The sequence below is a fragment of the Podarcis raffonei genome, chromosome 9 (assembly GCF_027172205.1).
Source record: "Podarcis raffonei isolate rPodRaf1 chromosome 9, rPodRaf1.pri, whole genome shotgun sequence".
Lineage (NCBI taxonomy): Eukaryota > Metazoa > Chordata > Lepidosauria > Squamata > Lacertidae > Podarcis > Podarcis raffonei.
Genome location: NC_070610.1, coordinates 67,803,152 through 68,248,602, shown reverse-complemented (window position 1 = coordinate 68,248,602; position 445,451 = coordinate 67,803,152). Strand labels below are relative to the sequence as shown.

General features: G+C 45.7%; 3 protein-coding genes and 1 non-coding gene across 5 annotated transcripts; 1 reads left to right on the top strand and 3 right to left on the bottom strand.

The window, feature by feature from the left end:
• The first annotated feature begins 5,567 nt into the window (after positions 1-5,567).
• BMP3 (bone morphogenetic protein 3) lies at positions 5,568-41,344 on the top strand. The gene is made up of 3 exons (XM_053404313.1): positions 5,568-5,883; positions 26,227-27,137; positions 38,389-41,344. Exons 1-3 carry the CDS (start codon positions 5,568-5,570, stop codon positions 38,578-38,580), a joined length of 1,419 nt encoding a protein of 472 aa, XP_053260288.1. The 3' UTR covers positions 38,581-41,344.
• Positions 41,345-52,764: 11,420 nt separating this feature from the next.
• Positions 52,765-123,755, bottom strand: PRKG2 (protein kinase cGMP-dependent 2). Its single transcript, XM_053404311.1, has 19 exons — positions 123,392-123,755; positions 116,506-117,039; positions 100,900-101,066; positions 96,571-96,684; positions 92,247-92,352; positions 88,708-88,771; positions 82,517-82,594; positions 79,112-79,206; positions 73,789-73,857; positions 70,499-70,597; positions 67,764-67,914; positions 66,061-66,197; positions 65,699-65,788; positions 61,999-62,140; positions 59,761-59,924; positions 58,528-58,650; positions 54,937-54,999; positions 54,652-54,718; positions 52,765-53,975 (listed from the first exon to the last, which is right to left on the bottom strand). The coding sequence occupies exons 2-19, from the start codon at positions 117,024-117,026 to the stop codon at positions 53,880-53,882; spliced, it is 2,346 nt and encodes a 781-aa protein (XP_053260286.1). The 5' UTR covers positions 117,027-117,039; positions 123,392-123,755; the 3' UTR covers positions 52,765-53,879.
• A 52,301-nt stretch (positions 123,756-176,056) lies between these two features.
• RASGEF1B (RasGEF domain family member 1B) lies at positions 176,057-423,731 on the bottom strand. Of its 2 annotated transcripts, XM_053404309.1 has the most exons (16): positions 423,324-423,731; positions 389,748-389,795; positions 377,263-377,316; positions 203,089-203,271; positions 199,496-199,618; positions 197,606-197,743; positions 190,569-190,781; positions 190,367-190,441; positions 188,806-188,901; positions 187,682-187,784; positions 186,056-186,135; positions 184,893-184,988; positions 181,881-181,976; positions 180,455-180,578; positions 179,361-179,433; positions 176,057-177,762 (listed from the first exon to the last, which is right to left on the bottom strand). In XM_053404309.1, exons 1-16 carry the CDS (start codon positions 423,390-423,392, stop codon positions 177,738-177,740), a joined length of 1,596 nt encoding a protein of 531 aa, XP_053260284.1. In that variant the 5' UTR covers positions 423,393-423,731; the 3' UTR covers positions 176,057-177,737. The 2 variants fall into 2 exon arrangements, with proteins under 2 accessions (XP_053260284.1, XP_053260285.1); XM_053404310.1 differs by lacking the exons at positions 377,263-377,316; positions 389,748-389,795; positions 423,324-423,731 and adding an exon at positions 220,666-220,981.
• Positions 362,416-362,489, bottom strand: TRNAL-GAG (transfer RNA leucine (anticodon GAG)). Its single transcript has one exon. It is a non-coding gene; the product is annotated as a tRNA-Leu (tRNA).
• Positions 423,732-445,451: the final 21,720 nt, after the last annotated feature.

Here is a 445,451-nt window from a genome sequence, read left to right as displayed (position 1 = left end):
GGTGCTAGAGGCATCTACTTGCGCACCTAAGACTGTGGAACAAAGAAGCAATGGTGTCTCCCCGTATTTTAAAACACAAAAGGCCAGCTGTTACCAAAACCTTTCCCACAATGTAAAGAAAACACAAGCAGAGAGCCGAAATAAAGAGACACTTGGCAGTTTTGGAGTTAATTTTTCAAGAATGCAAATGGCTGAACTCCTGTAATTTCAACACCTCCTAGAGCCAAGGCTCTGTTCCCTTCACCAATGCTCATGCAAAGTGCCTACAAACAAAAACACCTCAGTCTAGCGAAAATGTAGCAGTTGAGCAAAGCTTTGCTTTCCTCGCAAGAGCTGACACCTAAAGGATCCACTGAAAGTGTAATGCTGGCATTACTAAACTTATTCCGTGGCGCAATGAAGCGGCTTTCTTCATTAGACAGTAAATGCATAGGCGGTTTAAATCATTAGCTGATGATAATTACTGATTAGGAAACATCTTGCGTACAGAGAAACGATCTGCGCTGAAGTTGTATTTGGACCTCATGTTGAAATTCTTAAAAATGCTTCAGTTCTGCAGACACAGTGAAAGACCAGCAGCTTATTAGTGGCATTGTTATTGCAATCAAACCACGAGATGGTAAATCAGAGATGGCTGCAGATAGGCTATGAGGATACTAAGGAAGTCTCGCTCCTGTCATAAGCCACATCAGCATTTTAAAAGGCAAATCAATTTCAAGTTGGTAGATATGCGCCTGTTTCGTACAAGACACCTGTAGAAGTGTTTTCTAAAGGGGCTCATAACTCAGAGAATTCAGCTGCTTCACAGAACTACAATGCAGCTAAATTACCATCCCAGCTTCCCAGAAGGACCCATGGAAGCAAATAAAAGTATGTACGGCAGGTCCTCCTTGTGCTATGGAGAATCAAGTATTTGCTGCTCCAGTGCTCCCTTCCTGTGGAAAGCTAGCATCTGAGGGATAAGAGTTCTTCTTCTTCTTCTTCAGCAATCACTCGTAGCCAAGTAAGATTGTCTTCCATAAACACAGTTTTAACAGTGAGTCCGTGAGTGACTACAGAGGCCAATTCTGGATCCACACGTTCTTCCACAGTGGGGATATTGGTTTCCAGGCGGGAGTTGATCACGGTGTGGATTTGCCAAGCGTGCCTTCCTCTTGGCACATTTCTCCCTTTCGTCCTGAGTTTGAGTGTCTTCAAAGCCTGTGACACCTTTGGTAAAGGCTCTTCTCCAACTGGAGCGTTCGCAGGCCAGTGTTTCCCAGTTGTCAGTGTTTATACTACATTTTTTTAGATTTGCCTTGAGACAGTCTTTAAACCTCTTTTGTTGACCACCAGCATTACGCTTTCCATTCTTAAGTTTGGAATAGAGTAGTCGCTTTGGAAGATGATGATCAGGCACAACATGACCAGTCCAACGAAGTTGATGTTGAAGAACCATTGCTTCAACACTGGTGATCTTTGCTTCTTCCAGTACACTGATAAGAGTTCTAGCCTAGCCTTCTCTCTGACACACTAGCTTTTTACAGGCAGTGAACTCTTCATGGGGAGAAGTTCAGCCAAGTGGTCCTTCATTCTCCCTTGCTCTCAGGGTGTTTTCCCCTGAACGTTCTATTTGCTTATTCCTTCCACGAAGAACTATCAGAGCAGTTCACATCATGAAAGGCACAATACCCCATAAAATAAAATATAATCAAAAACAGAAAACAATGACGTACGTGTGGATTGTTCCCAAGAGCCAGATATTATAAGAAGAGCAAAAGAGGAGAGAAATTGAGAGGCACCTTTTAAAGAGTTTTGAATGTGGTTTTGAATGGGAGATGGGAGATGAAATATCTCAAATATCAAACCAGAAAGGAGATGGAGCGTTCCTCCGCTCTCACCTGCTTGTCTGCTGGTCTTCATGAGTGGCAGAAATGGAAAGCTACTCCTCAGCCGCCACACTCGCATGCTAAGAGCCAGAGACCAAGAATCCTTTGAAGCTTAATGGATCAATGCATTTATTAATAAACAATGCTTTATCGATACATGTAATATGTTTAAGGCGCCCACTTAATACAATGGTACCTCGGGTTACATATGCTTCAGGTTACAGACTCTGCTAACCCAGAAATAGTGCTTCAGGTTAAGAACTTTGCTTCAGGATGAGAACAGAAATCGGGCTCCGGCAGCATGGCGGCAGCAGGAGGCCCCATTAGCTAAAGTGGTACTTCAGGTTAAGAACAGTTTCAGGTTACAAACCTCCGGAACGAATTAAATACTTAACCCGAGGTACCACTGTATATAAAATCGCCCACAGATAATAATCAAACAAGACTCTAAACACTGAAGCAAATAGCATTTGGGGGAAGAAAGTTGCAATGTAGCTTTTTCACATTTCTTTCCCTTGCTTAGTCATTCGGGGTCAAACAGGCACTTCAATAAAATCTAGGGAAAGTTTGCTCTCTCCCCTCCCCTCCCCCCCCCCCCACTCTCCGTTTAATCTCTGGTTTCATTAATTGATTGTGTTTTGTTCACTTCCAGATGTGTGAATTAAGAGTTCCAGCTGACTGGGACTCCTTTTCTATTGAGGAATGCTAGGTGGAGCATTAGCCGAAAGAGGACATTTCTGCATGTTCAATGAGTTGATTCCAGTGGTCTGTTATGGGGGCGGTGAGAGTGGGACGTGTTTTTCTTCTGGCTGGCTGTGGAAGGGAACTGGCAAAGCGGGGGGGGGGGTAAATGAGGCCTGTGAGTGATCCTGTTTCAGGGAGACCCAGAACCAGACTGTGATAATGCAAACTGGGTTTAAACATAATTGCATTCAAAAAAATAGAAAGGGGGCGATGGGGGGGGGAGGAAAGTTTGCATCCCTAAATGCGTGTCACTCCATTCTTACAACCCTGAAGTTAAGACACTCCGGCTGCAACACTCCCATCAGTTAAAAGCACAGTAAATCCCTCTGATTCCATTAATTTGTGTTCGTAGGATTTAAGTATTAGTTCCATTTATTTCAAAGGAAATTAATTGCCCTCACCTTCAAAAGCCCATCAAAACCAGCTGAAATATAGGCTGCTTTATAAGCCTGAAACCATAATCCACAAACCACAATCTCCATTGTAATCACGCTAAATTCCAGAGGCGAGCTGAAATTTCTCAGAAGGCATTTTTCTTGGAACATTTATGATACATATTTTTTCCGTTTTACTCCTCTGGGAAAAAGTAGGCTACAGTGGTACCTCGGGTTACAGACGCTTCAGGTTACAGACTCCACTAACCCAGAAATAGTACCTCAGGTTAAGAACTTTGCTTCAGGATGAGAACAGAAATCGTGCGGCGGCAGTAGGAGGCCCCTTAGCTAAAGTGGTACTTTGGGTTAAGAACAGTTTAAGGTTAAGAACGGACTTCCAGAACGAATTAAGTTCTTAACCCGAGGTACCACTGGACTTTGAAGTATTTTCTCAGACTATTCTTCAGTATCTTTATTTCTGTTTCATGATCAGAGGTGATTTCTAGCCAAGGTGTTCTGTAATCAAGCTAGGGTGAAGTTAGGCTACCAGTGATCATTGCTTCTGCTACCATTTGCAGCAGCAGAAATCCAGCAAAATTAAAACCTCGGGGGTTGGGAGAGAAAGAAGCTGTGCTACTGTCATTGCTAAGCCTCATCCCCAAGACTACTGGAGAATTTCTCCTTCCCTTGGAGAAATCTTGCAAAACACTCTCCCCAGTTCTTTTATCTGCAAATAGGCTAGAGGATTTCCAGAAATCATTTGCACACAGCTGTTGCCAAATTATTTATTTCAGCGCCATTCTTGAGAAAGTGGTTCGTGGATTGCAGTCTTGAGTGAATCATATACACCTTTTCTAGCTTCTCCTGCTGGTGCAGAGGAAATTAAAGCATGACTGAGCAAGGGGAGTGACACAGGTTATGTTTGTTTTCAAAAGTCACCTGATGGAGTGCCCGTGTAGACATGCTCTGAAACAGCAGCCATCCACGAGGTTACAAAGAGCAGTGGGATGAGACACAGCACTTTGTAAGGGGTTCTGCTTAGCAACTCCAGTTTTCTTTATTTTAAACTTGAAGTGCTGGTTTTGGAATAGCACAGCGGCCGAGAGAGCATGATCCCAGGCAACCCTCAATTAAAAAAATAAAAATCGCTATATGTTCACAATATGTCATCAAAGCAAACCATTCCATTCGTCCTAGTTTCCTGTCCCACCTGCAAAATTGCACATTCCCTTAGACATGCATGGTTCTAGTGTTCAAAATTTGTACTGTTGTGCTTTTCACAACAGTCCTGCGAAGTAGACTGCGACAAATCCTAACCACCTTCGCAGAACTGTTGCGAAGAGTACTCTTGATCATTTTGGAACACTCGACCCATGGACGCCTAAGGGAATATGCAATTTGTGCTGATGGCAGCAATCATTCCAGGGGATTATTCTCAACTGCCCAATTTCTAACGAACCCTGCAAGTCAAATGAAAGCACCGTGCTGATTAAAAAAACCAAAAAAACCCCTTCTATTGATTCTAAAGTTGTTCTCATGCAATTCCTCTCTACTTCACCAGCGATCCAAAAATCGATACACCCCAACTCAAAGGCGTGTCTCGGGGTCCTTTCTTGTGTAAATGTGCCTGCAGGGCGAAAATCTGTGCAGAAGACGGAACAATCCCCACCCGCTTCGAACGGGGAGGCATCTTCACTTTCACAAACCTGAGCTGGGGGCGGTGGCGGGTGTGTGCTAAGCGTTCAGGTTCTCCTTCATCTCTGCGCGGGTGATCCTAAGGATCGCTGGCGAAAGTGGCCGCGCAAGCGGAATACTCTGCAGGCGTGCCATTATAAAGACGATCCCGCTTCACGTTCCCAGCCTTCTTTTCTCGGGGGTTCTTCCCCCGCCCCTCCCTGTAAGGAAGGAGCCAGGTGGGTCGAGAAAAGAGAAGCCGCCCCTTCCCCCGCTCCTCCTCCTCCTCCTCTTCCTCCCCACCCCTCCGATTCTTGTCTCCTGCTGCTGCTGCCGCCTACGGCAAGGGACACCATCCAGGGGAGCGCTCGACTTGGCAGCCACAGGCGTGTGTGCGTGTGTGTGTTTCTTTTGGGTGGTGTAATTCCTCCTCCGCCACCCCTCGACTTTCTCGCGCGCAGCCGGCTTGGCTCAAAGGAGAGAAAGGCGGCGCGATTGGCTGCTGATTACCCAGCGCTGGGACTTCTGCACACACGCCGGAGACAAAACTCAGCCCAGGGCTTCGCCTGCCCCACTCGAGGCAGCGGGGAAGGAACCTGCGGGAGCTGCGGAGGCGCGCGCAACGGACGGACAGACTTGCCTACTTGCCTGCCTGCTTGACTCCCCTCGCGCCACAAGCACCTCAGGCAGCGCGCGCGCGCAAAGCGAGAGAAGCCTCGCCACCTAAGCCCACCCGTCCCCCTTCTCCTCCTCCTCCTTTTCCGCCTAGTGTTTTGCAAGCACCCACCTGCTGCCCCGCTTCTCCCTTCACCCGCTTGGACGAAGCGCGACTCCCTTCGCGCGCCGCCGCCGCCTTCCCCCTCAGTCTTGTGGAAAAGAGTCCCTTCGGCTCGGGAAGGCGAGCGCAATGGCGGGCGCTCCCCGCGCGCTGCTGCTGCTTTGCCTTTGCCTCAGCTGGAGCCTGCTGGTGGCCCCCGGGGAGCCGGCGCTGGAGCGCACGGGCGGGCTGCGGAAGAGAAGCCGGGCGGCGGCGTTGGCGTTGGCTGCAGGTGACCAGCCCGCCCCGCTCGTCGTCTCCCCAGAGGACAAGGTCTCGGAACACATGCTCCGGCTCTACGACCGGTACAGCGGCGGTCGGCCCGAGGAGTCGGCGCCCGGCGCGCCGCAGCTGCTCCACCTCCGCGAGGGCAACACGGTGCGCAGCTTCCGAGCGCTGCCAGCAGGTGAGCCGAGGCGCCCGCGCGCGCGCCAGCAGGCAGCCCGCAGCCGAACCCGCCCCGGGTTGCTCGGGTGGGGAATGTGCGCGGTGTGTGCCGCGAGGTGTTTGGTTGGATGTTTGCGCGCCAGGGAGATTGGGCACGCCGGGCAGCGCCGTGCCATGCGCTCGCGCGCGCCCGCAGAGAATGACAGGTCCCCGCGCCAATCCCTTCGCCCGGGGCGTCGCGCGCAAAGCCCCTTTGGGTGGGCGTAGCGCGCTCCGGGTCGTCGCGGGCACGCGGTGCCCCCCGAGCGGGCGGCTTGGCGGACGCCAGGTGAGGAAAGAGAACTTACCTGGGCAGCTTTGCCCGTCGCCGGCTAGCGCGCCACAGGCGCCCTCGGCACAGGCGTCGTCGTGGCGCCCTGACGGGACGCGCGTCGAGCTTGGCTTACGCGGGGGAGTTCTTACCTAGCGTTACCCAGCGCCGGGTTCAAATCAGGCGTGTGGGTTCTGGGACACATGTATACAGCGCGCTAAGGGCGCTTCCCTCCTCTTTAAGGGCCGTTTTATGGGAAAAACAACATTCCCATGGAGTGGGAAAATTTACCATCTCTCTTCTCTGTGTGGTTGCGGTGAGCTGGTGCTCTTTCAGCTAGGTGGGTGTCCTGCGCCTGTTGCCCGAGAAATCGGATATATTAAAAGCAGGAATCTGCAATAAGCCGCCCCTGTGTGGGCTCCGGAGATTCAAAACTGCGCTCCTGCCGAGAAAATGACCAAGAGCGAAAGGTGGAGGAGTTCCGTGTCAAAACAGTTTTTGTTTACACAGATCGCTTGAGGTTTCCTTTCTCTCTCCCTCCCGCTTTTGAGATTTAACCAGGGCTGTCTACCCTGCGTCTTCTTGGAGACCTCCTGGGTGACATTAAAAACAACAAGTAAACAACTCCTCCGAGTTGCTTTCGACATATTTTCCTTACCAAAAGCAAATGATGGCCATGGGCTTTAATTTTAAAAGGTGCATCTTCCCCCGCTAGTGAATGCTTTATTCAACCTATTTCTCCGTGTAAATTCGGTTTGGGAGAAATGATTACTCACCAGAAGGTCCTCCGCTGCTCACAGAGCTCCCTTTTCCTAAAAAAGCTCTTTTGTAGGTTAAAGCCAAATCATACATGATAACGTCCAATGAAGGATAAAAGTTCATTGAGAGATCAGGAAGTGGGGCTCTGTCTTGCTTCTGCTCCAGTGAACTCTGTAGGGATTTGGTGAATGATTTGACAGCTGGACCGAGACCACAGACTGCACTTGTCTCAAACCACTGCAAAGAGATTTTCCAAAAGTTGCTACATGCTCAGACCTCAGAAAGTCTATTCCTGGGCACATACCTGAAATCCACAATATAAATATACCCTGAGCACCACTGACAAAATGGCATGGGTGGGTGATGGCTAAAATGACACCCCAATCCTAAACCCAATGGACACAAGCCAGGGAAAATCAGCTACGCTTAAGACGCACTGAAATCTATCTTTGACCCGAGTGTTTACCTGTACGGTTTGCAGTCTGACCGTGCACTTGTTTACTTGGAAGCAAGTTCCATGGAGTTCAATGGGGCTTACTCCTTGGAAAAGATGCTTAGGATTGACAGCCTAAATCACATTGATTTAAGTGGGGATTTGGTGGCCCTTCTACCTTTCTGTGCGTGGCATCCGATTATTGGGATTGACTTTAAGTGGTTTCAGAGAAATATATTTCCAGGTAAAGATGTGCAAGACTGTGGTGTCAGGTTGCAATAGATGAAATGGTTAGTCCACAATTAAGGTGGTGGTGGGGTATTTGAGATAATATATGCGCCTTGGTGGGGTGGACAGATGACCTAATGACTTCATAATGTGGAAGCAAGTGCTGTTTATTTCAGTAGGTTGTGCCCCTAATCTGTTTACGATCAGAGTGCAAGTCCAAGTAGATAAGCAGCGTGCAGCCCCAGTCAGGTGCTTAGCAGAAATGTCACAAGCAGAATAATGATGAAGATGGCTGTATCTTACAGTTCGGCTCTAGTGTCTGGTAGCCAGGGGTATATACGGCTTCTGAACATGGATGCTGCACTCTGACTAATCACCTAGCACCCCACCATTTGTCTATACTTTTTAAAACTCTTGACCCACATCTTGCAGCAAGCTAATGAAATGCTATCATACACGTTGCATGATGAGATACTTCCTTACATTTCTCCTGAGCCTCTTGTTAGTCCGTTTTAACGCACTCTGCTTTTTTGAGCATGAAAACCATTTATTTCCATTTTCTTTTTTCATATGGCTCAGAATTTTATAATGTATGGTGCCTAATCTTTGGTGTGTGTTTTTCCTAAAATTGTAAGCCTTTTTTTGAAGATTAGGGCACTCAATGTGAGTGTGAGAGACATGGCGTCAGTGGTTATTGCAATCTAATTACAGTGTCACCAAAAGGAAAAGGACCCAGAATCCTCCCTACTCTTATACCAGTATATTTTCTAACTGTTGTGCCTTCCTCTTAGCTATGCATGCATTTGCTGCATGCTTAGCTGAAGAAACAGATGCAGTGTATTATAGAATATGTCAGTTAATAAGTTGTTTGCGGCACACCGTTAGTAAGTCAGTAAAACATATAGCCCTGTTTGAAATAACCATGTGCTTGATATACTTGAAGCTTGGGCAGTTTCTACTGTACTGCATATATCTTGCAGGCAAGCTACTGGGAGTTCCCTTCTTCTTCTGTATTTCAGGACTGGGATAAATTTTACACAGAGAAACAATTTCTTAGTCATTGTTTCTGCAAAGTAGGATGGCTTGATTCTAAGAACCTATCAGGATTCCCAAGGGTCTGTTTAGCATAGAGGTTTTAGCCTGCTGTTACATAGTAATTAGTGATCTTCTAGTTCTGGTGTGTTTTCACATCCACAGTTAGAAATTAATGCTAAAAGCAAACCACTTAATTTCAGGGAGATCCAGTATTGAGTGGAGTGCTTCAGCCCTGGAAAGCTGCAGCAGAGAATAAGACTCATCCTGAAAAGACATTCAAGAACAGGTTGAATCCCTCTAAATTTACCCAGGCTTTCCTAGGAATGTAGGATATCTATCAGTCTCGTTAGGAGAAGCAGTGCTGAATTTGGTGCTGTGTTACATGAAACCCATCCTATGCATGTTTAATCCCTAGTAAGTGTGTTTAGGGGGACGCTGTGGTCTAAACCACAGAGCCTAGGACTTGCCGATCAGAAGATCGGTGGTTCGAATCTCCGTGACGGGGTGAGCTCCCACTGTTCGGTCCCAGCTCCTGCCAACCTAGCAGTTCGAAAGCACATCAAAGTACAAGTAAATAAATAGATAATGCTTCTGCGGGAAGGTAAATTGCATTTCTGTGCGCTGCTCTGGTTCGCCAGAAGCGGCTTAGTCATGCTGGCCACATGACCCGGAAGCTGTACGCCGGCTCCCTCAGCCAATAAAGCGAGATGAGCGCCGCAACCCCAGAGTCATCTATGACTGGACCTAACGGTCAGGGGTCCCTTTACCTTTACCTTTTAAGTGTGTTTAGGACTGCAGCCTTAGAGTAATTCCCATAACCATTTCAATCAATAGGAGTTTTGTCATATCATTCAGTGGACTGTGGACCCATGTCCATGACCCAAGCTTGAAAAACCTGTAGATGTCTCATCGGTCAACATGAGTTTTGTTTTGTTATCTTTACATTGGCTTTATGTTGTTCCAGTCAAAGTCACCACTTAGCTTTCACCAGTTTAGTCACTGCTGGAGAACCTCACCACTGCCATTGGAACAGCATATACTTACTTTCTGAATAGCAATATTTACATGCGTGCGCATGTGTGTATTTACCACTTTCCACAACAAAGAAAGTTTTTTTGTGCTCTTATACCCTTACACCCTCCAAATGCTGCCTGTTCCCAACATTTTAGCTTTCTCATTGCTTTGTATGAATTTCCAATACAGAGGTGTCAAATATACTCCCAGGAATTTTCTGCTTGCTTTCTTGAGCCATCTGGGTTTCTTCTACTAAATCTTAGTTCCACTTAGTTCTATTTAGCTTAATACCCACTCCTGGCCTCTAGCATGATGGCTGAAACTCACAAAACAAAGCACTGAAGAGTACTTGAGTGCCGGGGTGGGGAGCCTGTGTGACTCTCCAGATGTTGGAACTCTCCAGATGTAGGAGCTGCCCATCATGCACAGCTCCTAGCATGTTAAATGGTCTGGATAGTGGGGAGTTGTAGCCCAGCAACATCCAGGGGGCTATGAGCTTTGAAGCCCTGTTTTAGCAATACCACAACTACTTAACTTCCCTGTTAGTGGGACGCTCCTGTTCCCACTTTTTCAATCCAGCAAACTCCCCTTGGACCTGACTGCAGGTTTATGTTAGTCACAACTAATGCCTATCCCATTGCTTTCAAAGTGGTGGTGCTGGTCATAGGCATGAGTAACTTTTGCTGGACTAGTTACAGATAGGTAGCCGTGTTGGTCTGCCATAGTCAAAACAAAAAATTTTTTTTCCTTCCAGTAGCACCTTAAAGACCAACTAAGTTAGTTCTTGGTATGAGCTTTCGTGTGCACGCACACTTGCTCGACTGTGTCTGTTGTCGTCACATTCATAGACTGGCACCGCATCTCAATCCCAGATGCAATGTGTGGATGCATGAGCCATTGGTTCCAAAGCAATATTCCATGTAAGTATACATTATGATTGCAGCCTAAATCCACAATCCATCACCCCTTTGTTCCAGAGTTACTTTAATGGAACTACTATGCTCTCGTTCACGCTCTCTCTCACTCTGTGTGTGTGTATGAGTGAAAATTGCAGCCAAGGGCACTTACTTCAGTTGGTTTATATAGCAAGTTTGGAAGTAGTGACCTGGCCATTTACCACTGGCAAGTCAGAACTGCCTCCAGACAACCAGGCAGGAGCATTTTTATAAGGTGGGAGAGAGATGGTGCTGCTTGATATGCCACAAATAACTAACCTGGGCATAGGTGAGCAGGATTTCTTTTTTATTATTATTAAAGATTTTATTGGTTTACAAAAGTATGAGCAATCTCTCTCTCTCTCTCTCTCTCTTTCCATGTAACATTTTTACAGATCAGTTTCATTTGTTGAGACATTAGTGTTATATTAGGAAGAAAAGGGGGAAAGAGGTGGAGGGGGGAAAGGTGAGTGGGGGTGGGGTCAGGTGGCGATGTTTCTGTTTTACTTAATATATGTGTGGGGTTTTGTGTCAGCATCGCCCTCCAGTGTTATTGCCAGTCACCAAATTCTACTTGCCATCTCTGCAACGTATTGTTAAAATGGGTCTATTTATCATCCAAACTAGAGATGTCACTAACTTTGTGAATGCAATTAACATGTATTTTTTGGGTTATGCAAGCAGAAGAAGCTTTGAAACTGGGAGGGGGCGGAATAAGTAGGGGAAGGGGAAGTTTAGGGAGGAGAAGCTTGATTTTCTCTTTCTCTTCCTGCCATGCTCCCAATAAAATAAGACCTCTCTCAAGCAGCTATTTGCATTTCAAGGGAAACCTTCGTTGGCACCAGAGTTGTTTATTTTGCCCTTATTCATATGATATAAGCAGTTCAGCACTTTTTCCTCCGTGATCGGAGGCAGCAATTCTTCTGAACGCCCTTTGCTGAAACCGCAGGAGGGGAGACTGGCTCTTGTGCTCAGGTCTTGCTTTCAGCTTTCCTTACAGGCAACTGGTTGGCCGCTGTGAGAATAAGATGCTGGGCTTGATCCAGCAGGGCTGTTCTTATGTTCTTATGATCAGTGTGTGATTAAATGTGATGTTGCAAGGAATAATAATTTATTATTTATACCCCGCCCATCTGGCTGGGTTTCCCCAGCCACTCTGGGCGGCTTCCAACAAAACACTAAAATACAATAACCTATTAAACATTAAAATTTTTTCCTTCCAGTAGCACCTTAAAGACCAACTAAGTTAGTTCTTGGTATGAGCTTTCGTGTGCATGCACACTTCTTCAGATACACTACAGTAGTGTATCTGAAGAAGTGTGCATGCACACGAAAGCTCATACCAAGAACTAACTTAGTTGGTCTTTAAGGTGCTACTGGAAGGAAAAAAAAATTTTGTTTTGACTATGGCAGACCAACACGGCTACCTTTCTGTAACTATTAAACATTAACAGCTTCCCTAAACAGGGCTGCCTTCAGATGTCTTCTAAAAGTTTAGTAGTTATTTTTCTCTTTGTCATCTGATGGGAGGGTGTTCTACAGGGCGGGTGCCACTACCGAGAATGTCCTCTGCCTGGTTCCCTGTAACTTGGCTTCGCGCAGCGAGGGAACTGCCAGAAGGCCCTCAGCACTGGACCTCAGTGTCCGGGCAGAACGATGGAGGTGGAGACGCTCCTTCAGGTATACTGGACCGAGGCCGTTTAGGGCTTTAAAGGTCAGCACCAACACTTTGAAGGAAGGAAGACATAAGCGGCCTGAATGTAACCTAACAACTCTTAACAGTCTTTGCATTTCACCTGCATATGGGCACCTAGCAATCTTACCTTGAGCTGAGTTCCGCATATCACTTAACGTGTGCATGGTACCTGCAGCCCAATCCTATGCATGTCCATTCAGAAGCAAGTCCTGCAAAGCTCAGCGAGACTTTCTCATAGCATTGCACCCCTGATGTAGCCTCTTTGTGCCAATGAAGCTCTTGTATACAAATCAAAGAAAGCTGGTCACATTTGAGTAAGTCCCATTGAAGTGAATGGGATTTTGGCACGTACTCAAAAACTTAAGCCCCATTAATTTCATTGGAATCTAAGTGCACTTTCCCTGGAGAATTCCTGATGGGTTTAAGCCGCGTTAAGCATCTGTACTCAGCTGTCATTATGAGAGCCTAAATTGGGTGAGATAATTAAATATATACTTTGAAGTGTTTGGTGCATCACATAGACATGGCCTGATCCTAAAGGTTGTTGTATTGGCAAACAAATGCTTAGGACTATGGTGCAGCAAAGTCTGTGCAATGCCATCCAATTGTGGCATTACAGTGTTGTTGCAGAGATTTTGTGCAGACATTTAGGATTAACGTGTAACGCATGTTTGAAAACATCATGGCTGCAGTCTTATTAGTATCTGAGAACTCCAAAAGAACACTGTGCGTGTTTTACAGTACTTGTAAAATGCTTGTTAAAATGGTGCGTGGGTGTGAAAGAGAGACTCCTGGATTTACATACAGTACAATCCTGAACGGAATCCAGGTCAGCCAGTATCAAGGTGAAGGTCATCATTGTGCAGAAGATTTCCCCACAGAAGTGAATGGCAGCTATTTTCTTGTATGCAGGAAGGGGAAGCCTTGCAGGTGCCACCAGAGGAAAGGCTAAACCTGCTTCCTTCTCCTGGTGGCCTCATGGACTCTTCATAGTACCTTGTCTTCACCTGCATAGCTTCATCCTGGTTCTCGGTCACAGCACAGTGTGACAGCATTAGGAACCGGCTCTTATATATTTGGATGGTACCATTAATATTGAGATAGTACAGTCATACCTCGGGTTACAGCCACTTCAGGTTGCGTTTTTCCGGGTTGCGGACTGCCGAAACCTGGAAGTACAGGAACGGGTTACTTCCGGGTTACGGCGGTCGCGCATGCGCAGAAGCACCGAATCACAACCCGCGCATGCGCAGACGCGTAGACGTGGGTTGCGAACGCTGCGGGTTGCGAATGTGCATCCTGCACGGATCACATTCGCAACCCGAGCATCCACTGTACTTTCACATCACAAGCTCCCATCGCCATAGGCAGGCCGTGTTCAAATGATCATCCATGGGCAATTGTTTTGTGAGACTGTGGATAATTGCCCCTCCCTTGCTTCTACACCCTTCCCATCCCATTCTGGCTTCAGCACAAAGATCATGGCTTGCATTGATTTAGAATTCCTCTTTGCACCCAACCTGGGAAACTCCGCATTAATGCCAGTTAACAAACCAAGGCTCTGAAGAGAATTCCATATTTTAAAAAAGTCCTCTTGGAACAAAATGGTCCAGAGCTCTTGTCTTCTCGTTTGCAGTGCCACCCATCAAAAAGGGCACAGGTACAACTCGGGGGAAGTTATCTTGGCTCCTTTCAGGATACCTGATTAAAAGGTATTTATTGTTCTAAACCTAAAATGTCTTTGGAAAGGAGCCCATCTTTGCGGTCTTTTAGCTTGTATTTACTCTGTTTCTTGACTGTGGGTGGCAAAAGTCCTATAAATACACAGTTCGCTCACCCTTTTCCTCCTCCCCCCTGATCCTTTTGCAGTTCAAGTGCCAAAGAAATAAATTTGAAGTGGCTATAAGTTTTTTTTGACACTTTTATAAGTATTTATGCAAAATATTTAACCAGTTAGGTGTTATCTTTCCTGTCCCTTAGGATGTGACAGCTCATTTGTACAGTTATTAATGGCAGAGAACTACATTTTCTGTGAAACCTTAGATCGTATAAAGGTGGGGAGTGCTTCTCATTTCCCCCACTAGGTTCCATACTTGGCTGAAAATGGAGTGGAAATTGGATATTTTGTTTCCATTTGTAGGTATTTCATATTGAAATTTATCCGCAACACACACTGGATGCTAGCTGGAATTTGCACAGAAAAAAATCGTGCCTGTCTCCATCTTCACCTTTCGGTTTGTAAGCAAAAATTCACTCAAATTATTTGGTCACGCTGAGCCCTCAAAGCTAATCGAGGATTTTGGCATTGCCTTCCACGGCGTGTAGGTGGCCCCCATTTCCACTGGTCTTTGGTGGCAAGGTTGACTCATCAGTGAATTAATTTCTCAGGGAATTAATGGGTTTTTGTTCACCTCCTCCACTAAAAGGTTTGATGAGAATCCATTCTTACCAGTTTTAACAGCTGGTTTATCCATTCTGAGGAATAAGAAGAGTATTTGCTGAATCAGGCCGAAGATGCCTCTAGTCCAGCATCCTGTTCTCACAGTGGCCAACCAGATGCCTCTATGACCAGCCATCTTAGTACAACAGCACTTTCTCCATGTGAGTCCCAGGAACTGCCATTCAGATGCACACTGCTTCTGATGCTGGAACTATTATAGAGCCGTCCTAGCCAGTAGCTGCTGGTAGCTGAGCCCTAAAAAAAAAATTAGTCCAATCCCCTTTTAACACTGCTCAAGTCGGCGGCCACCCCCACATCTTCTGGCAAAGAATTAGTTTAATTCTTCACTGCCTCAAGCCGTAATTCCTTTTGTTCTGTCTTGGATTTTCCAACATTCAGGTTCAGTCCTAGTATTATGGCAGAGGGATAAAAACTTCTGTCTCCACACCGTGGGTAGTTTTATGGAGTGGTAAACTGATGTAGCAGAATTCTGGACTGTCCCATATCAGACTGCAAGTGTGTGTGCGTGTGCGTGTGTGTGTACGCACGCACGCACCCACCATGTTTTTCCTATACTTCAGAGTGAGTTCTCTGAATGCCCTTAATTAGTAGTGCATTTGAAGAAGGTTGCTCTGAGCCATGGGTAGGCAAACTAAGGCCCAGGGACTGGATGCGGCCCAATCACCTTCTCAATCCGACCCATGGACAGTCCGGGAATCAGCGTGTTTTTACATGAGTAGAATGTGTCCTTTTATTTAAAATGCACCTCTGGGTTATTTGTGGGGCCTGCCTGGTGTTTTTACATGAGTAGAATGTGTGCTTTTATTTAAAATGCATCTCTCGGTTATTTGTGGGGCATAGGAATTCGTTTTTATTTATTTTTTCCAAAATATAGTCCGGCCCCCCACAGGGTCTGAGGGACAGTGGACCGGCCCCCTGCTGAAAAAGTTTGTTGACCCCTGATGAGCCATGTCGTGCTGATGGGAGTTGTAGTCCAAAAATGTCCGGAGGGCACTAGGTTGGTGAAGGCTGATGTAGGAAGACTTTTGTTTATAAACTCTACTTTTTATTTTTTCCACGTGATGATTTGTTCCTCACCCTCCTCGAAACCCGCAATTCTTGTGATTCTATAGGGCAAATGCAATGTGGATACTTTTCTATGTTAGGTTCATCCTCATTAAAGATTTTGGGCCAGCTGTAGAATATGGGTTTCTCATAAGGGGAAAAGCATCTCTTTGCTGGACAGCTTATCTCACAATTAAAACAAATCAAAAATTCATCTGGTAGGAATCTTTGCATGCCTCCCCCCCGATTAGTCCCTTAGACTTCAGTATTGCGAGAATGTCTGAATAAGCGATTTGGAGATCACAGCCTCTAGGTGATGAATTGAGTGTCCGCCTGAATATCAGCAAAAGTCAGTCATGGTGGGGCTTGAAGGCATACCATCTTGAAAGAACTTTGGGAAGATCCCATCATAAATGAAAATATACATTGTATTAATTACGTTGTTTCGATACAATGTTCAGAAACAGCCAAGAAGGGAACTACAGTGGTACCTCAGGTTACATACACTTCAGGTTACATACGCTTCAGGTTACAGACTCCGCTAACCCAGAAATAGTACCTCGGGTTAAGAACTTTTCTTCAGGTTGAGAACAGAAATCGTGCAGCGGCGGTGCAGCAGCAGCAGGAGGCCCCATTAGCTAAAGTGGTGCTTCAGGTTAAGAACAGTTTCAGGTTAAGAACGGACCTCCAGAACAAATTAAGTACTTAACCTGAGGTACCACTGTATTATTTATAGTTGTCTTTGGCACTGAACAACACCTCATCCCCACCCCGCTTGAACTGACACTGGGCATAAATTCTCCACTGAGAAAGCACAGCTAAAAGGACCTCCTCACATATTCCGTGTACAACTAAAAATGCAAAGTGTGTGAATGCTGCAAGCAGGTGTGTGGCAACAGACTCATCACACAGGTGTTATCAAAGAGCCAGGATTAGTTGCATATCCCTGCCGGGTGTGCAGGTGAAAGCTGTTTTCTCCAAGGCTCCTGGTGGAATATAATTACTGCACTTTAAAAACCTGTTGCTGAGGATATTTCACACTGGTTTCAGCCTTTGTCTTAGCCATGTGTATGTAGATATATAATCTTTGTATGCGAACTGGCTTGGAGAAGCTGGGTTATATCCAACTAAATTCTGCTCAGACTTGACCCACTGACATAAGTAAGCAGGGCCAGATTTAGGGTGGTGCAGGCGGTTCTGCCCTGCATGGGGCACCGGGCCAATGGGGAGCAAAAGCGAGATGATCCATGATTGAGAAGAGCCATTTGGTGGCACCAAGTTTCGGCCTTGCTCAGGGCGCCATATTACCAAAGATTACCAAAGCCTGCCTCTGAAGAAAGCCATGTCCTCTAATTTCTGTGGGTCTTTTCTGTGCATGACTCAGTAATTGAATATAGACCTAAACAAAAAGAGTGGCATGGGAGGAAGGTGGACTCTGGTAAACAAAAAGAAAAGAGGTTGTCCCACGTTGCAGTTTTATCTTAATGGTGGATCTCAGGTCTAAAAATGTTGAAGGCAACTCAGGTTTAGAATGTCCTTTGTCAGTTTTGATCAGTCCAACATCACAATCTGCTTTAAATTCTTGAGAAACCATCGTCCTTACTAGCTGGCCGTCCTTAAATGTGCAGTGATCTAAGACTTCCCCACCAAAACCAATTTATTTCAAATTGAATTTTGCAGTGTGGGTAAAAATAGAAGTTTTAGCTCAAATTCCTCTCCCACCTTCTCACTGCCTGAACTTTCTACACTTGAGATTCTTCAGCGGAGTGAAAAAATGAAATAAGCTACCAACCCAAACTGTTCCCGGTGTGCTATCTTTCTCTCCCCAACTGAATCCCACAAGCGAATATCTGCATCAGTGGTAGGACCTTTCCTGGAATATGTGAATTCATTGGAAATAGCACATTTCTGCCCCCCCTTCACTTCTTCTATGGTTATTTTTTTATATATAAAAACTTTAAACTAGACTTGCAAAATGCCAGTCCTTCAAATGGAGGACTGTCCCTTGTAAAATAGGACACAGGGCCACCTTAGAGGAAGCTACCTCATGAAAGGGCAGTAAATTGCTAGTTATTTAATTGAATTATGCAGCAAATATCATTGTTTTGTTTTATTTTACTGCTAGGAACAGGTGTTTGTGTGGGTTTCAACCTCAAGTGCAAAAATAACTTGACCCAGCCCTAGGTACTATGTATCCTGACTCTGTGGTGGGGATGTTAGTCACCAGGCAGCAAAATGTCTTGGGGTTGCCTTGGCCAGAGTGGGGCAAGCAAGAGGAAGAGACAATTTTTTAGGAGGAGCAAAGTTCTCAGCAAAGTGTAAAGGTCCACCCTTTTTATATGAAATAGCACATTTTGAGATTGTTTGCTGTGGTTACATTAATTACATGTCTTATAATTACTGACTTATCCAAATGATAAGTCAGTAATTATAAGCTGAGACCCTACCTACCCGCAGACTGTCTTGCCAGAGTGGTGCATGCTCTAGTTATCTCCTGCTTGGACTACTGCAATGCGCTCTATTTGGGGCTACCTTTGAAGGTGACCTGGAAACTACAACTAATCCAGAATGCGGCAGCTAGACTGGTGACTGGGAGTGGCCGCCGAGACCACATAACACCGGTCTTGAAAGACCTACACTGGCTCCCAGTATGTTTCCAAGCACAATTCAAAGTGTTGGCGCTGACTTTTAAAGCCCTGAACGGCCTCGGTCCAGTATTCCTGAAGGAGCATCTCCACCCCCATCATTCTGCCCGGACACTGAAGTCCAGCGCTGAGGGCCTTCTGGCAGTTTCCTCACTGTGAAAAGCCAAGTTACAGGGAACCGGGCAGAGGGCCTTCTCAGTAGTGGCACCTGCCCTGTGGAACGCTCTCCCATCAGATGTCAAGGAAATAAACAAGACATCTGAAGTCACCCCTCTTTAGGGAAGCTTTTAGTGTTTAATACATTATTGTATTTTAATATTCTGTTGGAAGTCGCCCAGAGTGGCTGGGGAAACCCAGCCAGATGGGCGGGGTATAAATAATACATTATTGTTATTATTATTGTTGTTGTTGTATATTCGCTAAGTAAATTTATGTCGCACCTTTCCTCCAAAGAAGCCCAAGGTGAAATATATAGTTCTCCCCCCTCCGTTTTATCCTCCCAGCAACCCTGTGAGGTAGGCTACCCTGAGAGATAGTGACTGGCCCAATGCTGACTTGATCCATGCTGACTTTATTTCTCCTTTGGGAGCAACGGCCAAATACACAGTGAATACACAAACAAGGGACGCGGGTAGCGCTGTGGGTTAAACCACAGAGCCTAGGACTTGCCGATCAGAAGGTTGGCGGTTTGAATCCCCGCGATGGGGTGAGCTCCCGTTCCTCAGTCCCTGCTCCTGCCAACCTAGCAGTTTGAAAGCACGTCAAAGTGCAAGTAGATAAATAGGCACCGCTCCGGTGGGAAGGTAAATGGCGTTTCTGTGTGCTGCTCTGGTTCGCCAGAAGTGGCTTAGTCATGCTGGCCACATGACCTGGAAGCTGTACGCCGGCTCCCTCCGCCAATAAAGCGAGATGAGCGCTGCAACCCCAGAGTCGGCCACGACTGGACCTAATGGTCAGGGGTCCCTTTACCTTTACCTTTTACACAAACAAATGTACGAATCTGAATATGATCAATATGTCACTTTACATCAAAAACACACCTGTTTAACTGTGTTCCATTGAAATCAATGTGGATTAAAAGTGTTTCACTTTGGCTAAGATTGCACCTTATGGGTCGGATTCTGCTAATGAGTCCCATTGGCAGAAACCTGCACAAGGATTTTCCCTTAGCACAGTGGGGCTTTCCCTCTCTCTCTCCTCATCTGTCTAATGACCCCTCCCAAATTGGCTTTTTTTGTGGGGGGGGGCAGGCAAGAGAACTCCTAAAATAGCACATGGAGGAATGGAGGGGGACTGTTCCCAATGTATGGACCTATTCCCAAATGGGTGTGTTTAGGACTACAGACTTAAAGAAGGCAGAACAGAGACCAAACAGTTCTATTTAATGAACACAGTTAATTTGACTTCATCAACACTCTAAAAAACCCCCCAAAAAACCCAAACCCTAGATCTCTGAAAAGTCAGTTCAGGTAATACACCTGTCCTTGAGCCAATTACAACCATACGGTTTCCTACTTCTTTTTTCAAGCTGTCCTTTTTCTTAGTTCAGTTTGAAACACCAGTCAAAAATAACACAGGAAATGAAGCATAGTGAACCTTACTAAGAAGCACAAAACACTATTGGGTTGGGAAGAGAAAAAGGAGGATTCCTTTCTTTCTTTCTTTCTTTCTTTCTTTCTTTCTTTCTTTCTTTCTTTCTTTCTTTCTTTCTTTCTTTCTTTCTTTCGCAGGGGGAAGAGGGCAATGAAAACAGAATTTCCTTCGCCATTCTTTCAGCTGCGCTTGCCTCAACGAAGTTTGGGCACCCTGTAAATGCATAAATAAAAATTGTGTCACCCCATTTCATAAACAAATTTACTGAATATACATAAGGTACTTTTGTTATTTTTATAAAGGAGGTTTACCGGGGAAGTGAAAACAAAGCAAACGTAGAGCAGAATTGGAAGGAGTTACTAAGCAAGGCTTGAAAGGGGGGAAAAGGGGGGACCATTTGCAGACTTGCGCTTTCTACTTCTCAGTTCCAACTCAGAGCGCATTACTGGTGACCGAGTTATAAAGCCACAAAAAGAGGGTTTAATAATGGAAGTGCTGGTGCATTCTTAAGTATATGGGGCCAGCATGCTGCTTTAATATCTAATTTAAAGTAGGGCTAATGATGACTATATAACTAAGCAGCCCTCATTATTGCATCCCTTTTCACCCATGGGATAGATTTGGCAATCCATAAAAATGTCAGTATATCCTCTGTAAAGGTAAACATGCCACATGCTAGTGGACTTGTTCTAGCCCCCAAAAACATGTGGTAGTGATAGCAGCAGAACCTGAACACAAGAGCCCTCTCCCCTGCTAAAGTTTCCAGCAATTGGTATTCAGAAGCATTACTTGCCTCCAACAGTCACGGGGCAGAGTGTGGCCATCATAGACTGTGGCCATTGATAGCCTTATTCCTGCATGAATTTGTCTAATCCTCTTTTAAAGGCCAAGTTGATGGCCATCTCCGCTTCCTTTTGGGGGGGGGGTCAATTCACTGGTGTAGCTTGGGAGGGTGCCAGGGGGCATTGCCCCAAACCCACAATGGGGAGGGGCATGCGAACCAGGTATATTCCCCCCCCCAAGTTGGATGAGTGACGCCTTGCAAGGGTGCTGCCAAGGCAACATTCTTGCACCCAGTGGGGTCCCTTCGCACGCCACCCCTGGGCTGCTGGAGCATTTCCTGGGTGAATTCAATACTTTTAAACTATGCACGGTGTGGATAAGTACTTTCTTTTGTCTGCCCTGAGACTTCCCACATCCATAAGTTCTGGTTTTATGGCAGAGGGTGAGAGACATTTCTCAACCCATTTTCACCGTGACCTTTTTTTAGGTGAGGTGACCAGAACGGCACACACTATTCCAAAGGCAGTTGCACCATAGAGGTGTGTAACAGCCCTGTTGTAATGTACCATAATCACATTACTTGAAGCACATTCTTTCCCTGTATGTCTCACCCTCAGTTTTCCTCACCTTCCTCTGTTTCCCTTGTGTTGTCAGGTCCTCAGACACATTGTGTCTTCTGCAGAACACTAAGTGCAAACAGATGGCACTAAGTAAATCAGCTTAATTTATTGTGGCAACTAGGTGGAGATATACCATGATAGCATCTGTACTGGGCTTCTTCCCTTGGTTTCCTCCCTCCCTCCCTCCCTCTCTCTCTCTCTCTCTCTCTCTCTCTCTCTCTCTCTCTCTCATTTAAGCAGCAAATAAGCTGTGATGCACATTTTAAAACAGCACAGACATTTGTAACTTTTGCATCGGTCAACCCCCTTTGCAAACTACATTTTCTCTGAGCCCATGACAGCTTCTGCAAACAGTAGTGGCTGGCAACTGACACAGCTGTCTTAGGGGAAGGCAGGGTCGGCCTAAGACATTTTGCTGCCCGAGGCAAAGGACAGTGCACATAGAAACAAAATGGATGAGAAGTCTCCCTGAATCTCACTTTGACACTGGGGATAGGTGGGGCCCTTCATCACTCCTGAGGGCAGCAGGAGAGTTTAGGAGGCCCAAGACAAGGCTGTGTGGCAACAGAGAGGTGTGGTTTGAACCCTCAGAGATCAGCCCTGAGACCTACAGGCATAGCACAGTACACAAACTGAATAAAGAATAATAGTCACTTCTAGGGTCTACAGCTGCTACTACCCCCTTCAGTATCTGCAACTGAGGCAGTTGTCTTGCTTTGCCTCATGGTAGGGCCAGATCTAGGGGACGCGGGTGGCGCTGTGGGTTAAACCACAGAGCCTAGGACTTGCCGATCAGAAGGTCGGCGGTTCGAATCCCTGCCATGGGGTGAGCTCCCGTTGTTTGGTCCCTGCTCCTGCCAACCCAGCAGTTCAAAAGCACATCAAAGTGCAAGTAGATAAATAGCTACCACTCCAGAGGGAAGGTAAACGGCGTTTCTGTGTGCTGCTCTGGTTCGCCAGAAGCGGCTTAGTCATGCTGGCCACATGACCCGGAAGCTATACGCCGGCTCCCTCGGCGTATAGAGCGAGATGAGCGCCGCAACCCCAGAGTCAGTCACAACTGGACCTAATGGTCAGGGGTCCCTTTACCATTAGGGCCAGACCTCAGAGAAAAAAGGAAGGGGAACAGGCTCCTGGTCTGAACTTGGAAGTTTCTTCATCGGAGTGGCATGTCCTGTTTCTCTGCTTGAGGTGAAGTGACACCAGAATTGGTGCTGGTTTGAGATGAGATTTTGCCAATTTCCAGGGCAAGATCTAATGTGATTTCTGCAAGATCTTGCTGGGAATCAGTGCAATCTCATCTCATATCAGCACCACTTCTCTGCCAGTGGCGGAGGCAGCAGGGCAGGCAAGGTTGCCCATGCAGTCACCATCTCAGGGGCTTCTGCCATGTGAGGCAACAGCCTCACACTGCCTAATGGCTCTGTGCTTCATTGCAGTCTCAATATTAATTAAAAAGCAAAAGCAATCATATTGAAGTGCATTTATATTATGCCTTTGTTGGGAAGCCTTACCTTGCAAAATAATATCCAGCAGAATATTAATTAACCTCCCTTCTTAGTGCCTTGGCAAAAAGGAATCGGGTTTATGCAAACATCTTCAGCTAGATGCACACTTTGGGGCATTTTTGCTTGCTCCAGACGCTGCCCAGATAGCAGGTTTGCAGAACACAAATGACAAATGTTATTTGCAAGGGAAAACAGATATTGGCCCAGTTTTCATGAAGCACTAAGCCAAACCATGGCTTACCGCAGATGAGCAAAACCATGCAGGCAAGGAGATTCCATCAGCTTTGGTCATTTCGCTGCTGTGCTAAGTAAGCCATGGTTTGGCTCAGTGTGTCGTCCAAACCCAGACTCAGGTTTTGTGGGCCGCAGGTTCCCTACCCACCACAATGCACCACATAAAGAACTCTCCAGTGATCTTAACTATGCAGGTGTAAGTTCTTGACACAGGTTATTCAGTGCCTGGGACAATAGCTCAGTCTATACATGACGATCTGCAGAATTTGGTGGCAAAGGTTTCTTTGGACAGCACCATGTAGCAAGCAACTAAGCCCCTTCCCTACATGCAGAAAACTAATGTATCAGGGTGAAGGCTTCAGCTCTATTGCTCTTTTTATGTGTGCATAGAACTTCTTATTTTTTTTTAGCGGGGCATCATTGCATCATGCACATCATACATAAGGACGTACATGGTTCAGGAGAAGCCCTGCTGCCTGCCTAAATGGAGGCAAAGTGTGAGGGTGTTTCTGCTTCCCTACAGAAGTGCAAGGAACTTTTAGGGAAGGCTTGTGCTCTCTACAGTGTCGCTAGTGAATGGACAGGGAACCAATCCATCAATTCCCTGTCCGCTCCTCTTCCTGCACGCGTCCTGTTCCTCCTCCCTCTCTTAATTAATACGAGCTGCTTTGGGAGACAATAATGGTCTGGGAAGCAGAATAGAGTAATAGGTAATGAACCTGTTGAATGTACCTGTTACAGTGTTTCCTAATGCTTCCTGATCACACACTCTTTCATTGCAACTGCAACTCCAGTGTCATGCATCAATAATGTTTATCTATTGTGGTTTGGAAACAATTGCACTGCCTCAGCCTGCCCCATCCTGAAGTGTTACTTTCTCAGTGCAAAGTTGAGCCAGCAGAATCTTCCCCCTCCACTAGCAGAAGCAGATCCATTACTGCCTGTTATGGGGCTGGATATATATTCTGTGTGTATTCCCACAAACCATATGTGAAGCACATGTGAAATTGGCAATCAGGCGTGTGGGGGTGGGGGAAGGGTACAAAGCAGCCCTTCTGCAAAAATCTGTCCGCATCCATCCATCACTCCATCATCACCTTGACACGTTTGACTCATAGTTAAGCAAAATCAGCCCTGTGCCAACACGGAGACTGATTCAGCCATGTGAAAGTGCCCAAAATGGCAGGAGGAGGAAATGGCAGCGATGGAGTAAGGAACATGCTTGCGATAAGTTATTTGCTTTTAGCTTACTGCTGCAAATAAAAATCTAAAGAAATCCGATATCCAGGATCATCCTACAGCCGTGTTGATTCTTCCAATATGGTTCTGGCCGCTAAATGTACTTAGAAGTTTTGTTGCAATCCAGCAGCATAAATTTTGTTAATTAAAACAAAAAAAATTATGTGCTTGATTTATATCTACTGCATCTGAAGACCCAAGGCAGGCATGTGTGTGTGTGTGTGTCTGTGCTTGCACAAAATTTCCAGTTAAAAAGAGTCAAGATCCAGTAAAGCAAAAAACATTAGTTTCCTGGCTTTAAAATCATCCCGAAACAATACCTTCCCCCCAGGAACCTGTGGCCCTCCAGATGTTGCTGGACTACAACTCCCATCATTCCTCATCATTGGCCATGTTGGCTGAAGCTGATGGGAGCTGTAGTCCAACAACAGATGGGGCAGTATCACTTTGGCTACCTTTGTCACTGCTGCTGCAACGTAGCACCTCCATCTTTTTCTATTTTTACCAGGGCCATGCTAACCAATCAAAGAGGTTGTAACTGAATGAAAAATGCAGCTCTGGGCCCTGTTTTTGAAATCAAGGGATGCTTTGAAAAGAAGAAGCAATCCCACCCCATGCCCCAGTCTTAAATGGTAACTTGGGATGTTAAATCCCATTAGATGAGACTGACAAGCAAGTGTACCTGGGTTTGCTGCTTTGGCCTGGAACTTGCCAGTTGTGTGATCGCTGCTAATGCGGGGCTGAAAGCAGAAGAGAGTTATTTTTAATCCAGTTTGCTTTCCAGTCTGTGCAGGCATTACATTAGAGCTACAAATATGGGAAATGTAAAAAAAAAGCAATTTGAGCATCGCTTGTGAGAGCAGCCTTCGTCTTGTGGTTTGGCTTCTGGATCATGCTTTCTACTTGGGCCGCTGTCCATGACTTAAAAGATGATGATTAGCAAACTGCGTATCTGCTGCATGAAAAAATTATTTCCCCCACTTCTCTTCCAGAGTTATAGGCATGTGTTCCTTTCTGCCTTTTCTAAATCAAAGCTAATGTAACATCACAGCATCTGTGGTGACAGCATCCGAGAACCAGTTTGCAGGAGTTTCCCTAACAGTTGCTAGCTGAAAATGCAGGAAAACAGTGACATCTATTGATGAAGAGCAGTAAGTTTTTTAAACATCGAGAAACCTGCTTTGGGTATCTTCAGTGGAATGGCTTTAAAACTAGAATGTGACCCTCTTGTTTGAGTTTCACTTCATCATTTTCCCACAACGTGCTCTGAACAGAACTGGAGAAAACAATTCCGTCTTCTTGCCTTTTCCATCTGGTTTAAATTCTACATGGAGTTGAACAATTGCCACGGCACCAGTGATGCAAATGGCTCTTAGGTAGAGAGGACCATTTTGCTACTAATCTACACCTGAAGTATGCTAAAATCCTAAAAGGGTGAGATCACTGACCAAACTTTCTAGGGACAAGAGTCTTCACTCTGTACTATTTTGATTGTCTGTATGGGAGGAGGGTTGGGGAGGAAGGAGGAAAAGGCAAGCTCAGGCTTGTTAGTTATTAAATTCCCACCTCTATATTTAACATTTTCCTTTCCGTTCCAAGAAAGTAGCAAAGCAAAATCTGGTGTGTCCTTCCCATCTCATCCCCATCTTATCTTATCAGCTATCTTATCTTTAAAAGACACCTCAAGGCAGCCCTGTTGAAGGAAATGAATGAATATCTGTTGCAATTAAAAATGAAATTTTGTGTTAAACTGACTTGTATGATAGTCACAGGCAGATTACCTGACCCTTTCTATCCTCACACAAATGTTTTTTTCTTCTCCTAGGGATCCCTGGCAACAAAGAAGTTCGGGTTTTTAACCTAACCTCCCTCACCAAGTCTGAAAACATCTTGTCTGCTCTGTTGCATTACTATGTTGGGGATCTCCAGAACAGTAGCAATAACTGCCCTCATATCAAGGGCTGCTCTCGCCATGGCCACAGGAAGCCTGACATGCAGATCAGCCTCTCGCTGTTGAGTTTTCCTCCATCGGGAAACCAAACCCGGACCCTGGGGCATTACTCCATCAACGTCTCCACTGCTTTCCGGGACGTCCTTTCTTGGCAATGGAAGAACATAACTCAAGTCTTGAGCAAGGCAAAGCAAAACAATGACCTGCTCATTGGAGTCAAAATGGCCGCCGTCGGCTGGCACACCTGGAAGAACATGCATCCCAGCTACGAGCCGTACATTCTCGTTTACGCGAATGACTCTGCGATTTCGGAGCCCGAGAGTGTCGTCTCCAGCTTGCAAGGGCACTGGAGCCCGCTTCCAGCCAGCTTCCCCAAATTAGACAGCCATTTGAAACGCGGGCTGGGAGAACGGCGGCAAAAGCGCTCCGCCAGTGTCTTGCTGCCTTTGCAGAACAACGAGCTCCCGGGCGCCGAGTACCAGTACAGCGAAGACGAAGGTTGGGAGGAGAGGAAGCACTACAAAACGCTGCAGCCCCGGCTGGCGGAGAGGGCAAAGAACAAGAAGAAGCAGAGAAAGAACAACCACCAGAAAAGCCAGACGCTGCAGTTTGATGAGCAGACCCTGAAAAAGGCAAGGAGGAAGCAGTGGAATGAGCCAAGATACTGCACACGGCGCTACCTCAAAGTGGATTTTGCAGATATTGGCTGGAGCGAATGGATTATTTCCCCTAAATCTTTTGATGCTTATTATTGCTCAGGTGAATGCCAGTTCCCGATTCCAAAGGTACAGTATTTCTCTCTCTCTATATATATATATATTTGTTTAGTCGTTTAGTCGTGTCCGACTCTTCATGACCCCATGGACCAGAGCATGCCAGGCACTCCTGTCTTCCACTGCCTCCCACAGTTTGGTCAAACTCATGCTGGTAGCTTTGAGAACACTGTCCAACCATCTCGTCCTATGTTATCCCCTTCTCCTTGTGCCCTCCATCTTTCCCAACATCAGGGTCTTTTCCAGGGAGTCTTCTCTTCTCATGAGGTGGCCAAAGTATTGGAGCTTCAGCTTCAGGATCTGTCCTTCCAGTGAGCACTCAGAGCTGACTCTCTCTCTCTCTATATATATATGTATATTTTAAATCTTGCTTTATCTCTACACAGTGCGGAAAAATGCAGCCCCATCCTTTTAACAAACTGCACGTGGCTTTCTTAAAAGTGTCAATAAAATCCAGCTTGATTGTTATTAAACCATAGTATGCAGTAAGTGGGCTTTCTCTCTCTCTCTCTCTCTCTTCCTAATGGCTAAGTAAGAATCCAGAACTGATTTACACAAAGATATAAAAATAAAGTTACAGGGGAGAATTACAGCAGGCTTTTTTTTACAGAATTCAAATATGCTATAAATTGCTTATTGGGTAATAATAATGTGCGAACTCGTGACCGCCTGGTTAATCATCCCTAATATCCCCTGCATGCCCATTTCTAAAAAAATAATAAAATACAACCGTGTTTAGTGCTTTATAAAAGTTGCAGCCCATTTCTAAAAATCGGTGTGCTGGAAAATAAGTGCTTTGGTTGGGGAGAATGATGCCCTAAGCCACAAGGTTCCACTAGGATGGGGAGAAAAATCACGCCATTGGCATGGGGTGTTTCAGCTACCATCTGGATTCCATGGGTGGCTGCCATGGTGCAGGTGCCTGTGAGAAACCCACACCGAGGACCTGAGCACAGATACACGCTTCCCTCCTGTGGTTTCCAGGAACTGGTATTCAGAACCATTACAGTCTCGGACTGTAACTAGTAGCTATTGATAGCCGCCTCCTCCTCCATGAATTTTTCTGTTCATCTTTTAAAGCCACCCAAGTTGTTGGCCATCACTGCTCCTGTGGAACAGAGTCCCATAGTTTAACTATTGTTGTTGTTGCTGTTAACATTTATATACTGCCCTTCATCAAAAGATCTCAGTGTGGTTCACAAGATAAAAGCACAAATAAATTATTATTGTTAATTAGATTTATATACTATGCATAATTTTAGGGATGCGGGTGGCACTGTGGGTTAAACCACAGAGCCTTGGGCTGGCCGATCAGAAGGTCGGCGGTTCGAGTCCCCGCCATGGGGTGAGCTCCCGTTGCTCAGTCCCTGCTCCTGCCCACCTAGCAGTTCGAAAGCACGTCAAAGTGTAAGTAGATATATAGATATCGCTCTGGCGGGAAGGTAAACAGTGTTTCCGTGCGCTGCTCTGGTTCGCCAGAAGCGGCTTAGTCATGCTGGCCACATGACCCAGAAGCTGTACGCTGGCTCCCTCGGCCAATAAAGCGAGATGAGCGCCGCAACCCCAGAGTCGTCCGTGACTGGGCCTAATGGTCAGGGATCCCTTTACCTTTTTTACTATGCATAATATAAAGAAATACTTACTTTCGCCTGTCCTGAATCTTTCAACATTCTGTTTCAGTTTTGTTGGGTGTCCACAAGTTCTAGTGCCAAGAGAGAGGGAGAAAAATCTTTCCTCTATCCTCTTTTTCCATGTCATTGTTATTACTGGTACTCTCCTGAAGTTCAGACCTATCTTGTAGTGGCTCATCCTGGCATCCTAACCCCCTCTTGCTGTGTGCCTCCTTCCACAAACCTACGCTAAGAGAATGGCAGCCAGGCAGGCCAGTGTGGAGAGCTTCGTAAGCAGCAACCTAATCTTTTAACTGATGGGGCGTCTTCACCCCCATCGCTCAGCCCAGACACTGAGGTCCCCCTCTGAGGGTCTTCTGCTGGTTTCAGGGAAGTTACAGGGAACCAGGCAGAGGGCCTTCTCGGTAGTGGCACGCTCCCTGTGGAACGCCCTCCCTTCAGATGTCAAAGGAGATAAAGAACCACAGTGGTACCTCCGTTACGAATGGGATCTGTTCCGGAGGCCTGGCTGTATCCCGGAAATTCCGTAACCGGAGGACCGCTTCTGCGCACACACGCGGCACCGCAGAGCGCTTCTGCGCACATGCAAGTGGCAAACCCACTTCCGGGTTTGCCGCATTCACAACCTGAAAGTTACGTTACTCGAAGGTAACGTAACCCGAGGGTCCACTGTACATAACTTTTGGAAGACATCTGAAGGCAGCTCTGTATTGGGGAGTTTTTAACGTTTGGTGCTTTATTATGTTTTACATGTTCGGTGAGCCACCCAGAGGGGCTGCGGAAACCCAGCCAGATGTGCGGGATATAAATATTATTATTATTATTATTATTATTATTATTATTATTATTATCAACAACTCTTGGGTGCCCCTGGCCATGTCGGCCCTATCATTAGGCAGAGTGAGGTGACCGACTCAGGCAGCTGATGTTGGGTAGCAGCAACGAGGTTCTGGAAGGCAAAGTGCTTGACCCTGTGGCCCTCAAGTGCAGTGAATGTTGAAGTTGCCAGTGTTGAAGTAAGATTCAGTTGCCCATTTCATCAGTTCCTGTGCCTGGAACGGTGTGTGCAGATGGCTGCCTTTGGTTTGAAAAGGAATTCTCCTCTGCTGATGATGCCGTATGACAATGGTGTGTTTTTATTTTAAATTTTTGGGTTTCTGACTATTAATAGGCCTTTTTTTTGCTATTCTGCCAACATTTGACCTTTCACAAAGCCCTTGAGGCTGCTTACAATTTGAAACAACACCCCAAGAATACTGCGTATAAAGCCACAAAAAATTGCAAAAAAGAATTAAGCATCAGTAACAACTACATTTAAGCAGAAGAACAGCAAACAAAAGTCATGTTAGAGTCCCCTAAAGACTCGTGAAACAAAAGATTTTGTCATTTCCCCATATAATGTTTCAAAGGATTGCTTCTGGTAGACCTCTTCCTTTCAAGGGAACTAGGGGAAAGGTACGTGGTGCATCCACTGGGCAGAAAATAAGTAGGGCTGATTCTGTTCAGTGCCTGGATGGGGCCCAGAGATGTGCAGCAGGGGCAAGGGCATTTAGAGACATTAAATGCAGTTTGCATTTGGTTTGCTCTCCAAAGTGCAACCATCCTGTGAAATTTTCACTTCTCTGAATTTTGCAATGCAATGCCAGTCTTCTCATAGAACTGTACAGTTGGAGGGGACCCTGAGGATCATCTAATCCAACCCTCTGCAATGCAAGAATACGCAGCTCTCCCATACAGGGATCGAACCTGCAACCTTGGCATTGTCAGCGCCATGCTCTAACCAACTGAGCTACTTGGGCAATGAGGACTTTTCTTTCACATTTTTGCAAAGTGATTATCCCTTATCTAATGCACCTTTGTGCGATATTCTCTGTGACGTAATGCACTTGTATATGTCATTTTCACTAATATATGCATTTACATCCACCTTAATATGCGCTTTTTAATGCACATTACTTGGCTGGAGAGCTGCATTGCAAAACTCAGAGAAGCGCAAACTGGGGAAGGATTGTTGAGTTTTGGTTTGCTCACCGTATTTTTCGCTCTATAAGACGCACCTAGTTTTTAGAGGAGGAAAACAAGGAAAAAAAATATTCTGAATCAAATGTTGTTGAAGAGGCTTGCGCAGCTATCCCTGAAGCCAGAACAGCAAGAGGGGTTGCTGCGCAGCAATCCCTCTTGCTGTTCTGGCTTCAGGGATAGCTGTGCAGCCTGCACTCGCTCCATAAGATGCACACACATTTCCCCTTACTTTTTAGGAGGAGAAATGTGCGTCTTATAGAGCGAAAAATACGGTATTTTTTTCACAAGACAGCTCACCATCTGAAGTGCAAGTTCAGCCGGGTTGCCTTTAAATGTGAACTGAACCAAATTCTTCCTCCCTTCCTATGGACTAATGGTGTGACTTGATACAGGGCAGCTTCCTCTGCTCCTTTGTAACTACTCACACTTCTTCCTTTTCCCCTTCCTTGCCGTGTTTCCATTAACCCCCTCTTGCTCGGGTAGGCATCCTGGATATCCAGATGCAGACCAGCTGGGAGCTGGGGGAGATAATAAAACCGGAGAGGTGGAGAGGGGAAATCCATGTGGATTTGAATCATTACCACTCTGTCTGTCTTAACAGCCCTACTTTCATCTAGCTTCCCAAAAACATGTCCGTAGGTGTCTGAGGACACTCATCATTTTATTTTATTTTACACTTCATGTGTTTTCTACAGGAAACACCTGCGCAACACAAAAGGTGGCTGTTGTGCAAAGTCTTGAGCTGCTCTAATGCAGAGACAAATATATGCGCCAAAAAGTACTGCAGGCAGAGGACTGGGCATTCCAACAGTCCCACACATAAAGAATTGCTACTCAGAGGGAAAGCTAGGACGAAAAATTGCTTCTGGAAAGGAATTCCTCTTTCTTATCTTCTCTGTAGCTCAGGGGTGATGGAGAACCTCAAGCCCAGGAGGCAAATGTGGGGGGGGGGGGGCAGGCCTCTCTAGATGGCTCTTGGGAATCCCTACAGGTCACACCCTCCTGGAGTGCTTTTGCCTGCATGGAATGTGTCATTGACCTGTGACAATGCTTCTTGTTTGCATGGATGGAAGGTTTGGGGGTGCGCAGCAACCCTCTGGTTTTGTGTGTGGCTGAAATGCAACCTATGGTGCAATGGTAAGCGCCACATCCACTTTTGTTTCTGGCCTTCAGGCATTGTTGTTGTTGTTGTTTAGTCGTGTCCAACTCTTTGTGACTCCATGGACCAGAGCACGCCAGGCACTTGTCTTCCACTGCCTCCCGCAGTTTGGTCAAACTCATGTTAGTAGCTTCGAGAACACTGTCCAACCATCTCGTCCTCTGTTGTCCCCTTCTCCTTGTGCCCTCCATCTTTCCCAACATCAGGGTCTTTTCCAGGGAGTCTTCTCTTCTCATGAGGTGGCCAAAGTCTTGGAGCCTCAGCTTCAGGATCTGTCCTTCCAATGAGCACTCAGGGCTGATTTCCTTAAGAATAGATAGGTTACCCTCCAACATTTCTCCAATGAAAACAGAGACATCCTATTTTGACAACAACAACAATTTTACTATATATTCTCCCAGCCTATCTGACTGGGTCACCCCAGCCAGTCTGGGCGGCTTCCAACGTATATAAAAACATAATAAAACACTTAGAAACTTCCCCATACAGGGCTGCCTCCAGTTGTCTTCTAAAGGTTGCATTGTTACTTATCTCCTTGACTCAGAGGGTCACATAATTCCATACCCTCCCAACATTACTCCAATGAAAATAGGGGTGTCCTAAGGAAAAGCAGAACATTCTTAGATCAAATCAGAAACTGGGGAAGCTTCTGTAAATCTGTGGCTGTCCCTGGAGAATTTGCTGATCACCAATTTGGGGAGCAGAGGCTGCTGTTGTAGCTGCTCTGACTCTGGGGTCTGCATGAGGTTTAGATACCAAGAGCCTTCAGAATAGACCTATGCCTATTTATTTAATTATTTTACTAGTTGCAGCTATTTATTCAAAATATTTTTGTCCTACCTTTCCCTTTCAAGGTGGCGAACAGGCTTGTTTCTTTAGCTAATAAACATATTAGTCCTGTCTTGCAAAAAAAAAATTGTCAGATGTTACCAGTCCACAAGTGTTTTCACCAGCCCATCTGTCTGAGCTCATGGCATTAGTCACCTGTATTGACAGTAATAAAAAGGTGGCGGGTGGAAGTCTTACTATTTATTTACAAAATGTTCCCTAACTGCTCACTGACAATCATGCAAGCCACTATTTACAAGCCTGCATTGGTCAGTTTTGTTGCCGCCGCCGCTGTTGCTGCTGTTTTTGCTTCGTGGGCCAACGTACACATAACATTATTAACACTTTTCGAACAGAATGCTTAAATTGCCCACTTTTGTTTTGAAGAGAAAGCAGCAGTGCCCCCAATACAGATGGGAGCCCCCACATCATTTTTTTTTTTTTGTAAATCACACACACACACACATGCCACAGAGATAGATGCTATTATTTCCCCCTGACTATGGCCAGCCACCTCAGTCTTATCTGCCTCGCAGAATAAAATGATGGGGAAGAATATATGTTGTGTGCTTTTAGTGCTGTAAACTGCAATTTTTTTATTATACAGTAGAACCTCGGGTTATGTACCGTCCTCCTTACGAACGCTTCGGGTAACGAGTTCCACTAACCTGGAAGTAGATGCTACTGGATGCAAACTTTGCCCCGGGATGCGAGCAGAAGTCATGCGGCGGCAGTGGGAGGCCCCATTAGCGAAAGCATGCCTCATGTTAAGAACAGTTTCAGGTTAAGAACGGATCTCCAGAACGAATTAAGTTCGTAACCAGGGGTCCCACTGTATAGCAATATAGGCAATCCTTGTTTTGTGCAGGGGGTTACGTTCCGGGTCCCCATGTGTCAGTTCTGGCGGCGCCTGTGTAAAATGTTCTGTCCCACCCAGTTCCACCCTTTTAGTGACTTTTAATGACGTTTAGTGATTTTTAATGACGTTTTAGTACTTTTAGTGACGTTTTAATGACGGGTGGCGCTGTGGGTTAAACCACAGAGCCTAGGGCTTGCCGATCAGAAGGTTGGCGGTTCAAATCCCCGCGATGGGGTGAGCTCCCGTTGCTCAGTCCCTGCTCCTGCCAACCTAGCAGTTTGAAAGCACGTCAAAGTGCAAGTAGATAAATAGGTGGGAAAGTAAACGGTGTTTCCGTGTGCTGCTCTGGTTCACCAGAAGCGGCTTAGTCATGCTGGCCACATGACCCGGAAGCTGTACGTCGGCTCCCTCGGCCAATAAAGTGAGATGAGCGCCGCAACCCCAGAGTCGGGCACGATTGGACCTAATAGTCAGGGGTCCCTTTACCTTTAATGACATTTTCAGGTCACTTCTGGGTTTGGCGCCATGTGATCAAGCGTCAATTGGATGCATGTAAATTGGCCATCGCCTGTGCACAAATATTTTTGCAATTAATAATGTAATGCCATCTTGAACACTTTGAAGGAAATATATGCTACAAATGTGCCAAATGGATGAATAAGCAATCTGATTCTAACAGCAAGAAGGAGGCACGAAACTCAACTCTCTCTGGGCCGGCTGATGCTTATAGCTCCCAAAGAACTTTTTGGATAGCTGAGCCCACTTCCAGGGTCAGAGTTCAGCTGAGGAGAACAGCAGCTCAGGAGAGAAGCTTCAGGCAGGCAGAAGGATTCCCTTCTCCTCGCTCAGACACTTGATCAGAGCAGTTTTGTGTCTAAACACATAGAACTGCAGCCCTCACATCTAGTATGACCCTGTGGGTCAGTTTACACGATGGGTAGCCCATGTGATGCTTTGGACAACAACTCTCATTGGTCCCAGGCAGCAACACAAATTGCTAGGGATGATGGGAATTGTAGTTCAGCAAACTCTGGGGCGGTGGGACACCATATTGGCAGGCTCTGTTTCCTAGTTCTGGAGAACCAAATGGCGTCACTTATACTGCACTGTATTGCTTCAAGTGCCGCACTGTACGTTCATATCAAAACTGCACATAGGAAATGAACAGCGGGGGCAGGGGGAATCCTCCTTGACATGCTCTTTTACTATAGCCTGAAGACCAGGAAAAACTTTACAGCTTGATTCTGTTGAATGTCTAGGCTGGCTCTGAGTAACAAGAGGTTCATTCATATTTCTTAGTGCAGTGCCTGGAAGGGAAAACCAAGAGTTTTAAATTTAAACTGAAAACCGCATCCAAGCAAGGCTCTGCGTCAACCGGAGAGTAGTTGCTCTCATACCACAACCGTGCAGGAAGGGTACCGCAGGCCAGCAAACATCTTTATTGCTATTTTGTGCATAAAACCACAAAAGCAGAACAATAAACTCACAACCCCTTTCAGAAACTGTAATTGACTTTGGAGAAGCATAACCTCCCAGCGTTCCTAATAAAATAGACTTGACATAAGCAGAGCACCTGTTTCCAATTCCTTTTAGCTCATAAGACACAATGGATATTTCATGGATCCCTAATGCAACCTTTTGTTCCTGGCATTCGGTGAGAGCAAAAGGACCTTAGAAAATTCCTGCGCACGCCTAGGGATAGCATAAGAGCCTTCATTTCTCTGTCCTAATTCGTATGCCTGCAGTGAAATAGTCTTCTCCTGTTTTCTGACTTCATTTTGTACATACTCTAAAGACGTGGGACCTCTAGAAATGTTTCTGGAAAAGAAATCCAGACAATGGGCTCGAAGGTCTCCTCCTCTTCCCTGCCCCACTCCACCCCACATTTTATGGATTACATCCTTTAACAGGAACACTGGGGGCTGGGGGAGGAACAAAAGACAGAGAACCATATATTGCAAATTATTTTTGCATAAGATATTGACTGGCTCAAACAGCAGCGCATTGAAGAACCCCCTTTTCCCATTTTGGGGTGTTAATAGATGCAACAGAGATCTCTTTATAAACTGCTACACCTTCCATTTCAGCAAATCATCCATGGAAAGGGAGAGAGGTCTGCTGGCATTATGTTCCATTTTGGAGAGGAATTTAAAGATTACCGGGAGGGAAATTGCATCTTGCACTGAAATTAAAAACACATCTTACCCGCCTGCTCTTGAATGGAGTGAGAGGCCAAATTCAATGAAGTGCATGTGCAGCAGCCAGAGATAGCTGTACATAGCATGATAAGGGGAGCTGGAATCTGCCTGGATTAGCTGTTTGATGGGGAAGGGGCAGAGAGGGGACAGAATACAGTCCCCACTTTCCTCCCGAAGAGCTGGCTCATATTCTAGCTAAGCTGCTTTCTGGGCTACAAACATGCAGTCCTGGTAACTGGAGTCAGCTGGGGGAACATATTGTTGTTGTTTAGTCGTATCTGACTCTTCATGACCCCATGGACCAGAGCACGCCAGGCACTCCTGTCTTCCACTGCCTCCTGCAGTTTGGTCAAACTCATGCTAGTAGCTTCGAGAACACTGTCCAACCATCTCGTCCTCTGTTGTCCCCCTCTCCTTGTGCCCTCCATCTTTCCCAACATCAGGGTCTTTTCCAGGGAGTCTTCTCTTCTCATGAGGTGGCCAAAGCATTGGAGACTCAGCTTCAGGATCTGTCCTTCCAGTGAGCACTCAGGGCGGATTTCCTTCAGAATGGATAGGTGTGATCTTCTTGCAGTCCATGGGACTCTCAAGAGTCTCCTCCAGCACCATAACTCAAAAGCAATAATTCTTTGGCGACCAGTCTTAATTGTGGTCCAGCTCTCACTTCCGTACATCACTTCCGGGAAAACCATATGGGCACCATCAATTTGTACGCATGTTCCCACATCCAGTTAGGAAACCTGATTTTGCATAGGCATGGCCGCTAATGTGCATGTTCGGCAAGATGCGCTTTGTTGCTACTAATAATTGCAGGAAACTATCTTAACAGATCAAGGGACGCGGGTGGCGCTGTGGGTAAAATGTCAGCGCCTAGGACTTGCCGATCGCATGGTCGGCGGTTCGAATCCCCACGGCGGGGTGCGCTCCCGTCGTTCGGTCCCAGCGCCTGCCAACCTAGCAGTTCGAAAGCACCTCCGGGTGCAAGTAGATAAATAGGGACCGCTTACCAGCGGGAAGGTAAATGGCGTTCCATGTGCTGCGCTGGCTCGCCAGATGCAGCTTGTCACGCTGGCCACGTGACCCGGAAGTGTCTGCGGACAGCGCTGGCTCCCGGCCTATAGAGTGAGATGAGCGCACAACCTAGAGTCTGGCAAGACTGGCCCGTACGGGCAGGGGTACCTTTACCTTTACTTATCTTAACAGATCAAGGCGGAAACATTTTTCTGCCCAAAGGGTGCATTTCCTTCTAGGCAGCCTTCACAGGAGGGGTGGTTGGCACATGCCAGCAGTGGGTGAGGCCAATGGCGCAGAATGGGGGGGCACAGAGACAGTTGCCCTGAGCACAAAATTCCTAGGGGTGCAAAATTTCAACACCCAGCGCTGCCTCAATATAGCTCTGCACTTCTGTCGCTGGGCTCCATTGAAAATGGCTTCTCTGTGTGGAACCAGGAAGTGATCTCTCCAAACAATGGAACGGCTTCTCTTTTCTTATCTCTGCAGCTACGATCTTCTGGGTGACGCAGACGCTGTTAGGCAGTTGAGTGCGCATGCGTATTCCGTCCATTTCCCTCCCTCTGCATGGCCCCGGGTGCTGGCAGCTCACACTAGGCCACTGGTGGGGTCAGAGGCAAAAGAGGGCAGAGAATTACATGTGAATTTTACCTTTTTGCAGTAGGCTAGTATCTACCCAGAACTCACACACCTCTCTCCATCCCCCAGGAAACCAAAAAGTTTTATCAGAGCTGGAGGACACATTCCAACCAGACAAAAACATTGGGCGGGCGCAATGTTGGGCTGGTGAGAGGTGTGACCTGGTGAAAGAGGGTTTGTTACCTACCTAAGGAGAGTCCAACGGGACAAACAGAGAGAGCCACATTCAGCCCCTGTCCTTTTATAGACAATACAGAGCAAGTCAAGTATAAACTGGGCAGCCTCTGTTTATTACATCATGAGCTCTTAAGAGGAAGGATGGCATGCAGTGGTTTGTGAATTTTATTTGATAAGTGATATCCTACATACAAAAGGTGGCATTTTGACATGCAAACGGTTTGTAAATTGCATTTGATAAGCAATATCCAACATGGCAGCTATTTCAAGCCCTGGGTCACCAACCAGTTGTTCTATCAGAGCTGGTTTTCAGATCAGTTAAGGAAGGTGTACAGTGTCCAATAAGATGGCTTGATTGAGGATTTATTTCACTTATATAAACTGTAATGTGCAGAATTAATTAGTAATGCTAACTTATGTGCAGGGGGCGTATAGTAGCTGGAGGAACTCATTGAACTCCGTAAACATGTAGGACTGGGAGCTGCAAGCCTTCCAAGTTACTTTATCTCTAATCAACCTGAAATAATGCCAAACCAAACTGAGATATTAGAACATACAGTGAATTTTATTATATGTTCAAACCGTAAGGGCAAATAAACCATCGTTCTTTCAGTGAAGCCTTGGCGATTAAACCTGGCATAAAAGCACTGCAGATCTGTTCATGGTGGTGCTGTTGTAAAGGATCAGTTAAACATTGTGTGTTCCCAGCCCAGTTAACCGCTGTTCTTCTCTTCTGCAGGCCTTGAAGCCCTCCAACCATGCAACTATCCAAAGCATTGTGAGAGCTGTGGGTGTGGTCTCTGGGATTCCAGAGCCTTGCTGCGTCCCAGACAAGATGTCGTCTCTCAGCATCTTATTCTTTGATGAAAACAAGAACGTGGTACTCAAAGTCTACCCAAACATGACAGTGGAATCCTGCGCCTGCAGATAACACCCTCCCCTGCAACCCAAGAAGCCTTATCTTAAAAAACACCTCCTGCGTTGACTTTGTTGCTTAACAGTTCTCCCCACCTGACCCCATTTTGCACTGCCAATGCATTTCATTCTCCAAAGAGTTTTAAACAAGTATGAATGAAAAGATGTGCAGGAGCCAAGAAGGAACACACCATAGGTTGCCACAATGTGGAAGGACTAGACTGTAACTTTCTTACTGTGAGAATATGGTGGTGGGGGAATGGAAAGCTCAGCACCAGTAAAGTAAGCAACAAACCTTGTTGTTGCAAGCTATGCATGGGGGGGGGGAATGAAATCTGCAAAGAACTTGTCAAGATGATATGAAGATTGGCAGGAAGACCATTTCGTATATTTCTGTACAAAGCTTTGTAAATGGTTCATCAAAACTGCTGGTTTTTTCAATCCACTCTTTTAGAATCTAGTGGTGAAGGAGATTTAAGATATATGTTATGCGTCTGAAGCAAAGCTTTCTGCCTTAGGTTACAGGAGAACTTCCCAAAGTGCTGAACAACACAATCGGTTCTGACATACGCAAAGAACCTAAGAAAATCCAGTGTAAGGTGTTTATTTCCCTGTTGTGGCATGTCAGAAGGGCTCTGTGTTTGTGCGTGCCTCTACACAGACAAGGGCTTCCTTTCGCAGAGTAATGGAAACCTTTATGTTGCAATCAAAAAATATTCTTCTCTTTGCATATCTACTAAAGATCAATATGCACGGGCAGTCAATCCAACAAAATCCTACTCGTTGACCTAGTGCTGGTCTTTGCAGGAATGTGGAAGAGAAAAGTAGGGGACTCCCAGGAGGTTGCTATGGCCCTCCAGATGTTGCTGTACAACCCCCACCACCCCTGGCCATTGGCCATGCTTGCTGGGGCTGATGGGAGTTGGAGGTCAGCAACATTTGGAGGGCCAAAGGTTACCTACAACTTCTTTGTGCAATGGACAGCTCCTAGCGCTGGTAGTTAAGCCCTGTCAGGTGTGATTTAAACATGATCATGTGTGTATGCATTTTTCAGCTTCCTGGTGCGAGGTTCCACGTGCTCAGTGACATGTATGAACCTGATCACTAGCACTCATGTATGCAGTTTCAGCCTGCTAGAATCGTGTGTTTGTAAGGAATGGCTACTTGGCATGCTAATGTCATGTGCACAGGTGCCTGCAAGCCGGTTGAAATAAGAATGGAAGGAGAACCGTGCTGGATCAGGCCAAGGGGTCAGGGAGAGGCTGATGGGAAAATCTCAAGCAGGATCTGTTCTGGCCACCTGCAATTCCCAAGCAGGCAGCATACAAAATCCTTAATGCCCAGAGCCCTGCCTGGGTCATCCTCCCCACCCCCCAAAATGTGTTGCAGCACATTTAGAGCAGCCCCCACTGTTGAGGAACGGAGTGCAGTTCCTCCCCAAAACAGCACTGGCGCAAGGAGAGCTTGAGTTCACCAAAGCCAATGAGCAAACTGATACAAAATCACCTGCCAGGTTCCAATTACAGCAAAACCACATTTCCTGATGTGGACCACGAAAAGCTGCAAACATTTGGACAAAAAAAAGGTTGCATCCCATAACAGAAGATTTACTCATGGCTGCAACGAATTCCTGGATCTTGCACTTTTGAATTTTCTGCCCTGTCTACTCCCTCCCTGCTAGCAATGGCTTTCTCACGTAATTCTTGATCAAGCTGTCCCTGCGCTGGTGCTACGTATGAAATCATGAAAGCTGAGCGACGTCCACTTTCATAGCTTTAGAGCAATACTGCGCAGACGTATCGAGTGTAGCACAAGGCCGCTAAACTGCATATCCATGAGCTCAGCTTTATTCAGTGGAACCAAAGACTAAGCAGAGGTTGAGTCATTAGCACATGACCTTCTGGAATTATAAACTATCCAGCCTGCAATCATGTATCATGGCTAGGCAATTGGATTAGCAGGCAAATAGGTTGAGAGTTATTTGGTCTCATGCTTGCAGATGAAAATTGGGGAGTAGCATCTCCTTTCCTCAGAGGAAGTCGGTGCTGAATGCAATGCGTGCAGATGTGTGCGCTTTGACCACACTACCTGGAAAGGCCAGCGCTTGGGATGGACTTTGACATATGATTGCTATGCATCTCACAGAAGATACGAAGTGCCTTCCAGTCTCTGCCAATAAAACACTGTGCATCTTTCTTGTATTCAAGCAAAGCTCTAGAGCTTGGAATGGAGCGGAAAGCTTTCATTTCCAACTCACTAGAGTTATCTTGCAGCTCCAAAGGGTTGGTTCCTCTTGCTGGGGAGCTGACAATATTAAGCTATCTCCTTTCCCATTTTTATTTTAAATTAAAATAAGACTTTGTACATTTTTATTTTTATTTTGCTTAGGAATTGTAATGCTTGTACAGTTGGCGTCAGTAAAGTTAAAAGGAAAAAAAAACAACTCCAGAGGATATTTGTATATAGAAAGAAGCTTCTATTCATGCCTTTAATTTATTTTATGTTTGTTGCCTTCCTGTGTGTTAATTAATTTCCACTTTTTAGTATTCTCAAAAACATTGGTTTTTGCATTAATTTTACAAAATTATGTATCTATGATTAGTGGAGCTGCATGCCATCGAAACCAAATTTACGGGATGGAGGCACACTGAGAAGGGACACTTTTCACTACTGATGTATAAGCTTGCCTGACTTGTATTTGATTATCTCCTTCAGTAATAGGAATTTTTCACTGCAAACTACTATGTACAAGTAAAAAAAAAATTTTTTTTTAATGTGAATCTTCATTCTCTCTCTTGATTTTTAATATCACTTTGCACAGAATAGTTTAAAACAGGATACACGCTCCCTCCTTGTTTTGTAAAGGATGACAAACAGGTTTTAAATAAATAAATAGGCTTTCAGTTTGGAAGAAGTTCCTTTTAAACAAACAAACAAACCCAAATTGTCACTCTCTGTACTTAAGGTAAAGGTACCCCTGCCTGTACGGGCCAGTCGTGTCCGACTCTAGGGTTGTGCGCCCATCTCCCTGCTCCTGCCAACCTAGCAGTTTGAAAGCACGTCAAAGTGCAAGTAGATAAATAGGTACCGCTCTGGTGGGAAGGTAAATGGCATTTCCGTGTGCTGCTCTGGTTTGCCAGAAGCGGCTTAGTCATGCTGGCCACATGACCCGGAAGCTGTACACCGGCTCCCTCAGCCAATAAAGCGAGATGAGCGCTGCAACCCCAGAGTCGGCCACGACTGGACCTAATGGTCAGGGGTCCCTTTACCTTTACCTTTACCACTCTCCACACAGACTTCCTGCAGTTCCAAGCAACAAAAGTCCCTAGAAGATTGGGCATGTATCATAGTAAGTCAAAGGCTAGCCAGGACTGCAATAGGTAGAGACTTGGGTTGATGGTAGTGAATTGCAGAAATAACCTATACTTAGAAGAAGTTTCCCCCAATGTGGCCAGCGCTAGCGACTCATTGTTGACAGCCATAAGGTGCTAAATTGCCGGTTGTGTTGAATGCAATGGGTGTTGCTCTGTTGATGGAAGGCATCTGTTAACAGAATGCAGCGGGAGGGAATTATAAGTAAATTTCCCACCCCCTATTGCCTGCAAATCCAAAATCTGAACTGAATAAAAATGAGAAAGAGAGAAGACCCAATTGCGATAGATTCGCCCACCCCCATTGTAGCTGAAGTTAAGAAATATTTCATTTTGGTGTGTTAGGAATGTAGGGGGCCTGTAATAGTAAAGTTCCTCTGTGTGGATGGGATGGGAACAAAAGGACTGAGAGATGAGCTAAAAAATGTTAGGGTTTTAAACTGGATACAGTGACACCTGGCTTGAGAGCACTACATGTGAAAAGGATCTAGGAGTCTTGGTTGACCACAAACTTGACATGAGCCAACAGTGTGACGCGGCAGCTAAAAAAGCCAATGCAATTCTGGGCTGCATCAATAGGAGTATAGCATCTAGATCAAGGGAAGTAATAGTGCCACTGTATTCTGCTCTGGTCAGACCTCACCTGGAGTACTGTGTCCAGTTCTGGGCACCACAGTTCAAGAAGGACATTGACAAACTGGAACGTGTCCAGAGGAGGGCAACCAAAATGGTCAAAGGCCTGGAAACGATGCCTTATGAGGAACGGCTAAGGGAGCTGGGCATGTTTAGCCTGGAGAAGAGGAGGTTAAGGGGTGATATGATAGCCATGTTCAAATATATAAAAGGATGTCACATAGAGGAGGGAGAAAGGTTGTTTTCTGCTGCTCCAGAGAAGCGGACACGGAGCAATGGATCCAAACTACAAGAAAGAAGATTCCACCTAAACATTAGGAAGAACTTCCTGACAGTAAGAGCTGTTCGACAGTGGAATTTGCTGCCAAGGAGTGTGGTGGAGTCTCCTTCTTTGGAGGTCTTTAAGCAGAGGCTTGACAACCATATGTCAGGAGTGCTCTGATGGTGTTTCCTGCTTGGCAGGGGGTTGGACTCGATGGCCCTTGTGGTCTCTTCCAACTCTATGATTCTATGATTCTATGATTCTATGATTCTATGATTTTCTGGGTTGGTTGAGCAACTAACCAGATTTTAACGGGAATGGGAATTAGTTTGTGGCCCACCAGAAAGAATTGGTTTATGAGAAGTGGATTCTTTGCACGCCGTATCACCATAAAAGAGAATGATAAGATGGCAAAGAAAAGCGCAACTTCTTCATAAAACAGCTTTTGAAAAATCCCCATGTGGTGAAGGAAGGGGCAAGAGAAGTCTTTTATCTAAACTTTCCAGAGATCAAAGTTCTCTTTTCTTTTCCATTCTTCAATGCACATTGCAGGTTTCCGCCCCCGAAAAAGATGTTAGGTAAGACCTGGGTAAAACTTCAAAGCCAAATTAAAAAAAAAGGTGGCATGTTGAAAAGAGGCAATTCAGGTGGGGAAAGGTTGGTGATATTTATGTGCATGCATTCATTTATACAGAAGTAAAATAAATGTTGTTTGTTCTCTGAGCTGTTGCAAGGAGAGCATTAAAGCACTTGGAAGATTTTTTAAAAAAGCTTTTAATGCAAAGTTCTGTAGGAATACTACACCTGGATCAGACTGAAAGCCCATCAAGTCAATTGTTCTGTGGCCAGCCAGATGTTCAGATGTTCAGTGCCAGATTATCAAATAAGAAGAGCAGGTCTATAGGCCTTCTAGGGGCTCCGCAACAATGGATCAAAATACTATTGACTTGATCTTGAAAGACAATTACAAAAGCGTATTAGGAGATAATTTGCAAGCCTCCCCCCAGGTTTCGACTGCCTAGAGGACTCTGCGGGTTTAATGTGACACTACAAACCTGGCCAGATCCAGGTGGGAGGCAGCTGACTGCAAAGACCAGCCTGGCAACACAATGGCAGGCGGTAATAGCCATAATCAAATCCAAGTTAGGAGCATAGGAGCCAACTCCTAGGGGCCAAGGTCCCTTTGGCACCCCCCAAAAAAAATTTGAGGGGGGCCACCAAAGTAAATGAGGGATGCAGGTGATGCTGTGGGTTAAACCACAGAGCCTAGGACTTGCCGATCAGAAGGTCGGCGGATCAAATCCCCACGACGGGGTGAGCTCCCATTGCTCGGTCCCTGCTCCTGCCAACCTTTGAAAGGTACCGCTCCCAGTTTGAAAGCCCATCAAAATGCAAGTAGATAAATAGGTACCGCTCAAGTGGGAAGGTAAACGGCGTTTCCGTGTGCTGCTCTGGTTCGCCAGAAGCGGCTTAGTCATGCTGGCCACATGACCCGGAAGCTGTACGCTGGCTCCCTCGGCCAGTAAAGCGAGATGAGCACTGCAACCCCAGAGTTGTCCACGACTGGACCTAATGTTCAGGGGTCCCTTTATCTTTATGTAGTGTATAAACGGTGAACCGACATACTTCACTTCCCTATCTCCCACAATTCCTCTTCATTTGCCCAGATTTCAACTCCCACCTGTCCTTCAGTAGGTAAACAACCCCCAAGTCAAAGACATCATTTCCTCCTCCTCCTCCTTGGAGAAGAAGAGAAGAAGAGTTTGGATTTGATATCCCGCTTTATCACCTAAGGAGTCTTAGAATCATAGAATCATAGAGTTGGAAGAGACCACAAGGGCCATCGAGTCCAACCCCCTGCCAAGCAGGAAACACCATCAGAGCACTCCTGACATATGGTTGTCAAGCCTCTGCTTAAAGACCTCCAAAGAAGGAGACTCCACCACACTCCTTGGCAGCAAATTCCACTGTCGAACAGCTCTTACTGTCAGGAAGTTCTTCCTAATGTTTAGGTGGAATCTTCTTTCTTGTAGTTTGGATCCATTGCTCCGTGTCCGCTTCTCTGGAGCAGCAGAAAACAACCTTTCTCCCTCCTCTATGTGACATCCTTTTATATATTTGAACATGGCTATCATATCACCCCTTAACCTCCTCTTCTCCAGGCTAAACATGCCCAGCTCCCTTAGCCGTTCCTCATAAGGCATCGTTTCCAGGCCTTTGACCATTTTGGTTGCCCTCCTCTGGACACGTTCCAGTTTGTCAATGTCCTTCTTGAACTGTGGTGCCCAGAACTGGACACAGTACTCCAGGTGAGGTCTGACCAGAGCAGAATACAGTGGCACTATTACTTCCCTTGATCTAGATGCTATACTCCTATTGATGCAGCCCAGAATTGCATTGGCTTTTTTAGCTGCCGCGTCACACTGTTGGCTCATGTCAAGTTTGTGGTCAACCAAGACTCCTAGATCCTTTTCACATGTAGTGCTCTCAAGCCAGGTGTCACCCATCTTGTATTTGTGCCTCTCATTTTTTTTGCCCAAGTGCAATACTTTACATTTCTCCCTGTTAAAATTCATCTTGTTTGTTTTGGCCCAGTTCTCTAATCTGTCAAGGTCTTAAAGCGGCTAACATTCTCCTTTCCCTTCCTCTCCCACAACAAACACTCTGTGAGGTGAGTGGGGCTGAGAGACTTCAGAGAAGTGTGACTGGCCCAAGGTCACCCAGCAGCTGCATGTGGAGGAGCGAGGAAGCGAACCCGGTTCCACAGATTACGAGACTACCGCTCTTAACCACTACACCACACTGGCTCTCCAGCAGGAGGAGGCTTAGCAACACCTCCTGGAAGTGTGTCTTTGTGCCGACTCGCTGCCAGGATGGGCTGGAAGGTAAACGGCGTTTCCATGCGCTGCTCTGGTTTGCCAGAAGCGGCTTAGTCATGCTGGCCACATGACCCAGAAGCTGTTTGCCGGCTCCCTTGGCCAATAAAGCAAGATGAGTGCCACAACCCCAGAGTTGGCCACGACTGGACCTAATGGTCAGGGGTCCCTTTACTTAAACCTTTTTACCAAAGTAAATGGGCAATGCCCAAATATTTTATTCAAGTTGGCACCCCTGGTTAGAAGCGAGTTCCATAGTTTAATTGTGCCCTATGTGGAAAAGTACTGCTTTATATCTGTCCTGTATTTTCCAACACTCAGGCATTATGAGGGAGGGAGGAAAACTTTATCCACTTGGTGCATGAATAATTCTATGCCCTTCTATCACGTTGCCTCTTCCTCACCTTTTCTCTGAACTAAGATGTCCCAAATGCTGCAACCTTTCTTCGTAGTTGTTCCACCCCGTGATGAATTTGGTTGCCCTTTCCTTAACCTCTCCCAATATCCTTTTTGAGGTGGCGTGCTGGGGAAAAAATTGCTTAAAACTAGTGGGCATGGCAAACCTTGCCAGGTTGCCTGGGTCCTGGCAGCTGCCCAAGGGTGCCATGGGCCTTGGGGATATAATTAGTGAAGTGATGAGTGATTAAGTGGCACAGCTTCCCACACTCACATTTTCAACCCATGCCGGCACCTTTTTTGTAAAAGCAGCAGCAAAAAGGCCCTTACTCTGGAAGCTGTGTGCTCCCCGCCGCGGCTTTTGCCTGGAGTTGGAGGCAATAACACGACCAAGAAAATGTCACTTGACTTTAGAGGAACATGGAGCAGATGTCTGGCCTTTAAAGAGCAGGATTGCATTTTGTCACCTTATAAAAGAATATAGGCTAGTAAATGGGCTTTGGGACTTCTCCATGGGTTTTCTAGATGCTTTGGTCTCTGCATCTGGCAATTGAAGATGGGACCACGGCTACACCAGTGGGTTTTGCTTTTACTGCCTGCATTCAGTTGGCAAAGCAATTAGCCCTTTTGCTGCAAAGCCAGCATCTGAATTACCCTCAAAATTTCCTGCGCAAAACTACTTTCCATCTGCCTGGTGTTTTCACCACCGGGAACAAGTTACACCTGCGCTCCATACAGAGTTCGTATTGGCTTTCAACCCACTTCCAAATGCAATACTAGGTGTTACTTTTGGACCGTAAAGAGCACTGTTATAGAACCCAACCGATCATCTCCTTTGTTCTCCTTAACCAAGAGGAAAACCCTTGTGGATAAGCTATTTTCAGTTAAAAATCTGGCTTATTGTAAAGGAAGAAGAAGAAGAAGAAGAAGAAGAAGAAGAAGAAGAAGAAGAAGAAGAAGAAGAAGAAGTAGAAGAAGAAGAAGAAGAAGAAGAAATTTTATTTATATCCCGCCCTCCCCAGCCGAAGCCGGGCTCAGGGCGGCTAACAACAATAAAACAATACAAAAATACAACACAAACAACACTCTAAAATCATTCATTATAAAATTAATTAAATTCAAGCCACTGGCCACCACTGGGCCAGAGCTCCGCGAAGATTGCCGAGGGAGGGGGTCAGGCTGTGCCCTGGCTAAACAGCTCTGTCTGGCGGAACAGCTCTGTCTTGCAGGCCCTGCGGAAAGATGTCAAGTCCTGCAGGGCCCTAGTCTCTTGTGACAGAGTGTTCCACCAGGTCGGAGCCACAGCCGAAAAAGCCCTGGCTCTAGTTGAGGCCAGCCTAACTTCTCTGTGGCCTGGGACCTTCAAGATGTTTTTATTTGAAGACCGTAAGTTTCTCTGTGGGGCATACCAGGAGAGGCGGTCCCGTAGGTACGAGGGTCCTAGGCCGTATAGGGCTTTAAAGGTTAAAACCAGCACCTTAAACCTGATCCTGTACTCCACCGGGAGCCAGTGCAGTTGATATAGCACCGGATGAATGTGATCTTGCAGCGAAGACCCCGTAAGGAGTCTCGCTGCAGCATTCTGCACCCACTGGAGTTTCTGGGTCAGTCTTAAGGGCAGCCCCACGTAGAACGAGTTACAATAATCCAGTCTGGAGGTGACTGTCGCGTGGATCACGACGGTCCCCAAATAATCCCCAAATAATTGTTTCTCAAAATAAATGTCTTCCAGCCACAGTCCTAAACAGATTGCATTTGTTGTTGTTGTTGTTTAGTCATTTAGTCGTATCTGACTCTTTGTGACCCCATGGACCAGAGCACGCCAGGCACTCCTGTCTTCCACTGCCTCCCGCAGTTTGGTCAAACTCATGCTGGTAGCTTCAAGAACACTATCCAACCATCTAGTCCTCTGTCGTCCCCTTCTCCTTGTGCCCTCCATCTTTCCCAACATCAGGGTCTTTCCCAGGGAGTCTTCTCTTCTCATGAGGTGGCCAAAGTATTGGAGTCTCAGCTTCAGGACCTGTCCTTCCAGTGAGCACTCAGGGCTGATTTCCTTCAGAATGGATAGGTTTGATCTTCTTGCAGTCCATGGGACTCTCAAGAGTCTCCTCCAGCACCATAATTCAAAAGCATCAATTCTTTGGTGATCAGCCTTCTTTATGGTCCAGCTCTCACTCCCATACATCACTACTGGGAAATCCATAGCTTTAACTCTATTAACTTTGTTGGCAAGGTGATGTCTCTGCTTTTTAAGATGCTGTCTAGGTTTGTCATTGCTTTTCTCCCAAGAAGCAGGCGTCTTTTAATTTTGTGGCTGCTGTCACCATCTGCAGCCACAAAATTAATCTGCAGCCAGATTGCAGCCAAATCAATCTGCAGCCAGATTGCATTTACTCCCAAGTAAAACCCCACTGATGTCACTACATCTTCATTGCAATACCAATGCAATGAAGCCCGCATTCTGGCCAGCCATGAAGGAGGGTGTTGGAAAACACAAACAGAGCATGTTGAAGGTGCCGTGTAATAGATTTATTTGTGCACACAATGCATTTTACAGCCGTTTTAAAAAGGACGAAGGCATTTCTCTCCCTGTGTGTACATACCAGCAGCACTCTTGTGTAATAAAACCAACATATACTTTCTCGTTTAAAAAATAGGCATATATGAAAACTGGGCATATATACAAATAAACAGGAAAAAAACAACCCATCTATTTTCTCTTTTTTAAAAAAAGTTTTACAGCCTTTACATATTTGATACCTTCTAGAAACGGGGCACAAAAATATAGATGATGTGCACTAAAGAAGATACAGATCTTGGAGACACCGCACAGTCTTTGGTATTACTAACTGGTACCTGCAAGCACTTGAGTGTTTTCTATAGGATCAGGGATGAGTCACCAGGTGATCCCCCGACACTACAAGGACTACAACTCCCATTACCCTTGCGCATTGGCTGTGCTAACTAGGGCTGATGGGAGTTGTGGTTCAATAACAGCCAAAGGCCCAATACATTTCCCACCTCTGCCTTGAATCCTGACAAGACAGAAGTACTGTTTCTGAGGGACAGGAGGCGGGCAGGTGTGGAGGATTCCCTGGTCCTGAATGGGGTAACTGTGCCCCTGAAAGGACCAGGTGCGCAGCCTGAGAGTCATTCTGGATTCACAGCTGTCCATGGAGGCACAAGTCAATTCTGTGTCCAGGGCAGCTGTTTACCAGCTCCATCTGGTATGCAGGCTGAGACCCTACCTGCCCGCAGACTGTCTCGCCAGAGTGGTGCATGCTCTAGTTATCTCTTGCTTGTACTACTGCAATGCGCTCTACATGGGACTACCTTTGAAGCTGACCCGGAAACTACAACTAATCCAGAATGTGGCAGCCAGACTGGTGATTGGGAACGGCCACCGAGACCACACAACCCCAGTCTTGAAAGATCTACATTGGCTCCCAGTATGTTTCCGAGCACAATTCAAAGTGTTGGTGCTGACCTTTAAAGCCCTAAACGGCCTCAGTCCAGTATACCTGAAGGAGCGTCTCCACCTCCATCATTCTGCCCAGACACTGAGGTCCAGCGCCGAGGGCCTTCTGGCGGTTCCCTCACTGTGAGAAGCCAAGTTACAGGGAACCAGGCAGAGGGCCTTCTCGGTAGTGGCACCCACCCTGTGGAACACCCTCCCACCAGATGTCAAAGGAAAAAACAACTACCAGACTTTTAGGAGACATCTGAAGGCAGCCCTGTTTAGGGAAGCTTTTAATATCTGAAAGAGTATTGTATTTTAATATTTTGTTGCAAGCCGCCTGGAGTGGCTGGGGAAACCCAGCCAGATGGGTATAAATAAATAAATTATTATTATTATTATTATTATTATTATTATTATTTCTGCAGCTGCCTTATGCGGAGATGGACCACCTCGCCCAGGAAAGTCTCCTTTGCCTGGCAGCAGCTCCCCCAAATCCCAGGCACAAATCTTCCCCAGCCTTGACAGGAGCCCTCTTTTAACTGGTGGTACTGGGCTTTGAGTGTGTGAATTATATTATCTGACAACGATCCCAGCGGCACCTTTTCTGCTGCTCATGGTCCTGTTGTGTTGCACCAATTTTTCCCAACAAATAATGTTATTGACAGCTGCTGCTCCTAAGGTTCAAAAGCAAGTGGGAACTTTGATTTGTGCCGACTTCCCCCAAGTTCATTATCACACCAGGTGGTCAAGTGCTATGGTGCCATCTCCCTGAGGTGGGTTTAGAAAGCAGGCCACTGCCTTCCTACGCAGCCATTGTCACAAGGTGGCAGTAGCGAATCCTCAAGCTGGCTGTGTCCTCCAACAAGACTTCATCATGCCACCCTTGTAGGATCCCTGGTTATCACCCCTTCCAGAGATAAAGGGTCACAGGAAAAAACACACAACCCCTTTGCTGTTCTGCTGTCAGCCTGCGGGGTTGAACTTCAGAAGTCCCTGCAGTCCCTAAACTGGGTCATGTAAGTACCGTATTTTTCGCTCTATAGGATGCACCGGACCACAGGATGCACCGGACCATAGGAGGGGGATAACAGGGGAAAAAAATTCTCCCCCTCTCTGCTCAGCGACCCTTCAGCGAAGCAGCAGGAGAAACGGAGCCCCTTCCATTTCTCCTCCCGCTTAGCTGAAGGGGCGCTGCGCAGAGAGGGAAAACTGTGCAGCGCCTCTCCAGCGAAGCGAAGCCTGGAGAACAAGAGGGATCAGTGTGCACCGACCCCTCTCGCTCTCCAGGCTTCAGGAGGCTATCCACAAGCCTTCGGAGCGCAGCGGGAACTCCTGCTGCGCTCTGAAGACTTGCAGATAGCTGCCTGAAGCCTGGAGAGCACAGCGGGAGTTCGCGCTGCACTCCGGGGGCTTCAGGCAGCTTCAGCGAAAGCAACGCGAAGCCTCCGGAGTGTGGAGGGAGCTGTCCCTCTGCGCTTCGGAGGCTTTGTGTTGCTATCGCTGAAGCCAAGGAGCCTGCATTCTCTCCATAGGATGCACACACATTTCCCCTTAATTTTTGGAGGGGGGAAATGTGTCCTATAGAGCGAAAAATACGGTATCTCATTCATGAACCTCTGGCCTTAGATCTTGGAAAGGGCAGAGCACATGCTTTATCTGCCTAAGTTCATTTTCTGGCATCTGCTGATAGGACTGGGAAAGACCACACTGGAGAGCTGCTGCCAGCCAGTGTTGACCACACTGAGCTAGATGGCCTGATTTGAAATATGACATCCTCCATTGTCGCTCTCTACATTTTTGCCATTGAGCCACTGCTCCACAATGGAAGAAAGAAAAAGGTCTTTGATTTCCATTTCTAATTCAACTTGTTTTTTCAATTAGACTGGAAGACTAAACATTTTCTACAAAATAGAAACAGGACCTATGCTTTTAAAAATCTCTCTCTGTTAAAACATGGCCAGTCAAGAAAGAAATAACGCTTTTTGTCCAAGTGGGTAAAATTGGCTTCCAGTAAAATTGGCTTCCAGGTGGAAAAATCAAAATTAGAGACTGAATTGTTAGAATCCAGTACTAAGAATTTGTCAAAAATGTACAATTTGCTGCTGAAATGGAATACACAAGATGAAACGGTTAAATCAACTATGATTAAATGGGCTCAGGACATTGGTCATAATATTTTGTTTGCTGACTGGGAAAAGTTGTGGACCACCGGGATGAAATTCACGGCATGTAATGCCTTAAGAGAAAATATTATGAAAATGATTTATAGGTGGTACATAACCCCAGTCAAGCTTGCAAGGATTTACCATTTGCCTGATAATAAATGTTGGAAATGTAAAGAAAAGGAAGGTACATTTTTTCACCTTTGGTGGACGTGCCCGAAGATTAAGGCATTCTGGGAAATGATCTATAATGAACTTAAAAAGGTATTTAAATATACCTTTAATAAGAAACCAGAGGCCTTTCTCTTGGGCATTGTCGGCCAAGGGGTGTTAAAGACGGATATAACTTTCTTTATGTATGCTACAACAGCAGCTAGAATACTCATTGCAAAGTACTGGAAGACACAGGATCTACCCACACTGGAAGAATGGCAGATGAAGGTGATGGACTACATGGGCTTGGCAGAAATGACGAGCAGAATCCGAAACCAGGGAAGAGAAGCAGCGGAAGAAGAATGGAAAAAGTTCAAGGACTATCTAAAGAAATACTATAAAATTAATGACAGTTAGAATGATGTTGGACTGGAAAGTAAATGGTTACTATTAGTAATGGTTAAGACAAGGAGAATAAGGAAGATTAGCTTAAATTTAAAGTAAAATAAGGGAAGATTTGCTGAATAATTGATTAGAATTTGGAATACAGAAAAGGGAGGCATGAGGAAGTCGAGGAAGAAAGGTTTAAGAAATTAGGATATGAAATGGTACTTGTTTTTTGTTTTGTTTCTGTTATTGTTTGTTTATGTATTTGTCGTTGTTATGTTTTGTTTGTGTGGCTATAAAAACTGTTTAATAAAAATATTTAAAAAAAAAAAAAAGATGTGATCCTCTAGGGGCCTGTTGGTTTCCAGTTACCACCTGCCCCAGGCAGACCGACAAAAATATTAGGAAAGATCAAAACCTAAGGGCAGTGAAAACAAGTTTCTGCACTAGGCATATACTAACCGAGGAACTGCAGCCAATTCCAGCTCTTTGACTCTGCACTTCATGGTTTTTCAATATGTTGTGAGGCACCAATAATGCACAGGAATTGACTTCAGAAATATATGCTGAAATCTCTGCTAAATCAAGCTTTTTATATATATAAAAAAACCCCACACAGAGAGAACAGTTATTTTGGGGGGAAGTCTACCATACTGAACGTAATTGTTCTGCAATAATTGCCTTTCTTGTTGAAAGTGTAAGTTGGCCATCTTGTAACAATATGGCACAATCCTTTTAGCTCCTGTCTGCACTGATATTAATAGCATTTTTCTGTAGCAATGCATATGTATGGTGCATATGCGTATGCAGTAATCCCACCTGTGTATGCCAATTCCTGGATGTTAAGAAGACTGCTTTATCCTGATGCAAGTCTGCAACTGGAATAAAGCGCTACTTAAAATACAGCCTGGCTCCTGAGTGCTTCACGTGGGGCTTCTGTACATCACAACATGAGCGGGATATTTAAAAAGCTACTTTTAAGTGTGGATTTTGTTTACCCTGGAAGATGACCAGAATAGGCCACCTTCACGAAGTCATTCAGAATGCTGCTCTGCTCTCCTGCATCTTTCCATTCCTCATCCTGAGGGCTCAGGGTTGCCAATACAGTCATATCTTGGATCCCAAACACCTTGCAAGTCGAACGTTTTTACTCCCGAACGCCGCAAACCCAGAAGTGACTGTTCTGGTTTGAGAACGTTCTTTGGAACCCGAACGTCCGACACGGCTTCTGATTGGCTGCAGGAGCTTTGGAAGTCGAACGGACTTCCGGAACGGATTCCATTGGACTTCCAAGGTACCACTGTGTCACACATCTCTACGAGAGATGAAGAACTTCTGTTTGCAATTAAACAAGGGGTGATGCTTCTTGCCACTGGGCCACTGCCCCATCCTTCAAAGGACAAGGCAAAACCTGTCATGCTGTGAAGTTGCAAAGCAAGATAAAAGGGGGGGGAGGCGCGTCGGCGTCTGTGTCCAGCTCACTCTAAATGCAGAAGTCTCCTTGATCTGAATGCAGCTGGGTTGGGCTCCTAAGAATTATGTTACATGACTAGTACAAACAATCTGTGGATGCTCATATTTGTTGATCTATAAGCCTGCCTCTTCTCTTCTCCTCTTAGAAGTCTTTATCCCAGCCTGAAAGCTCATCTGGTGGGGTTCCCTGTTCAGGAGGGTATCGGTCGAAGTAGCTGTAATCCATTGGACCAGAAAGCTGCGAAAGAAACATGTGTAAAGAAAATCTTAGGGGACACACCAGGCAAAAAGCAGTTACAGAATCATAATTATCAGCTGAGATCCAGCTCCGAGGGCCTTCTGGCAGTTCTCCCATTGCGAGAAGTGAGGTTACAGGGAACTAGGCAGAGGGCCTTCTTGGTAGTGGCACCCGCCCTGTGGAACGCCCTCCCACCAGATGTCAAGGAAATAAGGAGCTATGCAATCTTTAGAAGGCATCTGAAGGCAGCCCTGCATAGGGAAGTTTTTAATGTTTGATTATGTTTCTTTATATGCTAGGAGCTGCCCAGAGTGGCTGGGGCAACCCTGTCAGATGTGTGGGGTACAAATAATAAAATTATTACTATCATCATCATCATCATCATCATCATCACCTAGTCCAACCCCAATGGCATTTAAGGCACATAGGCTTTGAATAACTTCCTAGCCACATTCCCAAAGCATGCTGGGAGAACATCATGTCAGGCAATGGCACTCATTGCAACTATCCACTGATCCTGCCTAAATGAAATCAAACACCATTGACGCAGAAAGAGGTTGTGTGAGACCAGAGTTTGAATCCCTGCTTGGCCCTTCTGATGCAAACGAGACTTCACCCTTGTGCAAATGATGAAATGACAAGCGTTTAATGCCACATAGTATGACGTTCTCAGTACCTCTCTTTTTAAAGGAGACGTTAACTTCCTTGCCTTGAGTCCTTCCCAGTTAAAACCGTTCAGCCACCTGGGAAGGAAGGTTCAGAACAAGAAGATCAGTGAAACAGTGGTTATAAGACAAGAGGCGCATCTGTCTTGGAAGGAAACAACATCACACCTTCATCCTGCCTTTGTGGCCACAAAAAGACTTCCATGTTTCTCCTCTGCTCTACAGAATCAGAGACAAAAGCAGGAGAAAAAGAAGTGACCCCGGTTTGCAAGGAACCCCGCCGTTCCTTTCCTTACCTATGCCTCTTAATATCATGGATACCATTCTTCAGATTTCCTAACCTCTCGGTAGGATTTTGCCTATAAACAAAACAAAACAAAAGCAAAGTCAACGCTCCATAATTCGGAAGCTTCGTAATTTAATAATACTATCACCTTCCGTGTTCTAATGCAATTCAACAGGTTGGATCCTACACACACACACACACACACACACACACACACACACACATATATATATATATATATATATATAAAATATATCCTAAATCAGCCTTCCCCAACCTAGTACCCTTCAGTTGCCTGCTAGCAAACAGATCTGAAACTTCCAAGGGCTTTTCCCAGAAAACCTTCATTTGCACCAGCTGTATATTTAAAATCAAGACAGAGAAACTTTCAGCATGGCCTTATAAATAATATGCTCTTGGTCCGCAGGAAGTAGGGCTGATTTCTAGTAATGTTCATTTTGTTGGGCTCCCTATATTTGCAATTGGGGGCGTGGGGGGAGTGTGTGTTTTCCGCAGCTCCAGCAGCCAGAATCCATGGCTTGAAACACCCTCGGCAACTTCTCTCTCAAGTGAGAGATAGAGAAGTGTTATAAAAAATCAATGGCGTGTCATCATAAATGTATGGGAATAAGTGCATTTACACGTACCGCATGTCCACAAAATGTCAAACCCTACAGGTGGTGCAAAATGGCCTTTGCAGCATGGCTCAGTTAAATAGTGGCAAAGTTTCCAGGTGCGCCTATTTGGTCCCGTGTTCTCAACGAACCTGCCAATTCCTTGATGAAAGATCACTTTTACCAGTAAAACCTGAGCTGAAAGGGTACAGAGAGCAACAAAGCGGCCATGTTTATCCCTAGCCAGCCTTGAGACCCCTAATCCCATATCAGGAAATTCTTCCCGAACTTCCCCTCAGTGAAACAGGTTTAGCAAATGTTGATAACTATCCAATCAGACTTGTCAAACGAGCAGATTCCTACGCATGAACAAAACAGGTCTGAGACAATGGATTATGGAGTCATGGCATTCACAGTATCAAAAGAATGGCCCAGACTGGCCAGGAAAAGGCAATCAGCAAACATTAGCAGGGATCTTGACAGACAGAGGACAAGTCATACTCTCACAATTTCTAGTTACAGGCAGGTACCCGTGTTGGTCTGCTGTAGTAGAAGCAAAATAAAAAAAATTCCTTCCAGTAGCCCCTTAGAAACCAACTAAGTTTGTTATTGGTATGAGCTTCCGTGCGCATGCACACTTCTTCAGTTGGTGTCTAAGGTGCTACTGTTACGAAAAAGGAGCAATGCAGCAGCGAGCTCCAGGTGGCTGGAAAGCCAAACAGGATGTTGATGTTTGGGACTGTTCCGTGGGAACAAAGGAACAGTCTATTCATTGTACTGAGCACAGGATGTTAGCTCAGAGTGTCACATGACCTGTACTGGAAGTACAGGGGAGGAGTTTTCTCTCTCTGCTGTTGGTGTTAAGAGAGAGCAGACACGTTTCTCTGTACTGCTGGAAGGACAGAAATAAAGGCATGTAAATACATTTCTGTCTGTCTCTCTCCCCTCCATGGGGATGGCAGGGGAGGAGTGGTGTGTTCTTCTCACGTTAGAGGAGGATCGCCGATTGAGATCTCACCTGATCTTGCCGGGAGTCGCAGACGGGGAGGTCAACAAGGAACTCAAGCCGGGTGCCTGGAGAGTGGCCAGATTCCTCTGACTAAGGCTTGATTCCGACAGCTACTGGAAGGATTTTTTTTATTTTGTTCTCAAATTTCTGTTGTAGACCGCCTCTTTCTGTGATGCTTGTATGATGCTTGTGGGTGGTCTTTGGCTAAGGCAGCCTTTCTCAACCTGTGGGTCCCCAGATGTTGGGGACCCACAGGTTGAGAACCACTGGGCTAAGGGGTTGTCACACACGCTCCCTCGCCTCCTTGCATGGAGAGACTCTACTTGCAAACAGATCAATAGAGATCAGCAGCTTGCCTTGTTTTCTTTGTTGCCTCTGAAATATACTCAGAGTCGAGAGTGGATTTCACGCTCTTTATTCAGCTCATAGTGGTGAGGAGGAATGGAAGTTCCCCCAGAATGTCTGCTTTATATACATTATTTACACAATGGGCCCCACATGATTGGCTAATTCCAGGATTCTCCTGTAGGCCAATCAGGTTGCAGATTCACTTCCACCTGGAGCTGGATTGGGTCGCTCCTGTGGACCAATCAGACTGCTGCATTCTGGATCCTATTGCTCTAGGACCAATCAGGCTGCTGCATTCTGAATCCTATTGTTCTAGGACCAATCAGACTGCTGCATTCTGACTCTTATTGTTCTAGGACCAATCAGACTACTGTATTTTGGATCCTATTAAACTCAGTACATAACAGCATCACTGTTTCATCTCTGACCAAGATGAAAGGGATATCTTTTCTCTTGATAGGGGAGGGGCTGTAAAAACCAAACCCCATTTTCCCCCCCACAACAGAATAAATGATAAAAGCCAAAGGCGACGACTCATCCTTACTGCAAAGGATGCAGCACCAATGCTCTGATCATTGCTACTTTGCACACTCAAGGTATAGCAGAGTAGAAGCTTCTTGTACGCCGTGTGCCATATTAAAACCGCTGCAGGCTTGTAGTTAATTATAAGACAGGAGGCTAAGAGCATGAACAGATTGGAGGTTCATTCAGGACACTGAGGTGCTGAGTCAATGAATCCAGTCTGCTTGAAGTGGGGCAAACAGAAGACCTGGAAGAGAGGTCCTGGATCAGGGTCCATGTGCCCTTCTGCAGCAACCTTGATCTTCCCGTTTGCCTGGTCTGTCTCTTTCTCTGGTGACAGATGTCTGTCTCCAGGTGGTCTCCCATCGAGGCACAGCCAAGATCTGGGCTGGCTCAGCTTCAGCAAGGCCGTTGAATCACCTGCCTTTTTTTTTTTACTTCCATGTGCAATGGACTTGCAAGAATGGGATGTGTCCATCCCAAAGTCCCAAGAAGCAGGCCTCTGAAAACAAGGTAAAGGCCTCAGAACCTCAGCCTTCAAGGGGCGAATTGGCAGCAACTTCCAGTTCACGTCTTCGGTTTTATGTTGGTTGCCTAGCAACTTGCGAGGAAGGTTTTAATGTGAGCAGGGAAGCCAAAATGCAGCTGATTAACACAGAAACAAGTGCAGCCTAATCTGAAGAGAAGAGTTGGGGAGACAGCAGGCCCCAGTGAGGCTTTGGGTCTGGGCAAAAGTTGCTTGAGCATAAATAGGCAGCCTGGCTATAGACTTTGATTGTACGTATCTACCTTCACTCAGAATGCCCAAAGTGGACAGAGCAATCAAGTAGCAATACTTGCACGGAATTGCACTGTAAAATAAATAATAAAGTATCTCACACCCGGTAAACATTACGCAAACAATGCATTTTTAACAAAACAAAAACCAAACACCCTCAGTTTAATAGTTAACACCCAAACATCTCAGCAGGATCTTTTTTTTGCTTCAAAAGAGAGAAAAGATAGTTTTTGACTTAAGTTTAACGAGCTTTGATTTTGGGCGCCTAGCAGAATGTAACACGGCTAAAGTATTCTTTTCACACCTTCGCGACCAAATTGCCCTCCTCACCTGCAGAGCCGCCGAATCAAGTCTTCAGGCCGCTTTGTTATTATCCTGGGAAAATCCAGCCTTTCGACGCCTTTCAGAATCAAATTGTAGGTCATCATTTGATCGACCCCAGAAAATGGAGGACTAGAGTAAATGTCACGATTTATAGAAATGGATTGGGTGGGGGGGGGGGAGAGAAGGAAAAGAAAAAAAGAGAAAAATGCTCAAGTAAAAAGGAGTTTGTAATGACAAAAGAGAAATTCTATTTTAGATACAGGTAAAATTTGCAGAAAGCTGTTTTATAGGAAGTCTCACTAATTGTCCTAGCGGTCCAGTATTGTCTATTCTGAGGGTAGCAGCAATCCAGGGTCACTTCCACCGGGTTGATGACCCTTGTGGTCCCTTCCAACTCTCTATGAATCTATGACCTGCTACCTGGTGCTTTTAAATGAAGATACTGGGGATTGAACCTGGTGACTCTTGTTTGCAAAGCAGATGCTCTACCACTGAGCTGTATTATTTCCTGTTTAATGCCCATGCAAATATGAATGAAGAAAGAAAGAAAGGAAGGAAGGAAGGAAGGAAGGAAGGAAGGAAGGAAGGAAGGAGAAGGGAGAAAGCTAGACCCCTTAACAGTTTGGCTACACTGAACCTTAAACAGAGATCATTCTGAAATATGAATGTATTATTACGGATTTGTGGGGGCCCTGCCTTCCCCTAGGTTCCTGGGTGCTGAGAATCAAGATGAGCAGATAGGTGTTGGATTTAGAAGTGTAAAAATTCAGGCTAAGCTTCTGTTCCAGACCGGGGCATTGCCTGAGGGGGGAAGTTATTAAGAAGTGCAAAGAGAGATCCTTGAGTCTGGGCAAACAGGGGTTGCCAGGGTTACGGTGGGCGATGACTGAGACAGAAGGGGTTGGGCAAGGGGGGTTGTTGGAAGAAGATGGAGGAAGGAGGAGAGCACCACGTGGAGATGAAGGAGAAGAAGCCATCAACGCGAGGCAGAGGCTGATTCAGCTGCTTGTGGATCTGAGCTTGCTGCTCTTCAGAGCAGTGGCGGAGCTAGCGGATTTGGCACCTGGAGCGGGGGCGTGGCGTGGCGTGGCACGTCCTCGAACCCAGCTATAAAGTGTGGGCTCTACAATATGGACTCTCCTCATAATATAATAACCAAGCAAAACAACAGCAAATAACCTATTTGTGTAAAGAGTTCATAGAAGCAGTGATTCCTGAGGTAACTGACTTGGCACTTACTTTCCTGTCAGCAGCTCATACACTAGGATACCAAGAGACCAGAAGTCCACGCTGAAATCGTGTCCTTTATTCAGGATGACTTCAGGGGCAACGTACTCGGGAGTCCCGCAGAACGTCCAGGTCTTTTGCCCAGCTCCAATCTTCTTAGCGAACCCAAAATCAACCTCATGGGGGGAAGAGCAAATACTATCATCAGACAGTGAGGCATTTAGCTTTGGCTGTTCTCATTTACAGCGTCTAGCCCTTGCTGGCTTTGCACAAACCAGGGCATTTACAAGTGGGCTTTGGAAGGCCAAGGGAAATGGGCTGCCATTTACAGTGGTAACTTGGTTCTCAAAATTAATCCGTTCCGGAAGTCCGTTCCAAAACCAAAGCGTTCCAAAACCAAGGCGCGCTTTCCCACAGAAAGTAATGCAAAATGGATTAATCCATTCCAGACTTTTAAAAGCAACCCCTAAAACAGCAATTGAACATGGATTTTACTATCTAACGAGACCACTGATCCATAAAATGAAAGCAATAAACAATGTACTGCGGTCACACAATCAATCAATCAGTAGCTGAACTGGGTTCCACACAGTCACAAAAACAAAACAAAAAGTGCCGCAAAAGCAAAAATGCAAAATAAATAGCAAAAACAGACAGACCTCAGCGTAACACTCAAAATGGAAGTGTGGCACTCAAAAATGGAAGCATAACACGCAAAAAGGAGCACGTTCGGCTTCTGAAAAATGTTCACAAACTGGAACACTTATTTCCGGGTTGCAGTGTTTGGGTTCCAAGTTGTTTGAGTAGCAAGGTGTTTGAGAACCAAGGTACCACTGTACTTAAAATATACAGGATGGCGAAAGGTTGCTTTTCTCTTCCATCTGTTCTGCTCCCTCTGCCAGCTTGGTGCCAACACTGACTTCCAGAAAAGTCCTTTACTTCCCCAGCGCATAGTTAAATTATGGAACTCGCTGTGACGTTAACATATGAGAGTGCTGGAGGTGAAATAGTTAAACAGGTTGCCCAGTCAGGGTGGAGTCAGAGGGACTATAAAACCAGCTCTGGGAGGGGCGAAGGGCAGAGTTCGTTGGGAGTTGGGTGGTTGGTTGGAGTGGGAGTGAATTGGGATAGAGTCTGTGGGTAGGTTGAGTTAGTGTAGCAAAATAGGCTGAGTCAGAAACAGTTAGGGGCTAGGAAGACAAGTCAATATCTGAGAGGTGGTTTAGTGAGTGAGAGCAGGTAGCGGAAGTTATAGGTCTGGATAGGCACCCCATGAATGTAATTGACCGATACCGTTTATGAAACCACACACTTGTTAAACAGCAATAAATAAACAGAAATTTATGTTCTAATTTAACCCTGACTGGACTCAGTATTGTACCAGGTAGGGCCTGGGTGGTGGCAGCGAGAAATAAAGTGGTGGCACAGGGATCAATAGACAGTGAAACGTCTGGGGACCCTGTGTGATCGCCACACATGTTCCCACAGGAGGCAGTGACACTGGTCCTGCTAGCTAGGGATGATGGGAGTTGTAGTCCAGACTGGAGACCCCAGTTTGGGAAACCCTGGTCTACCCAAACCAGTAGCAGCTCTCCATGGTTTCGGACAAAAGTCTTTCCCAGCCCACCTTGTAGACACCAGGGGTTGAATCTTGACCTTGGCATGTATACTGAGCTATGGGCCTTCCATTATCCTATTTTCACCTTAGCATTTTGAGGGGGTACTTTGGTTCTGCTGCACACAGGTATGTCAAGAACCTATGAAGAGTGAAAATATGGATGCAATTCATCAGTCGGAAACTGGGTGGTTCATGGAAGGAGGAGATTACAGGTGGTTTGCTGGTTTCCATCCTCACTGTACCTGAGTGGAATGCAAAGAAGTTTCCTTTCTTTGTGAATGTTCCCTTTGACATTGGGCTGGCAAACTATGTTCCTCAGAGGCCCAGATCTGACCCAGGAGGACTCCCACATTTGCTGACCTCGGGGATCATTCCTTCCACTTAGACCAAGCACACAATTTACAGGAAGATTCTTGTGAATTAAAATTGTAACCTGGGAGGAAAGGGGTGGAATCAACACACCCAGGGGAATAATATTCCTTCCTAACCCTCAGGTTGAGTGCGACAGAGGCTTCAAGGATTAAGTGCTCTTAAAATTTCCCTTTAACGGGCATGGCATTGGATGAAAAGCAAGCTTCTCTCTGCAGGACAATTATGGGCATTAAAGAAAAACAAACCAACCACAACCTCACCAGCTTTATATATCCTTGAGCGTCCAAAATTAAATTTTCGGGCTTCAAGTCCCTGTAGATCACACTGATGTAATGCAAATATTCGACAGCTTCCGTCACACATCCAACACAGAACTTTGTAGTGGTTTCATCAAAGCTCCCTCTGAAATAAAGCAAACATTACACATCTTTTTCACACTGGCTGTACTTCTGTAGTTCCTCCATATCCCATGCAATCCTTGAGCTCCAGAAATCAAGATCCTCTATCTCTCTCACATTTTATTTGATACAAGGAGAGTTGGGTCTAAATAAGCAGGTCTGTTCTGTAGTATATAGCTTGAGAATCATAGAATCATAGAATCATAGAGTTGGAAGAGACCACAAGGGCCATCGAGTCCAACCCCCTGCCAAGCAGGAAACACCATCAGAGCACTCCTGACATATGGTTATCAAGCCTCTGCTTAAAGACCTCCAAAGAAGGAGACTCCACCACACTCCTTGGCAGCAAATTCCACTGTCGAACAGCTCTTACTGAGGGCTCCTACAGATTTCATTTTCATTGCACATTCATGACCATTTGGATCCCTTCCAGTCGGGATTCAGGCCTCATCATGGGACTGAAACTGCCTTGGTCGCACTGGTTGATGATCTCCGGCGGGCTAGAGACAAAGGTGAGAGCTGTTTCCTAGTTCTGCTGGATCTCTCAGCGGCGTTTGATACCATCGACCATAACATCCTTCTGGACCGTCTTGAGGGGCTGGGAGCTGGGGGCACTGTCATACAGTGGTTCCGCTCCTTCCTCCTGGGCCGTGTTCAGAAAGTGGTGGTGGGGGATGAGTGTTCAGACCCCTGGGCTCTCACTTGTGGGGTGCCTCAGGGTTCTGTCCTCTCCCCCATGCTTTTCAACATTTACATGCAGCCGCTGGGAGAGATCATCAGGAGGTTTGGGCTGGGTGTTCATCAGTATGCGGATGATACCCAGCTCTACCTCTCTTTTAAATCAGAACCAGTGAGGGCGGTGAAGGTCCTGTGTGAGTGTCTGGAGGCGGTTGGAGGATGGATGGCGGCTAACAGATTGAGGTTGAATCCTGACAAGACAGAAGTACTGTTTTTGGGGGACAGGAGGCGGGCAGGTGTGGAGGATTCCCTGGTCCTGAATGGGGTAACTGTGCCCCTGAAGGACCAGGTGCGCAGCCTGGGAGTCATTTTGGACTCACAGCTGTCCATGGAGGCACAGGTCAAATCTGTGTCCAGGGCAGCTGTTTACCAGCTCCATCTGGTACGTAGGCTGAGACCCTATCTGCCTGCGGACTGTCTCGCCAGAGTGGTGCATGCTCTGGTTATCTCCCGCTTGGATTACTGCAATGCGCTCTACGTGGGGCTACCTTTGAAGGTGACTCGGAAACTACAATTAATCCAGAATGCAGCAGCTAGACTGGTGACTGGGGGCGGCCGCCGAGACCATATAACACCGGTCTTGAAAGACCTACATTGGCTCCCAGTTCGTTTCCGAGCACAATTCAAAGTGTTGGTGCTGACCTTTAAAGCCCTAAACGGCCTCGGTCCAGTATACCTGAAGGAGCGTCTCCACCCCCATCATTCTGCCCGGACGTTGAGGTCCAGCGCCGAGGGCCTTCTGGCGGTTCCCTCATTGCGAGAAGCAAAGCTACAGGGAACCAGGCAGAGGGCCTTCTCGGTAGTGGCGCCCGCCCTGTGGAATGCCCTTCCAGCAGATGTCAAAGAGATAAACAACTACCTGACATTCAGAAGACATCTTAAGGCAGCCCTGTTCAGGGAAGTTTTTAACGTGTGATATTTTACTGTATTTTTGGTTTTTATGGAAGCCGCCCAGAGTGGCTGGGGAGGCCCAGCCAGATGGGCGGGGTATAAATAATAAATTATTATTATTATTATTATTATTATTATTATTATTATTATTATTATTATTTGTGCTCATGATGCTATTTAGGGGTGGTCATACCCAAAACCACTTCCAATACTATTTGTGTGTGCAAAAGTTTGGGGGCAGTCACACTGCTTCATTACCAGTCAAGTTTGTATCGAAGAACTTCCTGCTGAAATCATTCAACTTCTTAATACAGTGGTACCACTTAATTCGTTCTGGAGGTCCGTTCTTAACCTGAAACTGTTCTTAACCTGAGGTACCACTTTGGCTAATGGGGCCTCCCACTGTCGCTGCATGATTTCTGTTCTCATCCTGAAGCAAAGTTCTTAACCCGAGGTACTATTTCTGGGTTAGCGGAGTCTGCAACCTGAAGCGTCTGTAACCTGAAGCGTCTGTAACCCGAGGTACCACTGTGCCAGAAATGTTCTGGTTTGTATTTTCTCCTGCTCTGGAGGGTAGGATTCGAACCAATGGCTTCAAGTTGCAAGAAAGGAGATTCTGACTAAGCATCTGGAAGACGTTCCCAACAGCAAGAGCTGTTCGACAGGGGAATGGACTCCTTCCGGAGGCTATTATTATTATTATTATTATTAATTTATACCCCAACCATCTGGCTGGACTTCCCCAGCCACTCTGGGCAGCTTCCAACAAAATACGGTGGTACCTTGGGTTAAGTACTTAATTTGTTCCAGAGGTCCGTTCTTAACCTGAAACTGTTCTTAACCTGAAGCACCACTTTAGCTAATGGGGCCTCCCGCTGCCGCTGCGCCGCCGGAGCACAATTTCTGTTCTCATCCTGAAGCAAAGTTCTTAACCTGAACCAATATTTCTGGGTTAACGGAGTCTGTAACCTGAAGCGTATGTAACCCAAGGTACCACTGTATTAATCTCCTTCATTGGAGATTTTTAAGCCGAGGTTGAACGGCCATCTGTCAAGGATTCTTTAGTTGAGATTCCTGCATTAGACTAAATGATCCTGGAAGTCCCTTCAAACTCTGATTTTATGATTCTCCTACTTTGGTTACCCTTTAGCCCCTCTGGACAGCAATAATGTGCTAGCACTGGGGAAGCACTGCAGAGCAAACTAAAGCAGCACAAATTCAACACTAACACATTAATATTGTGTCAAGAACTTGTAAAATGCACCTGCAACAAAACACAGGTCTGAAGGGGCCCTTCTTGCAGGTTTATGAAACATTTTAGTAATTGCAAAACCCCTTGTCTGGAGACCACAGGAGAAACTTCCCCATGGGCTGTGTGGTGTAGCGGTTAGAGTGTTGGACTAGGACCTGGAGGACCAGGGTTCAAATGGCCATGAAGCTCACTGGGTGACGTTGGGCCAGTCACTCACTCTCAGCCTAACCTACTTCGTAGGGTTGATGTGAGGACAAAATGGGGAGGACGGAAACTATGTTCGCCAGCTCCTTGGAGGAAAGGTTAATAATAATAATAATAATAATAATAATAATAATAATAATAATATGCCACCCATCTGTCTGGGTGCTCCCAACAAAATACAATAAAATTCCAACCATCAAAAACTTCCCTTGAGATGTCTTCTAAAAGTCAAATAGTTGTCAATCTGTTTGACATCTGATGGGAGGGCATTCCACAGGGTGGGATACAAATGTAATAATAATAAAATTAAAATAAAATAATAATAATAAAGATAACTCACATTGCCCTGTTAAGTTTCTAAAAACCTGTAGTCTGTACACAGCCCCACTGAGCATGGATCTTAAGGCATGCTTCTTTCTTTCTAACTCATTTTTTTAAAAAAGTTATTCTTCAGGTAGAAAACAAAAAAATTATTACCTGTCTCTCAGGATACTCCACAGCTCACCACCAAGACAGGCTTCCAAGAGCATGTAAACGTATTTGTTGTCTTTGAAAGTGCGGTACATTCTGAAGGGAATTGGAGGGAAATCAGTCAGTCAATTAAAATTATTTGTAGGCTATCCTTTATGAGCAAAACTCACACAGGACGTTTTACACAATAACAAATTTGTTTATTAAAAATACAATTTCCAGGGAAAAATAATAACACAATGCAAAACCTCCCATAAAATGCAAGCATCTGAGCAAGCTGGAAAATTATTAAGCTAAAGCATACGTGGGCTGTGTCATTTTCTATAACAGTGGTTAAAGCTAAATAGAAAACAGAGAAAGCAATTTACTTCACAATGAAGGGAGAGCAGGCTTCTTCTAGAATTTTCTTTTCAGAGTGAATGTGCTCCTGCTGTTTGGTATCCACTATGTGTTTCTTCTTGATACATTTCATGGCAAATGCTATGTTCTCGTTCTTCACTTTCACCTGAGTTCACATTAGGGGGGGAAAAAACAGTTTAAAAGGGCTACACGATCATAAGCTCCCACCCTCCCCTGGTCCCTCAATTTTTTTGCAGAGTACACAGAACAGAATGATAAGTGCTGACCATAATGGAAATTATGTTGATAGGAAAGGGGATCTCGTCCATATATGCTATAACCCTACAATTAACAAAATTTTGGAGGAAAATGCCCTTCAATATGATCGGTTTTGTCTAAGACAGTGGTGTCCAAACTTTTTTCAAAGAGGGCCAGATCTGTTGAAGTGAAGGGCCATGGGGACCAGCCAAAGGGCCAACCAAAGTTCTTGAGCTTCTTTTAGGATTGAAGGTGTTGAGGTTTTTTTGGGATTTTACCCCAGGAAATAAACTGCCACAGGGGCTGGATTAAACCAACCGGCGCGCCGGATTAAGCCCCCAAAACAGACTTTGGACATGCCTGCTCTAAAATATTCGGGGGGAGGGGGCTATAGGATCAAGCATCCACAGAATATGAAGCTATGGAAAACCACTAGACCTGAGGATTTAACACGTGAGAACTGCAACAAAGTGTGGCAGTATGACACGCTGCCATTCAAGATTCCAGCCAGTCAATTCCACTCCCTACTTTTCTTTTCTTTTCAGCATTCTATTGGCCATTGAGCACGCTCAGTCCTCATTGGGTAGTTTGCTCTCTTCCCTCCCTCCCCAATTACTTAGGATTTTATTCATAAAGGTTTTTATCATTCTGGAAACCCTATTCCCACACTGCTGGTATCTCCCTCTTGTGCAATGGCAATCACAACCTGAACATTAGAAATGGGTGGCGGGGGATATGATTGATTGGTTTGACCCAATTAACTGCAATGAGTCTTAGCCTGTTTATATATTTGGAGGAATCCGCCAGCCAGCCAACTGCTGCCCCTTCCCCAGCATTGGCAGCTTGCAAGATGTGCTGATCACTAGTGTAATGGAAGGTAGCTCTTAGGGAGAATGGGAGAGGAGCTACCGTTTCTCGCAAGTGCTCAATGACACGCCAAGCTCCAGCCAAAGCCCTGCGACGCTGCCATCACGACGCACCCGCCACAATGCCTGCAGCGCAGCCATGGGTGAAGAGGCTGGAGGGCAGGTGGTGAGTCAGCACGCGGGCAGCAAGGCTTCGGATTGGCTGGCTGCTGGCACCAATCAAAGCCCAGCTCCCTTCCTCTGTGGGGCGGGGAGAAGCCAGGAGGGAGGGAGGGAGGGAGGGAGGGAGGGAGGGAGGGAGGGAGGGAGGAGGCGCCGCTGCGGTGTGTGTGTGTGTGTGGAAAATGGCGCCCAAAAAAATTGCAAAAAAAATGGCACAGCCCGAACGATCACGCCGATCCAAGCGGCGATTCCAGGACCGTCCGAGGGCCAGATCCAGAGGGCAATTGGGCCTGATCCGGCCCGCGGTCCTTAGGTTGCCAACCCCTGCGTTAGAGAATGCACTTGAAAATATGGGAATCCTGAGGCCCTAGGAAGTACAAGATCATCCACAGCAAAACATTCAGATCAGAAGCGGCAGTCAAAACATTTAAAAGGCAAATTCTTACAAGTTCCACTCTTCCGAATCCACCAACACCCAGGGTGGCAACAATTTCCAGGTTCTGAAATGGGCAGGAGGAAGGAAACTGGGTTACTTTTTCTTTCAGCTGTATCATCTCCAAAGAGACGTCGCTGGGTAGCTGCTCCAAGGAAGAAACTCTGCATTAAAAAGAAATAAAACACCCCCTTCAGTTCAATCTCGCTGAGCGCGCAACTGAGAATTGCTGCGGTGGTCTGATAATGTTTTTTGTAAAATGTTTTCGACGTTCCCCCACGTCTTTCAAAGGTATCTTTCCTCAAGCACCTGGAGCAATGAGCTCACAGATGGCCCTTTTCTGACTGAGCTGGCAGAGGAAAAGAACCCCCAAATTCATTTAAATTATGTTGTTTTTGCAAGCTCAGTTTCAAGACCTTTTCGTAGCTCACTGAAGTTTTAAGAAGAAACCACCAGCGTGGATAGGAAGGATGGCTGCTTCCTGGCTCAGAGGAAAGGCGTTGTGTGTTATTTGTCCTGGATAAGTCATCAAAGTAACGATGGCAGGTGTGTCTCAAGAGGAGAAGACTTCCTAAGAACATCTTGCAGCATTTTTGGTGTCCTTGAATTAGAATGTCTTCAGCATGTAAAAGGAGAAAAGAATTCCATGTCTTCTTACAGGAGAAAAGTTAGCATAAATAATAGGAAAATAGTGTTGTTGTTTTTTAAAGGAAGATTTGATCAGGAACAGAATGCGATCTTTTTCTAATGAAGTTTTGAGAGTTCCCCTCCACATGTCAAAAATACATGCAGATGAATTCCAGCTGTCACCTGCTGTTCTGCTGAAAGTCTCTTTTTAGTGGCAGAATTTCATGAGGCATTAAATATTGATTGCAATCTCTCTGTTTGGGTACCTCGGGTCTGAAATGGCAATTTGTTTGATGAACAGCCATCTGCTTTTATTGCCTCTCTCAGTGGCCTTTTGTAGGTTTATTGTAATGAAGTGAGGGCCAAATAATTTCTCGTCAGAATGCCAATGGTAATTTCTCCAACTTGACCACTAATTCCTGTTCTGCATTAACGGTCTTTCGGATAATCCATTAAAACTGATCAAAATGAAAATGATACTGAGACTGCTTAATATTGCTGTGACTGGAGCTTGTGTTTCCAAGGATCTGATTGGCACTAAAAGGAAAAATACAGTGCTAGTAGCATATAGAGTCCATTTGAAGCCACCATCCTTGACAATTAATGCACCCCACTTCAGATTTTACTTAAAGTGACATTATGTCTGCAGTGAGGGTGCACATATAGTGATGCTATAAAGCAAACTGTTGTTCCCAGGCTGAGCCAGGCTAAGTCAGTTTGGACCAGGGCTGGAATGGCTAAAATTGCATGCAGCCCGGGTTAAGACTCCATGCAGCTAGGAATTTCTGGGGGGAAAATTAAACAGCTGTGCTTAAGAGCTTCCTATTATCGTTTATGAGAAAGGCAAAGTGGAAAGCATGCATGCAAAAGAACTGAATAGAACACTAAAAAAATAATTAGGGGAAGGTTCTGGATTGTGGCCAAAGCATTGGAATCCCCCTGCCCAGTGACACTCACAGTGGTACCATATGTTATGGCAACACAGCTGAAATACTAAAAAACCCCCACAAAAAACAAAAAGCATAGATGGACTGGAAGATGTAATCGCTGAGCAGCTTTGCTGGAAAACAACAAAATGCTTCTATGCTATGATCTTATTGTTGCTATGCTCTTATTGTATGCTATGCTCTTGTTGTTGTTTAGTCGTGTCCGACTCTTCGTGACCCCATGGACCAGAGCACGCCAGGCACTCCTGTCTTCCACTGCCTCCCACAGTTTGGTCAAACTCATGCTGGTAGCTTTGAGAACACTGTCCAACCATCTCATCCTCTGTCGTCCCCTTCTCCTTGTGCCCTCCATCTTTCCCAACATCAGGGTCTTTTCCAGGGAGTCTTCTCTTCTCATGAGGTGGCCAAAGTATTGGAGCCTCAACTTCAGGATCTGTCCTTCCAGTGAGCACTCAGGGCTGATTTCCTTAAGAATGGAGAGGTTTGATCTTCTTTCAGTCCATGGGACTCTCAAGAGTCTCCTCCAGCACCATAATTCAAAAGCATCAATTCTTTGGCGATCAGCCTTCTTTATGGTCCAGCTCTCACTTCCATACATCACTACTGGGAAAACCATAGCTTTAACTACACGGACCTTTGTTGGCAAGGTGATGTCTCTGCTTTTTAAGATGCTGTCTAGGTTTGTCACTGCTTTTCTCCCAAGAGGCAGGCATCTTTTAATTTCGTGACTGCTGTCACCATCTGCAGTGATCATGGAGCCCAAGAAAGTAAAATCTCTCACTGCCTCCATTTCTTCCCCTTCTATTTGCCATGAGGTGAGGGGACCAGTGGCCATGATCTTCGTTTGTTTGTTTTTATGTTGAACTTTAGACCATATTTTGCGCTCTCCTCTTTCACCCTAAATCTGAGATGCCGCAAGAATTTTCAAGGTCTCAGTTAGCTTGTGGATTTGTTTGACTTGAAAGTGGCTGGAAAACGCTGAACGAAAGTAAATAAATAAACAGACAAAAAACACAGCAACTTGGGTCACCCATGAGTCCAAAATCGGAGGCGCTGCAGTCTGTATGCCCTTTTAGCAGGTCTGCTGTCGTAATGTAGATATGTGCCACCAACCCTACAGAGTGTTGAAGAGGTTACTTTCCATGCAGTTTCAAGGATCAGCTGCGAGACTTACTGAGCTTGTCTTTTTTCATCGTCCCGAGCCAGGGTAGCCACATAACCCGCAAGGTATGCCTGGAGTTCTTCAAAAGTCCCAACTGTTTGATTGAAGGTTCTGCAGAACAAAAAGAATGAACCAACATGGAAGATCATTGCTAGGAGCGACGAGAACACATTTTCGTCTGTTTGTCCCCCCCCCCCCCAAAATTAAATATACCACAGAAGTATCTTTGATTTCTACTTAGATCTCATTAGCCAGACATATGGTAATGAATAAAAACACCCAGAGATAATTGCTGTGTTTGAACGGAACAGCTTCAATGGGCAAACACTGCATGAGGCCGCAATACACACAGGCACTGAAAAACCTGGTTGTCATATTGATGCATGTGCTGTTATGGGGGATGACATTGTCTTGTTGTGCTGTATATGTTATAAAGGGGAGCCACATCGGGGTCAAGGCATCCTCCTTTGCTTGCTAGTTTAAGTTTGTTGGTTAAATGTTCTAGTAAGGGAGTTTCCCATACATTTTGGTACCAGCAGTCTATGTTCACTCCTGATAGGACCTTCCAGAGTCTAGTTGTAATGTGTTAGGAACTGGGCAGAGGAGAAATGGTGGAGACCGCCTCCCCATCCGGACCCTTCTAGGGAGGAGGAGGAGGAGGAGGAAGGCAGTATAGATTTACAACAGGGGTTTGAGCGAGGTCACAGCTCAGAGGCAGATGAGGGGGAAAGTTGGGAAATTGTGGGCGAGCCAGAACAGCTGGCTGACATGTTGTCACTAGAAAGCATTCCAGACCCACCATCTCCCAGAACCTGGCGGGCCTTAAAAGTAGGAGAGCGAAGAGCTCGAAGACAGAGGCCACTTAGCGGCACCCATAGAGGAGGTGGTGAAGATGACAAATGAGGAAGCGGGAGAGACGGGGGTGGGGTGGAGATTCACTTGGGACAACGCCATTATCCAAGAGGCTTGGTTCTAGAGCCTCTCTCTGTAAAGTTTGAAATAAGAAAGGACCGTAAGAAACTTTTCCTTGTCTTTATGCTTTCCCGGGCAACCAGCTCACAGTATCCTGACATAATGTTTCTAGCTGCTGAGAGTAAGTGACCTATGAGCTCCTTGTCATGTGTATGTGTGTTGTTGTCCTGGGAGATATTTAATGGGGCTAGTTCTGGAGTTACATCTATTACAAAACCCTACACAAACACTATGTGATAGAATGAAATAACATTAGCCCTCCACACCTCTCTCTCTCCACTTTCTTTCCCCCACAGCCGCATGGTGTCTATGACAATAGTGTCTCGTACCAAATGTAATCAAACTGTGAAAAAGACTCCATTAATTGAAAATGGAGACGTCGTTTTCCTTGTTTATTTGTTCGCTTTTGTAACACAAGAAAATATTTAATAAAAACCAATTAAAACAAAACAAAAAACCTGATTGCACCTGCCTGAGCACAATTATAGGAAATTAACACTCTATGACAGGCCTTCACAACTTCTGACCCACCAAGCTGAACTCACATCACCACACTATGTAGCGTGGCCCGCAGGGAACTTCATTAACCTATATTTGCTGACTGCGAAAACAAGAGCGGTTTGACAAGAAACAGGCAGAGAAGGGTGTGTCAGAAAGAGAGAGAAAGAAAAAGGATGGTACAGAGAGAGAGAGAGACAGACAGACAGACAGATAGACAGACAGACAGACAGACAGACAGACAGACAGACAGACAGACAGACACGGAGAGGTACGAGGATGGAATGGGGATGTTTCCAAACTGTTGCTATTTTCAGATGGAACTGGCAAACTCAGGGTGTGCGATTAAAGTTGATTTGAAGAAATGAGCAGTTTGTGGATAAGCAGTCTTTTAGGAAACCTCATCTCCCATGAATGATTTAGCACACTGGCAAACTCAGGTTGTGGAATTAAAGTCTATTTTGTGCTCTTGTGCAACAAACCTGAACATTTTGTGATAAGGACAGGGGTGGGAAAATGCATTGGAAAAAGTGAGATAACATTTGGTTGAGTCAACATCATATAACTCATCCCGCAAACGAATGAGAATGAATGTTCAGTAAATAGCTGACATCCTCAAATGTGCCCACACTTTGTGCAAACAAACCAGGATGGATGTTTGGTAAACAGGGCGTCTGGGACAGGCAGGAGAGAGAAGGAGGTGGCAGAGAGAGAAAAGGGACTTAGTGGAAGTTACTTATTTCGGATATGATCTAGGAATCAACTTTTGTTGGACTCTTAATTTTCACTGATTTTGAAAGGTATGAAGTATGTGTTTAAATCTCTCCTACAAAGAACAACAGGACTTTCTGCGCCTTTAGTAGGGATGTCGTGGAATTGCAAGAAAACCAGAAACGGAAGTGAAAATTCTTGCAGTCTGTGTGTTCACCTGTGCTCAGGAATGGAAATCAGTCGAGTCTGTGCAGTTTGTAATTGTTTGCATCGTTGTTGCTGTTTTCTCAAACAATAAGTAGTTACTTACTTTTTTTAAAAAAATTGTTTTCCTGTTTCATTTGCGTTGAAGTAAAAAGATACCTAAGCTACATCACTTTACATCAAATATCAGACAAATAACAAAATATTTAGCGGAAACCAAACTGCAGTGGAATGGAAGCAGCGCTAATTGTGCCCCGAGAAGAGAAGACTGAGAGGTGACATGATAGCCATCTTCAAGATGGAGAGAGCTTGTTTTCTGTTGCTCCAGAGCAGGGGTCAGTAACTTTTCCAGCAGGGGGCCGGTCCACTGTCCCTCAGACCTTGTGGGGGGCCGGACTATATTTTGGAAAGAAAAAAAATTGATGCAAGAGCACCAGGAGTCCCGGTGGCTGCGTACCTGTGTCTTGTGAGTGGCAGGGGCTGGCGGCGGGATGATGAGCGATGCGCAAAAGGGCTCCGGAGAGGGGCTGCTTAAAATGGTGGCCACTTGGGTGCTGCTGCTGCTGGCACTAACAAAGCCCAGTCCCCTTCCTCCTCTAGGCAGGGCAGGGAGAAGCCAGGAGGAGGGAGGGAGGAGGAGGCTGTGGCGGCAGCGCCGTGAGAGGGAGAGGGAGGGAAAGAACGCGCACGTGCTGGCGATCCACGTGGCGATTCCCAGACCGTCCATGGGTCGGATCCAGAAGGCAATTGGGCCTGATCCGGCCCGCGGGCCTTAGTTTGCCTCCCCATGCTCCAGAGGGTAGGACATGAAGCTATAGATTCATATGACAAGAAAGGAAGATTCTGACTAAACATTAGGAAGAATGCTAAGAGCTGTTTGACCGTGGGGAGCACAAAGTCACAAAGATGCCACTTACTCTCTGTCTATGACAAGACACTCCACGTCGTTTTCGTCGGCAATTATATTAGCAGACCTGACGTCGTCACTGCAAACAGAAATAAATCAAGGCATCACACTGACTAAATTGTTCTGTCCAATACAGAGATATTAAAAAGTGGCGTATTAGATGTCAGCGTGCGTACAACTGGCAGAAGTGGTGCATGAGGAGGATGGAACAACAGGACAGATCTCCCAGAGGTGCTGAGCTCGCTAGGAAAGGCTTGAGGTGCAGTGGTGGCAAGGTTACGGGAACCCTGGGCTGGCTGTGGCAGCCTGAAGGAGACCAACGGCGCCAACCCAAGCTTCTGCAACCTCACAGATGCCTTGCTCCACCCCTGTCAGGGCCGCCTTACCCATAGGTGCTAGGGGTGCGGGGCACCTGGGCGCCGGGCTCTCAGAGGCACTAGGCCAAGAGTCCGGGGCCCGAGAGTTGAGTCCAGGGAAGAACCCGCCCGCCGGTCGGTGGGCTCTTCTGCTGTGGGCGGCTCTGCACTGCAAGTTTGGGGGCAACTGAGCCAGTGAGACGCTGTGGTGGCCAGCCGACTCCGCCCTCCTGTGCACCTGGGACTGGGCAACCTGGGTGGCCTGGATCTTTGCACCCCAGCGCTGCATATGCTTAAGAAGAAGAAGAGTTTGGATTTGATATCACGCCTTTCACTCCTCTTCAGGAGTCTCAAAGCGGCTAACATTCTCCTTTCCCTTCCTCCCCCACAACAAACACTCTGTGAGGTGAGTGGGGCTGAGAGACTTCATAGAAGTGTGACTAGCCCAAGGTCACCCAGCAGCTGCATGTGGAGGAGCGGAGATGCGAACCCGGTTCCCCAGATTACGAGACTACCGCTCTTAACCACTACACCACACTGACCCCTGTCCCATTGAACACAGCACCAGTGGGGGGGATGCCACTGCTCATCTGCCCCCCACCCTCCCGTCATGGATCATAGTGGAAGCTAAAACATCATTTATTTGATAACAGTTTATATCCCGCTTCATTGTAGAAAAAAGACCCTCAAATCACAGCAGAACACTTAAATACAACTGAAACTGAAGAGACTCAGGCTGTAAGTTGTGGGAGGATAAATCAGTGGGGGAAATGGGCAGCACAAATGTTCATTATTTTTATTTTTATTTTTTAAATTTTTTTTCATTAATTTTCCATTTAAACATACATAATCACATCATTATTATCCACTTTACATGTTTGGCTCTTTAGAGCCTGCCAACTTCGTTCCCTCCCGCCTCATGGCTTTCAAAAATAATCTTTATATCAGAGCATTTTATATATTTTCCAGTTCTAATATAACTCATTACAAAATACCTCACAGTTTAAATAAATATAGAAAGGTAAAAAGTTTCTCATTACAAGTCTTCAGATATCTCTACTAGTGTTGTCAATTGCTTACAATGATCTTTCAAATATTGTATAAATTTACTCCAATGTTTTCCATTTTTTAAGGGAAATTCCCTTATTCCAAATAGGATTCCTCACAAGAAAAGGGAAAAGTTGACAGCTATGTTTTGGAATACTTGATCATGCTGGTTTCAGATTTTTCCCGTCAGCTTCGCCAGTTCTGCAAATTCCATCATTTTCATCTGCCACTCTTCTTTCGTTGGCACTTCTTGTTAAATATTCATTATTTTTAGGGCAAAATGGTTAGTCAATTTCCCCCTTAGGATTGTGCCTGACTCATATTCCCAAGTCCTGCTCCTGAACTCCTCAGCCATCCCGCATAATAAACACTTTTAGAAGCAAATGTGAATGCTGTTACGAAAAAGGAGCAATGCAGAAGCAAGCACCAGGTGGCTGGAATGGTAAACAGGAAACTGATGTTATTGGATTGTCCCGTGGGAAACTGGGACTGTCTGTAAAGTGCTCTGAGAGCCGGATGTTACCTCAGAGCAGCACATGACCCTGTACTGGAAGTACATGGGAGGAGTTTATTCTCTCTCTGCAGTGGGGAAGCAGAGTGTGCAGACATGTTTTCTCTGTACTGCTGAAAGACAGAAATAAAGACATGTAGATATATTTCTGTCTGTCTCATTCCCCCTCCCTGGGGGAGGAGTGGTGGTGTGTTCTCCTTCACGTTGAGGAGAATCGCCGAAGAGACCTCCCTTGATCTTGCCGGCAGGCGCTGGCAGGGGAGGTAAACAAGGATTCAAGCCGGGCACCTGGAGGGTGGCCAAATTCCTCTGGACTAAGAGAAGAGCTGGAGGCTCTGGCTTTTGGCTTGAAATCCCGACAACTGGTAGCAGAGGATGGTTTCGATCTATGAGAATCTGCATGAGAGGTGAGAGGTCGATGAATCGTTGCCATCCTCTGCACCTAAGGAGATAAAGAAAAGCGTCTGCCTGCAGCCAGAAGCTGAAACAGACAGCTGGACACCGAGAGGAGTGTATGCTCACAAGGTATGCTGCATTTCGGGCTAGAAAAAATGAACGCAGAAAGGCTTATTTTCTGGTTCACAAGGAAGAGCTGCGTTTGAGAAAAACAAGCTCTGAGGGCAAGCTTGCATACCAGAAATTCCTGTGGTTTAGATAAGGAATTCCGTCCTGAGCAGGTTGCTAGGCAACGTCTGCCAGTTACTGAGTGGCCTAAAAAAGAGCCTGGGAAATCGAAAGTGTTTCGGCGCAGCTGTGCAAGGGTTTTGAAAAAACAGCCCAAAGGCAAGCCTGCCAGTGAAGCAGTAAACAAAGACTTTTGGAGGTTTACTGGCTTGGAAAGTGAAAGCTGGCTTGAGATTGAGCGTAAAGCTGACCCTTGGATTCAGCATGGATGCCAAGAAGGGGGGAGTGCCCCTGAGTGCCGTGGTTCTAGATGAACACAGCCGGCATGCTGCACTGGAAGAAAAGGACAGGGGGAGGGAGGAACGGAGTTCTAATTCCCCCACCGATGAGGCTACTGGAAAGGATGCTGTAGCTTTGAATGTTGTCCAGTGTTACAGTTGTGGACAGGCTGGGCATCTTCAGCGGAACTGTAAGAAGCCACGTCAGCCAAAAGGAGCGAAGGGCCGCTCAGCAAAGCCTGAGGCGTCAGGCAAAGGTCGTACCAAGCCTATGGTGGAACCTGCAAAGGCTTTGATGGCGAAAGGAACCACGCCAGATGTTGGGAACGCGTTTATTATCGACACTGCAGCGACAGTTCATATGTCTCCACACAAAGGACTCTTTTCAACGTTTAAGAAGCAAAGCTTCACTGTGACACAGGCCAATGGTCAGGAGCTAGAAGCGGCCGGCGTGGGGACTGTCTATCTTAAGAGTCTGGACTTGACAATAAACAATGTTTACTTGGTTCCTGAATTAAAGTTCAATCTGCTGAGTGTTTCGCAGATTGCAAAGAGAGGACTGAAACTGTCCTACGATGCTGAGAGCTGCGAGATCTACAAAGATGGAGAGTTATATCTTTCTGCCAAACAGAAGGATGGACTATATTTGTTGACTTTTGCACAAAGTGATTACATGGAATGTAATTCATCAGTGCCTAACCTAGTTTCTCTTGCAGGTGTGAGCAAGAAGAAGACCGGAGTCAACAGAGCATTTCAGCGGGTGTATGCTGATGTGATTGGTCCTCTAGAACCATCTAGAGGCAATGCAAGATATTATCTTGTGTGTGTGGATCATTTCTCTAACTATGTCTGGGTTTATGTGCTGAGAAAGCCAAATGAAGCCTTAGAGAGGTTTCAGGAGTTTTGTGACAAAGTTAAGAGTATGCATGATGCTAACATTGATTGTCTATTCACAGATGAGAAGCAGATTTTTCTTTTACAGGATTTCCAGAGGTTCCTGCAGAAGAAGGGAATAAGACACAAGGTTTCTGTTTCAGCGGAAGCGTGGAACAGGGGTGTCTGTGTACGGGTGAACAGAGAATTGCAAAAGGGGATGGAAGCGCAATTGCTTAGTTCACATCTGCCACATGAGTACTGGGCCGAGTCTCTGATGTCGTACTGTTATACGAAAGTGAGAAAGGTTTCGAGAGAGTTGGGAAGTTCTCCTTTTGAGAAACTGTTCCACAGAAAACCTTCTGTTGCCCATTTCAAGGTGTTTGGGTCTCATGTGAGAACAGAAGCTCCAGGTGGAGTAAAGAATGCCAGAGGCATTTTTGTGGGGTATGAAAAGGGTCTCTACAGAGTAATTTTGTCTGAATCTGGTCAGGTGATTCTCACAAAATTTCTAGAGAGTGCTCCTGAACAGGAGAGAGTGATAGTACACACATTTCCCACTGAGGACGATTCAGATGATGATGATTTCACTGATTTCAGCTGTACAGAAAGTGATGACACTGATAGCTCGGAGAGCTCAGTTGTCACAGTCATTGAGAGGAAGTCTCACACAATAGATAGGCCTTCACAACTGAAGGATGAACCACTGTTTACCATTGGAACTAGTTCTCCAAAGAGTCCTGAGACTGGACCAGTGAGCAGAGAGGATCAGCACCTCATACGTAGGTCTGAGAGAGTTACAAAGGGTCAACCACCCAAGAGGTACTCAAAAGAGTTTGCTAACTTAGCTGTTGCATGTGTTGCTGTTGTAAACAACCAAGGACAGGTTGGAGCCGTGTCTAAGTCAGAGACAAAGACACAACAGAGAGTTGCTAGCCAAGGTAGTGCAGATGCGCTCATTCCTTGGAAACCAGACAACCAGAGAGGTACACTGGGGAAACCAGTGGCGGGGAGTTCCAAGGGTGGAACTGAAACAACAGGGGAGTGTTATGTGTATAACAACTGTTTGTTTTCTTCTCTGGATAATGCTTTGCTTGCTGCAACACGCATTGATTCTTTTGGGGGAGGATGTTACGAAAAAGGAGCAATGCAGAAGCAAGCACCAGGTGGCTGGAATGGTAAACAGGAAACTGATGTTATTGGATTGTCCCGTGGGAAACTGGGACTGTCTGTAAAGTGCTCTGAGAGCCGGATGTTACCTCAGAGCAGCACATGACCCTGTACTGGAAGTACATGGGAGGAGTTTATTCTCTCTCTGCAGTGGGGAAGCAGAGTGTGCAGACATGTTTTCTCTGTACTGCTGAAAGACAGAAATAAAGACATGTAGATATATTTCTGTCTGTCTCATTCCCCCTCCCTGGGGGAGGAGTGGTGGTGTGTTCTCCTTCACGTTGAGGAGAATCGCCGAAGAGACCTCCCTTGATCTTGCCGGCAGGCGCTGGCAGGGGAGGTAAACAAGGATTCAAGCCGGGCACCTGGAGGGTGGCCAAATTCCTCTGGACTAAGAGAAGAGCTGGAGGCTCTGGCTTTTGGCTTGAAATCCCGACAAATGCTAGCGCTTTTAAAATGTAATTTTCAACTCACCTGATGAGGGCCTTTTCCCCAAAGTAATCTCCTTTCTGCAGCGTTTTAATGAGCTGAGACTGTGTCTGACCTTCTGCAGTTTGGGTCACCTTAACCTAGGATTTGGAGGGCTACATGTTACACAATCACTTGTCAAACGCAAATACAATGATACCAAGGCCACGTTCACACCATACATTTAAAGCACCACGGTAGCACTTTAAACAGTCGTGGCTTCCCCCAAAGAATCCTGGGAGTTGTAGTTTGTTCAGGATGCAGAGAGTTGTTAGGAGACCTCTATTCTCCTCACAGAGCTACAATTCCCAGAACTCCTTGTGAAGCAGGGTTGAGAGTTAAACCACTTTGGGAATTGAAGTTCTGTGAGGGAAACAACGCTCTCTTCACAACTCACAGCACCCTTAACAAACTAAAGCTCCCAGATTTTGGGAGGGAAGCGAAGTGCTGCTATTGTGCTTTAAATATGTGGCATGAATGTGGCCACAGTTGTTTCATCACCCATACAATTTATCATCCTAGTTTATCAACAAGAACCACCATTCTTGAACTGAGCTATTGTTTAGAGTTCTTTGTCGGGCTGGGGTTGTTGCTGTTATTGCGATTAATTTTTGGTATCTGTAATTTAGATCTTATTATGATTTATGTGGAAACTGTGGTTGTGCATTTCCTGATGTTTTATTTATTGTTTATGACTACTGTTGTTACGTCGTAATTATGTATTGCAACTATATATTGCAAAACATCTAATAATTAGACTGCTGCATTCTGAATCCTATTGTTCTAGGACCAATCAGACTGCTGCATTCTGAATCCTATTGTTCTAGGACCAATCGGACTGCTGCCTTTAGGGTCCTATTCGCCATCCGTCTGCTATCACCCATGCTGACTGAGGCTGATAAGAGTTCATCAGCACCTGAAACGACACAGGTTCCCTAGTCCCCCCTTTTAAAAAAACAACAGCATTTGATTGTAGATTGGAACCCACTGAACACAACACGATGAAATATCTTGCAGGAAGCCCAATCCATTCCCAGATTTGCCAGCTCCCAGATTCAATAAGCAAATTGCCTGAGATGTGCCCAACACAGACTGATTCCTGCCAGCACATATTTGCTTGCTTTCTCTGAGCGAACTGCAGACGTGTTTATCCCTGGCGCTTGCCAACTGGTAATGCGCCATCTGTGTCTATTCCGGCATGTCGGCAGAGCTGCTCGTTCCCCAATAGTTAACACATAAATGTTTTTTGATTAAGTCCCTTCGCCCTCTGCATAAAAAAAGGAAATATTTTGTTCTGTTTTTCAAATGAAGCTTTTGAAGGCTTTGGCTGGACTCCACAGTTATCTTAAAAGGTAAAGGAACCCCTGACCATTAGGTCCAGTCACAGATGACTCTGGGGTTGCGGCGCTCATCTCGCTTTATTGGCCGAGGGAGCCGGCGTACAGCTTCCGGGTCATGTGGCCAGCATGACTAAGCCGCTTCTGGCGAACCAGAGCAGTGCACAGAAATGCCGTTTACCTTCCCGCTGGAGTGGTACCTATTTATCTACTTGCACTTTGACATGCTTTCAAACTGCTAGGTTGGCAGGAGCAGGGACCGAACAACAGGAGCTCACCCTGTCACGGGGATTCAAACCGCAGACCTTCTGATCAGCAAGCCCTAGGCTCTGTGGTTTAACCCACAGTTATCTTGGGCATACCTAAAACCTTGGGCACATACAGCTGTATTTTCACTTTGCCATCCAGCACTTGTTGTTATTATTGATTACCGACCCTACACCCCAAGGTCCCAGGGTGGGTTACAACATTAAAACATAATATTAAAAACAGTTTAAAATAACTTGCAACTCCCCAAATAAAGTGGGTCCTAAAATATACTCCTCAAGTGTCAAAAAACAAGGTAAAGAGGTGCATCTTCATCATTAGCTGGAAGCTGTACAGTGAAGGTGCCAGACACACCTCTGTGAGGAAGGAACTCCACAGCTTAGGGGCCACCACCAGGAAGACCCTTTCCTGGGCAACCTCCCAAGTCTCTGGGGGTGGAGCAACTTCCAAGAGGGCCCCCTCTGCTGATCTCAGCACCCAATAAGGTCTAAGGAGCAGAGGAGGGGATCTTTCTGGCCTTAAATCAGGTCAGAAACGAACTGGCAACAATGGAGCTGTTTTAAAAATGGGGTTATGTGATATCTAAATGGAACCCCAGCTGATATTCTGGCTGCTGCATTTTGGACTAATTGAAGTTTCTGATTCACATTCAAGGGCAGCTCCATACACAGCCCTTAAAAAAAGCAATACAGAACAACGAACCCCTGTGTTGCAAACTTAACACAACAAACAATACAAGCAACACGGAGACCAGTATACTAGAAAGCACTGCAATTCTTATTGCATAATATACATGATTTAGTACAACAAAAACAAAATGTGTACACTTGTAAATTCTCTAATATATTTGAAATCAAATGAACACACGTCTGTCAATCTTTGAAAGTCCGTAGAAGTATAATAAGTCTATGGTTGAAACAAAGTAATAGATGCTATCCTGTGGGCTAAGTGGTAAAACTTTTTTTAGGTGTTCATGGTGCCGAAGTAGTAAGTGAATAACAATGTAGGACAGTGATCCTGTGATCCTGGATAATCTGATTGTTTCGCTGGAATCTTCTTCAGCACAACCCATAGATTAGAAAAATGCACAAGGAACAGTGGTCATGAGAATATGTTGCTTGTATTGTTTGTTGTCTTAAAAAAAAGCATGCAAATGTATATTTTACCACAACATACATATTTGAATACATATTTTATACATGTGTATTTAATATATGTATTTCAAATACAGCCAACTACTAATTTGTGTGGGGGTTATGTTCCAAGGCACTGCCCCTAGGTGAAATCGCGTATCTTTGAAACACCATGGGGAAAAGCTTTAAAATGCTCTGCTCCTGTGTCGTCCCACCCCACCGCATTCTGCCCTGTTCCACCCCTTTTTGTGATGTTTGTGTGACTTTTGGGGTCATTTCCAGGTTTGGCCTGATGTGCATGTGCCTAAAATCGTCACTTCCTGAGCATATTTTAAGTATTCATTTCTACAACTATTTCATCCTAAAACACACATTTTTATGTTCTTTGGTAGACTCTTCGAGCAGAAAAGTGTGTCGCAGAATTCACAGAAATCCAAAGGATAATTATGTTTAAAATCTGTGTATTATTGGTGCACAAGCTGCAAATTTGATTGGTTGGCTTAAAAAGGAAGAATAAACCAAATTCTCTTCTTCCCCTAACTGTGACCTTCATTTCAGTATCACTCACGTCCTTGGAAGGGGCAGAATAGTCATCTGTTGTGATTGCAACCAAACAAACCTTCATGCTCCTACCCTTTGGCAAATATACCTGTGCATTTTCAGTGGCAACTTACCTTCCCTTTGGATATAACAAAGAAGGTGCTTCCTTCCTCTCCCTCCCGAATAACATAATCACCTTTGTCATAGTATTCCTAGGGGACAGAAATAATGCAGATTATAAGAGGATGTAGCAACCCATTCAGAGCCTTCCAGGGGCCGAAAGGGGGGGGGGACACACCAGCATTTTACAGAACATTGTCAAGCGTGTAGGTTTTAATATAGACAATTATTTAAATTCGTACCGATCCCTACAGTTCAGAGTCAGATAAAAAGGTTGAATTATTCAGTCTGTTTAAGGCACAGGTGGATTGGGGTATACACCTTTCAAGCAAGGATAATCCCAGTGTTACATAACTGCAAACTTCCTTGCAGACTTCCTGCAACTGGGCAAGAGAATGCTTCTGAGGAGGTAAGATCATGCAAATTCGGAAGAGGCTACAGCTGCTGATAGTGGCGGCTGGACAAGGATCAAGCATCCAGCCCAACAGCCTGCATTTTCTTTGCAGCAAGATGCTATTCTTCTGCATTGTAGCCATACCACTGAGACTTAAAGGTTAGGGAGGTGTAGCTGGGCAGGGTGTGACCTGGGGCAAATCACTGTATTTTTCGCTCCATAAGATGCACTTTTTTCCTCCTAAAAAGTAAGGGGAAATGTCTGTGCGTCTTATGGAGCGAATGTGTGGTCCCTGGAGCTGAATTGCCCAGGGGCGAAAAGCAGATTGTGCTTTTTATTTTTTAGAAAGAGGGAAGGGGGTGTTGAAACGAAACCGCTGATTGGCAAGCGATCAGGAGGGAGATAAGGGACGCTAGTGATAAAGGAGGCTGCCTGGGAGAGGGGAGGTAAAAGCACATGGAACCTCAGGATTTTTGCATTGGGTCACCCCAAATTCACCATCAGATCACATAGCATGTCCATGGCTACAGCCTGCACCAAAAAAATCACACATCCACTGTTTTGTGGGGCCACAATGGCACAAAAAATGTGGTTACAAAGCACGGATCCACATGGATCCTCAGGATTTTTGCACTGGGCTACCCCAAACTCACCGTCAAATCACATATCATGTCTGTGGCCACAGCATGAACCACAAAAATCATACATCCACTGTTCCTTTCAGAATATTTTTTTTCTTGTTTTCCTCCTCTAAAAACTAGGTGAGTCTTATGGTCAGGTGTGTCTTATGGAGTGAAAAATACAGTATGCAGGGCAGCCTATTATGTAGGGGAATTGCATACGAAGGGCACTGCTGGCTCAACATCCTGTTCTCACTGTGGCTTGACCAGATACTCATAGGAAGCCAGAGTGCACCAGTTTTCTAAATGCAGTGTGATGGCAGTGGGGATAAGAGCTTTCCTTTCTTCCCCCAGACTCCAAATGCTATTATGTAGCACCCCACAAAGATTCATCCAGACTACTTCCTCCTTCCTGGCAGACGCTTCTCTCCTCTCTGAAAAATCTCACCCTTCATTAGCATTATCCCCTCCTGCCTTGTTACCTTTAAAAGTCAACCTTTAAATAAGAACCTGAGTCATCGTTGGCTGCCATCCCTGGAAACCTTCAAAGTGGAGGTGTAAGAGAAATACAGTGGCAAAAATGTGTGTCTAGGCAAACAGACAGTATGAGCTTGTTTTGGCCTCAGCTCAAATGCAGCCGCATTGAGAAAAATGGCACATGAAGTTGACAGAAGCAGTAAATGGGATATTTATTCTGCATCCAAACAGCTCAGTAGCTCACTAATACGAATAGGTAGCATCTCAGATTATTTCTTTGGGGCTATAACTACCACCAGCCCTGGCCAACATGGCTGCTCTGGCAGTGGCTAATGGGAATTGTAGTTCTGAACATCTGGAGGGCACCCGATTGGTGAAGGCTGCCTTACAGCTGCTTTGCACTGATTCAAACCTCTGGTCCATCTAGCTCAGTACTGTCAACACAGACTGGCAGCAACTGCCTAGGGTTTCAGGCAGGGTTATCTCCTGACTATATCTGGGGATGCCAGGGATTGAACTTTCTGTATGCAGTGCAGAAGGGGTGGGTGATATATCGTCCAAAACTGGTTTGAAGCCCATATTGTGATATTGGTTTCATAATTTTTGACCTGGCAATATATTGCGAATCATGGTGTGTGTATGTGCGCTATGCAAAAAATCACAATGTGGGGGAAAATGTGAAGCCAATCAATGCTCCTTTTGATTCCTGCAGCCCCTGTTAACTCTGCCAGCACAGCTCTCCCCTGCTTCTTGCAGGGGGCAGTGAATCACAAGAGCAGGTAAAGGTAAAGGTACCCCTGCCCATACGGGCCAGTCTTGACAGACTCTAGGGTTGTGTGCTCATCTCACTCTAGAGGCCGGGAGCCAGCGCTGTCTGCAGACACTTCCGGGTCATGTGGCCAGTGTGACGAAGCTACTCTGGCGAGCCAGAGCCGCACATGGAAACGCCGTTTACCTTCCCGCTAGTAAGCGGTCCCTATTTATCTATTTGCACCCGGGGGTGCTTTCGAACTGCTAGGTTGGCAGGCGCTGGGACCGAGCAACGGGAGCGCACCCCGCCGCTGGGATTCGAACCGCCGACCATGCGATCAGCAAGTCCTAGGCGCTGAGGTTTAACCCACAGCGCCACCCGCGTCCCATTCAATCACAAGAGCAGGCGCCGGCAAATATCACAATGTAGGAGCAACCGTGAAGCCAGCCAATGCCTCCACATAGCTCCATCCTTATTTCAGACATTGCGATATATCAGTATATCACAATGCTCAGCTGGTGATATAGCATGATGTTGAGGACCAGATATCACCCAGCCCTAGAGTGCAGATGCTCTACCACCCAGCCACAACCCTTCCACCAATACAAAGCAGCTACAGAAAGGTGAGGTGACTACTGTTATCATTATTATACACCCATGTTTTGCTCCTCTTTCAAAAATCTCAGGCCACAAGAACTGCCATGACTTCTGCTATGTATTTAGTGGTCTGTGTTTGCCTGAGCTTGAGTCCGCACTAAGGATTCTGAGCCCCTGTGTTCTGATTGGATACATGATATCCAATCACATAACATTTTAGGATTTGGGCCTCTGCCATTGGCCCTTAAACTCTGAGTTATGATTTGCAGCTTGGCAGTCTAGACAGCCAATCACGTTGGGAGTGGGAGTGGCCCAGGCCTTCAGAAATGTATATAACCAGTTGATTTGCCCCTGTTGTCCAGTTCTGTTGGTTCCATAAAAGTTCTTGCTGTTATCACTGTGTCTTGCCTGGTGGGAGCCCACCCACACTTCAACTTCCCTAAAAAGTATTCAGAACCGCCAATATTGTTAGGGCTGTTTGTGTGATCTGGCCAGCCCTACAAACAGTCTGTGCCAGACTATTGTTCCGATGGAGGTGTTGTCAAATGGAAGGAGTGCGTTGTGAACTTTGGAAGAAATTCAGATCGCTCATGCTTAGGCATTAGCAAAAAAAGGGAAAGAAAGGAAAGAGGGGGAGGCAGGTATCGATGATCAGACAAAGGCTGAGCACGGATCCTGCTCAAAATATTTTAAATGTCTCTCAAATTACATTTCCTAATCCTCGCCAAATCACTCTGCAACACTCTTCTGCAGAAATAAGTTCCACTGAAATTAAACGGCACATTTACTTCCAAGTAAATGGGATTCAGGATTGGAGATATAAAGCGCTAAATGAGATCCATTTCCTGCTCATTTGTTCTACCGGAGAATAAAGCCATATACTTGCAATGCCATAAAGTGTGCATTAAACCAATATGCCCAGAGCTGTTCACACATAAAACTGCCTGCTCATTTACAATGACAAATACATAAGCAAGAGCAAAGAAATAAAAACCCTACTAATAATTTTAGGTTTCAAATAATTATTCCAGTTGCAAGATCATCGTTATATTTTTATAACCAAAGAAGGAAAACTGAGCAGTGTAGAGAAAAATCTAGCATTTGTTCTAGACAGCTCTGTACAGTTTTTATCAGTCACTATCGCTACTCCATTAATTCTGGTTACTTGATAGACAGAGGAGGAAAGGCTGACTTCCATAAGTTTCATCACAGCAAGTATTTCGTTACAGATAATTGCCATAATGTCAAGAGCTATTTTAAGCGCTCCTTGGGGCTCGCACGCACAAAGTCTTCTTGGAACAGCAAAATCCACATGCTTCTCGCGGCAAGCGATGTGATTTGCGGGTGTTACTGACCGCATCCTTGCGATACATTTAAAACAGCAGAATTCCACTTTAGCTTTGTGGAATCCTGGGAACTGTAGCTTGTTAACGGTGCTCAGAGTGGTTAGGAAACCCCTATTCCCCACACAAAGCTATGGTTCCCAGAATTCCCTGGGAAGAAGGATTGATTGCTAAACCATTCTGGGAACTGAAGCATTTTGAGGGGAACAACTCTTAACAAACTGCGGTTCCCATGATTCTTTGGGATGATAGTTTAAAACCAGGAACCATAGCCATGATAGTTTAAAACCAGGAACCGGAAATGACTGGCAGAATCCGAGACCTGGGAGAAGAGTTGGTGGAAGAAGACTGGAAGAAATTTAAAGACTATCTCCAGAAACACTGTAAAATTAATGAATGTTAAAATGATGTTGGATTGAAAATAAGTGGCATTAGCAACAAAGTTAATAAGAATATGCAAAAATGAATTGATAATGGATGAAAATATAGAGTTATAATATGTTAAGATATAGAGTTAAGATAAACAAAAGAGGGTAAGGATTTGCTGATTTGATTATTTAAATGGGAATACAAAAAGGGGAGGTGTGAGGAGGCCAAGGAAACAAGCTAATGAGTTTAAAGTTACAAAAAACGGATTTGTTTTTAATTCTTTTTTATCTATTTGTTTTTTGTATTTTGTATTTTTATTCTTCTTTTTTCTTTTTTATGTATTTTTGTATGTTCTCTTTTTTTATCTTTTTCTTTCTATATGACTTTTTTCTATTTTGTAAACTTATGTTTTTGTAAAATCTCAATAAATATCTTATATATATAAAAAATAAAACCAGGAACCTGGCAGAGGGCCTTCTCGGTGGTGGCGCCTGCCCGCTCTGTGGAGTGGGAGTGGCCCAGGCCTTCAGAAATGTATATAAGCAGTTGCTTTGCCCCTGTTGTACAGTTCTGTTAGTTCAGATGTCAAAGAAATAAACTACTATCTGACTTTTAGAAGACGTCTGAAGGCAGCCCTGTTTAGGGAAGCTTTTAATATTTGATGAATTATTATATTTTAATATTTTGTTGGAAGCCACCCAGAATGGCTGGGGAAACCTAGCCAGATGGGTGGGGTATGTATGTATGTATGTATGTATGTATGTATGTATGAATAAATAAATAAATAAATAAATATTATTATTATTATTATTATTTAAATTGTGCTGCACTGCTCTTGATATATGATGTGGATGTGGTCACTGTCTGAGAAACAGAAGCCCATTAATATGGTCATTTTTGTGACCACACTACAGTCAGCTAAAAACAGATTTCCCACACCGTCAATCATCACTTCTTTGTGCAACTGCAATTTTTGAAATATTCCCCAACATAAAAACAACAGCTCTGCGAATAGAAAATTATCATAACTAACTAGGCTTAGCTGTCCTACTAACATGCTGACTTTCCAGTGCCACAAGTAGGACATAGTCTTGCTCTTCTGGAATATTTGGTGATTTTAGTTAAAGTTCAGCCACTTGGCCTACTGTTCTATACCTGCTTATTAGGGAGTGTGTCCCCAACCCCTGAGTAAATATATATAGGAACAGACAGCAAAATCTGCCCATTTCCCATGCGGCAATGAGAGCACAACCAGTTAGTGCCCTTGAACTCTTGATCAAAAGGTTTTTGATCCAATGGAAGCATCCACTAACAGAAGAGGAGTATTTTTCCAATCTTCCCTTCCCCTGACCCCCCATGCCACCTTCTACTGAAAGTGTGGCCCACTTTCTATCCTCTTCCTGAGGGTCCCCTCAACTCTCTGGAGCTGATTTTCCAGAGGCACTGCAGGATCAAATGCCCTTTGGTAGAGCACAAGGGCACCAGCTGGATTCTGCCAGTTACTTAAAGTGGATGTGAATCTACAACACATTATTTTATACCACGTAATCCCAGGTTAACTGCTGTCTGTCATATAGGATTTTTCCTGAAGCTTTAAAACAGAATATAAGAGATCTCATTGGAAGCCCGGGCCACTGGGTATAAAACTACTTACCACTTCCAAGCAGTCTATAATCTTTGTCAGTTTATCTTCAGGTAGATTCTTCAGCAGAGAAACACTTTGAAAGATAAATATCAAAGGATTGCATTTAATTCAACTTGTATGTAGAGTTTCAACTCCTATACACAGTTTCAGCTTTCCTGTTGTAGACATTTATTGTCGGGGTAGCCGGGTTCTTTTTAGTTATTGTTAAGGTTTAGGGTTCTTACAATCGAGTGGTGTATAAATTTTATCACCTCAATAAAATGAATACTTCTCCCAATCCAAAAGGATATTATGCATGATAACTCTCAAAACAGAAACTATCCAAGCAACTAAAAGAGCAAGTGAATGATGCTCAGGTAGGGGGTACTGATATAAGGCTTAGAAGTAGCACAGGAGAACCAACATGAGCTAAATAATTAAAAATATACCCCTGAAAAAAATGTGTTCTTCAGTGCTTTCAACACCATGTAGTTATAATGGAATATTTTGTTATTATTTAAGTTACCTGTTTACTTAAAGAGATATGCTGCTTAATGGTTGTGACAGAAATAAGAGCTCTACTGAGGTTAAAGGTAAAGGGACCCCTAACAGTTAGGTCCAGTCGTGGCTGACTCTGGGGTTGTGGCATCCATCTCGCTTTATTGGCAGTGGGAGCCGGCGTACAGCTTCCAGGTCATGTGGCCAGCATGACTAAGCCGCTTCTGGCGAACCAGAGCAGTGCACGGAAACGCCGTTTACCTTCCCGCCAGAGCGGTACCTATTTATCTACTTGCACTTTGACGTGCTTTCGAACTGCTAGGTTGGCAGGAGCAGGGACCGAGCATTGGGAGCTCACCACTGAGGTTAGTCGCATGTTAAAAACAAGTGTGCTTAATCTTGCCCTCTTATTTTGGAGGGACAAGCTAACATCACATGTAATTTGGCCCTGAAATGCTCTTCCCTACACAAGCCCATACACACTTGAGATGCAGCCCTTCAGCGTTGAACTATACATACAAGGAGCATCACGTAAGAACATCTGACTTGACCCAAAGCTGAGACTGTCCCAGAAGGCCAGCAGACTCCATCTTGGTAGTCAAGACAATCCTAAAACTATTTGGTAGTTATAAGAATGAGCTAATATATAAGTTTATATTCACTTGTGTGGATATATGCTAATTGACTTGCTTTGGTGCTATGCTTATCTGGGGGTCTTGGAATGCTGGGCTCTTGGCCCAGAGAATGTAGCTTTTCGTACGCCTTGGATAGTTGCCACATGCCCTCTGATGGTAAGTTCTGGCCAAGCTGACGTATGTTGATCTTTGTATAAGTAATGTGCAGTGGTACCTTGGTGAACAAATTGGCTCCTAAATGCCACAAACCCAGAAGTAAGTGTTCTGGTTTGCAAACACTTTTTTGGAAGCCAAACGTCCGACATGCAGCTCCTGCAGCCAATCGGAAGCTGCGCCTTGGTTTTCAAACGGTTTCAGGAGTCAAATGGACTTCTGGAATGGACTAAGTTTGAGAACCAAGGTACCACTGTATACACATTTGCCTGGGTGAGGGCAAGTCGCGACAACCTCTCCCTGTTGTGGTGTCTGTGCCATGTCTGTAAAGACGGTGAGGCTCTGCAGGCTGTGTTGTAAGTTTACACCTTTCTTTAATAAAGCACTAGAGCTGGTCATTCTGGCATTTATGACATCCTTCTTTAGTATCGCTGCATCAAACCACTCGCTTAGGTTCTCCTTTGGGCCTATGGTTCAAAACACCAGCCCATCTGAATCAGATCTGATCATATCTGGATCAGATATGGTAGAGGATAGCTCAGTTAGCAGAGCATTAGATTCTTGATCTCAGCACCGTGGATTCGAAGCCCAGATGCCTACAGGAAGCCCCTGAGCAAAACCTGAGGGCAACAGCACTCTCCTCAACTGGTATTCTGAAGCATACAATGGAAGGAGAACATTGTCACTGCAAATAGCCACTGATAGCCTTTCTATCTCTGAATCTATATTCAAGTTGTGGGCTACAAGAGAAAATCAAAATACCTGCAAGAAATCTGGCCTTCTAATACAATTTTTAAGCTGATTTTAATACTGTACCATTGTGTTATAGTAACCTGCCCTAAGGCCAGCAAGAAATTCTGTAAATAAAATTTTCTCAGTCAGCAAGGCTGCTCTCAAGACATATTGCTGTGTCTGCCTCATTGACTTTATTTACTAAATATAGATGTAATTGAAATCAGTAAATGTCCATGGCAGACTTGCAGATACTTCACACGCAATCAGTGAGGCATTAAGTGGGTACTTGATGTCAAAGCAGCTTGCAGTAAGGAATTAAATAAAAACTTTCAAATCTGAATTGCTAGAGAAGTTTTACTTGGCAATCTGTTCCAAGGCTCTGCCATCTAAAAACAAAAGGATTGAATGACTGACTGATAATCTTGGATCTCTGCTTATTTTCAATAATATACAGTTAGGCTTTTTCCAGATGACCTGTTTATTGAACATTCATCCAGTTTCGTATGCAGGGAGACAATGTTGACTATTTAATGTAGGGCTGCCGTATTTTGAAGAGCAAAAAAGAGGACACATTTGCCAACTTCTGCTTTTAACTATGGATCGCTGTAACGACTCTCATTTTACATGCGCATGAAAAAGAGGATCTGTCCTGGGAAAAGAGGACATGTGGCAACCCTAATTTAATGAGCATTCATTCTGATTTGTTTGCAGACAATGTGTCAAAGCAAGCATTGATGCACTATCCAGTAAATTTTCCCATCATTTTCATTTTCACAAAAAGTCCAATATTTGTGGGGAGAAGGATTTTTGTGCAAGACGTCCCAATAAACAGTAATTGTGCATTATGTGTCTGAATCCCACCCCAAAACAGCAGCAATCTGGAAGTGCTGCCAAGCTAGTTTAATGTTATGAGCATAATCTTCCCCCTGAGTTCCACCCTTTTCTGCCATTGCCCCGAGGATGAATTCAGAAGCAATCACTTCTGTTTTTCATTAACCATAGCTTGCCATATCATCTGAGTACAGTGGTACCTCGGGTTACATATGCTTCAGGTTACAGACTCCGCTAACCCAGAAATAGTACCTCGGGTTAAGAACTTTGCTTCAGGATGAGAACAGAAATCGTGTTCCAGAGGTGCGGCGACAGCAGGAGGCCCCATTAGCTAAAGTAGTGCTTCAGGTTAAGAACAGTTTCAGGTTAAGAACGGACCTCCGGAACAAATTAAGTACTTAACCCAAGGTACCACTGTAGTTTAGGAAGCTGGCATTTTTTCATTGACCACAGTTAAATTTAACCACAGTTTAGGGTTCAGGTGACACGCTAAACAGTGGTTAATATAAAACAGAATTGGTAGCTTCTGACTTCCTCCTCGCAGCCATGGGAAGGCTGCAAGCTCAGGTCAAGCTAGGGAGATTCTCCTAATGCTAAACCACAGTGTAGCATTATGCCTAAATGAAGTCAATGTATCTAAATGCACCAGACCCTCCCCACTAAATGCAGCAATAATTGTTTGTCTATCCTGAGAAAACAAGTGTATGCTTTGTTTACCTTCTGAGGAAGTTTCTGTATTGCTCATGCCTTGCTTGTGCTGTCCTCCTCATTATATTCTGGAAAACCTCTCTGTCTAATGCCCATGTTTTCACGCTGGTGACAGCTTTAGGAACAAGCGGGGAAGAAAAGCAAAATTAAGAAGCTAAACAATTCCACAGCATACAAAAAGTCACCCAGGTACACCCAGTGCAAATCCACCAAAGTGAGCACATTGACGGAGGTTCTTTGTGAAACTGAGAAATGCATTCACACTCACAGTGGGATTTTTGTATCACCTTCTTGTAGCCGAAATTGTCAGCGAGGGAAGCTGCAACTGGCGGCTTCACATCTCGCGGGTGTGATGATATGATTTTACACAGCAACTGCTCATGTTTTACCCTGGACGATTTCTATTCCAGGACAGCTTATAAATGCTGCAAATGAATAATTGGCATTCTCAGCAGGATTTCATAGTAAAGAACTAACAATAGCTCAGAGTCTTCCAAGGGGACAGATCCAAGGTCATGCATCCCAGATTTTGTGGGACTACTAGTCCCATCACCCTTGATTGCTGAGTGAGGTTTATGGGAACTGGAGTCCAACAAAATCTGGGAGGCACCACAATAGCTACCGCTGAGTTAAAGTGCCAGGATAAGGAAAATAGTGTTCAAGTGGGTGTCAGGCGTCAGAGGATCCAATCCCCACAGCAGGTTGCCAGGAACGGAAGACAAGGAAAGTTCTTACCAACTGCTTTTTATTCAATATTTAAAGAGAGAGGCTTAGAAATGCAGCCTCTTAGAATAATGGCATTGCTCCGAGTAAAGCTCCAACCCCCTTCTCTCCTAACTTCCTCAATGCAGAGAGATCTGCATTGGCTCCCAGTACGTTTCCGAGCACAATTCAAAGTGTTGGTGCTGACCTTTAAAGCCCTAAACGGCCTCGGCCCAGTATACCTGAAGGAGCGTCTCCACCCCCGTCGTTCAGCCCGGACACTGAGATCCAGCGCTGAGGGCCTTCTGGCGGTTCCCTCATTGCAAGAAGTGAGGTTACAGGGAACCAGGCAGAGGGCCTTCTCGGTAGTGGCACCCGCCCTGTGGAACGCCCTCCCACCAGATGTGAAGCAAATAAGCCGCTATCCTATCTTTAAAAGACATCTGGAGGCAGCCCTGTTTAGGACAGTTTTTAATATTTAGTGCTGTATTGTTTTAAACACTCGATTGGGAGCCGCCCAGAGTGGCTGGGGAAACTCAGCCAGATGGGCGGGGTATAAATAAATTATTATTATTAATTATTATTATATTCGTGAACAGCACCACCCCCTCTATGGTTGCCGCTTAGGGCCATCTGTCTCCAAGCCCTTTGCTCTCCTACTTTTAAGGCTCACCAGGTTCTGTGAGATGGTGGGTCTGGAATGCTTTCTAGTGATAACATGTCAGCTAGCTGCTCCGCCTTTGCCTCCTCCTCCTCTCCCATTATTTCCCAACTTCCCCCCTCATCTTCCTCTGAGCTGTGACTTCCCTCAAACTCCTGTTGTAATTCAGAACTGTCTTCTTCTTCTCTGGAAGGATCAGGCTGGGGAGGTGGTCTCCACCATTCCTCCTATGCCCAGTGGCCTTTGCCCATTCCCTGACCCCCAGTCTAAGTTGCCACATAGGATTGCTGTGGGGCAGAGATGGATTTAGAGCAGTATGAGCCCTGCAGCCACACCGGGTGTGCAACCAAGATGGGCGCATTCTCAAAGCCTGGTAAGTGGGTAAGAGCTTGCCCAGCTTCGGGAAGGAGGCATTAAGGCTCCGGCAGGGTCCTAGAGTCCTCCTTCCTCCTTCCCAAAGCCAGGCAAGTTCTTACCAAGCTTTAGGAAGGAGGTGGGAGGGCTCTAGGATCCTGCCAGAGCCTCAAGCCTCCTTCCCAAAGCCCAGCTTAAGCTGGTGCCACAAGGGCTGGGGGTAGGGTGTCAAATGCACAGGGTGGCATACTACCATAGCTGTCAATGTTTCCCTTTTTTAAAGGGAAACTCCCTTATTTTGAATAGGATTCCTCACAAGAAAAGGGAAAAGTTGACAGCTATGTATATTACCACGGTCCACCCCTACATGGGGAAGGATGAAATAGCCCCTTGGTATTCTGCTCTGAGCTTTTCAGAGAAAGAATAAAATATAAACAAACTGACAGTCCTTCTTATTAATACTGTGGAGAATATTCCTTTCTTATATGATAATGACTCCTGCTTGCCTGGATGAAGGATAGAGAGGTGTGTGTAGAAAGTGGCCCATTGTACAAAAGCAAAATTGACACCTATTGCTCAACCCATTTTTGCCTCTGGCATTGGTCGCCATTGGAGTGTGGCGCTTGGAACATTGCCCAGAAGGCAAGCTGCCCCCGAATCTCAAAAGGGCTTCTCATTCCCACTGCAATATGTATGCATGCTACTAAATACAAATAACTCCCACCCTCTGAAATCTTCAGACTTCCCAGAAGTTAATAACATCCGAATTGTGCTTAGGATGCTAAGGAGAAACGTTGACAAAGGCTCCTAATTAACATGCACTAAAAACTGCTCAAAACCTGACCTGGGGCTGTAACGAGCTGACATCTCAGGAGCACTTCGTAAAAAGCAAACGAGAATCAAAATAGAAAGTGGTCATGGCAGATAAACTAATCTGCATGGTGCTGCCTCTTGTATGAGATTAGCAGAAATTGTTCCGTGCTGCTTTTCTGAATATGAATTGCGTCTGCTCAACATGCAAAAAGATCCTCAGGGCCTGCTTTTTCCCTTCAAGAATCTAACTAGGCTTCTGGAGCTAGGAGTTCTGGGCCAATGCATTGACCAACAGGCCAGAGAAGGGAACTGTTGCTACTTCAGAGCAGACAGTAGGAACCTCTTTATTGGAATTCACATATCCAAGAGTGAAAATGATGCATCAATCAGATCCCTCTGTATGTAACATTCCCAGGTCTTGTTTGGGAACATGTCATGGGAAACTACTGGGATGTTTTTCCACACCTATTAGATTAGCCTCTGCCTGCCTGACACATATATTTGTCCGTCTGCCTTCCCTGATTAGGGGAGCCAAAATTTGATTCAGTTTGATTCATTTCTCATTTAAAGGTAAAGGTAAAGGGACCCCTGACCCTTAGGTCCAGTCGTGACCGACTCTGGGGTTGTGGCGCTCATCTCGCTTTATCGGCCGAGGGAGCCAGCGCACAGCTTCCGGGTCATGTGGCCAGCATGACTAAGCCGCTTCTGGTGAACCAGAGCAGCGCACAGAAATGCCATTTACCTTCCCACCGGAGTGGTACCTGTTTATCTACTTGCACTTTGATGTGCTTTCGAACTGCTAGGTTGGCAGGAGCAGGGACCAAGCAACGGGAGCTCACCCCGTCGCGGGGATTCGAACCACCAACCTTCTGATCAGCAAGTCCTTGGCTCTGTGGTTTAACCCACAGCACCACCTGCATCATTTAAAGGTGAACCCACCTAAATCACACTTCCCAAAACAATGTGCGAACTGAAACGCAGCCGGCTTTCAAAATTTGCACTCATCTGAATTTTGCAGAGCGGTTCTCCAGTCATATAATGCATACTAAAATGCATATGTTAATTGCATATAAATGCATATATTACTGAAAATGACATGGAAACGTGCATTATATTAGAGAAAATATTAACCTAATATTTATTAGGGAAAATACGCTTTTAACAAATTTGCATATTAGACAAAACTGCATCAAAAAAGAGGTACGCTGGGAGAAATTTGCACTAGAATGCTGATGAATTTTCAGGGGAACTTTTTAAAAAGAAAATAAATAAATTTGCAAACTGAGGTGGAAATGTGGAGGGCTGAAAAACTGAGAAACTGAAACTGACAGATTTGCCCATCTCTCGCCCTGATCTACCTTGTTTTGCCCTTTCACTCACAAACTGCTGCTCCAGTTTTGGAATTCCATTTGCTAAATCCCCTCACAACTGCATGTTCCACCAGCCTCAGCTGCCCAAGGCCTCGCAGCCATCGCTAGAGACGACCAGATGGTGTGCTTCAGAATCTCTGCAGCAGGGATGGGGAACCTGGGGTCCTTCAGCTGTTGTTGGACAACAGCTAGCTGACTATTGGTCATGCTCACTGGTGCTGATGAGAGCTCAACAACATCTGGCTCCTCATCCTTGCTGTGCAGCATCAAACCCAAAGCTGCAGGTTTTGTCTCACAAGACCCCCACATGGCCACTGTACGGCTCTTCTCTGTTTGTCTCATCATCACCACAATCTCTTCTATCAGGAAAGAGCAGACTGGAGAGGGTTGCTTTTCTGCTTTTGCAAAATTTCGAGGGATTAAGTGCACACACCTTTCACCGAGGCCGTCCTTGTGCAGTTGTACAAAATGGCCAGCTCCCCAAACGCTGTCCACACAGGAATCGAAGAGAGAAGTTTGTTCTGCTGAAAGACTTCCAACCTGCCTTCTGCGGGGAGAAAAAGACAGCATCAAAAATGGTCTGCAATTTTGCTGACTAGCTACGAGGCAGGTTCCTACAATCACTTTTATATAAAACTTAACCCCCCCAAAAAAACACCAGACAGCCAGGTAATCTAATATATTAGCTAGTACTTCAGTGTTAGTGTGAACTATCCCTAGCAGTTTAGAACTGGGAACTTAGAATAAATCTCAGCAGATTTTAAAGCCTACAGTTTAAAAGCCCTACATGAGCTCTACACCCAATTTTCAATATATACAGCAAGATAAATTACAATCTCTCCATGAAGATTCTGCTCCGGGCAATTTCTTTTACACCTTTTTTTATATATTCGTTGAAAAATGGATTTTATTAGAGTTAACAATATTTTACCGCCTTCTGCATCCAAAACTTTATTCCTCGTTTCAGCTAACGGCAAGTTTTCATGTGCAGGTGATCTCTGAACATGGCTGTACGTTTCTTTGCTGCAATTGTTTCCTTCGAGGCTAAAAAGTCAAATATATCACAAGCACACTGTCCACAAAGTAGCTATTTTGCTAAACATTAAACGATGGTTCTAATATTGGAGGAGCCGGTGGAAATTAGAGGCGAACCTTTTTTTTAGGAGGAAAGGACAGCTTTGCTCTTCACGCCATGTTCAGGAGAGCTATTTCCTCCCTAGTATTGATTTCACTGGTTTAATTAGGAGTAACTTGATTCAGCTATCGACTCAGCTAGAACTATGGCAGTGTTAATTGCACCAAAGGTCAAACAAAATGTGACGGCAGCAACCATGTTTATTTAAGCACACATCTTGGCAAAGTGTGCCTGCCTGCCTCATTGTGAATGTCAAAGTGGGGTATAGGGGTGAAGGAGTTGAATCTGCCCACAGTCTCACCCCAGACATTTGCCTTGCAGTGCAGCTTAGTTCCCATATTGTAAAAAGAGGAGCCCTGCAGAATTAGCCGTTGATATGCTCCAATGGCAGAGTGGTGCGTGCTCTAGTTATCTCTTGCTTGGACTACTGCAATGTGCTCTATGTGGGGCTACCTTTGAAGGTGACCCGGAAACTACAACTAATCCAGAATGCAGCAGCAAGACTGGTGACTGGGAGTGGCCGCCGAGACCACATAACACCGGTCTTGAAAGACCTACATTGACTCCCAGTATGTTTCCGAGCACAATTCAAAGTGTTGGTGCTGACCTTTAAAGCCCTAAACGGCCTCAGCTCAGTATACCTGAAGGAGCATCTCCACCCCCATCATTCTGCCCAGACACTGATGTCCAGCTCCGAGGGCGTTCTGGCGGTTCCCTCACTGCGAGAAGCCAAGTTACAGGGAACCAGGCAGAGGGCCTTCTCGGTAGTGGCGCCTGCCCTGTGGAACGCCCTCTCATCAGAGGTCAAGGAAATAAACAACTATCTGACTTTTAGGAGACATCTGAAGGCAGCCCTGTTTAGGGAAGTTTTTAATGTTTGAGGTTTTATTGCTTTATTATTATTCTTATTAATAAAATAATAATAATAATCAGTTGGGAGGCACCCAGAATGGCTGGGGAAACTTAGCCAGATGGGCAGGGTATAAACAATGAAGAAGAAGAAGAAGAAGAAGAAGAAGAAGAAGAAGAAGAAGAAGAAGGAGGAGGAGGAGGAGGAGGAGGAGGAGGAGGAGGAGGAGAAGGAGAAGAAGAAGCTCACAAGCAGGCTATGAGCACAACAATGAATCGGGGTGTTGGGAAAATCTGAGCTATGCCTTCTCAGAAGTAAGTGCCACTGAATTCAATGGGGCATACAGTGGTACCTCGGGTTAAGAACTTAATTTGTTCTGGAGGTCCGTTCTTAACCTGAAACTGTTCTTAACCTGAAGCACCACTTTAGCTAATGGGGCCTCCTGCTGCTGCCACACAATTTCTGTTCTCATCCTGAAGCAAAGTTCTTAATCCGAGGTACTATTTCTGGATTAGCAGAGTCTCTAACCTGAAGCGTCTGTAACCTGAAGCGTATGTAACCCGAGGTACCACTGTAATATTTTGGCTGCCTGAGGCATTGGAACCATCATCATTGGCGAGGTCAGAGTATCCGGTGTAGCCTTGCAAAGAGTGGCTAAACCAGACGATGAGACAAAGGGGCGGCAAGCAGCTCGTGGAAAAGGCTAGATGGATTTAGCGGTCAGGTAGTGGGAGAAATAAAAAGGGAAAGCTGTATCCATAATTCTTGTGAGCATTTCTGGGATGGGGAAAGGTGGGATATCCAGCTGGCCATTTATAAACAGATAATAATAATGACTCATCTCGTAGGGCTACTGTGATGGATGGATGAGGTAGGACGGCACTTAAAGCACAACACACATTATTACAAGCATCACATTGCTCCTCTTGCAGTCATAAATAATAGCTGATGTGCCTAGAAACATCGCTGGCCACAGTAGCTAATGGAACTTCTGGGTTCAGACACAGTGTGCAGTTTGCATGGACAAAAGGATTACCCTGTTGTAAACTATCAAGGAGATGGATGCTGGAAGCCCTATATTCCATCTGGGCTGCCATCTTAGAATCATAGAATTGTAGAGTAATGCAAGATAAATAAACACCCAGCAATAAAAGATAATGGGAGAGGGTTTACCCCAGAAAATTATTTGTAAAAATTACAAATACCCAAATACAGACGGTCATTTACCCTCGCTAGATTCAACGTGCTGCCTTATTGCAGGGCAGATTCGAGGGTAAACCATACGTGGACTGAGTCTACTCCTGCGGCTTGATGGAGGTAGAAACTGTCTCTCATGTCTTGTTACGGTGCCGTTTCTATGGGGATATACGCTCGGTATTTATCACTCCTGTTATTCAAAAATCTCCAAACGGGTCCGAACTTCAATGTCTAAAACTCCTGGTAGAGGACAAGGATCTAGAGATCACGCTTGTTGTTGTTTAGTCCTTTAGTCGTGTCCGACTCTTCGTGACCCCATGGACCAGACCACGCCAGGCACTCCTGTCTTCCACTGCCTCCCGCAGTTTGGTCAGACTCATGTTTGTAGCTTAGAGAACACCATCCAACCATCTCGTCCTCTGTTGTCCCCTTCTCCTTGTGCCCTCCATCTTTCCCAACATCAGGGTCTTTTCCAGGGAGTCTTCTCTTCTCACGAGGTGGCCAAAGTCTTGGAGCCTCAGCTTCAGGATCTGTCCTTCCCGTGAGCACTCAGGCCTGACTTCCTTAAGGATGGATACGTTTCATCTTCTTGCAGTCCATGGGACTCTCAAGAGTCTCCTTCAGCACCATAATTCAAAAGATCACACTAAGGGTGGCCAAATTCTGTGCGACTGCCAAAAAACCTAGGGAACAAGCTGTACTACCAAAATGATTAAGGTTTTAAATGACAATTTTAGGTTATATTTTAGTGATCAAGATTTAATATATATTTTTAACTGCTGCTATATCTGAATTGTCTCTGTAATACCCAATTGCGACTCAATGTATTCCTGTTGTGTTTTATGATATTGTAAGTGAGCTGGAACTGGTCTGTGACCGTAATAATAAAATTCAGAATTGTAGAATTGGAGGGGGCCACAAGGATCATCTAGTCCAGGGGTGTCAAACTCAAATTCATCGGGGGGCCGCATCAGCAGTTTGGTCACCCTCAAAGGGCCAGTTGTATCTGTAGGACTATACATCATATGTACCTACAGTACAGGAGAGAAGGGTGTTCAGGCAGCCGTTGGATCTGTCACATCACAGGATGGCATGCGCTCAATATAAAAACAAGTGAATGAATGTAAAGTGGAGGTTTCCTGTGTAGAATGGCCGGCGCCGCTAGAGGGCAGACGTCCTCTGGCTTGTAGGCTGTCGCGCATGCGCTGAAGAGGCGGCTTTCTTGTGTCAAAAAAAAAGCGAGAATAAAAGGTGAAGGCTGGCAGCCGCCGGCGGCTACACGGGCCACATGACGAGGTCTGGCGGGCCGGATTCAGCCCGCGGGCCTTGTGTTTGACACCCGTGATCTAGTCCAACCCCTGAAATGCAGGAATCTTCTGCCCCACGTGGGGCTTGGACCCACAACCTTGAGGTTAAGAGTTTAACCATATCTACTCAGAAGCAAGTCCTCCTTAATACAACAGGACTCACTCCCAGGTAAGCGGGGCTAGGATTGCAGCATGGCAAGTTCATTCCAGGTCTAAGCAGCAAAATTCCCAGGGCTAGCCATTTAAATGTACAACTTAATGTGGTTTACTAACCTGCCAGTACAAATATATGGTTGCCAGGCTCTCCTTGTTTAATTATGTAGCTCCCTTGCTGGTATGTTCTCCCATACATACATTCCACCATATCTCTGATCTGCTGCGGGTCCAGCCTCTTCAGAAATTGGTTTCTACTCAGGGCATCTGTGATGAGCTTTTTCTCACTTATATTCAGTAAACCAGAGAGAGGAGAGAAAGAAAAAAAGAAAGAAAGGCAAAAGTCACGTTCATTTGCAGCATATAAATGGATTACATTATGCACAACTTATTCCTCCCATCGTGGTATTCACAGTCCAGTGCCCATGAAAGTAGTTTACATTTTTTCTCTGCAGCCTAAAACATTCAGCACATAGGAAGTTGTTGCTTTAAGTATTTGTCCATCTAGCCTAGCACTGCCTGAGGATCTGTAGATTTCGCTTCTCTTAAGTTTCTCGATTTCCCCATTTTAAATTCAGCCCTCCACATTTCTGCAGCGGTTTGCAGGGTGCTGTTGTTGTTTACCAATCATCAGGAAGATTCTTCAGTATTTTAGTGTGATTTTCTCCAGCTAAACACAATTCTGCCCATAGTTTTGACTAGCGTGCATGTTTTCCGCAAGCAGCTTCTCCTAATATAATGAAGAAGAAGAAGAAGAGGAGGAGGAGGAGGAGGAGGAAGAGGAGGAGTTTGGATTTGATATCCCACTTTATCACTACCCGAAGGAGTCTCAAAGCGGTTGACATTCTCCTTTCCCTTCCTCCCCCACAACAAACACTCTGTGAGGTGAGTGGGGCTGAGAGACTTCAATGTGTGACTAGCCCAAGGTCACCCAGCAGCTGCATGTGGAGGAGTGGAGACGCGAACCCGGTTCACCAGATTACGAGTCTACCGCTCTTAACCACTACACCACACTGGCTCTCAATAATGCATTTTTTGTTTGTCGTTTCACAGTCATGTGCATTTTGACACACACATTCCTCTAACATATGCATTTCTGTAAACACTGATCAGTTGGAGAACTTCATCACAGCATTTGGAAAAGTGTGAGTTTTGGAGGATGGCTATGTTTTGGTTCTCATGCTGTTTCAGGAAGTGCAGCTCTGATACATTCTGGTTTAAATGAGACCTGAATTGAATTCTGTCCCCTCTGCCCTGCCCTGCATCTCGACTGGCAGCAGATCTCTAAGGTCTCAGGCTGAAGCTTGTCACATCACTTGCTGCCAGATCCTTCAAACAGGGTATGCCAGGGACTCAGCTCGGCAATGTGGGCTGGAAAATTTGCTGTGCCATTTGTTGCAGCCGAATCCTTTCCCAAAAATACTTACAGCATGGAAGCATACACAAACAAACACAAACAAACAAACAAACAAACAAACACAAAAAAACAATCACACACATACACACACAGAGAGAGATTACATTTTTGTTGGCTCCATGATGAGATTCAGAAGATAGAACCATATGATTAATAAGTAAGAACAGGACTGTTGTTGTAATTTATCAAATGTGAAATCTGGCTGAAGTTGCATGCAATGGAACTCAATGTAGCGCTAAGAAGATTGTTCCATCAGTGCTGTTGGTGTAATGTGAACAATGGGTTGATGTACACAGTGCTTGGTCTCATGTCTTAAGGAGCACATCCCCCCCCCCATGCTTGGATGTTCTGCGATAAGGGTACCAGGTGCACTGGGTTACCATAGCAACACCAGCAAGGTCATGCTGAGTTTTTTCATTGGTTCAGGAAATATGCCTACAATTAGAAATAGGTATAATAGTCTCTAGGGACACAGGTGGCGCTGTGGGTTAAACCACAGAGCCTAGGGCTTGCCGATCGGAAGCTCGGCGGTTCGAATCCCTGCGACGGGATGAGCTCCCGTTGCTCAGTCCCTGCTCCTGCCAACCTAGCAGTTCGAAAGCACATCAAAGTGCAAGTAGATAAATAGGTACCACTCCAGTGGGAAGGTAAATAGCATTTCCGTGCGCTGCTCTGGTTCTCCAGAAGCAGCTTAGTCATGCTGGCCACATGACCCGGAAGCTGTCTGCGGACAAATGCCGGCTCCCTCGGCCTATAGAGCGAGATGAGCACACAACCCCAGAGTCGTCCCCGACTGGACCTAACGGTCAGGGGTACCTTCACCTTTTTATAATAGTCTCTAGGGCACTGTTTTCATTATGTCCTGGTGCATGTCTTGCCCATGCCCTGTCCTGTTCGCTGTCGACATTTGACTCTGAATCTGTGAGAGTCCGGGAAAGAGTCTGTGGGTTTTACACAGCAACGTAAGCTAGCATGGTGACTGTGTTAGCGAATCTCTCTGTACATGTGTATTTTTCCTTCAAAGACCAGAAGAAATGCATATAGTAGACAGTAGTGTTTAGCTTTGACTTGCACCTGGAGACAATAACCACTTTGTGGGAAAGGAGTTTTCCCCTTAACGGGGGGACTCTGGAAGAAGCTATTCTGCTGGGAGCTAGAAATCTCTGAAGACTCTGCTGGACAGTGGCGAAGGAAGCCTCTTCGGCACCGGTGCAGGGCACCAAACGGTGGGTGAACTGCCCAGTGGCACACGCGTGGTGCCCATACGGATGCATGTGTGGCAGCCCATACAGACTGCGCATGCGCAGTGCCCATACGGATGGAGCTGGAGCGGCAGCCCATACAGACGGTGCTTGAGCGGCGCCCATACTGACAGCATGGGCGCCCTTGGCCGCTCTACAGCTGGGAGGAGGCAGTGGGTCATCTTGCCAACAAACCCCCAGGTGGCACCCGGGGTGAACCACCCCCTGCCCCCCTTCCGTACGCCCTTGCTGCTGGGACTCTGAATCCTCTGCTGATACATGCCACGAGTTGAGGTATGGTGAAGTGACTTTCACAAATCTCCAACAAGTGCAATCATTTCCGCCTGCAAGATGGAATGATCTTTGCTCTCAGTGCCCTATGCCAGGAGTGGCCAACTTCCAAGAGACTGCAGTCTACTCACAGAGTTAAAAACTGGCAGTGATCTACCCCTGTTTTTTGGGGGTTCAGCTGTTGTTGAGTTTTTTTAGGGAGGGGAAAGGCTCTGTCTTATTCGGGGTTCAGGAGGCATAAGTTGCTTAGCTTTGGGGGGGTAACGTTTTTACATTCTTTTGGGGTCAGAGATAGCAACTCACCAAATGAGTTTTCATCACTGAATGATCACTGGTGGAAAAACAGCCTCGGTTTGTAAACTCCGTCTTCCGTTCTCCAACAATGGAGGGCGGGGTGGTGAGAGGGGGCGGGGCCGGAAGGGGGCCAGCGATCGACCAAAACCTCACAGGGATTAGATCGCTGTTGGACATCCCTGCCCTATTCAATGCTCTGGGAGTTCTCCTGAACTTCCCAACAGATTTGGGAAGGGTGTGGCAAGAGGAGAAGATGGGGAAGTCCTATTGTGCTAGCATTACTTGTGGAATTGAATCCAGCCCATGGTTTCATCAGAATAGTACACTGCTCTGAAACGGCAGACTGACTTACAGATATTAGGCAATGCTTTCATCAAATTACCTGTGCATTGCTTTTGGCAATTTTTAGAATTTGCAATGCCGAAGCAACGTGGATTCTGCATTTTTGCAATCTTTTCACCTTACAGCAGACACTTTCCTGTGCTCTCCTAAGAAGAAGCCCTCTTGGGTCAGACCAAAAATCCATCTTCAGCATCCTGTTTTGCCTCTGAGAAGCTTGAAAGCAACTCATGAAGGCAACAACCCTCTCTTGTTGTTTTCCCCAGCAGCCGGTGCTCCCTGGCCTTTGAACATAGAGCTTGCACACAGTCATAATATGACAAGCTGCCATTGATGTATCTATCCTCCATTCGTCTCTATGGGGGCTTCAAGGCTGTTGCTATTTAGGGGTGGAATTCAAACACATGCTGGGAAATTCGGGTTGTGCCAACTGATTTGGAGCATTTTTGGAGAAAATGCATTTCACTGCTCCCCCTTTTTTGAAAGGGACAAGGGGATAGGAAAATGCACTGGGGAGTGTAGGACTTCCTTGACACAATGTCAACAACCCCCTGTGAAAACAAACCAGAATGAATAATGAAAAATATAAAGGCAATGTCAAGTCTCACCACAACCTTCTGCTAACTAGTCAGGATAAACGCTCAATAATCAAGTTGTCTGGAAGTAACCTCTAGTGCCTTTTTCAAGTACAGTAATACCTTGGTGTACGAACTTAATCCGTTCCAGAAGTCTGTTCTTAAACCAAAACCGTTCTTGAACAGAGGCCCGCTTTCCCTAACGAGGCCTCCCGCCACCGGTGCCCTTCCACCATTCAGCTTCCATTCTTAGACCGAGGTAAAGTTCACAAACCGGGGCACTACTTCTGGTTTTGCAGAGTTTGTAAACCGAATCATTCATAAACAGGGCTGTTCTTAAACTGAGGTACCCACTGTAATCAAAACTGGTGGTCATCACGAAATCCTGGGTCAGCAAGTTCTATCACACCCATAGCTATGTGAACAAGCATTTCCTCTAGCCTGTACTGAATCAGAAGCAATGGCTGACTATTCTGGTATTATGAGAAAGGTGGGAAAACTTCTCTGTTTTTTTCCACACCACACACCATTTCATTTACCTTTACCACATCCCTCTTTGGTCCTATCCTACCCCCCCCCCCGAAACTAAGATGACTCAAGCTATGTAGACTTCTTGCAAAAGCCAGGAGGGGGGAAGCTGTGACCCTCCAGATGTTGCAGACTTGAAATCCCACCAGCTTCAGCCAGCATGGTCAATTTTATACATTTATTATTTCATAATATTGTTTGTTTGTAAGGATGTGGAGAGCTGGAGTCCAACGAAACCTAGAGAGCCGAAGGTTAGTCGCTCAACCTTACCGCGTTGTTGGCATCCATCTGTCTCAAGAGACAATGGGTGTCAAACCACGGCATTAGCAGCACCCAAGTACCCTCCTCGGGGTGCAAGCCTGTGTGTGGAGGTCCTGGGCTGCCCAGACGACTGTTGGGATGCTGCTGGGAGACGGGGGCAACTGGCAGGCCCCCAGCTGGCTCCAGCCACTGGCCGGCAGCCGGGCGAAACTCCAGTTCTTGGAACAGCATCAAAAACTGCGACTCAACCCTCAGAAGACCTCAGAAGCTTAAGCACGCAAGCCAACAGATATAAGAACTCTTTGCAATGGAAGTGGCAGACAGAGACATGTGTAAGCATATTTACAGCATTTATTCAACAGCAGGACAAAGGAAAAACATGTCTGCTTCCCTTCGTGTTCAAGCACAACAGCGGCATAGCAAAAGCAATATACAACGGAAGTTCCCAGCAGACTGTGCTGGAAGTAAACAGACATGCGACATACAACAACTCCACATATCTGTTCCTCTTAAGGCAGAACGGAACATCAATATCCTAACATGGCCTTCCTGATGTGGTCCAAAGGAAAGCAGAGCAATACGTTTGGTACCAGCTTGGCTGCAGGAGTTGCTGGAAGGAGGCATACAAGATGCCATCCAACCATCTTAGGGACTCAAGTCTGGGTTTATGTAGGGTTTGCTCTTTAGCATTTCTTCTCCCAAAGATGTCCCACAAGGCAGCAGAAGCTTAGGATAAGAGTTTTCCTTCTCCTACATGGGCTACCTTCCCAGGTTGATGAGCCCCAACTGCCCCTCGTTTCCCTCTACAGCATGTGCAGAAACCGCCTTCTTGACCATTGGACCCACCATTGGTCTTGTCCACAAAATCGGCGAGAGCCTGTCTTTGCACACAGGGCAAGTCCTTAACTCACCAAGGGTTTGAGACCCATCGGCTACCTTACAGTAACTGTGCGAAACACTCTTTAGGGCGTGCAGCTTTGGAAAGCTGCAGCTTTCCAAATGTTATTGGAACAACAACATCAAAAGGGTCGTGTTAAGTTGTGGGTGAACATATCAGACGACACAGCGATTCTTCCAAAGCAGCTCTTTATTTGTAAGCTGGAACAGAACTGAACTGAAGGCCTCAGTCAGCCTGCTTATATAGAGCTCCAGTACCTTGTTACTGTAACTACTTTCTAAAACTATCCAATCACTGAACGTCACTTTCGATCCTTCATTTGCATACAAACTATCCAATCACTGAACGTCACTTTCGATCCTTCATTTGCATAACTATCTACAGTATCCCCCTGCTGGCCCAGGGTGAGAACCTCAGTACATAACAGGTCACAGGTTCTTCGTACCAGCACTGCATGAAACACACACTGCATGAGCCCAAGAAACTGAGAAACTGAAATATATTTATTCATTTGCAAATGAAGGGATCTGAATCCGCATCTAGCTAACTTGAAGGGCAACCTTTGCCCCAGAACGCCGTGCTTTTGTTATTGCCTGTGTGAGGCTCATCCATCTAATGAAGCGAATCTCAACACAGCACTTTGGAAACCCTCCAGGGTCTCTTCCGACTTGGATTCATAAAACAAAGTAAAACTGTCCCAGGGAACGAGGCTTTGCTGCAAAATCTCCAGAGGGCACCTTAAGAGTGAGTGATCACTTCCCGTTTTGCAGCTTGATTCATTTCCTTTATTACCTGTGCAGCAAGCTTGAAAACGAAGAACGGCAATGATAAAAGCCTAGAAAAATAAAATCAGAGGCACAGAAGTCGTCGCGTTTCCTGGCCGAAATAGAAACTTTGGGTATTTAGGAAACTTTAGGCCTAGCAAATCACATTGTATATAGGTCACAATGTTCAGCTGAAAACAAATTTTCTAAGTATAGGCTAACCCCCACTGCCATCTTGCATAAGTGGGTTTTTTTCTTCTTTACATCAGGAATTCCTAATTAGACCCAAATATTAAACATTTCCACAGAGCTGGCCAATGCATTAGATATGGTCCCTAAGGGACCAATTCAGGCTACCTTAACATTTCACTCTCGTGACGATGGTCCCTCATGAAAGCTGAATTTTGGTTTTCCCCATTTACGGGGTTTCTATGGCTTAATTGTCTTGGTTTTCCATCTTTACTTCCCCCACCCCATCTGATCCTGTTATATCTTAAAAGCACTATAGGAAAAAATCAAAATACGAGAGAGAGAGAGAGAGAGAGAGAGAGAGAGAGAGAGAGAGAGGGAGGAGACTAGTTTCTGAACAGTATACTGAGTTCTCAATGATGGTTGCATGGCTACCTTCAGGAAATAGCCTCCTCACATGAAACTGTGATGTGCTGCAATGTGTCTCCTCCCTAGGCACCAAAGGTAATAGCTGGAGTGCCAAACCAGCATTGGCCCAGTTTCTATGAGGGATGCTGCTGCCAAGGGGAAAAGAGGTCAATACTTGGCCACCTTCCATCTGGTCCTGGCCGTCTGATGTTACCACTAGGGCAGACATGGCCAAACTTGGCCCTCCAGCTGTTTTGGGACTACAATGCCCATCATCCCTGACCACTGGTCCTGTTAGCTAGGGATGATGGGAGTTGTAGTCCCAAAACAGCTGGAGGGCCAAGTTTGGCCATGCCTGCACTAGGGGGGCCCACACTGCAGCTGCTCTCACATGGCAGAAGGTGATGGCAGAAGGGCCTTGAACATAGCTGTCAACTTTTCCCTTTTCTTGCGAGAAATCCTATTCGGAATAAGGGAATTTCCCTTAACAAAAGGGAAAAGTTGACAGCTATGGCCTTGAAGGATCTATACAGAATCGCTCTTTGTTCCAACCCACTGTTACACGCAGCCTATATACTAATGAACCAAATGGATAGTCTATTCTTTTCATAATTATTACTTTCCTATCAACTTACTCTACACTCCCATTGCCAACAATTCAATTTGTAATTTTTATTTGCACGGGTGTGCTTATTTATTGCTGGGAACATAAAGAAACATTAACTCCATTAAAGGCCCGTCTGGCGCAGTTACTTTCTCCCTATAAACGTTGATTGATGAAACAAAAATTACAAACTTCGCCCTGCTTCCCCATTAAATTTTCTCAGGGTAGTAATTAGTGGGTGCATAATCGTAGACAATCACCTGCATTATATGATATTGAAGTGGGGGGGGGGACACAAATTACAAGGTTCAAGCATTAAGAGCTGAAGGAAAAATGGAAAACAAAATTGCAATGACGAACAAAGAGAAACCAAGGCAAAAACTAAAGGAATTAAAGGGACAATCCACTGGGAATCTCTCCTGCATAATCCCATGGACATTAACGGAAGCTGAGTTGTGCATTATGCTGCTCTTATACAACTCCCATTCACTTCAATGGGGTGCATGTAGAATCTCACAGCAGACGAGATAATAATAATGATGATGATGATGATGATGATGATGATGATAATAATAATAATAATAATAATAATAATAATAATAATAATAATAATTTATTTATACCCCACCCATCTGGCTGGGTTTCCCCAGCCACTCTGGGCGGCTCCCAACAGAATATTGGAAACACAATAAAACATCAAACATTAAAAACTTCCCTAAACAGGGCTGCCTTCAGATGTCTTCTAAAAGTCAGATAGTTGTTTATTTCTTTGAGGGCGTTCCACAGGCCGGGTGCCACTACAGGGAAGGCCCTCTGCCTGGTTGAGTGGCAGAAGAGACAACCTGCTTCCATTTGATTTAGCCTCACACTTCCTAAGGCAGCTTCCCCAACCTGGTGTCCTCCAGATGTTCTGGGCTACAAAAAGTAGATGTTGTGAGAACTTATTATTGCTTAGACCAGGCTTCCTCAACCTCGGCCCTCCAGATGTTTTTGGCCTACAACTCCCAAGATCCCTAGCTAGCAGGACCAGGGGTGAGAAAATGTGGGATGAGAATAGAGCAACCCTTCCTTTATTTATTCCCTTCCTGATCTTTATTGTAATTATTATCATGTTCTCTAACACTTTTGCTATCCTTCTTCAGCAATCTACGAGTGGAGAAATATCCCCATTCATACACTGGACGAGGCCATACCGTTCGTGACAGCTATGTATAGTTCGAGGTTCAAACAGGGCTGCTGCAAACTGTACATTTCATTTATTAGTACAGTGGTACCTCGGGTTACATACACTTCAGGTTACATACGCTTTAGGTTACAGACTCCGCTAACTCAGAATTAGTACCTCGGGTTAAAAACTTTGCTTCAGGATGAGAACAGAAATTGTGCTCCGGCGGCGCAGCGGCAGCAGGAGGCCCCATTAGCTAAAGTGGTGCTTCAAGTTAAGAACAGTTTCAGGTTAAGAACAGACCTCCAGAACGAATTAAGTACTTAACCCGAGGTACCACTGTACTTCTATTTCATAGGCTATGTTTTCAAACACACCAGGAATGTGCTTCAAAAGCCAGATCTGTTTTACGACGGGCTGCGTCGCTCTGGCACTCATCTCAGTGATAATGACATGTTTTGGAAGGGGATCTGTTGTTTGGAAGACATTTCGAGCTCAGTCACTGTTGCTTGGGGAGTTGGGGCGGGAGGGAAGCTGCTAAATCCAACCTAATAACTGTAACTTGAGATAAAAAGCAACTTCAATTTTTTCATAACATATCTTGGTTTTTCTCTTGATGTCCTACAGGCACTCTTCCTTAGGCTCCAAAAAATATTATTATCATTTAGATTTCTTACTCGCTCTTCCCCACAAGTACGAAAATCAGAATTTGGCACCTGCCCTGGCAGTAGACAACCTGCTGGTTGCATTTTGTGCTTTGCTGTTCAGTTGTGTAGACTGCACTACACTGCACTGCCTTCTTCCAGGGGGAGGAAGATGAGGAGAAAAATGGGGCTGTTGGGCCATTGCTCTACCTAGTTTAATATCATCTGCTCTGACCAGCAGGGGTGCCCCAAAGTTTATGGGATTTCCTAGTGCTAATATCCAAATTCCTTTATGACTGGAGATGACAGGGGTTGCCTGGGGTCTTCTGCATGAAGGACAGTATTTTAAAAAAATGCCTATAATAGCTATATTTGAAAGACGGACTTAGCAAACATCCAGTGACAACAGCTTTCCTTGAAAAAGGGAAACAGATCCCTTTGTAGCTCTTTGAGGATGGAATCATGCACCAACTTGAGTAGGATCCTGATAGAGACACGTGCCTGCCTAGCATGTTCTCTCCCTCCTGGTCGATCGTTTGGGAGCTTCAAAAGCTTTCTTCAGCCTGAACATCACAGCGACTGAGGCCAACAGACATCGGCACACTTAGGGATCCGCAGAGTCTTAGTGACTTGTGTGACAGACCTCAGCAACTCAGCATTTTGGCTAATCTACTTTATTTACATATAAACACACATGGAGCACTGCAACATGGCTCCCTCTCTCTCTAGCATCAGACAGCAAAGAGAAAGAACAAAGGACAATACTCCATGGAACACAGTAACACAAACATCCTGTCTCTGTCACCTCCCACTTTGTGGAATCAAAACATACACCATCATGTGATAGGCAAAAATCCAATGACTGCAATCATTCACTTTTCACAAGAGTGAATGGTGGAGAGAGCTTATTATGCAAGACTAGACTGGACTGTGTGGAGGAGGAGGATGCGAGTGAGCATCTCGGAGAGGTCGCAGCTTGCTGTGCTTTCAGGTCAATCAATACCAAAGCGAGTGGAAAAAGTCGGAATGGCCTGGGGAATTTTGCAGGCTTGTAGCAATAGCCGAAAGATCATCTGACTAGATTGCAAGGTTCTCTGCATGCCTTCTCTTCACCCTTCGTATTTACAAGGAATGAAATGGACATGCCACTTTGAAACATGGGGTACATAGGAAGCTGCCTTATACAAATTGAGGATATCGGTCCTTCGAACCCAGTGTTTTCTACACTGGTTGGCAATAGCTCTCCAGAGTTTCAGACAGGGGGTATTTTCAGCCGACACACAATTGAACTTGTGCCTATCTGCATGCAACGGCACTTCCAGCATTAAACTGTTGAATTTATTAACCACATGAATTTATTGGCACTTCTGTCACTATAAGCCATGTCCCTTAGAGATGATGGGACAGAATGACCTTTTATTGGCATCTACAGAGCAAAACACCAAGTGATGGACCAGATTACTGTTGGCTCTAATGACTAGTCTGGGAAGCTTGACATTTTGGCTTCTTTTTAAAAATAGTCTCCAGCTCAACACTGGCGAGTCCGCAAGCCAATGCCAGAGCAAGAGGTCTGCTGCACCTTGTCATCTGAACAAGCATGCTGTCCCTTGGCCAACCCCCATATTTTCTCCATGCAAATGTTAGCCATTTCAACAGGAAGAATGCAACTGGCCAGCTCAGGAGCATAATATCACTCACACCTTACTAGCTATCGCTGGCTATTCACACATCCTATCCCTTGAAGTCTTGTATGCTATTGACTGAATTGCACCCCCAGTTTGGTGTGTTGCCTTTTGTCCGGGGGGGGGGGTAATAAATAGTATGTTGTCTAATGGCAGCATCTTAAAAAGCAGAGACATCACCTTGCCAACAAAGGTCTGTATAGTTAAAGCTATGATTTTCCCAGTAGTGATGTATGGAAGGGAGAGCTGGTCCATAAAGAAGGCTGATCGCTGAAGAATTGATGCTTTTGAATTATGGTGCTGAAGGAGACTCTTAAGAGTCCCATGGACTGCAAGAAGATCAAACCTATCCATTCTTAAGGAAATCAGCCCTGAGTGCTCACTGGAAGGACAGATCCTGAAGCTGAGGCTCCAATACTTTGGCCACCTCATGAGAAGAGAAGACTCCCTGGGAAAGACCCTGATGTTGGGAAAGATGGAGGGCACAAGGAGAAGGGGACTACAGAGGATGAGATGGTTGGACAGTGTTCTCGAAGCTACCAGCTTGAGTTTGACCAAACTGCGGGAGGCAGTGGAAGACAGGAGTGCCTGGTGTGCTCTGGTCCATGGGGTCACAAAGAGTCGGACACGACTAAATGACTAAACAACAACAACAATGGCAGGGGGACTGAGATGTTCTGAGATTTCTTCATAGGGTGAAGTAAACATACACTTCCTGCTTGTTTGCTGTCTGAAATAGGAGTGTTCAAGTCTCAAGGAAGTTGCTTACCTCCCTTTAGTCTCAGAATCTGGCTTTGGGACACAGAACTCTTAGAATTATGTCGCTGTGAAACCATAATGTCCTAAAATCCAGGGCAAAGAAACTTGTTTCCTTTTATATTTTGGGTTCCAAATAAAAGCACAAGAGCCTAATAATCCATATAATTATTATTTACCACATTAACAGCCCTATCGCTTAGGCTTTTGTTATACATTTAGGCCATGCATTTAAACTCTCTGACTTGCTACACACACTAGAGGTATACAACTGTTTTGGTTTGATATGAGAAGCAAGATTTCTCAAATGTCTGAAAGGTGGCTTCCTGGCACCTATAACGCCCCTTTTAATCTTAATTCAAAGGAAACGGCAGAGGGTGCAAGGTTAGGAAACTGGGAAAAAATACCTGCTTGTCTATGGCTCTCTCATGTGGCCAGTGGCAATTTAATGCTGTTAACTTCAGGTGGTGAGCAGCTATCCACCTTATTGCTCTATCTGCAGCTCCTGGGGAAAGGCCCCAAAGGGGAAAACAAAAACCTGCTATTGTAGAATCTTCCTTGCTTCACCATGCAGATTTGAGTTTCTTTCCAGTGGAATCCAAACTGCAGCAGAATTTCATTATGTAGTCTCCAGAGCTAATTGCACTGCAAATTCAGTTATAACCCACAGGAGTCATAGCCTCTTTCCATAACTAGTGGACAAAGGATATGTTTGCGACCCAGAGGACCAATGGTGCTCCAGTTTCCCTACAACGGTGCTGAATACTTGTGGCCAAAGAACTGGGACTGAGACTCTGAAAATCCCAATGCCCTAAATGGAGGCAAAGGTAGAGAACTAAAAATGCAACTGTTAGTTCCTAGTTCCTAATTCTTGTAGTGCATAGCCTGTTTTAAGCTGAAACTGCTTTTGTCTTACCAAAAATATATATCTAACAAGCGTGCCACCAGCTTCCCTCTTCAAAAAAGTGATTATATTATATTATTATTATTTAGTCACTGAGTACAATGAACCAACCAATAAAAACCTAAAAAACCCACATCCCCTATACCCACCATTCCCCTTCACCCGTGTGAACTTGGGAATTTGAAATATTATTTATAATATAAAAGCTTTTAAATAAAATTTCTAACTGTGTTATATTTGTATACAGCAAAGAGAAGCAAAGAGAAGTTTAGAGTAATTAGGTAATTTTAATTTAGTTAATTATGTAATAAGTTTATGTTAGAAAATGAATATGGATGTTGAATTTGATGTTTGTAATTTTTCTTTTTTTGGTTTTGGAAATAAAAAATTAAAAACAAAACAAACCCACATCCATACAAATAAATGACAGGGCTTAGGAAACCTACCCCACTAAAAAGAGGGGACAGGTACTTGAAACTGCTCAAATTAAAGGCACAAAGCCCAGGTAAAAAGGAAAACAATTTTCTTGTTCCTAAAAATAGATAAAGATGCTGCCATGGGAGTCTCCCCGGGGAGAGCATTCCACAACCAGGGAGCCACCACTAAAAAGGCCCGTTCAATGCTCTGTCTAAAATAGGCTCTTAAAATACAGTCACCATTTTATTTAAAGTCAACATACAGTCATACCTCATGTTACGTTTGCTTTGTGTTGCGTTTTTTTCAGGTTGCATCCCGCGGCGACCCGGAAGTACCGGACAGGGTTACTTCCAGGTTTCACCGTTCGTACATGTGCAGGCATGCAAAATGACGTAATGCACATGTGCAGAAGCGGCGAATCGCAACTTGCACGTGCACACTCACCGCTGCGGGTTGCATTCCTTCCATGTTGCAAATGGGCCTCTGGAACGGATCCCATTTGCAACCAGAGGTACCACTGTATAGGGAAGAAGTTCTGGACACTGCCTTATTTGGCTGAGACATAGTATCACAAAGTCTGTGAGTGCTGTCATTATGCTGAGACGTAGGAACTGCTTCTGGAGTGAATGAGGCAGCCTTAAAAAACAGTTCCAGAACAGCATAGTGAGTGGGGAAGAAGACAAAGAAGAAAATGAGTATGCCCTGGAACAGAATGATACAACATCAAAAGTCTTTAGTGCACATGAATTCTTACTAGCCTATCTGCTCAAACAGACCTATGCCAGCCATCTGTGGTGTACCGAGGACCTGAGAAGAAAAGAATAAACTCTCCCAGTTTACAAACGCTTCTCTGCTTCAGGGTCTGAAAGCAGTTCTTACAAGGGCAACAGATGAATGGGTATTTGAAAGCCTGGGTTAATATTTAGTTTTTTTCTGCGCAGTAACAGGCACCATCCAGAAAAACCTGTCTATTGTGCCCAGCCAGCACTATTATTCCAGAAATAAATCCAGAAATAAATTTGATGGGCAATAAACAAACACACAGTTTAAGACACACATTTAAGCGTCATCTACCACACCCATTTGCAAACACCAAATGGGCATTATTGAGGGGAGCACCAACCACCATCTCCCCATTTTGGACTCCTGTTTATGAGTACTGAAGTCTCACATGCACTGGTTCACAAGCCTTGCACACAAGCTCTTTCTCACCCAAGCCCAGCCCAGCCTTTCCCTCTTGTCCAACTATAGGCAAGTTCCTCAGAGACAGACGCTCCTTTTCGCTCGGCATCTGTGCTCCGAAGAATTATAGCTTTGCTGTGGCAGCATGAACAAAAAAGGCATTCTCTTAGGCTCAAGGTATACCTCTTAACTAAACAACAAAGTACAGCGAGGCAGTGTGATCCCAAGGCTGCCCTGAAAGCCCGTGCCAGCTATGAAAGCCCAGGGCACATTGTGGTGCAATCTTTTCCTGCCCCAGATCCATTGCTCTTCTTGCAGCAAATGTTCTTAGAGAGGAGGCGGCTGCAAATGCATTCCTCTGCACAACCTCAGAGCCTTCGCCCCTTTCAGCTGCTCAACGGCAGATAGGGAGGGGAATCAGAGGGATAGGGGCAAATCTGTCTGTATGAGGCATTCAAACTTCCACACACATTTGTGGTAGTCTACCGGCTCCTTGCCCAAATTATATAAACAACCACAAGCGTGCATCTAAAACCACAGCATTAGAGCTGTCTCACACACTTACAGCTATCACGGCAGTAGACAACTATCCATTGAAGGATCAATAAATAAATAAACCAGATTTTTCAATTGAAATAGGATTTTTAAAAAATTTAAATCAGATTTTTAAAAATTTAAATCAGATTTTAAAAATAAAATGCTTTTGGAGGAAAAAATCTTTCTAAAGATAGTTTTCTATTTAAGTTACATTATAGTCCAAAGGCTATTCATCAGGAAATAAGGATTTGTTTTAAGTTTTTCATGTTTGCTAAAACTCAGTCTGAGGGATTTGTTGTTGTTTTTTTTAAAAAAAAAATCGTTTAACCACATCAGTTAACAAACATGGATACATATGCTAAAATGTTATTGTTTGAGTGAAATAAATAAAAGAAACCTTCACCTGGTTGTGAATATTAAGATTATACCAGTAAGAATGAGTCTTTCTGTAAAAGAAAAAAGATTAAAATCAAGTCTTACTGACTAGTGATTTAAATCATGATTTAAATCGATTTGACTTAAATCACGATTTAAATCGGTTTGATTTAAATCAAACCCTGTGAAGGATGCACCTAGCTACGCATACTTTGGTGTGCGCACCGATCGCCCCAGCGCAGCGTGCCCTCTCACCTGGAGGCCTTTCTGACTCTCGCCTTTTCGAAGGAGAAGCGAGGCTGCTCGCTCAAGTCGTACGTCCGGCTCGTGGGCTCTGCAGACACGCCTTCCTTCGCGCCTCTCCTCCTGTTGCTGCAGGGGGCTGCATGGTTGGCCCTGGGCGCTTCTTTAAGAGGGGAGAACAGGAAGGGGTTTGCCCCCTGGGTGTCCACAACATCCTGCAGCTTGTTGAGCTGGATGCATTTGCACTTAAGCTCTTCGGTGAGGTCGGCAATGGTCCGGGTTTGCTTCGCCAGCTGCTCCTGCAGCTCGATGATGTGGTAGTTCCTCTCATGGAGTTCTTCCTCCTGCCTCTTCAGCTCCCTCTCGAGCTCCCAGATCTTGCTTCTCAGAATATCCGCCGCACCTGTGATGGTACTGATGTTCAGTCCCGGGTCTTTCAGGAACTTGCTGCTCCCTGAGCAGCCCAGAGGGCAGTTTCCCACATGACTGTCTGGCCTCTTCAGGTACTTGTGTTTCACTGACCCATTTCCCATTTGGGCAGGTGACCTGGACAAAGGGAAAAGAAATAAACCCAGTTCAAAACCCTCGCTGTGATAATGGGATCAAACAACCGGAGCATTGTTTACCTGAAAGGCGAATGCTAAGACTGGCAGGTTTTCTCACTGCACAGAAAGAAAACTTCAATCCTTTTTTTTCCCCTTTAAAAAAAATAATCCATCTAGCTGGAAGTCAGCTTATGTGCCACTGTGCATTTCAAACCAACGTCTCATGCAACCTGCTGCTCTTGTTGAGCGTTCCAAAGAATTTCACACATTGAAACTGAAATTCTGGTGTCAGGCTGCTAGAAGGAAATAAAACCAAATAGCAACATTGGAAATGTGGGAGGTGGGAAAAAATAGAAAAGAAAAGTCAACTTTCTGCTGCAAGAAAGCTACTGGTGTGGTTTTGAAAAAGTAGCAGTTATGTTTTGATGTTTAAGTCCAAATCTCTCCCCCCCCTCTCTCTCTCTCTCTCACACACACACACGTGTCAATGACAGAACTGGAACATCATTTCAGCTTGCAAACATGAAATGTTGAGCTACCAAACCTACACATGGCTGAAAAATAGATGAGAGAAGAAGAGGAGGAGGAGTTTGGATTTGATATCCCGCTTTATCACTACCCTAAGGAGTCTCAAAGCGGCTAACATTCTCCTTTCCCTTCCTCCCCCACAACAAACACTCTGTGAGGTGAGTGGGGCTGAGAGACTTCAGAGAAGTATGACTGGCCCAAGGTCACTCAGCAGCTGCATGTGGAGGAGCGGAGACGTGAACCCGGTTCACCAGATTACGAGTCTACCGGTCTTAACCACTACACCACACTGGGTCTACTGGCTGTACTATCCACACTCTGACCTTCTTTAAAGAGTCCTAGGGAACTGTAGGTCCCCCACCATAACTTAGACAGTTGTTGCATGAGGCTCTGGGTCTCAGATAGTGATCCCCATCCCCTTTTCATGGACATCTGTAGTCAAGGATCAGACTTGGGAGCTTCTTACATGATAAGCTTGAGCTGTTTCGCTGTTCTCACATAGGGCAGCTTCAGTACTGGGCTATATAGCACAGCGAGTCCTTGATTTCATGGAAGGCAGGCAGGTAGTCAGAGGCTGCGTCAGACTCTTGGTGTCTGCAAAGTTTCCTATCACAGAAACTCAGGAAGATGCCTTACACAGAGCCAGACCACTGGCCCATCTAGCTCAGTATTGCTGACACTGGTTGGCAGAGGCCTGATCGCCAGGGTTTCAGGCAGCAGTCTCTCCCATCAGGGATTGAACCTGGGACCTTGTGCATACAGGGCAGATGTTCCACCACAGAGCTAGTGACCCTTTCCCTAATCCTTCCTTGCCTCTCGCTTTTTCACTCTCCTGTCTGCTCAAGCATGGGGAGGTTGTGACACAGGAGACTCCCAATCTCACTGCTTCTCCAGCTCCCCTCTGAAATTATGGTGGCCCTTTGGACACCCAAAATGAAGACCCTGTGTGGTTTCTCCCAACATCTCCCAGGAAGACTGAAGCCTACTCTTCCACAGAACTGCCAGCCAGGTGCTGACGTTGCCTCCTGGGCCATTATTACTGAATGGGGTAACTGCCCCTGAAGGACCAGGTGCGCAGCCTGGGAGTCATTTTGGACTCACAGCTGTCCATGGAGGCGCAGGTTAACTCTGTGTCCAGGGCAGCTGTCTACCAGCTCCACCTGGTACACAGGCTGAGACCCTACCTTCCCGCAGACTGTCTTGCCAGAGTGGTGCATGCTCTAGTTATCTCCCGCTTGGACTACTGCAATGCGCTCTACGTGGGGCTACCTTTGAAGGTGACCCGGAAACTACTACTAAACCAGAATGCGGCAGCTAGACTGGTGACTGGGAGTGGCCGCCGAGACCATATAACACTGGTCTTGAAAGACCTACACTGGCTCCCAGTACGTTTCTGAGCACAATTCAAAGTGTTGGTGCTGACCTTTAAAGCCCTAAACGGCCTCGGTCCTGTATACCTGAAGGAGCGTCTCCACCCCCATCGTTCAGCCCGGACACTGAGATCCAGCACCGAGGGCCTTCTGGCAGTTCCCTCATTACGAGAAGTGAGGCTACAGGGAACCAGACAGAGGGCCTTCTCGGTAGTGGCGCCCGCTCTGTGGAACGCCCTAACATCAGATGTCAAAGAGATAAACAACTACCTGACATTCAGAAGACATCTTAAGGCAGCCCTGTTCAGGGAAGTTTTTAATATGTAACACTGTACTGTTTTTAACACTTGATTGGAAGCCGCCCAGAGTGGCTGGGGAAACTCAGCCAGATGGGCGGGGTATAAATAATATATTATTATTATTATTATTATTATTATTATTATTATTATTATTACTGTGACATCAGCCCTTCCTTATCTCTCTCCATTCAAAAGGACTTGTTCCCACACACACACACAAGGGATGCAAATGTATGTTGTGTGCAGTTTGGTGAATGTTCAGGGGGGAGCCTGTAGCTTATGCTTGCAACTTGCCTGAGCTATGGAGGCCTGGAAGAGAGAGCAGTGCAATAGGTTCTTCTTCCTTACAAACACTCTCTCTTTGTGTGTGTACATGAGAAAGAGAGAGCTCTGTAACATTATCTCAGTGCCATCAACGCACGTTGATTTGTGACTTCCGTGAATGGCTAGCAGGGATGTCACTGTGATTGATGGGTGGCAATGAAGTTGCAAAGGACTCTGTGGGCTGTTGTTGTTGTTCTGCAGATTCTCATGCTGTTTTGCTGCTGGAGGAGCATAGCTCGCTTTTTCCAGTGCACCACCAAAAGCCTTGGCAAAGCACCGCCACAAGCCCAGCTGCAGAATTAGCCTGCTCATTCTGCTCTCTGTATTACTGCACAAGTTACCCAGGTTCTAAAATATGCATGTCATTATTTATAGATTTGCATCTATTCCGGGCTGTACGTCTGGGCTAGAGGAAGAAACAGTGGGAATTAGCATTGTTTGGGGTAGTTTGGACCACATGGCTTTCAGCCAATTGGTCCTGTGTCTCAATGATTGGGGGGGTTGCTTAAGAGCAGGTCACACACACACACACACATCGCTTACGGTGGGGGGGGGGAGCCATGTCAGTGAGACAATATCAGGCGCCTTTGTGGCACCTGAATTGTGATGTTCCGGTAGCAGGATTTTAACCAATGTTGTCAGCAGTAATGGGAACACTGTGTGTGTTTATGACAAAAGTGTCTCTCACTAAATGTAAATGAACTGTGAAAAAGACTGTGGATTGAAAGCGGAGGCGATAGGTGTAGCTTTCCCTGCTTTGTAACACAAAAAATCCTTAATAAAATGTAATTAAAAAAAGAGAGAGAGAAACACAGTTGTGCAAAAATTCAGGTGCCCAGAAGCCATTTGGAACTTAAAAGATGAACTTGGCAACTGGCTCCATGCATAGCTGTAAACGTTTCCCTTTTTTTAAGGAAAATTCCCTCATTCCGAATAGGATTCCTTGCAAGAAAAGGGAAAAGTTGACAGCTATGGCTCCATGTGTAGCTGTGAACCATAGGAGCGAAGGAAGATTATGTCAAGTCTGACCACAGACCCCCCAAAAGGTGATGACTCTATACCAGCAAAATATGGCTGGCTTCCTACCTCTTGCAACAAGTTTTGCACTATTCTTGCAAAATGCCCAATGTGAGCCAAGTTGAAACGTACACTTATCCGGAATTGCCCAGTCTCTTCCCAAAAGGTTCAAGCTGACAGACACAAGACTTCTCATTTCATCCTCAACAGGGTCCTGTGAGGAGGTTAGGTTGACTGGTCCAAAACAGACCAGAAAAATTTGTGGTTTTCACTGGGGCCAACTAGATGCCTGTGGGAAGCCCACAAGCAGAAACCAAGCACAACAGCACCCTCCCCAGTTGTGATTCCCAGCAGCTGGTATTGTGAGACATAACCCCTCTGACAGTGGAGGTAGACCTTAGCTATCACGGGAAGAGCCTGCATAGCTCAGTTAGAGTGTGGTGCTGATGAAGCCAAGGTTGCAGGTTCAATCCCCATATGGGACAGTTGCATATTCCTGCATTAAAGGGGGTTGGTCTAGAAGATCTTCAAGGTCCCTCTCAACTCTATGCCTAGGAATCTTTCATAGTCCAATCCTCCATGAATTTCTCTCATTATTTTTAACAGCCAACTGAGCTGGTGGTCGTCACAACCTCTTGTGGGAGCAAATTCCTTTGTTTTGCACTGTCCTTCACTGTGCAAAGAACTACTGCAGAATCATAGAATCATAATAGTAATAATAATAATTACTATTTATTATTTGTACCCCGCCCATCTGGCTGCGTCTCCCCAGCCACTCTGGGCGGCTTCCAACAAAGTTTAAAAATACATTAAAATGTCACACATTAAAAACTTCCCTGAACAGGGCTGCCTTCAGATGTCTTCTAAATGTCAGGTAGTTGTTTATCTCTTTGACATCTGGTGGGAGGGCATTCCACAGGGCGGGCGCCACTACCGAGAAGGCCCTCTGCCTGGTTCCCTGTAGCTTTGCTTCTCGTAGTGAGGGAACCGCCAGAAGGCCCTCGGCGCTGGACCTCAGCGTCCGGGCAGAACGATGGGGGTGGAGACGCTCCTTCAGGTATACTGGCCTGATTATGCAGAGGAACTGCAAGGGTCATCTAGTCCAACCCTCTGCAGCAATGCAGGAATCTTTCACCCAACATGGGGCTCGAACCCACAACCTTGGGATTAAGAGTCTCATGCTCTATCGACTGAGCTATTTGCACTGCCATTCCTGAACCTTCCACATGGCCAATTTGGGTGGGTTCGAGTGGTTGAATGGGGATTCGAACCTGTGCCTCCCTAGTCCAAGTGTGACACTCTAGAACACATGGACTTGCGTAACTAAAGAACTCCGAAAAAGCAGAGCCACTTCAGCTTTTCCAGAAGGGTCGATTTGCCCCCTCCCCTTCACCTCTAACAGTGACACTAAATAGCTAATAAACCATTGATAATGACCAGGAGCTTGCTGGTCTGAAAACTCTTCCATCTCTCTTCTTTGCTGCTATGCTATTTAATTAACCAACACAGGGACCAGTGTGTGATCAAGTCACATCAGATCTTCATCTCCTCCTCTCCCCTATCCTGCAGAAGGAACAAGGATACATGTGCTTTTAGCTCCAAGCAAACAGCTCCACACTACTGCCCTTCCTGGAGGTGATACAATTACTATAATCTCTCCCATCAGTGGTTATTTAATCTATGCATATAGGCATGTTATATAAACTTGATTTCCCCCATTATATACCAACAGAAAAGGAGAAAGCCACCGGCATACAAACATACATACATTTTCAGCACTGACACTTGGGTGAAGCCCCCCCTCCGTTCTCTCCCCCACTCCCCCCCATAGAAAAAGAAACACGAAATAACATCCCACTTTTTACATGAAACCCTAACACACAATAAACTTAGAAGTGTTTTTTTCATTATCACCTTGAGATGGCGGTTCAGAAGGCAATTAATAAATCAATGGTAATAACAGGAGCAATAAATAGCAGGATGAGATAAAGCTGGAATGAAGTCCCTCAGACATGTGACATGGTACTCAATGTCTTCTGCATTAGCAAAATCCTAGCTCCAGCAATGAACACGGGTGGAATGCCAGGACGCTGGACTCCTCAGAAAAATCTGTATGCATTTTGAGCTTTAATCATGTCGCACTCCAGAGAAGCCCGCTATTCCTAGCTTCCAGCACCAATCTCTCCCCCAGCAGACAACTGCATGCCCAACATCACATAGTTGTGAAGTTCCCCCTCCCTCTCTTATTGCACATAGATGGAGAGCAACCTCGCATCTTTCCCCCACCCTTTCTGCTGGAGCCATACGATGTAGGTGCAAATAAAGTAAATAATAATTGTGGTATTGCTCTCAGCTAGGTCAATTAATAAATTGTCAAGAGCTGGGTCCCCAACACACACACACACACACACACCAGATTCAATCAATGCACGCTTCAGGTAGCGCAGAATTGCTGTTTTAAAAATGCACATTTGCAGTACTAGTTATCCTGGGTTAATTAATGCAATCACCTGCTTTGCAAACAGAAGGTCCCAGATTCAACACACACACACACACACACACCCCGCATCTCCAGGTAGTGCTGCGAATATTCCCAGCCTGAAATTCTGGAGAGCCCCTGCCGGCCAGTGTAGACAACACTGACTCGAGTGAAGGCAGCTTTCTCCGGGATGCGTATGCACACGCAACCAGCGGGTGCACACGTGAAGCGTCAACGCGCGTCTGGACCCCGAGCTCCCCCCCCCCGAGCCTCCATCCCCTCGTCTCCAAGAGCCAGGCTCGCCCGGCAACCTTCGCCCGCTTCGGCGGCACTCACCTGCCCGGTCAGCCCTGGCTCCGGGCACTGGGTTTCCAGGGACGCAGCCGGCCTCTTGCCCGGAGCCGCGGGGCCCAGAGAGACAGAGGCAGGCGGGCGCGGAGGCTGCGAGGGACGGGCAGCGCGTTCTGCGGGCACCGCCGCCGCCTCCTAGCTCCAGCCGCGGCTGCTTGCAAGAGGCGGAGGTGGCAAGGGTTGCTGCCTGCCTGCCTCTCTCTCCGGCGCGCAGGGGAGGGAAGGGGAGGAGAGCGCAGGCAGGAGCCGCCTCCTCGTGCCAGCCCCGCCGCTTGCCCTTCGCTCGAGGCCGGGAAGGAGGGAGGGAGGAAGGGGAGCCGGCTTGCTTGGGGCTCGGCGGGGATAGGAGCCCCGCCACCGCGGCCGCGCATCCCCCGGGCCCGCGCGCCAGGCTGCTTGAATCCCCGGAGAGCGCGCAGCGGCGCATAGCTAGAGAGGAGGAGAAGAGGAAAGGAGCTGTCCAGCAGGGTTCACACGTGCAGAAGGTCAGCCTCTCCCTGCAACCCGCCACTCAGCTAGCGGGGACTTGAACGTGTGAACGCGCCACCAGCGCAGAGAAACAGGGCGAGCAGCCACCCGGAAAGGGCTGGGCTTTTCGATCAGCTGGCCCCCAAGTGCTTTTCTCTGGGGGAGGGGTAGACCGTTCACACGTTCGGTTGCTGCCAGGGTTTAAAAAGGAAGCCACCTAGTGCTGAGAAAGCAAGCGGTGAGTGTGACTGAGAATGTGTGAATGGGTGGGTTAAACCCACCCCCCAGGAAGCCTTGTGTTTGAACCCATATGGAACTGATGTTGACTTGAGTTGTGTGGGTGGCGGCCCATTTCACACATGCAGCTTGGTGCTCGAGGGTGACAGGCTGAGCACTGTGCAAGCGTCTGTGTCCCAGCTTCGAATGCCCTTACTAGAAATGGGGTTGCCACTTCTGCCTGGGACTTTTAAGGTTTCTTTCACATGTTATAGAACTGTAAACCCCTCTGTGGGGTTTGGATGGAGGTTTGTATATAAATGTAATAAATAATAACAATAGTAATTTATATACTGGGAAGTAACATTTCAAGCACTACAGTTCCCAGAGTTTATGGGGTGGGGGTGGGGCTTTAAATGTGCTTTAAATATATGGTATGCATGTAGCCTCTGCGTTCACTTTAATGTAGGAGTCCTCAAATTGTTCCGCAAAATTCTTCTAATTGCTGTCTCTAATCAAAACAGAGTGCTGTCCAAGCAAACTAACTGTAATAGGAGCATTCCTCAGAGGCCTGCCCTACCTTCCCCCCTCTCTCTCATTATATTTTGTTCTAATTAAAAATGACAAAGTTATTACATAAAATGCACTAATTGTGCCTTTTGCTGCTTTTTTGGTACTTGGGAATGCAAATCCTGTGGATGATACAGTGAAAATTATGCAAAGGAGGGCGGGGAGGAAATGGGTCATATAAAAACTTTGTATAATTAAACTACTTTGTGCAGAAGGATATTGACAAGGAAACAAATGGCAGTAGGCCTCCCTTCTTAGGTCCGAACTACATGTGAGGTTAATGGACATGGGTGGCGCTGTGGGTTAAACCACAGAGCCTCGGACTTGTCGATCAGAAGGTTGGCGGTTCGAATCCCCGCGATGGGGTGAGCTCCTGTTGCTTGGTCCCTGCTCCTGCCAACCTAGCAGTTCGAAAGCACGTCAAAGTGCAAGTAGATAAATAGGTACCGCTTCGACGGGAAGGTAAATGGTGTTTCAGTGCGCTGCTCTGGCTTGCCAGAAGCGGCTTAGTCATGCTGGCCACATGACCCAGAAGCTGTACGCCGGCTCCCTTGGCCAATAAAGCGAGATGAGCGCCACAACCCCAGAGTCGGCCATGACTGGACCTTATGGTCAGGGGTCCCTTTACCTTTACATGTGAGGTTAATCACATGGTTAAAACAAGTGCTCCTAATTTGGCCCTCTTATCTTGGAGGGAAAGCTGGTATAACATGTAGTTCGGCTCTTAAATGCTCTTCCCTATGCAGGACAAGGCAGACTCAATACAGATCCCTTTAGCTTGGTGCAATATATACAAGGAGCTTCACATATTGTCTTGGACTTGTTGGAGGAGTCCAAGGAGTGGTGGGAGGAACCAGCTGGGGAACCACCAAGGGAAGAAGTCTCAGGGTTGGTGGTGGGGCAACAATGAGTGGTCAGAGGGAGAAGACTGAGAGCAGGTGGTGTTGGAAGCTGAAGAGGTCATAGGGCTTAGTCAGCTGGGAGAGTCTGCAGAAAAGAGAAGTCCAGAATCAGAGGTAGAAGCTGAAGCAGGAAAGGAGGGAGGCCAAGAGGCAGAGATGCATCATGCTGTTGAAGAGGCTTGTGTGTCTCCTCCTCCTGAAGCGAGAAGCTCCCCTCCACCCTGGTCTCCCAGAAGAGTCATGAAATGGGCAGAGAAGAGGTTGTCTACATGCAGGCACAGTCTCTGATTGCTTGGGGAAAAGCTCTGGAGAGGAGAGGACTGTGAGGAGGCAGGGACTTTCAGTCTCGGCAACAGCTAAGTAGGCTGAAGCCTAGGGCCTCTAAATCTAGGGGGCCTCCCCAGTCCACCCCACCCCCCCAGCGGGCAGTCTCCCCTCTCCCAAAACTGCAAACCCAAGACTTCATGCGAGGGCAGGGCAACTCAGGCCCAGCAACTATGAGACTCGGGGCCAGCCAATGGGTTCCAATTTGAAACTCTAGGGCCCCACTTGAATTTTTTTGTGGGGCCCTAGTTCACAGCAAAAATCTGCAGAATCTTAGAGAGATCCTTTAGAGGAGAAATTGTGAATTACAGAATTTTAAATACCGTATTTTTCGCTCTATAACACGCACCCGACCATAACACACACGTAGTTTTTAGAGGAGGAAAATCCGTCAGCATGCCACCCGTAGGCATTCCCACCATAACACGCACAGACATTTCCCCTTACTTTCTAGGAGGAAAAAAGTGAGTGTTATGGAGCAAAAAATACGGTACCCGTCATCATCCTTGGCTTCATTCAGTTTTGTTTATAACACGCTTCCATTTTATTCTAGTTGTGAGGGTGGGGGGTTGGGAGGGTCCTCACAAGTGGAGTAGCCTAGGGCCTCTCTTCATCTAAATCCAGCCCTGGGTCTGACATTCAGTCGAGTCTGTGGAGATGGTGTTTTTGCTAATAAAGAGCTAACTCCATCTTTGAACTTAATGGCATGCTCCTGTGACATGTACATAAGGAGAGTCCATCTGGATCAGGCCAAAGGTCTATCTCAGGGGTCAGCAAACTTTTTCAGGAGGGGACCGGTCCACTGTCCCTCAGACCTTGTGGAGAGCCGGGCTATATTTTTTGGGGGGGAAGTATGAACAAATTCCTATGCCCCACAAATAACCCAGAGATGCATTTTAAATAAATGGACACATTCTACTCATGTAAAAACACACTGAGTCCTGGACCATCCGCGGGCCGGATTGAGAAAGCGATTGGGCAGGATCCAGCCCCCAAGCCTTAGTTTGCCTAAAAGGTAAAGGTACCGCTGACCATTAGGTGCAGTCGCAGACGACTCTGGGGTTGCAGCGCTTATCTCGCTTTATTGGCCGAGGTCATGTGGCCAGCATGACTAAGCTGCTTCTGGTGAACCAGAGCAGTGCACAGAAATGCCGTTTACCTTCCTGCTAGAGCGGTACCTATTTATCTACTTGCACTTTGACATGCTTTCGAACTGTTATGTTGGCAGGAGCTGGGACCGAGCAATGGGAGCTCACCCCGTGGCGGGGATTTGAACTGCCGACCTTCTGATCGGCAAGCCCAAGGCTCTGTGGTTTAGACCACAGCACCACCCACGTCCCCAGTGCCACCCATGGTCTATCTGCTCCAGCAGGAGCACACTCTCCTCTTGTGCTCCCACGCAATTGGTATTCAGAGGCTTACAACCTCCGATAACACACGTTATAATGGACATTTGTCATGGAAAGCCATTTCTGCCAAGACTTTGTCCAAACTGCTTTTAAAGCAATCCAAGTTGTTGGCCATTTCAATATCTTGTGGCAGTGAGTTCCACAGCTGTGCAAAGAATACTTCCATTTGTCTGTCCTAAATAACCCACTGTATTTGCAGTTATGAGAAAGGGAGGAAAACTTCTGTCTAGCCACTTTCCCCCCACTACGCGTAATTTTAGACACCTCTCCTTCCACCATGACCTTCTACCTAAAAGAAAAAGCCATACATGCTGTTAGGTGCAGTGACCAGAATTAACACAATATTCCAAGTGTAGTTGCGTCATAGATTTATATAAAAGCATTACGATACTGGCAGTTTTATTTTCAATTCCTTTCCTAATGTTCCCAAGCGTGGAATTTACCCTTTCCATAGCCACCACAAACTGGTCAACATTTTCATTTAGCCAGACCTCTGAAGTCATTCCTGGTCATTTAAGACCAGTTCACACCCCATTAGCAAATAGGTGAAGCTAGAAAATTTTTGTGTGTGCCTTGCTTCACACTGCTCACATAGAATTATATTTTAATGCCCCAAATCCCTTTTTAAAATGCTGCATCACAGTGAACGCTTTTCAGCCCTCCGATCTTAGGGGAAAGTTACCTATTTTTGCTAAAGACCAGCAATTTCACTTTCAAGTTCTTTAAGACTGCCACGTGGACATGATTATTTGTTCGTTTTGAATTTGTCAATAAGGCCTGTTACATGCAATGGTTCTGTGGAGGAGTCTCCTTGTTGCCCTATCATACCACTTTAAATAGTCATGCCTCCCCCCCAAAGAATCATGGGAACTGTAGTTTGTTAAGGGTGCTGATCGTTGCTAGGAGAACCCCTAATTCCCCTCACAGTGTTACAATTCTCAGACTTCCCTGGAAAGAAGGATTGATTTTCAAATCACTCTGGGAATTGTAGCTCTGTAAGGAAAACAGGGGTATCCTAACATTTTGCATTTCAGTATTTAGGTTTCCGAGTGATGAAAAATCCTGTTGTGGTTGAATAGGATGCCCCTATTTTCATTGGAGAAATGTTGAAGGGTATGTTATTGGCATTTTGGTATATATATATATATATATATATATATATATATATATATATATATGGTAAAGGACTCCTGGACGATGAAGTCCAGTCCAGTTATCATACCCATCTGACTGCGTTGCCTCAGCCATTCTGTGCAGCTTTCAGGATATCTAAAAACACAATATAACATTAAACATTAAAAAAACACCTTTCCTACACTTGATCTTAGCCAAAAGGCCAAGAAACCTTTCCTATACAGGGCTGCCTTCAGATGTCTTCTAAAGTTACTTATCCCCTTGTATTGGGGATCTCATACATGAGCTGCCATCATTTTTCTGATGAAGACATTCTATTCAACAACAACAATTTTACTATTTATACCCCATCCATCTGACTGGGTTGCCCCAGCCATTCTGGCCAGCTGCCAACATAATAGAATATTTAACATTTTAAAACTTCCCTATACAGGAGTACCTTCAGATTGGATAACTCCATACCCTCCAATAGTTCTCTGTTGAAAATAGGGACGTCCTAAGGAAAAGTGGGACATTCCGGGATCAAATCAGAAACTGGGACGACTTCTCTAAATCAGGCATGTCCCTGGAAAATAGGGACACTTGGAGGATCTGGGAATGGAGGATAAATCTGATTCAGTTCATCTTTAAAGGTGAACCTACCTAATCTGCACTTTCCAAAACAATACAAGAAGCAAAATGCAACCATCTTTTGAAATCTGCACATCTCCGAATTTTGCAACATTGTTCTTACACCAAGTAATGTGTTCAAAGATGCATATACTAGGATAGAGTGTGCATATAAATGCATGTATCTGTGAAAATGTAGCAAAATTGCATACAAAAATGTGTTTATTGGGAGGAATATGCAGGAAAATGCTGGTGAATTTTCACGAGGGTTTAAACAACCACCACCACCCGCAAATTCATAGAATCGTAGAATTGTAGAGTTGAGAGGGACCGCTAGGATCATCTAGTCCAACCCCCTGCTGCAGAAATGGGGAAAACTGGAATTAAAATGGGAAAAATAAGAAAGAGAGGAAACTGAAACGGACAGATCCATCCATCCTTAGTGGTAACAAGAGGAAATTGAAATATACAGACCAAATGACATATGTTCACATGTCAAAATAGCTAAGAAATATATCAAGCATTTTCTTATACAAATAATATGCATTAAAATTATTTAAACGATTACAATGATTATTATTTAATTATCTCCCTATCCATAGGACTTATGACCAGACTGCACAAAATAAAGTCAGCCACAGATTGCCTTTGCCCTGGAAACAGGTGTGGTGGGTTGAACGCCTTCTGATCCACCACAGAACATTAGCACAAAATGCTGCAGAATTGTACTTTCATTATCTACTGGGTATCATGATTAGTTATTAGCAACCACTGGCAAAAAATAATAATCCAGAAATGTCCCAGTGTTTACAATGACATTACAAACCAACAGCCTTTCGTAACAGCAACAGAAGGCACATAGCACTAAAAGATTATTTACAAAATGAGCTCCCTTCCTGAATTTGTCACAGGGCCTCTCCAACCTAATAATAGCATTTAGAAACAAATGACCCAGATTAATTTCTGAGATCTGCTGCTGGGAAAATTATTCCTTTTGGATCCTTCGAGGAGGAGCAATCTGATACTTGGGAACTCAGCAGCATCAAGGACAGGGAAGAAATTAACTAATTAACCAGTGCCAGAAACAAGACAAAGGCTACTACTGGATTAATCTACATCACTATTCAGCGAGGTTACTTCCAAGTTCCATAAATAATCTGAGATCTGACAATGTCTGATTTCATTTGCAGTTGGACTGTCTCAAACCCAGGGCTGGATTTAGGTTTGATGAGGCCCTAAGCTACTGAAGGTAATGGGGCCCTTTATACGTCCAGCTGTCCTTTGTCAACAACAAATTGTTGCTGTCTTTTCTGTTGAATACATGCTATATGGTAATTTATGGACCTAATAAGTATCTAAAGCCATTTGCGCATAACAAAATGTGTATTTTATCAAAGTAATTGTTGAACTGGAATACAATTAAGAAATATATTATAGTGAAATATATAGTGAAATGATAGAAATGAGCAAACCAGTGATCTTTTAGGGAGCAGGCTAGCAGGCGGGGCCCATTACTTATATCATAGTAGCCTACACAACCCAAAACACTGTTGCTGTATGTAGGTTTTATTTTATTTGTTATTTTATCTTATATTTTGGAAATGTACATCCAGTTTTTTTTTGGGGGGGGAGCCAAGAGAGTGGGGCCCTAAGCTATAGCTTGTTTAGTACGTTTCCCAGTACGCTTCTGAACACAATTCAAAGTGTTGGTGTTGACCTTTAAAGCCCTAAGCGGCCTTGGTCCAGTATACCTGAAGGAGCGTCTCCACCCCCATCGTTCAGCCTGGACACTGAGATCCAGCGCCAAGGGCCTTCTGGCGGTTCCCTCACTGCGAAAAGTGAGCTTACAGGGAACCAGGCAGAGGGCCTTCTCGGTAGTGGCGCCCGCCCTGTGGAACGCCTCCCATCAGATGTCAAAGAGATAAACAACTACTTGACATTTAGAAGACATCTGAAGGCAGCCCTGTTCAGGGAAGTTTTTAATGTGTGACATTTTAATGTATTTTTAATCTTTGTTGGAAGCCGCCCAGAGTGGCTGGGGAAACCCAGCCAGATGGGCGGAGTACAAATAAAAAATTATTATTATTATTATTATTATTATTATTATTATTATTATTATTATTATTTAGCTTATACGTAAATCCGGCACTGCTCAAACCAGAACAAGGGCTTAAGGAGATAAGGAGAGCCTGCTGGACCAGTGTCCCAACTAGTCCAGCATCCTAATCTCACAGTGGCCAACCAGATGCTTGTGAAAAGCCCACAATCAGGGCCTGAGCACAAGAACATATACCTCAACTTAAAGTAGGACATCCTGGAATTACAGAAGCCATTGCAGCTTCTGAATGGATCCTGGGATGTCCCATTTCCCCCCTTCAGTCCTGTCACCACCTGCTTGCAGAGGTGCCACTTGAGTCATCCACCTCACAGGTTTTTTGGTGCTGCGCTCCTCCTCCCCACCTCACAAGTTGCCCCTCCGTCCTGTCACCTACCGGAAGCAACACCAGACCTAGCAGGAAGAGGAAGGTGGCTGGACAGACTAGCCACCTGTGAAGGAAGAGGACTGCGAGGAAGTGAATTCCAGACTGAATTTCCGGTTTGCATTTCAGAGGTTTGGCATAATATAAAGTGAGAAGCCCAAGCAGGTTGAACCATTTCTGGAGGTAAACTCTGTAGTTCTGCCCTTCTCTACTACTGCAAGGAGACTGAGTCACACCTTCCCCTGAAGGAGGAGACCATCAAAGAAGATGACGATGAAGAAGAGGAGGAGGAGGAGGAGGAGTTTGGACTTGATATCCCACCTTTCACTCCCCTTAAGGAGTCTCAAAGCGGCTAACAATCTCCTTTCCCTTCCTCCCTCACAGCAAACACTCTCTGAGGTGAGTGAGGCTGAGAGACTGTGTGACTAGCCCAAGGTCACGCAGCAGCTGCATGTGGAGGAAGTGAACCCGGTTCACTAGATTACGAGTCCACCACTCTTAACCGCTACACCATGCTGGCTCTCCATACCATACCTGTACTGTGGTGAATATAAATGCATGTTGCCTCTGTCAGTTTGCATTTCTTAGTACAGAAAGTATTGATCTGATGTGCAGAGATCTAATTAATTCAAGAGGGTTCTGGAAGCTTCTCTGTGTGAAAGAAACAAGCAGAAGGTTCGTGATGTTTGGGTTATTCCTTCAGAGAAGCTGTGTACAGCTGCCTTAAACTGGTTCTTCTATCTCTTCTTCAAGGTCATGCTGACTATAATAAGAGGCCAGAAGGAGCCTGGGTTTCACTTTCTCTTTCTATCTTTCTTCCTTCTGATGTGGTGTTCTGTATATAGTGTTTACTCTTATTGTAAGTTTAAGTTAAGTCTGCTGCAGCTGGATTTCTTATGGACAGTGCCAATCCTGAATGTATTGGATTTGTGACCATGATGTTCATTTGCGTTCAGTAGTAGTAAAGCTCTACTGGATAAAATATAATTGCCTCTGGTCTATTTTGGGGGGAACCCTGCAACGTATTTAAGTTTTTACTCTGCTAACTACACGTTGGAATCTGCTCTGGATCAATATTGAGTAGAATTCCAAAGACAGCCTTTTCCCCACAATCGAGAGTAGATTGCCATAAGAATAACTTTGCTCTAACTAGGACAACAGGGATGCGGGTGGCGCTGTGGGTTAAACCACAGAGTGTAGGACTTGCCGATCAGAAGGTCAGCGGTTCGAATCCCCGCAATGGGGTGAGCTCCCATTGCTTGGTCCCTGCTCCTGCCCACCTAGCAGTTCGAAAGCACATCAAAGTGCAAGTAGATAAATAGATACCTCTCCAGCGGGAAGGTAAACGGTGTTTCCGTGCGCTGCTCTGGTTCACCAGAAGCGGCTTAGTCATGCTGGCCACATGACCCAGAAGCTGTATGCCGGCTCCCTCAGCCAATAAAGCGAGATGAGCGCCGCAACCCCAGAGTTGGCCACGACTGGACCTAATGGTCAGGGGTCCCTTTACCCTTTTTAACTAGGACAATATCCCAGCATTTTCATAGAAGGATTCCGTATGTGTGTGCGATTTGCAGGGTTGCAGCCTACAAATTCCCCAACATTAACTAGAATAAACATGCCTGCTTTTATATCCGTAAGGGGAGAAATTATTCATGATGTGACCTGACTTTCACTTCTGTATTATACATTCGCAGTAAGCACAGCTTCTGTAATCTTTGGCAACTGAGAGACTGTTTCATCATTAAAAAGGTAAAGGTACCCCTGCCCGTACGGGCCAGTCGTGTCCGACTCTAGGGTTGCGCGCTCATCTGACTTAAGAGGCCGGGGGCCAGCGCTGTCCGGAGACACTTCCGGGTCACGTGGCCAGCGTGACTAAGCGGCATCTGGCGAGCCAGCACCAGCGCCGCACACGGAAACGCCGTTTACCTTCCCACTATTAAGCGGTACCTATTTATCTACTTGCACTTAGGGGTGCTTTCCAACTGCTAGGTGGGCAGGAGCTGGGACCGAACGACGGGAGCTCACCCCGCCGGGGGGAATCGAACCACCGACCTTGCGATCGGCAAGCCCTAGGCACTGAGTTTTTACCCACAGCGCCACCCGCGTCCCTACGGTTTCATCATTAGTTCAATTACATGCTGAATTAACTATCGTCTTGGGTTGCTGTTGTGGTTTTGTCCTTTTTAAGCATTTCACTGTGCATTAGGTTTCGACAGACAAATTGAAGTTACTCCGTTATGTGCTTGGTTGGAAACAAAAATGCAATTTCTTAAAAGTTAGGCCAGGTCTCTGAACGAGGTGACGGGCTTTAATAAATAATAATAATAATAATAATAATAATAATAATAATAATAATAATAATAATTTTATTTATACCCCACCCTCCCCAGCTAAGACCAGGCTCAGGGCAGCTAACACCAGGTATAGAAACAATTGATTGAAATACAACTTAAAAAAACAAGATTAAAATGCAACATTAAAATGCAGCCTCATTTCAGTAGAAACTCAATTCAAAAACTTTTTTTGGGATGAAAACGTCAAGTCTTCACCAAGGCTAACTATCCAGACTGGTCCTACGTGGGCCAGAAAAAAGCCAGGGAAGTCCCCAAATAGGAGTTCCATCACAGAAGGAGAAAGGGGGGGGGAAGAAAGAGGGGGAGGGGATCAAGTTGATTCCAAGCCAAAGGCCAGGCGGAACAACTCTGTCTTACAGATGTAAGAAATCAGATCCTGCAGGGCCCTGGTCTCATGAGATAGAGCGTTCCACCAGGCCGGAGCCAGTGTTGAAAAGGCCCTGGTCCTGGTTGAGGGTAATCTGACTTCCTTAGGGCCCGGGACATCTAGGGTGTTGCTGTTTATGGACCTTAAGGTCCCCCACGGGGCGTGCTGAGACCAGGGGAGGCTTGTCTTGCTTTGCTGCTTGAGGTGAAATGGGGGGGGGGTGCTGCCCAAGGCTTAAACTACACATGTCCCCTTATCACCCCCACCAAAGTCTTGCTTACTGGGCTCATGCAGCCACGGTTTCCAGGTTCCAGCAAGATTGCATGAGGCCGTCACACAATTTTGTTTGGCTCTCGCAAAATCTCACAGAAACCTGGAGGCCGCCACAGCTGCTTTTCCTCACATCTCCAGGGTCAGGGAAGGAGTGTGTGCGCCTGTGGAGGAACCCCTTGAATTTCACAACCCACGGCAACTTTCCTCAGGGTCTTGTGAAAGAACAATCTGAAACAACAATTGATGACCTCCTTCTACCGATCCACAATAGAAAGTGTCCTCTCATACTGTATCACGGTGCGGTACATTGGCTTGACAGCCATGGACAGAAAGTCTTTACAGAGGGTGGTGAACACAGCACATGATATCATGAGCTGTCCCCTGAGCCCATTAGATGACATCGCAAGGGATCAATGCCTTAGGAGAGCAAAAATAATTCTCAAGGGCGATTCACACCCTGGCCAGCACCTCTTTAATCTTCTACCCTCAGGCAGGAGATATAGAAGTATAACCAGTCATATCAACAGGCTAAAAAACAGTTTCTATCCATGGGCTGTTAGGCTGTTGAACGGAAAATAATATAGTGCAACTGACTTTCGGGGTTGGGTGTGTTGTGCAACAAGCACACAGAGTGCAATGAGACTGAGTGTTTGTGAGGGGGGAGGGAGGCTTGGTTAATTTCATTGTACATTGACAATAAAGGTATTGCAAAAAATTGGAAATCAGAAGAAATAACAACATTGAAGACGGGCAAAATAATTTTTTTAAAAAATGATTGAATTAGCAAAAATGACGGCAACAATTAAAATGCACTCTAATCAAACTCCCAAACAGGAATGGAAATGTGTAGAAGAATACATGGCTAAAAGATGCTCCAACAAGAACTTATTGATACGTATAGACTGATTTCACAAAGTTAAGTCAAGTTAAGCTAAGCAGATATATAAGATTGAATGTTTAATTATTAAGATACAAAATTACAATCTCGATAATAAAGTTACAAAATAATAACAAGGAAGTCACACACGGGTGGAGGGAAAACACAGGGCAAGAAATAAGAACTGGATAAATGTTGGTACATAATGAAATGTGAAATTGTGAATTTACGAATATACAGTGGTACCTCTGGTTACGTACTTAATTTGTTCTGGAGGTCTGTTCTTAACCTGAAACTGTTCTTAACCTGAAGCACCACGTTAGCTAATGGGGCCTCCTGCTGCTGCCGCGCCGCCAGAGCACAATTTCTGTTCTCATCCTGAAGCAAAGTTCTTAACCTAAGGTACTATTTCTGGGTTAGCGGAGTCTGTAACCTGAAGCGTATGTAACCCGAGGTACCACTGTAATGTATATGTATCAATATGTAAAGGTTTCATATATGTATTGCAACATTTATTTATTTAATAAATAAATTAAGTGCAAAAAATAAAAAGGTTTATTATTATTATTATTATTATTATTATTATTATTATTATTAACTGCCTCAATCTGCCCTTTGGCCAAGGTACGCCATAATGTTTTGAAAAACCAGTGATAACAACAACAACAACAACAACAACAATAATAATAATAATTTATTATTTATACCCCGCCCATCTGGCTGAGTTTCCCCAGCCACTCTGGGCAGCTTCCAATCAAGTGTTAAAAACAATACAGCATTAAATATTGAAAACTTCCCTAAATAGGGCTGCTTTCAGATGTCTTTGAAAAAGAAGATAGCTGCTTATTTCCTTCACATCTGGTGGGAGGTTGTTCCACAGGGCGGGCGCCACTACTGAGAAGGCCCTCTGTCTGGTTTCCTGTAACCTCACTTCTCGCAATGAGGGAACCGCCAGAAGGTCCTTGGAGCTGGACCTCAGTGTCCGGGCAGAACGATGGGGGTGGAGATGCTCCTTCAGGTATAATGGAGAGAGTACAACGTTCCCTCAGCTGTCAGGACCTGTGGGGAAAGTATCAGTGGGCAGAAGGCAGAGAGAGAGGGATGCAGGCGAAATAAACAGGCTGCAGTGGATCTCGAGTGTTTATGCTACATCTTTCTCTGGAAAGTGGTGGGGTATTTGGCTCCAGCAGCAGCAGTACAGGAGGAAGAGTCATCTCACCCTCTGCCTTCCAGATCTGCCAAGCCTCTGGTGAGCTTGCCATGGGTCTTTTTCTCTGCGGGAAAAACGCTCCTGTTTAGGTGGCTCGATCACTCTTGGTCCTGTATACCTGAAGGAGCGTCTCCACCCCCATCGTTCAGCCCGGACACTGAGATCCAGCGCCGAGGGCCTTCTGGCGGTTCCCTCATTGCGAGAAGTGAGGCTACAGGGAACCAGACAGAGGGCCTTCTCGGTAGTGGCGCCCGCCCTGTGGAACGCCCTCCCATCAGATGTCAAAGAGATAAATAATTACCTGTCATTCAGAAGACATCTTAAGGCAGCCCTGTTCAGGGAAGTTTTTAATATGTAACGCTGTACTGTTTTTAACACTGATTGGGAGCCGCCCAGAGTGGCTGGGGAAACTCAGCCAGATGGGCGGGGTATAAATAATAAATTATTATTATTATTATTATTGTTTTGGTTGTTTGGTTAGCTTTTTGTGACTTATGCATTGGGGATTTTTGAGGGCATATTCACCGAGACCACTTGTCTGTGTAGTGAGCCCAGTTTAACCAGGATTTCATGGAAAGTCGATATTTAGATGAGTGTGTAATGGCACATGCCAAACCCTTTGGAAAGGCAGGACTTCACCAGAGAAAAGCATTCAGTCACGAAATTAAAAGACGCCTGCTCCTTGGGAGAAAGGCGATGGCAAACCTAGACAGCATCTTAAAAAGCAGAGACATAGAATCATAGAATCATAGAGTTGGAAGAGACCACAAGGGCCATCGAGTCCAACCCCCTGCCAAGCAGGAAACACCATCAGAGCACTCCTGACATATGGTTGTCAAGCCTCAGCTTAAAGACCTCCAAAGAAGGAGACTCCACCACACTCCTTGGCAACAAATTCCACTGTCGAACAGCTCTTACTGTCAGGAAGTTCTTCCTAATGTTTAGGTGGAATCTTCTTTCTTGTAGTTTGGATCCATTGCTCCGTGTCCGCTTCTCTGGAGCAGCAGACCTTACCAACAAAGGTCCATATAGTTAAAGCCATGGTTTTCCCACTAGTGATGTATGGAAGTGAGAGCTGGACCATAAAGAAGGCTGATCGCCGAAGAATTGATGCTTTTGAATTATGGTGCTGGAGGAGACTCTTGAGAGTCCCATGGACTGAAAGAAGATCAAACCTCTCCATTCTTAAGGAAATCAGCCCTGAGTGCTCACTGGAAGGACAGATCCTGAAGTTGAGGCTCCAAGACTTTGGCCACCTCATGAGAAGAGAAGAGTCCCTGGAAAAGACCCTGATGTTGGGAAAGATTGAGGGCACAAGGAGAAGGGAACAACAGAGGACGAGATGGTTGGACAGTGTTCTCAAAGCTACTAGCATGAGTTTGACCAAACTGCGGGAGGCAGTGGAAGACAGGAGTGCATGGCGTGCTCTGGTCCATGGGGTCACGAAGAGTCGGACATGACTAAACGACTAAACATCAACAAATTGTACACATTCCCCCACTTTCATTTCATAATGCTGAGTGCTTCTGTTGGGAGCACAACGGTCAAATGGAATGCAAACCAGGTTAAAAAAAATTAAAATGCTGCATTTCCATTTGCTTTTGCATTCTGACCTTTTGCAAAGGAAGCATGAGGAATAGGAAATGCAACCTCTTACGCATTTCTAGAGGAATATCCAATTAAAGACAATCAGTCATTTAAATAATGCTCTCCTTTTTCGAGTAGCTTAAAATGTTCAAGAAAAAGTGCAGTTCTCTTGGTTTATTTCTCTTTAGAAGGCTGGTGAAAGATACCCAGAGAATGCTTGTGTGTCAGGGGGAAGGGCAGAGCCCTTCTCTCTGATGTGCTAAATTTTAACAGGCAGGGAACTTTTGATAAAGGGAAAGGAATCAAACATGTGATCATCCACCTAGCGGTGTACCTGAAGGAGCAACTCCACCCCCATTGTTCTGCCCGGACACTGAGGTCCAGCGCCAAGGGCCTTCTGGTGGTTCCCTCACTGCGAGAAGTGAGGTTACAGGGAACCAGGCAGAGGGCCTTCTCGGTGGTGGCACCCACCCTGTGGAACGCTCTCCCACCAGATGTCAAAGAGAACAACAACTACCAGACTTTTAGATGACATTTGAAGGCGGCCCTGTTTAGGGAATCTTTTAATGTTTAATAGATTATTGTATTTTAATATTCTGTTGGAAGCTGCCCAGAGTGGCTGGGGAAACCCAGCCAGATGGGTGGGGTATAAATAATAATAATAATAATAATAATAATAATAATAATAATTGTCATCATCATTATCATCATCATTATATCGGGCATGGCTGATGCCTGGGGTGGGCATGCAGAAGTTGGATGGCTGTCTGTCATGGATGCTTTAGTTAAGATTCCGGCAATGCAGGGGGTTGGACTAGATGACCCTCGGGTCCCTTCCAGTTCTATGAAATTCTTTTTGTAGTGTTTGTTTGAAATGTATACCTGCTTCTTATAATAATAATAATAATTTATTATTTATACCCCGCCCATCTGGCTGGGCCTCCCCAGCCACTCTGGGCGGCTTCCATAGAAACCAAAAATACAGTAAAATCACACTTTAAAAACTTCCCTGATGTCTTTTGAATGTCAGGTAATTGTTTATCGCTTTGACATCTGCTGGAAGGGCGTTCCACAGGGCGGGCGCCACTACCGAGAAGGCCCTCTGCCTGGTTCCCTGTAGCTTTGCTTCTCGCAATGAGGGAACCGCCAGAAGGCCCTCGGCGCTGGACCTCAGCATCCGGGCAGAATGATGGGGGTGGAGACGCTCCTTCAGGTATTCTGAACCGAGGCTGTTTAGGGCTTTAAAGGTCAGCACCAACACTTTGAATTGTGCACGGAAACGTACTGGGAGCCAGTGTAGGTCTTTCAAGACCGGTGTTATATGGTCTCGGCGGCCGCCCCCAGTCAGCAGTCTAGCTGCCGCATTCTGGATTAGTTGTAGTTTCCGAGTCACCTTCAAAGGTAGCCCCACGTAGAGTGCATTGCAGTAGTCCAAGCAGGAGATAACCAGAGCATGCACCACTCTGGCGAGACCATCCGCAGGCAGATAGGGTCTCAGCCTACGTACGAGATGGAGCTGGTAAACAGCTGCCCTGGATACAGATTTGACCTGTGCCTCCATGGACAGCTGTGAGTCCAAAATGACTCCCAGGCTGCACACCTGGTCCTTCAGGGGCACAGTTACCCCATTCAGGACCAGGGAATCCTCCACACCTGCCTCCTGTCCCCCAAAAACAGTACTTCTGTCTTGTCAGGATTCAACCTCAATCTTTTAGCTGCCATCCATCCTCCAACCGCCTCCAGACACTCACACAAGCTGTTTTGAATATGATTTTATTTTTTGTGGGAAAGCAGCATACAAATGAAATGAACAACTGGTTGATTGATTGATTGATTGATTGAACTGGTCTCTTCAGTTCTGACCTGCATCTCAAGCTTTGCCTGTTCCTAGTGGCTATCTTGGAGTTGTCTGTAAGCACACAGTATTGATTTCTGCCCCTTAATAGACTGATATATTGCTTGCATAGCAAGTCATGCACCTGAGGCCTTGCAGGCTGTGGTTCTCCAGAAGGTTCTCCAATAAAAATAGCGACGTCCTTGTTAGAATTCCTGCTCCATGATTGCAGTCATGGGATTGTTGTCTTTCACATGACGTGATGTGTTTTGACTCCACAGTGTGGGAAGTGACGGAGACAGGATGTTTGTGTTACTGTGTTCCGTGAAGTGGGACTCTTGTCCTTTGTTCTTTCTCTCTTTGCTGTCTGATGCTAGAGAGAGAGGGAGCCATGTTGCAGTGCTCCGTGTGTGTTTATATGCAAATAAAGTAGATTAGCCAACATGCTGAGTTGCTGAGGTCTGTCACGCGCATGATGCACAAACTCTGAAGATCCCTAAGTGTGCCGGTGTCGGTTGGCATCGGTCGCTGTGATGTTTGGGCTGAAGAAAGCTTTTGAAGCTCCCGAATGATCGACCAGGAGGAAGAGAACATGCCAGTCGGGCATGTGTCTCTGCCAGGGTCCTACTCGAGTGTAGGCTGAACTCCTGACAGTCCTAAGGAAAAGCAGGACATTCTGGGTTCAAATCAGAAACCGGGACAGCTTCTGTAAATCCAGGACTGTCCCTAGAGCAAACTTGCTTTCTGCTGTTCCAGAGGTCCTGAACCGATGGATTTAAATTGCAAGAAAGGAGATTCCAGCTAAACATTAGGAATAACTTTCTGACAGACAGTAAGAGCTGCTGGGCAGTGGAACAGACTCCCTTGGAAGGTAATGGACTCTCCAGTGTGTGGTGTAGTGGTTAAGAGCGATAGACTCGTAATCTGGTGAACTGGGTTCGCGTCTCCGCTCCTCCACATGCAGCTGCTGGGTGACCTTGGGCTAGTCACACTTCTCTGAAGTCTCTCAGCCCCACTCACCTCACAGAGTGTTTGTTGTGGGGGAGGAAGGGAAAGGAGAATGTTAGCCGCTTTGAGACTCCTTCGGGTAGAGATAAAGTGGGATATCAAAACCAAACTCCTCCTCTTCTTTTTCTTCTTCTTCTTCTTCCTCTTCTCCTTCCTTCCTTCCTTCCTTCCTTCCTTCCTTCCTTCCTTCCTTCCTTCCTTGGAGGTTTTTAAGCAGTGTTTGGATGGCCATCTCTCAGCGATTCTTTAGATGAGATTCCTGCATCGCAGGGGGTTGGACTTGATGACCGTTGGGGTTCCTTCCAACACTACAATTCCATGATTATATGATTCAATAAATTGTGGAACATTTGTGGACTGCAGTATTAAGTTTAGCCCCCTCCCTTCAAAACACTAATTCTTCTGCACGTCTGCTATAAGCCTTTACTGCAGTTAAGTGCTTCAAAATCTCATTCACACAGAGCTAAATAAGATTATGTGATGATATGAGGAGTGTTATCTTGGCCTAAAGGGTTGAGAATTGATAGGAAATGCAAGCTTTACAGATACAGAGAGAGGCAGTGGGGTGAGGGAAGGAGAGAGAGACATCAAGGAGAAAAGTTATAACCAAATTGCAGCTTGTTTTGAAAAACAACATGAAATTAGGTTACCTTCATTCTGTCCAGAGGCATTAGAAGTGATTGCTATTTATTTATTATTTTTTTACCTAACAGGGAGCTTCGGTTGTACCTACCTTTATTTTATTTATGCGACCACTCAGAGAACGACATCATTTTTCCAGCAGAAGGAAGGCCTTTTTAAATAGGCATTCATCTCCCCGTTCTGAAGTGTTTACTCAAAGGAAAGTGTCTCTGCTTTTATGTTTATAATTGAGGTGCACAATTATTCCCCTGCCGCCACGCCTCTCGTCATTTCCGTGAAATCCTTTTAATGCACAATGAAAGGAAGGTCAGTTTTAAATTGGGGTTTGTTGCTTTGGTACTGCTGCTTGCTGCAGACAGCGTCGAAGGGCTGTGCGTTGCAACCTGGCGCTATAGAGTCAAGTCTCTGCAGAGGGTTTACACAGCCACCACAACATGAGTAGGGCGAAGGAAACACTCTCCCATCAAATCCATATTCAGGTAAATGTGTGATCAGCTTACCATTTATTACCATGTAGCCTTAAAGGTATTACAGATCTGCCAGAGCTGATGTCATCTAATTCCCCAACACTGACAACTGTGATTCATACTCATGCATTCTACTCCAACAGTGGTCTAGTTTGCTTGTATCTGATGACCCATTTTTGCATATTCTGCTTGATTTTGTATGTTACATTTCTTTTGATTTTAACTGAGATTCGGTACACTGCAGAGATGCTGTTTCATATGAGTTTGCAGTACTGCAAATTGAATTATTATTATCATCATCATTATCATCTTTTTTTATTAAGTTTTACATTGCAAATTTAAATTCAAACATAAACATCAACATCAGACTTTTAGAAGACATCTGAAGGCAGCCCTGTTTAGGGAAGCTTTTAATGTCTGATGGATTACTGTATTTTAATATTTTGTTGGAAGCTGCCCAGAGTGGCTGGGAAGGCCCGGCCAGATTTGCAGGGTATAAATAATAAATTATCATCATCATCATCATTTAGGATTCCCTGAATCCTTTGATTCCCCTCTGCCTTTCCATAATTTCCATTCTCAATTTTTCTTCAACTGCTTCACTTATTTTCTCTATTTTTCTTAATTAATCATTTTTACCTTAATTTTTAGTACTTTACAAGCGTTACTCAAATCCTGACAAAGTTTTTAGTTGTTTAGAGTGTTCTCTTAAATACATTGCAATTTTTCCCCATTCCTTCTTAAAGTTCTTCTCTTCCTGCTTTCTGATCTTCCTGGTTATTCTCGCCATTTTGTCATAGTCCATCATCTTCATCAACCATTTGTCTCTAGTTGGGACTTCATCGTCTTTCCATCTCTGGGCCAGTAGCATCCGCGCTGCTGCTGTTGCATACATAAACAATCATTTCTGCTCCTTTGGAATCTCTGCACCTAAAAGTCCTAATAAAAAAGCCTCTGGTTTTTTTCACAAACACTATTTTAAACATTCCCCCCCCCAACTCATTACCGGTATATATCATTTCCCAGAATGCTTTTGTTATCTTGCACATCCACCAGCAAATTGAATTATTATTATCATTAAAGGTAAAGGTACCCCTGCCCATACGGGCCAGTCTTGACAGACTCTAGGGTTGTGCACCCATCTCACTCAAGAGGCCGGGGGCCAGCGCTGTCCGGAGACACTTCCGGGTCACGTGGCCAGCGTGACAAAGCTGCTCTGGCAAGCCAGAGCCGCACACGGAAACGCCGTTTACCTTCCCGCTAGTAAGCGGTCCCTATTTATCTACTTGCACCCGGGGGTGCTTTCGAACTGCTAGGTTGGCAGGCGCTGGGACCGAACAACGGGAGCGCACCCCGCCGCGGGGATTCGAACCGCCAACCTTTCGATCGGCAAGCCCTAGGCGCTGAGGCTTTTACCCACAGCGCCACCCGCGTCCCTCATTATTATCATTATTACACCGTAAATGTAGTCAATCTGTTCCTGGACTTTACCAGTTCAGACCATAGCAAAACAAAATCTCCTTGCACATAGAAAAATAGCCTGTGAGGGAGAAGCCAAGGCTAGACTTAGTCTGCTTGATATGCTAATTGTCTAAATGCAGATAGAGGCATTCAGTCATGCAATTCTGTATTTTCAGCCTGCAAGTCCAACTTCCTCATGGGAACATAGGAAGCTGGTAAGTTTCATAGCAAGCCAACTCCAAACCATGGATTCCCACAGCAGTATCTTATTCATAATCCACATGGCTTAAATCACAGCACCAGATTTCTGTGCAATACTTGTCTTGCTTCATATAATCCATGGTTGGGTCTGGGGTGGATTTGATTCAGTTCACATTTAAAGGGAAACCAGCCTAATTCCATTCTGCGACATCCACACTTCTCCAGATTTTGCTATGCAGTCCTCCGGCCATGAAATGCGTGCCAAAAGGCATGTACTGTAATAAAACATACATAAAAATTACACGTATTCATGGAAAACAAATACAAAAATGCATTATTTTAAGAGATATTGCTCTGCCAAAAAAAAGAAAGTTATATTATGCAAAGTTGCACACAAACATTTGTGTGGTGCAAAGTGTGTTCTCCCTCATGGAGAGCACGGGTTGCGGGCCGGGCTGACGAGACACCTCACTGTTGCTAGGCAAATGGTTTGGCCATCCTTTAAGCAGGAGAACTAAGAACCCCCTGGGGAGAGAGGGAACTTTCTTCTCTGAAGCCAAGATGACATGGACTAGAATTGACCAAATTTGGATTACTAGAGGAATGGCACCAAAGATAAAAAAAGTGGAAATCTGCCCTAAAACTTGCTCAGACCATAATGCAGTAAAGATGGAGATGAAGCAAACAACACCCGGCTCCTTTAGATGGAGGATGAATGACACCCTACTCAGAGATGAAGAAGTATACAAAAAGGCCCAAAAAACTTTGAGAGACTATTTTGAAATAAATTTGACTACTAATGTCGAAAAAAGAGTAATTTGGGATGCCAGTAAAGCCGTGATGAGAGGGTTTCTGATTCAACAGAATGCAATAAAGAAGAGAAGTCGAAATGAGAAAAAGGATAAAATTCTGGAGAAAATAAAAGAAGGAGAGAAAAAACTGAGAGTAAAGCCAAAGTCACAGGAGATCCTGAAAGAAATAAAGTTACTTCAGGTACAATACATGGAATTGATGAACCAGGAAATAGAATGGAAAATTAAACAAATGAGACAGAAGACATTTGAATCAGCAAACAAATGTGGGAAATTACTAGCATGGCAGCTGAAAAAAAGACAAAAATTAAATACAATTACAAATCTGGAAGTGGAAGGAAAAGATATATATAACCCAATTGAGATTAGAAACTGCTTCCAGAAGTATTTTAAACAACTATATGCACAAGGGCCACAGAACAAAATGGACATAGATCGATTCTTGAAGATAAATAGATTACAAAAAATCTCACAAGAAAGTAAACTTATGTTGAACTGTAAAATATCTGACCAGGAGATAGAAGGTGCCATTCAGAATATGCAAGTAGGCAAGTCTCCAGGACCGGATGGGTTGTCTTCCTGCTACTATAGACTTTTGAAAGAGTGGCTATTGCAACCATTGAAGGAAGTTTGTAATGAAATTCTGGAGGGGAAAAGGGCACCAGAATCGTGGAAAGAGGCCTACATTACACTAATACCAAAAACAGAGACTGAAAAGACTCAACTTAGGAACTACCGTCCCATATCCCTATTAAATGTGGATTACAAAATCTTTGCTGACATTTTAGCTAAGAGACTGAAAAAAGTACTGATTGAGGAGATTCATAAGGACCAAGTGGGCTTTCTTCCGGGTAGACATCTTTCTGATACCCTAAGGAACATAATTGACATTTTGGAAAAGCTAGAAGTGAACATAAATACTAAGGCAGTTTTGATATTTGTGGACGCGGAGAAAGCCTTTGACAACATTTCTTGGAGCTTTATGAAAAAGAACCTACAGGGTATGGGGGTAGGCCATGGTTTTGAGAATGGTATTGGTGCAATATATTCAGAACAAACGGCCAAACTAATTGTAAATAATGTGGTTACAGAACAGTTCAAGATAGAAAAAGGGACACGACAGGGATGCCCAATTTTCCCTCTGCTCTTTATATCGGTCCTGGAGGTTTTGCTGAATATGATTAGAAGGGACCGGATGGTTAAAGGGATACAGGTTGGAGCCAAACAGTTCAAATTAGAGCATTTGCAGATGATCTAGTTTTGACACTACAGGAGCCAGAATCTAGTACTAAAAGAGTTTTAGAATTAATTCAAGAATTTGGTCAGGTTGCAGGATTTAAATTGAATAAGTTAAAAACCAAGGTTCTTGAGAAAAACTTAACACTGATTGAGAGAGAAAAGTTTCAGAATGAAACAGGTCTGACTGTGGTTAAGAAAGTGAAATATTTGGGGATTAATATGACAGCTAAAAATGGGAATTTGTTTAAAGATAATTATGAAAAATGTTGGGCTGAAGTGAAAAAAGATTTAGAGATTTGGTCAAATTTGAGCTTTCCTTGTTGGGTCGAATTGCAGCTATAAAGATGAATGCATTGCCTAGGATGTTGTTTTTGTTTCAAACTCTGCAAATTTTGGGCAAAATGGACTGTTTCAAGAAGTGGCAAAGAGACATTTCTAAATTTGTCTGGCAGGGCAAGAAGCCTAGAATAAAATTTAAGATATTAACTGATGTAAAGGAAAGAGGTGGATTTGCCCTGCCAGACTTCAAACTTTATTATGAATCAGCAGCATTCTGCTGGTTGAAAGACTGGCTGCTTCTTGAGAATACAGACATTCTGGATCTTGAAGGTTTTAACAATGTATTTGGGTGGCATGCATATTTGTGGTACGACAAGGTTAAAGCACACAAAGCTTTCAAAAACCATATTGTTAGGAGAGCAGTGTTTAATGTTTGGATTAGATATAAGGATTTATTGGAAAATAAAACTCCAAGGTGGTTGTCACCAATGGAGGCTAAGGCTCAGAGAAAACTTAACATGGAGGCCAAATGGCCAAAATACTGGGAAATTTTGGAACAAGAACGGGACAGACTGAGATTGCAGAGTTTTGAGAAATTGAAAGATAAAGTACGAGATTGGCTTCATTATTATCAGATAATGGAGGTTTACAATATAGACAAGAAAGTTGGTTTCCAGGTGGAAAAATCTAAATTGGAAACCGAATTGTTAGAATCCAAAACTAAGACTTTGTCAAAAATGTATAACTTGCTGTTGAAATGGAATACTCAGGATGAAACGGTTAAATCTGTAATGATTAAATGGGCACAAGACGTTGGACACAATATTATGTTTGCTGACTGGGAACAGTTGTGGACCACCGGGATTAAATTTACGGCATGTAATGCCTTAAGAGAGAATATTATGAAAATGATATACAGGTGGTACATGACCCCAGTCAAGCTTGCAAAAATCTATCATTTGCCCGATAATAAGTGTTGGAAATGTAAGGAAAATGAAGGTACATTCTTTCACCTTTGGTGGACGTGCCCCAGGATTAAGGCTTTCTGGGAAATGATATATAATGAATTGAAAAAGGTATTTAAATATACCTTCTTGAAGAAACCAGAGGCCTTTCTCTTGGGTATGGCCGGCCAAGTGGTGCCAAAGAAGGACAGAACTTTTTTCATGTATGCTACAACAGCAGCAAGAATACTCATCGCAAAGTATTGGAAGACGCAAGATCTACCCACTCTGGAAGAATGGCAGATGAAACTGATTGACTGTATGGGATTGGCAGAAATGACGAGCAGAATCCGTGACCAGGGAGAAGAGTCGGCAGAAGAAGATTGGAAAAAATTTAAGGACTATTTACAGAAATATTGCAAAATTAAGGAAAGTTAAATGGTGTTGGATTGAAATTGAGTGGTTTCTAGCTGTAATGATATAAAGGAACATAGATGGGAAAAAAGGGTCTGGAAAATAAGGTAATATTATAAGCTGTAATGCTTTAAGTGAAGGATTTGCTGAACAAATAATTTTAATTGGAATACAAGGAGGAGAAGTATGAGGAGGTCTGAGAAATTTGTTATTGAAAAGTATGTTTTATGAACTATATGTCTTTTTTAATCTTTTTGTTTGTTTGTTTGTTTAAAAAATTTGGAAAATTTAATAAATATCTTAAAAAAATAAATAAGCAGGGGCGGGCTGTTACTGGGGAAATCTAGATGTTGCCATTTGTTGATTCACAGCCCTATTTGTTAAATACAATTCACGCAGTGACAAACTTCCTCTTTTCCCTGCGTGCTTCGGATCACCCGCCCTCCCTTCCCTTATTTTAGGCTGTTTGCTTGACCTTGCTATGCCTGTCATGGGGTCGTCTGCTTTGGGGCAGGAGCCCGGTAGGAATTTTGGCTGATTAGTGTGTGCCACTTGGTTTTTTGCCTACTGCGTAGCAAATCATCACAACTTGTAAGGTTTGCAGTTAGGCATTGGTCTTGGAATTGGTTGGTGGAGGGGTATGGATTCGGCTGTGCCTGCCCCTCCAAAATGCTGCTGCTTCAAGGGTTTTCCGTTAAAGGAACCCAGGGGCTCCCCATGCTTTTGTCCAAAACCCCCTGGCAAGGGGCTAGGGCCACGCAAGCCCCGGGAGCATTCTGGGGAGAGGTGAGGCATGGTTCCCAGTCCCGTCTCTCTCCCCAGGTGACTTACCCTTGCTGACTTCGCAGGGGGTGCGAATGTCAGAGCTGTCTCCGTGCGGGGTCAGTTAGTGCTACCAATGCCTAAGCAACCACTCACATTGCTGTAATTTGAATAAAGTTGTGGCCAAAATTATGCCAAAAACCTTAAACAAAAATTAAATGTCAATTGTGTTTTTCTTTGGGGGGTGTCTTGGGGACCTCAACGCGCAATCAATTTGTACAATTTTCATATGCACTCCCCGCCCCCCCCAAAAGCAAACTGAAGTGGAAAAAACGTAAAATGTGGAGAACCTGAAGCCGACAGATATTTCCATCCCTGACAATGACAATTCCATGCTGCTGTGGATTTAAAAAATCAGCCAATGAACCACAGCAGCTCACAGTGTGTTAGCTGATGCTATTTTGCTCTTGTCTTGATGCAAGGAACTATTGATCAATGCACTGGCCTCTCACGTTAAAAAAAGCTTTCTTTTCTTCTGTTGCACTGCAGACTACTGTTGATCCTCCCTAAAATGAGCTTTTCTTTGTATTCGCTTGCTAATGTTTGTTGCTAAACAGACCAAAAGGAAATGGAACTGCCACCTGTCTCTGCCAAGACAGTTTCGCAACACCTTCTTTATATCACATTTAATATTTTACTTGCAATTCCGTGGACCAAAGTTCCTCGCTGCTTTATTACAGTAACATTTCATCCGTGAATGGCTATGTGCAATTTGTTCTTCTTTATAATGATAATAAAAGTTTATTAGGGGAGGGGGGTGGATATCTGTATATGCATGCGTGTGTGTGTGTGTGTGTGCATATGTCCAAGAGGAGACTGAATTGCAGCTTTATTTTCAGGAAACATAATTATGAGAGGTAGTTAATGTTTACTTGCTACCCCCTTTTCCCTGGAATGAACTGACCTTCCTGTGTGAGCTCATTGGCCACAATAGATAACAAGAAAACTTCAGTAGCTGACAGTTTCATCTTCTGAAAGCCATCTTGATGGCGTAAGGTGTGTTTGTATGTTGCATCAAAATCCCAACCATTTCCCTTCTTCATATCCAAGCGTTTTTCTGCAAGATGTACATGCATATCCATGCAAAATGTGGAAGGTCCTGTTAAGATTGTTAAGGTCATAACTCCAAACTTTACAACACAATCCTGAGCATGTTTGTTCAAAAGTTTTGCTGTGGTCACACCCCAAAGGTAAAGCTAAAGGGACCCCTGACCATTAGGTCCAGTCGTGACCAACTCTGGGGTTGCGGCGCTCATCTCGCTTTACTGACCGAGGGAGCCGGCGTACAGCTTCCGGGTCATGTGGCCAGCATGACTAAGCTGCTTCTGACAAACCAAAGCAGTGCACGGAAACGCCGTTTACTTTCCCGCTGGAGTGGTACCTATTTATCTACTTGCACTTTGACATGCTTTTGAACTGCTAGGTTGGCAGGAGCTGGGACCAAGCAACGGGAGCTCACCCCATCGTGGGGATTCGAACCGCTGACCTTCTGATCGGCAAGTCCTAGACTCCGTGGTTTAACCCACAGCGCCACCCACGTCCCGGTCACACCCCAAACCTACATGTAAATAACTCTTATACTACTTTAACCAGGGCTGTCTTTACCCAGGGGTGCAAGGGGTGCGGGGCACCCGGGCGCCAAATTCTGGGGGGCGCCAAATGTATACCTACTGTATACCGGTCCCTCTCGATCGGCAGCAATGAAAAGCAGTGGAGCGAAAGTCTCTGCCCCTCCTCCGTCGCTCTGTTACTCCGTAGCATCGAATATCCCTGCTGCGTCAACTTTGCAACAACTTTGGCTTCCCCCTTCCTAAAGACAGCTCAATAAAAGTTAATTTGGGGGCGTTGGGTGGATCTTTGCACCTTGGCGGCGCATGTGCTATAGATGGCCCTGACTTTAACTGTTATGGCTTGCCCCAAAGAATCACGGGAACCATAGATGTTTCAGGGTGCTAGGAATTGTAGCTCTGCCATGGAGGAAACTACAGCTCCCAGGAATCTTTGGGGGAGTAGAAATGCATTTTAAATGCATGGTGGGTATGTGCGTAAGATTACGCCCTTAAACAAATGTGATATTCTGTCATGGGGGGAAACCCCTACATCACGTTTCTGCTGGTCTCTCCCCCACCCCCAAGTATTTCCTGCCTGAGGCAGATGCCTCACATTGCCTAGTGGCAGGGCTGGTTCTGAGTCCCACTAGTAAAGTACAAATTCATGTTTTTATACTGTATTTTATGCTGTTTTTACAATTAAGTGTTTTAAATTTGTTGTTAGCCACCCTGAGCCTGGTTTTTGAACTGGGAAGTGCGGGGTATAAATAAAAATTTATTTATTTGTTTGTTTGTTTGTTTGTTTGTTTGTTTTTATTATTATTGTTGTTGTTGTTGTTTTGTTGTTGTTGTTGTTGTTGTTGTTGTTGTTGTTGTTGTTGTTGTTGTTGTTATACCTCGTGGTTCTTTCAGAGAAGGGAGCCCCAACCAATAAGCGGCTGTGAAACAGATGTAAATGACAGGCTCATTGTGTGGCTGTACCAAACTCTAACCTGGGAAGGTGTCCAGGGATCTCCAGTCCAGGATCCCTGAAGGTAGTGGCAGTTATGTCCCAAAGGATCCATTGATCAGGCACAGGAAGACAGCCAAGCTCTGTCTCAGTGGCTGCCACTCTTTTGGGGCCTCTAAGCACACTGGAATACCGTGCAACTGGGACATAACTGCTGGGAAATCCCGGAATTACAGAAGCCTGATGTCTTGGGATTTCTGATAGAAGGCTACAGGGTTTTTTTGGTGGGAATGTAAAAAAGTAAAGAACTTCTGGGAAATGATATATAATGAGATGAAAAAGATGTTGAAATATACATTTTTTTAAAAACCAGAAGCATTTTTACTTGGTATTATAGGTCAGGACATTAATAGGCAAGATATGAAATTGTTTTTATATGCAACAACTGCAGCAAGAGTATTGTTAGCCCAGAAATGGAAGCAAGAAGAAATTCTGACAAAAGAAGATTGGCAGACAAAAATAATGGACTATGCAGAATTGGACAAAATGACAGGAAGGATTCGAAACCTGCGGGACCAGAGATTTGCAGAAGATTGGAAGAAGCATATGAACTATTTGAAAAGCAATTGTAAACAACAAATTACGCTACAAGAAATTTTGTAAGGAGGAATATATGAAGTGCTACAAAGTAGATAAAGAATAGAGATATTGTTATGAGTTTTAAATGTAACAGGGAAAATAAGAAATGTATACTAAGAGATTAGATTGGAAAATTTTCAGACAGGACTGATGGAAGTCAAAAAAATTGAATAAGATGTAAAAATATGATTAATTACTGTTGGAAATGGTATGTTAAAAAAACCTAATAAAAATTCATATATACAGTGGTACCTCGGGTTACATACGCTTCAGGTTACAGACACTTCAGGTTACAGACTCCGCTAACCCAGAAATAGTACCTCGGGTTAAGAACTTTGCTTCAGGATGAGAACAGAAATTGTGCTCCGGCGTCGCGGCAGCAGTGGGAGGTCCCATTACCTAAAGTGGTGCTTCAGGTTAAGAACAGTTTCAGGTTAAGAACGGACCTCCGGAACGAATTAAGTACTTAATCCGAGGTATCACTGTATATAAAAAAAGACGACTACTGGTTGTTTTCTTAAATGATTACCAGTTCTGCAGCTACTTACTGTGCATACTCTGCAGCTACTTACTAGCGCAATGGGGTGTCTGCCCCCCCCCATGTGGCACCATCGTTTGCTGCTTGAGGTGCTAGTGGCACCTGAGACATAGAACCCCATGTCCTTTTGCCTCTGAGGATGCCGAGTTGTCACCTAAAATGAAAATAAACTATACAACATGTTAACTTTTTTCACAGGAAAAGCTGGATGACTGAAGGTATCAGCACAGCACATGAGGATGTGAGAGAACCTGTGGCATTTTCCTGTGAGGTTTAATTCCCTCACACACACACACTTTACCGCTCCAAAAGATTCAACTACCCTCCCCTGTCCTAACCACAGCATTCCCTAGACCACCGAGCACGTAATTTTTAACGAAGACGAAGAGCCCTTTATATGAATTATAGAACAGCTTCTGCAGTTAGGCTGGCAGAAATAATCATTACAAGGGCTTCAGATTCTCCTTCTTCAGTACAGATATGCTGAGCTCCCAGCTGAGGGGAGAATGAAATTTCCCCATTGCGGTATGGTATCGCATATTTAGGCACATTATGTGGGCTTTATGACTTCCTGTGAATCATCTGGCTCTTAAGTACTTTTGGAGACAGGATACTAAACGGAAGAGGCCTGTGCTTATGCAGTCCTTTTTCTGTATTCCCATTGCTTTTTTCCCTTTTTCCTTTCAGTCTTCATGAAAGGCAACTGAAGAATAGCAGTGTTTTTAAAGTGGTCAAATTCACAAGGTTTGGGGGGCACCATTTCCATATGTTTCACCTGCTCCTGTTTACTAGGGGCATGTCAGGGACTTTTGAGCAAGACTCCGAGGTGGTCTCTCTTTCCCCCTCTCTCTCTCACACACATGCTGTATACCTGAAGGAGCGTCTCCACCCCCATCGTTCTGCCAGGACACTGAGGTCCAGCTCCAAGGGCCTTCTGGCGGTTCCCTCGCTGCAAGAAGCCAAGTTACAGGGAACCAGGCAGAGGGCCTTCTCGGTAGTGGCACCCGCCCTGTGGAACACCCTCCCACCAGATGTCAAAGAGAACAACAACTACCAGACTTTTAGAAGACATCTGAGGGCAGCCCTGTTTAGGGAAGCTTTTAATGTTTGATGCATTACTGTATTTTAATATTTTGTTGGAAGCCGCCCAGAGTGGTTGGGGAAGCCCAGCCAGATGGGCGGGGTATTTTTTACTATTACTATTATTATTATTACAAAAAAAATTTTTTTTCTTTCCAGTAGCACCTTAAAGACCAACTAAGTTAAGTCTTTAAGGTGCTACTGGAAGGAAAAAAAATTTTTTTGTTTTGACTATGGCAGACCAACACGGCTACCTTTCTGTAACTATTATTATTATTATTATTATTATTATTATTATTATTATTATTAACTTTTAAACCACTCTGGGGACTTCAGGGGAAGAGGGGACTCCAAAGAACTCACAGCACCCATAACAAAGAGTGGTTTAGCACAGCCGGGCGCACCTGAGACATTTCATTTCCAGGAACAACCATGTACAGCACAGTGGGAAGGGGAGGAATTTTTTTGCTAGGCTTTTTGTCGGTGTGCAGATCCCAGGGCTATTAGGAAACAGAAATAATAAATCCTGACAGTTTCATACTCTCAGAGAGTCGTTTAGGAAGCTCTTGTTAAAACAGGTAAAGCATGAAAGGCCCGTGGAGTGAAATGCAACTCTTCCCCCTTACCTCCGCTCCCAGGAACCTCGTAGAAGCAACAGTTGTCCTGTGTGTCTCTTCTGCAACTGGCAAGATGGCACCGTCTGCAGGTGTGTGTTATGTTTGTGGTGGGAAGAAGGGAGGAAGTGTGTTAAACCCCGAGTTGATGGGCTTGTTTGTTGTTGTCCAGAAGAAGGGTTCCTTTTCCTTTCTCATCCAGTGCTGCTCAAGATCTTGTGATGCTGTTGGCCAAGCCAGTTCTTCATCCTCAGATGTTGTTGTTGTTGTTTAGTCGTTTAGTCGTGTCCGACTCTTCGTGACCCCATGGACCAGAGCACGCCAGGCACTCCTGTCTTCCACTGCCTCCCGCAGTTTGGTCAAACTCATGCTGGTAGTTTCACGAACACTGTCCAACCATCTCGTCCTCTGTCGTCCCCTTCTCCTTGTGCCCTCCATCTTTCCCAGCATCAGGGTCTTTTCCAGGGAGTCTTCTCATGAGGTGGCCAAAGTCTTGGAGCCTCATCTTCAGGATCTGTCCTTCCAGTGAGCACTCAGGGCTGATTTCCTTAAGAATGGAGAGGTTTGATCTTCTTGCAGTCCATGGGACTCTCAAGAGTCTCCTCCAGCACCATAATTCAAAAGCATCAATTCTTCGGCAATCAGCCTTCTTTATGGTCCAGCTTTCACTTCCATACATCACTATCATCCTCAGACACACGGCCCCAAACTCTCTGCTGGGTTGGCGATGGTGGCAGAGTATGGCAAAAACATTCCAAACTGGGGTTTTTTAAGTCCCACATAGCTATTAAGGAATAATAATTACTTAATGCAGCCCAAAGCCTGATGTTGCTGCATTGGAAAAATAAATTCATAGTTCCGTTTATTCAATGGATTGAAGATCCGACCACACTTGCCACGAACAAGTGGAATGCTTGTAGAAACAGACTCTGCATGGACAAGTGAAATAAAATTTGGAACTCATACAGTAGATTAAAAATTGTAATTGTTAACAAATGTTAGAGTGATAGACTATATCCTGGGCTTTTTTAAAGGCGGAACTCAGTTCTGGCACCTCTCAGGTGGGCGCCATTGCCATTGTAAGAGATCGAGGGAGGTGTTCTCTTTTTTCTTTTATAGAGGAAAAAAATCTTTATTGAAATTCATTAATGTCTTTTTTTTTTAAGAATATTTATTAAATTTTCCAATTTTTTAAACAAACAAACAAACAAACAAAACAAACAGAAACATTAAACACAGACATAAAATTCATAAACCATACTTTTAAATAACAAATTTCTCAGACCTCCTCATACTTCTCCTTCTTGTATCCCAATTAAGATTATTTGTTCAGCAAATCCTTCATTTAAAGCATTACAGCTTATAACATTACCTTATTTTTCAAACCCTTTCTTTTCCCCATCTATGTTCTTATATATTATTGCAGCTAGAAACCTCTCAGTTTCAATCCAACACCATCTAACTTTCTTAAATTTTACAATGTTTCTGTAAATAGTCCTTAAATTTTTTCCAATCTTCTTCAGCCGACTCTTCTCCCTGGTCACGGATTCTGCTCGTCAATTCTGCCAGTCCCATACAGTCAATCATTTTCATCTGCCATTCTTCCAGAGTGGGTAGATCTTGCGTCTTCCAATACTTTGCGATGAGTATCCTTGCTGCTGTTGTAGCATACATAAAAAAAGTTCTGTCCTTCTTTGGCACCACTTGGCCGACCATGCCCAAGAGAAAGGCCTCTGGTTTCTTCAAGAAGGTATATTTAAATACCTTTTTCATTAATGTCATTACAGATTTAACGTCTCTCTCTCTCTCTCTCTCTCTCTCTCTCTCTCTCTCTCACACACACACACACACACACACACACACACATATATATATACACCACTTAGATATCAGCTTAGCTAAAATCATATAATGGTACATAATGGTACATAAAATAAAGTAAAACAACAACAAACTAAAGTAAAATAAATATAGACTTCCCATCATTTCCCAATATAGTTGACATTTGTGATTTTGAATGTACTTATTACCTTACATTTAATATACTTTCTAATATTTTCTTACAACCTAGCGTGCCGATTTCCCTTTATTTCTTAATATTTTATGTACACAAGGGTCATTCAAACACTACCATAGATAATATGTCACTGTTATTTTTTTGTAAGTATCTCTTAAACATTTCCCATTTTTGAGAAAATAACTGTTCGGTGTTACCTCTTAACCTATTTGTTAATTGAGCCATTTCCACGTAGTCTAATAATTTATTTTGCCATTCTGTTAGCGTTGGTATCTTTCTCCCTTCCTCATTAGATGCTATCAACAGGCAGGCAGCCTCTGTTGCATATAAAAAATATTTCTCTTCTATTTTTCGGAATGTCTCTACCTGAGATTCCTAACAGAAAGGCTTCTGGTTTCTTTAAAAATGTGTTCATGGTGAGTTCCCTCACCTCTTTTTCTAGAAAAATAGCATGGACTATATCCTTTGTTGTTGATAATAATAACAACATCCAATGAAGGTGCACCAAGAGCAATGTATGGCAAATGCAAGAGCAACTATACATCAACTGGTCCTTGAGGCTGGACAATTACAAAAATTGGCAGGGATGTGGAAAGGGAACCACAGGTGGAGGAGGCCACAGGTGGGGGGCTGAGGAAGAAACCAGGGTACCAAGACCCCTTTTCCATCCCTGTGCAATTCCTCTCTCTTCCAAATCCCTCAGTGTGGCTGATGTGGGCAGCCTGAAACAAGGATAGCCAATGTGGCACCTTCCGATGCCGCTGAACTACAATTCCCATCAGCCCTTGCATGCACGACCAACAGTCAAGGATGATGGGTGTTGTAATCCAACAACATCTGGAAGCCGCCACATTGGTTGTCCGTGGCTGTCAACTAAATAAAGAAATAGAGAATTTTCCAAATGGCTTTTAACCTCATACTCTTTTCCACCTGCGCTTTAAAAAAAACCCAAAACTTATAAAAGCATATAAAAATGCAGTCTGGCTTCAGAGTAGTGAAAGATTTAACACTCCCCTTTCCTATATACTTATTCACCAACCTGCCTTTCCCTTGTAGTAATGTTTCCTTCCAGCTGTGTTCACGGGCCATATTAACATCTATTCCCACCCGGCCTCCACTCATCTTTAAAAGGGAGTCAGTAGACTTCACCTTTCTGTTGGGAAACCCTGCATGCTTTTCTGGCACCCTTAACAAGCGTGCTGCTTCTAGCACAAAACAGATGTGCACCCCGAGAGCAGGTGAAAGGAAATTCAACTGAGAAGCAGGGACGGGGAGGGAGGGAGGGAGGTCTTCTTATGCCGCAATTTAGGCACTTAGCTCTGCACCAGCACAGCACATCTGCCACGGCTGTACATTTTCAAAGCGTTCTGGCAGGTGCAGTTCATGTCCATCGGGGAGAAGGCAAGTTATATAGAGGTGGGAGATGATGGGGTGGAAGAGAAGAGCAGAAGCAGGGCCTGGTATGGGCGACAATGGTCTGGATCATGGCCATTGGGTGGAAGGCAGGGAGGAAAACACTAGGTGGCGCCAGAGCCAATAGCAGGCAGTGCCAACTCCTTCTAGTTTTGTCCCTGTCCTCCTTCCTGCTCAGTTCTACAAGGGCAACACTGAGGGCTCATCCAGACTTCCTTTCGTCCCACCGCTTTCCCCTGGGCTGGATCTACACTGAGCTGTTTAACGTTATTAGAACGATATTGGATATATCGTTCTAAAACGTCACAAGGCACAGTTGTAAAATAAAGCATTTCAAAACACGGACTCCCTACTGCTGGTCACTCTGCAGTGCCCTCTGGTGTCACATGCTGATAACGCATTAAAGGTAAAGGGACTCCTGACCGTTAAGTCCAGTCGCGGACGACTCTGGGGTTGCGCAGCTCATCTTGCTTTACTGGCCGAGGGAGCCGGTATGACTAAGCCACTTCTGGCAAACCAGAGCAGGTCATGGAAACACAGTTTACCTTCCCGCCGGAGAAGTACCTATTTATCTACTTGCATTGACATGCTTTGCACTTGACGTTAGGTTGGCAGGAGCAGGGACCGATGAACGTTCAAAGTAGAACGTCATGTGTCCATACAGTTATCAAAACCCTGAGTGTAGATCTGGTAAAACCCCAATCTTTACCGCTGAATTACAGCAAACATAAATTGGGGTTTTTGCAGGTTAATGTTTGCTCCCCTTCAGCACTAAGGAGTGGGTTTTCCTGGGGAAAGTGGCGGGGCAAACAGAAAACTGCTATAGCTTAAGGCCCCACTCTCCTGGGGGATCCCAAAAAAATTAAAGGAAAAAGAAACTGGATGTACATTTCCAAAATATAAGATAAAAATAAAATAAAATAAAATAAAACCTACATACAGCAGCAGTGTTTTATGTTGTGTAGGCTCCTATGATATAAGTAATGGCCCCCGCTTGCTGGCCTGCTCCCTAAAATATCACTGGTTTGCTCATATCTGTATATAAGGTGCCTACATTCTGCATGGACCGGTTGCATGGCAACATGTGCAAATGGCTTTAGATACCTATAAGGTCCATAAATTACCATATAGCATATATTCAACACAAAAATTGTTGACAAAGGACAGCTGGACATATAAAGGACTCCGTTACCTTCAGTTGCTGAGGACCTCATCAAACCTAAATCTGGCCCTGCACAGACCACTCAGTTAAGTCTCTTTAATTCTGTTAATAAGCGTGGTTTGGAACTTGTAACAGCTCTGAAGCTAGGCTAGTAATAAGCAAGTGGACACATTACAATGATACACAAGAAGGTTTGGGGCATAGCATTGTTAAGGAAACTTCTGTACTCCAAAAGGGACGTTGGCAGAATCACACACCCTTATCAATTACATCACAAGCCAATTCTCCAAAGCAAGTGAGGCAATAGTGTTAGTTCAGGCTTCAATCGATCGTGCCACAGTAGTGATGGGGAGTCAAAAAAGTTCACTGTAACTCTGCAGTTTGAAAGAAAGAAAGCAGAGGAGAAAGTGACAGAGGAAGAAAAGGAGAGACGTGCTATGTTTATGCAACAGTTCTGGGAAAACATCAAGTGGGAGTTTTCAGGAATATATGAGGAAGGTAAAGGTCTGGAAACATACCCAAAAAATGCTCTGGAGCCTGAAACTCAGGACTAGTTGGAGGGTAACTCCTGACAAAGAAGAGCCTTACTTTATGCACACATTTGAAAGCTCTGATTCCACATGAGAGCGGTTTTCATCTTCGAGGATTTGCCATTCCTGCTATTTGCTTGAAATATAAAAGCGAAGTTGCATCTGAGCTAGGCACTAGGATTTGGGGCTGCAGCACAATAGGTCCTTCCCCCATGCCCACTGAGTCTTTAAACATATACAGTGGAACCTCAGTGTCAAACGCTTCGGAAGTCAGACATTTCGGCTTTCGAATGCCGACAACCCGGAAGTGAACGGTTCCCGTTTTCGAACTCGCTTCAGAAGTCGAAACGGCGCGTTTCTCCATTTTTTCAATGGATTTTGCCAACCGGCAATTGCGCCTCGGTTGTTGAGCATTTCGGAAGTGGAGCAGTCTTCCGGTAGGGATTATGTTCAGGGCCGGATTTAGGTTTGATGAGGCCCTAAACTACTCAAGGTAATGGGGCCCTTTATATGTCCAGCTGTCCTTTATCAACAACAAATTGTCACTGTTTTTTGTGTTGAATATGCTATATGGTAATTTATGGACCTAATAGGTATCTAAAGCCATTTGCACATGTTGTCATGCAACCATACACTGTTGCTGTATGTAGGTTTTATTTTATTTGTTTTTTATCTTATATTTTGGAAATGTACATCCAAGTTTTTTCCCCTTTAATTTTTTGGGGTTCCCCAAGAGAGTGGGGCCCTAAGCTATAGCTTGTTTAGCTTATATGTAAATCCAGCACTGATTCCGTTCTACAAGCGAGGTTCCACTGTACCGTAGTACCTCGGGTTAAGAACTTAATTCGTTCCGGAGGTCTGTTCTTAACCTGAAACTGTTCTTAACCTGAGGTACCACTTTAGCTAATGGGGCCTCCCGCTGCCGCCGCGCGATTTCTGTTCTCATCCTGAAGCAAAGTTCTTAACCTGAGGTACTATTTCTGGGTTAACGGAGTCTAACCTGAAGCGTCTGTAACATGAAGCATCTGTAACCCACTATATCATGATTCCCATTTCACCTCAAGGACAAAACTGATCATTATAGTTAACAACAGACTTTTTTCCCTACCCAGTGCTGACATCTGGTGGTTGAGTTACAGATAGGTAGCCGTGTTGGTCTGCCATAGTCAAAACAAAAATTTTTTTTCCTTCCAGTAGCACCTTAAAGACCAACTAAGTTAGTTCTTGGTATGAGCTTTCGTGTGCATGCACACTTCTTCAGATACACTGAAACAGAAGTTGCCAGATCCTTCTATATAGTGAGAAGGTGGGGAGGGGTATTACTCAGAAGGGTGGTGGGAATGGGTGATTGGCAGATAGCTGTGATGAGCCTGTTGACGACTCTTAACGACTGCAATAGGTCTTACAGGAAAAAGCAAGGGGCGAGAAGGTGAAAAATGGCTTTGTCATGTATAATGAGATAAGAATCCAATGTCTTTGTTCAGACCAGGTCTCTCCATGGTTTTAAGTTTGGTAATGAGTTGCAATTCAGCAGCTTCTCTTTCCAGTCTATTTCTGAAATTCCTTTGTAGTAAAACAGCTACTTTGAGATCTTGTATAGAATGTCCTGGGAGATTGAAGTGTTCTCCTACTGGTTTCTCTGTCTTGTGATTCTTGATGTCCGATTTATGTCCGTTTATTCTTTGGCGTAAGGTTTGGCCTGTTTGTCCAATATAGAGAGCTGAAGGACACTGTTGGCATTCTGGTGGTTGAGACACTCACAGCAATAGTCCCTGCTAGGTTCCTATTCGGGGGGGGGGGGAGAGAGAAAAGTGAGGCATTTTGAAGGAATGTTTTGATAAGACACAATTACCTGGTGGAGGGGGTTGCACGTTCTAAGGCTGCCAAGGTTACATTTAGTGTCACTGGCCCCATGCTGTGGAACACTCTTCCAGCAGAGATGCAACAGGCACCCTCACTTTGGACTCCTCCATACTTCCGCTTGGTCTGAGAGGTTTTTCGTTCATCCCATCTCTTTCCCTTGGGAAACCGACGGTTTCCTGCTGAATCGGAACAAATGTCAATTTGCAGATTTCACTGCAGAAAGTGCTGGGACAAAAGAAAAACCTGTTAAATCCTTGCCTAAAAATCACAGGACAAGCGGAAGCATGGATGAGCTCTTTGACTTTCAGGCATCTCTTTTCTTCTTCTTGGAAATTTATCTATCGATACTTATTCAGAGATATACAAACTCAACTCTTGCAACCTTGGCAGTTCAGAGCCCTCTGAAGTTGCCCAAGAAACAATCACCTCTTGCATACCTTCCAATATTTCTCTGATGAGAATAGGGCCGTCCTATTCAACAACAACAACAACAACAATTTTATTCTTTATACCCTGCACATCTGACTGGGTTGCCCCACTCTGGGCAGCTTCAAACATATCTATAAACATAAGAAAACATTAAACATTTAAAAAACAAAAAACCTTCCCTGTACAGGATTGTCTTCAGATGTCTTCAAAAGGTTGTATCTTCTTGGCTCGGGGGTCACAAAACTCCATACCCTCCAATATTTATCCATTGAAAATAGGGATGTCCTATGGAAAAGTGGGACATTCCAGGATCAAATCAGAAACTGAGATGGCTTCTGTAAATCCAGGACTGTCCCTGGAAAATATGGACACTTGGAGGTTCTGCTGCTGTGTTTCACTAGGCCCAAACTCACTCACCAACCACCTGCCTCCATGACTTTGTCCCACTTATAATATATCTGAGCACAGACTATAGGAAATGCGAAAAATAAATAAATAAAACCAACAATTCCATTTTGTGCCTCGTTGCTTTTTTATTCTTATTTTATTCATGATTTTCAATTTTATAATCATTTTAACATTTCCAAAATTGACTTCCTTCCCCCTCTTTCTGCAGTTCCTAAAATTTATTTTTCATATTTTCTGCATATCCAAATTAACTTAATTTATTCATTTCTTCATCTACTTTAAATATATACTCTTATTACAATAATCCTGCCAGTGTTCTTATCTGTTTACAATTTATTTGTAAATATTCAATAAACCATTTCCACTCTTTTATTTAAAAAAGTTTATCTTGATTTCTTATTTTTCCGGTAAGTTTCACTATTTACGTATATTCTGTAAGTTTTTGCATGCATTCTTCTTTTGCTGGGAAACATTCTTGCCGCTGTAGTCGCATACATGAATTAATTTCTATACAGTTTGGTAGTTCTGTCCCTATAATTGCCTCATTGCAAGACTTTGGGACACTACGTCCAGATGTTCCTATTTCAACTTGTCAAAAGTAAAATGTTTCTTTTTAAGGGACCTGAGAGGCAGAAGGAGGTGTACTGGATGGATCATGTTTTCAAAAGTGGGGGATGAAACCCTGGAAGATTTACGAGTCTTTTGAGCGTTGCTTGAGAAGATACTGAAAGCTCTGACATCTTTATCACTCCCCCCGCAATTATTCTGATAGCCTTGTGTTGAGAGGGAGTGAAATTTGCTTTCCATACTGGGTTATCCATGAAATGCAAAAGTAACAGGAGAAATTAAGTACGAGGGACCTCGCCTGCTTCAAATGTCGCAAGTTTTGGGTGCTGCGAGTACAGTGGTACCTTGGGTTAAGAACTTAATTCGTTCCGGAGGTCCGTTCTTAACCTGAAACTGTTCTTAACCTGAAGCACCACTTTAGCTAATGGGGCCTCCTGCTGCTGCCACGCCACCGGAGCACAATTTCTGTTCTCATCCTGAAGCAAAGTTCTTAACCTGAAGCAGTATTTCTGGGTTAGCGGAGTCTGTAACCTGAAGCGTATGTAACCTGAAGCGTATGTAACCTGAGGTACCACTTTAGCTAATGGGGCCTCCCGCTGATGATGATGTGCTGCCGCTGCGCGATTACTGTTCTCATTCTGAAGCAAAGTTCTTAACCTGAGGTACTATTTCTGGGTTAGCGGAGTCCGTAACCTGAATCGTCTGTAACCTGAAGTGTTTGTCACCCGAGGTATCACTGTACTTAACTAGAGTTTAGAAGGATATTGACAAACTGGAACAGCGGACTGTATCCAGAGGAGGCCCGTGAAGATGCCTGGAGATCAAACCCTGAAGAGAAAAGGCTCAGCCTCTCTGAGCGGCTTTCAACATATATAAAAATATAATAAAGCATTAAACATTAAAAAAAATATATACAGCACTGCCTTCAGATGGCCCGGGGGTTGGATAACTCCATACCCTCCAACATTTCTCTGTTGAATATAGGGACATTCCTAAGGAAAACTAGAACTTTCTAAGATCAAATCAGAAACCAGAACAGCCTCTGTAAATCGGGAACTATCCCTAGAAAATTGTGGCCATTGGAGGGTTTGAGACCCCCTGTTTTGCCAATTAACACTGCAGAAAGATATTTTTATTTGAACAGAATAGGAAAACCTCCTCAAACAGCAACAACAAAACCCCTCAAACAGTAAACCTTCTTAAATAGCAATAAAAACCTTCTTACACCAAGAAATAACCAATTTCCCCTCAAGATCTTCACCCACATACAGCAATAGATCCATCCATAGGGGGCCCCAGCAGTGTTTGGTCCATTCTTCTCTGAGACATTTAAGTGGGTAATGTCAGGCCCAATTTCTCTCTCCGTTATGATGGGCTGGGAAGGGTGAAGAACACAGATAATATTTATCTTGCATATATGCTGGTTAAGGGGAAATTGGTTACAGATATCTCACAGCTGTACAGGATACCTCTGTTTCATTTGAAGCTTGTCATAAATCTGGTTGCTTAATGTAGCTGCTCCAGTGATTTTAATTTAGGGGACATTGGGAACGTCCCTGCACATGACCCTCATATATTAAGATAGAAAGAGGGGGCTCATCTTGGGTTTGAGGCATCTCAAGGGAGGTGCTTTAGATTTATGAAAAGGCTGTGTTACAATGAAGAGTTCAGGGAATACGAGGGAAATCTTTCATTGATTAGCAAAGCCGTAAAGAAGAAATTGGTGAAAATGATTTTTTTCCACACACAAAAATTGGAGCCATAATAAAAATGCTCTATTTGATGTATTCTCCTCTTTTTTCCAATAAGCACACACACATACACAAACAATGCATGTCTAGGATTGATTTGCAAACTTTCCCCCTTTTAAGAGCACTTTCAGATCAGCTTGTCTGCTCAGCAGCATTGCAAAGAATTCTGGGACACCTTCAGGAATATGTGGGGCGTCCACACGACTTCGCTTTAGTATTTCTTTCGTCCCAGACTATTTAAAGCACTATCCAAACTGCAGAAATACTGTTGTTTTAAAGTGGATTTTTCGGGCTACGGCGTCAGAACCATTGAATCGACTGCAAATGCACCAATCTAAAGTTCTGGCGTTGCCAACAGTCTGGAGCAGGCATAGGCAAACTCCAGCCCTCCAGATGTTTGGGACTACAATTCCAATCATCCCTCACTAACAGGACCAGTGGTCAAGGATGATGGGAATTGTAGTCCCAAACATCTGGAGGGCCAGAGTTTGCCTATAAATGGTCTGGAGGCACTTGAGCCTCAGACTCGCCATGTAGAATGAAAGGGCACACTCAGGACCAAACTCATACAACGCTCACCTGTGGCTTTACATTAGAGAGACAGGTTGGCCATGGTGAGAAATCTATATCCCTCCAGGCATGTCTCTGTGTTGTTACTGATCTTGTCATTGAAGTACCCCTGATAAGCTTTCAGGACCTTCCACAGGTCTCTGAAACAGTTTTTCAAGCCAAAGCCAAACTTTTGAGACAGGTCACAGTCAGGGGTTCAGTTATAGCTCAGGCAGACTTAAGTTCCAAAGACCTAGAGGCTGGTGGTCAGGTTCCTGATCAAGGAGGTTAAGAAAAGGCAAAGAACCAGGGGCACCAAGTTTTTCAGGCCTATAGGCACATTTAGATTTTTGAATGGGTGCTGTGGGTTCCACTCAGTTTGGTCACCCCTGTCTCGCACATCCTCCTCCGCCAAGAAATAGGAAGACAGAGGGAGAGAGCGCACACATGACTTTTCAAGGGATCTGGCTAAAAGTTGGATGTAGTAGAATTAATGTAAAGTACATAGAGGGATGCGGGTGGCACTGTGGGTTAAACCACAGAGCCTAGGACTTGCCGATCAGAAGGTCGGCGGTTTGAATCCCCACAATGGGGTGAGCTCTGGGGTGAGCCTGTTTCTCAGTCCCTGCTCCTGCCAACCTAGCAGTTCAAAAGCACGTCAAAGTGCAAGTAGATAAATAGGTACTGCTCCAGCGGGAAGGTAAACCGCATTTCCGTGCACTGCTCTGGTTCGCCAGAAGTGGCTTAGTCATGCTGGCCACATGACCTGGAAGCTGTATGCCGGCTCCCTTGGCCAATAAAGCAAGATGAGTGCTGCAACCCCAGAGTTGGCCACGACTGGACCTAATGGTCAGGGGTCCCTTTACCTTTACCTTACATAGAGTTGAAGGAGAAAGTGGGAAAGAGGATCACACTTGCAACTTCCTCCTTCACATCTATGTCCTTTTCAAAGGAGACGAAGGCCACCACCTCAATGACCAATGGGGTAGGCATCTCAGAGGCTTTGTGGGTGCCTAAGAAAAACTTCGAGGGAGCTATTGCATACCCCTCAACTGCCCTGAATAAATCGGAATATCCTCTCGTTGCATCTGTGCTCTCATTGCATCCATACAAGAGTGGAATGAAATGGCATTTGAGTTGACTTGGTGTAGAATCTTTGCTTGAAGTTTGCCACCTGTTCTGGATACTGGGCTGAAATGGGACAAAACAAACCCATTGAAAATAAATTGGGGTTCAGTTAATGGGTGGTAAGGGAGGAGGAAAGATGCTTACATGCCTCAGCTCTACTATTTGCATCCCTAAACAGTGGTACCTCAGTTTTCGAACGTAATCTGTTCTGGAAGACCGTTCGAATTCCGAAACATTCAAAAACCAAGGTGCAAAGAGTGGTCTGCAAATTAAATTAAGAAATACTCAGCAGAAACCATTCGACTTCCGAGGCACATTTGAAAACGGAAGCATTTACTTCTGGGTTTCGGTGTTCGGAAATGGAAACGTTCAACTTCCAAGATGTTCGAAAACCAAGGTACCACTGTACTTCGGGGGTGGGGTGGAAAGTTACACATCCGCACAAGAAGATGGCTTGCTGGAACAAGCCACCTCCATTTCTCCTCGTCTCATAAAAATCATTTTAGGAACTGGAGACCCAACAACAAGTCTTTGGATCTGCCTCAAGAAGCTGTCAGCCTGGGGATCCCGCTGTTTGCTACTATTTTCATGCGATAAGCAGAGCCTCATTATATATATATCCCATCCTAACTGTGGGATGGGCTTCTCACTGTCAGTGATTCATTTGTCGGAGTCGAGGGGCCCCTCTTGGCCAGGCTGGCTCATGCACGCAGCGCTTTGGCAGAAGAACTGTAGATGTTTCCAATTAGGTGAAAAACAAAACCTCCAAAGAGCGTGGCTTTAACCCAAACGAAACCTCTCCTGAATATCACATTTTCTGCATCAGGAAAGTGGTTGAGACAGCTGCGCCACACAGGTGGTATCGCAGGCCGTAAATTACGCCGCATTTATAGACGGCTTGGGAGATGCGGTCTCGGAACAATTAATTTTACCACTGGAACTTTGACCCCAGAGCACTTTTTACCGCCGCAGGAATTTCTTATCGAGTTCTTGGCACGCAGGTGCAACGTGGCTGCTCTAGGGAGAGGCGCAGCGTTTAAGACAGGTAGGGCCATGAAGGGGGTGTGTGGGACGGCTATTCAAAGTGCAGCCTGGGGAGGGAGAAAGGAAAAGCTGGCCCGAGTGTAAAAGGAGGGGGGCGGGGAGGAGAACAACCTCAAGTAAAACCATCCCCTGCTAATGAGTTTATTGCCTACCCTCTCACCCAGAATGTGTGCGAGGGAATCTCCAGGGCACACCTAAGGGCTGGTCGAAATGCCACTGAGAGAGAATTACAAGCGCAGCTGTAAGCTGTCTGCAACAACAGGCTTATCGCAGGGAGGCAACCTGGGCCTTGTTCCAGCAGAAAGCAAGCCACACGTGTGATGTTAATCTTTCTTCCCGTGGACGTTTGCTGCACTTTCAAATGCATAGCCCAGGGAACTTTGCAAGTGATAAGATACCACCCCGTCTAATGAAAGAAGACTTCGCTGAAAGTACCAGATGCTTCAAAGATCCCTCTAGACCAAGAACGGTTTTGATTTGGAGTACCTGTCCCCAGTAAATCTCTGCCCTGATTTTGTCTTTGGGGGAATATCTCCACTGTTTTCTTTCGTTTTTTAGTATGAAGTGCATGAGTCACAGAGTCTCTACTGGATGCAACCTCTCTTGGGGCAGTAGAGCACCTGCTTTGCATGGAGAAGGTCCCAGGTTCTGTAGGATAACCAGCCTCATAAAACCAACATGCTTAAATCTAATTAATGCATGAAAGGGTTAATACCATAGAGTAAACTGTCCTGCCAGGCTTAGCTAGGTCACTCTGCCTCACCTTGGGAAGAAGGTAATCAGGCCTTTTGTTCTCTCAGTCTACCAGAATAGCTCAGCATGCGAAGAGGCTAAGCTGGTTGCTGCAACTTAGCAGCATGGTTCTAACAAGCCTTTCTTAAGTTCCCATACCAATAATTTAGGAACTTACACCACTGAAACTAAGTCAAGTTTTACTGGCTAGTGTTGTTGTTGTTTGTTTGTTTGTTTGTTTGTTTGTTTGAAAAGGCTCAGTTTCAAGTCACTGCCAAGCAGGCAGCACCACCAAGAGGGCCTCAGTTGCTGTTCATAGGCTCTGATATGGCTGATTCTGGAGAGGTGCTGTTTTGGATATTTGGGTCCCAAGCCATTTAGGGCAGAATATACAGAATAAAAGGGACGCGGGTAGCACTGTGGGTTAAACCACAGAGCCTAGGACTTGCCGATCAGAAGGTCGGCAGTTCGAATCCCCGCGATGGGGCGAGGTCCTGTTGCTCAGTCCCTGCTCCTGCCAACCTAGCAGTTCGAAAGCACGTCAAAGTGCAAGTAGATAAATAGGTACCGCTCTGGCGGGAAGGTAAATGGCGTTTCCGTGCGCTGCTCTGGTTTTCCAGAAGCGGCTTAGCCATGCTGGCCACATGACCCGGAAGCTGTACGCCGGCTCCCTCGGCCAATAAAGTGAGATGAGCGCCGCAACCCCAGAGTCGGTCACTACTGGACCTAATGGTCAGGGGCCCCTTTACCTTTATACTAGAACTAACATCTTGAACTTGTCCCAGTAGCTCGCTGGCAGCCTGTGCTGTGCTTTCAGGACTGGTGACATAGGGTCACATTGGGCTGCCCTATGTACCAGCCTAGAAGCCACATTCTACACTAGCTGCAGTTTCTGGACCATCTTCAAGGGCAGCCCCACTTACAGCTCATTACAGTAGTCTGCATTCAAGGCCACCAGAAAAACTTAACCAAAGGAACAAAAACACCCACTTTTCTCCTGTGTCCGACTCTTCGTGACCCCATGGACCAGAGCACGCCAGGCACTTCTGTCTTCCACTGCTTCCCGCAGTTTGGTCAAACTCATGCTGGTAGCTTCGAGAACACGATCCAGCCATCTTGCCCTCTGTCGTCCCCTTCTCCTTGTGCCCTCCATCTTTCCCAACATCAGGGTCTTTTCCAGGGAGTCTTCTCTTCTCATGAGGTGGCCAAAGTCTTGGAGCCTCAGCTTCAGGATCTGTCCTTCTAGTGAGCACTCAGGGCTGATTTCCTTCAGAATGGATAGGTTTGATCTTCTTGCAGTCCTCACCTTAAAATTCAATTCTCATTTTCAGTTAGATTTCTGACTTCTTCATTCATATACCATTTTTACCACAAGATGGTGCCATCTACCAATCTGCCCTGAAACTGACTACATTCTTCTTTTATGCCTAGATTGTTGAAGATGGCAGAAGGGGAGGGCAAAAGACATGTTTGCCTGCTGCTGCTGTGTCTTGTTGACACTGCCCGTCTGTCATTTGTTATTATACAATTTAGACCCCAAAGTAGACTGAACCCTTTGCTGCATGCATTTCCTCACAATACAGTGGTAACTCGGGTTAAGAACTTAATTCGTTCCGGAGGTCAGTTTTTAACCTGAAACTGTTCTTAACCTGAAGCACCACTTTAGCTAATGGGGCCTCCTGTTGCTGCTGCGCCGCTGCTGCACGATTTCTGTTTTTATCCTGAAGCAAAGTTCTTAACCCAAGGTACTATTTCTGGGTTAGCGGAGTCTGTAACCTGAAGCGTCTGTAACCTGAAGCGTATGTAACCTGAGGTACCACTATATGGTTAAAAATAAATAAATCAGTGGAATGGTGGGAGAATGGGCTGGTTCACTCTTTCCTTCCATCCATTTCCCCACAGAAAATCTCACTTCCTAAACTGCTGTTCTCCCCAGCTAGAGCTGGATGGGGTGATGTTTAAGAGTTCCACTTTAGCCACTGCAACACATTACTGTATCCTGCTTTTGTCGGGACCATAGCTTTGTGGCATTCAAGGGTTCCCAGGTTTGGTCCCAGGCAATCTCCATCTTAGGAATGGGGGAGAACATCACTTTTCTTTGCAGTGTGAGTTGGAAGCTACTGAAATCATGCTTTTCAAAGCATCATGTGAATGGAAGCATAGCTAACCTTTGAAAATTGCACTTCCCCAAATTTTGCAATGCAGTTTTTCAACCAAACCACTTGTACACAAATGCACCTCTTAGGGGGGAGAGTGTTCAAAAAAATCCACGCAACCTACATAAATGCATTATATCCACAAAATTTCTTGCAGAAATGTGTGGATTTCTCATAACTATATATGTAAACGTGTCTATTGGGAGAAATCCGCGCTAAAATGCTGGTGAACATTCGTGGAGGTTTCTTTAATTCACAAATTGCAGGGGAATTTGTGAATTAGTTGGATTTAAGAATGGAAGAATAAGAAACCAGGAGGAACTGAAACTGACAGATTCATCTAACTCCACACATAGTAGATGATCTGCGAGAGCCTCTGTTTTAAGTGCTGATAATATTGAGCATGATATATGAACAGCTTGTCCTTGTGTACGGCAGTTTTCTGTGTTCCTAACATGTTTTGCCTCTTTTCCCTTAAAAGTAGGGATTGGAATTGAGCTGGTGGATGAATTTAAACCAGAGAGTAAGTCATAACTTTCCTGTCAAAATGCATACCCCATCCACAGAAAACCTGCATTCGGGAATAATGCAGATAAGAAATATATACTCTAACAGGGGATTCTCCACAGCATTTCAAAACTGCAATTGCCAGAATTCTTTGGTGGGAACCATGGCAGGCGTACTTGAACATAAAACCAATCTAGTCTACTGTTTCCATGCCTTTCAATCCTTGTTGTTGCTGTTTAGTCGTTTAGTCATGTCCGACTCTTCGTGACCGCCTGGACCAGAGCACGCCAGGCACTTCTGTCTTCCACTGCCTTCCGCAGTTTGGTCAAACTCATGCTGGTAGCTTCAAGAACACTGTCCAACCATCTCATCCTTTGTCGTCCCCTTCTCCTTGTGCCCTCAATCTTTCCCAACATCAGGGTCTTTTCCAGGGAGTCTTCTCTTCTCATGAGGTGGCCAAAGTATTGGAGCCTCAGCTTCAGGATCTGTCCTTCCAGTGAGCACTCAGGGCTGATTTCCTTCAGAATGGATACGTTTGATCTTCTTGCAGTCCATGGGACTCTCAAGAGTCTCCTCCAACACCATAATTCAAAAGCATCAATTCTTTGGCGATCAGCCTTCTTTATGGTCCAGCTCTCACTTCCATACATCACTACTGGGGAAACCATAGCTTTAACTATACAGACCTTTATCGGCAAGGGGGTGTCTCTGCTTTTTAAGATGCTGTCTAGGTTTGTCATTCCTTTTCTCCCACGAACCAGGCGTCTTTTAATTTCGTGACTGCTGTCACCATCTGCAGTGATCATGGAACCCAAGAAAGTAAAATCTCTCACTGGCTCCATTTCTTCCCTTTCTATTTGCCAGGAGGTGATGGGCCCAGTGGCCATGATCTTAGTTTTTTTGATGTTGAGCTTCAGACCATATTTTGCGCTCTCCTCTTTCACCTTCATTAAAAGGTTTAAGTAGCAATTCAAATATTTCTCTCTCTCCCAAAAGCACTAGGTGGTGCTAGCATCCCAGTGAAGTCCCAGTTTCCTCCTGGGATTTCTGCAGACCAGAGCAGACCAAATATGAGCGGCAGGGCCTGGAGAAGTCTCGTAAATTGTGTCGCTTCTCTTGTGACATTTGCTGAATCAGCCAAAGAAAGGCAGAGCAATAAAACTGGAGAATGAAACAGCTCAACAATTAATAGAGCCATAACAAAGCTTCTCCCTTCATCTCCCCTAATGCCAGTGTCTGGGGCAATGATCAACTTTTCCTTGCTTGCTTGCTGTGATTTGATTTGCATATCAACCAGACAGGTGTGTGTGTGCGCAGCTTCAAGGTACAAATGGAAAACACCGGGGAAGAATTATCAGCAGAAAGGGCCTGGAAATTAAAAAGTTTGGGTTTGGAGAGGCAAATGCGGTTGGAAAAAGTTATGGAAAACAGATTTGAAATTTACGGCATGTAGTACGCTGAAAGAAAATTATATGAAAATAATGTACCGGTGGTATTTGACTCCTAGTAAGCTAGCAAAAATGTATAGAACAAGTGACGAGAACCATTTCCCTACAAACAAGTACAAATATCTGCTGGAAATGTAAAGGGAAAGAAGGTACCTTTTATCATATGTGGTGGTCGTGTGAGGTAATAAAAGCTTTCTCGGAGATGATATATAATGAAATGAAAAAAATGTTTAAAATAACTTTTGTTAAAAAAAACCCAGAAGCCTTTTTATTAGGAATTGTAGGTACCAACATCCCAAAGGAGCAGAGAAGGCTTTTTATGCATGTGACAACAGCCACACAGATGCTACTAGCCCAGACATGGAAAGAAGAAAGATTCCCTACCAGAGAGGAATGGCAAACTAAGATGTTGGACTACACTGAAATAGCAAAATTGACCAGAAAGCTCAGGAACCAAGAGGACAAAAACTTCAAGAAAGAATGGGAAAAAATTACAATTTATTTAGGAGACCACTGTAAGCAGATGGAAACAGTAGCATGATTTTCAACTCACTTGTGGTGTAACAAATACTATGGATAATATGGATAGATATGAAATATAGATTATGATATAATTTGTAGTTGAAAATGCTGACATTAGGACCCACAGAGGGGATGGGGGAGATCTCGAGATTCAGAGAAATCTCTGTACATGGAAATGTATTTAGTTTTGTTATAAATCTATATTTGAAAAATCAAATTAAAATGATTTATTTTTATTTATTTTTAAATGTGGTTGTCCAAAAGGAGGGATAGCTAGCTTGTTACCCCCAAATGTTGCTAGACTCCAACTCCTGTCAGCCTCAGAAAACATGGCTACCACTAGGGTACGACCTAGTTTATGTAAATCCCTTTGTCATGGACTGGTTGGACTCAGAGGAATGGTGGGAGGCGCCAGCTGGGGAACCCCCAAGAGAAGAAGGCTCAGAGCCTGGGGATTGGTGGTGGGGCAACAATGAGTGGTCAGAGGGAGAAGACTGAGAGGAGGTAGTGTCAGAAGCTGAAGAGGTAACAGGGCTTAGTGAGCAGGGAGAGTCTGTGGCAGAGAGAAGTCCAGAAGCTGAAGCTGAAGCAAGGGAGATGAGTCAGGCTGGAGAAGAAGCACAGGAATCTCCCGCTCCTGCTGTGACAAGCTCCCCTCCTGCCTGGTCTGCCAGGACCAGGAGAGGCATGAAGAGGGAGAAGGTAAGGCAGGCAACTCCAGCATAGTCTCAGATTGCTTGGGGAAAACCCAGGAGAGGAGTCGTCTTAGGCAGCTGTGGGAAGGCGGGGATCTTCAGACTCTGCAACTGCCTCATAGGGGCAGATCTATTGAAGAGGAGTTGCTGTGCACTTTAGACCTGGCAGACCTGAGCACATCCTGTTTCTTCTAATAATGAAGTGGTGGTTTAGTGGTGGCTTGCTTCTGACACCCTGTTCATTTCAACGGAGCTTGCACAGGAGAAATCCCTGCTGGACCTTGCCCTAAGAGTTTGACTCTGCACATCCCACGAGCTGCACTGACGCCGTGTCCCTTCCAAGGACACAGTTCTGGATTTTAACCTTTGAAGTCCTAAACAGCTTGAGATCCACCCTGGTACCTTCAGGATTGCTTTCTCCCCTGTGAGCCTTCCGAGATCATTCTTAGAAGCCCTTCCCTAGGTTCTCCAGCTGTGGGAGGGGGCTGTGAGTGGGGACCAAAACTGTGCACAGTATTATAAAAATCTATGGTGTGACCACACTTGGAATTTTTGACTTGTCTTATCACTTCCTTTTCCCAACACAGGCTCCCACCTCGCTGGTCTGCCCTCCTTTCAATCTTGCATCATCACATCTGCCCAGTAGAATGATAAATGGAGAGAAGGGACAGTACTGGGGGTGGGAGGGTGGGTTGAGGCGTCCATTGTTGCACACAGAAGCCAAGCTCATTTGCATCCAAAGTGAAGGGCCTCTGGCTTGCCTAAGGCCATCATATTTGCATCTCTTTTCAAAAGGGGGAGTCCCACGGCTGGCCCCATCTCGCAGCACCTGCTGCCACTGCTGTGAAGGTGGAGAGGCTTGTGTCATTCAAGGCTCCCACTGCCTGCTTTGGTATGCACAGCCTCTTTGCAAGCCAGATCAACACTCTCCATCCCAAAGCACACAACAGCGGCTGCTTTCGACTGTCAACACTCATCTCTGTTGCCTTTTTATATTCTCCCCACTTCTCCGGAAGCACCATAAATGAAACATGTTTGCCCCAGACACCTGGAGAGTCAAAACAACGGAGGAAATGTAAATTATTTCCACAGATAAGCAAACGATTGCATTGGAAGAGGCAGAAGCAATCCTAAAGTAATTATATTTTATTATTTTATATCAAGCCACCTCGGAGATCTTTCTGGGATAAAAGGCGGAATAGAAACCAAACTAAGAAAGAAACAACAAAGAAAAATAACCACAGACTCCATCATCTATGCAGTCCACACTTATTTTGTATTTAAAATGTTTTCTGAGGATGATTCAGGATATTCCTTTGAAATGTATTTATATTGGTTTGGTTGCATCGCAAATTGTTTGTTTCAAGAACCGAGCTGAAAATACTGAAATAAATCGAGGGGTGATGAAGTCTCAAGGTTCAAGACACACTGTGGGATAATGGTTTGAGGCCAGGCTCAAATCTCCACTCAGTCCTGAAACTCACTGGGTAACCTTGGGCTAGTTACTGTCTCTGGGTTGAACCCACCACAAAAGGTTGTTGTGGGCGAGAAGAAAAACATAAGTGTCAAGAACTACCATGAGGAAATGAGGGATATAAACATTCATCTGCTTCCATCTATATTTGATAGGTGTCTCTGTTGCCATACTTCTCCACCTGCTGTTTTATTCCTGGAAGACCCAGCCAAAATGGTCAAAGGTCAGAGATTTGGGGAATTTTAATCCAGCAACTTCTAGAGGTCACTAGGTTCTACCATTTATGGTGACCAGGCCTAACAGCCGTAGCCTGGAGTACGAACAGGGCTAGCCTGAGTGCATAGAAATGTAGAGCTGAATGAAGTATTTCACACACAAAGGAAGAGGTGGCCATATTGGTGAAAATCTGTGACGTGGTTGAATTATGAATTATCCAGTTTCTACAGAGGGCCATTACACCATGTGAGGTGGCTGCTATTATCATGGGGAACCTCTTTTCCATGGGCATGATTAGGCCTGACAGGCCTCTGGGTTTGGCCTACGAGGCCATTTTAAGCAAAACATGCCCACTCATCGATCACCTGATGTTGCAAGATGTCAGGTGCAGAGATCTGCTATCTCCAACGTAAGCATGAAGTGCTAAGATCGGAGAGAAGTCTTATCTCCTGTATTAGTGCTGAGCACCACAGTGCTACGATCAGAGATAAATTAATGGGGCCACAGTACTAAGACTGGAGATAAGCTTCAGCCTGCTGCTTTTAAAATTTCCATTGAACTTTAAAAGCTGCAGTCCTTAAAACAACTCATTTTTACTTCCTTTTGTGTGTGCTAGAGAGCCACACCCTTCAGTTTATAGAGTGGGGAATGGTGACTAGTCAGAAGTGTTCATCTCTTCAGATGTTATTCTCCCCTCATGATTCCACCTGCAAGAGGGTTGAATCCAATACTATTTATACTTAGAGTAGACCTACTGAAATCAATAGACATGGATAACTTAGATCCCTTGATTTCAGGGAGTAGGAATGAGCTGAGTATTGCAGAACTGGCGAAACTGATGGGAAGAACCCAGAACCAGTGAGACCAAGCATTCCAGAAGGACTGGAACAAATTTATATTGTATTTATATTATGTTATAGCTGAAAGACAAGTGTAAGCAATTAACACCATTAGCAGGGTTATTTGAAGATTTGCGCTGTGGGTTAAACCACAGAGCCTGGGACTTGCTGATCAGAAGGTCAGCGGTTCAAATCCCCGTGACGGGGTGAGCTCCCGTTGCTCGGTCTCAGCTCCTGCCAACCTAGCAGTTCGAAAGCACGGCAGTGCAAGTAGATAAATAGGTACCGCTCCGGTGGGAAGGTAAATGGCATTTCCGTGTGCTGCTCTGGTTCACCGGAAGTAGCTTAGTCATGCTGACCACATGACCCAGAAGCTGTCTGCGGACAAACGCCGGCTCCCTCGGCCCATAGAGCGAGATGAGCGCCGCAACCCCAGAGTCCGTCACGACTGGACCTAATGGTCAGGGGTACCTTTACCTTTACGATGAAATTGCTACCTATTCAGGTTGAGTAATGTAATGTAATGTAAACCATGAGATGGGAGGGATGGAAGTCGTTAGGCTCAGCTGAGCCAAAGAGATAAAATAAGAGGTTATTTTATGATGTTACGTAATGTGATTATATGTAAATAAATATCATTTATATAAATGAGTTGAGTATGGCTCAGAGAAACTAGGAACACCCCATGGGAGTCTACACCCTTTCGTCAACCAAGACACGCATACAAACTCTGCCAATACAAGTTGTGATCACAGGGTGGTAGTAGTGTAAATTCTTAACAGTGGGATGCTGCACATCTCTCAAGGAGCGGAAGCCACCATTCTTTTTCAATAGGGTGTCTCTTTTCTTGCAGAAGTAATTAAAGAAGAAGAAGAGTCGAGCCTTGAATTCCTTTTCCAAATCTACAAGTATGCAGGGCAATGCAAGTGTAGATATAGATATATTTATTTTCAATTTTGAACGGCGGCATTGATTACATACAAATCCCTGTGCTTAGAAGACGATTCTGGCAAATGAAGGACCCCCACCTTGAACATTAGGCTGCCTAATAATGGAGGGTTATGCTTCATTTGACAGAATTTCCTAGAGGGCAAAATACAGTGGCTAAGCATTCCGGTTACTACAGAATGTATAACAAGAGGCCCTCTTTCACAGTCAAAACATTGCTCATAAACTCATGAAGCAAAAGACAGTCGGTTGTTTTCAACCCACACTTTAGCAGAAGATCATCCTTCCCTTGTCTTTAAGACATCACACAATTCCAGTTAGCTTTACTGGGTCACACATTACTTCAACCATTACTTCCGTTTTTCTCAAAAACCCTCAATAAAGGCATTGATCTACCCACGGTCTGAGCTGCAATTTTTGAAGAGGAAATAATAAGTCAAATTGTTCAACCAATAACCTGGGGTGGGAAGGAGATGCAGACCATTTGGTGATGTCTACATTAGAAATTTAAGACCGTTTCAAATTGGTTTAAATGTTTTGGCTCCCCAAGAAACTATGGGAGGAAATAGTTTTATGAACAAGGTAGAGAAGGAGTTGTAGTCCAATTACATCTAGAGTCATTCCTCCAATCCTGAGCTAGAGGTCTCTACCCTGACTACTTTCAGATAGCTACAGTTCCCGAGGTTTTCTGGATAAAGCCAGGAAGTTAAATCAGATTCATACCAGATTATGTTTACTGTGTAAACGTGCCCTTCAGAAACAAATAAAAAGACAGTGTAAGTATAAATTGGGGAGAGGGTTTCTTCTCTACAGAGTCTAGCTACATTTGCTACGTTTCCTTCTAGTGTCGCTGCTTTTCCTATCACAGCACTGAGTTTAATCACTTCTTGTTTTTAAATAATACCACAACAATAGTTTGCCAGCCAGCAGCAAACTCAAGAAAGAAACAAAACAAACGAAAAACCCAACGACCCCAAAGGAATAATCATTAATCCCTTTCCCACGATAAATAAACGCAAATCTTAAGCAGCCCATGTCACTTTGCCGTGAATGTTTCTTCTTCTCCCCAAGGAGGAAACCAAAGTTCTTAGATTCGCTGAGCAAAATATCAGCCCAAGACAGTTTTCCTTTCCATTCACCGCTCAAAACATGACGCAGTCGAAAAACGAGATGCCAGCAGTTGCAATGAAAGTTTGTTCGCGACTCCAGCCCACAAGTAGCAGCAAGTTGTTAATACAAAGGAGCAGCGATGTGAAAGTTTTTTTTTAAAGGTGGTGATGGAATCCCATCCAGGTGTTTTGAAATGATTCAAAGAAGAGTCAGATCTTCAAACGGTTTTTTCCTCATCGCTGTCTTTTGATCAATCACCCAAAACAAACCAGTCACTTAATCTGATGATCCATCAGGTTTGAGAAGCCGGTCTGCTTGTTCTCGAGTTAACTTGCGGTTGTTCCTTAAGTTTAATAAAGTCCTGACATGTCTTAACTAGCTGCACAGCTCTTATAACTTAAAATGTCACTTGATTTAAAGAGGGAGGGAGGGGGAGGAGGGGGAAAATAAATAAATAAGTGACATCAATAATGGCCTTCAATTAAAAAAATAATCCACGTCAGCACAGCAACAGCAGCAGCAGCAGCAGCAGCAGGAAGCCAGTCATGGATTAAACCCTTCCAAGAAGCGTTGACCTAAAAGACAGAGGAGTAGAGAGGACACACATTAGGAATAGAGGCAGCTGGTAGGACAGGTGGGAGCCCAACAGCAGGTGGCGCCAAAACCAATGACAAATGAAGCCCAAACCAATGGCAGACACAGCCAATTAATTCAAGTTTTGCTCCGGTTCTCCTCCTTTCTACAAGGGGCAATATGGCATCTGAGGAGCTGACAGCGAAGACCACCCCATGGGCAGGAAGGACAACAAACTGAGGATATTAAGGGGGCTCCCCATTGATTAGGACACTGGGAAACTGCTCCACACTCAGACGTTGCATTTGTTGGTCTCTCTCTGAACTGTCCACCAAATGGGTCTGGGTCTATTTTAGGGCTTGTGGCTCTCAGGAGCACAGTAGATTGGCAGCAACCTCAAAGGAGCTAAACGTCATCTTTCAAAAGTGCAGCGCAGACAGTGGGGAACCTCAGTCTGGGTTAGGGCAGAAGTGGCCCTCCAAATCTCTGTTTGGCCCTTGGGAGTTTCCTATAGCCACCCCCTCTCTTCCCAGGCTACGCCTGTCAATGGCCCCACCCTAAGGTCGCACCAAAACGTTGTGCAACTTTCTCAGGCAAAAAGGTATTGCGCTAGCAGGTTTCATTCCACAACTGCCATCGGCATATGATTTCATCTTTGCATGCCACAGTTCCTTAGCTAGCAAAGGAGGGACATTATGGGACTTTAACCAATGCAGCCTTCCCTAACCTGGTAGGTAAAGTAAAGGTAAAGGGACCCCTGACCATTAGGTCTAGTCGTGACCGACTCTGGGGTTGGAATGCTCATCTCGCTTTATTGGCCGAGGGAGCCGGCGTACAGCTTCCGGGTCATGTGGCCGGCATGACTAAGCTGCTTCTGGCGAACCAGAGCAGCGCACGGAAACGCCGTTTACCTTCCCGCTGGAGCGGTACCTATTTATCTACTTGCACTTTGACGTGCTTTCGAACTGCTAGGTTGACAGGAGCTGGAACCGAGCAACGGGAGCTCACCCCATCGTGGGGATTCGAACCGCCGACCTTCTGATCGGCAAGTCCTAGGCTCTGTGGTTTAACCCACAGTGCCACCCGCATCCCTTCCCTAACCTGGTGCGCTCTAGCTATTGTTAGACTCCAGCTCCCATCATGTTCAATTGTTAAGGAATGATGGGAGCTGCAGTCTAGCAGAATACAAAAGGGCACCAGGCCTGAATCACCACAACAAGTTAACTTTAGGAGAATTTAGAAACATGCATGACTGACTGGACAAAAGCCTTCAAACAAGAAAGGGAAGGAAAATGGAAATCTGTCTGGGCAAAAAAAAAAAAAATGCATTTATTCAATTTTTAAAGATGAAAAAGGAGGTTCCTAATACATTGGGGAAGGAAGGGTGGAAAGACCAAAAAAAACAGGAAGATTATTAGCTTGTGTGCTAATACTTTGGGAAAGCCCAGAAATTAAATATGACCTTTTTTTGGAAGTGACTTCACACCGTGTCCATCTGCTGAGGCATGCAGCAGTGGAACACTTGGTATCGAAGGTGTCTTAGCGCTCAAGCAACTTTGCAGTCTGCTGACATCTGACGGCAATCCCCTTTGACACTGACCTGAGAGTCTTCCATCTGTCTTTTTCAATGTGGTTCTCGGGGCCTTCGCTCTCGTAGGAAGCCAAGTAAAGTGCTGCAGTCAGAAGAAACAGAACGTCGTCATTACAGGCATGCGAGCCAGTGTAGTGTAACGGGTAGAGTGTCGGACTGGGACCCGGGAGACCAGGGTTCGAAACCCCACTCAGCTCACTGGAAGACCCCCGGGGCAAGTCACTCACTCTCAGCCTAACCTACCTCACAAGGTCATTGTGGAGATTAAAATGAGGAGGGGGAGAATTGTGTTGAGCTCCCTGGCAAAGAAGTCGGACGCAAATGCAACAAATAAAATAGCTATCTTTCAGTCCTTGCCTCAGAGGATTTCATCAGCATCTCAACGCTTGGGGTAGGGGCCATGTCACTTCCAAATGTACAGTAACAAGGTCTGGATGGTAAAGAACCCTCTTATAATTTGTTTTTATTTAAAAAAACTGCTTGCAGAATACTTTATCCATCCTGATCTTCTGTAATGACTGTCCTCCTCCTGCTATTTGTTGTTAGAATATTTGGCTATGGATTTTTGAATTATTGCAATTAATTACATGCCACCTTTCTATCTCAGTTGGGAAATTCATGGCAGGCGACAACCATTATTTGAAGCACAGTCGCCAGATTTAAACAACCATTATTTCTAGACTTGCATTGTTTTAATTGTGAATCAAATGTTTTTCTGTTGCAGGGACTGTCTTGCTTCTCCATCCTGTGATTCAGGTGGACTTCCTTCCTTCCTTCCTAGAGCTATTATGTACCTTTATTCATTGATAAGAGCAAACCACTCCCCTTTGTGATTGGAAGCGGGGGTTGTCTTGATGATGCTATGGATGCTAGCCAATCAGCACTGTATAAAGCTGGCCTTTCATCACTAACTTGTAGTACTGTGGGTTTTTTGTACTCCTCTTTCCCAGAGACTCACAGGTGTATCAAATGCTAACTCTGCCCTTCTTCTCCCAAGGGGCTACTTCCAACAAAGCTAGGGTGGTCTTCTGTATTTCCCAAAAATAAAGTGATAGATGACAGCAGGCGCACTGCTCAATGACTAGTGTTTGCACATCTCTTACCATCCTCGCTGAAGACTGGGACGGTGAGCAGGTATGGAAGGATTTTCCGGTCTCTTTCAAAAGGGCACTCAACTTGTTTCCACGTCATAAACTCACTCACTTGTTTAGCCAGTTCCCAAAATTTCTGGAATTTAATAGAGGGCAGAGAAAGTCAGTAGAAACATGTTCACAAAAAGAAAACAAACCCAACAACTAATCAAAGTCTGAGTCAAGAAAAGAGAGGAATGCGTGGTGTAAAATTCCAAATTAGTATTTCCAACAGCTGCGACAGAGGTAAAAAGGTAAAGGGACCCCTGATCATTAGGTCCAGTCATGGCTGACTCTGGGGTTGCGGTGTGCATCTCACTTTATTGGCCGAGGGAGCCGGCGTACAGCTTCCAGGTCATGTGGCCAGCATGACTAAGCCGCTTCTGGCGCACCAGAGCAGCGCACTGAAACTCCGTTTGCCTTTCCGCTGGTACCTAATTATCTACTTGCACTTTGACGTGCTTTCGAACTGCTAGGTTGGCAGGAACAGGAACCAAGTAATGGGAGCTCACCCCATCGTGGGGATTCGAACCACCGACCTTCTGATCGGCAAGTCCTAGGCTCTGTGGTTTAACCCACAGCGCCACCTGTGTCCCTTACGATAGAGGTACACTCGCTCTTTTCTTGAAGTAAGAACTGACAACGTCACATCACCCTTATATGATGGTGATGCTTCACCCTTAAGAGAGCCACAACTCCCAGGAAGTGGGCTTCATAATCTGTGAAAGGAATAGGGGTCTCCTAACAATTCTCAGCACCCTTAACAAACTTCAGTACCCAGGATTCTTTGGTGGAAGCCATGACAGTTTAAAATGGGACAGCTCAGTCGGTAGAGCATGAGACCTCTAATCTCAGGGTCATGGGTTTGAACCCCACGTTGGGCAAAAGATTCCTACATTGCAGGGGATTGAACAAGATGACCATAGCTGTCAACATTTCCCTTTTTTAAAGGGAAATTCCCTTATTCTGAATAGGATTCCTCGCAAGAAAAGGGAAACGTTGACAGCTATGCTTCCAAACTCTACAATTCTATGATTCTGCTTAAAATGTATAGTGCAGATGTGGCCCTAAAACAGATGTAAAAAGAGAGAGGGGGAAACCTGAATGCTTGTCTGTTTTTAGCGGAAGGGCATAGCCAACCACGAGCAGTAAAAGAGACAAAGTCAGAGCAGACATTCTCTCCCAAAGGGTGGGGTCTTTGCCAACAGGACCCGGCAGCAGACACCAAATGATTAAGTCTATACCTCCAGGACTAGTCATGCTCACAATTAGCATCAAGAGACGGGCAGCCAACCCTCCGGCAAGGCTTTCTGCTCACAGTTTAATTAGCAAAGCTTGTCGGTTAAAAAAACAAACCACACACAGACACATCGAGAAATTCCGAGCATGCTCTACTTACTTCGAAATTGACGTGACCGTTGGGCAGGCGGTTGGCGCAGCCCTCGTTGAGGAAGTAAATGTCCTTGATAAGCAGGCTGAAGAAAGGGATGACGATCTAAGGAAGAAGGGGAACAACAGGCTTAGTTAGCATCCAGTTCCAGAAGGGAGGAAGCCCAACAATGGGCGAAGTCAAGGTGTTCCAGTAAAAACTTGAAAACAGCTAATGCACGTAGCCTAGAGGCAAAGGAGCATTTCTAAGGTGCTTTATACAAAGTCTGACCTTTTTATTCATCTAGTTCAGCACCGTTGACACTGTCTAGTAGCCTTCCCCTCCCTTTCAGCAGTGCTGAAGCTAGCATAATAGTGACACTGTTTGTCTAAGGCACACATTCTTTTTCTACCAAAGGCCAGGGATCAGGGGCTGAACACAAGTATTAATGAACTTATGAGTTCAAGGATCTTTCTTTACACTCCCCGCAAATTCCTAAGGCCCAGCTGAAATTAAGCAGGACTGTGGCCAACCTTGAGCTGGAGGTTCTCCACTCTGGATGTATTTGCTCACTTATTTATTAAATTTATACCCTGGCCCTTCTTCCCAAAGGACCCCAGGACAGCAAGCTACAAGTGAGCAAACATCTTAAAAAACCATCCCAATACAGCCGCACACTGGGAAACCTCAATTTATTTATTTTTTTAAAATAACTTTTATTAGTATTTTCCAAACAACAACAACAACACGAAAGATATCAAAAAATAACAATACACAACACACAAAAATCAACATTCGAAAACTAAAGAAAGCAACAACAAGAACAACAAACAAATCCATATCTTACAAGTTAATATTATAAACACTAAAACAACAACAAGACATTGACTTCCACCAATCCCACAGCACCTCCTTTATCTCTCATTGTGTCTTCCTGTTTTCCTGTTTTCTTTATCATCTCTATCCTAACATCTAGATATATATCCTTCTTTCATATCCTTTCACTTCACAAGGTTACTCCAGACTCAGCCAGATTTCTGCCCTCGAACCTTGACTTTTGAGGTGTTCATTTAGGCACTCCCATTCTTTTTTTACTTCACTTTTTGGTTTTTGTCTTATTATGTCTGTCAGCCTCAATTTAAAAGGCCTGTTGAAGGAGAAAAGTCTTTGCTTGGCACCGAAAAGACAGCAGAGATGAGGCCTAGTTGATATTCAAGCGGGGAGTGATTCCAAAGGGCTGGTGCTGTGACAATATAAAGACCCGATTCCTATAATGTGCGGAATGGACCTCCTAATAAGATGGTATGTGCGGGGGGGGGGGCCCATCTCCAGTGCACAGAGACTAGGGCTGGGTGATATCTGGCTTTCAACACCGTGGTATATCACCAGCTAAACATAGCGATATACAAATATATCACAATGTCTGAAATAAAGGTGGATCTACGTTAAGGCATGGGCTGGCTGCACGGTTTTTCTCACATTGTGATTTTTGCATAACACACATCATGATTCACGATATGTCGGCAGATCAAAAATAATGAAACCGATATAATGATATAGCCTTCAGACCAGTTTTGGATGATATATCTCCCAACCCTAGCAGTGACTGATTTGATATATAAGGGGTGACCTTCAGGTATCCTGGTCCCAATGTTACTGGATTTTGCACACCAGAACCAAATTCTTGAACTTAGCTTGGGAGCTAAATGGGAGCCAGTTTCCCTTTGGGTTTCCCATTGCATCTGGCACGCAAACACACGGACACATACGCACAATAGCAGTATATTTCCAAACTTACAAGCTTATCATAAGAGTCTCAATACCTGATATATGGAACCTTCCTCTTTCCCCACTTCACAACCTCAATTTCATGGGGTGTTGGACCATAATAATCTTTCCAACCCCCTCCTGCAGTTTCTACTTCTAGAATTCCCTTCCCACCAAAACAAACAACCCAACCCACAATTGATCATGCAGGTAAAGGCTGGCTTTTTTTAAAGGTTCAGCTGAACTCCAGGATGTACTGCTTTCCTCAAACGTACAGAGATTTCAGAGAATATCTTTTAGCCGAGGAGCAGCCTGCAAAGCTTTCATCTTTCTGCCTTTCATCCGGAAAGAGCAAGGTGTTTGCTTCTCACTCTTTTCTACCTTGGCTCTATTTCTGGGGCAATGGGAATGAGAGAGAAAACCCACTAAGAAACTGATTCTCTGCAAAGGCAGCCATGGACAGGAATAACATCGCATTTCCCCATCAGGAAAGGCTTGCCCAAATAATTAGTGTTCCAGCTTGATTCATTTGCATTATTAAAACACATGCCTGGAGAACGCGTGGCCTTCAAGAAGTTGCTGGACTACAACTCCCATCATTCAAGACCACCAACCACATGGACTGGGGATGATGGAAGTTGGAGCCCAATGAAATTCTGCAAGGTTCCCATTATAAAGCCTTCCTTTCTGCTAGCTTAAAAAACAATAGAGCCTCTGACATCACCACTAGCTCTCACCTTTCATTTTTTAAAGCAACAACAACAAATTCCTAGGCCTTAAGAGTCACATGTATATGTTTGAAAGCGTGTGGGCAACATTTGGCAAAATATGAGGAGCCCAAGGGATGGATAAAATAGATCCCTAATGGAGAGGGACAGCATTTAGTATGCTGCATAGCTCCTTGCTTCTCCTCATGACTAGCCAAACCGGAATAAATTATCCAAAGTAAGAGAACTATACAAATGGGCCTAGCTTGCATCATTTATACAAGTTGCAGAAGGGAGATTTCCTTGGCATGAAACTGTGATTACCTTGGCACAGTGTTCAAGAGTATTTTTTTTAAGTGCAAAGCACACAGAACCCTTTAGGACAGGCCAGATGTGACATTTCTTTATGAAAAAAGGGACAATCAGTGACCAAAAATGCACATTTTCCCCCCAAGACGGTTCCCAGTTAGCAGGAAGCTGTGCTCCAGGCAGATGGCTTACCTGGTGCACACCTCCTAATAAGTAAATTTGATCCCTGGCCAACCACGAATATATTTGCAAATCATACCTTCTCTCTGTTGCTGTGTGCTGTCAAAGACCTCTGAGCTGCTCCACGCAGAGCTGTGCGGTAATTGTAAAAATTGCTGGAAGGGTCCATTTGATGCTAGATTTAAAAAAAGAGTGGAAATGTTCACAACATTTCCATGCCATAGCAGACACCACAAAATTATTTAGAAGTCCAGGATTTAATTCAGTGGAAGAGCACTGGATACAAAGCAGCAATCGGCCTGCTTTTAGATAGTTTTTAGTTTGCTGCTAGTGTTACCAATACAGTGGTACCTCGGGTTACAGACGCTTCAGGTTACATACACTTCAGGTTACAAACTCCGCTAACCCAGAAATATTACCTCGGGTTAAGAACTTTGCTTCGGGATGAGAACAGAAATCGTGCTCCGGCGGCACGGCGGCAGCAGGAGGCCCCATTAGCTAAAGTGGTGCTTCAGGTTAAGAACAGTTTCAGGTTAAGAATGGACCTCCGGAACGTATTAAGTACTTAACCCAAGGTACCACTGTAATTTCATTGTTTTCTTCATCTGTAAACTGCTCTGAGGTTTGTTTACTTTTTACAATCAAGCGATATGTAGATTTTATGAAATAAACAAATAAAGCAGACAACCAGCAAAGGCTCATCCAAAATTCGAAAGAGAGACAGAGATGGATGGAGATAAGCCACTGTATAGCTCTATATTTAGATAATCAGATATTTGAGTCAGATAAGCTATTTGGAAGTAATAGGAAATTTAATAAATTGGGACTCATGTTCTGCATATTCGCCCACGGAATAGATTTTCAGTGTAATGTTCCTTTTAGTATATTATTTTGTTTTATTATGTTTGTGTCCTCTGCCCTGGGACCTTCAGGTGAAGGAGAGATTACAAACGTTCAAAATAAATAAATAAAGCATTGCCCATTAAATGGCATATGGAAAGCATAGACTACTATAGATTTTTCTAATGGGCTAGGAGCTTCTCTTGTTGCTACACTGTAAGCAGCAGTGTGTAGTCAGAACATTTTATGATATTACCCACCCTCTCCAATCTTTAACGGAACTAGCATTAAGGATAGAAAAAATGCACAGAATAGGTAGATATCTTTGCATAGATGATGAGAACCACTTGTCCTGATAAACAAATGGATAAACAAGATTTCAGGTGACCAAACCACATTTACCTCAAGAATGTCGAATTTGGCCGTCTTGACTTTTGACCAGGTTTTCTTTAGCCTGGAGACAGGGCTCATATTCATTCCAGCTTTTAGTTCAAAAGGCCACAAGGAAGATGCAGAAACAAGAGCGAAAGAGCACATCATTATTCTGGACTAGATATATTTAAAAAGCAGGGGACAGGGAATTGAATATTTGCAAAGATAGCCATTCTGGCCTCCTTGCAGCATTGTGAAGATGTGACTAGAAAGTACTGGAGCTGCAGGTCTGGTAGCAAAAGCAGCCTCACATCCTCCTGTCCTCTGTCCTGAGAGTTGGGACTAAGGCTATGTGCACGCCAAACATTTAAAAGCACATTACTTCCCCCCAAAGAATCCTGGAAACTGTAGTTTGCAATTTCCAGCTCCTGTAACAAACTACAGCTCCCCAGATTCGTTTTTGGGAGAAGTCAGATACTTTAAATGCAGGGTTTGTACACAGCGTAAAAGACAAAACTAAGCATCAGGAAGTGTTTGTTCCCAATCTTGCCTCTGCCATGGTGACCTTTGGCACCCCATTCTCTCTCGGCCTCAGTCCTTCCCTCCTCAAATTGGGGATAATACCAATGACTACAGAGTTGTTGTAAGAATTACAGCTAGATAATAGATGTGAAGCAATCTGAATTATCATCATATTTCTTAATTAGCTGAACGTCCTAGTGTGGATTGTGACAATATAGAAACACAATACTAAAATCAGTTAAAACAATTTGCAATCAAAAGAATTGCTTGGGTCCTGACTGGAGATACTGTGCAATATAACAGGTAAGTATCATTATTATTATTATTCACTCTGCAAAGCAACAAGACAGTTCTATCTGGTTAGTGATACTACATTACAGAGCAGTTGTGCGGCAGGAGTGGGGAGACACAGGGTTCAGCTATTGGCAGCAACAATATAAATTTTCCCTGACCTGCTGTCTCCCAGATGTTGCTGGCTAAGCTACAACTAGAGATTGGGAAGAAAGCCAGTTTAGTTTGACCATGCTCACTGGGGCTGATGGGAGATGGAGTCTAACCACATCTGCAGTGTCACAAGTTGGACAAGGCTCCAGTATACCTGAAGAAGCGTCTCCACCCCCATCGTTCTACCCAGACACTGAGGTCCAGTGCCGAGGGCCTTCTGGCGATTCCCTCATTGCGAGAAGTGAGGTTACAGGGAACCAGGCAGAGGGCCTTCTCGGTAGTGGCGCCCACCCTGTGGAACGCCCTCCCACCAGATGTCAAAGAGAAAAACAACTACCAGACTTTTAGAAGACATCTGAAGGCAGCCCTGTTTAGGGAAGCTTTTAATGTTTAATAGGTTATTGTATTTTAATATTCTGTTGGAAGCTGCCCAGAGTGGCTGGGGAAACCCAGCCAGATGGGCGGGGTATAAATAATAATAATTTTTTTTATTATTATTAATTATTATTATTATTATTATTATTATTATTATTATTATCATTATTATTAGCAGTAGCAGCAGCAGCAGCAGCCCAGATCTGGCCTGAGTCAGACTGAGGTGAGCCAACTCATTCTCCAAACCAAGCACCCTTTAACAAGCAACAATTTAAAAATACCATGCAACTACGAAGGATTCCCGTCTATACTTACAAATAATGGCCATTAATGAGTTGAAGTTGCCAATGTTAAAGCACTCCCGGGCCACGTCGATGAAGTACTCTATCATCCTCGCTCGATGCTTTTTCTTCACAGGCTGAAGGAAAACAAACCCAAAAGAGAATATATTTAATTTCATTTAATTTATTTCTTGCAGAGGAAGGGACAAATGAAGGGGGAAAGCGCAGGCACATATGTCTATATCCAGAGGGTTCTTTTGTAACAGTACTCACTGCTAGAGCATACCAGGACCTCTTTTTTTCTACGCATGGAGGCCATTTTGTGCTGGCACCCATGGCACTTTCATGAGTGCCAACGCCTCATCTTTTTGCCCCCAAAAAGGACTGTCCCTACCATCTATGGCACTGTAATTTAACATTATTCTAAAGATACAGTACAAGAACTTGCAACACAAGGAGGACTTTAGGTTGTTCCATCCGCTCCACGCTTGGTATATTTGATCTATGCACTAGTGGCTGTTTCAGAACTGACAGAAAATCACAATGGGACTCGCATCTCGCATTCAGTGGAGGGCTATTGAGGCCCTTCTGCTAACCTTAGCTAGGTACTTCAGGTTCGCACACATTTTATTCTCTTTGGGTGAGCAAATTAAAATCATCCGAAAAAAGGATTTCGCACAGGGACTGAAACGTAGAGCCGATTAACACACATGTATTCGCAGGCCTGGCGGCATTACATGTCATCATTGGGCTTCATTGGTGCCAACCCCTTGCCAGACCCAAATGGTTGGAGGGATCTATTATTTCAAACTAGAGAGAGGGCAGGGCACCATATTTTAAATTCTCCTCCATGTTAAAAACAAAACACCAAGTTGAACACATTCCTAGCATAAACTAGAGCAGGCTTCTTCAACCTCGGCCCTCCAGATGTTTTGAGACTACAATTCCCATCAACCCTGACCACTGGTCCTGCTAGCTAGGGATCATGGGAGTTGTAGGCCAAAAACATCTGGAGTGCCGAGGTTGAGGAAACCTGAACTAGAGGAAGATTGAGCATATCTCCCATTTTCAGTTTATTACTTGCAGGGAGATTTTTTGATGTGGAAGGGTGTTACAAGTATGGCACCCAACCCCTAAACTGTAATCTGATTTGCTTACCATGCATATTTCTGTGGCAACTAAGTAACTGAGCCTGTTGAACCATTCTACGTAGGCTTCCAGGTTCCGCGCCTTCTTCCGGTCACCATAGCAGCTCTGAGAAGACAAGAGCAGCCGTTTGTTTCCCATGCCATGTTTCCAAGTGGGGGAAAATTCAACTTCTACAGCTTTATTATCGTCTTTACCTCACCTTGGTTTAAATGAGGTTTTATGTATAATACCCAAGAGGCATTCCCCTTCCAGAACTACAATTCCCAGAGTTCCCTGGGAGGAGGGATGGGTTGTTAAACCACTCTCAGAATAGTAGAAAAAGAAGAAGAAGAGTTTGGATTTGATATCCCGCTTTATCACTACCTGAAGGAGTCTCAAAGCGGCTAACATTCTCCTTTCCCTTCCTCCCCCACAACAAACACTCTGTGAGGTGAGTGGGGCTGAGAGATTTCGGAGAAGTGTGACTGGCCCAAGGTCACCCAGCAGCTGCATGTGGAGGAGCGGGGAATCGAACCCGGTTCACCAGATTGCGAGTCTACCGCTCTTAACCACTACACCACACTGGCTCTCACGTCTGTGAGGGGAATAAAGGTCTCCTAACAAGTCCCCGAAACTGCAGCTCCCAGGATTCTTTGGGGGAGCTATGACTGTTTAAAGTGGTTTCGTAGTGCTTCTCCTGTATGTTGATGATGTTAAAACAAGTCCACAGATGCTGTAATCTGGTGACGGTTTTACCCTCCCAATGAACTTCCTGTTCAGCATCATGGAGTGACATGACTCTCCAGGAAGCCAAAAGCAACCACAGGCAACCTCTTCAGTCTCTGCACTGCCATGTTCCTGCCCATCCTCTCATTTCTTCCCCTGCTGCACCTCCTATATGGAACCCACATAGTCCTGGTCTCAGTGTTGCAATCCTAGATTATCAATGGAGTTCAGAGAATCACGCATAATCGCAGAATTATACAGTTGGAAGGGATCAAGAGAATGATCTAGTCCAGCCTGTTAAGTTGTGGGTGAACATATCAGACGACACAGCGATTCTTCAAACAGTTCTTGTTTATTCACAGCCCAGAATAGAACTGAACTGAAGGGTTCAGCCAGCCTGCTTATATAGAGCTCCAGTACAACGCAACTGTAACCATTTTCTGTAACTATCCAATCACTGAACGTCACTTTCAATCCCTTATTTGCATATGTGGACCTGAGTGAAAACTATCTACAGTATTCCCCTGCTGGCCCAGGGTGAGAACTTCAGAACATAACACAGCCTTTCTCAACCTTGGGTCTCCAGATGTTTTTGGCCTACAACTCCCATCATCCCTGACCACTAGTCCTATGAGCTAGGGATCATGGGAGTTGTAGGCCAAAAACGTCGGGGGACCCAAGGTTGAGAACCACTGATTCTAGTCCAACCCCACAATGCAGGAATCTTTTGCCCAACGTGGGGCTCGGACCCACAACCCTGAGATGAAGGCCTTCATGCTCTACTGATACGAGTTAGCTGAACTTGTCCTGTAGACTGACAGAAACCTAGCACCCACACAAATGTCCACCCAGCCCCCTCATTCACCTTGTCGTTATCCAGCGGGTCCTTTTGTACAAATGCCTGGACAAACTCCTGTGGTCCAATGTAGTTGAGCCTCTCCTGCAGAATAGGGAAAGGAAAGGAATCAGGACCGGTGGCAAAATTCGCACACAGCTGTCAAAGAAAGGCGAACACAGAACACTGGCAAGATAAGGAGGCAGAGGAGAGCAGGACAGCGTCAACTCACTAGCTCTATGTGAGTCAGCTGCTGGGCTAGCATGTAAGGGTCGCTGCAGACGGTGATGATATCCCTCTGAATGGCCTGGGGTTTGGTCTTCAGGACTGTCAGCCGGTCCGTCGAGCTCGCGTTGATTTTGGCAAGCACCTCCTCGTACTGGCTAAGGGAGGCCAGCTTACGAATGAGATTCTGGATGATTTGCTGCACATTTTTCCGGTACATCTGCCAAAGGAAAAGAAAATAATTCATCAATTAGTTTCATTCATATCTCACCTTTCGTCCAAGGAACAGACAGGGTGGCCTACAGGCTTAGATGGCTGCAATGCATTATATGCAGGGCTTGCTCTGAAGATGGTTCGGAAACTTCAGCTAGTGCAGAATTCGATGGCCAGGCTGCTCACCGGGTCAAGGCGGTTTCAGCATATGACACCAATTCTGGCCCAAGCTCACTGGCTGCACATTAGCTTCTGGGCCCAATTCAAAGTGCTGGTTTTGACCAATAAAGCCTTAAACAGCTCAGGCCCACAATACCTCAAGGACAGCCTCTCTCCATAGGAACCTACCCAGACCTTGAAACCATCCTCTGAAGCCTTACATCGTGTGCCTCCTCCACGTGAGGTCTGGAGGGTGGCAAGATGAGAACGGGCCTTTTTGTGGTGGCTCCCTGTTTGCGGAACACTCTCCCCAGGGAGGTTTGCTTGGTGCCTTCATTATATAATTTTATGTTGTGAACCACTCTGAGATCTAAGGATGAAGGACGGTATGCACATTTTAATAACAACACCACCAATATTATAATTATAATACCTCCCCGCCTTTTTAAGCCTCATGGCATTTCTGTGAGTTAAGAGTGACATACGATGACTAACCCAAGGTTATCCAGTGAGCTTCATGGCTGAGTCAGGATTTGAACTCTGGTCTGCCAGGCCCTAGTCTTACACTCTAACCACTACCCCACACTGGCTCTGTTATTGCGTTATGCTTCATGCATATGTAATATCCTCAAGTATTCAAAGTGATTCATATTAGCACAGCCCTGTAAGGTATTGTTATCCCCATGGCTTTTTTGTGGGTGATAATATTCACCAGTATAGCACCTCTCTTCTGGAAGCCCACGGAAGCCATTTTGTGCTGGTACCATGACACTTTTAATAAGATATTAGTACAGGCTACTTCATTTTAAAAAAAACAAAACCAAACCAAAATCACACTGATTATGAGCCAAGCCTTGGTTTAGCTTAGTATTACACTCTAACCTGGACTCTTGATCCAGACAAACCACGATCTGTAGCCAAGGCTTGTTCTATAGCTTACTGTTCTTAGTTTGTGTGTGAGAAGATAAGCCCTGAGTCCAGGTTTGGATGCAATGCTAAACTAAACCATGGATTGGCTCACAGCAGCAGCACGATCGGACGAGGAGCAAAGTCGCTGTAATCTCAACTCACATGGCGATCTGTTCACACTAAGCCATGGTTTGGCTTAACGTTCCATACAAACTGAGTCACCGACGCTTTAACAAAGCAGCACATTGAAAGACCTATAAATTTATTACAGCATAAACAGGATTTTGGATGGAAAAATCTCTGCCCACCCACACCCCGCTGCTGAAAGGCACTGAGTGTGACAGCTTGGGAGACCGTAATGAGAGATGGCTTTCAGTGATCACTGGGGAGTTATCTCAGCCTAAAGACAAAAGAATAGCCTTATCACCGATTGCCTGTTGGGTGAGCTATACATGCTTATCTCACGATTTGATGTGACAGCTAATAAAGGTCAATGCAAAGGCGGGGGGGTGTGAGTGAGTGAGAGAGGGGGGTGGAGAGAGGGAGGGAGAGAGATTGAGAGATATAATCCATATGTTTAAATACGCACACAAATAAACTCAAGTTCTCTGTCTCCAAGTGGGTGGATGTGATTTTACCTTCAGACACAAAGGCCACCTTACCAAACTCTCACCCGTTGTCATAGACTGGCTGGTGGGAGGCACCAGCCGGGGAAATCCCCAGGGGAAGAAGGCTCAGAGCCAGGGGATTGGTGTGGGGATGACGATGAGTGGTCAGAGGGAGAAGAGGGAGCAGACTGGGGAGAGGAGGTGTCGGAAGCTGGAGAGGCAACAGGCTTTAGTGAGCAGGAAGAGGCTGTGACAGAGAGCAGTCCAGAATCGGAGGCTGGAGAGGAGGGGGACCAGGAGACAGAGATGAGGCAGGCTGCTGAAGAAGCCAGGGACTCTCTCCATTCTGCTGTAACCAACTCTTCTCCCCCTAATCCCCTACAACCCAGACAGGAATGAAGAGGGCAGAGCAACAAGACATAAGACGATGGAGCCTTGGGCTGCTGGGAAAGGAACTGGGGAGGAGCCTTAGAGTGTGGTGGGAAGGCAGGGACCTTCAGTGCTTGCAACTGCCTCACTGGGACAAGACCTACTGGGCAGAGTAGCAGGGATCACTAGGCCTGTACTGTTTTGGTTTCTCTGAGTAAAGAATTAGCTCACAGCTGGGTGTTTTATTTCTGACCGGCTTCTGACACCAGTCCTTAGTGGGCAGGATCTGGACAGGCTCGCTTTAAACCCAGCACGAGTTGCAATATTGTCATATAGGATGCGGTTGAAAGCAGTTAAGATTTGGGGAGGGGGGGTACAGCAAACAGCACTAACGGAAGGCGTCCATTCAGTCACCTGGGGCGGATGGGCAAACCTACGTAGGACTTCCTACAAACCCCTCAACTCTTGTAGCGATCTGCATTGCAGTGCAAAAGAAACAAGGTCACTCCCTCCTGCATTTACCCTTCCAAGAGAATTACTAGCCAATATAACTAATAATTTATGACATCCAGAACTGTACTGCGACGCTGGCTTTCTCTCTCAACCACCCCGCCTTTTCATAAGGGGGTGGGGGAAACAGAGTCTCTTCGAGATTCAGAAAGTCTTTGTTGTTATTATTTTTACGTGAACATTTATTACCCTCACATAATCTTTTTGGAACATTTTTATCTGAGGAACCCCTGCTAAGGGACCCATGTTGCGTGGGGACACTTTATGAAGGTGGCTCTTGGGCCACTAAGCAAGGCCGGCAAGGGCTTTTTGTAGGCCTGAAGCAGAGTTGTCCATTTCATTCTGAAAGTGTGTCCTTCCTTTTTAAAAAAAAAAAAACCCAGAACCCATCTAAGTCCTTTAGGGAGAATTAAAGCACTGCAAGCTTCCATAAAATGCAATGTCTCATATTGGGTGTCATAGATAAAGTGGGATATGCAGTCCAAGTAAATAAATAAATAAATAAATAGATGATAGATAGATGATAGATTGATACATAGATAGATAGATGATAGATAGATAGATAGATAGATAAATTTTAATTTATACCCTGCCCTCCCCGGCCAGGGCCGGGCTCAGGACGGCTAACACCAAATATGAATTACAATAAAACGTAATAGGAAAACAACAACAACCAACCAATCAACCAACAAACAAACAGTTAATTAAAATACGGCTTAAAATGCAGCTTAAAATGCAGCCTCATTTTAGTAGTAGCCCATAAATCAAGACCATAAAGGGAGGAAACATCAGATATTCACCCAAGCCAGCTATCCATGCTGGTCCTACATGGGACAACAAAAAAGCCAAGGGAAAATTTATATACCAAATCCCATATAAGGGGTCAGAGTGAGTCTAAGCTGAAGGCCAGGTGGAACAGCTCCGTCTTGCAGGCCCTGTGGAAAGATGTCAAATCCCGCAGGGTCCTAGTCTCTTGTGACAGAGTGTTCCACCACGTCGGGGCCAGAGCTGAAAAGGCCCTGGCCCTAGTTGAAACCAATCTAACCTCCTTGAGGCTTGGGACCTCCAAAGTGTTGTTATTTATGGACCTTAAGGTCCACCGTGGGGCATACCAGGAGAGGCGGTCCCGTAGGTACGAGGGTCCTAGGCCGCATAGGGCTTTAAAGGTCAAAACCAGCATCTTAAACCTGACCCTGTACTCCACCGGGAGCCAGTGCAGCTGGTAAAGCACTGGATGAATATGATCCCATGGAAAGGACCCCGTAAGAAGCTTCACCGCAGCATTCTGCACCCGCTGGAGTTTCTGGGTCAGCTTCAAGGGCAGCCCCGTGTCGAATGAGTTACAATAATCAAGCCTGGAGGTGACCGTCGCATGGATCACTGTGGCCAGATCAGGGCGAGAAAGGTAAGGGACCAACTGCTTAATACGGCGGAGATGGAAAAATGCCACCTTTGCTGTGGCTGCAACCTGCACCTCCGTAGAAAGGGAGGCATCAAAGGTTACACCCAAGCTCTTGACAGAAGGCACTGGCACTAATTGAGCTCCCTCAAGAGATGGGAGTTGGCCCCCCAACCCCATGTCGTCCCGACCCAGCCAGAGGATCTGTCTTTGAAGGATTTAACTTCAGTCGGCTCCCACGCAGCCACAGCTTCCAAGCATCTGGTCAGTGTGTTCGGGGCCGAGTCAGGGCGGCCGTCCATCAACAGATAAAGCTGGGTGTCATCAGCATATTGATGACAACCCAGCCCAAAACTCCAGACAATCTGGGCAAAGAAATGAATGGTGTGTGTACACACACGCACACACATTTGCTGTCCCACATGCCAGCTGACAGGCACCGGCTGGCAAACAGGTGGTTTATCAAAGGGGAAAGAAGCAGCTGGGATTAAGCGTTGGGGGGGGGGGGAATAGTGGGGAGGGAGAGGCCTCAAGGGATTTTGGAAGCAGAGCAAACGCAGAGCAGCTCGATAGGTTGGAGGTTGTGGGAAAAAAGCTGAACGGGGAAGGGAGGGAGAGTCACGCAGGAGAGCTCAAGTATGTGATTTCCATAGTGTGCCAGGAGACCGCGAACATATGGGCAGATAAAAGACTCAGAGGCTGGTCCATTCGGGCGAACTCAGCAGGGAGGATGGGGACAATAGCAGGAGTTGGCTGTCTGTCATTTGACTCCGACTCTATACCTCCTGTTTGCCTCTCTGCCTTCTGTCCCACTAGATAAAAGCAGATTTCAATCCACAAATGCTTCCAAAGTCTTGCTACCTACAACATGGAGGTCCTCTGCCCCACCCTCCCCTTTTAAAATTGGTGGAATGTAAAAATCATACTAAAGCTTTAAAGGCATTTTCCGACCTCCTCTCCCAGACGAATGGCAATGCTCCAGGGTTCCTCCTCCTTGCCTGTCAGGTGTAATGCAGGGTTGTATTAAGGGAAGACCAGAGCTTCCCAACTGCCTCACTCGGGATGCTATTGCTGCTACCACTTGCGATGTCCGGCAGAGAATGGGAGATTTATACAGTGGACCCTTGGGTTACGTTACCTTTGGGTAACGTAACTTTCGGGTTGCGAACGCGGCAAAGCCTGAAGTGTATACTTCCGGGTTTTGCCACGCATGCATGCGCAGAAGTGCTCTATCGCACCACGCGTGTGTGCAGAAGTGAGGCCTCATGTTGCAGACTTTTCGGGGTATGTAAGGACCCCCGGAACGAATTAAGTTCATATCCGGAGAGTCCACTGTATTTGTTTGCAAGTGCTTCCAACCCCACCCTTTAGCAAAGTTCTTACAAAATCAGAATGTCAAGCATTTAAGACACCCAGGGTGCAATTCAACGTTGCACTAAGGCGTTCTGTCAGCGAAAGCATTTCCGCTTGCCGGATGTAACAAACTCCCCATCCACCAGTCTGTGGGTTCCCCTGACCTTCCCTAGCAGATATGGGGGGGCTGAGAGGGGCGGGAAAGCCCTGTTATTGCTAGGAGGACTCGGACTAGTGCAACAATTTAGTTGAATCCAGCTCACACATCAGAGATGCCTTGGTGTTCAGAGGAGCACAACATGATAGTTGGCTCAACACAGGGGTTATTCTTGCATTGCAAGGGGTTGGATGACTCTTGGGGTCCCTTCCAACTCTACAATCCCTCTTATTCTATCTCCCACTCTCTCCTTGCCTTACACCAAGACAGTGTCTTTGAATCACTCAAAGCCACCACCCACCCGATAAAACCTTGTCTGCATACATGATCGGTTTTTTTGCAATTCCTGCATATGTCATTTGACTGTAAAGCCTGTTAGGATATTTCGTTCCACCTTAAGGCATGATTGTTGTGTGTCACATGCCTGTTTACACTCCAGCAGAGCATGCTGGGAACTTCCGTTTGTGTATAGCTTTTGCTTTAAGCTGCTTGCTTTGGATGAGATCGGACATGTTTCCCTTTTGTCCTGATGTATGCTGAATAAGGTGAGAGTGAGAGCTGGACCATAAAGAAGGCTGATCGCCGAAGAATTGATGCTTTTGAATTATGGTGCTGGGGGAGACTCTTGAGAGTCCCATGGACTGCAAGAAGATCAAACCTCTCCATTCTGAAGGAAATCAGGCCTGAGTGCTCAACTGGAAGGACAGATCCTGAAGCTGAGGCTCCAATACTTTGGCCACCTCATGAGAAGAGAAGACTCCCTGGAAAAGACCCTGATGTTGGGAAAGATGGAGGGCACAAGGAGAAGGGGACGACAGAGGACAAGATGGTTGGACAGTGTTCTCGAAGCTACCAGCATGAGTTTGACCAAACTGTGGGAGGCAGTGGAAGACAGGAGTGCCTGGCGTGCTCTGGTCCATGGGGTCACGAAGAGACGGACACGACTAAACAACAACAAATGCTGAATAAACTGCTTGTAAATATGCTCACACAAATTCTCCTGCCACTTCTGTTTGCGTGTTATCTCTGCTGAGTTGTGTGCTCCAGCTTTTGAAGCTGTGGGTCACAGATGCTGCAACAAGGACTGGAGATCGCCCGGCACACCGGCCGGTGGGCTGGAGCCAGCTAGGGGCCTGCCAATTGCCCCTGTTCCTTGGTTGCATGCCAACAAAGCCTACCATGGCTACTAGCAGAACACGGGGTGGGAGCCATTGTGACCCTCCAGGTGCAACTAGACTATAACTCCCCCTGGGTTCAACTCACTGGGCCACAGGAGACACTTCAATGCAGAATGTCTGAAAATGCTCTGCAGTAATTAGGAACGCCTTGAAACACCAGCAAGCTCATGCTCCACTCAAGTGACTCACCTCATCCCCACTGGCAATCTGATGGGCCAGTTCCTTCAAATTCCTCATCATCCGCTCATCTCGAAAATCATAAGGAAACGTCTCCGTCCACTCCGTTAACAACTGCAGAATTTTGGGGGCAATTTTCCGTAACCGGTTCTGGAGAGAGAGACAAAGAACATAGGTGTGGTCCCTCAGAATATTCATGGGTTAGAGTTAGGTGGGCACAAGACTAAGTACAGTGGTACCTCGGGTTACATACGCTTCAGGTTACATACGCTTCAGGTTACAGACTCCACTAACCCAGAAATAGTGCTTCAGGTTAAGAACTTTGCTTCAGGATGAGAACAGAAATCGTGTGGTGGTGGTGTGGCGGCATCAGGAGGCCCCATTAGCTAAAGTGGTGCTTCAAGTTAAGAACAGTTAATCCGAGGTACCACTGTACTGAGTATTGCTGTTCAACTAAACAGACTTTCCATTTGGGGTGCTTGAGATTTCTGTTCAGTCTGCATTTTAAAGTATGTTTAATCCCAATTCACAGTTTCTAGATTGGAACAGTTATTCTGCATATCTCCAACGAGTTACAAAAAATGCATATTTTAGGGTAAAAAAAGGACAAAGATAATGCAGTTTTTTGTGCAGTTTGGAAGAGAAAAAGCAACACCCTACTGGTTCAAGAATGGGACAGAATGAACTTATGGATGAACACATGCAAAAGCTGACACGGACCAGAAAATACTGATCCATTCCTACCCTTCTGTGTCCACTTCTATTCTCACTAAGGATGGAAACAGACAACCATGTAGTGGAAGCCATTAAAAGTGTATTGTAAGGCAGGAGGACTGTGTAGCTGCTTTGCGCTCTTTTGAGGAAAGGCGGGGTAGAAGTTGTAGCCAACAAATCATAGAGGTGGAAGGGATCCAAGGGTCATCTAGTCCAAACCCCCCCCCCAATGCAGGAATCTTGGCTAAAGAATCCATGAAAAATGGACACCCAACCTCTGCTGAAAAACCTCCAAGAAAGGAGAGGCTACCACCTCTCATGGAATAAAAGGAAACATCTTGGCAGAATTAGACGGATCCCTGTATTGTATAAATATAAGTTTGTAGGGAGGTAAAAAGAAACTATATAAGAAATATCTAACTGTGTGATATAAAGTAATGGATAGATAAAGTACAGTGAGATTAATTGGAAGTCAGTTTTAAATTTCTTCTCTATAAGTTTTATAATTGTGTTCAGTATACTTGTAAAAGGTAAAGGGACCCCTGACCATTAGGTCCAGTTGTGGCCGACTCTGGGGTTGCGGCGCTCATCTCGCTTTATTGGCCGAGGGAGCCGGCGTACAGCTTCCGGGTCATGTGGCCAGCATGACTAAGCCGCTTCTGGAAAACCAGAGCAGCACACGGAAACGCCGTTTACCTTCCTGCCGGAGCGGTACCTATTTATCTACTTGCACTTTGACGTGCTTTCGAACTGCTAGGTTGGCCGGAGCAGGGACCGAGCAACAGGAGCTCACCCTGTAGCGGGGATTCGAACTGTCAACCTTCTGATCGGCAAGTACTAGGCTCTGTGGTTTAACCCACAGCACCACCAGCGTCCCCAGTATACTGGTATATGATGATAATTATATTAATGTTCTTGTATCTTACAGTGTGGTTTGTTATATTGTTTGTTTGGTTGTATGTTTGTTTACTTGCATGTACATTTGTTTTCTCATAAATGTATTTATTTTAAATTAATAAAGCTATATTAAAAAAGAAAATGAAAGGAGAGTCTATCACCTCTCATGGGAGTCCGTATATAAATATAAATATATGCATATCTCCTCAATGTGTTGGCTAAGATGACCTTCCGTCCCAGTCATTAAGCAGGGTGCAACCCTAAATCACATTGATTAGGCAAGCCACTTACTTTATCGGCTGTGGGCTCATCCAGTCTCTGCTGCTCAATGCACAAATGGCAAACTTTTGCCATTAACTCGTAAGGGTGGACGAAGAGCCGAGAGCTGAGCAGGAAGGTAAAGATGTATGTTCTCTGCAGGTGAAGAGAGACGGCAGCTAAGAAGATGCATAACTTCACAGGGGCCATTTAGAACAAGACACGCATGCTCATGTTTTAGCAGGCAGAGGCTAACTCATTGTGTTACCGTGGGAGAGCGCCCGAGACTGACAAGGTAAGCATTTGAAACCTCATTGCACCAAACGCCATTGTCTTCAGAACCTGTGCTGGGTACATCACCACACCCTGGCGATGCAAGGCTGGCAGAAGACAGGGCAAGGAACATCACAGCTGAGCCGACAATCCTTGCGTAATAAACACGCAGTCAATAACAGAGTTGCTGGGTACGCAATTTCATAATTCATCCTCTTGCCAAATATGCAATGTTGCCTAGTGGTTTAGGGACTCTCACTTCTACCTTGAACTCAGTGAGTGGTGAGAGGCAAACCTCAGCATCAGCCTCCAGTGAGAATCACATGGGCCTACTCTAGAGCAGGAGTCTGCAAACTTTTCCAGCAGGGGGCCGGTCCACTGTCCCTCAGATCTTGTGGGGGGGCCGGACTATGTTTTTTGGGGGGAAATGAATGAATTCCTATACCCCACAAATAACTCAGAGATGCATTTTAAATAAAAGGACATATACTACTCATGTAAAAACACGCTGATTCCTGGACCATCTGCGGGCCAGATTTAGAAGGCAATTGGGCCAGATCCGGCCCCCGGGCCTTAGTTTGCCTACCCATGCCTTAGATTAGGTTCTCAACCTGTGGGTCCCCAGATGTTGTTGGACTACAACTCCCATCATCCCTGAGCTCTGGCCTTGCTAGCTAGGGGTGATGGGAGTTGTAGTTCAACAACATCTGGGAACCCACAGGTTGAGAAAGGCTGCTCTAGAGCACTGATGCAAGCAGTATTGAGGTCATGCTATAAAATGCTACAGAGAAACAAACAAACAAAAAAAAACAGGGAGAGAGAGTATCTCCTTTACCAGTGTGGTTGGTGCCACCTCCATTTTTTTAATTTTTTTTAATTATTATTATTATTATTATTGAAATATTAATATACTGCTGCATCATAAAGATATAGCACAGTGGTTTACAACCATATAAAAAAAGGAAACCAAACAATAAAATAATAAAAAGTTCAAAGTGAGCTCAAAGCAAAAATAAATTAGACACAAACACTAACAGACCATTGTGTGGGATGCACTTTTAATTGCTGGGCAAAACAGAAAAGTTTCCAGGAGGTGTTTAAAGGTTGACACAGAAGGCACCTGCTGAAACTCTAGTGGCAGGGCATTCCACAGGACTGGGGTGATGACACTAAAGGCTCGATTTCTTGTTGTTGTCAAATGAGTCCCACCAACTCAAGGAACAACCAAAGATGCTCCGGCAGATGGGAGAGGCAGTCACGCTAGTAAGTGCTGCGTACTCTAGTAAAACCAGAAAGCTTGCATTCTTGGTAGATCCACTATATGTTGAAACACACTGCTCAGAATCTCGGGATGAGACTTACCGCTGTAACTGACCAGCCCTAGTTTGGTATTCCAAGACTGTTGCAAATTCCAGCAATGAATATAATTTATTATCTGTGAAACCGATTCAGCTGCACTTGTTTTATTCTCTGGGCAGCGAGATCCTAAGTGATCTTCACAGTAGATCTTCACAGCTAAGGCTTCCCTGATGCATAAGCTCTCTGCTACGCTGCACCAGCCCATCATAAATAATCTTAATAGCTCAGCCACGGGTTCCTGCACCTCATAAATAGTCTGTGTATGTTATGCCGAATTTAATATTCTTAATGGCTCAAAGTATCTATTACATATTACTTTTGCAAGCATGAGAATACAACTGAGGACCAGACAGTGTACATCTTTCCAGTGTGGAATCCTGTCCTGTTGCCATCATAGGACGGAAAATTCCACAAGGCTTCAAGAGTTAGCAATCCTCATGTGAGTTTTCAACAAGGGTGTCATTCAGTTCAATCCGAAGCTTCCATGCATGGACATGAATAAGCAAGGAGTGTTTTGAAGCAACTTTGTTTATTTGAGTAATTACAGTATTTACTCGAATCTAACGCTCACCATTTTGGGCCATATTACGTTGGGAAAGTTAAGGCGTGCATTAGATTCAATGACACATTTACATCCGCCAGCAAATACTTCTTTTTGTTTCAAGGTTCTGAAAACTGAGGTACGCATTAGATTTGATGGCGCATTAAACTTGAGTAAATATGGGAATACTGAAGGCAATATTCACACATTAAGAAATCTGTCGCAATTGATTGCTCAGCACGTTTGTGAAGATCAAAGGGGAAGCTGAACATTTGATTTCCATGTGCGTATTCAGACACAGAGAATGGAAGCAAACTCATCATACTGAAGGGGGCCAATTCACTTATGGCTGTTTTCTACATGGATGGTAATACCCAACAGGAAAATTGCATGTAGACTTGGGTGTGGTGCTTATCTTGCTGTGTGTATACGTGGCAAATAGCAGCGTTTTCCCAGCCTGTAGTCTGGTGGGCAGGCATCTAGAAACCCACTTAAAAGGTAAAGGGACCCCTGACCATTAGGTCCAGTCGTGGCTGACTCTGGGGTTGTGGTGCTCATCTCGCTTTACTGGCCGAGGGATCCAGCGTACAGCTTCCGGGTCATGTGGCCAGCATGACTAAGCCGCTTCTGGTGAACCAGAGCAGCGCATGGAAACGCCGTTTACCTTCCCGCTGGAGTGGTACCTATTTATCTTGTTGCACTTTGATGTGCTTTCGAACTGCTAGGTTGGCAGGAGCAGGGACCAAGCAACGGGAGCTCACCCCGTTGTGGGGATTCGAACCGCAACCTTCTGATCAGCAAGTCCTAGGCTCTGTGGTTTAACCCACAGTGCCACTTAGTGTGGGACAATTAGTGCTTGCTCTATGGCAGAGGAACAAAAATGGATCCAGCACTCCTTGGGTCGTTTTTGACAGAGGAGCAGGATATCAACCATCTCACTGTGTTTCCAAATCCCTAGGAACATAGGAAGGTGCCTCATGAAGAGTCAGACCAGCTGGTCCATCTAGTTGGTATTGTCTACACTGACTGGCAGCTGCTGGCTCCAAGGTCTCTCCCAGCCCTACCCAGAGATGCTGGAAAAATCTGGGACCTTTTGCACACCCTCTGAGAGAATTGGGGAAAGAGAGGGTATGTGTGTGGATGAGACCCCAATTCACAGACAAACAACTTTAATAGCCTGCAATATTGCTTAATGCCTTGGAGGCTTAGCAAATGGGGGGAAATACCCCAAACAGCACTCAGTGGACGGTGGCCCAATGTGTTTGAGAGATGTTGCACTCCGGTTCGACAAGAAAAAGAGCTTAAGGCTGTGAATGGCAGACCCTTCACAGAACAAGTCTTTCCCCATACTGCCCAAAACACACCTGAGCCAACCCTCACCCCCTACTCCCCATCCCTTTTTCTAATGCACAGTAGGTTGGGCCAATTTAATTTGCAAAAGGAGGAGACTTACATCAGGGTAGTAATCAACAGTGGGCACTAAGTGCTGGATGAGGGCTTCCAAGGATCCTGACAGCAAGTTGTTTTCATGGTAATAGAGCCCTCCACAGCTGTCCTCTTTGGCCTGATACAGGTTTCGGTTGTAACCGCTGCTGTCAAACATCGCTGCAAAGGGAGGAGTCTGCGGCATGTTTTCCTAAGCAAATACAGAGGAAGGACAAAAGTTTGTACACAATATTCAGGAGAGGCAATTCATTTATGATTCTTCCCTTTCTTAATCCACACAAAAATCCTTTGTGGTAACTCATAAATCCCGTTTTATACTCGAGAAGGTGTGGTTAGACTACACCAGCCTTTCCGAACCTTGAGTCTCCAGATGTTGCTGAACTACAACTCCCATCAGCCCCAGCAAGGCCCAACAGTCAGAGTTGATGGGAATTGTAGTCCAATGACACCTGAGGACCCAAGTTTGGGGAAGGCAGGACTGGACAACAGAGACTTGCTACAAACCATCCAGTATAGTCGTGTCAAAAGGCTGTAATTGGAACCCAAATCTGTAGATTCGTCTACTGGGGAAAGTGTGTACCACAACAAACCTGGGGGTTCTTAAGGTGGCACATGGCTCAAAGAAGGTGAGGGGGAACCTTTTGCCCTCCAGGTATTTCTGAACTGCATCTCCCACCTTCCCTGGCCATTTCCCATGCTCACTGAGGCTGTTGAGAGTTGAAGTTCACCTGGAGGGTCAATGGTGCTCCTTCCACACACCTGCAACAGAACTTCTGCATGGAATCCTGACGATTGTCCATACTTCAGAAATTCCTCATTGTCAGTTTCTTCTAGGGAAGTTACTTGGAGCTGTAATCCTGAATAAGTCAGGTGTTCTGTAATCCTGAATCAGAGCTATACCTACAGCTCTTTGCCCACCGACTTAGCTCCATTACTGATATGTGAAGAGACACGGATTTTGGGTTCTGCCTCCCTGGGAACATCACAACTCCCACAGTCCCTCTACCCTCTCATCCCCTTGGGAACCATCATTCTGAAGCATCCTAGATTGGTGGACTTTCCACAAGAAAGAGCAAGAGGTATGTCGACACACCCTGTCCTGGGCAACAGGGATTATCTTCACCGGCTGTTTTGTTTTGGCTAGCACAGTCCAGACCAGACAGCATCCTGGATGGCTGCTGTGATCTAGGGTTTATGCATCAGGGTTTTGTCACACAGAGGATGCTTCAATCTCAACTGGTGGCTCCGAGTGCTACTTAATCGTTGCTCTTTTGTCGGTAATGCAACAGACTTTCTATGTCATTGAGGCACTGCACACGGTGATCAACTCCTACCCAGGAACCAATGTCCCAACTGTGGAAGGATGTGTGTATCCAGAATTGGCCTTCACAGTCACTCACGGTAAAGGTAAAGGGACCCCTGACCATTAGGTCCAGTTGTGACCGACTCTGGGGTTGCAGCGCTCATCTCACTTTATTGGTTGAGGGAGCCAGCATTTGTTCGCAGACAGCTTCCAGGTCATGTGGTCAGCATGACTAAGCCGCTTCTGGCGAACCAGAGCAGCGCACGGAAACACTGTTTACCTTCCCGCTGGAGCTGTACCTATTTATCTACTTGCACTTTGACGTGCTTTCGAATTGCTAGGTTGGCAGGAGTAGGGACCAAGCAACCGGAGCTCACCCCGTCATGGGGATTCGAACTGCTGACCTTCAGATCGGCAAGTCCTAGGCTCTGTGGTTTAACCCACAGCGCCACCCGCATCCCATCTGTCACTCACAGACTCATTGTTAAAACCGTGTTTATGGAAGACAATCTTACTCGGCTACGAGTGATCGCCAAAGAAGACAACACAACAATTTCCAGTCACACAGCCTACAACGCATCCCATCCTTGATGCAGCCACATGTTCGGCAAATAGGAATGATCACATCAATGATGTCTGAACAGTCAACTCCCCGCCCCTCTGGGTTACGAGTCAAATTGCCGGGTATGTACATTTGTTTCAGTTTCATGCAAGAGGCTGGCATGTCTCCATACACATGCTTCCCCAAGGGCTACAGGCATGCAAATAATGAAATGGACAACAAGGAGGAGTCAAACAGGAAAGGGGAGAACCTGCTGTGTAAGGTGTAATGCCCCACGTGTCATTCATTCTGAATGGTGCTGCCACACCCTTGATTGAGCAAGACTCCCAACAGTTTTAATATCAAGATCAAATGAAAGAAATGGCTGCAGCTCAGTGGCAGAGCAGGTGCTTTTCATACTCTTCAACCCCCAGCATCTCCAGTTAGGGCTTGGGAGAGACTCTTCTCTGAAGCCCTAGAGACTGCTGCCAGTCAGTGTAGACCAGGGGTCAGCAAGGTTTACCTTGCTTGGGCCGGTTCACTCCAGTGGAGATCCCTCCATGGGCCGAATTCCACACGCACATAAGTGTGCGCACCCATGATTTCCGGTGTCTGCGCCTGCACAGAAATGATTTTTGGCATCTGCGCATTCGCAGACGCGATTTCCAGTGCTTCGGAAGCGAGTCCCCGCGTTGCGCTGGTTTAGCGCAGCGCATGGGGACTCGCACAGTGGGCGGCTTGTTTCGGGGGTGGCTTGTGGGCCGGTTAAGCGACTCCCATGGGCCGCTTGTGGCCCATGGGCCTTAGGTTGCCTAGCCCTGGTGTAGACTATACAGAGCTAAATGGACCAATGGTTTGACTTGGTATAGTGTTCCTGTGGGGCCAATGACTCCTTCCTGAAACCCTGGAGAGCTGGTTGCCGATTGTAATGGACAACTCGACAGACCGATGACCTAAGGCAGTTTATCTTCTTCTCTCGTCCATAAGAAGATCCAGCTGGTGGCCCATCTAGTCCAGCTTCCTGCTCTCACAGTGGCCACCCAGATGCCTGCGGGAAACCCTCAAGGAGAATTGGAATGCAAGAGCACTTTCTGTTCCTGTGGTTTCCTGCAACAGGCATTCTGAAGCACTGCTGCCTTCAACCCGTAGTGGCTAGCAGTCACTGATAGCCTTATTCTCCATGAACTGTGCGCTCCACCCAACACAGCTGAGACTCTGCAAAAAAGAGTGCCAGCACACTGCACACACATGTGTGCCTGGAAAGTGCTTAATTCCCCCCTTCCCGCAAAGATAGCATTGCAAGTGCAGATGGCACCTCTTCTCTTTCTCTATTGCACGGGTCAGCAAACTTTTTCAGCAGGGGGCTGGTCCACTGTCCCTCAGACCTTGTGGGGGGCCGGACTATATTTTGGAAAAAAAGAATGAACGAATTCCTATGCCCCACAAATACCCCAGAGATGCATTTTAAATAAAAGGACACATTCTACTCATTTAAAAACACGCTGATTCCTGGACTGTCTGTGGGCTGGATTTAGAAGGCGATTGGGCCAGATCCGGCCCTCGGGCCTTACTTTGCCTAAAGGTAAAGAGACCCCTGACTATTAGGTCCAGTCACAGACGACTCTGGGGTTGCGGTGCTCATCTCGCTTTACTGGCCGAGGGAGCCGGCGTACAGCTTCTGGGTCATGTGGCCAGCATGACTAAGCCGCTTCTGGCGAACCAGAGCAGCGCATGGAAATGCCATTTACCTTCCCACCGGAGCGGTACCTATTTATCTACTTGCACTTTGATGTGCTTTCGAACTGCTAGGTGGGCAGGAGCAGGGACCGAGCAACGGGAGCTCACTCCATCACAGGGATTCGAACTGCCAACCTTCTGATCGGCAAGCCCTAGGCTCTGTGGTTTAGACCACAGTGCCATCCATGTGGGTTTGCCTACCCATGCTCTATTGGGGGTTGTTGTTATTGATGTTGTTGTTGTTTTGTTGGGGGGCAGACTCTTTTAAATAGTAAATAAATTCAGGACCTGGTATGTGCCAGTCCAGGAAAGAACCCGATTTTGGAAAACAATTTTGGAAAGAACCCGATTTTGGAAAACAAGTGGTAACAGAACAGCCTGTCAATACGTAGCTTCTCTCCCCACCCTCCTTCTCCATCTGTGTGCTCCAAAACTCCCAACAAAGCACTTTTTGGAGGGAGGCGAGGAGAAGCTATTAAGTTATTAGCTGGATTCCTGGGGACAAAAAAAAATGAAAGGAAGAAAACGCACCATGCAGCACAGAGAGCCAAAGGGTCTGGCTTGCTTCTGGCAACAGGTCAAGACAATGAAGGCATTCAAACTCTGCACGAGACTTGGAGGATTGAGAAAGGAAACAATAAGACAGAAAGCTAAAACACAGTCGCTTGGGGAAGGGGGAAGGCACACCAAGCTGGGGAGACTCCCCTGGCCTGCCTAACCCCCCTCTCCCTTTGCTAATCCCTCTTTTCAAGATGCCAAAGGAGATTTGCATCAAAATAAGGGACGGCAGCAGGCTCAGCATCTGAAAAGTCACATTCATCACTCTGAGCAGCTGTTCGACCAGGGATTGGATTCCTCCCAGCACCAATAAGTCAGGAGGAGGGGGGACGGTGGGGGGATGTGCATGTGTGCATGAAGGGAAAGTATAAAACAGACCCACGTGCCTTCGCAGAAGGGGACAGGCGCGCAGCAGGTGAAATTTTAGGCAGTATGAGAATGCCACATGCTGCTTTGGGAGGAGAAGGCAGTTGGGGAAAGGAAAAGTGGGCAGGAAGTCCCTTTGTCTTCAGAGGGGATCACCAGCAGCAGAAAAAGAAGAGACAAATGGTACTTGGCCACTTCATGACCGCAGATGAGCTCCTTTCCCCCCTCACATCCTTCCATCTGCTATTTTGCAAAACCCAAAACAGAAACAAGCACCAGTTTCCCCTAAAGATGCTTCCCATAGACATCTCTTTGTCATACTTTAGAAGCAATAGAACACCCAGACTCTTCCTTACATCACCAATATAAAATTTAAAAGCCAAACAAACAAAGGACCAGCAGATTCCAATACATCCTTGAATGTAAACATTTCAAAATACATTCGCATAAGACACTGATAAATATGCTTGAATTCAGAGTGGGAAAATGTTTCCCAAGCTTTTCATTGATGGGAAAGTCAGCTGAAAGAGCGCAAATTAGGAATTAGCACAAGCGCAAATGTATAGGAATCCTATCGCCGTCACCCAAAAGGACTCAGGATGCAAGATTTAGAATAAAGACGACAACTCCTGTCCAAATCTAAACAATTTCTCCTCTGCATAGCATAGAACTGCAGAGTTGAAAGGGACCACAAGGGCCATCTATAGTCCAAGCCCCTGGGATGCAGGAATCTTTTGTCCAAGGTGGGGCTTGAACCCACGACCCTGAGATGTAGAGCCTCATGCTCTACTGACTGAGCCACTCTGTTCCATTGGAGCCAAGAGGAACATCACCATGCAAGGGGAAGGACCACGGCTCAGTGGCAGAGCATCTGCTCTGCATGCGGAAGGTCACAAGTTCAATCCCCGGTATCTCCAGGCAGGGCTGGGAGAGACTCCCTTCCTGAAACCCTGCAGAGACGTTACCTGTCAATACTGAACTAGATCATGGGTAGGCAAACTAAGGCCCGGGGGCTGGATCCGGCCCAATTGCCTTCTAAATCCGGCCAGAGGACGGTCCAGGAATCAGAGTGTTTTTACATGAGTAGAAAGTGTCCTTTTATTTAAAATGGATTTCTGGGTTATTTTGGGGGCCTGCCTGGTGTTTTACATGAGTAGAATGTGTGCTTTTATTTCAAAATGCATCTCTGGGTTATTTGTGGGGCATAGGAATTCATTCATTTATTTTCCCCCAAAATATAGTCCGGCCCCCCACAAGGTCTGAGGGACAGTGGACCGGCCCCCTATTGAAAAAGTTTGCTGACCCCTGAACTAGGTGGACTGATAACCTGACTTCCGCTCCTCCAGACTTCCGCTTCCCCCTGCAGAAATCCATTCTTTACCACTGATTGGAGCAAATGTCAACTGATTTTTCCTCCGGATTGACGTTTGCACCAGTTTATCGCTAAAGTGCATGCAGGCTTGCGCTCGGATCTGTGCTTCTAGGCATGGGGGCAAGCGCAAGTCTGCATGAGCCCTCCATATAAGGCAGCTTCCTGTGTTCCTAAGTGGGCATCAAGATATGCTCATCAACATATGCAAGTTGGCTCCTTGTTGCTGGATCAGGATGCCCAGATGCTTACTTCTGCAGGAGCGTCAGGTTCATTTCCCCACCGGCAGCCAGTTACTGCAGTGGCACTGACACAGCTTGGTCTGGCCCACCAATTTAATTCAATAAGGCATCACTTCTGTGTCTGCTTATACATTGGAGTGGAAGGCGAGGGATGCTGGTCATTCATTCGGAATGACCGGGCCAGGTTACTGAATGAGACGCACGACGCATTGTCCAAATGTCAGAGCCGATATGAAAGTGTGAAGAGGATAAATATAGGCCACCTGTCGATGGCCTCATCTAATGCAAACAGTACGGGGGGGGTGTAAGGGGAGAATGGGCTCCATGGGATTTCAACAGGCATTCATGCAGAGAACAAGGTTTCTCATAGATTTAAATCATCTAAGAATTCAGCTTTTGTTGGCAAATTCTCGACAGAACAAAACACACTGGGCAATCTCCAGTTGTGCCCATCCATGACAGAAAAGGCATTTGCTCATAGATTCACAGAGCTAGGAGGGACCCTGAGTTTCATCCAGTCCACCCCCCCCCCCCCACAATGCAGGAATATACAGCTGTGCAATGAGACTTCCCCTTGCTCCCCTCTGTGGCTCCCTTAGTCTGCTTTGAGGAATTGAGGGACCCTCCAGAGCAGATCAGGGGCAGCGTTAAAGACTCAAGCTATATGAGCTAGGTCCTTAAACCAGGGCTCCTTAAAACCAGGGTTGTTACAGTCGCCAAAACAGAATGCCCCATTTTGGGGCCAGGCGACTTGAGAGTTGTATTTTCCAATACAACCTTTTGATTCCTGAAATTCATTCTGACCATGCAGATAAAATATAGTGGGTAGAATTCTACAGGGTGTGTGAAAACAGTCAAGAACCAAGGATCCCCAGGCATGCACCTCCAGATGGTGGAGACGTCCGACACCATCTTGGCACCCGGGCATCTTCCCTTGGTTGCAAAGGGCCAATAGGTAAAGGGACCCCTGACCATTAGGTCCAGTTGTGGCTGACTCTGGGGTTGCGGCACTCATCTCGCTTTATTGGCCGAGGGAGCCAGCGTACAGCTTCTGGGTCATGTGGCCAGCATGACTAAGCCGTTTCTGGCAAACCAGAGCAGCGCATGGAAACGCCGTTTAACTTCCCGCCAGAGCGGTACCTATTTATCTACTTGCACTTTGATGTGCTTTTGAACTGCTAGGTTGGCAGGAGCAGGGACCGAGCAACGGGAGATCACCCTGTCATGGGGATTCGAACTGCCGACCTTCTGATTGGCAAGTCCTAGGCTCAGTGGTTTAACCCACAGCGGTGTCCTTGGGGAGGAAGAGGTGCTACACTACGACTACCGCATTGTCCTTAAGTGGCACCAGCCTTTTAAAGACCGTTGATATTGCTGAGATAAGACGCTTCTTTTTTCTCCCTTCTCTCTGCATGTTTTCTTCAAAGCCGGGCTTAAACCAGCCGAGCTTCCTCTAAACGCACCCCCTACCTCTCTTTTTAACAAAACAAAAGGCAAAGCTTATGCGTTTCAGAACTGCAAGATCCAAGCAGCGCGTGAATTAGAAGGACAATGGCATGACAATTCCACCAAGGACCCTGGGAGAATTCCGCCTCTGCCCCATTCGGTTGCAGAGAGATTTACGGAGTGAATTAATCTGAAAGGGATGCACGATGGACTTAGGCCCCAGCCAAAGCCTGCAATAAAACTTCCCCCGTGCGGCAGGAGATCGTTTGAGGCAAAAAGCTGCTTTTCTATGTCATTATTTACAACCAAGCAGCTGGAGGACGGGAAGGAGGGGCTGCTGGGCCATGCTCAAGTGTTGCACACCGTTCTAGTTTTCAGCCTCACAGAATCCAGGGGCTGGTGCTTCCTTAGCCTTGGGTGTGTGAACCCAAATGGTGAACAAGTGCCAGAGCAGCTTTCCCCAACCTGGTGCCCTCCAGATGTTTCAAACTGCAGCTCATGTCAGCCCCAGTCAAGACAGCTGTCTGGAGGGCACCATGTTGGGAATGGCCGCACTTGAGAACCTGCAGAGGGAACAGACTTGGTTTCAAGGATTTTGGATAGCAAGGCTCAGAAAGAGGCCTGAGGACCCTGGTGCTGTTCCCAATAAGATTGTGCTGGGCTAGATGAACCATGGGGCAGATTTATGTGTCAGGTATATCATTAAAAAAATAAAATACTAAGATGTCCTGATACAGTGGTACCTCTGGATGCGAAAGGGGTCCGTTCCGGAGCCCCATTCACATCCTGAGTAGAATGCAACCGGCGACTGCGCAGGTCACGATTCGCCGCTTCTGCGCATGACGTCATTTTGAGCATCTGTACATGCGTGAGCGGCGAAACCCGGAAGTAACGCATTCCGTTACTTCCCGGTCGCCATGGAGCATAACCTGAAAACACTCAACCTGAAGCACATTTAACCCAAGGTGTAAGTGTATTAAATGCTAAGGAGTACAAGGATCTCAAGGTCCATTCCTTTTTAATAAATTTGGTTTATCCAGGATTGAAGCTGGCCTGGTAATGTTTTCAGAATGCTCGTTGTTGATACCTTAGATCAGGGGTCAGCAAACTTTTTCAGCAGGGGGCCGGTCCACTGTCCCTCAGACCTTGTGGGGGGCCAGACTATATTGGAGGGGGGAATGAACGAATTCCTATGCCCCACAAATAACCCAGAGATGCATTTTAAATAAAAGGACACATTCTACTCATGTAAAAACATGCTGATTCCCGGATTGTCCGCGGGCCGGATTTAGAAGGCGATTGGGCCGGATCTGGCACCCTGGCCTTGGTTTGCCTACCCATGCCTTAGATTAGGGGAAGGAGAACAATTTTGTCTTGAAGGCCCCATTTGAAATAAGTCCAAACTGAATGTGGGCAGAATCAACATTGGGCAAGGAAACTTCTCTCTTCATGCCACTTCTCCTATTGCCTTCCTCTATGCCATCCCACAAAATCAGACTAAGGAACTGCAGTTTGCCTCAGATAAGCCCCCAAAATTTGCATCTCTTGGTTCTGCTGATGGAGTGCAGAAGCTGAGAGGAAACGTGACACTGATCCAAGTTGGCCGTTTAAAATACACTTATTGAGGATCTGCCACCAATTCTGGCTCTAAATGCACATATCCGCATTTGCAAATAGTCGTACCTCAGCTCCCAAACGCCTTGGGAGTCGATTGTTCTGACTCCCGAGTGATCGAAAACTGGAAGTGTGTGTTCTGGTTTTCAAATGTTCTTTTGGAAGCCGAACATCTGACAAGCTTCCTGCAGCCAATCAGAAGCCTCACTTTGGAAGTCAAACGTTTTGGAAGTCGAATGGACTCTGTTCGGCCTCCAAGGTACGACTGTATATGAAGGTTCAACCCTCCTCCCTGTGTACTTGCTGTTCACAAGCTTACAATTTGGAGAGGTGTACAGATGCTTGACACAGACATGTGAAAATACATCGATTAGCCACAAAATGGATTTTGACGAAAAAGAACAGAGTTCAGGATATGAAGAAATGCATGCAGCCTCAGGACTTTCTTGTCTGGTGAAATCTAATCCAATTGCAGCGATGCTAATTTCTTCCAATATAAAACTTGATCATAAGCAGGAGAAAGAAGAACTGGTTTCAGGACTGCCAGCCTTCAGCAGCTGGGTTTATTCATCAGCCAGCAATTCTCCAGTTGAGCAGAAGGTGGAACCTGACTCCAGACCCTTGGATCAAAGTCTCAGCCTTTCAAATCATCACACCTACAAAGTCAACAGATTAAGTGGGATCTTCCAAGTACACATTAAGACACAGTAGATGGGAAAGAAAAGGGGACTCTTTATCTCCGTGTACAGCTTACAAGAAAATGTTACAGAGGGGAATGCTTTTGGGATGATTAAGAGACTTTAACTTTTAACCTCTTATTCAGACAGACTTAAGGCATGCACACCCACACGCTTTATGGGGCACTCGGAAAACAAAACTCTTCAGAGCGAGGAAAGCAGCTCTGAGTCACCCTGTTATCTTGCAATATGTCTCGGGAACTTGGCTTCACTCTGACTATTTTTACATTAGGCTAGACACACACACACACAGGCTTCCAAGTACACTAATAGCAGACTTTGTCAACCTGGCACCCTCCAGATGTTTCAGACTAGAACTCCCATTCTCTAGTCAAAAACAGCTGGAGGGCACCAGGGTGGCAAAGGACAATATAGTGGTACCTCGGGTTACATACGCTTCAGGTTACATACGCTTCAGGTTACACACTCCGCTAACCCAGAAATATTACCTCAGGTTAAGAACTTTGCTTCAGGATAAGAACAGAAATCGTGCTCCGGCGGCGCAGCGACAGCAGGAGGCCCCATTAGCTAAAGTGGTGCTTCAGGTTAAGAACAGCTTCAGGTTAAGTACAGACCTCCGGAATGAATTAAGTACTTAACCCGAGGTACTACTGTACATTTTTTGCTTGTGTGAGGTTTCATTTCGCAACTCACAACAATGCAATAATGACTTGCGGTTGTTCCTATTCTCGTCCGTATCATCGCATTACCTGGCAGCGGCCTTTTTTGGCCAAGCCTGCAGTAGATCAAATCCAAATCAGAGACAGTACGGTAACCCTTAATGTAAATTTAACAGAATCAGGAAAAAGTAACCAGGGAGAACATTCCATCTCTCGTTACAGCTGAACCCAGGGACAGGACGTCCAATGATAAGGCTCTCAAACGCATCAAATCATGACAGATGCCACCTATCAGTTGTCCGGGATCATGTGTAAAAGCTTTTGCGGCCTGTCATGAATGTTTCCAGCAATATTATTTTCTGCAAAGTTTTTCTCTGCACTGGCGGAGAAGAGGCAGGAACGGTGGACACCTGCCTTGGCTAGCAGAGTTCCCCCAGGCCTTGGACAGCACCAGAAAGAAGGCTGCAACAGGTGTTACTGGAAGAACTGCCCTGACTGGGTGCTTTTCAGGTGTGCCTCATCAGTTAACAGATCCAAGTGCTCCCACACAGACAACACAAACAGTTCCAGAGAAAATGATCTGAAGACCGCAGCCCAAGAGAAAGCATAAAACCACCTACCTATTAGAAACACATTTGGCAGATGAGTTTCTGTTCTTCATAATGGCACAGAGATAGGGAATCACCAGCCAGGGGCCTGGATGTGGCCCTTCCCACATTCCCAAGTCACACAGCTCAACAGTCCTTCTGAAGGTTTTTGCCTGGCTGGAACATAACTCTACCCATGCGCTCCTTGCTTGACCTGGGTTCAAACCTCCTTTCTTTTAACTTGAATCCATTGATTTGGGTCCTAGCCTCCAGAGCAGGAGAAAGCAAGCTTGCTCCATCCCTCATGTGGCTGTACTCTATACTGTAACATTTTGTTGCAGGTCCACTTGCCCCCTCCCATCTCTAAACAAGGTCAGATGTTAACAAGGCCTTCCCAGCTATGCTCTATTCAGCATTTAAGGTAAAGGTAAGGTACCCCTGCCCGTACGGGCCAGTCTTAACAGACTCTGGGGTTGTGCGCCCATCTCACTTAAGAGGCCAGGGGCCAGCGCTGTCCGGAGACACTTCCGGGTCACGTGGCCAGCGTGACAAAGCTGCATCTGGCGAGCCAGCGCAGCACACGGAAACACCGTTTACCTTCCCGCCAGTAAGCGGTCCCTATTTATCTACTTGCACCTGGGGGTGCTTTCGAACTGCTAGGTTGGCAGGCGCTGGGACCGAGCAGCGGGAGTGCACCCCGCCGTGGGGATTCGAACCGCCGACCTTTCGATCGGCAAGCCCTAGGCGCTGAGGCTTTTACCCACAGCGCCACCTGCGTTAACCAGATGTAAAAAATTCAAACTCTTTCCCCTGTCTGATGCTCTCTCACATGGTTTATTTTTTCCACCTCCTTCAAGGAGCTAGTTTCTATGGGCGCAAATACTATCCTTCTGTTAAGCCATCTTTGGAAAGATTGCTTGCAACCTTCCCCACAGAATAATTGCAATGACAGGTTCGCCCAACTCTGATATTGAACAAACAACAACACTTGGGTAGTTTCTCCTCCCAACAGCAGTATATAATAATTGAAGTCCATCTTCCACACTTTTAGTATCATCCAAACCACACTGATGACAAATCTATCAGCATGCAAAAGCTGCTTTGATACATGGCATGAAAGGTTATACTCAGCATAACCTTCTGCCCTAAAGTTTCTCCATCTTTAAATCATTCCTCTTCTCCCCTTGTGCCGGTTAGAGGATGGATGGCAGCCAACAGATTGAGGTTGAATCCCGACAAGACAGAATTACTGTTTTGAGGGAACAGGGGGCAGGTGGTTGGGAGGGACGCCCTGGTCCTGAATGGGGTAACTGTGCCCCTGAAGGACCAGGTGTGCAGCCTGGGAGTCATTTTAGACTTGCAGCTGTCCATGAAGGTGCAGGTCAGTTCTGTGTCCAGGGCGGCTGTTTACCAGCTCCATCTGGTACACAGGCTGAGACCCTATCTGCCCACGGACTGTCTCGCCAGAGTGGTGCATGCTCTAGTTATCTCTTGCTTGGACTACTGCAATGCGCTCTACGTGGGGCTACCTTTAAAGGTGACCTGGAAACTACAACTAATTCAGAATACGGCAGCTAGACTGGTGACTGGGAGCAGCCGCCAAGACAACATAATACCAGTCTTGAAAGACCTACATTGGCTCCCAGTACGTTTCCAAGCACAATTCAAAGTGTTGGTGCTGACCTTTAAATCCCTAAACGGCCTCATTCCAGTATACCTGAAGGAGCGTCTCCACCCCTATCATTCTGCCCGGACACTGAGGTCCAGTGCTGAGGACCTTCTGGTGGTTCCCTCACTGCGAGAAGCCAAATTACAGGGAACCAGGCAGAGGGCCTTCTCGGTAGTGGCACCCACGCTGTGGAACGCTCTCCCATCAGATGTCAGAGAAAAACAACTAGCAGACTTTTAGAAGACATCTGAAGGCAGCCCTGTTTAGGGAAGCTTTTAATGTTTGACAGACTATTGCATTTTAATATTTTGTTGGCAGCCGCCCAGAGTGGCTGGGGAAACCCAGCCAGATGGGTGGGGTATATATTATTATTATTATTATTATTATTATTATTATTATTATTATTATTATTATCATCAACAACCATATCACACAGCCATAAATCTGGGTTGTGGAACCTTTTCCAGACTGAGGGCCGCATTACCTTCTGAACCACTTTCCAAGGGCCACATACAAGTGAGAATTGGGCAGAGCCAAAGTAGGTGAAACCACAAACAGAAATTTACAGTAGTCTAGTTTTGACACGCATACCCCATGCTCCACCCAGGCAACGAAGAGGCATTATCAGGGATTCCATCCCTAGCATATAGAAATCATTCCGCACTATGTTTGGGGAGGAAGGGACGAGTCACCGGTTGACACCCGAGTCTTACTTGCCAGATCTTATGATCAAAACAAGGCAGCCGCCCTACCAAACTCCAGATCTTCTCCCTGCCTTCCCTTTCTCTGTTCCGCATCTCGCCTGGTCCTAAATTTAGAGGGCTTAGCAACACTCAGCCGCACTGTGGGAGGGTGCTTCCGCGTCTCCAGGCTTGGCAAGGCGAGCCAAAACAAACCCGTTAGTGCAGAAACGAGAGGGGAAGAGAACAGCACAGATCTCCCAACGGAGGAGGAAGTAGACCAGCCAGACAAGACATTTTTAAAGGTCTGCCGCCCCTGTAAGCTTCAGCTCTGAATGATAAGGTTTCAGTTCTCCTCGATTTGCCCTGCTCTTTGCTTGGGCCACACACCAGCTTCATTAAAGCAGACAGTCTGTTGGGAGCTCCTGGGGAGCAGGAACCCATGGTTCTCTCTCTCTCTCTCTCTCTCTCTCTATATATACACACACACACACACACACACACACACACACACATTTTTACTGATTTTTTTTAACATATCAGTTCCAACAGTCATACAACGTAACTTCTCATCTTATACAATATTTTTAGACTTCCATCAACACCTCTGATGATTTTCCGTTCTTTATCCCTTATTATGCATTTCTTAGTTTCTAGATTACATTTAACTGTCCTTAACGAATAATTATCTTCATAGTCTTTCTTGCAATATTTCAAATAATCCACCTTACAAAACTTTTTGCAGTCCTACTAGCGTAATCTGTTCATCACAATTGCTTTTCAAATAGTTCATATATTTGCTCCAGTCTTCTAACAATCTCTGATCCCGCAGGTTTCGAATCCTTCCTGTTAACTTATCTAATTCTGCATAGCCCATCAACGTCATCCTCCATTCTTCTTTTGTCGGTAGTTCTTCTTGCTTCCATTTTTGTGCCAATAATATTCTTGCTGCTGTTGTTGCATATAAAAACAACTTACAATCCTGTCTAAACCCGTGGTTCTCTATATGTTGTTATACTACAGGTTGTATCACCCCAGCCTACTGCTCCTGTTGGCTGCGGCTAATGGATTCAAACAGCACCTGCCGAGCCACTGGCTCCCCATCCTCGACAAGAGGATTCTAACTCTGGTATGGCTGATCTACATAACCTCGTGGCTTCAGTTCTAGGATAGGAGAACAGGGACTTCATTGGCTATTATCCCAAAGTGCCCTCTGCCTAGTTAAGGTATGACAGGTAGCTATGATTGAAAGGGCATCTTCCACAGTTGACATACCGTGTCCACTTCTGGGCACCACCATTTAAGAAGGATGTTGACAAGCTGGAACGTGGGCAAAAGAGGGCAACCAAGATGATCAAGGGTCTGGAAGCCAAGCCCTATGAGGAATGGTTGAGAGAGCTGAGTATGTTTAAGCCTGGGAAAGAGGAGACTGAGATGAGACAGGATAGCCATCTTCAAATATCTCAAGGGATGTCACATGGAGGATGGAGCAAGCTTGTCTCCTGCTCTGGAGGGTAGGACTCAAACCAATGGCTTCAAGTTACAAGAAAGGAGATTTTGACTAAACATCAGGAATGGCTCTCTGACGGCAAGCACTGTTCAACCGTAGAACAGACTCCCTTGGGAGGTGGTGGACTTTCCTTCCTTTGAGGTTTATAAGCAGAGGCTGGATGGCCATCTGTCACAGTTTAGATTCCTGCATAGCTGGGGGTTGGGCTGGATGACCCTCAGGGTCCCTTTTCCAACTCTACAATTCTGTGGTTCTATGGCTCCTGTCCGCCATGAAGTCCTCCAATTCTGATTTCAAGCTTTTTAAACAAAGATGAGCAAACATTAACAGCAGAGGAACTGGTTAGAAGGGCTTAGGTTGCATTTTCTTAAACCAGTCAAACTTACTTCCTAGTGAATACAGTATGTTTTGTGATCACGTTGCCACAGTGACATAGTGGAGCAGGGACTCACTAGTCATATCAGAGCAGAAACTACGGCATCATCTCCATGGGGCCCTATTTACCAATTCTCAGAATGCCAAATAAATAAGCTTTTCACAGAGAGAGACCTACTAAATCTGCGGAGGAGGACAGGTTAGGTTGCATTAGCATGCACAGCTAAAGGGTTAACCTGCCATTTTTATCCTGAAAGTTCCAAGGTCCCTGGTATTATAACCAAAATGCCACAAAGCACCGAGCAACCTTCTGAGTCCAGCAGAACTCTTCATCAGGCTAGATATTAAGCAAAAGCGGAAGGGGCCAGAGTTCAGCAAGAAAGATGACTTAGTAGTGTTATAGCTTTTTGGGGGGGACAGACTCCCCTAAATACCTGGAACCATTAAAGGGTCAAAATTGAATCAAGCCCCCTGAATTTTCAGAGCAATTCAATTGCTGGAAGAGCCAGGCTGATAATGAGTACGAGTTGTTAATTAAGGCAAGGTGATGAGCCATTAAGAAAGTGAGGACTCGGTGCCCAAGTGGGCAGAGACCAAAAGAATGTGGAGTTTTTTAGGATTTCAGTTTCAGTTCTTTTCAGATCCCTGGCTACAGCTTGGGAGAAGCAAGAACCTTTGGGAGTGCAAACCCCTCCATCGTAGGTTCAGGGTAGGTAAATGGACCATATATCATAAAGACAACACAGTCTCTGTTGTGCCTTAACACGAACCCTGGGAAAGTGCCTAGACCCCCAGACTTTCACACAGCTCAGAGATTGGAGAGGCGTGAAACAGTATTAAAGCCAGAATGCCTGTATTGCTTAAGAAAAATCACGTTTACTGTACCACCTTTAAAGGGGCATACCTGTGTGTGGGGGGGGGTGTCTCACAAAAGAGCACCCATGCACCGTTACATCACTGGGTTGCAAACAAGTCTACACCAGTCTCATTTTTCACTGACCGACAAGCAAACAGCTTAAAGTACACAGTGGATGCATTTCAGTGTAGCTCAGTATCAGTTTACTGTTTACAAAGCCCTTTGAATAGAGGACCTAGCTGAAATCACCCATGCGCTCACCTTTTGACATCAACTCCAATTACTGAACAACACTTTAAAACACATTTGAAGCCTGCGACTTCTCCTAAAAGAATCCGGGGCACTGCAGTCTGTTAAGGATGCTGGGAATTGTAGCTCTGGCAGGGGGAAACTACAGTTCCCAGGTTTCTCCACAAGGGAGTCCTGTGCATTAAATGTGCATGGAATGGATCTGCCCTATAAAATCCCATCAATCCATCTGTCAAGTTATTCAGTTCTGTTCAAAGGAGCTGCCCTCTAGAAAGGTATACCCTGACCCCTCACAGCAAGTCGTCTCCATGCATCCTCTACATTACCCAGGAGAGTATTTTGGAATTCCTCTCTTGTTTACCAAAAAAAAGAGCCCAAGGAAGTCAGCCTATATATGGGAAGAAATGCATTCCTCGTCTTTTTACGCAGCATGGAAATTAACAAAAGGGGAATCCTGAATTCAAGTGACAAAAGAAAATACTGATGACCCCCTTAAATGTTTTTTACAAAAAAAGAAACGTAAACAATGCAACTTAGCGATCCATGTGTCACTTAAGCAAGAGTACTGCGCTTAAAATTATAATGTGCGCGCACCCCTAAGTTATCCAAGGCTACCCCTGCGTCAAACTAGTTTCAAGAGCGAATAAACGGGTTTATGTGACCCAGGAACGTGGCCATACAGGTTGAAAACCACGCTCCCGATTTCCCACCTTCTTTTTCCAATCTCCTTGGCTCAGTAGCGCAAAGCACATCGCTGTTAAATTACACTGATTTCCAAAGAAGGGACCCTCCCACTTTCCACTCAATATTGCCCGTCACTAAAATACTAATAACCCATGGTGGGTCTACTCCCGAGGAAGCGTTTATTAGCACGCAGGATCTGGTCCTCCGCACAAGTCCGCGAAATATAAAGACAACAAGCTGTTGGAAGCAAGGGAGGTAAATTTCATGGGTGGCCACAATGCTAAAAAAACCACACCCTGGGAAAAGGAAACCCGGCAGAAATCGGTGGAGTCAAGCGTACAACACGGTCCACATCGCTGCTGCGCTCAGACGACGCTACATCAACCCGAAGGCATTCACAGACACGGAAACGCTCGTTCCCACGCACGCGCGTCTTTTTACCTGGCTCAAAAGATCTCCGGATATAGGCTACAAGTTTTCTCCAAATTCTGTCGCCTCTGTGCAAATCTTCCCGTGTCTCTTCTGGGCGCCAAAGCGCGGGTTTCCACTGCAGAGATGAACTCGGAGGCTCAGAGAGGAAAACTTCACCTCGACTCTCCCGAGCGCAGCCTTCCACAAGATCAAACCTCTGCGCGAGATCCTTCGCCGAGGTCCAAGCAGTCCCGCGCACCGGTGCAGCTCTGCGCGACCTCCTAGCAAACCCACCCGCCCCCTGTCTAAATTATGGAATTAAAATAAATAAGAACCTAAATCTATCAATCTAGCAGCGCAGATAAATAAATAACACCCGGCGCGTCTTTCTGCAGCTGCAAAACTGATCGCTCTGCCGGCCGCCGGTGTACTAGTAGCGCACACGCCCCCTTCTCCCGGGTCCTTTGGCTCCGCCCCCCAGAATTCCTCCACCAATCCTAGCTCGGAATCTCTCTACCTACGGGGAGGGGGGAGGCGGGGGAGGAAGGAGAGAGCAACGCTGAGAAGCAGAGATCAGAGCGAAAGGGAGTTTTGTTGTTTTCGTCTGTGTTTCACCGCCCCCCCCCACCAAAAAAAAGCAAGAGCGAGAAGGATTTCTATAGAATTGGAGAGTTGGAAGGGATCCCAAGGGTCATCTAGTCCAACCCCCTGTAATGCAGGAATTCTGCACACAGCCGTCCCCGGGTGGGCTCGAACCACCAACAGCAAAACGCACCGACGGATCAAGGAAATGATTTGGGGGGTTTTTTGGCAGGGTTAACCACAAGACTGTGATCGGATCTCTCGTCTCTCTTAATTTCTTTGGAGATGGGGTGTGCCTTACATTTAACTATGCCTACAGACAGAGCGGATCATATTTTAATAATGCTTTTTTTCAAAAAAAGTTAATCTTATTGTTTCGCTGTAGGGGTTAACTGTTTTGCTTGTGCAATCAGCATAAATCTCAGACCTGAGGATGACTCAAGCATCTTTCTGGGTTTTTTTGCAACACTGCCCTAGGCACGGTTCCTCAAAAGTTAAAAATTCTACTGAGTTCAGTGGAACACTAGATAGTGACGTGGATAGTGGGAGAGGACTCAATGGAGTACCCTGCACAGGGCTGGCCACCCATGAGGCTCAGGGGAGGCGAACACCTCAGGGGGCAGGATTCACCAGGATGGCAGATCCCAATATCGACCTTTCTTCCCTCCTTGTTCCTGAAGCAGATCTTCCCTCACTCTTACCCCTGCTTCCCTGGTGAGGGCACCATTTAGGGGTTCACCTCAGGTGTCAAAATGCCCTGGGCCAGCCCCTAACTGAATCAATTCTCACGCTCCAGTGCAATACTATGTTGCAGCCTCCAACTTCTGATGATTATTCTCATTTTAAAGGTAAATGTAAAGGGACCCCTGACCATTAGGTCCAGTCGTGACCGACTCTGGGGTTGCGACGCTCATCTCACTTTATTGGTTGAGGGAGCTGGCGTCCAGCTTCCAGGTCATGTGGCCAGCATGACTAAGCCTCTTCTGGCTAACCAGAGCAGCGCACGGAGACGCCGTTTACCTTCCCGCTGGAGTGGTACCTATTTATCTACTTGCACTTTGACGTGCTTTTGAACTGCTAGGTTGGCAGGAGCAGGGACCGAGCAACGGGAGCTCACCCCGTCGCGGAGATTCAAACTGCCGACCTTCTGATCGGCAAGTCCTAGGCTCTGTGGTTTAACCCACAGCGCCACCCGCGTCCCATTTTAAAGATGCCCAAATTGAGGCTGAAAGGACGGCTAGTGACTTGCTCAAGGCCACAGAAGTCAGGGTGAGTGGGGAGGGCAACCTAGATTTAAAGCACATGGCCTCCCCTAGAGAATCCTAGGCAGTTTCCCCCTCACACATTTCCCAAAATTCAATGAAATCCTGGCAAACATGAATCTTTAAAATGGGAATAATAATTGTTGTTATTATTTATTTATATGCCACCTATCTAACTGGGTTGCTCCAACCACTCTGGGCGGCTCCCAGCAAAAAACAGTAAAAACGCAATAAAGTATCAAACACTAAAAGCTGCCTTCAGATGCCTTTTAAAAATCACCTAGCTGTTTATCTCCTTGACATCTGATGGGAGGGTGTTCCACAGGGCAGGTGCCACTACCGAGAAGGCCCTCTGCCTGGTTCCCTGTAACCTCAACTCTCGCAATGTGGGAACTGCCAGAAGGCCCTTGGAGATGGACCTCAATGTCCGGGCAGAACGATGGGGGTGGAGATGCTCCTTCAGATATACTGGGCTGAGGCCATTTAGGGCTTTCAAGGTCAGCACCAACACCTTGAATTGTGCTTGGAAATGTACTGGGAGCCAGTGTAGATCCTTTAAGGCTGGTGTTATGTGGTCCCGGCGGCTGCTCCCAGTCACCAGTCTGGCAGCCGCATTCTGGATTAGTTGTAGTTTCCGAGTCACCTTCAAAGGTAGCCCTGTGTAGAGCGCATTGGAAGATAACCATGCACCACTCCGGTGAGACAATAATAACCACCAGCTTGTTGCAATGGAGAGAGAAAAATAGCAGTGAAGTACAAGATAAATCAATCCTCGTAATAAGAGATGCCTGCAGTTTTAGAAGGCAGCCAGCAGGAGAAGCTTGACTAGATTAGGTTTCCTTCTGACTGCTATGAAGTTAATGTACAAAGCAGGCTTCATTTCTCCCCTGGCTGACAAATATCACGAAAGGAAGGAGGAGATTGGAGATAAAGTGTTACCTATACAGGAGGGGTTGGGGCTCTGTGGAATATCTTACAGTATTCGATTGCAGTGAAATAATAGGAAATCAACTGCTTTTATTTGTTTACAGTACAATCATATCCGGGTTACAGACGCTTCAGGTTGCGTTTTTTCGGGTTGTGGACCGCCAAAACCCAGAAGTACTGGAACAGGTTACTTCCAGGTTTCGGCGGTCACACATGCGCAGAATCGCTAAAGCGCACTTTGCGCCTGCGCAGAAGCACCGAATTGCAACCCCCGTGTGCGCAGACACGGGTTGCAAATGCTGCGGGTTGCGAACATGCATCCCACACAGTTCACGTTCACAACCCAAGTGTCCACTGTCGTTTATATAGGATGTCCAATTATGGTAAAAATTATTTTCGGGGTTTTTAATGAAATATTTTCCATAAGTAACAAAAGTACATTCTGTGTCTCTGTTTTTAAATCGTAGCATCCTTCATACAATTTGATTGCCGTCCCTTAGAGACAATTTTTTTGCTGTAGTCCATATGGGGTTGAGGGGGAAAGAGAGGGTGGGAGAGAGGGGGGAGAGAAATTTAGGGTAAATGTGGAAGGGGCGGAGAGGAGGGAAACATTAAACTTTCATTCTCTGTATTATATATGAGCGGAGCTTTTCATGGAATTGTAGAGTTGAGGATCATCTAGTCCAACCCCTTGCAAATGCAGGAATATGCAACTATCACGTTTTGTATTTTGATCAATACAAAATTGGGTGTGGCACGGAATTTGGTGTTTTTTCTTCTGATAGGGTGGCCCAGAGGAAAAAAGTTTGAGAACCACTGCCCTAACAGAGGTATAAGGCAGAGTGGCAATTCTGCTGCTGCTCAACGCAAGGAAATAAGATGCAAAAAAGGACTGTGAGGAAATTGGTAGGAGAATTTGCCCCTGCCGACATACTGAAAAGGATCTGATCAGGGAAAGCCTTTATTGGATCACCCATTGGGCAATGCAGACATTTGCCTCAGGCTCAGGGCTTGCGGGAAGCGTCACATTGCAGAGTTCCCAAGTATTTTTCAGTCAGAGTGGCAGCAGGAGGCGGCCCCTGAGTCCTCCTGCTACTGTCAGGTTTATCTCCGAATGGTGATTCAGAGGTAGTTTTCCTTGAGCGCTTGCTCATGTGTCCGGAGGCTCTTGCAGGTGAGATCATTTGAGTGAGCTCGGTGGAGCTAGTGTTTTCCACAGCCAAAAATGTACAAGGACAAGGCTAACTGTGGTGGAGGTGGAACGGAGGGGAGAGAAGCTGCTACGTCACTGCCTGAGGAGGAAAAGCGAGTCATGTCACTTCCGCTGGGCTCTGATCCTCACCAAAAATGAGGTGGTGGAAGGGTAAGAGATGTAAACAGAGTCAAGATATATGAGCTACTGAGAAAACTGAAGCAGAACACCCATGTTTCCCATTTTTTATTTCTGTTCTCTATTATGACTAATCTACATTCCTCAGGTGCCTCATATTTAAAATGCGTCAAGGCAATGTACGTTCTAGAAATGTAGAGTTTTGCCCAATGTGGGGCTCAAATCCAGGATAAAGGTAAAGGTAAAGGGACCCCTGACCATTAGGTCCAGTCGTGGCTGACTCTGGGGTTGCGGCGCTCATCTCACGTACAGCTTCCAGGTCATGTGGCCAGCATGACTAAGCCACTTCTGGTGAACCAGAGCAATGCACAGGAACGTTGTTTACCTTCCCGCCGGAGCGGTACCTATTTATCTACTTGCACTTTGACGTGCTTTCGAACTGCTAGGTTGTCAGGAGCAGGGACCGAGCAACAGGAGCTCACCCTGTTGCGGGGATTCAAACCGCCGACCTTCTGATCAGCAAATCTGATCAGCAAATCCTCTGTGGTTTAACCCACAGCGCCACCCGCATCCCCCAAATCCAGGATAGGGGTTCCCAAATTGTGGTCCGTGGCCCATCAAGAGTTGTCAGACCAAGCAATGGAGACAGCACACTGCCCTTTCAGGGTTAAGGGGCTGTGACTTCTCCTGCCCCATTGCCCCACTGGCCCTATTCCCTTGCTCTTCTCCCCTGCCTTCTCTGGGACAGAATAAATAGAAGAAGAAGAAGAAGAAGAAGAAGAAGAAGAAGAAGAAGAAGAAGACCACGACACTTAAACAAAGAGATTGCACCCAATTCTTGGACGAAAGCATGTAGTCCGATGGAAGGAAACAAAGGCTGCCATATAGGTCAGATGATGAGGTATAGGAACATAACAATATTTAGCCCTTTCTGTATTTTCAAAATGATTGGTGGGTGGGTGGGGGTGCTATTTATTTAATCAATCAATCAATCAATCAATCATCTATAGGCCACTCAGTATACATTGTTGAAAAATATCTAAGTGGTTTACAATGTAAGATAAAACAAAATCGCAATGCAAAGATACAAATAAAACAAATATATATGTTGTCAATATCACCAATAAAAATCCAGAATCAAAATAAAGTACTGAGCAATGTGGTCTACATATTCATAGTCAAGAAATGCCCCTCTTCAGGGTACAACATTGCATTCCTCCTCCCACCTAGTTTCGGTTCCTTAGTCCCCTCAGCAGACAGTCCCCACTGGGCTGTTTTTGGAGTTCCCCCCTCCTTCAGGGTTCCCCTCCTTTCTTAAAATGGTTTTCACTTTTTCTATTTCTGCAAACCTTGGGCTTCCCCAAACCCTGTGGCTTCCTCTCTCTTAGGAATGGGTGCTTTCTATTTTGATCACCAAAGTGCCAGTCCCCTCTCCTGAAAATGGAAAACAGAACAGAAAATGAAGATAATGTTAGAGGGATACCATTTAATCATGGATTTTCAGCAAGAATTCCCCCTGGGGGTAGAGGACACAGTTAAAATACTGAAAGTGGAGCGCAGACTAATTTCCGACACACCAAAATTAGAATAACTTTGCCTGTGTATATGCTAGATTTTTAAAGCACAATCGCAGTGGAATCTTTCTCTCAAAGAGTTCTGGGCATTGTAGTTTCCCCCTCAGAGAGTTACAATCTCCAGCAACCCATAACAGACTACAGTGCCCAGAATTCTTTGAGGGGGGAATTGTGCTTCAAGTGTGCTTTAAAGGTACAGTCAAACCTCTTTTGTCGAATGTAATCCATTCCAGAAGACCGTTCGGCTTCCGAAATGTTCGACAACTGAGGCGCGGCTTCCGATTGGTTGCAAGAACTCAAGCGGAAGCCGCGTCGGACGTTCGAGTTCTGAGGATCATTCGAAAACAGGAGCATTTACTTCCGGGTTTTCAGCGTTCAGGAGCCAAAATGTTCGAAAATAGAGCTGTTCGACAACTGAGTTTTGACTGTATAGTGTGTACATGGTCTGTGGATTTTGTCTCATATCTCAGGTTTTGCAAAAGCTCTAAACTCTTAAAAAAATAAAAATAATCATAGGAATCTGGGGATACTGCCCCCTTCCCCGTGGAAGCTCAAGGTATCCAGTTTGACCAAGTCTCTGGAAAAATGAATCTGATTAGACAGTTTCTCTACAAGGATTTTTGCCTTGGCATGAATGGGAGAGAGTGGACAGCTTTTGCAAAGCAGAATTCCTAGGGAATTTTTAAAACCAGTTTCAGCAGAAAGGAAGAGACAAATAAAACCAAAAAAGATTAATTTACGGGAAGTCCCAGAAACTGACACCCTTGGAAAGAACCCAAAACCAATACATTAAGGAATCACCATGTCAGAAGCCTCTTTTCAAGAAGTGTGATGAAATTTCTTTTCATTTTATTAAGCAAAAACACAATAAGGGAGAAGAACTTATTAACCCTGTCTCCTCCCCTCCTCCAGCTGACAAAAGGGCCAGATTTTAGCTCTACAGCTTGTGAGTTTCGCTGTCCAAAAAGGGAAGGAGTTTGGTTCCAGTTGCATTTGTCACATTTCAGCTTTAACTGGGGCTTCCTGGCTGGGCTGAAAATAGCTGGCAAATTATCTAGAAGCCACTACCAGCTGTAGTACTAACTGTTGCCTTAAGAACGGACAGTGAGAGAAAGAGATGGAGTAATATCTCTACGTCACACATCTCCAGGAAGGCGACTTCAGTGCCTGTTAAAAAAAGTGGAGGTTTCAAATATAGCTTGATCAAAATCGCACGTAAAAGGAGGGGGGAAACACTTTATGGGGTTGGCCAATCCAGCAAAGACAGAAGAACTAAAATGATTCAGCCAGGCAGCACAACACAAACCTGTTGTTGCTCAGGTCTCAACCAGTTGCTTCCTTGTCCCGCACAAATAAATTAGCAATAGTTGCTAGTAACAGCGAGAGGCAGCTCTATCTAGTCTTTGCATCCGGTGTGGTAAATCCCAGATTCACTCGGCTGGTGCAATTGTAGGGTTTTGGCTACAGATGGGTTGCCTTTTAATAAGGCTCAGTTCTGTACATATACATTCTTTGCCAACCTCTCTCACTGTGAACATGCCTCCTCCTTACTGTCGCTTAATATGGATAGTAGGCTTCCTGTAATAATAATAATTTATAATTTATACCCCGCCCATCTGGCTGGGTTTCCCCAGCCACTCTGGGCAGCTTACAACTGAACACTAAAAACAATACAGCATCAGACATTAAAAACTTCCTTAAACAGGGCTGCCTTCAGTTGTCTTTTAAAAGTAAAATAGTTGTTTATTGCCTTGACATCTTCTGGGAGGGCGTTCCACAGGGCGGGCGCCACTACCGAGAAGGCCCTCTGCCTGTAACCTCACTTCTCACAGCGAGGGAATCGCCAGAAGACCCTCGGTGCTGGAACTTAGTGTCCGGGCTGGATGATGGGGGTGTATTGCCATTACTTTTTCATTGACCATATAATGTCTTTTTTTTTTATAAGATATTTATTAGCTTTTTCACACATTATAAGCACACATATCACAACAAAAAACAAAAACATAAACCATAAACACACACAAAACACAAAAAACACCACATGTATAATTTCAATCCCTTATTTTCATAAAACTTATTTTCCCGACCTCCTCGTACCTCCCCTTACTGCATTCCAATCCCTAATTAATTTTGATCAACAAATCCCTCCCTAATTTCTAATAAATAATTTTAACCTTTCTTTTCATATTGCATAATGGTTACAGCATACAACCTCATATTTTCCAAATCCACAACGTCTTAGCATTCAACAATTTTACAATGTTTCTTAAGATAGTCTTTAAATTTCTTCCAATCTTCTTCCGCCGTCTCTTTTCCCTGGTCTCGGATTCTGCCAGTCATCTCTGCCAGTCCCATATAGTCTATAACTTTCATCTGCCATTCTTCCACGGTGGGTAGTTCTTTTGTCTTCCAATACTTTGCGATGAGTATTCTTGCTGCTGTTGTAGCATACATAAAAAATGTCCTGTCCTTCTTTGGCACCAACTGGCCGACCATACCCAGGAGAAAGGCCTCTGGTTTCTTCAGAAAGGTATATTTAAATACCTTTTTTATTTCATTATAAATCTTCTCCCAGAAAGCCTTAATCTTTGGGCACGTCCACCAGAGGTGAAAGAATGTACCTTCATTCTCTTTACATTTCCAACACTTATTGTCAGGCAAGTGGTAAATCTTAGCAAGTTTGACTGGGGTCATGTACCACCTATAAATCATTTTCATAATATTTTCTTTTAAGGCGTTACACACCGTAAACTTTATACCGGTGGTCCACAACCGTTCCCAGTCTTCAAACATAATGTCATGACCAATGTCTTGTGTTGACCATATAATGTCCTCCAAATCACTGCCTGATCACGCTCCCCCCCCCCCCTTAATATGGATTTTCTCATACTAGGGATACTCCAAAAAGGAGACGGTGTGAGAAAATCTGAAATGAAGGGTCACAGTATCGGGGTGCCAACTTGCCCCCTGACGTCATGTGTAATCGGGGGGCACAAACCAGGCACCCCCCACAGAGATCCCCATTGCACCTGCTGGTGGTGGGGGCTGGGGAGTGGAGAGGGTGAAAATCACTCTTCCCCCCTGGCGGTCCAGCGCTTGCCCATCAACAGCAGGGGATGGGGAATGAAGAGGGTAAAAATCACCCTCTGTGCCTCCTGGCCCCCTCAATATTTGGGGGCTCAGCCCCCTGCCAACAAATATTGAGGGGGCCGAAGCCCCTTCTGCCCTCTCTAGTTGGTGCCCCCGGACAATATGGATGACCCCTAAGAAGGACTTGTTATCCTAGTTGGTATCTGTATTAGAACAGAAATTGATTTCACAGATGTAATTGTTGTACATCTACAATAATTGTTTATATATGCATATCTATCCATCTGCAATTGTTTTAATTTTTTCAGTATGCGCAATTGCTCCTGTGTGTTTTTGTACTGTGAATCGTTTTGAGATGCCTCACTGAAATAATAATAATAATAATAATAATAATAATAATAATAATAATAATAATGTACACCCACTAACAGGGATGCGGGTTAAACCACAGAGCCTAGAGCTTGCCGATCAGAAGGTCGGCGGTTCAAATCCCTGCGTTGGGGTGAGCTCCTGTTGCTCGGTCCCTGCTCCTGCCAACCTAGCAGTTCGAAAGCACGTCAAAGTACAAGTAGATAAATAGGTACTGCTCCGGTGGGAAGGTAAACGGCGTTTCCGTGCGCTGCTCTGGTTCACCAGAAGCAGCTTAGTCATGCTGGCCACATGACCTGGAAGCTGTACACCGGCTCCCTCGGCCAATAAAGCGAGATGAGCGTCGCAACCCCACAGTTGGCCATGACTGGACCTACTGGTCAGGGGTCCCTTTACCTTTACACCCACTAACATGTGATGTGTAAAGCTGGCTTCAAAGCTTCAGGCTAGCAGTGTGCTAGGAAGCTCGTCTATTAAAAAGAGACTCTTAATACAAACAGAAACTTGATTCCAGCCAGGTGGAGAATTTGCACTGCAGTTCTCTCTCTGCTTCTGTGGATTCTGCAGATGGCCCTAGATCATTTCAACACCATATGCCTGCCACTTTCTTTGTTTCTTTTTTTAAAGGGCAGCAAAACAAAACTTAGAAGCTTTGAGGTTACAGAGGATCCTTGATTCTCTGTTAGCTTCACCCCCTCCAACATTTCTCCAATGAAAATAGGTACATCCTAAGGAAAAGTGGGACATTCCAGGATCAAGTCAGAAACTGGGATGGCTTTTCTAAATCAGGGACGTCCCTGGAAAATAGGGAGGGTCTGTAGCTTTTGTTTTATTGTGGACATGGCTGGAGGCAATTCCTTCCACCACCACCCTCTGTTGTAAACCCTGAAATTCCTTCTCTCTCCCTGCACCCCAATCAGCATCAAACTTCCTCCCCCCCCCCATTTCAGCCTGACGACCAAGCTCAAATGCTACCTGACAGACTGCAGCCATCAGTTTATGAATGGTAAGTAATTTCCTCACTGACAGCCTCCCATTTACTCTGACATCTGCCAGCACTCCCTGACACTTGAATAAGCATTAAGACATTAACAGTCTGGCACAGGTTTAAGAGCTGGAATAATAATGGTCAGTGGACTGGGAAAGAGGGGGAAGAGGAAAGGGGGGGAACAGCCCACTTCCGCCAAGAACAAGTGGCTCACGTGTTTTCACCATGCGGTTTTTTGCTTTGGAAGGCCTAAACAATGGAAAGGGCAGTTCCCAGCATGACATATTTGTGGGAGTGAGAGAGTTTGGCTCTGGACTGGCTAGAACAGCCTTCCCCAAACGAGCACCCTGCAATTCCCATCAGTCCCAGGAAACGCATCAATCAAAAATCACAGAATTGTAGAGTTGCAAGAGACTCTAAGGATCATTTAATCCAGGGGTCGGCAACATGCGGCCCATGGGCCGAATGCGGCCCATGAAGACCATTTTACCCAGGGGTAGGCAACCTAAGGCCAGATGCAGCCCATTCGCCTTCTCAATCCTACCCGTGGACAGTCTGGGAATAAGCATGTTTTTACATGAGTAGAATGTGTCTTTTTATTTAAAATGCAGCTCTGGGTTATTTGTGGGGTATAGGAATTCGTTCATTATTTATTTTCAAAATATAGTCCAGCCCACCACATGGTCTGAGGGGTGGTGGACTGGGCCATGGCTGAAAAAGGTTGCTGACCCCTGACTGGCACTGTCCACAAGAAATCCAGTTGCAGCAGACTTATCATAAACTAACTTACAAAAACTTATAATAAGACTAAACCTTAACATGAGAAAGTGAGTGAAACCCAGGCTCCTCCTGACCTTACTATTATAGTCAGCACGACCTTGACAGAAAGGATAACAGAACCAGTTTAAACCAGCTGTACTCAGCTTCCCAGAAGGTATAACCCAAACATCAGAAACCTTCTGCCAGCATCTTACACATAGAAAGAAACCTTCTAGAACCCTCTTGAACTAAGCAGAATAGGAAAGATCTCTACACATCAGATCAATGCTTTCTGTACTAAGAAATGTGAACGGGCATTGCCTGCTTCTTTTATTTGTTTTAATTGCCCCCTTTTCCCACCCTCACCCCCAATGAAACATGCCAGATTTCTGCCCCATTAGGGATACCACACAGCAGCAAGCTACCTTTCCCACAGCTTTCCTCATCGTCAGCCCATACGTAGCATATCTGTACTTGGAAGTTATGGTTCGTCTAGCCTTTGAACACTTACGCGCTCTTTGAGGCTAGAAGCGTATGAAGTGCATCCAGAGGGCTTTGGGAAGGCCTGAATGTGTTTATTAAACATCTGGGAGGAATATTCAGTTTCCTGGAATTAATGTCAAACAGAATTCACCAGCTTCATTTGGCCTTTTGAAATCCAGTTGCAAATGTTTCCACTTCCAGGTCAGCCTAATGGACTTCTAAAGGGGGGTGGTCTCTGAAATCCAGCCAAATTCCGCCCCCCTTCCCAGAAGCTTGTGCCTGGCTGACATGGGTCACAACCTCATAAGAAAGCAGAATGGAAATTAATCATTGGCTTCTCCCAATGTCAGCCCAAGTCATTTTGTGTCGCTCTGCTGGTGGCCCAAATTGTCCCTGGGTTGCTGGTTCCTGCATTTGGGGGGCAGGGGTGGGGTGGGGCTGGTTGGGATAATGATGAACAGAGGCTGTGTGCACATTACCAGCTGAAAATGCAACTGGCCTGTTCTTTTTCTCCATTTGAATCAAGGCCGGTTTGGAGGAAAATGCATTAAAATGCAGTAATTCACAAATAAAGGCATCATCTTACACGTCACCAGACTTTGCTGAGCACCCCCAGGAGACTTACAGTGGGGCCTTCTCACTTGGCACCATGCTCTGCAGGATCTGTAAGCGTCAACCAGGGTGTAGGACAAGGGGAAGGTTCAGGTGGGCCGGAAGGCACGATGAGCATGTTTCGGAGCTGTGAAGTTGCTCCAGCACAGAACAAGCTGCAACTGAGCCCTTTTATAGCAGAAGCATCTGGGACCAGAGGCGGAGGTACCGGGGGGGTGCTAGCTGCCTGTGGTGAGCGGCGAGCGTCCAGAGGGGGTGCCACCCGCGGCAAGCAGCGAGCATCCTGGGGGGGCTGCCCATGGCAAGCGTCCCAGGGGGTGCCATATGCGGCAAGCGTCCCAGGGGGGTGGGGCGGCAATGTCACCCCCCCTCAGGGATGACACCTGGGGCGGACCGCACCCACCGCACCCCCTTCTTCCGCCAGTGCCTGGGACAGGTGTCAGGAACTGGCTGGATGCAGACGGGGCACCAACTGAGGAACCACCAAAGGAAGAATGCTCAGAGCCTGGGAAGTGCTGATGGGACAATGAGTAGTCAGAGGGAGAAGACTGGGAAGAGAAAGTGTTGGAAGCTGAAGAGGTATCAGGGTTTAGTGAGCTGGGAGTTGTCTGTAGAAGAGAGAAGCCCAAAATCAGAATCCTGTCTACAAAATACTGATAGTCCAGAGGTGCCCCTGTTGCATTATGGGAAAGGACTGGTCAGCAGGCAATTGCCACATTAGGGTTCAGGTTTTCTTTAGGACGGCTCCCACTTCTACTATCCTTCTCCTGGTTGTTGAAATTGGGCTCCTTCTTCCCACACTGTGTTTTGTGAGGCTATCTTGTGCAAAGGCTATCTTGTGCAAAGACCTGTATGGCCCAACTATTCAGATCAGCATTTGTATTCAGGGCCGTCTTTAGCATATGCGCCGCTGGGGTGCAAAGATCCACCCAGCGCCCCAAATTTAGTTTAGCTGCCCCCAATTTAACTTTTATTAAGCTTTTTATGGAATGGGGAGCCAAAGTTGTTGAGCTTTTTGGGGGGGAATCACTCACCTGTAACAACGACACAGCAGAAAAAACTGCTTTTGTTTCCTGACTCGTTGGGAATATTTGAGGCTACAGAGTAACAGAGCAATGAAGGAGGGGGGCAGGGACTTTCGCTCCATTGCTTTTCACTGCCGCTGATTGAGAGGGACAGTAGGTATACATTTGCTGCTGCCCAGAATTCGGCACCCGGGTGCCCCACACCCCTTGCACCCTGGGGTAAAGATGGCCCTGCTTGTATTCTGGAAGCAAATAAATTAAAAATCAGTGCAATGGTGGGCATATTTGAATAAGGCAAACGCTGCCTTGGCACTGTTCTTGCACGGCTGCCGGCAGGTAATTAAGAGGTGTTTCAAAGCCTAGAGGGGAATTCACAGGCCATTACGGGCAGTTTTCACTCATCCACTTTTATTGCAATTTAAGCTCTGTGCATCTGTGCGGCAATCAAGCGAGAAGGATGCTGAGAGAGCAGCAGTGCACAAACCAGGGGATTCTCAAGTCCGACAGAAATCTTGCGCTTGCTGCGTCTCGGTTGCTTTTTTAAAAACCTATTTTTTTAAAATGGCTTTCGATGCAAAAGGAGGCAACGTGAGCCTGAGGTCTTTCCCACGTCTCCAGCCCTCAATCCCCCCTCTCCAAAGCTGGACATCATGGCTTGCCAATCTGCATTTTGAATAGTGGTTTGCCATTGCTGGGAAATTGCAAATGGCAATGTTACATTTGGGAGGAAAAAGAAAGGTGGAAATGATTTTAGAATGTGCTCATTCCCACCCCCCTGCTCTGCACCCTACCCCATATTGGAAAATCTTATACAGGCTCCTCTCCTCAAGAGTAGTGAGGGTAAGCTAACCCACCAAACACACACACACTTAGCCCCACCACAACACATTGAAGCTGGTCAGGCAAACCTCATGGTCTACACTGCTCCTACACTCAGCCACATGAATGGGCAAGGGAAACAATACAAACTAAAAGTCCTGGAGCTTGTAAACTGTGGGGATCAGGCATGGCATGATTACAACCCCTGGACCAGTGGTCATCTAGGTTGGGCACTGGCTGAGAGCCTCAGGGTTTCGAAGAGCCACTCAACATTCTAACCTGCCTTGTGGGGAGGTGTGCTTCCTCCTTCCTGTCTGCTCCCTCTCTGGGTTCTGCGAAAGGGCCAAAGGGACTGTCCTTCTCAGAAGAGGCCTGCGCTTAAAAACAACAAGCCCTACGTTTAAAAATACGTGTTTTGCTGTCACAGCAAACTATGTGCATTGCTAGCATTCTCCCGGTCACCTCACCCCGAATGCCTGGCTTTGAAGAAGGTCCCATCCTTGATCCTTTATTCAAGTGCAGAGGTGATAGGGAAGCCACCAGCGCTGTTGCTTTTGCAGCATCAAATATTTTTTGTAACAAAAAAAGGTAGAAGGAAAAGAGGACACAGTCGCAGGATGTTCCAGAGGCAAGGGTGCTTCTGGTGTTGGGATTGGGTTGGAAGGAGGAAGAAATGGGTGCATGAAGGGCAAGTGCCTGGGCTGGAGAGGGTGGGAGTCACCTACCATTTCCTCTCTGATTTCAGCTGTTCAGCAAGTGGGAGCAGGGATGGTGTCTCCCACCACCAACCCAATCTTCCTACAGAGTGGAGAGCTTCACTTGAGACTGGAGAGGGCTTTGCTCAACTGAGCAGGGTGGGTGCAGCAGGCAGCAGCCTGAACAGGAGGGTGTAGTCTTCTTTTCTAGAACCAGGCATGATCTTCGCAGATGGAGGCAGACCAACCCACCCTGATAGAGCGCATCATCACCACAAGGCAAGTCTTCCATGCTTCAACTTTAAGAGCTTGGTAGGCAAGGCACTTGTCAGTAGCTCGTCCTACACTCGAGTAGGACCCTGGCAGAGTCACATGCCCAACTGGCATGTTGCCTCCCTCCTGGTCGATCGTTTGGGAGTTTCAGAAGCTTTCTTCAGCCCGAATATCACAGCGAACTATGCCACCCGACACCGGCACACTTAGGGATCCGCAGAATTTGCGCAGTTTGGGTGACAGACCTCAGCAACTCAGCATTTTGGCTAATCTACTTTATTTACATATAAACACACACGGAGCACTGCAACATGGCTCCCTCTCTCTCTAGCATCAGACAGCAAAGAGAAAGAACAAAGGACAATAGTCCCTCTTCACAGAACTCAGTAACACAAACATCCTGTCTTCGTCACTTCCCACTCTGTGGAGTCAAAACGTATACTGTCGTGTGAAAGACAACAGTCCCATGACTGCAATCACAGAGCAGGAATTCTAACAGTACTGACGCTTGTTGGGTCAACTCCATTTCTTCCATCCAGTTCTGAACTCCTTGCCCTGCTCCTCAACTCCTGAACTATGACCTTGTGTCTGCTCCTGAGCCTCTACCTTCATTTGTCTGAATAAGTATCTCTTTCTTATTTACACGTCAGAGCCTCTGTCTTTGTGTTTTGGGGTGGGAGTAGACGGTGCTGTGGCCCTCCCTTGAAGTCTAGTGCTAGCTCTGGCCCCTCAGACTTCAGCAGATGCAGCTTGTGGATTGGGGGATTTACTGTGAATCCTAATACTTCCTCAGAAGTAAGCTGCACCAGATTCAGTGGTGCTGACACCCTAGCGACTGGAGCATATTAACATTGCAACCTTAGAAAAGATTCACAAAGCAGCTTACAATAAAAATGCAAATGAGGCCTTTCCAGTTTGAATCGACACTTGGGTCTCTTCAGCTGGTGCATTAAGTATGCTCCTAGGTGACAGAATTTCTTCTTTGTGTGAAAGCTGCTGCCAGCTTCTTTTACTTTCCTCTGCATGGGTCTCCAGAGATTCAGACTTAAGACAGTATTTCTTAAATGGTTTGCTATTATTAATATTTAAAGTGGTGGAACTTGTAATAATTATTTAATATAGCTCCCCTCCTCCCTGACCATTGGCCAAGCTGGCTGGCGCTGAGGGGAGCTAGAGTCCAAGAACATCTGGAGGGCAGCTGATTTTGGGTGGACAGGCAGAGTCACTTTGCACGACAGCCTTTATAAGCCTCACAGGAACAATGTATGGAAGACCATCTCATATGTGCTCATGCTGCCTTTGAATTTAAGTGAGAAGGCTCTTGTAAATATCTACACCCTCCAAATTACTTATTTTGCTGGCTTAATAAGGATTAGAGCAGGGTAGGTTCTGCAAAAGCTCAGTTGGTTAGGGCATAGAATGACAGAATTGTAGGGTCCTGAAATGCAGGAATTCAGGAATTTAGTATGGTGCTGATAACACCAGGCAGAGGGCCTTCTCGGTAGTGGCACCCGCCCTGTGGAACACCCTCCCAAAAAAACAACTACCAGACTTTTAGGAGACATCTAAAGGCAGCCCTGTTTAGGGAAGCTTTTAATACCTGAAGGACTATTGTATTTTAATATTTTGTTGGAAGCTACCCAGAGTGGCTGGGGAAACCCAGCCAGATGGGGGCGGTATAAATAATAAATTATTATTATATTATTGGGACGCGGGTGGCGCTGTGGGTAAAAGCCTCAGCGCCTAGGGCTTGCCGATCGAAAGGTCGGCGGTTGGAATCCCTGCGGCGGGGTGCGCTCCCGTTGCTCGGTCCCAGCGCCTGCCAACCTAGCAGTTCGAAAGCAACCCCGGGTGCAAGTAGATAAATAGGGACCGCTTACTGGCGGGAAGGTAAACGGCGTTTCCGTGTGCTGTGCTGGCTCGCCAGATGCAGCTTTGTCATGCTGGCCACGTGACCCGGAAGTGTCTCTGGACAGCGCTGGCCCTCGGCCTCTTAAGTGAGATGGGCACACAACCCTAGAGTCTGTCAAGACTGGCCCGTATGGGCAGGGGTACCTTTACCTTTACCTTTTTATTATATTATTATTATTTGATCAGCATATGGGACAGCTGCATATTCCTGCGTTCCAGAGGCGCGGACTAGATGACTCTCAGGGTCCCTTCAAACTCTACACTTCTATGTTTCTAGGGGTACATATCATGCTGATTAGAATTACACTGAGGAAAGTTAAACTTTTGGTTGTTTTTTAAAAAACGTTTTGCATCTCTTCTTCTGCCATGGAGCTCTAAGGCAGGGGTCAGCAAACTTTTTCAGCAGGGGGCTGGTCCACTGTCCCTCAGACCTTGTGGGGGGCCGGACTATATTTTTTGGGGGGGGGAATGAACAAATTCCTATGCCCTAAAAATCACCCAGAGATGCATTTTAAATAAAAGGACACGTTCTACTCATGTAAAAACACTCTGATTCCAGGACCGTCCGCAGGCCAGATTTAGAAGTCGATTGGGCCTGATACGGCCCCTGGGTCTTAGTTTGCCCACCCATCCTCTAAGGTAATGCACACCACATTCCAAGATAGCCTCCCACCCAGGTATTTGATGGATCAAATGATCAGGTTTAGCCAATTGCTTACTGGCTTGCAGGGTGGGAAAACAGCCTCTCTTTCCAGTTCCCTTCCCTTCCCTGCTTATGCTTGCAGAAATGCAAGGATACATACATATGCATACACATATACACACGTCTCCAAACTATTTATATATGAATAAATAAAAGCCTGGGAAAGTATGGCTTCCCACCCCAACTCCAATATAGCTGACTGCTACTGTGAAAGCTGCTTAGTGGATGTTGTCCCCCACTGCGATGTGATCCATGCAGCCAAAGCAATTTCATAATTATGTGCATGGAAGGTTTGACGCTCTGTTTTTTTTAAAAAAAAACAACAACAACAAACCACCCACCTCCACCAGTTTCTGAAGGTTAGGAGAACATTTATTCCTCCTTTCCCAGTGCCAGCTCCTTGCCAGTTTTATAGCACAGAAGCTCGGTGCAGGCAGGAAGCCGTGCAATTGATTGGCATTTATTTTACTAGCTTCAGGTTCCCTTAAGAATGTAAAACAACAACCAGCAGCGGGTATGGCAGGAAGGAGCTTGCTTCAGTTTTGCTCACTGGTGCTGCAACTGGCCAATGTGCCTAGAGAACCACATGCTGTCATGGTCAAGTTTGAAAAAGAGTTGGATGTCTAGAATAATTGATGGTGGTTGGTGGGGATGGGAGGGCCCAGGAGGAAGGAGATTGACAGTCTTTGCCATCCCCTTCAATAGACAATAAGGAGCTGGATGTATCAATGTCAAGGAGCTGTCAAGGAGCCAGGTCATCCACAGGACAGGCACACACACAGAAGGCAATTATTATTTTTTATTAGCAGAAAACAACAGCAACACAACAATGACCCTGGTTCATTTTAACCAGGGGTCAGCAAACTTTTTCAGCAGGGGGCTGGTCCACTGTCCCTCAGACCTTGTGGGCGGCCAGACTATATTTTGAAAAAAAATATATGAATGAATTCCTATGCCCCACAAATAACCCAGAGATGCATTTTAAATAAAAGCACACATTCTACTCATGTAAAAACACCAGGCAGGCCCCACAAATAACCCAGAGATGCATTTTAAATAAAAGGACACATTCTACTCTTGTAAAAACACGCTGGTTTCTGGACCGTCCGTGGGCCGGATTGAGAAGGCAAATGGGCTGCATCTGGCCCCCAGGCCTTACGTTGCCTACCCCTGGTCTTAACTCATCAAAGGCATTGCTGAAACTAAGCCCTAGACATGTCCTTCCCCTCTAGCCTCGCACTCTAGATCCCTCCCAAGCAGAGAAAGGCTGCATTGAGGGGGTGGGCTCCTGCCCTCTAACTCCCTGCCTGAGGAAGGTCCTGCATGTTGCTGAGGATCACACCAGACAGGCCCAGAGGCAGGACTGGGACTGTCTGTGTGCATGATTCTAATCCTGTCCTGGAGGGCTTTCCTTCTTCTGACCGCCTTGGATCACTCAGGTTTCCCTTCTGCTGACTGCTCCTCAGTGTCCCACCATCAGGCTCCAGGTTCTAAGGCAGTGGTTGTCAACCTGTGGGTCCCCAGATGTTGTTGGGCTACAGCTCCCATCATCCCTGAGCTCTGGCCTTGCTTGAGAACTGCTGCCTAAGGTATCATCTTTGGAGCCTTCCCTGGGCTCCCGGGCTCCCACTACTCTTCCTCATGCAGCCTGCCCCTAACAACCAATGGTCTAATGTGGCATGAGGCCACTTGCTATGTCCTTATGGGACCATAAGGTCCAAATCGGCCTGCCCTGATGACCTCCTACTCACTCACTGTCACCAACTAAGCCCTGTTTTTTGTTGGGGTTTTTTGCATATAATGGAACCACCCAATGAACTCCTCAAATGTAGTGAATCTGGGTAAGTTCTTAGCACAACCCCCCTGCAATGCAAAAGTATGTCCAAAAAGAATAGGACATCTCAGGTCATATAATATGGGAAAGCACATGTGTAGGGGGTGGGGTACCACTTACAAACCCTGCATTTGTCAAGTGTATGACTTGGTAGGTGTGGGTGATATTCCCAGTCTTTGCAATTTGGTATTCCCGCGTAATCCGGAAGAGGCTTGTTCACCTTTTCTGGAGAGCTGCTAACTGTCGTGCTCATATTATTACTCATTGTGAATAATGCCGCAGTGACTAAGATCACTACGGCAGCAATTCAATTTGCTGTTTTTATGCCTTGATTGATTGCATTACAAATCTAGACGGTGTGAGGCACCTGAATTTGCATCTCGGAGGCTGGCTCGGTACATGGTCTCTGCTCCTGTGTGGTTTGGCACAGAGAAGGCCAACTCCTCCATCCTTCCCCCCCCCCCCCGTCAAGATGCCTTTTGGGAACAATGCAGGGAAGGGCTGTAGCTCAGTGGAAGAGCATCAGCCCTGGGTTCAATCCCCAGTATCTCCAGGTAGAACTCGGAAGGACTACTGGCTGAAAAAACCCCGGAGAGCTGATGCGAATCAGTGTAAACTAGTGGTTTTCAAAGGGTGTGGGGTGCCCCCCTGGTGTGGGAGGAGAGGATTGCAAGAGTGGCGGGAAGATTCAAGGACAATCAAATAAACTTTTAAACAATTCAGTGTTGTATAGTACAGTATAGTATTGTTGTTGTTTAGTTGTTTAGTCGTGTCCAACTCTTCATGACCCCGTGGACCAGAGCATGCCAGGCACTCCTGTCTTCCACTGCCTCCCGCAGTTTGGTCAAACTCATGCTGGTAGCTTCGAGAACACTGTCCAACCATCTCATCCTTTGTCGTCCCCTTCTCCTTGTGCCCTCCATCTTTCCCAACATCAGGGTCTTTTCCAGGGAGTCTTCTCTTCTCATGAGGTGGCCAAAGTATTGGAGCCTCAGCTTCACGATCTGTCCTTCCAGTGAGCACTCAGGGCTGATTTCCTTCAGAATGGATAGGTTTGATCTTCTTTCAGTCCATGGGACTCTCAGGAGTCTCCTCCAGCACCATAATTCAAAAGCATCAATTCTTCGGCGATCAGCCTTCTTTATGGTCCAGCTCTCACTTCCATACATCACTACTGGGAAAACCATAGCTTTAACTATACGGACCTTTGTTGGCAAGGTGATGTCTCTGCTTTTTAAGATGCTGTCTAGGTTTGTCACTGTCTAGTATAGTATGTTCAATTTATACACCCTAGGAAAGCTCCCTTATACAGAGTCAGACCAGTGTTCCGTCTTGCTTGTTATTGTCTACAGTGATAGTCAGCAGGGTTTCAGCCAGTAGTCTCTCAAGCCTAGCTGGAAATTGATTCTGGGACCTCTTCCACTGAGCTACAGCCCCTTTCTGCTTAATAAAAAAGCCCAGAAGTGATTTACAAGTAAAAAAACACAACCACAAAACTCCAAAAACATTTTTAAGAACAGATTTAACAATGTAAGATCATATTACTAGTACAGTCATACCTCGGATTACAGACGCTTCAGGTTGCATTTTTTCAGATTACGGACCGCTAAAACTCGGAAGTATCGGAATGGGTTACTTCCGGGTTTCAACAGTCGCGCATGTGCAAAAGTGCTAAATTGCGCTTTGCGCATGCGCAGAAGTGCCGAATCGCAACACGTGCGTATTTTTTAGGATAGGATTGAAGTTGTTGAGGTTTTTTTAGGATTTTACCCCAGGAAATAAACTGCCACAGGGAACGGATTAAACATACTGGCGGGCCGGATTAGGCCCCTGAAACAGACTTTGGACATGCCTGGGACAATCCTCAGGGTCCCTTCTATGAGTCTATCAGTCTATGATGATGATGATTACTACAATGTTTAGTTATTAAATTTCTATACAAACCTTCATCTGAGGATCACAGGGCGGTTTACAATAGAAAAATAATTAGCCAAAGGCCTTGGAGAAGAGGAATGTTTTCTCCTGGTGCCTAAATATATGTAACAAAGGTGCCAGGTGAGCTTCGCCGGGGAGAGCATTTCACAAGCAGAATTCAGAACCATGAGGACTGTAGTCTTGCTTTTCCTTTAAAGGAAGGGACCCCAGTTCAGTGACAAAAAACATGGGACAAAAGGATGAGGTATGTTCCTTGAATGCCTGATACCCTGGAGAGCTAATGCCTGTCAGTGGACCTTGTCAGTGGACCTTGGTGATACAGCGCCATGTGCAAGGCAAAAAATTGACGCCCTCTCTGGCCCTCACTCCACCTTCCCAAAGCCGGGTAAGAGGAGATGTGCGGGCTCTGGCAGGGTCCTAGAAACCTCCTTCCTCCTTCCCAAAGTCGAGTAAGTGCTTGCCCAGCTTTGGCAAGGAGGTAAGAGGACTCTAGGACTCTATCAGATAGTAGGTGATAGTAATGATCTACCTGAATCAATAGGGACGCGGGTGGCGCTGTGGGTAAAACCTCAGGGCCTAGGACTTGCCAATTGCATGGTCGGCGGTTCGAATCCCCATGGCGGGGTGCGCTCCCGTCGTTCGGTCCCAGCGCCTGCCAACCTAGCAGTTCGAAAGCACCTTTGGGTGCAGGTAGATAAATAGGGAAGGTAATTTACCAGCGGGAAGGTAAACGGCGTTCCGTGTGCTGCACTGGCTCGCCAGATGCAGCTTGTCACGCTGGCCACGTGACCTGGAAGTGTCTGCAGACAGCGCTGGCTCCCGGCCTATAGAGTGAGATGAGCTCACAACCCTAGAGTCTGGCAAGACTGGCCCGTACGGGCAGGGGTACCTTTACCTTTACCTGAATCAATGGTCTGGCTTGGTATAAGCCAGACCATTCCTATGTTCCTGAACTGGTTGGCAAAGAGAAACTTTTGCTAAAGAGATTATTATTTTTTGGCCGCTAGGAACATATGCTTCTGGCTAAGAAGCGAGTATAACAAATTTCAGACTATTTGCCCGCAACTGCTCTGGGCTCTCTTCATTAATTTCTTCCAGTGCCATTCCCCAATGCTTTATTAATAGGTGAGATTGGAACCTACGGAGAGCAATTCACTCCCCTTTATGCAGGCATTAAAATTCAAAGAGACAGGCACTATCAGAAGAAGTGGGGCGGGGGCCTAGCTATAATTATGAGATTCCTGTCCCTCACTTCACTTTCTGGCATTGCTATAACAATGCTTATTATTCCCAGGGCTGAGCTACTGAGCAATTATTGTGGAAATTTCCCATTTTGAAAAGTGCTTTCGGTTGCCGTAATGTACCCATTTAGCAAAATGCTGATGCAATGTGGAAAAATAACAAGGTACAAGGGGGAGGGGAGGAGGAGCAAGAGAAAAGATGTGCTATTAGGGAGCCCAATTTTCTTCTTATTTGTAGTGACAGTTTGGTTTCAAATTCATCGACCAAATATTAACCGGCTACCACTCTGTCCCCGTCCCCACCCCCACTTATTTAGAGTAAGAAGGTTTTGATTTGTATAGCATGGAAATAATGGCAATGGGTTTGATTTTTTTCTTCTTCTCACCAATGAAATCAGAAACGCTCCGTTTTCATGACTGCTTTTCTTAAGCCAGCGATGGGAAAACTGTGGCCCTCCAATTGCTTCTGGAATTTATGCGAGTCGGAGATTAGCATCATATTGTGCAGCACAGAGGTCCCCCATTCCTGCCTTAAAGGTGGCTAACCTTTCTTGGCCCAAAGACCACGTTGACCAATGGCCAGTGCTCCACAGGTCACATGTTAAAGTGGGTGGCTGAATGGGAGAAGCAGGTACAGCTGAAGCAGAACCTATTTATTACCTGTGAAATACAGCATACATAGAATGATCAGAATATAATAGAGTGCAATGCATCCTTTTCATACTGGGTACATAGAACACAAGACTGAGACAACTGCATATTCCTGCATTGCAGGGGGTTGAACTAGATCAGGCATGTCCAACAGGTAGATCGTGATCTACTGGTAAATCATGGGGTGTTCCTGGTAGATCCTGATTGACCTCTGGCTCCTCAGCAATCTCCTTAAAGGTAAAGCTAAAGGTCCAGTCCATTAGGTCCAGTCACGGATGACTCTGGGGTTGCGGCGCTCATCTCGCTTTATTGGCCAAGGGAGCTGGCGTCCAGCTTCCGGGTCATGTGGCCAGCACGACTTCCGGAGTGGTACCTATTTATCTACTTGCACTTTGATGTGCTTTCGAACTGCTAGGTGGGCAGGAGCTGGGACCAAGCAACAGGAGCTCACCCCGTCGCGGGGATTCGAACCTCCGACCTTCTGATCGACAAGCCTCAGCCCTGCAGTTTAACCCACAGCGCCAGCTGTGTCCCTTTAGCAATCTCCTTAGAAAAAAGCAAAAAAAGCAAAAGAAAAAACCCCCACCAACTTTGGCTTCCTAAAAAAAAAAGCTCCACAACTTTTGGTAGATCATTGCCAGTCTTTTTACAACAATGGGTAGATCACTGCCAGTTTTTTTCATACTGTGAGTAGATCGCAGTCTTTTGGGAGTTGGACGTCCCTGAACTAGATGAACCTCAGGGTCCAATTCTGCCATTCTATGATTTCCATGAATACTTTCTTGCATTGTACTGTGGTTGTTTGTCCTTGGCCAGTTTCTCAATATTTTCTGGCACTGAGGATGCGGATACTCCCCAATTGCTCAAAGTTCACATTTTCAGCTTTTGGCTACTACGATAGCATCAAAGCATCGGGGAAACACTGCTTCTTAACAACCAAATCTGTGGGGTCTTTAAACCTGAAAGTATTATTAATACTAAAACTTACTAAGAGAAAAGAAAAACAAGATTTGCAAGTGCTACTGCTGAGAGATTAGAGCTAGTCTGGAGTTTGAGCCCAGATGTCTCTGTCACACATGGCTGCAATCTGAGTCCTCTGAAACCCTTCACTTCCTCTGACTTGAGGTTTACCACCAAATTACAAGGCTTCTTTTGATAAATCTTCTTCCTTTTCCACCACGGACAGTATACAGCTGAACTATGCCTAAATTCTGCACGCAAACCTCCAGTGCCTAAATATTCCTGGACAGGAATGTCCAACAAAACGTCCATCTGCCAATCCTGACGTCACAAACCTATAACTGGACAACCCTGGAATTTCAGTTATTGTATGATAAAAAGTCCACCAGCACATACTCCAGACTGAAGAGTGTCCTGTTCCTTCTGCAAGGCCTACTTGCTCAATAGCAAATTTAATTTAAGAACATCAGAACACTAAGAAGAGCTCTACTGGATCGAACTAAAGGTCTAACTGGTCCAGGATCTGCTCTTACACTTGCCATCCATAACTGACTTTGGGAAGCACAGAAGTAGAACGTGAGCAGAACAGCATTCCTTACTTGTGATTCCCAGAAACTGATGCTTACAGGCATACAGCCTCTGACATCACGGTTAGAAGCAATTGCTAGCCTTTTCCTTGAGTAACTGTGACTCTAAATGCTCTTTTAAAGCCATCCGAGCTGGCTTTAAAAGGCAAACAAATTTCTGGGCTCTTTAGGCCCAAACCAAACCCAAGAATCCATCCACTTTAGCTCAAACTATGCAATCCTCTGTGTCAGCTAGAGCAATAGATACACTGTAGTATGTTTCATGAATAGGAGGTCCTGACCCTCCTCTCTCTTTCTTTTAAATTCATTGTTTAAAAACAAAAAAAGAGTCTTTTGGCTACTTAAAAACCACCAAATTTATTATGGTATAAGGTTTTTGTGAACTCAAGGTCGCAGAAACGTGAATTGAAATATTCGTTGGCAGGCATATGAGAGCGAAAATTGCAAGGTGGGAGCTGAACAACACTGAGGTGCGATAAGTGCGGACAGTGATAATTAAGGCTTAAATGTTTGTTGTATTGGCAAACTTTTAACCTTTCACAGTAGCAGATTTGATTTTTCACAGCGCAGCTTCCTCTCTGAAAGTTGACCTTCATTTGTCTCTGTACGTACAAAGTTGCATATATGAATTTTATACAGATTTGTGTTGTGGAGGGCCTGTGGGCCTGGGTCTTCGAAGGCTCTAAATTGCACATGCAAAATCTCCAAGTCACTCAGCACACTGCTGACTAATTCAAGGTAGGAAGCAACTAAGTCTGAACATTTTTCAACCCCACTGACTTTAGCTGGAGAAAGTAAAGCATGTCTTTAACTTTCCCATTGACACCACATGAATGAAGTTCCTAACTTTGCCTGGATCATGCCCTAAATGTTGAGCAGTACTACTGTAGTAATTATCTTAGCAATAAATACTAGAAGAGTAGTTATCTATAGGGACGCGGGTGGTGCTGTGGGTTAAACCACAGAGCCTAGGACTTGCCGATCAGAAGGTCGGCGGTTCGAATCCCCACGACGGGGTGAGCTCCTATTGTTTGGTCCCTGCTCCTGCCAACCTAGCAGTTCAAAAGCACATCAAAGTGCAAGTAGATAAATAGGTATTGCTCCGGCGGGAAGGTAAACGGTGTTTCCGTGCGCTGCTCTGGTTTTGCCAGAGGCGACTTAGTCATGCTGGCCACATGACCCGGAAGCTGTGTGCCAGCTCCCTCGGCCAATAAAGCGAGATGAGCGCCGCAACCCCATAATAATAATAATAATAATTTATTATTTGTACCCCGCCCATCTGGCTGGGTTTCCCCAGCCACTCTGGGCGGCTTCCAACAAAGATGAAAAATACACCAGAGTCGGCCACAACTGGACCTAATGGCCAGGGGTCCCTATAGTAGCTGAAACAACAAGGAGTTCTATGACACCTTTAAGACTAACAAATTTGTTATTGATTTAGGAATGGTTTGCAGGGAGGGGCACTATGAGCCAGTGTGGTGTAGTGGTTAAGAGCGGTAGTCTCGTAATCTAGGGAACCGGGTTCGCGTCTCCGCTCCTCCACATGCAGCTGCTGGGTGACCTTGGGCTAGTCACACTTCTCTGAAGTCTCTCAGCCCCACTCACCTCACAGAGTGTTTGTTGTGGGGGAGGAAGGGAAAGGAGAATGTTAGCCGCTTTGAGACTCCTTCGGGTAGTGATAAAGCGGGATATCAAATCCAAACTCTTCTTCTTCTTCTTCTTCTACTATGTTGTGTCTCACCTGGCCTCCAGGTCTCTGCAGTGATACTGGCCAGGAGGTTAGGTACACACTGCCAGCATATTCAGCAAGTGTCCCTGGAAAAAAGGGACATCCCATTTTTTTATTGCAAGAGAACGGGGGCCATTTTGGTCACCATGACCTCATGCGATTTCACACCACAAATTCTCCTGGGTGGAAATGCTTTTGGGGACTGTGATGTTACATGGCACCCCAAAATGTGTATTTTTGTGTGCTGTACCTAGAAAAGCATTAGGGGGGAATTGTGGTGCAAAATCGTGCAATATCACAGCAGCCATTTTGCAATAAAAAATGGGAAGATGGCATCCGGGAAGATTGTGTCCTAGATTTTGCCATCTCCATTTTGGAGGGTATGCACCAGTCCCTCCACAGATACAGATTCCAAATAGGAATGCAGTCAATGAGCGCAATTCTATATAAAAAACTAAACCTGGCTGTTTGATAAAGCCACCGAGGACAAGTGAGGGCAACGTAAATTAATAAGCAAACATTTTCACATGGAATGTGACGCCGCCGGAAAATGTTTTCAAAATTCAGTACTATCTTCGGCCTGTTTCAGAGCACTGACGCACTGGCTCAGTTATTCTGCACCCTACCAGTCTTCCCCCTCACAACCTGAGGAGACTAAACATCTCACTTTGGAAAACCCAGCAAATGTCAGCCTTAGCTGCTAACCCTCTGGGAGCCATTAGCATTTTTAAAAAGGAACCTAGTCTCAATTCCGCTTTGTCCCTTCCCAGAAAGTGGGAGTTTGTTTTTCCTTGTCTCTGAGTCAGGCCACTGTATTACTCCGAAAGCAAGTCTGAGCCCTTAAGTACAGCGCATAATGCAAAGTTTATTAGAAAGGCCGAGGGAAACCAAATTAAGTCAAAAGCAAACAGCCTAGATAGCCTCATTCCTACTGTGCACAGTCACTTAATTTAAGCCTCGTTTCTCCCCGCCTCTGTATATGGAACTTGGTTTTTCCCCAGTCAGCCTTTATTTAAAGGTTCTGAGGTACATTTTTTTACATGGAAAGTGCGAGGGAATGGGGGCGAGAGTCCATTAAAGCCACGTAGGTGCTGACGCGTACGGTGTTGCATATTAGCCTTGGTAAGTGCTGAAACTCATGAGGCAAAAGCTAACAAGGATGATTTCCCACATCAGCTCACAGTAAATTTGCGAGAATGTGGCAGGAAGACATCTCTCTCTTGCGCTCTCCCTGACCTAAACAATATCCTTATGTCAGTTTTAACTGCTGTGGAACCTTAGGAACAGCATTCACAAGACGGGTTGTTGAGAGACAGTTATTATAGATGGCCTGAGTAACCTCATGGAATGACCATTCCCAAAGTTGAGTACAGTCATATCTCGGGTTGAATGTGCTTCAGGTTGAGCGCTTTCGGGTTGCGCTCCTCGGCATCCCGGAAGTAATGGAGCGTGTTACTTCTGGGTTTCACCGCTCGCGCATGCGCAGAAGTGGCAAAACGTGACCTGTGCACGAGCAGATGCGCCGTCGCGTCTTATGTTCCATTCAAGATGTGAACGGGGCTCCGGAACGGATCCCATTTGCATCCCGAGGTACCACTGTACCTTGAAGCCATAGCTCTCTAACAGTGGGTCTAGGGCCAATTTCAGGTGGGCCTCAGTGCCACAACTTGCCCATTGACTTCTCATTTTTCTGCCCCAACCCCTAGCCATGCCATAGTTGGATGGACCACAGCTTTGGTTGGATCAGTGCCAGCACCAGCTGGTCATTGTATGCTGAATAAAGGTGGATGGGAAACAGAGAAATTTGGGGGCAGGGAGGAGGGATGGAAGATCTTCCTCCTCTGAGGGGAAAAGGACTAGACGAGGCGTTTAAGGGAGGTGATAAAAGGTTAATATTTACTTCTATTATGAATAGAATAGAATAGAAATTACAGAAGATGAGTAAAAGTACTTCAGGAGGCATGTGAGAAGGGAAAAAGTATAAAAGAAAACCTTTCTCAATTTAGAGCCTCTGGGTCAGTGAATTCTGACTTAAATGGGGGGGAGAGAGTTGCAAATGTTTATATTTCAGTCAATGAGGGTTAAGCTATGGAACTCCTTCCCACGAGGAAAACACAGTGACAAAAAAATTAGCAATTTCAAAAAATGGATTAGATATCAGTAGGAAATGATGTCCATATTTGACAGCTGCTTATGTCAAATTCTGCTTCTATTATCTATCATTTGGTGACAGGCTCTGGCCCCGCAACGCTATTTTGTGGGTGGTAGGCCTCAGTCACTTTCAGCCACCCCACATGGGCCCCAAAGGGCAGAAAGTTGCTATAGAGTATATAAGCAAAGCTTTATAGTAAAAAAAGCAGGATCAATATACTTCTCTGACTTCATTCTCTGCACGATAAGGGTGGTTTCTATCTTTTGAGGGATGCCAAGGCTGCTTTGAATATCTCCACATGGCAGCCACATGCTATACACCACTTCACATGCAGAAGCTGACATGAAATGGATTGTGAAATTTCCTCAATGCCACCAGCAATTTTCCCTTCCGTGTTTAAGATATACTATCGCCTTTGGATTTATTTTGAATGAGTGTGTGATTTTTATGTATTTTTTAAAACCTGATTTTGTCGTAAACTGTTCTGTGTGGCTTGTGTAAAGGGTAGTATATAAATAATCTAAATACCTTAAGGGCACAACTGTTAAAAAAAGAGAGACTTCTTTGCTGCCTCTGCTTTCTGCTTTAGTTTCTCCCTCATTATTCTAAGTCTTAATCTTCACACTTTCTATACGAACATCCTTCATGTTACAGGGATGTGTTTTCACCCAGAAACAGTGGTGCCGTGATAAATTTTTGAAGCGCAAAAGCTCATCGTGGCAGCCCTTATTATAGCCATTTCATCAAGAAGTGTCCAAAAAATACAGGCATCTGTGCTGATCCACATCCCCAGAAAGAGCAGCCAGCCATACAAACAGCACAACATCCAATTTATTAAGGTTAAGTGACAGTTATAGAATAGAGAACTGACAAAGGAGGGTATATTAGTTAGCATGTTGAAATGGGGTCAAGGTGTGCATGGGTCCTAAGACTCGCCTTGCATCTGAGTCTGCACGTTTTCCGAAATTCTAATTTATTTCTGAATCATCTCTCTTCTCTCTTCACTTCAATCTGTGTTTTGGGTTTCAAGCCACTCTGCGTAGAACAAGCTCTGTCTTTCCCCATAATGTGGAATATAACAACCTGACTTTTCTCCCTTCTGTGGGCCAAAGTGAATAAAATTTGCAGGCACGAGAGTCCCTCCAGAATGAAATGAAGCCTGCCAAACCCAGGGGATTTTTAAGGGCAACGAAAGAGGATAATTCTCACCCATAATCCCTTAAGGGGTGTGTGTATTTTTGCATATATCTATACATCCATAACTATATCTATGTCTATATTTATCATCTATCTATCTATCATCTATCTATCTATCATCTATCCATCTATCCATCCATCTATATAAACTGCAACTCTCCATCACCTCTTCCTGTCTGGTGTTTCCAATAGATCTTACATTGTGAGGCTGTCCAAAATGTTGTCTGTGGAGTTCTAAAGAGCTCTTGCTTTTTGTTAAAGCAAAGTAGGGTTTAAAATAAATAAATACCGTATTTTTTGCCCTATAGGACGCACTTTTTCCCCTCCAAAAATGAAGGGGAAATGTGTGTGCGTCCTATGGGGCGAATGCAGGCTTTCGCTGAAGCCTGGAGAGCAAGAGGGGTCGGTGCGCAACGACCCCTCTCGCTCTCCAGGCTTCGCGGACCTCTCCGCAAGCAGGACCGCTCCCGCTGCTTGCGGAGAGTTGCCTGCACGCCGAAGCCTGCACGCACTGAGATCAGCGCGTCCAGGCTTCGCGGACCTCTCAGCAAGCAGCGGGAGCCAGCGCTGGGCTCCCACGGCTTGCAGAGAGCTGCCTGTTTGGGGGCTGGGGTCGGGGGAAGCTTGGGCCTCCCCCGCCGCAGCCCTGCGCCTGGGGGGGGGAAATAATTTTTCCCCTTTATTTCCCCCCCCAAAAAAACTAGGTGCGCCTTATGGGACGGTGCGTCCTATAGGGCGAAAAATACGGTAGATCTTAATTTAAGTTTTAAACTCTTTTTTTAACCCTTCTATTACTGTGCTTTAATAACAACAGTCTAGAGCTCTTCACAGAGTTTTGCATGCTATGTTTAGGACAGCCTCACTTCTTGCAACGACCATGTTCCAGATACTGAGTTATTCTGCACAGAGAACTACAGAAACAATCAAGCGGCAGAACAAAGCAAGGTTTTGTAGGAAACCTGGTCTGACTTTGGGAAAGGCAGGTGTTATTGACCATGTTTCAGATTGGGAGGGGGAAAGACCACCCCCAAAGTCACCTCAACTCACCTTGTTCTTCAATTCCCACACAGAACTTAAGTGCACTGTTAGAATGGGGAGACCTAGACGCACATTCTAGATCAATCATGAATGCAATCCTATGCATAGTTATCTGGGAGTAAGCTCCATTAAACCTGTTAGGTTTAACTTGAAAATCACACTGAGCGTTAACAATATATCTCCAGCCAGCTGGAACGTAGCCTTTCACTTTTAATTAGAAATGCAAAAAACCTCACAAAGAAGTCTTCCCATTTAAGATGTTAGCATCAAGTAGGAATCCCATCAAAGGAAATAACTGCTCAGCTTCTGCTTAATTCTTTTCCTCATTGACTTCCTCTATCCTAATCTGCAACATATAACAGTAAAAAATTGAAATCTCAATATCACCTCATCCACTTGCTGGAACAAAGGAAGTCCATCAGTTACCTGGTGTTCTGATAGATGTAATGCATCTGTTCAGCTGTATTTGGTCCTGCTCTGGAAAAAAAGTTGCACACATGCCCTTACCGTTCCTGCCTCACCAGTATCACTGCACAGCTAAATACAGCTGAACAGATGCATTACACAACAAGCTCCCACCGGTTTTAGTATGGCGACCCACAAGTCCAAATTTACTTGGCATGGTGTCCCATTGATTCATTGTTCCATGAATTTTGGACCATAGCTCTTTGGCAGCCATTGGTTTCATGCACTTCAACTGCTCACTTGCCAGTTTTATATCCATGACTTGAGACATCCGAGCAATAATTAACTAAACACCTATGAGCACCTTGTGGTGAACCATTTCCAGATCTCCTGCCTGCCAGCACAGAGCTTTTTCCAAGCGTTAAAACAGAAGACTTGAGCCTTTCCAATGTTAGGTTCCAAGTGTCGAACATGGCATTACAATATGCCAACAAAACAAAAGTTGGAAGAGGCATTTGTCGTATCATTTAAAAAGTAATAATTAGTTGGGTTCGCTGATAAAGCCAAGATCTATTTGCACAGGCTGCTTGACCCAAAGTTTGAGAAATGTTGCAATACACCACTGTATAGCAAAAGAGACATACTGTATTTTTCGCCCTATAGGACGCACTTTTTCCCCTCCAAAAATGAAGGGGAAATGTGTGTGCGTCCTATGGGGCGAATGCAGGCTTTCGCTGAAGCCTGCACCGACCCCTCTCGCTCTCCAGGCTTCAGGAAGCTATCCACTATCCATCTAGCGGAGACCTTGCTGGCACCCAGAAGCTTGGGGCACGCTGAGCTCCGCACGCCCCAAGCTTCGGGATTAGTGCAGCGCTCTGCTAGCCGTGAGAGAGCCGCGTGAAGCCGCGCGGCTCTCCCACGGCTAGCGGAGACCTTGCTGGCCCCCAGAAGCTTGAGGCACGCTGAGCTCCACACGCCCCAAGCTTCAGGATTAGCGCAGCGCTCTGCTAGCCGTGGGAGAGCCGCGTGAAGCCGCACGGCTCTCCCACGGCTAGTGGAGACCTTGCCGGCACCCAGAAGCTTGGGGTGCACTGAGCTCCGCACTCCCCAAACTTCGGGATTAGCGGAGACCTTGCCGGCACCCAGAAGCTTGGGCGCGCTGAACTCCACACGCCCCAAGCTTCGGGATTAGCGCAGCGCACCTGGGGGGGGGAAATAAAATTTTCCCCCTTTATTTCCCCCCCAAAAAACTAGGTGCGTCCTATGGGCTGGTGTGTCCTATGGGGCGAAAAATACGGTATGTAATGCTGTGCAAGCTCACAGCTCAATGCAGCCTCCATGCTCAGAGGCTATGAATACCAGCTGCTAGGAAGAAAACAACAGGGAAAAGGCTGTTTTAATGTTCTTCTGCAGGCTTCCTAGCACCATCTGCCTGCCACTCTTACCAACAGGACGCCTGGCCCTTAGTTTGATCTAGCAGAGCTATTTCTATGATCTTCCACGCAATATTCTACATGGACACCCATGTAAGAAATTTGCCGTCATTGAAGCAGCCCTGAAAGGATGCCATTTGAGTCAAGATAAGAAGGTCGTGCAAGAAGACAAGGCATTTCCTTCAAAGATCATCAAACAATGCAGCTACTTTGTTTCTTCTACAGATAATAGTTGAAAACCTAATAAAGGAGACATGCTGTTGTTGTTTTATCGCAGAGCTTTCGAGCACTTTCCCCTAACCGCAATCAAGAACAGATTAATCTTATTAGTCTTTATGCTCTTCATAAAATGATATTAGGCTTTCATTAAAGGCATCAAATGGGTTTTGATAACATCTATTGGCTGCCGTCCTCGTAAAGATTGCTGCTTCATCAAAGAGCTTTGAGGTTCTTCCTGAGAACGGCACACAAAAGGCTAGATTTTTACTATTATTTGTCTAAATACAGCCTCGTTCTCTGCCTTGCATCTTTCCCACAGACCAAAACCAAAGGAATGATACCAGATTTCTGTGACTGTGGACTTGGGACCAAACCAGGCACAATGTGGGAAATCTGTCATCAATCTCCCCACATCTTTTACTTTGATGGTAAACATTTGGATTGGAGGCATGGGGGACTGAGAGAGGGGAAGATTAACCCCAGTTCCTCTGCACCATTCTCTGACTTAGATTATCCCTTGAAATGATCTATCTGTCTTTTCCCAACTCCAATGCTTGCAGCAGTTGGGGGTGCTGCAATTTAAGATTGTTGTTGTTTAGTCGTTTAGTTGTGTCCGACTCTTCGTGACCCCATGGACCAGAGCACAACAGGCACTCCTGTCTTCCACTGCCTCCCGCAGTTTGGTCAAACTCATGCTGGTAGCTTTGAGAACACTGTCCAGCCATCTCGTCCTCTGTCGTCCCCTTCTCCTTGTGCCCTCCATCTTTCCCAACATCAGAGTCTTTTCCAGGGAGTCTTCTCTTCTCATGAGGTGGCCAAAGTCTTGGAGCCTCAGCTTCAGCATCTGTCCTTCCAGTGAGCACTCAGGGCTGATTTCCTTCAGAATGGATAGGTTTGATCTTCTTGCAGTCCACGGGACTCTCAAGAGTCTCCTCCAGCACCATAATTCAAAAGCATCAATTCTTCGGTGATTAGCATTATTTATGGTCCAGCTCTCACTTCCATACATCACTACTGGAGAACCATAGCTTTAACTACCATATACGGGCCTTTGTTGGCAAGGTGATGTCTCTGCTTTTTAAGATGCTGTATAGGTTTGTCATTTCTTTTCTCCCAAAATTTAAAATTAGAAAATGACTATTATGATTGTAGCTAATAGGTAAGATTTCTGGCCTTCCTCAAAATCACATCGAAATGTTTTGCGGAGGGATGACCCACACCTTGTTGCCACCACCATACCTTGCAAGTGTCCCAGAAAAACCAGGACATTGCGTTTTTCCCCAGTGCCAGCACAGTGGCAATTTTGGGCACCATGGTCTCGTGCAATTCCATGCCAATATCTCCCCCTGAAAAGGTACTTTTGGGGGCCAAAATCTCATGCAGCATCCCAAAACCACACATTTTTGGGTGCCATGAAAACACGGGCCCCAGAAGAGTGCATCTTTTGGACTCTGTGATCTCGCACAGGCCACGCGACTTGCCCGGGAGCATGGATGGGAATATCCAGATATTGGGACTCAACATGTTGGAGGATACGATACTGCTATTGGGTGAAGTTTGCATATGACATAAATTGCATCCAAGATGACTGTGTGTGTTGGATTGATCCAGAGGCAGAATCATTTCATAAACACACTGTCTCTGTTCAGCAGAAGCGAGCCTCTGGTGTCAGCTAAGGCCTCGTTATCATGCAAGACGTTGGGAAGAATAATTGTGAAAGTGGAGTGGGTTGGGGCTGGCACCAAGAAGTCAGGGAGTGAAAAAGCACAATGCTGGGAACTGCAGTGAGGAAAAATATCATGAGACAGAAACACCTGTCAAGTTGTCAGCTCTTTCCCCCTGCCTTTTGTGTGAAGAAATGTGACAGTTATGCTCCCATTCGCAAAGAGAGGCGTTAAGAGGAAAAAGGAAGCCAGGCTTGTCAGAAATCCACTGTTTTCCAAGTACAACAAGTATCATCATATGCTCCTTTGTAGATTGCCTGGACCTTGAGCGGCAAGCCATGCCCTGAAAGGGCTCAAGCAGAGAGACAAATCGTATTTTAAACGAGGAGTTCTCTAAAGGGGACTGATAGTATTATCCCTTGACTTTCCCTGCTCCTTAAAGGTAAAAGTAAAGGAACCCCTGACCATTAGGTCCAGTCGTGACCGACTCTGGGGTTGCGGCGCTCATATCGCTTTATTGGCCAAGAGAGCCGGCGTACAGCTTCCGGGTCATGTGGCCAGCATGACTAAGCCGCTTCTGGCGAACCAGAGAAGTGCACGGAAATGCTGTTTACCTTCCCACCGGAGCGGTACCTATTTATCTACTTGCACTTTGACATGCTTTCGAACTGCTAGGTTGGCAGGAGCAGGGACCGAGCAACGGGAGCTCACCCTATCGCAGGGATTCGAACCGCTGACCTTCTGATCGGCAAGTCCTAGGCTCTGTGGTTTAACCCACAGCGCCACCGGCGTCCCTTCCCTGCTCCTTATCCCATGCCTAATAATTCGGGCCAGTTCTAAACATTTGGATTCCCGAACTGGTTCAGTCTAAAGCCCCACCCTGGGACATGCTATGGCAATTTCACCTCCCAACCATATTTCCCCTTCACCCAAGATCCAGCTTTCTCTTTTGCTTTCCCTCATCCTCTTATGAAATCATAGAGTTGTAGAGTTGGAAGGGACTGCAAGGGTCATCTAGTCCAACCCCCTGCAATGCAGGAATCGCAATTAAAGCATCCATGACAGGTGGCCACCCAACCTTTGCTTAAAAACTTCTAAGGAAGGAGAGTCTATCACCTCCCAAGGGAGAACATTCCTCTGTCAAATAACCCCTACTGTTAGAAAGTCCTTCCTGAGGCTTAGTCGGAATCTCCTTTCTTGTAAGTTGAATCCCTTGGTTCACGTTCTTGGTTCAGCAGCAGAAAACAAATTTGCTTCATCTGATTGCTATTATTATTATTATTATTAATTAAATTTGTATACTGCCCTATACCCAGGATGGGTCTCATCTTCCAAGGTATAGTCCTTGAGATATTTAGAGATGGCTATCACATCTTCTCTCGGTCTCCTCTTTCCCAGGCTAAACATACCTAGTTCCTTCAACCATTCCTCATAAGGCTTTGTTTCCAGACTCTTGATCGCCTTGGTCGCCCTCACTGCTACCTATCCTCACTGCTCCATCCACAGCCCGACTCTCTCTTGAACTGGGAAAATAATTGCTATGTTCAGTCTAAAGCACTATTGACATGGGCATCTTTATGACTGGGAAGCCACAGTGTCTGTGTCTGGCCATTCCCTGCTGGACTAGCATCCTAGAGCAATGGCGAAATCTCGTAGGTAGAGAGCACTTCCTAGGTGAATGCCATAGTGGCCTGGGATGTGGATCTACACGAGCCCTGAAAGCCTGCCCCATCACTTTCATTTCTTATCTCTTCCAAGTCTTTCATAGATGGGGTACGTACTTTTGGTTTTATTTCATATTGAATTGGCATTATAGTTCATGTGTATAGTTTATAATAATTTGAGTTATTGTAAGTTACCATGTATATGCAGGTCATCGTTTCAATAATTCAATTGCAGTTTATGAAGCATTTCTGTATCCTTCTGCTGTGCTGAAGAACTCCACGAAACAGTGGGTATATCCAAAATCACTGTTCACTATGTCTGTTTGCGGACCACTTCAGCAGCGTTGGACATCATAAAACAAAGCTTTACAGCTTGTTTTCACCAGATAAGAATCTGACCTATTGCTTCTCTCAGAGACTTGCATAGCCCACAAAGACTTTCAGAGACCTATAAGACTTATGTTTATTTGGTTCTATATTTCCAAGAGAATCCATCAAGAGTGCATATTTTGTGACTTTCAGAGATTTAGAAGATTTCTGTTTATTTGGTTTTGCAGAGAGTGCATATTTCATATATTTCATATTGTTCAATGTTCTATATAGATTATATAAAGAGTTTATATTGACATCGCATTGTTGTACTTGGTCATCGTGTTGCCTTTGGATATTACTGATATTTGTTTGCACAGGGGTTTAATTGTTTGGTTACTTATTGTCAAAGCAAGAAGTGGTCAGAGCCACACACACACCCCGCCACCTCTTTCCCTCTTTACCTCTCAGAGATGGGGAGAGGGCAGAGGCATGGAAGTGTTTGATCTGAGCAAGGATTTGTGGGATGGGGTGGACATACGGAAACTGAATATCTCTTTCTGACCATTACCAGAACTCCCTGCTCATGCTAGGAATCAGGGTGACGGTTGGACAGATTATGCCATATCAACCTTCCTAAATAGGACAACTTCTGCTCCAAGGATTCCACCACCTTACCCCCTCCAGTCCTCTTTAATCCCAACCTTCTCCTTGTCCCAGAGCCTCCTAGTGTCCCTATTTTCCAGGGACAGCTTCAGTTGCATCAACTCCCTTTCCCGGCATCAAAGGATTCATATAGAGGAGAAGCGATATACATGTTTGCAGTGTGGAAAGAGCTTCAGCCACAGTTGCAGCCTTACCTTGCAGCAAAGACTGCACACAGGAGAGAAACCTTATAAATGTTTGGAGTGTGGCAAGAGCTTCAGTTGCAGCAGTACCCTCACGTTACATCAAAGGACTCATACAAGAGAGAAACCATATACATGTTCGGAGTGTGGAAAAAGCTTCAGTTGCAGTAGAAGCCTTACTAGACACCAAAGAACTCAAACAGGGAGGAAATTTTAGAAATGTTGGCGTATGGAAAGAACTTCAGTGACAAGGGCTCCCTTAAACCATCCCAGTTTCTGATTTGATCCCAGAAGGTCCCACTTTTCCTTAGGATGTCCCTATTTTCATTGGAGAAATGTTGGAGAGTATGGAGGTATCCGACCCTCGAGCTGTCTGAAGGCAGCCCTGTATAGGGAAGGTTTTTTAATGTTTAATGTTTTATTATGTTTTTATATATGTTGGAAGGTGCCCAGAGTGGCTGGGGCAACCCAGTGAGATACGTGGGGTATAAATAGTAAAATTATCATTATGGAATGGGACATCCCTATTTTCATCTGAGAAATGCTGGAGGGTATGTTGCCCTTCCCCTGGAAACTCTAGATTCAGTTCCGATCGACTCTTCGTGATCATGCCCAAGGCTCTAAACAGGATCCTAAGAGCAAAGAACAGGCGTCGTGTGTCCAGAGAGGCCACAGCAGGCTCTGATGATTCCAGCAGCATATGAGTAAAATTGCCACTATCTTATTTGTAATGTTTCAGGAGAAAGACATGAGAGGAGGGGAGTTTGTGGCTTTTCAGCAGTGACGTCATAGACACTGTGCAGTTGGTGCTTGTGACACTGGAGGAATCGTGCACAGCACGTACCAACAACATTCTTAGAAGTAAAATATGCAGTTTAGGAAAGATATTTTTAGAAAAGGGATTTGGAAAGACTGAGTAACAACCTCCAGGTTTGCCAGACTTGCCACTTGAGCAGCCTCATCATACATCAGCCACTTTTCAGTGAAGATTGTCATCTAAGGAGTCCACCAGGTCACTTCAAATGAAAACTGCCTATGAGGAATGATTGTCAACAAAAACTTTTACGGAGCTCAGTCTGAGAATAAAAGCTGGTGGGAACTTAGGATCCTGTTCATCAAACCTGCACAGTTTGAGATCCACCTAATCTCAATAAAACTCTCATTTTTTGCTGCCTGTCTAGAACAGGGAGGCCGCCAAGCCATAGGCAGGTCACAAATTGTGTGAGTTGTGCTGGAAGTGCAACAGCAGATATCATTCAGCAGCTAACCAAGAGGGCGGTGGCAGTGTTGCTTAGTAGCAATGTAGCAGCAATGAGGCACAGTGGCAAGTTTGTCAGTGAGGTAGTACATGCTCTGATTGGCTATGAGGTTTTTTCTTCTGTGTGCTTGATTGAATGTCTCCCTGCCCTGTACAAGGCCTGAGCCCAAAAGACAAACTTCTCTTTCCTTTCACATCAGATTATGCTCTGCTTTTGTTCGCTTTGCTCAGTAACATGCTATCAGGATTCTCCTCTTTGGACTCTGTCAGAGTTATTTAAGTGACTTTACTAACAACTTGTGGGATGAGCTCAATTTGGTACGAGGCTATTATCCTTAGATCAATCTGGGAAAACCTTCAGACAATGTTTTCCTTCACTCTTGCACTTGCAGATTGGTACAGGACGCGGGTGGCGCTGTGGGTAAAACCTCAGCGCCTAGGGCTTGCCGATCGCATGGTCAGCGGTTCGAATCCCCGCGGCGGGGTGAGCTCCTGTCTTTCGGTCCCAGCTCCTGCCCACCTAGCAGTTCGAAAGCACCCCTAAGTGCAAGTAGATAAATAGGTACCGCTTTATAGTGGGAAGGTAAACGGCGTTTCCGTGTGCTGCGCTGGTGCTGGCTCGCCAGAGCAGCTTAGTCACGCTGGCCACGTGACCCGCAAGTGTCTCCAGACAGTGCTGGCCCCCAGCCTCTTAAGTGAGATGGGCGCACAACCCTAGAGTCGGACACAACTGGCCCGTATGGGCAGGGGTACCTTTACCTTTACCTTGCACTTGCAGGGTCAATTTGAAAGGCAGATTTGTATGAGTGCAAGTATCAGGTCCAGATTGACTTGCAACCCCATGCGGAAGGTTTGGGGGTGGGGTGTATCTTATGTATCTGTAAAGCTGTAGGAACCAAGCCAAAAGGCAAGCAGGAAAATTGACCTTCCTGTGTTCAAGGTCATATTATCTACAATGGGGCCGTTTTTTCGCTTCCCTGTTGCAGAAAGCATCTGCTAGTGAGCTTTCCCATAACCTCAGCCCTCCACCAAATTATCTTTCAGAATGCAAATTGTGTGCTCTAATAGCCTGTTCTAATCAGAGACCCTCAATAGCCCCCCTCCCCTGTTTTTCCACAGCAGGTGGGAGAGAGAAGCAGAATGAATATAGAATGATACAATGCAAAAATCTGTTATGCACTGATGCCAGTGATTACAGGTCTTTGGAGCAAACAGCTGGTGCTGCCTCTGGCCTTTGAAGGGGAAAAACTAACCAGATAATTATTTGCTATATTTCATTGGATCAGTTGCTTCTGTTCCAAAATAGGGAAGTTTTCATGGTACTCAGAACTCTGCAACATTCCAGGAGAGCTGTGTTGCCCGGTAACTTGCATAGTTCCTTGTCCCTGGTAGCCAGTCCAGCAGAAGATCTCATTCCATCTATTTTGGATCTCCCTGGTAGGCGACCAGACAAAGGGCTCATGCACACTTTGGTTTGACCACAGCTACTCAGGCTGGGTTTAAATGTCTCAGAATCACCACAATTGGCCAATTGATTGTTATTGTTATGTAAAAATGCTCCTAAAAGTATACAAGGAAGCTGCCTAATTGCAATGGCAAAACAAAACAGAATCCCGAAGGACATCTCTGTGGACACCTGCTGTCTCCTACATAATTTGTCAGCAGTGAACACTGTTGTGATCTTTGTTTTTCAGCCTTACAAAGGAATGCGTGCTTTTTAAAAACATTAAATTCCCAGAATCAGATGCCAATGTGCATGACTTCAAAGCAGAGAACAAAGGGCAAAATAAAGTCAACAGTGAGTGACAGGTCAGTTTTTAATTAATGCTTAATGATTTTTTTGGGGGGGGTGAAATAGAGATATATAAAGGTAAAGGTACCCCTGCCCATACGGGCCAGTCTTGCCAGACTCTAGGGTTGTGCGCCCATCTCACTCAAGAGGCCGGGGCCAGCGCTGTCCGCAGACACTTCCAGGTCACGTGGCCAGTGTGACAAGCTGCATCTTGCGAGCCAGCGCAGCACACGGAACACCGTTTACCTTCCCGCTAGTAAGCGGTCCCTATTTATCTACTTGCACGCGAGGGTGCTTTCGAACTGCTAGGTTGGCAGGCGCTGGGACCGAGCGACAGGAGCGCACCCCGCAGCGGGGATTCGAACCGCCGACCTTTCGATCGGCAAGTCCTAGGTGCTGAGGCTTTAACCCACAGCACCACCCGCGTCCCTAGAGATATATATTTACTACTTAATATATATTCAGTAGTAAATATATATCTCTATTTCCACTCCCCTAAAAATAGAGATATATATTTACTACTGAATATATATTCACTCGGGATGTGGATGGCACTGTGGTCTAAACCTTAGAGCCTAAGACTTGCCAGTCAGGTCGGCAGTTCGAATCCCCGCAACGGGGTGAGCTCCTGTTGTTTGGTCCCAGCTCCTGCCCACCTAGCAGTTCAAAAGCACGTCAAAGTGCAAGTAGATAAATAGGTACCACTCCGGCGGGAAGGTAAACGGCGTTTCTGTGCGCTACTCTGGTTCGCCAGAAGCGGCTTAGTCATGCTGGCCACATGACCTGGAACTGTCTGAGGACAAATGCTGGCTCCCTTGGCCTATAGAGCAAGATGAGCGCCGCAACTCCAGAGTCGTCCGCAACTGGAGTTAACAGTCAGGGACCCCTTTACCTTTATATACAGTGGTACCTCGGGTTAAGTACTTAATTCGTTCCGGAGGTCCTTTCTTAACCTGAAACTGTTCTTAACCTGAAGCACCACTTTAGCTAATGGGGCCTCCTGCTGCCGCCGCACCGTGGGAGCACGATTTCTGTTCTCATCCTGAAGCAAGGTTCTTAACCCGAGGTACTATTTCTGGGTTAGCGGAGTCTGTAACCTGAAGCGTATGTAACCTGAAGCGTATGTAACCTGAAGCGTATATAACCCGAGGTACCACTTTATTCACTACTCTCTTCTTCTGTATAGTTGACCAAATCCCAGCTGTATTTCAGGCAGTGTGCATTTATCGGAAATGTAATCACAAAACAATCTTGTTGTTTCAAAAGCCTTTGAGAGTGTATGAACGGGTGGGGTGAGGCCTCTAATATCAGCTGGCAATCAGCAGGAGGAGGCTTCCTCCCTTCCTTACATGTGATGAGTGAATGCTTTCGGCCGTGCAAATCATATGATTCCTGTGAACAATTTCCAGCTCACATAGTCAAGAGAAGTATGGCTCTGATTTTGCTCCATGTGAACAGAGAGTGATGCCACTGCATTCTTTCATTTCATTTTTTTTTTAAGGAATATTTATTAAATTTTCCAATTTTTTAAACAAACAAACAAACAAAACAAACAGAAACATTAAACACAGGCATAAAATTCATAAACCATACTTTTAAATAACAAATTTCTCAGACCTCCTCATACTTCTCCTTCTTGTATCCCAATTAAGATTATTTGCATTCTTTCATTTCAGAAGCGGAAGCATGACCAGAGGCAAGTTTGTATCTTGATCAACATGCCACAGAGCATGCCACCTGCAGCCCTTGGTCTGCTTGGCCTGTGTCACCTCCTGTTGTCATTTCCTGGGCGGAGCCGACCACCCCTTAAAAATCCCTGCACTTCCACCCCAAGGTGGTTGTCACCGATGGAAGCGAAGGCTCAGAAAAAGCTCAATATGGAGGCCAAATGGCCGAAATATTGGGAAATTTTGGAACAAGAGGGAGACAAATTGAAATTGCAGAGCTTTGAGAAACTAAAAGACAAAGTGCGAGATTGGCTTCATTATTATCAAATAATGGAGGTGTCAGGGCTGCCCTAGGTCCCAGCTCACAAAGGACCAACGCTGCTTCGTTGTTAAGTATAAAAGTCTTTATTGAAGTTCAGTTTCACTTCCAGAGCCGCAGCGCGCAGCCCCACGTCTAAAGTGTCAGACCACTGATGCTCCGTCTGAGTCTCCTCCCCCCTGACACCAATTTAAGATCCTAGCCTTGCTCCACCTTCTCCGCTGCTCCTTCCTCCTCTGGGTCCGCCTGCCCGCCGGGGTTCCGCCCTTTCTAGCCTCTTCTCCCGCTGATTCCCCTGAGCCTTCTCCCTCCCTCCGGCGGGCTTTAGGAGCTGGTTCCCCATCCGGGTCTCCTGCTGTTCCGCGCGCCTGCACATTTGAACTTGGCGCGCGCGCCCAGCCAGCAGCTTTCCTCCTGACCGTTTCACTGCTGCTGCCACTGCTTCCCCCTTCGGGGGGGCTAGCTGCAACTGACCTCCCTTCCGTTCCCCCACTCTCCGATGGAGGCGTGGTCAGCCCTGACTCCCTCTCTGGAGGAGACGCTGGCCCTGACACATGTGACTCCTCCCCCCCACTATGCTCTGGTGGGGAAACTGGTCCCGATCCTCCACTGCTGCTTTGGGGTTCCCCTCTGGCTCCTTGTTTCTGGTGCGTCCCCCCTGGGACCCCCCTTGCCCTGACCATCGGCGCCCCCTTCTGGGAATCTTCTGATTCGCTGGAGAAGCTCATGGAATCTCTCGGGCCACTGTCATACTCCCCTACGCTGCCCTCAGATTCTTCCCCTTCGCTCTCCCAATCCTCTCTCCCCAGTGCTCCTGCTCCTGATTCCCTGACATCCATCCCCCCCTCGAAGCCCCCCCTTCCCCCCTCCCCCTCTTCGGGTGTGGGTTCCGGGTGCTCCAGTCCTGTGGGTGTGAGTGCGGGATACCATTCTTCCCCCCTGGTGTGTAGCCGGTCCACTGGATCCGGCCCAACCGCAACGGGCTCGTCGACGTCGATTTCCTCTGCTTCCATCTCTCTGCTGATGTGCTCGAATCCAGGATCCTCCCCCAACACGTCCATGTCCTCCCCTCCCCCGGGTACCTCTGGTGAGACTGCTTGCAAAGGTCCCCGCAGCAGCTCCCTGTGCCACCCCACCTCCGGTTGAGTGTCCCACCAATAGGAGCGGTCTGTGGCAAACCCCGAGAGAGACCCCTCCGAGGAGCTAGTGTCCGGCGTCATCTCTTCAGCTGATGAAAAACCCTGGAACGTACTGGCTGACAGTGTGGGTGTGAAGAGCCAGTCGTCGAAAAACTCTGCCGGCATAGGTCTGTGTGGGAAGAGTGCATGGAACTCGTCTTTAAGATAGTGCTCCTCCACGGCATAGCACGGTACCCACCTGTTGGCACTGGCTGGGGTACCTTCCCTGGCGAGGAGGTATTCCACCCCCTCTTCCCCCCACCTCGAGCCCAAAATCTCCGTGACCTCGTTGAGTGGCGTCGCCCTCCGTGACCCCTCCCTCTTCGGAGATTCACTAAGTGTGTCTGGCGCGTTCCCTGTCGCCTGAAACCTGTGGGGTTCCCTGTAGGGTGTGAGCACTGACCTATGAAAGACTGGGTGCATTCTGGAGCCCTCCGGGAGTGTCAACCGGAAGGCCACTGGATTGATTTGTGCCGCGACCTGGTAAGGTCCCAGCTGCTTGTGCTTGAGCTTCCTCTTAGCTAGCGTCCTGGCCGGCACTGCCTGGGCTGCTAACCAGACCCAGTCCCCCACCTGGATGTCCTCCCCGACCCTCCTGTGCTTGTCTGCCTGCATTTTGTAGGCGTGTTTCGCCAGTTCCAATTGCCTTCGGAGTTGCTCGTGGACCTCCTGTAACTCTGCTGCTAAGTGCTCTGCTCCCCTTGGCTCCCCCTCCCCCTTCGTCTCTAACCCCGGGAAAGTTCTGGGATGCCGCCCATTATTGGCGAAGAACGGTGTCACTCCCGTAGACCCGTGCTTCGTGTTGTTGTAGGCAAACTCGGCCAGCGGTAGGTAGTCCACCCAGGTCGAGGGTTGTTGATTGGCGTAGCATCGCAGGTACTGCTGCATGATGGCGTTGACCCTCTCCGCTTGTCCGTTGGTCTGCGGGTGTCGTGCCGACGCTAAGTTGATCTTGACGTTCAGGATGCCCAGCAGCTTCTGCCAGAAGCTCGAGACGAATTGGCGACCCCGGTCGGACAGGATGGACCGCGGCAAGCCGTGAGCTTTGAACACGTGGTCTATGAACAGCTTGGCGGTCTGTTCCGCTGTGGCCACCTTCGCGCACGGAATAAAGTGCGCCATCTTGGTGAACATGTCTACGACCACAAGCACCGCTGTTTTGCCTCGCGACCTGGGCAGATCTGTGACAAAGTCCAGGGCCACTCTCTCCCACGGTTCGAGCGGCGTCTGTAGGGGTTCTAGTAGACCCGCCGGCTTCCTGTGTACTGGCTTGGCCCTTTGGCAGGTGTCACACCTGGAGACGTAATCCGCGACTTCTCCCCTCACCTTGGGCCACCAAAAGTCTCTGGTTACTAATTCCGCCGTTTTGTCCTTGCCGAAGTGCCCAGCGCTGGGCGCGTCGTGTAGCTGCTGCAAGACTTTCGCGCGGAGGTCGTCTCCGGGCACGTAGAGAGCCCCTTTGCGGATGAGCAGTCCGTCTCGTATCTGGAACTCGTCGTCCTTCGCTGTGCCTTTTCGCACCTCCTCCATCTTGGATTGTGCGAACGAATCCGTCTGCAGCGCTCGACGCACCGCGTCCAGGTCCACGGCAGCTGAAGCGCACGCCCACGCTTTCGGTGCGAAAATGTGCTTGGCCGCCACCGGCGCCGCTTCCTCGAGATACTGCGGCTTCCTGGATAGTGCATCCGCCATGACGTTGTTGTCTCCCGGGATGTATTCTATCCGGAAATCGAAATCCGCAAAGAACTCCGCCCAGCGGATGTGTCTCTGGTCCAGGAACCGCGCCGTGCGCCAGTACTCCAGGTTCTTATGGTCCGTGCGGACTTGCACTGTGTGTCTGGCTCCAACGAGGAAGTGCCGCCACGCCTTGAAAGCTGCATGAATGGCCAGCAACTCCCTGTCCCAGATGGTGTAGTTCTGTTCCGCCTTGCTGAGTTTCCTGGAGTAGAATGCGCACGGCCTCCATTCCCCTTGCGGATCTTGCTGCAACAGGACGGCCCCCACCGCTCTGTCTGAGGCGTCCGTCTCAACCCTCATTGGTCTGCTGGGGTTTACATGTAGCAGCTGTTCTTCGGACGCGAAGAGACGCTTGAGTCTCCGAAAGGACTGCTCCGCCTGGTCCGTCCAGGTGAACTTCTTCTTCTTGGAGCTGAGGGTGTCCGTGATGGCCGCCGTCTCCTTCGCGAACCCTTTGATGAACTTGCGATAAAAGTTGGCGAAGCCGACGAACTTCTGGACCTCCTTCCGATTGCGCGGGCTCTTCCAGTCCAACACCGCGCGAACCTTGGCGCTGTCCATGGCGAGTCCCTTGTCGGACAGCTTGTAGCCCAGAAAATCCACCTCCGTCATGTCGAACTGGCACTTCTCTAATTTGGCGTAAAGTCTGTGCTCCCGTAGCCTCTGCAGGACCTCCTTGACGTCCCTCTCGTGAGCCTCCTGCGATTCCGAGAAGATCAGGATGTCGTCCAGGAAGCAGACGCACTTCTTGTAGAGGAGTCCCGCTAACACGTGATGCATGAAAGCTTGGAAGGTATGGGAGCCATTTTGCAGACCAAAAGGCATTACGCGATATTCATAGGTGCCTAAAGGTGTAAACATGGCTGTCTTCCACTCATCGCCCTCCCGCATGCGTATAAGGTTGTACGCCCCTCGTAGATCCAACTTGGTGAAGATCCGTCCCTTCCTCACCGTCGCGAGCAGGTCGTCGATCTTGGGCATGGGGAATGCTGCGGGCTTTGTTTTGGAATTTATGGTCCTATAATCAACTATGAGTCTCCGTTGGGGCGTGTCCTTCTTCTTCACGAAAAACACGGGACTGCCCCCCACTGCTTTAGATTCTTGGATGAACCCCCGCTTCAAGTTGTGATCTATGAACTCCCTGAGTTCTTGCAGTTCATCTTCAGACATGGAATACAGTTTCCCAGTCGGCAGCGTCGCTCCCGGCAGGAGGTCAATCTTGCAGTCGTAAGGCCTGTGGGGAGGCAGCTTATCCGCTTCCCTCTCGCAGAAGACCTCCAAAAACTCCTTGTACTTGTTGGGTACCGCTTGCACCATGCCTAGGTGTAGCTGCGGTTCATCCTCTTGCCCCTCCTCCTCCTGGCGGGTCTGGATGCAGTGTTCTGCGCAGTAGGAGGAGCAGAAGGTCAACTGCCGCTGGTACCATGCTAATGCCGGGCTGTGCCTATCCAGCCAACTCACACCCAACACTATGGGCGTGTCCGACAGGTGGGTGACGTTGAAGCTGATGACTTCGCGGTGGTTTCCAATTTGCATCACCATCGGTGGTGTTTGCTGTACCACCTCTCCTCCCAGTAGCTTCCTGCCATCGACCGTGACGACGTTTAGGGGCATCGTGGCTGGCATGAGTGCTATGCGATGTTGCTTGATAAAGTCCACTCCAATAAAGTCTGCGTTGCTCCCAGAGTCAATGGTTATTGGTACTTGCATGGTGTGCCCATTGGGCAACTGGAGCGATGCGGTGAGTTGCACCACTGGTTTGGGTGGGAGGGGGTCTGTGGGCTGTAAAATCTCTGGGGACTGCTTCACTGACTTGCCTGGTTGGGCCCCAGTGGCTCTGTTTCCAACCAGGCTTCTTCTTCCCCCTGCAGCTGTTTCGGCTGCTCACCTGTTCCCTTTACTGTTGCTGAGGCTGCAGTGTGCTTCTGGAGCCTCTGGGGACACTCTTTGGCCATGTGCTGTGCACTGTCGCAGATGTAACACTTCCTGGTCCCTCTAGGAGCCTTCCCCTTGACTGCTCCCGGTGTTTGGGCTCTGCTGGCAGTCTGAGCCCTGGCACCACCAATCTCCATCGGCTCTTCTCCCCTCCCCAAAGGAGGCATGGACAGCGCCCGCCCCGCCTCTCTGGGAAAGAAAGGGGTTGTCCTGGCTGGGGTGCTTGCCTTACGTCCTTCCTCCCTGCTCCAAGGGCGTCCTTCCAGGCGCACACCAATTGCCAACGCTCTTTGGGCAACTTCTTGGGTACTTTGGGGTCGTTCCCCTCTTGCCAGCTCATCTTTCACCTCTCCACTTAGCCCCTCCCAGAACAGGTCTCTGACAGCAATAGAGTCCTTCTCCCAGCCCAGCACGTTCAGTAAGGCAAAAAAGCGCGAGTGATATTGCCTCACCGTCGCTTTCCCTTGCTGTAGTCCATGCATTTCCCTCCGAGCAATATCTACATCTACCGTAGATTTAAAGCAAGCGTCCATAGCTTTGATAAATGCATCGGAATCTTTGAGGGCGGGGTCTTTTTCGCGCCACAAATTCCGCAGCCATGCTTTTGCTTCCCCATGCAAATGAGTGATTATGAAGCCCACCTTCTCTTCCTCATCTCTAAAGTCTTTCCGAAGCAAATTGAGCGCGTAAACCACGTCAGCTCTGAAGTTAGGGTATTGCTGCAGGTTCCCATCAAAGTGGGCTACTAGGCTGCCCCCCCCTCTTCCCGAGGCCAACTCCCTCCGGTTTGGGTCCTGGCAGCCCCTCTTTCCCCCAACGGTCCCACCTGGCCTGCAGATCCCGGCAGAGCGCTACTGCTTCTTCTTCTCTTTTCCTGGATGCTGCTACTTCTGCGTAAAGCGTCGTGACTGCTTCTTGCAGTTCTTTCACCTGGCTCTCTGTAGTCATCTTTGCCTATCTTCGTGAGCTCGCAAAACACCAAGTCTTGCCCCTCGCTGCACCAACTCACGCTGCGAGGTTTTTATTGGTGACGGAGCATACTGTCAGGGCTGCCCTAGGTCCCAGCTCACAAAGGACCAACGCTGCTTCGTTGTTAAGTATAAAAGTCTTTATTGAAGTTCAGTTTCACTTCCAGAGCCGCAGCGCGCAGCCCCACGTCTAAAGTGTCAGACCACTGATGCTCCGTCTGAGTCTCCTCCCCCCTGACACCAATTTAAGATCCTAGCCTTGCTCCACCTTCTCCGCTGCTCCTTCCTCCTCTGGGTCCGCCTGCCCGCCGGGGTTCCGCCCTTTCTAGCCTCTTCTCCCGCTGATTCCCCTGAGCCTTCTCCCTCCCTCCGGCGGGCTTTAGGAGCTGGTTCCCCATCCGGGTCTCCTGCTGTTCCGCGCGCCTGCACATTTGAACTTGGCGCGCGCGCCCAGCCAGCAGCTTTCCTCCTGACCGTTTCACTGCTGCTGCCACTGCTTCCCCCTTCGGGGGGGCTAGCTGCAACTGACCTCCCTTCCGTTCCCCCACTCTCCGATGGAGGCGTGGTCAGCCCTGACTCCCTCTCTGGAGGAGACGCTGGCCCTGACACATGTGACTCCTCCCCCCCACTATGCTCTGGTGGGGAAACTGGTCCCGATCCTCCACTGCTGCTTTGGGGTTCCCCTCTGGCTCCTTGTTTCTGGTGCGTCCCCCCTGGGACCCCCCTTGCCCTGACCATCGGCGCCCCCTTCTGGGAATCTTCTGATTCGCTGGAGAAGCTCATGGAATCTCTCGGGCCACTGTCATACTCCCCTACGCTGCCCTCAGATTCTTCCCCTTCGCTCTCCCAATCCTCTCTCCCCAGTGCTCCTGCTCCTGATTCCCTGACAGGAGGCTTACAATTTGGACAAGAAAATTGGTGGAAAAATCAAAATTGGAAACAGAACTGTTAGATCCCAAAACTAAGATTCTATCAAGAATGTATAACTTGCTGTTGAAATGGAACACTCAGGATGAAACGGTGAAATCTGCTATGATTAAATGGGCACAAGATGTTGGACATAACATCATGTTGGCTGACTGGGAACAGTTATGGACCACAGGTATGAAATTTACGGCACGTAATGCCTTAAGAGAGAATATTATGAAAATGATATACAGGTGGTACATGACACCAGTCAAGCTCGCAAAAATATATCATTTGCCTGATAACAAATGTTGGAAATGTAAAGAGATTGATGGTACATTCTTTCACCTTTGGTGGACGTGCCCAAGGATTAAGGCTTTCTGGGAGATGATCTATAATGAAATGAAGAAGGTATTTAAATATACCTTTTTGAAGAAACCAGAGGCCTTTCTCCTGGGCATGGTTGGCCAATTGGTGCTAAAGAAGGACAGAACTTTCTTTATGTACGCTACAGCAGCAGCAAGAATACTCATCGCAAAGTATTGGAAGACACAAGATTTACCCACCAAGGAAGAATGGCAGATGAAGGTGATGGACTACATGGAATTGGCGGAAATGACTGGCAGAATCCGAGACCAGGGAGAAGAATCGGTAGAAGAAGGTTGGAAGAAGTTTAAAGACTACCTACAGAAACATTGCAAAATTAAGGAATGTTAGAAGGATGCTGGAATGAAGTTATGTGGTTTTAGCAGGAATGTTATAAAGGAGTATGTAAATATGGTTGTTAACAGGTGAGAATGTAAAATCACAACATATTAAGATAAATGATTAAGATAAAAACATAGATGGAAAGGATTTGCTGAATTAACTAATTGAACTAGAATACAAAAAAAGGGAGGTGTGAGGAAGTCAAGGAAACAAGTAAATGAAAGATAAGTTATGGAAAAATTGATTTGTTTTTAATTTTTTATTTTTCAGTTTTTTTGTAATTTTTTGTTTTATTATTTTCTTTCTTATGTTTGTAATTTCTTGAAATGTTAATAAATATTATTATATGTATAAAAAAAATCCCTGCACTTCCTCAAACCCTCATTCTGCAAGTGACTTTCAAATTTCCCTCTGCAAGCTATCAGTTCAAGCAACTGGCAAGAGTGATTTGTCCATTCTCCAGCAGTCCACTGAACGGAAAGGGAGGGAAGAGGGTGGTAGAAAGTGTAGGAAAAAAAATATGGGCTTTGCCCACTTCTGGGGCTGTCCACCACAGGCTTTAGCCCTGCCCACAGCCAGGATGGGACCTCCAACACACTACCTTCAAGAGAATATGACTCTCCAAATTTGATTCTATGATTCCATCCTTGCAACTCCAATTTAGATGACACTAGAAAGTGAGTTTGATACTCTGTTTTTTAACTAACGATAGTGAGAGCAAATCACAGCCACCCAATTTTTGAAATGATGAGGAACTGTGGAGTGGTTAAAAGTAAACTAGAAGATGTCAGCCTCCCCTTCGCATGCATGAAGGAAGAAAGGGGAATCGTGGGTTTGTAGGAGACCCTAAGCTTAGGTGGACTATGGCTTGGAGAAAAGACAAATTAGAAGACAGCAAGAATCAAAGAAGTACATAGTTCTGAGAGGCCAAACACTGGCTTTCTGCTCCTTCCCGATGCCACTGGGCACTATAATTTTCTTTGGCACTGCATGAGTTCCTTTCTGTTTTGCTCAGAGTGACCAGCAGTAACCTTTGGCAAACAAAAGCAAGCTGTCAACAAAGTATGCAAAAGTTTACCGATGAGTCCGTGGGACAACAGAGATGGAAAAACACTGCCAAATATAAGCCGCTCTTGAGATGCCCTCTTCCAAGTTACCCAGCTCCTTCAAAACACCTACTTTTAGAAGAAACACAGAACACCTTCAGGAGAGAGCCCGGCTCCTGCATCTTTTCCAGGTTTATTTTAAAGGGAAGATTTTATACTTCTGGTTTCCAAGTCACAATTACAGAAAAAGCTTCCAGGTCTGTGGGCGACAGCCGCCTCAAGTCACTCTAAATGTGATTACCAAAATCTAATAGAAAGCGCTTTCTGACACACAGTGATTTTTTCTGAAGCACTTAGGAAACCCTCAAGCTCATTTTGTCTGTGTCGTTTATACATAAGCTGTTAAGGAGTTAGCAAAATGCAGACAGGCTCATTTCCCTTTGGGGTCCTTAAAGTGGTTTATCTGCAGCCAGTCATCCTGTAGCTCCTGAAGATGGAACCAGGAGCGCCCCCAAACGAAAAACCCCAGAGTTTGATCTGAAGGCACATTAGACTATCAGTTTGCTGATGCTAAGCAGATCTAGGTTTCTACTCCCTTGAGTTCCATTACATGAGATAAAGGTAAAGGGACCCCTGACCATTAGGTCCAGTCATGACTGACTCTGGAGTTGCGACACTCATCTCGCTTTATTGGCTGAGGGAGCTGGCGTACAGCTTCCGGGTCATGTGGCCAGTATGACTAAGCTGCTTCTGGTGAACCAGAGCAGCGAATGGAAACACCGTTTACCTTCCTGCTGGAGCGGTACCTATTTATCTACTTGCACTTTGACGTGCTTTCGAACTGCTAGGTTGGCAGGAGCAGGGACCGAGCAACGGGAGCTCACCCCATTGCGGGGATTCGAACCGCCGACCTTCTGATCGGCAAGTCCTAGGCTCTATGGTTTAACCCACAGTGCCCCCCGCATCCCCACATGCGATAGATGGTATATAATTAAAAATATAAAAATGCCATATCACAATCTGCTCTTTTATTCAGTTTCCAAAGTAGTCTGTTGTGAGATGGAGGTTCGTGGTCATGGTCTGCTACATATTCTGTTGCTCATCCAGAATTAGGTAAAAGGTAAAGGATCCCTGGATGGTTAAGTCCAGTCAAAGGCGACTATGAGGGAGCTGGCATTTGTCTGCAGATAGCTTTCTGGGTCATGTGGCCAGCATGACTAAACAGCTTCTGGCACAACAGGACATCATGATGAGTGCCAGAGTGCACGGAAACACCATTTACCTTCCCGCCAGAGCATACCGATTTATCTACTTGCACTGGCATGCTTTTGAACTGCTAGGTTGGCAGGAGCTGGGGCAGAGCAACGGGAGCACCTGCAACTTTTCCAGGTTTATTTAAAAGGCAACTTCTGGTTTCCAAGTCTCATTTACAGAAAAAGCTTACAGGTATGTGGACGACAGGCGCCTCTAAATGTAATTACCAAAATCGAACAGAAAGACAGAGCAACGGGAGCTCTCTTCATTGTGGGGATTCGAACTGCCAACCTTCTGATCTGCAAGCCCAAGAGGCTCAGTGGTTTAGACCACAGTGCCACCAGGAGGGGCTAATGGGGTGTTCCCCAGATGTTGTTGGACTTCAACTCCCATCAGCCCTAGCTAGCACAGCCAGTGGTGGAGAATGATGGGACTTGGAGTCCAACGACATCTGCAAGGCAGCACAATGACTGCTCCCTGAGTTATATGCATTCCTGTTAAATGCACTGCACAAAATCAACATTGTACAACTCAGGCCCTAAAATGGGGAAACCAGTGCCCATGCCTTATGTTTTATGGTACGTGGGAGCCAACTATGCGGTTTGACGTCTGGCCTTCCTTTGTTGCAATCTCTAGTGGCTCAGAGGAATAATAAGCTTTCCTCATACCCCTATTGTGTTGTATGCAAACCATGCGTGGCATTCACTGGTGGGCTTGAGGAAGAGAATGAGGCTGGATTAAAAGGGTCATCGTGTCAACCATTCTCCGCATGGGTTTGCCAGTGCACACAAAGTACAAGATGTCATATTTGGGGAAAGAGATAAGGGGAAATTCCCTCATGATCCACGCTGAAGAAGAAGAAGAAGCCTAACCTGTGTTTTTAAGTCATTACCAGCTGGCTTTACGTTTGCAAAAGGGTTTGTGGCATGCTCAGTTCTTGGTGCTTACTTGCTGGTGGTGACACTAAAGAGAATGAATGCCAGGCAAGCAATTCTGCTTTTGACTGACAATGAGCCTGACTTTGCTTTATAAGAGTAGGGTTTTTACAGATTGGAAAAGCAAGGGGGAAAGGAATCATGACTGATGTTTTGGAGAAAGCATTTCAGAAAGGAGAGGGGGCTCGTTGTCAGCCAAAAGCAGAACTGCCTGCCTGATGTTTTTCTGTGCTGTACAGAGCCTGGTGTGGACAATACTAAACTAAATGGACCCATAGTCCGTTTGACTCAGCATAAGAATGCTTCCTAAGTCCTTAAAGTCAAGAAGTCAACAAAACATATAAGGAAATACTTTTTTCAGAACCTACTACTAATCACCTTCATTGGGTCATGTCAAGTGGGGGGGGGAGTGCCTGCATTTCTCTATTCCAGGGATCAGCAACCATTTTCAGCCATGGGCCGGTCCACCGTCCCTCAGACCATGTGCTGGGCCGGACTATACTTTGGGGGGGGGGATGAATGAATTCCTATGCCCCACAAATAACCCAGAGACACATTTAAAATAAAAGCACACATTCTACTCATGTAAAAACACCAGGCAGACCCCACAAAGAACCCAGAGACACATTTTAAATACAGTGGTACCTCAGGTTAAGTACTTAATTCGTTCCGGAGGTCCGTTCTTAACCTGAATCTGTTCTTAACCTGAAGCACCACTTTAGCTAATGGGGCCTCCTGCTGCTGCCGCGCTGCCGGAGCACAATTTCTGTTCTCATCCTGAAGCAAAGTTCTTAACCTGAAGCACTATTTCTGGGTTAGCGGAGTCTGTAACCTGAAGCGTATGTAACCTGAAACGTATGTAACTCAAGGTGCCACTGTAAAAGGACACATTCTATTCATATAAAAGCATGCTGATTCCTGGACCGTCCGCGGGCCGGATTTAGAAGGCGATTGGGCCATATCCACCTTAGGTTGCCTACCCCTGCTCTATTCCTCTAATTTTCCTCTAGTGATTTCTTTTTTAAAAGAAAAAGTGAAATGATGTGCTTTCTTACATGGATTCCATCTGCTAAATTACGGTGCTGTTCGAAAATCTGAATTGGCTCGCTGCGTTTATTGTATGCTGCCTCCTGTTGATTTTATCTGTCTTATTGTTACTGTTTTTATTGTTGCTATTGTCCATTTGGTTTTATTATTTCAACCTTTATTGTGTGCCAATAAGCGGCTGAGTTGAAAAGTAGCTTATAAACTGTAATAACAAAGCAGAACAAAGAAGGAATAGAAGATTCACAGTGGACCAGTTAATTCATTGCTGTTAGCTATGCTAGCTAAACCATGGTCAATAGACCTCTGCATACATATTCTGGTTCGGCTCCCAATCACCAAATAGTGACTCTTACTTGCAAATAAGAGTCCTTTATTCAGACAAATAGCAGTGCAGATTGAACAACAAGCACAGGGTCCAGAAGTCAAGATCCCAAGTCCAAGAGCAATGTAAGAGGTTCATAACTGAATCGAAGCTACAAAGATGTCCCAACAGCTTACGTGTCCCTCCTACCAAGCTTTCAAAGATGTGGCAGGGCAAGCTCACTCATGCTCTTGATCCCACCTATGACAACTGTGCCTAGTTTTTGGTGCTAAGACTGTGCTTTCTCCCTCTGCCTCCAGCTCTGTCAACTCCTTCTGGCTGGTTGGGGCAGGAGAGGGAGCCAGAAGATCTGCTTCTCCCTCTCTAACATCTGAAGTCTCAAAGGGAGACCCTCTCACCTCCAACCCTAGTTTCCAGCTTTTCAATCCTCCATCTGTTCCTTCTTCCTCCTCCTCCTCCTGGTCTACCACTTTGGTTAGAACAAGCCACAGTTCCTTGAGTTCACTAGCAACACAGAACTGTGGTTATTTCAAAGTGAAATGGGAAACTTTCACTCTCCTCCTCTTGTGAGCAAAGGAGAGAGAGGAGGAATGTGTGAGCGCAAGGCTCACTGTGGCTCATTCCCAATTTGAACTGGTCCACACACAAAAAGGAACACAGTGTCTGGGACTAGGGTATAATACAAGCAGAAAATAAAAATGCTTCAGCAATGGAAAAAGTCAAGATTGACGGGCCAGTGAAAGTGATTCAGCAGGCTCAATTCATTTTGCAGGATACTTATTGCAGTCATGGGACTAGGCCTTGGGTCAGGCTGTTGCTTAAGCCTTCAATGTAAAAGCCCATTGCTTCTTGTTCTTTCATCAATGAATAAGTTAACAACTATGGCTCAATTTGCACATGGCAGAATTACACATGGTAACACCTGACAGGTTCAGAAGAAGAGGAAAACCTTCTCTTCCTCCAGGTGGTTTATATTTCATTATGTTGTTGTTGTTTAGTCGTTCAGTCGTGTCTGACTCTTCGTGACCCCATGGACCAGAGCACGCCAGGCACTCCTGTCTTCCACTGCCTCCTGCAGTTTGGTCAGACTCATGGATCACTGCCTTGCCGTGGCGAAGGGGCTTGAATAACTCAGAGAAGCTATGAGCTATGCCGTGCAGGGCCACCCAAGATGGACAGGTCATAGTGGAGAGTTTTGACCAAATGTGATCCACCTGGAGCAGGAAGTAGCCACTCCAGTAACCCTGCCAAGAAAACTCCATGGACAAAGACAACAGGCTTATTTCATTATAGGTTCATATAAAAATATCCAGACACTCATCTTCTACTTGGACTTATCTAGAGTTGCTATATTGTGAAGAATCCATTTCCGCAGTCTCTTTCCTGGTCCGACTTCAATCCAACACAGCACAGAGTCACCAGCTTGTTACCTTGAGAGTTCTCCCTTAGCGCATGTGGCCGATTAGACTGATGGCTCTCTCACTTTCTGGGCCAGCTCGTTCAGAAGGAAAGAGGCATTGCCATTACAAATCTGTTAACACCCCGGCGGATGAGATATGGCTTGTCAGGCAGAAAGAAATCAATCTCATTTCATTTCCGTCTCAATTTCCCTCCTTGGTGCCTACAGCCTTTGTGGAGATGCAAATCTATCATTAGCCACGTCTGCATGACACTCCACATTCTCTTGTGTCTCGATTTCTTTCCAAAATAGCCTTAAAAGAATCTCTTTTACACCATACAATGCTAAGTAATGCCGGGCACAATCTGTTGGCAAGGTCATTGTGTAGGTGTGTGTGTGCGCACCTGGTTTACTGGAATGAATGGGGATTGTTATGAAATATCATGACCATTATGTAGCTGTATAGGAGATGCTCTTGATTATGCCTGGAGTATGGACATGTAAAGTGGAACAAACTCTATACCATGGGTAGGCAAACTAAGCCCTGGGGGCTGGATCCGGCCCAATCACCTTCTAAATCCGGGAATCAGCATGTTTTTACATGAGTAGAATGTGTCCTTTTATTTAAAATGCATCTCTGGGGGCATAGGAATTTGTTGATTTTTATTTTTATTTTTCAAAATATAGCCCAGCCCCCCACAAGGTCTGAGGGACAGTGGACCGGCCCCCTGCTGAAAAAGTTTGCTGGCCCCTGCTCTATACAGTTGCCAGGTTGAGATATTAGGGTCCTCTAATGTTGAAAGTTGTAATGGAATTCCATTCTGTCTCTGCAAACACTTTTCTTCAGGCCCCAGGCAGAACAGCCAAAGAGAAACCCTAATTTCATTACTCTAGTTCAGGCTAGAAGGATGGCTAAGCCACCAGGAATGCAGAAATGTATACATTTGTAAATACTGTACTAGTAAGATAACCATTTGAGCTACTCAGAATAACCAGAAAGCAGGGCCTTCTCAGTAATTGCACCCTGAATGTAGAATTTCCTCCCCTTGGAGATACAGTTGTCCTCCGCATTAACAGCTTTCAGACATCTAGTTAAGATGCACCTTTTTGCTGAAGTCTATGGAGGTGGTTGATTTAAGGTGAGTTCCTTTGTTGCTGTTCTACAAGGTTATCACATTCTTGCTTTAGGATGTTGATAAGACTTAATGGTTTCTATTTTTTATTTGGATTTTTTTTAAAAAAAATCAGTTTATATTCAAAGGAACCTCAGAGCACCAAGCAAAAAAGATAGAAATCAAACACAACAGAACAGGATTTCAGAAAACCTTGTACAAAGTAGAGGTCCTGTACTATACAAAAGAATATCAAACCATGTACAAAATAGATATCAAATGCAACACACACACATGCTCACACAACGTCAAACAAGTATACAATGTAAAAATCAAATATAGTATAAAGGAAAAAATAAAATAACACACAGAACTCAAAGACAAGCCAAATTACATACATGTTTTCTGATGTACTTGTTGTACCATTAGTTGCAGTTTCCAGGTCACCTTCAAAGGTAGCCCCACATAGAGCACATTGCAGTAGTCCAAGCAGGAAATAACCAGAGCATGCACCATTCTGGTGAGACAGTCTGCGGGCAAGTAGGATCTCAGCCTGCGTACCAGATGGAGCTGATAAACAGCTGCCCTGGACACAGAATTGACCTGCGCCTCTATGGACAGCTGTGAGTCCAAAATGACTCCCAGGCTGCGCACCTGGTCCTTCAGGGGCACAGTTGCCTCATTCAGGACCAGGGAGTCCCACCCACCCCCTGTCCCCCCAAAACAGTACTTCTGTCTTGTCAGGATTCAACCTCAATCTGTTAGCCACCATCCATCCTCCAACCGCCTCCAGACACTCACACAGGATCTTCACCGCCTTCACTGGTTCTGATTTAAAAGAGAGGTAGAGCTGGGAGTCATCCGCATACTGATGAACACCCAGCCCAAACCTCCTGATGATCTCTCCCAGTGGCTTCACATAGATATTAAAAAGCATGGGGGGAGAGGACAGAGGCACCCCACAGGTGAGAGCCTAGGGGTCTGAACACTCATCCCGCAACACCACTTTCTGGACACGGCCCAGGAGGAAGGAGCAGAACTACTGTATAACAGTGTCCCCAGCTCCCAGATCCTTCCAGAAGGATGATTGATTATATCAAAGGCCGCTGAGAGATGAACCGGAACTAGGAAACAGGGACTTCTTAGCACCAATGAGGCTTTTGAACGTCTTTAAATACACATGCGAAAACATTTTACTTGGCACACCAGTTCAATCTATAAGCAGTGCTTTGCCCTAATCCACTCTAGCAGTGATGCTAATCCCATAGACGTCTCCATCCACTTGTTTTTGCTGAGTCAATGGAATCTTTGCAAGCTGGTGCTTTCTGTTCCTCAGGAGGAAGCACTTCTCTGGGGGTTCTGTGGAAGAGGAAACCTTTGCCATTAAACCCCTTTCCTTTCCGTCACCAATGCAATCAGCAGCCATATGCCCAGTCCTTACCGTCCAGCTTGCACTTCCTGTTTTCCCTGCCAGAGATTCTTTCTTGTATCTTTGGCTCACATTTCAAGAGTTCTCCGTGTTCGGGAGGGAGGGTATCCTGTGGAGAGCATCTGAAGGAGGGACAAAGCCTGCAGCTGTAGTAATAAAAACCAGGGTGGGTTTGGTCCTCGTAAAGAGTTTTCTAAACTCAGCTGCAGTAAAGACCAACATGGAGATTCTGCAAGTCGCCAACCTGCGGCCAAGGGATCATTGGATTGCGCCACTGTGTTCACTATAAAACAAAAAACTTTTGAAAGGTTGCTTACAAGCCTTTGTGGACACGTGGAGAAACTGTGTCTTAGAGAAGATGGCTATATAAGCAACTCCCAATGTGGGGGTTATGTTCCAAGGCCAGTAGTGATGTATGGAAGTGAGAGCTGGACCATAAAGAAGGCTGATCGCCGAAGAATTGATGCTTTTGAATTATGGTGCTGGAGGAGACTCTTGAGAGTCCCATGGACTGCAAGAAGATCAAACCTCTCCATTCTGAAGGAAATCAGCCCTGAGCGCTCACTGGAAGGACAGATCCTGAAGCTGAGGCTCCAATACTTTGGCCACCTCATGAGAAGAGAAGACTCCCTGGAAAAGACCCTTATTTTGGGAAAGATGGAGGGCACAAGGAGAAGGGGACGAGATGGTTGGATAGTTTTCTCGAAGCTACCAACATGAGTTTGACCAAACTGTGGGAGGCTGTGGAAGACAGGAGTGCCTGGTGTGCTCTGGTCCATGGGGTCACGAAGAGTCGGACACGACTAAACAACAACAACAACATGTTCCAAGGCACCACACATTTAAATGAAATTGTGTATATTTGAAGCACAATTTTAAAAGCCTGCAAACACCCTGTTCTGCACCTGTTCCGCCCCTGTTTGTGATGTTTATGTGACGTTTCTGCGTTTGGCATAATGTGCGTGTGAGCAGTCACACACATATTGGACACGCCTAAAACAGTCACTATCTGTATTGCACAGTAAATGTGTACGCATCAAGAAGTTGCAGTAAGAGCGACGAAACACAGCTAGCACGCCCAGTTCAGAGAATTTTCATTTTCCCATTCGGTTCGCAATGTGATGTAAAATTGTGATTCCTCTCCAGTTTTGACTTCCCTTGAAATGGCATGTGTGATCTGAAATGCGGTTGTGCAAGCGTCATGGGTGCCTATTAGGTAAGTAAGGGCCTATGATGTCACTGCCGCCCTGTGACAGAAGAACCTCACCTTCTTCCATGCCGAAAACCTGTTTGAAAGGCCTTCTAAGTTTCTTTTTTTAAAAAAATAAGAATTGTTTTTCTGCTCTTTACCACTCCAGTTACAGCACTTACATACTGTAGATTTTTTGACAGCTAGACTTAATAACCCCTTTTAACTATCCATCACCATGAAAATTGGAGTGTGGGGAGAGATACTTTTGGGAGGACATCTTACCTCTAAATATGAGATGGATGAGGGTTCCCCCCTTTCTTTCTTTTACCAAAGAATCATAAATAGGATGTACCAAAAGAAATCACAAAACTTCTATAGGATGTAGCATTCTGCCCAGAAACGTTTTGTCTGAGAGCAGTGGACCTATGGCTTGAAGTGCCTTTAATACTTTGGGGCATGTGTGTGTGAAGAAACACCTTTGACCAGCTCATATTTAAAAGTAAGGAACCCACCACCCCAGATGCTTAGAATTCACCTGAGAAAGCATTACTGGTTATAAGAGCATCTAGCCCAGCATCCTGTCCTCACAGCAGCTAACCAGAGGCCTGTGGGAAACCAGAGATCAGGCCCTGACCACAGACACACACCTCCAATTTCTGAATCCCAATCCTGACTGATAGCCATTGACAGATTTCTCCTCCATGAATTATTTAACCCTCTTTTAAAGCCATTCAAGTCCACGGCAGAAATGTCAACATCTACAGTTGGTGGGTTCTGAAAAAACTAAGCAGATGGAAGAACTCCCAAATAATAACTAGGCGAACCCCTCTACACCTTGGGGAAAATGGTAATTGTAAATGAACATAAAGTGCATGTTTCATATGGAACCCAACTTCCCAATTTCACAGAAATACCCTGATATGATTTGAACTATCCAGAATTTTTCATTGTGGTGGTGGACAGTGAAAAGATTAACTCAGTATGCAGTGGTGTGTGTGTGTGCTTTAAAAATGAAATCTATATTAGGAATGGACTTGAAAAAAATATTTCCCCAATACTCTTTTCAAACCATTTACAGTACAGATACATTTAGAGAAAGGGACTTAGTACATAATATGTAGGCTCTGGGGACACTTGGAATAACGTAGAAGCTCATTAACTATTGAGATAGTTTGGAGGTATGTACCCAAATCATTAAATAGATGCATCTGGATTTGTTTGGAATGTGATCATAAGCCTGAAGAGGAAACCTAAATTCTTATTTCAAACTGGGATTTCTTGCTTGCTGCACTTGTTTTGCAAGGCTTTCCTTTTGTTTCTATTTCACCATTAATGGTAAGACCCAGGGTTCTCGCACCGTCTAAATAAAGGCCATTTACTACAGATCCAACCCTCCACTTTGTAGCAATCTAGTCTTCCCACACAAAAATATTTGTGGAAGGGTCAGATTTCATGACCAAATTAGGATTCCCAGCGAGGATCTTGGCTGAGTGGATCTGAGCAACTGAGTGGGAAAGCAGAGGTCATGGGATTGCTCCTCTATATGTCAGGCTCATAACTCAACCTACTCTTTGAATTTGTGCAGGTCGGTCACAGTCCACACCAAGGGGGCAGAACGAACCCTTATTCCATTGCTCTTCATGGCATGTGCCTTGACCTAAGGTGATCAACCGCAGCACAGCTTGCAGTTGTTGTTGCCTTTCTTTTTCAGGAGTGAGAGAAAGCATCTGTAAGGATTCAGTTCTATTCATCCTTAATAGTATTTGAGGAAAAGATATACTTGCAGGCATGGGATTTTCGTCCATGTGTTTCAAATGGTACAGTCATACCACGGGTTACAGATGCTTCAGGTTGCATTTTTTCAGGTTATGGACTGCCAAAACCTGGAAGTACTGCAATGGGTTACTTCTAGGTTTCGGCGGTCGTGCATGTGCAGAAGCATTAAATAGCACTTTGTGCATGTGCAGAAGTGCCGAATCGCAACCCATGCTTGCGCAGACGTGCAGCTGCAGGTTGTGAATGCTGCGGGTTGCAAACATGCATCCCGCACGGATCACATTCGCAACCTGAGCATCCACCGTACTGGGAACCTTGAGAGGAAGTGATCATGTCCTCCTGGGTTTCATGGTACAGAGGCAAGAGGAAGCTGAGTGTTATCAGACATGCACTCTGGACTTTCAGAAGGCTGATTTCAAAAAAGCTTAAGGAATTACTGGGTGAGATCCCATGGTCAGAAATAATCAAAGACAAGGGAGTCCAAGATGGATGGGAGTTTCTTAGAGGTGAAATATCGAAGATCTGAAGACCTAAGGATTACAAATCTGATCAAGGTGGAAGGTGGAGCTTTGGGGACATTTGGACTTGAAAGGATTAAGAAACAAGATTCAGGCTCCACTTTTAAGTATGGAGGTCTGGCTGGAAGAAACATGGACCATATTGGACTAGAGCTCCTCCGAGATTTGGAGGACTATCAAAAAAACCGGCAGAGAGGAATGGAGAGAGAATTAAGAGCCTCGGACGTGAGGTCTCCAGGCTGATAGTAGATGGACTGATGGACGTTAGATGGGGATTGAAACCGGGAAAGGGGGGGTGGAGTTTGGGAATCCAAAGGGTGTATAATCTAACTTGTTCTGTTTTTATTTTGTTTGGATATTTGTATGAAAATTGGGGAAATCGTGGAAGGGAATTTAGGCCGACTTTAGAAAAAGGTTTAAAGAATAAGCAATGATGTATAAATATGAAGACTATAAGGCAAAATTGGTTTTTTTTTTAAAAAAAGAACTAAATATAAAAAGGTTTAAAAATAGGGATAAGAGCTTGCTGAACCAACAATCTGACCTGGAATACAAGAGGGAGAGGTGTGGGGAAGTCAGGGAAATATGTTATAGAAAATAAGGATTGTGAACCGTATGTGTTTTTAAACTTTTTTGTTGTTGTTGTTTTCTTTTTTGATTTTTTATTGTATTACGGTGGGAAATCTTAATAAATATCATTTTATAAAAAGAAATATCGAAGGCCCAAATGCAGACAATTCCAATGAAAAAGGCAAGTGGGAGGCATCTAAGGAAAGCAGGGTGTCTGCTTAAGGAGCTTACAGATGAGCTGAGATTCAAGAAGGGCATGTGTAAGGAATAGAAGAAAGGGGAAATAATGAATGAGTAGCCAACAGTTGCATGGAGCAGGTCAGGCAGGCCAAAGCTCAAGCTTACAAGAGAGGTTAGAAATAATAAAAAAGGTTTATTCGGCTATGTCCAAAGTAAGAGGGAGAATAAGCAAGTGGTAGGTCCTCTGCATGGGGAACACGGAAAAATGCTATTGGGTGACAGAGAAAAGGTGGAACTACTCAACACTGCTTTGCCTCTGTCTTCACCTAAGAGGAAAGTGATGCCCAACCTGGTGATTAACAGAATAAAAGATGGAAGGAGGGAGCTGCAGCCCAAGATAGGAGAAGATGTGCTAAGGGAACACCTAGCCTTAAACAAATTCAGAACTCCAGGGCCTTGATGAGCTGCATCCAAAGTACTAAAGGAGCTTATGGATGTACTCCCAGCACCTCTGTCTATAATCTTTGAGAATTCCTGGCAAAGAGGTGAGGTCCCTGCAGACTGGAGTCAGGGAAATGTTATGTTTGCCACTCAACTTCCCCAGTGCCCCCTAGGACAGGGGGAAACAGAGGGTGCTGTCCAATTATAAATATTGGAATAAGATCCAGGTGCCTAGTAGGATTGTGTACGTGGAATTGAGAGGTGAGGAAGGCAGTATCTTGTGCTTGGTCTCAAGCAACAAAATGTCTTGGGCTGACTCCTTCTTCTGATGATGGTGCTAAATTTATATACTGCTTACATGCCAAACTGGTCACTAAGCCGTTTGCAACTATAAAATCAATGACAACACCCATACATAATTAAAATACACCGGCATCCCATCAGGGCATTAAAACAGCCTTGATTAAAATATACAATTAAAGCAAGCCAGTTAAAAAGCAGGATAATTATAAGAGGTTAACACAAGAAGATCAGAAGTTCAGTTCAGGGGAACGCTTGCCTCAACAGCAGCCAATGGAATGCCAATATCGATGGGGACTCTTGTATTTTGGCAGGTAGGACATCCCATAACACTGGTGTTACCAGTGAAAATGCTCACCGCCATGTTACCACAAGCTGATTATCCATCAGGCCGTTGCGCAACTAACTGGGTTCCATTAGCAGATCATAGCAACCTTATTGGGCAGTAGAGGAGAATACAGTTTTTCAGTTCCAGATCTTGCTGCAGATCCTTCAGCACTGGTCTGATACATGTCCAGTGAATTCGTGTAGTTCAGTATTGTCTACACTGCCTGGCAGTGGCTCTCCAGAGTTTCAAATATACAGCAAAAATTGAAACAAAATCTTCTGAAACCACGTCTTTAGATGTCAAACACGAAAACCAAAATAGCCATCAAACAAGAAACTTGTTCTTTCTTATATTGCAACCTCAGCAGCTAGAACGAGTCCTCACCAATTAACCAAGTAAAGCTTGGGTTGATGAGCCTGTCAATTAAAACTTGCGTTCTTTAATAGTAATATAATGGTTATGTCTATTCTAGAAATGGTTCCCCCCCCTCAACTTTCTGACCAAGATGATTTATGGAAGACTTTGACTCCGAACTCCCAGGAACCAGAGCAGAAGATCAGGGGAGGAAGGTCAAAGCTTCCCATCAACTCATCCTTCATTATAAAGGTTATCATATATCAGAGGGCCATGCTGTCGTAAATCCTGAAGCGGGATCAAAGGCAGCAGAACAGATATCCATTACATACCTGGCTCCTACAATTAGGCTGATGCTTTAAAGTGGCAGAGTGTACTTTCTGTTCACAGTCTTTGCTCCACTGGTACTATCACAGAAACTAACCATCTAGCTACATGTTCACAGTCAAGGCTGGATGTTCCCTTTGTTGCTACTTGCTACAGTGAAAAAAGACAGGGCACCTTTTGAAGGCTCTTTACAACTTGTTTGCTCAGCATTTAGCTCTTTTTGATCCTTCCTCTTGATGCAGCTGCAAATCCACTCTCAGACTGTTACCTAAAATGTATTGTGATCAAAGGACCCCTAATTATCTAGGATTTCTTCTGAGCTCAAGCCCCCTTCTGTCCCCACCCCCAATATCCACATCCACACTGACTAACATTGCAGACTGGAGAGATTAAAAGCACTTTAGAGGGGTGAGTCAATGTTAAATTTCATTCATGTATTTATTTAGTAAATTTGCATACCGCACTTGGTTCACGGAATAAAACCACAAAGTACATAATAAAAACAGGAACAAACCCACCCATTAACCCCCCTCCCACAAACACATTTAAAAGAATATAGACTGTTTTGTGAAATATGTCATGTTAAATCAGAAGAAAATGCAATGTTCTGAAGAAAGATTGTAAGCTAGTAGCTTATCTATTTGCTTCAGCAGCAGTTGCTGATCAAAAGCTTCTCCTTGTGTGTGTGTGTGTGTGTGTGTGTGTGTGAGAGAGAGAGAGAGAGAGAGAGAGAGAGAGAGAGAGAGAGAGAATATAGCCAAATAAAGAAAAGTTTATGCTTTTTTAGTCAAACATTTTGACTTCTACGTTCCTAAGCAACATGGCTGAGATTTCAAATGCCTATTATATATCGCAGTTTGTTGCTTCTGTCTCTTGGTCACACTGAAGCATATACAAGGGACACTGGAGTGAAAGTTCCTCCACCTTAGACTCTCCAGGTGAGTTCACATTCGTGATTTAAAATGCAGTGAGGTCATTTACCTCTGCTGCATTTCAATCCACATTTGCATGGTTCACATCAGAGAGGAGGTTGGGATATCTTTGCCTGATGCCCATGACCTTGCTGGTTTCCCCACTCCTGGAGACTTCCCTCCTGAACTCCTATTTATGAAGCTATCATCTGCACACCTTCACATTGCTGCTTACTCTGCCTCCAGTTTTCTAGCTGGATTGAAGCTGGCTTGAGGGAAAAATGCACTAGACATCAGGATTTGTCACAAAACAACAGGACTGAGATGGATTGTGGCTAATGTTGAGCAAATGAGGCTTCCAAAACTAGCAGCAGGGAGCACACTAGGTGCAGAGTAATCAGTAAATGTGAACATCCCCTCAACTTGGCTCAGAAAATTGAAAGAAAGAAACTAGGAATGTCCCACTGCTCAGCACAGGCTGGCCAAACGAGAGAAGCTGGGTCCCCATTACAAGAAGAAAGCTCTCAGGCTGAAGAGCCAGTTCAGCTTGGAATGATGACGGTTTGCCTCATGTGCAACCCTGATCCGGCTGCTAGCAATAAAGTACAATGAAATATCAGTGTCAATATCTGATGTGATGAACTTCAACCTGTCTTCCCGTCTTCAACCACAAATCCACATACCACAGAACATTTGAATGAAGCTTGAAGACCACTGGTGGTCCGTGGAACACAGTTCAGGAATTCACACGGATCACAGGCACAGGGTTGCCCCTAAGATTGGGAAGGCCATTGCATGTCATGTGTGTGTGACATCACATGTGCGGCACACATCACACAACGTCACACACATCTTCCAACGCCCTGCAGGCTGGACTGGCGTGGCCAAGCAGAAGGTTGTACCAGCCTGTGCTGTGACAGGAGACACAGCAGATACAGTCTTCAAAGAGGCTATCACTGTCACTGCGGGGGCAGCAGCGTACTTTGGAGACTGGATCTGTGCCTGAGGCAGTTGCCTCACCTTGCCTCATGGGTGGGCCGGCCCTGTCTGTCACTTTATCCAGCCGCATGCATGGACCTGTTCTGTTTCCTCATCTTCCTTTTCCTGGTGTCCGTTCTTCATCACTCATCTCACCATCTCTCTCACCAAGTGGCTTCAGATCAGAAGGAGAGCCAGCCTTGAAAGTCTCCCCTCCTCCTAAAACCAATGGCAGAGACATGAGATTCTTATTTCTAATACACCTGTGCCAATTTGTTACAACCTGGCTGCATTGTATAGAGCTCATTTCAAGAGATTAGGTTTCATAAATGAAACTTAACTGGAATACAGCTGGGGGAGAGCAACCAGCAGGAAAAATAAGTAGAGTGTTCTTTATTTGCATCCCTCCATGGTCCTCCCCAAAGATCTCGGACCATAGGACAAGCCTTGGAAGGCAAAAGGTCTACCTTCTAGCGTGTCTGAAATGCCCTCTCCTTTTTTAAGAAATAACAGCTGGCGTTCAATAGAAAGGCAAGCTAGAAATCTGAAGTATTTAATTTCACTGATTTCTAGACTGAATTTTTGGTGTTAAGCTGTCTGCTTTTACAAGTTTTAATCGGGCAACCTCAGCTTAGGTGCAAAGTCCTTTAATGCTATAGCTGCACAGCGGGGGAACGTGGTCTTTAAGTCCCGAAACTTCAATATGAGTCACAGCTCATTACCAAAGGAGACACATGTCTCTGTTTCACATTCCCCACGCAAACCCCAAAGTCACCTGATCACATCTCCAAGTGAATATATTGTGGGGTTTATTTGATGCTTATGCAAGCCCCAATCGCCACTTGTGGAGAAAGAAGGAGACCCTAGTCACTGAAAAAGAAAAAAACCTACTGCCTGCTTCTTCCAGGTATCTATAACTATATATACCACACAAACACACAGACACACACAAACAGATTGATTGATTGATTGATTGATTGATTGATTGATTGATTGATTGCAAGGTGTGGAGGTTAGCTATGCAAGAGTCATTATTTGAAACCTAGGTCGTTTATTTCCCCAATGAATGAATTTTTCTGAATACAGTGGTACCTTGGGCTAAGTACTTAATTCGTTCCTGAGGTCCGTTCTTAACCTGAAACTGTTCTTAACCTGAAGCACCACTTTAGCTAATGGGGCCTCCTGCTGCTGCCATGCCGCCGGAGCACAATTTCTGTTCTCATCCTGAAGCAAAGTTCTTAACTTGAAGCACTATTTCTGGGTTAGCGGAGTCTGTAACCTGAAGCGTATGTAACCTGAAGCGTGTGTAACCCGAGGTACCAGTGTATAATGGCACACATTGTAAAGGATTCTTTCTTTCCTTTCCTTAACGCTGCAAAGTTTTTAAAAAACTCTGCAGCAAAGAGTGAATTCATTGTGCTGCTTTGAGTTAATATACTCCTGCTTCATTTATAATCACCAGGCAGCATAGTACAGAAAACGGCGTGCAGGCACCATGAAAAGAGTGGAAAATGTTCTTCTCAAAGCATTTGGCTCTGGGCCAAACAAACTCATTGCCTAAACTGCTTGCCCAAAAGATGTTCCACCGTCCCAAAGCACCCTTTGAAGGGGCAGGATTATCATGCAAATTTCAAGCAGGAGGGGAGACTTCCTAATCCTTTCCTTCCCACCTGGTTTTCACCTGAACCTGCTTCTCAGAATGATGTTACATCCAACTGGGGGATTTCAGAAGGCTGAAGAAGACCTGAGAGATGTTCCTCTATTCCAAAACATCCTTGGGAGGAGGCTAGTCTACAGTGGGATGTAAGACTGCTTAACCCTTGTCTCATCCGCTAGCCTTTCACCTCTGGGAATGACATTACATTCCCTACCCCATGAGTGTCCTCGGGGAAAAATGGGACACCCTCTTTCTTCTCACGAGAGGATGGCGCCCATTTAGGGTGCTGTGATCTCGCACAACCTCTCCAGCATTTTGGTGAGGTTGTCCTGAGCGTTTACTAAGATAGCTTCTAAGAGCCAGTGTGGTGTAGTGGTTAAGAGTGGTGGACTCGTAATCTGGTGAACCGGGTTTGATTCCCCGCTCCTCCACATGGAGCTGCTGGGTGACCTTGGGCTAGTCACACTTCTTTGAAGTCTCTCAGCCCCACTCACCTCACAGAGTGTTTGTTGTGGGGAAGGAAGGGAAAGGAGATTGTTAGCCGCTTAGGGTAGTGGGATATCAAATCCAAACTCTTCTTTTTCTTCATGGTGTTTGGATGGTTTGGGCCACTGGTCCCAGCTGATAGCACAGCTTCTTCTGAATGCAAGGCCACAGGGCTTGGCCAAGACAATTTGCTTCCAGATGGTGCAAAATAGAGTTGGGTAAGGCCTGGGAGAGGGTGTGTAGCCTGGTAGAGATCCCAAGAGCCAGAGAGAGAGAGAGATGGAAGGCCACATTTGCCCCTGAAGTCTGACATTCATCACCTCTGTGTTACACTGCCTCTCACACTTGCTGCTGTTAGTCTTGCTACCCAAATATCTGCTCGTGCCCCATCCTGGTGGGTTCTTCAGTCTCATAACCTTGGAATCGTTGCTATAGTATCCACTCAGTGTGGAGGTGTATAATATTAGGGGATTGGCCTTTTTAATGGTGTGTTATCAGCCACAGGTGGCAAAGTACTGCAATTACAGAGGATGGATTCAGACCAATTACGAGAACCTCCAACTATATATTTACTACCCTGAATGATCTTTCCCATTATCAGCTAATATGCAGAACACAGAAGGGCTAAATGACCCATCACCACCTTCCTTTGAGTGATAAAAATCTCCTTTGTTTCTGAAAATCTGTCAGAGTATAATCACAGGCATTATTCATCAAATAAAAAGAGGGTGTTTTAATTTCCTCATTAATGGATAGCACCCGCTGTTTTTCCGCCCACAGCCATACAACCATTCCTTGGGCTTAAATAGGCTCCAAATATCAAAAATTCATTTTATTTTTATTTTTTTCATAAATCCATTTATACATAGCAGATGCTGAGATGATTAATTTCTAAAAACGAGAGGTGTCATCTGAGACTCAAACTAGCATTTCTGGAAGCATTTCCCTTTAACCATAGATGAGATGCAGGTTGCCACTTGGTAGTAAGAAAGGCCTCATTGTTCCAACAAACAAGAATACCAACAACACAAAGACCCCAAACTTTATATTAAAAAATGCATTTTGAGTTCTTGCTGTTGCAATTCACGCTCCAGACCATGAATATCCACACCGATTAATACAGAATATCTGTAAGAGTCTGTCTTGATGGCTGTATACAGTGGTACCTCGGGTTACATACGCTTCAGGTTACAGACTCCGCTAACCCAGAAATAGTACCTCAGGTTAAGAACTTTGCTTCAGGATGAGAATAGAAATCGTGCTCCAGCGGCATGGCAGCAGCAGGATGCCCCATTAGCTAAAGTGGAGCTTCAGGTTAAGAACAGTTTCAGGTTAAGAACGGACCTCCGGAACGAATTAAGTACTTAACCCGAGGTACCACTGTGTACACACACACACACACACACACACACACATATATATATATATATATATATATATATATATATATATGCATGCATATACATGTGTGTGGGAAACCACACTGCATGTAGTTTTGTTTCAACATACTTCCACAGATGCAACAGAGCTGAGCAGACCATGAAGATCACCTCAGATTCCACCCATGCTGGGAGGAATATAATCCCAGGGTTAAGGGGGTCTCTCAAAGAGGACACTCTCTGGCCTGGCAAAAGCATTGCTTCCTTGAACCCTTGCAGACCCTCCCAGCGTCCCTATTTTCTAGGGACATTTTTGGATTTACAGAAGCCATCCTAATTTGAACCCGGAATGTCCCACTTTTCCTTAGGATGTCCCTATTTTCATCAGCGAGATGTTGGAGGGTATGGAGTTATTTGACCCCCAAGCCAAGGAGATAGATAACTATACAACCTTTAGAAGACACCTGAAGGCAGCCCTGTACGGGGAAGATTATTTTTTAATGTTTTATTGTTTTTATATTTGTTGGAAGCTGCCCAGAGTGGCTGGGGCAACTCAGTCAGATGGGTGGGGGTATTATTATTATTATTATTATTATTATTATTATTATTATTATATAAAGCTAATAGATAAAGGTAAAGGGACCCCTGACCATTAGGTCCAGTCTTGACCGACTCTGGGGTTGCGCGCTCATCTCGCTCTATAGGCCGAGGGAGCCGGCGTTTGTCCGCAGACAGTTTCCGGGTCATGTGGCCAGCATGACTAAGCCGCTTCTGTCAAACCAGAGCAGCACATGGAAACGCCGTTTACCTTCCCGCCAGAGCGGTCCCTATTTATCTACTTGCACTTTGACGTGCTTTCGAACTGCTAGGTTGGCAGAAGCTGGGACTGAGCAACGGGAGCTCACCCCATCACGGGTGATAATTATTATTATATAGGACACCCCTATTTTCATCAGAGAAATGTTGGACGTTACGCCGGAGGCCCCACTGATATCTTAGGCAAGAGAGGGCTGATGGACACAGAGTCAAAAGCTATGGTGTCATTTAGAGTTCAAATACATCAGCTCAGCAGAAGCTTGAACTGAACACTTTCCTAATGTCAATAGAAGCATAGGTGCTACCAGACCTGTTTGACCGCCCCCAAAACAAATACATACACCTTGAGAGGGATGCCTCTTCCATACCATCCTCAGTATTTTGAAAAAATTTTGCCTGTCTCCCATCTAAAATGCACCCAAACCCTCTCCTTCCCTTTTTTGTGTGTGAAGCAAAGTAATTAAAGTTATGTTCGTTCTCTCTTCATGTACACACAACACACAGGCACAAAGAAACCCCCTTTTAAAAATGATCTTTATAGCATCCTTCCTAGTTTTAAAATATTGAATCACAGAAGGCAGATCCACAGCATACACTTAATGCACATTCAAGGCACATTCAAAGAAAATGGCTTTGCCCACAAATAATTCTTGGAATCACTGCTTGTTACGGGTGCTGGGAATTGTAGCTCTGTGAGGGGAAACTACAGTACCCAGAAGTCTTTAGGGAAAGTCATGTGCTTTAAATGTATTGTGTGGATCTACCCTAGGGTTACCAGACGTCCCCAGTTCTGCAAATCTGTCCCCGGACAAATTCCGTCCCCGGAATGTCCCCAGATTTGCAAATCTGTCCCTGGGAAACGTGGCAGCGGCAGCCTCAGCAGCCCGGAGCCAGCCTGGTAGTGCAGTTGGCTCTGGCTGGCTTCAGGAGCTGCTCACGGTTGTGGTGCCCGCCATTTTTCCTGTGCCACGGCAGCGAGCAGCTCCTGAAGCCAGCCAGAGCCAACTGCGCTACCAGGCTGGCCCCTCCTGGGCAACAGCTGCCTGCCCATGATTCCAGAGCCTCCCCTGATCTGTCAAAACAAAGGGGGAAGGAGATTGGGGGAGGCTTGGGAGTCATGGGCGGGCGGCACGCCATTGCCCAGTTTTTAAAAAAAACTCTGCGCATTTATGTTTCACAGGGTACAAAAGAAGGGCTTTGCACCTTTATACAATATGCATGTGTGCTTGGGCCCAGGGTCTTTAGCCTCACCATCCCCATTACTGACTCCCGGTTGCTAAAAGGTAAAGGGACCCCTGACCATTAGGTCCAGTCGTGGCCGACTCTGGGGTTGCGGTGCTCATCTTGCTTTATTGGCCGAGGGAGCCGGCGTACAGCTTCCGGGTCATGTGGCCAGCATGGCTAAGCTGCTTCTGGCAAACCAGAGCAGCGCACAGAAACGCCATTTATCTTCCCGCTGGAGTGGTACCTATTTATCTACTTGTACTTTGATGTGCTCTGTTGCTACTCAGCTGTAAAAAAAAAAAACAAAGTGTCCCTGGATTCATTGAAAAAAACCTGGTAACCATAATCTACCCAGAGTTGGAAGATATCTCAAAGGTCGCCCCTGATGGGTAGCCTTCCAGCCTCTGCTTGAAAGCCTCTAAGGAAGGAGCATCTTCTAGCCTCCTTCCAGCACCATCCTTTCCATGCTCAAAGAGACCACCAGAGACAAAATGCAGGTATTATGCCAGTGCCTAAGCTATTTAATAAAGTTGCAAATTTCTCTCCCCTTTCAGTGTTCGCCATTCTCTTTATAATAATAATAATAATAAATTTTATTTATATCCCGCCCTCCCCAGCCGAAGCCGGGCTCAGGGCGGCTAACAACAATAAAACAGTACAAAAGTACAACACAAACAACACTCTAAAATCATTCATTATAAAATTAATTAAATTCAAGCCACTGGCCACCATTGGGCCAGAGCTCCACGAAGATTGCCGAGGGAGGGAGTCAGGCTGTGCCCTGGCCAAAGGCCTGGCGGAACAGCTCTGTCTTGCAGGCCCTGCGGAAAGATGTCAAGTCCCGCAGGGCCCTAGTCTCTTGTGACAGAGCGTTCCACCAGGTCGGAGCCACAGCCGAAAAAGCCCTGGCTCTAGTTGAGGCCAGCCTAACTTCTCTGTGGCCTGGGACCTTCAAGATGTTTTTATTTGAAGACCGTAAGTTTCTCTGTGGGGCATACCAGGAGAGGCGGTCCTGTAGGTACGAGGTGGAAACTTGTCTTTATATCTTTAACAAAGCTAAGTTTTTTTCCTGAGACTTTTCTTGCTATTTCACTGGGATTCCTTTTTTCCTTTTTGGGGGTGGGGAAATACTACAACAACCTTTTCTTCTTCTCCCTTTCTCCTAGAAATACCTTCTCAGCACGACTTGCACTTGCAAAGTAGCTTTGAATTTAGCCACTGTGTCCTGAGTTACAGCCAGAAACCATAACTTGCCTTCCTTTTGAACAGAGAATGCCGAATCCTTTTCTATCGAGCTGGTAATTTAAACGAGCCAAATAACATTTCCTCTTTGGCTCTTCTAATATTTCTTGTTAGTTATTTCTTCCAACATTGCAGAGTGGTGTTAAAATTGAAAGAAAAATCTGTTGAAGGTACTGTTGGTTTTGAGTCTCAGACTATTCAAGATGTCCTTTTTATTGTGGATTCGTTATGATTGGTGCTAATGATGATACTGGAGCACTCACTTCCGGGTTTTCGGCGTTCGGGAGCCAAAATGTTCAAGAACTAATCTGTTCAAAAACCAAGGTACGACTGTGTAAAGGGACCCCTGACTTTTAAGTCCAGTCGCAGACGACTCTGGGGTTTTAGCGCTCATCTCGCTTTACTGGCCGAGAGATCCAGCGTTTTTGGCATACAGCTTCCGGGTGGCCAATGACTAAGCCGCTTCTGGTGAACGCCGTTTACCTTCCCGCCGGAGCGGTACCTATTTATTTACTTGCACTTTGATGTGCTTCCGAACTGCTGGGTTGACAGGAGCAGGGACCGAGCAACAGGAGCTCATCCCGTCGCGGGGATTCGAACCACTGACCCTCTGATCAGCAAGCCCTGGGCTCTGTGGTTTAGACCAGCACCCCAATTTCTATCACTTTGACTTTGCCCCTGTGGTTTTCCAGGTTAAAGGGGCTGCAAATGATTTTTTTTCTGGAATCAAGTAACATGGAAATGAAAGCTAAACACATGGAAATGAACAGCTAGGGAAATGTCGAGGAAAGGGAATAAACTATTGTGTGAATGCAGCCTAACTTAGGTCCACTCAATGAATAGGTCTGCTCTGAATAGCACCAACTGGAAGGAGGCACAAAATAAGTGTTCACTTCAATGAGAAAAATAAAAAAACTTAAGCCTGAGACTCTTCTGCTGGCAAAAACACCCAACAACAATTCCTTAATCCAGGGCTTGGCAAGGCTTACCTTGCCTGGGCCGGTTCACTGCCGCGGAGCCCCCTCCGTGGGCTGGATTGTGGGTGCATGTGAGCAGGCGCGACTGCGATTTCCAGCGTCTGTGTAGATGCGATTTCCGGCGCTGCTCAGTGAGTCCCCAGGTCACGCTGCATCGGTTTAGTGCAGTGCACAGGGACTTGCCAAGTGGGCGGCTCTGTTCGGAGGCAGCTCATGGGCCGGTAAGAAGAAGAGGAGGAGTTTGGATTTGATATCCCGCCTTTCACTCCCTTTAAGGAGTCTCAAAGCGGCTAACATTCTCCTTTCCCTTCCTCCCCCACAACAAACACTCTGTGAGGTGAGTGGGGCTGAGAGACTTCAAAGAAGTGTGACTGGCCCAAGGTCACCCAGCAGCTGCATGTGGAGGAGCGGAGACGCGAACCCCGTTCACCAGATTACGAGTCTACCGCTCTTAACCACTACACCACACAACCCCCGTGGGCCTTAGGTTGCTGCCCCTGCCTTAATCCAATCATGGCATCCTCAAGTTCATAGTTAAGACTGCTTTCTAGCTTGCACTGCCAAGTGTGTCATTTTATCCACTTTGGCTGGTCTCCTCTCTCTCCAGGAGCTGGTCTTCCTCCTCACCAGTGGGGATCCCATTTAAACAAGCTTCAACTCTATTATTATCCCCACCAACACACATAAATAAATAAATAAATGGTGCTCTGGCAGAGAGACAGTGAAAGAAAAGAAGCTCTGCTGCCCACTTCATATCTTCCAAAGGAAGCAGACAGGAAAAAGGGACCCCACCTGAGTTCTAATCAACATCTGCCCATTTCCCTTTGGACCTTATCTTTCATTTCTTCACACTTAGCAATTCCCATTCTTTGCCTTGATATCTTCTATTTATCCAGTTATTTCCTTCTACATCTCCCCCTCCCCTGCCCTCCCCACCAACTCTTTCCTTCTGCTAATGACAACACTGATACGGGAGTTACAGGAAAATGTGGTTAACTGAGGCTGGAGGCAGATACTCGCTTTTTTCAGGGAGATGAAGGTGATTCGAAACAGGGATTGAACCGCACATATTGTTTGCATTTTGCTATTTTTGGTAAAGGGTTTGGAGCACCTTCTGCATGCGTCTGCCTTTGGAAAACCTCTCTGAAGTACTGGCTCCCAAATCCTTTTTGCACGCAGTTCAAAGTGTCAGCCTTGATCTTGAAGTCCTACGTGTCTTGGGTCAGCATTAATGAAGGGAACACCTTCTCCCCTATGAGGTCCACCCTATCCTCAGCTGAGGCCCTGTTTTGGGTGTCGTGGTCCAGACCGTGAGGCTAGAAAGTTGGCAAGAAGATGCAGGACCTTTTAGGTAGCAGCACCTTTCTTCTCCAAAAAAGGTCCACTATATAATGTTCCTAGTTTTTAGATAGATGGCTAAAATATTTAAAAAACTCCAGAAAGCACCTGCAGGACTTATATCAGAGATGAGGAACTTTTGGGAGTCCCAGGACCATATTGTCATAAGCCTTGCATGATCCGGATCAGATTGGCAGGCCCACACACAGCTCATCAGTCAAAGCAGTTCCTAGGCCGCGATTCCACGTCTGATGTTTAATACTACATGTCTGAATATTACTTACAGGTAGGCTCATGCCTTGCCAGCAGGCTTCCCATGGGCATCTGGTTGGCCACTGTGAGAACAGAATGCTGGCTTAGACTCCCCTTCTTCATAGCTTCCTACACAAGAGGTCTAGAGGGCAGCAACATGAGAACAGGCCTTTTCTGTGGTGGCTCCACTTTTGTGGAATGCTCTCCCCAGGTAGGCTTGCCTGGCATCTTCATTATACACCTTTAGGCACCAGGCAAAAACGTTTCTCTTCAACCAGGCCTTTGGCTGATTGACATCCGATGCCCTTTTAAATGTGTTGTGAGAGGGGGAATTATTCGTTTGTTTTGTTCTTATTTTTATTGTGTATTTTGTGTTTTTTTATGTTGTGATTTTATGTTGCAGACCCTCCCAGTGTCCCTATTTTCCAAGGACAGTCCTGGATTTACAGAAGCAGTCCCAGTTTCTAATTTGAGTCCAGAATGTCCCATTTTTCCTTAGGACGTCCCTATTTTCATTGGAGAAATGTTGGAAGGTATGATGTTGTGAACCGCCCTGAGATTATGGATGAAGGGTGGTATACAAATAGAAGAAGAAGAAGAAGAAGAAGAAGAAGAAGAAGGAGAAGAAGAAGAAGAAGAAGAAGAAGAAGAAGAAGAAGAAGAAGAAGAAGAAGAAGAAGAAGAAGAAATTGACCTGATTCAACAGTGCCTTCCCTATGCATCCTACCTTACAGGGTACAGTTCTCTGGTTGAAGAGCTGTCCATCCAAGTCTGGTTTAAAGGGAAGGAGACCTAAGAAGTGAGAGTGGGGTTTGATATCCTGCTTTTGAATTATGGTGCTGGAGGAGACCCTTGAGAGTCCTATGGACTGCAAGAAGATCACACCTATCCATTCTGAAGGAAATCAGCCCTGAGTGCTCACTGGAAGGACAGATCCTGAAGCTGAGGCTCCAAGACTTTGGCCACCTCATGAGAAGAGAAGACGCCCTGGAAAAGACCCTGATGTTGGGAAAGATGGAGGGCACAAGGAGAAGGGGACGACAGAGGACGAGATGGTTGGACAGTGTTCTCGAAGTTACTAACATGAGTTTGACCAAACTGCGGGAGGCAGTGGAAGACAGGAGTGCCTGGCGTGCTCTGGTCCATGGGGTCACGAAGAGTCGGACACAACTAAACGACTAAACAACAACAACAAATTTAAATGATAGTAATTATTTCCAAATAATGCAATTTTTAATGCAAGCTGGTGCCATCGTTTGCCCTCTTTTGGGGGCACTGGATTCCCTTTTTTTCTGGTGATATGCACCACCAAGTCCAGCCACAGGCAAGCACCAGCTGTTGGCTAGTGAGACTTCTGTGGGAAGTCCGTAAACTCTTCCCCCACCCAAGGCTGCGGATTATTTGGGCTCCTTACGTAAACAGAACCTGCGGACTGGGAACGGTTAGGCCCAGGGAAGGCTTTGTCAGCACTGATTGTGGCTTTGGGGGGACAAGGTTTATGATCTAGATGACATGTTTTGCTGAGCATCTCTGTGTAAACATTAGGAAGTGCAGCTGCAGAGAGAACAAAAACAGACCCTGAGGAGAGGACAAAACAGCAGATCTGCTGGTGCACTAGCAAAATGCCCGTGCTGCAAGCAAACAACAGAGGAAGAACACCAGGCCTCCTGCAGTTGCTCACGCAGGGAGTGCAGAGGGTGTGTTTGTCACTTCTTCAGGCTTGGTTTCCTTTAGAAAGCTTGCTGGAGGCTTACCAGCATTTTAAAATATTTTCGTGTTCTAAACAAATATAAATAGAATTACTGTGCTGTTCCACACCAAGAATTTAAAGCACACATTTAAAGCACATGACTTCCCCTAAAGAATCTTGGGAACCATAGTTTCTCCATTCCCCACTTGTGGGACTACAATCCACAGTACCCTTAGCAAACTACAGTTCACAGGATTCTTTGGGAAAAGTCATGTGCTTTAAATGCGCAATGGATGTGCTTTAAATCTATGGTGGGGATCTGCCCATAGGGTTGGAAGGGTCTTTGGCCATCGTCCAATCCAAGTCCTTGTTCAGGACAGGCTGTGCAGTGCAGAATGCGGCTATACAGGGCCGGCCTTACCATTAGGCAAGAGTGAGGTCAGCTGCCTCAGGCAAAAGATTTTGGGTGTCGTGAAAAGACAGGAAACTGTTACATTATTTAATTGACTATTACTGTGTTTTCACTGCTGGGGATGGCATGACACGTTTTGTGTTGGGATTTCCTGCTTCGGGTGCCAAAATAAATCGGCTGGCCTTGTATATTATGCACATTCAGTTCTCCACATCTGCACATCTGTTTGAGGTTTTGTTGTTGTTATTTTTTTTAAGGGTCCTCATGAAAATGTATTAGCATGCTAGTTTGGAGTTCCCCTAATAAACACACTTTTTTGCCTGCTTCAGACATTTTTGAAAAGCCACTTCCCCAATAGAATGAATGCGTTTTGAAACGTTATTTTCACTAACAGGCATCTTTATGCACACTTTCCTCTAGCATATGAATCTCTGTACACATTACTTGGCTGCATTGCAAAATTTGGAGAAGTGTGAATTGCAAAGGACAGCCACGGTTCAATTTACACCTCAGTTTGGAATATGTAGATTAGGTAGATTCACCTTTAAATGTGAACCAAATCAAAATTTCCCCCTCTCATCCACCTGCCTAACCTTTGCTTAAACACCTCCAGCAAAGCAAAGACCCCCTGTGCTGGTCCAGGGGGGAGGTTATCATGGGGCGAGGTCCAGGACCTGAGTTGAGGGTCGGCAGACAGTCCCCCACGGGCGAAGCGGGGTCCACAGCGAGAAGCCGGGCAAGGACAGGAACTCTGGGGGAACAGGACTGGATGCTGGCTGAAACAGCTCTTCAACGACGTTGCTCCCGCAACCTGGGACCGGGCTGACTGGCCTTTATCTTCTCTGAGGCCAGGGGCGGTCCCGGCCCCCAGGAGACCCGCCTCTCCTGGCCTTAAGGCGAGCACTCCTCCTGGGAGAAACCAGTTCCCTCCGCCTCTCTGCCCTGAGCCTCTGCAGTTCAGGAGAGGCTGAAGAGTTACTGGACCCAGGGGGAGACTCACCTGTAGGCACTGAGCCCTCAACCACCTCCGGAGCCAGAGTGGATTCACCTGGTGCCTGCTCCTGAGGATCCGGCACAGGTGCAGGCGCTTCAGAATCAAGGCCCTGCCCCAGCTCAGCCGGCCCCGGAGGCGGGGACTCCTGTGCAGGCTGGGATTCCTCCGGTTCAGCCTCTGAATCGGATTCCCAGGCCATCACACCCCTGTTTATTGAGGCAACCTGTTCTACTCTCAAACAACTCTGACCATCAGGAAGTTTAGCTGAAACCTGTGAAGAAACAGCAAACAGGCCTGCTCCATCTTTCTTTATTCAAAGAAATGGCATACAATGGCATCCAACCCAGTAAATTTTGCCCCTATAGAGCAGTTGCCAAGAATGATGGTCCTCGTCTTCACTCCCCCTCTAAGCCTCCTCCTCTACCAGATGTTTCTTAAGCAGTCTCAAACTTCAACAGGGCATCTCTGATCCAGTGGTGGAGGAAGCCTCTCGGGCGCCTGGGACGGTGCGCCCAGGGGCAGGGCGAGGGCGGGGCATACCACGGGGCCTCTGGAGTCTGCCTGCCTCCTCCCACTCAGCCGCACTACAGCTGGGGGGAGGCAGTGGGCAGACCGTTTGGGCAGCGCAGAGCCTGCGGGCATCCAAGCCACTGTGTCTCTCCCAGGCTGATAGGAGTTATGGTCTAGCCACACCTAGAGGGGCACCACATTGGCCACCGCTGCTCAATGCCACAAGCAGGTCCAACTAGCCCTTCGGCTCACATCCTGGCAAGCTACAGGGGCCTGCCCTAGTGCTCCCTGTCAGGCTCCTTTGTGGAGACAAGATGCTTACTGGCAGTGCTGGATCAGTGCCAGAACGTATCCCACATCATTCATAATGTTCCATTTTCTTTTCTATCAGAGTTCAGTGAGTAGAACTATCGTGTGGGTTGCCCTGAGACAATAGCTCTCCAGATTCGGCCTGACACATCCTTTGTTTTTGCAGGTGATATGTTGCCCTGGGAAAGAAGTGTTAAGCCATTTCCCTCAAATACCTGAACACACCTTTTCCCCACCCCAAGCAATGTCTCTCTGCGGTGGGGGGGGGGGGCGAAAAACTCTAAAAGGTCAAAAGTGCAGCTTTGAGACATGCTTAGATGCAGACAAAGAGCTGAGTTTCGAACTCTACAAGCTGTGTGTGTGTGTAAGAGAAAGAGAAACCAACATGGAGCCATCAAGTTGTTGCACCTCCCATAATCCCTCACTCCTGACAATGCTTTCTGGGGTTGTGCTTATTGGAGGGGGAGGGGCAAAGTAAGGAGAGCTTGGGCAGCCCCAAGGCAGCACAGCTGCTTGTGCATAATGGCAACCAGGGCCATCTTAACCATAGGAGCCAGGGGTGTGGAGCACCCGGGTGCTGGGCTCTCAGGGGTGCCAGACCAGGATCCAAGAGTTGGAGTCCAGGGAAGAGCCCGCCCGTTGGTCGGAGCGCTGCAGCGGGCTTTTCTGCTGTGGGCAGCTCTGTGCTGTGAGTTTGGGGGTGAGCGAACTAGTGAGGTGCTGAGGCAGCTGGTCGGCTCCGCCCTCCTGCGCACCTGGGATTGGCGTAGGGCCATGGAGAGGCCCACCCAGTGCACACTGCTCACACCACAGGGCGCCCTGCTTCGCTGAGTTGCTGACACCTTGGGCTGGTTTGTTGTGCTGGGCTCCTTCCTAAGCAGGGATCAGTGTGGTGTCAGTTCAACAACTTTGGTGCCCCCCCCCCACTAAAAAAAGGTTGACAAGTCTGGGCAACCTGGGGAGGGGTGCCAGGCGGATCTCTGCACCCTGGCGTTGCATATGCTTAAGATGGCCCTGATGGCAACTGTATCAGACTGGCTCCGCCACATTCCTGCACAAACTCCCTGCGCCTTTCCTTTCCCACTCTCCCTCCAGTAAGCATGCTGTATTCAGAAGTTGGGAAGGCACTGGTGCCCTACTAACACTGTCTCATGTGCCACTACTGCCTGCAGGGCTGCATTCAGCCTTCATGCCTGAAGGTAGCCATCTCTGCTCTAGCGATTACAAACATTATCCCTGAAAACCGAAGAGGAGGAGGAGGAGGAGGAGGAGGAGGAGGAGGAGGAGGAGGAGGAGGAAGAAGAAGAAGAAGAAGAAGAAGAAGAAGAAGAAGAAGGGGGGGAGTTTGTATTTGATATCCCTCTTTATCACTACCCTAAGGAGTCTCAAAGCAGCTAACAATCTCCTTTCCCTTCCTCCCCCATAACAAACACTCTGTGAGGTGAGTGGGGTGAGAGACTCCAGAGAAGTGTGACTAGCCCAAGGTCACCCAGCAGCTGCATGTGGAGGAGCGGGGAAGCGAATCCGGTTCACCAGATTACAAGTCCACCACTCTTAACCACTACACCACATTGGATGGGACATTCAACATCTTGCCACTTCAGTTGAGGTGGCTCAGTCGGTGGAGCACAAGACTCCTCATCTCAGGGTGGCAACTTTGAGACCCACATTGGGCAAAAGGTTCCTGCATTGCAGGGGGTTGGACTGGAAGACCCTCGCGGTCCATTCCAGCTCTGCGATTCTGTGATTCTCCCCCCAGCACATTCTATGGTCTCAGCTGGACTGGAGAGCCTGGCACCCAGACTATAGGAACATGAGAAGTCGGACTCTTGGTCCATCTTGCTCAGCATCATCTACATAGGCTAGCATGTCCTCTCTGGGGTTTCATTCCCAATCTCTAACTGGAGAGGCCAGGGATTGAACCTGGGACCTTCTGCATGCAAAGCAAATGTTCTGCCACTAAGCTACGGCCCTTCCTTGCATAGCATAGAAAGCAGTTGAGGAAACCAGTGTCCTGGGCCCCTCCTTTGCCAGCCAGACTTCGCAGCTCCAAAGTGCTGCGCTATAGGAAAGGAGAGGAGGAACGAGATTAAAAGATGGAGGAAGAGCAGGGTGGAGGATAATGAAACGCTCAATCACTCATCCTGAGCGGATATTCCAGCCTTCTCATGGCTGGGTTTAATCAGGCAGGTCACACTCTGACTAGCTGCTGACATTTCTACAGCCACATTTCCACCTTTACTCCTTTTTCCCAGACTCTAATTACACACTCGAGCTGGCCCAGTCGCCTGACGAGGCATCCCAATGCCCTTTGCTTTGCCAAGAAGCGTCCGCAGGAGAATCCGAGAACAGAGAATCTATTTCACTTTAAACTTTTGCTACTCTGCCTTGCGACTCTGCCCTCATTGGGGATTTGCTAAGCTCTGAGTGTTCTAAGATACCGGATTGTAGTTCTATCCATTCCCAGTATATTTCTCTGTTTATTGGACAAGTCTGCATTAAATCCACTCTGTGTTTAATCTGCCTGCGCTCTGCCCTTTCATCTAGGGGATTGGCAAAGCAACTGGCAACTCTGCAAGTCACACGCAAAAATAAAAAAACTGCCGGGGTGCCAACTTGAATAAAATATTGGGGGGGCTGGGTAAGCACCGCCCCACATAAATGATCACAAGACATGGTACATGCACCCCATGTGAATGGCAATGCTTATCAACTTTGGGAGGGGTCTGCCCCTGTCAAATAATTTTTTGGGGGGAAGGCAAAAAAACCTCAGCCCCAAGGAATTGGCTCCTATGAAAGCTGCTGTAGTAAGATGCCAATAATTAAAATGTAACACCTTCAAAATACACATCGAAACAGCAGAAAACCAAGAAATATTCCCTGACCAAGAAGGTCTTGATCTGGTTTTGAAACAACAAATCCAAAATGCAAAACTGGGTGGGGTGGAGTGGTAAGTTATACAACTTAGAACCCCACTACTGCGTTTTCTATTGCATAATACAGTGGTACCTCAGGTTACGTACTTAATTCGTTCCAGAGGTCCATTCTTAACCTGAAACTGTTCTTAACCTAAAGACCACTTTAGCTAATGGGGGCCTCCCACTGCCGCTGCGCTGCCGCCACACGATTTCTGTTCTCATCCTGAAGCAAAGTTCTTAACCCAAGGTACTATTTCTGGGTTAGCGGAGTCTGTAACCTGAAGCGTATGTAACCCGAGGTACCACTGTACAGGGGCAAAACTAGGCTTTATCCCTATCTACGGCTCTGCACAATCCATTGAAAATTCATACTAAATTCGCTCCAGTTTTTTTACCCCTGAATTTTGCACCAAAGTAGTTCCCATAAGCTGGCCTTCTTTGTGACTGGATTGGCCTTTCTAACTTTGATAAAGTAGCTGGCAGTCTACTTCAGAAGTGAGTCTCTCTCTCTCTCTCTCTCTCTCTCTCTCTCTCTCTCTCTCTCTCTTTTTTCAAGTGGGCTTCCAGCAAAACTTGCTGCTTGCAAGGATCTCGCACCCCTAACAGGTATGTGTCCAATACTGCCTTGAAGATATCCTATCATGGAGGACATTGCCACAGAAAAGGACCTGTTCCTGGCCACACTCCTTCAACCCCAACCTCCAGCAAGTGGGGGAACCAGACGCTGAGCCAGCTGAGAACAGGAGCTGAGGAGGAAGAGCAAAAAGTCTTTCTTGCATTGAGGATTTCCGAGGGGAGTTTTCACTGAGAACTTTCATGGGTGCCCTAGGAGGAACTGGTAGATCAGGGGTCAGCAAGGCTTACCTTGCCTGGGACGGTTCACTGCCATTTAGCCCCCTCCGTGGGCCAGATCATGGGCGCATGTGAGCGCGCACACCCACAATTTCCAGCATCCGTGTCTGTGCAGACGCAATTTCCGGCATCTGTGTTTGCGCAGACGCAATTTTCAGCACCACGAAAGCGAGTCCCTGCGCCGCGCTGGTTTAGCACAGCGCACTGGGACTCACTGAGCAAGCAGCTTGGTTCGGGGACGGCTTGGGGGCCGGTAAAACGACCCCCGTGGGCCGCTTGTGGCCCCTGGGCCTTAGGTTGCTGACCCCTGTGGTAGATACTCTAGTACCCAAGGGCATTGTGTTGGCAACCTCTGCCTTCAGTTCTTGTTTGCCATGTGCCAAAATCATGTCTTTGTACCAGCAGAGGTTCTGCCAAGCTGGGATTCTACCTCCTCCCTGCCTTGTTTACTGTAAAGTTGTACATTGAACATTGCACCTATAAAGTCACGACTGCTCCCCAATGGGAAGTTTCTGCTTTGCCAACATTGTGTGATATTCGAGTTAACGGAGTTGTGATGAGAAACACAGAACATTATGTGCTCTCTTGTTACTAAGTATAACATCCTCGGCTGTTTTCCTGAAAAGGGGATTGCAGTAATGTTCTTCTTTAAAATCGCTCTCTTTGAACAGTTGCCAAACGCCTTCACTTGAGACTTGTGTTTATATGTTCAGTTCTCATGAGTAATGTTTATGCTGGGCATGACCTACTCTCAGTTTTACACACACCCTGAAATCTGCATTTTATTACTAAGCTGGCGAATGCAAAACCCAGACCCTTTGATGCCGGGTTACACCTGTTCCTGCCTTCTCTATAAATGACACTTAAAACTGCACTTGCTGCTTCTGTGTTCTACATGCAAGTCCAGGGAAAGATTAGCACAGAAGCTTTTTCAAACAGAGCGCCACATTCTGGATGGGTGGGCTATACAATATTAATTTAATTTTTATTTTTTTATTTTGTATTGCCTTCTGGGCAACCTTTAGGGGCCACAGGCAAAAGGGGGTGCAAGAATGGATGGATAGCTCACTTGGTTAGAGCATAGTGCTGATAATGCCAAGGTTCCAGGTTTGATCCCCATACGGGACAGCTGTATATTCCTGCTTTGCAGGAGGTTGGACTATTTTGGGATTGGTCCCTTCCAGTTCTACAGTTTTGTGATTCTATGATTCTACATTTTGTACAGTATATTTGTTTCTGCATGCACTCACACACTCCTCTCTGCCCTTCCTACGGGCAAGCGAGAGGCATGATCAGAGTTCAAGGGCACATCCAGCCAGACAAAAACATCCAAGGAGAATACGAAGCAAGGCAGGTGAGGGGTGTGGCCTATGGAAAGAGGGCGGGGCCAGGGAGGGCGGGGCTTTAGGAGATTCCCCATCTCTGGCATAGAGCTAAGCAAACAACTCTGTTCCTGGAGAATTAAGTCCTCCTCAGTTACTTTCTCAGGCAGAAGGGACAGAAAATAAGAGGAAATATTTTCTCTGTGAAAAGTAGCAGAAGAGAAAACCTCTTGAAAAACACCAGAAGCTTGAAACACATTTAGCTTCCTTAAAAAAAAGAAAAAGCCAGTCAACTTTGATTGTTTTTCTTTGACTGCGGTTAGAGCTAGAATGCTGAACTAGACGTGCTTTTGTTCTAACCCAGCCAGGAAATTCTTTGGTTCTTATAATTAGGGCCGCTAGCTGATTTAAAGAATGTTAAACTCATTCACTCTGTGAACTTTGGTTGAATAATCTGTGGGCTAAATTTGCATCTGGATAAAACAATAAATTTAATAAAATATAAATAAAAATAATAATAATATTTCTGATGCATGACACGCGGTCTCTTTGTGTCCACATTATGTGCACCATCCATTGCAGGTAGACCTGGCACCAGCAGCCAGTCACAATAGGCATTGCCCTTGGGTTTCAGAAGGGCCCTTCAACGGCCCAACCTACTTTACCACCAGGCCTGGGTGGAGGGCTGCAGGCACTGCTTGAGAACAGTGGTGCTATATATACAGTATATTTGAAGGGGGCGCGGGTGGTGCTGTGGTCTAAACCACTGAGCCTCTTGGGCTTGCCAATCAGAAGGTCGGCAGTTCAAATCCCTGCGACGGGGTGAGCTCCTGTTGCTCTGTCCCAGCTCCTGCCAACCTAGCCGTTCAAAAGCACACCAGTGCAAGTAGATAAATAGGTACCACTGTGGTGGGACAGTAAACTGTGTTTCCATGTGCTCTGGTTTACATCACGGTTTCCCATTGCACCAGAAGTGGTTTAGTCCTGCTGGCCACATGACCCAGAAAGCTGTCTGTAGACACACACCGGCTCCCTCAGCTTGAAAGTCAGATGAGCGCCACAACCCCAGTCGCCTTTCACTAGACTTAACCACCCAGGGGTCCATTACCTTTACCTATATATTTTTTTTTGGGGGGGGAATAGTAGTGCTGCCACCGCTACTGCAACAGATGCTTGCTTCCACCTTCCTGCTTGCTACCTCCCCCGAGGTCCGAGAAAAGGCTGAGACGAGGTTGGGCAGGGGAGAGAAAATGCTCTTGTTTTCAGGCATTCTCGGTGAAGTGGTCTGGTAAATGCTGGAGCCGCTGTTTCAGTTTGCCATTCCCCCCCACCAAAAAAAAATCTAAGTTTCAAAAGTCTTTCTAGCTGCCTGTCAGGGACTGTGCTGAGGAGGGCTGCACTGAGGAAGAATGGTGGGAGGCACCCCCTCCTCCTGATCCTGAATCTTCCCAGGAGCAGGATGACAGTATTGATTTGGAACAGTGGTTTGCAGAGGGGCATAGTTCAGAAGGCAGAAGCTGGGAAATACTGGATGGGGAACAGCTAGGAGAAGAAGCACTGGGAGAGAGAGTTAACAGATTCACAGTCTCTAGACAGCATGCACACACACACACCCTTCCCCAAAGTCTTGGAGAGTGTCCAAGCACAGAAAGCACAGAGAATACAAACTCAGATTACAAGATGTAGGAGTGACATGGATTAATAGGGACGGAGGGGGAATGACCTTAGTTGGGAGCACCGCCATTCTGGTTAGATGCTTTCTTTTTTGTCCTTCACTGTGTTTGTAAAAAAAACCTAACTGGTATGAATTCCCTTTCGTTTGATCTGCTCATTTATGGCCACAGGGGAGGAAGCCGATTCCCCCAAGCCTGACACTGACACAACAACCCCCAGTGATGGTATAGTCCAGCGGTCAGCAAACTTTTTCAGCAGGGGGCCAGTCTTCTGTCCCTTGGACCTTGTGGGGGGCCAGACTATATTTTGGAGAGAGAGAAAATGAACGAATTCCTATGCCCCACAAATAACCCAGAGATGCGTTTTAAATAAAAGGACACATTCTACTCATGTAAAAACTCACTGATTCCTGGACCATCCAGGGGCCAGATTTAGAAGGCGATTGGGCTGGATCCGGCCCCCAGGCCTTAGTTTGCCAACCCATGCCCTAAAGCCTGGTACCAGCCCTGACAGCAGTGCTTTGAAGAGGCATTCTTCCTCATTGAAAAGACTTGCCATCTGCATCCGTAGGAGCCATTCTATTCAAAACAATATTTTCCTTCTGTGTTTGTTTTTATGTGCTGCTAGATTCATAAGAGGATATTTCCAGTTGCTTAAATGTTTTCTGATCGATATCAATAAATTCAAGCACTGCTAGCACCAACAAAAGAAGAATGGCAGGTGAAACTGGTGGAGTTCATGGAGATGGCAAAACTGACGGGGAAGATCGGAAACCAGGAAGATCAAGTATTTTCTAAAGACTGGAGTAAATTTGAAATTTATTTAAAAGACCACTGTAAACAGCTAAAATCTTTGGCTGGGGTGTAATGACCCTTGTAATGTGGAATTATTTATGATATTTATGGTTATATGATAGATGGACAATGGTAAAAGATGCCGTAAATTTAATCTTAAACATGGAATCCATAGAGGTAGGGAAGGAGGTTCGAAGGTTCAAAAGAACATTGTATTTTAATGTTTGAAATGGTTATGATATATATATATATATATATATATATATATATATATATATATATAGCACTGCAATCCTAGAGACACCATCCATGCGACACGAGTGCTAATTCCAAGAAGAGAATCCAGATCTCTGCCCGCAAACGGGGAACAACTGTACATTTCTGCTGCACTAAGCCAACACGATTAGCCTGGAGAGAGGACCCCAAGGGGATTTCGTCGCCACCAGTGTCCGAGGAAGGAGGCTGTTGCCTATGAAACCGTGCCATAACAAACACACATCCCTGGAACATCCCTTACTTGAGGTATGTTTAAAATCTGAAGTGGCAGGCTTCCCTTGCAGATGGAACCTGGCTAGCTTCCTATCCCTGCTTTTAAGGGCCGGCTGTGTTCTCAGCACTTAAATCTGCTAAATCACCCTGCTGGCTAATTTATGCTGTCACCTTGGCACAACTCATCTTCAAATGAAAGCATGTGGGAGGTGGGAAGAAGGGGAGGGAAAAAAATAATCTGTTTTCTCTTCCCAGCATCGGTTTTGCTGAGGCAGTCTTTGGGAGTGGGTGAGGATTAAGGAAGCTTGAACAAATATATATATATACTGTATATTTCGTTCGCAGGTTTATGGGGAGGATGACACACAACTCCACGTCCTGGCTAGGCGAAGGGCAGTAATTGAGTGAGTTCATCTGGAACCTCCCTTGTAATAAGGTGAAAAGGGGGGTGTTGCTCTGTTTTTCTAAGTGTGCGACCCACCCTTGTCTTCCTGCTCATCTGGGGGCCCTGGAAGAAAGGGGTCAAGTCCTTGTACTCCAGAGGGGTCAGAAAGAGTGGCAGCGTGGGGGAAGATTTATAGAGCAGCAGGATCAGAGATCTTCAAGCTCTCAAAGGAAGTTGCTGGAGAGGGGCAGAGAGTCCAAGGTTGGAGGCAATCATTTCTTGAGAGTGGAAGATGGCATGGGGAGATGTGGCTACCGTTTTCCAGTGAGTGCACAACTCCAGCATTTATCTGATGAAAATAGGGATGTCTTAATCCACTATTATTATTACAGTAGTACCTTGGTTTACAACCATAATCCATTCCGGAGGTCCAGTTGCAAACCAAAACAGGTTGTAACCCAAGGAGCGCTTTCGCCAATGAGACCTCCAATAAAAAAAAAAAGGTTGTAATCCCAAAAAAATTGGCTGTAATCCAAAAAAAGGGACACACACTTCCGGGTTTGATGTGGTTGTAATCTAAAACGGTTGTAATCCAAAACGGTTGCAAACCAAGATACCACTGTATTATTATTATTCCCCACCCGGGTGCCTTCCAACATATATAAAAACATAATAAAATTTTAAACTTTCCTTCCCTATACAGGGCTGCATTCAGATGTCTAAAGGTTGTATAATTACTTACCGAATTTTTTTCGTGTATAAGACGACCTTTTTTCTGATTTTTTTTGTGATAAATTGAGGGTTGTCTTATACACGGGTTAATATGCTAAGTGTGCAAGGGCTGGTCCTTCTGCAATAGCAGGGAAATGTCAGAATGGAGGCTGCTTACCTGCTCTTCCCAGCTTAGGAAGAGTATTCGGTGAGTGCCAGTATGTGGTGTATTACGGCACCAGTTCCGTCAGCCAGAGCGGGGGATCGCCGAAAAGCTGCTCAACAGCTCAGCGAACTTACAAAAGAAGCTCAACAACTGTTGAGGGCTCCCAAAATAGGGGTTGTCTTATACATGGGGTCGTCTTATACATGAAAAAATACGCTACCTCCTTGGCTCAGGGGTTGCATAACTCTATGTTGTTGTTGTTGTTGTTGTTGTTGTTGTTTAGTAGTTTAGTCGTGTCCGACTCTTCGTGACCCCATGGACCAGAGCACGCCAGGCACTCCTGTTTTCCACTGCCTCCCGCAGTTTGGTCAAACTCATGCTGGTAGCTTCGAGAACACTGTCCAACCATCTCATCCTCTGTCGTCCCCTTCTCCTTGTACCCTCCATCTTTCCCAACATCAGGGTCTTTTCCGGGGAGTCTTCTCTTCTCATGAGGTGGCCAAAGTATTGGAGTCTTAGCTTCAGGATTTGTCCTTCCAGTGAGCACTCAGGGCTGATTTCCTTAAGAATGGAAAGGTTTGATCTTCTTGCAGTCCATGGGACTCTCAAGAGTCTCCTCCAGCACCATAATTCAAAAGCATAAATTCTTTGGCGATCAGCCTTCTTTATGGTCCAGCTCTCACTTCGATACATCACTACTGGGAAAACCATAGCTCTAACTATATGGACCTTTGTTGGCAAGGTGATGTCTCTGCTTTTTAAGATGCTGTCTAGGTTTGTCATTGCTTTTTTCCTAAGAAGCAGGCGTCTTTTAATTTTGTGACTGCTGTCACCATCTGCAGTGATCATGTAGCCCAAGAAAGTAAAATCTCTCACTGCCTCCATTTTGTCCCCTTCTATTTGCCAGGAGGTGATGGGCCCAGTGGCCATGATCTTCGTTTTTTTGATGTTGAGTTTCAGACCATATTTTGCACTCTCCTCTTTCACCCTCATTAAGAGGTTCTTTAATTCCTCCTCACTTTCTGCCATCAAGGTTGTGTCATCTGCATATCTGAGGTTGTTGATATTTCTTCCGGCAATTTTAATTCCGGCTTGGGATTCATCCAGCCCAGCCTTTCGTATGATGAATTCTGCATATAAGTTAAATAAGCAGGGAAACTATATACAGCCTTGTCGTACTCCTATACCCTCCAACATTTATCTGATGAAAATCAGGACGTCCTAAGGAAAAGTGGGACATTCTGGGCTTGAATCGGAAACCAGGATGGCTTATGTAAATCCAGGCCTGTCCCTGGGAAATAGGGACATTTGGAAGGTCTGCATTGATATTTTATTTTATTTGTAAACCGCCCTGAGTCTCTGTCAGGAAAAAAAGGTGGTGTGTGTAGTAAAAAGAAAATACAAGACTGGCCTAGGGTTATCCAGAGAGCTTTGTGGCTGAGAAGGGCTTTGAACCTGCCTCTTCTCAGTCCAAGACTGCTGCTTTAACCACTACACCACATTGCCAAGCTCTACTAAGGGCCGTATCTGACAAGTGCCTGTATTTCCCTGTCATACTATAACTATGCAAAAGAAATGTGGTAGCCATCTACACTTAAGCCTCTGATCCCACTTTCTCACAGCTTATATTCTGTGCATGCACAATTCCTCCATCCTCCTTACACCAATGCACTTTTTGTCAAATGAAACAAAATGAAAGGACGGCATGATAATATCCCTAGGAAATCAGCAGGGAGGACTGCTATGGCACTAATGCTTTGCATGTCACAGCAGAGAGATGCACAGTGATGCGCATTGAAAGAAAGAGCAATTTACATGCTGTTGAAGAATGGATTATTCAAGCTCAGACAAAGCCTGACTTTCTAGGCATCTTTTTGCTTGTGTTTCTTGACTGCACAAAGTGCTGTTGACATGAAAAGCAATTTTCATGCTTCATAAAAGCCCTGGTGGGCTGGCCTTCAGCGGCTCAAAGATCTTAGCAGCTGCTACTTTGGCTCAGACGGAAAGTGTCGTAGGTGGCTGCTGCTGGCTTCACTACAGACGAGAGAGAGAGAGAGAGAGAGAGAGAGAGAGAGAGAGAGAGAGATGTATTTTAAAGGAGGGAAACCATCCAGTTCTCTGCTTGACTACTCAGAAGAAAGTGTAAACTGAGTTCAATGGCATTACTTAAGGACGAACAAATCTTTCAATTTCAGTTCCCATTTTTCCTATATGAAATTCAGTTTGCCGCATTTCCATGCCAATCTGTGATTTACTAATCTTTTAAAAGAATTCATAGTGAGAGAACCAGTAGATGACCCTCGGATGAGGGTCCGGGCAGTGTCCGGGTAGAAGGATGGGGGTGGAGACGGGCCTTTGGGGGGAAAGTTCCATGAGATTTCCATAAGGACCTGCTTCCGAGAAAATGGGTTTAGAATGCAAATTGCATCGTATGTGTTTTGTTTCCGCCACCATCAACACACATGCATCCACTCACATCCACAAGCTCCTATCTTCCCTGGTTAAGAACATCATAATAATAAATGATAATCTCATCAGCATCAGAGCCACTGATGAATCAAAATTCTATGCATAAAGAATCAATCCCTCCACCAATATCTCCCAGGAGAAATGTTCTGTTTTTTACAAGTGCATAAGAAGTTAATTGGACATTTCGGAATAAAAATGGAAGCCTTGATCCTGCTATAAAAGGTGATAGACTGAGTTTTTAATCTCAAGATTGCTTATTTCATCCCACCCCCACTTCTTTCTCTCTCTTTTTGGCTTTCCCTATAAACTCGCAATATTATAATAAAGCTAACCGGTAAAGCCTGCAGAGTACATTGTAATTATTCTGCAATATTATGCTGACATGGCAATAAGCTGTAATGAAGCTTGAGCAATTTGTGAAAAATCTGAAGATGACTTCAGGGGGAACTCTTGTTCCATCAGCAGATGTTTTTATAATAATATGACTATTTAATGTGTAAGTTAATGTTACGTTCCAAGTTCAATTGATGAGAGAGAACCTAAACAGGAGGAAGCAGAATAAGGTGGTAGACTTGACAATAATCCTTCAGACTCCAAGTGGGCAGTGGCAGACTCTGAGCTCTCAAATTTCTTCTTCTTCAACGATCACTCGTAGCCGAGTAAGATTGTCTTCCATAAACACGGTTTTTACAGTGAGTCCGTGAGTGACTGTGGAGGCCAATTCTGGATCCACACATCCTTCCACAGTGGGGACATTGGTTTCCGGGCAGGAGTTGATCGCGGTGTGGATTTGCCAAGCGTGCCTTCCTCTTAGCACGTTTCTCCCTTGCGTTCTGAGTTTGAGTGTCTTCAAAGCCCATGACACCTTTGGTAAAGGCTGTTCTCCAACTGGAGCGCAGCTATTCTCCAACTGTTTCCCAGTTGTCAGTGTGTATACTACATTTTTTTAGAGTTGCCTTGAGACAGTCTTTAAATCTCTTTTGTTGACCACCAGCACTACGCTTTCCATTTTAAAGTTTGGAATAGAGTAGTTGCTTTGGAAGACGATCATCAGGCATCCACACAACATGACCAGTCCAATGAAGTTGATGTTGAAGAATCATTGCTTCAACACTAGTGATCTTTGCTTCTTCCAGTACACTGGTATTAGTTCGCCTGTCTTCCCAAGGGTGCTAACCAAGTGATGTGTAAAAATTATTGGAGACACCATTGATAGAATCTTTTGAGGAGCTGGAGATGGCATTTATAAGTGGTCCATGTTTCACATGCATATATAGTAAGGTTGACAGTACAATAGCTTTGTAAACAAGCACTTTGGTTTCCCTGCAAATGTCCCAGTCCTCAAACACTCTGCGCTTCAATCAGGAGAAAGCTGCACTTCCAGAGCTCAGGCGATGCTGGATTTCTCAGATTTCAGTGGCGCCCTGAGTGGCACTAAAATTTGGCAACCCTCACTCTCACTCTCTGTTCTACAGCATTGTTTCGGTGCCCTCTGCACTGCAATGCCCAGGGTGACCACCGCACCTATCCATGCCAAAATCTCCCTGCAAGAAGCCAAATAACACAGCAGGGATGAGCTAAAAACCTGCTCCTTAAAGTGCTAGATTTCTGTTTATAGGTAGATTTTTATATGGGAGAGTAATAAAAAATGGTTTCTACAGTATTATCACCTCATTCTGCTTCATACGCTGAAGAAATTAAAGCCTACTGATAGTATGGGCAAAAGAATGGAGCTTTGTGAAAAACAGATCTGTTTCAAAAAGTGGGAGACTTTGCGGTCTATTGTAGCAGAATTGGAGAAGCCAAGGTCATGGGGCAGAAATATGATGGGGAATAAAAGGAGAAAAATAAGGTAGGGCAAATCCATGGAGAGCCTTTCAGGTAAGGACAAGGAGTTTGTGTTGGGAGTATAAGGTAAGGTTACCAGATTTTTTTCAATGAATCCGGGGACACTTTTCAACTTCAGTGAATTTTCTATGGGGACTGATTTGTAAATCTGGGGACTGTCCCCGGGAAATGGGGACACCTGGTAACCTTAGTATAAGGGCTAAGCTTACCTGGAGCAATGCAGATTTTTCAGGAATTCCGTTTTTTCCTCTCTGCTACCCCAGTTGGTTTCAGCATTAACAGTGAAGCTGATGGGGCAATGCAGGGCACATTATGAGATAATGAGAGATGACAAAGGCCTGCAGAGTGAGCACACATGTGCTAGACGTTGCTCTGAGAATAGACATCGTCCAGATATTGTGGCCTATTATGAAACAGCATGCTATAAATTCAGGGCATGCACAGGTCTGTCTGCAGGAATGATTCAAATACCTATGGCAGTCCTATCAATATATTCTGCACAGAACCTGATTCGGGGAGTTGTAGTACAGGAGAATCATAATAAAATTCTGGCCAAATGGAAGTGGGGATGAGCCCTGTGTGCCTTTGTCTGTAGACTCAGCTGTGGCCTAAACCACTGAGCCTCTTGGGCTTGCTGATCAGAAGGTCAGCGGTTCGAATCCCCGCGATGGAGTGAGCTCCTGTTGCTCTGTCACACCTACTGCCAACCTAGAAGTTCGAAAGCATGCCAGCGCAAGTAGATAAATAAGTACCGCTCTGGTGGGAAGGTAAACGGCATTCCTGTGCACTCTGGTTTCCATCATGGCGTCCCATTGTGCCAGAAGCGGTTTAGTCATGCTGGCCACATGACCCAGAAAGCTGTCTGTGGACAAATGCGGGCTCCCTCGGCCTGAAAGTGAGATGAGCGCCACCACCTCATAGTCGTCCAGGGGTCCTTTACCTTTACACAGCTGCAAATATAACATTTTAAGTGCATTATACAAATGTGATACTAGGTGGCAATGGCGAGCTTATGGCAAATTCAATATATTTTTCAAAACTTTTTTTTAAAAGCATTTTCACAGCGTTTTTTATATGTGTCTAGATTCCACTTGTATGTGACCCATTATGTGGGCATAATGCAAAATGCTCAACTATTTATCTAGCAAAGCCTGAGGATTCATTAGCCATTTGTAAAGCAAATATTAAAGATTATATAGAGGTGCACATCTGTGTATATACAGGACCTGCTCCTATTCATGAGCATCTGGGTGTCTTCTAAAATCTTCATTAAAGCCGAAATAAAAGATAAACTATTAACATCCTGCTGTAGGGGATTAGCAGCCAGAGACTCAAAACCAAACCCAGGCCTATATCAATTCTGTCCAATTTCAGTCTCGCTGGCACTCAATCATAGGTCCACCCTGTCTCACTTTGCAAATGTTTTAAAGGAATGCATGGAAAGTTGGCGCTTGAATCACACACTTTGTACACACTTTTTACACGAAAGACGCACTTTCCAATGCATGTGTCTCTAAAGAAATGTGCTTTCGGTCTGCATGGAAACAATTGTGTTTCTGTTTCTCAAAACCCAAAGAAGTGCATCATCTGGCTGGGAGTCGCATTCCAATCGGGTCCCTGGCACAACCTCCCCCCCCCCCAGCTCAGCTACTTGAAATCCCTTTTATTTTCAGATACCAGGGATTGCCAGGGATGCCATGGAAAACTGGTACTCTTCCACAGAACTGCTCACCCACCCCTCATGTGCTACCCATGCCAGGAGTGAGCCACACAAAAACTGCTCAGTGCTCCAGATGGCCACCTCTCCTGCCCAGATTTTGCATTAAATGAACACTTCTGTTGGCTTTTCCCATTCATTCATCCTGTTGCCAGAAACCTTCCAGGAGGCTGGAATGCTGGAGGCACTGACAAGTCAGCGTAGCCACCACCAAACAACCAGAGCCAAACAGAAGGAAACCAAGAAAGGGGAAGGAGATCAGAGGCAACTGTCAAACAGCCAAGGTATGAATCACAGAGGAGGGAGGAGGGTTCCTTCCTGAGCAAGCCAGGACTGCTCCAAAACCAGCCTGCCCTCGGGAGGGGAGAGAAATATCAGAGAAATACCACAAATCAACAAACACCTGCTGTCTGTGGCTCTCGCAGGCCTGCGTAGGATATCAAAGCGGCTTTGTTAGTCCTCCTCCTCCTTTGTTTCAGCAGGTACAGAGGCTAGCCTCCAGGAATGAAACAACCGAAGAATTGATTTGCTGTAACAGAACATGGTCCGTGTGGCTTGGCCTTCTGTTTCCAACAGATCCCTAGATCCAGCCACATGTAGGGCAGGAAAGTGGCTTCCAGGGTCAACGCCAATGCTCAGCATCACTGGGCTGAGGACCCAGATCCCACCAACTGCCCCATTTTAAGTGGGGCAGCCCGGATCACGGAAGCCCATCCTGGCTTCTGTTTCGATACTGGAGCACCCAGTTTCTTGGTCAGGCGCACTGGTGTGAGTGCCAACCAAGAGACGCTCACTCTGGCAATCGTTAGCAGCATCACGCCAAAGTGCCTTCCGGTCCAGTGCTCTGGCATAACTCTGCTGATCACCAGAGCACCGGATGGGAGTGACAAGAGTGAGGCCAAGTGAGGAAGACAGGGAGGGCAATGGGGGTGGCACAGGCGGGGAGTGCAAGTGGCAAGAGCGGGTGCGCACAGGGATGCCAACTTGAATAAAATACTGGGGGAGCAGGTAAGCCCCGCCCACATCATGAATCGCATGACACGATGCACACACACCACTTGAATGGGAATGCTCATCAGCTTTTTGGGGGGACGACCCCCACAAATATTTTATTGGGGGGCCGAAGACCCACCAGCACCTAGGATTTGACTCCTATGGGTGGAGAGGGTAGGTGGGGGGGCAGCATGCAGGGGGGGTTCCAAGATTTGGTTTAGATAAAGTTGGAGGTTATGAGATTGTGGGATCTGTTGCACGAGGAGGTCAAATTCCTGAAAGTTGAGGGCTCACGAACAGTGTCTTGTCTCGAAAGCACCATTGTACCCTTGCACATCTGGTGTTCTTGCCTGGTGTAGTAGTGAGCTCACTCAACTTAAACCAGTGGAACCTGGTATTGAATCCTCCCAGAGCTGTGATGGTTTCTGAGAGATGGGACTGGTCATTTCCTTGCAACTGAACACAGCTTACAGGGTCATTGAGAATAATTAAATTGGGAGTGGGAATTGTTTTATTGTATCCTGGGTATCAGGGATGTGGGTGCAGTGGCGTAGCGTGGGTTGTCAGAACCCGGGGCAAGGCAAGTAATTTGCACCCCAACCCGTGGATTTGCGCCCCCTAACCCGTGGATTTGCGCCCCCTAACCCTAACCCCCAAATGTTGCGCCCGATGCGGCCGGCCCCCCTGCACCCCCCACGCTACGCCACTGTGTGGGTGGCACTGTGGGTTAAACCACAGAGCCTAGGACTTGCCGATCAGCAGGTCGGTGGTTCAAATCCCCGCGACGGGGTGAGCTCCCATTGCTCGGTCCCTGCTCCTGCCAACCTTCAAAATGCAGCTCAAAAGCACGTCAAAGTGCAAGTAGAGAAATAGGTACCACTCCAGTGGGAAGGTAAATGGCATTTCCGTGTGCTGCTCTGGTTCGCCAGAAGCGGCTTAGTCATGCTGGCCACATGACCCAGAAGCTGTATGCCGGCTCCCTCAGCCAGTAAAGCGAGATGAGCACTGCAACGCCAGAGTCGGCCACGACTGGACCTAATGGTCAGGGTTCCCTTTGCCTTTACCTTTATCCTGGGTATTGTTTAATAAAGAGTACCCTGGGTTCTTTAGAGGAATGGCAGGATAAAAAATGCCCTGCCCCTGGATGTTGTCAGGAATGAGTCTTGTGGTCTAGGAGAAGCCAGAAAAAATTGCCTAAGTGGTCACATCTGGTCCAGCGGTCACTCTAGGAAATGGTCCGGTTCATTGTAATCCCTGTCCAGACAAGGGAGGGGAAGCAAAAGAGGCCAGCGCGTTGAATCAGGAAGGATGGATGTATAAAGTAACAGCAGGAAGGAAAGGGCAGGAGGTTTTCCTTAGGTCTGGCTGGCCCAAGCCTCCAGCTCAGAGCAGATGGAATGGGGCATGTTGTGGGTCAAGAGTGAATGACAGGAGGAAGCCACTAGAGGAGGAGTAGGATGAGGGGCATATGTCAGGGTCAAAGATAACATCTGAGGCTGAATAGGGGTGGGGAGATTGTATGTCCTGGGAGGGGTGGCATGATAAGCAGATATTAAGACAGCAGCTTGCATCAAGGAGAAATGAAGAAGAACAGCACATGTTCATTGCAAACAAATTACTGATCTGGTCTGATCCAGGCGCAACTGATCCTAACTAATCCACAACTTAACAATACAGCGGGGGAAGAGATCTCTCCCCACGCCCACCCACAATTATGCTTACTTTAAGGACCAAAATGGTTAAGATAAGAATAACGTTTAAGAGAATGAATTTGAAGATTACCAAGGATTTTTCAAAGTTCCACAGCCAAATCTTCCGAATTCATGTTTGGTTCACTCGGCAATTTCAGAAACTGCTTTCAGGTGTACAGTTGTATCTCGGGTTAAGAACATAATTCGTTCTGGAGGTCCGATCTTAACCTGAAACTGTTCTTAACCTGAAGCACCACTTTAGCTAATGGGGCCTCCTGCTGCCGCTGCACAATTTCTGTTCTCATCCTGAAGCAAAGTTCTTAACCCGAGGTACTATTTCTGGGTTAGCGGAGTCTGTAACCTGAAGCGTATGTAACCTGAAGCGTATGTAACCCGAGGTACCACTGTAGTTCAGAGGCTTTTGAACGAATTCAACGAACTGTGTTAAACTAGTTCATTCCAAGCACTGCTTTGGATCCTCATCCTACCCAGAAGCCAGAAAGGCTGAGGAAGAAGCTGAGCTCCTTTCTCCTGGCTGCCAGACACATTGTCTTCTGGTCTACCTGGGCAAGGAAAAAGGAGCCCCAGTACAGCACTGGTTTCAATTGGGCACCATCTATCTGGAAACAGTCATCAACTAGATAGCTGCTTGTTTATAGAATTAAAGGCTCCCTCTTTCTCTCGGCTGTTTTTGTTTTGTTTGTTTTTAAATTCGCAGAGGGGATGAGAGCAGAAAAACAACTAAAAACAACACAGGCCTGAGAACAAGTGCTTGGACTCTTAAGCAAATCCCATCTGGCTGCCAAACCACACATGAAGAGGAGAAAGGCTATTTATCCTTGAGGGCTAGGCAGCAATTTAGCTGTCTAGAAAAACAGTAGCTCTGCAGGAGGAAAACAAACAAACAAAAGAATCAGCCTGGCCATCTGAAGCTCGGGCTGCAGTCCTTAACCCTTTCGTACACAGGGCCATAGTAGTGCTCTGCTTTCCAAGAATGAACTGTGTTGGGTCGTGTGTGGTTTCTTCCAGCTAACCCAAGTTGCCATAGTGGTGAAAGAACTGCAATGATCTTCTGGGGCATAAAGCTGATTTACCATAATCAAAGAGACTCACTGATCAACATCTAGTGTGCTCAAGCCTTGTAGCACTTGTCAACAAGGGATACAGCCACAAATAAGGAGGCCACCACCGAGAAGTTGGTCTTACCCAAAGCAAATTGCCAGTGTGGAAGTGACAATCTGGACTGGTACACAAGCATATGAATGGGCGGGGGTCTTTAAACCTCTGCTCCTCCCCACTATGGTCTCAATTCCGGATTTGTTCCCAAGCCTACAGTTTGCGAATGGGAAGACTCCCATTTGCTTCAATGGAAGCTCCCCCAGTCATGCCAACTGTAGACATGGAGGACAAAGATTTAAAGCCCATCTACTCCTCATGTTAGGGTCTCCCCACACTGGCAATATGTGTATTTAAAACACCATTGCATTAATGCACAGCTAACATGACTTGTAGTTTGGCCCTTACATACATAGATGTGCAGGGGTGTATGGGGTGTTAGGGGAGGGGTAGTTCCTCTGGTGGGGGACACGTCATGCTTCTTCTGGGGTAGTTTGTCCATCTTTGGTCCTCACCCTGCATTCAGATCTCACCTGTGGCTCCCAGAAGCTGTCAGCATGCCACAGTGGCTGGCTAAAGCAGGTGATGGCAGCCAATGGGTCTCAAACTCTGGGTGAGTTAGGCACTTCCCCTGCATGTGAAGACAGGTGAGACCAATAGTGGGTCCAGTGGTCAAGGTGGTTTCTGCAAGTGCTGTAGAAGGACGTGAGGAGCAGATGGTGCTTGTCAACCTGGGCAGGTAACCCATCCAGGAGAAGGAAAACTCTGACCCTAAACCTCCACTGCCTTGCGGGATATTTTTGGGAGAAGAAAGGGTTAAGGAGTAAACCTTGCACAAATCTAAAGTGGAGTCCCTTGCAGCAAGTCCTGCAACCAAGCTGGTGCCAAACTTTTTGCTCTGCTTTCCTTTGGACCACAGCAGCGAGGCTGAGAGGCAACTGTTGTCATCTGCCTCCATACACACTGCCCAGGCCTCCACCCCAGAGACGTCACTTTGGTACTGCCAGTGCACCAAACTTGATTCTCTACAGATGTTGTCAGACTGCAGCTCCTATAATGCTTAACCATTGGTCACATTGGCTAGGGCTGATAATAGCTCTCCAACAACATCTGGAGGATGCTAACCAGTACTTTTTTTCCTTAAAAAAATGTTTAGGGGTACTCTCTCTCTCTCTTTTCTTTTTTTGCCAATTCCCCCCCTGTTTTTAATTACCGTATATACTCGAGTATAAGCCGACTTTTCCAGCACATTTTTAATGCTGAAAAAGCCCCCTCGGCTTATACTCGAGTGAGGCGGGCGGCAGAGGGACGAGCGGCCCAAAAGGAGCCCTTTCTCACCACTGGTCCCACTGCCACCAGCTGCCTCTTGCAAGGGCAGGCACAGGAGTCGCGGTTGGGAGAGGCGCTGCACTGCGCTGTGCCTCTCCTAACTGCTGCTCCTATGCCTGCCCTTTGGAGTGGCAGAGGTGGTGGCAGAGGAACGAGCAGCCCGAAAGCAGCCTGCTTGTTCTTCCTCCTCCACTGCCGCCACCACCAGATTTGTGGCGTGGTGAACCGGCTTATACTTGAGTCAATAAGTTTTCCCAGTTTTTTGTGCTAAAATTAGGTGCCTCGGCTTATATTCGGGTCGGCTTATACTTGAGTATATATGGTAGTCAAAAGCTAAATTGATGGGGTTAACCCAAACCACCTACACAGACAAGAGAAGGAGGTCCAGAGGAAAAGAGAGACAGGGCCATTTCCAGAAAGCAGCGGGATATTCCCTTCTCACTCCAAAGCTTTCAGGATCGTCTTGTTGGCTTCCACGCTGATCTGTGCTTCCGCCTTTGCCGCTTCGTCAGAGGCAGACGCCAGCTCCGACAGGGCCTTCTCCAGGTTCGACTTGGCTGTCGCAGCATCCAGCTGATCCACTTCCTCAGCAAGCAGCTGGACCAAAGAGTCTGCGTTCACTGTGACGGAGCCGCTACTAATGAAGTACAGTGGACGCTTGGGTTGCAAACGTGATCAGTGCAAGATGCATGTTCGCAACCTGTAGCGTTCACAACCTGCGTCTGCACATCTGCGCACGCACGGGTTGCGATTTAGCGCTTCTGCACATGCGCAAAGTGTGATTTAGCGCTTCTGCGCATGCGCGACCGCCGAAACCCGGAAGTAACCTGTTCCGGTACTTCCGGGTTTCGGCAGTCCGCAACCCGGAAAAACGCAACCTGAAGCGTCTGTAACCTGAGGTATGACTGTATTTTGTGGAAGAGACGTCCTCGGCAAAGACCGTCACAACTCCGGCCTCAGGACTTGCAAGTTGGCGACATGGACGGCCAAGATGCCGAAGGACCCACTCATCGTGGGGACGTCAACTTGCTTCACGTTGGCCCCATTGTAGAAAACCTGGGAGGGCGAGGTAAAGGTGAAGGCCATCTGGGCCTGCCCAGCAGTGGTGGCCTCAGCATAGTGCCTGGCCCTGGGTACTCTCATTTTGACTCAAGAAAATCACCATTTTATAGTTCGAATCGGGGGAAATAAACACAGTCAATGGACAAAAGTACAAAGATTCACAAAATGTTTAGGGGTATGCGTTCCCCCAGAAAAAAAGCACTGGTGCTAACCCTGGTCTAGTAGATGGCTGCCTTTTAAAGTGCTTTTGCAACCTGAGGCCATGGCTTTTTTCTATAAATACAAACCAAAGATACATTTAGAAATATTTCAATATATGTTTTCCCCCTAGGGACTGACACAAGCTGTAACATTTAAATTATGTTAGGCATTCTCAAAGTTCACACAGTTCTAAAAGAGGGTCTATTTGGAAATACATAAGTGCAGAGTTGTTTGCTTCTATATTTATCTGTAACGTAGTGTTCTGTGATTTCTCCCCTCCCCCCCCCCGAAAAAAAGCAGTGGGAAGATCAGAGCAGCTCTTGTAAGCCAGCAAGGACCTAGGTAAGCAATCCAAGTTCCAATGAACACCAGCACCTTGAAATATTAAACAAAGCGCTTCTTGTCAGCCATACCCCAAACCCCAACGCCTGTACCAGGCAAAACCGGAGAGTGTGATTCTCATTCCAGATGCTCTGAATAGCCCAGCTCCCTTTTGGGAAGTTGGAGAATTCCAACACAAACAGAAATGGAAATTGCTGCTGTCCATTTATTTTTACCATGTCTGGAATAAAAACCAGTCACAGAACCATTGAATTGTAGAGTTGGAAGGGACCACAAGGGTCATCTAAGCTGAGCTGTCATTTCACCATCGAATACCATTGCTATCGCTCCTGCTGTTGTTTTCAGTCTGCTAACAGTATATCATTTGTGACACACATACATCCCATTTGCACTGAAATCAACAGTGCGGAATAACATAATAATACTGTAATGGATTCTGCCACAGCAGATAGGAAGATGAATAAGATAGTTTTTATTGGAAGCAGAACTGCAGCACAATGGAAACAGCGCTGCATGGCTCAGAACATTCACTTTATGCTACCAGCATGTCTCACAACTCCAATATTTATCTCATAGTTGTGATACAAGCTTGCACCAACAGTGAATTTTAGTGTCACCAGATAGTATCTGACTATTTGAACAATTATCAACTATTTCCCAACCAATATTTGATGCCAATGTTTGAAAATACAGCTGTACCTTGGATCCCGAATGCCTTGCAAGTCGAACGTTTTGGCTCCAGAACGCTGCAAAGCCGAAAATGAGTGTTCCGATTTGCGAATGTTCTTTGGAACCCGAACATCCAATGTAGCTTTCATGGCTTCCAATTGGCTGCAGGAGCTTCCTGCAGCCAATTGGAAGCCGCGCCTTGGTTTCTGAATGTTTTGGAAGTCGAATGGACTTCCTGAATGGATTCCATTTGACTTCTGGGATACCACTGTATTTGGCTTCTGACATGACATGGTGTTTCATATTTGGCAGTTGGCATATTTGGCACAGTCTCTCTCTCTCTCTCTCTCTCTCTCTCTCTGTGTGTGTGTGTGTGTTAGAGAGAGAGAGAGAGAGAGAGAGAGAGAGAGAGAGAGAGAGAGAGAGAGAGAGACTCCTCCCCTTTCACTTAACACGATAGCCATTGTTTTATCTGAGTGGATGAAATGAAAAACAACATATTTTAAGCAGGGATGACAGCCTAACTGTGGAACTTGGAAAGCCTGCTCCACTGGTTTTTCTCTCTGAAAAACATCACTGCTATTATAATGCACATTATGTAATAGTGGAAAGACAGAGCCAGGAGCTCAGCAGATGTCTTTTCCCTGTGACCCTTCCAGGCACCCCAGCGCTCAGCTTCCCGCACTGAGTCACATTTTCTTACCAACCTTCCTATGTATTACAATTGGAATCATAAGTGCCAATGGCCGCTGGATGACTTTTACACCTTTTTGTTGCCTCTGGTCTGAGGATATGGAACCAGCTCACTCAGAGCTTCCATACGGAATGCAGAAAAGGAAGTTCTTTCCCCAAAGGGGAACTGGCGTTCTTTAGAAAACCTGTCTTTACAAACATCTCATAGTTGGGGCACGCTCCCATTTTGCAACCGAAAACGGTTTAATACGAATAATGTGGGAAATTCACACCTACTAAAGTTTCTCATATGGACACGGGTGGCGCTGTGGGTTAAACCACAGAGCCTAGGACTTGCTGATCAGAAGGTTGGCAGTTCAAATCCCCGTGACGGGGTGAGCTCCCATTGCTCAGTCCCTGCTCCTTTCAACCTAGCAGTTTGAAAGCACGTCCAAGTGCAAGTAGATAAATACTTCTGGTGGGAAGGTAAACGGCATTTCCGTGCGCTGCTCTGGTTCGCCAGAAGCGGCTTAGTCATACCGGCCACATGACCCGGAAGCTGTACGCCGGCTCCCTTGGCCAATAAAGCGAGATGAGCGCTGCAACCCCAGAGTCGGTCATGACTGGACCTAATGGTCAGGGGTCCCTTTACCTTTGCCTTAAAGTTTCTCAATCTTTTATGTGCCTCCAGATTGCAAGGAGGCAATCCCAGAGCAATAACTCATGCAGAGATATGGCAGACAGCCTCCAACACAGCCACGGAATCTACTTGTAGCAACTGAAGCATTCAGCTCCTTCTCACACAGGACTGTGGCAGATATACCTTGCTGCAGTCAAAGCTGATTAGAAGGAGGGGAAGCCCAGAACAGTGATTCACACAGGGATGCATCAGGTGGCCTAAACCAGGAGTGGGTCATTCTTATACATCTCACCATCAGAAGGGATTGAATGGGTGTGATTAGATCAGTGCAGAGATACAACAACAGTTACATACCCCTGGCAGATTGGAAGGACTCAAGCCCAGAACTGTGGTTCACACAGAGATGCAACAGGCATCCTCATCTCTGTGTGGGTACTTTGGTTTCACAGAAGCACACTACTGTGTTCCAGAGCAAGTTTGAGAATCGCTTCTTTAAATCAGAATCAGCTAGTTATACTTTTTTGACTGACTGCGTAAGTGGGAAGGGCAATAGCTAATTGGTAATGGAAACAGGTTGTATTGAAAAGGTCTTGAGTTAAATCTCCAGGTGAACTGGTTGGGGAACAGGTGATGGGCAGATTCTGGAGAGACACGGCCAGTCAGAATATACACTTCTGAGCTAAGTGGACTGATGGTATGTAACTCAGTATATGATAATTTCATATGTTCATAGAGCATGATACAGTGGATGCTCGGGTTGCAAACGGGATCCGTGTGGGATGCACGTTTGCAACCCACAGCATTTGCAACCCACAGTGGCGCATCTGTGCACACACGGGTTGCAATTTAGTGCTTCTGTGCATGCTCGACCCCCAGTTCTTCCGGGTTTCGGTGGGTCCATAACCCAAAAAAATGCAACCTGAAGCGTCTGCAACCTGAGGTATGACTGTATTTACTTCTGCCTAAACCTCCTATCCGCCAAAAGTTGAAAAGTGTCATTTTAATGGCACATCCTTTGCTTCAAATTCTCCCTGAACACTAAAAACAGGGATGAGGAATCTGTGACTCCCATCAGCCCCAGCCAGCATGGCCAGTTGCCAAGGATGATGGGAGTTGTAGTTCAGCAACATCTGGATGGCCTTCAGGTTAGCCACATCTGATGTAAAGGGTAGACACCCAGAAGCTTTCAGGTGACCATAAATGGCTTCCAGTACGCATTGTGGTGCTGCAGGTAGGACACCAAAATGACTCTCGTGTTGTCACCCAACCTCCAAATTTTGTATAGATGTTCCAGGTTGACAATTTGAGGCCTACAAGTATGGATGCAAGTGTGTGAGATCTCAGACCACACAAAATGTACAAAAACACGCAGAAGGTTATGCCACAATAAATTTGTTAGCATTCAAGGGGGTCAGAGGCCTCTTCACTGTTTTTGTTTTTTGCTGCAAGAGACAAATATGGCTCTTCCCATGGGACTTGGAAGTCAGGAAGATCTTGTCGTGTTTTTAAAACTGCTCAAATGGTAAACAATTACACAGTAAATGGCAGCTGAGCTGAAAGCCCATAAATAGGGCACACTATAAAATCCAAAGCAGAATCATTAACGTGAAAACACTTTATCCAAACTTCCTCTTCTGAATGTTAATTTGTGTTTTCGAAAGCTCACAGTCATATATACAAAACAGCTCCACTTATACTTGACACGGGGAAGGAAATTCACTCTTGGCCAACATAAAGTTAGGATTGAAGTGGTAATAAACTCGCCGCATCTGGAGGTGCCCCCTTTGCGTCAGAGCAGCAGCCGCCATTGGCCTGGCTGCTCTGACATCATGGCACAGGAGCACTGCACAAGAGACCCTTTTCAGGGTATGTCAGGAAAGAACAATCTCAGTTCCTTGCGGTAAGTTGTACCACTGCTGACCTCTGCAGCCTCTCAAGAACTGTGAAGGGCTATAGCCTCCCTGGAAAGCACATGCCAGCTTTGGTTTAACTCCACCCTTCCAGGCTAGCCATTGGCCCCTTCCGGGATGAAGAAATAAAAGGAGACTTCCTGCTGCATAGGCTCCTGGCTTGAGTGACAAGGTCTACCTGAGCTCCCCCATGGTTCTAGTCCAGGGGTCAGCAAACTTTTTCAGCAGGGGGCTGGTCCACTGTCCCTCAGACCTTGTGGGGGGCCGGACTATATTTTTGGGGGGAAGAATGAACAAATTCCTATGCCCCACAAATAACCCAGAGATGCATTTTAAATAAAAGGACACATTTTACTCATGTAAAAACACACTGATTCCTGGACCGACTGCGGGCTGGATTTAGAAGGAGACTGGGCCGGATCCAGCTCCTGGGCCTTAGTTTGCCTACCCATTTTCTAGTCAGACTTTGGCCTATGTGAGCAACAGAGATGACTTTTCCTTTTGTACCATATGACGGACATTTCTGCATACATCAACACCACAAACAGCTCTTGATTCTCCATCCATGCAGGAAAGAGACATCATACCCCCAACTGTCCTGTTTTAAGTGGTACACCCCAGAATCACAGAAGCCTATCCCGGCTTTTGTTTGCATCCTGGAATGCCCCTTTCTTTTATTCGGAGCTCTGGAACAACCCTACTGATGAATGTCGGAGCAAAAGACCTGAAGGCACGCCCCTCCTGACACCCCCAATTTTGAGCACGAAAATGTTGGCGGGTATGAGACATTGTGGGACACAGGTGGAGCAGTGGGTTGAACCACAGAGCCTAGGACTTGCCAATCAGAAGGTCGTGGTTCAAATCCCTGTGACGGGGTGAGCTCCCGTTGCTCAGTCCCTGCTCCTGCCAACCTAGCAGTTCAAAAGCACATCAAAGTGCAAGTAGATAAATAGGTACTGCTCCGGCGGGAAGGTAAACGGCGTTTCTGTGTGCTGCTCTGGTTCGCCAGAAGCGGCTTAGTCATGCTGGCCACATGACCAGGGAACTGTCTGCGGACAAACGCTGGCTCCCTCAGCCAGTAAAGTGAGATGAGCGCCGCAACCCCAGAGTTGGTCACGACTGGACCTAATGGTCAGGGGTCCCTTTACCTTTACCTATGAGACATTGTAATAGCTCAAGTGTGCAAGGCAGGAGCTCTCAAGAAGGAATCGATGCTGGACCACTGATGGACATAACCTGTAAAAGAGGGAAGATGTGAGGCCTGGGGAAAGCTATGAGGGCCATTTAAAGAATCCTGGAGGCAGCTGCTGGAGCTGAGGTTCCCCACTGCTGTTTCAGAGACTACCTGTCTTCCATAGACATCTGGTTTGCCCCTGGGAGAAAAGGATTCTGGACTAGATGGGCCACTGGTCTGATCCAGCAGCAATGTTTCTATGTTCTTACTTCCATACATCATCCCATAACATTCTTCAAGGGCCAAGAAGGTTCTCCTCTTAACAATATCAGCTGCATTGTGTCTGAACTTTCTGGTCAAGGGTGCAAAGATAAGTCTTCTGAATGATACAGAACTTTTTCCTCCTGGGAAATCAATGACATCGACCTCTCCCCAAGGCTCTCTTACTGCCAAGGGCCAGCAACTTTATCCTCTCTTCCCATTCTGCCAAAAATAATATTTCCTTCCATTCCTCAATTCTGGCATCGACGCACCTTCTGCCCTGATAAACGCAATGCCTAGGACTGTGGGCTGTCTGCCAGAACACTGTGGCAATGGAATATGGAATGAGCTAGCCCATCTCTCAGTGCCAGGGCAGAGCTGCTGCTGCAGATTCAAAGGGCTTGAGCAATGAAGTTCCCACCTATTCCCTTGGGAGAATATGCCATGCTATGCATCAGATCACAACATCATACCCAGTTTCCTCATCCTTGCATGCACCAATTTTGCTTTTATATAATTTCCAGCCCTGCTTGGAACTTGTAAACATGTCTTGCCTCCTGCTAACTCTTTCTATTCTGGACCAGATCAGGCAATACATATCTGGATCACTCCTGAAGGTTTGGAGGGGACTGAGAGTGTGCCTTTCTCGTCCACCCTCACTTTTAAACAGGAAGTGTGTGCTTAACATTCTGTGTGCATGGGCAATAAATCGTGCAGCCGATTCCTGGATTTTACATGCCCTGCAAACCGCACAATCTGGGCCCATGCAGATATGCCCTGTTCAAAGATGTGCACATCTTTGGAAATCCCTTTGAATTCTGCAGGACTTACTCATGAGTAAACATCTATGGCATCAGGGTGATGGAATGGCTCGCCCTATTCAAGGGGATATTCTCCAGCTAAGGCTGAGCCTTCACACTGTCTTTTAAGGAATCACGCAAGTAGAGAATATTGTGTTCAATTCCAAAATGCAAGGGAGACCTGCAGGGTATATATTGAAAGGATGCTTTAATTAAAAAGAGGCTGCTTTCTGTCAGCCTAGAATTGCACAAAAGTTATTAGAAACCTTCTACCTTCATTTGAAACCTCAAACGATTTTTATGGGGGTAGGTTTAAGGGTTCTTTATTTTATTATTTTTATTGACTGACCTTAAAATGTAATAAAGTTGGGGCCATTTTAAATGCAGCTATTAAAAACAAAACGATTGCCTCTGTTAGGCAAGCTGAGGGCTGGTTTTCACTCCAGCAAGCTGCTGAAATGATAGGCATGGAACTCTGCTCTAAAACAAGGCCCTCTTGGAGGTGGAGACACAAGACTACCGTATTTTTCGCTCTATAACACGCACCCGACCATAACACGCACATAGTTTTTAGAGGAGGAAAATCCGTAGGCATGCCACCCGTAGGCATTCCCTCCATAACACGCACAGACATTTCCCCTTACTTTCTAGGAGGAAAAAAGTGAGTGTTATGGTGCAAAAAATACGGTATGTGTCTACTATGTAGAAGCACGACTAGGCACCACAATGATTACTAGGAACAGAATCCCCAGTCCCTCTCCCTGGCTGGAGCATTTTTATACATTTCCTTCTCATGCTTGCCCCATCTCCACTCCCAGCCAGTGGGGAATTTTTGTGTGTGTGCCTATAAACACCAAAAAGGAGGAAAACGCAGAGAATAGCATCACAAATTTTGGAGAAGTGGGCAAACCAAATGATCACAGCATTTCACTCAGTATGTCAGTTGATGAAGTATGCATCACAGTGGTTTGCTTAGACTTACAGACTGAACTAAGTCCTCAGGAATTCCTAGCTATCCTACAAAGACTGTCCCTGTCATTAATAATACTTTAATAATTAATTTTTAAAAAAATTAAAGTGGGAGATATTGTTCCTAATGTTCCTAATCAGTACCAAGTTGCCAGCACAGTCTTTAGTGTATGCGCCGCTGGGGTGCAAAGATCTGCCCAGCGCCCTAAAATTTAGTTTAGCCCCCAAATTAACTTTTATTATGATGTTCATTTCACGTTGAGAATGACAAGTGCCGTCGTTGAGTCAAGTGCCGCCGTTGTGAATGACAAGCACCGCTGCTGACACTGCACATATTTGGTAAATGAGTGTGCATAGTCGAAAGTCCTTTAGTGAAACAGTAGGTATGTTGTTGTTGTTTAGTTGTTTAGTCGTGTTCACCTCTTCATGACCCCATGGACCAGAGCACGCCAGGCACTCCTGTCTTCCACTGCCTCCCGCAGTTTGGTCAAACTCATGCTGGTAGCTTCGAGAACACTGTCCAACCATCTCGGCCTCTGTTGTCCCCTTCTCCTTGTGCCCTCCATCTTTCCCAACATCAGGGTCTTTTCCAGGGCGTCTTCTCTTCTCATGAGGTGGCCAAAGTATTGGAGCCTCAGCTTCAGGATCTGTCCTTCCAGTGAGCATTCAGGGCTGATTTCCTTCAGAATGGATCGGTGTGATCTTCTTGCAGTCCATGGGACTCTCAAGAGTCTCCTCCAGCACCATAATTCAAAAGCAAACAGTAGGTATACATTTTGGTAATACCTAGGTATATATGTATTTTGTTTTTCTAGCTTGATCAAAATTATTTATTATTTCATAACAGATAGATAGTTAAGAGCTTAGGCGGCTTCAGCAGTGGGCGCCTGGCACCCCCTTAATTCGGTGCCCGGGTGCCCCGCACCCCTTGCCTTTACCCCTTTACCTGGGTAAAGACGGCCCTGCAAGTTGCCATACGTAACACTACAACCTCTCTTGGATCTCAGTCACATGCAAAAGCTAAGGAGCATGAATAGAAACTGAGCTCTGAACAAATGATGATGCCTTTCACTGAGTCAGTCCTATCTGGCTCAGTCTTGTCTACTCAGTCTTTGACTGTCTAAACTGAACTAAGAATCTTCTGCAAGCAAGGATGTGCTCTGTCACTGAGGTGGGCTCCTTAGTGCACAAAGTCCTGAAGAACAGTGATCGTGCTGAACCTGATGTTGAGGTACATTGTTCATATTCCCATTTCACTGGTGTTTGACTGAGGCTGAGAGAACACATACACTTTCACCAAGAGTGCTGAGTGAATTCTAGTGTAAGAACTCACAGCCGACTGCTGAATTCTCAGAATGCTAATTCTTCACCCAATACCAGTTAACTGTAGTTCTGCAATGGATCTCATAGCTGTCTTTCAAAATCAAAAGTCCGCCCTCAGCTGCCTGGCTCGTTGAGCTGGATTATTCAGAGTAACCTTTGCAGGGTGAACAGCTAACTAAATCACCTACCTGGTTAAAATAATCTCTGGCTTCTCTCATTTGAATATTCATCCAGCAGCATCTTCGATCTGTTCCTTCTCTTAACAGCCTCCTCTGCTAAGGGACTATCCAACTCTACCTCCCAATAAAGGTTATTACATACAGAGTAATCACATTTTCCTCTTTTTAATAAGCCAGATGCGCTGTCAGCCTTAATATCCCCAATGTGGCGCTCACTCTGCCAGGAGAGCCACGTTGTTGCAACGAAAAACAAAAAAAGTCAGTGTGTTTCTTCCATTTCAGTTACATGGGGAAATATTGTGCTCACAAATATTCTGAGGACAGCATTTGCTAAAAAATCCTCTTCTCCTACTCCTACTCCAATATTGCTAACAATACACCATAGCCAAAAGAACTGTTAGTGAGCTGTTCTAGACTGGGTGGGTGGGAAGTGGACCTGCTTTTGATGGGGTTACACTCCCTCTGAAGGTACACAGTTTGGGGATGGATCCATTGCTGTTGATGGAGGTTCAGGTGGTCTCAGTGCCTTCCATCTGCTTCGGCTGTTAGGTCAGCTGCGCCCCAATCTGGACAGGAATAACTTCTGCCAGCTATGCTCTGATAACCTCCAGATCAGATGACTGCAATGTGTGGGGCTGTCTCTGAAGATGGTTCAGAAACTCCAGCTGGTACAGAATTCAGCGGCCAGGTTGCTCACCAGCTGAATCTGACACCGCCAGTGAGCTTGTTTCACCAGCCGGTTCATGACACCCACTTGTTCCTCCATACAAACGAGCAAGAGGCATCGTCAGGGTTTAAGGACCCGCCCCATCCAGGCAAAAGCAGGTGGGAGGCATGTGGCTTGCAGAGAATCCCAGGGGTCAGACTTAGTTCTCCATCCAGATGACCCAAGCAATCTATGGTCACTTGTGTCTCTGCATTTATTTTGGAGCCCACTGGTGGTGCAGCTGGGTAATTTTAGACCAGGGGTTGGCAAGGTTTACCGTATTTTTCACTCCTTAAGGCGCACCTGACCATAAGGCGCACCTACCTGTGGGGCTGGCGGTGGGGAAAGCTGAGCTTCCCTCACCGCCAGCCCCAAAGAGCAGGTTGGGGAGCAGCGGAAAGGCTGTGCGCAGCCTTCCCACTGCTCCCCCAGCCCTAGGGACCACGCATTCGCTCCATAAAACGCACAGACATTTCCCCTTAGATTTTAAAGGGGGGGGTGCGTCTTATGGAGCGAAAAATATGGTACCTTGCCTGGGCTGGTTCACTCCAGCGGAGATCCCTCCGTGGGCCAGATCACCGCGCCCACGCACCTGCGATTTCCGATGTCTGCATCTGCACAGACATGATTTTCAGCATCTGTGTCTGCACAGACACAATTTTTGGCATCTGCGTGTGTGCAGATGTGATTTCCGGCGCCACAAAAATGAGTCCCCATACTGCGATGCACTGGTTTAGCGCAGTACGCGGGGACTCGCCAAGCGGGCAGCTCGGGAGCCATTTAAATGACCTCCGTGGGCTGCTTGTGGCCCATGAGCCTTAGGTTGCCAACCCCTGTTTTAGACTCTGACTTAATGGGGGGGGTTGTTTATGGGGAGGGTGTTCTTTAGATGGTATCGCGGTTTCCTTCACTTCAAAAAGTGGTAAGTTAGCCCTGCTGTATTTGGGAGCCCTCCTGCCCATTTTGTAGAGCGGGACCTCACTCCCCAAGTTCCTGCCCTGCGAGAGAAGCACTGGGAACTGGAGGGACAATGAGGATGTTGAACGTAGAACAGGGAGCAACATTTAGCTGGCTGTGCAAACAAAAGGCCGTTTAAGAGACTGTGCAGATTCACCCTGCTTGCCTCTCTTGTTTTGCTGATGTAGCTGAAAAGGGACAGAACAGGAAATCCTTTTCCCCTCTCCTTCCCTGCCAACAGTCTCTTTGCTGCTGCTGCTCTGCTGCTGATGCTGCTGTTCTTCTGGGTTTGAAAGGCTTGAAAGACTTCGCACGTCTGTGCTGCTTTCCCCAATGGGTTTGCCACCTTAGTCTGTTTGCAGCAGAATCAACAAAAGTTCCTGTGTGGCGTAGACAATAAATGTGTTGATTCTGTTAAGGTGCCACAAGACTACTGCTTGCTTTATAATGCTCTTCAGCATCCAAAGAACTTGACAGGCCCCATAATATGGACCAAAGTTATTTCCCACATTACAAACAGAAGGCTAAAACTGAGAGATAGTCGCTTATCTAGATGGTTGAAGCACATGCGATCAAGGAGATTTGTCCTTAAATCATGCAGTGCTTTTGTTTACCTTCTTGGCTTTATTGATTTATTTATTGTATTCGTTAGATGTGTTTCCCACCAAGTAACACAAAGTGACTTTCATTAAAACCAATTAAAAGCACTCAATAAAAATCTGCAGCAGGCCACAGACAGATGATGGGGTAACCCTTTCCTCCATGCTGTTTTCCCCATCTAAATGTCGCCTAAAGGTACCATTAGTCTTACTTACTGGGGTGTGTGACCTGTATCAATGCCTGCATTTCCCCCCAGCTGGCTTCAGGATGTATGTGTAATTTAGATTAGGGACGGGGAGTAAGCACCTATACACCTCTGTAAATTCTGTATTCTAGTGAAGAGTGAATCTACCAATTTTGATTTCTCTGTTTCTTATATTTCCAGCCATAAGTTCAGTTTTCCACATGTCCCTGTGAAAATTCATCATTTTAGTGCCAATTTCTCCTAATACATTTTTCTATGCAATTTTGCCTAATGCAAACCATTTTTGCTCTGCTGTATGCTGTTTTCACTAATATATGCATTTCCATGCATACTTTTACCTTAACATATGCAGTTTTGGAGAACCGAGTTGCAAAATTAGGAGGAGTGTCGTTTTCAAATGATAGCTGTGTTTCAATTAGTGGGTTGTTTCACAAAGTGTGAATTGGACAGGTTTGCCTTTAAATGCCAACTTAACTGAATTCTCCCTCATCCCTACTGTGTTCTTATCGAAACGGATGCCCCTGTGACTACACTGGAGTTTAAAAAGACAATTTAGGAGATAATGGATCACCTGTATCATCATCACATGCCATTTGGCTCTAACCTGGCTGTGACAAGATTTGAACTGGGTTCTTCTCCACTCATGCAGAGCATTCCATTGCAACAGCCCAAACTGTTTGTGCTACCTGTGCAAAGCCTCTCAATTTCTCAGCTGTAGAATGGGTTTTTCTCAAGGGTTTTTACTGTGTACACCTGCTTTAAATGCTTTGTGATCTGAAATGATCTATAAATTTGTATAATAATAGCAATCATAACAATACAAATTTGGGGCATTCATTTACTGATAAGCCCCAGAAGAGGAACTTGAGCATTCTGTCTTGCAATTAATCCAGCAAAGATTACTAGCCATGCATATCGGTGGGCTTCTTCTGTGCCAACTTAAACACCTGCTAAAAACCTTTCTATTCTGCCAGGTCTATGCAGATTACATCCCCCACAACAGTCTAATGGTGTTTGTTTATAATTTCTTTTTGCTTTTAACTCGTTTTTAACTTTTATGGCGTTATTGTTTGGTTTTATCTTTCTGTATTGTTGTAAACCACTGTGATCTATTATTATGACACAGCAATATATAAATATTTCAATCAACAAATAATACCATTGGTACTTCTTTGTGGTTTAAAAGACTGACCTTTCGTAAAGCCCCTTGCCTAGTCATCTGGATTGGATTCTTGGTCTCCCCAGGTGACCAGACCAGTGGCTGTTAAACAGCAAACGGCCATTATCGCAGCTGAATGTGGTTTTTGAAGAAGAGACTCAGCTTCTCTAAATGGCTGGTTGCTCTTAGTTGTGTGTTGTCTTAAGTGGTTTAAAAATCAATGCAGTCATTAAAACAGTAAGTGCAAGCCGTCATGCTTTTGTGGACACAGAGTCCCATTTTCAATTCCCAGGAAAGTGTTTTCTTCATAGCCATTTTTAAAAGTCTCGTATGTTTTCAAAGAAAAGTTCAAGCATCAGCTAATTAATGCCCCCACTGAAACTGTCCATATTCTTCTTCGAAACGAAAAGGCACAGCTAATGGGGGAGGGTGTTTCCATAAGCCAAGGAAGTACTGAGCATCTTATCCAAAGCACTCAAGAGTCCCATGGACTGCAAGAAGATCAAACCTCTCCATTCTGAAGGAAATCAGCCCTGAGTGCTCACTGGAAGGACAGATTGTGAAGCTGAGGCTCCAGTACTTTGGCCACCTCATGAGAAGAGAAGACTCCCTGGAAAAGACCCTGATGTTGGGAAAGATTGAGGGCACAAGGAGAAGGGGACGACAGAGGACAAGATGGTTGGACAGTGTTCTCGAAGCTACCAGCATGCGTTTGACCAAACTGCGGGAGGCAGCAGAAGACAGGAGTGCCTGGCGTGCTCTGGTCCATGGGGTCACCAAGAGTCGGACATGACTAAACAACTAAACAACAGCATCCAAAGCCCAAAGTCATGTGCTGGTTGGATGCATAGAAATGGTGGGAGGGACTGGAACCACCAAGGGCTCAGAGCCACGATGTGTTGTCAGAGGGAGAAGACTGGGAAGAGAAGGTGTCAGAAGCTGAAGTGGTAACACGGCTTAATGAGCTGGGAGAATCTGTTGCAGAGAGAAGCCCAGGATCAGAGGCAGAAGTGAAGCAGAGGAGGCCATGAGGCAGAGATGAGTCGGGCTAGTGAAGAGCCACGGGTGTCTCCGCTTTCTGCTATGATAAGCTCCTCTCCCCCCTGGTCTCCTAGAACCAGAAGAGGCATGAAAAGAGCAGAGGAGAGGTTGGCTTAACACAGGCACAGTCTCCAGTTGCTTGGTGAAAACCTTGGAGAGGTGGAAACTTAGATGACTGTGGGGAGGCAGGGACCTTTAGTCTTGGCAACTGATCCATGGGACAAGACCTACTGGGGATGAGCTGCTGGACTCATTAGACCCAACACTCTACCAAGTCTGTGAAGATGGTCTTCTAGCTAATAAAGATTTAGTTCCAACAGGTCACAGTGTGATTTACTGCCGGCTTGCTCCTGACACCCAGTGAGCTTAAGTAGGGCATCTCCAGAGTGATGGTGGTACAGTTCTACACAATCATTGATATTAAGAGCAACTCATTCGCCAAGTGTGCAGCCAAAACAGCAGCATCCATGCACAACAGCGAAGGGATAGCACTCTGTGGCAGGGACTGGCCACAATGTGCACACACAACGTAATTTTATGTGCGGTGCCAAGTCAGAAGGACACAGTCGCCCTGCTCAACTATTCTTAGAGGTGAGAATTTGGTACCTCCATTTTGGAATCAGCACCCCCCCCAGAGGGACTGCTTTGAATTGCTGCCAAAATGTCTACCAAATTCAAAGGATCTTCCTCAGGTGAGGCATCTGAGGAATTCATAAAGAAGGGCCCCAAAAGGAGATCTGACAAGACAAGCAAGATTGAGCACTTTCTTAAGCTGCGGTGAATTTTCCTTGAGGGCAACTTTGAAGTAAATTTGGAAGTTCCTCTTCTTCAGGTTCCACTTCTGCAGAATTTCAAGGAAAGCCAAAGGAAGTTTGATAACGCTAATGAGGTTTCTCAAGAGAGTTTCCCACTTCCCTAGTGATCATAAAAATCCAGCCCTGTCCTCATAAACCCACTGAGAGAGCCTCAGCAGGGCCCATCAAAACACATCTCCTTTGGACATACTGATAGCCGCAGCTAGTATGTCCAGAATAACATTGTGGATATTATGAAGAAGCATGGGAGATGGCATTTTTTTAGACAATCCACTCCCCCTGCTGCCAGGAAATTGCCTCCATTAAACTCTCACTTTCACAGACAAGCCCTTCAAATCCTGTGCTCAGAGCAACGCAGTACAATGTGTGATCTGCAGGAAAATAGTGCCAAATTCAATCTCTGCCACTTCGAGTCGCATAGGTAGCAGAGCTGGGAAAGAGCTTTGCGTGGAGCCCGTGGGCTGAAGAGCTGCTGTAGATGAAAACTACAGTATAAGGATATTAAAATTGGCTTTGTTTTTCACAGGATACCCAAAGGGCCAGAAGAGCCACCTTCATTCTCTATCTATCTCTATCTCTCAATCCATCTCTATCTCTTATTTTATTTTTTTAATGCCTCCTCCCTTTTCGGGGCAGTCTCCATTTTGCCCCACTTGATTTTCCGCCCCTTTGTCTAAGGGGGTAATTAATCAGCTCAAAGTGTCTAACAGGGCTGGCAAATATGAAATTACAGCTGTAATTAGCTGTAGCTAAAGGTTAGCAATAATAGGAAATGAAACAGCAGGTCTTTCTTTCTTTCCTGTGGTACAAAGATCAATCCAGGAACATTACCAGCATGCGCACATGGCTTTTAAAAATGTAAGGTGTTCTTTGTTGTTGTTGTTATTACAGTGATACCTCAGGTTAAGAACTTAATTCGTTCTGGAGGTCCGTTCTTAACCTGAAACTGTTCTTAACCTGAGGTACCACTTTAGCTAATGGGGCCTCCTGCCGCCGCCACACAATTTTTGTTCTCATCCTGAAGCCAAGTTCTTAACCCAAGGTACTATTTCTGGGTTAGAGGAGTCTGTAACCTGAAGCGTCTGTAACCCGAGGTACCACTGTATTATTATTTTGAAGGCATTCTTAATAGCTGTTTTGAGTTCCAGAAATAAATTTTTTCTCTGACTGGAAACTATCCTTTCTCCCGTGAAGTTCCATTGCCTGCCCTCTACTCCTCAGGATCTTTGAAATAAAAATAAGGGCTTCATAATCTTTTATCAAATCCTGGGCACTGTTCAAAACGCAAGAGTCAGGTTATTGGTTCATCTTAGATCTTCCTACTCTGACTAGCACTGTTTGTTGAAAGTCTACAGCTGAGGTCATTCTAGGTTCTAGTCCTCTCAGCTAGGTTTTCTGAGGATGAAACCTGATGTTTTTGGCATGCAAAGTGCATGCAGTTACTATTGAGCTATTTCTCCCTCCTTTGGGACACATGAAGTAAATAATCAAGGCAGCGTGGTGTAGTGGTTAGACCACTGGAGTAGGAACTGGGAGACCAGGGTTCAAATACCTAATGGGCGACCTTGGGCCAGTCACCAGCTCTCAGTCTAACCTGCCTCACAAGGTTGTTGTGAGGATAAGATGTGGAGGGGGAGAATCACTTTTGCCATCTCTTCAGAGCTGGGATCTGCGTGTAATAAATAGAGAGCAAATAAGATAAGAGTGCCTCCTGGACATACACAGAATTCTTTTCCCATATCACCAAGAGATCACTCTCATGGCATTTGGATCTTGTGGAAGGGGACACAACAATTATGGCGGCTGCATCCACACCATATATTTAAAGCACACATTTATAACACTTTAATAGTCATAGCTTTCCCAAGTTCCCAGGATTCTTTGGGAGGAAGCCACGACTGCTTAGAGAGTCACCACTTAGCATTTGAAACATTAAGCAGTAAAGTGGTACAGTTAATGTGGTACAGTATAAGGACACATTAAATTATGGTATGACTGTCATGTTTACATGTCAGATGCCCCCTTTTTCTTACTGGTAACAAGGAGAAGAGGCATCAGTGCTATTTCCTGGGTTATATGGCAGGGAGGAGAAGTGGTAACATCATTGAAACTTCTCCTAATGAACCATTAATTCTCCCAAAGCATGGCTGATGCTATGAAAAGAAGTTTTATTCTGTCACAAAACTAAATAGACCCCACCCACCCAAGAGAATGAGAAATGGCTTGTCTAAAACCACCCTATTTTTAACTTCCTTTTGAGGAAGCTTTTCAAATGTATTTCCAACCCCTGCCTGAACATGATCGTTTCTTTCTTTTTCATTGAAGAGAAAGGAAATTGAGAGACAGAGGCTCGAAAGAAGACTTGTATCACGACTGTCCGGTATTATCTGGCACAGAAATGTACCTCCTGAAAAAACATACCAAGGTTTCATTTTTAAGGCATGTTCCTAGATCTCATGGAACCCGTCCTTGAGACTGGTTCAAACATGTGTGGACATTGGTTTTTATTACTCATGGTTCTTCAACTACTTACAAATAAGGGGATGGGGAGAACACAGAGGAAATAACCTCCCCAAAATGGAAGGGTACATTTTAGGAAAGTATAAAGTACAGTAGCTTCCTAACTTCCTTTGTATAGACCTTACAGGCAAAGTTGGTAAGAGCAGAAAATTCCATCTAAAGAGAAATTCTGGGGTGAATTTAAAATAATAATAAAAAAGGAAGCAAGCTGTAGTGATCAGGTGGGATTGCTATGAGGAATTATAACAAATATAGAGTAAGCCATCTGTGTCAGCAATGAAAGCATTGCGTTGACTGGGTTTAAACTATTTTGATATGATTCTTGATCAATCTACACCCCTGCACCCCTGTTCCATTCCTCTTTTCTTCACAAGTCACGTACACACTTAGGCAGATGTCCTGGGTCCTCAAAGATAATGGGCAGTTTCGTTGATGTAGCTTTCTTATATATTAATCTTAGGATGTTAAACTTAGGGCCAGGAAACAGGTTTCACATTAAGGTGATAATGGTCACGGTCCTCCTGTCCATCCTTCTTATCATGTGTACTGATTGTTTATGACCTCCGGGGTTGCTGTATTCGACTCCTTTGTTGTTTTCATTCATTTACTCCAAAGTATGCATGCCTAACTAGTGTTTATAGTTTAACTTTGTCCCCACTTGGGGTTTGTTTAAATGCTCAGAGGAAATCTGATTGGTTCTTACGAGCACTGTGTAAAGGATTCTTTTGCTAATAAAATGGCCTGGTGAGGGGTGTGGGGTATGCACTTTCTCCGAGAGCCTTGCTGGTCAAAGCCTCGTGTCTTATTTTAATCAGGGTCTGGTCCTTTCCTTTGGCCTCAGAACGCAACAGGAAGCTGCCTTCGTCTCTTCAATAGCTCAGTCCTCATGCCCACTGGCTGTCAGCTGCCAAGAAAGCAACAAGATCACAAAAGCTCCACTGCTCAGTACCTAACAAAACCATTTTGCAATGGAGCACTCCAATGGAGGGACTCGGTTGAACTGCACCAAAAAGGCATTTCTCGTTAAGCTTCCTCATCCGGAAGCAGGATTAAGCTCCAGCAATTAATAGTAGCCCCGAGGCAAACCACCAACCTGATGCCACAACTCCTAGGCTTTGCAGCCCTCCACACACACACACACACACACACACACAGTCTGGATTCTATGCAAGCCAGTTGTTTGTTTAATGATTATCTTTTCAGAGAAGAACTGTCCCGCTTCTCAGCAAAGACATCCTGAGCAATGCATAGCTAAATTTGGCCAGGAGCAAAACTGGGAGGAGGTGTTAAGTAGGAAACAAGACTATCTTGCAAATTGTGCTGTAACTCTCCTCCGCTCCTCCCCACCCTCCAACTTGGAGGGAAGCTGGAACACCAACAATGTGGGCAGCCCAGATGTGGTAGCAGCAGCAGCAGCAGCAGATGTGCTCCCCAAAAATCTGCTGCGCACAATTCCAGCCAGTTATATCGGCATTCACCACACTGGTGCCCTTTAGATGCAAAGGGTACTGTTATGAGTTGGAGGGGGTGTCAGTCTGGATGATACCCTAGGTCCCTTCCAAATGTGTGATCCTGTATCTTTGAGGATAGAATGTATAGGAGGAAGCCCACCAGAGGAAGCCCACTTTGTCAAGGCAACGGCTCTGGCTGGCTAGTGAAATACCATGATTTAACATATCCAAAGAAGCTGCTCTGTTGCCATGGAGACGAATGGGGGGCATTTTCCCACCTCACCTGGCTGCAGGTGGAGAGGGACAAGGGGCCAGAGATGTTTGTGTGGGTGTGTGGGTGTGTGGGTGTGGGTGTGGGGGTGTGTGTGTGTGTGTGTGTGTGTGTGTGTGTGAGAGAGAGAGAGAGAGAGAGAGAGAGAGAGAGAGAGAGAGAGAGTGTTTGGGCTGATGCTGGAAGCTAAGGACACAGAGGCACATCTTTCTCTGCGCTGGACCCAAGTTGGAGGAGGGTAGAAGCTTCTCTGGAAGCCTAATGGAGAAACATCATATGTTCAGATGCTAACACTGTGAGTTCTTCCATCCTATGCTCAGACTGTATAGGTGTGTAAATAAAACCATATATCCTAAGTTTAAGGCATAAAAAACGATATATCCTAAAGACACCAGAATCTCCACTGATCTTCATTCCAAGGAAATGAAACCCTGGGGAAACTGCTGTGATGGCCTGGGATTCAGACTCAGAGGCTGAACCTGAGGAATCCCAACCTGCACAGGAGTCCCCGCCTCCAGAACCAGCTGAGCCGGGGCTGGGGCCTGAGCCTGAAGGGTCCTCACCTGTGCTGGATCCTCAGGTGCAGGCACCAGCTGAGTCTGCTCTGGCTCCTGAGGTGATGGAGGACCCATTGCCTGCAGGTGCTCCACTCTCAGCCCCGTCAGGGGAAGCTGAGGTTGCCTCTGGGTCTGGTAACCCTACAGCCTCTCCTGAGCTGCAGAGGCTAAGGGCAGAGAGGTGGAGGGAACTAAGTTCCCGCAGGAGGAGTGCTCGCCTCCAGGCCTGGAGAGGCGAGTCACCTGTGGACCGGGGCCGCCCTATGCCTCGGGGCACATAAAAGCCAGCCAGCCCAGTCCCAGGTTGCGGGAGCAACATTGTTGCTAGCCTGTTCCTGCCTGCACCCTGTCCTGCTCTTCTGCCAGAGTTCCTGACCCCACCCCACTCCCCGCCTTGGACCCAGCTACAGCTTTGACGGACAGCCTCCATACCGCACCGTCGACCTTGGACTGGACTCGGACCTCGCCTCTCAGTTAGCCCCTGGGACCAGCAGAACTGCTTGGAGCTCCTGAAGTCTCTCATCACTTGGAGATTGGGATGGAGTGCAACAACACATGTGAATGCTGGGACGTAGGGGTATGAGCAGCAGGTACAGCCCCCACCTGCCCCCTCCACATAGTCATTTGTAACCAAATGAATGAATAGGACTTGTGCCTCTTAATACATTCATCATGACTCATTTCCCGCTTTTTCCTGCTCTAAAGGTTGGCATTTTCTTTGGCTGTATTTTTCAGGGTGGTAATTTCTGCCGTGGGGAGGGGGCTGGTAATCATCACCGGCTGTTCTTTCATCCACACAATGTTTCACACTCAAGCAGGCCAACTTATCTCCAGGAGCCCCCGAATAGAGATGTTCGAGGCGGTCGCTGCAGAACAGGAAGCGTAATTAAGAAAAACAGTCCACCGGAAAGCACCCAGTGAGTGTCCATCGGAGGTGAAGGATTACCTTCATTTCCTGAGATGGCAGGAGGCCTTTATCATTCACAGCTCCCTCCTTTAAAGAATGTCTGGGGATGAGAGGGCAGAGATAGCTGGGAGGAAAACACGACAGCCATTCAGCATGAATGAATTTATTTTGTAGAACAGGGTTTGAATGGCTTTGAATGGCAGACAGAACTCATTCTGCTGGTGCGAGGGAACCTGATTGAGCCATGGCTCAGTGGGATAGAGCACATGTTTTGCACATAAAAGGTCCCTGGTTCAATCCCTGGTATCTCCTGGAAGGGCTGGGAGAAACCCCTGTCTAAAACCCCAGGGAACTGCTGCCAGACCTCTAGTCTGGCTCAGTATAATGCTTCTCCCCATACAGTGGCACCTCGGGTTACAGACGCTTCAGGTTACAGACTCTGCTAACCTCTGTTCCCCTCTTTATTTTCAACTTTCTTGGGCACATGAAACTAACCACAATTACCTTGAATTTCTGCTTAACCCTCAAGAAATAGTACCTCGGGTTAAGAATTTTGCTTCAGGATGAGAACAGAAATTGCGTGGCAGCGGCGCAGCGGCAGTGGGAGGCCCCATTAGCTAAAGTGGTCTTCAGGTTAAGAACAGTTTCAGGTTAAGAACGGACCTCCAGAACGAATTAAGTTCTTAGCATGAGGTACCACTGTATTTGTGATCTTGTCTCCCTTGCAGCCCAGGGTACAATTTGGGATTGAGTTGCTGCACAGCCTGCAGTTTGCTCCAAGCGATCAAATCTCTTAAGAACGAGGTCCCTCTCCATTGCATAACAGGAAGCAAGGACTTCAAATTTTATAATGCACAGCTAGTGTAGATGTTTTCCAGGAGCACTCAGTGTCAGTCAAGTCTCTCCTCCATCATCTGATGTTTGTCTCATTCTTTGAGGCAAGAGAAAGTGCCAGGCTTTCCTCCTGACTGACAGCTGGTGCCGTCAGGATCCATTACCGCAGGAGGTACTTCTGGCAGAGTGAGCATAAGTGGGGGAGATGGGGTATCACTGCCCACCTGTCAGCCGTCATTCCCAGACAACAACGAGAACTGAACACCTCTTTGTTTTCATCTGGTGTGCTTAGATCTTCTTCCCACTTGTGGATTCTCGGATCATTACAATAGTGCATGACCACCACCCGCTCCAAGGGTCAAGGCCTGACATGTCTTTGAAGTGTGAATGATTTCGGCTACAGTTTGAAGGGACAGAGATCAGTGGTGCTCTGCAGTGACATCGGCACATATAAGATCCCAGGTTTAGCCTTTAGTGCGCAGATAGCTGTTGAGGTATGTGGCAATCACACAGGGTCCCCGGACGTTTAACGGTCTATTGATCCCTGTGCCACCACTGTGCTCGCCTCCCCGCTGCCACCAACCCGTTACTCTTGGGTAAAACACTGAGTCCAGTCAGTTGTTAAAACTGAACCAAATAAACAAGTTTATTTTACAGTGGTACCTCGGGTTACATACGCTTCAGGTTACAGAACTCCGCTAACCCAGAAATAGTGCTTCAGGTTAAGAACTTTGCTTCAGGATGAGAACAGAAATTGTGCTCTGGCGGCGCGGCGGCAGCAGGAGGCCCCATTAGCTAAAGTGGTGCTTCAGGTTAAGAACAGTTTCAGGTTAAGAACGGACCTCCGGAACTAATTAAGTACTTAACCCGAGGTACCACTGTATAAGCATTAACAAGTTTATGGTTTCTCGGATAATATTCCTGTCAGTTTCTTGACTTTAGTTTCCTTACTGGCCAATAACTTCCTAATACCTTCTGACTGATTATATCAACTGTTTGACCATCTCCTCTTAACAGATTCTCTCACTCTCTCACCTCAGTCTAGCCCAACCCACAGACTTATCCTCTCTGTCTCTTCTCTAACTCCAGACTGACTTCTCAACCACCCTAACTCTAACTCTAACTCCTCCTCTTGAGTTCCCATTGGTTAGTCATTTTACAATTAGTTAACCCTTTCCTTATGAACCCAGTATGATGTCACACACCTAGGAGGGCAAATGGAACAAGGTGTCCTTCATTTGTTTTGGACTACCGCTCCCATGAGCCCCAGCCAGCATGGCCAATGGTCAGGGGGGATGGGAACTGTAGTCTTTGGAGCACCATGTTGGCTACTCTGATGTCTCCAGCTCATGGACTTCATGTAGCAGCTCAGGCAAAGACCCCTCTCTGAGGGTCATGGATTGGTTGGACGCAGAGGAATGGTGGGAGGAACCAGCTGGGGAACACCCAAGGGAAGAAGACTCAGAGCCCATGGAGTTGGGAGAGTCTGTGGAGGGAGAAGTCCAGAATCAGGCAAAAGCTAAAGCAGGAGAGGGGGGGAGAGGCAGAGATGAGTCAGGCTGGTGAAGAAACATGAGTGTCTCCCCTACTGCTGCAACAAGCTCCTCTCCCCCCTCGTCTCCCAGAACCAGAAAAGGCATGAAAAGGGTGGAGCAGAGGTTGACTTCATGCAGGCACAGTCTCCAATTGCCTAGAGAAAACCCTGGAGAGACAGGGACTTTCAGTCTCATCAACTGATCCAGGAGGGCAAGACCTACCTGGGATGAGCTGCTTTGCTCATTAGGCCTGCCTCTCCGCCAAGTCTGTGCAGACTGTGTTCTTGCTAATAAAGAGTTAACTCCAGCTTGAATGGTGTGATTTACAGCTGGCTCGCTCCTGATGCTGAGACCCTGGAGAACCATTCGTTGCTGATTTGAGAAGCTGCTATGTATCCTACTTTTCTATTCAGGTATACCCTAGCTCGGAGATTATGGCCAATGTGGTCCCGTCAAGATGCTTGTAGCCTGCAACTCCTATCATCCATGACCATTGGCCAGTCTGGCTGGGAATGATGGGAATTTGTAGTCCAACAGTATCTGGAAGGCACCACACTGCCTAGCTCTGCTCTCGCTGGAGGTGAAAACTTTGCTCCCACAAACTCTGCTCCAAATTCAAATGTTGATGCTGATGTCTTATTTGCGGTGGTGCTGAATTTTCGCTTGACAGTCAAATAATGCTGAAATTGGATATCAGCATTCAACATTTGAATCTATTTGATTTCAATATAAACTACATTTCGTATTTGCCAGTGCTTGACGGATCACATGCAATGTCATTTTGCATTTGACTGTGTTTTATAATTGGCTTGCTGTGGCATTTAATATTTGACAATAATTTATATCTGACTTAAAATTATGCTTAGTATTTGATTGTTGGCAGTGATATCTGTATCTGACACTGGCATGAAGAAATGCACACACTCCATATCCCCCCAAATAGAGAGCCAGGGCACCAGAAACAGCTCCCTGCCCATGTGGAAAGTGATTACAATGTAGGGCCCACTGACTGCACAAAGCTTTCCCTTTCTGGCAATTTTTCAGCATTTCTTGCCTAAATCTGCTTATTTGTTAAAATTGTCCTCATTTACCATTTATTTACTGACATCTAAGAATTGATGCTTTTGAATTATGGTGTTGGAGGAGACTCTTGAGAGTCCCATGGACTGCAAGAAGATCAAACGCATCCATTCTGAAGGAAATCAGCCCTGAATGCTCACTGGAAGGACAGATCCTGAAGCTGAGGCTCCAATACTTTGGCCACCTCAGGAGAAGAGAAGACTCCCTGGAAAAGACCCTGATGTTGGGAAAGATGGAGGGCACAAGGAGAAGGGGACGAGAGAGGACGAGATGGTTGGACAGTGTTCTCGAAGCTACCAGCATGAGTTTGAACAAACTGCGGGAGGCAGTGGAAGACAGGAGTGCCTGGCGTGCTCTGGTCCATGGGGTCATGAAGAGTCGGAAACGACTAAACGCTAAACAACAACAACCATGATTTATTTGCATCAGGCACAGCCTTGTGACATCAGTCTATGACACCACACTAAATCAGGAAATTCAGGAAAATGGAAGAAGGAGCCATTAAAGGAAACAAGAACAGTAACAAATTACTTCAGAGTCCAAGTCTGGGGACCCAGATGTGAGAACTTCAGGTGAACACCCTGAACGCTACCAGATTGCAGGTGTGGGGGGGTGCCTGTTAATATGATTGCTTGCAATTGGAAAAGTAGTCTACAACTAGAAAAAAAAATTAGCCAGTCCTTGACATGCTAGCTTTCTATGAACTTTGAGGACTGGATTTTTTTGTTTGGTTTTTGTATTTTTAACATGGGGGTCACATCCAAACATGCAATCTGTCTGAAGTGAGACAATCTTAAAAGGCGTGTTCTGCTATTTATATATCTTTGACTTGGTCCTTGGTGGTTAATTAAAAGTAGCGCAGGTAATTATGAAACTGTGAAAAAGAACTAATTGTTCATTGTTTTTGCTTGGAACAAAAGATGAAACATTAGCCTGTTCATTAACTACCGTATTTTTTGCACCATAACACTCACTTTTTTCCTCCTAAAAAGTAAGGGGAAATGTCTGTGCGTGTTATAGAGGGAATGCCTACGGGTGGCATGCCTACGGATTTTCCTCCTCTAAAAACTACGTGCGTGTTATGGTCGGGTGCATGTTATAGAGCGAAAAATACGGTATACTAAAACCCTAATGACAATGAGACAGCATTATATATATATTTATATATTTATATATATATATATATATATATATATATATATATATATATATATATATTGCAAAGCTAAGCATTCCTGGAAGTACAGTTCATGTATAAAAGGAATAGCTTTGTTTTTTGTACCTTACAGATGTTGTCTTAATTTGCACAATAATGCTCAAACAGTAAGTTCTGCAGTTTGTAACATGTTATATGCTTTTTCTATTAAGTGATTATACAACATTGTTTCCAAGAAAAGGCAATAAGAAAGTACTTAAACTGGGATGATAACCTAATAATTTTCCCCATTTTACATATATTGCTGCAAAGAAAAAGTGCCGTACAGAAAACCAAGAGCCCATTAGTCATAAGATAATGTTTGCAGTGGTGTGAGGAAAAATAGGTTGCTTTTAACTCCTTCTTTGCAAGATGAAATGGCAGCTACAAAAACATTCCAACCCCCAATCCTGTTAATGGATATTTCTTTCTTATTTCTGGGGCACCATTTCCTGAGGTTTTTATTTCCTTTGGGCAATGAAGAGATCCCAGATACTGTCAGGACTTTGCCCAGCCAGGCTGGCTATTGCTTCGCTTTAAGTGGAAGGGTCAAAATAGCTTCCTGTTCAGCGTGGCTAATTGTTGCAATTTGGCTCTGGACTCTCTTGGATATTACATGATAGCATCATCAGCAACAAGAACAAGAGCAGCAACATCAACAGACAGGCCCCTGCCCCAAGGAGTTTCCAGTCTAAACGTTGACAGTAAGAAGACACGGAAGACAAAAGAGAAGGTTGGAAGGGTCAATGATAACAAGGGATGGCGTACATAAATAGAGGTGAAAATTTACAGGCAAAGGCTAGCTCAGTTGGTAAAGCATGGGACTCTTAATTTTGGGGTCTTGGTCCTTTTCAGGTCTGTGATTCTGTGATTCATTTGCACCAGTTTGTTTCTTAGAATGAGGAAGAAACTGGATTCAGCTCACACTTAAAGATGAACCTACCTAATTCACATGTTCCAAAACAATTAAAAGCCATCCTTTGAAATTTGGGCTTCTCCAGATGTTGCAATGCAGCTCTCCAGCTAATGTGAACAAAAATACACACAGTAGTAAAGGTAAAGGGACCCCTGACCATTAGGTCCAGTCGTGACCGACTCTGGGGTTGCGATGCTCATCTCGCTTTATTGGCCGAGGGAGCCGGCGTACAGCTTCCGGGTCATGTGGCCAGCATGACTAAGCCGCTTCTGGCGAACCAGAGCAGTGTACGGAAGCGCCGTTTACCTTCCCGCCGGAGCGGTACCTATTTATCTACTTGCACTTTGACATGCTTTCGAACTGCTAGGTTGGCAGGAGCAGGGACCGAACAATGGGAGCTCACCCTATCATGGGGATTCGAACCGCCGACCTTCTGATCGGCAAGCCCGAGGCTCTGTGGTTTAACCCACAGCGCCATCCGCGTCCCTACACATAGTAGAGCAGAGTGCATATATTAGTGGAAGATGAACTGCAAAAATGTGTTGTATTTGGGGAACATTGCTGTGGGGAAATGTTATACTGGGAGAAATTTACACTAAAATGCTGAGGGATTAAAAGTCATGGGGACATTTTCATAAATTACAAACTGATGTGAAAATATGGAGGACTGGATTTAAGACCGGCAAAATGGGGGGGGGGACAGAGAACCCAAATTGGCAAATTCACCAGTTGTCTGCAGATATATAATAGACTGCTTAGGGAGGTTATTTTATAGCTACCATAACTTAATGACCGTAGTTGGTCAACAAGGCGTCTACCCTAGAAGAAAGCTGGACAGTGAATTCTCAGCTATTTGAAACATTGCTGGAAGGGGCCATAAAACCTGTGATTTGCAAATATAGCCTTAGGTTCTTACAAAACCTTTCATCCGGGAAGATGCTTCCACATCCTTTAAAGCTTACTCATATCTTTACAGATGTTTTAGACATTTCAACACATTGGATTTTCCTCCTCCCACTTCAGATCATTCTTTCGATGGCTCAGACGACAAAGCCATAAAACAGGCTCTGGTGGTCAGGACTTCATTGTCAATTTGGGGCCATATTCTGAACTGAGCAAAGGCTAAACAGCTAAAGGGAATGTTGGCTCCTCCCACTGATTCACATGAGCAAAGGCACAGTCAAAGGCATCCGTCTGTCTTGGGAGACAGTGAAACAGCATGCATTTGAGGTAAAGCCAAATCACTGGAGAGTTGCAGTGCCTGCTGTGGCTGTAGAGAACAATACAGGAGGGACATGTTTTGTTGCAGCTGGGGTATATGTAGTTGCAGCGCTGTCTTTAGCATATGGGCCGCCAGGGTGCAAAGATCCACCCAGCACCCCCAAATTTAGTTTAGCGCCCAAACTAACTTTTATTATGCTTATGTCAGACACCATGCTTATGCCTTATCTCTTGTTTAGGAAAAAAGGGAGGAAAAAGAAACTTTTTTATTTGCTCATTTATTTACAATACAGTGGTACCTCGGGTTACAGAAGCTTCAGGTAATGCGTTTTTGGGTTGTGCACTGTACCAAACCCGGAAGTACTGGAATGGGTTACTTCCAGGTTTCGGCGCTCACGCATGTGCAGAAGCACTAAATTGTGCTTTGCGCATGCGCAGAAGCACCGAATTGCGACCCGAGCATGCGCAGATGCAGTGCTGCAGGTTGCGAACGCTGCAGGTTGCAGGTTGGCAGGAGCTGGGACAGAGCAACGAGAGCTCACCCCAGCATGTGTATTTGAATCGTCTACCTTCTTATCGGCAAGCCCAAGAAGCGCAGTGGTTTAGACCACAGCGCTTCCCGCATCCCTAGACATCTTTGTAACGCAGAGTTGGTCTGTCATCAGACCTGGTCCTTAGAGTCAGTTCCCCACAGAGCACATCCTTGGGGATCCTGCCATTTCCCATTCTGTGGACATGACCAAGCCAGCGTAGACATCGCTGAGACAGGAGTGCAAACATGCTGGGAATGTGGGCTTGGGAGAGCGCATCTGTCAGAGCTGCCCGAGGTCCCAGCTCACAAAGGACCAACGCCGTTTCGTTGTTAAGTATAAAAGTCTTTATTGAAGTTCAGTTTCACTTTCACAGACGCAGCGTGCAGCCCTACGTCTCAAACTCTAGACCGCTGAAGCTCCGTCTGAATCTCCTCCCCCCAGACACCAGTTTAAGACTCTAGCCTTGCTCCACCTCTTCCTCTGCTCTTTCCTCCTCTGGTTCTGCCTGTCTGTCGGGGTCTCGCCCTTCCTAGACTCTTCTGACGCTGAGTCCCCTGAATCTTCCCCCTCCCTCCGGCGGGCTTTAGGACCTGGTTCCCAATCCGGGTTTCCTGCTGTCCCGCGCGCCTGTACATTTGAACTTGGCGCGCGCACCCAGCCTGCAACCTTCCTCCTGACCATTGCACTGCTGCTGTCACTGCTCCCCCCTTCGGGGAGGCTAGCTGGAACTGACCTCCCCTCCGTTGCCCCACTTTCCGATGGAGGCGTGGTCAGCCCTGACTCATCTTCTCTCCCCGCTGGAGGAGACGCTGGTCCTGACACATGGGACTCTTCCCCCCCACTACGCTCTGGTGGGGAAGCTGGTCCTGATCCCCCGCTGCTGCTTTGGGAGTCCCTGCTGGCCCCTTGTTTCTGGTGCGTCCCCCCTGGGACCCCCCTTGCCCTGACCATCGGTGCCCCCTTCTGGGAATCTTCTGATTCGCTGGAGAAGCTCATGGAATCTCTCGGGTCACTGTCATACTCCCCTACGCTGCCCTCGGATTCCTCCCCTTCGCTCTCCATTTCCTCTCTCCCCTGTGCTTCTGCTCCTGAGCCCCTGACAGCATCTTTGTTTGAGCTCTGTCCTGCAAGAAGCAGCCTGGAGAGTTGCAATGGACGTCAGGCAGAACCAATCTGAGCAAAGACCTGTTGCCCTTCTAGAAACCAAGTGGGAGAAACAGGATTAGAGGTGATGCTGGCACTCTCTTTATTATCTGTCCAGCAGCAGGCTAAGACCTTCCTGTTCAAGACAGCCCTTTGAAAACTAAGGTGCAGGAACTGCTGATCACTGGGCTGCTGTCAGGGCAAACCACATTTTAATTGCTGGTTCTACATGTGCTCTGGTGTATTTCAATTATCGATCTTAAGTGGTTTGCTTTTGTTACTTTGTATTTTATCGTCTTTTTTTAATGCCATGAGCCACGTTGAATCCCAACTTAGGAGAAAGACAGGATATTATTATTATTATTATTATTATTATTATTATTATTATTATTTCAAGAGCTGCTTGTGTTCGAAGTGGGGTCCATGTCTCTCGCAATATATTTTTCTTGCTGCAGAAAACCCGATGTGTTCTTTCCCCCAGGAATGTTAGAAACCTCCTGACAAAGGATGCTGTCGAGTGACTATCAGGGCTGCCAGCCGTGTGACATGTGCTTCCAGCAAAGAGAGGGAGGCTTGCCATCGTCCAAATAAAAACCTGGCAATGCTTTGTTCTTTGCAGTGCCCATGCTGTGCCCAAACGCACTGGCTGCTAGCCCAGTGCACAATACTGGATGGAGCTGGAAAAAATCCAGCAGCCCTTGCTACAGACTGAAAACGTCACCCTTGTCTCTGGAGATAAGAATTCAGGCTGGGAAGGGAGGCTGGAAAGGGGGGGAAGACCAGGGCTCCAAATTTCTGTGGCTGCAACTTCATCTAAGGATGTGTCTGAACTCTTGCAGAGCGAAATAACAATCGCTTTGTTTATACAGCCAAGAGAAACGTTTTCTTAGCCTTAAAACACTCAGGGCTTCTCTGTCCCAAAAAAAAGCTTCTCAGACTTCTCGTCTGAGGAGGAACCCACAAATGCACCTCAAAATTCATTTTGGGTGGAAATTTTGGTGCCAGTGTTACACAGGGTATCAGAGAAACAATAAGGGAGAGGTGTGTTGCTTCTTGCAATGGCAAGTTAGCAGACAATCTGTGGAAGCAGTTAGTTGAATGAGGACCAAAGAGACAGTATTAATATTCAAGCGGCAAGAGACTCCAGTGCTTATGCAGAATTCGGTTTCCTTGAAATGAAGGCCAATGAAGACTGTGGTGTTGTTAGGATGCAGTGGTACCTCGGATTAAGAACTTAATTCGTTCTGGAGGTCCGTTCTTAACCTGAAACTGTTCTTAACCTGAGGTACCACTTTAGCTAATGGGGCCTCCCACTGCCACCGCACCGCCACCACACTATTTCTGTTCTCATCCTGAAGCAAAGTTCTTAACCTGAGGTACTATTTCTGGGTTAGCGGAGTCTGTAACCTGAAGCGTCTATAACCTGAGGTACCACTGTATATGGTTTAACTTGCACATATATACAACCTAGGATGGAAGGCTTCAAAGCAGTAACACTCAAATAGCTCTTGCCTCCTCTTTAGCTTCCCAGGGAACAGATTTGGGTCCAGCACAGAATAAGACAAGCCTGAATCAGAAGCATACAGAAGCATAGAATCAAGTTGGAAGGGCCTGTGAGGATCATCTATTCCAACCCCCTGCAATGCAGGAATATGCAGCTGTCCCATACAGGGATCGAACCTGCAACCTTGGCGTTATCGGCACCCTACTCTCACCAACTGAGCTATCCAATGACAAACTCTGTGTTTCCAGCTTCCAGCACCAGTCAAAACTCTCTCACACACAACTCCCCTCGGCCTATTGTTCTGCATCCTAGGATATATATATATGCTAGACTTGAATAAGCCAACGGATGGCACACTTTTCTCTGGCAGTTGCCAAGCTCACAGGGTTGCCTTCTGGTATTCTGGCTGAACATAATAATCCATCTCTGAGAATTTGCAAGAAGTCACGTATCTCCTTCCTACAGATATGGTTGGAGAAGGAAAAGTCGCCCTGATAATTGAGATAAATCCTACCGCTCAGGAGGAAAGGTTAATGAAAGGCTGTGTGCCAGCAAAGAGGGTTTAATACAGGGCTAGGAAAAGCCTTAAAGCTGCATTTCCATCAAAGGAATAATTACGTCCACACATCATGGCTCATTTGCAATTTTGTACTTCCGGATGGGAATCCACTATTAAATCGCCAATCACATCTATACCAGGCGTACCTAAAAGCTTTTGGGAATGGTCTGACGCCGCTCTTGAGAAGGACTGAATGGTTCGCTATGCTTTTCTCCCACCTTCTTTGACTGTCACAAAACCTTAGCAGATCTTTCCCTGCTGCCAAATATTTAGCCTTATTCAAGAGAACGAGTGGAAAGGGCTTTCATTTTTGTTTCATTATATTTTTGTTTCAGAAAACTTCATATTGCATCAAGGTGGAGTGAGGGAAACTGCAGCCAATAAATCCAGAATGTCACAAAAGAACAGTAATCTTAACAACTTGCGCAACTAGTACACTCCATCTAGCTATGATCATATTATAACACTGTATAACACAATTATACAATACTTAACGCATATGAACTGAACTGACCCAAACCCTGCAGTCATCATCTGAGGCCCTTCTTCATGTTCCTCTTCCGTGAGAGGCCAGGAAGGCGGCAACACAAGACTGGGCCTTTTCTGTGGTGGCTCCCCATTTGTGGAATACTCTCCTCAGGAGGCTCACCTGGCACTCTTGTTACATATATTTAGGTGCCAGGTGAAAACATTCCTCTTCTCCCAGGCCTTTGGCTAATTAAACAACCTATGCCCTTTTAAACTGTGTGGGGGGAAGTGTTGTTTTTGTTTGCTATTGTGATATGTATTTTTGAGCTGTTATATTATAAACCATCCTGTGATCTTCAAACGAAGGGCAGTATAGCATTTTAACAAATCATCATCATAATCATCATCTTAATCTATCGCTCTTGGTCTCCTGATCTATCACTTTCTTTGTCCACAGACAGCTTTCCGGGTCATGTGGTCAGCATGACTAAACCGCTTCTGGTGCAACAGTACACCATGAAGGAAACCAGAGCGCACAGAAATGCTGTTTACCTTCCCGCCGGAGCTGTACCTATTTATCTGCTTGCGCTGGCGTGCTTTCAAACTGCTAGGTTGGCAGAAGCTGGGACCGAGCAACGGGAGCTCACTCCGTTGCGGGGATTCAAACTGCCAACCCCCAATAATACATTGTCAATCCATGAGTTTTAAGCGGTTCTAAATGGTATCTCATAGAATAATCAATAAATTTCTGCCAATTTGCCAAAAAACCTGTCTCTGCCTTCTTCAATGAGAATATCCACAAAACTGGACAAGTTTTCCTGATCCACCATTGCTTAACTCTCATACCAATGCACGGCTCTAGGGGAGTGTTGGGTATTCTAGAGTGCACTCTCAGTTTATGTGGACTGACATGCAGTCCCACATGCCTGGCTGGTACACGTGGATGCTCCCCACGTTGTCCCGATACATCGCAATCTCTGCCATGAAGGGGAAGTGACAGAGCAAGCAAAATGAAGGAAGGCAGGGTCTGGGTTTCTGGAGCCAACTTGGTACTGTGGCAAGGTCAGGACCCTAGGCAGTGACAAGGGTGCTAGTTCTGAGTCCAGTGGCTACAGTTTGAGGACCACATGTAGCATTCTTGCAGCTGAGACAGAAGGAACAAGTTGCCTCAGCACTGGTCTGGAAAAATTGCCAGAGCTTTATAATTCAGGCTAAAGAGTCCAGACTAAAGCCCTGCCTTCTGAGTACATTGTTTTGCTAGCTAATGGTCAAATACCTTTAATGCCTTCATCTAGGCACTAGGGTTTTGAGTTTTGGGGATGTGAGCCTCAAGACTTCTCAGCCCTCTGAGGACTCTTAAATCCATCACTGGAGCCCAGTGGTAGAGGTACCTCCTCTGGGTTCAGAGGGAAAGATACAGAGTGCGGTGATGGTGGTCCTATTCACAAAGGACCAGGAAGTGGGTCTGTTTCATCCTCAGAGCAACAATTGAGCAAGAAGTCTGCATCCAAGGGTTTCTGGCCTGAAGACATGGTAGGCATTTGTCGAATCCATGGGGATGCAGAGATTCTGGAACAGATGTCCAAGAGTTCCTCAGCAAACAACCCAATATGGAAACGACCCCCCAAAATCTGCTACTACCTGTCTAGCTGCAACTGATAGCATTTGAATTTTGGCACCACAAAGCCACTTCCGACCTCGGGAGGAGGGGGTGTTGCGGGCTCACGCCCCCAACACACGCGGGGTGGCTGGTTTGCAGCCCCGCGCGATCTGAGGGAATCCTCGGGCCATGTCATCCCCTGAGCCAGCCAATTGGCTGGCTTGGGGTGTGTGGCTTGCCCCATTTAAGGCAAGCGCGGCCCGGGATCGCCCTCTTTCGGACTGCTCAGCTGACTGGTTTTCCCACCCACCCACCCTTTAGGTCTTCCTTCTGACCTTGCTATGGACCTCGGTTGGTCGCCGCTAAGGGTCCTGGTGGGAATTTTTTCCACTTGGCAAATTGGCACCGGCCATTTGGTTTTTCGCCTACCTTGTAGCAAATCGTCACAACTTCCCTGGTTTTGGCGGTTAAGCATTGGTAGGGGTATTGTTATGTTGGGGGGGCGGAGCGCCATCACCTCCCCCAAATATTGAAGGGTAGTCCGGTAAAGGATTCCGGGGGGCGTTGCCTTGTCCGAAGCCTATAGAGGTTAGGGCCTAAAGCACGCCCCGAGTGGTGACCCTGGGGGAGTTACCTAGTTTATGTGCGTCAGCAAGGCTCCCCCTGCTGGTGTTAACCCTTGCCGGCCTTCATGCCATCAGGCTGAAGCCGGATAGAATGATAGGACCAATGCCTAAGCCAATACCGCTCTTACCTGTAACCAATAAAGTTTTGGCCAATTTTAGCCCATTAACCTATGTCGTTATTTACCACTGGGGGGAGGCGGGAACTCGCCACGCAATTGATAATTTAGAACACCTTTAGTGTGTGCATCTTCGTAAAAGTCTCCAGCTGTTCCTTTTGGCACCCTCCCTTTCCTCATCCATCACCTACCTTCAAGTGATGGAGTCGTGGGCACCAGACTCCAAGCAGACAGGATGGCTTTGCTGCAGTTTTCACTTTTCATTTCTCGGAGACCCGCAAATCCTGAGCTTGCCCATTAGCAGCACCTTGTGGTGTGATGATTGCCTAGGCACAGATTTATCCTGATGCTTTCATCTAAAATGTGAACGTATTCGCAAGGGGCTGCCTATTCTTTCACCGCTATATAGCCAGCTCTAAAACAAATTAAGTGGCAATGCATTTGAGTTGCTGCTGTAAGTGGCACCAGGTGACTGGTTTTGAGGGAAACGTCTTTCTGTCAAAATGATGAAGCTGTTACGGGCGTGCATTTACTGTCGGTAAAAGAGCAATAATCAAACTTTTGACAAGGGAAAGGCAGAGGGGGAGGGAACCTCGGGGGAAATGGGGGAAATAAAATTTCCCAGCCTTTCAATAAAGATTTTTCTGGTTGTTTTCTTATGCAGTACGATAGAGAAGGTCCCATTGGCCAAAGAGGCGCTTTAATAACATGACAACACTTGATTGGTCAGACCCATTTTGTCCACCATTTTGTTTACAACAGGGGTGGGGCTTTCTCCAGACCACCCCCCCTCCCCAACCACGCCCCTTTCCACCAGGCCACACACACCTCACAGGTCCTGCTTTGCATTCTCCTAGAGAGCTTTTGCCTGGCTCGAATGCGGCCTTGAACTCTCTTAATGCTTCTTGCTTCCCTCAGTGCAGGACAGAAAGAGAGGTGGGTGTAAAGTTGTTGCCCCACCCACTTCTGCTTCTGGCTCCACCCACCACTGACATGTGCCCGCCTCCTGAATGTTGCTCTGAAGGGAATACGGCCCTTGAGTTGGAAAGGATTCCCTCACCCCATTTTACAACACTGGGAAGTCAATGGGAAGCTTACAAGCAGGGCATAGAAGCAATGCTTGTATTGTTTTTAACACTCGATTGGGAGCCTCCCAGAGTGGCTGGGGAAATTCAGCCAGATGGGCTGGGTATAAATAATAAATTATTATTATTATTATTATTATTATTATTATTATTATTATTATTTTATTATTATATCTCACATTCCTCTGCACAAGGAGGTTCTATCTAGGTATCACGATAGCTTTGTCAATCGTTACTTGTATACAGTCTTACCTTGGGCTGAAGTAGCTTCGGGTTGAGAATTTTCGGGTTGCACTCCGCGGTGACCCGGAAGCAACGGAGCATGTTACTTCCGGGTTTCGCCGCTCGCACATGTGCAGACGCTCAAAATAACGTCACGCGCATGCACGGAAGCAGCGAATCGCGACCCGCGCATGCGCAGATGCGGCTTGCATTTGTTTCGGGATGCGAACGGGGCTCTGGAACGGATCCCGTTCGCATCCAGAGGTACCACTGTATAATGCTTTTTCAGATCCTGTGTTGCACATGGTGGATAGTTAAGTATTTATTGTCAAAGATAACACAGTCACTTCTACATTCTGAATATCTGTACACATACCAGTCTAATAAGACCTCTCCTCCTTCCAGAAGGGAGGCGTTGTGAGCAGGAGCCGACTCCCGTGTCAGCAGGGGGCATATTCGGCCCCCTGCGTCAGCCTTCCCCTAGCCGCCATGCCAAGCCCTTTAGCCAGCCAATAGGGCTGGCTTGTGGGTGGGGTTTAGCCAATTTCAGCAGCGGTGGCGGCGCTGGGGCCCCATCGGCTTCCTTTTTTCATCGGATCAATCTGGCGGTCGTGGATCTTGTCCGATGCCCTGTTGGTGGCTAGGGCCATCGCATGACCCCCGGTGATGTCTGGGGAAGCTTCCAGTTGTATTTGCATCAACAAGCTCCTCCCACTGGCTGTTAACCCTTGAATGACCCCCCCTGCTGAGCGGGCTAGGGTCGTGTATAGATTGATCCAGTGCCTAAGCCAATATCTTTCACATGCTGTAACCAATAAAGTTGTGGCCTTATTTAGCCAGTGTGGTGTAGTGGTTAAGAGCAGCAGACTCATAATCTGGTGAACCGGGTTCGCATCTCCACTCCTCCACATGCAGCTGCTGGGTGACCTTGGGCTAGTCACACTTCTTTGAAGTCTCTCAGCCTCACTCACCTCACAGAGTGTTTGTTGTGGGGGAGGAAGGGAAAGGAGAATGTTAGCCACTTTGAGACTCCTTCGGGTAGTGATAAAGTGGGATATCAAATCCAAGCTCTTCTTCTTCTTCATTAACCTAAAATACATGAGTCCTTGCGTCTTATTTATCTGTGCAGGTGGCGGGTCCTCAACACACAACTAGGCAGCTATTCTCAGGTCCGTGCTCTATGGAGCAGTTTCAGCAAGAGGGGACCACTTCCCCTCCACCAGTTTTCATACCTTCAGCCAATGGGCTGCGTGTTTCATAGATAGGACCGTTCTACTGCATTTGTGACATCTCTGCTCTCAACCTAAGAATCACTGTCTGAGCTTCTTCATCACTCACGTAAAACCACATTAACTGAAGGACACTCCAAAGTCCACTGTGGGTTAATACCTTTAGGATCTACCAGAAAGTCACCAAAAAATGTGGCAAGCATTTGTGTTCTCCAGCATTCTTTGTCAAACAAGAAGTTACACAAGAAAGGGGGCATTTGGGTGAGGAAAGATAACACAGATATTAAGCCGCATATTATCTTAGGATACCGGGATGAATCAGAAAAAGCTGGCCACTTCTTCCAATCCTCATGAGATAGTTCTCAAATCTCTGCAAAGGGCAAAGAGGTGATCTCCCCTCTGCCCCCAGGAAAAACACCAAGAAAATTAGAATTGTCCTTGGGAAATAGAAACCGTTGAAGTGTGTGCAACAGATGCCTGGATCCTGCGCCAGATGCCTTTGCCGCTATTTGAGCTCAACATGTGATCATATATTTTCATATATTTTCCTAAACCACTCTGAAATTTATTTATTTTTTTACAATCAAATGGCATACAAGTTTTATGAAATAAATAAATAGTATATGGTCACTGCTCTCTGGAGGGAAAAAAGATTAAGATAGCACCAGAATAGCCCCAGAAGCTTGGATTAGGATAAAATGGGGAGAATAGGAGGCTAACGTTGATCGGTCCATCTCTACTTAGTTCACTGCATATTAATGGGCATTATACACATTTTTATGGCAATGAATCCTAGGACTCAGCTAGATTGGTAAAGAAAAAGCGATTTATATGCGTTGTATATGCAATATAACATTGTGTCACCAGATGGTGCTGTGGAGTCCCATTTTTAACTACTTGTTTTCCCTGTTTAAATTTACGAAGCGTTTAACTGAAACACTTCTTTTATGCATCTAGATCCAGCCCCAGTGGGAGGCTGCTGCTGCAGCTGAGATTTTTTTAAAAAAACAAACAAACCCTCAAACCGCTAAGCTAATGTGTCACCAGGAGCTGACTCGACGGACAGAGAAAACACTAGCAAAATTAATGTGCCATTGCACTGCTAAGATGCCCCGCTTAACAACCAAGCAACAGCAAGACTGTTTTGTAGGCAAATGCAATAGCAATAGCTTCCAGAAGCACTACCAAAATTTAAAATCCTAAAGAAATTGTGGGGCAAATATGATGAAATATCTGTGTGTGTGTGTGTGTGTGTGTGTGTGTGTGTGTGTAGGAGGCAGGAATAGTGTCAGGAGTGTGCACACATTTCTGTGTCTCTGCATGTGTTGGAGATAATCATTTTCCAATGGTTTGCAGAGAGCCCAAGTTAAATATGTTTACCCTGTTCTTCATTCTCGTGGGGGGCTTTTGTGGACATTAACAACTAAGCCGCTCATTTCCAATTTGCAGCCAGAGACATCAGAGCTGCGAAGGCACAGATGGGGTGATATTAAGACCTGCCGAGCTCCAAGCAATCTATGAAAGCTTTGCTGTGAAATATAACCCTCTGCTATTAGCATCCTTCTTACAGCCAGTTTGAGTCCCTTCTTCTCCAAAGGGACAATGGTGGTGGCATCCTTCACAGCAGTGTAAAAAGGAAATGCCATCAGCCAAAAAATAAATTGACAGGTTGGAACAAAGTTTGTGTTTTTCTAGATTGCTCATGAAATACCATGAGACTGACCCAGAAACTCCAGCGAGTGCAGAATGCTGCAGCGAGTCTCCTTACAGGATCCTTGCTGCGGGAGCACATTCACCCAGTGCTATACCAGCTGCACTGGCTCCCAGTGGAGTACAGGATCAGGTTTAAGGTGCTGGTTTTGACCTTTAAAGCCCTATATGGCCTAGGACCCTCGTACCTACGGGACCGCCTCTCCTGGTATGTCCCACAGAGGATCTTACGGTCTTCAAACAAAAACATCCTGGAGGTCCCAGGCCACAGGGAGGTTAGGCTGGCCTCAAGCAGAGCCAGGGCTTTTTTCAGCTGTGGCCCTGATCTGGTGGAACACTCTGTCACAAGAGACTAGGGCCCTGTGGGATTTGACATCTTTCTGATGAGCTGTCAGGGCACAGCGGGAGGGTCTCTCCCAGAGCTCTCTCTAGCAAGTTTACAGGAAAACTCTGTGAGCTTCAACTCGTATTATGTGCCCCTCTAGCAAAACACAAATTGTTGACTTGACAGAACTTTAAATATCCCACAATTAGTAAAGAATGCCTGAACCTCAAACTACTTTGGGGCCTGGCAAAGAGTCAGAAACCCTCTCTACTATTGTTTCATTTGTTCTATGTTCTGAATAAATTGTCAAAAGAATTAATTTTTTTGTGGTGGTGGGATTTGTGGGGTGCTTAGCACATACACTTAGCTGTCACCTGTCTTGCTCACACGGCAACGGCACTTAGGAATAGTTCCCACTTACTTAGCATGTAACTCTTCCCATGCCCCGCATTGGATGCTAGTCAAAGCTGATTGACAGTGCACGATCTCCTGTGACTCCTGGAGTTCCTTAAAATCAATTTCACTACAGAGCCCATGCTGGAGGGCATTAGTTAACATTCTCCCCAGGAGCCAGCCTGTGGGAGAAGCCTTACCCACTGCACATTATTCTTTAATTGCTTTCTCCACTGGGGATCCGTTTTGTCAATTTCCATGGCACATAGAACACTGAGTGGCACACATCCTGGAGCTGATGATGGCTTCATGTCGCTAGGCATTTGGACTTTTCTTATGCCAAAGGAGTTGTTCTGCAAAAAAAACAACACGGCCAGTGCAGGTACCAAAGATGGCAGAGTGGCCACTCAAGTATCGCAGAAGGAGGGCAAGTGAAATTTATTATTATTATTATTATTATTATTATTATTGATACCCCGCCCATCTGCCTGGGCTTCCCCAGCCACTCTGGGTGGCTTCCAACAAAATATTAAAATACAGTACCTCAGGTTACATACGCTTCAGGTTACATACGTTTCAGGTTACAGACTCCGCTAACCCAGAAATAGTGCTTCAGGTTAAGAACTTTGCTTCAGGATGAGAACAGAAATCGTGTTCTGGCGGCAGCAGGAGGCCCCATTAGCTAAAGTGGTGCTTCAGGTTAAGAACAGTTTCAGGTTAAGTACGGACCTCTGAAACGAATTAAGTACTTAACCTGAGGTACCACTGTAATGCATCAACATTAAAAGCTTGCCGAAACAGGGCTGCCTTCAGATGTCTTCTAAAAGCCTGGTAGTTGTTGTTCTCTTTGACATCTGGTGGGAGGGCGTTCCACAGGGCGGGTGCTACTACTGAGAAGGCCCTCTGCATGGTTCCCTGTAACTTGGCTTCTCACAGTGAGGGACCCGCTAGAAGGTTAAAAGAGGAGGGCAAACAAGGATCACTGAGCAAACAAAAGCACAGCCAACCTTTGAAATTTATCATTCTCTGGATTTTCTGACGCACCATTTCCAATGGGAAGAAATGGGCTTTAGAAGCACATCTTAAATTACGCACAAAAATGCATTCCTTGGTGAAATTAATGTTGAAAATGCACATGTTGTGCATAAATGTATATATCAGGCAAAACTGCATAAAAACGCATATATTTCGTGAAATGCAGATAAAAATGTGCATTGATTTTCATGCAATTCATTTATTTGTTTTAATTGCACTCTGATGTGGAAATGGAGAGAGCTGGAAATTGGAAAAATGGAAAAAAAACAGAGTCAACCCAAAGTTGTCCGGTTTGTCGATCCCTAATTGATATAGATTTGCTGCAATTGCCCAGTGTTTGGCACTAGAAAATTAAAACCATGGCTGTCAACTTTTCCCTTTCCTTGCAAGGAATCCTATTCGGAATAAGGGAATTTCCCTTTAAAAAAGGGAAACGTTGACAGCTATGATTAACACTCCCAATGAATATTCATGGCATGGGGCCAATCAGATAAACTGGTTTTCATATAGAAATTATTATTAAAAAGGAAAAAAGAAATAGCCTGTCTAGAGGATGTTGTCGCATCCCATATCCCTTAAATGCATGAGCTATAAATTCATTGCTAAGCCATACATTCCCTCCAACATTCGGGACCTCATGATTATGCACCACCATAAAAGTACAAAGGTCAGAACTTTAATAGGTAGCTTGATCAGCAAATTATGCAAATTCATTCAAATCAAACCTATTGCACTGCCTTCATGATCAGCCGTATTAAAATACAGCTCAGTTGGCAAACCGTAAGACATTTTCAGCTGCTTGGTCAGTAAAAGTAATCCATATGAAAGATATCTACGTTGCTGCACCCAGCTGAGAAATGGGCATTTCTTGAGCTCAGGAGCCCAGAAATACAATATCTGACATGCCTTTTTTTGGTGGGGGATGGGGCGCGGGTCTAATAAATCCTGTAATCTAGCAGTGTGTGAAAACAGCCACTGAATCAAGGCTTTCATTACAAAGACCCATAAAATAGCATTTGCAGCAAATGTTCCACAAATATGAAGCTCTCTCTTCTTGGAAGTTCATAGAGATCGTAGGATTGTAGAGTTGGAGGGGACCCTGAGGATCATCTAGTCCAACCCCCTGCAATGCAGGAATATGCAGCTGTCCCATACAGGGATCGAACCTGCAACCTTGGCATTCTCAGCGCCATGCTCTAACCAACTGAGCTATCTAGGCTCATTCTATTCACACACCGAGGGCTTGCAGAGGGAGATTTACAAAACCATAAATGTTTGCAGGAGGGCTTCTGTGGAGTGAATACTAGTCCACACAAACTAAACATGTTTGTCTAGGGCAGGGGGTGTCAACCTGGTCCCTACCACCCACTAGTGGGCATTTCAGGATTCTAGGTGGTCGCTAGGGGGTTCTACGGCACAAGTTGAATCCTCCTTCCATCAAGCACTGGTGGGCGGTAAGGAAATTTTACCATCAAGAAAGATGCCTTAGTGGGCGGTAGGTATAAAAAGGTTGACTACCCTGGTCTAGGGACGCGGGTGGCGCTGTGGGTTAAACCACAGAGCCTAGGACTTGCTGATCAGAAGGTCGGCGGTTTGAATCCCCGCGACGGGGTGAGCTCCCGTTGCTCGGTCCCTGCTCCTGCCAACCTAGCAGTTCCAAAGCACGTCAAAGTGCAAGTAGATAAAATAGGTACCGCTCCAGCGGGAATGTAAACAGCATTTCCGTGCACTGCTCTGGTTCGCCAGAAGTGGCTTAGTCATGCTGGCCACATGACCCGGAAGCTGTATGCCGGCTCCCTCGGCCAGTAAAGCGAGATGAGCACCGCAACCCCAGGGTCGGTCACAAATGGACGTAACCGTCAGGGGTCCCCTTTACCTTTACCTTTACCCGTGGTCTAGGAGGTGGCAGACAGAGAGAGTGAGAAGGATTGATCCATAGCTGTCAACTTTCAGATTTGAAAATAAGGGACCAGCAGCCTCACCTATCCCGGGGACAGTCTACGGGATATCTAACAATCCGGGATAGCAGCGGGAAGCAGCGGGAAACAGCGCTGGAATAAGGGAATTTCCCACAAAAAATAGGGAAGGTTAACAGCTATGGATTGATCCCTAGCTGAACTGGGTTCCACACAGTCACAAAAACAAAACAAAAAAGAGCCGCAAAAACAAAAACGCAAAATAAATAGCAAAAACAGACAGACCTCAGCGTAACACACAAAACGGAAGTGTGGCACTCAAAACGGAAGCGTAACACTCAAAACAGAGAAAGTTTGGCTTCCGAAAAAAGTTTGCAAACAGGAACACTTACTTCTGGGTTTACAGTCTTTGGGTTCCAAGTTGTTTGAGTACCAAGGCGTTTGAGAACCAAGGTACCACTGTACTTGGCACAGCCCAACCACCCCACTGTGTCAGACATCCTCGCCTGGAGCTTTTAGTCCAAGCCTCACAGCCCGAGCTAGAGACAATTCATTCAAAATAAACGAGGACCTGGTAGGGGCACGACGTGAAGTGGCCGCTACTCCTTTTGCCAAAGCTATGGGGGCATATTTGCACACGAAACCCTGAAGCTGTGGCAAAACAGGCTGTGGAGGCAATGAGCCAGAACAGCAAGCTCCAGCTCAGTTTAGTGAAAGAACAAAGCGCTTTCCAGGAGGAAAGGAACAAATTGCTCACAGCTTCGTTTTATCCTATGTAATCCACTGATTAGCGCTATTTAGACATACAGTCTTGCACTCGCCCCATGATTAGGATCACGTGAGAGAGAGAGAGGTTGAACCCCATTGTATTCTCATGATGGGCCCCGCTGCCCTCCATGCTGTGGGGAGCACCCATCTGAACCAGGAAAAACGCTGAATTTGTGGAGATTCCCTGCACGATTTATAACAACTTTTAAAATGTTTTCAGCACCAAGCAAGCATTAATTGAGGCCCACATCTCAAGTTAGCTAGCTTCTTCCTTTCTCTGGCTCGTTGCCATGGGTTACCAGCTCCCCTAATATGTTTGTTTCCCTCTAGCAAGTTAACGTGCAAAGAATATCTCCATTAATACCGCAAGAAAGATTAAGACATGTAGATGGATTCCAGTCAAAGTGTTGGGAGGGGGTGGGGTTAAGGAAAGGAGAGAAAAACCATGATGATGCTTCTAAGTTTGTTTCTTTCTTTTATGCCCAGAGGACTACGTTGTTTTTATTATTGTGATTTGTTCCGCTTATTTCTACAATATGATTTTTCCACTGGGCTGTTGATGTTACTGTGGTTTCCAGTTGAGCGAGTCATTACTGAATCTCCTTCAAAGGCAGACGGTGGGGTGGACAGGGGAAAGCTCTCTCTGAAAGCATGAACACAAACATTTTTCTATATTTCATGAGGAGTCAGTCAGATCCCTGAAATTCAAGCCCTAGATGAAACCGAAAGTGAAATAATGGGGGAGTCACTGTTAGCAGGTGGTGCTGTGGGACACAGGTGGCGCTGTGGGTTAAACCACAGAGTTGGACTTGCCGATCAGAAGGTCGGCGGTTCGAATCCCCGCAACAGGGTGAGTTCCCGTTGCTCGGTCCCTGCTCCTGCCAACCTAGCAGTTCAAAAGCATGTCAAAGTGCAAGTAGATAAATAGGTACCGCTCCGGCGGGAAGGTAAATGGCGTTTCTGTGTGCTGCTCTGGTTCACCAGAAGTGGCTTAGTCATGCTGGCCACATGACCCGGAAGCTGTACGCAGGCTCCCTCGGCCAATAAAGCGAGATGAGTGCTACAACCCCAGAGTCGGTCACGACTGGACCTAATGGTCAGGGGTCCCTTTACCTTTACACTGTTAGTGGTTCCTAAAGGGTTGCATGTGTAGTTTGTATCATAGGAGCCAACTCCTAGGTGCTGAGGTCCCTTCACCCCCCCTAAAATTTGAGGGGGGTCCCCCAAGTTAATGAGCATCACCATTCAAATGGTGTGTGTGCACCGCGAGTTGTGATCAATAATGCGGGGGTGGGGTTTACCTGGGGGCCCTCAATATTTCTTTCAAGTTGGCACCCTTGGTTTGTATCCACAAGGAGCTGTGCATTCAGTTTTTGGTGAAGCTTCCTTCCAGTTGAGGTCAGGCAACCCCACTTCCTGTTGAACTTGTAGCACTTACTGAAGACTTTCTTGTTCCAGCAGGCTTTTGAACCGAATTCTGATTTTACAGTTTTGTCTTACATTCAGTCTTCATGCATGGGGTCTCCTGTACACCACGGAGAGATGGTTGTGATTAAGTGATATTCTTGAAAGTGAAGAATTATTTCAAGTGAAATTCTTGAAATAAACTAGCAAATAAACACAAGCAGATCCTTCATCAGCCCACAGACTGACTGCTGGCTTATACAGTGGTACCTCGGGTTACAGACGCTTCAGGTTACAGACTCCGCTAACCCAGAAATATTACCTCGGGTTAAGAACTTTGCTTCAGGATGAGAACAGAAATCACGCGGCGGCAGCAGGAGGCCCCATTAGCTAAAGTGGTACCTCAGGTTAAGAACAGTTTCAGGTTAAGAACGGACCTCCAGAACGAATTAAGTTCTTAACCCGAGGTAGCACTGTATATATACTACAGATCAGGGTTTCCCAAACTTGGCCCTCCAGCTGTTTTTGGACTACAACTCCCATCGTCCCTAGCTAGCAGGACCAGTGGTCAGGGATGCTGGGAACTGTAGTCCCCAAAACCGCTGGAGACCCACGTCTGGGAAACCCTGCTATAGATCCAGGGTGGAGAACTTGTGGTCCTCCGGATGTTGTTGGATTCCAACTCCCATCAGCTCCAGCAAGCATGACCAATGGCCAGGGATGATGAGAACTGTAGTCCAGCAAGATCCAGAAGGCCACAGGTTCCCCACACCTGAGATCAAAGTCATGCTTTTTTGCAGGAAAAAAGGTACCAGTTTTTCATACAGGTGAAACTCGGAAAATTAGAATATCGTGGAAAAGTTCATTTATTTCAGTAATTCAACTTAGACTCATGACATGCAAAGTGAGATATGTCAAGCCTTTATTTGTTATAATTGTGACGATCATGGCGTACATCTGATGAAAACCCCAAATTAACAATCTCAGAAAATTAGAATATTAAATGAAATCAGCAAAACAAGGATTGCAAATAGACCAATATTGGACCTCTGAGAAGTAGAAGCATGCATATGTACTCAGTGCTTGGTTTGGGCCCCTTTTGGATCAATACTGCCTCAATGTGGCATGGCATGGATGCTATCAGCCTGTGGCACTGCTGAGATGTTATGGAAGACCAGGAAGCTTCAATAGCAGCCTTCAGCTCTTCTGCATTGCTTGGTCTCATGTCTCTCATCTGTCTCTTGACAATGCCCCATAGATTCTCTATGGGGTTCAGGTCAGGCGAGTTTGCTGGCCAATCAAGCACAGTAATCCCATGGGCACGGAACCAGGTTTTGGTACTTTTGGCAGTGTGGGCAGGTGCCAAAGTTCTGCTGGAAAATGAAGTCAGCATCCCCATAAAGCTCGTCTGCGGAAGGAAGCATGAAGTGCTCCAAAATTTCCTGGTAGACGGCTGTGTTGACCCTGGAATCAGTGAAGCACAGTGGACCAACACCAGCTGATGACTTGGCTCCCCAAATCTCTTTTCTGATGAGAGCAGCTTTTGCATCTCGTTTGGAAACCGAGGACCCAGAGTCTGGAGGAAGAATGGGGAGGCACACAATGCCAGATGCTTGAAGTCCAGTGTGAAGTTTCCACAGTCTGTGTTGATTTGGGGAGCCATGTCATCAGCTGGTGTTGGTCCACTGTGCTTCAGTGATGTTTTCATCAGCTGTGCACCATGATCATCACAATTATAACAAATAAAGGCTTGACATATCTCACTTTGCATGTCATGAGTCTATCTCATATATTAGTTTCACCTTTTAAGTTGAATTACTGAAATAAATGAACTTTTCCACGATATTCTAATTTTCTGAGTTTCACCTGTATTTTGGAACACGAAGCATGGACAAGCGCCACTACTCAGGGTGGGATACACTTGCCCAAACCATGTGCACCAGAGGCCTTAACTAAATTGTTTTGCAGCCATATTGTCAGCTACACTTTAAAGATCTGATAGCCGTGATCTTTAAATTGCTTCCTCCAGACAGTTAGCAATATTACAAATGTTTTCATTTCCAGTAACTTGATTAAAGTGGTTTGCGAATGTATCGTACCTTGACTTCTGAATTGACGGTGGGAGACTAGGTGAGTGCTACACAATAATAATTTCACAAGGTATACTAAGGGATTTAGGAATGCGGAGGAGGGGGACTTACTAATGATCTGCGGTGCAAAACGACAGTAATAATTAGATCCATTGATGTTGGTATTTAAACCCTCCGCTGGCAATAAGACATGCAGTTGAAATTCTATTATCCATTTTCATGGCAGGAAAACACACTATTTAATGCTCATCAGATTTGTGAAAGGGGGGATTGTCGTGTCCATCATGAAAATGAGTGCAACCATTTGAAACAGCCTCAACGAGGGAATAGCGGCAGCTGAAGCAGACGGGAGCAGAATCTCCTCTGCTCCTCTAGCCTAGTTAGCAAATGTGATATTTCTGCAGTCCCCTGCGTTAGGCGGCTTGTGCCATCTTAATGCGCTAGCTCCTGCTAATACACTCTCATCCGCAGCAGCACAAATGGACTAAAATGGAAAATTCAATAAAATGTCAACATGCGGGTCTCGCTCTGTTGTGCGTAATTGTTTCCCCGGCGCACCGGGATAAAGTTGCTGGGTGCAAACAATGAGCCATCAACGGGCCTTGCACGTGTCTGTTTTAAAGGATGGCAGTCTCTGGCTGCCAAGCCTTTTAATTAAAGGATTGTCCTTGCACTTCCTATTGTCGGTTTTGATGTCTTAGTTTGTGCTCTGAGCCATCTTAATGGAAGTGTACAATAACCTGCCAGGTTTTGACTTTGCAATTTCTGATCTGATTGCCCCTGAGAGAAAGCACACTTCTTCCTCACCTGTGAGGCTGGCTGCTGTCAAATCCATGGCGCAGGCCATTGCATTCCCAAGTAAGTGTATACAGGACTTCAACCATGGGTGACGGTTGCTTTTTCTCTTCAGATATGAATAGGGCCATACATAAAGGTAAAGGTAAAGGAACCCCTGACCATTCGGTCCAGTTGTGGCCGACTCTGGGGTTGTGGCGCTCATCTCACTTTATTGGCCGAGGGAGCCTGCGTACAGCTTCTGGGTCATGTGGCCAGCATGACTAAGCCGCTTCTGGTGAACCAGAGCAGCGCACGGAAATGCCGTTTACCTTCCCGCCAGATATCCGATGAAGCATGGTCTATGCTACAATTCAGTCCTAAACTGAAGGCCCATATTGTTAGATCTGCACTTCTGAAGCCCAACCCATATAGCTGTGTTAACTGATTTAATTTTTCTTATAAATTTTCGGTACAGATGAGGAAAGAGCCTGGGCAGTGCTAGTCCTAGACCTTTAGGACCTAAGAGTTTTAGGACTGTGTCCAGTTCTGGGCAGCATAATTTAGGAAGGCTATTGACAAGCTCGAACATGTGCAGAGGAGGGCAACCAATGTGATCAAGGATCTGGAAACCAAGCCTTATGAGGAACGGTTGAAGGAGCTGGGTATGTAGTCATGGCAATTGCTGCATAGTCGCTTACTAACAATTGCAGTTAAAATCTGTAACCTCGCCATGACTTGTCTTTCCGCAACATCAGAAAACTATCTGCCCTGAAATTAACTAACTGCCTCTGTCAAAAAAAACCCCAAGCCTTTAAGAAGCCCAACAATTCTACAAAGCATATATTTGATTCATGTTCAAATGCTGACTGTTCCGCTGCTATCAAAATCCTAACCCAGACGCAGCCGGCAGCTTAAATTAAATGGGACTGAGCACAAATCCATCTCCGCCTGGTGCTTTGAGTTTTATTTCATCCTGTGTCCAAATTATTTGCTTTTATTGCTATTTCCATCTCCTTCGGCTCCGTTTTGCAGGAGAAACATTCGCCTGGGCTTTGCTTTGCTCCGAGCCAGACAGAAGATCAAGCAATTATGAGCAGTTAAGACTCTGGCTGCCTCCCCCTTCCCCAAGCCACCCACTGCCACAACTTTCTTTGTTGCCTAATTAATGAGAAGCACATTGTCTGTAAGTCTGTCTGCTTCATCCCTCATTACGTGTCTGAAGTTCAGTAATTAAATCTGCTGTTTGTTGGCTGTCAGGCTGGCAACCCTTTGCCAAGACATGCCCCATCTTTAATTTTTCTAATTAGCTAAGCAGATAAATAAACAGCTTCAGAACAGGCAGTGTGCAGACCGGGAAAGCTGCTATGCCCACTCATTAGAATTCAGCAACCCTTAATTGCGCCGGTTTAAAGCCTTGGAGAGCTTGTGTGTCCATTCATACAGCTGGAATGCTCAGATTTGGCAACATCCAAGAATACCCTATTTTTCGCTCTATAGGATGCACTTTTTCCCCTCCAAAAATTAAGGGGAAATGTGTGTGCGTCCTATGGAATGAATGCAGGCTCCTTGGCTTCAGCGATAGCAACGAGAAGCCTCCGAAGCACAGAGGGAGTACTCCCTCCACGCTCCGGAGGCTAAACGTTGCTTTCGCTGAAGCCTGGAGAGTGAGAGGGGTCGGTGTGCACCGACCCCTCTCACTCTCCAAGCTTCAGGGGTAGCCGCCTGAAGCCTTTGGAGCACAGCGGGAACTCGCACTACGCTCCAAAGGCTTTGGGTTCCTTTTGCTGAAGCCGGGAGACCAAGACTCTCCTGTCTTCAGCAGAGAGGGAGAGATGCGCAGCGCCCCTTCAGCCAAGCGGGAGGAGAAATGGAAGGGGCTCCATTTCTCCTGCCGCTTCGCTGAAGGGGCACTGAGCAGAGAGGGGGAGATTTTTTTTTCTTGTTCTCCCCCTCTAAAACAAGGTGTGTCCTATGGTCGGGTGCGTCCTATAGAGCGAAAAGTATTTTCCTTTTCCAATACTCAGGGGGCAGGGAGAATCTCCCTCTTTGTATCTGGATCCCATCACCCATGAGACTTCCTAAAATCAAATTTGAAGCTACAGCTCTGTATATGTGTGTCCTTAGATTCTGCAGAAGCACAGAAAAGCCACACAATGTGGCATTGCTACAGATATCAGCTTCCTAAGAACCCCAGATTTTGTGGGGGGGGGGTTGCCATATTTAGAACTCATCTCTGTTCTTTGTGGCCTGTCTTCTGTTTTTTATGGTTCTGGGTGGGGATGGAAGGACCTGTGAATTCTGCTTCTCATTATTCCAATTTTAAATTCAGATCTCCACATTTTGCACCAGTTTGGGAGGTGGGGCCCACAGCCTTTGTACGTTGGGAGGAGGTGCGTATTGAGGCATACCTGACAGTTATAGGTTTACAAAATGCAGGTATTAAAAATGAATACAAAAGAAGTTAGGATGATATCACTTGCAAAAATGTGTTCATTTGGTCAAAACTACATACACAAAAAATGTGTTCATTAGGAGGAAATCACGCTGAAATGCTGGCAAGTTCTCTTAAAGAAAATAAATCCAGAAGCTGGTGCAGAAATGTGGAAAGCTTAAGTCTAGGGGGGAAAGCACCAGAAAATGAAATTGACATATTCGCCTATCAATGTGCTTCATGACTGAGTGAGGATTTGCATCCAGGTCTTCCCAGCTGTAGTCCGACACTTTAACCAACACAGTTCCCCAGGCCCTTACATGGACAGCTTATATGGGGCAGGAGAGTGGGAGCTGGATTGTACCCACACCGTATGCACACTGGACATGCTCGTTTCACCTCTAGGCATGATGGCCATCCACACATCAGGTGCGGTGTCTGCAATGGACCGACAAAAGCAGGACTGTTTCTCAGTATTACCTTCCTAGCTGCAGACATGGACAAGATTAGTGAGCCTCATCTGTGAACAGATTTAATAAAGCCTCAGATCAGGTTCCATCACCTGTTCCGTAACAGAAGAAACGTCTTCAATGACGATTTTCCAAAATAATTTGCATTCCCACCAGACATGGATATATGTACCTAACATCCTCTCTCACTGTATAATAATAATAATAATAATAATAATAATAATAATAATAATAATAATACCCTGCCCATCTGGCTGGGTTTCCCCAGCCACTCTGGGCGGCTTCCAACCGAATATTAAAAACAATACAGCATCAGACATTTAAAAATTCCCTAAACAGGGCAGCCTTCAGTTGTCTTTTAAAAGTAAAATAGTTTATTGACATCTGCTGGGAGGGCGTTCCACAGGGTGGGTACCACTACTGAGAAGGCCCTTTGCCTGGTTCCCTGTAACCTCATTTTTCACAGGGAGGGAACCATCAGAAGGCCCTTGGCACTGGACCTCAGTGTCCGGTCTGAACAATGGGGGTGGAGATGCTCCTTCAGGTATACAGGTATATGCATGGAATGTTTCTTACACGAATTGTTATGTTTGTTTTTAGGAACTGAAAAAGCATGTTAAGAAGGAACAAGTGCAGGTCTGAAGTGTGACACTGTTAACACCCATAAATTTGTCCATCCTTACGCTACCGGTTCTGTGTTTCTCTTCAGCCTTGCGTGAATGGCTGTATCTGCCACTGAAGCTGGCTGTATCTGCCACTCCCGTGATAATTTTCAGCTGAAATGCCGAGCCTTAATATCCAGGAGCCCCTCCACTCCCTCCCACCCACCCTTTCCAAGTAATTAGGGGCAATTTTGCTGAAACCATTTGCATGACAGCTTCCCCCCTCCCAAGCCTGCTAATCCAAGAGCACCATCCGGTTCTCATCCCTGCTTGCATTCATACAGCACAATGAGGCATCAAATCCAGCTTCTTTAAAAGTCTGTCATAACAACAACAGAGTTCACCGAGCGACAAGTTGACAGCGTGAAGACAAAAGTCAGGCAGGAATTTCAAACAGTCACGGGGCGGGGGGTGGAGGGGCAAGCTGTGTTGTCAAGAAAAGGAGATGCTGAGGAAATCAAGAAACTGCGACGGAAAACAAGGCTGCACCCTCTGCACGTTGAGGTACGGAGAGGAAGAGCTACAGAATTAAGCTGCAATTAAGTCAGGCAATATCCTTCTTCCGTTCATTCACTGGAAACATCTGTTCCTTGAAAGAAATATTAGAGTCCCCTCATGCACACAATGTTTAATTATTTTTGTGTGTGTGTGTCATGTGAAGAATTGCTGCCACACAAGAAACTTTAGATCTCAACCTTTATGTAGAGATCCACCTTTCTTCTTTCTTTGACGATCCCTCGTAGCTGAGTAAGATTGCCTTCCTTAAACATGAATACAACATGCAGTAGATGAGAAATGTGTGGTTCAAGGAGATAGATATATTGTGTGTGTGTGTGTGTGTGTGTGTGTGTGTGTGTGTGTGTGTGTGTGTGTGTATCTGCACCACCAAATCAAGAAAAGTCTTCTCAAAGTGGGGTACATAATAAAAGGTATGGGGTTTTTTTTATAAAGTCTTTGGATACAGCCCCCTCATTTTAAAAAAATAATCAACCTGGCATAATAAAATCAGGGGTAAAAACATAGAAAAGCAAAAATCAGGAGAACATAAAACGATACCATGCTTGGTAAGGATGTCTCTACAACTTGTATCTCACTGCTAATTCACTGGTTATGTAAGGAGTGAATTAGGGGAGGATATTGTTATGACATTCCTTTGTTAGGTAGATTGCCTAGTGCAGTCAGCAAGGGCCTTGATGGACAGATGTCAACCTTGTATGTTTCAGTTTGGGGTTTTTTTCACTAGAACCCTGAAGCCTACACATCAAACCAGCTGCCAAAGAATGGTTTGGGATAGCAAACAAAGTGTGTCTCCAGACTATCGCTATGCTGTTGAGGCATTCAAGAGTATATAGCCACATATTCCCCCAAGTGTCCCCATTTAACCAGGACATCCCAGATTGGCAGGATCCCAATGTCCCCTTTAGGCTTTCCACTCAGTCATGAAGTTCACTGGGTGGCCTTCAGCCAGTCCTTGCCTCTCAGCCTAACCTACCTCACAGGGTAGTTGCGGGGACTAAATGATGAGGGAGAGAAATCATGTACAACACCTTGAGATCCTTGGACAGAAAGGTGGAATATAAATGCAGTAAATTAAATTAAATTAAGAGGTTGGATGGCCATCTGTCATGGATGCTTTAGCTGAGATTCCTACATTGCAAGCGGTTGAATTAGATGGCCCTTAGGTTCCCTTCCAACTCTACAATTTTATGACTCTAAGAGTTCAGTGATAGCAAGTGAGTCTACTTTCCAAGCCCATGTCACCTTTCTGCCTTGGAGGCTTTTATTTTGTTTTCTTGCGAAGACATGAAACATTAATTTCCCTTCCACAGACACTCACTAGACTTGCTCCAGGTTCTATGCACACATTTTGACCCATTCCGTTCAGTGGTGGAAATTCAGGCTTTCCTATTCTAGGTCAGTCTTTGTTTCCTTTGCATCACAGTCTCTCTGACCTCTTCCTGCTCCGTACATTATTGTTCTGAGACCAAACAGAGCGCTCCTCTCCCTGCCCAGCCCACTCAACTCTCCCGATTGTCTCTCCGCTTCCATGTCTTCAACTGTGAAACAGAACAGATAATAAGCCAAGACTGTTCATCTTCCTTTAATTGCTTTTACTGAAGACCCGCTCTTGGACTCTAACAAGGATTTGATATCTGTGCAAGTGTTACTGTGTGTTGTCTTTTCCAAACACATGGAAATATCAGTGGTTAAAGTCTTTTCGGTTGACCATGAAACTGAATCGATACTACATATAAAGGTTCTCTGATCAGAGGTCACCAATGTGGTGCCCGTGAGCACCAGAGCGCCCACCAGTGCCATCAGTGGTGCCCATGAAAGATCTCAGTAAATATGCCTTCAAACATCTACAATGCGCAATGGGCTATTTACTCTTTCTGTCTAATTCTTATAGTGCTTTAACACCTCTTTCCAGGAAACTCTGGGAATTGTAGCCCTGTGAGGAGAACGGAGGTCTCCTAAACACTCTCAGCACCCTGAACAAACTATTTTTCAGGAAAGTCATGACTGTTAAAGTGGCATAATAGTACAGTCATACCTTGGGATGCAGGTGGCCCTGTGGGTTAAACCACAGAGCCTAGGACTTGCCGATCAGAAGGTTGGCAGTTCGAATCCCCGCGACGGGGTGAGCTCCCATTGCTCAGTCCCTGCTCCTGCCAACCTAGCAGTTCGAAAGCACGCCAGTGCAAGTAGATAAATAGGTACCGCTCCGGCATTTCCGTGCGCTGCTCTGGTTCGACAGAAGCAGCTTAGTCATGCTGGCCACATGACCCGGAAGCTGTACGCCGGCTCCCTCAGCCAATAAAGCAAGATGAGCGCTGCAACTCCAGAGTCGGCCACGACTGGACCTAATGGTCAGGGGTCCCTTTACCGTTACCTCAGGTTACAGATGCTTCAGGTTGCGTTTTTTTGGGTTGCGGACCGCCGAAATCCGGATGTACCGGAACGGGTTACTTCCGGGTTTTGGTGGTTGCGCATGCGCAGAAGCACTAAATCGTGCTTTGCACATGCGCAGAAGCATTAAATCGCAACCCGCGTGTGCACAGACATGGGTTGCAAATGCTGCTGGTTGCGAATGTGCACCTCAAACGGATCACATTCGCAACCCGAGCGTCCACTGTATTGTAAATGTGTAGTGCAGACTGGGCCATTGTCACGTTGGTGTGGCAACAAAGTTAAAGGGGAAGCAAGCACAGAGAGGATTTGCCAAAGAAATGCAAGTCTTGCCCATTTCCATCTCCCAGGTAAAATGGCTGTAGCTGCACAGAGCCAGATTCCCCAAGTTAAACAAACACCATGTTTTTTTCTGCTGCTGGATTCATCTCGCCAGAGGACTCTCCTCTCCTGTGCGCTCTCAGAATTCAGAATTAAATCTCGCCTGCTTCATCCAGCCAAAGATCAAGCGCTTATGTAGAATATTAAGCAAACACCCAGCCATTACCGTTATTGTTTGGGGGATATGTTTAACTAGAAAAGAAGCGCCTGGAGGGAATTGATGAGACATCCAGAGCTTTCTGCGCCCCATTATACAACCGTGCGCTTCTAATAATCTCTTTTCCCGAATGAAGATTACTCTGCCTGGGTGAGTGAAATATCATCCGTGCAAAATTAAAAACAAACCCCCGGTTCTGCAGGGTAGCAGGCTCCACACTGGGCGCTCCTGTGCAAACACCTGTGTCCCTGATATTACCTGCTAGACGGGGGGGAGAGAGAGAGAGAAATGGAGCTCCAGGATTTGTTCAAATACATAAAAGAGTCATGAATATTTCATGGAGATTCTGGGGTAATATTTTTGCAAGGGTTGCCGTGCCGACTCGCTGCGTATCCCAGCTCAGCATATATTATTTGTCTCGTGCTTTCCCTCGGATACTTGGTACTGTTAACAGCATTCTGTCAAATATAATATCAGGCGGCAAGCAGTACAGAGCAGGTGCGAGATGAGCAGGGGAAGAAGAGGGGAGCTGGCTAGAAGAGTTTCCAAACTGGACTCAAACTGGTTAGAACACAAGGCATGCTACATACAGCTCCCACATACACTCCAACATTCCTCAGATGAAAAGAGGGACATTTCTCACTCCCCCGTCAACAGACCCTCCTTGACAAAAACACACACACCCGTTTTTTGTCATTCCCTCACGGAGCATTTCCTGCCAGAAGCAAGGTAAGTGCCACAACCAACAGTTTGGATTTGATATCCCGCTTTATCACTACCCGAAAGAGTCTCAAAGCGGCTAACATTCTCCTTTCCCTTCCTCCCCCACAACAAACACTCGATAAGGTGAGTGGGGCTGAGAGACCTCAAAGAAGTGTGACTAGCCGAAGGTCACCCAGCAGCTGCATGTGGAGGAGCGGAGACGCGAACCCGGTTCACCAGATTACGAGTCCACCGCTCTTAACCACTACACCACACTGGCTCTTAACAGGACACAGCACACAGGCCCTCCAACGTCCTGAGATAACAGAGTTCTTAGGGGACCCCTATTTCCCTCTCAGAGTTCCCTGTGATTGGTTGTTAAACTGTTCTGGGAATTATAGCTCTGGGAGAGGAATATCGGCTCTTCTAACAACTCTCAGTGTCCTTAACCAGCTGCAGCTCCCAGAATTCTTTGGAGAGAAGCCATGACTGTTTAAAGTGTACATTGCTTTTTGAATGCATGGTGTGAATGTGGCCATGGCTCTCCCTCTCCCTGGTTTAACTTTGCAACAACCCTCTTAGGCTGGGAGACAGTGACTAGGCCAAAGTCGCCCAGTAAACTTCAGGGCTGTGTGAGGATTTGAACTCTGGTCTTAAACCGACACACTAACCAAGCCGCCACGCTGCCTTCTTGGCTCTTTCCAATGGGATTGCCAAATGGCAGGTTCAGAGTGTCAGATAAAAAGATGTGCTGGAAGAGGGAATTGGCTTTGTCAGAACCAGACAGCTGGGGAGACCACAAGGCTTCAGAGCATGTTATTACCAGCCCCCTGTCATCATAAATACATCCATTATCTTTCTTTTATTTTAAGCCGGGTGCCTATTTCCAAACGTCCAGTAAGACTCCCACTCAGATATAACTATTTGGCATCCTCTCTCTCTGCCACCATTATTGTGCTATAAAATGGAAATAAAATCCCAGAAATGGTGTTATCAAAATGCGAAGGTGGCATGAATATTAACTCAGTAATTGCGTTTTCCCTTCCCCATGCAATCGTCTCGAAACAGAAGCACCAACAGTCTCAGCAAGGAGAAATTCAGAACCAGCCACTCAGGGCCACGTAATTTCAAATGGAAAGAGAGTTTACCTTTCTATGAACTGCAGCCTGTCAAGTTTCCAATTCTTTCTAATCTATTATTTAATTACAGAAGCTACAAAGGCTGGAGTGTAGCTGCAGGATCCCCTCCCAGAGGCTCAGCAAGATTCTTTTTATCATTTGAAGAAGAAAACTTTCAAGTGCAGGTGGGGGAAAATTCCACTTACCCTTTTGCAGTCAAACAGGGACTTTTCATTGGCCAAAGAGTTGAAAGGGGAGGTCTGGAACAGAAAATGTGGAAATTCTTTTACAACTTGTCTTAAGACCCTTTTTCAGAAATACATTGTTGTTATTACAAAACACAGGGAATATAATATCCAACAAATACAGGAAAAGTACATGATTTCAGTGACTTTTTAAAAAAATAACAATATAGTTATTTATAAGATATAAAAAGCCCTGATAGATCATATTAAACACTAATCTTGTCCAGCATTCTATTCTAGGGGTGGGTGGTAAATTTTACAGGGAACGGTCCTCTGCTCGAAGTGAGTGAAAGGGGAGAAATTTGATTAAATTTGAGTTTAAAGGCGAGCTTAGCCAATTTCCCCTTCCTGAAACAAGATGCAAACTGAAATGCTGCTGTCCTTTAAAATTCACACACTTCTGAATTTTGCAATGCAGTTCTTCAGTCACAAAATGCATATATCAGTGTAAAGTGTGCATATAAATGCCTATGTTGGTGAAAAGACATACAAAGATGCACTATTTAGAGGAAATTGCTTTTTTAAAAAAGGTGCATGTTAGGAAAAAAATGCACACACAAAGGAGTATATTAGGGGAAAGTTGCACTTTGGTGATGATGAAGAGCAGAGCTGTGGGGAAACTCAAATAAAAACAGAGAGATAAAGGAGATGTAAATGGGAAAGACCCACTGGGGGATGAAAGGGAGTGCGGAGGGAGTGGACTGCTCCCGGCACCACTATTCCAGTAGGGTGCCATCGCGGCAGCCCCCCCAGACACGCACCACGCACCCCCATTGCGCCGGGTGCCACTTCCCCACAGGCAGCGCACCACACCCCCAGAATGTGTGCCACGCCCCCAGGATGCACGTCACACCCCCGGGGGCACCAGCCACGCCCCCGCCTGCTCTCCACCCCCGGTAGTGGAGCATGCAGCTTCACCACTGGAAAGACCCCCATAGCTTGTGCAAAAGATCCCCATCAGTTCTCACTGCAGGTTCACACTCCAGTCTTACTTCATATTCAGACAGAACATCTTCAGAGATGGTTGTGCAGCTAAGTCAAGGAGAGTGAAAATGTTTCAGAGGTCAGCTCTCCCCATCTCTTCATTCTGGGGACACAGGGCTTTTTCGCATTAAACCCATGCCAACACTTCCATGTTCATCCAAGAGTAAGCACAGCTACCTGCAATGTCCCATTTGCAAATGACTTAAAAAGCATTCTTGTGAAACAGCCTGCAGGAGGCCAGCCACAAAATTGAGCATGCACAGTAAAAGCAGCTTTAAGTGGTTTGGTTTTGACAGAGAAAAAACATCCATGTGCTGCTTTTAAGTCTTCCGCTAAGCCTCTCACAATAGGGACCTCTCTGTGCTGGAATCAAATGCAGCACCGGAAATTGCAGTACAGACAAAATTCATAAGTGGCAATCCAGCTGTTCTTGTGCATAGAGAGGCTCCAAACTGCGCATAGAGCTTTGTGCACGCGGAGGCGATTGGAGGTGCTTCAATGTCAGAAACAGCCCTGTGCACATTGATGCACATAGATCTGCTTCTGACATCTAAGAACATAAGAAGTGCCTGCTGGACCAGCACCGTGTTCCCACAGTAGCCAACTAGATTCCCATGGGAGGCATGCAATGCGAACCCAAGCACAACAATAATCTCACCTTCTGATATTTCTAGCAAAGCCACTTCCGAGCTAGGGAGGAGGTGGGGTTGCGGGCTTCACGCCCCTCCCCGCGATACCAGGGAATCCTCGGACGCGTCATCCCCCTGACCAGCCAATCGGCTGCCCGGGGGGCATGGCCTGCCCTATTTAGGACTGACGCGGCCAAGGATCTCCCTCTTTCCCTCAGCTGACCAGGTCTTCCCTCCCCTCCCACCCGGTAGGCTAGGCTCCCCGACTTTGCTATGGACTTCAGTTGGTTGCCGTCAAGGGGCCTGGTAGGAATTTTTTCCAATTGGCAAATTGGCACCAGCCACTTGGTTTTCGCCTACCTCCCACAACTCCCCGGTATTGGCGGTTAGGCATTGGTAGGGCTATTGTTATGCAGATGAAGGGGGGAGGAAGCGCCATCACCTTCCCCCAAAACAAAGGGTAGTTCGGTAAAGGATTCCTGGGGGCATGGCCTTGTCCTAAGCCTATGGAGGTGTGGGTCCACGGCACGCCCCCAAGCAGTGACCCCGGGGTGATCCTAGTTGATGTGCATCAGCGGGACTCCCCCTACTGGTGGCTAACCCTTACCGGTCTTCTAGCAAGCAGGCTGAAGCCGGTTAGTTGATAGGACCAATGCCTAAGCCAATACCTCTCAATTCCTGTAATCAATAAAGTTGTGGCCTAATTTGACCCATTAACTCGAATTCTTGTGTCTTGTGTCTTTATTTCTGAGGGGGGAGGCAGGAACTCGCCACGCAACTGGTATTCAGAAACATATACTGCTTGCAACAATGGAGGGAGATCATCAGCCATTGGTAGCTTGATCCCCCACGAATTTGTCTAATCCTCTTTGGTGGCCATCACACCCTCTTGTGAAAGTGTATTTAGATTAACAAGGAAGCTGTGGGCATTGGATTTTTCAGAAAACTTTGGGTCAGAATGAGTGAAATGGAAACTCAGGCCCAAATTCAATAGCTGGCCTAAGTCAATCTGGTGTAGCAGTTAGATAAGACTGGAAAGACGCGGGTTTAAGTCCTCAGTCATCCCTGAATCTTGCTTTGGGACCTTGAGCAAGTTACTCTGTCTCAGGTTTTTCTACCTCAAAGGGTTGTTGACCTTCCTGGAAGAAAAGTAGGGTATAAAATACAGTCATCTTCTCTACAGCTGACATTCAGGCATGACTGTGTTAGCAAAATGCCTTCTTCCATGCAGAAGAGGGAGGTATCAACAAGACTTTGGTAATCCTACTGGGAAATGATATACAATGAAATTGAAGAAAATGTTAAAAATAACTTTAGTAAAAACAAACAAACCCAGAAGCCTTTTTATTAGGTATTTTAGGTCAAGACATACCAAAAGAAATGAGGACTTTATTTATGTATGCCACTACAGCAGCAAGAATGTTGAGTGCACAAAATTGGAAGACTGAAGAAGGAGGAGGAGGAGGAGGAGTTTGGATTTGATATCCCACTTTATCACTACCTGAAGGAGTCTCAAAGCGGCTAATATTCTCCTTTCCCTTCCTTCCCCACAACAAACACTCTGTGAGGTGAGTGAGGCTGAGAGACTTCAGAGAAGTATGACTGGCCCAAGGTCACCCAGCAGCTGCATGTGGAGGAGCGGGGACACGAACCCGGTTCACCAGATTACGAGTCCACTGCTCTTAACCACTACACCACACTGGCTCTTAACCACTCACCACACCAGACTGGAGAAATACCAACTAAAGAACAATGACAAGAGAAGTTGGTGAACTATGCAGAACTGTCAAAAATGACAGAAAGACTAAGAGAAAAAGACAACAAAGTCTTTGAAAAAGATTGGGAACCATTCATATTATATTTGCAGAAACAAAAAAAGGCAATAGACTTGATGGCAGGATTTAAATAAACATTCACATCAGAAAATGTTTGGAAGATAGTGAAATAAGATGATATATTTAATTTTATTTTTATGTTTTTAAGGTTTGATGTTATGTTATTAATAACTTTTTCTGTGGAGAGATAGCAAAGCGGGTGAAAATAGAAACAAACCAGAAACGCAAGTTGCGGGAAATCTTGGAGGGGAGGGAGGGAGGGATATATAGTAAATGTTAAGAATTTGAGATGTATATAATGAATGAAATGAAAATGAAAAATGATTTTTTAAAAAAAATAGACTTTGCAGAAATCCACCAGGCTACAGCCCCTTCCTATTTCTCTCAGGACCTGCTAATACTAGGAATATTAATCGTACAGAGCTCACGAAACGTTCCAGCGGGATTTATATTTGCTGACTAGCGGCCATCATCTGCCTTCCATTTAGTTAATGAACGTTTGGAGAACTCTCCGATAATTATAGAGAAAGTGGATGGGCTATAATGCAAACCGTCGAAAGGATCGCCTTCTCTTACTTCTTCATTTAATGCTAAATGCCTCTAATTGCTCCACTTAATTGCAGGACAATATTTACTCAGCAGGGAGAAAGGACCTTGCCAGCAACAGAGGCAGTTTGGCTTTCCGAATGGGAATCAGAACTTTGAAATCTCCTATTCATTTAAAAACAAAGAAACCAAAACATCACTATGATATTCAGGGCCAAACAGATATTTTGGGGTTAGGGTGGGGGATTCTAAATGGCACTCACCCCGTGCTTTTGAGTAAGTCTTATTCATGCCAACTCAGGAGTCCAACAATGAGACTGTCCTGGTAGATGAATTCATCTAACGGGGAACAATTATCTGTCTCCCAATTTTCTGCCTTTAATTATACTCAGGGTCTGCTGTCTCCTCAGCTTCCTCCACAGCCGGTCTATGTCCTATTACAGGTACTGCATACATTTAGCATGGAGCAAGGTGAGGAATGTCAGGATGTGAGACAGAAAATGACCATCTAGGCTTTTCTATAGAGTCCTCAACACTCTTCCTGACAGTAAGAGCTGTTCGACAGTGGAATTTGCTGCCAAGGAGTGTGGTGGAGTCTCCTTCTTTGGAGGTCTTTAAGCAGAGGCTTGACAACCATATGTCAGGAGTGCTCTGATGGTGTTTCCTGCTTGGCAGGGGGTTGGACTCGATGGCCCTTGTGGTCTCTTCCAACTCTATGATTCTATGATTCTATCTCTCTTTTTTTTCTTAATAAATGCTTTTTATGGATTTTCAAAAACATAACAAAATTAAATAAAACTTAAACTTTTACATTCAACATTTTGTGTCTTCTTATTTACCCTGCGCAATTTCGCACCCAGACTTCCTTCCTTCCCTGTTTTGGTTTTCCCAATTTACATCCTCTCTTACAGATTCTTATTTACACTCTGTCCACATCACAAGATTTATGTTAGCCCTGCTACAGTTTTTAAAATTCTACAATTATTTCAAACGTACACAACAAATTTACTCCACTCCTCTTCAAACTTTGTCACTTTTTGGCCTCGAATTTTATAAGTCATTTTTGCCAATTCTGCATAGTCAAATAATTTCGTCTGCCACTCCATTAATGTTGGAATCTCCTGGGTTTTCCACTTTTGGGCCACGAGAATCCTAGCAGCAGTCGTAGCATACAAAAATAATTTGTAATCTTCTTTTCTCACTTCATCTCCTATTATCCCTAGTAAAAAAGCCTCTGGTTTCTTTGGGAAGGTGTATTTAAAGAGTTTTTACATTTTGTTATATATCATGTCCCAAAACTTTTCCATTTTTGCACAAGTCCACCACATGTGAAAAAATTCGCCATCCTTTAATTTACACTTCCAGCAGGCTTTACAACTGGGTAAAATTATGGAATGAAGGTATGAGATTCACAGCGTGTTCTACTTTAAAAGAAAACCTAAGGGAAATGATGTACCGGTGGTATATTACCCTGGTTAAACTGGCAAAAATGTACAGAATGAGTAATAAAGCCTGTTGGAAGCTTCCTCAACACTCTCTATGGCAATGCCCATTTTTTGCCACAGACATGTAGCCCCCAGAAAGCAAATGTGGCCCTCAAGCCAAAGCAGATGTACCATGAACATGCGAACCTGGAGTCCTGATTTGAAACAGTGGTGAGTTGCCAAACTAGTCAGCTTCATAATCCATGGTTTGCAGTAGGCTTCTTAACCACTAACCATCGTTGGCTGAGAGCTGGGTATCCTGGATCACATCTATGCTGAGATCCTTTGAAACTGAAAGTAGAAGACCTCCTTGGGGCCATGAGGGGAGGGCGGGAAGCCTGCAACCCCCATGGCTCAACTTGGCTTTTCTGAGGCTTATCCACACATTACTAGAGCATGCAAGAGAGGCATGTAAAGAGGGTTCGGTGGCACACCGACCAGCACTATAGTGGCTTACCGTCAGTGAGAAGGGGGCCAGGAGGCCACCACTGTGTGGACGTGCTGGTGGAAGCACCATTCCTTATCACCTTAGGCTGTAAAGCGGGTTGGGCTGCCCCTGGTCCCACTGCTGCGTCCACACAGTGTCGACTCACTTCTCCATAATGAAACGTGGGTAAAGTTGCACTGTGAATTGCGTGGCGAGTTCCCAGCCCAACCCCCCCCAGCGGAAATAATGACACGTGACACAATTATTAAGGTTAACGGGCTAACTAAGGCCACAACTTTATTGGTTACAGGTGATGAGCGATATTGGCTTAGGCATTGGTCCTAACCAGCTATATCCGACTTCAGCCCATCCGCTTGAAGTCCAGGAAGGGTTAACCACCATTGGGTGAGTCCTGCTGATGCACATCAACTAGGAACTCTCCCAGGGTCACCGGAAGGGGCCTTAGGCCCTCACCTCCCTAGGTTTCAGACAGGGCCACGCCCCCCAGAATCCTTTATCGAACTACCCTTCAATATGCGGGGCAGGTGATGGCGCTACCTCCCCTCTTCCATCTATAGAACAATACCAATGCCTAACTGCCAATACCAAGAAAGTTGTGACGATTTGCTACGAGGTAGGCGAAAAGCAAGTGGCTGGTGCCAATTTGCCAAGTGGAAAAATTCCTACCACGCCCCTCAACGGCGACCAACCAAGGTCCATAGCAAGGTCAAGGAACGAAAACCTTATCTGGGCGGGAGGGTGGGAAAAGCAGGACCAGCTGGCAGGCGGGGAAAGAGGGAGATCCCCGGCCACATACTGCCTTAAGTAGGGCAGGCCATGCCCCCAGAGGCAGCCGATTGGCTGGCCAGGGGATGACGCGGCCGGGAATCCCCCCAATCACGCGGGGCTGGGCTCCAGCCACCGTGCGCCTGGTGGGGCCGTGAAGCCCACAACTCCACCTCCTTTGAGGGCAGAAGGGGCTTTGCAGAATCCCCTTTGCACCAGACTCTCCTCCATTTCAGCTTCAAAGTTATCATTTGGGTATTTGCTACCATGTTCTGCTACTCAGCAGGCTCTCCTGGCTCACCATGTGCAGCAATTTTACAGAATTACTCAGCTCCTTGTTATTTCATGTTGCAAGGCAGATAGGAAGAGTTGCATATGAGCTTTGCCATTGATTTATCCAGAGGTATTCTCTTCCTGTATAGATTTCTCACCAAGGAACTGCTGCTTAGTTTTCAAGGCAAAGGTAGCCGTGCTCGCGCCAGGAGCAAACGAAATTCACCCTCCAATCAATAGCAGTTCAGACATTAGTGACTTTCCAAACTGAAAACAGCACAACATTTTATCAGTCATGCCTGGGTGTGCTATTTATCTGCTCAACACACACACACACACACACACACACACACACACACCTTCCAATATTATTCTCTGGTACACAAAGTGCCCCGTTTCAACCAAACTTCAAAATGGCAAATCCTATTACATCACAGATTAAACTAGACTCCGCCAGGACCCGAGGAATCAGTATAAAAGGATTACATAAGGCTCACACAGCTGTCAAATGCCCAAGAGAACATGGAGGCCTTTTTCCTGATTGCACTCAAGGGAATAAAAAGATCTGAACTGTTTAGTTGCCTAGAGTTTGTTCCTTATGCCTCAAAATAGCTGCAGTTGTAGATGTTTCAAGGGAATAATTGCTTGTGGTCAGGAAACCATTATCCCCACCCACTACCCCACCCAACTCATTTGTATATCTGTTTCACATTATATTTCCTGTCCTCTGAATCACATGTTGTTGTTGTTGTTTAGTTGTTTAGTCGTGTCCGACTCTTCGTGACCCCATGGACCAGAGCACGCCAGGCACTCCTGTCTTCCACTGCCTCCCGCAGTTTGGTCAAACTCATGCTGATAGCTTCGAGAACACTGTCCAACCATCTCATCCTCTGTCGTCCCCTTCTCCTTTTGCCCTCCATCTTTCCCAGCATCAGGATCTTTTCCAGGGAGTCTTCTCTTCTCATGAGGTGGCCAAAGTATTGGAGTCTCAGTTTCAGGATCTGTCCTTCCAGTGAGAACTCAGGGCTGATTTCCTTCAGAATGGAGAGGTTTGATCTTCTTGCAGTCCACGGGACTCTCAAGAGTCTCCTCCAGCACCATAATTCAAAAGCATCAATTATTCGGTGATCAGCCTTCTTTATGGTCCAGCTCTCATTTCCATACATCACTACTGGGAAAACCATAGCTTTGAATCACATAGTTGGAAGGAATCCCCCTGAAATGCAGGAATCTCAGCTAAAGGATCCATGACAGATGGCTGTCCAACCTCTGCTTGAAAACCCCAAAGGAAGGAGAGTCCACCACTTCCCAAGGGAGGCATTTCCACTGTCAAATAGCTCTCACTGTCAAAGTTCTTCCTAATGTTGAGTTGGAATCTCTTTTCTTGTAACATAAAACCATTGGTTCAAGTCCTCTACCCTCCAGAACAGGAGAAAACAAGCTTGCTGCATCTTCCATGTGACAGCCCTTGAGATATTTGAAGATCTCCTCTCAGTCTCCTCTTTTCTCCAACTCCCTCAACGTTCCTCATAAGGCTTGGTTTCCAGACCCTGAAGGAGCGTCTCCACCCCCATCATTCAGCCCAGACACTGAGGTCCAGCACTGAGGACCTTCTGGTGGTTCCCTCACTGCGAGAAGTGAGGTTACAGGGAACCAGACAGAGGTCCTTCTCTGTGGTGGCGCCCGCCCTGTGGAACGCCCTCCGACCAGATGTCAAGGAAATAAAAAACTATCTGACTTTTAGAAGACATCTGAAGGCAGCCCTGTTTAGGGAAGTTTTTAATGTTCGATGTTTCATCGTGTTTTTAACATTCTGTTGGGGAAATCCAGCCAGATGGGCGGGATATAAATAAATTTATTATTATTATATTATTATTATATCATCTTGGTCGCCCTCATCTGCACACATTCTATAACCCCTAGTGGTGCAGCAGTAAAACTGTTAGCACACTTACAAAGCTAAGCAGGGTCCAGTATAGTTTCCTGTTGGATAGGGAACTAGTATGTGCCAAGATTCCTGCATTGCAGCTGGTTGGATTAAAGGACCCTCCTTCCAGTTCCTTCCAGTTCTACAATTCTGTGGTTCTATAAGCTAAAAGAGGGAAATGTAATGAAGTGTGGTATGCACATGCATACTTTCAAAAAACAAAAATGTCCTGCTCACTGACTTAAATAGCATGCATTTTATTTTTATTTTATTTTTTATTTTTTATTTAAATAGCATGCAGTGTGTTTTCTTCACCAAAAATTTCACAGGCATTGCTGAAGGGCAGATAAAACTGTGTTGTGATCCACTTGGCCACCCTGCTCTGGAATATGGCCAGCTGCTTTGGCAAAACCACTCCGGGTATTAACCTGGAGGGCTCCAGCCCACGTGTCTGCAAATCTAATTAGAAAAACAAAGTAGGGGAAGGGCCTTAACTGTTCAAAATATTAGAAGAGAATCCGCACACATTCTGAGAGCCATACAAACACTTTCAGAATGTTCTGGTTGTCAGGGTGCATTAAGCTAAGAATGCACCAAACTTCTGATTTGTGAGTGGTGATGATATACTTGTATTATTTTGAGAGACATTTCATGCACCACTGCTTAGAAGGAGGCATGTATGAACACTGCCTTTTTAGATGCTTTGAGTAGTCATGGTACCTTCAAGTCCATACAGGCTGTCATGGTCCGGTTCATGGGCGATCGAAGTCCCAGCAGGGGACGTCAGGAGTGGGGGCAAGATGGTGGGGTGGGAGCAGGAACAGAAGCCAGGAGTCCGGGGGTTGGAGAGCCAGGAGTCAAGAAGCCGAGGGTCAGGAAGCAAGGAGTCAAGAAGCCAAGGGTCCAAGGATCAAGAAGCAAGAAGCCAAACACAGCAAGGCAGGAAGCGTGTTGCTGTGGCAAAGAGCCGAAGGGAAATGCTGACCTTATATCCCTTCCCAGCTCTTGCCACCAGGTGCAGTGAGTTACCAATCGGCCTCACCTATGAGGCCACACTTTACCTCTTCAGAGCAAACTTAGGAAGGCCCCAGTCCTGCAAGGTCCTATTGGTCACAGGGCCTGGCTCCTGCATGCACACCTGACACAGACCAACATAGACCATGTGGAGATAGCCTAACCATTGAGCTAATTACTGTGAGTCAGTCCAGAGCACAGTGCCACAGAATATGATAACCACATCCCCTCAATCAGCCTATATAAAAATAAAAAATAAAAAGAGCAGACAAACTATCGACCTTATGCTGAACTGATAAGTAGAATGAGATGCTATGTAAATTCAGTTTTCAGTTCTAAGGCATTTTAATGGAGTCCTGTTAATATGGGAAACGTGATACTATGTGTAATGAGAATGTGATATAACGATAGTGCCATACAGCATGGTGTATTGTAAGCAATGCTACGTTGTGCCATTGCGCTACATTGTGCCCTGACACATTGCTATAATAAAGATGCAAAGGCGTATGTGTGTGTGCGCTGCCAAGTCCAGGCAGCACTAAAGGCCAGATGCTGTCTCTTCTCCAACACATGGCGCATGTCCTCTTTCCAAGATACATGGAGTACGAGCACTAGCCTTATCACAGGAATGCTTGGACAAATCCTGACATGACTTAGAATCTGGGCAAAACACCTGGGGCTGTATCCAACTAATGTATTTCACCAGTGCGAGGATTTCCACTTGCACAGCGCAACTCCCCGCTGCCATCTCTTCAAAACAGAAAGGTTTGTTAAAAAGAAGGTCTCTTTCGGCAGAAACATATTGCTGCGGAAGAAATTCTGAGGCCCTCTCCCCCCAAATCATGGTCCCCAAAAAGATTTATCTTCCACTTTGGGGATGTTTCTATTTTACTTAATATATGTGGGGTTTTGTGTCAGCGTCGCTTGTGCAGGTTCTCTGCCGTTCAATTGTGTTCCTTTGGTGGTGAGAGTAGTTGGGGTTGGCCTAGGGTGTGGTTATTCATTTGTGGTTGGCTGTGGTGATCTTTGTTTTCATGTGTGAGTGGGGTGGGTGCGTGTTTTGGGTCAGGTTTTTATGCTGTTGGTGGATTTTTGTCATTGTCTTGTTGGGCTGTGTATGTGATAAAGGGGAGCCATACTGGGGTGAAGGCGTCTTCTTCTGTTTGTTCCTGTGTCAGTTTCAGTTTATTGGTTAATTTTTCTAGGAAGGCTGTTTCCCATACTATTTGGTACCACTGGTCCATGCTTACTCCTGACAGGTCTCTCCAGTGTCTGGTTATGGTGTTTCTGGCTGCTGAAAGTAGGTGGGTTATGAGTTCTTTGTGGTGTAAATGGGCATTATTGTCTTGGAAGATGTTTAGTAGGGCCAATTCTGGGGTGATTTCTAATACTTGCTTAGTTATTTAACATATCCCCCCCCCCAATAATTTATAGCAGCTGCCCATGTTACTGGGCTTCTTGGTTTGATGGGAAATTTTTAAAAAAATAATAATCACTTGGTTTATTTTTTATTTTTTGGGTGGGAGCTAGAGAGGGGGTTTAGGGTTTTTTTAATCTGCTCTTTAGAGGGTGGAAACATTGTTTTGTCTGCTGCTTGCATCCTGCAAAGTTTTCTATTACTGTTAGGGGAGGGGCTGGTGCTTGGGTTTTTGTATTCCCAATATATGGCATGGAATATTAATGTGTTCTATGGTTCCTAACCCATTTTTCTATGGTATAATGATTTGTACATATATATTTAAGTTGCTTGGAGACCCTTTGGGTGACAAGCAATGGAGAAGTTTCATAAACAAATAATAAGAAATGTGAATTTTAGGGTACTTGTAGCTGCACTAGAGATCACAGCACTGCTCAGCACAAAATTGATTTTCTGAGGCTGGCCTGAAACAATAACCAGCAAAGGTTCCCTGGGACTACTACAGCAATCTTGGCTGGGCCTGTACTGAAGGACAGGGGAACTCCCTGAAACATGATTCTGAATTTATTGGTTGGCAGAACTATTAGCCATTATGGTCACCTCTTTTGCGTACATTGTGGGCAAACTGACCCCAAATCCCTTGAATACAATTGTCATAATGGTGGTGACAGATACAGTCACTGGCCTTGTGAAATCCTGCGCTTCACGATGCTAGCAGTCTCAAACTCAGCATTGCTTGGGAATTCGAAGAAACCAACAAAATCAATCAGTGGGTAAGATCAATGCAGTTTCTAAAGGTTCAGTCCATCATCTTGATTCAAAATGGCATCCAGTTGTATCCAATTGTAATAATAATATTCTTCTGCACCTTCTGAAGCTTCTTGAGGCATTGATTATTTTGCAATTGGCACCCCTCACAGCGCCACACCCAACCAACCTGGCTCTTCTTTCTGGATAACTGATTGACACAAGTTTGGGAAGCTGAATCCCTCCTTTGCCCATCAATTCTCTCTTGAAGATCTGTCTCCACCTCTGTGGAAGAACTAAAAGTCCAGGTACCTAAGAGGAGTTTAAACCCATTAAGTCAAAGCACAATAATTTAATGGCTGAATTAATAAACATACCTTCTGCTTGGCGCTTTGCTTCAGGCCAATACGGGACTGGCTTCTGGACTGTGAAATAAGCGAGAAAGAGAAATATGATTTTGCTGAGGAGGGGAAATCGTGTGTTTTTTAAACGTCACATTAATGCTTTCTTGCAGCATTAATTCCTTTCGAGTTCTGGCAAAATAAAGTGCCTTCTTATAGTGATTAAGGATGGTATTCAGATACATTTTAATTACAGGGGATCTAATTTCAGGGGCGCGGGTGGCACTGTGGGTTAAACCACAGAGCCTAGGGCTTGCCGATCAGAAGGTCAGCGGTTCGAATCCCCGCGATGGGGTGAGCTCCCGTTGCTCAGTCCCAGATCCTGCCAACCTAGCAGTTCAAAAGCATGTCAAAGTGCAAGTAGATAAATAGGTACTGATCCGGCAGGAAGGTAAACGGCGTTTCCGTGCACTGCTCTGGTTCACCAGAAGCGGCTTAGTCATGCTGACCACATGACCCAGAAGCTGTTCGCTGGCTCCCTCGGCCAATAAAGCGAGATGAGCGCTGCAACCCCAGAGTTGGTTACGACTGGACCTAATGGTCAGGGGTCCCTTTACCTTACCCTGAGTAAAACATAGTCGAATACCACCCTATACCTTCCATTCTAAGCCACTTACCTGGAAGTAAGCCCCATTGAATTCATTGCTTTCTGAATAGACATTGTTACAATTACACTGTAAACCGTAGCTTAGCATTAAGTACAAAGTGGGCCTTGTGCAACCTTAAGAGGTTCCCTCAAAGGCAATGACCCCAGTTTAAGATCAGTTTCTCGGCATCTGAGTTATTTGCTTTTCTCAACTCGCTCAGCCTTGTTGCTCCTGCTCTCTGTGCAATAATTTATGTGCACAAACACACCAGCCCTCACTTTCCTTAGAGATGCTCAACAGTCTGCTGAGCTTTAAGATAGCATCCCATTAACCAAGATAAATTTTAAGGTTGTCGCAAAGTGTTTGTAGATGTAACAAATGTTAAGGAAACCAACATCAGATCAATAAATAAATGAAGAGACTGCTCCACACTGGATGCAGTTTTGTTTGCTGAAGAATTGAACTGACATCCGGCAGAAAGGAAAGCATATGAACAAGTTCCGAAGGGTATTTACTTATTTATTACATTTATAGCTCACCGTTCCTCCAAGGAGCTCAAGGTGCACATGGTTCTCCTCTTCCCCATTTGTAGCCTCACAACAACCCTGTGAGATAGGTAAGCATACCCTCCATTGTCCAATTTTTAGCAGGACATCCCGGACTGACAGAAGCTGCCCGGGCTTCTGATCCAAATTCGAGATGTGAAATTTTGGCTCCTGTGCTCTGCCCACACCAGCTGGCTTCTGGAAGTACGTCTGGGGCAATGCCACTGCCAGAGGAGGCGGAGGCCACGCCTGTCGACACAGCATCTTCCAATGCCACACAGGCCAGTGCAGCCTTCTGCTAGGCCTTGCAGTGTCTCTCAAGGTTGTGCAAACCGGTGCAACCTTCCCCTAGCCTACGCCGGGCAGCACAATGTCTTCTGAGGCTGAGGAGGAGGCCAGCAGGCAAAGATAGGAAGAGGGGTGAATGGGCGGACAGAAGAAGAAGAAGAAGAAGAGTTTGGATTTGATATCCTACTTTATCACTACCCGAAGGAATCTCAAAGCGGCTAACATTCTCCTTTCCCTTCCTCCCCCACAACAAACACTCTGTGAGGTGAGTGGGGCTGAGAGACTTCAATGAAGTTTGACTAGCCCAAGGTCACCCAGCAGCTGCATGTGGAGGAGCGGGGAAGCGAACCCGGTTCACCAGATTACGAGTCTACTGCTCTTAACCACTACACCACACCACACTGGCTCATTCACTGACAGGTGAACGATGGGGTCAGTGGGATGGAGGGGTGCCCCAAGTTGCTCTCCCAAAATGTTGAGGAGGATATGGCTGAGAGGTAGTGACTGCTTCAAGATCAACCAGAGAGCTTCATGGCCAAGTTGGGATTTGAAACTTGGTTTCCCAGGTCCTAGTCCAAGATGCTAACCACCATGGCCTACTGGCTTTAGTGGTGCTCACTAAAAGTGAGTGGCGCTGTGGTCTAAACCACTGAGCCTCTTGGGCTTGCCGATCAGAAGGTCGGTGATTCGAATCCCCACAACGGGGTGAGCTCCCGTTGCTGTGTCCCAGCTCCTGCCAACCTAGCAGTTCAAAAGCATACCAGTGCAAGTAGATAAATAGGAGGGAAGGAAGGTAAATGGTGTTTCCGTGAGCTCTGGTTTCCGTCACGGTGTTCCGTTGCACCAGAAGCGGTTTAGTCCTGCTGGCCACATGACCCGGACAAACGCCGGCTCCCTCAACCTGAAAGCGAGATGAGCGCCACAACCCCATAATTGCCTTTGACTGGACTTAACCGTCCAAGGGTCCTTTATCTTACTTTTTAGTGGTGCTCAGTCACACTTTATTACTAGGGTGCCATACGCCGGCTTACCAGTTCTCAAGCCTCATTAGACAATAATATGCTCAATAAACTTAGATTTGAAAGCTATATAAAGTCTATGCGCCAACAGCAATTCTATGGGAGTACAGGGTGTTGCCCTGGGCATTCAGATTCCTGTGAATCTCAACCTTCCTTTTAACTGGTATCATTTCTGAAAAAGCTAACTTGAAGGTCCTGTTTTTCACTACCAAAACTACACAGCCATGTGCCATGACCAGTGAGTCCTCCTCAGCTCTGATGTATTTTAGAGCTGTATTTTATTCCTGAGTCAGACCACTGGTCCATCCATTTCTATACTGTAAACACAGGCAAGCAGCGGGTTCCCCTTCTCCCTCTATCCCTGCCTCTCTCCTGTTTAAAAAGAAGCCAACATGAAATAGTGATAATGCCGCTAATGTGACGCAACCTTAGTCAGTCCACAAACGACTTGTGTGTGTTGGCCCACCGGTTAAAAATCAGTTTCCTGCCCCAGGACTTGGGATCCCATCATCCTTGGCCACTGGCCATGCCAGCTGAGGCTGATGGGATTTGGAGTTCAACATCTGGAGGGTCCAAGGTTCATCAACCTTGTCCTAGATAATCAAACAGAATTATCAGCTGCTAACTGTGTTTGCTAGCAGAGGAGATTGTTGCCTGGATTGTGTGTGACCCATTCATTCCAGTGACAAAGGGCCTGCCTATCCATTAATCTCCCCTTTCCCCACTCTTTCCCCTGTGGTCTCCTCTCAATCCCACTTCATGAACTGGAAAACATCTGGCAGAGTTAACAAGACGAGCATCAGCAAACCCTAATGAATTTCTCTGGCGCGTCTGGGGGAAAGGCTGGGGCTGAACTAATGAGTTGTCATTTCAATTATTTAAAACACATTAAAACTTTAGGTAAGGAAGAAAAGGAGAGATAGGAGTGCTCATGGCAGTACTTCCTGGCAAAGCCGCCACACACAGATAGGAAAGATTTGTGACAAGTTGAGCCTCTTTGCTTTACCTCCACCCACTTTTCGACCCAGCCTCACCCCCTGTTATGTTGCCATAACAGACCACACCTGAGGAATGTTGCCCTTAATGGGCGAAAAGGTTCCAAACCCTTGTTTAAATCGACCACGATTCCTCAAGTTTGGATGTCACAGGAAACTGTGGTTTGTTTAAAAGTGAGGGTTTAAGACAGGCTTCCTCAAACTCGGCCCTTCAGATGTTTTTGGCCTACAACTCCCATGATCCCTAGCTAGCAGGACCAGAGGTGGGATGGTGGGAATTGTAGTCTCAAAACATCTGGAGGGCTGAGGTTGAGGAAGCCTGGTCTAAACCACTGAGCCTCTTGGGCTTGCTGATCAGAAGGTCGGCGGTTTGAATCCCCATGACGGGGTGAGCAAACCATGGTTTCTCATTACATTTCAACTGAGCCAGAGCAACTAGCCTGAAGCCACAGTCAGAGCGTGCAGAAGTGAGATTTGAATCAGGGGACTTTTTGCTCCACAGCTTGCTTTCTTAGCCATTACTCGATGCTGGCTCAGTGCATTAATAGGATTCTGTGACAAAAATTAAGTGGCTCACTGATGAAGTGTTCCTCGGAGCTTACATTTCCAAAGGGTCCAAAGGTTTCAACGGGCAGCAGCATAGGTTTTATCAATGAAAAATAATGATTGTTGGTTCCCCTGTAACACTCGGAGCATTTATCACATTATGAGAGCCCGCAGGTCCTTTCAAATTAACATCCCAAAGTGCAAGGGTATCTAATGGGTATTGATGGCACTTTAATAAGTTTCCCAATAAAGTCCATATGCTCCTGTCACCTCTGGGTCAGTGGTGAAAATATCAAGCGACAGGGAAGTGGGTGGGGGAGATGAGAATTTGAGTTGTGTTGGGCATCAGTCATGGACCAAGGACTAATCTGGATGAGCCCACACTGGTAGCTCAGTGATCCGGTCCCTGGTTTCTACAGGTAAGATCCCTGCCTGAAACCCCAAAAAGCGCCTTTCCATCACTGTAGACAAAGGAACCTGTGGACTGTGGGCCTAATCCACCCCACCAGGCCATTTGGGGCAAACCACACCCACCCACCTTGCCCCCTGGCCTTATCAGGGGTAGGGTTTGGGAAACTTCAGGTGCAGCTAAAAGGAGAAATTCACTGACAAGGACTCTAAAGGAAAATTCACAAACTGCTGTATAAATGTTAAAAACTGGGCACACAGAATGGGGGAAAAATGAGTGACAGAGAGAGATCACAGTTGACAGATTCATCCATCCATGCCTTCCATCTGCTAGGTAAAATGATTTAAGTGCATCTTGCCAATTGAAAATAAGCCACTTTGACCATTCACAATTAGGTTACTGTAATGCTAAATTTCTGCCATAATCTTATCCTGTTAGCTGCACCAGATGATCCTATTTCCCAGTCTGGCAGCTGAACAAACCAGTTGGAACCATTCCATGCTGGAAAGAGATTGCCTCTGCTGCCTCATGGTGATCATGACCTGCTCAGAAATATCCCAGCAAAAATGGGTTTTCACAGTTATGTAAACATAGAGAATAACTGGGGAATAAAGGTAAAGGTAAAGATATCCCTGACCATTAGGTCCAGTCGCGGACGACTCTGGGGTTGCGACGCTCATCTCACTTTCAGGTCAAGGGAGCTGGCATTTGTCTACAGACAGCTTTCTGGGTCATGTGACCGGCATGACTAAACCACTTCTGGTGCAATGGAAGCCAGAGCGCATGGAAATGCCATTTACCTTCCTGCCACATTTATCTACCTATTTATCTACTTGCACTGGTGTGCTTTCAAATTGCTAGGTTGGCAGGAGCTGAGACAGAGCAATGGGAGCTCACCCCGTCATGGGGATTCGAACCGCCGACCTTCTGATCAGCAAGCCCAAGAGGCTCAGTGGTTTAGACCAGGCTTCCTCAACCTCAGCCCTCCAGATGTTTTGAGACTACAATTCCCATCATCCCTGACCACTGGTCCTGCTAGCTAGGGATCATGGGAGTTGTAGGCCAAAACATCTGGAGGGCTGAGGTTGAGGAAGCCTGGTTTAGACTATAGCGCCACCCACGTCCCATCACAATATTGCAAGTGCACTGCAACAATACATGGCTGCGGAGGTGGAGGGAGGTTTTTCAGCATTCCGTCATGGGCAGCCTTCCCAGGACTGTTTGCCTGTGGTGGGTGGGGCAACGGACCATGGATCTTAACCTTTGTTCAGTAAGCTATATTCCAGAGGTTTCTCGCTGCACACACAGGGCCTACATCACTCCCCCCAAGCAAGCAAGAACATTATCAGAGTTCAATAACTTTTCAGCCATGCAAAAGCACGTGAGTAGGGTGCAAAGCAAGGCTGGTGGGAAGGGGTGTGGATTGAGGAGTGTCGCACAGTGGCAAATTAATCAAGCAGAGTCTCCTTCATAAACAGAATAAAAGTTTTACTGGAGAAAACTAACTTGTTCAGAAACTGCATAGTTAAAGAGCATACACAGAGTGCTCACAGCAGCTATCTGACTCTTCACAGAGGCACAGTCTTAGTGATTTACTGGAGTTCTGGAGCCCCTCTGTCTGCAACAACACAACACACACACCGGCTGAGGCACAGAGGCACTGGCACAGAGTGAGGCCCACAGAGAGGATCGTTACATTTATAGGGGGAATGAGTCTTCACTCAAGATTAGTCACGAGTCACAGTGACTTAGCAGTTTGCTGTTAATAGTTAGCAGTTTGCAGGCTTGAATGATTGTGTATGGAAAGCTTCCCTTTATATACAGTGGTACCTCGGGTTAAGAACTTAATTTGTTCTGGAGGTCTGTTCTTAACCTGAAACTGTTCTAAACCTGAAGCACCACTTTAGCTAATGGGGCCTCTCGCTGCTGCCGTGCCACTAGAGCCCAATTTCTGTTCTCATCCTGAAGCAAAGTTCTTAACCCGAGGTACTATTTCTGGGTTAGCGGAGTCTGTAACCTGAACCGTATGTAACCTGAAGCGTATGTAACCCAAGGTACCACTGTATCTGTGATTCCTGCATCGCACAGAGTTGGACTAGACAGTTGCTTAGCTCTAGCATGCACATCTATCCATATTCGATTTTATTTATTTATTTCAAAGCAAAAGGTCACTGGCGGTAGCAGGTAAGCAGCTGATTGATTGAGCACTTCTGGGTCAAAGGCTCTGGCTGTTGAGTTGCAGCGGATGAGGAGGAAGCGAGGTAATAAATTGATTTGCAAAGAAACTGCTCAGGCAGCAAATGCAAGGCATCCCCTTCAGGGCAACAGCTCTTTGTGGCTACCTGTCGCTCAAGCCCAATGTTGGAGGAGGTGGAGAGCAGTGACCTATCTCTGGTGCGGCAATCAGCTTGTTAGGCCTGATCTTCTAGACGGGGTTTTAAAACTGTTTCCCAAGAGACTTTGGGATTCCTTGGCAGATTATGGTTGCAGACCCTCCTAGTGTCCCTATTTTCCAGGGACAGTGCTGGATTTACAGAAGCCCTCCCGGTTTCTGGTTTGATCCCAGAATGTCCCACTTTTCCTTAAAGGGACCCCTGACTGTTAGGTCCAGTCGCGGATGACTCTGGGGTTGCGGCGCTCATCTCGTTTTACTGGCCGAGGGAGCCGGCGTACAGCTTCCGGGTCATGTGACCAGCATGACTAAGCCACTTCTGGCGAACCAGAGCAGCGCACGGAAACGCCATTTACCTTCCCGCCGGAGTGGTACCTATTTATCTACTTGCACTTTGATGTGCTTTTGAACTGCTAGGTTGGCAGGAGCAGGGACCGAGCAACGGGAGCTCACCCCGTCGCGGGGATTCGAACCGCCGGCCTTCTGATCGGCAAGCCCTAGGCTCTGTGGTTTAGACCACAGCGCCACCCACCCCTTTTTTCATTGGAGAAATGTTTTTTGTTTCGTTTTTAAATTATTTGTAATTTTCAGTTATATGAATTTCAATAGTTTTACAGTCGTTTTAACATTTCAAAACTCGACTTCCTCCTCTTTCTGTGGTTCTTAAATTTATATTTATTTCATCTGACAAATATTGGAGAGTTTGGAGTTATGTGACCCCCAAGCCAAGGAGATAAGTAACTATTCAACCTTCAGAAGACATATGAAGGCAGCCCTGTATAAGGAATCTTGTTAATGTAAGGTTACCAGACGTCCCTGTTTCCCGGGGACAGTTCCCGTATTTACAAATCAGTCCCCTGACAAAATCCATCCATTCCGACTGAAGTTGAAAAGTGTCCCCGGATTCATTGAAAAAAATCTGGTAATCTTATTTTAATGTGCAGTGTTTTAATCTGTTTTTTTATATATTGCAAGCTGCCCAGAGTGTCTGGGACAACCCAGTCAGATGGGTGGGGTAATAATACAGTGGAACCTCAGGTTACATATGCTTCAGGTTACATACGCATCAGGTTACAGACTCCGCTAACCCAGAAATAGTGCTTCAGGTTAAGAACTTTGCTTCAGGATGAGAACAGAAATCGTGATCTGGCAGTGCAGAGGCAGCAGGAGGCCCAATTAGCTAAACTGGTGCTTCAGGTTAAGAACAGTTTCAGGTTAAGAACAGACCTCCGGAAGGGATTAAGTACTTAACCCGAGGTACCACTGTAATAATAATAATAATAATAATAATAATAATAATAATAATAGGTTTGTTTTTGTATTTTTGGTCATTTTCTTTTCTTCCTTTTCTCGGGGGGGTGGGAGTGGGCAATCCCCTTCTTCTTTTAACTATATCTCCCCTTCTCTTTCTAGTTTACTTTCACCGACATCTCTTAATAATCGTCCCCATTTTTATTTTTTTATTTTATTTTTATTACCGTTATTAAATATTTTAATACACCTTTTTTATTTTACTGCACACACACTAATACTGCTATTTTTTCTTCCTCCCCCCACCCTCCCCACCTACAAATGTGTCCTCTTTTTCGCTCTTCTGTGTGGCAACCCTAAACTACCCTCTTTGGTTCCCTGTGCATTCCCTAAACCTGTTCTAGGCAGATTTGCCCCAACCCTACAGAACAGATCTGGGGAGGGTGCAGGATGCGTGCAGGGGGAGGAGAGGGGGTGGAAGCCCCATTGCACAAGCGAAAATCCCTATACTGATGGGATGCATGACCTAGATAGCCTCCGCTCTCCACACAATTAGGCTGTTCAGGGAGGCAACTGTGTGATAGAACAAAATATCAGCCCTATCAGAATTTGCAAAGTGCTTTAAAGCTGAAAACCCACCAGATGCACAACCCATCATTACAATAACAAAGCTTTCTCATTTCATTTTTTTTTTAAAGGCTTTTCTGTACATTTGTACAGAAGGCAGCCGAGTGAACCGGGGGGGGGTGTATTGAACATAATGTCGCAGCTAAAGATCTAATTATTCACCCCCTCATTCTTCTCTGTCAAGTCTGTGGCACTTTCAAAAAAAAAAGGAACAGAAAAGAATAAGAAAGGAAACAGCTTTAGTGCTAATTCTCTTTCAATTGTCTCTTTCAACACACGGGACAAACTTGGATCTTCTCCTAACTGGTTTCGCTTTTGAATGGATCTTGCCAACATTTGAGGAATTGCTATTACAAAACTAAAGTTTGCTGTTTGAGCACCAAAATCTGCCCTGCTGATTTAATAGACTCCCGACCAATTAATCAACTAACGGTTTAGTTGATTAATTTACTGCAGTAGTCACCAACATGATGCCTGTGGGCACCACTGGGCCACCAGTACCTCCAATGACACCTGCAAAAGATTTCAGTAAATACCCATTACTGTGTTTTGGCTACACCTCCATGGTAGCCATTTTATGACTGGCACCCACAACACTTTCTCAAAATTATAGCTGTGTCAACTGGCCCAAAAGGGTGGGCAGCCCCCCAATCTACTACTTAAAGTTTGCTGCTGTCAGGGAACTGACATCAGAGATTAGCGGAGAGGGAAGCCGCTCCGAGGATGCAGGGGAGGGAACCAGCAAGGAGAGAGGGAGAGCTTCCGCTGGGGAAGGAAACCAAGGTGACACCAGGAAGAAAGGGGAGGCTGAGAGTACTTCGGAGGGAAGGCTCCGAGACTCTTCCAGTGAGATCAGTGGGGAGAGCGCAGGACCTCCGCTTGGCACGCCTACTCTGCGCAGAAGGCTTCCGCGCAGAGAAGCTAGGCGGAGACTGGCTGTCAAGGAATTTTTATGTTGGAAGAAGTTCAGGAAACGCCCACTGACGGATTCTGCCAGTGATTAAGACAGTCGCGTTGTAAGGGGCTGTCAAACTAGGGAAAGGTTTTAGCTATACAACCCGCTTGGAGCAGTTTGGAGTTTTACGCATAAGCAACCCCAATTCCCATTACAGCTGCCTTAGAGCATGGGGTGTCTTGGGTAATGTATGATAGAGAGCTGCCTTTTACTGAGACAAAATACTGCACCATCTAGCTCAGGATTGTTTACACTGACTCCAGGATTTCAGATGGGATTCGTTTCCCAGCCCTACCTGGAGATCCCTGGGATTGAACCTGAGACCTTCTGCATGCAAAAGCAGATGCTCTACCACAGAGCTACAATGATGCAGGTGTAGGACAAAGTGAAGAAGTATTAGGGCAGGTGTCAGGAACAGGTCAGCAATAGCTCACACGGTGCCAGATAAGTTAACTCTATTCAGTGCTTTGGGGGGGTGGCAGGGGTACGCATACCCCTAAACATTTTGTGAATCTGACAGGAGAAGAAACTAAAAATGTTTAAAACATTAGTTTCTTCTGTAGCACAGTGAATTGTCAGTTCCGTTGCTACCCCCGATGGCGGCTTCCTTTCCTTTCCTGGTGTTTCCTGAGTCCCAGACGGAAGCGGGCGTTTAATGTGTGAAGTAGGAGCTGGAATCTAGCACGGTGATTGGTCAGTTTCATTGTTACCACCTCCGATGGCAGCTTCCTTTCCTTTCCCGGTGTTTCCTGAGTCCCAGACAGAAGCAAGCGTTTAATGTGTGAAGCAGTGTGGAATGTGGATGTGTGGTGTTTTACTGATGAAAGTTTGTCCCCATTGAGGGGCAGTGTTTATTTTTCCCGATTTGAACTACAAAATGGTGATTTTCTTGAGTCAAAATGAGAGTACCCCTAAACATTTGGGGGGGGAGCACTGACTATTTATTCTAAAAACAAAATGGCACAGGAGGCCTAGTGCTCACAGCAACTCTTCCCAGTAGATCTTGCCCCAATGAGGCAGTTGCAAGGACTGAACGTTCCTGCCTTCTCACAGCCCTCCAAGTCTCCTCCTCCCCGGGTTCCTTCCCAAGCAATCTGAGGCTCCTTCATCTTGCCTGCCTTTGCTCTACTTTTTTCATACCTCTTCGGGTTCTGGGAGACCAGAGGGGAGGGGAGCTGTGTATCGCAGGAGGTGGAGACATCCTAGCTTCCTCACCAACCTGTCTCATCTCTACCTCTTGGCTCCCCTCCTCTTCAGCCTCCGCTTCTGGTTCTGGTTCTGGACTGCTCTCTGCACAGACTCTTCCTGCTCACTAAACCCTGTTTCCTCTTCAGCTTCCAATACCAGTTTGCTCCCTGTTCTCCCTCTGACCACTCGTCATCATCCCATCACCAATCCCCTGCCTCTGAGCCTTCTTCCCTTGGGGGTTACCTTTGGGGTTCCCCAGCTGGTGCCTCCAGCCAGTCCATGACAAGATGCTGCCAAAAGAGAGCAGAAAGGAGGGCTGAGTGGATTTCTTCAACTCTTCACATTTCAGGAAGAGCAAGCTGTCCAAGAGCCGTATCTGGGTTGTTGCTCCAGCTCACCACAGGGAACCAAATTGCTCTGTCTGACACTTCAGTGCACATTACAAATCAAAAGCCAGGGACTTCCACTCTCCTTCTGGATAAAGCAGGCTAATGTGTGTGCATGTTTTTAAAAATGTATTAAACATTAAGAATCAAAGCAGAGGATTAGAGCTACTGGGAAGTTCACTGTAAGGTCAGGATAACACAGGCTGTCAAGACGGAGCAGCAACAAAAATATTGAAATGCCTCTAATATATGCAGAGAGGGTTTGATGCCAAGAGAGCCATGAAGTTTTTTAGGTTAATGCAACAGAGCGGGAGAACCGGTGCAGATGGTGGTAGGCAGAAGGGAAAGAAGTCAGATCATTCCTTCCAGAAAAGTAAAATTGGCACATCGCACCTAGGGCTCTGGGATAGGTTGTGATGCTGTGAAGAAATTGCCGGCCCCCACAAAGAAGAGGGAAATTGACTTGATGAGGAGAGAAAGGGGGATGTTTTCGATCAGGGATAGGCAACCTAAGACCCGGGGGCCGGATGCGGCCCAATTGCCTTCTCAATCCAGCCTGCGGACGGTCCAGGAATCAGCGTGACTGTATGGGACTGGCAGAGATGACGAGCAGAATCCGTGACCAAGGAGAAGAGTCGGCAGAAGAAGATTGGAAAAAATTTAAGGACTATTTACAGAAATATTGCAAAATTAAGGAAAGTTGAATGGTGTTGGATTGAAATTGAGGGGTTTCTAGCTGTAATGATATAAAGGAACATAGATGGAAAAAAAGGGTTTGGAAATTAAGGGATATTATAAGCTGTAATGCTTTAAGTTAAGGATTTGCTGAACAAATAATTTTAAATGGAATACAAGAAGGGGAGGTATGAGGAGGTCTGAGAAATTTGTCATTGAAAAGTATGTTTTATGAACTATATGTTTTTTTAATTTCTTTGTTTGTTCTTTTTTGTTTGTTTAAAAATTGGAAAATTGAATAAATATCTTTTTTTAAAAAAAAAGGAATCAGCGTGTTTTTACATGAGTAGAATGTTCGCTTTTATTTAAAATGCATCTCTGGGTTATTTGTGGGACCTGCCTGGTGTTTTTACATGAGTAGAATGTGTCCTTTTATTTAAAATGCATCTCTGGTTTATTTGTGGAGCATAGGAATTCGTTCATTTATTTATTTTTCAAAATATAGTCCGGGCCCCCCACAAGGTCTGAGGGGGGTGGACCGGTCCACGGCTGAAAAAGGTTGCTGACCCCTGCTTTAGATATTCCAGTTGCTGAATCTGCAGTCCTTGAGATAGAATTCCTGGCATCCTTGTCTACAGGAGAGTTCTAGAGCCTACTTTGGTAGGCAATTCTAAGCATGTTTGCAGTGACAACGGCCCCAGCTTCCTTATGGCAGTGGAGGAAAGCCCATAGCTCGGCAGTAGAGCATCTGCGTTGCATGCAGAAAACCCCCTGGCATCTCCATGTTGGCCTGAAATCCTGGAGAGTCACTTGGAGTTGGTGCTACTTTTCCAGAAAAAGAGGTGCCAAAGCTCACCATGAACACCTCCCTCGTTCTCTTAGAAAGGCAATGGCGCCCAGCTGAGAGGTGCCAGAACTCAGTTCCAGTGAGTTCGGGCTGAGTGGGGAAAAGCCCTGCTTGCAGTCAGTTTGGATTTTTGCTGGTGGTGGCATCTGTCTGTCTCTGGAGACCATGGAAAAGTACACCTTCAGGGGTGAAGTCAAACTGTTCACGAGTTACAGCACTTGACGTGGCTGTAGAGGCTGATACAAGAGATAAGTCAGTGTAGATAATTCTCAGGTAGATGGACCACTGGTCTGAGAGATTATCCACACTTATATTTTGCCATAGTGTCTACCTGAACTGAGTTTTGGCTGGGGGGAAAAGCCCTGAATATTTCTATGGCAGTTCTGAAAAAACACAGGCCACAGTGAAGCGTTTTGAAGGCAACTGATTTCATGGAATAGTTGCACAGTTCTTCAGTTCCTCGCCTTGAACTTAACAAGGTTTAACAGTGCTTAACTTTGATGGAATTGTGCCCCCAGTTAAGATCAGGCTGCCAGCTTCCCAAGAGGAGTCAGGAAGAATAGATTGTTTGACTCCAGGTTTCCTGTGGCCAGAAGCTTATTAATTCAGCCTCTCTCTTTTTTTTAATAAAACATCTTGCTAAGCCTCTGAATGCCAGGTGCCCTGGGAGAGGTACTGCGAAGATTGCAGAGGAATCTGCGTAGCGCTTCTCAGAGAGGCAACCACACAACCTGCCACAATGGCTTGGGCAGCCAAATCTATTCCACCAGCAGCGTGACACTTCATTTCAATAAAACCTTCAGACGCACAAATTCTAGTGTGTGAAAAGCCTGGCAGATTGATGCATCTGAATCGTTTATGGTTACAAAACACCTAGATAAAATCACCTTGTGCAATTTAAAAGCCCCTTAACTCGACTCCTAAAAGCATGCCTTCATTTCCCACAATGCCCTTCACCCAAGCTGCTCATGATGGGGTGCAAATGTAAATCTAAAATGGGATAATCCTCTGATATGTCCCACTTTTCCTTAAGACGTCCCTATTTTCATTGGAGAAATGCTGGCAGGTATTGAGTTATCCAGTACAGTGGTACCTCGGGTTACTTACGCTTCAGGTTACATACGCTTCAGGTTACAGACTCCGCTAACCCAGAAATACTGCTTCAGGTTAAGAACTTTGCTTCAGGATGAGAACAGAAACTGTGCTCTGGCGGCCCGGCAGCAGCAGGAGGCCCCATTAGCTAAAGTAGTGCTTCAGGTTAAGAACAGTTTCAGGTTAAGTACGGACCTCCGGAACGAATTAAGTACTTAACCCGAGGTACCACTGTATTGAGTAATCCAACCCCCAATTTATTATGTTTTTATATATGATGGAAGCCACCCAGAGTGGCTGGGGCAACCCAGTCAAATGGGCAAGGTATATATAGTAAAATTATTACTGTTGTTGTTGTTTAATGGGATGTACCTATTTTCATCGGAGAATGTTGGAGGGTAGGCAATACACAGACATTCCCATTTTCAGTATGAATTAAACTAGTTATACTTAACAACACCTGGAAAGCAATGCTCCAAGAGGTTTTCCATTTGTTCTGTGCTTTCCAGGCATGGATGCAACTGGTTTTCCCTTTGCACCACCATTTTTCCTGGGACAACCTGCTCTTTACTGCTGAATCAGAGAAATCCACAACTTGATTTACATTTGCTCCGATTCAGCAGTAAAGAGGGGTTTTTTCCTGGCGGGGGGGGGGGCAGCAGGGCAAGCAGACATGTGGATGAGCCCTTAAAAACTTTCGAGAAGCATTTATTTTGTAAAAACCTATCTAATGATGCCAACTTTGAAAAGAGTAAGAGTAAAAAAGCAGACTGAAATGCAGTGTTGCGTCTTATTAAAACTGGCACAGAGAATCGGGGGTTTTTTGTCGACTTTGATTCCATTTTTAAATAATACATGGCAGCCTCACACTGAGCCATCAAAACGCAACCAACTTTTGAGTTCTATCAAGATTTCTCTTCCAATGCTGATTGCGGAGCCGTTTATTAACATGTCAGGTCTTGTCCTTTAATATACCGAGCTATCAACTTGTCCAGTCAGATAGGAAAGAGAGACTTAAAAACAATTCAGGTTCAATAACGGGCAGCATTTCAAAGACTGGATGCAATTTATTTCCTGCACGGATGTCCCGACCAATTCCTCCTGCCCTTTTCCCTTGACCTGCAATGTGCTTCCCTCCCATCTCATTTATCGAAGATTGTGACAGTATTTCATTTCCAACCATGGGTGAAAAGCAAAAAAAAAGTCTGCCAGCGGCCGTTGCGCCAATTATGTCTCTATCTCCTTTCCAAGAACCTCCAGGTTATGTTATCAAAATTTATCAGGAGCAGATTTATAGGAGATATTTTCTTTCCCCCACTCCCCCCCCCCCCCCGCTGTCACTGAATCAACTTGACATCCAGTCTTGCCTCAGAGCCTGGCATGCTGTTAGCACAAAAGTGAGGGGGGGTAGGGACAGTGAGCTGAAGAACGCCATGTAGAACACCTCAATACATTGCGAGACACCCAAAAGCTTGTCCAGCTGCAATGGCTGGACGCGCTTGAACTAAACACATTGCGGAGCCCTGCACACTTTAATGATATTCCCTAGCTGGGATGGAGGGATGAAGAGATGTGTTTAAAGGGACCCCTGACCATTAGGTCCAGTCGCGGACGACTCTGGGGTTGTGGCGCTCAACAGCTTCCGGGTCATGTGGCCAGCATGACTAAGCCGCTTCTGGCAAACCAGAGCAGCGCATGGAAACGCCGTTTACCTTCCCGCCGGAGCAGTACCTATTTATCTACTTGCACTTTGACGTGCTTTGAACTGCTAGGCTAGGCTCTGTGGTTTTTAGACCACAGCGCCACCGCGTATGTTTATAGAAATTTCTGACTTCATGTGCCCTGGAACGTAGCCTGCTGTGCAGAGGTAGGAGTCACACTGTTCCACTCCTTTTAATAATAATAATAAATAATAATAATTTTTTATTTATACCCCGCCCTTCCCGGTTCAAAAACCGGGCTCAGGGCGGCTAACAACAAATTTTAAACACTTTAAAAGCAGCATAAAATACAGTATAAAAACATGAATAACAATAAAAATAAAAAATCAATTAGATAATCCCCAGGGCTAGCTGGTTAAATTGGTCCTACTTGGCCAGCAGGGAGGCCAGGGGAGAATTAGCTGTGGGGACTCAGAGCGGATGAGCAGGTTTTGCCTCTATACACAGCCACAACTGGCATGTGGATCTTGGAAAGTTGTTCACAACGTCTAGACTGGAAAAGATGCTCCTCAGCCCCTCATTAAGGGCTTTAACCCCTTTCGGCATGATCCTCTGCTAGCTTGCATAAGAAATCTTAAGAATCTCCCTACAACGTCCCTCCTCTCTGCTTATGACCTGCCTGGCTTCATTCTGCTCAAATTTAAGAGCGATGGTAGCATTTATATGGAAAACATGCCTGAGCATTCTTCACAGGCATTACCAAAGTATTCACACAAAGTATCCCCTTTTGATCCTGCCAACCTAGCAGTTCGAAAGCACGCCAAAGTGCAAGTGCCGTATTTTTCGCTCTATAAGACGCACCAGACCATAAGACGCACCTAGTTTTTGGAGGAGGAAAACAAGAAAAAAATATTCTGAATCCCAGTAGCCAGAACAGCAAGAGGGATCGCTGCGCAGCGAAAGCAGCGATCCCTCTTGCTGTTCTGGCTTCTGGGATAGCTGCGCAGCCTGCATTCACTCCATAAGATGCACACACATTTCCCCTCACTTTTTAGGAGGGAAAAAGTGAGTCTTATAGAGCAAAAAATACAGTAGATAAATAGGTGGGAAGGTAAACGGTGTTTCCGTGCGCTGCTCTGGTTCGCCAGAAGCAGCTTAGTCATGCTGGCCACGTGACCCAGAAGCTGTACGCTGGCTCCCTCAGCCAGTAAAGCGAGATGAGCGTCGCAACCCCAGAGTCGGTCACAACTGGACCTAATGGTCAGGGATCGCTTTATCTTTACCTATCCCCTTTTGAGGATCAGTGGCTGAGGGGTAGCCACTTGCTAAGCCCATCCTTCAAGATCATGACTTCCCGGCTCACCACTCACACTCTCTGAGCTGCGTTGCTTCCACCAGATTTCATTTCAAGGGGAGGGGTTTGGCAAAATTAGGAAGCCCAGAGCTCATGAGACTCCGTGTTTTATTCATAACATTTGTGCGCCTGTACTTATCAAACATTGCTGGAATAAACAGGCATTAATTAAATAGCCAAAGAGCTCACAAACTGAGCAAACATCAATTAAGGCATTCCATCAAAAGCCTAATTAGAGAGCTCATTAAAAAAATTTCCAGCCCCTAAAGGAACTCCACCCTCAAACAAATTCCTACACAAATAAGCAAGAACTTGCTGCAATTTTGTCTAGACTCAACTCAGTTGTGTCATACTGAGAACAGGATCATCATTTTAATAGCAATTGGGGGAAAGATGTATGAGTGGCTCTGAAAGTCCCTTTACCTCCAAACAATGGGATACAGGTGGCACTGTGGGTTAAACCACTGTGCCGCTTGGGCTTGCCGATCAAAAGGTCGGCGGTTCGAATCCCCACAACAGGGTGAGCGCCTGTTGTTCAGTCCCAGCTCCTGCCAACATAGCAGTTTGAAAGCACACAGTGCACGCAGATAAATAGGTACCACTCCAGCAGGAAGGTAAACAGCGTTTCCATGTGCTGCTCTGGTTTCGCCAGAAGCAGCTTAGTCATGCTGGCCACATGACCCAGAAAAACTGTCTGCGGAAGCAGACAAATACTGGCTCCCTTGGCCTGTAAAGCGAGATGAGCGCCGCAACCCCAGAGTCGTTCGCGACTGGACTTAATTGTCAGGGGTCCCTTTACCTTCACCTTTACCTCCAACCAAGGCGCATAAACCACAAACATTTAATGCAGGGGTTCCCAAGCTGTGGTCCATGGACCACAAGTGGTCTGCAAGATTCAATCAGGTGTTCTGTGAATTTGCAGCTGAAGATGGGAGACAACACATCCATTGCATCCAATATTGATATTGATTACACTGGTCAACAACAAATTTGTTGTCTGCATTTTTTCAGTTGATTTAGGACGAATCTGATGTGCTGAATCCAAAAATCACATTGGTTTTGCTCAATCAGGTCAAGTTTTTGAGCTATGGCCACATGTCGTTTTTTTACGTTTTTGTTCACATTTACGTTTGTGTGGAGCATTTTAGAAGAAGTTGGTGGGGGTAAAATGCCATGTTGTTTTGATTGGAAATGATTATTTTAATGACAAGAAGTATTCAGGTCCAATAGTTCTAGGTGATTATGTCGAAAAGGGATCAGTTTGAAGTCATAAAACCTCAAAATCTTCCATAAATTGCTGCGGCTCCATAAATTGGTGGGATCAACAGAAAGAACCGGAGCAGCCTCAAGTATCCTGATCTTCAATCAGCATGTTGTCCTGTAGCTCATTGTGATGAAATTCCAGTGCCTATCTTCGGAGAACTTCCTGACATTAGTGACAAAGATGCCTCCAGTGTTGAAGGACATTAAGAAGAAGAATAAGTGGTTCTTGAAGATGATGCTCCACAACCATTTTCCCAAAAGGAGTTGAATGATCTAGTTCGCGACCTCAGCTTGTCAAAGGACTCTGCCGAACTGTTGGCATCCAGATTGAAGGGAAAAAACCTCCTTTCTGACAGTGCTCGCATCAGCTTCCTCCGCAACAGGCATCAAGAGTACCTCTGTTTTTTCTCGGGAGAGAAGGACTTGGTGTACTGTGCAGATATTGCGCAGCTTCTGCTCAAGCTTGGAGTGCCACAGTATGAACCCAAAGATTGGAGACTGTTCATTGACAGCAGCAAGCGATCACTGAAATGTGTTCTGCTACACAACGGCAACCAGTTTGCCTCTATACCCCTGCCTCACTCGAGTACACTGAAGGAGAACTATGAAGCGGTAAAGTATGTGCTGGAGAAAATTGGTTATGATCAGCAGAAGTTGTTTATTTGTGTTGACCTGAAGATGGTGAACTTTTTGTTGGGACAACAGTCTGGCTTCACCAAGTACCCATGTTTTCTGTGCATGTGGGATAGTAGGGACCGTGCTCAGCATTACATGAAGAAGGACTGGCCTGTGCGGGAGGAATTGGTGCCTTGCAAAAAAAGGAACGTCATCAACGACCCTCTGGTGGCCAGAGACAGAATACTCTTCCCACCGCTGCACATCAAGCTCGGCTTAATCAAGCAGTTCACCAAGGCTCTGGACAAGGATGGTGACTGCTTCACTTACTTGTGCCAGGCTTTTCCAGGACTGACCATGGAGAAGTTGAAAGCTGGCATCTTTGACGGTCCTCAGATCCGTCAGCTCATCAGAGATCCAGAGTTCGGAAAGTCAATGAACGAAGTGGAACTGGAAGCATGGAAGGCATTTGTTCTGGTAGTGAAGAACTTTCTTGGCAACAATAAGGCCAGAAACTACGCAGAACTTGTCAACAACATGCTGACTGCTTTCAGAAACCTGGGCTGCAACATGAGCGTCAAGATGCACTACCTATTTTCACATATGGACCGGTTTCCTGAGAACCTGGGTTCAATGAGTGACGAGCAGGGGGAGAGATTCCATCAGGACATGAAAGAGATAGAGACCAGGTATCAGGGTCGCTGGGACGCAGTCATGATGGCTGACTACTGTTGGACTCTGAAGAGAGACCTCCTTGCCGCTGAGCATTCCAGGAGTTCCAAGAAACGGAAGTTCAAGCCCTGAAGTTTGAAAAATGGTGAAGCAACATGCAATTTACGTGTACTTACCTTTATCAATGCCCACCATTCAGTTTACAGTAAACCTGACCTGATGGAGAGAAACGGATGCCATTTCCTGATTTAGCAGTGCAAAAATACCCTAAATCAGTTGTAGAAATCTAGACAACATTCAAAAAGTAAAAAATTGTTGCCCAGTGTTATTAATTGTATTTTTATGGCTTCTTTCATTTCTTATGTACTGCGTTTTATTGTATTGCAATTTGACCTCCATGGAATTCATACCATGATACAACGAATACAGTATATGAGAAATAAAAGAAGCCATAAAAATACAATTGAAAATCATGCAACATCTAGCAGTGCAAACTACAATTGCTACAATAGGCTGAAAAGATATTTCAAGCGGTCTGGGGAGAGATTCAAAACACTTTCCCTCTCCTTCACCCAAAGAATCCAGGGAATGGCAATTTGTCAAGCATTCTGGGAACTGTAGCTCTGAGAGGGGTAAACTACAGTTCCCAGAATTTGGGATGGTGCTATTTAAATGTATGGTGTATATACTGCCAGAATGTCCCAGAAATGTCACAGTGTAGATAGCCAGCACCTCGCCAGCATTGGATATTCAGAGATAAACTACCTTTGACTGCAGAGTTTCCATTTTGCACTATTATGGTCAATAGCCTGTGACAGATCATTTGCTACTTTTAAAGATAATGTTAAAGCCATCTAACCAAGTGGCCAGTATCAGATTTTGTGTCCATGAACTCCTTACGTTACATCTGTATTAGAGGGGAACTACTTTCATTTGTTTCTCCTGAATCTACTGCCATTGGATTTAACTGGAGGAACTCATTCATTTTTTTTCCACATTCTTTGTAATTTTATACATCTTTGCTGTGTCTCCCTGTGCACACGCACACACACACACACACACAAACAAACAAACAATTTAGCATGTTTCATGTTGCAAAGGAACAGAACTTGTGGTTTTGGTTTGAAGGCTGTTGTGCACGGGAGGGCCAAAAATTCACAGGAAGGTTAAAAGTACATGGGGATGTTTTGTTCAGGATGATGGTCACAGGAAGGTCAAAAGTTTAGGCGCAGAGGTTTTGCTCAAGTTTCTTCATAGGTGTTGTGGGGGGGTTGCAATTAAGGGGAAATAGAAACTTATCAAAGACTCTCCTCCTGATTCACTGAAAGTGGAGAAGAAATCAAAATATTGTACAGTGGTACCTCAGGTTAAGTACTTAATTTGTTCCGGAGGTCCGTACTTAACCTGAAACTGTTCTTAACCTGAAGCACCACTTTAGCTAATGGGGCCTCCTGCTGCTGCTGCACCGCCGGAGCACGATTTCTGTTCTCATCCTGAAGCAAAGTTCTTAATCTGAAGCACTCTTTCTGGGTTAGTAGAGTCTGTAACCTGAAGCGTATGTAACCTGTAGCGTCTGTAACCCGAGGTACCACTGTACATACATCAATATAGAAAACTGGGTAAGCCGAAAGGTTGTGGGGTCAGAAGCTTGAAAAGTTGGAGGTGAAGAATTGCAAGAAAAGAGATGGGGCACTTTAAGAGATCCAAAACATTGGAAAGTGACAGAGTGCACAGGAAGTAACCAGGAGAGGGCAAGGAAGAGACCAAGAAGCTGAACTAAGGGATGTAAATTGGTAAGAACTGCCTTGGTTAAGGAAACAGTGCAGCGGAGCTATAGCTGTTTTGATTTTGTTCTAATGGGTAACAACTCAAACTCACCCACCCTCTGAAGATTAAACCAAACATCAGCAGTCATTTTCACTCTGCCTGCCCTGAAACTTACAAATATCACCGGACTGAATACTGATCCCAAATCGAACAATTGCAGCACCACGGACAGCAACCTGTGCTACCATAAAAGCAAGGGGAAGATAAATGAGATTTTTCATTTACCGGTTCATGTGTCCATTGCTTCCTGTTGAATGTCGTATCCTAACAAAAGGCAAATCTATTCTTCCTCTGGGGCACCCCTATAAAAGTATATAGTCTGAAGAGGGGAGTGGAGGGGCTGCTACCGATATTCTAGTAGGGCTGTTTCTGCTTGGAACTTGCTGTAAGTCAAAACAGTTATTCGAAAAAGCAACCTATAAATGATTAAACAATTAAGATTAAGAGATTATGTTCTGCAAGTCCCTTATAGCTGATTCAAGTGAAAAACTGACATCATAAAAAATCTAACAGGCAGAGGGGCAGAGTGAGTTGGTGAGTGGTGGGCTTGTAGTTTGTTTTTTCTTCTGGATGTTGAAAGCTAGCTCAGCACAAATGTCAAGAAGAGGATGTTAATGAAGATAGAGAATTCTCCAGCAACCCATAAATTAGATTCAGCAGATTATCTTTCTGGGCCTGAACCATATTTCCCCTCTCCTTTTCAAGGAGTGGAATCCACACATGCTAAGATGTGGAAACAACAAACCCCAAATACACATTTTCTTCAGCTTTCAAGGGGTGGAGGGAATGTGGTTTGAGTATGCATGCACATTAGAGCAGGCATCTTCAACCTGTGGCCCTCCAGATGTTTTGGCCTACAACTCCCATGATCCCTAGCTAACAGGACCAGTGGTCAGGGATGATGGGAATTGTAGTCCAAAACATCTGGAGGGCCAAAGGTTGGGGACACCTGGGTTAGAGACTTGCATCCAGTCGAAATGTGAGAGAGGGGGACTTGCAGCATATACATCTTTACTCAGAAGTAAGTCCCAGCTTACTCTCTGGAAAGTGTGCATCGAATTAGAGCCTTAAACTGAGCTTTTGCATTTTTGTGATGTCCTGCTGTTTAAGTTACAGGGAACCAGGCAGAGGGCCTTCTCGGTAGTGGCACCCGCCCTGTGGAACACCCTCCCACCAGATGTCAAAGAGAACAACTACCAGACTTTTAGAAGACATCTGAAGGCAGCCCTGTTTAGGGAAGCTTTTAATGTTTAATAGGTTATTGTATTTTAATATTCTGTTGGAAGCCGCCCAGAGTGGCTGGGGAAGTCTCTGTATTGAGACTGGGGAAGTCTCTGTATTGCTTCTGCTGTTTTCAAATGTAGGAGAGACACCCTCTCCAAGCAGGAAAGCCTAGATCAGGGATGAGGAACCTGTTGATGGACCACAAAGACCAACAGGGGCACCAACTCGAACAAAATATGGAGGGGGCAGGTAAGCCCCACCCCACATAATCAACTACATGACATAGTACATGCATGCCATTTGAATGGCAACTTTTTTGGGAGGCGCCCTCTCAAATATTTTATTGGGGAGGGGGCAAAGACCCCTCGGCCCCTAGGAGTTGGATCCTATGAAGGCCATCACTGACCATACTGGGTGGGGCTGATGAGAGATCAACAGCATATAGAAGGCCACACATTCCTCATCCGGTGCCTGGATGCAAACTCAAAGCAGGTCCTGGAAGAAGTTATGGGGGGATGGCTGACTCCCTCCACACAAGCACTTCCAGCGGTGAGGTTCTGTTGCAGATCCCACTTATTAATGATACTAGAGTGGGGCTGGGGAACTTTGGCCCTCCCGATGTTGCTGGACTCCCACTAGCCCCAGCCATCATGGCCAAGGGTGATGGGAGTTGTAATCCAACAACTTCCCCCACCTCTGTACTAAAGGAATACAGTGGTTCCTTGGTTCTCAAGCTTAATCCGTTCCGGAAGTCCGTTCCAAAACCAAAGCGTTCCAAAACCAAGGCACGCTTTCCCATAGAAAGTAATGCAAAATGGATTAATCCGTTCCAGACTTTTAAAAACAACCCCTAAAACAGCAATTGAACGCGAATTTTACTATCTAATGGGACCACTGATCCATAAAATGAAAGCAATAAACAGTGTATTGCAGTCACACAATCAATCAGTAGCTGAACTGGGTTCCACATGTTGGGATACTGCCAGGGAGACAAAGGCCATCATGCCCCCATGCCGTCTCCGTTGCGATCCATCGATCTCCCGTAGTAACGCAGTATCAGTCAATTAGCGACACGAGCCTCAAGAAATAGCTTGCCACATTCCAGAGCTCGTGCACACTCTATCAGCAGAGTTTGTACAACAAAAGATGCACTCAGGAGAGCATTATCTACAACTTTATTCAGCGTTGCTCAGAACAAAGAAAAAACATGACTGCCTGCTTGCGTGTTCAGGCATAGAGAGAAAACGAAAGCAATGTACAAAACATAAACTTCCTGTGAACAGGAAATACACAGGCTGTGACACAACAATCTGCTTCCTTCCTAAGGTGGAACGGAAATATCCTAACACCACACAGTCACACAAAAAAAGAGCCACAAGAATGCAAAATAAATAGCAAAAACAGACAGACCTCAGCGTAACACTCAAAACGAAAGTGTGGCACTCAAAACAGAAGCGTGGCACTCAAAATAGAAGTGTAACACTCAAATCAGGACATGTTCAGCTTCCGAAAAACATTCGCAAACCGGAACACTTACTTCCGGGTTTGCAGTGTTCGGGTTCCAAGTTGTCTGAGTACCAAGGCGTTTGAGAACCAAGGTACCACTGTAATATGACGCTAAGCAAAGATGACTCTGAGAAATTTGCTAGTTTGGAGAAGTACACAATCTACTCAAAACCCCTAAGAGAAGAAGTGGCGTAGAAGTATAATGAGGAAAGAAACTTCACCTTTCTCTCTCAAATAACAACATGTGGACTTCACAAGCTAAATAGGATACTGGAGTCAAAAGAAGCTACATTGCCAAGGGAATCCCCACTCTTGGTACCCGGGATTTCTTGATGCAGGATGCAAAAGACTGAACTTGCACTTTGACATGCAAGCCATATGCTCTGCTATAGAGGCAAGCTCTCTCTGTTCCTGCCTGTCACTTCAGGGATCTTTCCAAGGCTGATCTATCTAGCCTCAGGGCTTGTTATTAATATTGCCATCTAAACCCCCCCTAGAGGAAAGAAGTGTTTCGTCTCCACAGGGGTTCACAGTGCTTCATCTTAGGAACACCAGCAAACAATGATCAGTTCCCTCTTTTCTCTCTCTCCCCACCAAGCCTTCTTTCAAAGGCAATGTTAAACGAGGGAGGCTTGCTCAGGAATAATTTGCAAATAAAAAGGCGCAGGATTTCAATGCAAAAGCCTGCGCAAAATAAGAAATTGGTCAGGGGCTTCTGCAGGGCAGCTTGAACCACTCTTTCAGTGCAAACCTGCTATTGCCAAGGTCACCCAGTATCAAACTAGATGTGATGATATCCAGATCTTTGGGTGAATTCAGCTGTTGGCTCAAAGAAAGCATTTCTTTAAAATAAAAAGTGGAGAAGGGGCAGGAGAACTGGAGTGTGTTACAAAAGATGTGAGGCTCAGGAATGGGATCCTAGGCTGCATGCACGCCACACCTTGAAGGCACCTTCCCACCCCTAAATAATCCTGGGAGTTGTGGTTCGAAACGGGTGCTGGGAATTAATAGTACAGTGGTACCTCGGGTTAAGTACTTAATAATAATAATAATAATAATAATAATAATAATAATAATAATAATAATTTATTATTTATACCCCGCCCATCTGGCTGGGCCTCCCCAGCCACTCTGGGCGGCTTCCATAGAAACCAAAAATACAGTAAAATATCACACGTTAAAAACTTCCCTGAACAGGGCTGCCTTAAGATGTCTTCTGAATGTCAGGTAGTTGTTGATCGCTTTGACATCTGCTGGAAGGGCATTCCACAGGGCGGGCGCCACTACCGAGAAGGCCCTCTGCCTGGTTCCCTGTAGCTTTGCTTCTCGCAATGAGGGAACCGCCAGAAGGCCCTCGGCGCTGGACCTCAGCGTCCGGGCAGAATGATGGGGGTGGAGACGCTCCTTCAGGTATACTGGACCGAGGCCGTTTAATTCATTCCGCAGGTCCGTTCTTAACCTGAAACTGTACCACTGTAACCTGAAGTACCACTTTAGCTAATGGGGCCTCCTGCTGCTGCCGTGCCGCCGGAGCACAATTTCTGTTCTCATCCTGAAGCAAAGTTCTTAACCTGAAGCACTATTTCCGGGTTAGCGGAGTCTGTAACCTGAAGCATATGTAACCCGAGGTACCACTGTACTGTGCAGGGTAAGTGACAGCTCCCAGGATTCTTTGGGAGAAGCCAGGTGTTTTAAATGTCCAGTATGCACATGGCCTTATTTATTGGAGGTGCCAGGACCTGGACCTGGGGCGTTCGGGCCAAACTACATCTTACACCAAGAGACCCGTGTTTAATTCCCCATTTTTATTTCCCTAAATGTGGAGGTGAGGTTGTTGCAAATTTAATCCTCCAGGTAGTGTGAGCTAGGGACATACAGTATAAAATTATATAAAAATTATATATATATTAAAAATAAATAAATAAATAAATAAATTGGGAGGTGCTGGTCGTTGTTGTGTGTTTTTTTTTTTTAGAAAATTGCAATGCCTTGTGAAAATTGCATTTTGGCAGAGCCTAAAGTCCAGGGATGAAAGCTTAACCATTAACGGACAAATTGCTTTAGATAAATGGTTTCTCTTCCCTCGGAATAACAGTAAAGAAAACAAAAACTCCCTGGAGTAGATACACCTCTGAACTGATGCAGCCGATCTCTTCTGACTTCTTACAGTGGTACCTCGGGTTAAGAACTCAATTCGTTCTGGAGGTCAGTTCTTAACCTGGAACTGTTCTTCACCTGAAGCACGACTTTAGCTAATGGGGCCTCCCGCTGCTGCCACGCAATTTCTGTTCTCATCCTGAAGCAAAGTTCTTAACCTGAGGTACTATTTCTGGGTTAGCGGAGTCTGTAACCTGAAGCATCTGTAACCCAAGGTATCACTGTATAAACCTGTTTCCTGTGTTTCTACTTTCCCAATTTAAATTCACCCCGCATCCCTGCTTTTTTGCTCCGTGGTGGGAAAATACAGGTGTGATACACGGGGACCTATACTTTCTCCCCTGCGGACCAAAGTAGAAGCTTGAGTGGGGCAATTTAGATTGGGGAAAACAGCAGGGAGGCAAATGGTTAAATGCCCCCCAGCTCTCATGCTGCTTCCCCATTTATACCAGCACCACACAGGCACACAGGCACAGTTGTATCAAAGTCAGGCTCTCCTGGAACAACTTCTTGCTGGCCCCTTCTACACTCAAAGCATGTCCTCTGCGGCTGAGCTACAATCCCTCCCCCCACATCCAATCCAAGGGACTATTTTGTATGCCATGAAGCTTTCCCCAGCCCTTCTTCTCCCTCCTGGAAATCCACGATAGTTTTGCAATGGATTTCCCCTGCAAGTGGGATTATTGCTGCTCAGCTATTTCCACTGGCTGCCTATATTTACAGTGAGATTAATGAATCCTTTATTAAAGCCCCTGCTATTGAGATTGAACTTTATTCACAGCAAACTGGGCGGCGTGTAAAGCTATGCATAGTTTTAATTAGTCCATTTCCCTCAGAGGCCTTCGGCTTGAGGTTCGGGGAAGGAATCTGAGTGGCTGTCAATAAATTAAACCATTACATGAATGCAGCAATAGTCCCTTCTCTTTATTCACTGCTGAAAGCTCTATATATAGGACACCTAGAAACCCAAAGTGATTCATCAAAGAGTCCATTATTCTGCAGGAGCTTAGGCTTTTCTGCTTCTCAGTGGGGTTCCTGTTTCTTTGAGGGCTGTGTTCAAGGCACAAATTCAACAGATGAAGATGGGGTTCCATCCAGTTCCCTGAAAAACAGAATATATCTCCCATTCCTAAGCTCTCCTAAGAAGAAGAAGAGTTTGGATTTGATATCCCGCTTTATCATTACCCAAGGGAGTCTCAAAGCGGCTAACAATCTCCTTTCCCTTCCTCCCCCACAACAAACACTCTGTGGGGTGAGTGGGGCTGAGAGACTGCAGAGAAGTATGACTAGCCCAAGGTCACCCAGCAGCTGCATGTGGAGGAGCATGTGGTTCACCAGATTATGAGTCTACCGCTCTTAACCACTACACCACACTGGCTCTCTAAGCCCCCCTGTGTACCTGTTGGGTTTCCCAGTAGGAGATTAGGGGAATCTGCCCGTATACTGGTGACCATTGAAGGACTTTCTCCATCTACAGCAGCCATGGGGAACCCTGTGACTCTCCAGAGGTTGCTGGACTCCAACAGGGCTGTCTTTGGTCTTTCATATTTCAGCAGCACCCTGTGCCAGGCCAAAATTCAGCACGCCGCCCTGCCTCTCACCTTCAGTTCTACTCAATTAACTATGTCATAGTTGCGTAGCCCTGTGGCTCCCAATAGGCTCAGCGCCCAGTGCCGCAGAACTGGGCGCACTGCCCTAAATTGACCTCTGACTCCAACTATAATTACATGATTCTAATATCCTATGAAACACCCGTTATTCAAGCTTTAGTTTCGGGTTGAGCTCCTAGGCAACATCATGCCAAAAGTTTCCCCTTTCTCCAAAACTGAAGGCATCATCCCTGGTTAGTTTATTTATTTGCATATATTTATTAAAACATTGGGACGCGGGTGGCGCTGTGGGTTAAACCACAGAGCCTAGGACTTGCCAATCAGAAGGTCGGCGGTTCGAATCCCCGCGACAGGGTGAGCTCCCGTTGCTTGGTCCCTGCTCCTGCCAACCTAGCAGTTCAAAAGCACACCAAAAAGTGCAAGTAGATAAATAGGTACTGCTCCGGCGGGAAGGTAAATGGCGTTTCCGTGCGCTGCTCTGGTTTGCCAGAAGTGGCTTAGTCATGCTGGCCACATGACCCGGAAGCTGTATGCCGGCTCCCTTGGCCAATAAAGCGAGATGAGCACCGCAACCCCAGAGTCGGCCACGACTGGACCTAATGGTCAGGGGTCCCTTTATTAAAACATTTATTGGCAGTTCTTCAACCACCACTCAGAGAGCATCTTACAAATGAGGGAAAGAAATAAAAACACAATAAGACGTAACAGGCAAATTTGTCAGACACTTAAGTCCTGCATAAATGAACACACATCAAATGGCCTAGGGCAGTGATGGCCAGACTTGGCCCTCCAGCTGTTTCGGGACTACGATTCCCATCATCCCTGACCACTGGTCCTGTTAGCTAGGGATGATGGGAGTTGTAGTCCCAAAACAGCTGGAGGGCCAAGTTTGGCCATCACTGGTAGACAAATGAAAATAAAACCACTGTCTTTTTTCTCTCTTAAAAGTGAAAACAGACGATGTCAGGCAAACTTTTCTGGGGACGGACTTCCATGAAAGGGTGCTATGACTGAAAATGCCCCATCTCCATTCACAATGGCTACACAGACACCATACATTTAAAGCACAGTTGATCCCACCCACCCCTCGAAACCTGGGAGCTATAGTTCACTTTTCACAGGGCTATAATTCCCAACACCCTCAAACTACAGTTCTCAAGATTCCTGGGAGGTGCTTTAAATGTGCCTTGAATTTCTACCACCCACTTTGCTTTACATGTTGAATGAAGTAAGGGATATGATTCAGGATTCCTGGGTCCTAAGCTTTTAAAGCCAGTACTTTGCATTGTGCTTGAAAATGGACACACACACACCAGCTCAGTCTTCCTCTCGGACGTCAGAGTCACAAGACTGTACATATCTCAAAATTTGCAGTACTGGATCTAAAACCTGCTGGAAATGCAGAGAAAAAGATGGTACATTTTATCATATTTGGTGGGAATGCAAAAGGGTTAGAAATTACTGGGAAATGATATATAATGAATATATAATGAATTGGGGGAAAACGTTTAAAAATACTTGTTAAGAAGCCAGAAGCATTCCTCCTAGGAATTTTAGATCAAGATTAAAAAAAAAGAAAATTGGAATTTTTTAATGTATTCAACAACAGCGGCAAGAATTATATTAGCACAAGCTTGGAAGACAGAAGAAATACCAATGAAAGAACAATGGCAAGGGAAACTAATGGAATATGCAGAACTGGCAAAATTAAGAGATAAAATACATGAAAAGGATAACAAAGACTTTAAAAGAGAATGGGAACCATTTACAACATATATGAAGAAACAACATAATTGGACTCACTGGCAGGGTTTGAATAAACAATTGTATATAACAAAAAGGAAGATTATATGTATTGGGGAAATTTTGGGAAACAACACGCAGGGTGAGTAATATGGAAATAAAACAAAATGGGAATATGAGGGAAGTCCAGGGGAGGAGGGGGGAAATATGGAAAATTGTTAGAGAAATATTGTTAGAGGATGTATACATGGGGAAACCAATAAAAATATTTTTTAAAAAATAAATTTGCAGCACTGGGCGGAGGGGGGGGACAGACTCTACATGGCCTGGTGAATCCAAAAATACATTTGAAACATCAAACACGCACGCAGAGAAGCTAAAGGCCTCTTTCATCCAACACACAAAAGCAATTCCAGACGAAGAAAGTATCAAATGGAATTCAAAGCGCTTCCTAATTCACCCTCTGTTCTTCCCCGAGTACCAAATTCTTCCTGACACTCAACTTGATGATGCTGAAGCCTTTTGTGCTGTCAGATGTAGGCACTGCCAGAGGAGCCAGCTAATTTTAGACGACCCCAAGAGCTGGCTGGCTGGGCCTGGGCCTTTCGAAGGGAATTTTGGGCGGCAGCAAATTGCTCTCGTGGATCTGAAGTGTGCATGGCACGGGATGCCAAAACGTTGCACGGAATACATCTTGAAGTGAAATAACAATAATTGAAAAATGTCCTCCTACACATGTGTCGAATGAAGAAGCAAAAGCTTGCAGTGCTTGAAGTCCTGTTCTTCAGTAGCTCCTGCCATGGCTTGTGAGGCCATCACAGATAAGGCCCTGCTCCTTGCAGACATTAATCTAACCATAGCAGATTATTGAGTTCAAAGCAGCATGTCATTCGATGATCACATTGTGGTGGGGAAGAGAAGGGTTCTGATGGACAAGTCATCCCCAAAGGTCTTCTGGACCAAGGGGCTTTATAAGCAAAAGCCCATCGCTTTGAATTGTGCTCCGAAACTAATCGGGAGCTAGTATAATTCCTTCACCACAACTGTTTCATGCTCCCATCAAGTCCCTTGCATCTTTAACTGGATATTGGTACACACGCCCAGCTTTCTCCCACAGCTGAGCATCTGAAACTTCTCATAAAAGTGATTTGCAAAGGAGGCAATTATATCCTTGTCAGCTGTAAAAACCCAGCCTTCACCTGTTGCAATTTTTTAAAAAGTTTTTATTGGGTTTTTTAAAACTAGTTCCCCAAGTAGATTTCTCCCAGCCACAGACCTAATCATCCCATCAGAGTCCAAAGTCTAGAGGTATATTTTTCTTTCTTTTAAAATACAAATTGCTTCCTCCATGGTAGAAGGGGGGGGACCTAAATAGGTGGAGTTTTGGAGGGACTGTACAAGTTGCCATCTGAGCATCTGATGTATGCTCTGTGCTGTCTGCTGAGAGGAGTAAATTTGCTTCTCCTTGCGTATTTTTCAACAAGCACATATTACAAAGACAGAGACATCACCTTGCCGACAAAGGTCTGTATAGTTAAAGCTATGGTTTTCCCAGTAGTGATGTATGGAAGCTGGACCATAAAGAAGGCTGATTGCTGAAGAATTGATGCTTTTGAATTATGGTGCTGGAGGAGACTCTTGAGAGTCCCATGGACTGCAAGAAGATCAAACCTATCCATTCTGAAGGAAATCAGCCCTGGGTGCTCACTGGAAGGACAGATCCTGAAGCTGAGGCTCCAAGACTTTGGCCACCTCATGAGAAGAGAAGACTCCCTGGAAAAGACCCTGATGTTGGGAAAGATGGAGGGCACAAGGAGAAGGGGACGACAGAGGATGAGATGGTTGGACAGTGTTCTTGAAGCTACCAGCATGAGTTTGACCAAACTGCGGGAGGCAGTGGAAGACAGGAGTGCCTGGCGTGCTCTGATCCAGGGGGTCATGAAGAGTCAGACACAACTAAAGGACTAAACAACAACAACACAAAGGCCCCACAACTCTTTGGAACCCCTTCCTTCAAAAGGAAAATAAACATGTCAGTGCTTCTTAATCAGGTCCTTTCTGGGCTTATATTTTCGTTTCTGTGGAGCTGTATGGAAGAAGCAGGTCTTATCGTACAAAAACAGAGGGCCAACAAAAGAGGGGTGCTTTCTGTAAAGCCATTAACTCAAGAGCCTACCAAGGCCTAACTGCACCACAGGTGTGTTTTAGAGCAGCCCAGGTGAGCCATCAGTGAAGCCTGCATGAGCCGAGAGCACACCCTAAAACATCACCCAGAATCCCTTGCAGTGGATTCCCAGGTTCCCCGGTGCAGAGAGCTAGAAAATCAGTGGCTTAAGGCTTCTGTCCCAGGAACTCAGCCCAGTGTGTCTTCCAAGAAAACGTCCTTAGCACTGGGATGCTATAATATTCCTCCCTGCCTCCACTTTGTATTCAAATTTCTGCTGACAAAGAGCTGAGGACAGCACAAAATACACTGGGCTTAATCTTTACTTTTGCCATAAATCGTGCTTATTGCTCGCTGCCTTCCTGTCATTGTTGGCTGCAAGTTGCCTGTGCTGGACTGGCTGGAGGTGGCATGATCCCAAACATGGAGCCAAAACTCCATACTATGGGTGGATTTACTATATATCTGTGTATCTCCTTTCTGCAGGGAGACATAAGTGGTAGTGGCCTCTTTTGAGCCTCACCACAACCCAGTGAGGTAGTTTAGCCTGAGAGACAGTGAGAGACCCAAGGCCACACCAGGAGGAGCAGGCATAGCTCAGTTGGTAGCACACGAGACTCTTGATCTCAGGGTCGTGGGTTTGAGCCCCGTGTTGGGCCAAAGATTCCTGCATTGCAGGGTTTGGACTAGATGATCATTGTGGTCCCTTCTAACTCTAAAATTCTATGGAACCCGGGGGTTCCTTGCCCATATGCAGCATTATTGGGGGGGAGAGCCATAACTCAGTGGCAGAGCATCAGTTCTGGCATCTCCAGGTAAGGCTTGGAGAGAGCTTTGACTAAAATCCTGGAAAGACACCACCAATCAGTGGGTCCCCAGATGTTGTTGGACTACAACTCCCATCATCCCTGAGCGCTGGCCTTGCTAGCTAGAGGTGATGGGAGTTGTAGTTCAACAGCATCTGGGGACCCAAGGTTGAGAAGGGCTGGTTTAGACAGTACCGAGCAAGCTAGACCAGTGGTCCGACTCAGGGCAACACAGCTTCCTGTGTTCCTGCGTACACGTATAAATCTACACATTCCAACTTTAGAAGTCGTGCCGTCTAAGCAAGACGGAACCTCGCCAAAAGATGCAAAAACCAGCTTTTAAACTCCTAAATACAATGCCCAGGAGCTGAGCCAAAGTTGGCCAAAGTCATCTCAGCTTCTTATTTGCGAGAATCACCTTGCATCGCTGATACTTAGAAAGCACACACAAGTCTGCAACCTTTTTTCCCCTCTGTCGTTTTCCAGCTCCGCCACAGTTGAAATACACCTTCTTCATTCACATTCTGGACCTTGTGTTCCCCTCTACACACACACACACACACACACACACACACACACACACACATGCATTTGACAGTTTACTGGAAGTCACTTTCTAGTTCAATTTCCTTTGGGGAATCAACAGAGGATGCAGACTTTACACCGAAAACCTCTTCTTAGACTAACAAGTGCCCTGGCTCCTTTCTCCACCCGCCCGCCTCCCCCCCCCCCGCCACCGCAGCAGGATGATTTCAATCCTCCAGAGAAACAGGAAGGAAATATCCCTGCTTGGGGAAAAGCTACAGATATCCCCAGCATGTGCTGCGGATGTCAAGAGGGTACAATTAAACTCCAGTCAACTGACAGCTAACGCACTGATGTGTCAAGTGGAAGTCAGTTCTGCTCTTGCGTTGGAGAACCACAGGTGGGTCCATCTCCTCCACAACCACCACCACCCTTCTTTTTTACCCCACCCAGAAGGCAGGCTGGCTAGCACTTGAAGGGGTGGGGGTGGCCGTGATGACTGTGGAGCCCAAATCTGGCCAAAGGAGGCATTTTGAAGAAGCAAGGAAGCACAAATGCAACAAGGATATCATCAGATTTTTTTTAGCTTGCACCTGCACCCTGCAAAACCCCCTGGCGCTTACCTCGAACATGGGGGAGTGTCCCTTGCCCGGCAATGTGCAGCCCAGAAGCACCGCGAGAAACTTTGCCATATACAAGCAGAGAGGAAGGGTTTTCGCCCAGAGATCTTGTTGACACGGTGCCAGGTAGAATATCCTTTGAAGGCGCAGCAGCAGCGGCGGCGGCAGAGAAAGAGGGGTGCTTCCTTAGAGCCAAGCCCTGGCCATTCCTTCCAGGAGAGAGACTGTCTTGTTTATCCAAGCTCTTCCTGCCCCACCATTGTGCCAAGGAGATGATACGATGGTGCGGAGGGTCCCCTCCTGACTCGCCCAGGTCTGAAGCGGCCTGAATTTGCGAGAGGTAAGGCAGGAATTGGACAGATCCACGGCAAGAGAAGGGACCAGAGCTGTGTGGTGCTTGCTTCCAGCCTTTCCCAGCAAATGTCACTATTACTACAGTGAAAAGGGGGAAGGGCCCCGCAAGGGGGAGGCAAGAGGGACAACGGTTGCAGCGCATGAAACGGCTGGTAGGGGGAAGGAAAAAGGCATCGCCTTCTGTATCACTGGGTGGTTTTAGAGGGAAGGGGGAGCGCAGGATCGGAGCTGCGCCAAACTGTTCGCAACAATTGCTGAACAGGGGTCAGGAGGCTAGCAAAGGAACCGGTTTCAGATCTAAAGTAGGATCTTTGCGCATCTATTTTCAGGCTGGCTAGGGGTGTGCAAGCCAGATCGTTTCTGGTCCCAGAGCAATGTATGTAGATTGGGCACCTCTGCCGCAATTGCACACACACTCGAATTTGTGTTCTCTTTTCCAAGTGGGATGAAGATTCCCTTACCTCAAAAAAAAAAAAAAAAAAAAGGCTGCAGCCAAGCACAAGTAATAATAATAATAATAAAAATAAAATGTCAGTGGAACTTTTCCCCATAACATTATTAGAAAGGGCTTAATCGGTTGAATTTCTGCCTGCCACACAGCTGTTAAGAGCCCTGCTGATCCCCAGCGCCAATGCTAAACCATGTAAAAGAACTCAAGTTACAGATAGAGGTAGGTAGCCGTGTTGGTCTGCTGTAGTCGAAACAAAATCTAGGACTTGCTGATCAGAAGGTCAGCGGTTCGAATCCCCGCGACGGGGTGAGCTCCCGTTGCTCGGTCCCTGCTCCTGCCAACCTAGCAGTTTGAAAGCACGTCAAAGTGCAAGTATTTATTTTTTTTTTAAGATATTTATTAAAGTTTTCAATTTTTTATGCAAACAAAAAACAAACAAAAAAATTAAAAAGACATATAGTTCATAATACATAATTTTCAATAACATATTTCTCTGACCTCCTCATACCTCCCCTTCTTGTATTCCATTTCAAATTATTTGTTCAGCAAATCCTTAACTTAAAGCATTACAGCTTATAGCACGTCAAAGTGCAAGTAGATAAATAGGTACCGCTCCAGTGGCAAGGTAAACACCGTTTCTGTGCGCTGCTCTGGTTCGCCAGAAGCGGCTTAGTCATGCTGGCCACATGACCCGGAAGCTGTACGCCGGCTACCTCGGCCAGTAAAGCGAGATGAGCGCTGCAACCCCAGAGTTGGCCACGACTGGACCTAATGGTCAGGGGTCCCTTTACCTTTACCTTAAGTTTGTTATTGGTATGAGCTCATACCAATAACAAACTTCGTTGGTCTCTAAGGTGCTACTGGAAGGGATTTTTTTATTTTGTTTCAAGTTACAGAGATGGTGAGCCAGTTAGCGCAGACCTTTCGACAGTTGCTCCAAGTCTGGCAACGCTATGCTCTACGCTTGGAGCAGGACCTGACATGTCATTTCAGATGGGAAGCGGCTGGGTTGTCAGAAGAGATATAGGATTTGCAGCAACCGGGGTCCACTCTTGGATAAAGTCAAGGTTAAATTGTTTAAAAGCAAACAGCAGTGTGTTCCAAACACAAACGCTGTGGTTATTTATTATTTATTCCTCATAAAATAAGTGCAGCAATGCAATCAGCACAGGTCAAACCACCACTTTTTCCTCTCCAAAGGGAGTTGAGCCTGTGACTTGACGTTTAAGTGTTTATACCAGCAACAACAGAGACCAAAGGAAAGCAAAAGCAGCCAGAGCCACATATGCAGTCGGTCGTAGTGGCTTCCAAAAGGGGGGAGAATCTTGCCTTTTTGCTTTGCAAGAATTCTAGCAACCCAGAAGTGTGGCATAAATTGCCCTGTTGTCTGTTGATCCCTTTCCCTTGCGCAGCCTTGGTTTCTGTACACACACAACACAGCAGAAGTGGGAAAATTGTGGCCCTACACTTGTGGCCCACCAGCCGCAACCAGCATGGCCAATGGGCATCAATTATGCCAATTGCAGTCTAGAGAGCATTGCAGAGGGCTGGACTAGATGACCCTTGAAGTCCTTTCCAACTTTGCAATTCTATTATTCTATTATTCTTTTTAAAAAAATAATATTTATTACTTTTAAACACTACAAAAGAGAAAAGAAAGAAAAAAGAAAATGAAAAGAAAAACAAAACAAGACAATATATAAACATTACACAGCACAACACAACATTTACACAATAAACAAAACCAAACCAAACAAAAACAATTTAAAACTCAAATCATATCATTTCAATATCTTAACTTTCATTCACTTGTTTCAGGGACCTCCTCACACCTCCCTTTTTGTCTTCCACTTCTATTAATTGTTTCAGCAAATCCTTTCCATCTTCCTCTATTTTCTGTCATGTAGTTATCTTAACATATTTTGATCTTATTTTCCCTTTAATACTCTAATAGTCTAATTGTGCTTAATTCCTTATAACATTTCTACTAAAGCCATGTAACTTCATTCCAACATTTTTCTAACACTCATTAATTTACAATATTTCTATAAATAGTCTTTAAACTTTTTCCAATCTTCTTCCACCATCTCTTCTCCCTGGTCTCGGAATCTGCCAGTCATTTCCACTAAATCCATATAGTCCATCAACCTGGTGATCTTCTGTCCGAGGCTCTTAACTCTTTTCCAAGTCCCTTCTGCAAATCTTCTTCTTTACTTATACATGCAGTTTACTTTGTCTTCTGCTGATCTTATTTTTGTTTTCCTTCCTTTGAGGCTGGAGAGCAGATCTCGGGGAAGCTCCCACCTAGAGATGATTTTATTCCTTTTCGACAGGGCGACCAAATCTCTGTAGTTAGATCCAAGATCCAAAAGATATTTTGGGACGTCTTTCAAAATTTTGTTCTTTTCTTTTTTCCCTCCTCTTCCAAGTCTGAAGGCCCTCACACGTTTGATCTCTTCTTGACCCAAGTCCTCCAGTTCAGATAGGACTCTGGTCCTCAAAATCTGATTTTCTTTAAATTCAATCATAGAGGGCATCAACTTATAATCATCGTTGCATCTGTAAGGCTGGGACACTCTCTCTCTCCAATTGTGTTACTTTAGGTTCAACAGCAACAGCAACAACTTTCTCCCTAGCCTTCTCCGCAGTTTGCCATGTCAGAGTAGAATCCTGTATCAACTTCTGAATAGTTTCTGTATTAGTAGTCACTTTTTGTCCCAAATTATCAATTTTGGCAGTTGCCACATCCGCCTTCTTGTTGAGCTGTTCCAGTGAATCACTTATCTTACTTAAAACAACCACTAAGGCCTCTTCTGTTGACATTCTTAAGCAATCCAAGGTCAATCCCAGAATCTCACGGCTTTTAAGCTTGCAGCTGGAAATTTCCCCAGCTCAGCTCTTGTAACAGTTTCAAAAGCTTCCTCTAGAGGGAAACAGTTTCTATTTGTATTAATCCTTTTAAACACAGTTCAAACATTAAATTTAGTTTCAATTTTCAGTTACTTTTACTCCTTTTTAAATGCAGAAGGAGACAGTGGAAACAAAATATTTCTCTTGTTTAACTAGCTGTCAGAAACGTTCTATTCACAGTCGATGAACATTCCAAAAACGTCAGTCTTACTAGCAGCCCGTTTCTAGGTTCAGAGAGGTGGTATTTTACGTTCTTCACTCTCTCCTGCAGGTTTACACAGTCCAAAACTTTCCCCCTCTTCTCCTGCTTCCAAGGGGGGGTTTAATAATTTTAATCGATGGAGATTTAGTCCTTTACAGAAGACTTTCCAAGACTTTAGCTTGCAACCTCTTTGCTTCAGTCTATTTACAAAAGGGGAAGGCGGACTTCCTGTTTTAACCCTCCCCGTTTCGGTGCCAAATTAAGACTTTAAAATATCCAATTCTCTGCTCTACTCACGGGTAGTTTTAAAATCAAATTGTCCACAGGAAAAAGTCAGCGCTCTCCGGCAACAGCCATGCAGCTTTGCTCCGTGGAAGAAGCAGTCAATGCGAAGCACCGCGCCGCTCACCCCACGTCACTCCGGATCCCCGAAACCGGGTTTCCCCACGAGTAGGGGAGGCGCAAAAGGTGCCAGCCGAATCCCAGGTTCACAGGCTTCACCCGCCTGTGATTTTTAATGGGTCTCCGCCTTCGCCGTGGCGGCCAGACCCGGATTCCCACGAAGCAAATCCCTCCCGATCAGAGGAATGCCGCCATTGCCGGAGGTGCTAACCCGGAAGTTATTCTATTATTCTATTATTCTAGGTTCCCCACTCCTGGTAGACAAGGCCAGCCCAAGACTTTTTTTCTGCTGTGTGTGAAGGATGAAGTGCGGCCTTCCCTATTCCATATACAGAAGATGACGGGATTGGCAGCTGACCCTTAATAATAATATTATATATATATATATATATATATATATATATATATATATATATATGTCAGGGAACTGCCATCGGAGGAGCAGGAGGTGAAAGGGCTCACAGAGGGTGAGAGAGACCATTCAGCTGAGGAGGGAACCAGCAGGGGGAGAAGTGGAGTTCCAAGGGAAAGTGAGTTGGAGGGAGGGCTCAGAGACACTTCCAGCGAAACTAGTGGGGAGGTTTCAGGACCTCCCATAGGGACACCTGTCACGCCGAGAGTCCAGAAGACGCGTTTCCGTTAAGGAGCTTTTATGCTGGAAGAAGTTCCGTAAACGCCCACTGTCCGATTCTACGAGCGACTGATGGAGCCATGCTTAAGGAGCTCCGTCACAGACAGAGGTTTGTGGACTTAGCCAAACTCTGAGGGACTAGGATTTTACGCACAAGCAGCTCACCATCCCATCACAATATATATATATATATATATAATAAAAAAATATTCTGTTTTACAATTTAAAGTACTCATTTTTACATCCTTAAGATATCCATGACTTCCCTTCTTCTTTTTCCCTGGTTCATAAATCCCTGCATATTTTACAGAAACTATACCATTCAGTATTCCATTATTACATCCATCAAAACTTATTTACACTGTTGAATTTATCTTACTGCTGCCAGCATTTTCAGGGTGGAAAACAGGAACAGCTGGTATGCGGGAAAAGAGGGAGATCCCCGCTGCGCCTGCATTAACTAGGGCAGGCCATGCCCCCAGAGCCAGCCGATTGGCTGGCTGGGGGTGACGCGCCCGGGGATTCCCCCAATCACGCGGGGGGCTGGGCACCAGCCGCCGGGTGCGTGGCGGGGCTGTGACACCCACAATCCCACCTCCTCTGCAGGGTGGAAGTGGCTTTGCCAGGAGTTAGACTAGATAGGCCTTGGGGTGCCTTCTGTGAGTCTGTTATTCTACAGAGGCAGACAGCTCAGGCTCAAAACAAGCACAAATCACTGTTGCTGGAGCACCAGCTCAGGAAGATTGGAGCAGGCAAGAGGAGTTCAGGAAGAAAGGGGGTTGGACTAGATGACCCTTGGGTCCCTTCCAACTCTATGATAGGCAGACTCAGCCCTCCAGATGTTTTGGGACTACAATTCCAATCATCCCTCACCACTTTTAGCTAGGGATGATGGGAGTTGTAGTCCCAAAACATCTGGAGGGCCCAGTTTGCCTATGCCTGCCTATGATTCTATGAAAGCCCAGTCTGCCTTGCAGCATTGGCCACCTAAGGAGGCTGCCTCACCTTGCCTAATGATAGAGCTGGCCCCATCCATACACCCAGCTGTGCAAATGAAGGGAAAGCAAACCTGGAGCCCTGATCTCTTGCCTCTGAGTGGGGAAATCTTCCTTTACCTCTACAAATATCGGTGATGTTAATAAGCCTCCCAAGTTAAAAAAAGAAAATAACATCCCTTCTCTAATTTCCTCCAGCGTTATAATGCTGATTTAGATAGTACTTTGCAGCTTCAAAGCACTTTGCGGGTATTAACTAATTAAACCTCTCCCCACCCCTCTGCGGTAGGTAATGTGTGTTGAAAGGAATAATTTGAACTATTCTGACACATTGATAGCTTCTAAATTAACTACTCAGGGAAGAGATGTAGGCAGCAGAAGAGGCAGCCCCATGAAGTATTGGGCTGATAGCTGCACAACTGACAATGAATGATGGGGGGTGGGAGAAAGAGAAATTTAACATGAATTTTATAAGGCTGTGGTAAAGAATTACCCACAGGATTCCAGCCACACATCACTCCATCCAAAAGCAAAGGGCAGGACAGAAAACATGGGCATTTTAAAAAAAGATATGAGCCCTACAATAGCTTCCCTAGAAGGGGAGTTTTATTTTAAAAAGAGAAAGATTAACCTACTGAAGATATTACCGCTCCTTGAAGAAATTACAACTTGCTGAAGAAACCTAACATTAATGAATGGTACAGAGAGGGCCATTGGCATTCTACAATTTGAAATTTTTGGTCCATAACACAAGGAAAAATCCTCTTTGGACTAACTGCTTTCTTTTATGAGTCTCAGTTAATTAAAAAAATACTTGATTAATCACCTGCCTTTCAGCAGGTTAATTTGAACAAATTTGCATATCACCAGAATCTCAAATTAGGTGGGTGCCTTTGAAGGTACCGAAGGGAATATGACATAACTTCCCGTTTGTGAAATAAATGCTACTCTAACGGTTTGAGGATTTGAATTGGACCAAGGACTGAACGGGACGCGGGTGTCGCTGTGGGTAAAACCTAAGTGCCTAGGACTTGCTGATCGTATGGTCGGCGGTTCGAATCCCCGCAGCGGGGTGAGCTCCCGTCTTTCGGTCCCAGCTCCTGCCCACCTAGCAGTTCGAAAGCACGCCTAAGTGCAAGTAGATAAATAGGTACCGCTTTATAGTGGGAAGGTAAACGGCTCGCCAGAGCAGCTTCGTCACGCTGGTCACGTGACCCGGAAGTGTCTGTGGACAGCGCTGGCCCCCGGCCTTTTAAGTGAGATGGGCGCACAACCCTAGAGTCGGACACGACTGGCCCATACGGGCAGGGGTACCTTTACCTTTACCTTTAAGGACTGAACAGCTTCAAATCTCTACTCAGTCATGAAGCTCAGTGGGTGATCTTGATCCAACCACCATGTTTCACCTGACCTACCCCACAAGGCCGTTGTGAGGATAAAATATGGAAGCAGAGAAAGAAACATGTGTGCCACCTTCAGCTCCTTGAAGGAAAGGAAAAATATAAATGCAACAAAAAAAATCTTTAATGTTTTTTCTTTCATTGGTGTTGGTATTGACCTTTAAAGCCCTAAACAGCCTCGGCCCAGTATACCTGAAGGAGCATCTCCTCCCCCATCATTCTGCCCGGACACTGAGGTCTAGCACTGAGGGCCTTCTGGTGGTTCCTTCATTATGAGAAGCAAAGCTACAGGGAACCAGGCAGAGGGCCTTCTCGGTAGTGGCACCCGCCCTGTGGAACACCCTCCCATCAGATGTCAAAGAGATAAACAACTACCTGACATTTAGAAGACATCTGAAGGGAAGTTTTTAATGTGTGACATTTTAATGTATTTTTAATCTTTGTTGGAAGCCGCCCAGAGTGGCTGGAGAAACCCAGTCAGGTGGGCAGGGTACAAATAATAAGTTGTTGTTGTTGTTGTTTAGTCGTGTCCGACTCTTTGTGACCCCATGGACCAGAGCACGCCAGGCACTCCTGTCTGCCACTGCCTCCCGCAGTTTGGTCAAACTCATGCTGGTATTATTATTATTATTATTATTATTATTATTATTATTATTATTCTACACCAATACCAAAAGCAATCTAAAAATATTATGGAGGGGGGAAATATAAACTGCAAAAACACTGGTTCCCTTAAGGATATTCCAGACCCTTCCTTGAATAAACACATATTGCAAAGTAATCACACCTTTGGGGTATTCTTTCTCTCTCTCTCGCTCTCTCTCTAATACAGTGGAAACAAAATCCTGCAGCATTGCCTCTGGGCTTCTCAACAAAGAACAGGTATATGAACTATCTGCCATAAGAGAAGATAGCATGATTATGCAGCTACTGTAATTCTGAAGGTCTGCTTTAAATGATGGTCAGCTAACAGATGCATGCACCACAAGAAACTAAACGAGTGCCTTATTCTTGACAGGCACAGCAGAAGTCGGCGGCTCCACTCCCTGCCAGGCAACACCTTGCCTTCCCCTTCACCGCCCCAGCAGGTAGTAAGAGGAAAGACGCAGACGGTGGCACGGTTTTTGCTCTGACCTACAAACCGTGCCAGTGGCGCAGCAGGATGTAGACTCTGTGGCTGGCAGACCCACCTGGCCCTTATGCTGTTGAGGGCAAAAGGAAGGATTCAGACCAGCCAGGAATCTTGGCCTAGAAATACAGGAGTCAAAGAATAACATTTCAACTACTCATCCCATCAGTTACTGTAAAGAATAGTATTATGCCATAGACAGACAGACAGACAGACAGACAGGCACTAGGGGTTGCCACCCCTGCTTATTCCTGCTTGAGCTGGAAGATATATACCGTATTTTTCCATGTATAACACACACCCTGCTTGAGCTTTTTTGGGGGGGGGGTTGCCCAGAGTTGCTGAGCTTTTTTGCACTCAAAATTTATTAAAGGGGTGGAGGAAGGTTGATGGAATCCTCATGGGGCCACCCCTGTCCAGAAGCTGCAGTTAGTGCAAAATACATTATTTTTCTGTGTAGAAGACGCCCCCATGTATAAAATGACTCCTATTTTTTTAAACCCAGAATTAAGAAATTGATGTTTAGGTTTAGGGGTGGACTGGGGGAGGTCACTTCAGCCAATCGCCTGCCTGCCTTGCCACAGCCGCCAGTCACCTGCCCAATTGCAGCAGCCAATCGCCAGCAGGCCTTGTCGCAGCCACCAATCACCCGCCCAATTGCCGCTGCCAATCTCCTGCTTGCTGCTGCCAATAATCAGACATTTCCCTCCCCCCCTGCATGCACTATCCGTTTATGAGACGACACCCAATTCTTGCCAAAAATTTTTTTGCAAAAAGCACCGTCTTATATACGGAAAAATACGGTACAGCAGCTTGAGGGCTCACTGGGCAAAATAGCACCATTGTTTTACAGTGGTACCTCGGTTCTCAAACGAAATCCATTTCGGAAGCTTGTTCAGCTTCCGAAATGTCTGAAAACTGAGGCGCAGCTTTGCATTGGTTGCAAGAGCTTCTTGCCCTCAGTAGAAGCTGCATCACACGTTTGGGTTCCAAAAAACATTCAGAAACGGAATAATTAATTCCGGGTTTTCAGCGTTTGAGAACCGAAACGTACAACAACAGAGGCGTTTGGGAACCGAGGTTCCACTGTATTCTAATTCTTCCTTCCCAGCTTGAATTCAGCCATTTTAAATGTGGAGCCGTTCTCTGTCACTGAGCAGAAAAAGCCACCCAGTCCAGAAACTGCTGGAAGCAAGCAGCACTGGCAAAGGAAGGATATTCTTGAATCTTCCTTTGTGTGCTTGGCTTAAATTCCTCTTTGAACATTCTCACCGTAAACCTCCCTGTGCCTGATGTCATAGGAGAGGTGTGGCCTTGTTCGCCCCAAGCAGCCTGAGGGACCGACTTCAGGTCACAACCACAATTTAAGCAAATCTGATGCTCATTTAACCCATGTGGCTTTCCCCAAAGAATCCTGGGAGCTATAGTTTACCACTTCCCAGAGCTACAGTTCCCAGTATCTTCAAGTGGTACCTCGGGTTAAGAACTTAATTCGATCTGGAGGTCCGTTCTTAACCTGAAACTGTTCTTAACCTGAGGTACCACTTTAGCTAATGGGGCCTCCCGCTGCTGCCGCGCCGCCACAGCACAATTTCTGTTCTCATCCTGAAGCAAAGTTCTTAACCCGAGGTACTATTTCTGGGTTAGCAGAGTCTGTAACCTGAAGGATCTGTAACCTGAAGAGTCTGTAACCCGAGGTAGCACTGTATAGTTTGCTTTCAACGTGCTTTAAATTTATGGTGCGGATGCGACCTCAGAGACCTTTTTTTGCCTGACAAGACCGACAACTCTCAGACTGACTTCTTTCTCTTTCCCGTTTTGCTCTTTGAGGTGTTCTGTTCCTTTCCTCTTCCCCCCTCAAATTTGCTAACCACAGGGAGTCGGCATTATGCCTGCATTATTACTGCTACCAACCCCCCCCCCCAAGATCCACAGACGGTCTGAGACGACTCCTGTCGAAAGGAAGCCGCGCCGCTTGCCTCTCTTGGAGTCTGTTTTTAATAATGCAGCAGGAGACAGGACTTCGCTTTGCAACAAAGGCAAGAGTTGGCTAATGAGGCCTCGACAGGCAGACACTTATCATTATTATTAATCATCGTCATAATCAGAGTCATTTCCTACCCAAATTATGACAGTAGCGCTTCATCAAGATACTCGATCTGTCACAGGTCTGGACATTCTGTCCTCTGCCGACAATCAGACAAGCCCCACGTTAAGTGCCATTGGAATCTCATTAGAAGGCTCCGTCAAGGAGCCCCACCTGGGTTTTTTTCACAGTTGGTTACAGAATACGATGCTGTGCAAGGTGGACTCACTGAATTCTTTGCCTATGGGGGGCCTGCAAGCAGGATTTGAGCACAAGAGCCCTCTTCCCTTCTCCAGCTATTCAAAAGCATTGCTGCCTCCAGCTGAGGAGGCAAAGAATCACCATCATGAATAGTAGTCATTGATAGTTAGATAAATTCACGATGGACAAGACTATCTTTGAAGGCCATCCATTAAAGTCAAAACCATACTGTTATGTACTGAAGTTCTAACCCTGGGCCAGCAGGGGGATACTGTAGATAGTTCAGGTCCACATATGCAAATAAGGGATCGAAAGTGACGTTCAGTGATTGGATAGTTACAGAAAGTTGTTACAGTTACGTTGTACTGGAGCTCTATATAAGCAGGCTGGCTAAACCCTTCAGTTCAGTTCTGTTCTGGCCTGTGAATAAACAAGAGCTGTTTGAAGAATCGCTTTGTAGTCTGCTATGTCTACCCACAACTTAACACACACAATCTCAGAGCAAGGAACAACTGACATATCTTTTTTTAAAAAATAAAGTTTTTTATTTACAATTTCAACATAACAAATTATCAAAACACACCATCTTCATTATTTCCCCCCCCTTTTCCCCTCCCACCTCCCCAACAAACCCTCCCCCCTAAGACTTCCCTCAGCTCCTCTCTGATTTCTCAACCTATTTTTAACCTCTGCATATTGTAAAATTGTATACATCCTTATATTATATATCTACCTCAATAAATTTGTGTATGTTTATTCAAAACCTGCCAAGGAGTCCAGTTCATTTTGTTGTCTTTTTAGATAATTTGTAAAAGGCTCCCAATCTTCTTTAAAGTCACAGTTGTCCTTGTCTCGAAATTTGCATGTCAATTTCGCCAGTTCTGCATGGTTCATCAATTTCTCTTGCCACTGTTCTTGTGTCAGGTTTTCCTCATCCTTCCATCCTTGTGCAACCAAGACTCTTGCCGCTGTTGTAGCATACATAAATAAATTCTTTATTTTCCTTGGCAGGTCTTGTCCTACAATTCCTAACAAAAATGATTCTGGTTTTTTTATAAATGTCATTTTAAACATTTTCTTCGTCTCATTGTATATCATTTCCCCAAATTTTTAATTTCTCTACATTCCCACCACATATGATAAAAGGTCCCTTCCTTTTCTTTACATTTCCAACATGTTTGACCCAGTTTTATACATTTTGCTATCTGTACTGGTGTTATATACCATCTATACATCATTTTCATGTAATTTTCTTTCAGAAGAGAACAATCTGTAAATTTTAAATCTGAAACATTGACATATCAATACAACATGCTGGGAGGAGCGCCAAAAGAAAAAACGCCATAATATCAGCACAACTGGATACCTTCATTTGCCCCAGCTGCAACAAAACATATCTCTCATTTTGGTCTCTACAGAAGTGGTTGTAATTTTCCTCTCTTTTTATTACATTTTTCAATTCATTTTCAATCCATAATCATTTTACAAATAGGATTCTCAGAATCCCGGAACTTTGCTCCACCCCCCATAGTTTCCCCAGATATTCTTTTCAAACTGCATTGTATCATATTCTCCATATTTTCTTAAAACTCAATTTTTATCATAGTTCTCGCTTCATTGCAAGTGTTTTAAAAATCCTGCCAATGTTCTCAATTGTTTACAGTGTTCTTTCAAGTAACTTAGAAAATTTCCCCATTCATTGTCAAATTTATTGTCCTCTTGATCTCTGATTTTCCCAATCATTTTCTCCAATTTGGCATAGTCAAATTGCCATTCTTCTTTTGTAGGTAGATTGTCCTCCTTCCATCTTTGGGCAAGTAGCATCCGTGCAGCTATTGTAGCATACATAAATAGCCTCTTCTGATCCTTAAGTATTTCTGGACCTAAAATAACTAGTAAGAAAGCTTCAGGGTTTTTTTATAAGGTAATTTTAAACATATTTTTCAGCTCATTGTAAGTCATTTTCCAAAATACCTTTGTTGTTGTTTTTTGCATGTCCACCACATGTGGCAAAATGTGCCTTTCTGGTGCTGTAATTTCCTGATGCCCAACTTCATGCCCAAACACTACCATTGTCTCCCTAGACTGACGGATGCCAACAAGAGTGTGATCAGATTTAAATGCAACTCAATGTAAAAGCAGACAGTATCTGCTGGGGAGCATGCAGAAGTGCCCTGTACTGTCTCAGACCATTGGTCCATCCAGCTCAGTATCGTCTGCAAAGGAGGAGGAGGAGGAGGAGGAGGAGGAGTTTGGATTTGAAATCCCGCTTTATCACTACTGTGGTGGTTGCTCATGAGTAACCAGGCAGGACTCTGACCTGTCTTTTACAGGTTTTATTGGTGCAAACTATTTACAGGGCATAACCACAAAGTTCACATCCATCTTAGTCACTTGCAGATTCTGGGAGTGGCCCCTTCCGGTTTCTCCCCCAACATAAGAACTTAGACACCCCAAATCTCCGCCTTTCCTCCTTACGTTTCACTCCTCTGCGCAAGCATGGCAACGGAAGTGGCGTGTGTGCCTCCTGGCCAGCCGGGCTAGGTGAGGCGCTTCGGCTCTCAGCAGCATCTTCGAGCCCTCCCCTCGCTTGGCTCCTCCCTTCCCTCTCTTCTCCACTGAAGGCGTGGCTTTCCCCACCGCTGGATGAGAAGCTGCTCCTCAGAAGCATCGGAGGCTCTCTGTATCCCCCTGCCTCCCTCGCCTGTTCCGATGGCAGTCCCCTGACATTCACCCTAAGGAGTCTCACAGCAGCTAACATTCTCCTTTCCCTTCCTCCCCCACAACAAACACTCTGTGAGGTGAGTGGGGCTGAGAGACTTCAGAGAAGTGTGACTAGCCCAAGGTCACCCAGCAGCTGCATGTGGAGGAGCGGGGAAGCGAACCCGGTTCACCAGATTACGAGTCTACCGCTCTTAACCACTACACCACACTGGCTCTCCAAGCTTTGCGAGTCTTTCCTAGGACCACTTGGAGATGCCAGGGACTGAACCAGGGACCTTCTTGCCGCAAAACAGAAGCTCTGCCACTGAGCCACATCCTTCTCATGAACACATTTCCACTTGCCCAAGCTCTGCCCTAGTGAAACAATAGGAACCTATTATGGTGCTGTGTGAATTTTTGGGTAAAGATTGGCAGGTCATGCTTGCATCTATTTTATTTCTGCTTGTGGTTCTTTGGGTGTAAGCCATTGTTATTTTGGTTCAGGGTTAACCAAAACAGTGCACCCCAAAGCTCTTGGCCTGCAGTTCCCATCAGTTCCAGCTGCCATGGCCAATGGCCAGGGATGATGGGAGTTGTAGTCCAACAACATCTTGAGACTGCCACATTGGCTACCCTGTTCTTATTGTTCTCCAAATATTGGAGGAGAACGGATGGTCCTGCCTTTTGGAAGGAGAAGGGACTTAGGCCTGATAGGTTTCTGCCTTCTTCCCATTTTGGAGAATTCCTAGAACTCAAATAGTGGCAGTGGATGGAGAGCAGGTAAGAGTTGAGCCAAAATTCTGACGAGTGACTCATCAACTGTTCTCAAACCTCTAGAAAAGGTGGACCGTTAAATTGAAGCAATCTGGCCAATGCCTCTCCTCTCTGGTTTTCTCATCTGGGTCAGCTATGGTTCGGTAACCAAAGCATGAATGAGACAGCTCTGATTCTTCACATCATTTTTGGATGAATAATTCAGCAACATTAAATAATTCAAGGAAGGACTTTCTCGGCAGATACACTTATTCTTCTGTTCTCATTCCAGCCACCTGCCGACGCCGTGGCACCATGAACCTCCCTCTTTTGAAGCTCTCCTTCCGCTTTTCATCTCGCTTCCCTTCTTCTGATCTACACCACTGGGCTTGCGGGACAAATTATTGGCAGAATTTAGCATTGGGGGGGGTTATAGCTGCCTCCCCTCTTTCCTGTCTTTCAAAAGCTCTATTTGACAAGGTTTAACCAACATAGTAATGAGATCTCCCCAGAAAACACAAATGGAAGGGATCTTGGAAAGATGTTTTATTACACTGAGTCCAGTACTGCTTGAAGAAGAGATCAAACAACTGTGGTGCAGGCTCCAAGGGAAAGGTCCAATTCAACATTTAAAGCTAGTATGGAAACACGCAGGGCAATGGGAGGCAGTGAACTTAATAATCAAAGATTGAATATCTTCCTTTATTATCTCTTACCAAGAAAGTAAGTCCAGCCCCCAAGAAGGACAACTTTTTGTTAATATTCATGTTTAGATTTTATTGAAATTTTTCAGTAGAGAAATAATAAATGTAAAAGGTGAAGAAAAATCAAAATGAAAGAAAGAAAAAGTGTTTGAAACTGTGATGTAGTACATGGTTATATATGTAGCATGATTATTCTAGCAAATATAAAATTATTAACAAATCATTGTGCTTTTAATAAATGCATTCCATTTTTTTGAAATAAGTTTTATTTGATTTTACAAATACAAAGTTATATATATATATATATATATATATATATATATATATATATATATATATATATCCATAAACAGAGATTACTCTGAATCTTGGGACCTCCCCTCACCCCCTCCGCGGGTCCCATATTAAACATTTAAAACTGCATATTCCTCCAAATTCTAGCTATTATATCAATCCATATTACCCATGGTAATTATTACACTACAAGTGAAATTAAAATCCTGCCAATGTTTCCATCTGCTTACAGTGCTCTCCTAAATAACTTTTTCCCATTCTTTTATAAAGGTTTTGTCCTCTTGGTTTCTGAGTTTTCCAGTCAGCTTTGCCATTTCAGCATAGCCCATCAGCTTGGTTTGCCATTCCTCTCTGGTAGGGACATTGTCGTCTTTCCATCTCTGGCTAGTAACATCTGGGCAGCTGTTGTTCCATACATAAGAAGTCTTTTCTGCTCCTTTGGGATGTCGGTACCTGTAGTTCCTAACAAGGAGGCTTCTGGTTTCTTAACATAAGTTATTTTAAACATTTTTTTCATTTAATTAAAAATCATCTCCCAGAAAGCCTTTCTCACCTTACAAGTCCACCCCATGTGATAAAGGGTACCTTCTTTTTCTTTACATTTCCAGCAGATATTTGAACTTGTCCTATACATTTTTGCTAGTTTAAGTGCATTGCAAATATTATATTTATCCACATACAACCTGCGTCTAAAAGCAATCTGTTCATACGTTGCAAGAGTTGTCATATGTTCTTCTCCAGAGTGGCTGGGGAAACCCAGCCAGATGGGTGGGGTATAAATAATTATTATTATTATTATTATTATTATTATTATTATTATTATTATTATTCTCCTCTCCATCATTCAAAGGGGGCCATAGTGTTATCTTTCCAATGAATCAATATCAGGCTTTTGACAGAAGTCAGGGTGTGAAGAGTCCATTTACGTCGACACATTGTCAAACCGCATAAAGTTGGTATATGGCTTAGAACAGGCATCCCCAAACTTGGCCCTCTAGATGTTTTGGGACTACAACTCCCATCATCCCTAGCTAACAAGACAAGTGGTCAGGAGTGGTGGGAACTGTAGTCCCAAAACATCTGGAGGGCCGAATTTGGGGGTGCCTGGCTTAGAATAATATTATCAGCTGACAATTTAAATTTTTTCCCCATAATAGGACAACTTGCAGAGCTCACAATTTTTTTGAAGGCTGGGGCAGGAGAAAGAAGAAAGGTATTCAAGTGACTAGGTGTTGGAACAATGTTAACTAAGTTTTACATTTTTTTAGCAATCTGTACCTTTCAGCCTCCATATTTCCAGAGTTTATGCATGACAGCAACTGCACGCTTCCGACCAACCTTTGCTGATCCCAGGCAGGCATTACATCCAGCATGCAGATGACTTAGGGCTGCCATATGTCCAGAATTTCCTGGACAAAGCCAGGATTTGTCTGGGAAAACTCAGGCATATGGCAACCCATGTTGGAAGTCCAGAATTTTTGGTGAATTTTGGTAGAATTTAGGTGAATTTCCAAAAAAAAAAAAGCTCAAAAACTTTTGTGTCCGGATTTTTGAAATATGGCAACCCTAGATGTCTGTTAGGCAGAGATGCAAAACAAGCAGATTTTGTGGGTACAATCCTGCTCCCACATCACATATAGGTCATAACCTGTAAGAACCAAGGGGTACTGTAGTGATTGGAGTACAATGGAGTACAATGGGGAAGACCCAGTTGCAAATCCTCACTCAGCCACAAATATCACTGTACCATTTATGCTTCCTTCGATTGAAGGAGAAAGAGAAGAGAAGGAGGAGGAGGAGGAGGAGGTGAGATGTGACCTTGAAGAGAGAGCAATGTGTGGTATAGTATGGCATGGAAAAGGAAATGAGGACTAGGAAAAGGGGTTTTTTTCAGGCAGAACTTGCCAGAACTCAGTTCCAGCACCCAGGGGCAGAGGAAGGTAGGGGTGGGGGGGCAGGCAGCCCCGGGTGTCACCACTGAGGGGGGTGACAAAATGCCAGATGGCACTCATTGCAGGGCCTGCAGTGTGCCCAAGCCACGTGTCTCTCCTGGGAGTGAAGCAGTGGCTTGGGCTCCCACAGGCTCCGTGCTGCCCCAAACGGTCCGCCCGCCGCCTCCCCCTCAGCTGTAGGGCGGCTGAGTGGGGGGAGGCAGGCAGACTCCTCAAAGGCCCCGCAGAACGCCTGCCCCGGCTGGCCCCGCCCCATGGGCAGCTGGCCACGCCCCTGGGCACAGGGCACATGTGCCGCCCCAGGTGCCCAATTGGCTTGCTCCGCCACTGCCAGCACCTCTCAGGTGGGTGCCATTATAAGAGAACAAGGGGGTTAGGTGTTCGTGGTGAGTTCCAGAACCTCTTTATCAAGAAAAATAGCACTGACTAGGACTGAAAAACAACAACAATTTACAGTGGATGCTCGGGTTGTGAACATGATCCGTGCGGGATGCACGTTTGCAACCGGCAGCGTTCACAACCCGTGTCTGCGTGTCTGCACATGCGTGGGTTGCAATTCGGCGCTTCTGCACATACGCAAAGTGTGATGTAGTGCTTCTGCGCATGCGCGGCCGCCGAAGCCCGGAAGTAACCTGTTCCGGTTCCTCTGGGTTTCAACGGTCCATAACCTGAAAAAACGCAACCTGAAGAGTCTGTAACCCAAGCCCATCTGACTGGATTGCGCAAGTATGGTCTCCAACAGCTCTGTAATGCGTCTGTTAAAGTCTACAAGGGTTTGTTATCCCAGTTGCACAGTTACTTTTAGCCTATAAAAGAGTTACTGTTAATCTACTGCAGTCCTGGGCATTCATTAAACTTGCTCTTTGGAAGAAAGCTGGGATATAAATGCACTACAAGGCAATATTAATACACATTTACAGGCTCATATGAACTGGCCCAAAGGTAGCATAATGTCACTGCTCATATTTACCAGTTGTTGTCCTTGCTCCTCACATCAATAATTTTTCATTTGGGTTCACCACCACTCAAAATTTAAATTGTATAACGACAGTAGGTGGTATTTAACTACTGCATCAAATCAGTGCAAGGAATTCTGTTTGCATGATGGGACTCCCCCCCCCCTTCCCACCATATTCACCTTCCCCAAAGTTGCTTCAGAAGGTATGGGGAACCCCAAAAATAGATTTAGGTCATGCATGGGGGAAAGGAGAGGGGCAGGATATTTCACTATGCAAGCAGAAATCCTCACAGTGATGGTACATTCACTTAGCCCTGTTTGACTCCACCCTATAGCTATTTATATCCATAATAATAATAATAATTGAATTTATATTCCACCCTTCCTCCCCAAAGAGCCCAGGGCAACAAACGAGATACACAGTACAAACTAAAAAAGAAAGCAAAAACACTCTAAAAGACATTTGAAACATGCTTCCATCCAATTATCTTGAGGTTACAAGGACCAGTATTGTTCAGCCATCAATTGCCTGAGTGAACATGAATGTTTTCAAATTCCTCCTGAAAATTAATAATGGTGGAGAGAGGCACACTTCACCAGGGAGTGCATTCCAAAACTGGGGAACCACCACTGAAAAGGCCCTGTCATGTGTCGACACCAACTGCGCAGAGGTAGATAGACATCCCTTTCTGAACCTAATTAAGCTGTTTCCCAGCATAAATTCCAGAAAGAATTTTACCCTTACAGCACAGCAAAATCCACTGAAGGAGAACCAAAAGTTGTTAACTTTAGCTTGGCCCCAAATGACCATCTGACACAGCATTAATTCCCATTGCATCTGAGCAAAAATATTAATACCGGAGGCCAGGGAGCATGCATTCATTCGATATATGTGATTTATTTATTTTTAAGGTACTTAATTCATGTCCCAACAAGTTATGATAAGCCCTGGATCTGTCTTAAGAATCAGAAGAGCAGCCAGCATCTGCCAATCTCCTAAATTCATTCCGCAGACCCGAAGTTAAATTATTGAGAGAGCATGGATCGCAATGTGATGGATGCCTAAGATATACTATCAGACGGCTACCGAATGGAACAACAGCATCGAGCTGCGTCTGTCTTGTCAGGGCTGAGAGAATAAGTGAGTCGTAGGATAAATGAATGCCTGCTGGCCAAAGGCACTCTCCCTCCACCAGGATTACAAACTGAAATTCTTGTATGCCAAAGGGGAGACAGACGAACAAATTTACTTTCTATTTTATTTTTGGCAGGGCAGGAAGTTGTGTGGGGAGAGAGACTTTCTGGATCTGAGTCTCTTTCCACTCCACTCCCGTGAATGCTATAAACGATAGGTAAAGATAAAGGGATCCCTGACCATTAGGTCCAGTCGTGGCCGACTCTTGGGTTGCGGCGCTCATCTCGCTTTACTGGCCGAGGGAGCCGGCGTACAGCGTCTGGGTCATGTGGTCAGCATGACTAAGCCGCTTCTGGCGAACCAGAGCAGCACACGGAAACACCGTTTACCTTCCCGCTGGAGCGGTACCTATTTATCTATTTGCACTTTGACGTGCTTTTGAACTGCTAGGTTGGCAGGAGCCGGGACTGAGCAACAGGAGCTCACCCCTTCGCGGGGATTCGAACCGCCGACCTTCTGATCAGCAAGTCCTAGGCTCTGTGGTTTAACCCACAGCACCACCTGCGTCCCTTTCGCTATAAACGATACTTAGCATTTATTTAGTATTTTGGAATGTTCAAAGAGCGTCATATGTAGATGATACAGTAGCACAATGGGTCGGTGCGTCTGGTGGTTCAAGGCCACCCAGAGACAGCTGTGGGCAGGATTCCTGCATTACAGAGGGGGTTGGATTAGATGACCCTCAGGCTTCCTTCCAGTTCTATGATCCACACTTCCGCTTGTCAGCATGCCTGGAAAGCATGGGTCCAAGCAACTCCCCCCTGCCCTGTTCCTTCCCAGGGAAAACTCACTCTTTAGCTCTAAATCGGAACAAATGGCCATCCATGGGAAAGCAGAATTGTTGTTTTTTCTGGTTGATTGCTGATTGATCTCCCCAGGAAAGAAAGCAGCGGGATGAGAGGAAGTGTGGATAAGCCCTCAGACTAATACAATAACAACATTCAGCAGTCATTGCGCCATGATCTGGTACAGTGGTGCCCCGCAAGACGAATGCCTCGCAAAACGAAAAACGCGCAAGACGAAAGGGTTTTTCGGTTTTTGCGTCGCTTCGCAAGACGATTTTCCCTATGGGCTTGCTTCGCAAGACGAAACGTCTTGCGAGTTCTTGCGAGTTTGTTTCCTTTTTCTTAAAGCTGCTAAGTCGCTAAGCCGTTAATAGCCGCTAAGCTGCTAAGCCGTTAATAGCCGCTAAGCCGTTAATAGCCATGCTTCGCAAGACGAAAAAACCGCAAGACGAAGAGACTCGCGGAACGGATTAATTTCGTCTTGCGAGGCACCACTGTATATCGATATATCATCAAAACCAGTCTGAAGTCCATATTGTGATATCGGTTTCATAGTTTTTGACCTAGCAATATATCACGAATCCTGAGGTAGGTGTGTGTGCTATGCAAAAATCACAACATGGGAGAAACCATGGAGCCAGCCAATGCTTCTAAATAGCTCCATCCTTATTTCAGACATCATGATATATTGGTATATCACAGTGTTTAGCTGGTGATAGACCACAATGTTGATCACCAGATATCGCCCAGCCCTACCACATTCACATCATACATCTCAAGCACTGTGATACCAATTTAAACAGGCGTAGCTTCCCCCAAAGACTTCTGGGACCTGTAGTTCACTAAGAGTGCTGAAAGTTCTTTGGAGACCCCTTTTCCCCTCCCAGAGCAACAATTCCCAGAGTTCCCTGTGAAGAGGCATTGGTGGTGAAGCCACTCTGGGAGCTGTCATTCTGAACAACCTTCCATCTGACTGCATCTAGGGGTGGCCAACTCCCAAGAGACTGATCTACTCACAGAGTTAAAAACTGGCAGTGATCTACCCCCTGTTCGGGGGTTCATGTCAAGGTTGTTGAGCTTTTCTTAGGAAGGAAAGCCCTATTTGGGGGGGTTCAGGGCCAAAATGTTGAGCTTTCTTTAGGGGAGCCAAAGTTGTTGAGCTTCTTTGGGGGAAGCCAGTGATCTACCAGTGATCTATGTCCAGTGATCTACCAGTAGAGCACGATCTACCTGTTAGACATGCCTGTATTAGTCCATAAACAGCAAATGTTAAATTTATTTCCTAAGCATTAAAGAAAAAGAAATATGGCTGAGGAGCCAGGATTAGCCAAGAAATCGTTGCCGTTGCATTCTAATAATGTAAACAGAGGCAATATGTCCAACCAGTCAACCATCCTAACTGGCATTAGAGTTGACAACACGTCCTCATTAGCGGTGGTAATCTGTCATCAGCAGCATGGCGTACAACGCAGCGTCTTTCACTAGGAATCAAAACGTGGAACAAGCTACTGCTCAGTGGTTGGTAGCCTTTCCAAATGCACCAATTGGCAGCCCATCAGTGGCAGAATCTCTCCCTACAAGCTTTCAGAGCAGCATCTGAAGACTTTGCTAAGTGCAAGGAGAGCAAGTGCCTGACATTGCCTCGCCAGGGTGTTTGTGCGGAGGGCTGAGAAATCCCCCTTAAATCTTACAAGATAGCACAGTTTTACTGGCTGACCTTCAAGGGCTGATAAAATCTCATTAGGCAATGCTGATGGGAGGAAGGAAAAATCATTATCATCAGCAGGCAGGTGTCATAAATTCTCCCCATTGTTGCATACGATGAAATGCTTGAATAATTAAAGCATGGCATTAAAACACAACACCATCATTTTTTAAAAAAAACAAAACACCCAAAATTCATTCTGTTCCAATTTACACTTAAGTGAATGTTTTTCTTTTCTTTCCCCCAAGTTTATTTCTTTGACTTTCTTACATTGCCTGTTTCAAATCATAATGACTGTCCCCTGTGAGCTCAAAAGAGAGA

Excerpts from the sequence above, each read along its gene's own strand:
- BMP3 (XM_053404313.1), top strand. The coding sequence starts at position 5,568 with ATGGCGGGCGCTCCCCGCGCGCTGCTGCTGCTTTGCCTTTGCCTCAGC. Across the intron at positions 5,884-26,226 it reads CTTCCGAGCGCTGCCAGCAG|GGATCCCTGGCAACAAAGAA; the intron begins GTGAGCCGAGGC and ends TTCTTCTCCTAG. Across the intron at positions 27,138-38,388 it reads GCCAGTTCCCGATTCCAAAG|GCCTTGAAGCCCTCCAACCA; the intron begins GTACAGTATTTC and ends TCTCTTCTGCAG.
- PRKG2 (XM_053404311.1), bottom strand. The coding sequence starts at position 117,026 with ATGGGAAATGGGTCAGTGAAACACAAGTACCTGAAGAGGCCAGACAGT. Across the intron at positions 66,198-67,763 it reads GATTCGGAAGAGTGGAACTT|GTGAAAGTGAAGAACGAGAA; the intron begins GTAAGAATTTGC and ends ATGTGAACTCAG. Across the intron at positions 62,141-65,698 it reads TGGAGTATCCTGAGAGACAG|AGGGAGCTTTGATGAAACCA; the intron begins GTAATAATTTTT and ends GCTTTATTTCAG.
- RASGEF1B (XM_053404309.1), bottom strand. The coding sequence starts at position 423,392 with ATGGCAAAGTTTCTCGCGGTGCTTCTGGGCTGCACATTGCCGGGCAAG. Across the intron at positions 197,744-199,495 it reads ATGAGCCCACAGCCGATAAA|AACCGGTTACGGAAAATTGC; the intron begins GTAAGTGGCTTG and ends CTCTCTCTCCAG. Across the intron at positions 190,782-197,605 it reads AGATTGCCAGTGGGGATGAG|ATGTACCGGAAAAATGTGCA; the intron begins GTGAGTCACTTG and ends TTCCTTTGGCAG.